Raw genomic sequence first — 573,695 nt, forward strand, 5'->3', positions numbered from 1 at the left:
TATCAGTATTATTAGCATTCTTCCATCATGGCTTGGCAATCCTTTTATAATCAAGATGGAAATTTAGTGTTCTGCACAAAACAACGAAGGCTGAGAGCTCTTGGGATGGTGTAGTGCCAGCTGTAATCTGTCTCTGAAAATCACACTGAATTCAGCCCAAAAGCATTTGGAATGGAAGAAAACTAAGCAGGGATACCAGGACCAAAGTGTTGTAGACTCTTTCTGCTGTACGTGGAGTAAATATAAATGAGAAAATGGCATACTGCACTGACAAAGCTTCCCACAGAGAGCTAAAGGAATAAACTGGTGGAGTCTTGGGAACAAAGAGGTCTCACTCCAAATATTGATCAGGAGGAATTTCTTCACTGAAAGGTGGTGAAGTATTTGAATGGACTGTCCATAGAGGTGGTAAAAGTGTTCAAGAAATGACTGGACGTGATATTTAGTGCTCTGTTCTAATTGCCAACTTGCTGATCAGTCACAGAATGGACTCACTCTCAAGTGTCTTTTCCAACCTAAACGATCCTGTGATTCAGTACAGCAGACTTGGAGACAAGACCCTGCACTAAACACTGAGAAGGTTTCACTGGACCTGGCAGGCAAATCCTACCTTACTACATGTGTGTGTCCTAGTTTAGGGCAAATTTTAGGAGGAACTCTCTGAATGGGGTCCCTCTAGAAAAACAAATCCAAGCAGCCCCTTTCTCAACTGGAAGGGTTCAGGAAAAGATTTCCTTGGAGAAAAGTGGAAAAACAGTTTACTTAACAAGCAAGTAGTCACAAGCATAAAAAATGTAATAATATTAAACAATAAAACCTCTCGCTGTCTGTAGAGATGGCAAATTCAGAAAGCCCTTGCCATAAAGTGTAGCTTGGCTCACTCACTCTTATCTTCTCCTGTGCTGGAATTCAGCGTGCCAGCCCTGGTAGGCCACAGATGTGAGCTCCCGGTGTTTTTCCTGGGCTTTTCGGTGCAGAGCAGGGCAATCAGTTCCAAGGAGAAGAGAAAGACACAGTCCAGGGAACTTCTGTGCCTTGGCTAGCTAAAAGCTAGCCGAAAGCAAAGGGGAGCTCTCTCCTGCTGTCCGTCCGTGCTGCAGACAAAACACAGTGTGAAGGATGGTGGGGAGCAAGTGCAGGTTCTGAACACAAACTCTGCACTTCTTCTCTCCCCGCCATGCTTCACTGGGGGGATGTTCATGTTCACATGTTCACTTCAGAACCCATCTTAAGGATGCAGAGTTTAATATCCAATATAAACAGAACAGACAATTGGGGATACAAGATCATAAAGTCACCCCAGGACACTGAGTCAGGATTCTTATCTGCTGTTGCAAGGATTTGCAACCTCTTCAGTTTTCCAGCCACTAAATAACAATCTGGTGCAGGTGCAAATCCAGATAGGCTATTTCAGCTTACTGCAGAATTCTTTTTCTCAGTCACTTTCTTCAGATTTCTGAAATAGGCTGCAGTTCACATACTGCAGGCTGGACACCACTGTTCTGGTACTTTGGCATTCTCCTTGCCTATCACATTTGTGAGGGAAAACTGCTTGTGTTAAGAATATCACTCTGTTCCTAGTTCAGGAGTCTGCTTTACTTCTGTGTTGCAGTTAAACCATCTCTTCTTGACAAACTCAGGTGGTATTATCTTCCCTCTTGCTAATGCTCTCTCCCACTTTCCACACTACCAACCCTTCACCCTTAGGCTCATTCGACAATTGGTATGACTGAGCTGAAGTTCAGAGCAGATTCTTGCTATTTATTGTGAGGTTTTTATGGTTTTGTGCCGTTTTTTCTTTTTTTACATCACTTGGTGTAATAAAATATTGCTCTTCACTGCGAACTGGTCTCACAGCCCTGACCTGATGACACCACTTTAACAGCACTACCTTTTTCCAAAATATATTGCCCTAGCTTCAGAAACTCAACATAATCCAGGTACACAAGCTCTGCAAGAGAGAGGCTCAGTATAAAGAAACAAATCTTAACTTTCAGCTTTGAGCTGAGTTTGCAGGGAATCTGTGTAGAAGCCCAAAATATAATGGAGCTAGTCTCAAACACTGATAGCTCAGTGGCTGTGGAGCCAACCAAGGATTGTTGGTATCAGCAGCCAAGGACTGTTAGCAATAACACACTGGGAGAATGAACAGAATGTGGCTGGAGAAAGGGTCACATGGAGACAGAGCAGCACGTTTGTGGGACAAACATCCTTGCCCTGGCTCCTGGAGATAAGCACAACACAAATATAGGGATGAGGTCAAGAAGCAAGCATGGGCTGTAGGGGGATATGGAGAACACCAAATACCCTGAAGCCTCCAGCCCATTTCCACAGTAACTAAATTACACAGAAAGGAAGACATTTATCTCCAGTGCAGGGAAATTCATCTATAAAAAGGTACCCCCACAAAACCCAGGTGGGTGTGTACCCCAGGACCCTGCACACCTCATCAGCTGCATCAGCGATGGTGCCAGGACTGATCTCTCCTTCCCTCTTTGTCCCTTCCCTTCTCCTCCTCTTTAATACATCTCTCTCTTTTTCTCTCTTCCATTTGACCTCCCTCCTTTATCCTAAATCCACTGCTATGTGCTTATAGGAGGTCAGAGACTAACATAACAATTTCCATGCAGAGTGTGTAATAGAACTTATAAGATTTTGTAGACCCTCTCACTTTTGCTATTTCTTTTGTCCACGAGCTATTTCTTTTTGAATCTTAGGTGCTCCCTTCTCCTGAAAAGTAGGATGCCACAATATGGAAATCTCCCTAGGTATAGTGGAACAACTGAAAATTTTGGTGGCAAAGTAGAGTTCTCTCAAGAGAACTGTTACAAGGATTTTACAACAGGAGATGTTATTTTTGGGCATGCTTGGGGTTGCTGCTGCATATTCATGTGGGGTGAAACTTGTAGGGATGCTGCAAAGAAATGGGATCTAATGTTTAAGATTGTGTTGCTATGCCTGCACAAGCACAGCTTCTGCAACAATTGTAGTTGCAGGGTTGCCATTTACTCTAAAGAATGATCAAGCAGCCCAAGACATGATGGACTAGCATCATCCTTGGAATTTGTGTTGGGCTGCTTGATCATTCTTTAGAGTCAGTGTGTGGTCCCTGCAGAACTTGGTCCACGTTTTCTTACCTTGTAGTTTGACTGTATGAAAAAGGTGATGCATTTTCATGTGACCAGAATCTGAAATTGTTCTGCACAACTACCTTAACCTTACTGTTATTTTCTGTTCTTTCAACTTTTTCCAGAAAACATTTTATCTGAGTTTGTATTTATTTCTAGATTGAGAAGACAGTTTCACATGTCTGAGCCTGATACTGATCCTGCAGAACTTTGTTTAAACACCTGTTTGGGAAGGATGCTGGTGGGGTTAACCTGTATAGTGCATGCTCTTCTAATGGTGAGTGCTGATTTTTTCTGTCATATTCTCTGATATAATTCCCTGATATGCCTACCCGCTGTTACCAGACAAACCGTTTTTAAGAAGTAAACAGGCTGTGGTTAAACAGACTTGTTTTCCACACAACACTGTTGTTTGGCATTAGCTGTGTATCTAGCCTTGAATTATCTATTTAGTCCTTTATCAGTTTTCCATTATTTTGTTGGTGACGTCAGAGAAAGTAGTCTGCAGATGTCTGGTCACTTTGTCCCCTGCTCTAACAATGTCATGCTTCCCACCTCTTAAAATTCCCTGAGAATTAATTATCTCTAAGAAGCCAGAAGTTTCCTTGGCCAGCTCTTAAAGAACTTGGTGGGGCAGAGTTGCAGCAGACGAACACTGAAGGTCTTTTAAACATTGTTGCACGGTGTTGCACACTGCCTCTTGCAGCACTTACAGACCATCTGCCTTTATCAGTTGGATTTTAACAAGCCTAGTGGAATCCCAACCCTCCCTTACTCCAGATAATATAGAGACTCCTGTAATGAACAATAACAAATTAATAGTGTAGTAAAGTGGAAGCTGGATTTGCACCATTTGCTGTTTTCCCCAAACTTTATCTTACGATAAATTAGAAGCATTTTTATTCTGTGATATATGTTATGATAAATTAGAAGCATTTTTATTCTGTGATATATTTTAGGAGAATGTTTTGAATAGCACGTCCAAGGATATTTGCCAACTCTGGTTAAATGTCAGCCATCTGTTTTCAGTTTTAAAAGGGCTGTTTGTAGAATCAGCAACTGGCAATGGCAAGAACAAAGCAGTGAGATTGGGAGACCCCAGGGAACTGCAGGCTTTAGAGCATCCACCCAGCCCTGCAAAGATCATAGTACTGAAAACTTCAGACATTGAGGTTAAGAAGGTGATTTGCAGTAGCAGTCAGCATGGATTTACACTGGGAAGTCATGTCAGGCTGACGTGGTAACCCTCTGTGATGAAATGACCTCTTTGATATATGAGGGGAGATGTTGCTCAGTTTGAGCAAAGCTTTCAGTGATGTTTGCTAAAAGAATTTCATAGACAAACTGATGGACAGTGAGTTGGACTGAGAACTGCAGAGATGTTGGGTTCAGCAGGCTGTGATCACTGGCACAAAGTCCAGCTTGAGTCTAGGTGCTCGTGTTGTGACCTAGGTCCTGGAACCAATATTCAAGCTCCAGATGTTTACCTTCTCTTTAAGCAAAAAGTTGAGCAGCCCACAGTACAGGACTAAAAGCTTTTCACAAAACCAAATAAACTCCAAGTGCAACAGCAACAGCCTACAAGGTAACAGAGACAGTGGTTTTTTTAGTCAGAGCCTATTTATAGGCTCTGTTAAAAGCTGAAGTTGGCTTTCTGTGATTAACAGGAACAATGCTCCTATGAATACACATGGCAAGTCATTATGACTCCTAGAATTTATTTCCAGGAAGGAAAAAAGTCTACATGAAGTGGTTTTATCAGGTGGCAAGATCATAAATTGTTATAGCTTAATAGTGCTCTGCTGGCATCCTCGCTGGTTGGCTGCAGTGTGGTGCCCAGGAGCCCTCAGCAGCAGCACACATCTGCCACCATAGCACATGAGGAACTGAATCTTGTTGTCTTAATACTGACCAACCCTTCCTCATACTTTTGGCTCCAAAAGGCACCTTTCATCGGGCTCATACACATGGAGAAATTAGCCAAAATTGCTCCGTAGGTGAACACTTGCCTAGAACACTGCAGTTATTTGGGGTGGAGTTTTACAGCAACAGTGTCAGTCTGTCTCCCGAAAGACAATCTTTAGTCATGTTTTTCCAGTTGTCTAGAATCTGTAAAATTTCTGTTGTAGCCGAGTTTGTGTGCTTCACATTCAACATGCATCAGGCACTGCAGTGGGTTTGTAGAGAGAGGAAATCCCCAGGGACAGGAAAGCTTTTCACAGCACAGGGGAAAAAAACCCACAGGCACTGATTAACAGGGGTTACAAAATCTTTCTGCTGACACTTCAGCATCGCTGGAACATGACCCTCACTCTGTCTTTGGCACAAAAAGTTCAAGCAACGTCTAGCTGACCTTTTGATTGCACTTGAATCCTGTAGCTTTTCTCTCACCTCTGCCAGCTTATGCTACACCTCAGTGAAGAGGAAAGAATAAGACCCTCTGTGCAGGGCAGTTTTGGAGCAGCTGACCTGTAACTCCCCAAAGCCATGTTGGCCACATGGTCCCTTGAATCTTATAGGGGGCTGAAGGCCTCCTAACAGTTGTTCATCAGAGTAGGCTTGAGAGGGACTGAGGAAGTTGGGAGACAAAGCACAGAGTCTTGTTTTCTAATACACTATGAACTTTCTCACTTTCAATCTCTCAAAAATGGGCCACTTCTTGCCCATAAAACATTTCAAGCACTATGTCCTGGCATCTCTTTATTTGTTAATTAATTTACTGGATTTTGAAAGCAGCTTGTATTTGAAAGACTATCCTGATCTTCCATTCAGAAACAGACAGAATGAGTACAGCTATGGCTAGGAAGAACTAACAGAATAGTGAAAATATTCCAAGTTTCCAAGTCCTGTCCTAGTTTGGTTTCCTTCTTGAGCGATAGTGGTGCCCCCAGCTGGCAAGAGCTGAGGCCCCAAGTCAGAGAGATCAGAAACAAAATATGCCTAAGAAGGGAAGTGATGACAGCCAAGGAAACCTGCAGCAGCTGGGCTGGAGCTGGAGGCAGGCAGCAGATCAGTGTTGAAAGAGGTAATGTCGACTGCCACATGTTTGTAGCGTATAGTGAAGGCATAGTTGATAACACCATAGACCAGCTGCAGGCTCCAGACCAAGGAGTGCAGTGGATCTCATACTGGTTCCACAGACAGGAATGACAATGGCCATACATGTACACGGCAAGCATGGCAGTGAAAAAGCACTTAGAGAACCTAGACTGTTTGTCACTATTGAGTTAGGGGCAGCTGAATGAGCGACACAGACTCCCATCTTCTCAGCAGGCATATAGCACAGTTTATTAGAAATCACATCTTTTTATAGACTGTTCTGATACTTCTGGACATAATTGGTCCTTTAATTAACACCCCTCACCATCACTGGCTAATTAGAAATGACATCCCTTTGTAAACATCTTGCAAATCAAAAAGTGCAGAACACCAGGTGCAAGGATTGTTTTGAATTCTCTCACTGAGCTTCTCACAGCTCCCCAGACCAGTGTATGGGAAAGTTATTTGACTTTCTCTCTCACAGGCCTTGCCACTGTCTGAGGCTTGAAAATTTCTCTCTGACCAGGCTGTCAGCATCCACAACTGTTAGGCAGAAAAAGTGAAGACTCTGGCCATGAAACAGTTAAAAATCTCTTTCCCCCCCCCCCAAAATGGTGAGCTGCCTTACAAAAGAGAACAAACTGATTCATCTGCACTGTGAATGGGAAAGCAATGAGACATGCAGGACAGGTGATGCAACAAAATAGATGAATGCTATAATTAGTTGCTTGGGTATAATTTAGACTTTTTGTTGCTGAGATTTAAGCTGGACATGCATGTAAGAGGAACTCAATGAATACCAGCGGCTTTGGAATTTGTGAGCTCATTTTTGGTCCTGTAAGTCAGCTGAGAGACCCCACACCATCTGAATTCTGTACTCAATGGAGCATCTGAGGCAGGTGGGGAGCCAGTAACCTGGTTGCCAGCACCCTCTCTAACCCATCATTTTCTGTATGTCTCCAAGGCCAGGGCTTTGGTTTTCCTTTGCATCTCTCAAACAGTTTGGTTAGAAGGCTCAGTGCAATGACAGTTAGTGTTCCTATGTCTTTTTAAAACTGTCCTTCCAGCATTCACAAGCATCAGTAATGCCTACCACAGGGAGCAGAGGTGGTGCAGCTGAAGACATGGTCTCTCACCTAGCTTAAAAACTTTTACTTACAAAGCTTTAGTTTGTCCATGATCATGGAATCTAGTCTCTCAGGATGAAGGGTGAAGACAGGGAGGCAGAAGCTAATTTTATGCACAGGATTTTAACCTCCAGCATAAAACTTAGACCTCTTAGATATTCCTCTTCTGAAAAAACAACTTTTCCACTTAGGAAATAGGACAGCTCTGTGAAGGCCTAACCCTCCTGTGCAGAAGTGCTACAGATACAGTTTTGGGATGCAAGATCTCCCTAAAATCTGTAGTCCTATACCTGACTGTCCAGCTACATTTATCTGTGTTGTTCAACACTTCTAAGAGGTAGGTCCTTCTTAGAAAAATAAAGTGGTTGAAAGGAAACTCTTGCAGAGTTTCTGATACCTCAGAGCAAATGAGGTATCAGATGACAAGAACAGGAAGGAAATGCTTTAAAGTGTAACAGTCCCAATTCTGCCAATATATAAATTTCCTATGGAAGTAACGAATATTACTACAGCTGTACAGAAAACTAGGACTGATGTTTAGGGCATGAAAAACAAAAAATAAGCTGAGATTCTGCTCTTGGGTTATCAATCCACTCACTGGTGAAGAAAAAAGAACAGTTCACTCTGTTTTCACTGAATCAGTCAAGCCCACACATAGACTAGACTGTTGCATTAAGAAACCCAAGCCCACTTGCTTTTAAATTGCCCTGGATTTACTTGCAATGGGATATTAGCAAATAAGGGAAAATATTAGCCAAGCCAACACACTATACAAATACATTTTATTCAGAGATACCCATAGTAAGATGCACAAATACTTTTTGTTCACCAATATTCAGATCACACAACTTCAAGTAGTGGAAAAAAACAAACTGCAGTTAATTACAATTATCTATGTAACAGGGCAGTAGTAAAAGATTCATTTGTCAGACTACAGCATGGTTAACGATACTCAGATGACAATGTACAGGTCTAGGTATTTAAAAAGTGCATGGGGCATTGCCACATACACTAACATGCTTCTTCAAAGAGCAACATCTTTCTGGCATGTGAACACAGTAACCTGGTTAATGCAAGAGGGAAAATAGGCTCGTAATTTGATCTGGAAATGAATCTACGAAAAGTTTTCCTCCAAACAGCAAATTATTTGTGACTGACACATGGAAACCAACCTATAAAAATCACTGTTACATTGTCCATGTAGTCAAGCAACACACACATGACCTAAAATTTAAAATTATCAGTTCCAGTCTATGCCTTCACAGCTTTTAGAGTCTTCTTCAAGAGTCCAGAATACTTAATTGCATTTAACAAGCCGGCAGATGAGCTGTAATCTGAGCTCTTGCACCCACAATGAATTCTTCCACAAGAGAAATCTCAATCTTCAAATTTAAAAAACCACATGTTCCACCTGCAAGGACATCAACTGGCTCATGTATTGCTGGGTTTATTTCTAAATTCCCATGTAAATGGAGGGAAAGGTAGGAAGCTGCGCTGGTCTGAGAGAATAGCTGCATTGGTTCAAAGTTATATTTGAAACACATGGAACTTGGACTCTTATCTCCAGGGTCTCTCTCAAACCAAGAAAATTCATTAGGTTCCACTACTCAATGTTTTGTTTTTTAAATAGGGATAGTGCTGAATAGTGCATGGGAAAGATCAGCAAGGACTGTTGTGTGGGCAATTACGTGATGTAAGAGCAGGAAACACATTAAATCAGTCTTCAGATAAATCTTCTTCCATTGCAAACAAGAGAGCAATGGAGACTGACTTTGCATTATAGTTGAGAGGCACATTTTGCATTGATGGAAAATCTCTGTTCACATTGCAACATTCTGTGGTTTGAAGCACCACCTAACTTCCTGTTAAAGCAGTTTTTAAAAAAGAAATTAAGAAAATCCCTCAATTACTGATTTTATACTTAAAATTTATAAGCTGCTCCCTCACCTATTCTACTCAAGAGATACCTTTCTACTTGTGTATATGCAGAGCTGCTTTCCTCTTTGTTGGTCTAAGAGATCCTTGTTTCTGTGCACCTTGGGAGTAGACAAATAATTCTGATGCCTCAAGATGCAGTCCTTTACTACGTCCAGTAGTTGAGAAAGTCCGTATGGTTTTGTATATTTGCAGTGATCCCCAGAATAAAAACAAGGGGAAAAAGCCACTGAATTGCAATAACCAGCTATACAGGAATCAACTCCATGGAGAAGTAGTGACTTTGGAGCAAACCTTTTTGGAGTGAAAGGGATATGACAGTCCAAGAAGATACTTAGAGCTGAGTCAAAAGAATAAGGACACTGTAAGCAAGGTACCAGTTCAGCAAATCACTGCCTAAGCCAGTAGAAGTTTCAAAGTGTAGTAGGGCTCTAACAGGTGCCCCCAGGCTTTGGAAGAACTTGGTACCTGAACTAGTGCACCATGAGAGAATAGGGAACTTGCTCAAGTCCCAAGCAGCAGTGTGACAGGATGTGAGTGTGGCTGGGACAAGAGACTGCGACTGAAGACAGCATTTTGAACATGAGGGACAAAGCCCACCAGAAGATACTTACTCAGTTCTTTCCCAGTATCACACTTGTAATGTGAGAGAAGCCCAGAGCAGCCAGATGAAGCTGTAAATCACAGCTAGCCTGTTAATCCCTGCACTGTCAACAGCCAGCTAAGTAGAGGACAATTCAGACAAGGTCCTTTCACTCCATCATCCCTGCACAAAGCATGGGGAGGGGGCTGGTGGCAGCTGTCAAGCACATTAGTCATAGTCACTCATGAAAACTAAGATAAGTGCACTGGTAACCTTGAATGTTGAGGGGTAGACTGAGTGACCACTGGAGAAACTGGTTTTTCTGCATGCCATCTTCACATCTCATCTGAAGAGGGATGACCATCAGCTTTGAAAGCTCTGGGAACAACTAACTTGTAGTAATCTAAGGCAGGATGGCACAAATCCTCAAGGCCTACCCTTCCACTGCCAGCTTACCTCTGAGCATAGCTGGCCCTTGTAATTCTTGCTGGTCAAAGTATATTAGAATAACTTTTCTCTTTTGAGCACAGGGTTATTGTTTTGCTCATATCCCTCCTCTTTTATAATTCCATCCCCCCCAAAAAAAATTCTGGAGGAATTCTTTATATGGGATCACATCAGCAACTCACCCTCCTGGTTCTGCCCTGCATGAAACCTTTAGTCAAGACTTTGAGCAGCAGTTGAAGATGCCAGTTCTCTGGCTAAACCACTACAGATCAGTTTAACAAACACAATGGATAAAGGCACAAGGCACCTCCACTTCCTGATCTGCTGATATCCATTGAAAAACAGGGATGCAAAAGGACTTCAGCTTCAGCAGACTGCACAGAGATGAAGTCTCCACTTGCAAGACAGGCATCCAGCCATGGAAGTTTACGGTAAAAGCACAGAGTGATTTTGTCGCATTGGGCTACAGGTTTTGTTTTTATTATGACTTGATAATTTTCAGAGTAGGCAGACAGCTTTGAACTGATCATTACTGGTGAACTAAGAAGAAATGGGAGAAGAGGAAGATAGAAAACTAAGTTAAATCCATTTTTTCTATTCAGTAAAGTGACTGTCATAAAAACAGCACCTCACTGATTTTAAAGGAACTCTGAAATTAGCATGAAGCAAAAAGAAGTCCACAGTAAGTCTGCACTGCAGACAGAACAGGTACAGAGAGAACAGATACAGTCAGCACAGAAAACACACAGACCTTAGATCTCCATGACCATGTATTGTTGTCAATACACTGATGATTAATCGTGCTGATTTTAAATACAAAGGTAGCCTCATGGATCAACAGAGTGCAGTACTGCAAATCAGTTAATTATGCACAGTCCATGGAAGGCCACATCAAGTGAAGATAGATACATTCCTGTTTCCATGCTCTTATGAGACATAATGTATCAATTGTTCTGTCTGTATAAGAGTTAGAAACTCAGCTCAAATTCCAGATGTCAGTTTTAGGTTTGTAAATAAATATCTCTTTAGAAAAACCAAGCCAAACGTAATGTCATTGTGTTGAAAAAAACAACAATAAAAAAAAAGCCTTTTCAGAGAGGAGAAACAATTTGCAAGGTAACAGAACACAGCACCATGTGCAGGCAGGCTGGTTTCACCTACTATCTGCAATTCCCCACTGTTTCATTTGCCAGCTGCATCAATAACTTTTAACAGGTTTATCTTACAGTTAAAAAATGTGCACTGTAATATTTGAAGAGAGCTCTTACTACTTTTCTTGACAGCTTCTGTGATAGTTCAGGATTCAGTGCTGTTTCTGATACAGCTCATGACAGAAATAAGCTGAGAAAGCCTCTGTTAGATGGGTGGATTTGGAGGAGTTGTTAACAAACATCAGACCCTGGATTCAGAACAGAAGCCATCAAGTATCAGCAAGCCCTGATTATTTTTTTTTCCCAAGGCTTTGGACCTTATTAAAAATATTTGGGAAAATAACATGAAAAACAGTTCACTGTAGGACATCCTACCTTCAGGCAACAGGTTGTGATCACTGTGCATTTTAAAACACCTTGTGTGTTTTTTGCATTTTATGCACCACAGGCAGTGGGGAAGATTCAGCATTTATCTACACATGAACACACAAGCAAGGACCGACAGGTGTCACTAGCAAGACTGATACCAAGACCAACCAGGGCATTGATTTGTCTACACCACATCCTAACACAAATGGGACAAGTCGCAAGTAACAGTACAAACCTGTTGCAATTTCAACACATACATCTTAGAAAAAGACAACGCATGTACCCAGCCCTAAGACGGTGACAAGTTTGAGAAAATTTTATAAAGATCAAAGTACCAGAAGAGGAAGGCACATTAACCTCTGGTTGGTCCATTTTAGTACTATTTGGATGAGTCATAGTGATTTATACCCTGAGACTGTGGGAGGCCCTGAAAATGAAAAGAGACTAGGTGAATGGGCAAACAAAAAGTACAAGTTTAATGAGATTGTAAGATTCAGCACCTGAATTTTCCCTTTAGTAAGGGAATTTAGAAAAGCAGTTTCTAAGAAAACACTGTATTAACTCCTAAATTTTTTGTCCTGAAGGAAAAGAATCCAATCAAAAGAATCTTGGATTAAAGACGTTGCACTGTGTTGCAAGGGGTTTTATACACCCTTTCAGTTTCAGTACAGCAACCACAATTTGTATACAATCAAGTGTTGGTGGGTTTTTGGGTATAGAAACAGTCAGACAGCCCACATTTTCCCAACACTGCCAACTCCACCACTCCATTTTAAATCTGTGTGCACTTTCTTAAACCATACTGCTCCCAGCAGAATACTAGTGGGAAAGGCTGTAAGGAAATGGGAACAGTCCTTTCTGCAAGAGCATTTTTTTAATTAGTCAAGTACCACATGTTTTTAATAAAAACACCCAACATTACAAGCAAAAAGATATTTCCTAATTTATCCTTGAAAAATAACACAGAGAATCAAGAATTTCAGGGACATATACTTGATCGCTCAGAGATGTTTCTGATTAAGCATTGACATATTCCCTCTAGCTTTTAAATTCTTCAGGAGTCCCAAGAGCCATACCAAACACTGTTTGCCTTTTACTGTTTCTCTGGTGTTCCTTGCCCATCCTCACCACACAAAGTGCTCATGTACAGGGGCAAAGGAGAACACCTCGCACAAGATGTGGCTGTGTTCTCTTTTCCACTCTCCCTTGTTGTGGGTGCCTGCTTCAGAATTTCAAGTAAGTTACTGAGGGCACCGTACATTTAGAAATGCATTTTAAGTTGAGGTCACACCATGGGCTCAGACTGTGGGGTGGCCAGCAGGGCACAGGGGATTTTTCATTTGGCTTTAAGCTAAAAAGTTTGTGCCTGGTAGCTCAGGAGTCCCTGGCTCAGCATGGGCTGCTCAGAGGATCAGCTCCACCTGCATGACACATAGCTCTGCAACAGAGTTCATTAGGAACAAGCTATACCCCAGTCCAGTAATACAGTCATAGCAGCAATTGCAAAAGCAGCTAGGTAAGAAGATATCAGACACCCTGGAAAAGTGCATTTATTGAAAATAGGAGTAACAGATGGCTAAAAACAGACCTCTGACCTGGCTGCTTGAAAGACGCTGCTGCTTTCCCACATGCAGTAACTCACAGCCCACCTGTCCTTGGTTTCTTGCAAACAAAGCAAACAAGTGAATTCTTAAAAGGTCTAGGCAAGCCTGCTTTGTTTCACACCTGCACCAGATGAAACACAGCAGTTCAAAAGGCCTCTCAGCTAAGTGGCACAAATTACGATACCAAAGCACCACTCGACATAGCTGGATCATAAATTTAATCTGTTAACTTTGCAGCTGCAAGCTACAGACAAAGCAAGTGCTCAGTGAAGGAATAGGACAAAATTGTGGTAGAGAATGATCCCCAAGTGTCTTAATCATTTAGATACAAAAAGCTGCCAAAGACCTAAAATGGAGGCAGCAAATACAAACCCCTTAATGCAATTCAGGAGTTCCTCTCATGAAGGGAGCCACAAGAGTCACCTACAATATGAGTCTAACTTCTGTGAACAGACTAAGTCTAGCAAGATCACTGGGCACTCTTGCAATGATCTTAAAAATGGATCTGTGAGGAGAATGAACAACTGAGACTAGGAACATAAACCTACTATCAACTATTCTTTGGTAATTGACTCACCTCCAACTAACACCAACAGCACTGATGAGGGAATCAAACAAATGGACTCACTTCTTAACTGCAATCCCAGAAAGCACCTGAGGAGAGCACTAGCAATTCTCCCTACAAGACTTGACTGTACAAGGGAGAACCTGGAGGAATTACAGGAGTAAGGTGCTTAGTGAAGAGGGTGAGCACAACCCTTATAACTGTGCTCAAACCAACACTGCAAAGTAGCTTCTGATTCCTCAGGAATGTCCCATGATATAACATCCAGCTGTTACTGAGGAGTTGCTACCCAGTATTTACAAGCTAGGTATTATCAAACCCATAACTGAGTCACTAGTTTGATTACCTGTCATGAATACTGAAAATATAATACCCAAAAATATCCAAATTAACATGGTAGTCTACTGAAAAGAGCTGAGCAGTAAAATTAACTGCTTCCTTAACTTACTGGTAGCACAGAAGACCCCACACAACTGAGAAGTAAATAGCAGCCAATCTGAAAACATATTATGCTGAAAGTGCTCTCCTTCAAGCCAGACAAACCAGAGTACGCTCCCCACCCTGAACAGACTGCTACTGTGTAATCACATCAGTCAAACATGTACAAGGACAACTTCTGAGTTCAACAGTCTGTGCCAGCCTTCAACTTCCACCCACTTAAAATAAAGCAAAATGAAGGTCTTGAGCACAGGTTGACAAAATGCCAGCAAGCCTGTTCCTGCCCAACAGCGGTCACCTCTGCAAGGACCATATTCCTACAGCACAGACTGGTGTGATTCCAGTTGGAGGAGGCAAACCTCAAACAAGCCATTCTAGCAAGAAAGACCAAGGGAGGAAAATCTGGAAGAAACAGTAGAAAAGATACAATATTCTGACTATATGCATGTCATTGGGTCTCAGCAGTGCACAGCAAGCTGTTCAAGAAGCTACTGAAGTGCAGTCACCAGACTGAGCTCGCTCCATTGTGGGGGTGGATCTGGCTTTTAAATAACAAGGTACTCCACTCGCCTCTTTGCAGAGCCTGGAGGCTCCGTACTCTGCAGCCATTCCTGCACTTGGATGGGAAACCCACTCATTTCTAACCATGATCCTGAATTTCCTGAATTAGTAGCTAGCTAACCCAACAGAGCAACAGAATCAAAGTCAAGAAAAAAATCAGTTTTTCTCCTATTACTTATCTTTGGACAACAGGCATATCATTATCACCTTTCTGTGCCTCAGTTTCTAACAGTGATTGGAACAAAAGTTATTATAACCAACCACAGAAATATTCTGAAATTTAACATCTGTATTCCTATAAGCATTTATAACCACTGAAACTAGCTAAAAATTAAGTTATGTCTGGACCAAATTGTTTGTGTGCTTGCAGCACTGTCTGCAGCACTGTTTTGGTTCCTAGAGGTTTTTTTGTGGGGAATTTCATACAGCAAGAAAGATGGCTGCCCACCTACCATGAGAAGTTATTTTTGCAAGAAATCATCCTGAATGCAGAATACACAAAAGCATGTGAGACTTGAGGAAATTTTACATCATTGTCCAGATTCATCTGAGAATTGTGCAGAGCCTTCTATGAAGAAAAAAAGGAGGAAAAGGGCACTCACATTACCATGCTTCAGGAGCACATATTGAGGTACTTGTGCAGATCACAGCCAGCAGAGAGGGACAATTTCCAGAGGCGTCTCTTCAGTAACCTAGAGACTGTATTTGAAGACCATACACATGCTCTTTTTTCCCCTATCATGACCTAAAATATGCTTCAATTAATAGATAACATCAAGGCTAGAATTTCCAGACCAGGAGTCTCTCTTTGGCACTGCTGACACGAAATGCCCAGCTATTACCTGTTGCTTCAGCAGAACTGAAGGACACTCAGACTCAAGTGTCTAGCTTCTCTAAAAACACCAAAGCAAAAAACTAAGTAAAAAAAATAATTAAAAGCCAATTAAGAAAAACAAACCAAACCAAAACAGAACATGTTCCTTGTGACAGAATGATCTTACACAGTAGTTGCAGAAATACAAATTCTACCATTCTTCTCCAAGACTTGTTTTTCTTCATATATTTCCACTTTTCTAAGCCTCTGAAATAACCAAAGCTACCACATGGTATATAATTTTACCTTTTCAGAGAAAAGCCAGTCTAGCCATACACACAGTACCTTGAACCGATGCAGTTTAAGCAACCAGGCTACAATGGGAAGTATTATGAAATACTGGAAGATGATCTGCTTGTGAAGCACTTGTGCTAATGCTCAGTGCTAATTATACTTCTGGGACAGGCGCACACCTGGGAGAGAGGTCTTCCCTTGCCAGGATTTCCACCTCAATGAGAGGGACCTGCACTCCCTGTAGGATTTCCATCCAGGTCTTCATACCAGCTGGAACTTAAGCCTGATGCTGACTGCCTGGTGTTACTGACGAAGATACTGAGTATGAAGATGAGAGAGACTGCAAAGACACATGCAGATTAGCTCTGGGCTGTGGGCAGGAACTGCAGTGGTAGCTGTGATTTCCCACAGATTGGAGAGCACAGTGTGTCCCAGCCTTGTCTTTCCTCTCAGTTTCAACCAACTGCATGTTCGGCACCTGTGAGGTATAGGCATGCTTTGCTCCACCAGTGTCAGGGGAAAGGCATTAATTCCAGCAGAGGATAGAGGCACCACCAACAAGCTTGGTATTGTATTGAGAGTTTGGTGCCTGCCAAAAGGAGGAATACTCTGGAGTCTTGCATTTTAGCTGAGTATTGGGCAAGACCATCATCCTGGAAGACACACACTTCACAACTGGACATGAAGGGCACTGGACCTGTTCTCCCCTCCCAGTCCCAGGTGAAGTTGGAGGGAGTCTGAATGCAGAAGGCAGCAGGGGATTGTGAAAAAGCCTGAGCGTCTCCTACACCATATGCTAGCACAAAGTGAGGGAACACCAAGCTACCCTCCTTCACAGAAAGCTTCTCACTTGCATTAGTAAAGTCTGAGATGCACTCTTTATTCTTGGAGAAAAAAAAAGTTTATTTATTCCACTGGCTTATATGAGCAGATGGCCAATCAGAACAGCAAAAAGTGCAAAAATTTCAACAACCTGGGATAAAAATGGTCCTAGGTGCTAGGCAGTTTATGAAGAGCTTATAAGCTACCCTACTGGCATACTTAAGAAATATATTTCATCTGGAGAACAGATAAATTTAGTTCATTTTGAATAACTAGCCCCCATTTCCTCTCAGCATCTCTGCAGCCCTCATTGTAATGTAACCCTACAAAAGCCACACTGCAGAACAGCCTATACAAACTCCAGTTGTGCAAGCTGATACCTGGGACAAGCAGTGAAGAAACAGATCAATTTTTGCTCCTAGCACTGTTGAAAACTACCATTCGAACAAAAACGCACTTTTAAAAACTCCTGCAATTTGGATTTGATGGGCAATACCCCTAGGGAATCCATCCCTGGGCTCCAGTGAGTACAGCTGAAAATTACCATATCCCTCTATATATAAACAGTGTCATTAGACTTGTACTTTTAAAAAATAGGATCAACCCAGGCCAGGGCCAGGCTCTGCAGATAAAGTAGTAGCTTATCTCTTATAAATATCTTTAATAATTTTTAATTACAAGTAGTCCTCACTCCAGGTAATGTAACTGACACAAAGTACCTGCACACATGCAGCCCCAAGACTTTCACAGAAAGCTGAGGAGCAACCACTCTGTGAGAAAGAAATCCTACCTCACAGCAAAGTAGCGGAGGGGACACATGGCCAAGACAGCCTAAATGGGGGGAAGAGTCATTTGGAGTAAATACAATAAAAAAGGACTTAAAAATCCCTCCATATAAAGGATCTAGGAGGTTAAAGCAAAAACTAGTTCAAAAAGATGTACAAAACTGTTGGAGACCAACAGAAAACTCTGCCAAAAATAACTTGTGTTTAAATCAGGAATTAATGGCATCACACAATTGTGTTGTTAAAAAAAGGAAAAGAAAAGTGGAAATCACTGTGAAGACCAGCATCAGAATGAAGAGTTATCATTAGCTCCAGAGACCAGCATAATTCCCATGAAGTCCTGATGGAAGAGGGCCTCCTGCCACAAAGAGTTTCGTTCCAGACGAGTCGTAGCAGTGGGTGTAAACAGCATTTGGGAAGTAATTTATGTCAGAAAAATAATTCCTCCAGGTTTCATCATGGTTCTGTTAAAGGAAAGTTTAAATCATTATTGTTGCCAAACAAACACCAAACCCTGCTTCACATAAGCAGAAGGTAGCTTCCAGAGCCTAAAAAAGGGTATTTTCTCCTAACAATCCTGAAGCTTTATACAGGTCAACCAAAAGATACCTGAGTAGTCCTGAAGCTTTCTCTGAGAACATTTAGGTCAAGCATTGGAACGGGGAGGTGAGGGGATGTTGCACTGATACAGAAGGTAATGGAGCTAACTTAAACAAAGCCATTAACTGCTTTATGGTAACACACAGGAAACCAAACTCAAGTGGCTGACATGGCATTACCTCAGGAAGGCACAAAGCCGCACACAATTAAATTAAAACTCTCTTGCTTTGAGTACCACATTAGATTTGCTTTAAAGAAAGACAATTTATTTTCTGTTTGAGATTCTGAAAACTATAAGTTAGATTACATTTAAATGTAATATAAATATATAAAATTTATTTTATTTATGAAATTGTACATAAGAACTGTAATCATACCTTACACTCAAGTAAATACCCTTCAGTACCCTTTCATAAAGCTTTCATAGAAAGCAATTCTGCAGCACTTCTTGCTCTTCATTATTAGTTATTGGTTACATTAATACTGTTTGATATTTCACACAATGGGTCCAAAAAGAATTCGCTCAAGCTCTACGCCACTCCTGAGTTATCGGTCTCCTTCCTCCCACCTCTATCACAGCTACAAACCACTTACCAGCCAGCCTTTCCCAGTTGTCAGCTTCAAAATTTCACTTCCTCCTAATTTCTGCTTCTGTCCATAGCAGGCACGGGGGGGCTTTTCTTCCAGGAACCTCTGGGCTCTGATATCATAAAACAACAAGGACCCTTGTCCTGTCCCCACAGTGATGATGTGCTCATAGAAGCTCACTGAGCGGATACCTGTCAAACAGAGAAGGGATGGACAGTGCAGAAAGGAAGAGAGATGCTTTGGCTCTGCAGTGCTGTTGCTTCATATCTAGTATTACCTACCAGTATTCTCCACAACACACAAGTTTTCCCACCCCTACAGAGCAGTGCAGGCAAATCCCACTGATGTTACTGAAACAGCAGCTTTGACTGCATACATGACTGCCTTACCCCTTGAGACCATCAGCTACATCACTGGTGCACAGTAAGAAGCTTCATCTTCACCAGCCCTCAGGTCTGCCAGGTAAGCCAATAACGGTTCAGAGTAATTTTGCTCTGTCTGCACAAGCTTTTAAATGAACACACCAAGAGCAAGTACGTGGCCGCAGACAAAGGGAAGAACACAATGCTGTTCTTCTCCATGAACTCACACCCTCTCTAACTGCATGCCAACCTGCAGTAAGTGACTATCTGAGAAAAGTACGCCCCAGTTACCACTAAGTGCATTGTGCTGATCAACAGGCTAGCTGTAAACAAGGATAACCATAAGAATCACCAGTCACTTTGCTGCTAAGATAGCTTCAGAACAATTAATGAACCTGATCTGTCTCCATTCATATATTCTCAAACATGCACACCTTATTTTTAGTAGCTGGCATTTTTAGCACTTTAGCAAGGAAAGAACACAGAACAGGACTCCTGCCATTTAACACCACCATGTTCCACCAGTACATGGGAAGGTACAGTTCAAACTAAACATGTCAGCATAACTCAGTTATCCCATTACATTGAAGAAGAGTACCTTTTGTTTTCACGAAATCTAAATTTGAAGTCTCAGCTAACCGAGAATCCCTTGGAACTAGTCTTGGGGAAATTCTGTATGTAAGAATTTGCAATCTACAAAACATCCTGTCATCTCATCTCCATTTATTGTGCAAATACTGTTTTGTGTAACCACTCTACTGCAAACAACGCTTCCATGCAGGTTAAACTCTGCCACATCTCTACTTATCCTTCCTTCATGACACAATGCCAGGTTATAAACCCTAGGGCTTTTTAGGCCCTTTTTAAAGTGCCACAGAATTATAGCCTAAACAACCATTCAAACAGGAGAGGAAATAAAGTGAGTTATGCCAGCTATGTTAACAAGCCAAGTGTCATCACCATGCCAGGCAGGGCTGAGTGTCACAGAACTTGAATCATCCTGGAATATTCCCAGCAGTGCACGTGACAGCAGACAACTGGGAGCTGCATATGCAACCAGGGAGTTTCCCCTTCCCCTCTCTATAAAGTCCTAACAAGAAACATATCCTCTTCCTTCTGCCTCTGCCACTGGATGTGACATCCACAGCCACCAGCATTCATGACACGCACTTAGAACAAAGCAAGGCCACGTTGTCCTGCTCCAGATATGGGGTGAAGTCTTGGCTGCAGGCTTAATGGGTGGGAAACCACTGTGCAAGTCTCTCTACTGAAGTAGATTATGAGATTCATATGAGAGTCTCTCTGCTTTAATTCAGAGTGCTACAAATGCATTTAAGACAGCAGACCTACCCCCCACCTCTATCACACGATCTGGCTCTGGCAAAGACACATAGAAAGCTTTAAGCCCTCTGGAGTCAGCAAGAATAGTCACTTCGATAAGAGGAGAAAGGCACAAAAGTGGACCTCCTCTTATTTTTGCTCCAGAAGTGGTCTTAACAAGCCACCTAGGAGAATGCTTACTTCATACAAACAGGTGATTGAAGTATTAAGACAGATGGCATATATTTTTCAATTAAATGTATTAATAAAAAGCTATAAAATGCAGAACAACTGTGGATCCTTCTCTAACCAAAGAAATTAACCGAAGGAATCCATGATGTACCCACTACTAAGAAGGATATTTGGAACAGGTGTTCAAAAGCAGCAATTCAAATTATCTCCTAAGAGGCTGAAGTATCTCAGATTAATCATTCCCATCAAGCTGAAACTACAGCCTGTGCCTAGAAACAATCACAGTAAGTTCTATACTCCCAGTCCTCTACCACCTGTGGAGCTAGATTATTTAGGTAAGTATGTTGAGCTTCACTCCCATGATGTAGGAAGGGTCTACAGACCCCAGACGGAAACTAAGATGCATTGGCATGTCCTACACAAGAAGTCACACATTCTATGCCATACAACCTCTGTCTGCTGCCTTCAGGACATGAAGAGAAGGGCACACAACATGGCTCTGCAGGCCAGTCATGCAGAAAGCAGTTGCTTCTGTGGATCAAGAACTACTGTCCAAGGCATACATTTCCCTGTACAGCTGTTAAGAAAAGCAACACTTAAAAGATGTACTAAAAAGCATTCACTGCCTTCCTGTGTAAACAGAGATACAGCAGAGGAAAGTCAGCCCCAGCTCCAGCCTTACTGAGCCACCACCTTTCTCTGACCTGCTTCTGTGTACAACACGAGTGAATTCAAGTTAACGTGGACTTAGCAAATTTAGGAGGTGTACTTAGAAACTTAAAACACATTCAAGTACCACTGCAAAGCACTTGAAATCAGGTTTTAGTCCACAGATCAATAAAGATGCTGTTTTCTAGAGATGCTACACCACTCCAAGTCCAAGGGAGAAAGTGGACACACTCAGTATGGGAATTACTTGCCTTGGGAATTACTGTTATTTGCGTGCCTCCACCACCACACCAAATACAAAGATGCACCTACTCTGCAGAAGAGAAAACAGCCCTGAACAAAGGCCTTCTCCAGACATTAACTGAAGAAACCCTTCAAGGTATTCTCTATGCACATTATCCCCCAATATGGAAGATCACATACTTGAGGCAGAAGGTTTCAACCACCAGCCACCACTGGGCATCACACTGCAGTGTCTGAGTCAGGACCTGGACAGAATTCTCACTGACAGCAAGTGAGGACAAGTGGTCTTGCTGTTAAGACATTCAGGTGACTTCTCCTGACTTTATAGATATTTTTCCCATATCTGAGAGCAGCAGACCCTGACACTGATTTAGACACCACTGCCCAGTAACTGCATAAATAAAAGTTTCCGAATCTTTGCCGACATGTCTTCCTCTGACAACCTGCCTGATGAAGAGATGGAAGCACAGAGAAAAGCTGAGTAAGGACTGCAACTTATTGGTCTGGGATTAATATGGCACTGATGTGCCTTTTCATGCCTGATAGTAAAGGATACGAAGAGAACTTTATGGAACCATGCACTCTGCAAGCAGTCAGGTGTAAGCCCTGGTGTAAGGTTCAGCTGGACATACTGCATCCATATGAGAAAAGGAAATAGCAATCAAATCACATAGAAAATCAGGAGTCTCAGTGATGGCTTTAAAATTACAAAGCAAGCTTTGCCTTACAGCACAGACTCCCAATAAGAGCAGCCATGTCTTTTTTCTAATTCATAGAGAAGAATGCAAGAACAGTATGAAGAGTGGTAAAAAGACTACATTTGCTTTGAAATGATAAAAAAAATAAGACCCAGTAAAAAATATACAGCAGTAAAATGCACACTTTTGAAAGTTCAGTAATATTTGGATGGTTTACAATTGAGTTGCTTCTAAAGGCAGTGATGTTGTCCTTCACTGGATTTCAGAGCTGGTCACATTCGGTTTGTTGGTTGCTCCAGGTATACTGTCACAAAACAAAACCTATCTACACACTGTTAATTATTTAGCTGATCACTAGAAAAGCCCTTCATGTTCATTAGAAGCTTGATTTACTACAGTTTTAACAGCTCATTCTGCAAGCAAACCGTTTGAAGCACCTTTGACAGGTTTCTTACCACTGCCTCGTTCTTTGGAACAGACGGATTTAACATTGTGAGAAGGCTGCCTTGGATCCAGAAAGGAAACATGTGCCTGTGATCCTACTGCATACACTGACCACTCCTGACCATAAGCCAAACACACGTTCTCCCTGCAGTATGGCAACTTTGTGGAAAGTAACTGGAAACAGAAAAAATAAAAATCAACTCGTTACAGGAAAAGACTAAAGCGTTAACAGAACAGTTTTGTAAGCTATGTTCTAGGAAGTTGCAGGGGAATAAAACACAAAACGCATGTGAAAAACAAGACCCAGAAGGAAAAAAATCTGAAAGCAATGGGGTGCCTTATCTGAAGCAAACTGAGACAATAAAGGCCAAAGCCAAGAAAAACGGACATAAATTTTTTTATATCTAAGTTGCTCCTTTTTCTTTAGCAGGTGCACAACAATACCAGTTGTCAGCTGAAAAAGCCTATCACATTCACTAGCATAGGTAAGTCTGGGCGTGATTTGCCACTACAATTAAATAAGTGCAATTTCCTTTATGAATTCTACTGATTGGGTACCCACTCACTGTACTCCATGCAATGGTTCACTTCAGCTAACTCAAAACCAGCAGAAAGTTAAGAAAGCTTCCTGCCTGCTAAATTAAGGAGAGTGAGGAGCTTCTCTCCTCTTCAAACTCCAAATTTTAGGACACTTCATTTTACATAGGACTTCTAAGTATTTTACAAACAGTGCTGCTCTTCAAATATTTGAAGGAAATGAAGAATAGTGAACAGCCTTAACTGCTAGCAGTTTTTGAAGTTTAACTCCTATAAACAGAAAAGCACCTTTGATAGTGTGTGCTCTGCTTTCCAAAGATGAAAATACCCATCCAGGGACACAGCTCCCAGCTCCTATTAGAAGGAAAATAAAAAGAACAGAGTTAATTTCTGTATTATAGAAATCCTTGCAAACTCACATTTCTATTCTAGGCAGGCTGCACAGTCTGGATTGAACTCATCCATAATCCTGTAAAGGCTCTATCAAGATAATTTTCATTTTATACTGATCTTCACAGAATGCCATGTAGTACTTCAGGCGTCAAGTAGAATCTAAACTAACAAAAGATTAAATAACAAAACCTTTCAAAACCATAAATCTTGCTAGGCAATCAAATAATGAATTATGAGACTGTACAATGTAGACTTGGCAATTCTCTTCAGCAGGTCCCACACTGATGCTAATCTTGAATTAAGTTTCAGGCACTACTCTACTGAAAAAGTCACATGAAGTTTCCATCACGGAAGAGTAACTAACAGCTATTGTAAAAAATAAAGCCTACAGGAGCACAGTGCTTCTGACAGCACACCCATCTTTGCTTCAGACCTTTTCTGTTCTTTGAGGGCAGAGGGCGAAAAAAAAGTGTGAAGGATAAATTGCTACACCCACTAGTAATAACAGGAGATGAGTATAGGGAAGATTGATATTTGCTCTTTGTGAAATACCAACAAAGTAACCCCAAAGCAAGCACTAGTGCCTTCCCTGTGAATCAGTCACCTTATTTGCTGAGCAATCCAGAAAGGATTCAGCCATGAAAACAGAAACTGTTAAATGTTAGCTGGTCTTCACAGAGGGCACAGGAAAGTGAAAAAAGAAATTCCCTTCAACAATGGGATTCAAGCTGCAATAGATATTTTGGGTTCTTTATTTGCTTCTTGTAAATATTTCTTTACTCCCCTACTTAGGATGCAAATTTAAAATCAAACCCACAAAAACTGTGCCGTCTAAAATGTTGTTTATTTTTTTCTTCTGGACTCCTCCATTCACTTGGGGCAGAAGCAGACACAGCAGATTAAAATCATCGCCTCACCAGACAAGGACACAAAAGAATCAGAGAAAAACATATTCGCTTGCTTCTCTGGTATATTCTATTTAGATTACTTTTTAGTTTTTCTAATACACAAGGATAGGTTTAGGACTTCTCAACTGTCTTGTTTATCTTACTGACCTTGTTCTTATTGTTGAAAGCCAATGCTCGGACTTTGCAATTGTCAGGATTGGTGTTCTCCTTGGGGATATCCTTCAGAGCACTGTGTGTTATGTGGGCATAGACAGGAACTTGAGAGAGATTATGCCTGGCATCACTTTTGGATAGCACATCCTCTGTGACTTCCCAGAGACCCATTGAACCATCCCGGGAACCTGGTCAAATAGTCCATACATGAACAGTCCATTCCACATATACAGAACTCCTCTTTTCAAAAAAACAGGATTAATCAATAGGGTCTGAAAAAAAGGATAGTCTTAGTCTAATCTAACAGAACAGACTGTTAGTTCCCACATATTACTATTAACAAAAGGATGATTTTACTAAGCTGTAGAGTTTAGAATATTATGAACTCACTGTCAACTGTCCATACAGTTTCCAAGCAGCTAGACCATATAATATGTTTTCAAACTCATTAGGATGCATCAAACCCCACAACCCTGTGCAACAATTACCATCATCTCATATGCAGACTGAACTCAGAAGCAACTGAACAGTATAGGTTCAGCCTGAGCCTGCCTGGTAAAACAGTCTGTTAAACCAATACAAAAAATATCCATGAAAACCTCAGCTGGGTTTATGCCAATTTCGATTTACTTGACATCTATATGCTAATGGCTGAGTACAGCAGTCATTCATGAGCTGAACAGAAACATCTATTTCAAATCACAATTCTACCACTTTGGATGAAACCTATCAGTAAAATTATTTTGCTAAATCCTTTGCCACTTCTTTCTTAAAGACTGTAAATTAGGTTACACAAACAAGAACTAATTTTATTTTTCTACTGAATTTGAAGACATTAATCCAAAATATGAATCACTAATATTCAGAACATTGGATGAAGAAAGCTGAATGCCCCTGGTTCACTGATCAACACAGGCTTAATCCAAGACCTTATATAGGTCCCTTTTTGGTGTTCAGGCAACTCACTTCCATCTAAGTCAGCTCTGACAGATTTGACAGGTACCTCAATTTCTTCTCTACATAAAGTAAAAAAATTCTGTCAAATGAAATTCATAATGAAGATGCCAGAGAAAAACTATATATATATATATATATATATATATATATATATATATATATGAGGTTATTAAATTTATCAGCTTTGCTATCTCATAGGGGAGAAGCTGGAAAGACAGTAAAGTAAAATGTCTTGTTGCACTAGGAATGGTCCAGCAGAGCAGAGGTGTTTTTGTCCCCTCACAGATGAATTTAGACATGTCCCACTATCGCCTACTAGAGAAGAATACAAGAAGGAGCACCCTGACGGCACCTGCATCAATCAGTGCAACATCCTGCCACTCCATTACATGGCATTGGTTTTAATTGCACCTAATCTTGTTTGTTACAGAGGCTGAATACTCAGCAGTAAAATTTGTAAACATCTTGACATACTTTTGGAGGAAGCTGTCCCCCTGAAGCCCAGGCAGGGGAAAAATCCATGTATGTTGCCCAACTGGTTATCCCAGAAGCAAAGCACAGTATCATTTGCTACCCTAAGCTCATGCCATCCTGGGAATTATTCATCTCATCTTGGGCTTTTGCCATAAAAATACTTGCTACATTATATTCTCAATGTCTGAAGTTCAAGTATTTCTTTGACACTTTCAGATACAGATGTAATTGAAATCTGTAAAATTAAAACGATGTCAGAAGTTAGTTGTCTTTTTTCCCTCTTAGGGTCATCAGTGACTTCTAAAGAATTCAGTTTAGGAACCAGTCTTGCAAACTGCTTTCCACAAGTTTTCCCTGGTCTGAAGTGTGGAGACTGAACTTACATCCTGCCTGCTATGAGCACCACAGTAGAGAATATGGCAGCAGAAAACATTTCTACTCACATATCCACCCCTGACCTTCAGAAAATACTGAGTCAACGCAGTTCAATCTCATATGCTGTGCATTCTATCATGTCCTTATCTTTCCCCTGGACATCTGTAATCATCAGTTCTGTTCTCTTCAAGCTTACTAGTTTGAATGGGGGACAGTTTCTGTACATATCTGGTTACAGACTTGCAAGGATCAAGTTTTACAATAAATTCAGAAATGAAATTCCAGGATTAGCTTTTTGGGTTCAGAAAAAAAGTCATACTAAACTAAACCAACAATTCAAATATGTGACTTTTATATAAGACTGTCACCTGCAGTTTGACAACTCTGACTACAGAATAGTACACCCTGTCAGCACAGAAAGGCAGTAAACTGCTAAATCAATGCAACAACATATTACTATTTTTGCCTATACCTAAGCAATTCTATTTGAAGTTACACTGATTATCCAACTAGTTACCAAAAAGTCATTAATGGAGCTTCTCTACCACAGCCTTCTGGAATAACTGCCATAGTCTAAGAGCATATGTACATACACACACACAACTGTACTGAGACCTTGATGAAACCATCTGAGTTCTCATTAACTGCGCTTTCACATGACTTCAGGACACCAACAGTGATTTCAAGTATTCCAGAATTATTAACCAATAACCAACACCCCTCTTGAAATTACTCCTCTTACGTGGAATCCTTTCCAATTGTGTTCAAACATCCACTTACTAGAAACACAGTAATATTCTAATACTAGAAAAATCAGATCTGGACTAAGGCCCAACAACAATAGAAAATGAAGCACTGTACTAAGTCCAAGAAGAGTTTAAATAGCCTAAGTAGTTCCAAGTGGTTTCAAATGCCCTGATAGAAGTGCTTTCCTAACACATACCAAATGCTGTACATCGCTATAACATTCCAAGAGAAGGAAAGCTTAAAAAACAAGCAAACAAAAAAACCTCAAGAGGGAAAACATGACTTTACCAGAAACAGCCATAGTATCACTGATCCATGCAATTGAAAATATCCAGTCCTTGTGTCCATCCTAAAAGAAGAAACACAGATTTTTCTGTGCCATTACACTCAAAAGCAGTCTCAAAGCAGACCAAGTATTCTTCACTTCGATTTTTAGTACAAGCTCAGAAGGACAGACCTACATTAAAAACATACAGATAAGACTCCAGCATCAAGCTGGAACAGTTTAAGTGTCTAGTAGTAATTTTAACTTTTCTGGTTTTGAAGTGTATAATTAATAAAGAGCAACCAGGTGTTAGAAAAACGGGCCTCTGGCCAAGGAAAAATTAATCTCAATTCTTTGTTTTTTCCAGAATTCTCATGTTTTCAATTCTGAATGCAGCATTTTTATGTAAAACATCTACTTCTTAGGGTTTTTTTCTTCAAACACACATCCTACTATATGAAGTAACCAAAATTTATGTTTACAATACATGACCTACAGATTAATGCAAGACTTTTTTCTTTAGTGTGTGAAAAACCTATGGGGGGGAAAATATCTTAAGACTCTATTTTTCTTTTAAAAGCTAAAAAAGTCACATAAATGAAGAGTAAGCCATGTAAAGCTTCAGTCAAGTCTTGCTGCAACTGTTTTACTGCTGCTGCAGAAACTCTTGACCTGACCTCTGCTGTTGCAGTTAATGTCTACATGAAGTCCTGAATAAAGAGGAGAAATGAGAGAGAAGCACTCATAGGACACCACTATATTCTCCAACTTGTTTTTTTTAATGAGTGGCTGTTTTAAAAACAGCCTCAGGACATTTCAGAAATAAAACCAGTATCAGAATGTATCAAACTGCCACAAGCCACTGGGTTTGGGCTAATCTTCAAAGCCAAGTTCCACCTCTAGAAAAATAAATCCATAAGCTGCACTGGGAAAAGGGGAAAATTTTAACAACTTGCAACATTGTTTTTAACTCAAAAGAGTTTTTTCACTATAAATAATTTCAGAGGTAATCACCAGAATTAGACTTTAATACTTAGGCTTTTGTTACACTTTCAGTGCTGAAAAGTAAACTAAACTAGACCTGAATGAAGGTAAGAAGAAATCTGACTCAAAGCTCTGAAAATCCACTCACATGTTTGAACACTCAGTTATATTCAGGATACCACAACAGAAACGACAACTCCATCAGAAACGTTTTCAAGCTTTCAGAACTTTACTTTCTTACAAGACTCCTAAATAATAATCTTGCTCTGATCAAATACACTTTAAAGTAGTAACTTTTTATGTGACAGAAGAAACTTTCCCCAGATACTCTCACACTTACATCTCCCACACAGACAGGATCAAGTGTAGGCAGACGATAAATTGCAAGACTGTTGGGGTTGTCTCCACCTGTGGCCAGGAGGGTCCTTGAGGGGTTGATCTCAATGGCATGAATTCCACACCCCTGCTGGTTCACCATGCCGGGTTCACGATCCTTCAGGATAGGAATCTTGGTAATTTGACCAGTCTGGACATCTACTACAAATAACTGGGAAAAACAAACAAACCCAGACATATATATCATCATCAAACAGATAAGAAAAACAAGATGGTCAAATATCCTCCCTGTTTTGAACTGACATTGTTTTTGAGTTGAAATCCACAAATGCTTCAAGGATTGCTGAAAAATGCATAGATTCCTTCCTAAAACAGGATAAGTAACAATTACAGTGGATTTATTTCAATCTTTTCATTTTCACAGTAATGGAAGGGAAAGGAGAGAAGTCTGTCCTGGGAGGTTTCCTACTTGAAAAAAAAGCCCTTGAATATAAAACTCTTCCCTGTTCAGCATGACAAAACAACATTGTTTTTCAATTTCTACCTACCACAGTGAGAAAAAAACCCACCTCAAAAGAGCCATTAAGCCCCATGGGGCCTAGCATGATTCTCCCACCTCCCAGATAACACACTTACCATAAAGTTTTGACTTTTATGCAACTGGAATTTATTTTCTGGTGATAAACAGAGAATAGTAACAAAATACTTTACTGCCAGTGCAAACATCTGAAAGAAAGATATTTTATTTAGCTGCATACCTCATCCCTCAAAAAGACAAGAAACTAGAGCGATATGTCATTGACACCTTGCCAGAAAACTCTGATATAAAAAATAGAGTTATTACAACTCTTACAACTCTTCAAACAGATATTATGCCCAGCGTTATGTATATGTATACACACATATATAACCATGAGGTTACAGTTTAAACCAGAACAAAGGTTTACATTGCCTGCCAAAGTGCCCTTTCATTTTGGAGGCTCATGGGCTGGGTCATTTCACAGATGGTGCTCAGAGGGCAGCTGCACTGACAGTCAAATAGATCTAACAGAATAGTTCCTGTGAGGGAACATGAGTGAAGCAAGGAAACAAGGTGATTTGAAGCTGACTTGGCACTAAGGAAAGTGATCAGAATTTATAGCCCAGGATTATAATTAAATTCTACATCATCTTTAGTCTGTTCCTTCTATAACCAAGAATGTTTAAAAACCTCTGGAAGTGAACTAAACATGATAACAGTAACAACAAAAACCTGTAATACAATTTTAAAAACACACACCTCAAGGACATTGTTCTGAATCCTTTGCAGGCATTTCTAGAAGACCAGAAGAGAAATCTAGGGGTTCTTAGAGAGAAGTTATACATGGAAACTGCTTTTGGTGAACTCTTACACAATGTAGCTCTGTTCTTTAATAAAAGCATAAGAAAAATAACGCTGAGATAATTTTACAGTGTACTTGATGTACTGAACTGGCAGAATATTAATGTCCTATCAAAACCTGACAAAGTATGGTATGTTACACACATTCCACAGAGAAAGCTGAAATCCACTCATTGCTATTTGTGTATTGTGTCTAGAATTATCCATCACCTTCATCCTGCAACTGATTGTAGGCAGCAGTCTTGCACAGATGACTCCTACAGAGACTGCATTTTTATGTTTACTTCTTTGTTTTGCACACACGTGTGGTGTACGGCAACAGCTGAGGTGTAGCTAAGTAGGAGGCAGGCATTCCTCACTTCTTCCCAAGCCTTACAAAGCTTTCGCTGCTGGAGACAGCTGGTAAAAGCACAATGCACACAGCAATTCCTCTGCTTTAACAACCTGAAAATTAACACCTGCACTGAAGGATCAGGATGGGTAATATTCTCTACTCTCATCCTCCCTTGTACTTCCCATGTGAGTGGATATCCCCTTTCACCCCTAGTATTTCTTTCCAGCAGAAATGCCCAATTCCCTCCCATATCCTCCACCCAATAATTGAAAAAACCCAAACCCTAACCAAAATGAATAGTTTAGTACTTAGGATGAAGGCCGGCAGGTATCAGCTGCAGGTGCTAATGTTGACACCAGGAGTACTAATCAGGAAAACACATCTGCACCTAAGAATGTTCATGGACTTAGAAGCATTGTGCTTCAGCTGTAACAGATTCACATTTGGAAGTGATGGTCAACAGAAATTAAAACCGCTTTGCATTCTCTAGTCTATGAAACCCTCGTCATACACTTGCATTGCTTAAGAAAAGCTTAGAAAAATAGAAAAATACCCTTACCTAAGCTCTAAACTAATCAGACTAAAAAATTTAAGAACTTAAACTTTGCACATATAAGGGACTGGCTATGTTGTTTTGGCTGTAAAGATCAGAACAGTTGCTTTGTAAGGAACTTGGCCACTGAGTAGTTTAAAAACAACCTTCACCTCCCTTGAGTAAAAAAGGCAGCCACTGCCTGCACACAGAGATTCTTACATCACCTGGGGCATCACAGGTAGCAAAACCTGACACTTGAAAGCTGTACCTCTGGCAGGAATCATCCCTATAAATCCAAGCACACAGAAGCCAAGAAAAGCCACAGTCGATTGACACTTTTAAAGCCAAAAAGGGAGAAATGTTAAGAAACAAGAGAAGCACCCAGAGGAGTGCACAAGATTCCAATACCACTTCAAAGCAGTGTAGACATTAAGTCTACAAAGTCCTGATAACTGAACCACACAGTAATATTTCTGTTTGAGACAACAGAAAAAAAGAACATTTTCCCAGCTACTCATTATATAAAAACTAAAACCCAGCCCACAATGTTTTCGCTGGACCCCATCAGCCTCCAAACACTGAACTGCATGAATTTGTGTCTTGATTTTAAGCTTCACACAAAATTCAGTTCCTCCTTCTAGTAAAATATATGCATGTCAATCTTAAATATGCCAAAAAACTTAACGTCCAAGATTTACCAAATTGCTTCAGATTTTACCAGATTGCTTCAGCCATCTGCCAGAATGCAAGGCCCAGACTTCACCTGTAAGTAACACAGCAGACTCAACTACCATGCTCTCTACCAGACAACTGTGCTCTAACAAGGAAAGAGGCTGGATGACATGGAAGAGAGAAATCCATCTTCCCTCTTGTTTTAAAGCATTTTAGAAGTACAGCTTGAAACAGTGCTATCACTCAAGGATCAAGGCAAAAAAGCACAGTTAGGTACTACAGTTAACATGGGTGTGAAACTTCATGATCTTTGCACTTTTGCAGAGATTGATAGCTGTACACTTATTTTTATTTTGGCCTGCAGAAGTGGTTAGAAGTTATTTTGGCAAATGGCTTCCCTGCATTACTATATGGCTGTCCTCTTAGCTGTCCAACCGGCTTATGATCAAGTTAATCAAGAAACTAACTCTATTGCTTCACTGACGAGGGAAGTTCATTAATCTGCTTGCCAAAAGTATAAAGACTGTGGCAGGGAACAGAGTATCCGAGGATGAGAGTATGAACTGGAAAACCCATCATACTCTTATATGCGATACTGAGAGCAAAAAGTTTTTTCATTTTTCGACCTGCCTTTCAAGACACAATAAGTCAGAGGGAAGAAATACTCAGAAAGCTAACAGTCCAATAAAGATAAATTCCCCCGTATCTTCAACTGAAAGCATTCACTTTAAACAGCAAGATTAAAAAAGAGGTCTATGAAAGTCAATTTCAAGGAAGGATAGACTCTTTGTGTCTTCAACTGCTGTCCCTGCACAAAAAAAACACCAGAAGAACAGGCACTCCTACCCCATCTTTAAGTTGATTGTACAAATCAATCAAAACAAAAATAAAGGGTGCCATCCTGTTTTTATTACACAAGCAGGATGGATGAAGATCTAAAAGGCACAGAAAACATGCATGAAGGAGACTGCTTATTCTTCATGCAAAAAGTCACAATGTGCTCTGTGCACCAGCTCTTTACACAGTGCTCTCAAGAAATCATAGGCACATTCTTGTCATTCACAGTAGCTTTTGAAAGAAACCAAACATAAGTACACTGCCCTGCTAAAAATAGCCACTAAGAGAGAATCAATCACATTCAAGTTTCACAACTGGATTAAGCCAATCTTTTGAGAATTTACGTGCCTCCTCCTCACCATCCTGCTAGACAATCTCATCACCCTTGTGACAGTAACTAGTGCTTCAGTAGCTGCAGGGTCAACTGGATGTGCCTTGGTGAACTAACCCTACAAGAAAACCTGGCTGCACACAATACAGTGAGTTGATCCAGCTGACTCCCAGCCACGCACACTTCAGGGCTAGCCAAAATGAGCAGGTGGGAACATCCACTTCTGCAACAGCACACCTCCAGACAGGCTAAGGCTGGTTACAAAAAGATCTCACCTGCAGCCAAGTTGGAAAATTATTACTTGTTGTTCTTCAAGTATGTTTTTTGCTAACAAAACAACTAAATAAGACAATGTTCATTGTGTTATTACATCAATACTATTGCTGGTCACACCTCAGTAGCAGTGATTGATTTTTCCAAGTTCTCAGCCTTGACTTTTATTCAGATTGTAAATATCTTTCTTTTCTGTTTGTAAAACACTTGGCAGCAGATTCATTGTTCTGTAGCAGTAGAGATTTACTAGGTATATGCCAAGCCCCAAAGAAACGTGGACACTTTAAACTATCTAACTGGCATTGTATGTCTGCTTTCTGCTGAAGATAAAAATAAAGAAGCATATAACGGTTTGGGTTGCAAGGAACCCTTAAAGGTTGTCTTGTCCAAGTACCCAGCAGTGAGCAGAGACATCAGCTAGACCAGGTTGGTCAGAGCTCTGTCCAACCTTGCCTGTTTCCATGGATTGAGCACTTATCAGCTGTGTGGGCAACCCATAGCAGTCTACCACTACCCTGATGGTAAAGCATAAGAATCTTCCTTTTATCTAGTGTCACTCTGCCCTCTTCTAATTGAAAACCATTACCTCTTTTCCAGTCACTGCAACCCCTGTTCAATTTGTCTGTCTCCATCTTTTTTAATAGTTCTCTTTAGGTACTGGAAGGACATGATAAGGTCTCCTCAGCACCTTTTCTCCTCCAGGCTGAACAACCAAAACACTCTCAGCCTTTCCTTGTAGGTGCTCCAACCTTTCAATCATCTTGGAAGGCTGCTCTTTGGACTCATTCCCACAGGTCCCTGTCCTTCCCGTTCTTGGACCCCAAAGCTGGATGCAGAGCTCCAGGTGGATGTCACCAGAGCAGAGCAGAGGGGCAGAATCCCCTCCCTCCCCTGCTGCCCACGGGGCTCTGGATGCAGCCCAGGACACGTTTGGCTCTCTGGGCTGTGAGTGCCATGGCCAGGGCATGTCCAGCCTCTCACCCACCAGCACCCCCAAGTCCTTGTGGGCAGGGCTGCTCTGGCTCTGTTCATGCCCAGCCTGTGCTGATACTGGGGGTTGTCCCTGCCCAGGTGCAGCACCGTGCACACGGCCTTGAACTTTATGATGTTCCCGTGGACCCACTCCTCAAGCTTGTCCAGGTCTCTCTGGATGGCATCCCATTGTTCAGGTGTGTCAAAGCAACACTCAGCATGTGTTGTCAAACTTGCTCAGAGTGCACTCAATCCCTCTGTGCCATTAGTGAAGATATCCAAGAACACCGGTCCCAGTATGGATCCATGATGCACTCCACTTCTCACTGATGTCCGCTGGGACTCTGAGACATTGACCACAATGCTCTGGATGTGATTATCCAACCAATGCCTCACCACCCAACAGCCCATCCGTCAAATCCATCTCCCTCCAATTTAGACAGAAGGATGTTGTGGGGGACCGTGTCAAAGGCTTTACAAAAGTCCCTGTAATGACATCTGTAACCCTTTCCTTGTCCACTCCTGTAGTCACAGTACCACAGAAAGCCTCTGGTTTGTCAGGTAGGACTTACCCTTGGTGAAGCCACGCTGGTTGCCTCAATTCACCTCCATGTGCTTTAGCAGAGTTTTAGGAGGAAACTAGACCCCATGATCTTCCCAGGCACAGAGGGGAGGCTGACAGGTCAGTAGTACTTGGAGTCCTTCTTTCTACCATTTCTCAAAATAGGTACAGTGGCTTCCCTTTTCCAGTCACCTGGGACTTCATCTGACTGCTATGAGTTTTTCAAGCATCACAGAGAATGGCAACTACATCAGCCACACTAACATGCACTAATCTTAGCACAGCACTTACTCATAGGTTATGCAGCAGAGGCAACAACTGCATAATGGCCTTACAGATCCCTCTTGAAAGGGTCCAAAGCAAAACAATCCACAATATAAAGAAACCACCTGACAAGTGAAGAGAGGTAAAAGCAGCCAGCAAGTTGGTTGACTTTGAATTCACATTTCCAGAGACAAGACCATGAATTCAGGCACTCCACCTTTCCATGAAACTCTGAAGCACCACCAGCTAGTGGTGTTTCTTTGTCTCTTTTAACTTTGATGTTACTCTATTTGTGCAGTGCCAAAATCTCGTTTATTATTTTTTCTTTGCATTTTGCCCTCCCTGTTTAATTTCAGGGGGCTGGGAGACAGTTAACACATGCTGACAGATGGCACAGGATGGGAAGTGACAGACGTTCTCTGCTAAAGGGCATCCCTACTCATATCATACCTGGCATAGAAACTACCAGACAGACACAAGTGTCACATGCAGTTGACAGAAAAGCAAATACTCTTGAGAGAAGAAACCAACACCTGGCTATTTGGTCACGAGCCACTGAAAGACATGTGAGTGGAGATATCACCTACGGCATCAGAGGTTTATTTACATCAAGCTTCAGTCACTGTTTGCTGGATTTTGAGTACAGCTACAAACTGGAGGAGACTCCTCATTCCCTATGTGTGACCAGAAATGAGCTGTCATCTCAATGCTTCCTCACACATGCAGAGCCAGAAAACACATTAACTTGCAAAGCAAGGGAAAAGCATTTTCCCTGTAGACAGCTCACATTCACAGACAGAGAAGGAACTTCCCATTGTACTCTCACCACAATCCCAGGACTATAGGACAGGGCTGCAATTGTACAAGACGCACTCTTGAAACAAGTTTAAAGTCTCTAACAGGAAATGAGAGCTGGTGATTTACAGTAGGGCAGCCAAGGCAATACAGCAATCTGCTGAAGAGAGAAAAGGTTTTAGCCAGCATTCTGAAACCAGCCCATGAATGCCTTGGAAAAGCTGCTGAGAAATCTGGAGAGAGCATTTAGAAAGAGAGCATTCAGAAAGGAAGTTTTTAAACACAAATACATATATCAGGTCTGCCTGGGAAAAGAAAAAAAAAAACTAACTAGATTCCAAGCAAATATATTCTCAAGCAACTGGAAATTAATTAGCTTGCCTTTAGGAAATTACTTACAGCTCTTATAGTTTTTCACCTTTAACTTTTCAGTTAACAAAAAGATCATATCCTGAACATATACACGTAACTGACAGAGCAGAAGAAGCTGAAAAATTATTAAACTTTTTTTTAGATGCTACTTTATTTTAGCATCTTTCTAGATGCTACGTAATTCTTCAGGAAATTCTTCATAATTTCCTGAAATAGTAAAGAGGAAAAAAACCCTGAAACACAAGAGCCTTGCTCTATGTTTTTGTCTGCCATTTTGTCTCCTACCTAGTCTTACGTGTTTCTCTATGAAGCCTGAACAGAAGACTGCAGATTACAATTTCTTCTATATATCTCCACAGCATCAATCTTTGGTAATTTAGATACCTATCATAACACATCCTAAATGTCTGCACCCCTCGAAAGTTCCCTGCTCATTCATTTTAATTGAAAAAACATTAAGGCGTCCATTGGATGCAAGATCTAGGAAATTCTTGCAAACAGGAAACCTGGCTCTGCAAAGCCCAGGTGAAGTGTCTGGGTGATTTCATTTGAAAATTTAGGTGCTTGAATGCATGCAATATTTCCCATAATTCTAAATCGCCCAGAAAAAGCACGTACCTCTACAGAACACAAATATCTGAAATATTTTCAGCTGCTCAATTATGCGCGCCATGATCCACTGAAGAAGAATAAAGTTATTTCACACCCTGGACTAGTTTTAAGGATAAAAAATTACTCCACATAGTTAAACAAATTATAATCTTCACCAAAAAAGAGTAATTGACAGAGAAGTTCATCTTCTCTTCGGTGTTTTCATAGTAACTAGTACTGCCATGTGACTAAACCCAAACCTCCTATTATATTTTTGTTTTGTCATTAAGAACAATGAATCTTCCTGGCACTGCACAGTGAAAGGCAATTTATAAATTAAATGCTAAAAGCACTCAGTGCCACAGCCAAGCCCTAATTAAAGTAACTGCTATAGTTTATATTTTTCTCTTGCATTAACTTTAATTAATGCAACTCCAATGCAGCAAACCTTGCTGAAGTCAACCAAGGTGTTTTCGATTTACTCCCAACTTGAATCCCACATGAGAATCAGCAAAGACATTTTTCTTTAATGGCTCACTCGCTCAGGAGATGAGAGAGAAAAATCTCGTAATTACAGTGTAGAGTTTCACGCTTTACTTGTTCAAATATGAGTGTAAAGCAAACACAGTACAGCTATTACAGCAGTCATAACTCATATACGACCTTTCACAATGCTGCAGGGACTTCTTTTGCAATCACTCTATTTTGCTCAATGACAGAAAAGGTCCGTCTCTAAGTCTGGCTATGGACAAACACCCTTGGTTGTGGCCTGTGCAAAGGGAACAACAATACTCTTCCGAGCTGAATTTCTTTTCAGCTCCATGACTGTTTGGTCCCAAAGAATTTTCTGCAAGTGGGTTAACAACCCACTTGCCCATTTATCTTTGCTGCAGATGTGCTGGAGCTACAAAAGTTACAGAACACAGCAAAATCGTTGCAACTCTATTAAACACGCAGTCATCTTGCTAGAGTAAGCAAGACTTTTGGGAGTTTGTGTTTCAGTAGGAGTTTGTCTCCCATAGGCAGCTCTACAGTCACAACCAGTGCTGGCTGCTGACTGGCTGAGATGAACATACGTGGAGAATGTAGGCAGAGAGATTCTACTTCGAGCTTATTGCTGTTAGAAAATTGCTTTGTTTATACAGTTAGGCCCTGCTTTTTAAGAGCAACTGCATAAAATCCTCCTCTTGGTCAACTGTGAACAATGACAGAACATCTCAGAATGTTCCATCACTAGAAACGGAAAAAACCTAGCCCACTGTCCCTTGCTGGTCAGACCACTGAGTGTGGCTTTGGCACAGAAAGATGATGAGGAAAAGAAGCAATTGCAGCAACTGATATGCTCTGAGAATTAAGAGCTGCTTCATCTATGCATTCATTCCTTATAACCCTCGATTCCCTTCTGTGGCACCAACTAACCTGCAATTTAGGGTTTTGCACTAATTAAATTACAACTCCATGCATGAAACTGCAATGCAGCCAACAGACTTGGGCTACCAAGTGGAGAGACTATTACCTAAGAAATATGATCTCCTCCATTTACTAATTCCACAGGACACCACTTCAATATTCCCCTGAAACATTTCAAAGCATCACTTCAAGAAGCTGAGGAGCTTTTAATTTTTGTAGAAGCATTTATAGATATATAAACCAGAGAAGCTATTTGAACACTGGAGACTGTTTTAAAGTGAAGAATTATGAAATCAATAAGCAAAGGGTAACACTGAAGATCTGAAATTTTTTTTTTTTAAGCTCAGAACATTTCTGGCTGCTCTGAAAAATCTGGAATTTAACCACAGCTTTAGAACAACTTTTAAAAGCCATCAGCACAGAACCATATGGAAAACAAAACTTTGTAAGATTGAGCATAACAGAAACAAGGAACTTTCGCAAGTTCGGCCAAGCACTGACAGCCACCATTAGAGACACTAATATCTGTCCATTAGCTTCCCATCTGCAGGACAAAAGGCAAGATCCAATGCTACTGTTGCTCTTCATCAGAAAGCAGGCGTAAATCACTCTGTAGAGATCACACAGATGCTTCGGGAAGGTGCTGCCTGGGGCTTGCAGTGCCATATTTTCAGATGAAAACAGACTGTGCTTAAGCATTGCTCTCATTCAAAGTTAACTGAGCTCGATTTTGACTCCACTCCTAGTTCCTAATGTTTTCCCTGGTCGTCCACACACTTTGATTACGATAAGCATAATTTGAGGGTGGAGGTGGAATAATTAACAGAGGAAAGGTGAAACAGTGAGAGATGACACTCACCGTGTTGCATTTTGTCCCGCACACGACTTGTCGGTGGTTTAGCCACTGGGAGGCAAACACTTTATTGAGTGTTCCGAGGTGAAATTCCCTTTCCTTCAGGAGGCTGGGGAGCTGCTGGGCTGCGTATCCATGCAACAAGCGGTGGTAGCTAGACTCATTCTGCATCCGGACCTCTCTCCCTTTCACGTAGTACACGATAGACCTTTTCACCGGAGGGAGCCTTTTCCTTTTGTGAACCGAATGATCCCACCCGTACTGTGGATAATAAAGTGGGACACTGGATAAAGCAAACTAAAACAAACCTTAAGACCCTTTCAAATTCTATGATATTCCCGGCAAAACCCTGAAGCCTTTCAAACCACCCATGGAACACCGCGCACGGCAATTAACTTGGGAATGCTCATAGAGCCTTCAGCAGCGTGAAATTAAACATAAATATCTGCTAAAAGAGTGACACGGCGATGATATAACGACAGTCGGCGGCGGTTCGGCACCGTTGGTACGCCAAATGCTCAGGGGAAGAAGCGGAGCGCTTGGACCAACGAGAGAGGGGCAGCGCCGACAGCCCTCGCCCTCAGTTTGGCAGGCGGAGGGGTGACACCCAGGTGGCTTCCCGATACCGACCGCGGCGCTCGGTCTCCTCCGACCGGGCCAGAGCCACCCAGCCATCATCACCACACGGCAGCGACGGGCGAACGGCCGCACCCAACGGGGCGCCGCGAGCCCCGGGCCGCGGGGAAAAAGGGGGGGACCGACCCTGGGACCAGGGGCTCCTCCTCCCCGGTGACCCTGGGACTTGGGTGATGCCCCTCTTTGCTTGACACCAGGACCGGGGCTGTCCCTCTCCAGGTAACACCGAGACCGGGGGCTCCTCATCCCTGGCTACTACCGGGACCGCGACTGCTCCTCCCCAGGATCCACGACCCTCCAGGACACCTTTCCGGAACTCCCGGACACGGTCACCCCCATCCTCTTGGGGACTGGCATGCCCGCCCCGCCTCGGAACTAGCGCTTCCACCCCTTCCCACCACCGGGAATAAGCGCTTCTCTCCCAATACCCGCCCCCCACCTCCCCCCTTACCTGCTCCCCCTGGAGACCCCCGGTCCCCGCGGCGGCAGCCGCCGCCGCTTTCCGCTTCCTGCTAACTGTTTTCCGAGCCATAGTAGAAGGATGAGGAGGATGTGGACGAGGAGCAGCCCCACATGGAGCAGGACGGGGCGGTTCGGGGCATATGGAGCGGGACCGGGCCCGAGCTCTGTCCCTCACCCCCAGCCGGCCGCGCCTCACGGCATTTTACAACACCATGGGGTTTAGGTGTTTTTTTTTCCCCTCCTTTTTACGACAGTCGTCGCAGCTTTACGGCCACGGTTCCGCCTCGCCCTGGTGCTCTGTTGCCTAGCAACTGCACGGCAAACTGGCCGCGCCCCCTCTGTCGTTGCCATGGCAGCGGAACAGGCGCGGGCAGGGTGGGGTGTCCCCTAGCGGCGGAACGTGCTCAGTACAAGGTGGGCGTTTGGGAATCCCTCACGGGAAACTGAGATTTTCCCAAACCCTTCGTGTTTGATCCGACTGCCAGACCCACAGGAAAGCCAAGACACTTGTGTCCCACCAGTCTGCCAGGGTTCCACTACAGGAACAGAATCACACAATCAATTAGGTTGGAAAAGACCTCTAAGCTCACCCAGTTCAACTAAAGAGTGAGCACCACACTGTCAACCAGGCCATGGCACTAAGTGCCATGCCCAATCTTCCCCTAAAGATCTCCAGAACGGTGACTCCTCCACCTCTCTGAGCAGCTCATTCCCAAAGTCTAATCATCCGTACTGTGAAGAAATTCTTCCTAATGTCCAATTCTTCACTGAACAGTCCACTGGGTAAGAAGGTGGCTCAACTGACTTATTCAGGGTCACATGGAAACAAAAAAATACCCTTTGAGGGTTTGCACACCTCTGGCTGGTCTCCTGGCACCTCAAGAAAGATCCAGGAATGCACACCAAAAGTATTAGAGGGACCCTCACCCAGGCCTCCACAGTCGAGTATTTTACCCACTGTTAATGCTCTTGAAGGACTCACACCCTGACAGACAGTTTACAGAATAATAATCTTTTATTAATGCAGTGGAAAACTGTGATATGTTAAGGTGCATATATTGCTAGTGCTAGTATCTGGCTGCAAAAATACATTCAGAGCAATCAAGATAAACAATCACCATACATACAGTACAGTTCTTACAGGTTCAGCCTGATCAATCAGTTGATCCCAGGAGTTACAGTGTAACCTTCCCTAACTTCTCCCCATGTAAAACGTGCTTTTATACTATTTTTGTGCTAGCTTCAGTAACTCTAGGCGTACATTCTGTCAAGTGGGGAGTGGTGGTACCTTGGAGGTGGATAGTGTCAGTGTCACATCTGAGATAGCCTTAGGGATGGAGGTGAGCATTTGTGACCTTGACACAGTAGCTGGTTCAGCAGCAAGGCATCTCCTTTTTCCCTCTGGTTTTTAGCTGCTATACAGTTTATCTGCGCCACTGTGTTCACTCTGTTGTCAGGATTTCAACAGAGCCTGGCCCTGGTGTCCCCACTCTGCTGCACCGTCCCTTCAGTCCCCTTTAGCATTGATTGTGTGTGGGAAGTTGGGCATGCTGACTGCTTCCGATCCAGGGAGTCGCAACTGTGCTTCACTGTCTGTTTTCTGTACTGTTATAACTTCTGTTAGAATGCGAATGTAACTCCCCAGTTTTCTCTGATTTTACTCCCAGTCATTTTCCCACACATTCCACCTGGGAAATCAGTTATTGCTGGGGGATTAAAGAGGTAACAGTATATTTGCATTTCATTGCACCCCTTTGAGACCCATATGGAAGGATGAGTGCTTTTTCTGATGTCCACATGGCTTGTGCAGTCTTTTTCTATGATTTCAGAAGCAAAGCTTCATGTGATCCAGACCCAGCAGTCCAGTGGTATTGCAGAGTAGGGAAAAAAAGAAAATGTGTGAACTGCAGACAGGCTTTAAGAAAAAGCCAGCTTCTGACCGCCTGATATCTGATGATGCCTCAAGTCATATGGAATCAGCACACATTTTTCTGATACAACATTGTTTTTATGACCTTTACTCTGTGTTACAGTACACCAAAGACAAGGGTGCTGTGTAAGCAGGCAAACTGAAAAAGAAACTATAAAGGAACCTCTCAGGCTTTCCAGTTTCCTCTGAGAATACAAGTTGTAATTCCAGTTCGGCCGTTTTTGGTGATGATTTACCATGATTACATGAGAACTCCCTTTTCCATATCCTCTCATACATTCACAATTACCATGCCCATTTTGGACAAAATTCCTCCATTTTGGAACAAGGACCGCTGAAAAGGCTGAAAACGCAGCGGGAATGTCCCCTGCGCCTCTCTGGAGGGTGAGGTGGCCATGGCCGCTGGGAGAAGGGGCTGAAGGGTGTGGGATGAAATGGCCTCTCTGTATCTTACTCACCTTCACGGGCCCCCTTGGGGAGCCCTGGCACGATGCACAACTGGGAGAGGCGCAGGAGGCTCTGGAGGAGCTCCCGGGCAGGGCAAGAGCGGGAGACAGACCGCGGGTAGCACAGGGAGAGAAGCAGGGACGGGAGCAGGTAATGGGATAGCGACAGAGACGGGGCAGGGACAGAGACGGCACCGGGAATGCGACAGGGGCAGGCAAAGGGATAGGGGACAAGGGAAGAGGACAGGACAGGGGCGGGGATGGAACAGGCACGGGCAGGGACAAGGACAGAGAAAGGGACAGGCGCTGGGTCAGCGATGGAACAGGGGCAGGGTCAGGGATGCAACACGGGCAATGGCTAGTAAGGAGATGGAACAGGGGCAGGGATGGGACTGGGACAGGGACAGGGTCAGCGGCGGGCAAAGGCAGACGACGGAGACGGGAACAAGGATAGGGACACAGACGACACACGGACACTCCCCGATCCCTTCCGGGGAAGAGGCGTGGCTCCACATTCGCCCCGCCCCCTTCCTCTTGTGGTGACGTCACCACCCTCCGCTCCTGATTGGTCCGGCGGATGCGGGTGACGTCACGGTGTGACGCCATCCCGCCGGCGGGGCCCAGACAAGATGGCGTCGCCCGGGTCCGGCGGCAGCGAGCGGGGCCCGTAGGGACGACGGGTGGTGACCGCGGGACTGCGGGACAGCGGGGCCAGGGGCCGCAGGTACTGGGTGGGGTAGCGACGCTGGGGCGCCGCAGGTACGGGCGGGGACCGCGGGGGCTGTAGGTACTGGGCGGGGGCTGTAGGTACTGGGCGGGGGCCGTTGGGTACGGACCGCGCCCCTTCCTCTCCTCCGGCGGTAGGGACCCTCCGCTCCTGCTCGATAGAACCTCTGTGAGGTGCCGGCATTCGGCCCTCGGCTAGACTCGCGCAGCAAGGCGGAGTGACGCTCCTGTCCCACAGGCTCCTGCTTTCCAGCAGTTTCTGGGACCGCCGGAGTCAAGGGAATGTCTAACCCCTGATGAGTTTGCCCTTGATGAGTTTGCCTGGTGACTGTTGAAATCCGAGTAAGCTGTTGGTGTCCGTGATGTTCGGAAGTACCTCCTCGCAGTAACTAAATCCGTGAAGAACCAAAACAAACGCCTGATTTTCTTTGGGGGTGTGGTGTGTGTCGGGTCTGCCTTCAGGTAACTCGTTAATTTCTCTCTTCTGCTGTGCAAATCACAGTGCTCATCTTCTCTATGCTACTTGTAACTTTAGACTTCTGCTAAATCGTGAAGTATACACTCTCTGGCCGCATCTCCTTGTAGGCTAAAAATCCAGTCATCTTTATTTCATGGGTGGTAGTTCTACAATTCCCTTTTTATGCTTATCAACTATTTCTGAATCTTTTCCAGTTAGCTATTCTGCTTTTCTCTACATCTTTCTCAGAGTTTGAGATGCAAATATCCCATGGATGTATGTGTTGTGTAAGAATACTTCAGTTTAGTTGTTTCTAACTTCCTGATAATGCTTTATGTTACCTCTAGCTCAGTGCTTACTAGAAGTAAGACACTCCGTGCATTTATTTACTTATTTATATTTAGTATAATTCAAGGGCTGCTTATCCTACTGAAGGAAAGATTAGGTTTGCTTTGGGGTTTTTTTTTGGTTGTTTTTTTCCTTTTGTTTAATTTTTTTAATTAGTAGAAGAAATAGCAATAGATGGAAATGAATTGCCACCTTGTCAACTGTTTTTATTCCCCACCCATTAAAAATTCAAAAGAAGTGAAAAAAACCTAGCCGTAGAGAAATGTTGCGACACTGATGTTGTCTCATTAGAGAGGAGATAAGCAGGTGGACTCTGGCACTTGGCTGCGGAACTAATATAGCTGCCATCCCGGACCCAGTAAAATGTATTCGTGTTGGACTTAAGCACTTCAAGGTCCATATTCCTATGTCACTTACTTTGACCAGTGAGTATTGCCAAGCTAAGGGGCAGCTGGGTTGTGCTTGATGTATCGTCAATGGCTGTGCTGCTGATGGAAGACTTGCTGTATCCCACAGTCTGTTAAGAGACTAAGAGGCTTTTGTGGGAGCTTGGTGCGGGGGACCTTACTCCTACTCCAGATGTGGGCATTGAGGAAAAAGAAGAAGTGCTGCAGTTAGCCAGATCTCTTCCTCATCTTCCCTTATCAGCCTTGGAGCATGGGACTTTCTGCTGCTGTGCAAGCACTCCTGCAGCTGCTGGTTTCCTGGCATTTTTCAGGCAAGAGTGGGAAAAAATCTGTTTTGACCTCCTTCCCTTTTTTCCACAGGGAAAATCTGTGTAGCTGTGCATTAGCCACGGGCAGTAGGGTGGGCTGAGCCAGCAGCATGTGGAATGTTTTGAGGCGTGTGCAGGGTGGTGTTGGGTTACAGCACCGGGCAGAATTGCTGCTCAATGACTTCAGTTTCCTGTACACACAGAGCTGCAATTCAGAAGTGCCAGTGGTTCTTAAGCCACTGGGTGGCTTAAAACTTTTAGGCAAAAACCTTAATTCTAAGGGCAGAAGACAAGAAAGATTGTAGTTTTTAGACAGCTTTTGCCAATTTGTGACTTTAGTCTCAGAAACAAAACTGAAAGTGGTGAGCCTTTCCTTGTCTTGCCACCCGTACTTGGCCTGCACTTTGATGTCTTCTTTTGTTTTTTGGGGTGTGTTTTTCTGTGTGTGCCCTATGGAACAAAGGAGTCAGGGGATAAGTTGCTGCTGCTATAGTGCTATTTAAGTGTAAGCTGAAACAAGGGGACATGAAACTTCAGAGGGAAAACCAAGGAACTCTCAGATCTAAGATATGTGAATCACTAAGTGTTAGTTTCTGTTAGTGAAGAGAACTTAAATTTTCAGAATATTCAAAGAGTACACTGGTCAGCTGGGAGACTTCCTATTTATGTTGATGGATAAAAAAATTGTAATGGTGAAAAATCATCAAAAACACGTGGAAGAGCTCCATCTCCATTATTCACATGATGTTTTGTTATCCTCGAGACAAAAGCCTGTAACTGACAGAATGGAGTCAGGTTTCTGGACCAATCCAGCGTCATCTGTACACTGTGACAGCCGGAGTTGTTTTGACTGGTGCTGGTGGCAGAAGTGCTGTAATGACATAGGTGTCACCTTACTCATCCTCCTTTTTAATTTGTGTAAGCTTATGGTTTCCTGTTGCTTTCACAAACTCTAGAGATTGATAATTTCGTTGTTCAATGTAGTTAAATGATTATTGTTGTCCATATCCAGCTGTCTTCATATTTTACAGTTGATGCTAGGTTAAATATTTTGATAAATTGGTCTGTGAGAAATTTCGTTTTCCTCATTACATGGAACTTTTGTCCAGCCTTCTCTGGTATTTTGTTTCTAGCATAATCATATGCTAGAAACATATTGAAGAGACTGGGAATATGGTCATGCCCAGTCTCTTCAATCATGAGTTCCAGAATTTCAGCTGTCATTTTACAAGGATCTCTACCTAAAGGCATGATTATCTATTTAAAATTGATCAATGCAATTCAGATCAATGTCATCGTAAGGAAGGTTTAGTGGAGCCATAATTGGAAAGCTCTGAAGCTGTTGTGAAAACAATTCTTTGAAGGAAAGGCAAAGAAAGGTTATGTGCAATTTATTAATATTTTTCTTGTTTGAAAAAGTAGATCTTCTAGGGTGCATTAAATGTTGGTTTCTCATCCCTGCATTGTGTGTGCTTAAGCTGATAACTGGGAAGGCGAAGCTATTGATCTTGCATCACATACCACTCTGCAATCGACCCTTGGGATTAGTGCAGTTGATCGATACAAGCCTGAGCTCACAGTTTTTGTGTGTTAACTACTTAGGTAGGTAATCCTCTCCGGTATGCAAGTGCATTGCTTAATGCTTTGACCCTCTGACTTGGTTTGAATAAGCTCATGTTCTGTGTCCCTAATGACCTTTTGCAGTCAATGTAGTCTTGTGCTGAAGTCTCCATCAGAACCTGAGCACTGGAGGCTTTCCCACTCTCACATCATTAGATTTATTCCAAATCCTTTCAAGCAAAGGCGTTTTTCTTAAATGCTAAGAAATGCTGTCTTTCTTGTGGATGGGAAGCTTTTAAAAGATGGACTGTATGTTCAGACTCGGTTTGGTTTGTGTTTTTTAGGTTTTGAAAGCTACAAGGTTTTTCCAGAATCTCTTAACTTAAGCTTGCAATGTGTTTGAAACACCAAATTATATCAAAAGGGGAACACAATATCATTGCTCTAATTCAGGCTTAAATCTTCCCTTCTACAAGGAAAGCGGGTTGTTATTTTGGTTCAAAATACCATGTTGCATTAGTAGTATTAGAGTTTGTAACTGACTGAGCTTGTGTTATCTCAGCTGCATTTTGTCAGAATCTCTTACACGAGTGTAACATTTTAAATCAGAAGAAGGTGAGTCCTGTCCAAGGTGTAGTCAGTTCTTCATCTGGAGGATGATCTGCATATAAATACAGTTTGTGTATTTAGCTGTTGATGGTTGGTCTAGTGGAAAGCAGTAGTAAAGAGTTGCGAGCTCTTGTTTGGTCTGTGTTACTTGAGCCCAGCATTTTTGGTAACTATCTACTAGATTATGTGAAAAATTTTATTTTTAAGCTTCTTCCTTATGTATGTGTTTGTGCTTGCACCATTTGTCATCTCTAGGCCTGCAGCAGAGGAAGCCATGACTGAAATGACTGTTGAGATTTATTCCCTGATTTTGGGAGGGTGTGTTTCAAAGAGTGGCTATTAGCAGGTGTGCTGTGTCTTGTTTTAGCCACAAGGAAGTGCTTGTGTCTTCAATTTGGTACATACACCTCATCAATTCTGAGTGCTAAAATAAAGCTAGATTCCTAGTTTATTCACACTCTCCGAAGTACTTGTTAAAACTTTAAATGTTTCCTTCTGTGATACAGCAAAGCCATGTTGGGTTCCACCCTCATGACTAATACCATCATGTGCGTCCTTACATGGTAGTGTGTAAGAATTTGACGTGGGAATATAGGAGGCACATGTAAGAGGAAAGGGACACTTGAATAAAATCACCATTAATCATCTGGAATAAAATTGTGTTTGATGAAAAAGGGCAGAAAAGCTTTATGCTGCATAGCCTCCGAGAAAAGAATGTGTTCTTAATCTTTTAATTAAGTATTATGTCACCGCAAGCAGTTTGTTGACAGTCTGTTTGACTTCTTGGTAGAAAACAAGTGAAGTATTATGGAGTTTCATTTTACTTGCTGTATTTGTAACAATATACAAAAGAGCTATTTCCAGAAAGTACCTTTATATTCTTTAATAAGAAGAGCGGGGGGGAAGGTATCCATAGTTAGAGGCTTCATTCTTGCTTGTGGGAGGGAGCCTAATACATGTTTTCTGTTCACTTACCTGGAAGAAAGTGCATAGTAATTTAATGTCTCTTTTGCAAAGAAAATCCAAAAAAAGACAGTAAAAGGCTTGTTGCTTTTAACTAACACTCTTGAATATTTCTGTATTTGTATGCCAAGGGAGAACTATAAAATTCAAGTGTGAATATGAAAGTAATACTGTTATGGTCTGTAATCTCATCTATGTGAAGGTCTTAATAAATGCAACTTACAGAGTCCACAGCTGTATTATGAGATGAAAGATAAATGAAGGAAGGCAAAGGTGAAGAAGTTGGTTTTGGCATGAATGACATGGTGGTCTGAGCTGCTTTTGAAGTTGGAGGTGAATTCTGGAAACTCTGTTGGGCAAACTGACTGTGATGGCTGTTTTTGTGACATGGTAATGTCACCCTATTCATGCTGTGCTCCGGTATTGCATATGCAGTTATTGTACAGTTCTGAAAGTCTGCCTGTCTCTGGGAATGTTCTCTGTGTTATAATGTTGGAGATGAACAGGTGAAATGTAACCACGTTTAGTTCAGTGGATCTGGCTGTACTCTGGGTAAATAGGTTCTGCGAAGAAATGGAAGGGATTTCTCACTTTGCCTTAATTCTGGGACAGAAGCTATGCATCCATTTTACATTAGTCTTCATTCAAGGCATATTTCTCCTGTGATTTGATGTTCCTGCAGGAATCTGAATGTGAAACTCATATTCTGTCGTTAGGCAGCACTGGATTAATTTCCTAAAGTTGGATTGAATCAGACATATGGATTATGAGAGGGGCAAGCTGGGACTGATTCTCAGGTAACAGGAGAAAATCTGATAGCTCGGAGGTGGATTCGTCAGCCCACAATATTGCCACTTTGCTTCTTTAAAAAAAAAAAAATCCTCTTGCTGGTGTGTCATGGTTATTATGATGGTCCACTGAGATCTCTGTGCTGTCAGCAGTCCTGTGTTCTTGCCAGCCTTAAACGTTTGGAGAGAAGTTGTGGGATGACCATTGTGTGGTCACAGGGCAACTTCGTCCAGCAACCTACTTTAGCCTAGTTACAAAATAAAGTAAGGCTAGATTACTGAAGCTGAGTCAGATCTCTCAAAATGTCCCGAGACAATTAAGCTAATGCATTTCTGAAGGTTTCTTTTTGCACATAGAATGAGCTATTTCTGTTTAGTTATTCACTGCTCTAAGTGTTCTGGGGCTTGCATTTATCGCTGTATCTGCTGAAGAACTTCCTGATGTGCAGGGAAAAAGTTTATACTACTCAGTGAGACAGGCTATATAGTGTGTAACAAAATTACAGACTTAAATTAATTGTAAGTAGTAACTTAAAAATAAAGTTCGGTCTGCACTAAATTTCATATTAAAATCTGAAGTGCATCCTTGGGGCTTTTATAGTGAGATGAAAAATACTGAATAGGAGTAATTTGGTAGGGAATAGATACTGTTCCAAATTTGAGAGACTGCAGTGAGATTCCTGGAGTAGCGGTGGGTTTAGAATTTGGGAAACACAGGTTGTGTTCTGATTTTGATGCTCACTGAGCTGGCTGACTGTGGGCAAACTGCTTCAGCAGTTTGCAAAAAGCAAACTGCTTTTTGCCTTATTCCTCATACCTGCAAAACAGGGGCAGTTTCACTGCTGGTTAAGTGCCTTGACAGGTATTCTGGAGTCTCGTATAAGAGCTACATGATGCTGAGGGTATAAGGGAATTTCAGCAAAACTATTTTCCCCTCAGGGGAAAGAAGGTGAATGAGAAGTGTGTAATTCCTGGCATTATAAATATCCTGTAGGTATCTACACTTTATCTGAGAGCAGTGTCTTTCCTTGTCTTTGGTTTCTTTTCTATTTCCCATTCCACTGGAGCAGTGAAAGTTCAGTATCCGTATGCCTTTACTGTTGGGAGGCTTGTGATTGTGTGTGTCTGTCTCTCCTACTACCTTGCAAGTCTGGATTTTGCTCTGTGTGTTTGTGATAGAAAATTCGCTCTCTATGTGCAGATTTCGAAGCTACTTCTTAAACTTACCTGCCCAAACATTAACTGCAAGTAGCATTGCAGTGCTGGGAGGGCAGATGTCTTGTCTTACACAGAGGGAAAGCACACCCCTTCAGTTTGTTTCAAGCGAGGAAATTTAAATCTTAAAGCTCATTTTAAATAGAAAGAGTAGGAATTAAGGTTAGGTGAGTGAGGAGATGATTTTGTGATGCTTAGGGATCTACTGAGTACTTTGTGCAAATGTGGCAGGGAGGGAGGAGTGCACCTGTGGTATAGAAAGTCTTTCTGAAGCAGTATGTGAAGGTGAGTGTAGCAGCTGGAGGATCCTTGAAAGGTACATCTCAAAGATTGAGTAGTTTCTCTGCTTTCCTTCTTGCAGGGTGAGGATTTTCTGCATGTTTGGGTATCTTCACTGCTAGTAACCTCAGCTGTAGCCATTGAACACACAGAGTATACCTTGTGTAACAGATTACAGTCTCTCTTTGGTTTTCCCCTCTTGCTTATGGCTTCCATTGCTGATTTTTTCAATCTGTAGTTGGATTACAGGCTGAACCATATTTCCATTTAAGCAGCCCCTAATAGAAGGGCATTTGCTATTTGAGAACTACAAAATTAAGAGATTGCAAGGAAGATGTTTCTGCTCAGGACTGAGTATACTGCCCTCAGGTAGTGTAGGCCCATGAAGTTTTCAAAAATAAAACACAGCAAGCAGCTCATTTACTTACCATGCTCTTGTTTTGTAATAGAACCACTGTAGCTGAGGGCAGTCTCAGTTTCACTTCACTGCTCAGAGGTAAATTGTTATTTTTTTACACTAGACAAGCTTGCTCAAGGCAACTTACCTTTCTGTGTTCTAAATTAATTGTTTCAGAAGTATAGTCAGTGTGGATACTGCCAGTTTGCTGAGCTGTTCAAATGTCTGCTGCTGTTTTCATATACAGAGCTTTTTGTTTGTTTGTTTGTTTTGATAGCTGGTAATGATGCTTCTGTTACTATGTGTTTTTAAAGGGCAAAACATCATCTTTATACCAGTTCTAGCCTCTCCCAAAGTTTAAAAGCCATTGCAAGAAATAATTAAGAAGATACTATTCACTTTAAATCAGTTTCCTGCTCTTAATACTCTGGTATGCACCAGTTCCTTTTTAATTAAAACAAGTGAATTTTTCTTTCATTTAAAAACATGACTTCTGCTACTGAAATTTATTTTGGTGTTGTCTACCCATGGTATTTCCCATCTAGCTCATCTTTTTAATGCAGTCATTCACTCCTCTTTAGACTGTGGGAAGACTTGAAAGCAGGATTGACTGATACTATGCCTGGAGGTGAAACAAGATTGGGTTTTAGGCATTACTGCAATGGGACCATCTTTTCACTTCCTTGATACATTTTTTGAATCTCAGCTTGACTCCTTTTTTCTATTGAGTCAGTCAGGTAAGGAGCATGTCCCTGGTGAGGCCTCAGCTCAGTGAACATATAACAGTAGCTCAAGTGAGTGTTCATGAACAATGAGAAGGGTTTGTTTTCTTCCTGGTCTTTTAGTTTCATCCTTCAGTGTTGCAAAACCCGGCATTTTTTCAGACTTCTGTCTATGCTTATTTTCTTGTCTCAGTCTCAATAAGATGGGCTAGATCAAGACAGATGCCTGTTGGCTAAACAGGAGTGACACATGAATTAAGGACAAAATGAGTTGGCGTTGAAAGCTGAGACTGTACAGTGACATTGATCCCTTGGGAAGGCTGACCTGGAACTGAGACTGGGCAGAGCTAAGAGAATGAAGTAGGTATTTATTAAAAGGCCTTTAAAGATACACCTTGGGCAGTACAAGAGTCTGGCCAGGGCTATACCCAGGGTGGACCCAAAAGGGCCACAAAATGGACGACCAGTCTTGAGGTCTCACAATTTTTTCAGTTTTGGTCCATTTGCATATTGGGGTTAATTGTCCAATTACAGCGTCAGATTATGAAGTCCCATCCTTGTTTTCTCTCTTCAGTCCACCATTGTTTATATTTTTGGGCCTGGAAACTTGTAACCATTGTCCTTGGTATCCATCTGGGAAAAGATTTGTCTACTTTGTGAAGAGAGCTTGCCAGCATTTATTATGAGGCTCAGAACTACACAGCTAGGCAGCACAGAATCTGAAAAACATGAAAGCTAAAACTTAAGGTGTCAACATGTTGATGTGTTGGAGAAATGCATAAACCCCAGAAAAAGTCAAATAAGCTTGTGAAGAATGTCACACCCATGGCACCTAGGATGAATTCAGGTTTTTCACATTAGGACTCAAGGTAAAGGTAAATTAAACCTCATGAGGTATATTTTGAAAATCAGTGAGATTTAAGATGCTATGAGCTTATGTTGTCACTTCACAAAAGAGTGTTTTGGAGAGCACATTTTCCCAGGTCTCCTGTGACCAGCTCTTAGTTGCTTCAGGAGTAGGAAGTGTTCAGAATTCTTTCTCCCATATATCTCAAAGTGTGTATTTGCAGAATGATTAATTTATGGTGAATTAGGGTGTTTCCTGGAAAATGGCAACACTCAAAGATGAAACTGAAAAGAAGGAAGATTGAGATTATACATAAGGATGAAATGAAGGTGGTGAGGAATTTAACAGGTTGCCCTGGGAAGCTATGACTAATTAATCCCTCAAGGTGTTCCAGGACAGGTTGGATGGAGCTTTGAGCAACCTGATTAAAAAAAAAAGGTAGCCTTGCCTGTGACAGAGTGTGTGGACTGGATGATCTTTGAAGGTCCCTTCCAGCCCAAAACGTTCCATGACTGAATCAAGTGAGTTTGCAGGGAATTTGTATTCTTAGAACATGGCACTTTTAGTTGAGAGAAATAAGATGAATTAGTGGGAAACAGGGACAGCAGATGGCAGAAATAGTTTAACAAGTTTTAAAACATCAAGGTTTATCCCCATGATGGAAGAGATGCTTTCAGGGTTGGGAGAAGCTGTTGCCAACAGCTGTTGGCAATACTGTTCTTATTATTCTTGTACAATGGAAGATGTGCATATTTTGGCTGAGATCCAATACGTGGAATTGCAAGTGATATTTGACATGCTGGCAGATTTTATTTTTCCATTGAAAAACTTTGGTCAGCTTGATCTCCTGATAGATTTTTATTTTGTCTACTTCGTTAAAGTAATTCTGTAAATGTTAATATTTCACCAAATTTATAACCAAAACCATTACTGTCAACAAGTGTTATGATTTCTCTTCTGGGTTTGTACAGGGAAAAGATGACAACCTTATGGCTTTCTTTGGAATGGATTTTTTTACATTGTCGTTTAATTGTCATAATGTATTTAAATTAATTAAATTCTGGTTAATAAATAAATATTGAAAATATTATTTAATACAAATTGGTTTATGTACCAAAGTAGATTGAGTTTTTGCGTTGGTATGAGGAGAAGGTTCTGGTATGGTCAACAGAGTTGAACTTATTTCTAAATAGTACCAGATCAGCTACCTGTTACCTGTCTTGGTTAAAGAGTATCAGAACAAAAAGCCTGAAACTGCAGTGATTCTGTTATTTTTGAACTATAAAGAGTATGTTGTGATTATTGGATTAAAAGCTGTTTTACTCTGTTGTGCTGTCAGCATTTTGAGAGTGTCTGTCTAGCTCTCATTCATAACTGGGACAGGTCTGAAGTATTAATAATACTCAAGTACTTCTGAATCAGCTTGTTACATGGTGAAGAACCACTGCATGAAATAGAGCAGCATTTTAATTAGTATGTGATATTTGGGGTTGCAGGCATACATTCTAAATGTGCAGGATATTCCACTGCTTTTTCATGCATTGTTACAGAAGAACAGAGTAAGTGGGCTATTTTGTTGTTGAAACTAGCAAATAGCAGTCTCTGTCACACAAGAAGGGTTGTGTTGAAATACTAGCTTTCTTCTAAAGTGCTGTGATTAATGAGGAAAATTAATGCACATGCCTGGCTCTGGTTAGTGCTAAGATTGCTTAGAAAAAATTGACTCTTTTCTAGTAGTATGAAATTTTATGATAATTAAGCTGAAGTATCTACATTTGTTGATAGTTACCAGATGCTTACCATCTGACAGTTTCAAACTCTCAAAACTGGTAGGTATTTGCTATCCAAACTTTAGATATAGGAAACTAGCAGTTAAAGACAGTTGCTCTGCTCATCAAATGTGGGAGTTGTTTCATTGCAGCATTGAGATTAGTGCAGCCCTCATTGCTGGTATGAGTCCTGGATCATCTTCTTCACTTTTTTCCTAGAATGTAGGAATTGGATGGCACATTTATATTTTTATCTCTCAAATTTCTGTCTTGCTTCTTTTGTGCGGAAGGGAAGTTAGTCCTCTATTTCTAGTTCTTTTTTTTTTGCTGGTATTGTAGTTTGTAGACTAGTGAATCTGACCTTTAAGAAAAAAAAAAATAAAAAAAAAACAAAAAGAAAAAAAACCCACAAAAAAACCCAAAAAAACCCAACCCAAACAAACAAAAAAACCACATCTCTTTTCTCTCAGCTGTTTTGTTTACATGATCTTTAAATAACTTGGATAAAAATTACTAAACTGTGCTCTAAAATCTACATCTGCTCTTGGATGAACAGACCCTGCAGTATGCCCAAGTTTCTGGAGTCTGGAAATCAGTCCAGCCTTAGATGTTTGTTGCAGATGGTTTTCTCTTGTGACAGGATTGAGTTTTCTGGAAAGAGTCCTTTTTAAAAAAAGGTCACCCATTTGCTGCTGTAGTTAAATGTGAATTTAGAATGGGTGCATCTTTCGTGCTATTGTTTGGCATGTCAGTATTTGGCCAAAGGAAAAGCTTGCCCTGATCTTCTTTGATCACAGAGCTGTCTGTAAATACCTTTCTATTTCCTGATGCTGTCGCTTGTGAAACTTGTATTTCTAGAGGTTTGTGTGGTGTATAAACTTCAACTGTGTTGGAAACCTGTATGGCTGATAAGTCAAAAAGTGACTAAAAAAATTGGTGTATTAGTGTGCTTCTTTTCCACAGCCATTGTGGGGTTGTCCCTGATTTCTGTGTGAATGGTATGGCAAATTACCTTACATTTCAAACACATCATGATCTTAAAAGAGGAATGGAGCTGTTTGTTGTCAATTATAAACCTTAAATCCTTAACCAGCCAAACCATGTGTGCTTGTAACAGGTCCAGTGTCTTTAATGAACAAAGTGGGCCATGACGTGAGGATAATTGGAACTGCAGGTTGTCTGATGTCTGTTCCATGAATCCATATGGAATGACAGAGGAATGCTATCCATGCCTCTCTGAGAGCATGTGGAAGCCACCAGAAGAGAGGTCCTGGAGCAAAAGGCTGATTGCCCACTATGTCATGTTAAGCAATGGCACAATTTGAAGAATCAGTGTCTCCTGATGTTTATCACTGCTAGGAGGAGGCAATCTAACATCCACATGCAAAATTCCATGATGGATGTTGTGACCGTTACTGGTGTTTTCTTGCAATCCAGTAATGTGGTCTGCACACAGTCATATTCTTCAGGGCCTTTTCTCCGTTTGCTTCCTACTTATGTATTTGACAAGTCCTTTAGAAAGTGCCATTTTATTTCTTCCTGTCCCTCTGCCCCTCAGTCATTGCACTAGTAATAACAGACTGCATTAGTTTGATGTAGGCTGTTCTTCAGATTTAGGTCTCTGATCACAGCTGCTTGTTGATTCATGGGATGGATATATATGCAGCAGGGATACCTAGCAATTTCTTCCCTCAAGCCCCCTCTTGTCAGTGTAAGCCCTGCTCTGAATAGTTAAATGTAGGATGATGACCACTTGTATTTGTATCCCATAAGATGAAGATATAATTAAATTTAACTACTGCCCCTTGAAAATTGGGTAGCAGCTTCATAAGAGTGTTGGCTTTAAAGAGGGTTTGGTTTGTTTCTGTCAGTCTTAAAATTGACCAAGAAATTTAATTTACTTTCTCCTGTATTGTGGTAGCACTTAAGAGGAGTTACTGTAGATATAGTTAGAACTTAATTTTCTGTTAGGACTGGTGAAAGAGGTAGGTTTTTCCTTTCCTTTATGGGTTTTTGGTTTGGGGGTCTTGGGGTGTTTTGGCTTTGGTTTTTGGTTTGGTTTTTTATGATTGTTTTGCTTGATTTGGGGTTTTGGTTTGGGGGGGAGGGGGAGGTGTTGTAGGCATGTAGTAGCAGTATGTCACATGTAGTTTTACAACTTTATCCAGAGAGCTGTTATCAGCTGAGTGGCTCAACATCATTGTGCTTTATTACGAGGGGAGTACTTCCATGTGCTCTTGTTTGCAGGACTCTCAGAGGCAAAAAAAAAAAAAAAAAACAGAAGCAATTGCTGCGGCTTTTGGGGTAATGTCATCTATTTGGATACTGTAGTAAAAGCATGGAATCTTGTGTTTTGTAGTGAACTTACCAGCTTTTTGATGGGAGAGTTGGTAAGAGATCTGAGCTGTGTCGTAGTGGTTGAACTCTTACATAGGTGAAGCTTCAATATGAGAAACTTAACTTTTGTTTTGTTTTAGCAACAGGGACTGTTGGCTTCTATTTTTGCTATTGGAAGCTGTGTATACGGAATTCTGATGTTGGTTATTGCCCTTCACTTGCACTGAAACAAATAGGTGCAGTGAAAACTGAAAACACTATACATTTTGAACACCTGTGGCTATTAGAAATCAATCACTTGAATTGAAATTATTTTTTTACTTTTTTCTTTACTGTAAAATCAGTAGTGCATTTATGTAATATAAGCAGGAAATTTTTTTTTTTTACTTCTTTAGCCTTTTGTTTTTGTAGTTTTCAGACTGAATGGTACATCCTTAATAGTGTGTAGACTACACAATATGTATTAGCAGGTAAAATGGAAATTGCAAGATCAGGTCTCTTTTTCTGAAAATCGTAGATGTACTGATTAGATTATGGTTGATAACTTGAAGCATTAGGGTTTCTTTTCACCCATAAGTTACTGATTTTTCATTTATCTGAATTTTAGGTGGAAATTACTTTAGAGAATTCACATGGTCTGGAATCTAGACATGTTTGCACCCCAAACTCAGGAACATAGCAGCAAGAGTCCAGTTCTTCTTGCCAAATAGTTAAATTGGTTTGAATTATCATGAATCTTTATTCGTGATACGGGCATCATTAGTGGTGGGATACTTCCAACTTGTCTAGTCAGAACTCCTTCAGAAGAAAAGGAATGAAGAAACGAACTCATGAGAAAGTAGAAGAAACATTGAAATAAGAGCAAAAATCCACCCCAACTTCCCAGAAGCTCTTCATGAGTCACTCTTTGTAATAATTTCTTTTGTTCTGTTCTGTTGATGAGACTATCCCTTTGGCATTGCCTTCTTGCACCAAATCATGCTTTCCTATGTTCTCCTTGTCTGGCAGCGCAACTAAATGTCATTCAGGTTTAAGTGATGATGTGCCCAGTGCATTGCCTTGGTCACCTCTATATCTTCAAGCCATTCCAGTTCATCACCTCTCTGTGCCAGTTGAGGCTGTCATCAGTTTTGCCTCGCCACTTCTGTTTCTGCATCTTTGTGTTGTTGTTTGTTGTTGTGGTTATTTCCCTGTCGCCCCTCCCCCTCTGTCATGATTGCTCGGTGGTCCTCTGCCCTTATCCTGGGCTCTTGCTATGCTGTGTTCCTCTGACTGGCTGGTTTTGAGAATGCTGATGTGCTGTCTCAGTGTTACTAAGTAAAAAATTATGCAGATGAACGGAGAAGAGTTCACTTCAGGTTTTTTCCTTATAACTTAGAGGTACTTGCAGCCCTGATCTTCTCTGTGGACAGTTGGCCCGAACCAAGAACAAAGGAGTGAGGCTGGAGAGGTCTGCATTTATAGAAGAGAGCTTGTATGTGGCTATATGAACACCCCGTAGTACTATGGAACTAAATGGTTTCTCTAGGGCAGGAAAAGTGTTGGAAAAGTTTTTTTGTACTCTGTCAATTTCCAATGTCCAGTGAAGTATCAGGCCAAAATCCATACCATCATGTTCTGTTACCACCAATGCCCTTCAGCATCTTGTTCTGGAGATCAAAGGGAACTGTGGTTGTGCTTCACTTGTCCCTCATCTCATTTGGAATAAAGCTTTGGAAGCAGTCCAGATTTCAAATATATTTCAAAATGAGTGGTAGCAAAAATAAGCAAACCTTTACTGCATGGTGTAATTAATATTCAGATGATGCACAGAATCATAGTAACAACACGAGTAACCACCTAACTGGATGCAAATACTGTTTTCCCAGCCAGGAGGACAGAGCAACAGCAACATGCTTGTAACACTGGTCTCTGGCTAGCCTGTCAAATCTGATATGTCATAAGACGCTATTTTAATTAAACCTTCTTTGTGAAGAGAGTGATGAAATGTGGCTGGCAGCCTGTTCTTGTGTTACTGTGTGTGGTGCTTAAAAGTTTTGTTTGCTGATAAGTGCCCTCTGAACTAATGTTGTCTTAATAAGTGCACACTCACAATGCGTCAGGAAGGCCTGTGTGATATAAACTCAAATGCTGTGTGAATCTAAAGTGACTGGCTCTGGAAATGATCCATTTTATGAACAGCTTGCTGCTGATGTGCCTTAGCTAGATCTGTGGTTAGTTAGGCTGTTGCATATGGCAGAGGAATTATTTTTCCACTGCATCTTGAAGTTAATGCAGACACCAGGTCAGCATTAGGATTTTACTACAGGATCAGCAGCAAAAGCAAGATACTTATATCTTATGTGGGATGACACTGAGACTTTATGCAGCCCCAGAGTGATAGGCTACTGCAGAACTCCTTGGAAGCTGGATGTGCAGTTTTGGCTTGTTGGGATTTGTGCACATTGCCATTCATGTCCCTGGAGCAGTAACTGGTGCTGCCTTGAGCAAACCCCCTTATAAACTTCATTTGACAAAGTGAGGAGGATACTTCCTCTAATAAGAAGTTTTTGAAATCCTCTAAAAAAGGAATTGCTTTTCAGTCTGAGGGACTAACTAGAAAAAAGAACTTTGAGAAATTAAAAAAAGTGTGTAGAGGCTTTGTCCCAAGTTCAGTGGAGAGTGGGCAGTGCTTGCACCCAATGCCATGTGGTCTCCAGTGACAAACAATGAGGATATGAAGGTGAGGATATGAAGGCTGTATGATTTTATGTGTCACCTGGCTTTTTCACTAATCAACTGTATTTGTTTTGACTTCATTGCTACTCTCACATAGAGGAACTACCAACACAGCAGCTTGTCTGGCAGTGCAACCTGGGTCTGAAAGTGCAGCTATTTCATGCGCTGTTGTCTACAGTCTGGGCACGGGGACCAGTAAGGCTTGTTGAGCTCCAGTGGTTGACACGCAGCCCTACTGGGTAGTCTGGTGACTTTGCCCTTGATATCCTTCCTTGGATGGCAGCCTTGGCACTGTTTTACCTCCTTTTTTTCAATCTCCTTTTCTTTCTATCTTTGAAGCCTTAATGTTTTGTTTGTTTCTGAGAACCAAGTGCCAGAACTAGTTTCTGGGTTAGTGGAATGATTTCAGACATAATAGCACTGCTGAGAGAGGTTGGTGAGTTCTGAATAGAGCCTGACAAACACTGAGCAGGATGACACATAGTTTTTATGTGCAGCGTGCACCTGGACTTGCCCAGCATGACTCACTTCCCCATGGCCCAGCATCTGCCCGCTGTGTTTCACAAAGTCTGGTTGCACATGAATGATCTTTGTAGAGCTTTGGCTTTACCTTTGTGGAGGATTCCCGTTAGCCAGGACTGGTTCACCTATGGGTGTTGACATAATGTTGAAAGGGATCTTTGCACTGTGAAAGGGACTTTTCCTGGAGTACTTGAAACTGGCTCTTCTTGTACTCAGTTCTGTCACCAGCAGCAAGGAGGAAATAAGTAAGCTGTGTAATCCTCACCTTTCTTTAATATGTAATGTTTGCAGTTGGAATCTGCAGTGAGTAGAGTGAGCCTCAGGAGTCCTTGACTGTGGAATGATGGGCATGTTGTGCTCTGCTGTCTGTGGGGATGCACCAGAGGTCTCCATGGTTTTTGAAAAACAGCTGTTGGGCATTTCAGTCTGTGAGCTGGAGAACTTCAGAGACAAAGGGCAACTCTGAGTCTTTGGCAATGCATAATGTTACAAGGAGCACTTAGAAATAAATTCAGTTACTCTAGGAATTATGCTGTGGTATCTTGAGATAGACCTTGTGATGTACTTCTAATCTATCAAAAACCCCATGTTATTGAGTATACCATAAGCATCCTGGAGCAGAATTCTAGATGACAGCTAAGTCTCTCTTGAACAACTCTTTTCATGAAGCAGGCCTACTCTCTCTTAAAAACTGCCTAGGCATTTCCATGTTTACCATCTTGACCATGAAGGATTTGCATCCAAATTTTAGAAGTGGTTGCTAAATGTCGTGGGCAGTGGATAGGACCTGTTCTCATTGGTTTCTTGTGTGTAACCAACATATCTTCCTAACAGTACCATTTATTTTATACCTGTTTTATGCATTGCCCAGTGTGTCTAAATGAGTGCCATGCTGGCTAACTGGCTGCGTACCTAGTACGGTAGTATCTCTTCTTTGAGCAGCAGGGATTAAACTGAAGAGGATCAGTGTGGTATTTCCAGTATGAAGAGCTATTCTTAATGCCAAGGGAGGCAGGGTGTACTTCATGAGGCTGAGACAGAGTGGCCTCTGAGTGCTGTGATCTGTAACTGTCTGTCTTCCTGATCACCCTGGTTGTGTCTCTGCTGTTTTGCTGTTTTGGTTTGGGCTTTTTTTTTTCTTTCTTTCTTTATTTTGCTATTTCAATTGGCAGACCCTGGGTTAAGCTGTCTGCTCAATTTTTAAGACTAGAAGATGTTTGCTTATCTGTCTCGAGAACAGGCACATCAGATGTCTGCAGTGTGTTCCATAACCTAGAGATACGAGACTGTAGTTGCATAGGCTCACTCTGTGCTACGTACACAAAGTTGTTCAAGCTGTTTTAAAATGTTTTTCAGGTCCTAAATGGCTTCTAAGAAGTTGGGATCCGACTCTCATGGTAAGTGAAATTTGACATCCTTGTCTTTTCAACAAGGATGAATCCTACTGTTGCTGCTGGCTAATGTCCTAGCCTAGACATTAGTCTATAGAGACTAATTTGTTTAGCCTCTAAGCAGTTTCTTGTTAGGAATGAAACGCCTTGGCTTCCTTCTTGCATAGTTGCTTGCTGATGCTGTGTTCACCTGTTCTCTGATTAAACTGAAAATCAGTCTCTGGCTGTTCCCTGTTCCTTAATGGCAGAATAACACATTCCCCTACCCCAATAAATTCCCAACAAATTTGTCTTCAAAATCAAAGCTGCACTGCTCTGGTGTTTGTTGAAGTGGACAGTAGCATCTGTAGCATCTTCCTATGGAAGTCACATGAGAAGTTGAATTGAAAGTGAAGCTTTTAATACAACATTGAATTGTGCTTCATTTTGCTCAGCCATGAATTTCTCTCCTAAATTGGACTAACCTAGTTCAGAAGGCAGGTGAAGAAGAGACTCTGCTTTTCTGTCTTCTACATATGACATGCATAAAGTCATGCAGGTGATTCGTATCGTAAAAGTTATTTGCCTGTAATGTCCTTATTTTTTAGAAAATGGAGTGTAATTCGAGTGTAATTAATATTGCTGTGGAACATTAAAGTTCAGTTCGTTGTATGTAATGTGGCTTCCTCAAATCAGTAATCATGATTTTTTTAGGCTATCAAAACTAATGCTTATAGAAATTCAGCCTTGATCTTACTGGGTAAGTTTTCCAATAAAGGAGTCCTGGGGAATTCCATTTTTCCTAGAGGTTTTTATTCAGTCTTGCAGGTGTAGAGTTGAAGTACAAAATAAGAAATGTTGCACTTAAATACTGGGTTATGGATTAATAAAAGTAGCCTGTCAAAACTTCGTTTTTAGATGGACTCCTCCTTTGCTGTGGCCCAATGACCCTGCTGCAAGATAGCTAATTTTTTCATTTGGTAGTTGCCACCTATTGAGCAGTTGCTTCTGTGTCTGTAAATGGTCTCTGTGAACATTCTGATCTGTCTTTTATGTCTGTTTTTATTTTTCTCCTCACCTAAACAGAATAGCAAATGCTGCTCAGGGCTAGAATTCAACAGGTCTTAAATATTTCCCAGAACAGTATGGTGTGGTGGAACATGTTCCTGGCTTCAGAATAACAAAGTACAAACAAATGGTGCTGTGAGTTGCCTGGTTAACTTGTCTGCTCCTTTGTCTACTGTCACAGTACTGTTTCTGAGGAGTAGTAGAACAACTTCTTTGTCAATTAATTATGACTTAAGAGGTCATCAGGGCAGTTGTTTCAGTCCTCTATTATCTTGCTGAGTGAGTTTTGGCTTACTGTGGAGCATCCATCCCCATGGCTGCCTTCAGCTCCATGTCTCTGGCAGGCTGATGAAATCAGTGAATATAGTTGATGTATCTCTTGTGATTATTGTTGAACTGCTTGTTAGAGGTCAGAGGGCTGTCACTGAACCACAGAATGGTTGAGGCTGGCAGATTGTCGTGTCAAAATCCCTGGAAGGGTCACTTAGAGCAGGTTGCTCAGTACCATGTTCAAATGGAGATGAAGGTGGAAACACAAGGTCTAAGTGGAGGGAAAGGAATCCCTTTTCCTGTGTGGGTTTTGCCAACTGTGACGCTTCAATATTTCAGTATTGTATTTAGTATTTTTGCTGTTGCTATACAATTTCAAAGCTTTTGAACTCTGATTTCTGACAATTACATAAGTGGTTCCTGTGACCGCAGCAACTAAGTTCCACATGGTTGCAAAACTGTTCCCCATTCATAACTGGTAACTAGGGTGTAACAGTGTGTCCTTTTGGAGTGCATCTACAGCCTTTCTAAATCCCAGTCAGCCTCTCGGTAGAGAAACTGCTTAAGAAATATTCAGGCAGCAAATCAAGCTCACACAACCACACACGTTACCAGGCTAGCTCAGCAAAGAGGCAAAAGGCTCCTAGCCCCAGATCAGTTTCCAGCACGCCATTATTCCAGTGTGCTGAAGGTGAATCTGGAGGCCGAGAGAGTGAACAAGTGGTCTTTCTTAGTTATATAGGGTCTCAGGTTCATGGGTGGTATAAGGGGCAGGGCAGGGGGCAAGTAACCACAGGGAAGAGAGGAACAGGACACCAGCCCTATAGTCAATGGGGAGACAGGGAAAGGGGATACCATGGGGTGAGTGAAGGACTTGTGAAACCAAGGGAGAAGATTGCACAATGTCTGCAAGGATCCATGAGGGGAGAAGCCTTTTTACATCTAAAGTATCTTTAATTTTCACTTTTCCAGGGAAGGGCAGTTGGGAATTCCTTTAATGGCACGAGGGTCTCCACACTAGGGTTTTTTGGGGTTTGTTTGTTTCCATTTTGGTGCCAAACTGAAGGACACTTCTGTGGGTTATATTGAAGTGGAGAGAAATCCTATTCGTACAGTAGTTTGTTGTGCCAGGAATGTAGTACACAGCACAGTGCCAGAGACCAGGCCAAGTATACTTTTGGCAGGTCTATACTCAAAAATTACTCAGTTTGCTTTTAACTGATACCGGGATGAAGTGGCTAACAGACTTACTAGTAGCAGTTTCATTAAAACTTAAGTCATTTCAGTTGAGCATGTGACTGTTGTAGCAATGTCTTTCATAGTACCTTTTTAATGTAGGTTTTTCTTACTGCTCTGGAATATGGCATTTAAAACAACTTGCAGCCTTTACTTTTCAGCATGTTCACTGTGATCTGCTCACAAAAAGAGAAGAATTCTTGGCTCTCTGGATACTTAGCTTCACCAAGCTAGTACTCTTCTGATTGGGTGGAACAAACTGAATTCTATGTCTATAGGTGTTTCGCTCAGACGTTTTGCCATCAAATGTCCTAAACAATTTGAAGTGTTTTTAATATGCTTATGGGATTTTCTCATAGTTATATTCAGGATGACGTTATAAGGTTATAGGAAGGATTGTTATTAAAAAAATCAGTATACTGGAGAGAAAGTAGGATGTTTTTATTCCTTAGTCAGGCTTCTGAGCTGACAGCTGTCAGTATAGCTAGTCTAGGTGTGCTTAGTATTTTTTATTTGCTGTGCAAAACAAGATGGCTGGTATGTAAACAACAAAGTCTGTGCTTGTGCTCCCTGTGGCTGGTATCTGCTTCAGGGGTAGCTGTGCAAGTGGAAGTGGCCACTTCATATTGTCAAGATGTGTAATAAGACAAGGATTTGCAAGCTGAGCAGTTTGGGCTGGGAGATCCATGTAGAGAGGTAATCTTGCTGTGCTTGGATCATCTAGCTTAGAGCAGGACTTGTGCCAGTGGGACTAAGGAGGCTGTGGTAGCAGCAGTTGGCCGATCTGGTTGTCTCTGATCTGGCCATGATTTACCACTCTGGCTGCAGAGTCTGCCACAGTTGTTATTTCTCTGTAAGCAAATGCTTTCACCTATCTTGAATTATCAGCTCAGGTACAACTTAGATGCTGTGTTGCGAAGAGTGGTAGAGAGTGGTAATTGAGGCACTGTAAGTGCAGTGCTTGGGTATGTGATTCCCAGTAAGGATCACTGAAAATACTGTTGTCTTCTACCTGGAGCATTTTTTTTTCATCCTGGAGGTGCAGATGGGATGTAGGTTGCTCATTCTGATCGTTTCAAAGTGTCGTAATAGGACTCTGTGACCCCCCAGTGTGTGCAATAGTGTGAGAGCTCAAGTAATTTCAGCATAGAAACCTTTAACTGCAAAATGACAGGATGTTCTTGTTTATGAAAGTTGCTCAGTCTCTGAGAGTCTGTGGCTGCCTTGTAGATGAATCAACAGTGAGATAACACAAACAGTACTTAAACTGCCATCTGAGTATGAAAATGGGTCAGATAAAAACAGCAAGTCACAGTTCATTAAGCAAGGGCGTGGTTACTGAACACCGTCTTAGATGTTGCCACTAAGGTCTTCCTGTATTTGTATCACTCAGGAAGAAACTACAAATGATTGTAGGTCCTCTGATTGTTACACATGCCAGAACCTTTGCCTGTGATTCCAAAAGCTTAGACCAGTGATCCAAGAGACCACGTTCAGTTAATGGAAAAGCTGTTTAGTTTGTATTTTGAGTTTTCTCATACTTCTTCACAGTTGCTCAAGGAAAACACATGAATAGTCTGGTTGCTTGGAGGTGGTTGAGCTCTAAGTGGTTTTGCCTTGTGAATTTGCAGAAGTGTCATCCTAGAAGAAAAATGACAGATGTAGGGCCTGATAAAGTTAGATTGCTTTATTTCAAAAATTAGAGTTGCTGTGCTAAATTGCCTAGGTATTCCACTGTGTTTTGTTTAAAGTGGAATGGGTTTGGTTCATTGCTTTGCCTTTGTGACCACTTCTGTCCAAATGCTATTTACTAGTTGTATGTCATAACCTGGATTGCAGTTTATCTTAGTTGTTCTAAAGCTGAGTAGTTTTAAAATCTGTTTTGAATATGGCAAAAAATAATGGATCTTTTTATAGAGAGAGAATACAGTGTTCAGGAGAGCTTCAGCATTCAGTTGTGTAAGAAGTGTTGTCACAAAGGAAACTAAGATTCTGGTTGCATTGATGTCAAAATCTGTGGATTGTGGTTGTGAGGGAGTTTGCCTTTTCTTTTTCTTAACAATTATGGGTTAGAATTTAGGAATTAAACTCTGAGGAAACTCCCTAAACTAAATTGAGACACTGAGGTCCAAAAAGCTTCTAACATAATTTGTGTTATCTGGTGTAGATGCTGCAGTGGAGATAAAATAGCTCCCAAATACAGCAATGTGAGCCCAAATTGAAAGTGTGAAATCTGTGAGTTGTGGGGGTTTTTTATGATACAATTTCTCCTTCTGATTTCAGGGCCTTTCAGTTACCTTGATGATGTCCCATTTAAGATAGGAGACAAGTTCAGAACCCCAGCAAAAGTTGGATTACCCATTGGTTTCTGTCTGTCTGATTCTTCTCAGCTTGTCAGAGAAGCCCAGGTAAGTGATATTTTGCCTTCATGCTCCCTCTTCCATCACCCCTGTGGTGCTGTACATTCCAAGTTGTCACAGTTTGCACACAGACAGTCTTGTATTTCTAGAATATCTGTTGAGAGATATATAGAAGTAAAATGATACGTCATGCAAAAAGCTTCTAATTTTTATTGCCTGAAAAAACCATTAGGCTTTTATTTTTAAAGATTTGGTTTAGTCTATTTGCTTCAAAAAAGCACAATGGTTTTGTCATAGTTAGCTCTAAATGTTACCTTGACAAAATTTGAATATAATTTTTAAGAGGAAAAATCCTAAGAACTGATGCACATGGGCAGTGGCATAATTTTCAGTTCTTATTTTCTGTGTAGTTCTTGTGTGTTCTTCTGTGTAGTTCTGAGAGAGAATTCTTTCCAAGCTGTGGGGTGAACAGATTACAGCTTGCTACATGGATGGGTTCCCTGTCTTGAGGAGCATATTTCTGGTAAAATAAACAGTTAGTAGCATAAAATCAATTGCTTTAGCGTAACTGTTGGAAATCTAATCTCCAAATGCAGGTTGTGATACAGGAAGTCTAATTGAATTATGTTTTCTCATATGGATCCATGATTTTCCTTGACCAGTCCCAACTGATGATTGTTTTTACTTTGTCTGTGACAGACTGCTGTTGGTGGTTCTGCTTTTTTCTTGTTGTATTTGTTTTTTTCCCCTGCCCTATGTACTACCCTGTTATCCTACTTCATAGCTTTTCCCTCATAACCATTAAACCTGATTTTCCTAGTACCCATATTTCCACTCAGTTAAGTTGGTATGGGAGAGCCAAAGGAGACACTAATGTCCTTTTGCTGGCAGGACTGTGCAGTGGCTCCATTTTACTGCCAAGCTGGGGCTCAGCCAGCATAGTGTGCCTATTCAGACTTCAGCACTCTGCATAGTGTGAACTGTGCATCTCACAGTGGAATTTGACTCTTTTTACAGCTGTAGTGAGCACTGTTAAAAAAAAAAAAAAAAAAGTGTAGTGCAGGAAACATAGCTTCCCACTCATTTTTTTTAGTATTAAAAAATATGTAGCTATTTAAAGATAGAATTAGGCTCCTCAGAATTTTGCCCTTTACAACTAAGCCACTCCGTGGTCAGTAAATTGGTAGTGAGTCAATGCTTCCTTGTGCTGGTCTGGCCTTATAGGACCTGACGTTAAATGGGAAAAGCTTTTGAGATCCTTTCACATCAGTAACTACAGCAAAATCTGCTGCTTCCTATAGGTGTTGTCATTGGTGTAGCCACTGTATTCCCTTTGGCTGGTGAGGCACTGCACTGGAGTGGGAACGAAAATGCTGCCTAAACCAATGGGTGTAACACTCTAATATCAAGTCCCTTAAGAATCTTTTTGGGGAAACTGAGTAATATTGTGCTGGCTTCTGGATGCAAAAATACTCTGCTGAATAACTTGGAGAATGTGGACTGGGGATAATTCAGTGGTGCCAGATAAGGGTGTGATTGTTCATCTAATAATTCATTAGAATTCCCCTTGCTACCTCCCTTGTCCTGGAGGAAGAAAGTGGGAGGGCTGTGAAACCGATCTTGGGATGATGAGTAGTTTCTAAGAAAAGCTAGGAGGAAGGAAGAATAATACAGTATTCTAATCCAGGTTGCTGCCAGGTTTTGCTGTTAGTGGCAAAATTAAGTACTTCTGGTGTCTGCTAGCTTTGTCAATCTGCAGGTTGTAAAAAAATGTTGCTGCTCCTAGTAAGCCATGTTGTCTTATTCTCTTTGTGGTAATTTTTGTTGCTGTTAGAAGTAGCAGCTTCGATCCTTAACTTTTTTACTTTCCCTTCTCTCCTTTCCCCTCCACCCCCATCCAGTATGACTTCTCACTGGAAAAGAAAACAATTGAGTGGGCTGAAGGCATCAAAAAAATTCAAGCTGCTCAGAGAGAAGCTGAACGCAAGGCAGAAGAAGCTCTAGCAAACTCAAAAGCAGCTCCAGAGGACAATGCCAAGATGGGGTTCTCAGAGGGACCTTGCCCTGAAGCCATGCCTCCTCCTATTAACCCCATCCTTGCTAGCCTGCAGCACAATAATATTCTGACTCCTACCCCAGCCAACACCAGCTCCGTGAAGCAAAAGGTCCTCAGTCCACCTCGTCCAAAGGCAGATTTCAACCCAGCTGATTTTGAATGTGAAGAAGACCCATTTGACAAACTGGAATTAAAAACTATCGATGATAAGGAGGAATTGAAAAACATCCTTGAAATTCATGTTGGTACTACTGGGCCAATTGTTGCCCAGCTGTTAGATAATACTTTGCCTAAAGGAGGGTCTGAATCTGTGTTGCAGGATGAGGAAGTTCTGGCATCCATAGAAAGAGCCACACTGGACTTCAAACCCCTTCACAAACCCAATGGCTTTATCACTTTACCACAGTTGGGAAACTGTGAAAAGATGTCCTTGTCTTCCAAAGTGTCCCTTTCTCCCATCACTTCAGTAAGCAATATCAAATCCCTGTCATTCCCTAAGCTTGACTCCGATGAGGGTGATCAGAAATCATCAAAGCTCACAAGCACTTTCCACAGCACTACCTGTCTCCGCAATGGCACTTTGCTTAGCTCTTTGCAGACCTGTGCTCAGAGCAAAGCCAGTGAACTGAATGGACACCATATGCTTGGTCTTTCCGCTCTAAATGAGGACAGTGGCAGGGAGACATTATCCCCTTCATCCAGGCTGTCTTCCCTGGCTGTTTCGACTGTTTGTACAGAAGAAGAATCATCTCAAAGCACATCAACTACGGTAAACATGGAGTGGAGTGGAACTGGGGTTGTTGGTGAGAGGTGGAGGTGCAGAGGCAACTCTTGCCTCTAAATTGCTTGGTTAGTTTGGTTGTAATTTCATTTGCTAGAAGTGAATTGTAGATCCTCTTAACTTACGTGGCAAATTGATCAGTCCAACAGGTCTGTGGTGGTAGTTCTGATCCTCAGATTATTACCCTGCATTTTCCCCCACATTTGACATTTTTAGACCTGTTCCAATGATTGTTGTTTCAGCTTTTCAACTCTCGATTGTTGTTGATAGTTGCACACCTTTGAGCTAAGCACATAAGGCATCTTTGGTGTACAGTCCTACATTTGATCCTACCCAGATGAGATGTATCAGATTCTGAAGTGCTGTTAGGCTTTAAATCAAATATCTTCTGGTTTTCTTCCTTGGCTTCCTTGTTATTTGCTGGAAATAATGGGAAATGCAGGCTTCTCAAGGAATAGAAGTAATAATAGGTTAAAATACACAGATGTGCTGTGTCATTCAGGGAAGAAAAAAGTGCTTGTGGTTGACTTGCAGTGAAGTAAGCCTATTTTTTTTAATTTCAGTTTTCTTCCTGAGATCTTTAAAAACTTGATCTTAACAGGAAAAAAATTTATAGTGATGTGAAATCTCATATTCAGCCTTTCTTGTGAAGGAGGGTGGAGTCATTACTTCGTGGAGACTAAAACCAGCCTTAAAGATCATCTTGTATTTTTAACGTTACAGTTGGTCACATACAGCTCTGAGATGGGAGACTGACTCTTCATTTCCTCAATCCTGTTGCAAGTTCTAAAATTACTTTGAGGACAGTAACTTCACATCAGGTGTTGTTTTTGTCTCTTTGTGAATAAAAACAGAGATTGCAGGTTTTGGTTTTTTTTTTTTTTTTACAAAGAACTACAGATCTGGACACCAGTACTCATGAAGCCTAGTGAAAGCTGTGTAGTCAAATCCTCTAGCTTGTTGTAAAATAATCTGGGGTTTTTCCTCTGTCCAATATAAGTAGTTTTTCAGTGATTCTGTGGTTTTAGTGGCATACTGTAGTTTTTGTGTGACACCATGTGCTCTGAAACAAGTGATGCTGCTTCTCCCCTTTTATTCTCGCAGCTCTTTTCAGGGTTACGTAAATGCACTCAAAATTGGGAAGTATAATATTCTAGGAAATAATGTATCTGGCAAAGCACAACAGAACAGCTGTTCGATGACTGGAGCAAATTCAATGCTGTTGACTTTGGCGGGAGCAGCAGTGTGCTGAGCACCTGCTCACTGCTGCAGGTCACAGATGTGAGAGGGGCCTGTATGACCTCAGTTATGGAACACATAGCATCTCTGGGGGCGAAAGATCACTTACAAATAGATAGATTGGCATTAAGATGCCTAAGTTTAGACTCAAAACTATTCAAATCTTTCTGCTATATTACATTTTTTTTAAAGACCAAGAGGGAAAGTGTACTCTTGACAATGCTGTAAGGGAAAATACAAAGTGGGGAAAAAAATCCCAATAGACTTACTAGGAAAAGTAATAAAAATAATTCATTAATTTGAAACTATTTATGCTTTGGAAGTAGTGAACCAAGAAATAATTATGCTGATGGAACATAGTTATTTGTGTTTAAATTCTGTGACTTCAGATTATACTTGTTTTATGTTTCTGCAATATAGCTCCACTGGAAAATGATGGCTGACATGCAAGAAATTTAAGTAAATGCAACAAAAGAATTTAAGTAAATGTAACAAAAATCCTCAGAGTATGAAAATAGTAGAAGGAGGTCACAATCATTTCTGTGGCTAGGAGCCAAAGGCTCATATCCCAGTGTATTCCATGGTGATTTTATTTTTTTTTCCCTCACAAGATTAGAAATTTTGAGTTTTCAGTTACCATGGGAGTTTTTGCTTTACCACTGAATTGGATTTTTCAATCTAGGAATCTTTGGATGGAAATAAATCTGTGGTTTCTCTGAGGCTGTATAGGTTCTGGGGTGGTCCCCTCTCCTCACTTTTATTTTTTCTTGAATCTCAGTATGTTGGTTTTCGCAGCTTTAGCAGAGGTAGGAGTGATTAATGAAGATACTGGGTCAAAATCAAACTCAAGTAGATTGAATAGGAGGAATTGGTTTTCCCAATTCCAACTCTTGAATCTCTGGTGTCAGAAACAGTTTTGGTTTTCCTGGCTGCAGCATCAATAACAAAGCATCATCTTCCAATTTGATAACCCACTAGCTGATTTCAGGGCTATTTTCCCTATTTCAATGTATCCTACATTTCAGTGTTTTTTACCCTTGAAAAAGCATCTGGACAGAGGATGTGTGTGGAGAACATACCATGAGAAGAGGTTCTTGAATACCCTAGTGCATCAGAATGAATGTCTCAGGGCTGGTTTTCTGGAAGAGAAATTCTTACCCTGGAAGATGTTTAGGAATGCAGAACAAAACTTTCTTGATGGTGGTTTGGCATCTTTTTGCAAATAAATGGAGTTTGTCAAAATCCTAATAGATCTTTTCAGAATCGGTTTTCTATAGAAGATTTTTTGTTGTTCAGTTTGGGCACTAAGAAAGCCTTTCTGAAGGATGTGGACAAGCTTTCAAGCAATCTTTGCTGGCAGAAGTATTAAGAAATGCTAATAACTGTGGTTCTTGGTCGACAGTGATTTCTTGCAGTCTGTTCCAACTCTTTAAAATGCAGGAGTTCTAAATGTATTGAACTGAAGTGGGCAGCTTTGGTGAGGCCAAGGCCTGACATTGCACTCAATGCTGTTATCTTGGGTAAGGTTGTACGAAGTGGTGAGGTGGTTCTCCAGAGGCAGAGCAGGTGCACAGCAGGGGATATGACCCAGCCTTGATGGTGTGCTGGGAGTAGGACAAGTGCTGAATAGAAAACTTTCATGCTCTTTTGAGGCAGTGTGGCATGTTGTTCTTGTGTGGTGTATGGAGTTCAGTGCTTTGGGAGTAGAAAAGAGGTTTATTTTTCTCTTACCTATTCATACAGTCAAAAAGTTCAGAGCAGTCTTTAGGCAACGACTTCAAAATTATCGCTATTATTCAGGCAGTGTAGACTTGGTCAGGAGCTGAACTGGGGCTGTGTGAACATATACCGCTTACAGTGACAGAATAAACAATCTTACTATTCTTGTGGGGATACACACATCATTTTTTGAGTATCATCCATTTGTAGAGTGCTGAGAGGAGGAATGATCCTTAGGATGATGATTTTATAGCTTCAGACAATGGGTGATGTCAGAATCTCATATGTGGACGCCTGACCAGACCCTAAAGTCTCCCATCCTTTGGTAGAATCTTCCATAAAACCCTCCTCCCCCAGCTGTGGGAAATTCTGCTGACTGATGCATGATGTTTATACTTATTTTATTTGTGTTGTCCAGCAGGTACACCCAGACTACCAGGAAACAGAAATCCCTGTGGTAAGTTTCCAAATACACCTGTGTTCTTGCTTGCATTGGATCATGCTTATGGTAATCTTGATAAATGGTGTTCCTCTGAGTACAGAAAACCATAGGTGATGAGTAAACCTGAGGTGAAGGAAGCAATCTGTGCTTCCTTCAAGGTGTAGGGTTTGGGTGTTTTCTAGCCTTCACTGTTGCAGGGCGTGCGTGTTCAAAGCTTTGGTCACACCTGTAGGAGAGGGTTCATTGTGGAGAATTTGGGTTGTTGATTGTTGCTTTGAGGGTTAAAAGAGCATGGTGGGAATCAGGCTACTTGATTAGTTTCATCCTCACAGTCTGTAACTTCCCCAGAGTGCTCTAGAAGCCTTTTGGATTAATTACATGGGGTATCCTGGTTCTGGCACTAGGCAGAAACAGGATGTGGGGATGCAGGGGATGACTATCACCTTAGCCTCTGGGTTTTCCCCTTAGGTAACACACCAAAACTTTGCAGTGTCTAAAGTGCCCAATAACAGCAGCACGAAGTTGCTGGGCAGTCTTGCAGCTGAGCTGCAGCAGGGCCTCTCCCCCAGTGAGAGGCACTGTGTGGAGACCGTGGTCAACATGGGATACTCGCCTGAGAACGTCTTGAAAGCCATGAAGAGGAAGGGACAGAACATAGACCAGGTAAGAGCTCATGCAGTGCAAAGAAATGCTTGATTGGATGCTGGTTCTGCTGGGAAGCCATCTTGGGTTTGCTAATTGGGTGGGGTAAATACTATTACTCTATAGGGGGTTGCAACCTAAACCTTGTGCTTATTTCTAGTGAGAGACTGCTAGAGTCAGCCACACCTGCAGGTGCTGGGCTGCAGCCATGCCAAATTTGGGATGGGCCCTTTGCTCTGTGTGAAATGGCAGGGAGAGATTCTGTGTCTCCCTAGGAACCGCAAACACATCCAAAGAAAGATTAACAGTGCTCTGTGCCATATTTAGAGCCATGTGACAGAAATCCAGCCAACTTACCTTGTTCTGAGCACCAGGGTTTACAATGCTGGTATCTCTACTTGTAGAGAGATTGGCCCTTGCAGGCCTAAAACAGCTCTGAAAGGCTCGTGCAAGGCCCCACTGACTGACGTGTGTGCACCCTGGTACTGCTCCTTCCGCCTCGAGCACTGCCTCCCAACACCTGTGCAAACCAGGTCCCTGGGCACAAAGCACTGCTAAGCAAAGCGTGGTTCTGGCATCTGCTTCAAACCAACATTTCCACAAACCTCCTGTGATAGCCCTCAGCAGGCTGTGTGCTGCACACACCATTTTCCAGGGACTCCTGCTTGTGGGACTGATCTGCTACACCCTCCGTACACACAGAGAGTGGTGTAAGCTGTGCACTGGAGTGAACTGTGGTATCAAATGGAAGAAAAAGTCCCTTAGGAGGATGGTTTTAAATCCTGCTCCACTTGCAAGCTCTGTTATTTCGCATACCTAGTATTGCCTACCTGACCCTTCCCCTTGAAGCTGAGGATGGATAAGAAGTTTGGCAACAGTTTCTGTGTGCGTAAGCTGGGATTTTCAGCTCACTTACTAATATGCTGAGTTGATCTTCAAAGGCTGACTGCTCTCAAATTGCATCAGCTCTTGTGGCTGTCTGAGAGGAAGCTAAAAGCAGACACGTCCTGACTGCTGGACCAACAGTTTCATTTTTAAAACTTGTAGTATAAAAAGCACAATGAACCTTCTGCTCTGCTGTCAGAGGGCTAAAGACACGCTTCTGAGGCTGCTTTGACTGGAACGAAGGCGATGGTCAGAGAGCACAGCAGGACAGAAGGGTTTGTCTGCTTTCTCTGCACAAGTTCTTATAGAATGAGTGTCTCAACTCTGCTAGGACTGTACCTCTGTCCCCAGTGAAGCCATGGGTAGAATCATGCTCAGGCCCTCTGCATGCACCAAGGTGACATTTAGCTTCCTGCTGCAAGTGCCTCTCTGCAAACAAAGTTTTTCTTCATTCCCCACAGGTTTTGGATTACCTGTTTACACATGGGCAGCTTTGTGAGAAGGGCTTTGATCCACTTCTTGTTGAAGCAGCTTTGGAAATGCACCAGTGTTCAGAGGAGAAGGTGAGGGTGCAGTGTGTGCAGGAATAGAAAAACGTGCCATGACAGGGAATTCCAGCAGCAGTTCCTCTGGCTGATGTAATTTTGGCCTTGTTTCCAAAACTGATTGCCAAGATCATCTTTGTGTTGCTAAAGCTAAAAATTGTTAAAGAATTAGAATTTGTGCCGTTCTGTTTCTCATTTTCAACCATTTTTATGGGGACAGGATTTTTTTAAGACCCTGCTTATTGTGGTCATATTGTTTCAAATGCCCAGAGTTCTGTTATGGGTGTGGTGCTTGGTACCAGATACAGTGAACTTCAGCAGCAGCAGATTGTCTTTCAAACCTGGCCAGCCTGCCCTGGTTGTGACTTTTCTCCCTTGTACAAGTGCATCTGCCTGGCTGCTCAGCAAATTGGGTTAGGGCTTGCTCTGAAAGAAGCTAGAATATGCATATTTTGGGGTCTGGTTCATTTGTCTGGCTGCTTTACCAGCACCAAAGGTACAGCAGGAGTGGGTAGTGAGGACAGGAGGAGTCTGCCAGCCTATTGTGTGGCAGGTTATTACGTGAAGTCTTTAAAGGTGCAACCCAACCCCCTCATAGATAGGCCTTCCTGCCTTTCTTGGACAAGTGATAATCTTGTAAACAGAGCAATAGCAGTACAAGGATGGAAAGTAACTGAGTTTGAGAAACCCATTTGCTGTTGGCTCAGCCCCAGAATTGGAAATGGCTAATTTCCTGATGGCCCATTTGAACCTGCTTGCTTGTTTGGGATTTTTCCTTCCCCTGGAGTGGAGCAGATGCACTGTAAATGTCAGAGGGTTCATAAAAGTGATCAGTTTACTCATTTATTGCCATTTTATTTTTCAAAGCTCAGGGAGGATTCACAGTTTATGTTGAAAATGTTGTATGTACACAATGCAGTTTGTGTTACTCCTCCAAGTTTGCCCTAGATCTGAGAAGCCAGTTGATGGCAAGGGTTACTGCACTGTTCCCAAAGTCCAAGTAACTTTATAAGAAATCAGGTGCAGCAGGAGCTGCTGGATGGCGTAGCTGAGTGCCATCAATCAGCATTTTTGGGATCCCACATTGGGCCAGGCTGATAAATATTCTTCTGTGAGAGAGACACCCCCACAGACTGAGCTTTGGTGCCCTGGTTGAAGAGGGTTTTGGAAGTGGAGGATGGCAAACAGAGGAGACTGAAGGTCTCTGGACTGTACCCAGAGCTCTGGTGAGTCTGATGTGAGCAGACTTTCTCCCAATAGAGCTGGAATGGGCTGTGCTTGGGAAGGAGGAATCCACAATCATGGCATGCCCAGCTGCTGAAGACAGGCTCTTTGCTAAACCTTCACCAAACAATGATCCATCCACTTTTCTCTTGCAAATAATAGGCTGTCTGTCTTTCAGATTACAGAACTTCTCCAATTAATGAGTCAATTTAAAGAAATGGGCTTTGAATTAAAAGACATTAAGGAGGTCTTATTATTACACAACAACGACCAACACAATGCTTTGGAAGATCTAATGGCCCGTGCAGGAGCCAGCTGAAGACACATTCCTGGATTCTTGGCGTGCAACAGAGCAGGACCAGCCCCGCCACCTTCACATCCAGTGTGACTTGCTCTCAACGGGAAGGAGTCCAGCTTTTTGCATACAAGGGAGAGCGACTGAGCAAGCCTGCCTGTGTGCATCACTCCAGCATTTCTTATTCCACTGAGGGCCAGCTTTCATTCTTAAATTAAATTCTAAAGTGTCCTTTCCTAAGTTTCCTTTCTCCAGCTTGGCCACAGAAAGTTGGGACTGCTTAGTCTCAACTGGCATTGTACATAGGTAGAGATGGAGTGGTTCCCCCCTCATTGTTGCACTGGAGTCGGACAGAAGAATATGAAGTTGGTTCTGAAACTAGGATGCTTTGGTTCTTTGAAGCTGCTTTTATGGTGTCTTGTCTGCTTGTACTGAAATACTTGACTGTGTCACAGTCCAAATTACCTGGTTTAATTTGACCTTAGTGCAATGGAGTTTTGTTTTTTGGTTGAAAGTTAGTCTGTAACTTAGTAAAACACTGGTTCAGAAACTTCACAATGCATAAAGAGAGAACCTTGTTTTGTCCTCTTGGTTTTTGTTTTTTACCCATGCATCCAGCATTTCTGCCAGACATCCAATGCTGAGTGGTAAGTTCCCTTGAAGCAGGTAAGCTGTGAACTCAATCTGGACCTGCAACTTGTGTTGGCTCTTGAACCTTGAAGGCAGAGAGTCAGTAATACTGGGGCTCAGTATTTTTAATCCTCTGGGCTTGTAGGATATTTAAGACAATGCCCTGCTAGAAAGTTGGTTATCTTTTCATTTTAAATAATATACAGTGTGATGCAGGAGGTTTCTTTCAAGCACTTTCTTTAAAACAGATATACTCACTGCATTAGTTCCATTTTTCACACTGCTATAGGATTATGTAATAGTAACATCTAGTAATACAAATCAGATTTGGGGTTGTTTTTGATAGTTCAAAGTATTACACTGTACATCAATCAAGTTCTAAATACATGAAACATCAGCAGTCTTGAGGAATCTCTAATTTGCTAAATATTTTGATTCTGCAGAAGAATGACTAATAAAACCCTGTAATATAACTACCAGTGTCATGGTTCCCATCTCTCATGCTCCTTGGCATCAGCAGACAAACTTGCTGGATCCTGCCTGCCCAGGTGCTGCCGGCTCCTGTGAGCACATGTGAGCACTGTTGGGCAGAACAACCAGGGAGGGGTCTGTGAGCTGCAGTGGTGGAAGGTGCTGTGCATATTTTTGTTTTGTGGCAAAACCCCAGTCTAGGGATCCAAGCTCACATTAGAGCCTGGAGCTGGAGCACTGAACTGCTGGAGGGCAAAATGTCTCAGCTCATTGCATCAGTGTAGGTTTTTCGGTAGGAAGTTTCAGCTCATCAGGACTCCAAAGGAAATGGCATTTGTCTCTATTATGTTGTTAACTTTCTATGACCAAAACATCTAATTTGGGCCCAGTGCACGCTCTTGGAATTCTCTCTGGAGTTCCCAACTGTGTGAATTAAATACTTTAAAGATGATGCAAGAGAGGGATCTGCTGGCAAGTATCTAGGCGATGTGGAGAGGGAGGCGGAGGACAAGGAGGGCAGGTTGCCTTGCACATGTCCCAGTGTTGACCTTCACTATTTTCTAGTGGTGGAGCTGAAATCAAGCTTGTCTAAGAAGGGCATTCAGCAGCTGGTGGGACTGCAGCTGTTGCCTCTGTGGGTGCAGATAATGTGCAGCTTTTCTTGCTTCCCAGGTGAGAAGTACAACAGTGAAGTGAGGAAATGGGATTCCTGATTAATTGGATAACCTTGAAAACAGAATTCAAACTGTTTTACCATCACTGCTGAGACTATTCAGTTGTGTTGCTTGTTCTGGTGTTTTCAGAAATCCTGCCTCAGTGAGTCCCTGTCTAGTACCATACCGTCCTGAAGGGGCAAGAAGTCTTTGCCAGCAAAGAAACATTTAGACCAAATTTCTGAATAAAATAATGTGATTGTATTAGTGTGCACTGTTTTTTCACAGTTCCCCTCCAAGGTCTGGCTCTTAAGCCCATGGAATTGCCACTCTGCTTTTGGAGCTCTTGTGGAGGTGAGAGCAGGGAGGTGAAGATGGGAAGTGACATCTGTGAAGATGCAAGGTCTTATTTCAGAGAGCTGTGCCCACCCAGGTCTACCCTGGTGATGCTACTCCTGCTTTGACCGTGATGTTTCTAGATTTAAATCCTTGGGTGGCTGAAGGCATGAAGTGTATTCCTGCATTAGCATCTCAGAAAAGAATATACCTCAGAGTGAGGGGATTAAGAGCATGGTTTAGAGAAGAGGAATTACTGAATGAATGTGTAACAAGAGACCCAATGTGACCAGAGTTCAAGGTGCTATGCAGCACTTGTTAATCTGGTACTGTTCTGTCCAGGCACGGTTCATTGTGGGTGTGGGGTGGTCCTGCTGGCTTGATTAAAGCCCTGCTGCTGGCTGGTGAGAAGACTGGCCTGTGACCTTGGAGCTTTTCCTTAGGGTGTCAAGTCACATTGATTTATGTCCCTGCTGTACCTTTTTCAGAGGTTCTGTCCGAGGTCTGTGTGCCCGAGTGGGAAGGCTGGTGAGACAGAGCCTAAACTGCTGGTTGTGCTTTCAACAAGAGCATCTTGGAGCTGCCTCCTGCTGGTTCTGGACAGCAGCAATCTGGAAATGGCTCTGCTGAACCATCGTTCACCCCCATGGCAGCCGAGGGCTCCTGATCCTGCAGTCGGGCAATGGGAGGGGCAGCTGCCTGAGTGCCCCAGGGCTTTTTTTGCCCAGCCTCATGGCTCCTGCTCCAGATCTGCTGGAGCACAGAGCCCGTGTCAACAGCTTTCTGTGGCTTCCAGCTGTGGATCAGGGCTTCTGAAACTCTCCACACCAACAAGCCCTGTGAGAAGGGAAGCTTCCACAGATTTCCAGCTCCACTTAATCTTTTGCAGTCAATCAAATGGGCATTTCGATCGTGTTTACCTAAAAAGATTTTTACCGAAGTTCTGTAGCAAATTGAATTTTAAGTTCTGTTGACTATTGAAATAAAGTACCAAGCCTCTGCTAATAAGCATTAATAGTCATTGTTGCATCTGAATATAAAAGTGAATCCATTTTAGTTTTGGGTTTGTTTGTACATGGCCAAGCTCTCTAACTCTCTTAGATTGCTTTTAGGACACTTTAACATATCCTCGTCAACTTGAAGTGAAAACCTTTTGTAGCAGTTGTCAGTGAAATATCGAACAGTAGGAAGGGGATGACACTTAAAATGTTCATTTAGCACATTTTTACACAAGAATTAAAGCAGCAACTAGGTAATAACCCTCAAAGGGAAGAGAAAAATGTTACCATTTCTGACAACAGCTTGATAGTTTCTGTTGCATGGGAGGCACCTGTTGTTGGTATATTTGGGGTGTGCAGCACTTCAAGCATGTCCATGGTATTGCAAAGGATAGGCTGATTTTCACAGCCAGGTGCTTTTTTTTTTTTTTGGTCAAGTCTGACCTTCACTTGAGAGAATAAAATCTGGAGAACAGACATAATAAAATATATTTTAAGAAGGTATAGTCCTGTGTACTGGCTGGATAAGTCGTTTAAAAATGGTTGTATTGGACCTTGGAAAATTGTGTGTGGTTGTTGTTTTGATTATTTGTTGTTTTTCAGTGTCCCTGGCTATTCCTCAAGGGTGCAAATAGTTCCTGTTCTGTGAATTGATGTTGGGAATCAGATCTGCCAGAGAGACTTGCTTTTTTCACAATAGATAGATGGAATTCACAGGTGGCTCCAATCTGGCAGGTGACTTAACTCATATCTCCTCTGCTTACAGAAATTTTGGTCACTCATCTGATCAATCTTGCAGCTGTGCCTGCAGGTACCAAGGTTAGGTCATGGCACTGCGGGTTGTGCAAATGATTCATGTGTGTTGCTTAGCAATGTCCAGCTTCTGTAAGACACTTGAAGTGCCTGTGAACATACTTTGCTCAGCTGTTTTTTAAAAACCTTAGAGAGCGATCAACCAATACTCATCTCCCAAAGGCCACAGTACATGGACAGAAAATTCTCCTTCCTCGCATATTTTCTGACTGGGCATCACATTTTCCTGCGATCTGTGCACACATCCTACCGTCTGACCTCTTCCTTGGTTCCCTTTTCCTTGGTTGCCAAACTCCTCAGCTGCTCCCTGACAGCAGTGTTTGCTGCATTCTCACTGCGACTGTGCTGGGGAAAACTAAGTGCCTACATCTAAACTATTATATCAGGAGGCCTACCCAGCTGCCCCACACCTTACTCACAGGAGAGCTCTCCCTGGCCCCAGAAAGTGGAGGGAATTGCTGGTTTTAAACACTTGCTCCTCCCTGCATAGTTTTAGCAGAGTTCTGATGTCCCACAGCTTTACAGCTCTCTGGTGGCTGTTAGGCAACACAGCTCTGTTGCCATGCAGAAATAACAAGTCTTGTTCCTGGATGCCTCGTCTCTCTGGTTGAGTGAGTGAGGCTTCTGACCCAGGTCTGCTCATGTGTGACTAGGACACAGGAACCATTTTGAGAGCTGTAAACTCAGACCCCAGAGAGACTCTGCTCTCTTCTCCACAGAGAAAACCAGTCTCAGCTGCAAGATGGAGACTAACCAGTGCTAAAAACAGCCCAAGAGTCATGTGATGAGGCAGTGATGTGGGATTTGCTTCTGTTCCCCAGGCCTACACTGGGTGACGTTCCTGGGAGTGTTTGCACCAAATATGCATCCCAGAGTGTCACTGCAATTACTGTCTTGCTGCTCAGCCCAACCTGGGCTCCTCAGGGAGGCTGTGCAGGCAGGCAGGAAAACCCACAGCTGGTCAGACAGCAGTGTTTTATTCCCATTGGCATTTCAGTCTACTGAGGAGGCTTTGAATGAGCTACCACAGGCATTACTGAGGAGACACAGAGATGGATGAATGTGCTGCAACAGCCCTAATTTTGGAGTGGGAGCACTCACACAGCGCATTGTCAGCAAGCATGTCTCAAGGTCACTTGTGCCTTCAAAACAAGTGGACTGGCTTTGTGGTTCAGATGTGATGCGTGCAGCACAAGGAGTTCTGCAGGGCTCCAGCTGATGGCTCCATAGCTCTTGATATAAATACCAGTTTCACATAACAGTGCTGTCAGCAGCTTCTGGAAGCCAAGTGCCTCCAAGCAGACCCCCTTTTCATGTGAGAAATCTGTTCAGCTCTGCTCAGTGCGTTAGATGTGGTGTGCAGCAGGTACAGCTGCTGGAGTCTTCCTCTGGGCAGCAGCATGAAACCCCTGTGCTTATAAACATGCCAGATGGAATCTTGGGTATGAAGTCCCTGCTAAACCACTCCCTATCCATAACTTAAAGCCACCTCTTTAAGGGCTCTGGAGAGTTCACTCTAAGAACTAATTCAACAATAGGCTTCCTTCTTCTCTGACAGCACTTCACACCCTGCCTTGACTTCTAGACTTAAAAGTCCAGTCACCTTTAGTGTAACAACCCCTGGCTCCTCTGTCTTTCTTGGCTTCTGTTTGCAAAGACTTTCCTGGGTAGCTTTTGAGCATTTCTGTTCTGAGCTGTATCTGGCTTCAAAGTTGTTTCCCTTACTTGGCAACATAGAATTGCCTTTAACATGTGAGAAGCTGCTATGTTACATGAACACCACTTGTCTGCTGCTTGGTGAGATATTTAAAGGCTGCTAAATTGTTACTGTTCAGAATGTGGCTTCCTGGTATTAATGAAATTCAAAGCTTATGTTGCCAATTAGTCATCTCTCATTTACTCAGAATTCTCTCCATCCTTATACAAAGCACACACTAATTACAAACTTCAAACCAAAACTATCCTCTACCAGCCACACTCTGCAGCACCAAGTGTAGCAAAGTGCTGGCTGGGGTTTCCTCTAGCTGCTCCAGTGCATGTGGAAGCAAAGAAGGTCTAAAGTGGTGGAGGTGTTTGCAGTGATGTGTCAGTGCCAGGGGAAGCTAAACAGAGCTGAAGCTGGGCTCGCATCGTTTGGACACACTTTGACTTCAGCACCAAAATTTCATCCAACATGGTCATGAAGTTCTGAAAATCCTGGTGAGGAAGGTAAAAGGAAACAGTAGGGAACAGTATCAGCAGGTTGGAGAAAATCAGCATATTTTTTATACTGTAGCAGAACATAAAAGCATTCTGCAGACTAGTCGATTAAATCTGCACTTCCTTAGTAAAGTCACAGCCCTCACACACAAAGGTCAGCACCTCTAAATACCAAGGTTCACTGATTCTTGTAGTTTTATCTATTGGTGAAATTACAGCTTATATAGTGGTTTTAAAAAAATGTATAAAGCAGCTATTGTCACTTTTCTACTCTGGTTAGCTTTTCGAAGGTTTGGTACTGGGGCTGGTCACTCAGTTTTACCATGTACTGAACTCTGTTCCTGACAACTCTCATGTTGGATTTATCAGTTATGAAAATAAATGGTGACTTAGGCACTATGGATCAAACATAATAGCCCAATCTTGAGAGATGTAAGGGATTTATTTTCCACTAGGTCATGGGGCCATGGCTGCAGGTCTGCCATAAGCAATACCAGCACTGTATCCAGCTTCAGCCCAGGAAACTCTACCTTCCATAACCACATGGATAAAAACCAGTATGGAACTGTGATTAAAAGTGAAATGGATTTTTAATCCTTTTTTAAGTAGGGCTTGTATTAATAAGGGAACACTTGGAAGTGTTCTGCTCTCCAGCTGAGAGTAGTTTGGTGCATTTGTTCACAGGTCTGTGCCTGAGAAGCTGGGAGGTGTCAGCATCCCCAGGGCTGGGAAATTCAGCTGCTGTGCATGAAAATCAATCATGCAAAAGCCTATTTGGCAGTACTCCAGGTGTATCTCGTGCACTGTATCTCTGTCCTGCAGGGAAATGAGGACAGTGATGAAGACTAGCCCAGCTGCTGTGGCATATTTTTCTTAAGCACTTTAAATATTGCTTTGTTCATTGTGTGGCTGGTCTTGGCAGGAGTTTCTCCTGCAGCCAAAGTTTCATGGTTGGAGAAGTTGAAACCATCTGAAAATGGAAGGAGAGAAGCTGATGCATGAAACCCAAGCACGTTTCATTCCCAAAAATGCTGTGAAATAAAACTACAGGGCACGTTATTCACAGGCTGGGAGGCCTGGCAAGCTTGTCAGAATTCTGCTAGCCAGAAAAATAATTGCTTGCTGCAAGAGGCAAATAAATTTGGGAGGAGAGCTGGTTTGTAGTGAACAACAGACTTAGGAACAACAATCTCAGAGGATTTAAAAAAAATAAGATGAAAGATAGCTTCGTTTCACTGCACTGTCTGCCACAAAACTAATAGAGTTTATGTCTCCTGTGCTGCTTTGTGAACTGTGTATTATCTGTAAAACAGCATATGCAGCTTGAAATCACAGTGAATAAGCCACATGGTGGCCCCACTCCTAAGTCCCTGAGGAAAGAGTTCCTGTACTTCAGATCTGAACTGTGATAGGAATTGAAATGGTTTGATAATCCAGTGCAGCAATGGAGCTTGGCTTTACTGAGAAGGTGAGGGAACTGGGAAGGCAGGAGTTCTTGCTGGAAAATGTTCATAGTCTGGATTTTCACATAGCTGTGACATGCATCTGTTGGGATGCAGGAGAAACAGAGAACTGGGATTGCCTAGCTAGCAGTGGGGCCATGCAGAGGTGCCAGTTTTTAGGTCTAGGGTAGACCACTGTCATCTGAGGCAAAGACAAGCCAAGAAATACTTGAGTAACGAAAGCCAAGAGCATGTGAGCCACAAGCCACAGTGGACAGAACACTGGAGTAAGCGAGGCCTGGGTTGTTGGCACACCTGCAGTGTGATAGGCAAAGAGGCTCCCAGAGGGAAGAGCCAAATGCCACCAGTCTCCTGCCCTATAAAGGTATGCTCTGTTCTGTGGTATTGACTTACTTGTCCCAGCCTGGAGGAACTAAAACATCACAGGGACAGATGGCCTGTCTGGTACAGTCTGCCTTGTGATGTGAGATAAGGGAAGGCTCTCTTATCAGAGACAAGGGCTTCAGGGCTGGCCCATCCATCTCCTGCTCCCCAAGGGCCTGTCAGAGTAGAAACTGGTAGACACAACAGGCACTGAAAATGAGAGGCCTCTCCCAGGGCTAAGACAGGCCTTGGAGAGGGGGTTGAACTGACAAGGAACATCACATTACCAATTTAAGCTAATAGTATCTAAGATTGATTTATAGTGGTTCAATGGGCACCAAAACCATCATCTGAAACACTTACCATTGCTGACATCTGATTTATCAAGCACTCCTCTTTGAAGCACAGGCATGCCATTTCATCCAGCTGCTGCCGATGAGCACGAATTACAATCTGTCTGATGAACAAAAAACACACACTGATTACACAGCCTGTAGTGTAATCACTGCTTGTAACCACAGCTGGCCTCAATAAACCTTCAAGAAAGAGGAATAGCCCAGAGGAAGCCTTACTGTCTTGTGTCCCTGGCACTCAGGAAGGGCACACCTGTGCAGTACAGTGGCCTGCACTGGTTAGGGCTTCAGGATAAACTGGGTGACTGGGGGCTGCTCACAGAGGAGTGACCACAGCTCACCTTTAGCACAAGCAGTACACAACTGCTTTTCACTGCAGGAGAATCAAGGAGCACAACAATCATCTAATTAATTGGTGAAATCGCTTATAAGTCTGAAAGTAATTTCAGTGAGAAACAGGCCAAGCAGGAACACAGTGCTGCTGTTGATTCCTCTGAGCAAGTTTCACTGACCAACAATGTATTCAGTCAAGAATGCAGTCCAGTCCCTGGGAGCTGAAAATGGCAGCTCAGAGTACTCAGAAGCTTTATATTTACATCTTCAGTGACTGCCCAGCTGCTCTAGCAGCTTTTCTTTCCATTGATGGAAAAGCTATAACCTGATTCTTGATGCAAGCTTTTGATATATTTTAGGTACTTTACAGTGTATAGTAAGCCAATTAATTACTGAGAACTACAGTTTGTATTATAATATTTATTTCTCTAGCATTATCCTAGAAATTCTAATAGAATAATTGCCTTCCTGTGAGATTTTAAAATATCACTAGATAACAAGCAATCATAATTAAGAATTACTAAATTATGATTAATCTTATAATTATTTAATAGAACAATTAACCATTGGGTTTTGAAGTACATATGAGTATGACATACAAATAAAGGCAAATGTATTACATGTGCAGAATTTCTAAGATTCACTACAAACTTCATGATGAACAAGACTTACTGTGCCTTTTCTAGGGCTTCCCTCTGCCATTTCCTCATCTTTGATGCAGCACTTGAAGAGCTGCTGCTGGACATGTGTGAGGGGTACTTGGCATTTGCTACTGGCTTATTATCTTTGGTTGCAAAAGTCTCTTGTGTAAAAGTACTCTGCTTTAACTTGGTTTTTAGCAATCCTGTTTCCTCATTGCCAAATGATGGCTTGGCAGGGTCTTCAGAATGGGAGAGGTCCTCATTCCTCAGTCCTGGCTTGGGCTGCAGCAGCAGGCTGGTCTCTTGACAGGGGGATTGGGCTGCATAGCTCTTTTCAGGTACTTCAGCATTTATTTCCTCAGCACGAGACTCTTGACTTGAGTGAGACTTCTCTGAATTACCAGCATTGTTTTGCTGGTTAGCATCAGCGGCACACCATCTGCCTCCCGTGTGTTCTTTGCCAGGGGCGTCACTGCAAAGCCCCCCACCCTCTCTCTCTGGCTTAGGGACCACAGATCCAGCTGTGGATCCAGCTGCAGATGTTTCCGTTGGGTCATGTCCACCAAACAAACTGCGCCGGACTCCTTGCTTGGATGAGTCCAATCCCAGGTGGCAGCAGCACGGCTTCACACGGCCGCAGGCAGGTGGGAGCCGTTTGTGTGCAGCTTGAGGGGAGCCCAGCAGGGTACAGAGCCTTCCCCCGAGGCGAGTCTGGTCCCCCAGTTCCAGCATGCTGTCAGTCAGAGATCTGCTCCTGGTGCACTGCCAGCCCTTGTCGTGAAACCTGCTTTGGGTGTCACTGTCCAGCATCTGCTTCTCACGGCGAGGCTTCTCCTGGTTGGAAGATGTTTTCTCTCTTTCAGTTGTGTCCTCCCCATCAAGAGGAGACACCAGGAGAGGGGCCATGAGATCAGAGGTAAATTCTGAGGAACAACTGGAAGAAACACAGTGGCTAACTCCATTTTTTTGAGCTTTCCATTTTACATCTCCTGCAAGGGCAGCTTTTTTATCCAAAGTAGATTCTTCCTTCTCCTCATGCTGGAGATCAATCTCTTTGCACTCTGGAGTTACTGATTTCAATACAGGAGATACATATAGGTTTGAAGCATCCTTTTCTGGAGTTAGGGTGGCTTCACTGGAATAAACAGGACATCTGTGTTTGGACTTGTACTCTTTGTGATCAGCTAGGAAATCCTTGCCATTTCTCCAGCTGCAAGCAGGATCTTCCTGCAGGCAGTAAGGTTTTTCTGCAGTATTGCTTGGAGAGGATTCAACACTTGAGTCATAGCTCTGGTCTGCAGGAGTACTGTTGCAGCCTGCATTTTTAATTGATTCCTCTGCCTTTGGGCTACCCTCACTAGAATCCCAGCTGTCATCTAATCCATGATCTTGCATGGGTATTGCATATTTAAAAAATAAATCCTGTCGCTTTTGACCTTTTTGCTCTTCTTTGGTTCCTTGTTCTTTTTCATGAAGGAAAAATGAATGTTGACTGCATTTGTTGGTATTTCCTCTTTTCACGCTCTTTTGACTACAAAGAGGTGAGAAAGAATCTTCACTGAAATCACTGTCATCCAGATCTTCCAGCTGCATCTCTTTGCTCTGCACTTCAGTCAGAGTAAGGCTCAGCTCTTGCTTCACTTGAATCTCCTCAGGCTTGTACTGCATTAAAACCCTCTCAAGCGGTTGATAGTTCAATTTTTGCTTTAGAATAGGGGGGTGCTGAAACTGCTGATGATAAAGACGTAGATGCTCTTCCCTTTCCTTCTGAAATGGAGGCAGATATGTCCAGGGTTCAACAGACTGTTTAGCAAAAGTATTTCCCCATCCCTGTTCGCTGTCGGAGGATAGATTTCCATCTCCAAAGGAACTATCATCTCTAGGAACAAGCTGCTTCTGAACGGGTTGCACTGTCTGGACTTTCAGGCACTGGACAGGTGTTCTGTTTTGTGTATACTTGCCTTGCTGGCCACTCTCTTTTGTTTCTGCTGTGGCAATGAAATCCTTCCCCTTTTCAGAGTGGGGGGATAGATCATAATTTTTCTTCTTCAGGGGATGTGTTACCCGTAGGACTCCCTTAACTGGGGTGGTATGGTGGAAACAGGGAGTACTGCTATTTCCTTTGTAGGCGTGTTCTTTGCCAATTCCCTTGGGGGTAGAGGTAAGAGGTGGCTGGAGTGCTGCAGGATATGCCTTTGGTTTTGTAGCACGTAAGTGATGCTGTAGGCCTAGCTTTGCTTTCTTTGGAGAGCTCTTTTCCCCCGGTGGCAAAGAGGGAGTGCTTTGGATGCGTTTTGGAGATACGTTTCTAGCTCTGCGACGCCTTTTTGTGACAGGAATAGAATATCTAATCCTTTTCTTCAGCTCTTTGACCCTGTGAAAAAGAAGTTGGATTTAGAAGATGTCATGCTTTCAGACAAGTAACAGCATCTTCAGAACAAATCAGTGCTTTCACATACTAAGACTAAATATTGAATTCAATATCTTTTTTTTTTCTGCCTATGATCCTCACAGGTATCAAAACCCCTCCACCAAAATGCCTGGACTTTTGGTAAAATCTATAGCAGGCTTTTTAAGTGCTTCCTTGAGCAGTGCATAACAGGTCCAGTGAGTGGAAGCAGCTTCAGTTTCAGTGCAAGGGGGTGTTACACATTATTCCACACATTATAATGCAGCAGAACAAGCTGGTATTCTCCACAGCACATCACAGAGTCCCAAAAGGCTCAAAGTAGGACTTCTGGAGTAGTTGCAGTAGGGCTCCTTAGCTCAGGTGATGTGCACAGGGCTGCACTGCACCTGGATCAGACCCAGCAGTGCAACTGTGAAGAGCTGATTAACTGGTATCAACCTTTTCCCTACCACCCTGATCCTCAGCTGTCCCCTTTGCTCCTCTTGCCCCTCAAGTTATGTCTTTTAAGACCAGCATTGCACAGCCTGTAATTTACTTCTTGCTCTGGAGGAGAGAGGGTGAAGGACTTGCACCCATTTCCAGTAGAATCACAACACAAAAATAAACCAAAATTTTTGATTGCCAAAGTCAGTAATCCTGCAGTTGGAGTGCACACCGTGGTATTTTCATCACTGAAAGCGGTCATCAGAAAGTACTTAAAAGACCCAAAAAATTTTAAAACAAAATACAAGAGTTGGAATAGGTAACAATTTTATAGCTTTGAAAAGATTCTGTTTATTGCCTAAATTGACATTTTCAATACAACTAAAATAAAATGTAATGACAAACATCATGCGTTACTTTTTACTTTGTGATTTTTATCCTGGAAAGAATGAGTTTCACATCCTACCTGTCAGCATATCGCAGAGTGTTCAGGGTGTGCTCTGTAGCTACGTGGCTTGGTGAAACATTGGCTATCATACATGTCTTGGAATTCCCAATGAAAGAGTCCTTTAGCACCTGGGGTTCAAAGGAAAAAAAAAACTGGGCTCTTAGCAGTTCATGTCCCTTGCACATCCTGTAAATGAGCAACATCTACAGAAGAAATTCAACATGAGGTACTGTCTTTTTTTTTTTTTTCCTGTAAATGTAGTCCTCTTGTCTAAGTTTTTCTTGCCTTTATTTGTTTAGTTTAAAATGAATACAGGTATTAATTAGGGCTCTAAACAAGCCCTTGTTCCAGATGCCTCAAGGGTTCCAATATGGTTTGAAAAAGAAAGCAGATGTTACAGCTGAAATCATGAAATATTGATGAAAGGTCCCAGGACAGTAACTGAATAGAAGATGCAAGATTGGTTTCAGACTGGGGGGAGATGGATGGCAACTCTGTATGAGTCTGGAAGGTGGTGTTTGGGGTTTTGCTTGGTTTCAGCTTTTGGTTTGTTTCTTTTTTTGCCATGCTAGTCCCACTTTTGGCCAGAGGAAACTGGCAGTTGGCTTTAATTCTGTGATTACCTTGAAAATTAAAATTTACAAAGGCTATGCATTTCCTCTTTTCCTCAAGAGAAGAAGCAGTTACTGAACTATGGCACCTATTTATTTGTTTATTTGCTTTTCTGCTTATTTTTGTTCTCAGCAGGGAAACCTCTCTTCTTGCCTTTCTGCTCATTCTACCTGAGTTAATTTGCTTTGCCGGAAAGGAGTATGCGTGTGTTCCTGATCCAGCGCCCGAATGCATTCCTTTAGCTACCAAAAGAAAGGAAAAAACAGAAGGGAAAAATTGATCAGTCATGCATTGGCAAGGAAGTAAACTGCATCAAACCAAACCTACCCAGGTCCTGTGTCACCTTTGACTCCTACTATGTGTTGTCCCTTGCAAGGTCAGTTGGTGCCCTGCCTGAGGGCTCTGTGGGCTACACCAAATGTTAGGAGCTGTGTAAACACACACATTTGGCACACACAGAGCTGCTGCCTGCACCACACCTAGCTAGTCTGAAGCCAGACTGGTCTAGCTAGTCTGAAGCCAGGACTGAAGCTAGCCCTAGCCAGCCAGCCTAGACTGTGCTGCAGCTTGCAAGGCAGGTGTATCCAAAGAACAGAGCTATTTGAGCTACATCTCTTATTTTCTTTCTTCTGGGGACAGCAGGTTATAGTATTGTCATGGTGACACTGCCATCAATCATCTACAGCCTTTCTACATTCTACACTCCCACTCAAAATGACACTTATTTCTCACTTTTACAGCGTTTTATTAAAACTGCATCTGTAACAAGTTAGGTGAAACTGTTACAATTCTTTAGTCTGGCTCTGGTAGTTGCAGTGTCTGAAAGCCTTCCACTTGAAAACAACATGAATATTCAAACCAGCAGCAGACTTCAAATCTCATAGGTTTAAACGTATGAAGAGAGTGTTATGATCATTGAGGCCAGAGCTAGGTTTTACAGGCTGCAGGCTACAACAATTTATCCAAAGATGCTTTTTATATTTAATTCAGTCACTACATGTGTACTGCCCAGGTATCTTCTTAATTTCACACAATATCAAAACCATACAGAGTCTGATTTTACAGTTTCTTTTAAAAGCGTTTCATGGGCTTACACTCAGAATTCTCAGGAATCACAGAATTGTTTAGGCTGGAGAAGATCTTCAAGATCAGACTTCTTTCTATTCAGGTCCCAACTCCCCATGACACTCAAGTTATTCACCAGCAAGTATGCAACAAAGCATGAAGTTCAGAAACACATTCACTTCACAGGCTACCTCCTAGCACAAATACTAGTATTCCAAGGGAGGAAAAGTCTCTTGGAAGGAAAAGTGCAAAAGAGCAACCACATTCCCAAAGCAGAGCAAGCCATCTCCTATTTACAGCACACTAAGAGGTACAGCTGTGTGCAGTGACTTCTGCACTGTTGGCCCATACCCAGGAACCTGTATCACCTTCAGCCTCACTTAGAGAAGCCCCCAGTTACCACTGAGTTTTCCTAGTTTCCATTAAAGGAGGTGCAAAGCTTTCTACACATTTACACTTACAGGCACTTCTGCTTTATCTTAGATTGCATCTTTCTGCTCCTTTGTCCTTCTTTGCCTGACTGTGGATACGTACAAAGACAGTTTGTCTTAAGAGTGCATTTCTTCCTGTTTCTCCTCCCCACACATAAATTGCTAGTTTTTATGCTCTCAAGTCCTTTACTCCTGATTTGAAAGAGAACCCTGAGTTTAAGTAGTAAAAAAACCTGGCATATGTGCTTTTATGAAGCAAACATGGCAATTCCAAGCCAGTACTCTTTAGAAGGGACAAAACCTTATATATAAAATATTATTGTACTTATTATACTACTCCTAACATTCTCCATGCTTGGTTTATCTGTTTGGCAGTAAGAATGGATTAAAAATACTTAATTTTCATAAGGATATCTCTTCCTTCTTAAATTATTTTTCAGTCACGAGACAAATTAAACTGAACACACATAGTACCTTGGTTATTTTTTCCTCTCCATGGAATACATACATACAGTATTCTGTGGTTCATTTTTATCCTAAAACACATGCTAGTAATTAAATACAAAACCTTCCCCAGACATAGAAGTAGCTTACTGCCAAAAGACTTTGGTTTATTTCTGCTCCTTCCATTTTCGTTTGTCGATCTGACTCTCTGGCATCAGCTGCCCTTTCACTGCCAGCCAAGTCAATGAATGATATCCTAGGAAAAAAACCAAAGTTGCAATTATCTTAGGGGCTTTTTCCCCTCTTCTTTTTTTCTTTATTAAACCAGCAGGCTGCAACACAACATGGCATCAGAAATGACTACTTTTGAGCAATAAGAAACATCCACTGGAAATATCTGAGATACCAAAGTAAGTGTGTCAACAGGAACAGTGCCAGAGCATCTTAACATTAAATAATAGGAAGTGTAGTTACATGCAATGACAGTGCTCCACAGTTTAATGGATAAGCTGTGTAAAGTGCAACACATTCATCTCTCCAGATAATCACTGTGTTTGTAGTTTCCTAAGAATACAGTTAAAAGAAAATTTAAGTTTCTTGATTTCTCCTTCCAAGTAAAACAGACAACTGCCATGTCAAATGGAAATTTGGGACAATAGGAACAGAAATTTCCAGGGTAGCAAGTAATACACTGAGCTTTCAGTGATCACTGTCATTTCTTTCCACAAAACTCAATTAATCCCTTTCACACTCTCTAGCTCTGGGTGCCAGCTGCTATACTGACTGTTGCACTGTATCTTTGTCTTTGTCCTTCCTCTTTTTCTGCAACAGCCCCGACTTTTTTTATAGGCACATCTTGGCACTCTTTCCTCAGTTCAGCTCCTCCTCCTTTTCAGACACACAAACCCTCTCAGTTCAGATGCCCCACCTACATAACCTCTATACTTTTATTTCTAAGCCTGCCTGTCTTGTCTTTTCCTCTCTTCAGTGTTTGTGGCTCTCTTGTTTTGCCTTGTATTCAGAATTACATCCTGGGAAAGAAGACTGTGAGTTAGCTAATGGAAGGTTGTGTCAGCAGGATTTTGTGACACTTGGCAGTAATGCAGATGCACAGATTCTTCCTCAGACTTACTTCTTGAAGTTGTTCAGTCTGGAGAAAAGATGACTGAGAAGAGGCACAATTAGTTTTTGAATACATAAAGTGGAAGCCACAGGAGTAAGTAAACTGCTCTTCCTGTCTGCTGCAGATAGCATCAGAGTCACACAAATTATCAGGGAGGTTTATGTGAGGTACTCTGATTCTTCTGGCCAAAGGCAAGCATCTGTCATGGAATGATCTCCACCTGGGCTAGTCAACCCACACTCCCTTTGTAGTCAATTACAGGACAGAAATGCTTTGAGGGGCAAATGCATCTGATCTAATTTAGGTCACTCTCCAGTGATCCCAGAAGTGACAATTTCATTCTGCTGACTTCAAAGGTGATGAATTCACGTGTGGAAATGTCCACTGCAGGCATCTACCTTTAGCCAAATTAAACACTGAAGATGAGGGGATGGATCTGATTGTCAAACTCCTTCACTGGAAATTTGTATGAACAATTTTAAGAAAGCTCTCACAGATGTGTCTAAAACATTCTCCTTGGAAACCAAGAAAGGACCGTGGAAGTTCTCAAACTCCATTTTAACCCCATCTTCTAGTTTAACTCACACTTGTGCACTAACACCTCCTCTTTGTCTCTTGGATGTTCTTGGGCTTGACATCAGCACTGAGCACTTTTGCTTCTGGACTTACCTTCCAAATGCCCTGTTGGCTGTGTCTTTAATTTGAATTTGGATGATGGCATGAGACCGAGAGGAATCAGAGTTGACTCCAGTAGCTCCTGTGCTACGTTCTTTTCCCCCCTTGAAAATCACCTGCAAAATAAGGGGGACAAAATCTGAGCGAATTATAAATAAAACAACAATCTCTCAGAAAGATCTTGTGCCTCTAAGATGAGGAAACATTGTGAGCAAAGGTTCATTACAGCCTTAAAATTTGGTGCCAGGCAGTAGAGGTAGACTGGATCTCTTCCAATTTCTTTCAGAGCTTGGTGCATGGACTTGCTTGTAGTGATACTACAAAGCTTATAGAGCAAACTGCAAGTAAGAGTCTGTTGCATCACACATGCACTTGTATTTGCAAAATATCCAAATCATAGAATTAAATTCTTTCTTATATTGCTGGCATACCTTTGTAGTACTACAGACACAACCTAAGAGACTCATGAGATTGACCATTTGTTGAGTTCTTTTAAAATTCCACTTTCTCTTGTAGCAGATGAGTACAGTTTTCCAGAAAGTCAAACAAAAAGTTAAGAACTGCCAAAACCTTTCTAAATTTCCAAAACTAAAAAAAAAAAAAAAAATTATGCCAGAGTAGGGAACGAAGTTAAAAGATTATTTATACTCAAAACAACAATAAAATAAGAAAACAAGCAAGAAAAGCAAGCCAGAAGGACTAAGGCTCCTTTAAAATACAAATCTGGATAATTAATTTTTGAAAACTGTAAAGGACTGTTGCAGAAACTCTGGCATTGACTGCAGCAGGGTGTTCATTGAACAGTCACTAACTTCTGGTTGCAAGAACGAATTAAAATATTGTCTAGCAAAATCAATACATTCTCAGCTGATAGATGTGAATTATTCATGTTTTTTAGTGGCCAGTTCTCAATGAGCAACATAACCAACCACTGTGGCTTCTGAGCTCTATATGAGTTCTAAGTGGAGATAATTTCTGAATCAAATGGAGATAATTTCTGATTCTGAGTCAATGCCAGCATCAATGAGGCTGGGAACCAGGGATGCGTTCAAAGCTCTTTCTATTTATCTGTTGCCAAAAACTCAGAAATTCTGAGTCAAGCCAGTGACATTTCTCCATTCAAAAGTGCCTGTGAACAATCTAATTTTTTTCCCCCCAAGATATCTGTAAGAATTAAGTAATTTAATAAATCTTCTGTGTATGGAATGTGATAATACGAAGGAATTGTAAATCAACTATATAGTAAATTTGCACTCTAACTTGCAGAAGCATCACCAGCTTGTCCTGAAGCTTGGAGTTAATGCGAAGATGAACTAAATTAAGTGCAATATAAGTGGACAACACTATAACAATTTTAATGAGTCAGTTACAATATCAGGCACTTGTAATTGACACTTCCTTACCAAAAAAAATTAATTCAACTATGCAGAGTTAGGCTAAATAGAAAGTAGATTTAAACAGCTTGCTTGTTGCAGAATATAGAAAATTTGCCAGAGTCCTTTCAGCGCTCAGCCAGGTAGGGAAGGAAAACTGGAGCCTTGTTCATGGTGAATCTCAGCTACTGTTTAAAGACCTTCATTTTACTTGGCTGTTATCGTGCACACATGTAAGCAGTATTTTAATCCTAATTCAGACAAATATCTCAATCTTAAGTGTTTTCTAATTTCTGTTTATTATCATTTTCAACTTTATATATTCTGTGCCAAAGCCACATATCTTTTATATACAAAAATCTAAGTTCAAAGAGCCCCAAGATACCACACTGGGAGAAAATACATATCCAGCTTTTAAGGTCCCTTACTGGGACACTATTTAAATTCTGTGATCTTTCTCTAAGGAATGGCAGCAGGAGCGACAGCTGTGACTCAACTGCTTGCATGTGGCTAACACAAGAAACAGCTTAATGAATAAAAGCACTTTTAACAGAGCCCCTTAGTGCTCTGCTGAGGGCCTTAAACAGGAACATACACTTGTGCTACACAGTAAATAATCTCTGTGACACACCTCACAAATCAGCAAATCAGGCTGCAAAAGACAAAGAATGAGTCCCAAACATTACCTCCAACAGTTGATCTACAGAATCCACCTGAACCTCCCGCAGTCCAACTATCTGAACAACGTGCTTACCATCCTCTCTTGCATAAAGTCTGAAAAAAGAACAGTATAGAAAGGAGACATCTGAAATCTCAGAAAGCAGTGATGAAAATACATGTCCTTGCTGCAATGTTTTTTCTCAACGTCCATGAGAAAAAGCAATCAAGGCTACTGACAGGGGAGAGGCCCTGCTGTCATTAATTTATTTTCAGAGCTGAAGAAGTACTTTATTTATAACAGGTACTATTGACATTTCACTGCTAGAGACATTACCACTGCATTTCTCCTAGTTCAAGAATATAATAAAGCAGAGAAGTAAATTACCACGTTTACATTTTAGAGTTCCTATCTTTCTTTAAACTACATCTCAGGCTCCTCTAAGTCTTCATCAGACTTTAAATTTTTCTCTGTTCACAGTCTAAGGATTTTTGCACAGGATTTTAAGGATTCCTCTAAGTCATCATTGGACTGTAAATTTTGCTCTGTTCATATTCTGAAGATTTTTGCACAGGATTTTAAAGCAGCTCCTACAGCCTTAGAGTCATATTTTGGCATCAGCTCCAGAGGTTTGCTGGGCTAAGCAGGGTAAATGTGCCCAGGGAGAAGGCAAGCAGGCTCTACAGAGTCAAGCATGTAGGAGATAAACAGGATCTTCAGAGATGGGATTGACAAAAGCCAAATTCCCACTGATACAGAGGAGGGACAGCCAGAGTTTATGCTTAACCTGGGAAAGACAGGGACTCCAAAATGGTTGACACATGACAGGCTGTCTAAAGAAGTTGCAGACATCCCATGCCTGAAAACATTCAAGGCCAGGTTGGATGGGGTTCAGAGCAACCTGCTCTAGTGGAAGTTGTCCCTGCCCAGGGCAGCAAGGGTGGAACAAGATGATCTTCAAGGCTCCCTCTCAAAATGTTCTGTGATTCTAAGACAGGAACTTCTGGCCACAAGAAGCTTGTTTCTCAGCCTATGGATGTTCAGTGATTATCTTATTACAGTGTAAGCAAGAGCCTGAGCTTATATCTCAAACATAAGTCCCTATTTTCCCCCCAAACAATAAATCAGGAGTCCCTACCAATGTCACATTATCTACTGTCAGATCTTGCATTCCTCCTTAAGTAGCTCCAACAAACAACCCCAATTAAGTACATAACATGTGCTATAAATACCAGTATGTTAAGTGTAATCACACGAAAACAGTAACTGATTTCCAAACAGTAACCAGCCAATTCACAGCCACAGGTTTATAGTAATTCATGTTTTTATGTAAATACCTTTTCCTTCCATTTAGCAGGTCATAAAGCTGTCCACAGTAGATCTCATAAAAACTGATCAGAACAATAAGATCTTTCCTGGATGGTGATGCTTCCAGATGTCTAAAGATGTCCTCGGCAGCCAGGGCGTAGAGTCCTGGGTTCCGGGGATTCCCTATCATGGTGTAAGTCTTGCCAGCACCAGTCTGTCCGTATGCAAAGCAAGTTGCATTGCCTCTGTGAAGATAACGTATGTGTTTAGTGCCACATCTGATTCATTCATGTCTATTAAATAATATTCTGCAATGGTGGTATCTATCAATAGTGGCCCTTTAACAAAGAGGTTTAGTCTGCTACCCTCTCTGGGAAACTGCAAAATGCTTAATGACGATTTCCAAGTATACCCTATGGAGATCTGATGTGGCACAAAGTGCTAGCTCTCTTCCTTTCTTTTCCTTTCCCTGCCCCCCCTTAAAAAACAAGACTTTGTACCTGGCTCAGTACTCCTGGCAGAGCAATGGGTAAAAATGTGAGGCTGCAGTAATCACAGTGAACAATTTCTTGCCAGTTTAGATTGCAGATTGGCCTTACCATTGTGTCAGATTAAATGAATGCCAGCAGGAGGAATGATAAAAAAGGGGGAAGCTGGGAAAAAAATAGCATAATATCTTCTGGTGGCATTACTGGATTAGCTGTAATGTGAATTTTGGGTTTAGTGATTATTACACAGCAAGGCCCAAGCCTCATTCTCTTTTTTCACTTTCCTTTTCTCAAGAGCATTATACTCTGTCTCTGTTGATGACACTTGGAGATTTTCAGTAACAGAATACTCCATTTTGTTAATTTTCAGCATAGACACATAAAATTTTTCTTCGAAGACTGAAAAAAGTAGTTATACGCAAGTATATATTCAATATAGATATAATCGTGCCTAGAAATGTCTCATGTAAAGCCACCATCAATTTCCCAATTATCAGGAAGTATGTAATCATGATTAAATCTCTAAGCAAATATAAATCAATAAAAATAATTCACAAAGTTATTAATAATTTCTATTACTTTGAGAACTGTACAAATACATGCAAAAATATCTTTCAGTAGTCTCAGGAAAGAGATAACATTATTTCTCTACAGATAAACGTGCTCTGCCACACAGGATTCTTTGTTAGAGTGAAGATGAGAGTTCAAAAATCCTGGGACACATTTTTTTTATTCTAGGCTGACCATGCTGCCTCTGTGTTGCACCTGAGGTTCAATTTAACCTTCTTCTGTAATTGAGATTCGTCACTAAGTGTGAAGAAAGTTTTCCCTGAATTATTTTTATCAAAATTGCAATTAAAGATATTCTGAAAGGGGGAAGGTAAATGTGGCAAATGTGGAATGAAGGTATGTTCCAAAAGATGAAAAGCGTAAAGGAAAATTCAGACAACGCATAAAATTGGAGAACAACCAGACAAAAAATAACAAAGGTAAGCACTGGCGTCCTACCCGTTAAAAATATGCTGAATAAGAGGATAAGCTGTCTTCATATACACATCCTGATTGGTACATGTCTCCTCAAAGACTTCATCAAAATAAAAAACATGCTGAAAAACAAAGATAATCTTTACATGAGAATGAATATGTTTCATTTCCCCTCCAATTCCATTCAAAGGTAAAATGAAATAACGGAAGTCTTTCCAGTGGATTCATATGGATTTGGCTTAGATAAAGAGTGATCTAGCACACTTAATATGCAGCACAGCTCACATAGGAACACACCAGTCAAGAGATTCAGGGTAGGGGGGGAAAAAAACCAGGAAACAAAAATGCCTCAACTTCCCATCATTCTGAAGCAGAACATACAAAAGCCTTTTAACAAAATAAATAAATAAATAAATAAATAAATAAAAGCTAATTAATGAAATGAATCTGCCTACAGATGTGTCAGACTGTAACAGTAAAAAAAACTGAGAGTCAACTCTTGACTCTCGCAAAATTAGTTCCCACTGGTGACTAAGTTGTGATTAATTGCCTCTATTCTTAAAACGTTTTGTGCCAGAGAACAAAGAAGCTGTTCCCAAGCAAAGCTAGATTGTCTGAACTCAGAATGGGTCAAGAAAATCAAAACTTCCCACACTCCAGATCAGATTCAAAGAAGCAAGGTCTGTGGAAATGATGCAGTACGTGTCTCACTGTAAAAGGTGGCACATGAACTGGGGCTGAAAGAAATCCAAACTGAAATTTTTGGACACTTGTAACAGTTGTTCATAGGGCCCAGATTGTAAAAATAACACTCAGGAGAGCAAGAATGGCTTGCTGCCTCGACAAATCAGTTCTGTTCTTGGTGCTGTCAGTCACACGTGAGAATTTCAACTATGACAGCACAAAGTATTTGGGATTAAGAGGCAAAGACCAAAAGGGAACTTAATTTTCAAAAGCATTTGAGAAAAAGGGAAGGAAGGGGATGAGGGTGTATGTGATTCATTGAAACAGACCTACAGCGGAAAGAATTCAATGAAGTACCCTGGAAAGCCATCAGCAGGCATTTCTCCCGCAGCAATGGCATGTAGCAGAGGGTTTATTTTGCCACATACAAAGAAAACTGCAAGAGGCATACTTGTAGAGCTTAAAATTCTAGGCTCAGGTTTGCTGGCACAGTCTGGCATAAATCAGAAGCAACTCAAATATAGACAACTCTGAGCTAAAAGAAAAGCCCATCACCTATTTCAGTGTAAGAAATACTAACAGTCATTTTCTGTTTTCCCTCATGGAAATTCCAAGCACAATAAGCTTCACCCTTCCATATAAGTGACTGGCCCGTAAGCACAAGCTTCAATGGAAGATGTTACCTGTAAAATGTATTGTGTAAGATCAACTGCCTCCTTCTTCTCGTGGAGAAGCAGGGTTTCTTTATCATTCACTGTGATGATATTAACCTCCCCACGTCTCACTTCCCTCAGGCAGAGAGGACGTTTTCGGACACACACTCTGATTTTTTCACTCTCTGTCCATGGAGTCTCTTTGTCGAAAGTATTGGATCTACAACAATAGTGGAGGTCCACATTTTAAAATCAGGTTACAACAGAATCTAGAATATGCCTGAATTTGTTAGTTTTATCAGAGAAGGTTTCTGTCATTAACGCCTATCAAAAAACTCCATAGCACACCTCATTTTTACATGGTGCATTTTCTGATGCTTTTTTCTAAACAGACTGATGCTTCCTGTGCTTTTCTGTTAAAAGAATAGTTGTGTTTGTACAGCTACACTCCCAAACTTGTTGCTGACATATTTTCAATTGTACACAAATATGAGATGGAACTGGCATAATATCCAAGCTAACAAAATGAAATTTAATCTTGCTGAAATTATTTGCACTCATGATTAGTCACTTAATCATGTACAATGAAAGTATTAATGGATCTTGAAAAGGAAAAGCTACAAAACTTAGTTGCCTTTTCTCTCATGCTGTATGTTATTCTTCCCATTATAGACTGTCCAACTGGTTACAAGTAAATGACTCAAATTGGCAAATGAGATAGTATCACCATGTTCCTGTTCAGCTAAAAAAAAAAAAAAAAATTGTCTTATACTTGTTTCCCTTTTGGTCTTTTTTCATAAAAAGGTTATGTGCTTTCAGACCATAAACAAAGTTGTGCTCTTATGTTTTGGCAATTTTACTTTAGCCCCATTCCAGACACCTCAGAAACAGGTCATTTCATGTTTGATTGATTAACCTGCTGCATACAGCATTTTGTAACTAGAATAGGCTTGAATTAACTAAAATGTCTTCATTACATCTCTCCCTTCTTCAAGCTGTCTTCAGCCAAATCAGTAACAATTCTCAGCCTGGATTTGCATTTCAAATAATCAAGCCCGAACTTACCCAAAAGCAGTGTTTCTGCCACACTTTCCAGATGCCAAAGTCTCTTAGCATAGTAACTCAAAACTCATATATACCAGTTGTCTAACAAACTGCAACCCACAAGTTACTCAACATCTCATTAATATCCACAGGCTTGTGGTATCATTGCTGTTGTGCTCCATGATTCCCCAGAAGCACAAGATTTAAATATCAAGATGTGTCTTTGAAGACAACACACGAGCAATCTTTACTTGTCAGTACAGCCACTTTGATTTTAGTACAGCTTTCCTGTGCAGTCCAGGATCAGGCCCTGTATTTAGATGGAAAATTCTTTTGTTGGAAAAGAAAGGCAATGATACTTGAAATAAGATGCTTCATAAGCTGGTATGAGCTTATGCGTATCACTAGGCACCAAATGTTCAACAAATGATCAGAGGCTCTGAAGTTTAATTCTTGTGCCACAGGGTATAGTTGGTGACTTGCAGCAAGTGCCTGTTGTGCTCTAAGTGACTGAAGCAGAAAGGACTGTAGTATTTGGAGAAAAGAAATGGAAAACTTAGAGACTCTGTTAATGAGAAAAAAGGAACAAATCCTCTCTAGTACAGAGGCACATTTTGTTGAGTATATTTTGTAAGGGAATAGAATGCATGTTAATCTTACAGGCTGAATCTGAAGTTTATATTTCTTACTAACTCTTTTAAAATATAAATTGTATTTTATTATAAAATATTTTTTCATTGCTAGGGAAAAATGTCAAACCAAAGTCATGACACAGATCATCAGAAATCTGGCTAAATAATAGGTGAGAAGAACCATTCTGTCTTAGCAAAATCAAGTTACTTGCTGTGGGCAAATTCAAAATAAATTTGAACATATTAAAAGAGTTCTTTGTCTTTCTACTATCTGAAATCATGTCTGTGTTTTCCAATATTTCTCATAGATGAGACTAGATAAGCCTTCACAAGTGGTCACATTACAAGGTGATATGGGAATGGATGCAATGCTAACAGGAATCACAAACCTGAGTGCAAGCATGCTGCTCCAAGCCTGCCTGAAATGCACAACTCTCCAAACACAAGAAAATTAAGTCGAGGCATATCAGGAGGAGGATGCAGAAAGCCCATGAGATGAACTATAATGCTAGGTACAGAAGAATGTGCTTACAAAAGAAAAGAACAAAGAAAGAGAGTGAGAACAATGAAGAACATGACTCGATTGCAGGATTAAAAATCTTTAACTTCTTCAGTTGAGCCATTAGGTTAAATAATGCATAATTTTTGAAGTTTGCCAACATTATAAATCCTGCACATTGGCTCAGCTTCCAGAAGAGATAGAGAATGCACCCAGGTATCAACATATGTTGGAGGTTAGTGCACTTCTCCAGAGAGTGGGAATGATTTTTTTCCCAGCCAAGGGGAATTATAAACCTTTGTCTTGCATTTCAGTTTAAGTGCTCTACTTACTGTAGTCCTTTTCCACTGTGGCAGCAGCATCCCTCCAGGCTACATGCACTCTCAGTGGGAGCTGTAATTGACACCTCAACTCCACGGATCTTTCCCTGTACCAAAATCTTTCCTCACAACCTTCCCAGAGCAGACCTAACTTCATAAAACTACCTCTCTTCATTGCATTAAAACTATCATGACTGCATTGCAACAAGCTAGATAGTGGCATTACGTGTGCAGAGGCATATGTGCTCTGTTGCTGAATCAGGAAAAAAATATTTTGGTACTTTGAAAATGTTGCCAGGGTAGATGTACCAGTGTTTCATGATAACCACAGTCCCTCCAGTGCCAAACACTGGGAAAAGTATGGAAGTTACAGATCACATGCCTAAGGAGCAGCTGCAAGGCATCCCTCTCAGCACCAGGTCTGTAACCCCTCCTAGCTGTATTCATTCTGCTTCCTTTTAAACTTCAGTTCAGAAATTTCTTTATAAGCAAATATAGGCATCACAGCCTGTATCCTTTTTACCAGGAAAAGCTTGACAAATTTAACAACAGTCAATGCCCTATTTTGGAAAAATAATATTTTAAAAGATAGTCCCATGGAAAGACAAAGAGTGGTTCAAATACCAAGAAAGCCTGAAAGACAATAAAGGTTATTCTTAGATAACCTTGGTGTGTAGCAGCTAGTCAAATTCAGATGATTCCTTCTATAAGACTTGGAGAGTTGCAAATGCTTATTAATAGCTCTCTTTCCTGTAAGATTTTGCATTGCTCCGTAATGCATTGTAGTGCTTCAATTGCTTATTTGGAGGTGAGGAAGAGTTTCTATTCCACAACTAAGAAAGAATTAATTATGACTAACCTGAAGTATTAGCAAAATAAAGGTAAGTGGTTATTACCTGATACAGGAATGAGGTAGTCCATAATTATACCCTGAAATATGAGTTACTCTTTGTACAATAGGAGCTTCAGAATCCCCCAGGAGAGGAGCAATATCATCAGAAACTGTTGGACAGCTCAGATCATTTTTTGTACCTATTCCAGGAATATTTAGGTCTCTTTTAGTTAATCTGATTGGCTCTGAATCGTGTGGTGGAATGTGTCCCAGCATTTCCCCTACACTGTTCTTCTCCTCATTGGCACTGAAATCAGGTGAATGATACAATTCAGGTTCAGAGTCTTCAGCTGTTCCATCCTTTTCTTCACAGAAGGACTCGAAATGTAGCTGTCTACGAGGTCCTGACCTGGTCCCCTGAGGCTGAATGAAAAGGCCAAGTGGTTTAAAATCTTGCTTGTTTAAGTCTTCAATGCCCTCCTGTCGCATAATTTTGATTATTTTAATGAGCTGGAAAAGACGCTTGCGGTCATTTATGTCATGGACCCCCAGTTTGGTATAATCTTCCATGGAAACTTTGGCAAGCTCATCAATTTTCTGAAGACCAAAGGCAGCAAAGTGGGGATAGTATTTTTCAAGTTCTGCTTCACAAAGGCACTGATACAGGCATGATGCCATCTTTAACCTAGAGCCTACAAGAAATCAAACAAAATAAACATTAGAATCATATGAAACATCACATCTGACCAATGAAGTTACTAATGAAGAAATTGCACCTTTCCTGATGCCATTACTTGCAGTTAGGCTAGAAGCTTGTGTAACCCCAAGTTTACCATACAGTAGACTGACAAACACTACAGAAAACAGCAGTAAAGACAATAAACTAAAACATGAAACAAGTATTTTATCTATTAAACTATATTTTAAAATTGTATACAATACACAAGATGTAAGAAATACACAAGGCAATATTACCCACTGCCACAGAGTTCCTACACGCCTGATGTCTAGTTGATGAATGCCACAGCTACTGAAACCCTGTCCTCAAGATATAGAATGTAAAATGCCTAATTTTAGACACTCAGTTTAATATCAAGGCACATGGTCTAACATGGTTTAGCTACCCCTGGTTAACTAACTAGAGGAGAAAAATTGCACTTGTCCTCACCTCAAGCTGCCTAATTAAGATCATTCATCTTACAGATGAACTATAGCAAAGTTGTAGTTTTATTGTGCAACTTTCTGTTTCATGTCATGAATCCTGTGAGCATTTCTGAGTCTCCTTGACAAAAAAAACCAAACAAACAAAACAAAACAAACAAACAAACAAAAGACCACAAAAAAAAAAAAAAAAAAAACAAAAAAAAACAATTCTGCAAAATCTGAAAGACAGCATTTCTCTAAATCTATATATGCTGCTGGAATGCCATACTTGCATTCTTGGGAAACCCAAAAAAGGAACGTGAATCACTGAAAAGTATGTCCTAAATCCCCCAACTTCTTCACTTATGTCTTACTGGCAATGCATGGTGCAGCTGTCTGTATCCCGATGGATTAATAACTGTAGATATTTTTACTTGTTCCATAAAACACAAAAATGATAGCACTTCAATATCTGTTGCCCACGATCTATCTTCTTCTATCTTTGTTCAGTCTACAATCTTAACAAACACTGCTCTTATTCATGTTTGGAGTTCACAGTAAGATTCAACAAAAACAAGTTATTTAAGTTTTCCTCCTTGTAGTTCAGGGTAGATTCTTTGTGAGGATTTTCAAGGTTCTCTACAATGACATTATAGAAGAAAATAATGTCATCCCCAAATCTGAGTCCATGTCATTAATTAATACATTATGTTGAAGTAATAACAACAATAAAATCATAAAAATTAGTATATTAAAGTGCTGTGTAAGATATTACAGAGGCCAAAATGTGCAGTAGAGAAATCTAAAATGACTTAGAGTCCATGCTTGAGGTAAAATTATGAGATTCAACAACAACGAACTCCAAGACCAAAAAAATCATATGTAAGTGAATTTATTTAATGTATAGATAATGTAATTCTGAATCCCGAGGCAAAGTTAGCGTCGCTGCTGAGGCTGCTAGATCCTGGGAAAGGGAAATCAAAACTGACAGAGAGGACAGCAAACCCAGAAATCAGGAGGACTAAATACCATATGTGTGCTCAAGCATTCGCTACTTGCCAACTTCTCTAACATATAAAAACACACAGGAACCTCAGACTTCATTTAAAGAATTACATTTTGGAAAAATTCCCTTTCTTACATAAGGTAGCTTAAAGTGTAAAACCAGTACGGGTGCTCTGCAACTCTCTGCATGCACTGCCTTGGGAAACGCCTTCTGTTTGACGAAAGGAGCAGCTAGAACTCATGGCCAAGACACCAATCTAAGAAGTGTTAAGAATCTGTTAAAGACAAAAATAACCAAATAATTTTATTTTGTCTACTCTCTATCTGTATCCTAGATTGCGCCTACATCTTTATATATCCTTATATTAAGGACAGAGTATCCAAAGACCCTAATTCTGTGTTAACCTCTGTTCCATTTATAATGGTGAACACAGGAGAGAGAAAAAATAATTAAAAAATGAAACAATAGAAACACTTTCTAAAAAAAGAACAGCAGACAAGTGGAGAGAATAATGGATTTGAAGGTCAAGGTTCAAATTAAAAATGAAACAAAAGAAATTAAATAGCTAGAAATAAAAGGTTGTCATTATACAGAGTTAAAAGTCAGAAGAATTCTCGGCATTAGGAAAATCTAAATAATGTAGGTACTGCAGAAACTACAAGAGCCATGTAAGCAGCTCTCTGTGGCTAATTGGCTAAGGCTTTGTGCCATGTGAAAGCAACTAAATGGTTTCTTAATGAGATCTGCCCTCCCAGATATAATAAATTTTACTGGATCTAAGTGGTTTCAGAGATACCCCAGCAACTCCTTATTGACAGGACAGGAATTTCACAAGCAAAACAAAATGTTCACTAACAAAGGAGTAACAAATTAATTAACCACAGAAAAAAAAAATTAGAGATTGGCATAATGAGAGGTTCCAGCACTTCTGATCACTTTAAAACTCTAGAGTAGACAATTGTTAAAAGGTTTTGCGTGGTTTGAACATGTGAAAGAACTCAGGGAAAACTGCAATTGGCAGTGAAACTCTTCTCACCTTTCAATCACTGATGCTCTAAAACAAAGGGATATCTTTTCTCCTTATTGAAAGAATACTTTAATTCATCCAACCCTGCAGAGCTCTTTGTGTCTGAAGATGCTTTTCCTAACAGATATAAAATTCCTCAAAATAAATTGCTTTGTGAAAACTAAGAGGAGATTTTCAAGAATCCTAAATTGTTAATGCCATCTTCTGGCAAAAAAAGGCAGAAGACTTTTAGTCTTGTGACAGCCAGCATTTCCTCAGTTATTTGTTTGTTCACCCATCACAACAATGTGTCATGGGACAGAAAAACATACTATTCTTCAATGTGGTATTTTCATATCAAAACCTAGGTCTTGTTCCCCACAAAGATATGGTTAGCTTCACTGAAAACAGAGTTGAGATAAATTATTAGGACTTCTTGAAATAGTTGGGCATAACATATTTCGAGAAAGAGCTGAGTGCGGAGGTATAATTCTTAATGTTCACCCAGCCTGACACCTCTATGTGGCAAACATGAGTTCTCTGCAACTTGTTTCTTATGCCAAGATGTTTTACGAAGATATTGAAAGTCTTTCAGATGCTGGTAATGCATAAGTGTGTTTGTTGTAAAAAAAAAAAAAAAAAAAAAAAAAAAAAAAAAAAAAATAAGGGCATTAGAATTATATAAAAAGGGACTAGCTTAGCCACAGAATTAGACTACAGCTTGTCATCAGAGAACTCTTCCTCAGCTTTAGTATTAGAGGTTTTTTAAAGGTCATAAAGCTAATAAAACAAAGAAAAGTCAGGTGTAAATAACAGAAAGGAGTGGTTACGTTTTTCTGTCCTGAAAGAAATTAACTTAGAACGAAATTATGCTCTAGGAGCAGACTCTCTATTTTAAAATGCTTTCAATTATGAATTACCTCTTTCACAAGATCTTTTCCTTCTCAATGCACTTTTCAAGGTGGAGGACAGGTCTTCAAAGATATTCAGTGAGTGTCAATCACTGCGTATAAAATAAATTATGTAAAAGGCCCATAGAGATTATTTTAAGAATAAAGCAGCCTTGAACCACTGTACCTTGATCCTTATTAACTTCTGATATATTAAAGATCTCAACAACCCATTCACTTAAATAACTCTCACATGTCCTGTTATGCCACTGTAGCTCACTCATACTGGCCTGACAATTTTAGATGATTCAGAGCGACAATTTTAGATTTAGATTATTTCATGAGTGCCACTACTGAAAGAGAACACAAGCATCACTATATCTATTCTTTAAATTAGTGAAATAAAGTGAAGAAATTTTACATGGCACACCTACAAATGCATACAATGTATTTTGTCCTGCATATAGTCAAAGATAATCACTCTGAATCATAAACCCTGACCTGATGATTAAATAATTTTATTAGTCATGATTTTCAGGTGTATTTGATAAACACAGAAATTGTTAATCAGCACACAAAACATAACCATCTTGTTTTCCATGTAAACCATGGTGCTCTACAAGTACCTTATAAAAACAAACCTTAAGACCTTTAAAAGTTTGTAAATGTGTAGCAGGTGCGTGTTTCCTCTCTTGATAGCAACTACAGCAGCACACTGTACTCTTGCAACCATTTTATCCCAGAAAAGACTTCAGCACAGGTTCCACTCATGCCAAAGATTTTGCAGGTTTTTTAAATACAGAAGCATAGCATGAATAGGGAAAAGGGAAACGTATTAATGCGTGTCACTACCCATCCATCTTCATTCCTTATTCATTTGAACATTAAGCTCTTTTTTTTAAGGTGATCCGAAGCCAAATCTGATTTAACCCTCCAGAACTGAATGGCTAATTTGCTTTCCCAGAGCACCACACAAAGTGCTTTACCTTTAATCATTCTGACCCCATTCCTTGGGAATTAGGGCATTCCTGTGAAGAACAGGGTCAGGCTGCAGCTGCACTTTTTTAAGACAAGCTCCACAACAAGAGATTATCTGTAGTGTAAAACAAGCCCATAATTTTAGTTTAATGCAACAGGTAGGGATCTGTGAAGCTGTGGTTGACGTTGAACAGATCCCTTTGGAAGATCATAGGATTACTCTACCCTGCATGTAAACAACAGGGCATTAAACATTCCACTGCTCCTTGGAGCAAGTGTTCAGCTGTTTTGAAGCTGAACACTGACAATAGATAACCACTTACAGCTTCAGTACAGCAAAAGTAACTGGAGAGGAGAGAATGGTTTTAATGCTAAATGGCAGCTATTTTACGGCCGGAGCTAGACACAGGTCTGCTGCTTGCAGTAACAAGAAACGGGGGTTTCCTTTGCCACTGACATACCGTGAGGAAATTACCAAAATAATTAATGTCATTAAGACTGGCTTACAAACAACTAAATATTGGGGATTTTTTTGTTTCCCCAGAAAGTATTTCAGAGTATTTTATTCCTCTCTCCATACTAAGTATAGCCTGGTGACCTCAGCAGAAGAGCCCCATTCTGCAGCTGATCCTGACAGCTGCAAGGAACAGCTGCATGGAGAAGGGGAAGTGTCCAATACTGGGATATTGAATATTGGAAGTGTCCAATATTCAACTACGTGCCGAGAAAATAACCCACGAGTTATAGCAGGCTGTCAATTATTTGAAAATTGTGCCTGAGGTCATCCTCCCAGCAGGATCTACCAAATGCCTCTCAAGGTTTCTTTCATAAATTTAAAGTTTTATTGAATTTTTAAAATATAAAACCATAAAATATAATATATATACTTGTAATATTAAATATACTTTAACTGTATTTTAAATAATAGTTTAGTATTTTACGTATTTTATACAATATATAAAATATTTTTAATTGCACTTACATATTTTATAAGTCATCTAAATTACGTGCTATGTATAAAACATATAAAATACATAATTGAAAAATATTTTATAATTATAAAAATGTAGCAAAACAAACCGCCACGCGTCCGGACTTGCACCGCGTGTCTGAAAGGGAGACATGCCTTATCCTTGCCCGTGCTGTCCCACCACGGCTTTTCCCCGTCTATAGCCCGCTGGGGCCGGTCAGAGCGGTGTCCCCAGAACCCTCCCTGACTCAGCTGTCCCCATTCCCTCAGGGTATGGACCTTCCTCACTCACCGGCCGCCGCGCTGCTCGGCGGCGGCCATTAAGCCGCGTCTCCATGGCAACAACGCTTTTCCCGCTTCAAACGCCCGCGCGCAGCCTCGTGCGCACAGCCAGCCAATAAATAGCGGGGAGAGGGGCGGGTGGGGCGGGTCCTTGAGGCGAGAGGCCAATCCGAGACCTCCTCGGTAATGGGGCGGGGCCTAAGGGAAGGCGGGGAGAGAAGGGAGTGGGTACAGCCCGCGGCGTGCCGCTGCCATTGGTTAAGGCTCACGTCAGTGATATGCTGGTTCCCGTCCACGGCCGGACCCGGAAGCAGAGGTGAGGGCGGGGGTCCGTGGTGGCGGCTGTCGGGGTGATGTGTGTCCCCGTTCCCAGTGTCCCCATCCCTGGGCACAGGGGCGACACTCTGCGGGCGGGGAGGAAGGGGCAGGGGAGAGGGGCCGCGTGGCGTCAGGCCCTGTGGCGGAGGGGCCCTGTTGGGATTTGTCCTTGTCCTTCCGGGCGCGCACGGGAGGTGGTGCTGGCTCCCCGGGGTTGGCCCCGGGGCTGTGGGGGCCGGAGCGGGGCTATTGTCCTTGCGGCTGATCAGGAACTAATGAAAGCTGTTGAAGTGGTTGACCAAAAGACCTGAGCGTCTTCCAGAGGCGTAGGTGGTGGTGAAGGGCTCCATGCTGTAGTTTCCCGTGTTGGAAGCTGGAGGTGTCACGCTCTTTGCGTCCCAGGAAAATACAGTGTTCTGTAAAATTATCTAAAGTACGCGTCTCCATCAAAATGCAAAGCTTCGCCTGGAACTGGGAATCGACCAGATTTGTAACATGGATTACTCATCTTCATTGCTTTCCCTCTTTTTCTTTATAGGACTGCTCATGCTGGCTTGCATAGCTTGTTGCTGACAATATTTATCGCTTAAGAGGTGTGTTCCTTATTGTTTATATCAGTGCTTAGCACAGGTGCCAAGAAGCTTTTAGTTTTGTATGTCAGCCTGAAGTCTAGGCAAGACAGCAGAGAGCCTGGTCCTTCATCATTCATTTTCTCAGCTTTGCCCCTGATATCCTGAGGAGTCCTGTGTTCCAGGAAAGCTGTTCACACCAATTATTTCCATATGCCAATTCCAGTAATGTTGAGGTATTACCTCTGTGCAGGGCCTTTGGAGTTTTGCAGTGGAAAAGTTTGAGTGTTAACCTGTGGCTTTCCTTTTGCTTTGTAATTTTTTTCCCTTCCCCACAATATGGTTTGTAATCTATCAGCAGCAAAGAAATGACATGCAGGTCATTTTTCATGGTTCTCAATTACATTATTTTTTTCTTTAAAGCTTTTATCTAGGTTCCTGTTTCGGTGTTTTAAAAGGAAAGTTTTTTTATAATTCAAAGATAGCTAATTAGATACAGTTTGATTCTGTAGTAACTTCAAAGGGATGGATCACTTTTTTACCGTGCTGAGATCTGTTTGCTTGCTAAATACAGCTAGTCTGTTTGAGTCCCATGTTTTGTGCTGTTCCACAGCTCCTGGTGTGGTTGGCAGAGGGGAATGGCTGTGAGAGCTTGTGGCTTGATCATCTACAGGAGGCTGAAACCAGCACCATCCTCTAAGGTCACTGACAGCATCGAATACCTCCTGCTTCAGACATCCTACGGGACTCATCACTGGACCCCACCCAAAGGTGATTTTTGTTCCGATAACGCTCGTGGAGGTCACTGGTCGGGTTGCAGAGTGGATTTTGGCTGTGATCGGTTTAGATGTGGCAGTTAACACCTGAGAGTAGCTGCTGGCTGTGCTGTTTGTCTCATGGTGCTTCTGATGCAGCTGAGGGGGGAGTTTGGAGGCTTAAATCCCCTGTAAGTTGTGGCTATACAAAGAATCGGGCACGACTGATTTGTGTTGGGGCAGGCTGTGTTACCTAGCCAAGCTCCTCTGGTATCTGATGTTTCTGGCAAGATGTGCACACAACTGAAGCAAGGTAATGAGGGGATGTTCTACCTTCTTGCCTCAGGTCTGATCCTTTGCCAGGCACCACTGTTGCTGGTGTGGGATTGTTTGGCCCATGTGTGATCAGAGGGGTCACAGTTTTGCAGGAAGGTAGACTGCAATCTGTAATAGTACACTTTAATACACCTTTCTTAGGAGATGCAGAAGATCATTGATGAAGATCACTCACCTAATGCAGTAGAGGTGAGAGGGACAGATAGGAGAATTAACCTTACCAGCTGTTCTTGGTCATCAGTGAGGCCTCAGAGCCCTGTGTCCCAGGACAGAGCAGCATCTTCTCCGTAAAGGCACATGGCAGAGCCAGTGTTTGGTAGTACATAGTAACAGCCCTGGTACCAGAAAAAGTGCAGCACAGAAATGCTTCAGGTTCCCTCTAGATCTTCTTGAATGCTGTTTTAATAACCTGAAATTTCTTCCCAATAGTTTTTACTTCTCATTTTGTGAAATGCGGTGCTTTCAAAGCATGGTGCAGCAGTTTATAAACAAGAATTTGCAAACCAGGGGGAAAAAAAATCTTTTAACAGTGTCAGCTAGGCTCTCCTATTAAGGGAAAAAATAAAACTTTCCAAACCTCCCCTTTTGTCTACTCCACCAGGAGCCTAAGGGAGCTGAGTTTGCAACCTAGTGGAAAGCTAAACATCTGCTGGGACATGATTGATTGTTGTGAGAAGAAACCCTTGTGGAAAGGCTCCCTGGGAGCAGAGTAATTCTGGACAAATTATTTAAATTACTTGTAGACATTTTAGTAGAGAGCCAGTTGTCTCGTAAGCATACATCTCACACAACCAGAACCACAGAATAGTTAGGCTGGGAGGGACTCTTAAAGGTTGTCTAGTCCAAGCCCCCACCAGTGGGCAGGAACATCCTCAGCTAGAGCAGGTTGCTTGTAGTCCCATCCAACCTGGATGTTTCCAGGGATGGGACACCCACCACCCCTCTGGGAAACTTGTGGTGGTGTTTCACCACCCTCATAGTAAAAACAAGTCTTCTTTATCTGTAGTCGGCTCTCTCCTAGATGAAAAGCAGGAGGAGCCTTTCTCCTGTCATTCCAGACCCTTTTCAAAAGTCTGTCCCCAGTTTTCTTGTAAACCATCACCCTTTAGGCACCAGAAGGGGCTCTAATGCTCCCCAGAGCCTTCTCTTGTCCAGGCTGAACAGCCCCAGCTCTCTCACCCTGTCTGCAAAGCAGAGGTGCTCCACTCCCTGGTCATATTCATGGCTTCCTCTGAACTCAGTCCAGCAGGTCAATGTCCTTCTTTTGCTGAAGACTCCAGAGATGGATGCAGCATTGCAGGTGGGGTCATGCCAGAGCAGAGGGGGAGAAGCGTCTCCCTCAACACACCGCTTAAGATTTTAGAGGTCAAAATCTGATGGGAGCCTGTAATAGAAACTTGGTATTGATTTGGGGAATTTAATGAAGAGAAGCTGTTCCATTTTATAATATCTGGATAGGAGTGATAGGAGTGGTCTTCCAAGGTGGCCTTGGGATGTGCAATATGGTAACTGAGCAATGTGATGCTGACATAGATTCCATGGGGCAGGAGCCAGATGGAGCAGTTGTAATTGTCTCTCAAAGCACACACAGAAAGGCAGTTCACAGCTATAGCTGTACCTTGTTATTTTAAAAGTTCTCTAAGCAGCTGCAACTCTTAGGGAATTAAACTGGACTTGCTTGGATCCCTTCACCTCACATGAACCTCATCAGCCTTATCTCTGCCCCTAGGATTGTAACTTGGCGCTAGCTGAGACTGATGGGAAGGGGATGTAGGGTTCATTTTCCTTCTTAATCTATTGGAACTGCATTAGTGGAAGCAGATGGAAGGATCTGAGCTGTGGTGTGTGAGGTGCTCCCTGCAGTTGTTTCTCTGTCCTGCGGATAGACTGTCTAGTACTGCACAGATTTGGCAACTTACCAAGTTTTGACCTGAGGTTATCAAAAGGTATCAACATCAGATGCTGATTTCTGCACAGCTGCTGCTTGAAAGAAAAGTTTATTTTACATTTGAGGTGATGTCATATTGTAAGAGGTGTTCACCCTTTTTGATACACAGGCAGAGGCAAGTGAGTGGGACTTGTTGCAAAAGCGAAACGAATTTCCTGCATACCCCAGTTGTGGTAGTGAAAGTGGGCTTTGGGTGCCTGGGACCTGAGGAACAGTTCATCTCTGTAATGAAATAAGGGCTATTTGCAGCCAGCTACATAAAAAATAGTCACACCAGGGACCAAACAGAGCTTAAACTTTTTTTCCTTCTAAAATGTCCCAGCTCCTGCTATGTTGTTTTTTTGAGGTATTGCTTGGCTTGTTCTATTTATGTTCTGGTCTGGAGCTTTCATGAGAAAATCAAATCTGACATTTCTCAACAAAAGTACAAACGGCTGGGGCTGTGTTATATTTATCCGTTGTTTGTAGTGGCACCTCTCATTCTGAGCAATGTAAAATAAATGTGTCCTAGGAGAACTACCCAGCTGCTGAAAGGACTGGCTTTTAGACTTTTTGCTTGTTTCAGAGAGGAATATGGAAGAGAAAAGATCCCTAGATGCCTAAATGAAACCCACCTTTTAAATGGTACATGTTGGTGCCTTGTCCTGTTGTTTCTGGACTGTTGGCACAAGTGTTTTCCAGAACTGAGCCATAAGCTTATGTGAGATGACATGGCTGAGAGAGGATAAAGACTCTCAGATGACCTGTCTCCACTCTAACTGGATAAAGGAAAAATGAGGAACTCAGTCCTCAGTGTGTTTTGGGGTGGAACATTATGGGTATAGAGTACTCCAGAAGTGGAAGGAAGGAGTGAGAAGGAAAGATGTCTGGTGCTGAGAGGCCAATGGAGGTTTCAGGAGGTGAGGGATAAACAGTGATCCTAAAAGCCACAAGACAAAGATAAATCAAGACATAAGATCTGGAAAAGTAATCTCTGTTCTTCAATTTCCATTTCATCCTCTGTCAGTTACCATGTACTCTCATCTCTGTCTCCCAGTGTTTCCCGTTTAAAGCAAAATGTGAGTTTCCTTCCCAGAGATTGACTTTTCCACCCTCTCGGCAGGCCACGTGGACCCAGGAGAGGATGACCTGCAGACAGCCTTCCGGGAAACAGAGGAGGAGGCTGGTCTGCAGGCCAGCCAGCTCACCCTCATTGCGGGCTACAAGAAAGAGCTGCACTACCCTGTCCGTGGCAAGCCTAAGACTGTTGTGTACTGGCTGGCAGAAATGAAGGACTGCAACACAGAAATCAAGCTGTCAGACGAGCACCAGGCTTTCCAGTGGCTGAAGCTGGAGGATGCCTGCAAATTTGCGGAATATGAGGACATGCAAGCAATGCTGAAAGAAGTGCATCAGTTTCTCTGCTCCAGAGAATAAGTGTTTCTCTGAAGTATAAGGGGATTTCTTGAGGAGACAGGTCTGCTTTTTAAACTGGAGAAAGCATTATATGCTTGCAGAAATGTAGATTTCTTTTCTTTTTTTTAATCTGTAGAAATTCAGTGAGAATACATGGACCTTTTAAAGAGATTGTGCTTTTGTCTACTCTAGCTTGCACAAAAAAGCTTAGTCTGAATGAACCATAAGCCAGAGGTGTCTGAATTGAAGCTTGAAGCTAACAAAAGACTTCCTCTGTCTCTGTCTCCTTTTTTTTTTTTCTTTCCTTTTTTTTTGCTTCCTTGAAGTGCTGAACAATCACAGGTCTTTTTGAAAAATGAAACACTAGATACATCTTGACTTGCTGATGTAAAGCTAGAGAGTTGAGAAAATGAGCATATGGGGATTTTTAATAACAAAACACTTGCTGCAGAAGTCATACCTTGAATTTCAAATGGGAAAGCAGTAGTTCTATTCTCAACTCTTTCAATGATATGCAGTGATAACTTGTCCGATCATTTCAGGTCTTTTTTGTTTGAATCATGAATTTATGTACATCCCTAATGTACTGTTGTGAGAACATTGTCCATCCAGAGAATCTTAGTAAATGAGAGTATTTAAGTGGTAATTGAATTTCTTTTTAAAAGAAAACTCTGTTTTAGTTTTTTTTTGATCTTTGACAGACACCTTAGCCTTACGTTTTCCAGGGGGTTGGCAAAGGGTACTTAATTCACTTTCTGCACCGGATACCCAAACTTATTTGCAATCTTGTGTCTGTTTCATACTATCAGTGCTTCTATGGCTGCAGCCACTCATCTTTTGGGGCAGCAGACATTAGTAATATTGGTAATAGTCTGAGAGGAGTCTCTTGCTTGCCACTCTATTATCTTCCAGTGGAGTGATTTAAAATTGCATATATTTATATTTTCAAAAAAAAGGATGCACTATAAGGAGGATTTTATATATAAATATGTATGTGTATATATATATACACACATGTGTATATATATACATACATATTTATATATAAAATGTATAAAAAGCTTCAGTGCTCCTCCACGTTGCAATCAGGCTTTATTTTGATTATGAACTGCTCAGAAGTGTTTCATTCTGGTGGTGGCAGAGTGTAACAACCAGTGAGAGTGGGAGAGAAGAGTTTAAAGCCTGGGCAGCCTCACTCTTGGTTTTTCATTATTGTTTAAATTACCATTTGATCAGTGCTGTGTAAACAATGGTGTTGCTGCCTTCGTGTTTATGAGCAAGATTAGCATATTAAGCTGGAGTTAGAGAGTCATTAGCAAGTCATCGATTCTGCCCATTCAGCAGTAATGAACACAGGCACTTGGTGCTTTGGAAAACGCATTAGCTCAGCTCCAAGCCAGTACTTCCCTTTTAATGGCACTGCTTACATAATGTTACCAAAGCCTGTAAAGGTTTTGGAGGGTGACCAGTGCTGTCCACTCTAAGGTAGTGTGCTCCTTGGACAAAATTCCAAGGGGTGTAACTGTGATTATGGGTCAGGCACTATGTGTGCATTTTTGTGAGTAAAATTATTCTTAGACTTTTTTGATCCCAGTGTCCTCGGGTTTCATTTAAAGTAGAAATGTTGGAAAGTCAGAACTCTGATTTAACTCTGAGTCTTGCTGCTCACTGGTGAAAAGAGAGTTCTTCCTCTGCCCATGTCTAATAGTAAAATATTTTCCCAAGGAGCATCTGGGAAACCCTCCAGTAAATAATTATGGAATAATCTGCCTGGCAACAATAATAATTCCCAGCTTCTATGATATTTATGCCCCAAACCAATAGGGCTTGTATTTTTCTTTTTAAGAGGAGTTAAGTTTTTGATTATAATAATATCTCATGGCTGTAAACTTTTTACCATTTAAAAAAAAAATTAAAAACCAGCCAACCAAACAAAACCAAGAGATTTTAAATTCCCTGGAGACACCTTACTTCTGCTGTAGGTTAAATAAAACCAAACTCAAGAGAAGACCAAGCTACACTGAAATAGCAGAACAGCTTAATTTAGGTCAAGTGAAAGGCTTTGCTCAAGTAAGAGATGTGAGGAGATGGTTTCCCTTGCTCTACTGAACAAATACACTGACACAGCTCATACTTGTCATTTCTTGGTGTTATTGTTTCTTTCTCCACATAATTCTTGACTTATAGCCATGATTACATCATCTCAAAATCAGAGAGAAAGAAAGCATACATTCATAAATATTTGAAAAGTGCTAAGACATTGCAAATTTCACTGAGAAAAGATCAGGATTGAGTATGACAGTCACAGGTAATTATGCTCAAACAAGAAGTGTAAAGGCTGAAAACAATGTCATACTCCTGTCTAAAAGTAAAACAACTGTATTACTACTCTGGTAATTACTGCTCTGGAGCAATGCATCTATTCATTGACTATTCCATATGATTATAGGAAATCAGAGACTGAAGCTGGTATGAAGTGGCTCTATATACAATATCCCCAACAAGCATGACTGACATTACTTGCCAGTCTATATAATAAAAGAGGATGTGTGCTATAATAAGGTTTAGTACATCCTAAATATGGAAACATTTTGAGAGACATATGCTCTCTCAGCAGGGCTCTTGCAGTGATGCAGAGAGGACAGTGGAGTGATACCTTTTAAGTTAGAAAAATGGCTTGCTGTAACTTAATTGACAACTTAGTGGGGATGAATATTTTGGCAGATACCCAGAAGAGATTTTATAGAAGGCAGTGCTTATTAATTACATTCTCACACTGACAATATAACTGATGGCCTTCTGTGTCTATTGGTAGCTAGTTTTATCTTGAAAGGAATTTGAGAGTCATCAAGGACTTCTGATTTTTGCCTTTTGCCTTGTCTTCAAAGATTTACTTTTTTCATATGTTCAGTAACTCTAATTTTGGTTCCGTGGGCAGTTGCAGCTGGCAAAAGTCCCAGCTTCATCTAGAGAAACCTGGGTTTTGTAATGGATTAAAGCAGCTGTGGAATTGCTATGCAGCAGGTGCCTATACAAACCAAACAATCTACTCTGCTTGCTTCAACCTTGTGCTGTGCAAGGAGATTGTACTCAAGTGTTTAGAAAGAAACCCCAAACAGTGCTTTCTGTGAAAACAGCAAGAGTAGGAAGGAAATCAGGTGGCACTCTTCCTGGTGGGAACAGTGACACAGCATGGAACGAAAGCTCTGTCATTTTGGAGCTAGTCCACTTGGTAATTGATGTTATCAAAAAGAGGAGTGACAGTCCCGTCTTTCCACTCGATGAGGATCTCTCCATGCCTGAGGGAAGGGGAGCGGGATGGTGGAAGGTATGGCTGGGGGCGTCTTTGTAAGGGGGTCGGCTCCCGTAAATCAACTCTGCTGCTGTTTGCTGGAGAGCTCTTCAGAGCAGAGAGGATTTTCTTTTTCCTATGAGAAGAGAGAATAGAGTAACTCCACCTGGCTGTCACTTGGTTGCTTCTCCACATCAGCAACTGTAATGCCACTTCCTTCAGTGATGGCACAAGTGTGTAGGAGAGGAGGAGCCAACATTAGTGGCTGCATTTGGATGGGTCAGAAAGAGGAATGGATAAACTGGGTGGCAGAGAGGAGAAACCACCAAGGGTGACACATGGTGACCAGACCTATCTGCTGAGAGCCATGACATCAGGTGTGGAATGGGGACGGGTGCTAAGACCGAGCCTTTTGTTTTGAGATGTTGGCATTTTGCTTTAAAATGCTGTTCATGGCAAAGCCAATGAAGCTGACTCTCACTTACTTGTTGTAGTGAACATTGAGTGTCAGTATTATTAATCCTAGTATGAATGCCAAGGGGCTGAGGACCAGCATCGCTGTCTTCCAGTTTGTGCCTGAAAGGGTATCAGAGAAAGCATCATATGTTTGCTTTACATATCCCTGTTCTTATGCAATAGCCACGATTGCCACAAAAAATCACCTCTAATGTCCCTGAAAAGTGCCAGATAACAGGAAAAGTGCTTTGTCTATAAGATCAACGTCTTACCACTGCTTTTACGCTGCACAACATTCTATTGGAAGTCGCCACAAAAGCTTTTGTTTCTTGCTACAAAGACAATGATATCTCCTACTTTCTCACTCTGCATCTTTCTGATACAAAGTGAGAAGGGCTGGGGGAAATCAATAGTGTTGGCAGCTGTCTGATTCTCTTGGGGATCAGAGACAAAGTATTTTCATGTTTTTACATTTTTTTATCACAGGCCTGTGGAGATTTGTTTAATCTTTAAAAAGCGTCTTTCTGACAGGTGATTTTGTGCCCTCATCCCCTATTGAGCATCCTCAGCAGTACCCCAGGGAAATGTCTCTCTCACAATGGGAAGGACAGGAGCATTGATGAACCTTTATCTGTCTGGCTGGCTTTCTCTTCTGGCTGATCTCTGGACCTACCTGCAAGCCTGGCCCCAGTGTTTTTCCCCCGATTTCCATGCTTCTTGGAGTGGCTGTGGGATGGATCTAGTGGAAGAAGCAGAAAGACTTGAATTAGCAGCTTCCAGTTGTATGAGGGGTCCAGATTCCTTGTGAGGCTTCACTGTAGCCACAGTTCCATCCTTTTGTATGGAACCCAGAACAGAAAAGAAAACATTGTTGGCACCTGGTGTTTCCCCAGCCACAGATAATTTTTGCTTCTAAAACAGTTGGTGGTTATGTCTCCAGGTTAAGCATGTATCACTGAACTGCTTGCCAAGGGAACTCCTCAGCATGTTGGGTGAAAGCACTCAGTGGTACACATGGAAGTTCTTCAGAAATTCTCAGGTACTTCTCCACCACTGAAAACAGCTGAGTAACCTTGAAATGCTGCCCACAGTTTCCTTCCTGCTCTTCTTACTTACACATTCAGAAAAGTGCTCACCCTCATTTGCCGGGAGCCGTGCTGGTTTGGTCTTTGCCGGAGACACTGTGCTGTTGAATTTGTTAGCCAGAGGGGTGTCAGTCAAGCTCACAGAAGACGCTTTGTCCACAGCATCAATCTTTGATGAATCAATAGTTTTAGCTTGGAAAGAAATAAAGCAAAAATATGTGTGATTATCATTTACTTTATGTTCAGGAACCTGGATATGCTCATTGCCCAGCAAGGAAAGGGAACCCAGCCCTGCTGGTTTGGTTTTCTGCCTTGCAGGGTGAGTAGGATGTGGTACAGTAGCAATCACCTCCTGTCCATCAGGGACTTTCATCTGTCACAGATTTTAAAGGTGAAATGAACCTCTCAATATGGACTCAACATCACAAGCAGAGCTTGTTTTCTGGTGGTAGATGTTGTCATTGGATTTAAAAGTATGAATGCAACACCGGCTGTTAAAGAATGATGTGTGAGGAAGAGGCAAGTGGAAGAATCACAGCTATTAACAACACTGCAGATATAAAAATGGGATTCAAAGGCTGGTAAGTAGTCCCTACCTTTTGCAAGGCCCAATACCTCCCTTTGCCTTCCAGTTCTACTGCGGACTAGGATGTGTGGCCATGGAAGCAACTGCTGGTAGAGGGGAGGTTTTGGGAAATTTAGTGTCTGCAATTCACCCTCTTCTGCTATGATGCACATGTCAAGACCAAAAAGCCATGCTTCAGGGCTCCCTGCTGCCTATCCAAACCCCATCTCATTCTGTGGTGTGAGCACCCACACCACAGCAACGCAAGTGTAATTTATTGAGCAGATAACCCGCTGAAGCTGAAGTTGTCTGTTGATGATCAGCTGGAAGTTAGATAAATGCCTAAACAAATACATAGGACTTTGATGTTGTTACTGAGTAGTCACAAGTTCCCCCCAGTAGACCGAACCATGGAATTTATAGGAAAATTATGAGTTTGCATGAGACACACTGAGTGGCACAGCCTGATTCAAAAGCTGGTCTGTGTTTACCCTCACAGCCTTATTTGGGGATCCTGGCTCCAAGGCAGCCCTGGGCTGCCAGGAGCACTGCCTTGGGGAATGAAAATACTCTTTTCACATGCCTTTTTCCCATATCTTAAATGTTCCTTATATTTCCTAACCTATATTTAACTAGCCTATTATGGTATCTAATTTGTATGGTCCATATTTAACTTAATGTTAAACAAACACTAACACTTGTAACTATTGTGATAATTACATGTTGACCTTCTAGTTGGCTAATTAAAGAGCTTGAGGTGGAAAAGGCCTTTCTCTCCGCACATGACAGCCAAAGCACATGATGTATCTCTTTCTTATTTCAAATTAGATACAGCCTCTCTGTGTCAAAAGGTTATACTTATAATCCATCTGCTTATGCCAACCAGATACATCATATTTCCTCTTTGCTCATTTCTGCAGAGCTCAAAATTTCATTGGGTCCAGCCACCTTAAGGTAAGGAATAGCCTCCTGTCAGGGAAATAATTTTCCCTGAGGAATGTTGAGAATTTCTTGACCTACAAAGTAGACAGCCACATAAAAACCATTACAGACACCAGCTCTTTTTGGGTCTGTGGAAGAAAGGAGAGGAGGAGAGGAGGAATTGAGTGTGATTTTTCAGGTCTCAGTTCTGCACACAACTTTACCAAAGTTAAGTACCAAAAACCATCTTTATTTGCAGAAAGGACTTAAATGAAAACGGGAAACAGACTGGACCATGAATTATCAGTGGTCAGCAGTGGGCTTCAGACTGTACCATGAATTATCAGTGGTCAGCAGTGGGCTTCACTGGGCATGTGACAAACTATTGGAGTCACATCTCAGTAAAATGATTATGCTTGGTGTCTGGTAGCCTTGTGTCAAACTCCTAAAATTGTGGCAAGACCAAGGGTTTTGCCTTTTCTGTGTCCAGTCTTGACAAAGGCCAGTGAACACTCATGAAAGCAGAGTTTGGATTCTCTTGAGCAAAGGCCAAGGCCATAAAAGGCCAAAAAAATTTTTAATATTTTGGATGTCATCTTCTGCAATTTCTTAATGCAAAGGGAGGGCAACACTTAAACTTCTTGTTTAAGCTGTGTTTACCAGTCTGTTTTTTGCTACATTAGGCACCAGGAGCAATGTTCAGTTCTGAGGATAATGAGAACATGGAATGAAGGTTAGAAGTATGTTTCATTAGTGAAAGGTGCACTGTTGAGGTCTCACAGAAGAGAACTTTAATTTCAGAATCTGAAGCAATGATTTCTGATACAGCTGCTTCTCAATAATTCATATAAGTTTGAAAGAAGTTTTCAGCTGTCTCCAGTTGTCTAACCAAAAAAGACATCCGGAAGTATCAAAAGCTCTTTCATAGTCTAAAGTGCCTGACTTTGTGAGACTTCCTTGGGTGTTTTGTGCTTGGGTGGTTCAAGCAATTTCCACTATTCTTAGCTGTGGACACCAATTCAGAAATATTTCACCAAAATATTTGCCTGTCCTTGAAAATGCAGCTGAGTTTTGGAGACCTGATCATGTAAGATCTTGCATGCTTCTGAAAAACATTGAACAGCCACTACTGGAAAGCAGTGGTACCAGATGGGGCTGAGCTGGAGCCATTTTGTGTTTCTCCAGATGGGGCTGTAGTGAAAATGAGTTACAATGACAGTGCAAGCCTGGTGTTAGGTGGCTTGGATGACATGAAATTTAGATGTTATCTGACACTTAATCTACCTCATCTTACTTTCATAGATCCACACACGTGTGTCTAGAGCTTGTTGTGTTGGTTTGCTGGGCCTCCGAGCTGCTGTCCGGGCTGCAGCACAGATGATTTCATCTGCCAGCGTCTTCCACCTGCTGAACTTGTCCTTCTCCCTCAAGACAATGACCTTGTGGCCTCTCTCCTTGGTGCTGAGGTGGAAGCCCAAGCTCTGCAGAGTCAAGTGCCCCTTCTTGCTGCAGGACCATGCCTGCCGTTCCCAGTCTCCACAGGGCTCCAGCTTGACCAGAGCGTACTCGCGCATCCTGTGCGCCGACAGGCAGCGCTTCGTGTGCAGGCTGACAATGGTGCCCACCTCGGGGTCCCAGCCCCACTGCTGCTGCTGCGAGCGCTCCTTGCAGCTGGCCAGGCCGATGCTGTTGGTCTCCTGGGAGGCACGGATGCACTTTTCCAGCCGGGTGTTCCTTATGAGGAAGCCTTGTCCCTCTGCTACTGCGGTACAATCAGAGCATGGTTTAGTACTGTGCACGTCTGAGGCAAACACATCTCTTTGTAAATACCCTGGGGGAGGTAGAGATTAACCCACCAGTCCTTTCCTGGATGGGCATGCCTGGATAAACACTTCCCACAGCTTCCTAATTTCCTGGAATGACATTTCTTTGAAAAAAAGGAGTATGCAAATAGCCATGAGCAGTGCTAAAGGAAAATAGCAGTTACATAACTAATGAAGAAAAACATTGTTCTAACTGGAATGATTATATCAAATATCTGCCTATATATATATATTTAATTCAGGACTTCAACTGTTTTAGCTAGGTAGCTGTCCTCCCCTCCCTCCAAAATAATTAGATGGTTTGAGGTATATTCACCCCTATCCAGGTCAAATCTTTCTTATAAAAGAGCAGTTGAAACCCCCCCCCGTGCTGTTCATCTGGGGCCAACAAGGCCACCTTGGGCTACACTTTCTATTAAGTGGCTTCTGGAGATATTAAAGCAGTGCAGGGGCAAAACCAGAAGTGTGTAAGTACTTGGCTGAGGCAGCTCACGTAAGTATTTAAATTATCTTGGATTTAGGACACCTGACACTGGTATGTGCACCTTTAGGAACAAAGGTACTACTTAAAAATCCTTTTGTAAGAGGGAGAGGTTGCAGCTGTGCCACAACAAACACACAGTATGAAGCAATTTCTGTAATTGCTTGATGCTTTTAAAAACAACTGATCCCAACATCTCAGATGATTTAGGATGGCTATCATCACATTAACTGAAGGAGTGCCACTATTTTCATCAGGTGTGGCCTGTGAATATCCTGAGTAAAATGTTAAGTGCTAAACCATCCATCATTGTTGCAGGTGTACTTTCTGCCCTGTATTTTATACCTAAGATAGATGGATAGAAATAGAAGTTTCATATTTCTGAACATTCTGGGAAATCTTTTAAAAACAACACATGGCAACTCCCAGCTTTTGCAGTGACATTTTTTCTCTCATTTTCCCGGGGGACAGAGTTATGAAAGCCCCATCAGGATATAGTACTGAGCATAAACAATAAGAGGACACTGAAAAGTGATGTTAGGCAAGAACATAGATTTTTATCTAAACTATTTCTGTGGAATTTCCCCTCACAAATAAATAATAATAAACCAAAAACACCCAAAACAATACTGAGCCAATACAAATATTTGGTTCAGTACCTGAAAAGATTAGTGACAGTATAAACAGAATCTGGTACACAATAACAACAGTATAAACAATAGCTTAAAGGAGCTCTCTCTTTTTCTCTCAGGAAATTCTGTGGTTCTGCTAGATTAATAATGCCTTGGGCCTGTTAAATCAGAAACAGCTCGGGGCCTTCTGCTCAGCCTGAATGCCTGAGGAGGGGCGCCACAGTGCTTCTGCACCTGCTCTGAGGTTGCCTGATCAATGTGTCTGCACTGGGATATTGACTTGCATGGACCTGTGATAGCCACCAATCCAGACAATTCCTGACGAGCCAATGTGCCTAAATGGAAATTAAATTTCTGGGCTATCTGTGGACAACTTCTGAGTCCTGTTCTCTTTAACCCTTACTGAGGGCTGGGTGGAGGTAAGATATTTAATGCACTTTGGACTTGAGTTTCTGTCAGCCTCTAAAGGTGAGAGAAATGTCTCATATGTAACTTTCCATAAACTTTAGAAAATTGAAATAGATTAATGCAATACCCCCAGCCCACCCTCACCATTTTTCGCCAGGATGTGGAATTCAGGAATCTCACCTCTTTGCTTCAGGTTAACTGTGAGAAACCCATTTCCAAATGGTTTCCAGTGGTAACAGTTTGAGACATGCATTACAATGTAACAGGAATGTGACAACTGCACTGGATCAGATAAAACATCTGCTGAGCCCAGGATCCTGTCTGCAGCACTGGACCATTGACATTTGCTAATAGAGGAAGAGGGTAAGAATCAGACAAGTAAAGAGCTCACACAAGACAACAAGATGCAGTGCCTCCTTCCGAAAATCACAGAATCACAGATTTGTTGGGGTTCGAAGCAACCAATGGAGATCATACAGTCCAATCCCTCAGCCAACACAGGAGCAGGTGACACAGGAACACATCCATGTGCGGTTTGAATGTCTCTGGAGAGGGACATTCCACAACCTCTCTGGGAAGCCATTCCAGTGCTCTGTATCAACTAACTCAGAGAGTATTGCTGGGTGTTTATGCGTAAAATGGTTTTGCCCACTATGTTACATTTTTAACTCTGAAGTTCAAAGAAAAATATAATTTTGTTGCTCTACTAGTATCAGGAGCTCCTTCTGCAGCTTCACACAGTCAACTTAAGTTTTGATTATTCTTAATTACTTTGTGGCATCAGCAAGCTTAATTACTTCATTAGTCATCCCTTCTGATCTTTCTGAGCCTTTCTGATACTATCACTGGTGTGATCATTGTCAACTTATTCCATCTCTTTGTTCCAGCCTTTGGGCTAGATCTCTCTCCTACTCCATGAGAATGGAGTTTAAGGGCCTTGGTGGAAGATTCTTATCAAAAGCCTTTTGGAAACACTGGCACAAGACCTGCCTCAGCTCAGCACATTTATGTTCTTATTGATACCATCATGGATGTCAAACATTCCCCATTACAAAAGCTCCATTAACTTTTCTCATGTCTGTCTATAAATACTGTTCTTTGCTTCCATTGACTTGCCTGATGCTGAAATGGAGCATACGGACCTGTGTCTCCCTATGCTGTGTAAGGATTCCTCTTAAAGAGGGCCATTATTGTTGTAATGCAGCCCTTTGGTGTTGAGGGCTGGATTTAAATTCTAAAACAAGAATTTAATATACTCCTCAGAACTTTTAAAATGTCATATTTAGTTTTCTGTAACTCCTGTAACTCAAAAGACTTTTGGGCTGGTCCTTTGCCGGATTATTTATACTTCTTTTTTTTCCTCCCTCCTTAAACTTCCTCAGTTGCAAATTTTGTTTGATAACACTCTTCAAACTGCAGAGAGTGACTGCCACAATCTCCCTGTCCATGTCTGAAGTGACCACTTAAGCCATTGGACTAGTAATCTAGTCTGGACTAGTAATACATTCAGCCTTTCTACAGTGCCCTACTTTTGGTTGCTGTTCTTGTATTTGTGCCAGTTTTTTATTGACCTCTTGATCCCCACCAAGTTCCTGCTTCAGATAATGTTTGAAAATTTCTGGTAGCAGTTTTTGTATTTTCTCTCTAGGCTGCTCATCCAAGTCTTTTTCTCATATGTTTAATTACAGGTTTTATTATTAAGCATGCCACAATATTTGCTGGTTTTTCTTTTCCTTTCTTGACAATGACTCTCCATTTGAAAGTTCTGGGTATTTCATTACACTTTGAAGAGTGCTGCTGTTTGACCCAGCAGGAGATATGTGTTTTGCTGTCCTGATGTTTTATGTTCCCCTCTAAACAATCATCCTGTTTGTACCTGCACAGCAGTTGTTACATGTGACTGCCAGCAGCCACTGCAGGTGCCCCACACAGCCATAATGGGTAGACCCACAACTAACCTGGAGGATGTTTACTTTGAGATACACATCAGGCACCAAGAATCTTTACTCAGGACAAAAAATGACATCTCAAGTCCTGCTGCCCGGTGGTCTGACAAATAAGGCCATGAGCTGTAACATTTTAAAAATGTTAACCTGGAGCAACCAGTGCATCCAGTGTACTCCCTGAGGATGGAAGTCAGCATCTCTGGAAAATGCCAGCCTTACCCACTGAGCCCAAGTAGATGCCTGCTTTGGGCTGCTCATACTTGAACACTTTGGCATCTTTGTATTTTTAGAAACAAAATAAACAATTTGTAGCAAGACTTTTGATGCCAGCTCATTTGTCCTATGATGCTGACATTCTGTCTGGTTACAAGATAGAAAATCAAGCAAATACAGGCCCCTGCTTCTCTGCAGTATGGCCACCCTTGGGACATGCTGTTCCTTGTAGGATTAGGGGCAAAATCCATGCACCATTCCTAATTAAGGTAATGCCACTAAGAAAGCCTTAGTTACTTGGAAAGTTTCTGCTGTTTCTAAGCATTGCCTGTGATGTCTTGATCAAAGACATTTGCAAATTTTTTGGGGTTGCTTGGCTTGTATTTTTTTCCAAACTACTGCTGCTTTCTTAAGAATATCTTGCTTTTGATTGACTAACAGGGCTTCCTATCTTTCCACATAACTGCAAGGTCCACTTTTGATGAAGTAGCTCAGTGAAGGCCTCTGAGGGAGCAGAGCAGCCATAGGAAAAGAAGGAAGGTTTTGACATGGGAAAAAAATCTATAGATTATGGGAAGCAGGGGAGGTTGGTGAAGTCACCACAAAGCTCATGGAAGTGGAGAAAACCAGTCCCTAGGGGGGTGGATATGATGGGTGTCTACAAAATCCAGAGAGGTCTGGAGAGGATGGGGAGGGGCTGACTTGGTCAAGGACTGATCCTGGATGGGACAAGGTGTCACAAGGGAAGGCTTGCAGTGTGCAGGAACTGGTTCTGCCCCCAGGCATTGTGCGTTGCTGCTGGCAAGAACCTGCACAAGCCAAGAGAGAAGGTCTCATAGCTACTGAAGAGTTAAATGCATCACAGTCAGGAAATCCCCCAAGTCAAAAATAGTTGGAGACTGGAAAAGTAAATGGGGGAGTAGAAGTATTGTACAAGCTTGGCCTTTCTGCCTCTGCAGTGCAAAAGGCTTAGGGCTGCCTTTTGAGGTCAGGGCATCAAGGTTTAGGGAGCAGCCAGCACTACAGTGGCCTTGAGGGGGAGGACAGTGTCTCCCAAAATACGGGATTAGGCCAAGATGCCAAGCACAGCCACCACAGCCTCACACACTGTGCTTGGGGATCCAGAGTCAGTGTTAAACACTGTTTTATTTCAGCAGTTTTCTTTCTGTGTGTGTAGGCACAGATCCTGCTGGTGCCTGACTTCCCACTGCCCACTGCACCTCACGGGGTCACTATTAGGTTTGGCTTTTTAACAAAACTTTTCACAGAATCACAGAATCAGCTAGGTTGGAAAAGGCCTTTGAGATCAAGTCCAACCTGTGACCTAATACCACCTTATCAACTAAACCATGGCACTGATTGCCACATCCAGTCTTTTATAAACATGTCCAGAGATGGTGATTCCACCATTTTCCTGGGCAGCCCATTCTTCTTTCAGTGAAGAATTTTTTCTGATGTCTAAGTAATTTTCATCTCCTCTCTGCTTGCAGGTACTTTCCAAAGAAACAACTGTCAGAACTAGCTTAGGAAATTCCAGGATTTCCAGTTTTCAGCAGGAAACCAAACCCTCAGTGGTCTATTGAGAGCAAGCATCTCTATCCTGCCAGCAGCCTTAAAACTCAGCAGCCCCAGGCAGGAGAGGATGGGGAAAAGCTGCTGCAGGGGGAGATCAGCCTGAAGCATGAACATGTTTGTCCTCTGTTCTTTGAGCTCCTTTGGGCATTACCAGGCATTAGGAAGATGAATTCCTTTCTGCAAAACAGTGGTGGCTTTACAGGTCTGGCTGAAGTGCAGTGGTTGATCATGTTTGCACCAAAAGCATTACACTATAAAGGAAAAGAAATGCCCTGTGATCCTCCATACTTTACTAATAAAACATAACCATGAGGGTTCCTTTGTATGGCAGCAGTAAAAAATAACTTTATTCTTACACCAGACAAGATCCTACCTTAGATGCAGAGGAAGGGCAACACCCTGAAGGCTGTTCTGCTTTCTTTGCATGCCATCATATTGTCATCTCCAGGTCCTAACCAAATCTTCTCTAACTTTCAAAAGATGCATCATCACCCCTTACCACTATAGGGACACACCCTCAGCCTGGGGCTTTACAAAATGAGAGATTCAGTTCACTTCAGTTGGCAACTTTTGATGTGCAGAAAACAGCAATAGATGGAGCAGAAGGCAAACCTGTAGGAGCACAAACCTCTCCTGTTACCCAGCTGCAGAGCAAATTAAGGAGTAACTTCTCAAAGCATCCTGGGGAACACTCACTTGTGCAGCAAGAAATGGAAAGTAGCTGGTCAGAAGTGCCAGTCTGAGGTTTGTCTTTAAGGAATAAACATCCCAGCTGGGCAGCCCAAATAGTTGTAGTCCTCTGGTCGAGGGATTTCGAACAGCTCTGAGCATGTAACCCGTAAAACTGAAGGGCTGTTCTCATTGCAGCTTCAGAGACTGAATGAGCACTGAAGAATTTCAGAGATTTATTTCAATGAGTCGCTTTCAACCTGACATTTCAGTCATAGTAGCAAAATAGAAAGGCTTATTAGCTCAGAGACTTTTCCCATTTTTAAAGAAAATAGATTCCTCCCGATGCCCACGATGGGATTGGTGAGACTGTGGGTAGCACCACTCCTGGGAAACGGTTCCTGGGTAGCACTACTCCTGATCTCTGGGATGATGCTCAGCAGGGACTTCTGCTTTTTGCATCTGTCCATGCATGTCAAAACCAGGGCTGCTTGGATTCAAAATATTCCTGTGCATGGGCAGGATACAGGATTGGAGCAACCCCAGAAGGCGGCCGAATGTCAAAATGAGCCACTCCAAGTTTGCTCCATGGAGGTGAGCAGAGCAGATTGTGCAGCTTCCCAGCAAATCCTGCTCCCAGCCGACCACCACAGAAGCACTGCTCACTACCCTCTCCCGTGCTGCTAGTATGCTCTGAGCTCACTCACTTCTGTTGGGAAGGACCAGCTGGGACCGGGAAGAATATTAGTGCTTAGGAGGTCACTAAGCGCCTGCCTCCTTCCCTGGGCAGGTTTAATTATCCACTACTCTTAGCAGTTTAAAAGCACTTTATAAAAGCCCGCCGGCATGATGCCACGGTGTCCCTGGCCCAACCATCCCAGCACCTTGCCAGCCTGTCCCTCACTCTTCTGTACGCCTGTGTTTAATCCCGTTTTAAATGCTGCCCTGAAATCTGCCTGTCGGCACTTGTTTTACAGCTGGTAGGTCCTTGAGCTTTGCAGCCCAGGCAACACTTCAGCAGGAAAGCAGGTTAAAACCCGGGCGGCAGTTCTCTTCCGACTTTACAGCTACCCCAAAAGAGGAGAAACTTACCCTCAAGCCAAGGAAGGAGACAAATGCAGCCCAGGCTCAGCCTGAAAAGCTCCATGATCTGCCAGAACGGCAGGGAAGAAGGAGCCCCCGAAGCCTCTCGCCCACGAGAAGTGCCAGGCAGCTCACTTTTACCCCTTTCTTTGTCATTCACAGCAGAAAAGCCCTGCTGCGTAAAGAAAAACTCTTTTGTCTCAGCAGTGGAGGCTTGGTAGCTGGCTTATCAGCAAAAGATCAGCTTGGAGACACAGTCCCGCTCAGCAGTTGTCCCTTAGGAGAAATCATATGACGAGCCAGGATGGGGGGGACGCTGGACCGGGATGCTCGCGGCCGCCGGGCTTGGCTGCTTAGCAGCAGTGATTGCTGCCAGCAATGACAGACGCATGCTAAGCAGGCTGGCCCGCTGCCTTTGCCAGGGCTGGGAGCGGAGGGGGATGCAGGGCTGGCCCGGCAAGAAAAAGCAAAGTTCAGCAGGAGTGCTGGGGGGGGCGTGGGATGTGTCTGCTGAAACCCTGCCCTTGGCCATGCTGTCACAGGGTCATTTTCTCTTTAGAGAGAATTATTCCCTCCAGGAGGATTTTAGGCAGCATTACAGCTCATGGCAGAGATAAAACCTCACAAACCAGCTCTGGTTATCCTAGAGCCAGAGAATGATGGGAAGGGGAGTTGAGCTCCTGGATGGGGGAGCAGGCTTCTGCTGTGGGTTTACCCTGATCATCATCTTGAGGGTTGCTCGGGTTGAATTTGGCTTTTCATGCATCACTTTGGGGTCTGCACAGGGAGGAATCTTCATGTCCCTCCCTAAGAAAAAGCAGCAAAGACTGACAGGTGAATGCCAGTGGAGCAAGTGAGAGTTACATTTTTGCTAGCAAGATGTTCCCATCCACCCACATCTCACATCTCAGCTCTTGCCTGTCTCATGTGCTTGCTGAGGTGATTCTCATTTTTATAAACTTGAAGCCTTTTGCACACAAACACTTTAAAAATGGTGGCTTTGCTTTCACTTTTGTGGTCCTGAACCTGAATGGCACCAGTGTCACATCTCCCAGCTCCACCCCTGAGACGAGGAGTCAGCTGGAGAGCTGGGAGTTGTTTCCTTTAGTGGCCAAGCTGTCAGATGAAAACAGTACATTACTGGGATACATGCAAGGACATCATCTATGGTCAGGGCCTCACAATGGTGCAGCTCTCTCTTTGCCCAGCCCTGGAATGATGGCTCCCAGCTTTCCCACTATCTATATCCCCAGAGGGATATTCTGGCTTCAAACAAGGTGTGGATATAGTAAAGGATATTCTGCAACCAAACAATGAGTGAGTTCTTGCCCTTAAGAAAAAACCAGCTGGTTTCTTTGTGATTACTGTGGGGTTTTCCCCCATGGGAACAGGTCAAAATGTGATAAATTACAGGCATATTTAATTTAAAAAATGCAGATGTTAAATTCTCTGCTATTTGACTGGGACTGAAAATGCAAACACTCTTCACCTCATCTCCTTGGCACAAGGCTGAGGACAGCCCACACCAGAAACCAATACCGTATTTAAGCCGCAGTGAAATGTGGTCAGTCTAAAAGCAACGTGTCAGCACAGACCAAAAAGAATCAGTTGAACATTAGCCACTGAGATTTTTAGGGTTTCAGGGCACCACTTTGGCCTTATTTCTTATATGTGCAAGAAAGTACTTGCATATAAAATTGCTCTGTAGCCTTAGAACCCAATCTTCCTCACTACATTGGCTTTCCTAGGGAATAGTGCAGCCTCTTGCATAGGGAGGCTTGCTTCAAATGGTTTTCACAGCTTTTCCTGGGATGTCCCTAGGAAAGAGCAAGCTATTTTCCAGCTGTGGCCTCTCCCATGTGGAGCAGGAAAATCCTGTAATTGCTGACTCTGGGTTACGTAATTTCCACATCAGTTCTTACCAGCCCAGTTCCCATGGAGCAGCCTTGTTCTTGTCTCCATCATCAGTTTGATGGGTGTATTGCTTTTCCTCATTGTGTTGCAGCTCATGGTGAATTTAATCAGAGTGAAGTAATGATCAAGTGAAACTTCATTTCATGGTTGTGATGTGGTGATGTGGCTACCACACCTTCACACACAGGGGTCACTCACCACACACCAGCTGCAGCCCTGTCTGGTATGGGACAGGCATTGCTTTCCAGCACACAATGGCTGGGGAAGCAAGTGGAAACAAATATTTTGCTAGCCCAAAACCTGTGGGATGCTCAGGGACAGCACAACTATCTATTACACTTTCACCCCTGCCCTGTAGCCAGCACAGTGCTTTGTGACACTGGAAACATGAGGAAGAGGCTTAAAATCTGAGCTCAATCCTTTACCTTTAGTGTTATCCCAGAAAAGAGATGTCAAAATTCATGCTGTATCTGCAGAGTGAGAAAGACTGGGGTTCTGGGGAGTTGTTCAGTGTTTTTGATGTGAAATCCTTCTCTCTCCAAGGTAACACCCTTTGAGCAAGGTGGAAATGCTCATTGGCTTTCTTTTCAGCTCTCTGGCCTTTGGCAGATTTTCTCTGCATTGGAACCTTTGATCACAGAGATCAAATGGCATCAGATGTTTAGGAAAGTAACTACAGTAAAGTTCCTGTATCTCCAAGAAGGGATGCAGAAGGAAAAAGAAATTTTTACATGCCAAATACTCCTGTGGCTGGGAAGTGGAGCTGCTCTGGGATAAAGCAACAGCTCCAGAGATGCCTGGGTTTAGATGAGTCCTTGCAGACCTGCTCCCATATGAGCAGCAGACAGACCATGGGGAGCCCAGAGCAAATGCACTCAGCCTGTCTGAGAGCCTCATCTCCCACTGTGGGTGCCTAAGTGCCACAAGAAGTCCCACAGGTGCAGACATGAGGTGCATTCCCCAGGACCCCTCACCCTGGCAGGCAGTTGGCTTAACCCGTGCAGAAGCATCCCCCAAGGACTCACCTGGTCCTGCCTTCATGGTAGGTCTCAGAGTCACTGTAACAAGAAAATAGCAAGCAAGAGCAGTTCCCCTTCAAGAAAGCCTTCAAGAATTGAGCCTCTTCATCTCTTTGTCCCTCACCTGGCATGAGCTCAGCTACTGACTTTATTCAAAGCAGACTGAGATGACAGCATCCTTTTTTCCTCCCATTTTTCTGTATTTCCAGAGTCCCCCAGCCCGCTCACATGATTGCAGCTGTGGCACACAAGGACCTTTTCTCCTCTCCCCTTGTTTACTTGTCCCTCCTTGTTTGGTTGGTTTGAGGGGAAGACACCTCAAATCTCCCCTGGAGCTCCTCAAGAACACTTGATCCTGGTAAATAGGGTCTGATGAGCTCGTTGCTACCTAGGAGATGCCTGATGACCAGTAACCTCACAGCCCTGGGACAAGTCTGGCAATGGTCCCTGGTTTTCAGCCTGGGCCACTAGCTCAGCAGATGGAGCTGCTTCCCAAGGACATGGGCAGAACAGCTCCCAGATTGCTGTGGGATGCTGTGGCCACTACTGGTAGCTTGGAGCAGTGCATGGACAGTGCGTGCATCTTGAAGAGTCAGAGAGAGCTCTGAAACGGGGAAGAAAGTAGACTTTGCAAGGCTTTTTTTCTGCTGGCTTTGGAGGAGGAGTTTGCTCAAAAAAGAGGATAGGAGTGGATCTTCCCGTTCCTGCTCCTATAGCAATTAGGAATGAAACACCTGTGCAGTAAACTCTACCTTTTTTCCCAGTACTGGGACTGGAATTCTCTGGATTAGGAAAAGGTATATATTCTCAGGTAATATTTCTGCTCTAGACCTGAGCTGGATTTGCAAGGCTCCAGGAGGCTTATGACACTGTCAGGCTTGCACAGGTTAATCAGCTTTGCAGCAGCACTCTGTACAAGCAGAAACCAGTAATGTCTGTGCAGCCACCTTCATGCTGAGGTGAGCTAAAAACTGTCCAGGTGTTAGGAGCCCTGGGGAGTGGGGCAGGGTCCCCCAAATCAGGATGGTTTCCAGAAACAAGCCTGCTCAGAGTTGTCTGGTGGTGTGAGCTGGTGAAGGTTTCTTTATGTGCAGGATACAGCCACAGACCTCCCAGCTGGTTCAGCTCTGTGGCTGGCATGGGGTTAATATAAACCAAACCTAGCTTCCGCCCAAGGAGCGAGCTTGGGTGAGATCCCCAGGGGCCAAGGGTTAGAAAAGTGAAGCCAGTCATCCCTGTCCATCACTGGAGGTATCAGGAATCTCTAAAAGCCCAGATCTGGAGTGACAGCGGCACTCAGCATTGAGCTGGTATCCTTCCTGCTTTGGAACACAAGTGAGTGTATTTCCAGATGGAGCAGGATCCTGCACCACTCTGAGGGACAGACTCTGACTGTGTCCTTCTCTCTACCTCCTTGTGCTGCTCCAGACGTCCTGTAAGTCCTGTGTGCTGCTGGCAGAGATGTTGTTGTCCCTACCTGCACCACATGGACAGCAGGGCAATGTCACTTCATCCTCTGCAGCCACTCCCCAGCCACTTCCACCTTGTGTTAAGCCTTGCTGGGCTTGCAGCTAATCTGTGGCAGCTCATGCGATAACCTTGGCTCTCCCTCCTCAGCTGCAGAGGCAGCAGATACCTCTTTTCTCATATCATCTATATGTACAGAAAAAATGAGGAGGAAACCTCCCTCGCGTCCCTTGTGGCAATAAACCTCCCCATACATCACGCATATTTCTCAAGCTGCTGCGGGAAATGAGAGCTAATGGGAACTGCTTTCTACTTTTCATGACTTTACTGCTAAAAAGGGCCATTTTAAACAGTCTAAAAGGGTTTGGTAAATGATTAACCAGGTCTTGCAGAATTTGACAGGGCAGTAGTTTGTTTATGGCTTATTATGTTTAGCTACCTATGGCTCTTTCTGCTAGGACATGTTGTATACTCTCTTTAAAAGCACTTATAATGACTAAGTGTTTCATAACCTGTAAAAGGAACATCAATATAGAAAACTGTCCTTCTGTTTAAAGAAAGAATTGTTTCCTAGTGAGTTCTTTAAAAAGTGATGCTCTCCCTGAAGCACCAGGAAGGTAAACATATGCAGAATCACAGAATATTCTGAGTTGGAGGGGACCCACAGGGATCATCCTTTAGTCCAATTCTTAAGTGAATGGCCCATACAGGGATCAAAACCATGACCTCAGTGCTATTGGCACCAACTAAGGCAGCCTCAGAGTCTTAGAATGCTGAAAAACCGAGGAATCACATAGCTGGAACTTGAATGGAGGCCTGACAAACTTGTGACACAGGTGCCAAGAGACTGGGGGAGGTTCTGAGGATAAATTTGGTCTGGGGGAAGGAGACTCTGAGGGTAGGGGCACTAAGGGGTTTAGGTGTGTAGCTGCCCTTTGAGCTAGCTGATAAGTGTTTCATCACTTGAAACACTTGAAGCCCCTGTTTAGCTATAAGAGGGTCTAAAGTCCTGCCTCATTTTCTGCTTATCACAATGCTGGATGTGTCAATGTTTAATCTGTGCATGCTAAGCCCTGCTAAGATCCGTGGGGTGAGGAATCCTGGTTTATTTCAGCCTGGGGGACAGACAGGCCCAGATCCATACCTGATTAGCACCTGATAAAGCAGCCCAAAGATAACACAACAGTGTATCCTTGGGACATCTGGCTTCCAGGGCACTGTGGGACAATTCAGCGCACCGTGGCTTGGGAGCCCTTGCACTCTGGGTGGGTTAATAAAGCACTCACCAGAGCAGAGAGGCTTTGCAAGGGCCAGTTAAACATTCACAGGTAAGGGTCTCTGTGATGCCATAACCCCATGGATGGAGCAGGGATAGGGCTGGATCTGGGCTTTGGGTCATCTCTGTGCGTCCCTTAGCAAAAGTCTTTCCCATCACCCCTGGGCATCACTCAGGCTGCCAGCTAGGCCAGCAGATGTTTAATGCTTTCTGGAGACACAAGTGGTAAAGGATGGGAGTGCAGCTTTAGAAACTCTTTTAGCCTGGTAGAATCTATGCTAGGAATCCCAATTTCACCCTGTGCTGCCTCCAGAAGGGCCAGTGCCTGCTCTCCCCACTGACCACTCACATTTCACCTCTTCTCTGTGAGTGGCAGGGATGGAGTATCAACATGATATCCCACAACATATGAGTGAGGAAAAAACAAAAAACCCTGGAGTCAAGACAGCTTGGCCCAGGAGTTCCAGCTTGCTATTATATGATTTTTCTGCCCCTGTTTTTCTGCTCCTGGGGAAATCAAGGGATTCAGAGCAACTCTCTGAGAGTGAAATCACTGCATAGAAAGCTTGGAAACTTCCCTTTATTCTTGGACAGGTTTTTGAGTCATAATGTCCATGTGTTTTGGGGTTTTTAATGTGTTGCTTAATATTACCAAAAAAAAAACCCCAAAAATCCGCCTCTTTCTATTCCTTAGTTTTTAGTTTTTCACCCTGGAAAATGGTGCAACTTGTCTTAAAGGAGAGTCTTGTCTCGAGGCTGGCTTGGAGGGTGAAAGGAGGAAGGAAGAAGAAGAAGAAAGCTCCAAAGCCAGCAACTGAGGACTGACCCAGCACATAATAACACCTTCAAAGTGAAAATGTTGTTTTGCAAAAACACAAGGGTTTCACTGGAAACCATCCGGGCTAGAGCTGCAAAGCCGTGTCAGGAGCCAGGCCAGCACTGGGAGGCTGCCAGGTCTGAGCACTTTGGGGCTGGCAGAGTGCCCCGAGCATGTGTAATCCAACCTGCATGTGCTGGATCACCATCTCTTTGGGACAGTAGTAACCTTCCTTTTCTTACCCTCCTCCCATGACCAGGGCTTGCCTGAGAACGCTTTTATCCACTCCTGCTCTTTTTCTCAGCTAAATCTTGCTCATCCCAAAAATGCACTTCAAAAACTAACCAGACAATTCATTTGGGATCTGCTGTGATCTATCCAAAATGTGGTGACGTCTGGCATCTTTAATGGCTCCCTGGGTGGCTTATCATCTCTGTATATTTAGATATTGATGTCATGGTGACACGGGTAAATACAGCCAGCCATTTATTGCTGGGCACAGCTCAGATTAACAAGTTGGCTCCTTTTTCCCCCTCTCTGTATAGGCTGCTCCTGCAAGTTTTCATCCTGCCAGATCACACCGACCCCAGGAAGGGGCCAGGGGAGCCGTAAGTCCGGTTGGACAGAATGCGCTGCCTTGAGCCACCAGCCTCAGTTTCTCCTGCCTGTGTTTTTGCTGGCAGTTGATGCTCAGCTGTGCTGCATTATCTGGCTTGGTGATGCTTGATGCAGCTGGAACATGTCACTTCCTGGGCATTTCTCAGCAAAACAAGTTTTCGATGTAGTCCTGATCTTGCAATAATTTCAATTTAATATATATCATACATTTCATACAATATTCAATTTAATATCCTTGTACTCTGTACCAAAACATCTTCCAGCCCCACTGCAGTACAGCATCTTGCCTGGCATAAGCCCAGGAGCTACAGAGTTGTAGTAAATTAGGAGAACTGAATGATAATAAGAAAATAGAGACAGAGATGGAGTGAAAGATTCCCTTTTTCCCCTTCAAGGGCCAGAGGGGTTTTCCTGGGGCAACATATTTGGAATAGGTAGCAGGGCAGGCAGTTGAAGAGAAAGAGAAACATCCCCACACCCCCACCTCCCTATGTTCAGGGAAGGAGCAAAGTGCAGGGAGATAAAACGTCTTTTGCCAGATGCATCCCTGGGGGTGTAGTGGAGAGCAGCAGGTGGAGGCTGGACACTTCAGCACGACATTTCTCTGCGTGTGTCTAATGCAGAGAAGTTGTGGGCAGGAGAGGAAATCCAGCACGGCTCATAATTAATGTAAACACAGATCAGCCTGTGATGTCCAGCTTGTATGCTCAGGTACCAGCCCCTTCCCCAGCCCTATTCTCTGCAGGCTCTAGCCTGACTTTCATCCCTTCATCCTTGCTCTGTGGCAACAGAGCAAGGCTGCAGCCAAGAGAAGGTCATAGGAATCCTGGCACAGACATGCTCCAAAAAAGCTCAACACAGCTGCCAGTGAGCAGGCTGCAACTGCAGAGCAAAGTGATCCAGAGGCAAAGGGCAGGGAGGCTGGGCTGCAAACAGAGCAGAGGAGCTGAAGCCCTCAGCAAGATTTAATTGGGTTTTTTGGTGTTTATAACTTTCTGTTTTATGAAAAATCATTGCAGGTGTGAGCAGCCAAGCTTTGGAAAGGACATTGTGAATTGCTTCACGCAGCATCTTGGATTTTCTCATCACCAGCTGGAGTAAAAGAATTCAGCAGCAAAGTTGCTAACTAGGTGTTCAGTCTGCAAAGGAATAATGGACACTTGGATTACCCACCGCTTGGGAAAACATGGAAACTTTCCAAAGGGGGATGCCAAAGAAAGGCACTTGACTGAAAATGTCCCACCGGTGAAGCAGAAGCCCTCCAAGGAGCTGAGGCCCATGTTAGGTGCCATCTTGCTGGGCCTCATGCTGTTCATTGCTGCGGTGGTGGCCTGGTGCTACTACACGGTGTCCCTGAGGAAGGCGGAGCGGCTCAAGACAGAGCTGATGGACCTGCGGGCGGACGGCTTCGTCATCCGCAACCAGCACGGGGAGGTGGTGTTCCGGCTGGCCTTCCGCTCGGGCAGCCTGGACCTGGAGTCGTGCTCCAAGGAGGGCGAGATCCTGAGCTGCTCGCGCTCCAGCCGGGGCCCACTCAACTTCTTCATCCAGACGGTGAAGCCCAAGGACACGGTGATGTGCTACCGCGTGCGCTGGGAGGAGCTGGCGGCTGGCCCGGCCGTGGAGCACACCATGTTCTGGGAGGACGCCCACTGGTACGGGGGCTCGGAGATGAGCACCCAGCACTGGCCCATCCGCCTGGCCGGCTACCAGGAGCCCGTGCCCTACGTGACCAGCGACGTCTACTCCTTCCGCGACAGCTTTGGTGGCATCCTCGAGCGCTACTGGCTCTCCTCCAAGGCGGCGGCCATCAAGATCAATGACTCCGTGCCCTTTCACCTGGGCTTCAACGCCACTGAGCGCTCCCTCTTCTTCCAGGCCCGCTACAAGGACTCACCCTATAAGCCCCCACCGGGCCAGCAGCCCTTTCCCGAGCTCAGCTACCGCGTCTGCGTGGGCTCCGATGTCACCTCCATTCACAAGTACATGGTGCGCAGGTACTTCAACAAGCCCTCCAAGATCCCTGCTGAGAACGCCTTCCGATACCCCATATGGTCCACATGGGCCCTCTACAAAAAAGATATAAACCAGGATAAAGTTTTGAATTTCGCAAGAGACATTAAGAAGTACCATTTTAACTGCAGCCACATTGAGATTGATGACATGTACACACAAGCCTATGGGGACTTTGACTTTGACCCTGTTAAGTTCCCCAACGTAACAGAGATGTTTGCAAAGCTGAGGGAAGATGGGTTTAAGGTCACTCTGTGGACTCATCCTTTCATAAACTACAATTCCTCCAATTTTGGTGTGGGGATTGAGCGTCAGCTGTTCATCAAGGAGCCATCAGGGCGGCTGCCAGCCATGGTGGAGTGGTGGAACGGCATTGGGGCCATCCTGGACTTCACCAACCCAGCAGCCCGTGACTGGTTCCAGAGCCACCTGCGCCAGCTCCGGCACAAGTACGGCATCTCATCCTTCAAGTTTGATGCAGGCGAGACCAGCTACCTGCCCAAGCAGTTCAGCACCTTCCGCCCACTGTCGGACCCCAGCATCTGGTCCCGGCGCTACACGGAGATGGCCATTCCCTTCTACGAGCTGGCCGAGGTGCGTGTGGGCTACCAGTCACAGAACATCTCCTGCTTCTTCCGCATCATTGACCGCGACTCTGTCTGGGGCTACGAGCTTGGCCTCAAGTCCCTCATCCCCACCGTCCTCACCATCAGCATGCTGGGGTACCCATTTGTACTGCCAGATATGATTGGAGGAAACTTCCTCACTAACAAGACGGAGGGTGCAGTGGAGATCCCCGACCGGGAGCTGTATGTGCGCTGGCTGGAGCTGTCGGCCTTCATGCCCTCCATGCAGTTCTCCATCCCACCCTGGCTCTATGACAAGGAGGTGGTGGAGATCGCGCAGAAGTTCACGGAGCTCCATGAGTCGCTGGTGGCTCCACTGCTGCTGGAGCTGGCGGGGGAGGTCACCGACACAGGTGACCCCATCATCCGTCCCATCTGGTGGATCTCACCCCGTGACGAGGCCACTCACCGCATCGACTCCCAGTTCCTCATTGGGGACACCCTCATGGTGGCTCCTGTGCTGGAGATGGGCAAGCAGGAGCGAGATGTCTACCTGCCAGCGGGCAAGTGGCGCAGCTACAAGGGGGAGCTGTTTGAGAAGACTCCAGTGCTGCTCACCGACTACCCCGTTGACCTGGACGAAGTTGCCTATTTCCTCTGGGTTTCCTAACAGGGTCTTCTTCAGCTATGCAATGGACTCAGTGATTACTAATGGTTGTAATGACCTGGGAATTAAAATAATTTTTAATGTAGCAATATTTCAGAATGAAATTTGAAGGAGATACTAAGACCTCTGTTTCACATGGCAAGTGTTCTACAATAACTTATTAAAAGGTATTGAATGGGTGTCTTTGTTACTGCATTGTGACATGTGTAATATACAGAAACATGGTCTCTGCACACAATCTTCTACCACCAGGAAGAACCATGCACATTTCTTGTGTCTAAGAAAATTTCCTTAGTGAAGGAAGCAGCTGCAGCAAGGTACTTCCCCCCCGACCCCCGAGGAAGCCATCTGTGGTTATCGTGCAGAGGAAGGCACCCAAGCACCCAATTTGCAGCCTCCATATGGGACCTGATGCAGGAGTTAGGAGTTTGCATTTCCCATGGCCTGAGCAGCAAGAAAGCTCCAGCGCTTTGTAGTGCTGTGGCAGTTGTTTCCCCCTTTCTATAAATTATTGAGAACCACATCCATGTTGTGCATTCAGGTAAGCCTGTAAAATGTAGTGACATCTCAAGGCAGTCAAGCTTAAATCTTAGTACCAAGTCATGTAGAGGTTTATACTTAGTACATATATACACACATTATACATGTGTGTTTTAGGACTATGTTTAGGACAAAGGGTGCAGTCTGTCATATGCCAGGAGAGAACCTGGCCTCCTCAGAGACTTCAGACAATTAACAAACCAGCCTGAGTACCCAGCTGCCTCAATTTCCCCACTGAGAATATTTTCTCATCTTGTGTTAATGAAGATCCCTGTTCATGACAGGTGGATCCTTCTTATCCTTCTGCCCATAGAGGTGACTTCTCCAGAATGAAGGTGTCTCAGCAGCTCTTAAAGGCTTGAGGTAATGAGGCTGGCTATGAAACCCTCTCCACTCTTGGTCCTATGTTCCCTGCCATTTTTAAGCAAAACGAAATTTTAGGTTGACACAACTGAGCAGTTTAAGAGAGTCCAGGGGTCTTTGCCTTCCCAAAGTGAGAGATGGATCACTCTGCTAGCTCCAGCATGCCTGCAGTAGGCACCTGCAAGGTAAAGCTATGTGTGGCCCCAGGGCAAGAGAAAGCTCCTTTTTTTAGGGTTTTGCTCCAGGGTTGCTCCATAAAAAAGTAAACAAAATGGGTCTGGGGAACATTGTACTCAGATGAGAGCTTATTTGGTGTCCAGAGGAAGCAGATCCAAAAATGGCTCAAACCTGTTATCCATCAGTAGGTGCATTGTGTCACAAGGACCCTGCATGGACACAACAGCAGTGCCAGGTGAGATAAGCCAGAGTATCTTTTAGATGCTCCTGAAGGCAGCTGGAATTGCAGTAATGCTTTGCTGGTGTGGCAGTAGAGAGGAAAACCAGCTTTAATCCAGGGGTGTAAAAGGGAAAGCAATGCTCAGTCTGGCAGTTGTGCTCAGGGCTAACAGGACATCACTGAAATCTTACCATGGGCTTTCTCCGAAGCCAGGATAGTAGTTTCCAACAAGGCATCTTCCCCAAGGCTGAGCAAGTGTTTCTACAGTCGCTGTTTTGAAGCCCCAAATGGTCCCCCACATCTGGTCTCATGGGAACCAGAGAGTCCCAGGGCAGCTTGGCAAAATTCTTCTGGCTGTTGTTGCTGCACTAAAAAAAAAAAAAAATTTTCTGCAAAGCTTATGCCCACAGTGTTGAGAGATGAGAGAGCCAGACTCCATCACCCTCTTACAGTACCTCTGCCTCTGTGATCAATGCGCTCTGCATGCACGCACATCTCTGCCACACACTTGCACCACAGGCTGATGGGGAAAAAAAAACAGGCAACACTGAGACTTTCTGCAGACTCTGAGATGACATGGGATGCCTGGTCCCATGGCTGCAAAAATGTCTCCCCCATCCTTTTCCAATCTGTCACTCATTGCCTTTCCCTGCTGTCCAGCTGAGCCACAGCAAGCTACAGGGAACAGGTGCCAGAGGCATCCTATGAACAGCTGGCACTGCAGCCACCTCTGCACACCCTTCTGCCACTCAGGGCCATGTGCTGTTGGAGGAACATCTTATTTACCTTGCCAAGCTTCAGTCCTGGCTGATTTTTAACACTCCTAGTGCTGTGCACGAGCTTGTTGCTGGAAGTGCTGGTGACCTGAGACTCTCCTCCAGAACTCTTCTCACCATAGGCTGCCTGGTTTTTTGCAGGATGAGCTTACTGCCCTCTTTGATGACTGCTGAGCTAAAAAACACTCAGCCCTACAGGCAAAATAAAAAACCCAAACAAATAAAAATCTGTTTTTCTCTACTTGGCCTCTGGGATTTTGTGTCAGCACAAACCATCTTTATGGTTCTCCTGGCACAAGAGATCTGCAAGTTGGCAGCTCCTGCCCAGATTGAGAAGGTTGTATTTTTTCCCGAGGTTGTCAGCTTGGCCATGTGCCCAAAGGACCTCCACTGCTGTCAGTTTGTCCTTTCACCACCAGTCACCCCCAGCCTTGGGCTCTGCCTGCCTGTTGGATTTTTCCTTACTTTTAATCAAAGCTGTGATTTCAGGCAAATGTGGACACAGTCACGGCTTGGGTCTCCTGGGCCACCAGCCACTGGTCTGCTGTCACCCACAAGCACCTCCTTGAAATCCAGTTTGCAACAAATTGGGCTTCTGCTGTAGCTCCTCTGGGGTTTGGATTTTGTCACTAACCCTCCTCCCTGTGCAATGCACAGCTGTGGATGTCTTTTCCAGCACTGTCACAGAGCTGAGACCCAGCACGGAGCTGACTCCACTCACTGTTGCCATGTCCATGGTGAGCCTCAGACATGCTCTCTACACACTCCACCAGGTTTTGGGAGGTTGGAAACCAAACTCAAACCCTAAGCACCAGTTCCTAGGAAGACCTCTGTATCACTGAGGAGCTCCTGCAAGGCTATGAGCACTCTAACTCGCCAACCTGCCTGCAGGTCTTCAGCACTGCCAGCTTCATCCCCCATGTGATCATCAGCCAAGTGTATAGATGGCAGTCGCACCCAAGGAAGAAGTCAAAGGAAAAGCATTGCGAAAATGTCTTTTATTGCAAAAGGAGTGAAATGAAGTCCCTCTCAACCCTCAGGCCACACTGTATGGGTTGGCCACTGCTAGTGATGCCCAATGGCATAAGGCAGCTATGGTTTGCGCAGTAACAATGGAAAGGGAAGGAAAACATTATTTGGGGCAAAGGAGATGATGTGGGGCAAGGAAAGCCTCTAAATGAGGCCCTCACATAGCCATCTACTCCACTCATGTCTTTGTTGTCAGTGCCATCTGGAAAGGGAAACCCTGGGGATGGTGGGGACAGTCAGAAGGACCTTCTGGAGAGCCCAAGGGAAGCTGAGAACAGGCTCCTCTTGCTCATCCCTTACAAACAGTCTTGAAGTGTGTGCCCTCTGAGAGCAGCATGGATTAGCAAACCCCCAAACTCAGTGTTGATAAACCTTTTTTGAGGTGAATGTCAGTAGAAATAGGGCCATGACCCTAGAGATGTACAGTCCCCACCCCACTCCTGGGGGCTGACACAACATTGGGGTTCACCTGCACATGACCTTTTCTAGGCCAGCCTGAAGGCACAGCTAGTATCTTTGCTGTCGGGATGAAAGGGAGGACAATCCTCAATCCAGTAGGATTGTCTGCCATCACTGCAAACACAAGAGTGAGGTTACTGCCAGCTTCTCCTTTTAAAACATATATCAAAGCTGTAGGCTGCAAGCTTTAAATAAAACAATCTCAACCCCAATTTCAGTGGAAATTAGGTTAAGAAAAGCCCCAAATCTCCCTGAACCACCAGCCCCTCCAACTTAGTAGAGATGGACATAGTTAAACTTCTTTTTGTTTTCCAAAATTTTATCTCAATTGAGGTGATTCATGTTACAGTTCACACCAATTAGGAATTAGAAAAGTGGTTAAAAACAGACCCACCAGCATTACAGTTTGACAGAGGACAGCATGTACAAACACGAGCATCCAGAAAACCTGATACACAATAGTGCAAGCTTCAAAATTCAATCACATAAGCATCATGTGTGAAAATGCTGAATCCAACTCCCAAACCTTGTTTGGGGCTTTTTCTTGGCTGAGACAAGCTAAATCTTGCTTTGGCCAGTGACCCAGGGTGTAAACCAGAGAAATATCCCAAGCAGCATTTCCCAAGGTATCTGTGCAGTTTCTGGTCTGCAAGATCCAAGAGATCCTCAAGTCCTGCAGTGCTACAGCATAGTGTTAGAAATAGTGGTTTTGGTAAAAAAGTTGGATATAAAGGGCATCTGGAAGCCTGTGAGAGAGCTTAAGATAGCACAGATGAGCCTGTCCCCAGCATCAGGCCATAGTCCTCTCAGCAGCTTTACCTTTCTCCTTGCTGAACCACTGAACAGCCATGTCCACTTGTCCCCTAATTACAGCATTTAGAAAAACAAGGGTATTCTATAATCTTATTGATTCACTGATATAGTTAAATAAAAGAAAATTTTATCTTTGTTAATAAAATCCTTTTTTTTTTTTTTTTTTTGAGGGGAGAGGAAAGAAGACTGTGTGTCTAATGGAGAATTTCCTCCATGACCTTCCTGATAGTGTCTGAAACCACTGCAAGGAGATTAAAGGCACTCATCTGGCTGCTCCCATCTACCATTTTAATAGTAGAAGGATACTAACAGCGATGCTGTGTTTCTCTTCACACAGCCTCACTTCTCATGAGTGATCCATATGGTGAGTGGCACAGAACCAGAGGAAGAGAAGACAATGTTTCATTGATGCCTTGAGTTTTAGCTTTCATGTTTTTCAGATTCTGTGCTGCCAAAGGTGTGCAGTTCTGAGCCTCATATTAAGTGTTAGTAAGCTCTCTTCACAAGTAGGTAGACAAACAATCCCTCTCCAGATGGAGACCAAGGACAATGACTACAAGTTTTCAGGCCCAAAATATAAACAATTGTGGACTGAAGAGAGCAAACGAGAAGGATGGGACTTTCATAATCTGATGCTGTAATTGGACAATTAAACCCCAATATGCAAATGGACCAAAACTTTTAAAAGTGTGAGATCTTGTGACCAGTTGTCCATTTTGTGACTATTTTGGGTCCACCCTGGGTGTAGCCCTGGCCAGACTCTTGTACTGACCAAGGTGTATCCTTAAAGGCCTTTAAATAAATATCTGCTCGATTCTCTTAACTCTGTCTAGTCTCTGTTCCAGGTCTTCCCAAGGGTTTTCCCAAGGCGTCATTATGATCATGCCAGGATCCTTCCCATGAAGTCCTGTGCCAAGGATCCCAGTTCTGCACTGGCAGCTGAGCTGTGCAACAACTTCTCCTCCACCTAATGACTCCCATGCCAAGGGATGACAAATATTTCATGAGCAAAGGTTGAAAGAGAAGAGCTGGAGCCTCTCAAAGCATGGTCTTCACACACTTCTGGGGCTGCAGAAGCCTCCTCCACACCTGGCCCATCTTAAAGCCTTTGGCCAGACTTATCTCCTCATCTTCAATGCCACCCTGCAAGCAACGGCCAAATCCTGCCAGTGCCCTGATGAGTGACACTGAGGCTCCATGCTAACTCCTTGCCAGAAGGTGTCTGTAACTTGCAGCATCACTGTTATTTGCACCGGTGGCTGAGAAGAAACCAGAGTCCTTCAGAATTAAAAGCCTGAGAAACAAACAGGCTTCTGGAAATTATTGAGCTCCACCTGGGCAGGACCCCCCCGCCCCACATCTCATTTTGAGATTAAATTATACAGGGCAGATTCAGGTCTCAAGGGAGTCCATCAAACCAAACTTCCGTACTTCCTAACTACAAAAGCACTTCAGATTTTGCTTGTAATACTGAAATTTCTCCTCCTGCACCCCATCATAACCCTCAAGCTTAGTGTATCTCCTTTTCTGGCTCCTGAAAGGCTCTGTGGCAGGAGATGGGCTTTGAGAAAGAGCCTCACTGGTATCCAACCCTACCCAAAACATGCACCATCCCCCTGGGTAGCTGACTTGTGCCAGACCTATGCCCAGCCCAGACACAACCCCAGGAAAAGCCCCACAGATTCTGAGCTGTCCTTGGTTGGCTGCAGCCTAGACAGGGTGCCCAACCCTTCCCAGCCATCACAATTCAGTTCTGCAGAAGAAATTCAGGGGCTGACACCTGTTCCCAACTGGGGCAAAGCTGGGAATTCTTGCCTTAGGGAAGAAGGCTGCCAGACTTCAATCCTGCTTGCTCTGCCTTAGGTCTCTGTAAATGCATTTTCCCATATAAAACCAAATGGGAAATCTGCCAAAGAGGCAGCCGCTGGGAACTTGGGGTGCAGGATTGCCCCATGTGCCCTTCAGAAGCCTCTGACAGCAATCCCACCTCCAGCAACACCAATGCTGCCTGAGAAAGCTCCATGGAACTCTCCCAGGGAGAGAGGAGACCTGACTCAGGAAAACCCTCACCAAAATCATCACCTCTAACAGTGACCTGAGATGGGTATTAGCTTAATTTCATGTTAGATGAGAACATCTCCGTGGGTGCAGTGAGAACACCCACTGGAACAGACCCATTAGTTTGCAGAGCTGCTGTTTTCCACCCACAGGCAAGCCGGCTATCAGCAAATGGCACTGCCAATCCACGGAACGTGCCGCTCACGGGAACAGGCTGTTCCCAGGGAAGCTCTGCACAGAGTGTCTGAGGACAGCTCTGCTCCAGGCAGCCGTTCTGACAGGAACCAACCTCATCTGTCCTTAAAAACCAAAAAGGATGGTGGCAGCAGGACAATCATGTAACCAAGTGGACTCATAAATGCTTAAAAGATGGGATATAGCGGTACAAGTGGTGCTGCTCTAGGAAAGGCAATGTTGATACCCCAGGAAAAACACACAGGCAAGAGCCTTGTAGAGGAAGTCAAATGGGTGAGCAGGTGGGATGCAGTTGTCCCAGCAGGAAATACGCAACCCATTCAGTTAAAACACATGGACATCACTTGAGTGACCTGGCACCCAAGAAAACAGGAGCATGGGGCAACTGTTAGCCCAGTGCCATGCCAGGCAAAAGGGGGAAAAAATAAGTGTGTGTGTATATATATATATATATATATATATGTAAATCTATTTTGCTTTATGCTCTTAAAAATATCCATTTGAATATATTTGCCATATTATAAAACTTATGGCAGGCTGTGCTGTAGCAATCCTCCCACCGCACATACCCCCAGTAACCAGTGCCAAGTGCTCCCACAATATTAGGAATTCTCCCCACTGGCACTAAGCAACTTCCAAGTCTTGAAATCTTTGAGAACTGAAAAGGTATTGGATTTACGACTGTCTGCAGACAGACTTACAAATAATTTCTGATTTGTACAGATAAATTGCTGCCTACTGTAATCCAATCAGAGCCTACGGCCAGACCCAAATTAAAAAAATCAAGATCCCCGAATTAAAAAAAAAAAAATTATCCCCAAGCACAGTGAGGTCTATTTAGTTCCCTTCCTCCACCCCAGTCTCAAATGAAATGTGCAATTAGAGTTATTATTTGTTAGAAAGTCCTAAGTAAGGCATGATTATTCCAAAGCTGATGAAGAAGCCTGTTAGGAAACCCAGAGGAAATAGGCAACTTCGTCCAGGTCAACGGGGTAGTCGGTGAGCAGCACTGGAGTCTTCTCAAACAGCTCCCCCTTGTAGCTGCGCCACTTGCCCGCTGGCAGGTAGACATCTCGCTCCTGCTTGCCCATCTCCAGCACAGGAGCCACCATGAGGGTGTCCCCAATGAGGAACTGGGAGTCGATGCGGTGAGTGGCCTCGTCACGGGGTGAGATCCACCAGATGGGACGGATGATGGGGTCACCTGTGTCGGTGACCTCCCCCGCCAGCTCCAGCAGCAGTGGAGCCACCAGCGACTCATGGAGCTCCGTGAACTTCTGCGCGATCTCCACCACCTCCTTGTCATAGAGCCAGGGCGGGATGGAGAACTGCATGGAGGGCATGAAGGCCGACAGCTCCAGCCAGCGCACATACAGCTCCCGGTCGGGGATCTCCACTGCCCCATTGGTTTTATTGGGGAAAAAATTGCCCCCTATCATGTCAGCAGATATGAAGGGGTACCCCAGCATGCTGATGGTGAGGACGGTGGGGATGAGGGACTTGAGGCCAAGCTCGTAGCCCCAGACAGAGTCGCGGTCAATGATGCGGAAGAAGCAGGAGATGTTCTGTGACTGGTAGCCCACACGCACCTCGGCCAGCTCGTAGAAGGGAATGGCCATCTCCGTGTAGCGCCGGGACCAGATGCTGGGGTCCGACAGTGGGCGGAAGGTGCTGAACTGCTTGGGCAGGTAGCTGGTCTCGCCTGCATCAAACTTGAAGGATGAGATGCCGTACTTGTGCCGGAGCTGGCGCAGGTGGCTCTGGAACCAGTCACGGGCTGCTGGGTTGGTGAAGTCCAGGATGGCCCCAATGCCGTTCCACCACTCCACCATGGCTGGCAGCCGCCCTGATGGCTCCTTGATGAACAGCTGACGCTCAATCCCCACACCAAAATTGGAGGAATTGTAGTTTATGAAAGGATGAGTCCACAGAGTGACCTTAAACCCATCTTCCCTCAGCTTTGCAAACATCTCTGTTACGTTGGGGAACTTAACAGGGTCAAAGTCAAAGTCCCCATAGGCTTGTGTGTACATGTCATCAATCTCAATGTGGCTGCAGTTAAAATGGTACTTCTTGATCTTTTCAGCAAACCGCAAGAGCTTATCCTGGTCGATATCATTCTTGTAGAGGGCCCATGTGGACCATATGGGGTATCGGAAGGCGTTCTCAGCAGGGATCTTGGAGGGCTTGTTGAAGTACCTGCGCACCATGTACTTGTGAATGGAGGTGACATCGGAGCCCACGCAGACGCGGTAGCTGAGCTCGGGAAAGGGCTGCTGGCCCGGTGGGGGCTTATAGGGTGAGTCCTTGTAGCGGGCCTGGAAGAAGAGGGAGCGCTCAGTGGCGTTGAAGCCCAGGTGAAAGGGCACGGAGTCATTGATCTTGATGGCCGCCGCCTTGGAGGAGAGCCAGTAGCGCTCGAGGATGCCGCCAAAGCTGTCGCGGAAGGAGTAGACGTCGCTGGTCACGTAGGGCACGGGCTCCTGGTAGCCGGCCAGGCGGATGGGCCAGTGCTGGGTGCTCATCTCCGAGCCCCCGTACCAGTGGGCGTCCTCCCAGAACATGGTGTGCTCCACGGCCGGGCCAGCCGCCAGCTCCTCCCAGCGCACGCGGTAGCACATCACCGTGTCCTTGGGCTTCACCGTCTGGATGAAGAAGTTGAGTGGGCCCCGGCTGGAGCGCGAGCAGCTCAGGATCTCACCCTCCTTGGAGCACGACTCCAGGTCCAGGCTGCCCGAGCGGAAGGCCAGCCGGAACACCACCTCCCCGTGCTGGTTGCGGATGACGAAGCCGTCCGCCCGCAGGTCCATCAGCTCTGTCTTGAGCCGCTCCGCCTTCCTCAGGGACACCGTGTAGTAGCACCAGGCCACCACCGCAGCAATGAACAGCATGAGGCCCAGCAAGATGGCACCTAACATGGGCCTCAGCTCCTTGGAGGGCTTCTGCTTCACCGGTGTGAAGCTCTCTGGCAGGAAGGTGTACATGGTGCTGTGCTTTCTCCAGAGCTTTCTGCAGAGGAAAGGGAAAGAAGCACGCCCGGCGTTCTCAGGAGAAGACACCAGATTTTTAGCGGAGCTCCCACCTCCACTGCGCCCCGGAACACCCGTCTCTGAAAAAGGAGAGGATATAAATAGTCTGAGAGAATCTCTGAATCATGGGACAGCGTGTTATCCACTTGCTCCCCATGGCCCCCTCTGCCTGTCTCTGACGTGCCAGGTGCTGTTTTCCAAGTACCAGACATCATCTCCAATTACTCCAGGCAAGACAACACATGCAGAGAACAGCCTGAGCCGTACACAGGGAACAACCCTGGGGCATCAAGGACCAAATGATTGCCATATTTAATGTTTTGTTGTTGTTGGGACAACTTTCAGTGAGTGGAGGAGTGGAGACTGGGAGGCAGTAGAAGGATGATGAATAGGAAGGAGCCAGATGAGCCCAGTAACAGTGTCTTTAAGAGACAGGGACAACTAAGAGCTATAAAAGATACCACATAATAAATTCTATGCAGCTACTCCTAATTTTAATCATACTGCCTCCCTTGCAGATTTAATTCGTCTGCAGCAACATCCCCTTCTTGTCCCAGTCATGTCCTAGATGCTCCACTTGGGTGATGTTTTGCAGTGAAGGTGGGTAAATCCCTGCTTCTCCACAGCTCACAGAGAGCCAAATGGGGCTGAGGTAGCAGTGGTTCATGTCTAGTTTTGAGGGGCATGTAGGGGGTACAGTGAATGGCACAGAATGGTTGGCTCCTGCCATGTGCTCAGAGCTTTACAGCAGTTCTGGGTGGAAAAGAACTTCCAGCTTTTCTGGAAGAAAAGCTAACCTTGTAGGAAGTGAGCAGTGGGCCCAAATGGCCCTTCCTCCATCCAGCAAGTCTCCAGGCTGTGTTCAGGTCCAGCCCATTCCTCCCTGCGTGGCCCCAGGGAAGTGGGCTGTGCCAAGAGCATAATGGCTTTTCCTTGGCCACAACCTGGCTGAGCTCCGCCAAGCATAACGCCCAGGATCCAGGGGGGAAAAGTAAAGTAAGGACATGTGAGAGCAAGAAACAAACACAGCTGCAGGAGGACTAGGGGAGGAAGAGGAGCTGCAAAGCCACAGACCAGCTGCCTGATATCTGCATGGTGCAAGCAAACACAGCCACCTCCTCCCCAAGCTCTGGGGCTGTAAACCTGCTGGCTGTGGGCAAACCAGAAGGGAAAAAAAAACCCCTTTTTGGGCTCAAATGAAACCAGTTGCAGAGACTCCCTCTAATGAGGTTGTTTTTTTTTTTTTTAACAAAAAGGAAGAAAAAGATCCAAAATTAATTACAGAACCCTCTCCCTGCCACAGGCATGGCAATCCAGAACAACTATCTCTGTGCCTCAACGGATCTTTCTCTCCAAGAAAGGAAAAGTAAAGCAGAAAGAGGTCTTGAATACTACCTAAGACTTGCTGCTCCTCTGCAGGGATGGCCATGTGCAAACCCACAGCAGCATCTGTGCACAGGCTCAAAAAACCCTTCTGTGTCTATATTCATCTTGAAGCATGTATTGGACAAGACCTTGCAGTTGGGGGAACTTTTTGTGTAGCCAGATGGGTCATTCTAAACTACCTCTGGGAGCCAGGAACTTTCTAGACAGCCAGTTGCTTTAAATGGGATTACAGAGGCATTAGGAAGTGATTAGTCTGAACAGGCGATAGGTTCAGTTAAATGACTTGTCCCACTGCCAACTCTTACAGAACCCTCACTTGCTGAGCGGGGGCACAGGATAGTGACAGCTCCAACCACTCCGACTGTATCACCCAGCACTGGATCCTGCCCCCCAGGAGGGCAACTGGGCTCTCACACACACAGTATTTGTGACACAAAGCCAGCTGAGCCTAGCCAAAATTGGGCAATAAAGACATGGAGGAGGTGGTGGTGGGATGAGGCTGTGTTTGGGATAAATCTTCATGCCTCCCTCAACTCTTCCTTGGTTTTAAGGTGAACCAGAAGCAGCACACGGGTATCCCAGGGATGACAGGGGAGGAGGGTTTGGAGAAGGACTTTGGCCAAAACCAGCACAGCTGAGCAAAGCCACAAAGGGGCAAGATACTTCTGGAAATACAGGCAGGTACACTGAAACCAAACAAGCTCTCACCCTCTCAACACTGGGAGGTTTTGGGATGCCAGAGAGAGAGGGACAAGAAAATAATCTGAAGGCAAGCCCGTGTCTCATTCATGCCTTATCTGCTGATTGCAAAGCTCAAGGGAGGAAAAAATAAAATGCATCCTCCACCAAGCAGGACTTGCAAATTATTTGAGAAAAATTTTTTTCAAGTTTTCACATTTTCTTTACAAAAGAAGAAAGGAATATAGTGTTTTCTTTGCCAATTCTCATTCAGGGATTTAAGCCCAAGAAATATCTGATACTGCTGCTGTGTCTCCATCTAAAATTGACAGCAGCTCCCAGGGCTTCAGGGAGTTCCTGGATTTTTATCTCCCTTTCAGGAAGCTGGTTTATTATTTATGAACTACTTTGAAGCTGCTCTATTTTTAGCTGTTTCTTTCTTTCCCCCCATGGATTGGAGTTCATGGCAAACAAGAGGGAGCCATCACAGCCACTGTAAATAGAGAAATAATGTGATTTTTAAGAATGGTTTTGCAGCCTCTTGAGTCCCTTTGACACTCATCTGCTTCAGACAGATGTGAAGCTGGTGGATTTAATCCTGCTCTGACTGCTGTGGCTGGGCCAGGATCAAACCCTGTGGCTGCTGATGGACATTGGCCACTTGGACACCATTTCAACAAAGATGCTGAGAATGGTGTTTGCAGGCATCACTTAGTGCAGTGACGGGCCAAGGAGGTCTCCAGAAACAATCTGGGTCTGTGCCCTTTATTTTTTTGCCTTGTTAACAGAGTATACATTCTCCAGTGGGAGATTTGGCTCTGTCCCAGGTGACAGCTAAGGCTCCCAAGCTCCCCAGAGACACCTTCCACCTCTCACTCACAAGCTGCAGCCTGCAGAGGTGCCTGCTCATGCACTGCCTGTTTCAACTTTTTTTTTTTTTTTTGAGTAATGCTAAGTTGTTATTTTGCTCCAAGATGACATTGTGGTGACCTTTAACTCCTCAAAAAACAAATAAGAAAAAGAAAACGAGAAGGGAAAGTGTCAAAGTCAAACAGCATGTTTGCAGCTTGCTGTGCTGGAGCTTTCCAGCTGACCCAAAACAAAGCTTTTTCTCTGTGTTCTGTAGAAGCAGCGAGTCGCCTTGCCTCAGCTTGAGATGACAGCAAAACATCTGAGCAGGACACACTTTATGGAGTAAAAATAAAAATCCATTTTTTGACCGCTTCTATTTTTACCAACACCACCGCTAACCACGGGCTGCGAGACCCACAGCACCACTAACCCCAGCCACTTTGCAATTAGGACATTCATTTAAAGAGGGTCAATAACATACCACTGGTCTCTATTGCCCTGGCAGGGTCAGGTCTGAACTGTGCTGGGGGCCAAGCTCCTGCTGGGGACACACACCCATTTCCCATGCCGGGATGCCAGGAAACCCTCCCTCTTCCACTGCAAGGTGCTGCCGCCTCCTCCCCAAACATCTTGGCAGGAGTTGAGCTCAGGAAATAGTATAGAAACACTGCAGATTTTACAAGGAGGCATCTTCAACCCCACACAAGAGCATGGAATTAGGACAGCAAGTTAAGGGAGAAATTTCTTCTCTGCAAAAAAGCTGAGGGAGCAAAAAGCCTCCACGTGCCCAGTCTGGAACTCCCTGCAGGGAACCTGCTCAGACAAAGGGACTTGGCACACCTGGGACGGGGGACAAACAAACCCATCCTGGGGGTTTAATTTCCTTCGGAGGGGTCTGTAGCAGAGAACTGGACCTCTCTGGAGGGCTTTTTGGAGTCAAATAGGGTGAAGTCACCGCTCCTCCCACTTGGTGCTGATGGGAGCAGGTGGGACGGGTGGGAGCAACTTGGTGACAACACTGGCACAGGGCGCAGGGCTGGTCCCCACACACCCTCATTCCACATGGATCAGAGGCGCTGATTCCCCCCTAGTTCTGTGGATTCCCCCAGATACCAAGCTGGATCACTCTGAGGCTCTGGGTTTATCCCTGCAATACTCAAGACACCTCGAGGGGCATGTGTGTGGCACAGACACCCAGCCCCTGAGCAGGGCAGCAACTCTGCCTCTGCAGGGACAGCGAGGGGAACACGGTGCCCCAGGGGACCCCCCACCTTCACCGTCCTTGCTGTGGTCAGAGCAGGGATGGACACGCTGCCTGGCCTGAGAGGTTCCTGGACATCAGGAACTGCTGCAAATTCCCCATCGCACCCGGCTATTGGACACAGCCAGGCCCATGCAGGCGGCACCTCATCCCTCTGGTGCCCCAGTGCTTACCTGGCCATGGCTTCCTGAGGATCCCTGCCTGCCGCCTGGCTCCACCGCAGATACCTTTTTAAGCACATAAAAAAGGAGCACTGATACATCTCCACGTCCCCGGCAGCTCCATCCTCTCCATCACGTAGGGCGTTCCGGGGCTCCGAGCTGGCCGCTCCGTGAGCAGCGGGTGTCCGCGGGCAGGAGGAGGGGACCAGCACGTCACCGCCGTGTTTTCTCAGGCACCGTGACGGATGTGTGAGCAGCCAACCCTCCGGCCGGGGTGTGCCAAGGCGAGCGCAGCCCGGCCGCGAGGGGCGGCCGCACACGGGCGCAACTTCCAATAGCTTCGGCTCCCGGAGACCCGGGATCCGGGCTGGCATCTCACTTCCCTGCCAGGTGAGCGGGAAGGGCCGGCGAAGGAGCATCCCCTCCCTGCACTCACAGGAGCGCCATAATCAAGAAGCAAAACGACAAAAAACCACCCCAAAATCTAATACAGAGTTTCGGGTGGTTTTTGTTTTCTTCCCCAAATCTTGTGATTTTAAGCAGAGTCGCGATCCAGAAGACTGATGAGGCTGCCTTGTGTGAAAAGAAACAAGCTGCCCCCACTGCTGCTGGCCGGTTTGTAAGATAGGATTAAACAGCACTGAGCACTCAGAGGATAAACCCAAACCCAAGGTGGCCGTGTGAACACAGTGCTCATGTGCAAATTGCAGACAGGCTGCCAGCGCCTTGCTCCATCTGCAAGAGGAGATTTGAAGCTGTGGCATTAGCTCTGCCCAGTCTTAAATACTTTCACCTTTGTTACAGGAATCGTGACTTTGCAGCCCAGTTTTGTCCTTTAAAGTTTTCAGTGTCAAGTGATTCTCCAAACCCGTTTGGAGACCTCATCCAGTGTTTGACCATGAATACAAAGCAGCCACTGGGAACCAATTCCAGCAGCAGACAACTTAATATTTAACACCCCTGACAATTCCCCCTTTACAATATCATCTTTCTTTGTTCTTCACTCCCTGCTAATCACCAAGATGAAAGTCTAATAAGCCGGGTTTTCACTTTAACCCTGTTAACCACAGCTTGTGGTGCTTTTGTCTCATGACTAAATCATGACCAAAGGCTTTTGCTTTTCCCTGCCTGGAGGCACATCAGGGAGCCTGAATTTAGCTGAGCCACAAAGATTTGTGGAGACTTTAAAACAAAATGAGTCCTCCTGGTCCACTTGTACCAAAGTACACTGGGCACGAGGGAGAGAAATCTCCAGGTCTCTCCCTTTAAAGACATGTCTCTGTGCACCTTGGAGAAGTCCTACAGGCTCTGGGGGAGGTGGAGGGAAGGAGCCTGGCTCAGAAATTGTGCTCAGGGGTAATCCTGAGCCCAGCCATCAGTTCCTCAGTGCCTGCAAGACCATCAGATCTTATGCCCAACAGTGGCAAAAGCAGAACACCAAATACTGGTGCTTTAGCTTATTTCATTTGCCACTTTTGCCATGTAAGATACACAGCCACAAAGATTTTGTTGTCTTTGCCACTGTCTGGTACCCAACTCCAGCTGGTACCAGACATGTGCCATCTACCACCCCACCACTCCAACAGCCTCTCCCCTAAGTGGGTGTTAATCTCACTTCTCAGCTCTGTCCTCCAAGGCAAACCACAACCACCCCACAAGTGGGACCTACTGCCTCGTTTGTCACAGACTTTATCCAAAGAGCTGACTCAGCGCTTTGGGAGCGTTCAGCATTTCTGATGCAGGCTGAAACCTGAGCCCAACCTTAACATCCAATCGCTACAACACGATATAGGGGAGAAATGGAAACCTAAGTACATCCCTCTGGCACAGCCCTGCCGATTTTCCATGAAAATCTAGTCACCATGAAACTCCAGGCACTGGCAGCTCCAGAAAGCTGTGAACGGCTCATGATGCTGGGCTGTTGACACAAGTCCTGGAATTTACATCCAACAGTGTATCCAACAGTATCCAACAGTGAGTGACACTGGACAACCTTGGCCCAAACACCTTTAAGAGCTCCCTTGCAGCTCTTCCATGTGCAGATCCAGCCATGTAGACACAACCTCACAAATGTCATTCTCCACTGTGCTGCAGGTGTCTGCTTTGCCAGGTACTTGCCCTTTGGACATCAAGAGTACCCCAAGGTGGTAAGGTGAGAAAAGGGGAAGAAGCATTTGTCTCTCTAACACGGATTTGGCCGCTCCTTGCCATGGCCAGTGATGGCGGAGATGTCCCAAAACCTACGCCAAACCCAACCCATCACAGAGCACAACGAGCTGCGTATACCCATTGCAAAGTTTTCACTGCCAAGCATCTTACCAAGCGGCAAAAGCTGAAGCTACACTTTGCAAGTGGTGCCAGGGACACGTCTCTCGGCTCTGTCCATTTTCTCCGGGCGGCGAAACTCCCATCCGTCAGAGAACTCACACGGTCCCTGCACGGGGGGGTGCGGAGCGCTCGCACCCCAAGGTCCTGGCAAAGCTCAGCACCTTCACCCCGGGGCCTTCCCGAGCCATCGCCGATGCAGCAGCCTGGGGTCTGCGGGAGGGGGACCCCCTCGCCAGCCTCCGCCCGCAGCCCCCGAGCCGGGCTTGCGCCGCCCGCCCCTCCCCGAGCGCAGCCCCGGGAGCCGCTCACTCACCGGCACCGCCGGGCCATGGCCGGGTCTGCCGGGCCCGGGGGCTTCGGGCGCGGGGCTGAGCGCGGTTCCGGGGTTGGGCGCTGCCCGCTCCGCCCCGGCTCCCGCCCCGGACCGGCGCTCCCCGATGGGAGATGTAGTTCGGCCCGGGGAGGGCGGCTCCGGGGGGCTCCGGGGGTTGGACCTGCTGGGGATGTCCGGGGGTGCGTGAGGCTGGGATCGGATCGGGGTTTGGCGCTGGCGGGGCTGTGCCAGGATGCTTTTTGGTCGGGATGGGGTTTTCATGAGATGCTTTGGGGCTGGGTCGGGACTTTAATGGATGCCTTTGGGCTGTGTCGGGCTCTTCATGTGATGCTTTGGGACTGGGATGTGCTTTTCATGGAATGGTTTTGAGCCGGCCCAGGTTTTTCAGTGGGGTCCTTTTAGGCCGGGACATGCTTTTCATGGGATGGTTTAAGTCTGGGATGGGGTTTCATGGGGTTTTCCATGCTCCCAAGAGGATTGAGGTACTCTTGGTGTGGGCACAGCGTGGCAGGTTGCTGCCAGGCTGGAATGTGGGTCCCCAGACAGCTCTGTGCTGGAGCATCCCCCTCACTGTTTGAGAACCAGATTGCCGTGGATTTATGATCAGCAGCACACATGGAGGGGCCTGGGTGGTGTTGTCCTCTGGCAATGTCCTCTCAGATCATAGTCAGACAAGAGCATGCCATGCCTTCATTAATTATGTGCTTCATTCAAAGTACCCCTCCTTATTTAGCCTGTGTCAGTGCTCAGTATCCCAGATGGATGGCAGCTTTTCCTGGACAACTTGCCAAAAGCAAGCATGTCCTCAGCAGCCCAGCATGAAGCTGACAAACACGGGTGTCAATGACTGCTTCTATTTTTGGCTGTGTTACTATGCTCTGAGAGCTTTCCCTCGCATGCTTTCTTGGTCTCCAGCTTGTGCCTGGTGGGAGGGCACCAGCCTGCAAGGGCTGTTAAAGTGCCCACCAAACCAGCAGTCAATTCAGTTTCTCTACTCTTCCCAGGAACTTCCCTAGACTGCGGGAAAGGGTCTGAGGAAATAATTGCCCAAGCCAGTTTTAATGAAAGACTAGCCTTGCACTTCACCAGTGCTGTGGGGCAAACTAAGCCTTAGAGATAAACTAATGTACCCTGGCATTGCCATCTCAGTGACTCATTTCCAGTGGGTCTCCCTGCCTGCAAACACCACACTCTCTTGTATGGTCATTTTCCTAAAATTCCTGTTACCAGACCCATGCCAATTGAGGAAAATATTCTTGTTTCTTAATGCATCAGTGGAGAAGACCTTGAGAAACTTCTCTCTGAGGTTCAGGCGTAGGGATATATATGGGGAATCCAGTGCTCCCTGTTCATTCTTCTTGTTGCTTGGTTTTAGTTTCTAAATTCAGGAATTTAAAGCAAATCACATGTTTTCTGCTAAGTCTCACACTAACTTTGGCCCACGGGGATTTGATGCTGTAGGAGAATGATGACTGTGCTGGTTGAACAGTATCTTTTCTGCCCTCTGCCCAGGGAAGAAAGGATACTGTTCAAAAACTTGAATACTGTTCAAGTATTTTTGAAAAAAGCTGCTTCAGCAACAGGGACATCCTAAAGGTAAACATGTGGGGATTAAAAGGTGCTGCCAGACCTGCGGCAGATGAAGGACAGGGCTGATCACTGCATAACAAACAGCGTGGCCAGGGAACATGTTCTTGGTAAGCAGAGTGCACAATGACAACAGAAGATACAAGAGCAGCACAAGAAGCACTGATGTGGCCCCAAAATCTGGGACATGTTAAGCTACATCCAAGTCAGGCTCAGGGATCCCACCAGGATTTCAGGTGTTGTGCAGTCCCAAGCATGGCTGGATGAGACCATGCACACAAACAACTCTCCTGGAACTAAATCTGGCTTTTAAGGATCTGTCATAGAGCTCCGTGGGGGCTATGGGGGCACCCAGGAGTAGTATTTCCCAGGCAGCACTTACTACCAGGGGATATTTATGGGCCACTGGAAGTCAAAACCCTCAAATTGTGCAGACATCCTGGGACAGGGACAGTGTCGGGACAGGGACAGTCTCAATCCAGGGAATGAGATGGATGGCCATGGCTAAACCACAAGTACATATACTGAGAGAGCATACCTTTGGCACTGGGAGGAGGACACAAAATACAAAAGGGGATGAACAGACCCACTGCTAGCACCATCAGACCCCCAACCCCATGGAGATGTGCTCTCTGTGACACAGAAGGACAGCTGACACCTTGGCAGAACTTTTGGAGTAGGACAACCAGTTCATCTCAGGCTGATAGGCAGCGGGGTAGATGGTTGATGGTGTTCCTGTAGTGCTCCTGCATTGCACCTCAATCAGCTGCTTGGGCTGTCCTTGGCTCAATGGATTTTGCAAGAGGGGGCATTGTTAATCCCTGCAGACAGTAGGGAGTGGGAAGAGATACCCATTCCATGTGGGAGCATCTGCCTTCATGGCTGCTGGGACACATGGTGAAACTGATTACTTGGCAGGATCTAATGCAGGAAATGCAGCTGGAGATCTGAGCATCAAGCCTTCCCTGGGAGTTGTAGCAGTGCTGTGATCCTCTCCCCAACCTCCCCACTCACCCAAAACCATGGGACAGAAGATGGCATCACTGGCTCCTCTGCTTCTGCATCCAGGGTGTCTACAGACATTTGAGCACTTTGCACAGTGGGCGATGGGGTGAGTGCACTGGGACTGCCAGGAATGGGGCAAGCAGAGGTTGGGAAGGGAGTTACAGGACTGTAACAATGTCCTACAGCTGGCAAGGCTTGAGAGGGCTGGGTTTCAGAGTGGTGCCCTGGTTGGTAGCATGCATTATTTCTGTCCTGCACAGTGGTGATGTCCCTCTCCAGGCCCTCTGCTTGCTCCCTCATTACAATGCACACGATAATGAAGCTGCAGGAGATGAGCTGGTTTGCAGTGAGCTTTGCCTCAGTGTCGGTGACCAACTTGCCTGTGAGGGGGAAGCTGTGTCCCCTAGACACCCTTTGAGTAGGGCCTCAGCTCAGGGATCACTCCTCCTGCAGGACCAGGGCTAGGAGGAATTTTTCAGGGCTCAGAATTCTCCCCAGCCCTTCAAATGGTCCCTTGCCATGTAAGACCCACCAGCTAGAACTCTGAGTTTGGGAACTGTGTCACAGCAGCACTCAGAGCACCCCCATTATCACCATGTCACACAGCAGCCTGGCATGAGCCCTGTCACTGCCTCAGTTTCCCTCCTTCAGCAGATCCTGTGCCTGGTACACTCTGAAACCTATCCATGGACAGGGCTGACATGTCAGAGTTTCTGCAGGTGATTGCCACCTCTCAGAGACCAAAGCCACAGCAGGATGCAGCTCCAGGGGACAAGTCAGCAGGCATATGCCACAGGGTGTCACTTTCCCAGTCAGGGAGCATGACACCGTCTCACTACAGATATACAGTGACTCACTCTTGAGTCCTTGTGCCACCCTCCTACATCTGCAACTGTGTAGGTGTCAAAACCCCAAAGTTTTCCTCCTCCCGTAGGATTTACCTGCTGCAAACTTGTTCTATTTCCAGAGATCCTATGCAGCCCACTCTTGGATAGTCTCTTTGACAGAGCACAGAGAGCAGTAGGAGTTGGTGCAAGTGCTGCTGAGGGTCCTATGTTTTTTAGAGAAGAGGAACATGCAGCCTGCTGGGACAGGTGTGGGTTGGCACTTGCAGCCCAGGGTGATGCTTGTGTGATCAGTGATGCCCTAGAATGGGAGCAGTGGGATTTGGTGGCTTTCTGTCAGTCCTTGTCTGCAGTTCCTCCCTACATCCCTCTTGGGCCGTATCCTCCTCATTTTGTCTTGGTTACCAACTCTCTCCCTCCTGCCAGCAGCTACCTTATCAATGGTAGGAAATAGTTTCAGCTGATCCTAGTCAAGATAATTTTATTTTGGGAGGCGCAGGAGCAGTGATTCTGGCTTTTCAAGCCCCCTTCTCCTGTATTTCCTTGGAAATTCTACAGCAATCCAGCTGTAGGCAGAGACCCCCACAGCCAATGCCTGTGGCACAGCACCACTACAGCTGCCTCAACCTGATGAGGTAGCCAGAGAAATTATTGCCTGTCCTGTCTCCCCTTTTTAATTAAAAGCTGGATTTGGGTGATCCTGTATGCCTTGTTCGCTGTCCAACCTGAGTAATGATCTCTGGTAATCAGAATGAGCAATCCTCATCCATCTTAGTGCAGAGGCAGCTAGGTCATGCCAGAGTGGGAGCAGCATGAACTGGGTTTGCTTTCTCCAGAGCTTGGAGTTGAGCAGATGCCCTTGCAGGGATGGGAACAAGCCAAGCCCTGCTCTGGTCTAGCCTGTAACACACTGTCCACTCAGAGCCCTGCCGTGTTTTCTGTTCCAGGCCCTTTGCTGCTTCATTTTGGCAGACCCATGGGTGTGGACCCACACCTATCTTAGCAGGGGGGATGCTAACCTGTGCCCCTGAAGGGCTGCAGAGCCCTGCCTGGTTTACTGCTGGACAATCTGAACACCTGAGTGGGTCTCAGCAAAAGTGAGTTATGTGCCCTTAGAAAAGAAGAAAACAACCTGCCCTTGATTTTCACACCCTACTGGTCTCTGTTGAGCCAGGTTTAGGCTCTCCATCAGTCCCCTTCCTGTCCAGGGAGTCTGGGAGGGGAAGGTGGACACTACAGTGCCTACCCCTGCCCCAGCTCCCTAGCCTTGGAGCAACCCAGGGCATAGGTCTGGGGAGCACCACTGTGCAGAGGTGGAATCCAAGCCTCTCAGTTGTAAGGGTACTGATCCTGCACCAGCTTTGTTACCAGCATGATCCACTGGCCTCCATGGCTGTCCTCTATCCCTGGTGGTCCACAGGTTTTCCAGCTGTTAGTATACTGGACTTTAAAATCAGGGCTTGGCTCCTGTGCCAACAGCTTTGAGGGGCAAGGCTGGAGAAAAGGTTATTTCACCCTCTGGTGTTGTACAGATGCAACATTTCTTTCTGCTTCTTGCAGACCAGATGCAGGGGCTGAGTCCAGCCTTGTGTGCCTTCCTGCTGCCCTGGGGACTTGTGTTTCCCAAAGACTGGTGGCCAGTCCTGGAATATTTACTTCTGCCATTCACACAGGTCTCAGCAGCTGCTGTTTCTGGCACCAAGCAGGCTATGGCGTGAAGGCTGCACCCCTGGTTTCAGTATCTGTGACTGCTGGGAGCTCAGAGCTGCTGGTGCAGCCCACACCCCCTCACCCTGGTTTGCTCCAATGAAAAAAAAGGCTGTCAGGCTGGTTTTCATATGTATGCTTTTTAATATCATTAATTCCGTTACACTACACACAACCAGTAACAATGATAAATACTGCAATGGAAATGTTAAAAAAAAATATTATACATGTTTTTCATGTTTTCAAAAAATCCCCCCACTTTTTAAAATAAATTAATGCATAAAACTGATGGTAGAAAAGAGAAAATCCAAAACAAACCATAACACAACTATCTGTTTAAGGCAATACTCTACACAAACAGAACAAAAGTACAACAGTGTGCTACGTGATCTTAATGGAAGAAAAAGAAACAAAAGAAAACCCATACAAGATGCAGATTGATGCTTCGGGAGTGAAAAAACTCCCAAAACCAGATAAAAAAAAACAATGGCCAAGTTAAGTGCAGCATTAATACACTCTGCATGTCAAATGATTAGCAGGTTCCTAACAAGGACTAAGGTCAAGCTACAACAAATTTATCTTCCTAATTAAAAGGTTATTCAGGTCAAACCCTACATTTAACTCTATTTGCGTTTGGCTGTTTCAGCTATATTTCACTATATGCAAGGACAGCCAGAAATTCATCTCCTGTTCTTGAGATTAACACAAAGGTTGGGAAGTCTCCCATCCTGAAATGTATTTCCATTAAATAAATCCAAAAAGGATCTTGCTTTTGGTGACCTTGAAATGCTTCCCACCACCCCTTCCCCTGGGACACCAGGCACCACATGGAGAATGGAGACCTGGAAGGCATTTGCTTAGTTTTTTTTCCCATGCTGAGGACACAAAATGGAAGTGCACATTTGATGTGGACTTGGAGGAGTGCTGTTTCTCTGTCTGCCAGAAGTGTCCACCTGGAGCCTGCTGAAAATATCTTGCCAGCATGGAAGTAACCCATCCTGTACGTAGGCTCTGGCTACAGCCATGACATTTGCTATTAAAGTTGGTGCAGAGCTTCACACCTGCCTGGACAGCCAATGAACCCCAATTATTAATGCAGCCCAGAACTTGGCCACTGGAAGATGGACAATAATTGCAATGCCAAAAAAATCCCTATCTCCCTCAAAAAAAGAAAAGAAAAGGGACAGTAGCCACTTTCTGCCAACTTCCTTGGGTGGATCCCCATCAGCTGCCACCCATTCAAGATCGGCAGTGCCAGATCTCACCAGCATCGACCCAGTACATTCCCAGTAAGGTGCATGTCTGCAAGGTGCTGCTGGGGGCAAAGAAACTTCCTGGGACATGGTCAGAGCTTCCTGTACTGCCCTGCTAGAGTGCATGGGAAGGAAGCCACGAAACACACAGAAAGAAACCCAACTGGAATTACTAGATTCGTGAAGGCCAACTACTGTCTGGGTTGCCTTGGGTTCGGGTGGGAAAGTGGACTGCAGAACTGGGCTGAGAATCACTTTGGTGCAACTGCCTCTGATGCTCATCACTAGTGCATGGAGCAGAGTGAAGAAAGGCGACGGCTGCTTTGAGAAAAGGGGAGTGGAAGGAGGACGTGTGTGCAATATAACAAGGCTTGCAATTCTAGGACTAACCACTGGACACGGATACTGAAGATTACTTGTGACAACTAGCTATCTTTCTACTGTGGTTGTTCTTTCCCCCATTTCCTGGTCTGATTCTTCTTCAGTTTGGGAAGCCATGGCTGTCTGGCATAATGGCCAGTGCTGACCCTCCCACCCCAGTCCTCGCCCAGCTCATGGGGTGACTCTGCTACAGGTTGGACAGTAAGGTCTAGAAATCATGTCAGGAACAGACCAGCTCTGCATGCCAGCCAGCACCTGCTTTCAGACCCTTCAGAAACCTATTTAATGGCAGCTCACCTCCCTTATTAAACTGAAGGTTCGATAACCTCTGTGGAAGGAGTAAAAAAGGGTTTTAAAAGTGCAAAAAGGGGAGGGGAAAAACCCAACTTTCTGAATTGTCTCCCCTGCAAAGACTTTATGCTCCACCACAGTCTGTTTTTCCAGCAGAACTACAGCCCCACCAGTGTCTCACAGCACCCTGCCCCAGTGCAGCAAGAGTAGAGCCAACAGGCCTGTAAGGCCTCTGCTGCAGGACTCCAGCCCGCCCCAGAAGCATGTGGTCTGGTAGGTCTGGGACCTGGTCTGCAGACCTGGACCCGTAGCACTGAGGCCAGGAGGGTAAAGGCATCTGGCTTGGTGGGCTGCATCTCACCAGATGCACGAACCTGGTGAATCCTCAGCCCCATAGCCTTCATGGGTGAAGAGAAATCCTAGCCTCCTGTCTGATTCTCACCCATCATGTTCACTGACCTACAGCTGGCCTGACTTTTGCTTAGGGTTTGTCTTAGGACAGAGGCAGCCACAAGTTGAACACAGCTGCTACCGCAGCTTCTTCATGCAAAGAGACTGAAAAAAATAAATCTGTAAACTTGGGATGGATATGAAGGTCTGTCATGAAGAGTGCTGGCCAAAATTTTCAGCTCTTTGAACGTGTCTGTGTTACATCTCTCAACTGTGTCTCCCAAATCACGGAGGCTTGAGGAAGGTGGGAACCAAATAGAGTTGTAGCTTATTTAGGTTGCAAAAGCAAAAAGGCAACCAGTGGCAAATGGGTCTTCCCGCACCAGGGAAAGCAGCAACCTGTCCTGCCAGTGTTTGTGCTGCTCTGTGACACAGTTTGCTGCATGCTTCGTGGGCCATGGAGCTTGTGCTCTGTGTGATCTCAGTCACTCCCAGCCTCTGCCTCCCCAGCAAGCTGTTAAAGATGCACTCAGACAGGCAGTGTTCAGCTGCTGTCATCTTGGGACTGCCAGCACTGTCAAGTGGGGCAAAGGAAGGGATGTAGCTGTAATTTTTGAGAAGAAATGTGGCAGCTCAGCCACATAATACAGGAAGTTAAAACATGGACCACAACCCCTGAGAAACCTCCACTGACCTCCTGTAGATAATCCCAGGCCACAAAATCTCCCTTTATGCTAAATTCCTGGTTCTTCTGCTTCAGCTCTTGTCTAGTTCTGTAACAAAGGTGGGTTTGTCTGATGAAGTATAGTTTGGAGCAATCCCTCTCACAGCTGAGCCTTGAATGGAAGAGACAAGTATGCCTAGAGGTGAAAAGCAGCTTAAGAGGAAGACCTTTCCATGCCTTCTGAGCTAGCCCTGTGGCACTGCTCTTCTATGCTGATGCTGCTTTTGAACATGCAGCCCAAGCTTGCTTAGCCAAGCAGCAGCCAGGTGCCAAAGCCTACAGCATTCTAGGTAAGAGTGGCAATACTCCAAGTGGATTTTAAGTGAGAATGGAAAAGAAAAGGAGGAGTCCAGGCAGAACCACCAGTCTAAGGGGTTAGAAGATCATATGGTTGCTAAAAGCAAGAGCACGAAACTGTCATGGGAATACCCCAAAAATTATCCTTTCAATCTTCTGTTCCCCTTCATCACTACTCACCATCCCAAATTCCTAAATCACTACTACACTCCTAAATTCTCTAATTCTGCTATCAGTGGATGGTGCTGTTGGGCCACCAAATCTTTGTACATGTTCCCTCTGGGAGCAGGCAAACTCAAAAGCCAGTTGTGGAAGAGTCAGCTGCCAAATATTGGGTAACATATTCTTGACAAACATCTTTCTCCAAAGATGTTTAACTTCTGTACTAACCTCCACCCTGTTGCCTTCTGGCATGTGTGAGGAACATCAGAAGATGGTAAAGAGAGGGAAAACAGAGTAGTTCTTTGAAAATTAAATTTCTATAGCATGGTATTTACATCTTGCTTGCAGAACTGTCTATCAATGGTGCCTCTCACATTTGGCAGTATCTATGCAGGATGGCGGTAGCACTTTGGGAAGGCAGATTTCTCCCATTTGCTCCAGAAGGGAATGGACATCAAGAAGGGATGTGACTTCCCTAAGGTTAGAGCAAATACCAACAGCAGCAAGGACCCCAGATCTCATTTCTTTGCTCTAACAGTCCAGCAGACCTGCCAGGGCTGTATGTGGCTGCAGTGCCAGCTCAGGGACAGAGTGTTCGTGGTGTGTACATCTGAAAGCAAGCTTTGCTCCCTGCTGGCATCAGCACTGCACTGAGACAGATCAACTGGGACAACTGAGATCTGCCCTATGCCAATACAGCACTTGGCAATCTTTCTAGTTATTGCTTGTTTTCCTTTTCCTGTTTTCCATCTGTTGCCCAGCTGGGTCCTTCCTTTCTTCAAAAGCATCTTCATGTTTCTGTTGAGTCACACACAGGTCAAGCCTCCCGCATTCTCCTGTACAGCCTACAGGCCAGCCCAGGATCAGACTGTGCATGGAAAGAAAAGGATTCTACTCAGGATTGCAGACCTGCGAGTCAGCCAACAAACTGCTGAACACAGAGGGTGCCTCATTTTTGGGACAAGAGCTGGTGAAACAAAGCAGAAGGAGCTGAGTCCATCTTGTCTGTGAGGAAGCTGTCCTGAAGTCCCTTGCAAAGTCCTTGCAGCAGGAATGGTTACCTGCTTTTGCAGGTGTGAGGCATATGCAGGCAGGACAACCAGAAGAGCACAGCAGATCCAATAGTCAAGCACACACATGAAGGACAGACACGCAGCAATGTCAGATATCACCCAGTGGCTCTTCCAAGGATTGACTTCAAGATGTGTCTGGTAAGATATCAAATGAGCCTTCAGGATGGGCATCAGCCTCCTTTCAGCCAAAGTTTATTTAGAAACACCAGAAAAGCAGACATGACCATGCTATCTACAGACTTTCCTCATGACTAGGAGGATATTCCTCCTCCCAAAGACATCTGGAAATGTGGAGCTTGCAAACAAGAGAGACAGAACAGAATGTTGAGACTGTAGAGTTCAAATCAAGCTCACATTAAAGGATGCTAGCTGATATTTTATCAGATTAACATCTGGTAAAAGAAAAGGATTTGCTGAAACTCACATAATTTGGTGACTGACATTACTTAAAATCCTAAAAAAAAAAAAATCCTGGCTTTAGGAGGCATCAAATGCAAATTCCTTTGTGGAGGCATCAGCATCAATATCCTTACATCCTGTTTGCAGGCAATTTAGGTAGACAGTGATGTAATGTTTCATACTCCATGGTATTCCTCCCCTTGGTTTTCTGTACAACTTTGGATTGAAAATGTGGCCTGAGAGGGCCATCTTTTTTGGTGCAAAGACTGGAGGAAGGAATGACTTTCTTTCTTGCATGCCATCTGCATTTAGGAGAGCACCCAGCAGCTCTGTAGATTTTGTAGAAATGCTGTGACAGAGAGTCAGAGTCTGTGCTCTTGCCTTCTGTCTTCTTCTGTCCATGGTGGCAGAGACTAGTCCAAATAGAGCAGAGCCAGGATAGCCATCTATCTCCACACCTTCCCAGGAAATCACCACAGCATAACCTCCAACCTAAAGCCCCTCTAGGGCTGCTTGAGCAGAGAGCTCCTTCCAGCCTTACCCATTCTGTGACTCTGAGGGCATACAGAAAACCTGCTGGCTTAAGCAAAGGTCTGAACATGAGACCAGACAGGGGAACCAGCCTCATCTATGGTTGATACATACCAATGGGCAGTCCTCAATATTCCATAAAGAGCCAACAAACATGCTGCTTGGTCATAATCTACTGAAGGGGCTGCAGTTCAGAAGGGTTAGTGTTCAGTTTTCTATGATAGCCACATGTGCATTGCCTTAAGCCACTCACCCTTTCTGATAACGACCCTACACAAGTAACTACTTTTCCCCACCCTTTCTACATTATTCCCCTACTAAAATATATGAACACAAAGCATAGAGAGGAGAAGCCAAAAAATTGCCATTTTATGGTCCTGTACTGTCATGCCAAACCAACTATTTCTGCAACCAACTCCTTCTGCACACAGGCAAAAATACTTGTGCTTCGGTTTGTATTTGGAGGAAGCACTGGGTGGAACATCTGAATTAATCTCTCTCCCTCCCTTAACGGTTATGCTAGAAGCAGATGCACACCACAAAATGCAAAGGGCTGAAGGCAGTTGCAGGGCTGGGGAATGTCTCAGGGCATACAGCAAGCAAAAACCAGCAACAGGGGCAATAAAAGGACTTGGTCATGGTGCCATGGGACAGTGGGTGTCATAGAATCATTCAGATTGGAAAAGACCTTTAAAATCATAGAATTCAACTGTTAATCCAGCACAGCCAAGTCCACTAAGTGGAAGTCTGTCCCTCAGAGGAAAGGTGTTAACCCTTAGAGATAACAGCAAGCCTCATTCTATCCTAGACTGAACAGGATGGTGCTTGGTTATAGCTGGACTCAGTGGTCTTAAGAGTGTTTCTGAACCTAGATGATGGCATGATTCTATGATGGCAGCATGATGAAGACCTGTGGTTTGTGCAGCCCCCAGTGGCTGGCTCAGGAGAAGAGATGGCTTGTTGATCTAGCAGGCACTCCAAAATGCTCCCAGATCCTGAGCAAGGGCTGTGGAAAAGGCTGAGCATGTGCAGCCTGGCTGGAAGGCACAGAGACTAACCCAGGAGGATAAATGTGATGAAAACATTCCATAATACCAGTGCTGAACTGCAAAGTCTCTCTCCAGAAAAGTGAAGATTTAAAGAGTCTTGGTTGGTCATGTCCTATAGAATTTGTCCATTTGACCACAGTATTTCTATTAGGTGTTGACTACATTCCGCATTAAAAAGACTCCTTAAGGAATGTTTATCCCTTTTATCTTTCTCTCTACACTTCCCCTACCTCCAGACAACTTGATAACCTCAACCTGAGTTATATTTTGGAAATATTCTCCCTCAACACCACCAGGTGGTGAGAAAAGCTATCCCTACAGGAATTAGCAAGTTAACCATCACTTCTGCATGAAGAGGTAGGGATGCTCAGTAAACAGCACCATACAAGTCCTCCTTCTATGGCCTGGAACCAGGGTGGCAGCATGTTGTTTTAGGTAGAGGGGACAGGCACAGCTTTAAAAGTTGTCAATTCCATCAAGTAAATAAGCCTGGGAATCTCACGTGCCTGCTCTTACACTCACTCTGTGGCTGGTATCTGGTATCTGTGGCTGGTATCAAGCTTTGCACTGCACAGGATGTTAAAAAATCTCCTGCTAATTATGAATAGATCTTCTTAAAGACTCATCTCCCTTCAGATGGGGGGGATCTGTCTTTCGTGGTGCAGCTCACACTCTGCTTCGTGACTCAGGAATTGTGATGGGAAGTTCAGAACTGCCCTCCATTTTTTCCTTTCCCAGGCTACAAAGCAGGTGATGACCCAAAGCAGGTGGTCCTTCCTCCTGAAAGGCCAGGAATACACAAGAATTGTGCCTGTGCCAAAAGATTTCAACACCAAGAAAAATGCCAGCTCATCCCTTGCATATGTTGAAGCCAGTGAGAAGACACGTTTCCTAATTTCAGAAGTGATTCTGCATTCAAAACATTCCCAGCTGGTGAACTGGGAGCTCAGGTGAGCAACCTTATGTAACAGGTTTCCTAACTTTTCCAGCACCAAATAAAACACAACTGTTCCTGACCTGGGACCATGTCTAGCTCTCAAAGGGGCAGACAGGGAGTGAACAGTAGTTTCCTCTCATGGGAATCTTTCAGCTGAGGCTGTTCATAACTTTGCTGTTGAAAATTCCTCTCAAGTCTGACTCCACCACACTGATGACATCAGCATTAGCGAGTCTGTCCCACAGGCACCCAGAGACACAGTGTCAGGAGAATATCAAGAGTGAAGCACTGCTAAAATGTACTTTCTTCAACTAGCTTTTCCAGCACTGTTGTTCAGGCTGCACATCTCTAGTCCTGACTCATGAAGGATTCCTTTTTTCTCAGTTGAACAATGTTTAAGATTTTTGGAAAGAGATGAGTTGAACAGGGATTAAATACAGGCTGAAGTCAGAATATGTGACTGAACTGAAGTCACAAGTATGGTTGGTATTCCTGAGCAATGAGCAAATCCTTGAAGTGCATGAGTGGATTGCAGATCGAATCTGATGTGTTTGGTGGTAATTTAACATGGTGCTAAGGGTAGATTGCACTGGCTACGTGACACAACAGCTCTAGCTAGTACTGACTCACAGTGAAATGTTACCTACTTGTCCCTCTTGCAAGTGAATGAAATGTGTCATGCTTAGTCATGGCTAGCCTTGCCATAAGAAAGGATGTCCATGTCTGTCCCTATTCCTGTGCCCCAGTCATAATATAATTTTGGTTATGCAAATGAAACAGGTTTAGTGAATGCTTTAAGAACTGACTTCCTCTCATTGGTAAAACAGTTTGATACCTCCAACTTGCCCTAATCTTGCAGATGGATTGGTTTCAGTGGGCAGGATTACCTGAAGTCCCATCTGACCTTTCCCATTCTGGAAAAAAGACACTTTACAAAATATCCCCAGTGCCTAAACAAACCAAGGAGGTATCTCTGGACCCCTCTGCATTCGCTCTCCAGACCAGTCAGTTCTGCCAGGCACTGCCTGGCACTTTGAGCAACTTCTCTTTTGTTTTACCATAGTTTAAAATAAGTTATCAACCAATCATAAAATGAATTTTTTGGTTTCTCCTGGCTCCATGAACACAAAGAGGTGCACGTCCTACCATAGGAGGAAGCAATGGCTGTTAAGTTTTACAGTTATAGTGGAAAGCACTGATAACAGCCTGCCGGCCTCACTACTGGATGTGACAGGCGGTGGAGGAGGTGGCTTGGCAACACATGCAGGTAGGGTTGACCGATTTAGGAGGGATTAGGTCGAGGTCCTCGTCGTCTGGGATCTCATCTAACCGGTACCCATCCTTTAGCAGCTGGATGTTCAAGTCTTGGTTGATCTGCTACAGACAAAGAGACAGACAGTCAAACACTTGGGACTTCTTACTTCTGTGGTCAGAAGATGAAGGAGATACCCTATTCTGGAATGTATTTCCCCATCATTAACAGCTGCCCCACAGTCCTAGTTTTTGACCTCAGGTGAGGGGAGGGTACTAGCTGCTCCTGAATAGGAATATCTAGAATGAGATAGACCATTTTGTGCTGGAATAATTTTCCCCTGAGGACAAGCCTCAGTTAAAGTAATGTAATAATAATATTTACTGGCAGATAGGCAGCCCCCCCTCTCAGTCTGGTGCACACTATAGCAGTTAAAAGATGGTAAAGTTTGGCTCTGTGATCTCAGATTTAAGTGCTGTCTAACCAGACCTGTACAGACACCACTTCATCAGGGCACAGAAACAGCTCAGATCATCTGATATGTCACTGCCCTTGGCTGTTTCCCAGGATTCAGAGGTATATTATCCAAGGAAGAGATACAAGGGGGAAGAGATCTGAGCAGTTTGTGGGCAGAATGGCTGCTTAGCACCCCGGATGCAAAATCCTACAGAAGCAGTAGCCAGAGGCTGAACAACAAATTCATGAGAGAGTTTGGAATAAACTCAGAAACAATGCAGAGGAACTAACAAACCTGAGCTTCCTGCCTTTTCTCTTTGAAAGGGCAAGAGTTCAGATCTGCAAGTCCTCCTTGGAACTTCTGCTTGCTCCAAGTAAACACATATTGTGTGACCCTGACCACTCCAATAACTGGAAAGCAGAGCACACCCTCAGATCCTTTATTTATGTCCTTGGCATGCATACAGTTGCTGAGCTGCCATGGCAGACAACATGATGCTTTTGAACCTCATAGGTCACTGCAGGACTAAGCAGAATTAGACAAAGTTTGAGTAAAACCAAAAGTAGCTGTGAAAACTGGTGATGGGCAGATCTCTGTGCCACAACAGTGAGGATACGGAGCCAACTGGATCACCAGGGAAGAAGGCAACATGACACAGTTTCTGCCATGGCCTCTTCCAGACTCACAGAATCTATACCATTAGTAAATTTGTTCTGTAGCCATTTCTGCCTGTGCCAGGCCATTCTAAGCCACTTTCTGGCTGCTCTGTTTTTTACATTTATGGCAAGGATGGCAGGAGAGTGTGTAACTCACCTCAGCTGATGAGTATCCCGAGGAGGAATATCTGGACATATCAAAGTCATCATCACTGCAGGGAAGTACAAGATACAGCAAAGAAGGAACTGGTTAGATGAGACCTGTATTCTCCACTTAGTCCTATCTTTCTTGTGCCATGAGACTGTTCTTGAGGCACAAAGAAGTTACATCAAGGGAGCCTGTAGAGCAGCTTTTATCTGTGACCCTCAGATATTTCCATCACAGTGCTTTTTTCTCACACCTCTTCTCACTTTTCTCACACAGAGACCCACCACAGCATAGGTCAGAGGGAACAGTAGAGGGAACAGTGTCAGTGCTGCCCTCTGGCATGAAAACTAACTTAAACTGTCATTCATATCACCTTTTTAACCTTTTGCATACCTGTCTGTATCCAGGGCTACCAGAGGCTTTTCATCTGGACTCTGGTCTAGCGAGGAGTAGCCCTTATTGGGAACGACGAGCCTGAAATAATTAAATGTTGTCCATTAACCACACAGTAAAACTCAGCACCACACACTGCCTAGGGCAAAGCTATATGATAGCTGGCTTTCCCCATTTCACTTCTTTTCAAGCCCCCACTTACTGAAGATGTTTAAATGGGTGCAATTGAGAGGGAGCAAGCTGCCTCTCTGGGTAGCTACAGTAGTTTCACAGCGATTAACACTGGGCATGTCTTGGGAACACACCCTTTCCAGAAAGAAAAAAAAAATAAATGGGACACTGTGCTTCATTCTGGTGAACCTGTTTGGCTAGCACTGCTTGTCATATCAGATTGCTCATTTTTGTGTTGCCTTTTTTTCCTGGCAAGCATTCCTGACATAAGCAGTAAGTATATAGGAGAAGGAAGTCAGGGGAAGCCAGAGGCCCAGTGATCCCAGTGATCTGCTATTGAACATTAAGGATATTATGTGGTGTCTCTTTCTGAATCCTCTTGCAGGAACTTGGCAACACAACACTTCTGAGGTCTCTGAGGTCTCAGTCCTAAATTTAGTAATATTAGAAATCTGAGCTGGTGTGCCCAGCATAAGAAACCAGTCAGATCAGCACTTTTAAAATTCCATTTTTTTTGTGATGGCTTTCATTTAGTCAGAAATAAATTAAGTAAAGGTTGAGGATGACTCTGCACCTTTAACTGCCCAGAAGTGTTTGTGAAATGGAGTACAAGCTTCAGAACTTCTAGGATAAGAAAAATGTGTTAATACAATGGTATCTTGTTTACAACAGAGTTCTTTCACCCAAAAAAATCTGCAAAAATAGTTTGGTACACATTTAAAATAAGATTAACTAAACCCAGCAAATGGAGTAAGATTCTTCATTCAGTAGGTAAGAAACATAAGAGTGACAAAAATCTTCTCTTTCTATGAGTTAACTCAGGTTTTCTCCCACTTGGTCTGTAACAACACACCATGATGCACAATGGTGCTTCACCAAGAGTTTAAGAAATATAAATCTAAAGATGATAATCCATCTCATCCATGTTCCAAATACTTTCTAACTACCTGAAATGCTTTTCTGCGGCTGTGCAGAAAATTGCAGCAAGCCATAAACAATTTTAGAAATAAGAAGTCCTAGCAAGCACTGTCAGTGGGCAGGCTCAGGGAGAGTAAGATATATCAAATCCTATAACAAAGTAGATATATAGGTTCCCAATTAGTTATATTTTCTTACTGTGTTTATTGAAATATGAATTAAATAAATTATTTTAAAACCTGATGTAGAATTTCCAAACTGCTGCAGCAGGGGGCTGGAGAAAATGGGATCCACTTGCAAAATTCAGCAGCCCTTCTCACCCAAGTGGGACAGTCCTTCTGCTCCTGATCTATGGGGGCAGGAAGTCAAGAAGTAAAGATGTCTGGAACTGAAGCTGAGATTTGGCAGCACAAGTTTGCCCATATAGATATTAGAAGTACTGAATCCCATTTTCACTGTCCAGTTTTCTAGTCCCTACTCCATATATACTCACTGACAGTTGTTATTAAATCATCAGTGAACAAAGCACTCTCAGGGGATCTAAGAGGAGAACACTGTGGTGATATTTACTTGATGAAAAAAACCCACTACATCTTCTTTTTGAGAAATGTCTTTTTTCTTACTAATAAAAATCTTCAATTTAACTGCAACAGACAAAAATTGTTACAGTGTCTCTGCCCCTGATTGAAATTTTTCTCTCACATCCTGATTGTCCTTACTTTCACTTCCCACTGTCCTTGGAATACATTCGGGTAGCAGTGGTAGCTGCTTTTGTCCACAGCTGTCCTGGTATGAGCTTCTTTGTCTTTCTGTTTTTGCACACTTGAAGGAACAGAAGTTGGACCACATGGCCCAAGTTTAGGCTACCCTGAATGGACTGTAGCATCCAGCTGTGTTCAGGTGGTGTGGATGGTGTTGTGGGCTCTGTCTGTACTCATAGGAAGAATGCAGGATCACCCCTTCCTCATTCACATTTGATTTGTTTTTAGGGAGACTGAGTGTGTTATGGATCCAATTACTCTCACCTGTAAGGCTGGCTGCACCCTTGTCCCAGAAGAGGACTGAAGAGTGAAAGCAACCTTGTACTAGAGGCTAGATGTCAGAAATCCACAGGGAAAATGCATAATAACAGAGGCATTGGGGAAGAAGGAGGAGGTGGAGTAGAGACTAGGACAGGAAAGCACTAAGGAAAACATATTTGATGAGAATAGCAGAACTGTCAAAAAGGGGAAAATGGCTTTAGCTTATTCTGCTGCGGAGACCTGAGGAAGGCAACAGTTTTGATTTAAATCATAATCTGGAAGCTTTGCAGTGTATCCTCTTGGAATATACAATTCCATACACTGCAACTGTTACCCTGTGTAAAGGTGCTTCAACAAGCTTGTGGCATTCCCGCCTTGCTGGTGTTGCCCTGTTTGTGGCAAGACACACTGAACCATTCAGAGGTGCTCGATGTCCTTAACTGAAATAAAACTGGGCTGGCTGTTTGAAATCTTTTGTCATTAGGTGTCACTGCTCTGCTCTTTCCATCAGCAGCTTGGAAACAATCTTCCCATGGAAAATTCACTGATGTTACATGTAGATACCTCTATTTGTCCCATTTCCTCTTCCTTATTTTCTTTCTTCAACAATTTCAGTGTTTCTAAAACTCTCAAGCAGCAAATCTGCTACCATTCCTCTCAGGATGCTAGCTTGCAGCCTATTCCCTAAAGAAAATGAGTTTTTCCAGAATGTACTTGGAAGACAAGGAGGAACAGCGTGCATGGAAAACCCAGCTGAGCAGAGTTCCTGAATTTCTTGCTGCCATGAAGAAGGATCTGGCTCTTTCATGGAGCCTCAATATCTGAACACAGAGAGGAAGCAATGCAGCATATTCCACCTTTAATTCAGAGGCTTACAACTAAAAGTCAACAAGGTCTTGTTAGGATTTATAGCTACTATTATGGGTCTGGGGAATTAGTGTGAACAAGAAATCTCATCTCTCAGGTGCATTGCATATAGACAGCCTCTGACCTGCAGCTTCTATTCAACTTAATATACGGTCCAGGCAACTTTCCCATTCATCAGTAAACATCCAGCATTCTGCAGATTCCTCGGTCATTTTTAGTGAGGTTCTCCACTAAAACCTGCCACCTTTCTAGCAGCATACAACATCCAATCCTGTGGACTCACAGGGTTTCTGCCCTTCTGAACTCAGGTAAGTAATACATTGTAGTACTGAAGTCTGCACAAAAAAAAAATAAAAACACTCTGAAAGAAAATATTCAGCTCAGAACGTCTTTGTTTACAGGCGGTTGTAGCACTGCCTAATACTCTCTTACAGAGCTCTTCCAAAGCATCTCCAGCAAAGTGTGACCGTGCTATTCCAAGGGTGGAGGAGTTGTGTAGAAAGGCAGACAGAAATGGATTATTTACAAGCCTTCATTAAATCTGTCAGTAGCAGAATGGGTCACCATCAAGAAAGAGCAGGGGAACTTACAAAAGCAACTAAGGCAGAACTAAGCTCTAAACCAGTTTGTGTTTCATAAAGCAGCACAGCTCCTCTCCCACTGGCAGAATTAGACTACTCAGACTACTGAGACTACTCAGAACCTGCAGGATGGCTCTATTTTTATGTGGCTGGGCTGCCCCTGCCTTCTCCAGGTTGCACTACCACTGGTCCTGGGCTCAGCTGTTCCTACATCTCCCCAGTGGCCAGGATGCAAGACAGCACAGAGCATTTGGGCCCACCAACTCCAGGAAGGGCCATTGTTGCTCTTGCAGTGTGGCTGGTAGTAGGCAAATGCAATGAACACTGTCCTTGACCACCCCAGGACAACCAGGGATTGCAGCTCAGAGCACAGCTGCCAGTACTTTTTCAGTCTTTACCTTGTTCGTGCCATCACGTTGTTCTTCTTGGGCTGCTGATTAACTGGGCTTCCCATGTTGCCATTCTTCAGGGAACCCTTCCGAGCCAGCTCCCTCTGCTTCTCTGCATAGGAGATAGGAATGGTAAAACCAAAATTAGAGCAACAGCCTAGCTGGCCACCACAAGAAGAAACCCAGATCTGATAGTGGCAAAAGGCATAGCAGAATTAATAGCAAAGGACATGAGCTCACCACCTGTTATGGAGGGACTCCAAAGATAAGCTGTGTCCCACTTTCTCCAAGGTTACCAAGTGACTAAAACTAATTTACTTTCACTCACAGCAGTCTGTTGACAGCAACACACTAAAACCTTGGTCTCCAAAACCTCTAAGGTCTTGGAGCTTCTGGATGGAACCCAGTTGAGGCAGACAACATGCAGAGACCTCCCTGTCTGTAACTCATTGCTGTACAGACCCCAATACTGTGCTGTACTAATATGGCTCTGCATCCAGCAGGGGTGGGAACCCAGGAATGTATATAAATTGATATTAAATTTTCTGATTCAAAGTCCTTCCTTCTTTCTTGTGGAAGATCAGTTGTGTTAAGTTACCAGCTAGTCACAAAAGTTGAGCTAACTAACCCAAATCTCACCATGCAATGGCAGGCAAGGATTGTATGGAAAAGCTGAGCATGGGGTCAGTAAGTCAGGAATGAGACCAGTTAAAAAAATTCACCAGAGTGTGAGAAAATGCTGGAAACTACTTTTGTGGCATGCCTGAGTAACAGGTGAACCAAACTGCTTGCTGAGGAACATGAATAGTGAATTTGTTTTGCTTCTGCCCCTCCTACAACGTGTGAATTCTATCATTGGGGGTTTTTTTTGTTGCTTTTGTTTGTTTGGTTTTTTTCAGATTTTATTTCCTCTTGGGAAGAAAAGCAGCGTGTTTCTATGGTGTACAAATTTAAGGTGGGCCACCATTTCCCTTCCTCACAAGTCAGGGGGACACATGTCTAAGGCTCCCTTTCTTGAGGGAGAAAAAAGCAGCAGAGATGCCTAGAGATTGTGATGACAAGGAACATGAAGACAAGAGTACATACACCTACAAACCCCACCTACCTGCTCCTCCTGACAGCAGAGGTGAATGAATGCACATGGAACTTGGCAGAAAAAGGACTGGATTAATAACTCAATCTGGCTTCAGCAACTAAGAGACTGATTCAGGATTGAAATCAAAACCTTAAATCAGAGTAATTTCTCAGTATGGAACTTGCAATTGCATTGGTTACCTCTGTCTCCAGAATAAAAGGCTGGTATTTTGCAGGCCATGTGAATTTTGCTGTTCAGAGAGAGATAAAGCAAGACTATGGTTGTATTTACAACACTAAATACAGCCCAGTTCCCACTCATCTCCATCACAAGCTCCAGCTATAACCACAAATACACAGCACTAAGATAAGATGCCAGTGCTTTAGCATGCTGATGAAATGGTTACAGGTGGCTGAATACACTGTGGCTGCAGATGTGGTGGCTTGAGCAAAATCATCAGCAACACCAGCAGGGCTGAAACAGACAGGGCCTTAACCACATCCAGGTTCCTTCTGGCTTTTCACTAATTTTACAGACAGAAGTTTCCTTCAAGAAGTAGGATAGAGCAGAGAAGGCTGGGAGGGCATGAAGCAGTTTGTGTGTGCCTTTGACATAACAAAACACGTTCAATTTAGGAGTCTGAAGATCCTGTCTGATCATTAGCAGGATCACTGTGTTGGGTGATGTATCTGGTTTGTGTGCAAGTTTTTGGTAGTGGAGGGTTGCAGAGGTGGGTTCTGTGAGAAGCTTCTAGATGTTTCCCTGTGTCTAACAGAGCCCATGCCAGATGTCTCTAAGACAGACCTGCTGGTCATGGCTGGGCCCATTAATAACAGTGGTAGAGCCTCTGGTATAACACAGTTGGGAAAGGGGGGAAAATCCTGCACAACTGCAGCCAGAGAGAGGAGTGAGGGTGTGTCAGAAACAACCTTGCAGACACCCAGGTCAGTACAGAAGCAGGAAGAGGAGGTGCTCCAGGTACCAGAACAGATTCCCCTGCAGCCCACAGTGAGATACCCCTGCACCCCATGGAGGTCCATAATGGACCAAAGATCCATCTGCAGTCCATGGAAGACCCCACAATAAAGCATGTGGGTGCCTGAAAGAGGCTGTGAAACCCTTTGGAAAGCCCATGCTATTGCTGTGTTTTCACTTCTCTGTCTACCTGAGCGGTAGAGAAGCTTTGATTGGCTTCTGCTGTCCAGCCAGGGTCACCCCACCACAGACAATCTACCTGTCTCCATGCTTAAGTGTAGCAAAATGGCAATTTTATGTTTCTGTGGAGAACTTGCAGAATACAGACAGCTGTGCTGTTAGTCTGACTCACAGGGGAATTTGGCTGCACTGGTTTCATTTCAGCTAATCCTGGATGTTTTGTCAGAAGAACACATGAACTAGCACATGAGTGTGTGTGTATGTGAGGAGGGGGTCCAGGATCCTTTTGACACCACTATACTGCTCTGAGCAGCAAGGGTAACAGCCTTTCATTGGGATCTGCTAATCACATCACATCTTGCCCCTCCTTTATTGTTCACCTTGTCACTTCATCTTTGAGACACTCTGTCCTTTATGATATAAAAATCATTTAAGGGAAGATGCATCTGCTCAAAGAATAAACCACTGCACAAAGATAACATCCAAGCAGACCATGAAGCATTTAGTAAGGTAGGAATAACACCTATGTATAAAAAGTAGCAAAGGAAATGCATGCTGCAGGCACAATCAGCACCAGTAGCCCAGCACAGTAGCCCAGCCCTGTGTCCTGCCTGGCAATGGTCTCCTATTATAGTTGTCTGCAAAATTAATAAGAAGGTGCCCCAGCATGCCAAACACTCAGCAAACTGTCCCTGTCCCAGTATTCACTGTGTCAGAGGGCGGATGGACAGATAACTGCATGCTGACAAGTGACACACACCCCCACAGGGAGCCTCTTTAGAGAAAGTCAAGAGGGGCTGAATTCTCCCCTTATCATGGGAACACCTATGGCCTTAATGAATGATTTCAAGTACTGCTTGAAATGATTTAGTGCAATCTAAAATGGTTACCTGTTCAGCTGCTGGGGTCTGTCTAGCTGCTTTATGATGAGAGAAAATAGTCATGGAGTATGGGAAGCAGAATGGACTTAAATGTGTCTAAGCTAAAAATCAGACTTGAATGAATCCTTAAAATTATTTCTCTGGTTTCACCATTTAAACAAAACCATAACCAGTTTTAATAACATTTCCTAGGTTTTTTTTATAAATGAAATGCTAAACAGTTTGTTTGGTGCATGTTGCTATATAGTGGCCTTGGTTTTGCCTACTATCTTCCCCAAACCAGAAATGCCAAAAGTAGTCATACGCTTGAGTCTCCTGCAGAACTGCTTCTTTTGTGACATGAAGCAAAGCAGACAATGCAGGAATCTGGTGAATGTCATGCTGTACCATGCTGAAGAGCTATTTGGAGAATCAGACACCCCAAATCTGCTGTTTCCATTTGTCTCAAGATAGTGGGTGAGTCTGGCTATGATCAGACAGTGGTGGGTGGAGAGTGGTTTAGGATGCTATTGCCACACTGTCACTGTGCTTGACTAGCTGCAGCTCCCTCAGCTGAGGCAGCCTGACTGGCACAAGCACTATTTTATGTCAGATGAGGCTGATTTGCCTCCTTTGCACTGCGGGGTGGAACAAGCAGATGCTCAGTGCTTCTGTCTCTCTGCTGAGAGCTGCTGGCTGGACTGCAACTCAACTGCTTGTGAACCTGCCTGACCAGGAGAAGATGGCGCTTTCTGCTATGGGGACAATGCAGTGTGGACCCATGGGACTTGCTGCAGTGGCAAGACAAAGAGAAATTAATCCAGTGTGACAGAGCTGTATTTTTTCATTTTCAAGGTTGATGAGATGAGATTTTGGGATGTATTTCTCTCTCTGTCCCCCACAGTCAGCTAAATTGTTTATGAGGCTTAGGACTGTGATTCCCTGATGAATTCTAATTTCTGAAGTAAGATGAGAATTTAAATTACACACTAAGTGAAATTAATACATCTGCTCAAATTCTGCTGAATGATTAACAGATACATGAGCAAATTAAAGGAGAAAGAATGAAATGCTGTCTACAGCTTCCTCAAGCCAAATTCTTGATTTCAGTTCACTTGCATCACTTAGCTGGGGGACATCAACATGAATCTAGGTAACACTGAAATCTTCTCTATCTTTCACCTCTAACAGAGAGTATTTGTCAGTGAGGACTGTGTCACTGCTTGGAGAGGATTTCAGGGTACGTACATAAATTTGGGCTTTGCCTGCAGGCTTCACGGAAAGGGAAGTGTAAGAAAGTTGTGTGATAGGACCATGCTGATCTCAGTGCTCCCTGGAGTGTGTGACCATATGGGTGGCATTAGTGCAGCTGATGACTGCACCTACTTGCATTGAAAAAAAAGGCAAAAGAAAAGTGATTTTTACTAAACAAACAAGTGTCACAGAAACAAAAAGGACCTATCTGTGGCCAGTCCCCTGCTGTGAATACAGGGAATGCAGTTTCAAGTTGATACAGGCCAGGCATCAGCACTGATTATTCAGGACAGGCCATGTGAATAAGGATTGTTTCACTGGTTTCAGAAGACTGTTCAGATAGCAAGGGTCAGACAACTATGTCACCCAACCACCAACTGGGGTGGGTGAAATGCGGTATTCTTAGCTGAAGCATGTTACTTTTCTGAGCCAGACAAACTTGGGGAAAATAGCAAATAATTTTCTAGTTTCTAACTCCAGCTGTGTGAACTGGCTAGGAAGAACAGATGTATGAATCTGTCCTGCAAGGTCCCTCTTGGACCAGGTTTTGAGGCTCAAATAGCAGCATTCCCATTCATTCTGTTGATCTAGCTGCTGGTCTGTGCCTTTAGCATGGCTGAGAACCGGCACAAATACCAATGGGCCAGGAGTGGTTTTAAGCTTCTTTCAGTTCCCAAGAAGGCCTGACCGGGAACTGGTAGATGACCTAAGGACTACAAAGTTAATGTCTGTGTCTTTTGTTGAAGGATACAGCCCTCAACTTCTTGCATGAGAGCTACTATCAGCAGCAGCCAGTGCATTACATGCATAGCAGTGCAGGGCTCATTCTGAGGTAATGCTCAGTCAGAATGCTGCCTGTGCTGAGAGGCTTCTGAGGGCCTGAATGATGTTATTTTGTACTTTCCTTAAGAAAATACACACCAAAACATCGCTATTCTTTAGACAGAGAAGAATGTGTAAAGGAGTGCTCCAGTTCCAACCAAAGCTATCATCTATTTAAACCATGCATCTCCAAGAGTGGCTTTATGTTCCTAGCAGCATATGCTCATTCCCTAGCCATTCCATCTCAGCCCTGCAACTCATTTTTCTGACTCTCATGTGATTATGGGAAGGAATTGCTTCTCTGCTCTTACCCACTATTTAGCTTAGCCCCAGAAGAGAGCAGGTAATTTCCTGCAATGAAAATCTCATGGCTGTACACTTCAGAAAAAAAAAAAAACCCAAACCAAACAGTATTTTGAACACACAGAGCATTTTATGTCTTCACGGCCTAATACAATAGTGAGTCATCTTTGTAAAACATTAAGTTGTGTTCTACTGCTGGTAGAAACCATAAAACTGGTTTACCTTAAGGCCATATAGAGGATCAGTGGCAGCAGGGGAGCACAGAACCAGGATTCCTACTCCCTGTCCTCCCCTCGAGCTATCTCTGCAGTCATTTTATGCAGACAGGTTGCGAGTGCGTAGCAGCAGGCAGCAATTAATCTCTCTTCCTCTTTCAACACCTTCCTGTACTGATTTCAAAGGCATCTATTGTTGCAGCTCCTACCTCACAAGGGCATTTATTTTGTTCTCATTCAGCATGTGCTTTTCCACTTAATTTTAAAGGATTGAGATTTTTATTCCTAATGGCTGCAAAATATTGCATATAAGGATTTCATTTATCATTGTCAAACCTGGAATATATGAACAGCACCAGCAATATTTAAATGTACTTTTTTTCCATCTTCCACATTCACCTTCAAAAAGGATTTATCTGGTATTTTCATTTACTTTTCAAAGAATATTTTTCCTGCCAGTCAGAAGAACAAAGTTAGATATCTGGGGAAGCATTTGCATCCTGACAAGAGCAGCTAAAAAGTTTCTGTTTACAAACTGATCTCTAGAAGACCTAATCCATAAAACTGAGCTACGCTCTCTTTTAATATATTTTAAAGGGACAAAGAGAATTAATTTACTTCACCTGGGGAGAACTTCTACAAATGTCCCCTTATTATTTTTACTCAACTGAACACAGGTTTAAGTCAAAGCCATTTCCTTGACCTTGCTAAATGATGTGACAGATAAAACAAGCAAGCAAACAAACAAACAAACCCACAAAAACCAAACCAACCAACCAACCAACCAAACAAACAAAAGGGAGTCTTTTAAGAACAATTTAGCTCTCCTCATTTATATAGCTCAATTAATTTAAAACATTGCTTATGCTATAGGCACAATCTCCAGATACACAGAGGTAATATTAGAGCCTATATCACATTTATTATGAGTTCTGATGTTCTGTGAAGAAGCTTAAGGTTAGTGGTGCATGTACTATATGTGATGTGTATTTAGAAGAGTAGTACTACAATCTTGCTTAGCTGAATATTCACAGCATTTGGTTACACAGGATGTCATCATACAGTGTGTATTCGTATAAAAAAAACACTGGAATAGAGTCTGACATTAGTAGGCTTGAACTGCATGGACACTTAGCCAAATGTCCACACCTCCATGCTAAAGACTGGTCTATGGGAGAGGCCATGTGTTATATCGCTACATAAACTACAAATTTAAAATAATAATAAAATAATAAATAATGATTAAAGTATTTTTAATATGTTGTCATTGGGAAAGCCTTCACTGATTGGCAGATAGCCCTGCTTAGAATGACTTGTTGAGTTTCATCAGCAGGCAAAACAAATAAAGCCCTAAGTGATAATGCCACAGGCAGCACATGAACTTAGAAGGGACTCACAGCCTGCTGACTCTGGCATTATGCTTGGAAAAGACTCTTGGCCTCTTTTTTTACGAGGACTGAACTTAAGCTGACAGTACAAGCCATATTTCTGGCTTTATTTAGCAGCAAAATGTTGTATACTTGATCCATTCTGCTTTATCATCTGCTGCATTTGGTTTCTATAAACCTAAGCATTTCAAACAAAATTCTGTATTTTCTGTCTATTAAGATGAAAGCAGATGGAAACAGGCAACAGGCTGGTTAACACTACTGTTTTCTTCCCTGAAAAAGACAAAGAAGGACAGTTAATTTCGAGCAAAGTATTTGGAGGGCATGCTACCCTCCCAATTACTCTGCTCCCCAGAAGGGGACTTTCAGGCATTGTTTCATTAGATGAATTGCCTGTTTACTGTGAAACTCTTCAGGAGAACACAATATGTACAGTTCAGGATGCCTCTTCCTGTTTTCAATTCATGAGCCCCAGTCCTGGGTACTTGGCTCAGCTGGAGAGCTGTCCCACACAGCAAGCCTGCTTCCCTAATAGGATTACTGACCTGATCCCTCTCTCCACAGGGCTGCCAGTCTGGAAATTTGACACACAGCCTCAGAACTCAATTTGTTATTTAATAAGTTTATGATTAGCCAATCTGCTGATTAAGCTTTCATTAATCAGGTTGGCAGGAATTCTGTTTCAGAGGGATAGTGGCCTCTATTTCCTTGGAGTAGGGTTGGAGAGCCCTTGTATTCTGCACGCCCTGACACTTCTCTTTACTGCAAAAGCTGCCAGCTGCCTGGGTGACAGGCAGAGTTTGTCTAGGGCAGCTGGAGACTTCATAAGTTCAGTTTCAAAGGGCCTGGCCTGTCATTTTGGTATTTTGATTGGTGTGGGTGGGTCACCTCAGAGAGGAGTGGGAACCCCTTTCCTCTTTTTCTTTAATGAGAATTTAGAGAAAGCTCTGTGAAATGGCTTAATCTCTGACTTTGTTCTGTGGTTTATGCTCTGATGCATGGAGCTCAGTGGATGCTGCAACCTGCTCCCTGTAGGGTGCCTTGGCTGAGACAGCAGAGTTGTCACCTTCCTCCTCCTGACTGGCCCCTGCTTTGGTAGAGGAATCAGAATTGGGCTCAGGGATTATTCCCAAACTATCATAAATTATTACATCTTTTCCCATCCACAAGGGATCCTATGTCTCCATTCTTAGACAGCACTTGTATCTGCTGGCGTTAGACAGCAAAGAATGGCAAAGCAGATGGCAATCGAGTTATTTCATGCTCCTTAATGTTACAGGTGCAGGGCTGAGGATTTGGCAGCTGCCTTCTCCTTACACCTCTCAAACGGTTTGGTGACAAAACACAGCCATGCTTCTAAATGGCAGAGGGAAACAGAACTGGCCATAGAATACTCATGTCCCTGCTGAAATCCCTGAGAAAGAGGCTTGAAAGACAAGATGAAAGACAAAGTTCTGGGTGTAGCTGCTTTAAGAACTGCAGGAGAGGAAGTAGGGCTGGGGGATGACAGAGGCCACCTTTACTGCAGAGCCCTGCAGCTGGAAATCAGACATGTGCACTGCTGAGCTGAAGTCTCAGTCAAAGGAGTGGCAGTTCCAGTGGCAAAGAGAGCTCAAAGTGGCTCAGGGAAAGCCTGACTCATGCTGAAGAAAGCAGTGATGTGCTGGGAAAGATGATGCCAATTTTTAACACAGATCTCCAACATCATGAGTTTATGTCATTGTTAAGTATTTTAATGCTGATGTATTTCATGCTTTTGTTACCCTTTTTCAGTAGGGTAGTGGTGCTCAGAAGAGGTTTGTTGCCACAAGCTTCCAGTGCTGGTGTGTCCCTTCAGGGCTGAGGTTATGGCACTGCCAGCCCAGCCCTGCTTGCTACCAGACCACAGGCAGTCCCAAAGGAGAAAGGATGGGTGCTAAAGCACTGCTGACCTGAGCAAGGTTTAATGCCACATTTGGGGGGCTGTAAAGGCAAAGGGGAGGCAGGTGTTACCAAGACTGAATGGGAGTCTCTTTCTCTTATGCCACATACTACTGATCTTGCAAAGACTCATGCCTTTTGATTGGCAAATGCGCCCACCTCCTTCAAACAGCTGGCAGGGGAGGTTCCTGATTCTGCCTCCCAGCTGCCTGCTCTCAACAGCGTAGCACTAAATGAGAGTGCTGGCAATGCTGCAGCTGCCATGTCCCTGCTATCTGACCCTCTCTCCTAAATGAACCACTGAGGCAGAAATTCTGGCAGACCAACATTTTTACCTCCCTCCCAAATCACCAGCTGTATGCACTGAAGGAAGGAAAAAAATCCCAGCACAGATTTGCTTATCAAAAGACCATAAGCTAAGGATTTTCTAAAGTATTTCTAAAAGAAAATGCAAAAGCAACGCAAGAATTATCATAATTTTTGTGCCCCTTGCATGCCTGGGTCAGGTATGTGTTGGGCCACAGTGAGCACATGTTCAACTTCACTTGGCACATTTGAGAGCTAAAATTGCCAACAGTATACAAACATAAGGTTTATTGTTGTACAGCTATCTGTTTGGCTGCCTGACTGGAGCTGTGGCAAGATGAAAGGAACAGGACAGTTATAAGAGTAGAAGAAAAGAGGAGAGAAACAGCCTGAGGGTGTCAGCAAGCAAGGCTTTATTGCAGTAGAGCTAAGGGGCTAAGAATGTGTATAGAAGACACAGTTGCTTGCCTGAGGAAATTAAGACAAAAGGAAGACTGTGCACAAGGACTATAGGCAGCTAGAATTGTGGGTGTTTCAGTTACAGAAAGTTCCTTTTAATTACAACTTCAGTTTGAATTATCTTTCAATAATTAAGATATACAACACTAACTTCTGTACACAAAGAGACCTAAGCACAGTGAAAGTTGGTTTAATTTAATGATGAAAAAGGGTCAAGATATATAAAGGACTTTTTAAGGGTCAGGGACCTTATTAGGGACTTTATAAGGAATTACCTGCCTCCTCTTCAGTCAGGTTGTGCTACTGGGTGGACAGACAAAAGTGAAGGGGAGATGACAGTGGGAAGATCCTGGCTGGTTGCCGATGGAGCAGGCAGAATGTGCAAGGAACAAAATTCTGCAGACTCCAATGTAAAGCAAAAGGCATGACAGCAGGGAGGTATAATATCAAGGCATGCAGAGATTTCAGACAGTCTTTGCAAAGATACAAGCTTGCTCTGTGTTTCTTTTTGCTACGCATTCTTGTAAAAAAATCTAGTTTTCCTTTAATAATATGATCTGAATCAAGAACACAGATTTCCATTGTCAATCAACTGCATGCAGATTAACATCACCAACTGTTGACTTTTTTTGCCTGATTATTTTTCTCCACACAAGCATCAGGAACTTTTAGGTCATACTGTATCTCAAATTACCTGGGGACAGAAAACAAAGGTGTCAGGTTTATCTGTGAAGAGACATCAGAAACTTACTCTCAATTGGGATGTCTGCAGAAGGGATTGGGAATGAGGCACTGGGTCTCCTGAGGCAAGAAGTTCAAGCAAGTGCAGGGAGGATGCAAGAGCTGCGGTGTGCAGACACACACACATGTAGTGACTCAAGTCTGGAATTTCTTTCTCTCACACTGTGCTGGAGCCTGGTTTTTGCCAAGACCCAGACAGAAACAGCATTAACAATCAGCTTTCTGGACAGTCTGTCCACCTCACTGATGCTGGCACCGTCACTGCTGAAAAAGGAAAAGCTGTGAGCAGAGGGAAAGCAGGGCAAAAAATATTCTCTGCTTTCAACAGAGGAAGCCCCTGCTTTGAGGTTTCCAATAGCTGCATTTGTGAGGTGAATAGAAGAGCAATGCCAGGCTTCAGGAAATAAAACCCCTTTAACTTCTCTTCAGCAAAGATATGGAGGAAGTTCAGGTATTGACGGCCTTGTCCTTTCTAGGCATGGCACTCAAGTCAGTATCTGGGGGCACTGGCATCTGAAGAACTGTTTTTAACAGAGCTTCTCCTTGGGTAGTGTGTGCATTGGGAGAACGAGAGTAAGTATCATTTTCTGATCACTCAATAAACAATCCAGCAAAGCCACTGACCAAGGAGACATGTCCTAACTTGGAGCTCATAGGGATAAAAATGAGGACAAACAGAACAAGAACTCAAACTAGCAATTTTCTATCTCCTGCATCTGTTCCCTGGGCACCTGAAGTCATATTGACTCAGCCTGATGACAGAAACAAGGCTTCTTCCTGACAGATCTCCAGGGTCCACTAAGATAAAAAGGAAAGCAAGCTGCATCTCCTGCTCTGACCACACTATGACAAAGCTGTCAGAACAGCTCTGACAGTATCACACCTGCAGCAATGTCTAGTGAAAAAGCCACAGAGAGCCACTGCTCTTCCACATCTCTCTGGAGAGAACTGTACTGGAAACCAAAGCCAGAAATAATTTTCTTCTGTGAATTTCATCGATTTTGTGCTTAAAAGCAGTGAACTGGTATAAACAAGACTTCCAACAAAGTGTCCCTGCTTTGTCTGTTCTGGAGAGGGTGCTTTGCAATGGCAAATTCCAGTAACATGGAGAGATAAACTTCGGGGTAAAATCTAACTCTTTGCTCACTGGAAAGGCCTCGGTGCTGGGGAAAGTGACTGCTTTTTGTACTTTACTTGCAGTGTTAAATGCACTCTGTTTACTTTGGCTGACATTGTCTAAACTCGTACTTAGGATTTACTGCTGACTTCATAACATGATCATATGAAACAGACCTCATAAAGGTCAACCAAGATCTAACAAGGAGATGGGGATGTGAAGGAAAAGTGAAAGAGAAGAGCACAAGTCAATGCTTGGGTAGATGGTGCCCAGGGAGCCCTTTCTGGAAGCCTCTGGGGACCACCTGAAAACAATTCAGTGACTTCAACACTGCTGGACCAGCAGAGGAATCTGCATGTAGCAGACCCCAGAAGTTTTGAATAACTGTCCTGAATAATCGTTTTTTTCAGAAATATCTATTTACAAATCACGTACTCCTGAGTTTTCATTTTTAGGACCTGAAATGTCCTCTCCTTAATTTTTCACAATTCTGTGATCCTGCCTCTAGATTATAGAGCTGATCTGTGAGGTCTGACAAGTTACTCTTTTGCTGCATTCTGCCTTTGAAAAGTTTTAGTATTGTTCTGTAACCTTGTTAGATGTTTGTTCGAACTATCAGATTTGTTCTAAACTCTCGGATTGTGAGGGAGTATTTATTTTTTCTGGACATCAGTTTGCTGCAGACCAGCATTCACTTTCTCCCAAGGCAACCTCTACACATTTAACAGTCTTGAACATCTGCCCACTGCCTCCACTCCTGCCCTAAAATCTTCATAAGAGATCAAAACAGTGTTTTTCACATTAAAATAGTCAAGCTCACTCTCAGGATGGATTTAAGTCTTCTTTGACTTAATTCAAATCCATTCCCTCATTCTACAGGAAAAAAAGCAAAAATTCATAAAGGAAAAAATGCGGGATGGGATGACTCATTTGCTTTTGTTTTCTTCTGTGTTTTCTTACATTTTTTGTGGCTTGCAGCAGATAGGTATCTGTGTGATAACCAGCCTCTGGGTCATGATCTCTTTCTGCAAATCCCCTTAAAAATCCAAATCACAGATGAAAACAATCCCTTTGCCAATTTAAGAGAGAAGTGCCTTTACCAAAGGCTAGTTGAGACATGACCAACACCAAGAAGAGCTCAAATTGGTCTGAGAAATGGAGGTGTTGCACAACCACCTTGGTAGCTTCTTGATTGTCACCTCACACAAACACATGCACAAACACTTTAATTTGATTCTGCTGTAGTTACACTGTTAGTGCCCTGTGCTAACGCCCCAGTGTTTTGCTAGGATACAGTAGGTAGAAGAAATCAGCTGCTTGCTCATATTACAAAATCATTCAGCATTGAGGAAGGCAAATTAGAAAACACATCTGTAAAAGAACAAATCTCCCTGTCTCTGCACTGCAGTCAGTAAGAGACACAAGCAAAAGAGAAAATGAGTTTTAATATGTTTTTAAATTCAATCAAGAAGGTTTGGTGGATTAAAGAAAAAAAAAGAAAAAACAGTAATTAAAACTTAAAAAGAAGAACATTTATGATGGAATGAAAATCAAGCAGCAATTTGGTTTTTCTTGTTTACCAGGGGACATATCAGAGGACTGCTTTATACCAGTTCATGCAAGTCACCTAAGTCTACCTCTACAAATCCAGCTGTGGCTCTTCTGGGAATCCAGAAGTATAACTAGATTTTTTTTTCTTTTTTTGTATTTTGTAATGAGCAGAAGCTATAGGACATCTTAAAAAAGCAACCTAGAGTCCTAAACAGAAACAGGATCACAGGATTACTTCAGCTAGAAGGGACCTCAGGAGCTTTCTAGTCCAGCTCAAAGCAGCATCAGCTATGGGATCAGACTGGGCTGCTCAGAGCTTTATTCAGTCAGATTTTCAAAGCCATCAGGGGTGGAGATGACATGATCTCCCCAGGAAACATTTTGCATGCTTGATTGTCCTCATGGCGAAAAAGGATTTCACCATGTGCGGTGAGAAGAGCAGCAGGCTGGGAATGAAGTACCCACTGATGCTACAGGTCATTTATTGCCAGCTCAGGCATGTTGCTATCATTACTCAGTAGCACTGAGGAAGTTTCACATGAAGCTTTTCCTTAGAACTCCAAGGATTATCCTGGTCACGTCCCATCTGATGGTTATAACCAGGTAAATGCAGACAACTGGCACTGAGTTTGCTCCCTTTAGCCCTGCCCTTTTCCTGTTCTCTATCTGCCCTGCTTTGAAGCAGAGGAGATTATAGCCTAGTTCTAGGTCAGATGAATGTGCTACAGAGGGTTCAATTCACTTTGTCAACAAGACCCAGAGCAGCCACAGCCTTCTCTAATCATGACTGATTTCCAGGGACATGGGAATTCCCCAGTACTAAGGAATGTTTAATTGCAGATAGAAAGAAGAATATTGCCAACAAAGGAGCTAAGATCTCCTTTCATTGATCACCCCCTTCCAATGAAGGATAGGAAACCCCCCAAAAAAGGAATCCAAAGTCAAATTCAAAGACTATTGTGTATCTTAGCTTTTCTGCACACAGGCATATGTGAGTCATCTACATGAGCTTGGAGGAACTAAAAACTTGACATCTGTCTGCATAGAAATAATTATGCCAAAGTTTTGCTTTCACATTTGCTTCAACCCCTGCCCCATGGATCAGAGGCTGCAAAAAACACTTCAACCAGAGAGCTGAAGCATTCAGGCAGAAAAAGAAACTGAACTTGAGTCTTTCATGTTCTGACTGAAAGTCAGTAGCTAAAAAAGGCATAGCTCCTTTGGGATTTGAGTCTCCCGAATGTTTTATGGTCAAAACTACTTTGTGAATTAGACATGAATTTGTGAAGAATTTTGGAACCATCAGTTATATTTTCTTTTAGTAAACTTTAAAAAAAAATACTGCTATGATTTACTAGGGAGTCTAAACCCAGGATACTTTTCTTTTAAAAAATGTAAGCAAACCTGAAAATCCAAATTTTAAAGGCAGCCTCCGTCATGCAATCAAACTGCCCATGCTTGACAGCATCACTTTAAATATTTTGTATGCTTGCCCTGTTCAAGACACACTTTTAGCAGTGTCATTTATTACATCAAACACAGTCTCTCAGATGAACTTATACAAAGTACAATTGCCTCACTTGTACTCTTCATCAGTTCTCCCTATTTTCTAGTCCTAGAACCAGTATTTAAAATTAACTAGTAATTAATTAATAGGAAATTTTTCCCTTTATTTGAAAAACAGCTCTTACTTTCACTGCTGGGTAGTGGTGGTGGACAGAGAGGGGCTGTTTTCTGGCACTGGTGTGACTTGGGAGCTGAGTTGCAGCAAATGGGTTGCCAGCAGCCCACAGCTCTGAAACACCTGGTGTGATTAAACCTTCTTCTCACAGCCAGTTCACAGTTTACTCATGGCAGAAAGCAGTTTAAAACTCATGAGCTTCTGTCTAGTGAGCTGGACAGAACTCCATCATTCCTTCAGAACACATTAACACCTGCTGACTTGATTGTACCCATTTCACAGCTGTGATCAAAAAAAGAGGGTGTGTGGGTAGTTTGGAAAAAGTGGAGATTGCCTTCCATTTAGAGCAGAAGGCAGAAAAGAAATCAAAATTATAGCAAAAAATGAGATGGTTTTGGGTTTACAGTAGAGTCATCTAAAAGCCTCATAGAGGATTTATTTTATTGTGCTATAAACTGTGTTACTTTATGAAACAAAAGGTTGGAAATTCAAAAAGGCTTAGGCTGAATCCATTCAAGCTCCTTTCATCGCAAGCAGCAAGTGGGATAAAAAAGACAGAGATTTAAGGAAAAAAACCATTTGGTCAGAGTTCACAGGTGAAAGGGACATGAACAAGAAGGCAGCAGTCACTGAGGAAAACGGCTCAGCTGTGCAGTCTCTAAATGCAAGGATGGATGATTTCACTGATACAGAAAGTAGAAGGAAGCCTGGAAGAGGAGCAGTTTGCAAAGCACTGTGGAGGGAACAGGAGTCTACTACTAGTAGGAGGCAGACACAAAGAGATCACAATGGTTACACAGGCTGGATGTGAATCTTTGACAAAGACTTGGATCTATCTGCCAAGAATGTACATGTTACCCCTCCTTTCCACTTGTAACTGGACCTGGAGAAAGCATATTGTCTATGGGGCATGTTTTCCTATAGATCAGTTTAGAAAAATGGTTTGGACAATGCTCAAACATTTTATAATTTGATCAACAATTTCTGCTTTTCCTTCTGGAAGACGTTTCAAAAAGGAGACCACAGCTATTTTACACAGTACCAGGCTTCAAAGTCCCATTTCCATGAGTGATGCAGAGAGGCATACCCTCAGCAGAAGCTTTTCTGCCATGATGCAGGCAGCACTTAGAGCTTTTTGAATGACAGTTTTGTTTAATAACTGGAGAAATAGGATCAGACTGTCCAATTACTACTGTGGCTTTTTTCTTAAATAAAATTTTATCTTGATAAATATATGTCATTTGTAAAAATAGGTTTATTTTCCTTCAGGGTGTCCTGTTTTATAGAGCATGACTGCCAAGCAGAACAAAGGAAGATCTGTGCCAAAAGACTGAGGTCTGAAAGAAACAGAGAGGTGCCAAATGACTTTCTACACACGGAACAAGAAGGCAGTGGTCTTTCCTGGAGAGGTCACTGCCTTGTTCCTGCCAGGAGTGAAGTGACTGACAGAGAACAGGCAAAACTCACTTAGTTCCAGTACTCTGAAGGTTCAGAGGCCTTTTCGCACAACTAGTCCCGCTATCCTCACTACAGCTTAAATCCCACTCCTAAAGCTTCTCCATAAAGCAGTGGTGTTGCCTGGTGTAAGAGGCTGAGACACTGACAACAGCTGAAGATGTTGAGCTGCTTCTACCAGTCTGCTAACCTAGGAAACACGTGCCCAGCACAGGCCCCTACTGCTCCATGTCCTGCTTCAACCAGCTCTCCTTCCATGAAGAAATACGGAGTGGTTTCTTCCACGCTGTCTCCTACTTTTGGGAATTGCTCCTCCCTAGACCTATGGACTAAAACTGATGGACATGATGAAATATGTCTGTTGCTGACTGAGTAAAAACTGTACTTGCTGCTGCAAAAAACATTTCTTGTGGCCTATCTCTCTGCCTGCCACATTAGATCTGGGCCTTACAAGTGGTGCTTTGGCTAGACCACTGGCTGGGTCTGGAAAAATGGGACTCTGCTGTGCACAGCTGGATGTAACACAGTCTGCTCTGCCTGGAACAAAGACTGGGGTCACAGAAAAAGGGTTCCTTGGGTGTACCTCTGCTCATGCTCAGGTGAGGTTTGCACCCAGGACCACCATGGTACCCTCACCTAAAAAGGACTCTTCTATTGACAGGACATCCTTGTCTATTCTGCTGTCCTGCTGTGGCTCACCAAAGTTTCTGTGTTTTTCTGAATTCTGAGTCTCCAAAGGATCCTTAAATATCTCAGAGAAGCAACTTGAACTTTTCAGGTTGCTATGAACACATCCTCTGTGCATAAGGGTAGCAGCTAAAAAGGAAGAATTGCAGCGAACTTACTATACCAGGGCATACTTCTTCCCCCTTTGAGAAGTGCATATTATCTCGATTTCATAGAGTTTGATTTGCTGATGGAGCATTTTAGTCCCCACATTCAATAAGCAGACAGCAAACTTTCCCTTTAAGAGCTGAGTGTGGAACACAGAGGAGACAAAGTGGGAGCCCACATCACTTGAAAATCAGAAAAAATTCAATTAATCGTCAAGCACAATTCAAGGCTCATCATTAATAAATCAAATGCATTAAATAAATGCATCACCCAACTGTGGTGGTTTAGCATGAATGTGAAAAGTTTTTTTCTTAAGAAAGTTCTAGCATGGACTGTGATTGACAGCTTGGCTGACGAATAAGAGTGTTTTCTACGCTTGAAAAAAAACCAGTCTTAAATTAAAAGTCTCAAGTGACTCAGCTTTTTCCTTTTCCGGCTGGCAAGGAGCTAACATCACCTCATAAGTCAGAAGTTGGGGCTGGGCCCCCTGGGTAGCCAGAGCTGGCCGTGTCCCCTCTGTCCCCTCTCCCCGGCTCCTCCGATGGGGAGAGGAGGAGGAGGACTGCAGATCGGCAGTGCCGGCCCTGCGCCAGGAGTGACGGCAGTCTCTGCCCGAGCCTCCGGTCTGAAGGAGGAAAGACTTTTTAAAAACTTTTCTCCGGAGCTCCAGGGAGCTGATCCAAGTTAGAGTTGCTTTAAATCTGACCAGCGGTGGAGGAGGTTTCGTCCATCAGCGTTCCTGAGCAGCTCCCTGTCTCCTCTTCCTCCCATCACCTACGGTCTTAAAGTTCCGGGAGTCAGCAGGAGAGGAGGAAAAAAACCTCAGGGAAAGGCATTAACTCTTTTCTCTCCTCCATGGAAGACAAGAGTGATTTAGAATGTAAAGAGACAGCCTTGAGACAAAGTCAGTGAAAGAACTGAGAAAGACTATTGGAAGATGAGATGGAAGAAGTGGACATTTTTGACCAGACTTCTCTAGATGTGAATTATGGGGAAATAGACTATATTGTAATATCTTAATGCTGCTTAGGAGAATGCAAATTCTAGCCAAAGGGTTGTGTGTATTGATATATGTGTACAGGTTTTAATTAAGAATTTTGAGTAGAATATATCCCCGGCTCCTGGGAAAAAACAAGGAAGTGTCTATTTCTTTTGAGATAGAAGTGATTTTAAAGATAGAAGAGAATCCCTGTTTTATACTAGAAAAGCATTCTTAAAACAATACCCCAAACATGCAGAAGCCCATAAACAGCTTGGGAAACTGTTACATGGGTAAGTGCACAGAATCTGCAAAAATTCCGGGCAGTTGCAGATCTGTCTCCTTGAAAGCCACCAAACCTTTTCTTGTGGCGTGTTCTCCATAACTCGAGAGGCTTCTCTCCCAAGGTGATGTAGGATCGTGTTTAAATAGTGGCAATTGAGTGAAAATCGTAATTTTCTCTCTGTGTTGGGTGGGAAAGTGAACAGTTTGAAGGAGAGAGGGGAAGGTGTTTGAATATCTCATTTTTTGTCTCTCTTTTTTTTCTTTAGTGTATGTTAACAAAATCTATCTGTTTTTAATTTTAAGTTGTGCCTGTTTCACCTTTTTCTCCCAAGATCATATCTCCCAGTTAGTAAACAAATTTGGCAAATGTGAAACCACAACATAAATGGTGCATTGGCTGAAAAACTCAAACTAAAACCACAGCACCAACACTGTCTGTAGATGCTGTGGTCTGTTCTGGAACAAATTTACATTAATCACATTAATTATGTTTACATTAACTATACTGGGCTATACTTGCTTCCCTCAACTGCTAGGCAGGAACTCATTTACCTTTGGAGACATCAGAAGGAACCATAGAAATAGTAACACCTTGGCAATTCAGAACTGGGGAAATGTTACACTGTGGTGGAACAGGTGGAACCTACATTTAAGGACACAGAACTTTGAGGAGTTCAGAATATAGTACTACTCCCCTTTTCTGAGTTAATTTTTTTAAAGATACCAACATCTTAGCAGACAGCCTTATCATCTCAGTTGCTGTTAATCTTTTTAATGTCAGGAACAAGCTGTAAATCACGTTTGGGGACCTCTTTCAAATCAGTTCTCTACATGCTTCACAGAAAACAGTGATAGGAATAACATGTACTTGTGTAATGAGACCTCTGAACACACCACAGTGTGGTGCTGCCTGCTGGAGCTAATTAGGCTTTGCTAGACCAGGTACTTTTTACTGTCATCACTACTTCTTTTAATGAGTATTTTTCTCCTTTCTACCAGAGAATCTCAATAATTTGCTTTATTTGGTTTTCCTCACAACCTTCTGAGCTGCTTCTCATGTTTGAGATAACTGACTATGGGGGTCAGACAGAAGAGAACCTGTAATCTGCAGTTCTGGGCTTCTTCAGGCATAAAACTCCCATTCAGACTCTGGATGCTTTGGCCCATTCTCAGTACAAAGTAAAATAATTTTTGCAGAAGAGGACCTTCAGGATTAGCTCTCCTTCCTACACTATCAGACTGTAGGTACCATAAAAATATGGAGCGGCTAAAGGACAGCGAGGTAACCCCCCAAAATTACCCAGTTACATGACAGCTTCCTTCTTCACGACTTTTTACCTGAAGGAGTATTAGCCAAGTGTGATGTGAGCAACACAAGATGTGAGTGAGTGTGAGTCTGGTGGCTTGTGTGGTACCCAGGAATGTATCATGGGAGAGGTGCACATACCACTGTGGAGGGAAAGGCCTGTGAAAGCCTGGGAAAGGCCTGGGAAGCCCTAGTGCAGTGGCATGACAAATCAAGCAAAATTACAGTGATACAAAAAGCCAGATCATTTGGTGAACCTCATGCCACATCATTCCCATATTCATGTGCTCATGTTCCATCCTGTCTGGATCTCTCTGCTGAAATCCAGTGATTGCTTTGTTCCAGTTTGTCTGAATGGCTTTACTCTTTACCCAAGCCTGTCTTAGGCACCTCTTTCTTTCTGCCTCTCTACTTCTCTTCTAACTAATCTGCAATAATATGCCTGTCAGAACTGGTTTTCTGCCTTCATCTTTGCAGCTCTGTCTGCAGACAGCCCTACTAGCCTTAATGTGATGCAGCTGTTCACTCTCTCATCCTTTCCAAAAAGAGCCTGGAAATATCCTTCAGGAAGGATGCTACCATTAATCTACGTATGCCATTTCTCTTATGAATAGAAAGAGTAAAAAAGAGATGAAAAAATGTTTAAATAAATTCCTCCCAAGCTCCATGAGACTTCTGAGTGGTGGGTGTACTTCTGTCTTCATAAAGAAAATCAACAGCAGTGGTGTATTGCTCCTGCTCTCAGACTTCCACCCCACCCTACCTCCTGCACATTGCACAGACTGTGTTCAAGGAAATGAGCGCTCCCAGCGGAGTAAAATGGCTTTTTGCACTTAAGGTAATGATGTCACTTGAGGTCGCCGTGCAAACAGTTATGGATATGAAAATCTGCAGTTCTGTCAACAGAGATGGCACCTGGGGACCTAGCTTAAGAGTTAGAGCCTTTTAATAAAATGTTTCCCTAATTTACCTACAGAGCATCTTCCCAGAAACAACAGCTGCTGTACCTAATTAGCATTAATCACTTTGTTACAGAAGAGCAATTGGGAATAGTACAGTACTTGAAACACTGACAAAACTATATACTAATGGTATTGATCTGTCCGGCTTCTTCAACTTCCCCCTTATTATTCTGTTTTCTGTATGAAAAGCTTCAGAAGTTACAAGTTTTGCAGCAGACTGGGGAGTGATGATGCAGAAAAGGAGCCACAGATGGGAGCAGATACTTTCAGCCTTTCAGCCTACACAAAATGCTTGCTGCCGGCTCTATTTGTGACTGTACTTCCCAGTCCTGCATCTTGACCTAAGGCAAGAGTAATTCTGGAAGGGGATGTCTGAGCACAGCATCCTTTTGGGCAGCACTGGGATAGGTTGCTCTGCTGTGTGCTTTGTGGCTCTTTGATGGAGAGATTTAAGACAAGCTCTGAACACACATCCCACCCCAGGAGAAGGGGTTAAATATCTACACCAATTGAAAGATCAATCTCAGAAGTCACATGCACCTTTTGCAAAGTTTCAGCCAGAAATGCACCAATTTTGTTAAGCTGAACCCTGAGGATTTTGTAGTTCTGACTGATGCTCCTGGTACTCTGCCTCCCTGATCACACAGCAATTCAGTATCTGCCACAAATACACTGCAGCAGACTGGAAGGCAGGAGCCAACAACACAGACATGTCATCAGCCTCTGCCTCCTGAGGAATTATCTCCTCTGTTCACTTCAATCTCCACCAAAATGGGGCAAATTGGTTTTGTCCAACTTAGACACACCAGGGAACACCATTCTCTATGTCCTTGTGATGGTGATTTTGTTGCTGTTTAATCCTACCAGTTCTGCTTGGTCTAAGTGAACAGCATTCCAGTAACTTCCTTGAGGTGTGACTCAGTTTCTCTAGCTCAGACATTCAGTTTTCACATACTTTTATGGTCCCTTTGAGGAACCTTTCAAAAACAATGCATTATTCCCCAACTAGTCCAATGAGAGGAGGTGCTTACATCTAAGGCCACAGCCACCTTGGAAGGCTGAAGGCTGCTGTGAATGTCTCTGCCTCTCTACCATGTGTTCATCTGCAGAGAGGCATGCGGGACATTTACTGCCAGCCTCCTGGTGCGGTGGATGTGCTGATGAAGATGCCTCTGCCAAAATCTCTCATCTCACCTGTTGCTTATTTTAAAGCACTCCAACCAATTTCCACATTACCCATTCTGTTTTAACACAAACTAATGTCATGACTGCTAAGATAGAGAGACACAGACTGTCTGTGTAGGGATTTCATACCAGGGAAGGGAAATTAAAAATGCAAGACAGAAAAGCAGATGGCATAAGCTTCATTAAAATAATATCTTGTCTCTTGGGAATGCTAGGGGGATCTGTTGCCTTCCAATGGATGTGTTGCCCTGAGATTTACACTTGGGGATTATTCTGTTCCTCGCTCTCTCCTTATCATAACTCTGTATGTTTTCAAAAGGCTTGTGGTATGTGCTCCATCTGGATATGGCTCCTAATAAGGATGTGCTGGAGACATCTCCTAAGCACTAATGTACACCCAGCCCCCAACCTGTGCTGTCAGGAGTCGAGAAGAGAAGAGAAGAGAAGAGAAGAGAAGAGAAGAGAAGAGAAGAGAAGAGAAGAGAAGAGAAGAGAAGAGAAGAGAAGAGAAGAGAAGAGAAGAGAAGAGAGAAGAGAAGAGAAGAGAAGAGAAGAGAAGAGAAGAGAAGAGAAGAGAAGAGAAGAGAAGAGAAGAGTAGGAGTGCTAGAAATATGACAAATACATAATTAATATGGATACAGTATCAACATGGGTTTAAAATTATGAACTGCGTGAACTGAGAGATCTTCTTTCCCTTTGGTGTGATGTGCTTTTTTGATGTGGCCTTAGCATCAAGCACTGTTCTATTTATGAACCAGGTGCAACCTTTGGGAAGTGACTAGAAATACAAGACACCAGCAAAGTTTTTCCTGTATCTAACTGACACCCTTCAAGCAAACATGTAGCCAAACGTATTTATTTAGAGGGCAAGAAACAGCCAAGGTAAAGACCACTCAAGCAGCAGAATAAATCTGCGAGCAGTATTTGCAGTTTTCATGCTCTTGCTGTCACACTTCAATCACTGCAGTGTCTGGAAGCAAAAGTTGTATTCTTGCTGGGTTGGTATTTAATTGAGCTCACTTGAACCAAGCTTCCAGCAAGCACACACGAGAGATTTATACATGAATCTTCGCAAACTGAAAAATGACATTTATCAACCTTCCATCCGAGCATTTGACATTTGAACAATTGATTATGATTTAACAGTGAAAAATACCACCACCCATATGAAAAACCTGCAATAGGATTAAGCCTCTAGTTGCTACCATCTCCAACAATGGCTCTGCCAGTTAAGCTATTAAATATTTAAGTACCACCTTAACTTTTTCTAGTCTTAAAGAGATTAAAAACAACCCTGACAAGTTTAATGCAGAAGGGACAAAAAGAAATCTAGTCAGAAGAATGAGGGCCAGAGCTGGGAGATGCAGTGATTAAGCTTCCAGAAAATTGCAGAGGCTGGGCAGATTTTCAAAATAAGAGCAGCAGGAGCTGGTGTGGATTAAAGGCATGTTACACTGGCTACAGACAATACTCTTAGTCTCATCTTGCCTCAGATTACCTACGGCTTATCTGGGTATGGCTAAGAGTAGAGAGCTGATCCAAGTGCCACTTGACTAAAGCGAACACTGTTTCCAGAGAGATGTGTTGGAGCAGATTTCTCTCTAGAGACAAGGCAGGAAGATGCTTGTCAGTCTTGCAGGGCAATTCCTCTTCAGCAGGTAGGCTTCACTCACTATTATCTTCATAAGCATACTGTGGTCAGCACTGAGTTCACTTGGCAGAAACACCAGCAGGAAAGGAGGCCTTGACAACAGTGTGCCTCTACCACAAAAATTGTTCAAACACTTCCAGTACCTCCCTTTGACTCTTGATGCCATTCAGCACTGGCTAAATGAAAGAGAATGTTTCCTGTGTGGAAAAGCACAAGTACTGGCAGAAAGGCTAATTGTTCTCCTCTATCTGATTCCTGGAAAAAAGCTGGTAAGTTCTGCAGAAGTGTGACTGTGGCCTATTTTCATGTATTGGTCCATTTCAATAATCAGTAACCTTTCAATCAACTGATGCAGTGTCCTGGGGTGACTTTATGATGCTTGTATCCCCAGCTGTCTGTTCTGTTTGTGTTGGATATCGTCTTCTGTACCTTTAAGACTGGTTCCCAGAGCAAAGGGGGAGAAAGAGAAGCGCCAAACTTGTTTTCAGAAACTGCACTCACCCCTCCACATTCTGCTCCTGGACTGTGCTGTCTGCAGCATGGACAGAGTGGGACAGAGATGTCCTGTGCTTTTAGTTAGTTTTAGCTACCTGAGGCAGAGAAGTTCCCTAGATTGTTTTTTCCCCTTTTTCTTGGAACTGTTTAAGCCTGTCCTAGACTGAAAAACCCAGAAAACACCTGGACCTCACACCTGCAGCCCTCCGGGGCCTTGGAATTTTCCAGTGCTGGAGGAACTGATAGGAGACTGAGTGAGCTGAGCTACACCTGTGGCAAGGACTTTGTCAATTTTGCCATCTCTCTTCAGAGCAGAGAGGTTTTATTGTTTCATATAATTAATTTTTATGTTTGTGTGCACTTTGTTGGTTAAATAAATAGTTTTTTCCACTTCTCTCCAAGGAAATTCTTTCCTGGACCAGTTGGGGGAGGGGCCATTTGGGTTTGCTCTCCAGAGGGACCCTATTTGGAGGTTTTCTCCCAAATTTGCCCTAAACCACGACAAATACATTTACTGGCACCCAACATGTGGCTTGAGGAAGTGGAAAAAACTTGTACTGATTGCATTTTGATTGTGCTTAACTCTGTGTTGGGATAAAGCAGTCAGTAGCCATGTTACTACTTGAATTCATAATGTTTCTTGGGGTGGAGACCTTCCTGTGCTTCTGTTCCAAAGGGGTTTGTTTTAGGTTTTAATACCTTTCTAGTCCTTAGGTTTATTTTTTTTTATCCGGAAATAGCTCCAGTATTGTCCCTAATGTGTAGTTTTTACACTAGAGGGGCACAGATTGCAATAGCTATTGTGCTGGGCTCAGTGATAATGATTTACAGGAAGTTTATAAAGCTACTGGAGTTTGTGCCAGGTATGTTTGGTTTATGGTTTCTTTGTTCTATCCTGTGTCCTAGTTCCAGTGGCATGTTTTGGGGATTTAATAGTAACTGCCCCCAGTTTCTTAGAGGAGGAGTAGGGATGAAGCTTTTCAGCCTTTGCTTTCCCTCTTCTCTTTTGAATCTGTTACATCATTTTTTGAGAATGTTCAGTTTCCCCTGAATGTTAAAGAGACCACATTCCTGCTATTTAATCTGGTAGGCTTCCTCTATATGGTTTGCAGTTGTGTCTAGAATGAGAGCTGAGATGTCCAGAGGGGCTGATGAGACCCCTGACCAAGAAGTAGACTCAGGTGTGGAAAATCCCAAGTGCTGTGGAGAATGGGAGAGAATGAGCCGAACCTTGAAGGAATTTTCTGATCCCCCAGCTTGGGAATTTTCATGTCAACAAATTCAGAACCCAGACGAGGTGGAGAAATATCTGGAAGAGAATGGCTATGATGACTCTAAGGAGAATCACAAGAAACTAAGGGAAGAGACGAAAGAGGGCTTTCTCCAAGCCTCCACAGTACAGATCAGAGGTTCTGGCACCAAACCCAGACAATCTCCCAGACAGAAAGAGAAGGTACACCCCACAAGCTAAGCTGTGGTCCTTCCTGCGTGATTGTGGAGAAAACATGAGGAGATGGGATGGAAAATCTACTGCTGCTCTGGCACGACAGGTGCTTGAATTGGAGATACAGCATTAAACTGAAGTCTGTGAAGAGAGAGTAAAAGTCGTAAGATGGACAAAGATTGAGGAGTTGCCTAGTTTGGGCTGGACTTCCCTTACGAGGCCATGGAGAATGGACTTAAATATCCCTGTAACTTCTAGAATTCTTTTTAGGGGAATGCAAGGTTCTAGTCATAACCATGGACTGATACAGCTGTAATCCAATGGAGAATTTTGAACAGAGGAAGATAAAGAGACAGTCTTTGCCCCCAGAGAAAAGAAGACCTCTGTTTCCTGAGATGAAGATGATTTTGGAGATAGATGAAGAGAACCTTTGTTTTATACTAGAAGACTCATCCTTAAGCTGTACCCTAAATAAGCTGATATGGCCCATGAGTGCAGCTAATGGGAAAGCTGCTAAATGGGAAGGACTTCATGGTTTGCAGAATTCCTGGGGCAGCTGCAGATTCATGACATGGGAGCCACCAGAGAACTGTTTCTTGTGGCGATGTCTTCACAGGATTTCTAAGAGACACTTCTCTTCCTAAGAACTGATGAAAGACTATTCTAAAGTGGTGAAACTGACTGAAAATCACAGGTTTTGTGTCTTTGTGTTGTCAAGTGGGAAAGTGAACAGTTATATGGGGGAGAAGTGTTCTGAAAGTTTCATTTGGATTCTCATTCTTTTCTTTTGGTGTTTGTTAATGAATCTATCTTTTTACCTTTTAAGTTTGAGTCTGCTTTGCTTTTCTTCTAATCCTATCTCACAGCACAAAAAAGGAGTAGATGATTTCAACAAACACTCAAAGCACTACATGTAGTCACCCCTAGTTGATAAATTCCAGGTTACAGAATATTGAGGTTTTCCTGTCTTATTTTTCTCATTTCTATTATTCCAGTTTTCATGGTTTTTTTTTCCCTCTATGTAATTTCTGAGTCTTTATTGTACTTATTCCTCCCTAATATGCTCTACTAATTTTTCTTTGCTGACTCCTGCTTTTCATGTAGAAGTAATTAATGAACATATACATAAAATGACTGTTGGAGAACTCCATTAGTAATGTCCTTTCTTCTGATACTTTCTCCTTCAACATTACTTGATATGTTTTGACTTCCCAAGTTTCTCACTCTACCAAATTTATTCATAATACTGAGATTGGTTAAGGATCTACCTCAAATTACTTTTCCATTCAATTTGTATGACTTGAACTTGTTTACCCTGAATCCAAATCTATTTTCAATGATGTGATCTCCTAGAATGGTCTCATAACTTACCAAAGCCAAGTCTAAAGAAGCAACATTTCATGTCACGTTAGTGAAAATCAGAAAGATATTTTTATTACCTAGAAAGTCAAGAATATTGCAGACTTACCAATAATAGCATCAATTGCTCTCTAACATGTTTCCTGGTGTTAAATTCTCCAAAACAAGTACTGCAGTAGTAATTATCTGTCAAGTAACATTAAAGAACTCTCTTGGCAGTGAAAAAGGATCCTGGTGGCATATGGCATGCTGGCAGTAATAATCTTTTACCAAACTATGAATTGTGCTGTAATTAACACACACTGCTGCTCCCTGCATTTTCCTGAAAAGCAGCCACTGGTTTTAGAGTATTCATGACTTGCATAACCACCTTCAATCAGCTTCAGCAGCATCCTCTCAACGTCACTTGTTCTGATGTGAAGGACAGCCAGGGGACTCCTTCTTGCTCCTACTGGGGAATTTTCCACACTTAGACTCCCATTTTTTGGCAAAAAGCACACTGTTCTTTGGCGTGTCTGTCATCAGGTTCTTGAAGCTGTGTGGCTGAACAGCTGTTAAAGTTTTGGAGGCAGTACAGGCATGTGTGGATTGCCGTTGTAGGCATTAGCCTCGAAAGAAAGCAGTGTCTTGTGGTAACAGGATGATTCTGCTTCCAGAATTAAAAAAAACATTCTCAGAAATAGTGTGAGTATTTGTGTGGGAACCTTCACAGACCTAAAAGTCCTCTATCTCACAGTAATGCAGCTGTCTTTTTCTAGGAGTGTGTCAACTCTCTGATCCTTTCCCTTTTGCTGCAACTATTCTGTCTTCTCTTCTTTCTACAGTCCCTCCATATTATCTTCATTCTTTATCTGGCCAAGCCTTAATTTCAGCTTAATAAAAGGTTTAAAAAAACTGTGCCTTGCTTTTAAGGCATCACTTCCTTTCTTAACCACATCCATGGATACAGGGGCTTTACATGTTTGTAGGTCAGTTCCCTGAATCACAGCAGCAGAATCACTATGATAAAACTGCTCTGTGAGCTGCTTTAGCCTTGCTGGCATGCTCAGCCACATGCATGGACATCTGCATACGGCAAAAGGCTTTGGATTCAGCCTTTTCACTCTCCATCAGCAAAGACTCACCTAATTTCACTTGAAGTGGGGATGGCTTATAATTCATGGCTACAGTCTCTCCCTCTCTTGTATCACAATCTCTGTCCGAAATAGCTGCAGCTGCTGGATCCTGTTAAGAAAGAACAAAAACAAAACAGAATGGTTTAGCTGGTAGTTCTGCAGCTTCTTCTCTGAGTGGCTATTAAACAATTCCACCCTCTTCATACTCAGAGGGAGCAGAGAACATGCTGGTGTTCAGAAGGCTGGAACCCAGGGGCAAAACACAGAACTTTGGAAGCATATTTACTTAAAAGTGTTAAAAGTACCTCTGGAAATGCCAAATTTCAACATCAGGCTTCTGTGATGGATGATACTGGGAATATAATGTGGACAGTGGGTCACTAGTTCAAATTCAGCCTGGGCTGGCAGTAGTCCCAAATAATTTTCACGTGATGATTCCTTGGGGTGTTGTATGAAACATATTTACAGTTTCAAATAATTCCAACTGAACTACTCAACCTTAAAACTAAAAAGTTTGAGACCAAGTCTGTGTGAAAGTCCAGCTTGGAAGGAATGAGAACTATCTGGGTAGGAGCATTCAATTTCTGGTCTCTCTTGGGACCTATTTCATGACTGACAGGAAAGTTCTGTCAGCACAGTACTTTTCATTGTCACTAAAATGTCCCGCCCCGGAAAACCAATCTCCCCAAACACATTCTGCTCCTGCCTACTAGAAGACAACATGTACTGAACTCTATAGTACAGCACATCAAAGAATTTGAGAGTGAAACAAACTACCAACTCAGACAGTTCTACTACTGATAAAAATAACTGAAGTCCTTTCACAGCAAACTGCAAACCTGTTGGAACTCCCTCCACTTATCACCACACTGAAAATTAAAATTGGTTTTCAAACATGTTTTCACTCCCACCTAGAAAACAGAAATTAAATTGAGCATGCACATACCTACAGGTGTATGTAAATTTGAGTACATAATAGGTAGAGCTGCACAGGCAAAGCAAACATTCAGCATTAGGTCCAATAGATAAATAGACAATCACTTGTAAGAAATGGAACAAGGCATCATAAATTAAATACTGGAATACTATTCCAAATTGGCTAATTGATATTGTCTCTGTCTCAGTTTCTATTTTTATTTTGTACACAATTTCATGTAACTGACACCTGTATGCAAAACAGAGTCACTGAGTTTCATTGCAAGGGAACATCACTCTTCACTCTCAGGAAAAAAAAAAAATCAGTTATTGAGCCACTCCTATGCCTGCCTTCTTCCTGCAGTGCACATTAACTCTTTTTAATACACTGCACTTAGGAGATATAATGTGATTTTTGAATTAGGCTCTAGCTTGGTGGAAACTGGTTAAATAACATATGTAGGGTTACAACATTTTATGAAAATCCTGCTCCTTTGCATTACTCAGTAGACTTTGACAGTACTTAAAATGAACAGTGCTAACACAACTTCACATTCAAGGACAACGCTAAACAAAAGGCAATTTCTTCTGCTTTCCTTTAATGCAGTCACTGCTGTACTTTTCCTCTAATATAGCACTAAGTGACTAGTTAAAAAGGTAAGAGCAAGTTGCAAAAACCAGTCTCCAGGAGAACATTTAGGCATAAATCATAGCTCAGTTCATGTGGTATCCTTGGAACATGAATCTGGTCTCAAACATGCCCAGATGAAGGGAATAGATCAGAATCCAAGCTGCAGGAAAGAATCATCATGGTGTGGCCTCTCACCCTTCAGGGGAAGGGAGGACCCAAGATTTATGTATGCTTGTGAACAAAAGGAATGTCTAAAGTCAGAGGATCCACAAAACCTTAAGAAGTTCTGTTAGTAAATGACACACTTGTCATGGAAATTGGTACATTAATCCTTGGCCTCCTATTAAGTACCCAGCAGTGGGTTTAGGATAAAGGAGGGAGGTGAAAGGGAAGGGAGAAGGAGAAAGAGGTGAATTAAAGAGCTGAAGAAGGAAGCAAGGAAGGAAGGAAGGAAGGAAGGAAGGATCAGCAGTGCTGGCTCCATCGCTGATGCAGCTGATGAGGTGTGCAGGGTCCTGGGGTACACACCCACTTGGGTTTTGTGGGGGTACCTTTTTATAGATGAGTTTCCCTGCAGCAGAGGTAAATCTCTCCCTTTCTGTGTCATTTAGTTACTGTGGAAATGGGCTGGAGGCTTCAGGGTATTTGGTATTCTCCATATCCTCCTACAGCCCATGCTTGCTTCTTGATCTCATCCCTATATTTGTGCTGTGTTTATCTCCAGGAGCCAGGGCAAGGATTTTTGTCCCACAAACGTGCTGCTCTGTCTCCATGTGGCCCTTTCTCCAGCCACATTCTGTTCATTCTCCCAGTGTGTTATTGCTAACAGTCCTTGGCTGCTGATACCAACAACCCTTGGCTGGCTCCAAAGCCACTGAGCTATCAGTGTTTGAGATATCCACATGAATTCCTTTATCTTCAGGCTTCTACACATGGGAATAACTAGATAACACAAAGGACATGTCTGTCTGTCAGATATGCTAGAATCTCTCCAAGAGGGGTATCCAAATAGTGCTAAGTGGCACCATTTGAGTCCAAGCTTCCTTGATGAGTATATTTTCTCTGCCAATCTGGGAAAAGGCAGGATACAGTAATTTCTAAGGAATATGACTCCAAGACCTGCATGTTTCTAGTTGCTCCTGAACACAGTAAGCAAGGCTGCAGGAAGGCATAGAAGTAGACATATTATGCAAACTGACATGGTGTGATGGCCACATACTGTCTCTGGTACTGATGCAGTTCAGCAGAGAGTCCACTGAGCTCAAAGCCAGAAGGCCACAGGGCACAGAAGGGGTCTGGTCATGCCTGGACTAGCCCAGGTTCCCATTGTTAAAATCATGCTAAATCATGCTAAATCCAAAGCAGCCCTCGTGTTTTATGGCAAACTGATGTACTGACAGTAGCTTTTCCTTTGTAGGTAACCTGACCGTAACATGAGACATCCATTTGCATCAACAGAAGGAGGGAAAAATGTTCTGAGGTGGCTTTGAAGATTTGAACTCTGAGCCTGGACCAGTGGACTCAGCTGGAGAAATCTCAAAAAATGAGCTTTAGACCAAACATACAGAAAAGGCTTCACAGGCCTCCAGAGAAAATGAAGATGATTTTCAAAGAGTTATTATTTCCATTCTAAGACACTCATCTTAAAAGGACACAAATCTGTCCTTGGAGATGCGTTTCCCTTTCCCTACTGCCTAGAGAGGAGGCCTAGCAGCTGGCAGAGCTTCTGACACTGGAGGTGGGAATGATGAAGCCCTAGGAATTCTTCCCAAAGGTTTGGCATGATGCTTTTCAGCCCCAGCAGCACATTACAGCTGCACAAGAGATGCACAGCTTGCACAGAGGGATCACAAACACCATCACACTACGTGCATGCATGGGCCAGGCCCACGCCTCCCAAAGAGTAAAACAGATTTGAGAGGAAAGCAAGCTGGGCCAGGGACAGTGTTCCCAGTGCCAGTAGGTATCTATCTCTGGGCCAGAACACCCTCATCCTGGGCTAGGAGTGGTAAGATTGTATTTCCCATCCATCACTTCATAGACATTCTGCAGCAACTCACAGGACTCCATAGTAACAATGCCCACTGTGAAAACAGCAGCATTCCCACGCCAGCTCGGCTGGAGCTGTCTCTGCACAAACACACTCTGCTTCTGTGCATACTGAATGGATACAGTTCCCTCTCTACAGCCCAAACGCCCAGAGAAATGTTTACTTGACTGATTAGCCTTTTGCTTGTGAATGCCTAAGAGCACACTGAGATTCAACACAGGCTTTTGCTATTGAAATTTACTTGGCAATTTTTTTCTTTTTTCACAAGACTCCCTAGACCAATACATTCAGCTCAGCCTCCAACATCAAAATCTCAGCTACATGGTGTGAGTGGTCCCGGGACTGATGATGTTATTTCTTTTTGCTCACTGGGGACAATGCAGTGCTCCCAAACAAAAGGCAAGTGCTGAAAAGTGCCTGCAGGGACTGTAGATGGCTAAAGGTAATTAAGGAATTTTTGTTTTGTTCCTGAGGCTTCTGTATGTCTTCATTCCTAAGGAAAATATATATTCAATCAGGACACTGCATGAACATTTGGCTGGGCCAGAGTTTAATCAAAGTTTTCTCCCCACATGCTCACAGCTTAATTGGGCATGCACAGTCACAGCATTTGAACGATAGGGAGTTTTCTTACTAGATTGTTTGTTTCTATAGGCTTGACACAAAGGATCTTGAAAACTGCCCTCCTGCTAGGAGCAGCCATGTCCCACAGTGTGTGCACCATGTGCCATTTCTGAACATCAGAAATTAGTTCCAGTAAACCTTTGTGGAGCAGGAGTGCTGTGAATCATCAGTATGCAGGAGCAGAGAAAGAAGGTGAAAACACTTTAAAATGACATCTGGGGTTTAAGCAAGATGCTAAGGGCAGGCTTAGCAGGCTTTTTGTTTTTTCTTTTTTAAATCACTTTCCATTTTGCAGTACTTAAGAAAGCATCAGCACAATCGCCTTTTACTCTTATTATCTACCCCTCCCAAAACCCCACACTGACTATAGTGGGGGGGGGGGGGGGAAATAGCCCCAAATAATGGAGCCAGGTGGTTGGTACAAACTCAACCTGGTAGCACCTGGGAAAACATAGCTTTCTTTGCCCTCCTTCACAGTCAACATTTCTGACCCCTTGGGAGCTTAACAAGGCCCCACTTTCCACTCTGCAAATCCTCAGGTACCCCAGTGCATGTGGAAGGGAACACACAGTTTCTTTGTCTTCAGCTGCAACTCAAAAACATATGTGTAACTTGAGAAGTCTCTATCTGCCTCTCCTTCACCCTCAAAATCAGTCATATTTACAGCTCTTATAAAAATGTTCTCCACTTTGCTATCTGTGGGAAATTCTATGATCACCAACGCAGCTCTGAGGCTTTTTTGGATAAAAGCAGAGGGGTGAAGTTGCCCTCATCCTCCCCTCTCAAGGAAAGACCAGTACACAAGGCTTGACCATCACTCCTCTCCATAGTTCACAGGCTTCTATCTGACCATCATCAGTTGTATCATTAGCAGCCAACTGATCAAGAATATCATCCAGCTAACTTGTCTCTCTACAGTAGCTACCAATGATGTACTTGCTGTCTTCTGTCCTACTTAAAAGATACTGGAAGCCTCACTACCAACACATGTGTGACAGCTTACAGCGAATGCCTGCAGCTCAGCAGACATTCACTTTTTGGAGCTGCCCACGTGGATTTCATAATTCACACAAATGCTAACAAGAAAGAATAAGTCCAAATGTTTTGTTTCTCTCCTACATCAAACATTGAGTCTGGAAGGATGGACTGATGTTCTGTGCATGGGGGACTGACTTATTAAGCAGAAAAACACACACACTGAATATAGGGGGTACATTTGGGTCAACAATAAATTTCTAGGATTCCCATGTTGTCATTCAGACTCTCGAGCTAGAATATTGTGCTGTGAATAAATATTTATACCTTCAGTCTCTGCTCTGGGGAACAGAAAGTCCTGTGCTGTTGGCAGACTCTCTCTGCCTCAAGCTGTACCATGCCAGGTATTCCTGAGAAATCTGGCTATAGAAAGCTTCTGGGGAGGAGACTGAAGAGCACAGGTAGGTATGTAAAATCTCACAGTTTTGGACGGCAGACCTCTCTAGCCTCTACATATCACTACAATATAGATGTAAAGTATTTATGAATATAAAGTGCCAAAAAAACCCATCAGGAACCAAACCACTGGGAACCAAGATGTGCATAGTTTGATGTCTATGTGAGAAACAGCATAAAGGGAAGGCTCAAATTTACAGGGGATAAGATTTATACAGGATGAATCCAAACCCAACATACAGATGAACAGTGGACTGTAATAATGGCATGTTTCCAAGCAAAATGGAAGTGTCACAGGACAATGTACAGCAGGAATGGAACCAGAAAGCCTCACAAAAGACTCTCTTATGATTTCTTCCACATGCTTCAGCTTAAGGAGTTTTGGACCCCATTTTTTCAAGGGAGATGTAATGCCCTCATCAGTCCTATGGATAAAAGCTAGAAGCTACAACCACCCCAGAACACTAGAAAAATGGAGTTGTTCAGAGAAAAAGGGGTAAGAGTAAGGAAGTATATTACAGCTGTCTTCAGTTACAAAAAGGGCTCCCAGAGAGAAAAAGATGAGTATTTTTTCTCATGTTTCTGATCACAAGAACAAGAAATTATTATCTTAAATTGCAGTAGGATTACAAGGAAGTATCACAAAAAAATGCAGAGGTAAGGCTAAGGAGATCTACATTTGCCTGATGAAGTTGCAGCATTGTTGTTGCAAACCCAGGTTAGAAACTAATGTCACACATTAAAAGAAAGTCAACAGAGTTGATGTGGTTTTCAGGCAGACTGATCCCAAATTGGTGCAAACTGTGAAGATCCCTAGTCTTTCTAGGTCCCTTTCTCCCATCTGTCTTAAGAGGAGAAGAACTTGCTTCTAGGCCAAACTTACTTAGTCAGAACACAAATCTATCCTGGAAGAGACATTATCCAAATTCCCCTACCTAAGGACCATGGCTGACCTCCACTTTCTCTCTGGGAGAGCTGAAGAAAACGAATTTTTTCATAAGTCTCATATGTTGAAGGAACTCCAGATTCACATATGATCCAGAGCAGAAGGCTCCTGGGAAGACACGATTGTCACTCTTCATCAATTGTGTCCTCTGTCAGATCCAGAGCAGTAACTGTTCATCTCAGCATCCCCACCCTCCTTGTACCAAAAGTCAAAGTAAATGACATCTTGGTGACACAGTGACTTATGTACTGAAAAACATTCTGATAGCTACTGACTCAGTTTCAACAAAGCAATAAACAACTGTTTATTGACTTTCTACTACCTCTGCCAATGCACCACTTACATCACTGCTGTTCATTTCTGAGCAACTACTGAACAGATTCTGTTTAACAAGTTAGGCCTGCAATATCCACTACAAGATCCAGATTTTGAACCTGATTAGTTTATAATTTTAAGACAAATGTGTGTTTGAAACCATTTTATTTCAGCCATTGAGAAGCCAGCAGTGTTAATATTGCTGCAAGATTAAAACCTTTAGTCTAATTAAACTGAACCAGAATGTCACTAAAATGACTTTTTGCTGTGTACACCTGCAGTTGGGGTAGCTCAACTCACTAACAGGTAACCAGGAGTTCAGACCATCGCTTTGCTTCAAATGGAGGCAGAAGAGAAGTGCCAGTGTCCCTGTGGGTGCTGCAGTGCCTATGCTGAAATGCTCCCTTGGAACCCTGGCCACAAAGGGCCTGTCCAATTGCCACATTCAGGCTGAACAAAATGCAGCAAACAGAAAGGCATAAGCTGTGGAAAGGGAACAAGATGTTTCAGTGGTCTGTTTTCCTAATCAAAAATGACATTTGCAACACAGGGAAGAAACTTTTTTTTTTAGAAGACGACGTATGACTAATCCAGGGAGCCTACAGTAGCAGAGGAAGCACCAATGCAGTAACTAGACCAAATATTTTGGGAAAGCATTTAAGGGACAAAGAAAAAAAAAGATAGTAATTACATGATTTCTGTTACATTTCCCTCTGAAATGCTAGCAGCACAAGCAGCCCCTGGTCCTTTCCTTTCAATCATGATAGAGTATATTTAACACCATATTTCCCTCCAGGCTCTTTCACACACATAAGCCAACTCTATTATCACATGCATTTTTAAGTTTAGTATCTTGTGCTAGCTTTACATGATTTAAATTGGATAATTAACATTGCAAATTAGAGAAATGCCACGTTGCACTCCCGACTGCCTGCAGAACTGGCTAAGCGGCTGGCATGCAGTAGCTATTTAAAACCAGCTATTAACTGAGATATGTTTTCAGGATGATTCAATATCAAAATAATTCCTTCCTTGTAAAGGATACATATATGAAGATATTACACCTTTCCTTTTGTGTCTCTGATTATACAGCCACAGCTCTGAGGTGCAAGATGAGTATTCAAGGTGCTAAAGCATCACAGATTCCTTGGTAGCTATTATAAGAGTCAGTTTAGCAACTGACATCTGGCCAAACCAGAAATATAAAAAGCCCCATGCAACTTTACAGCTGCTCTTTAAACCTCAACTCTTGTGGGGAGGACACCTGTAAAATAATTAAAAAATTGAGCAATGGGTCAGAGCCAAAGTCACAGTGTGTTTGGAGAACAGAGGCAGGAACAGGAGCCCAGCCCCTTGGCTGTACATTGCAGCTGAATCCTATGGAAAACTGCACGGCCTCAGTACAGTCTGCAGGGGACCATGGCAGGTTCTTTTAGTGACTGAATTTGCCCATCGACTTATTTCAGGTCTGCGTCCCATCTTTATTTCTTCAAGTCTTTAACAGAGCCTCATCAAAGAACAGCCTGTTTTCAAAGGGAGAGCAGTTTCCCACCTCAAATGAACATTTTCACAGACTCTCCTCCACGGTGGAGGGGAACTTCACTTCCTTTCCATGGACAACTCTAACACCTAGAGAAACTGGCTGGGGAAGTGCAAGACAAGTGGAGCCATCACTATTGAAATGCCATGATTGTCAGCATGTAAAAAGTGGTTTATGGACCCCCTCCATGTGCAGGTAGGCTCCACATCCACATCTTTTGACAGACCAAGGGCTCTAATGAGTGGTTCAATGTCACAGTTATAACAAGCATAAATCTGGGGTCACTTGCTCTTTTCCAGTTGGCTTGTGTTTTGTTTTTGTAAGACAGCTGATTTTTACATGTTCAGCTTCTGTTCAGGTGTGATGAATGAGGTCTTGGCTTTTCGTTTCTGGAATACCCCAGCACCTTTAACCCAACCCCTCATATCCTTTTCTGAGCAGTTTGATTGCATCTTCTGTTCACTCCTTCTCCAACAATAACTTTTCACCCTGCCTCTCTCCCACACCTAGTAAATCTCCCTTCTTCCAGAGAGCAAAGGTGTCTGGCTCTGCAGGCTCTCTGACTGTGGTCTCAACACAGGAGAGGAAATGGGCTGTAAGCAGGATACAAACAAAGCACCAAAGAAGCACCGTGGGGCCTCACCACTCTGGAATGGACACTGTCCAAGGAAGCAATTATGGCACCAAGCCTGTGAGAGTTCAAGAAGCATGTGGACAGTGCTCTCAGGCACATGGTGTAACTTCTGGCGTTGTCTTGAGCAAATCCAGGAGCTGGACTCTATGATCCTTGTGGGTCCCTCAGAATGTTCTATAATTTGAGAGATTTATCAGATTTATCACACACTCTTCCAAAACAACCCCAAAGATGCGCAGCTGCCCAGATCTCATGCACCAAGCACATTTGCCACACTGAAGACAGCATCTCAGTGGTGGGTGCCAGCTTCACCTGGATGGAGCAGAGACTCTGACACTGGGCACACAGCTTTCCCAGGAGGAAGGACTGAGAGTTCACTTTTCCATACTGCAAAGGTGGATCCCAGCAATAAAAAATTGCCAGTTTCTCTGCACTAGTAGAAAAAACAAAGCCACCAAGCCCAGCATTCAGCAGCCCTTTTCTCCTTAGCACCATGCTTTCAACTCATCCCGAGAGACAGAGCTCAACCATCAGATTTCCATATTTATAAGGAGGGAGTTTCTGTTTTGCCAAGCTTGTAACAGAAATAACCCTGCAAACAGCAGCAGGAGCAGCAGCACGGCAAACACATCTGAGGGGCAAGGATGTGAAAGCCAGGGAAGATCTCAAGGTGCTCCTCACTTTGGCGTGGCTTTCTAGCCCTGCCTGAGAAATTCTGAGGGCACGAATCACTTCAACTTCTAAAATAAGAGCTTGACTCGCCCCCACCTCACACTCCTGTATCTCCGTGACTAATTAGCATCTGGAGAGATACAGATTCTTTTCTGATAAAAGCAATGTTTGCCTCCCTTCTCCCCTGACACGTTTGTATTAGAAATATCCTCATTATGTGACTAATCAGGGAAGCTGAGACAAAAGCACAGAAGCTGATTTAAAGGGAAATCACTGATTTTTATGAAAGCAGCTTATAAATTGTTCTGTCTCCAAAGGGCAGGGATATTTCCTCCCCTCCTAGTGCAGAAAAAAAAAAGGCAAAATTGAGGTTCCTGAGAAAAAATCCATTTTTATTACCAGAAATGGTGGCTTTTATAACTCCCACTATTTACTGAACTTGCTCCCAATTCCCTTGGTTATTGCAGGGTTGCAGTTAGTGCACTGCAAAGGTCCTGGAGAGCATGCCAGCCCTGTGCTGTGCACAGGGGCTGGGCTCAGCAAGGTATCCAACAGCTGCAACGCTGCCTGACACAGTGTGGTAAACTGCTAACCAGCCTTGTCACTTGCCAGCCAGAGTTTAAAAGTCAGCAGCACACAAAATGTCAGCCACATCCACAGCCATCCCTTAAGATGGTCTGAAGATATTTTAGCTACATCTTTCATGCAGCAGAGCGGGCTTAGTGAAAACCAGAGCGTATTGAGGTAATCTGCACTTGGCAGAAGGTTTCTGAAATAAAGGCAAGCAGACACATTTGGCAGCAGCAGAAGAGCTTTTTAAAGGAATTTGTTTCCCTTCCATACTCCCTGGAATGGAGCTGGTGTCCACCCAGCTCCAGCTTGTCTCCTTCACCTCCTGTTGACAGCACCAGAAAGAGATATCAGGCCAGACAGCTTTCTCCTAGCTTCTTTCAAGGCAGCCCCTTTATCAGCTGAAATCAAGCCATCTGTCCCCAGCACCCTTTGAAGGGTCGCAGCAGATTATGGAGCATGGGAGGATGCACTGCATGATGTGGAAACAGGGGGTTGAAGCAGCTCATTGCATGCACAAAAATCCAAACTAAACCCCTCTTTGAGCTGGGAATGCAGGTGAAAATTTGAATGCACCATCAATGATCCCTGGGACAGACTCAGCCACATGCACAGACTCTTAGTCTTTATTCTGCTCTGAACTGCTGCTCCTTCTGCTGCTGATACATGGACTAGCCCCAAAGGCTAGTGCTGGCACTCCCAAAGGCTTTTCTGGAAGGCAGACTGCTGTGAGCTGTGGCAGGGGTTTGCCGATTTTCCTTTCTAAGTGTGACTGCCCAAATATTTGGGTTTCAAGGTTATTTCAATTGCCAGATGTCTACCCTTTGGGGTGACATTTTGCACTTTGAACATTTCTCATAGCCTAATTTGAAATATGCTTCATATTTCTATATAACTCTAAAATAAACTGATCTTTTTTTTTCTTTTCTTGAGGTGGGGTGCTGGGAACACATTTGGTCACCTGAGCCCTCCCCTCCTAGTGATACCTCTCTCTACAGGTGCAGCCCAAGACTGACACTAATGAGGGTAGGAGGACTGGCAGGAGGTGAGCAGGGAGGAAAAGCAGGACTAGGGCTGGCTGGAGAAGGTTATGGAAGAAACTGGATGGATAGCCAGATACCCAGAAGGGAAAGAAAAACAGTTGAATTATGTTCCTGGAAGAACTGGTCCAAGAAGAGAAGGAAGAGACAGAACAAGGACAGTGAAAGGCACCCTGGATGTACCCTCCAGGGCAGCGCTGTGCCAAGGCTCACAGACCTGAAGGACAATATCTGACCATTGCTGTTATTTCTCTAGGTGATACCAGACTACCTTTGAGTGAAGTTCCAGAAGCCTTCTGGCAAATGAATGGATTTAGGAACCTGACTGTCTCTGTGACCTGAATACAGCTAAGGCTGGTGGCATATAACAGTCTGCTCAGACAGAGCCCAGAGACATACTGGTGATGCTGTGACAGGCCATGTTGAGGTTTTCTTATAGTACATTTTTCTGTTTTAAAACTGTAGGGAACTGACATCAGAAGAAAATAGCAGGATTAATTTTCCAAACTCTCAAATACAGCCACTGCAGCCTGATTTGAGCACCAGAAATCTATGGGCTACAACATAGCCTGTAATGGCACACCCATGTAAACCCTTCCCCTTGATAATTCAGCATGGATCTGTGGAAAGCCTCTGAGCCTCCCAGGGAAATGTCTAGGGCAATGGTTTGAAAGAATCTATCACAGGCTTTGAGAAAGCCTCATAGCTTAGGGTGAGCAAAAAAGGCTCCCCCCTGGAGTGCTCTGCAGCACAATGTTAATCTACCTGAGTTTTGCTTTTCCCATTGGCCCGTGGGCATTGCCCACCTCTATTGTTCATATATGTCTCCAGTTCAAGGTTTCTCCTTTCGCTGTTTCCCCACTGCTGTGGTATCACTGATGGTCTGCTCTTACGTCCCCTATAGGTCACTGCCCTTTGCCCTGCCCTCTGTGTTCAGACCATTGGCTCCTGACCCCCATATGTAACCTTGGACCTTCCTTTGGTCTGGCTCTTTCTGTCCCTGGACCCTTAAGTGTGAGTCTGAAAAATAAATCTAGCTGGAATTCTATAGAGGAGACCCTTCTTGCCTTCTTTGCTGAGCTAACCTTGGTGTGTGTGAGTGTGGACTTGAGTGTGCCTGTGTGCATCCCCCTCAAGCAGCTTCTTGAGAAGAGATGCTTTTCTGGGAGAGGTAGCAGCAACCCCATCCATCTCCAAGCTGCTACAAGGACCTATGCTGGATACTAATCAGAATTATACAATGGAAGAACAGAAGCTCAAGTCTGTGGTTTCTTGCAGAAGTTGCTAGTGATGTAGGGAAAAGTGGAGCACAGTGTAGAGACAGAAAGATGATTTTGTGATTATACAATGCGGAGCTGTCCTAGAGAACTGGGACCTGTACGCTCTTACAAGAAATGTGCCAAGTTTCTAAAACCAGATTTCCCACAAAGGGTCACTAATAAAGTCTCCCAGCTTTGCTGGAACACTGGATCAGAGCCCTGCAGTGTGATGAGTGCTTACATATGCTACCAAAATTGAGTGGGAGATGCACTTTGTGTAGAGGAAAACACATGAATCAGAAAGGGAGGAAAAGGCAATAGGCATCCTACCATGAAAACCCCAAATTAATTTCTGGCCTTAGTTGGTCTGTCTCAAGCCATTATCTGTGCAGTCACAAGATCATGAGAGAGGGAAGGTATTTGGAAAAGATTAGGAGCATCTGGTAATTTCTGGCACTTCTAATGCATCCTTTCACCTAGCACCAGGGCTGCAAAGATGAACAAGGACATTGTGAAGCGCTCAGATGCAATCTGTCATGCTAAAGGCCACAGAACAGTCCATAAAATGTCTTTCTAGGCCATCAGGGGAGTTGTGTTCTGCTTTTTTTTATCTTGTATGTGTGTGGCTCTGACTTATCTTTCTGTACCTGAACTGTTTTTCCAGAACTAGCTTGTGAATGTCTTCATGCTTTTTGCTCAGTTAATTTTCTCATGAATTTACTCCTTTCCCATTATCATCCAAACTACTGCAATTCAGGGAGAAAGCCAGCGTTTCAATTATGTCACACAGCCCTGGTCAATGTGAAGAGTCATCTCTCTCCCAATCTGCCCTTCCCTCTGTCTTGAAAGCCTATTTGCAAGCTTCCCTGCCAGCATTACCTTGCTGTCTGTGCAGGATTCTCCACCAAAAACTGGAGGAGTGGAAGACCTCAGTGAAGTAAGAGCTATTGAAGTAAGGAACTATTGTAAGAAATGAGAGCAGCAGCCCTAACCCTTACCTTGATCTTCCCAAAGACTTGTCCTCTCCCCAAACATGGGTGTCTGCCCTGGGATGACCTGGTGCTTGGAGAAGTTCCCTTTACAGACCTAGTATTTAGAGGTCTGCCAGAGGAGGTGAAAAAATATTATCTATTCCTTCTCACACTGTTTATTTCTACTTCGGTAGAGATCCCTGCATCCAGTAACTTGAGTCTTGTACCAGTGGATCCATGAGCTGTAGGGATGGATTTCCAACTCAGCCTCTTCCCTCTCACCCCACTGTCTCAGCTTTGGGATCAGTGTCATTCAGACTCACTCAGTCCTTAAAACCTTGTGTTTTGGAGCAAGAGTTCAAGTATCTACTAACCCTTTACCTATTTTTTTCCCCACCTCTTTGATTTCTTTCTTCCTCACAGGATACCTCAAATGTGCTGCTTCAAGAAGAAACAATCTCAGTATTTTTACCATTTCTTTCTTGCTAGAGATGCTCAAACTCTTCCTGATTCAAAAATACTGCTATTAGGATGGCTGAGCAGAAACACACACCATGTTCCAAGCAACATACTACTGATCTAGGATGACTCCACAGTTTTTTGCCTGCATTTTAATCTCCCTAACTTTTTTTTGCCTTTATGTCGCTATCAACACACTGCAAAGCTGGCTTCATTCCTGTTCTCTGCAGTGATGTTAAGTTTTTTTTTTTTCCCCATGTCTCAGCTTTTCTACCTTCCTTTTAATCATCCATAGTGTTTTTGCAGGAGAAGTCTGAATCATTTTCCCTTGTTTTGTATTTGGGAAAACTGAGATCTAGAGAAGTGAAGCTGCTAAACACAAGAGCAGGAGAACTGGGTCCTTCTCCAGGGTTCTATCCCCTGCAACAAGAGCATCTTCATATAGGCAGTTCTACTAAACACATTAGAGAGCATGCAACAGAAAAGTGCACCAGTATTACACCTCAAAATACACTGCAGGGAAAAAAAACGGGCTGCAGTTTGGGAAGGAGCTGTAGTTTGAACCTATATTATAGTCCTGAAATATGGTTCCTTCTTGCAAGCACTTTAAATGAAGAAGAAAGTTACGTAGATCACCAGTCTCACATGCCAGACCATTCATGAGATGTTTTAAATGTTTGTGTCAGTATACAGGCTTGCATCTTCATCCTATTTTCCTCTTTTCCCAGCAAATTGTTTTTCCAGAATTAGCTTGTAAGAGAGCTTCATGTTCTTCTCTCAGTAATTTTCTCAGGAACTTACCCTCTCCTATTATCATCCAAACCACTGTAAATCACAGTGAAAACCAATGTTTCAATTATGTCACATGTCCCTGATCAATGTGAAGAGTCACCTCTCTACCAATCTGTCATTTCTGACAATTTCTTCTCCTGATAAGTCTCACTCATATAAGGAGCTTGGAACTAAAATGGGGAAGAGCAACAAGTGATCTTAAAAAGCAAATTAAAAATGTGCATTGCTTCTCTTAAGGTACCCTCTTAAGGCTGGAGCTGTGCACAGCATGTATAGAAAAACACGGACTAGAGAAAGAAACAACAAAACATAAGAATGGGAACTTCTGGCTTTCAATTTGATTTCTAAGCTGCCAAGAGAATTAATACAAGTGAAAGCATTAGGAAGACTTTTCACTATCACTGAAGCCTTTTCGCTTAACAAGGACAGCTTAGACAACACATTCAGATACAGGAGAGATGGTTCACATAAAATTTATATAAGAAAGGTCCCCTGAGCCTGGTTCTATCTGTGTGTCTTCACAGCTTTCAATTAACGTTGCAGGTAGGCATAGAAACACTTTCAGCTCATTATTCTCTTTTCAAATAGTGGTGGACATAAGATATTTAGCTGAAACAGGCCTTTGTAGATCTTTTAAATTCCATTATCATTAGGAAGACAGGCATCCAAAAGTGATATTGTTTTCCTTACCTAATAGTTCTATCCTCTGCAGGGTAGAAGCAGCTTTCTGCATTAATTTAAGGTTTGCAATATCTGTGCTACTGGAAAAATCTATCTGAAATGTAAATCTTCAGAGCAATGATGGATTGAAGCTGAAAGCAGGCACTTGACTTACGGAGGCATAAATAGGAACATTACTGGATCAAATATTCATCAGCCTCCCAATGAAATGAAAAATGGTAAATAAATCGAAGTATCTCTGGGTGATCATTCTCATTATCTGGCTATACAACATAACCAGAGAATCACTACAGAAAGTTTGCCATTAGCTGTTAATTGAAGGCACTTTCAGAAAGTGCTGCTTAAGCCTTGAAATACTGACTGTCTTTCCAACCACTATCTAATGTGTATGTTAAAGCTGTATAAAGTGGTCTCATTAGGACCCTGCCTCCAGCGCCACAGCTCAGAGAGAGCTTCTGATGCTTCAGATGAAATTCACGTTTGAAATAGCTCATCTACATACAGCCTAACCCCTGGGCACATCTTCAGCATACTTAACTGCATACAGATCTAAGCTGATGCTCATGTTGTAGAAACATGAGATACCTAAGTGCATTGTAATGACATTCAAAAGAGGCAGCAGAGTCCTGGCCCATGGTGATGTACAATCACACGATGTCCCAACGACACACATCATAACGATCAGCCTGTAAAAGCTGAGAGCAACCACTTCAGGACATGATTTTAGGTTTGCTTGCTCTCTACTGCTCTTTCACATACCTTCTTTTGTTCTTACCATCTTCTTCTCATTATTTCCAGAACTTTGATTTTCACTCACTCATGGAAGCCTGTTAGTGTTGAAGAGGATCTCCTGTCGAGATAATAATTCCTAGATGAGACACCACACTCCCCATGAAGCAGCCAGCCTCTACCTATTTGTAACATGCTCTAACCTGACAAAATATGAAGGCATTCAATTTATTTTTAAGTGGATATACTTCCACTTAAACTTTTCTCTGCCTCTATAATTGTTGAAGTAAAAGTCCATCTTGTACCTACTTTACCTCCAAAGCACTGTTTTCAATCTAAGTTATAAGGCCATCTATGGTAACTCAAAATCGGGCATCATCACAAGAGCTGGCACAAACTGCCTACAGAACCACTGCTTTTAATTGAGGGGTGTGATGTGGGATGATCCTGAGACAGCACAGAGGGAGCCTGAGCCCAACATAACAGGGTCAGAGAAAATGAAACAGGGCCATGGCCAGAGAACAACTCAAGTGACTTACCTATTCCAGAGAGATCAGCAGTTTAATTGCAATCTGTGCTCCATACAGAAAAGGCATTTAGCTATCATTTAGCTATCAGAGACCCAAAGGAGGGCCACGAGGACGGTGAAAGTCTGGAATGGAAAGTTTTATGAGGAGTGGCTGCAGTCACTTGGTCTGTTCAGTGTGGAGGAGACTGAGGGGGGAGAGCTCATCACAGTCTACAACTTCCTCATGAGGGGAAGCAGAGGGTAGGCACTGATCTCCTCTTAGTTGTGCTCAGTGACAGGACCTGAGTGAATGGCCTGAAGCTGTGTTCATGGGAGGTTTAGGTTGGCTATCAGGAAAAAAATTTCACCAGAGGGGTGGCTGAGCACTTGGAAAAGGCTCCCCAGGGAAGCGGTCATGGCCCTAGGTCTGAGTTCAAGAAGTGTTTAGACAGGGCTCTAAGGCAGATGGTGTGACTTGGGATGTCCTGTGAATGACCAGGAGTTGGATTTGATGTTACTTCTTGTTCTCTTCTAACTCAGCTACGATTCAGTTTGCACAGCCACCAGAACAAATATCAGATGAGAAGAATGTCACTGAGATTGTGTTATTTTTAATAACAAAGTAGCGGTGTGCATCTATCCTGTCTCTTGTTTTTTATGCTTCCACTCCTGCAGTAGTTGCAAACATTTGAAGCAGAGCAATAGGCAGCACTGTGCATACACCTGTGCTTACACAGAGACATGTATTTTACTCAAATTTCTCACTTCAGTGATTTTAGAGTTGTTCTTCTCTTACAGTAAGTAAAATCCTGGCAGAATTGATTTGATAAGAAATTAATATTAAATAGCACAAACAGTACAGTTTAGGGCCATTTACCTCAACTCCTCCAAGGGTTTTTTAGATACTACTCCCCAACATTATTTAACAGGGTAGGGTTCAGGGAATTTGTGACTGACTGCTTTTGAAGCTTCCAAAACCACCTGCATGGCTGAACTCTAGTTTGAGCAGCTAGTTCTCAGGTCTAGCTTTTAAATAAGCCAAATTACAAAGGTAGTTGCCTCCTCTCATAATAACCCTGAGCTGTTGACAATGACCCCTGCACAAAGAAACAATGTGTGGCAACGCAATTACACATTAATTAATGCCAAACATCTTCATTTACAACCATGCCCAGCACCATGTACCCTAACACCCACATGAACATTTTGGTTATCATTCTGTATTTCCATCCCACAGGTAGGTATCCAATTGCATTAGCGTGTTTTAACTCCAGACATGAAAAGTACACCGAGTAGAACAGGAGCTTGTATTGTGGTTTGTGCAGAGCCAAGATGTATCTCACAAAAGAGTAGCTGTGTGGAGAGCATAGATGCTGAAGTTGCATCCTCCCCTCACTTCAGTTTAACTCCTCACTGTCTCTACTCCCTCACGTATCCAGCAACTGCAGCACATCTTTTCCTGAGGCTGTACATTTCTTCTGAAATGAGTATCATTTCCCAAAGGTTTCCAGAGCCTTACACCAGCAATACAGTTTCCAGGAGGCAATTATCACAGTGAAGGTGTCTTAAGGGAAAAGAATGCAGCCCACTAACAACCAGCAACCAGGGCTTCTTACAGAGCCCCCCGTCAGGAGGAACTCCTGCTCCTTCTGTCAGTGTGACCCCTTGAGATTCCTATCTGCAGATGACGCTCAAAAAGAAGAGTTTGGAAAATCACTTTTTAGTCACATCCCCACAGAGAGTATGAACTAATAATATAGGTGAACACAGTCCACAACAGTGACTTGAGTGAAGACCTCAGCTACTCAGGTGAGACTACTACTGCTAACACAAAGTATTCCCCCTTCCATCACAACCAACTGCTCGGCTGACAAGTCTGACATTCACTCACAAAATGTGACATTTGCTTGCATAATGTTTTTGCATTTCCTCCATCAACGGCATAGTTCAGCTGGCATGCTGCCTTTTCCTTGAAAGAGGAGTGATGTGGCTTTTCTGGCAGCATAGGCTGCTTTACCATCTGATTACCTCCTCAAAGCTGTGCTGCTCACTGCCCAGAGAGCCTGAACAGAAAGAATAGAGTTGGGATCACACCACTCCTTGTGCACACAAGCATCCCAGTGCTTTCTGCTGGGACCACAACTGCATTGACTGGCCCATAAATCCGGGACCTAGCTAAGTGAAGCCACCACAGCTGGCCTGTGCTGATTCACAGATGTTGCTGGCACAGCAATGGGAGGAAGCCGGAGCATCTCATGTCATATTCAAGATGACTGTCACAAAAATGCCACTGGTGAAAAAAATAGACTTTGTAAGTAAGAGAATCCTACATCTGTTTAAGTCTGTGAGCTGAGTAAGAGGCCACATGGATTTGCCATGTGCAGACTCATCCCTGCTTCAGAAGCAGGAATTTTAAATTTTACCTGAGCAAGCTTTGTGTTTTATATGCAAACAACAACATGGTCCAAACATCTGCTCTTCTTTCTGATAAACCTTCCTCAGTTGGAGAAATGGAGGGAAGAAAATTTCAAACTCTACATGAAGTGTCTTTGACACAAATGCACTCAATAGCTCCCTTGTTCAATTGTTTCTAGCTGGAGGAACTTTGTATTTTCATTTAGATCTTTCTAGCTAAGTGTGTTGCACCAGGACTGAAAATGAAGAAACACAATTACTATTGTTACCCTTGTTTTCAGAAGAAAAAAATCTTAAGCAGGGAGGTGCAACACTTCGCTGCAGAATTGCTGGAGTGATACTATACTCACATTGGAATGAAAACAGCAGTCTAACTTAAGCCCTGTCAAGACACCAGGATCTAAGAACACCAAAAAAGCCCCACCAGGACGGAGGAAGCTGCTTTCATCCCAGCCAATGCAAGAACCATCTGTTAAGAGATTCACTTACATTGTTGGAGTAACAATGCCACGGCTGCTCTCCATGAATAAAAAAAAAAAAAAAGCCAAATCTAAAAGAATTCTCTGTGTGTTTCAGAAGACAGTTAAAGAGACTCTCTTCCTTTTTATGGCACTTCAAATTGATACAAGGAGGGAGATGCCACTGGTAAACCTCCTGGTTTTTCTCTGGAGAAAACAGGAAAGCACATTGCTTTAACCCAAACCTCATAACTGTTCTTCTAAATTTCATAACCCAAGGAACTTCAGTTAATACATACTCTATCCAAATAATTTGAGAACTGTATTTGGGTATTGATCCCTGTGTGCTAAGTATACCTCCCAAACAAACTACAAATCCGTTCAGTACTGAACACCCTGAAAACTGTGTGGAAGAGGTGGAAGTAAGCAAAACAAAGCATGAAGTTGTTCAATTCTTCCTAATAAAAGAAGCACTGACCTAGAGGTCTTCTTCTAGCCAAGTGAAAGTTTCTCTATTGTTTCTGTTTATTTTAATGTCTAAGGCAAGCCTCATGCAAATTTGCATCACTCAAATCTTGTACGAGGACAAGATGACAGTTTTAAAAGTGTTCTGTGCCCAAGTCAACTAACATAAATCCTGAAGACCCTGCTCAAACCATCTCCAGTGGCATCTGAAATGCCCCTGGCTCCCAGTGCAGCGTGCAGGTGAAGAGCTTGTATTCAGATCACTGGCTCCAGACGTCAATCTCAGCCAGTGTGATGACTTCTTTATGGCAGCCCTGGCAGATTTAGACAGTGAGTACTGTAAATCATTCTGTGCTCTCATTGCCTTGATGCATGTGGTCCTGACCTCTACCTGGTCCTTTTCTCTTGTGTCAGCTGTGACTTTGCCACTTTTGTCTCTGCATGAACCCTGTGATGAACCAGTGATGGCTGAAGGTATGCCCCACATTTTTTAATTAGAACAGTACAGCAAAGCATTTTCATAAAGCACTAAACCTGGACCATCAGGATGCTACTCCACATAAGGAAAGGGACTAAAATCCAAGCACAATTGTGGAACACTCAAATTCTAAATTATAATTACTATTTCTCTTTGCTGTACAGAAATCTAATGCATTTTTTTTTTTGCCTTGCAGATACCACAAGCATGGCCAAGACTAATTAAATGTAGCCCTTTCAGGAACACTGGCTAATAGGTATTGGTAAAGGCATGGATGAATTATTTTCCTTCAAAAACAGACTAATGTGGAAAAGTCTGGAAATGTGTAAAAAATAATAAACATGAAAGCATGCAATAATTTAACTAAAAAAAAAAACCTCCCCAGCCATTCTGCTTTTAAGAAACTGTTCTCTTAAGTTGATGGACTCACAGAATGTTACTGGATGTACAGGCTGTGCCGCACCATAAACTGTAAAGATCAGGCCTACTGCTCCAGGCTAATGGTGCAATTTTCCACGGGGTGGTTTTCATTTACAATTCACTTATTGTATCTGGAAGTCTAATTGTAGCCAACTACATTTTCAGGTTGTTCAAGGTATAATAAAGAACCAAATAGCTTAGAAAGGCAGCTTTAACTTTATAATTAGAAACATTTGCTATTTCAGGTGGCTGCTCTGTAGCACGTTTATAAGTTTCCCATTATACCTTTCAGCGTGTTGTAAAAATAAATTATGACAACCACAGAGTGACTCATAGATACATTAAGAAAAGGGGGAGAGGAGTCTGGATAAATCTGAGATGCAGAGCACCTGGATGTTCATAAGCAAAGTGTCTTCTAGTAGAAATAGACAAGGAATATCTGCACTTGATTCCCAGAAGGCCCATTAAATACAAGGCAACAACAGCAATTGGTTCCCATTTGCCCACATATGAGATGAGAATAGTTTATCTGTCCATGTCAGAAAAATGCTGTGCATTGGCAACCATCATCCCATTGTAACCTGGTAGCTGCTACCCACTGGAACAGCTAGAGATGCTTCTGCAAACACTTGATGACCCCAGTTAGTATTAACACTCCAGACCCTCCAGTGCTGCTGGCAGCAACCCAACCTCTTCTAGGAAGTCACTGGGACCAGTCTGCATTGATGAGGACAAGGCAGGCCATCCTGCAGACCCTCCAAATTACACTAATACATGAAACAAGAAGTTCACTATGATGGGGGACAGCCAACACTGCTACTTTGCAGCTAGTTTGGTGAGATCAAGAACCAAATTAGTAGAACGCATGTTTCATAACCAAATTTTTTAATATGGGCTCTGGTGTGGCAGAACTAGGTCTTTATGAAAATCTGTGGTTTTCTGTCCAGACAGTAATCTAATGACCCTTGGTTATTATATTTGCTGAACTGAAAACAAATGTTGTCTACTGTCTCACCAGTTGTCCAACTTACTAATTTGTCTGTCTTGTAGGAGGACTATGAAAATGATGTTAGAGAAGACATAGAAAACAGCACCTTAAATTTAAAAGGCCCAGAGTCAGTTATTCCAAGGTTAGTGGAAAGGTCATATTTTGTCGTGGTCGGCGGGAGAAATGCCACAATCGATACAACTGATCAGCAAGACTCAGTTTATTTAGAAGAGTTTACACAATTTATAGCATACTTAATTAAGCTCATGCATAGTACTAAAGGAAGCTCACTACTGGTTACAGGATGAAAAATTAACTACCTCCCACCTCTGCATTCCTATGGCTCCTGTTACACATTTTGATATTGTCCAGAAGCTACACTCAAGGACACGGTGCCTCTGCCTATATAGATAACGGCTGATTAGCATCTTGCTGCTATCCAGCTGCAGCGTGTTTATGTGACCTCTCTCAGCTAGCCATTCCTCTACAGTCACAAATAAACAGTTAAATGAAAAGATGAATTTTCTCTTACTTACAGGAATTTAAGTGTTAACACGTTCCTACTGCTGTCCCTAAAGTGGATATTAAGGAGCAGCGCTGAGCAGAAAATATTTCTGATTGCTTTGTTTTCTGCCCTGTATCATTGCAAGCTATTTTTTCTGTAAAACATACAAGGCTATAATTCCAATTGCAGAATATACAAGTAAACACCAAACATAAAGATTCTCCCTCTTTCCCTGGTAGCATGTCTGGATCTTGATCAATCACCCTAATGACACAGATGATACAGATAAACTCTCTTTAAAGATATTTGTCACAAATACCCTGTGAATAGTCACAAGAAAGAGGTCAGGAATCTACTTAAAAAAAGAAAGCAGAGCTAGATGTAAGCACAAGATCAGACACCATTTCTTCTGAGCAGTTCAGTGCGTGGCTGCTGACTCCTCCTGCTGCGCCGCTGCAACGCCTGACCTCCTGTCCACCACAAATGCTGCTCTGCATGCCAGCACTGCATGGGACAGGCTGCACGCAGGCTCAGTCAGCATGAGGATATGGCTTGGGGGAGAGGGTGCATTCCCTCGCTTTTCATGCTATTTTTTGGCATTCTGTCTAAGCAGGTAAATTGCTGATGGCTGTTTTTTCTGTTTTGTGATTTTATCAGCACACAGATTTCCACACTTAAGACACAACATAAGACCGCAGACCATTCTCTGCTTTCAGTGCACTAAAGAAACCTGAAGAAAACCCATTTCTTTCAGTGGTATTGCTTGAACTTTACATTTAATGCACTTCTGCAGCCCATACAGCTTTGTGAAGGCTCTCACCCCTGTCAAAGCAAAGAGTAAGAAAATAATGTAATACATAAGTTTAAGCTCTCCTCTTTCCATAAATAACAATATAAACATCTCTATACAATCAACATTTAAAAGATATGTTTGCATTTAACATATTTTGTATTATTCCAGTTAGGATGCCTGTTTAAACCAAAAGAATATCGCAGTGATCATGGAAACCAGCTATCTTGACCCTTACACCAAAAAAAGTGATAAATTCTAACACTGTATGAAAAACATTTAGGAAAATGAAGAAAGAAAAATTCTGACTTTGCAACCTGGTATAATATTGGCTGTAGCCTAATAAAGCAAGCTGGGAGTTGGACAATTTGATAAATTAGTTAGGAATTAATTACAGTTAATTAGAAATGCTTAACAAGAGATTAAAATTAAAATTCTTACAAGTTTCAACACAAGCAAGGGAATTAGGAGAAGCTATCAAACATATTAGTGATTGCCCCACTAAACAGGCCACGGCAGATGGAGAAGCTGGAGAAAAAGCAAAATGGCCGGAGATTCTGCACAGAGCAGTGCTGTCAGCTCTCCCTCCTGTGGTGCACATGTCCGCAGTGCTCCCTGAATGCAGGGCATTCCAGAACACACTTGCCAGGGCTGTAAGAAATTAGTCTTTTATCTGTGACAAAATACTCTCTTGGCACAACATGAACTAGCTGTGTGATGAACCGATGCCTTGCTGTGCTCATACCTGCTCTAGCTCAGCTCTGCTGACAGCAGGTACCAGTAGTGAGTGCAGAGATCCACTGAGATCCACCTGCAGAACAGAGGCATGTAAAACTCACTTTAGGCTATCACTACACAGTAGTCATGCACAGAACAGCAACTGAGTGACTATTCATCCATCATCTGGCATGTAAATGACTAATTAGCATCTCCTCAATAATATTCTGCAGAGAAGACTTAGTTTATTACAACCAGATAGTACACTTGGCTCTCAGTGCTTAAACTCACTTGAACCTAACAATTTTCTTCTGTGTAATTTGCTAGCTATGACATTTCTAAAGATCACCATCTCTGCTACACAAATCACTTCTGCAGGCAAAGGATCAGCCACATGTCCTAGGATAGGTACTTCTGCTCTGAAGTAATTTATTTTATAGAGCTGTTAGGTTAAAACCTCTCTGAAAGATTCCCTAAAGCCAGAACAGATTGTCTTTGGAGTTCATTTCTTCAGTAGTTAGTGTTGTCTTGCATGTCACGAAACACTGGGCCATTTTATGCCGGCAGTGCTGTTGTCCTTTTCATCCAAGGCTCCAGCAATTTTCCTATCTCCAGAATGGCTATGGTACCGCATCATAACACTGCTGGCTTCCAGCTAATCAGCAAAAAGAAAGTGAGGGCTTTATGAAGCCATTATTCAGGTTATTCCTGAATTATCTCTGATCCTGACTTTTTAAAAGTCACTGTAAAATAGCTGCAGATAACATGGTTGCTATCAGACTTCAGCAGATAACTTTGAACAGCTAAAACCATGTAACTGAGCCTCTGTAAAGTTTTAGGGACATAATAATGACCTAGCCACAATGATAGGCAACAAACACCTAGTTATCTCAACTGCAGCAGTTAACAGAAGTTTACAGAGAACAAATAAAAAAAATTCTTTCATGCTTACAGTATCTTTAATTGGATTCCCAGGTTTAAGGTAGAGAACAAGAAATCCAGGGAAAAGAAATGGAAATGCTAGAGATTAACTAATTTTAGAATCAACCACATGCTGTTTGCTTGCAGCTGGTGAAAGACCTTTGTATTACTCTCAGCTAGCAGGTAATACCAATCTGCATTATTAATCAGAATATTGTTCACTCTTCCAGAAGTGTTTGCTTTAAAGGCTTTCTTGCACATTTAGACTTCAATGTCTTTCTATGCACTTCTTCACACTGTCTGCTCATCTCAGCGCATCTGAAACAGTGAAGTGGTTTGTAACAATGGTAACCACCATGTTACTGCTCTGTAAAATGAAACACTTTACTTAGAAAGTTTTAAATGGAAATGGAGAAGAAGGGATCCTTCACCCTTCACAACTATTCTGCAACAGGCATTTCCAGGTGGTCACTGCTACAAAACAGTTACTTTTAATCAGGGATTCACCGCAAATTTTCTGATATTATTTTAGCAATGAAGGATTTCCTGTATGATTAGATGAAGACAAATGGGGTGCCATTTGTTACAGACATACAGTTCTCATTAAACTCAATAAGGGCTGTATACAGACGTGACTGGAATTCCAGATTTTGACTTCTACTTGCTAAAACATGCTTTCAGCTACAACCAAGCATTTAAAAAGGAAGCCACAGCAAAGTGACTTCCTTTTTAAAATATAACTGGAAAGAGGTCCTAAATTAATTTTATAGAAATATTCTTCTGGTTATATTCTGTACTGCAGAAAGCCTGTCTGTGTGAGGTACCAAAGTGTTCTCCACTTGAGTAGAGAAATCCAATCCCATGTAACTGGAAGTGATGGCAATAATCCTGCCCACACAGTGTCTTCTCCTGGCTTTGCCCCCACACCCACGGCATGCTGCTGTCTCCAAGAGTGGCTGCATTTCTGCAGCAGGGAAGGCGCATGCCACTGTAAGAGGTGCTGAGTGAGTTCTCTGGGTACTTAACTACAAAGAAACAAGTGGAGTTTAGCACAGCATCCAGCAATTTGATGGCTTTCTGGCAGATAGCAAGAGAACATAATTTGGATGATGCAAAGCCAGTCCAAGTCACATGAAGGCATTTCCATCTGACAATGGACCCAGGTCTGTATTTTGGTTCCAAGCACAAACTCTTCATCTCATTTGAGAACATGAAGTGTCATGTTTCATGCCTTGGCTACCCCTCCTCCAAGAACAAGCTGGTGGTTGCAAATGCCTGTTCCTCTCTGTCCTGCTTCACCTCTGCCAGCTGCTGAGTCACAGTGAGGGAACATCCCTTCACTCCCTTTGCTGGCTAAGAAGGATCACTGGCTGACTCAGGTTTGCAGAGACCTACTGAGGTCACCTATTCCAATTTCCCCTGCTCAACAAAGGACACCTAGAGCTGCATGCCCAACACCATGATGAGATGGCTTTTGAATATCCTCAGGCATGGAGACTCCACCTGCGTGGGAAATCTGTGACCATGCTCCCCCAGAGAAGAGCATGTTTCTGTTGCCTGTATTAACCTTCCAGGCAAGCAAGTGGTTGCTCGGCTGCCCTAAAATGTGGAGATCCTCCTTAAAGAGGTCAGCAGTGAAAATTCCTGCAACAGTGCTGAGTACAGGAACCCTAGCTTACACTAGGTCTGAGGTATTCAAATCCCGTAAGTATAGGTTCTTCCTTCTTTCTAGTAAGAAGAAATTGAACCAGCTAGGGAAAACAGCTAATTAAACATTTCCCTGCAGGTCATAACCATAGCAAGAAATTCTTAATTAACAAGTTAAAACTCATTTACAAAAAGCTTATTAACATTTTTAGGCCTGGTATACTCAGCTTGCCAACCAGAAAATAGCCAAAACCTCACATGGGAGTCACCAGATTTTCCTTCTGTATTTGTCTCAGTTCATATAGAGGAAGTTTCAGAACAAAGCATCTAACCTGCTGAAGATATATTTACCTAAGGGTTTTTTTCTTTTTAAATAATTAAAAGAGCTTTTAAAGCTCTTTTAAAAGCTTTAAAAGCTGTCGTTTATAATTAGTTTTGGAAACTATGAACAAGTTATTAACTGTCTAAGACAACAATTTGAAGGTTTTTACTCATTTAAGGATCAGTGGCTTTATCACCAAAATGAAGGACCAACTGGATTAAAAAAATGGACTTGTCAATTTTTCAATTCATTTGAGATTAACTCAGGTGCCTTAATGTTATAAAGCACTGATGAAGTACAATGCAGCTTTTTACCTTGGTGTCTTCTGGTTTAAATTACAGATTTTATGAGCTGTTTCTTATGTAAGCCAACGCAAAAAGAAATAGCAGGCCAGAACTTAGTCCCAAACAGAGAGATGACCGCATCTACTGGAAAAGCAAACTTTTCACGTGAAAGCAATGAAGTCCCTAGCTCCTTTGCTTCCACATGTGAGGTAATGCAGTGCTGCCCTCCATCTGCAGAGGCATCTGGAGCTCTGCCCACCAGCAAGCACTGTGAGAACAGATGTTCTGGATACTTGTGTGAGAGTGGAGAAAAGAATTGTGGACAGTAAAAATTAACAACACCAACTCTGCTTTACTCCGCTGAATTTGGAACGGTCTGAATAGCAGCTATCAGCTACTGAAAAAGACAGATCCAAAAATGGTCAGGGAAAAATGGAAATTCTCTCTTGTTCACAGCCCAAACAACATGGCTTCAAGGATGCACTGCTCCTTCTGTCCAGGAATAAAACCAACTAGAAGATCCAACTCAGATGTCTTATTTTCAGTAGATACTGACTAAACGGAGCTCCAGCATACGTAAGAGCAAGATCAGTTCTGCAGGAACCATGATATATTTTAATTCCTGCACGATCCATGGCAGACAATGAAATGTCTCTCCCCTACTCTTTAGCTCTAGCTCTGAGATATTGGATGCACAAGTATATTTTATGAGCTTTATATGAACTCCAAAACTCCTTTGCTATTCCACCACTCCCTCATTCTCCCACACAGAAAACCTGTGCCTGAGTCATCTTGTGCCTTTTTTTTTCAAGGTCAGACAGGTGTGCATTATTGGAGAAAGGGAAGAAGTAGACTTCAGAGAATGAACATGCTCTGCTGGCCTCAAGCACTGCACTTCCTCTCCTCTCCACTTCCCACCATTCTCAGTCTGCTCAAAAAATGTCGCTTCATTGTGGCTATGCACAGTCAGTAAGAAGGACCCCAGGAGGATGAAGGCTTACAGATTACGATGAATTACATTTCTTAGTTCCATCTGACCAGAATGAGATGAGCTTCCCCTGCACTGCAGTGTTACGGAAGGAAGCTCTGAAATTAAAGACAATGGGATAAAAGCCACATCCACCAAGACCCTTCCTTCCCAGTTTGAATGAAACAAGTAATTAATGGTTACACAATCATCACCAGAACTGCAGGCCAGTGACAGAAATAGGAGAGGTGCCCTGGGCTGTGCAGAGAGAACAGCTTGTCTCCACAGGGATAAACAAAGCACAGTGAACGGCCTTCCCTGAGGTGGCCGAGCCAACAAAAGCTCAGTGTTGGGCTCAATCTGTAAGAGTTGTGTGGTGGAATGACCCCTTTTAGTCCACAGTATCACCCTCTCTGCTGACTGTTGGCATCTGCCCCGCCCCTGACTTGGCTGCTGCTTTCAGAGTCTCTTCACAGTCGAAATGTTTAGGACTTCCTTGTCATCTACCATAAGAGAACATGTTTGCACCAAGTCCCCAGGGTGTGAAATACGCTGAGATCACTACCCAGCCCTGCTGGGAGAAGCAGATGGCTTGCACTGAATCTGGCTGGTAGGCTGCTAGTCACACCCATCCCTGTCCATGTCAGCCGAGGGGCCTGAGGAGGGACTGCTCAAAAAGCCAGGCTGCCACAGCACCACTCTCCCGTGGAAATACACACACAAGCAAGGACAGGTGACACATCTGTGTGCATGGGCACAGTCATTGTAACAGAACATCAGAGCTGTAGAGGTGAATGAATTTTTATTTTGATTTAGATTTTGAAATTAATTCATACAAGGAAAAGAAGGAACCATGTTAATAAGAATGGAGCACAGCAGGATCTGAGTGGCTGTATTCTGATATGATGTGGTGGTAGCTGACTTATTTAAAGGGCCTGAAGCACTAGTGCAGATTTCTCCAATACTGTTTTTCTCCTAAACACATCTTCCATTCCATCCAAGTCTGTGTGAGAGAGGGAAGAGCCAGGGTTATTGTAACTGAGCAATTTAATCTGTTGCTTAGATTTTTTTTTAGTTCACCTTCCACCTGAAAGAAATCACAACCTATAATTAAAAAAAGAAACAAACAACCCCCAAGAAGACATACTAAAAGAACCTCGACAACCATTATACAGAGGAACATTGGGCTACTGGGGACAATAGGAGATGCATCAGAGAGCCGGGGACAAAGAAACTGAAGCACAGGGTGGAAGGGATAAGCTTGCAGCCTCAAAAACAAGATGAAAGTTAACAATACATGATGCTTTCACAGCCTTTCTGAACCATTTAATACCATTCTGACTCCAAGTGCTGCACTACCCCACTGCTGTGGTCAAAGCTCACTCTTTGTTAACACGCTCTGCGCCTTGCCAGTTGTTATCTGGTAGTTGTTTGATGACACCAATACACAGCCCAGTTTTTTCTCTAAAGATCAACCTCTTCTGATTTCCTCCTAAAATGTAGCAGGCTGTTGCCTGACTAGGAAAACTAAAGGAACTTGGTTACATAAAGATTTGTTTACCTGCCCTTCAACAGCCCACGTAGAACACCACTGTTGGGAAGGAGAAGGCACTGCTCAGACCTCGAGTGCATGCTCCAGTTTGCAAGCAGCTGCCATGCAAACTCCAGCCTGCCTGAGTTCTGCTCATCCTTCCCACAGTGGGACACTCGTTTGGGTCTTTTCTACTCTAACACTGTGTTTTTTAGTAAACCCTGAAATATGGCATCCTAATTATCTTTCGAAAAAAGCTCTAAAACTGGCTTGTATCAGACAACAAAAACATATGTCAAGGGACAGATACACTGTCACGTAAGCCTCCTGTCCCTCTGCAACCAAACTGCTGGAGGGAGGATCTGCACTTCAGTCATTATCTCATGACACACTTCCATGATTCCACATGCTTCTGAAAATATGCTGTCATTTTCCCGCATGCCACAGAAGTGCTTCAAAGTAGTACTTAGCCCACAGCTAAGCGGAGCAAGTCAATGGCATTCTGGGCATTCACCTACATTTCCATCAAGATAAGGGAAGAGTGTAAGAGCATTTACCTCTAGAAATTTGGATAATACTGAACAACGGAAATATCACGGGCTTTTGTGCACATGCTTCAAAAATTGGAAGATATTAGTGAGAGGTTTCCTGGGGCCAGCTTTTCTCTTTCCTTCCCTACCATGCATACATAAAGACACAGCCTCAGCACTGAAGTCCTCTTCTACTCCCCCAAAGCTATTAAAATGCAGGTTTTTAATTTCTAATTAGACTCATTAGATACAGATGTGCTGCTTTCAAGCCCTATCATGCATTTACAAGGGTGAGCTGACCAGTCCTCCACAGAAATTAAAGCAATACTCTTCATTTGGAAATCGGTTCTACATCTGGAAATCAGAAATATTATTACAGAATGCACAAATCTTAATGGCCTAGATCAAACAAACTCCACTTAAGTCCTCTAGGAACATTTTCCTGGTGAGCAGTGTGCAATGTGACCCTGTGGCAGAATCCCACATCCAGAACTGAACTGTTGAACACTTTTAAAGACTCACAGCCATATTGCGGCAAACAGGAAATTGGCAGTGTCAAAGACTGTGTGATTTGACCCGCACAACTTCAACTACAAATGATGCTACATAAAACAGGATTATGACTATCCAGGCTTATAAAAAGAGCATCTTCCCACCACAGCAGGTGAGAGCTAAACCAGTCAGAAAACTGGAAGAACACCAAGAGCATGAGTCAGGACCATTCTCTGCTTGAAGTTTTGGGAAGCTAAACTCACTCTTTGTAGATTGGAATTCCAGCTCTTTATGCCAAATTCTCTCCCTTATTTGCTCTGTACTACCCAAAGTTTTTAATTCTTACAGAGAAAACCCAGGAAGACTTCACTTCCTCAGATCAACCAGCCTTTGAATTATGAATGTGTTACTGGTAAAAATTTGCTCACTCCAGAAGGAGCAGAGAGGCTCCTTGGAAAAACATGCCTGCCCTATGCACAATTGTGTCCCTTTCCCCTCGGCTTCAACACAGGGCACTGTACTGTGTCTATGATGATTCATAGAAGGATTTTTAGGCCTCAGATTCCCTCATAATCCAGCCTATCCTACCAGCACTGCAGTAAACCAGGACTGAATAACCATATGGCTCAAGATCAGAATCAAAGCTACTGAATGAAGACACTACAATACAACGTAGACACTACTACAAGACAATGATTGTTGGTCCATGGACAGATAATTCTAGAAAGAAAGTTTAATCTCCTTTTTGTAATGATTCCCAAGAACCGACATTATTTTATGGTGAGAGAAAAAATAGCCATGTTGGAACAGCTGAGTCTTTGGCCGAGAGGTTTAGCAAGTAGGGCAAACACATATTTAATAATGAGAACAACAGAAACTCAATCAAGGGAACATGCTAAAATAGAATGCTACATAAAGTTTTACAGAACAATAGACTCAAGACTAAGCTGTACTGTATTAATCAGAAAACCATGAAGGCACAAGGCTTCACCAGGGTAGAATTCCGTGTTATACAGAAATGGCAAGGGAAAATGCATCTCTGCTCCCTCTAGTATATTCTTTGCAGCACTGGTTTTCATTGCTTTGAATTGCAAGGTAAAGATAGAAGGATGAGTTTAAGTTATTTATACCCCTATTAACATCAGTGACTTAAAAATAAAATCAGCAAGCATGGAACATAAATTTAAGTAATTAACTTTCCATTTATGCATTAGTTTTTACTCTGATGACTGGTCTTTCTTCATTTTTCAGACAAGGTTAACTTTCACTTTGCCACTAAATCTAGGCTTATAGCTACTATTTTTGCTACTGGCATCAGTCTGCAAAGAAAAGTAATCATCCAATGTTATGTTTATCCAGACTCTGGTGTCACAATAACATGAATTTGATATCCTGCCTCCCCCAATTCCTATGCTCCTACTGAAACTATGGAATAGAAATTGGAGGTATAGTGCACAAATACAGCTTTTAAAAAGCAATGAGAAGCCTTAAAAAACCACAAGCCTTAAAAATCCTGCACATTTAAGATTATAAACTCATTTTGAAGCAATATGTTACAAAATTGATCAAATTTCTGACCATAAATCAACAAGATCTCAGAACAAACAGGTCTCTGCCTCTCTGTCTCTTTTACAGGTTGATCTAAAAGAAAAAAATGTTTTCTTCCCTTTTTTTGTCAATTTCCCAATTGTGAAATTATTAATAAACTGAAAATCTTTCTCATGTCCCTGAAGTGAATTACCAAAAAAGCTGGGGTTTTGAATGTCAAACCCAGGCACTAGATATTCAGCTAGTGACTTGTCCAGTTTGCTAGTTGGACCATGAAGTGTGGATGTCCACAGTTCTCTGAATGTTTTCTTTACACAGTAGAAATTTTCTTTCACACAGGTTGAAATACTTGTCTCAAATCTTTAAAATAGCTGATCACATGTTTAAAATTGAATTCAATTATGTTAGCTAGTGAACTGCCTGGCAAGTCCCATGTGATTATCTGACAGACATCACTGGGTACAGACTGCAGCAATGAGCAACAGTATCATAATCCAAATTCAAGCACCTCTCTCTATCTCTTTCTTCTTAAAAAGTGTGTGTAGTAACCACCACATTCCCTAACCTCGTAGTAGTATTCCCAGAAACCTTCTCTGCACTTTGATATCAAAGTGTTTCTCTGTTCAACTGTCACGCAAGAACTCTAGAAGTGGCTGCTTTAAAGAAAAAGAAAATTTGGAAATGGTCAAGAGAACAGGTTAACAACTGATCAGACACCTTTGAAGCCTCTCTCTGTTTCCAGGGAGCAGAAGTGTGTGTTGCTCAAACTGGTACAGGACACTGATATATACACTTAACCAGATCCTGCTCTTCTCCACAAGCAAAAGCAACGTTGTTTATTCAAAGAAGAGGTAAAAATAATTTGCAGTCTTGAGTGTTTGCATGGAAAACAACACTTTCTGCTTTTGAATTCTGTTCTGCTGACAACCAGGTGTTTAGAAATGCACTGCAGAACAAGCATCAGAAAACCAGAGTCTTTAATACTTTAACTGATTAAACGACTGATTTACCTCCCCACGAATTTGTTGACAAGAATTTCTCGAAGTGTCATCTAAAATACAGTGGCCAAGAAAGCTGGAAGTTGCTCAAATTTGAAGGCATTTTTTAATGGTGCAATTGCTTTTGATTTTTAATATGTTGATTTCTATCCCTGTGCCGTGAAGGGGCCAGCCTGGGCTGCACAACCCAGCTTCCAGCGACAGGAAAATCAGAGGGGTCTAGCAGAACGTAGAGTCCTCTCTCTCTGAAAATTATGAAAAGGGTGATAAATTTGTGTTGAATTGTTTAGAAAATGAAGTTTGTGCTGAGAGGACCACCCAAAGGGTTGGATTTAATATTCCCTAAAATGCTTACTCCATTTCACCAGATTTTAGAGGAAGATTTGTGTCTACCAAGGTTTCAGAAGTTTTGACTGTGGAAAAGATTTGACTTTTATGGGCTGTGGCTTTTTATCAGAAGCCTTGTTAGACATCAATGGCCTCTGGCACTTCTTTATCAGTGCTACTGCTGCCTAATTACAGCCTCATTGCTGTTTCCCATCCCACTGAACACCCAACACGCTTGTGGCTCCCTCTTCTGTGTCTGCTGGATGGGTTGCTGATTTGCAGTTCTCCAGGGTCTGTTTCCCTCTACTGTGCTCCACAAGTAGCCTGTGTCCCATCTCAGGCAGTCCCATGACCTGTGTACTGGTACTTGCTGCCACCCTGTCACACAGAAACACCCTCACAAGCCCCTGCTGGGACACTGCAATCTTTCCTTAGCTGCTTCACCTCCAGTCTCTATCAGACACACACAAAGCCTGGTGGCTCTCAGAGCAAGGACAGAAGCCTTTAATTGCACACAAGCACACCTGGATTTATCCTAGTATTTAAAGTAAGATCTGACCCCATGGCAACCTAAAGTAATGTGGGGAACAGCAGTAGAAGGGCTGGCAGCAAGAAGGCAACTTAAGACAGGCCTCTTTGGTGATACCTTTGAAAGCAAACTAGCTGATGTGCAGAACCATCATGTAAAGTACTGGCAGCTTAATACTAATCTCAACCAAACTTAGTCCCAGGGCAGGAAAACCTCAGCTCTCTCTTGAGCACAGTTGCATGGATGTCCAGGAATAAAAAGACTGCATCATGGAGTTGAGCCTTACAGATTGGCCAGGAAATGACACTACATGTCATTTTGGCTGTCCTTTGGGCTACTTATCCTGAGAAACAAAAACCTGCACTGCAGCTCTAATAGTAGTAAGTAAGTAAGTAGTAAGTAGTAACTGTAGTAAGGCATATCCATACTACCGTGAATTGGCACCAACCTTTTAGACACCTTTTTTTCATACAACATGCTGACACAGCAACGGTCCAGCAAAGACTTGTATTTTAGCTCACATATTTACTGTATTTGATATTACTGTCCTGAAACAAGTACTGATTAGAAAAAAAGTCCTGTGAATCCAGTCATCCACAATCATCCATCAAAATCTTAAATCACTAGTTGCCCTCCGATTGACTAACTTATTTTATAGACACAGATAATACATATAGGTAATTTAAAACTCTAATCTGATGGCTTTCATGGGGGCATTGCTGAGCTCTTCCATTGCTTTCAGTTTTCTTCAGAGCCCAACACACCATGGCTGCATAGGAGTCATAGAGGACACCAAAACCATCTGAAAAAAGTTTACTGAGTCAAATTATTTCAATAAAAAGCAGGATAAATACCAGAAGCCAATCCACATAGCTTGCTCGTTTTCCCTACAGCTGCAGGATGCAAAAAATCCTCCTCCCAAAACACTTTCCAGATAGTTTTTAGAGAGGAAACACTGCAGCATAGCTGGCAATCCTAATCTGCAAAAACTCTACAGATTGCCCCCTGTAATCACTACCTTGAACAAATAAGAAATATGCACAACTCTATACAATATTCAGTAGCACTTAGGATTTGCTTGGAAATCTAATTACAGTTTAGTTCAGCAAGTAACTGTAAACGGACATCACATTTTCTCCCCTATTTCTTAAGTAAAGCCACTTGCACCGAAGTTTCCATGCTGCAACCCCTATAGTTACTTACAAAATGCATCCTTTTGGACAAATAAAACTGCAATCAAATAAGTGAATATCAAATAGTCTCTCTCCTGGTTCTTTTCCCACAAGTAACCCGTCCAGAAGCAGCTGAAATTTGTTTGTAAATGAAGACACAAGTCCAAGAGGCAATACAACCTCTTCACAACTAGCACGCAACTCTTGCACAGTTTCGAGGCAAATCTCTTTCTTTCAAGTGGTTAAAACATTTTCAGTGCTCTGAAGGGCATGGTACTATCTGAGTTAGTGCAGTGAAACTGAAAGACAAGTCCACTCAGCTTTAAACAAGTTACCTGAGGGTTATTTTCATCAAAAAAGCACAAAGCTCACCAAAAGTTAAATGATCCAACTTTTGGGGTGTTGATTGCAGTCCTGGAGTACTTCATGCTGGCATGTCTGGACAAAGATGCTCAGTTTAACACTAATTCAGACATCTCTGCATTATGCCGGTGTCTTGTTGTGGTTACAGGATGGATGCACTCTCAGATATTTCTGGAAGTGGAGAATGGCACCATATCCTCATTCACTTTCTCATATGGTTGTAACAGGCCCCACCAAAAACCAGCAGATCACATCATACTCTCTACTGGACAGGAGGTTCCTTCCAGGAAAGAGACTTAAGAAATCCACTAAAATAAAATTATTCATAGCTCATTATGAAAGAAATAGTTCCATCCCACTTAGCTAAAGAACATCAACAAATCATTCAGTTTTAAGAGAGAAATTGCTATAGAAATAATTTTTGTTTCTGGTAAAGAAATATTTATATACTTCTTGCTTATATAAAAGTTAAAGAATTTCAGAACTGTATGTCCTGTGTCAAGGCAGTTTGTAACAACATCCTGTCTGCAGGAACAAGAGGACTTCAGTGTTCAGGAAGAACAGGAGTATGTGGACCTCACACATACAAAAGGCTCTTTCAAAAGGTGGGCCCATGTTGGCTGCTGCCCACCACGCCTCGAGCAAGAACCACCACAGGCTAGAAAGACAAAAATCAATGCTGTATGATTACATTAGAGATCATCTCTGTATACAAGCATCTAGCTCTCAAGAGCTGTAAGTCTGCCTACACTGTTTCATTGTTGGGATAGAATTAATTTTTCTTTGAGTTGCTGTCATTGGTGAATTTCCACTCCTAGGAGAGTCATGAGCTGCTGAGCTCCAGTGGCAAGTTCACATGAACAGTTTATTCATTAAGTCTTATTTTGCCCTCATCTGCGTTGGTTTCTTAGGATATGGCCAATACCTCCACAGGGAGACCTGCCAGAACCTCAGAGACACTGTTGAAATGTAAACCTCAAATCCGTGTTTCACCCTTAAAAACAGAAGATGGTAATTTTGTTTCCAGTGTGTTTGTCCCTGACACACCAGAAAGCAAAGGAAAGACAGACTTACACAGAAAACTTCTTCCACAACGGAAAGACATTTAAAAAATAATCAGTTGAGAACAGACATCTAAATCCCTGATCTTGTTAGCACTGCTTCAGTGTCCTCAAAGGGCTGTCAGAACGATCTTCATCTATGAGAAGAAACCTTGTTAGTACCAGAATGACAATGGAAATATGAAATATAAATCTAATATTTAGTGAGTTTACAACATGTTGGTTGCCCATAGCAACAAAAGGGCAGTATTGCCAGGCACTGCTTAAATGAGACTGCAGTTTTAATCAATACCAACCAAGTGCACATCCAACCAGATGTTTATTCTTGACACAGAGCTGACATTTATGTACAATTGTCGGGTTCAAAAGCTATTTTTCTAACATCCACACCTGGGAATATTTGAAGATACAGTGGTACAGCACCACAAAATTACCCTGTTCTTAATCAATGCTGCATATAGAAAGTTTAGACCTTACAAAGAACAATCTAGAGGAGCATGACACTCTTTCCTGGAAGTCTGGGCAAAAAGTCTCTTGTCTTGACCAGAAAAATTTTACTCATTTTGGCTTATCAGTATGTTTCTGTGACTCTTAGACATGTTCCACACATTTTGGGACAGAACTGAACCCTTTCAGCACCAGTTGTCCAGGTTCACCCCTTTTTCAATAGCTCTTTAGTAGAGACAGGTTCACAGAACGAACTGACTCAAAAAATTTGGAGAAGAAGGATTTTTGCATTGATTTTATAACTCATCCCTTCAGCAGATCATAGCAGATGGAGCTTCGGCATAATTTTTAGTTTGAACAGGGAACCACAGAATATTCTGAGTTGGGAAGAACCTACAGGGATCAGCAAGTCCAACTCTTAACGGTTACCTGTGTGTCTCTGCTATGCCAAAACAGCAGAACAACAGCTTGCAGGAAGGCTTTGCCTTGCATGCCCTGAAGTACTCCAGCATACCCAAACTCGTCAGAGGCCTGCAGGTAGCAAAGGAACCACGACACAGGCCTCCCTCCATCCACTGGATAATTAGCCAGATGGCAAGCCTGCAACAAAGCCACTATGAGGCAGTCCACAGTTCCTGTCCACTGAACCTTGTAATGCAACTTAATTTTTCCAATCTAAATACCAAGCCCTGAAAGCTGCTGTATCTCTTGCCATGTTTTCTAGATAACATTAGGTATCCAGAAGGGAGCTGTCTGCATTAAAAACAGGATGTGTCACATGAAGCCATTGGCACATTCTGTAGAAGTCAGAAAAAATATTTTTAAGAAAGCACTCTAAACAACACTGGCTGTTGTTCTTGCTACTTCTGTAATTCAAGGGGCATTCAGAACAGTAAAGGCTGCCCTGTGGCCGAGTTCTAGTGAGAAAAGTCCAAGCTCAGCACCATAAACACTGCTAAATCCTTGTCCAGGCAATCAGATGGAGATAAGGACTTCAAAGAGCAACTCCTCTGGCAAACAGAATGAATCCTTCCCAGTTGCTTCACCAGCAGCTTTGAACTACAGGTTTGTTTTCAAAAGCTTTAGCTCAAGAGTCCCACAACATGCAGAATAATTCAGCTGACACTGGGGCTGTTTGGTGCCCTGTTCTGTGATGTTTCTTGGCATGTATCATCACAAAGTCACCTCTGACTGTAACCATACAATTTGCTGTGGAACAAGTGACAGAAGCACACAGCATCAAGGGCAAGGTAGCTACGTTTACATATTTGTGTAAACTGAGCTTAAACACATACTGAGGATGTTACAAACCAGCCACTGCAGTGTACATGTACAAACTGGTTTTCGTTAAACTGAAATGTCTGTGCACTGTTAATGTCAGCCAATGCACTGTGAAACCCTTTCTGTTTCACCAGAGCAATGTTATGCAATATTATTTTTAGATGCTGTCACTGACACTTAGAGCTCTAATATTTCATCCACTGCAAGTACTGCTGGAAGGGAAACATTTAGTAGCCAACAAAAGCTTATTGCAGTACCAAAGCTAGCACCTGAGGAAAAACCAGAGCAATGACCAGCATCTCAAGTAGGACTTGGTACATCCTTCTTACCAGAAGTTGTTATTGCAATAACTCAAAGCAACATAAAAGAGTAATTGTCTGTGTACTGGCAGTTGTAAGAATCTCAATCCATCCTATCAACCTGATAATAATACTAAGGCAGATTTCAAGGAAAGATGTTGCTCTTCTCACAAACCAGCAGCTGAGGTTTGGAACAAAATAAAAAGGTAAAGGTTTCTCATTTATTTTTTATTTCTTGACTTCAGAGGCATGAGGGACAGAAAACCAGTAAGAAAAGTTGAAAGATAAACATCTATTCAACATCAAAACATCCATACCACAGAGGAAAGGCAGGAGTTACTCAGAGAAACATAAAACAATATCAAGGTTAGAAGAGTTGGTTACCCATGTTTTTTAGCCCTTCGCAGAGCACAGCTTAGTGATGCAAGACAGGACAGAGACCAAACTCAATAACAAGTAAAATGCCTTCTATCTCCTTACTCAAAGGTATGTGGCCCTTTGAAATTACTTGGGGTTTTGGTTGTTTGGTTTGGGTTTTTCAAGGTATACAAAGAGACTGATACAGATCTTCCCGTGTACTGGCAGACGAGCAGGTTTATCAGCAGCTCACTAGCTTTGTGAAACTGAAAATCATGCAACATTTCAGTCAGGTCTGAAGACAGACCTGCACCTGTGGCAGAGTAAAGCAATACCAAGATATCCACTGACCTAGAGATAACAGCTCCTTAAGAGTTGTTAAGATGTTTTTCTCTGTCTTCCCCTCCATTACTGATGCTGAGACTTCAGGCACCAATTCTTTCGTCATCCCAGAAGATACCTCTGTTCTCCATTTAGAACTTTTTGATGTGCATTCATTGCTTAGTATAACCTTCTGCCCTAAACAAGGTTTTTGCTCTTTTTTGATACACATCCAGTTGAGTTTCAGAGCAGGAACTCTACTCAGGAAACATTAATTAGGCTGAAATAGCTAGACATAGCTGGTGGTTTTCCAGGTGATCTGCCAAACAGAAGGAGGGCTACATTTACAGAGCCAGTTACTTCACTCCAGCAAGCAGTAAAAGAATTTCTAAATAAACTTCAGTGGTTTGTAAGTCCTCTCCCCATTCTAAGTTAGAGGAATCACCAAGATATATGTAAATATTAACAGGTAGAAATTGGGCATACTCAGGAACTGCTAAACCATAGAGTCATCATAGAATGATGTCATCCGCTGGGTTGGAAGGGACCTCAAAGATCATCTTGTTCCAACCTTCTTCCCTGGGCAGGGAAACCTTCCACTAGACCAGGCTGCTCAGAGACCCATCCAACCTGGCCTTGAACACTTCAAGGGTTGGGACATTCACAATTTCTCTGGACAATCTGTTTTAGTACCTCACCACCTGACAGCAAAGGATTTCTTCCTAATATCTAATCTAAACCTACTCTCTTTGAGTTTGAAGCCATTCATCCTTGTCCTGTCACCACATGCCCCTGTAAGAAGCTCCTCTCCATCATCTTTGAAGGCTCCCTTTAGGTACTGGAAAGCTGAATTAGGTCACCTCAAAGCCTTCTCTTTTCCAGGCTGAACAATCCCAATTCTCTTTGCCTGTCCTTGTAGAGGAAGTGCAACAACTCCTCTTTTTAAGCTTTTATAACTCCAGGGTGGTTTCTTTTTTAAAAAAACAAAGTTTCTGCAAGACAAAAGCAAGTAGTTTTAAAATAACTTCAGAAGACATCCATCTAGTTCTTCCACCCTTTAAGAAGTGTCTAACTTGAACTGTTGACACCATTTAGGAGGGGTCCTATCCATACATAATTTCTACCCCATCAAGGCCATGTCTGTTAAATGCCTCTTGCGCTCTGAAGGAGATTGTACATTCCATCACCACTCAAGTGACCACAGCACAGTCCCATCCTTCCTGAAAACTAACTAAGCAGCTCTGGTTTAGTGCTGTGTGTGCTCACCATCCAAGCACTGCCTGCACCATCTGATGCACAGTGAGACTTGAGTTCAGGAATGTTTCCTTACAACAGTCTTTGGCTTTAAAGCATTAACTGGAGGTCATGCTGAAAAATACAGCAAAATTTACTTGGAAACTCAGGGAAGAACAACAATTGCTTTTGAAAAATTTGACCCAGCAACACTAGGTCAACTGACAGACTGGTCAAAAATGGCAACTGACAGAACTAATGGAGGATGGATTGAGTAAAGGATGGTATTTCCATATGCATAACAGTATTTTGAAGTTGATTCTGGTGCAGTGACATCCCAAGGATATTCACTATGCACTGCAATACAGGATGGGCGGCACTACAATGTACCAGGGAAGCAGCCCTGTCTTTGAAGAACAGGCAGAGATGCATCTAAAAACTGCATTTAGATTTAGATTTAGACACATTGTATTTGTTAATCCAAAACAAAGGAAAAAAAAAAAGAAAAAAGAAAAAAAAAGAAAAAAAAAAAAAAAAAAAAAAAGGGAGGGAAAAAAAAAAAAAAAAAGGAAGCTGAATGAGGACTATGGAAATTACCAAGATACTCATTTGGAAGTGACCACCATTAAATTTCATATGATTTACCAGTTAAGCTGAATGTGTTGTTTTTATTATCACTGGCAATCAGCAGAATTAAATTCCATGCCCTAATAATGCCCCAGGAAGAGTGCTTCTATTTTTGCATAATAGAAAGGATGAACTGACTTCAGCCTTGAAAAATTAAAGGATTTGTCATGTTTATCAATTAACACAGCCTGAAGTACAACTTCAGAGTACTAAGAGAAAGTTCTTCAGCCCCGCTAAACCAAAAGAATAAGTTTGCAATATCGAGTGGATAAAAACTCAGCAAGGGTCTAATACACTTCAGAATATCAAGCCTGGAGCGGTATTTAGCGGAACTGTTTCATCCACACCTCCTGGCTCTCTGTGTGTCAGCATGAACAGGTTATCACCGTTGCAACTGACTGCTGGCAATTCCCTGTGATGTTAATGATGATCTGAATTTATGCAAAGTATCTCAGTTGGTGCTTCCACAACATCTACCAACTGAGGATACCAAGGCAGGATACCTAAGGTAAAAGCACCTAACTTTCTCCCAGTTAATTAATATAGCAAGCCAGACTTCACTGGCCATTTCAAAATCTTTCAAAACACAAAATGACTAGCCTAGAAAAAAAAGAGTTAACAAAAATGCATCATGACCCTGTTCTGAGGTCCTACATAACTATTGAAAAAACTTTATGACATATTCCTATAATTTGATGAATCTTTCACAAAAGACAAATCAGAAACCAGAAATAAAATGCTTGATCCTCAAAGCAATTAGGATTTGCAAAAAGCTGTCAGGACCTTGTGCAATCAAGTAAATCTGCAAAGACAGAATAACGTCACAGCTTTTTTTACAGAATTATCCATGGTCATTTAGAATCACAGGGGCTGTCAAATATCCATGGCTTAATAAGATGGAGGAAATTAAGTGAGCCAGCACCAAACACACTCCCTTCACGCCAGTAAAAGCACCTTGTGCCTCTGCAGCCAGGTCCTAGGACATTAGCCACTAAGCTTCGCGAAAACCAGCGCTACTATGCACATCGTACTAAGTATTGGTTCAAGGGTTAATCATTTGGATAAGCAAGGGGAAACTTTGGGACTATTGGAATCAGTACCATGAAATACTGGTTTTCAGATCATAGTTGAAGAGAGAGATGGCACATACGCTCTCCATCTCACATGCAGGCTCAACAATCAGGGTCTCAGTCACTGAAGAGTTTAAGTGTGCGCCAAATTCACCCATTTGTTAAATTGACCACAACTTACAGTCATGAACCAAGCAGAAAGCACCACTCCTCTAGACATCACTACAGAAGCACCTCTAATCTTTTAACTGCTACCAGTTAACCTTGTGGGACAAGCTCTTCTTACTGGGTTGGGCTCCATGTGAAGATATTTTCTCCCAAAATTCAGGGATTAATCTTTGAGAACTCAGTGTTGTAAATATAGAATCTCAGAGCTATTAAAAACTCATATCTGACATTTCCCACTGCAGCACAGGGGAACTTCTTTTCTGCAGAAAGCATGAATTATAAATTCCATGTAGCTACATAATCCAAATAAAATATTCTCCCATAACCAGATAATCTCTTCATAATAATTCTTACATGCACAGCATGGATCATCCCAGTTATTTTCACAATCACTTTGCCCTAATTTTTGCAAGAAGTACAAGAAATTATTTTCACAGAACTGCTTTTATTATATGCTTTCTAAGGTACATCCACCAAAGGGTTTGGCTCTGCTGGAAATTAAGAAAACAAGGGGCAGTGTGACATTTTATTTTATCAGAGCAACAGAGGAATGGCTAATGTTTTGCAGCATTCTAGACTGTATCTTCAGGTTTTGCATTAGCCTCCTGAAGTGGCAAATCCTGCCACTTAAGTATCAGTACAGATCTGTCACAATATATTTCCAAGAAGAGCTGGACTTGGAATATCCATTTCGCCCTAATCGAAGGAATCGTAACTGGAAGCCAATCTGACTTTTGACACACACATTAGCAAAAATGGAATCAGAGAAAAGCAGTTTCTCCTTGGCTTATCAACTGCCAAGAACTCAACGCGAAGGGCAGCTTTTACACGCTCTAGTGGGCTAGGTGACCTCCATCCTCAGAGCCCGTGAACATGCTGTTCCTGTTACTATTCTCAGAACTGCAATTCCCTTTTTTCCCCCTTATATAAAGGGAAATTAAGATTAGAGATCTAGACAGAACCACAGGCTCAAAAGAGATTGGCAGGGGCAGAGAAGAATAGTTAAGTCTTTCCCTGGACAACAACACAATTTTCCTGCAAGATGCTTTGAAGTTTTTGAATTCTAAGCTTAGAAAAGAAAGGTTTTTCTGCTGTTTCCATATCACATGGATCCTTTGAAAGTCCTATAACACACTTCCATTTGTACCCTATCCACATACCCCCCAGCCTTTTTCAAGGGAGATCATGTTGGCTTTCTCTTGTTCCACATTTATTCCAGAGACAGATGCTGTGAGAAACAAGGTTCAGGTATGGTGTATTGCCTTGTACTTTCAAAATAAGTCTGCATTTGCTACCGCTAGGGCTCAATGCCACAACTAACAAGACACCAGCTAGGGCTCAATGCCACAACTAACAAGACACCAGACAATTTTAATGATGCAGGCTGTACTTATGCTAATCCATTTCGCCTCTGGAACAAAGATGTCCCACAGAACCACTAGTAGAAGTGTTGCTGCAGAGGGGAGGCTGTGCAGCCATAGCTGTACTTATGTGGGAGCACTGCACATTTCGCTGCATACCTCAGGCCCTTGTTCCAAACTAGTGAAATCTGGAAGGTTGAACCTTCACTAGTTCTGTTCCATCAGCATGATCGTCCCTTTCCATGCATTGACTGACAAAGCAGTGACTGCAAAATTTGTATGTGGTGTTCAGCTGGAGAGTCTGCTCTGGCCATCACAGACAGTGTAGTTTTCATTTGCATCACATGCGTGTTGTTGGAAAAAAGTCATGCTTTCATACAAACAAGTATATTGTTTTTAGACACATCAGTCACAAGATCCTGCCAGACAAATGTTTTGCAATGCTATCTCAAGTTAGGAACATTCCTATTCATTTTTTAATTTCAATTAACAACATGTAACCCATGTGATGCACACTTCCTTCCCTCCTCTCCTATTTCTCAGGTGAGTCTGCTCAAACAGCTCCTTGGAAGTTCAGGTTCCGGAAACTTCAGAAATTTTATAATTTGTCTTTTATTACACATCAAGCTACTTGCAATAATTGACAATGAAACAAGTTTGATATTACAAATTAGGCCCTACAATTGAGTCACGACCAATGAGGATAAAACCCATGAGTATTAAATTATAAGTACTTTCCTCTACTATGTTAAACATTACAGGTAAAAGCCTTTTTAATCAGAGATTTCTAACCAAGGATCCCCAGGTGCTTTCCTGTAGTTCAGCCCTTAACCTGTACTGGTATATATTCCTCACTAGGTGCAGGGCTCTACGCTTACCTTTGTTGAACTTCATCACTTCATTTGAATGCCCTTACCTTCTCTTCTCTAACAAATATTAGACCTTCATGCTTCAATAACCTCCAAGAATTTGCTTTCCTAGAACTAGCTAGCTCAAAACATGGGAAGTCCCATCTGCTTCCCTTGTCCTATCATTACTTCTGCTGTAAGGCTTGTACATCAGCCAAAGAGCAAAATGGGAACAGTTCATTGTCTGGGAACATGACTTAAGCGATACTAATGAAAGAGCTTAGACAAGTGTAAATTAATCTCTTCTGAATTTACAAATGTGCGTCTAACCAACAGGTCCTATTTCAACACTGCCGTACACTGCCAATGTGCCCTTCTGCAGGAACTGCAGTACTTCCTCACTTTAAGGTAAACAGCAACAGTTTCTTAAGCCGGAGAACACTACCACAGAGGTGAGCACAGAAACACAAAAAATGTCAAATTACCTTAGTTAACTATTGTCCTGGTTTGGAGTAAATTAGGGAAGAACCTCCAAAAGGAGTCCCCTAAACCAAACCTCCACCACCCCTTCCGCCCCCCAGCCCTGGGTTCGGGAAGGAAAATACCTCGGAGGAAAGTGGAAAAACCGGTTTATTGACAAAAATACACTCCCCAACACCGAATAGTGGGAAAGGACGGGTTACTGTGTCGATGGGGAGGGTGCTGACGCGTCTCTGTCTGGCCCGGGTCTTCTCCAACTTGTCAGGTCAGGTCAGGTCCGGAGCCGGTTCAAACCTTGGGGGGGGGGGGGGGGGAGAGAAAGAAAGGAGGAGAAAAAAAACAAACAGAAGCAGCGGGGGGAAGAAAAACGGCGGCAGGGGCAGCCGGAGAGCAGAGCGAGGCAAAGCGAAGCGAAGAAGGCAAAAGCAGCTGAGCCAGCTGAAGCAAGAGCCGAAAAGCAGCCAAGCAGCCAAAAGGAGGCAGGAACTGCAGGCTCCTGCCCAAGAGGGCGGGATTCAGCTGCGAGACATAACAACATATCCAAGATATGGGATGGATATATGGGATAGGAGGCAGCTCAACCCAGAACAACTATGCAAAAAAAGTGAAATGACGAACTGATGAAGACACAAATATAACTGCATTTAAGGCTAAAGATGCTTGGTCCACCAGGTAAAAAAGATCTACTGGCCAACTGTGAGACCTCTGTTTGAAATAAAGGAGCATGAGAGACCACCACCAAAGCATGCTATCTCATCCCAGCTAAAATGCTCTCCCAATGCCTGTGGCAAAGTTGATGAAAAACCAGAAACTGCCCTGCCCCAAATTCAGCAGGGAATAGGGAAGGAAAAAAGACTTAGATCAGCATAAGCAACTCTGACACCAAATCAAGAACCAAGATTGATTTTCACCTGGGAACACATACAGACAAAAGCATGAAACAAGAAATAACCTAGGCAAACATTTTGCTTGGATATGGGCGTATTGAATCACTAACCTAAATTCTCATGCAATCAGTAAAACATGCAAGAGAGAAATGATCATTAGATTATTGCTCTCTGCTTGGTTTAGGAAAAAAGGCTGTCTACAGGACTTATAGGATTGAACCCTGCAGAGCCCAAAAGATATGTCCCATATAAATGGGAGCTGGCTCACAAAGGAAACTGAAAAGAAACTAAGAAAAAAGTGTCAGACAAGAATGAGACGAGACACCATACCATGTCCAAGGAGGAACAATTCATGTCTGAAGATGCTGGATGCTGAATGAAACAGCAGCTACTCAGAAAAGCTCTATCAGACTATTCTGGAAGCATGCTAAGGAAAGAGCTGAGGTAGGTTTGTTCTACCTGCTTCAGCACTGCACACAGAGTCTAAACAGTGTGCTCTGGTAGGCAGATGGTGCTGGGTTACAGGAGTCAATTGGTGGCCAGTTATTTGATAGCCAACAACTTTGTTCTACACGGTAGAAATTAGCAGGCTGAGGAGGAATTTAAATATGTTTTAGCAACGTAACTTGTTCACAGCAGAGGCTGCCTCTCCACTAGACAGCTTGCCAGTAGAGCTGGAATAACTTTTTTAGATTAAACAAACAGTACTCTCCCTTTTCATTTCTGTATAGGAAATAAGGTCTTACCCACCTTTAAAAAGCCAGGGTTCTTCCCAACAAAAGCAATGTGCACTACCTTCAGTTTTACCAAAAAACTTTACCACTTTTCTCAGTCCACAACTAAGTCCACAACTAAGATGACTGTGACTGAACTGTGTCATCTAGTAAAAGCAGTTGGGATGCAGCCCTAATACTCTGCATGTTTTTAGGAGAACATTTCTTTGTAAAGAAGTCTCCTGATGCGGTAGATCTTGCTATCCTGTGAACTGGTGATGGATTGGTGTCCAAAAGCTGAGCAGATTTGCTAGCAATTACTCTTCAAAATTAAGCAAATTTCCACTTACAGTTTCATTCACTCTGACTAAGTAATCCTCAGAAACAAACCAATGAAGCAAACACTTGCTTCTGATTGCTTACCACAAAATGGACACCAATCCATTGCACAAGGCGACACTCTAAAATTCAAAGAGTAATGGTCAGACTAAGTCTTGTAAAGACTACAGTGACTACTTTACTAAGTCTTGTAAAGACTACAAAGGCTTTGAGCAGAACTGGTGAATTTACAAGTGGCAAGTGGCTGCATCACTACAACTTCAATTTTATAGTGACAGATACAGAATAACCTTGGGGGAGCCTTATACTCAAAATGGCACAAGACTTCACTGAAGATGTATGGCATGTGCAAGTGTGAGGGGAAAGTATAGACACATTTCTACAGACCGCCTGTGGAAGGTGACATATAATTGATCTACGTAGAAGCTGAAGGGCAACTACTCTGACCAAGGTCTTAAAATGTCTAGAAAAACAGGAACACCATCGTCACTGATTGACTAGAAGACCTGCCATTAGCCAGCTTTTAATCCTCTACCCCACAGATCAAACTGGTGATGGAGTCTCCTCCTCTATCCTTATCAAGTTCAGGGTTCAATTTCACCTAAAGTAAAATGTACCTTCAGACATGTCACAGTCCCGTTGGTAAGCTGAAGCTTTTCTGGAATGAAGGCTTTCAGAATTTAAGGCAAGCCTTGTTCTCCTCTCTCACCCTGAAATTTTGCTCATCTTGCCTCTTTACAGACCTACCATTACCTACTGAGTAATGCAGAGAGAGGATACAGCTACATCAGTAGCAGAAATTGCTGTCTGAGTAGGTATTAGCATCATGCTACAGATAATAAGCTCTTGGGAATGATGGTAGATTCCCCGGAGTAGACTATGCAGATTTAATTGTTCATAGAGTTCACTACCCCCCTTTAAATACCTTTCCTCACTCAGGAGGAGATTTCCAAATATGACTGACAGAACAATTGTAGTCAGAGCTTGTACAAAGAAGCGAAGAAGAAGGAACAGTGTTCCTGGAGAGACAATGCCAGCCAGAACACGCTCCTAAATCCTAACAGGTCATCCCCCATACACAACAGCACATCCCTCACCACCTTCATTTGGGAGCCGGCACTGGATCTCACTGCTGGAGTTTCAGCCTGGCCTGGGGTGGCAATGAAAATATTCCTATACCTTTGCACCACAGGCCTGAGATAGGACAGGGAAGTGACAGGACAGAATCCCGATAAACTGAAGTATTCAGGGAGGCAATATTCAGGCCATTGCTATAGATGACATGACTGACAGTGCATCAAAAAAAGCTGTAAAACGAAAAGTAGCACTATCTGAAATCTTTTTCAGGACCCATAGTACCGCAACATTACAAATCTCATGTACTGTAGGCATTTACAAAATGAAGCTGTGTAACCCCTGGGCTACATTACAACGAATATATATATAAGGACAACATTTTCATTTTAGAAGCTTTTTCCCTCTAGAAAGATGAGGATATAGTGTATCTCCACTATAGACCTAATGTTATATTAGCATACTATTTATAAGCCCTACAGGTATAGCTTTTCTTTTTGCTTTAGTTACTTTTGGTTTTCTGTTCTTCATTTTTCCTCATTTTACAGAGAGATCTTACCATACAGCACAACTTTCTTACGCTGAGATAGGCAGTAATTTGCAGAAATAAGAATGCAGATTTTGTAAGCATGATGACCACTCATACTCTTTAGTAAAATTAGTTTGTTTTTTAAAAACTAAATATCAAGTAAATAATATAATTTATTTTTATTCTCTTCTGATGTTATAAAACAAAACTGTAAAGAAATGCATCTTCTGTACCTTCAGATTTTCTGAAAATTTTACACTTTCAGGACTGGTACAGATTTGGCATCTCAGCTGAAGAGTCAGCAGTATCACTATAGGATTTGGCTGAACAAAATCCTTAGTTTGGCTGTCATCATCATAACTAGAGCTCATAGCCTGAGGCCCCTGCTGGCAAGGAATCAGGCCAGGCACAATGCTTCAGATTGAGATATAGGAACCACAAGCCCAATTTCTCTGGAAAGAGCTCCCGTTTTTCATGTGGGCTGAAAACTGGGAAACGAAAATACTGCATTCCTGCTGTTTTCAGATTGTGAGCCAAAGTCTTAGAAGTTTGTGTCAAAGCTCCACTGAAGCTGCTGCACTTTGACAGATGCGTTCTGAGGAAAAGCAGTATTGATGCCATGTAAGCAAAAGCTCTTTTACTCTACCTTCATTTTTGTGCTAAGAACAGAAACTGCCTGTGTCAGTCTATGGGATCCAACACTGTCACCTGTCAGTTTGCCATTACATGCCAGCCAGGGCTTGGTGCGTGTTAGAGACATGGGCTTGGGAGGCATCCATGTTCCAGCAGACTCAAGATACAACTCTACTGCACTGTGCTCAATATATTTCATTTTAACAAAAATACTAAGGGTTTGGCAAGAGCTTAGGTAACAACCCAAAACATGGATCTAAAAATCACAGAAAGAGTGTGTGGTGAGACTCCAGCTGAAGAAAAGATGGCTCTACACACAACTACAGGGTCAGCCGTTCTTATTTCAAAGGGAATTTTATTTCTTTTTCATCTGCAGCATCCTCACTGTGCAAGTTTTTCTTCATCTCTTGCCCCCTTTAATATCTACCACTGCAATAAGAATTTTCTGCTAGGAAACCTTCCCACGAAAAAAACTTGGGAGAAAACAAATCATCACAACAGATGTACCACCACCAACAGACTGGGAAAAATTGACTAGTTGGAAGTTAAGACATCAAATACCAACTCCATCAGCAAAGAGAGCTATCTACCAAGTGTAGGTGTCCCAGAAATAATGCATTTCAGGCCGCACCACAGCCCTGCAAATTTTCAATTGATTTTATCTGGAAATAACCCACAACCTAGCAGCTAAAGAAGATCCTTTCTGTGAGTGCAGAAGGATCACAAGAGGTCGAATTGGAAATGAACAGAATCTAAGCAGAACAGAGTTCCTGCAGTTGAGCTTGCATCATAGTGATAAGGATGATGTGACCCCAAGCATTAGGAGTAAACAAAACACCCTGTAAATTAGCTTATATTAATTTGAAAAGGCAGACATTTTTAGGATAGAAGCCAAATGTGACCATTATATAAGAACAGAAATGTAGATCAGAACAAATAATATCATTTTCATGGACAGGCACGACATGAATGTAACCAAGTGCCACCCAGTTACCACCCTGTCTTCTCTTCCAGGGTGAAAATGTATAGAATTGTACCACAATATCAAAATATGCAGCGTAATGTGTCTCTCCAAGATTTCAAACACTGGGCCTCATCCCATCTGGCAACTGGATGATGTTTAACCAGGTTAAACAAGTTTAGCAGGTACTGTATGCCATCATGTCCATCTGCATGTAACAACTCTGTCTCATTAAGTCTTGTGCTGAATCTCTCCTGCTGGGTCTGCATCAGTTATCCAGCAGTTCTCAAAACACATTTCTAGATGTCATACAGTGTCAAGCCAGCTTGTCTGACTTCACAGTGCTTATCCAAACAAGCTGGAAAGAGGAGGAAAATGGCCACTCAACTTACTAATTTTATATCTCTGCATCCAATGTGAAGCTTTGGAGGGCACATATGAAAGACCTGGCCAACATGCAAACTGCATGCCAAATGCTGCTCAGCTCTGCAACATAATCCCTATCTGACTTGTTATCAACAGAGAGTAACTTGCAGGAACCAGGGATCCTGGTAGGCTTTGTCCAGCCTGTATAAGTTGAGTGCTGCCCTTAGCCTTGCAATAGGAAGCCAACGCAGACTTTGGTGGGACAAAGAGACAGCGTTCCCCAACCAGACACATTCGAGCTTTAAAGAACTTAGTTTTGCAAAAAGCATGTCAGGCTCTCTATCCCTGCTCTGCAAAGAAAGCCTCGGTTATTGTCAGGATGTACAGTCAGTAGACACCAGATATTAATGCACTATCACCCCTGACAGACAGCTGATCAATAAAAAGTGAAAGTGTCAGTGGCAGGTCTAGAGGGTGGAAGGGTTCAGAAGAGCTTCAGACTGCTTTCTAAGAAAGGTATAGCTGCTACATGCTGAAGAGAAGCCAATTTCAATTTTGAAGACGGGAAGACAGCAGACCTGTCAGATGATTTCCAGGCAGATCAGCAGCAGTCGTCCTGGAGTTCAGTATAAAGACATGAAAAGCTAAGATAACACTTTATCTATCAGATGAACAGATATTCAAAAAGTATGCATGCTGGTCCACAACACAAAGGTCAAGATTTTGAGCAAAGCCTAGCTTCACAAACCTCATTTCAGTACCTGTCACACACTGGCCAGCACTGAGAGGGAACAGTGCTTTCCTGGGACACCCTGTTCCCGTTGGAACAGGATGAAAAAATATTTCATCTGGTGTATACTATATAAATCAAGCAAGGGACCTTTTTTTGTTTTGTTTGCTTTTAGCAGGGAATAATGTTTAGAAACATCTTTTAAATATATAGCTTCAGTGGCAAGTCACAATGACTTTTAGGTAGCATGTGAAAAACAAACTTTTACTTCAGCCTTTTGGATGTGGAAAAGAGTGACAGTTGCATCCCTCCTTAAGATTATTGGAACTGAAAGCCTTCAAACTGGGAAGAAGACAGTAAATCCTGAGTTGACAAGATTATTCTGTACTTTTGTGCTGATTTTGACAGGGATAATGTTCATTTTCTTCACAGTAGCTACTATGAGGCCATGTTTTGGATTTGTGCTGAAAACAGTGTTGATAAAACAGGGATGTTTTGGTTATTTCTGGGTAGTGCTTGCAGAATCAAGGTATCTTCTGCTTCTCACCCCACCCCACCAGCCAGAAGCCTGGGGGTGCACAAGAAGTTAGGCAGGCACACAGGTGAGACAGCTGACCACAACTGGCCACAGGGATATTACATACCATATCCTCAGCATATAAAGCTGTGGAAGAAGTAGGACAATGGGAGATGTTGGGAGTGATGGTATTTGTCTACCTGAGTATTCATTAGGCATAATGGAGCCTAATGGAGCCCTCCCTTCTTCTCTGGGCATGGCTGAACACCTGCCTGCCCAAAGGAAATAGTGAATTAATTCCTTGTTTTGCTTTGCTTGTGTGCATGGTTTTAGCTTTACTTATTATTTACTTTAGCTTTACTTATGTCTTCATCTCAACCCACAAGTTTTCTCTCTTTCACTTGTCTGATTCTCTCCCCCATCCTGATGTGGGAGGGAAGTAAGCAAGAGGCTGTGAGTGATTTATTTGTTAACTGGGTTTAAACTGCAACTTTAAAAGTACAGAATGGGAGGGAGAGTGACAGACAAATGGTAATTATAATGGCATAATGCAGTAGTATTGGTAAGAACTGTGTTACCAAAGCAAATTAGCATGATAAACTCCAGACTTGCAAGGATTCTTGCAAGTATCCAGTCCCTATCTGCAAAGTACAGACCAGGAGCTACAAAGCAGAGGGAACCACCAGAAATGCTTTACCAAACTTGCTATATCCCACTTCTGAGACTGTTCTCAACATTTCCATGCCTGTGGAAAGATCCTATACACCAAGTCACAGCAATTGTGTATAGACCCCCAAACACTCAAGACACCTAAACTCACAAGGTTTCATTGTGAGCTCCAGAAGTTAGAAAATAATTGAAACCCTGAAGCACAGATTCAGAATATTCTTTTAAGGCAAGTGTTAAAGCCCTTTGTGAAAAATTTCTAATTCTTCCATGTCGAAGGAAACTGTTTCCTAAGTTTAATATCACTGCTGCCCAATCCACCATCCTATCCTGAGACAACTAGACTGGACCAGAGAAGCTCTTTGGATTCTGCCTGATTCATGTTTGTGCAAACATGCATGTATCTGCAAATTCCACTCTTCCATTACTATCATGGAGTTTCTAGAAAACACTTAGGAGTATGGTTTTATCTGGCAGCAGCTTTTTCAAACTTGCTACGTTTACTATTACACCTGCAATAACACAAATAAAGACGGCGGTTCTTGTCTCATTTGTTGTGTCTTCTATATAAAAACTACCAACAATAACTAGGGAATGCAATAAGGCCACATGAGCTTGTATGGACAGTTTTTTGCCCTATCACAAAGGTTTGGAGCCAAAGAAACTAAAACGAAAAAACCCAAACCCAAAATAAAAACAACCCAAAACAAAACAAAAAACACCACAAATCAACAACCAAAAAAAACCCCAAAACAAAAACAGCCAAACCCAGAATGCAACCCAAACTAAGCGTATTTTCAGAATTCATCAACACTTCCACAATAAGAGAAATGTTTTTCTTGCCACTGAGGGATAATTTGAGTCTGTAGACCTTGCAGAGCTTTCCTGCTCACAAGACATTTATTGTGCTCTCAACTTCTTACAAACACTAGCTGCAACAAGGAGCCGAGGTTGTCTTTGTATCAACCCTAAATAATCTATGGTTTGATATATCAGAAATCTCAGAAGTACTTCAGTGCTAGTATAAACCTGGCAATAATCTAACCGCAACTGCTGCCAAAAGGAACGTGTAAGTATTTCATTAAAGTTCTTTCCACATTCCCAAACAATTCATAGCCTGTCTCACACAATCAGATGCTGAGATGGGAGCTGCTTTCTCCAGGTGCCAAAATGAATCAACACTTTGAGCAAGCAAGCCCGCTATCCAGCTTTCACTTTAATGTCAAGATGAACAGTATTTCAACAGGTCCCCAGGTTACTAATAACACACCTCCAGGCAAAGGCTGAGGAAGACAGGAATAAGGAGACGGGAACACACAAGAGAACTTCTTCCACGTAGAAAACAGAAATGGGCAAACACATTCAGGAGTCCTGTGGAAGGCAGATAGGGCACAAACAAGCCTGTAGCATTGGAGCAATGCAGCTACATGCTCAGAAGTCTTGCACTACTTGATGATGGTCTAGCATCTCCCCTGGCTGCCAGCCAGCTGGCTTTCCTTCGTAACTCATTTCAGAAGCTATCAAAAGCCCAGGACCACTCTACCTGCCCACTTACACATCTGCAAAGTCCTGTGAGCATGCAGACTTCCTTCTCTGCAAAGATTCCCCAGGGCCCCATGTAGTAGTTGTAACCATTATGTCAGGCTCTTCGGAGCTCATTAATTGTGTATAATTGCGTCTACAACGTGAAAAAACATCTTGATATGAAAAACACATGCCATGGTGTGGCATCAAACCCTCACAGATTGCTTTCCTTACACACATAATTTTATGTGAGTAAAGCTAATTCGACAGAGACGTTTCTTTGCAGAACACCTAGACTTTACACAAGATAAGCATCTCCTCACTGTGGCGTAGCGTCGAGATCAGGCTATAAAACCATCATCGGAGAAGGTCCTGGGGCTTCACTGCGCGTGTAACTTCACACCCACGCCGTGCAGCTCTCCTGTCCCCGGGGAGCATCTCCCTGCAGCTCCCAGCCCGGGCTGGGCACAAACACCGCCCGATTCCTCCTTAGACCTCACCTACCATGTAGAAGTCAGTCAAAAGCCCATCCGTCCTCAGCGCCTCCGTCCGGGTTCCGCAGACCCTCCGCCGCTTCCCCCTCGCCCCCGGGACATTCCCGTCCCCGACGGCGGAAGAACACCCCGGGATGCTCCGGGAGAAGCGGCCTTTCCATCGCGGCAGGAGCGGAGCCGCCCGCCCGCCCCCGCCCGCTTCTGTTACCGACGGCGCTCGGGTACGCACCGGGGGAGGAAGACGAGAACAAGAAGAGAACAGGGGGCGAGATAAGAGGATGGCCAGGGATGACACAGCAGCGGCCCCGGCCCTGCCGCCGGGGATGGCAGCGCCGGGGATGGCAGCGCCCAGGACACCCCGTTATATAACGGCGGCACCGCCGCGCCTGCAGCGCCGACACCCGGGGGCGTGTGCGCGACCCCCTCGGCACCGGGGTCCTTTCAACCCGGGCACAGCGCGGCCCCGCCCGCCCGCCCCTCACCAGCGGCTGCATCTCGGCGCGCACGGCGGGCACCTGGAACCGGTCTATCTCCTCCATCATCTTGGCGGCGGCGCCGAACGCGGCGGGCGGAGCACGGGGAGCAGGGCGGGCGGGCGCGGGCAGCTCTTCAGGCGCCGAGAGGGGACAGCGACAGTGACAATGACAACGACAACGACACCGCCCGCGGCTGCGGCTGCCTCATCGCCGCCGCCGCCGTGACTCAGCCGCGCCGCTTCCGGGTCCGGCCTCCGCTCCGCCCGATCTGAATATTCATGAAGGCGGGGCCACTGTCCTTCTCTCGGGGCCCGGATGCAGAGTTTCCTTGCCCCCACCCCTTGTGAATATTCATGACGGTCGACAGCGTCATGAATAGGTGACCGAACGGTGGTCTCCCTGTGGCCCCGCCTGCTTTTGAATATTCAATCAAGGGCGTGACCTCTGCAACTAGTTTTGTGCCCAGTCATTCTGTTTCCCGAGGCCTGGCCCGTCACTGAATATTCGTGTGGCGGGAGGGGGCTCGATCACCGGGTCGAGGACCAGCTGCTGCGTTCCCCGTGACCTCGCCCCTCATTTGACTATTCATCAAGGGGCGGGGCCACCTGTCACTCCGCGCGCCGCGGGGCTCTGCTTGCCGCGGCAGCTGGAATGTACCATTCCCTCCCTCGCGGGGAGGGCGAGGGGGTTGGGCGAATGGCCGGGTCCACCAGCCGCTTCCGGCGCGTTGCCATGGCTGCCGCCATCAACTTCCGGCGTGCCGGGTGGGCGAGGGATTGAGGCGAGGAGTGGCCGCTGCAGTGAGGGACGGCCATGCCCGCCAAGGCGGCCGACAAGAGCCGGCAGGTAAGGGCTTGCCGCACTCCCGTGGTGGCATCGCCGCGGTGACGTCACCGCATGCGTCGTAACGTCACATCCGAATGGCGTCACTGCGGCGCCTCGCGGGCAGCGGTGGTCCACCAGAAGGAGCGTCGCTGTGCAGCCCCGCTCTGACTCTATTGCCCTGGGCTCCTGCTCTGAGCTCTATCCTTGATGTGACACCAGTGGTGACGTCGCTGTTCCCCAAACAGCCACCCGTGACGTCATCGTGTGCAGCGTAGATCTTTGCCTCCGGATTCACAGAGTCACAAGATTGTTAGGGCTGGAAGGGACCCCTGGAGATCATCCTGTCTAACCACTCTGCCATAGCAGGGCCACCTGGAGCAGGTGACACAGGAACACATCCAGATGGTGTTTGGATGTCCTCAGAGAGGAGAGTCCAGGACCTCCCTGTGCCGCTGTTCCAGTGCTGTGCCACCCTCAGCAGAAGAAAGAAGTTCTTCCTCAAGTTGAGGTGGAGCTTCTTGTGTTTAATTTATGGACACTGCTCCTTGTGCTGTCACTGGGTACCACTGAAAAGATTCTGGCACAATCCCCTTGGAACTGGCTTTGATATATTTATATGTATTAATGAGACTCCCTCTCAAGTCTTCTCTAGATTGAACAAGAACAGCAGTGCATGAGGACATGCAGTGTCTTCTCATAAAATAGATGTTTCCGACCCCAAATCATCTTTGGCCTCTGCTTTACCCTGTCCAGGAGCTCCCTGTTTTCCTTGTGATGAAGAGCCCAGAACAGGACATAGCACCCCAGATGTGACCTCAGCTAGGACGCAGTGGAGGTGTGGGATCATGTTCCTTGACCTGCTGGCCACAGTCTTCCCGATGCCATTGGCAGCATGAGCACACTGTGGGCTCATAATAACCTTGTCACCTGCCAATTTACACCCAGATCCTACTAAGCAGAGCTGAGGGGTTGAAGTGAGAACTCAGGTTGCCCCACAGATCCCACGAAGCTGGGTGTGGGAATGGAGTCAGCACAGCCCCTTTTGGCCTTGTGGGGTCCTGGGTGCATCATATTGTGTCACACTGTTCCCTTCAGCTGCCCGCGGCACCCTGAGAGTTCTGTGGCATTTCACAGAATTCCTTAGCGTTACACACCTGTTCAAATCAGCCTGTCCCAAGGCTGCAGCACCCACCCTCACTCTGTCACCACGCTGTTCAGTCCTCTGAGACTACTAAGTCCTCAGAAATCATTGTCATGCCATTTCATCATGCTTCCAGTATGCAACACTCCTTCCAAGGCAGGTTCTAATGCACTCAAGGTGTCTCTAGCCTGCACGAGGATCTCCTGGGCATACAGGATAAAATCCTTTTTGTTACAAAATTTTTAAAAAATTCTTTTAGTTATAACCAGCTGTAAGTTTTGTCTCTTTTCCTTTGCTATTTGGTCTTTGCTCAGTTCAAGCAATGAAGAAGAATCATTTGCTACCCTTCCTGGTCCGAACCCTAAAGTGCTGTGGGATCTGTGTCTGTGAGACCTCACTGTAATCCTTTGGGCTCTGTGTGGGCATGTCTGCGTGCATCTTCTTTTGCGATGAAAAACTCAGATTAATTTGATTAATTCCTGGGTGTTGTCTACTACTGGAGTATCAAAGTATTTGATTTAAGAGCAGATGATGGCCTGGCCTGGCTAACCCTTTTGTTTACATGTTTAGATCAATCCCAACATAATTGATGTTAGGGTTGGTAGGAGGAGGGTTAACAGACATGCAAGCGAGTGTGAGAGGATCACTCTGATGTTCCTAATTCACTAGTAAGTACTAATAAGTACCAAAATAAAATGGGCTTTATAAAGTTTTCAAAGGGCGTGAACTCAGAATCAAAATCCAGTCCTAGATAATGAAGATGTTTATAAACATTGTAAAAAAACCCTAAAATTGTAAAAATACCCATTAATAATAAAACAAAACTAAACCGGGAATGAAATGCTTGCTCTGAATTTCAATTTGGTTTTATTTTCAGAATTTACACATAAATATTTTCAATAATTTTCAGTACCCATTATCTCAAATATTCTTGAAATAATGGGGCTTTGACTGACATGTTGTTTGAAAAACTTATTGATCTGTAAAGGCATTCCTTTTATTTTAAAGGCCTTGAAACATCATAAACTGTTTAAACTCTGAGGATGTTTGGCTTTTCATGTAACTTTCATCACAATAACTTAAAAGACAATAATTTTCACTTGTCCTGTATTACATATCCTATATTTGCCTTGAGCTTGTTGAATCTAATTGCTGTTTCACATCCTTTTGTGTGCTAGAATATTCTTGCAGTGGAGGAATTGTGTGGTTGACTACCTGGTTCCGAGTCCGAACCAGGACTTGGCTCATTTTCACTGACTCAGAGTACAGATGACATCTCAGTGGCTTTGGGAGTTTGGGGGGTGAAGGGTGAATGCCCTTGCACTACTCACTGCTCAGCCAAGACCTGATGTTTGATATCTACTGGGCCATAGTGGCCACTGTGAAACTAATTGGTGGGTCAAGGTTTAGATTCCAGTTACTGACAAGAATTCCTGTGTAGTATTGTGCTCTTTCCCTCTGTTCCTGTGCTTTTTATTCGTCTGTTTTTTATATATTGCTTTATTCTGCTCTGCCTCTTAGGTTTTTCACTGCTGACTGCTTTCACTTTGAAAATTTTCTTCCTGACATTATTCTCAAAGCTGGAATACTCTCCTGTACACATGTTCCCTTTTATCATGTACCACTTCCAGCTCCTCCTCTGCTTTCATGACTCCATGTTCTTCACATGCTTTGTGATCAATTTTTATTTTTTCTTTCTCCCCTGTGTGGGAATTGTCTGCTCTTCTTCTGTGCCTGTGTTTTATCTGCCTCCTCCTCTAACATCAGTTTCTTGATTTATTTCACTCTTTTTTACTTTATCCAGGTGATTTCTGCCTCCAGCTCAGTCTCTAGCCGCCTGATGGGTGAACATATGTCAGAGTTGGGTTGATGCTAAGACTTAAAGTTTGTGGTGTTCCAGATGAATTGCTTGACTTGACCAAGCCTTATTTATAAATTCCTGTAGGCTTTCATATGTTTGTCTACAATAATAAGAAATTTCAGTGTTTCAATGTTCAAACTCTTAAAATAGTGTTGTATGTCTGGATCTTTTTGCTTCAAATGAAGCTTTGGAAATAACATCTATGTATGTTCTGTACTTCAATAAAGCCGTTTCTTTCAGATCAGAAATATGTTAAGCACAGTTGAGCTAAACAGCTTTTTGTAGGGATGTGGAATTATGGAAAGGCATAAGCCAGCTTTCCCACATCAGCCTGAAGGGAATGAGTGCATCAGATTCTCAGCTTCCCTGAGTAATGAGGTCTTGAGCATGGCAAACACTCAGAGGTGTGGTGTTAAAAACACTGATGTGTGTGGCATGTGCATGGACATGCTGAAAGTGTTAGGGCGAGGAACAGCAACCTGCTGTTCATGTGTCATTCCCATGTGTGGTCCTGGGTGATGAGAGAAAGTGTTCAGTGATTTCAAGATTGTTATTTTGAATATGTTTGATAGGTTGGAAGTGTTTGTTTCAGATTTCTGTGCCTTTGTTATATAGCTCAAGGAAAAACCTTGAATGAGTTGTGTAGGGCACTCTGTGCCAATGTGTATCTCTGTGGTTGCACCTAGCTCAAGTAGAAATAAGATCTCCTTATAGTTCCTTGGTAGACCTTGCATATATTTGGCCTTTAAAATACGAAACCAGACTGTTCAATCTTATCAGTTAGGGTTAACCCCACTGCAGGAACAGATCACTTAAGCAGTGTTAAGAAAGGGTCTGAATTAGGACAGAGAGGCATTTCTTGTTACCCTTTTGTCTTGCACGCCCACTGACATGGAAACAGCATTTTGCTGTTCAGCAAGTCATAAAAGAAACAAATAAACCCCTTCCTCAAATACAAAACAATGAGATACAGTTTACTTCTTTGTATTTTCTTCTTTTCTTCTTTTTTCCTTCTCCTGAGAAGGTTTTTAAGTGCTTCCTTGTTCTTAAACATGCATTAAAATATCCATGGAATATAAAACAAACATTCCATTTAGAGTCACTCAGAAAACATTATAGAATATATTGGCAAATAGCTCTTAAATTGGCCTCCCTAGTGTGTACAAATAAATATCTGCTGCAGGGCAGGCTGGAAGTGACTTTGTTTCCATGCTGTGATTTCTTGCTCTTTGTGCCAACTGGTGGTTTACTATGGAGTTTGCTAATATTCCAAACAGGAATAAAAAGCTAGCAGGAAACTTATGAAATAGTTTTACAGAAATGCCAAGCTTAGCTCTCATAATGTCTCTACCTCTTTCTTTTAGAATCCAGCCAGCACATTACTACAGTACAAGTACATTACGTTTTCCCCACAATTCTAGTTAATCTCAGTGCTGTCCTGTAGAGGATGTAGAGATGACACTCTGCTCAGGAAGATGAGCTAAACTTAACAAGAGCATTCTGTGATTGCTCAGCCTTGTAGCCTGATTGTGTTATGGTGACAGCCAGCATGGGAAGCAGAAAGGCTGCATGAATGTCTCTTTAGTGATATTTAAAAATATATAGTCTGAGTTTGTCCTTTGTCCTGATCACATTACTATGTGATCAATTTTCAGCTCTTGGAAAATTTGCTTAATATGAACTGACCCTTCAGCTTGTCAGAGTGACCAATCTGCATCATCCTTGCTACTGATTTCTCTGGTATTTTGGGCTGTATCTGTGAATCCAGGTCAACTTATCCACCCTTATGCTTTAAGCATAAGGAGTTATTTTATATTTCTCAAGGAGCTACTGAATAGTGATGTCTGGCTCCTCAGCATATAGTGACCCATTACAAGACTTAGTTTGAAAGGGACAGTTTATTCTGGCAGTATGGGAGAAGGATGTCCAAGTCAGCAATGGCTGTAGTCACAACCCTTATCCTGGATGGCAGCACAGCACATGTGGGTAACCATCTTGCATCTCCTGTTTGAATAGTCAGGGCAGCCTTGGGACTAAACCTGAGGAATAGACACATTTTTCCTGGGGGATTTCTGTGCTCACTTATTCAGGATTCAACCTGGTTTGAAATGAACACTGGCTCTTGAGAGTAAATCTCTGCTTCCTAGGTCACCAGGATGATTTGTTTACTACCAGAATTTCCCCTGACAAGTCAGAGGATTTGTGCAGCAAATGATAAAATAATTGAAAAGCAGGGCTCTAGAAAGAAGCAATTCAGATGGAAACAGACTTGGAAAAAACTTCAGAGTTTTTGCTATTAAATCAAAAATACCAAATAGCAGTAGGTACTGATAGTCCTGTCTGTATAAATTCAGTTAATGAGTCTCAGATCAGCAATTAGTGACTGTCATGTCACCAACAAAAGGGAGAGTGATGTGAAAAAAAAAAATGTGGATAGAGTAAACAAGAAGAACAAAACCGGAATGTATGATTGAATGTGATTTTTTTATTTTCTTCCGTGCAGGGTAATCTGGTAACATTACTAGAGAGTTGAGGGCAAAACTTCTACTAAACATTGGAAGTCTTTGATGATTGCTCTCACCATCTTTTTCTTTTTGGATGCAGAAATATGATACCTCTTATGAAATGCCAGCCTGGTAGGCTTTCTTATAGAACTTTTTTTTTTCTTTAACAAAAATAGTCTTTAGAAAGTAGCCAGTAGTTTCTTCTTATTTTTGTTTTCCTATTTTATGACTACAGAAAAATTAAATATATATTACCCAGACATCCTACCCAAAATTGGAAATACTTGTTGGATAGCTGAGCAGCAGGAAGACTCCCTGCTGAAGGACTTGATTTTGCAGCTATTTATACCTCTTGGTGGTTTGTCTGTGATAGAGGGAGCTTTGAGAAGGGAAAGGAATATTAAATTGCATTTAAAATATCACTTTTCATTTGTTTCCTCTTTTCGTTTTTATCATCCTGTTGGATTATAGTATCTTTGCTGTAGTGAGTAGTCAGTTTGTCTTGTAGCATAGTAGATGTCTGGCCCGGGGAAGAATTCCTAGGTGCTGCTATAACACACATCCTGGAAGAAAGATCCAGAAAGAGAATAGTCACTTGGGTCTTCTGTAGCTTTCATTTAAATACTGTGACTGTTATGGGCTTCTAATACCTTTTTGCTGTTGAAAGTGTGGCTCTCTCTTAATTTATTTAATGTAAGATAGTCATGAGAGTAAAACGTGATTAGCCTCCATTAGTTCTGAATCTGGCATTTTTCTCTGGAGCACTTGAGCATCTCCCACAGTGGTCAGAGTTACAATTGTGACCTGGAGGTGAGAAAGCCCTTAATGCCTCCTGCCTGTTCCTTGGTTCCCTAGCAACCATGTCTCTTCTTTTATTTCTAATATATATTTCTCATGATTATTCACACTCCTCTTTTTGTTAATGAATATTATTATTAAAGCCAGGGATATAAGCACATTTATTAGGAAGATTAGGAAGACAGTTGATTTTTTTTCTGTAGCAAAAACATCTTTAGTTTGACTCGAATTTGCTAAAATTTAACTATTTGGATTGAACAGTTCTTTGTCGGATGTCTGACTTAGGCTAGGGATTACAGAAGGCCACCACCACTCTAGATGCTGAACAATATAAACCAGTAATCCATAGCAACGTAACCTGGGAGGATTGAAGTGAGCGAGGAAACCTACAAAAAACAAACTGTGTGACTATGGAATTAAACTGTGTATCATAATGGCTGTGCCCAATGGGATGAAATGAATGTTTCCCCGGCAACCTTAATTCTCACATTTTCTAAGTTCTGAATGCTTCTCTTTGAGATGTTAATAATAGTCTGTTAACTTTTTTCCTGTAGCTAACGTGATAGAGAAAAATGTGCTTGAATTTTAAAAGTGTGTATGAAGGCAAGTTATTTTAAATGTCTCACTAGTGAATATATAATCATTATGTTGACTCACAGTTAAAATTTATTTTTTATTTGTATTGCAAATATGTTCATGACCTCTTCCCTATTTTACAAACACTGTGTGATGTATTTTAGGTAGCTGTCAGAGAAAAAGGATTACATTCTTAATCAGAGTTTATGGGTAATGCATTGTTACAGTAAAAAGAAGAATGAGCAAGTCATGGTGGCAGGACACAAACCACCTAGGTGCTATTGAGGACTCTTTACAGCTAATGTGGCAGAGAGAACTTTTAAGAAAAGTATGAAAAAGGAAAGTGTGCAGGCTTTGGAAAGATTTACAGAGAGCAGGAGCTTGCAAAAATACCCAGCAAAAGGACAAAGCACAGATACACCAATAAAAAGGGATGCCAGGACTGCCCTTTTCATCAAGCAGCACAGCAGTATTGTCTGTGCTATTATCTGAATTAGGAGATAGAGTAAAAGATTTTGTATTCTTGTCTGACTTGTGTTTGCTCCCCAGATTGCTTCTTGTAATAGTTTTAAACAGATCTACTAGTTTTGATGACTGTCACCTATTGCTAATATTGCCCAAATACTAAGATCTTGTCTTTCCTCATCTTATTTTTTCATCTTTGTGCCACCTTCCAGCTGGGTTCCAAAAGTTTGAGATACTTTGGGATGAACCTTCTGCAGCATTGATGGTGGCAGCAGGAATGATGCTTGCAGAGCAAAGCATGTCTTTGCTTTTTATGCTGACTTCAGTAGAGTACTGAGTCAAGTGGAGTTACAGTCTGTACCTTCACTAGAAAGAGTCCAGAGTCAATAAGTCCAGAATTAAATAAGTAATTCAATTTTTGTTGTTGTTGAAGTAGGTCTCTGCATTGTGAGGGAGGTTTTATCTTGGCAGGAGAGAAGAATTTTGCTGAACGATCCCAGAATAAGCCAAGGACCTGCTCCTTCTTAGACTGTTCCAAGTATGGCTGTCCCATCATTGTGGAGCACACATGTGAAAGCCCCAGACTCACGCTGATCTCTGTAAGCTGGCTCCCATCCTCCCACTCCAGGTTTATCATGTCTTTGGTGCGGGCTGTGTCCATACAGCAGCATTTGACTAAGAATCTGTGTCATAACAAAGTAGTTCTAAAGCATAACTGTTCAGGTTGGATGGAATAGTTGGAGCTTCTTTAGTTCAAAATATCAGACATAATAAGTATAATTATGTGTCCTGTCAGTCATGTGCTTGCTCCCTACTGTAGGGAACTACTTTGTTTCGTTCTAGGGAGCCCCAAAAGCAAGCTGTCACAGTCAGTAAGTAGAGGCTGGTAGGAAAGCAGGCATGAGGCATGGAGAAGGCTGGTAAATCTCACTGACAGATGCAACGAAACCTCTTCCTTGAGCACCCTTTCCCAGTCATACACAACAGCCATCCTTTGATAAAGGTTAAAAACGTATAGGGTCAAAGTTAAGACTTTCAGAGCTTGGTTCTGTATTTTGCAATAGTCTGTAAACTTTGTTGCACTCAAAATCTTGTTTATGGAAGAGAAGACACAACTTATAAAACTAAAAATTTCTTGTCAATGTGACTGAAATTTTAGTCTAAACTTCATCATCAATCCAGGTGTATTAATTAAAGAAAATAAGAAATACTTCTGTGCAAAAAAAAAGCATTAATATTCTGCGGTTAAAGTTGTTGCATGAAAGCTTCCGAGTTTCTACCTTTTTTCTGGTATTATGATCATCCTTCTTCCAGTGTTCAGAATCCTAAGGCTGAGAGTTTGATTTTGCTGTTGGTGGTAGTGTTGGTGGGAATATTATGATTAAGTTGTCATCAAACAGAGACCTTCATTGGGGAGGATAAGATGTTAATTTTGATGGTTTCTGCTTCACCTGGATTTTCTTTTATATGTTAGCTAATATATTTTCACATTTCCTTTTTTCCATTGGTTTGGTGCTGCTCCACATTTTACCTGATATTACTGCATATGGTGATTTTTTGGTGTGCTAGATACTTTTTTCCTACTCCTAAACCAGATTTTCTTCAGTTCTCCTGTCTTCAGGTCTGCAATTCTGTAACTGGCCAGTGGTTAGATGCTTATAACTGTGGCATCTATAGTGTAAAGTATGTGCCTCATATCTTATCATCTCCTGTCTGTACAAAGACAAGGGAAATAGGGCCAACTAGCCACAGATCCCTCATTATTAGAAAAATTGTTCATGTTCTACTCCTTATGGTATGGGAAGCAGGTCAGGGTTAGTGCTACTTCCTTATGGTGCACTCATAGCGCTAGCTTTTCTTTGGTCTCACTTTCAGATTTTAATACTGTTGCAGATATTTATTCACAGGTGGCTCTTCGGATTATGTTAAGTGAAATCTGTCAAACTGCTAAACCAGTTATCCTCAGATCACCTTGGCAATGCCTTTGCTAATGGATAAATGCTTTTGTAGACCTATTTACAAAGGATACTAGTAAGTAGACATTGTTTCATGTTTAAAATTAAGAATTTGATTTTGATTTGGATCTGAATAAAATTCTGCTCTGAAAATGTGCTTAAGTCACATCTAATTCACACATAACAGGGTCCTTGTCAGAGAGAGCCCTCTGTTGCCCATTGCCAAGCAATCACATAGGGGAGAGAGGCCAGCTGCGTGATCCAGTCGTCTCAGTAGTGGTTGTGACACAGAACTTCTTAGTCTCTCTGCTCTGCAATCTGCCGATTGGGGACCATAAAGAGAGTGGGACGATAAAGAAAATATTGTAACTTTTATTTTCTCCACCTGCATCGCAAAAATTTGTATTTCAAAGTGAGACACATTTTCTAAGCATAGAAATTTATTGTTCTGCTAATTTTTCACAGCTTTTAATATGTATCTTCTGGAATAAAGATAATCCCTAATGCCTTGTTAGTAACAGCAGTTTTATGTGTCTTAACTTGTACAAAGAGAAATAACACAATCTCACAGTTTTGCTGAATTTTGTTATCTGAAAATATTTCTTTTCTGAATTCTTACTGTCAAGTCTTAACCAGTAATGGGGTTTGATGAGCAATGCTTGGGTGTCCTGGTTTGGAATAAATTAGGGAAGAACCGAACCTCCAAAAGTGAGTCCCCTAAACCAAAATAAATCTCCACCACCCCTTCCCCCCCCCCCCCCCCCCCCGCCCTGGGTTCGGGAAGGAAAATACCTTGGAGGAAAAGTGGAAAAACCGGTTTATTGACAATGAAAAAGAACACTCCCCATCACCGAAAGTGGAAAAGGGGTTACTGTGATGAGGCAGACCCGGGACTTCTCCAACTTCTCAGGTCAGGTCCGGTCCGGAGTCGGTTCCAACCTTGTTGGGGGGGGGGGGGGGGGCAGGGAAAGGAAGGAAAAAAAACAAACAGAAGGAGCGAAAAGCCAGCGGAAGGGGCGGCAGGAGAGAAGAGAGAGAGAGAGAGAGAGAGGAAAAGAGAGAAGGAGAAAGAAAGCAGCAGAAAAACAACAGCAGCGAAGCAAGGCAGCCAAGATAGAAAAGCCGAAGCAGAAAAAGCCGACAGCAGCAGCAAAAGCAAAAGCAAAACCCAGCCGCCCCCGCCAGAGAGGGAGGGGCAGCTGCCAGACACAACAATGTATCCAAGATATGGGATATATGGGATAGGAGACAGGTCAACCCAGAACACTGGGGATTCTGGGTCAAAGTCTTTATGGCTGCTTAATTGTTTAATACACAGAAAGTAGGTGGTGGAAGTGAATATTTAATTTTCATGATGAAGGGGAATCATGAGGGTAGTGTAGGAATCTCTGTGGAGACTTGTGCTCCTGAAAGTGTTCTTAAGACATATGGAAGACAAGAGGAAGAATAAATATTGTGATAAAGCTGGGCTTTCCAGAAGAAGAACAGGGAAAACCAGGTGAGAGAAACAAATGGCAGACTTAAAAAGCAAGCAGTGGTTCTTTGCATTACCATGTAGTTGTACTGTGGGAGTCCTTGCTGTGGAAGTTGTGTGTACTAAAAATGTGCATGGATTTCAAAATCACAGAATAAATGTGTGGAGAAAAAGGTTCACTGATATGGTACAGAAAAGATAGCAGTTCTTTTTCAAGTCCTTGTGGCAAGCTAAGAGGTCATCGTGGAGGGAATAGAATAGGTACCTTCTTTTGAACAGTGTTGGTGAGAGATACTTCGCTAGGTGGACCTTTGATCTGAACTGAAAGGCACACTCTAATGTTCTTCTGAAGAAAATCAATCAGCCCATGGGAGCTTGCTCTCCCTTCCTCTTCATTTTCCTTCTCTCTTTTCTAGTATCCCTTTCTTTTGTGTCACAAAGTCAGATACTTTTTTACAAGTAACTGCTCTGTTTTTTTCGTTCATACCATCAAACATTATTTGTGATCCATCCTGAAACTCTTCTTGCCAAAGTTTCTAATGTTGTTTCCTTTGTTTGATTTATCAGCTCACTCTCTTCCTTCAGGGTTCATGATCCTGTCTGTCCCTCTGCATTTCCTCAAAAGGATCCTCTTTATTTCCTCTCTCACTTTCTGTTAAATTTTCACAAAGGTTTGTCATTTGTGCCCTTCTGTTATTCCTTCTCTCTGGGTAAGGTAGTCTCCCTCTATAAGGCACCCTATAAACAACTGTTTATTTGTTTTTCTTAAAGCCTGTAACAATAAATTTTCTGTGCTTTCGTGGGTGCAGGGGCATTGACAGTGGTCAATTTCCCAGCTGTTCATCAGTGTTTTCCATGTTTTTTCAGTGCTTATGGCTTTGTGGGTGTCAATCTACTGTCTTTGGGCTCCCTGTGCCATGCAAGCCCTTGGGCCAGGTGCAGCCTTTTAGTGTGTTTGACCAAGGCCCTAAAATGTGTCTGATGTTTGGATGTATCACAGACTAGGACAGACCAGTAGCATTGCACTAGAATGGAGCCTGGCACTTGTTCATGCTGAAAAATTGCTGTCTTGTGTTGTGAAAATGACTGTCTTTCCTTCAGATAATTCAGACACAGAATGCTGGCATACTCAGCTCTTAAAACATGCTATTGCAGCAGGCATTAAACTTTTATTCTGCTTTGGTTAAATTCGGAAAAAAGATGCTTTGAGAGTTTACATTGGATGTGTTCCCACTTTAGGGCCAAGGTGGACCTTCAGGAGGAAAGGCAGGAAAAGCTGGTAAAGCTGGTAAAGCTGGATATAAAAAACGGGTAAGATTCTCAAGTCATATAACATGTTTTTTCCTTCTTTTAGATATGAGATGCAAAAAAGATTTAGTCTGAACTATGAGGAGTTTTTTATAAAGTTAGTGAAATATCAATTGATTTAGCAGTAAGAGGTTGCTGTAGGTCTCCATTGAGAATGGAAATGCACCAGCAAGTTAGGACAAAAAAACCCAACTTGGAACAAAGGCACAATTTGGGTAAAATGAAATATGAAAACATTAAAATAAAATGTTTGGGATGTAAATCCCAAAGTACTGTCTGACTCAGACTGTGAGAAAATTGCCTGCTCAGTTTAGAAAATTTAAAGTATAGCCCAGATTCACTTAATAAAGAAGTACAAGCCTTAGAGAAAATAACCTTAACTTCTTTGACTCACGATAATGTTTTTACTGTTGGGCAAATAAATTATTAGAATACTCTGATTTAATCTACCTTCTTATTTAGCTCCATTGATAGGGATAGAAGAACAGTCTACATGCCTTTCAACAGGCATATTGATAAACAGCTTTTCACTTTCTTGGGACAAATCACAGTCTCATTAAATGTTCCTCTTTTCACCATTTAAAAATGGAAAGTTATTTACTTTTAAATGAAAATCATACATAAAAATGTTAAAACCACAATACTTCTTATCTGATTCACTTGGGAGAACAGTCACTGAACTAACTGGCATCAAATTGTGTATGATAAGTGTCCTACAAGCAGATGTTTGTGTGAGGAGCATTAAATCACAAACAACAGTTCTGCAGTCATTGTTTCTTGTACATCAGAGACACAGAGAAGGTCTGACCTTCCATACAGCTTGCCTCATTTCAGCTCCCTTGAGGAAAGAAATAAGACTGCAGCCTGTGACTTTCCCTGGGCTCTTGGAATATGCAAAATTCTCTGTTACTTTCAGTCATTTTGACGCAGCGTTATGCTTTTTACCTTTGTGGTGCTCTGCAGTTAGCAAAGCATTGCTGCATCCAGCCTCTATAGCTTCAGCCATAAGCTGTACTTACACCTTGGACTCATCCTCAGCTTTGTATGGCTGTTAAGTTAGCAGGCCTGAGAGATTTTATTTACAAGAATGATTGATTTATTTTAAATCAACTCATTAAACATTTTGAACTGAGGGAGAAATGTTGCCTGGAGCAGTTGAGTACTTTAATCTGCAGCTTTGTGTTTTGACAGTTTTTTCTGTAAAGATAATTAATTGAAATTCATTCCTGCAGTGATTAATTTTCTTTTTAATGACCTTATATCATGACATCAACCCAATACTAGCCCAGGGAAAGCAGCAGTCTATTGTTGGGGGAATGGAGGCATGCTGGTCTTTGCAAGAAATTGATTAACATCCCTCCAGAAGCCACATCCCTGCAGCTTTGTATTTCAAACTAAATTTTAAGAGTAGCTTATAAAATTAGATGCTAGGAGTAATTGCAGGTTCTTTGCTTGTGCCCTTGAGTAGTCCTTAAGTCCTATAATACCCTTGGGTATTATGTGGCAGGGAAACAGAATTGCCAACTTTTATACCGCGACTGAAGTGGAATCACTTGGGTTTTGTCATTGGAGTTAGTTCAGTTTTGTGCCAGGGCAGGAGTTATCTTCAGACTGCAGCTCCTCCAACCCACTGAACTCTTGCTGGCAAGTGTAGCCATATGAAAATCTTCAGATTTTGGCTTGCCATTTGTGTTCTTCTGCTATGCTCAAAGCAAAGATGGATTGGGGGGATGTTGTTTTTATCTCTTTGTGCCTCAAGAAGTGCTGCTTTGGCAAGGAGCAAAACTGGCAGAGTCTTGTTGCATTATTGAGCTTTTCATTCCTGTTCTAGGATGAAGGTGATGCTCCTGAAACAGGAGATGACGGGTCAGCAAGGGCTGTAGTCAGATCCCCAGATCAGCTGGAGCTGACTGAAGATGTGAGTAAAGCAATGCCTGTCTTGTTATGAGATGTGTATGAAACTCCATAAGCAGAAGCCTGCCCGTTGATTTTGGAAGAAATTCTGCAAGAGTAAAGCTCCAGGACTTGCTGAAGTACAGTGTCTGCAGTGCCAGACGAAATGGTTTCAACAGGAAACTGGGGTGAATGTGCTTTGAAACCCAATTCTAGGCTTAAAACATTGTAACTGCCTGGAGCTAATCCAAAAGGGAAAACAGTGCTGGGGCTTCACTCAGTTAAAGAGGACCCAGAGCCAACCCTGAGCTTTTTATGTGCCTCTGTGCAATACACAGGACAGGGAAGTATACAATTTTATTGTTATTTCTCCCCATATTGGTTCAGTAGTATTGTAGTTGGCGACCCTCCCAACTGCGGTTGTTTCTCTCTTCTCACTGTCTTATAAAACTCTAGCATTGTTCCCTATCCTTAAAATAACTGTGAAAGTTAAGTTTTATGTATGTCCCCTAACTCAGGCAGTAGAAATAGTTAACAGCAGTACTTTTTTTGTTCACAGTGGTCAATCCTGAAAGTAATCCAATTGAGCTTATTGTTTATTTTTGGACAGTGTAAATTTTAAAGACATGGGTTTTCAGTCTCACCCTTCAGAATCCAGCTAGCATTTTTCAAGTGCTACCATATCTTAGATAATAATTAAAATCATGAAAGCCCTTTGAAATACTGTGGTAGGAAGCAGGATGACTGTTCTGAGTTCCACTCTGAGCCAGGCGGGCCCCAAGCACTGTACTTGTGGTGGCATCACCTGCACACGAGATATCTGCAATGAACTGAACAGAATTCAGTGTAAACCTGGTGACTTTTTGCTGCTGTACATGGTATTAGTAGTGAAGTTATATCTACAATACTATTTTGTTTCCATTCCAAAGGAATTAAAAAAGGAAGTTACACGTACCTTGACAGCTGATAATCCCCATATTCCCCGGGATATCGTCAGATTCAGCTTTAAAGTAAGTGTGACCCATAAAGTAAGACATGACCATTAAAACTTTTTTGCAATTAATTTTTTTGCAATTAATTTGTTTTGTATTTTTTTAATTTAAAATAATTTTAAATAATAATTTTAAAAAATTTAAATTGTAAAATAACCAGGTAATTTTTCCTGGTTTATAACCAGGTAAATTTTCTTTTAATGTGGCTACATCTTATTACATATTTGCTGGCAATGGTTCTTAAAAGGGTTTTTATAGAAGGTAAAAGTCTAAAAGCACTGATGCATTTATTTAGAAGTAGGATTGTCTTGGTTTGGAAAGACAGGTGTCTGCTAGAGAAAGCTGGAGTTCCACTTGGAATGGAGAATGTAAACCCTCTCCCTCCAAATTATTTTATTTTTTCAATTATAGGCTTTCAGGAAAAGATATGGGAATAGGAGTAACATTTTTTTACTAGGAATATTAAAAATACCCATGTAGTAGTACCAAAAACCCAAAAAACCAGACAACAAACAAACCCCACTCCAAAAAAGCAAGCAAACAAACAAAAATCCTAGAAACCCTGACAGAGTCAGAAATATGACTTGACACCCTGTTGGTCAGGTGTTAGAAGCAGTTCAAATAAATCCTTATGGAGTAACTGATGGTGGAGTAGAGATAATCATGTAGAAGGAGTCCAGTGGTAGTGAGATGGGTCCGGTTTTCTTTTAGGATCCAGTGGAAAACAGGCTGCTCTCATGTTTCTGAGTTTCAGTTTTTATTTAGGTAGAAACAGTTGGCTCCCCCCACTGGGTGGAGCATCTCACAATGGGATGATGTAATGTTATCAGGTGTGTGGTGAGCCTTAATGGCCCATTAACAGAAGATATCCCTCGGAGGGAGGATGGGTCGTGGAAGAAATAAGCAACATTCCTCCACCTGGTATTAACATCTGGCCCATTAACAGAAGGCACCTGTCCCCTCCTTCCCCAAGGTATGAGGAGTGGGTTATACAAGAGATAAAGAAAACACCTCTCCAACCGATTTCAACAGATGGAAAACAGAATAAACATTTTTGGTTACATATTGCAACCCAAAACAAGGATATCACAATTTCAGAACAAGATCTGTTGGTGAAGGTAATAAATGTAGCTAATCTCAGGTAGTTACTTTTTCTATTCTGTAGTGGCTCAAGGACAAAAGGCAAGGCTTTTTTCAGTCTGTAAGAATTATACCGCAGTATCCAGACATGAAGATTGAATTATAGGAGAGCTCAGAAATGTGTTTTGTGAAATCATTGACAAGCTTTATTCATGATGAGTAGGAGTGAGCAGCAGACAGCCAGAAAATATCCAAGAATCCCACCTTCACATTTATGTGTGCAGGGCTCACACTGCGTTACCCTGGAGCATCCTTCTCCCACTACCATATACAGCCAGCAACACAGGCAGTCACATGGGAAGGGTGGAGTGATGGTTTTGCCTCTCACTTCTCCCTGGGAAGGGTTACACACCCTGAAAGAAAGGGCATGGGGACAGCTCCTCTAACTCTGGCATTGAATTATTCCCAGCTTTAGGCAGGTATTGTGGTTTAATCCCACCTGGCCACTAAGTCCCACACAGCCATTCACTCACTCTCCCATGATAGGACAGGAGAGAGAATCAGAGCAGTAGAAGTGAGAAAACTCATGGGTTGAAGTGAAGACAGTTTAATAAAAACTTTGCACAGAAACTGTGCACAGCAAAACAAGGAATTAATACTTGTGGTAGATATTCAGCAATCCTGAGGAAAGCAGGCTCCATGTCAATGGTTACTTGGTAAGGATACACTGTCATTCTGAACATCCCATTCTTCTTCTTCCACCCAGCATTCTTCTTTCCCCAGATTTATATGCTAAGCATGGCACCATATGGTATGGAATATCCTTCTGGTCAGATGGGTGAGTTAGTGATAAGGTGGGGTGGAGAACAGAACTCTGTGCAAGTGCTGCTCAGCAATAACCAAAACATTCCTGTGTTATCAACACTGTTTTCACCACAAATTCAAAATACAGCTTCTCAGTAGCTGCTGTGAAGAAAATTATCCCTGCTAAAACCAACATCTAAGAGAGGAGAAAACCAAGCAAAATATTCCCAAGTCTGTCTCACCTCTGTGCTACTGTACTTGTTTGACCAACCATTACATGATTCCAACGACAAGAAATAAGTCTTGTAGAATCAAATAAAGCCCTTGTCTTCTATTTGGAGCTGAAGTTTTCCATATTTATGGTATATAGACAGGTGATCAGTAATCCATATCTTCAAATTCTCCACAGTGACTGAAGTGATCTCATTGCTATGCTGTGATTGACATAGTAAGCAATCATATATATAAGAAGAAAGTATTGAAGCATCTGTGTTCTTTAGTGGCTTCTGATTGCTTTTAGGTGGAACTCAAAACGAAATCATACAGACTGAGCTGTAATTTGATGTGAAGATGGTGAGGCACTGGAACAGGTTGCCAAGAAAAATTATGGATTCTGCAGACCTGGGAATGTTCAAAGCCAAATTGGATGGGGCTTTAAGCTACCTGGGCTAGGGGAAGGTCTTTTCACAGGGCAGGGAATTTGCAACAAGATTTTCGTTAAGATCCTTTCCAGCCTAAGCCATTCCAGGATTCTATGATTCTGTAATTTTGTGATTTTGTTGGGTTTTTCTTTTGTAGGAACGAGCATACAAGCTAGTGGACAATATTGATCAAACAGCCATTCACTTCACTTTGAATGGATATTTGGTACCCAAAGATTCAGATGAAGGCAGACGCCAGAGTATCAGATCAAGCATTGAATCAGGTAGCTTTATTGTCTGAAATCACAGTAATTTTCAGATAGGCACTGGTTCGTCTTATTCAACATGTTGGAATGGTCATGCTGCATTACCACAGAATTAAACAGCTTCTATTTCAGCTTGGCAATCAAAATTAGAAAAATAATCAGCCAGATGCTTGCTGCAGTCTAGAAGATGATGTGTGTATTTTGAGTCATTTGAATGCTAACATTGAAATTTTCAAAGATATTACTGTCTTTTAAACATTTTAAACTACTATTATGTGGATATTCATGTCTAAACTACTTAGCCTGTTTTGAAAGTTTCAGACATGATTTGAACTATTAAAGCAAAAATGTTATGAATCTGAGTGATTATTCAGGAAAATATCACATGCGTTGACCAATTCCTAAATTCGTATCAAGACATCTACTTTCCGACAATATGAGGTGCAAAACCCTGAACCACTTGGACATTTGATCTGAGCTACTATCAACACTCTTAGGTGTTCAGACAAAAAGATACATTAACCAGAGACTGAAAGCTCAGTTTTCAGTAAAGAATTCTGGGTTTGAATTTTCAGTGGGGAGGAAATACTGCCTATGATTTTGTTGTATTTCTGCTGTTTGTGAAGGGAGAATTTCTGTCACAATGAGTGTTCTGTCATGGTGGTAACTGCCAGGCACAATGATAACACTCAGTAAGCTTCTGAATTGCTCTTACTTAGAACTTCAGAGGGTCAGTGCCTCCTTTATTTTACACTTAATAAACTATGCATGATGATTTGAAGTAGGGCAAAGTGCTTAATGGGATCTCCAATGCCATGAAATAATGGATTTTTGGCAGTGCTTTTTGTAGATTCCAAACCAGCCAGTTTCAAGTGGCTTGATGCTAGCATGGCTACACAGTCATGTAGACATCCATCATTCTCTAGCAAGACTATATTAATTTTTTTCCATATAAATAAGGACAACCATGTTATAACTTCTGTGTGCCTTAAAAGCTTTCTTAGTAGTTGTACATAACTGCAGAGAATTCTGGAGGATGGAAAGGTCCAGAGCTGAAGGGTTGCCCAGAAACAGAGTTAATCAGATCAGAAATGGATTAGAGAAGTTTGCTCTGAGACAAAAATATTTATTTTTAATTACAGTTCATCCAGAAGTACTGCAGATGAATTCTAGAAATGCCATTGTCACTTTTTGTGGCTTTGAGCAAACAATTGTTCTCCTAAGTGGGGATTTGTTACTGTGTTGTCCAATGATACAGCATTAGGGAAGGATATCTATGTATGTCAATGCTCCAGAAGACAGAGGATCTTTAGAATATTGGATAAGATGTCCTGTTGTTCTGGGTTCATTCACATATCCTTTTTATAATCAGAAAAGGCTCCTGTTGAGGAGGAAAAGGCTTCTGTGGAGCCGTCTGCTGAGGCAGCTGAAGAGACAGAGACTAAAGATGAAGAACCCATAGGAGATACTGAGGTAATTCTCTATAGCCAGCTAAGAGCTGTCCATTTTATTTTTAGTATTAGCATTTAAATTACATTACTATAAAATAAGTTTGCTTCCGTGATTGATTCTTTTATGTCTCAGATGTCAGTGCTATAGATGAGAGCCTTCAGGTTCTGCTGGGCAGCTGTGATCTTGATGCCATTTTTCAGATGTAGAAACTGAGTAGGGGATCATACCAGATGTGTCTTTATCCAGATATTATATCAAAATAAAGTGCAATTTGCTGGGATCTGGAATCTTCCCGGACAGTATGTCCATTGGTGAAAAACAGAATTTGGAGGGGTGAAAGCAGGAGGCATAAGTGAATGAAAGGAGTAGTGACCTGATTTAAAGACAGTTGGCTGATAGGAAAGGAGTAGCCTGTGAGAAGTTTGTTCTTATCCATACAGAACCCACACAGTGTCAGAGTTTCAGGTGAAACTCATTGTCTAGCAAGCAAATGAAAACACAAGGTAATAGGACTCTAGCAAAATCTTCTGGTTTCTGAGTCCATTTTACGAAAGGCAATTGTGCCATATAATCTCTCTTATGTCAAGTTTTGTTTTAAAGCAATTTTGGTTCCTCAATGTCTGTATTCCCATTCAGACATAATTTCAGAATCTTCTTGATCTGAGTGCTGGAAGTCTCCTAATTTTGAATCTTCAGTTACAGTCTCCTTCACTACGCAATAAAAATCCAGTGGTCTGAGAAGAAAGAAAGAGATGACTGGTTCTCTCAGGGTGGAGTCACTGCTCTATTGTCTTGCAGGCTGCAGGAGAGGAAGAGGAGGAACAAACAGCTGAAGCAGCTGAAGAAGCTGAGGCAGCAGAGGCAGAAGAGGCAGAAGAGCCTTCTCCCCCAAAAGCACCAGAGAAGAAGCTTGCAAACCAGTTCAACTTCATTGAGAGAGGTTCAACTACATACCACAATCCTCTGCGGGTACGTTGCTTGCTGTTTCCTTCAGTGACTTGAAGGATCTTTCCTTTGAGAGATCATGTAGATCACCTGTGTTTGTGTCATATCCTGGGATCTGTTGACACTGTTAGGAAAAAAGTTATAGTGATTGTACTATTGTAAAACATTTGGCATGTTGAAAATGGTGAGAGAAGATTTCTTGCCTCATGAACTCTTGTACAGCCTACAAAAAGTTTTGATGTAAATCAAAGCTGTAAATCCTTAAGCCTCTACTCGGACATGCTATTTTTCATGTCTGTTTTCTCATCTGGAAAAGTACAGAGCAATGTTAGGGTAGCAGCTGAGTACTTGGAATGTGTGAAAGCAATTTCTGTTTGTGACTGTGTACTTTTGTGGTGTTGTACTTCAATTCTTATTAATGGAGCAGAGATATAATGCCCATAATATTGAAAGGACAAATGTGTTTGGGCTTGTATTAAGCATGGGTACTAGAGTAACAAACTAGAGTGACAAACTTATATGAGTGTGACAAATCTGTACTTCTTGCAGGTGGTACATCTCCTTCCCATTCTGTAAACATTTTCCAATAAGTAAAGACCCAAACCCTTATGTTCTTTCTCTAAGCTTTTTGCCGAACCCACAGCCATTCCCTGTGACCATGTTTTCATGGGGCCTTCTGACTGAGCAATCCTGGTGATGTAGGCTCCTGACAGAGTGTTCAAAAAGGAATTTGCTACATCAAGGATAGAAGTTTCAGAGAGAAAATTCTTTGGTTTTTCTTGCTGCAGTTGGAGCATATATTTCCCCAAAAAGCCTGTCTGTTGTCTTACAGCTATTGTACCTAGGGTTAGATGTCTTTACATATGATGGACTTGGAGAGGTATATGAGTTACTGTGCTGCTAGAGACAGAAGATCTCAGGAGAGTTTTTTCAGCAGTGGGGTGCTTGCTATTGAGATATTAATTTTAAAGAATTAAGGATTTTAGTTAAACTAGATATTGCTGACGTAGACTTCCCTTTACAATTTGAAGAATAAAGGACTTTAGTTAAACTAGACATTGCTGACGTAGACTTCCCTTTTACTAACTAGACATTGTTGAGGTAAACTTCCTTTTTTTTTAACATAAGCCGAATTTAAGGAACTGATAAATCAGGAGACCTGTCAACTTAATCAATAGACTCCAAGAACACAATGTGATCATAAATCAGATAGTCTTGAGAAAACAGGATCCAGGTGTCACCAACACAAAAAGGTTAAAAAGGCAAAGCGAGGAAGACGCATCTTACTTCATCATTTTGAGACCCCACCCCATAAAAAGGACCACCGACCCATTTCAAAGAACAAACAATGCATGCTTAATTTCTTTTTGGCCAATTACCATACGAAGCGGGGAATGGGATGGACCAGAGTCATGAATATGCATTTGTGTTTTGGGTATTCAACACTTTTGTACATAAAAAGACCCTGTGAGCATCTGTAAATTGCGCGTGTGTATTTGGGAGCTATCCCTCACGCTGCCCGGCGTCGTAATAAACATACACTTTCTAACTTCAAACTGTTAGAGAGTCTTTGTCCGTCATAGTTGGATATTGGTATTAGATCAATATCCATATTTTTTTAACAAATCACTATGAAGTTTGAGCTAAGATTTGGCATCGTTCAAAAATCCCAGTAGAGGCCATGGAATTCCTTATTTCTTAGTTCCCAGATTTGCATATTCTCTTCCCAATGATTTTATTGGGAGAAGCCTGTGTGTCTCTGTATGATTTTTCCTTTAAAAGCAGAATATAGGCCTTAAAGGGCTGCATAGTACTGCTGTGTGCTGTACAGTATGTGGTGTTTCCACCTCTGAGATGTCTTCATTTGAGAGGTCAGTGAAATGCTACATCCAGCTTCTTAAAAATGTTCTGACACAGGAGTTTTTTGAAAGATGCTGTTCTTTTAAAGTAATGTTTCACAGAAATATAATAATTAATTTGCAAATGTTGATGTAAGGATGGTAAAAATATTATTTCAGTGGCATCAGATGAATTGTTTGTAAGTTTCATTCTGTTCAATTCTTTCGTTCTGACTGTTGTATCCAACTGGCTTTTTAATGTATAGGACAAAACTTTTCAAATTTGGTAGGACGTCATAACTCGTACCATAACTGGTACCAAAACATTTCAAATGGTAGAGGTGAAAAAAAAAAAAACCAACCAAACTGTAACTCTTTCAAAATTAACCACTGAAATATTGGAAGTATGTGGGGGAAAATCAGGTCTTGTGAGCATTCTTTTGTTTCCGTAGCAAAATCTTTTTGTAGTTGCATGGTCACCAATAGTGTTGTGCAGTGCCCTAGGAGTAATTTGGATATCTGTCTTAGTTTAGGAAGACAGGTATTACCAGGGAAAGCCGGAGCTTCCATTGGAATGGAGAATGTAAACTACCACCACTCCCCTTCTTCCCAGTTATAATTTTTTCAGTTAAAAGATTTTAGGCAAAAGATTTTGGAAATAGAAATAGCAGTTCTTTATTAATATGTAACAAACAAGCAAACAAACACAACTACAGCATTGATAACAAAAAACAATACCAAGAACTTCGAGGACTTTGCTTCACAAAAACCCAGGGCAGTTTGGTCCCGGTGCCTTTGTAGGATCCTCAGAGAACCAGGCTGGGAATAGTGGACAAAAGAGTCTTGGGCTGACAATTTCAGAGTGGCAGAAATGTCCCGGCAGAGCAGAGGTAGGGTCCTGGCAGGGCAGGGAAATGCAGGGTCACGCTGTAGCAAGAGGAGCAGCGCCGATGGAACCACCACGGCAGGGCAGGCCTGGCTCAGCTCTTGCAGGGCGGCAGAGGAGCCCAGAACTCCAGGTTGAGCAGACGATGACAGACTTCTTGAGACCGGGCCGCAGCGAAATCCTCCAGCAAGAGCACCCCGAACGCCAAAAAAACCAGACCCCCCTGGCTGCCTGAAACTCTGTCCTTTTTTCTGCCCCAAAACCCCACCCCCCTCTGAGCTTTGACTATACCTTTGTTTTGTTAAATAGTCTTAAGTACGACATTTAGTCTCCTTGGTAACTTATGGGAAAAAAAAAATCTTTAGAGTAAAAAGGAACAAAACCCAACCCCCAACATTATCAAATTATTCATACAGACTATTTCCACAACAGGACTATGTCACTGCAGAGGGCTTTGGTGCTGAGATATGCTTCTTCATGCTTTTTCCTTTTCCAGGAAAAAGGATATCAAACTGACCCCGCACCTTTTGAAACTTTCTCAGAAAATGTTAACCAGGTATGTCTATATCTATCTCATTTCTATCTTTAGAGTTGTTTTAGAATATATTTTAGAAATTGAAGTGTGAGAAAGTTAAAACCCAATTATTGTGTTTGCATTGCTTGCAGTGGAATGAATTTCTTTAATGTGGCTTTGATCTCTTGTTTGAATCTGACAACAGACTAGTATGACCCTCTCTTCTGCTTTAATGGGTGAACTTGCTCATGGTTTGTATTTCTAAGGTTAAATGCCTCTGTTTAGATGGTTTTCACTGTGGGGTTTTTTGGGTTGGTTTGTTGTTGTGTTTTTTTTTTTTTTTTTTTTTTGACAGTGTCCTGAGACTTAGAACAGAGGTCTTTAAGATAACTAGCCTCTGACTAAGATTTCACATTAAATGTTTGAAAGTTAAGAGAAAATGTTTTCCATTGATTTCTTTTTATGTGTTGAAATTTTCTGTGGGTCTAAAATAGTGTTTTTATATAAACTTTTTTTTTATCAACTCTTTTTTCCTTTATGTTCTTTCTTATGCTCACAACTTCCTATTCCAAACTTTTCTGTTCTACTTCTTCTCATGCTTGCCTCATCTTCTTTGTCCTTTCCCTGATGTTGGGAATGTCTTTCCATCTCACTCCTGCCTGCAAACTTACAGCACAATATACGTGGGCTTTTTTTTGAAGAGTTCTACTACCTTTATTCCAATGTTCTAGTCTATATACTATGTTAATAATAATGAATAATTCTTAAGAGAAATTACTTTTGGATCTACTCAAGTAGGACATGTGTGGCGTGTGGCATAGCAGAAGATGTAAAACTGCTCTCAGTTTCCATTTGATCATATGCTGCAGAGTTGGAGTCCAAATTTAAATTGTGTTAAGCAACTGTGATTTAATTTTCCAACACCACATAAGAAATATCATAAAGCAAATGTTTAACACATGTTTCCTCTTAAACACTGATAAATTAGCCAAACACAAAGTCCTGCAAAAATAAAGGTATGGACATAGTCAAAGCAGCAAGTAGAGTGTTGTAGGAAAGTAATTATTAAACATGCAGTAATGTGTTCTTAAAATAATATATGCCCCATCATGCTTTAAAAATCCTGGACCTCAACTCCTCACTTTTTGTGCAAGAAAACAGATGTTCAGCTAATTTCAGCAGCAGTGGTACTGTTGTGATGATTGTCATATTTTTATGATGATGTAGATGGCTGTTCTCAGGAATATGATCAGGTCCTGATAAATCCTGCCTCTGTCTGTCTGTCTGTCAGTGGTTTATCTATGATGCCTATATGGAGGAACTTGAGAGACTAGAAAAGGCAAAAGAGAAAGAAAAAGCAAAACCTGTGGCAGTAAAGAAAGAAGATACAAAATCTGGAAGAAAGTTATCCTATGTGGAGCCACCGGTATGTTTAATTATGGGGAGAAAAAGGCTGTTCAGAGTGGTGGTGGGTGCTTCTGTAGAGCAAGTCAGGTGAAAGCAAGTCATGCTAGCTGTGTAGCTTGTTGTCTTAGTAGGCAAATATTACCTTTAGGAAATGCAAAAGTTAGTTTTTTGCTAGAAATTGTATTCGCAAAACAGGATTTCTGTTTCTCTGTATAAAAGAGGATTTTAATTTTGCATAATCGTATTTTTGAACCTGATTTCCAAATGAGATATATAGCTTTTGGTGTTTGGGCACCATGTTTGTGTCACATTTTTGATTATTATGTTTGGGATAAAAGAACTAAATAGGTAGAAGCACCCTGTGATTTTTCAAAGAATTGTAAGTGATGATAGTTTTATATATAATATTTCAATCTGAGAGGCATTGAAATTTAGGATTATTTCAAAATATAGCACTGTAGTAAAACACTTTTCACTATTCTTGAATTTTCATTTAAGTTATTTTATAGAATTACAATTTTTACATTTTCTAATCATAGATATGTAAGTGGCATGCTTCTGAGAATATCAGGTCTTAACACCTGCCGTGCCCTGAGCTGATTCTATGACCTTGCTGTAAGGGTGAAACAGACTCCTAATCCAGGGTCAGAAGTAGCCTAGGAGAGCTTTGTGGGAATGACACAGTTGTTCATTCCATCAAAGTTACAGTATCTCCATCTTAAAAATATCATCCCACTTAAGACACTGAGTGTACGATATATAGGATGATATGGCAACCCTGAAAGATTCTCTTCATGTTCCAAAATGTTTTCAAGGGTTTCAGGAAGTTTGTATTATAGTTTAACTGGCTGGTTCTTTCTTCCCCAGCCTAAGGTAAATGATTTCGAAGGCAAACTGAAATAATTTCTGTAATGACTGGAGCAAGATACCCTGAGAATATATAATAGTGCATCATGGAAATCAGTTCATAACTGGCTCCTAGAATAGATGTAGACATATCAACATAAGTAAGATATAGATATAGATAGATTAGATAGATAGATAGATTGATATGTGTATATCTTTATCTATATCTGTATCTGTATTTTTATCTCTGTTTGTATGTGTGTATAATAAGAACTGACTCCTGAAACTGGCTTTAGCTCTCTAATACCATATGGTAGATATGACTTCAGAGGATTTGGCTGATTTAGCCATGAAGCAACACTGTGCCAATATAAACCTTACAGTATAAACAGACCAGGATGTTCTGACAGGCTTCTTAATGTGAATTGTGCCATAGAAATTCATAGTCCTTTTGAAAACCAGTAAACCTTTCACCTGAGTATGTTTTGGAGAGTTAAGCCTCAAATCAACATTACAATTACAGGCTTAAAGGGTGGACTGCTAAAAACTAAATGAAAATAAAGTGAAACCATATTGTAAAACATCTGCTGCCCAGTCCGCTTTCACTTTCCCACCACAACAGCGAGAAATTAAAATCCAGTCACTCTCAGTCACTATCTATCCCTTTGGTGGTTTTTCTTTTCATGCTTAGCACTTTCCAGGGGACTTGAAGGGAAACCAGAAAGTCCGTGCACTGAGTAAGTGAAAGGAAGAGCTTCTTTATACAGTGCTAGTGTCTCAAACTGAGGTCTGGAGATGCTAACTTACATGTTACATATGTTACACCATGCTAATTGAGACAGAACTTTTCCAGCTGAGCACTTTTTAAGGCCAAACTGGGCTTAGTTGTTGCTGAAGGGAACTGTGGAATGTCGAGCAGGAGACATGGCTGATCCAGATCAAGCTGCAATGGCTAGAAGCCACAATTAATTTCCACTATTGTTTTGGTCAGGCTAGGTATTAGCAAGAAAAACTATGATAGCTACTTAGATAGCACCGGGGAGGGGAGGGGAGGGGAGGGGAGGGGAGGGGAGGGGAGGGGGGGAGGGGAGGGGAGAGGAGAGGAGAGGAGAGGAGAGGAGAGGAGAGGAGAGGAGAGGAGAGGAGAGGAGAGGAGAGGAGAGGAGAGGAGAGGAGAGGAGAGGAGAGGAGAGGAGAGGAGAGGAGAGGAGAGGAGAGGAGAGGAGAGGAGAGGAGAGGAGAGGAGAGGAGAGGAGAGGAGAGGAGAGGAGAGGAGAGGAGAGGAGAGGAGAGGAGAGGAGAGGAGAGGAGAGGAGAGGAGAGGAGAGGAGAGGAGAGGAGAGGAGAGGAGAGGAGAGGAGAGGAGAGGAGAGGGGAGGAGAGGGGAGCCTTGACAGAAGCTTCTTGCTAGGAGAAAAGAAGGATTTGGAAAAGCAAGAAAGATGTGGTTTAGCAAAGCAGAAGATAGAGGCAGCCAACAGGAAACAAAGTGAGATCATGAAGGATTTCAACAGAAGCAAGGGCAAGAATTTTATAAAGAAGATAAATGAGGGAATAGAAGTCAGAATAATAGGAAGTATTTGACCAGAGAAAGTGATGAGGAACTCCTAGAAATCTCTCCATGTGCCTCTCACTCAAATGGAACTAAAGGGGAAAGGGTGTGCTACGTCTAATATCAGTGATACAACTTCTGGAACATTTCCTCAGTGTTTAGTCAAGGCAGTATGCAAACCATGGACAACACAGAATACCAATGTGGAATGATACAAAATTTTCTGAGCTGAAAATATCTGGAAGCAGAGATAACTAAGCAGAAGTATTGTATCTGCCTGTCCTGCTCTTTCTGTTCCTGTGCCTTCTGTTTATCGCTCTGGTTACAGGGAGGATACTTAATGGCCTTAAAGGTTTTTTTTCAACCCAAATGATTCTATGATTCCACAGTCCTTACCCAGAGATATGTTTGGTCTGATCCATAACCCTCCTTATGTTCTTGAATGAATTTAGAAATGACAGTATCTAAGGCAGAGCTTAATGTAATTGATGCAGGCTTGCTCCTCTCACTCTGAGATGGCAAGGCATGAAACTGCAAGTCTGACATTAAGGATTTTGAATGAATCTATGCAAAGAGGGGTGGAGCAATGTAATTGGACCATAACAAGGCATGTTGTATGCAAGAGAGGTAAAAAGGGTACCATCAGTCTGACCTTTACCAGCGCATGAGACAACTGAATTAATAAGGGGGGAAAATTCAAAACAGAGATTAAATATGAAATGGAATAAAATAGCACATATTTACCAAAGGTAGGCTGTGTCCAAATAATCTCATCTCTTTCTTTAATGAAAAGCAATTTAAACAAGAAAAGTAGAGGAAAGGTAATCTGGCTGTAAACTAGTAATCTAGCTGTAAACTAAATTTACTTAATTCTGTAAACTATTGTTATAATGCCATTAGGCAATTATTAGATAGACCAGAAAAGTTGTTGTTATTACAGCTTGGGAAAGACTGGTGGAGTGAAAGACTTAATTTTGGAGTATGAAAACAAGCTTTCGTAAGGAGCAGGCTTACAGTGTGTAATGACAGGGAGAAACATGAGTGTGTTTCTCCAGCAACTCCATGTTGGTTGGTGAGCTGTGATACAGCTGTGAGAGACAAGTACTTTGCTGGAATTTACTTTGTGATGAATAGCAGAAAGATATTAATGTTATGTAAGGTAGGCTGATACCTTTTAAGGAGTAGAACAGGGATATGTTATTTTGATCACTGCTTTTCAAAGATGCTTGCAAGCCTGTGTAGATACGTAAAATGTAAGAAATGGAAAGCTTGAATACACAACACTTGAAAATATTAGCATGTTTGTCTGTTAATGCAAAGATAGGCAGGGACTCTGATTTGAATGAAAGAGAGAGAGAGAATTACTAAGGAAGAGGATAGTGCCAACAGAAATGCTGATGATGCCAACCAATTAATATAAAAATTAATAAATAAATAATTAATATAAAAACTAAAATATAAATAAAATTAATTAAAATAGGAAATTAAAGCAGGAACTTTCTGCAGTGGAACAGTCTCTAATCTCATCTGAAATTAGAGGTGGTTGATCATTGTCCTAAGAAGTCCAAACAAAATTTATATTTGACAGAGAAATGTGCATTCCTGAATCATGTGAGGCTCTATCTCACTCGTCTATCTCATGGTAGCATTATTACTGTCTGAGATGTGCCTGGTGAGACAGTGTCACAAATATCACTTGGAAGCTCTTGGATGATGGCTACTATTATTTTTCAAATAACAAGTGAATTTAGAATGCAGTTAACTTTCACATTGTTGGTCACCTGTTCCTGGTCATCCTGAGGAGTGCATGAGTTGATACCAACTTGCCTGTCTGCAATTTTCTCTTTTCAGTTTATCAGAATTAAAAGCAAAGAGTGAAAATGAACAGATGAGTATAGTTATGGAATACATATGGAATACAGGATACAAAGAGAAAATAGCTTACTCTCATCCACTTATAATGTCAAAAATGTATTCGTGTATGTGTTATTGACAGAATAGCTACCTGGTAGAAAAGCTGACTAGCTGACTTAAAACTTTTTTAATTTACCTGGAGAGTTTCCTGTTTTGGAGAAAAAAATCAATAATATATTGTTTCTGCATTTACAAGGACATTGTGGTTTTTGTTTTGTTTCTTTTTAATTTATAGCCTGCTTTCCACTGATCCCCAAAAATAAAATTTGTGGAATCACAGTGTCATAAATTCATGGAATGATTTGGGTTGGAAGGGACCTTAAACATCATGTCATACCAACCACTGTACCATGGGTAGGGTATCTTCCAGTAGACCAGGTTGCTCAAAACTCCATCCAACCTGGCCTTGAACACATCCAGGGGTGGTGGGATGTCCACGGCTTCTCTGGACAATCTGTGCCAGTGCCCCAACATCCTCGTGGTAAAGAATTTTTTTATAATATTTAATCCAAATATACCCTCTTTCATTTTAAAACAAGTGTCCCTCACCCTGTCACTATATTTCCTGATAAATAGTCCCTTCCTATATTTCCTGTGGCTTCTCTTTAGGCACTGGAAGGTGCTTTAAGGTCTTACCAGAACCTTCTCTTCTCCAGGCTGAACAACCCAAATTCTCTTAGCCTATCTCAATAGGAGAGGGGCTCCAGCTCCTGATCATATTTATGGCCTCCTCTGGACTGACTCTAGCAGTTTCATGTCCTTCCTATGCTGGGACGCCAGAGCCGGATGCAGTGTCCAGTGGGTCAGAGCAGAGCAGAGCAGAGCAGAGGGGCAGATTCCTCTGCCTTTATCTGCTGCCTTTCTCTGATCTTGGTTTCAAGTTCTGCTTAATTTTTTCTGGGATGGGAGAAGTGGGCTGCACACATTACTGGATGTGTAAGCAAACCATGGATTTATAAAAAAATGTAACAGTTTATAGAATTTTTTTCTCTTTTGTCCTCTGATCTCTGTGTATCCCTATTAATTTCATGCTCTTTGAATGAGACTCAATCTCCCTTGAGTCTCTGCAGAGCCCAGGAAAGAAGCAGAGGACTGGACACACATAATCTGAAGTCATGTTCCTAATTCTGACTATGTGTGGTGTAGTTTGGTCAACCCATTTCACTTTTTCTTTTTATATTCAGGGCACTCTGAGCTGTGTCAAGGATGGCATGTTTCTTTCCAGAGTTGTCACTATGAAGGAAATCTTACTATGCTGGCAGCCATCAGTTCATAGCAGGGGTTTGAAGATTAAAGGCTTTGAAACACTGGTGGGGCTTTAGGGCAGCAGTAGTGGATGGGGATTCAGGTACTTGGAGCAGCAAGCTCTCAGACCGCTTTGTATATGCCTTGGCATCCTGACATCATTGCACAGAGCTGTGATGACATCATACATATATGGTCCAGCATTGTGGACTTTCAAGCTTTGTCCTTCCCACTGCTGGCACCCAGCTTTCTTGTCCTCCTTTCTTGTTAGTCGAGTTTGTATTTCACTAGTGGTTGCATCCACACACACAGAATATAGAGAGCACACTCAAAAAATAGTTGAGAATGGAGTTTATTTAGGTATGGTGATCAGCCACAGGGGTCTGTCAGCTAAGCATACAAGCATACAGCCACCTGCTGATGGACACACAGCCCCCGCTAGGCTCTGTTTTCTCCACTTGTCCTTGGATGTATGAATGGATGAGGTTGGAATTACCCAGTGATTGACTGAAGGACTCCTAAATCCTGTGGTGTTTACTTCATGCATGAGACCTTAGAGCTCTCCAGGTGGAGATGACAGAATGCTCGTGCATGATCAAACCCCTCTCATATCATCACCAAATCTGATGGACACAGTGAGATGGAGTAGGAATCGTGTGTGTCCTTTTAGGTCATCCTGTCAGGAGTTACCTTGAAAGACGAGACTCTTATCTATCTTTAGAGTTAAGTACCTGCACTGAGCTGAATCAGGAACAAACACTGAAGTTACTGCAGCTCAGTTGTGGATAGCATCTTGCTAAATTTATAATAAAGCAATTACATTTTTTCAAATTACTGTATCATTAGATGTTGGTATGATACATTTCAAATTAATCTGTATTCAAGATCAAAGGACTCAAGTTTTTCAGTCACATGAGGTCTGAGGCACCTGTAAACAGACAAGAAATACATTTTCTCTTCCTTTCTTTTCTCTTCAGCACGTTGATTCTCTAAACAAGGTTGCAAAGGCTGCTAAAATAGCGGAACGGATGGTGAACCTGAACACATTTGATGACATTGCACAAGGTATGGCCCACTGAGAGGTGCTTCTAGCTCAAGTCTGAAGTGTCAGTCCTGCAAATAAGTACATACAGCCACAGCAAGGCCAAGACAGAACAGAACAGAATAGAGAAACAAATAAAATGAGCAGGTCTAGGAACCTGCTGACTCACACAAGGCAAATAGTACATCAGACCATGGGCATGCAAAAAGCATGCCACATTAGCCCTACTCTGAGCTGGCTGGGGACAGCAGGTCTGGTGGGCACTGCGCTCCCTGCAGCACTTCCTTCCCTCAGCAGGTACTTCACTCCTGGATGCAGGTGCTGGTGACAGCAGCCAGAGCAGGGCTGATCCCTGCTCACATACCAAACCACAGCAACACATCAGTCTTGATGTCATTTTGCACTCTCTGCTCAGCTTCCTCCTGAAGGGCCATATCTAGCTGTGGGAGTAGCCTGAGGTGACACCTTGCTCTGGGCTTCAGTTTTCTTGTTAATCCTCTGTCTGCTGATTATCAGTTTGATTTTTATTCTTCCTATGTGAGAACTTGGTAAAATGCATTTAAAGAGATGAGTTGCTGGTTTGGAGTTAGGACTTAAGAACTGAGAGAGATTTTACACTAACAGTTGGGTTGTGCAGAGGCTGTGAGCATAATGGATTGTCTTTTAAAGCTTCCCTGACACTGAACTGTGCTGATTTATTTCTGATTTATATACTGGGACTTTTTCCTTGAATATTTTTTTGTTTTGTTTGTTTGTTTTTGTTCTTTTGTTTTTGTTTTGTTTTGGGTTTTTGTTGTTGTTGTTTCTGTTGTTTGGGGTTATTTTGGAGTTTTTTGTTTGGTTTGGGTTTTTTTTTTTTTTAGATTTTAAATATTTTGAGGATGCATCGGATGAATTCAGAGGCCAGGAAGGAACCCTCCTCCCACTCTGGAAATTCCAGTATGAAAAAACAAAGAAACTTGCAGTTACTGCCATCTCCTGGTAAGTCTCTCCATTCCAAACTTTATCTTGACTGTTGCATAGGGGAATGGAATTGAATGTAATGGGATCTTATGAGGCAGGGCTGATTTCTCTGGGAACATGGGTTTGATTTATTACAGTCTGCTGCTTGGGCAGCACTGAAGTGTGTCTGGTGCTTCTGGTTGCAGAGAAGATTGTGCAAGGCTGAATGTGACAGGCTTGTGCCCTTCAGCAGAAAGTGCAGCACTGGGGAAAAGTGAGTGCACTTAGCAGAGCAAAGAGGAGCCGTTTCTTGGGAAAGCTGGGATAGATGTGCCATATCTTTGGACAGCACACTATAGGAATCAGCCCTGCACAGGACAGCCCCAAAAATCCTGCTAAGAGCTTGAGAGTGTTGACCAAACACTTCCTGAACTCCATCAGCGCTGTGCACGCTTCCCTGGGAAGCCTGTTCTCATGCCCAGCCACCCTCTGAGTGAAGAACCTTTTCTTAAGATCCGACGTAGCTCTCTCCTGATGCAGTTTGGTGCCATTCCCTTGGCTTTTGTCATTGCTCACCGTGGAAAAGAGATCAGTGTCTGCCCCTTCTCTTCTTCTCACAATGACATTTTAACTACAATGAGGACTCTCCTCAGTCTCCCCTCCTCCCAGCTGAACAGACCTACTGACCTCAACCAATCCTCACATGGCTTCCCATCCAAACAAGAGAGGATTTTCTGTATTGAACTCACACGGAACTCACACAGTTCAGTGCAGAAGACATTTGCCATGCAGACCACTTTTACATATTTGATCAGTCCAAAAATGATCAGGATACTTGCAAATACTTGATAACTGATACCTGATACTTGCAAATACTGATACCTGATCAACCCTCTTTTGTTCTGAGGTGTTATTGCTATGGTTATTACTGTGAAAAAACTCCACTTATTGGTAACACAGATGAGTACTCTCACTTTTTAATGTGCTTGATCCTCCTCAGAACTGGCTTGGCTCATGCACTGCACATGAGACATACCTAGTCAGACCCTACTCTGTGCTCCCCTGCAGTTAGGCCTCCTCTTACTTGTTTGTTTGAGCATGTTTGTGCCTTGACAAGGACAGTCTATGGAGAGACAGGATTGTTGTCTTCTGCCTTTCAAGCTATGGTGGTATTGTGTAAAACAGTATCAAGCATGCGGTTGTGTGAGAAATAGAGATAACAGTAAAAATGGGAAGCAAAATTGGAAGAAAAGGCATCTTCAATAGGTAATTTGTACTGCTGTTCGACTTGTCTCCAGGAAATGATAACAGAAAAATTACTGAAAACTCCAAATTGCTTTATGGAACAAGCTTTTCTAATTCAATTTTTATTCTCTCATTTTTAGCAGTGATGGTGCATTTAGTGAAAAGAACAAGAGCATTTGGATTCCTAGGTATTAGCCCAAATGAAAAAGGAGAAATGAAAAGAGAAGTGGATTTATTTTTTCAATTCACAGTAGCAAGTCAGAGAAAATACTCATTAGATAATTTCCTTGTGTTCATTTCAGGGAATTGTTACCCACTGGTTGTGCTGTGTGAGCTCAGGGATAACAACAGTACTGATCTTCATCCCATGGAAACCCTACCTACAGTAACCTACCACCCATGGAAGGGGTTTTAGAGAGGGTAGATGTTTTTCAAGTAAAGGGACTTCGGAAGACACAGTAGATGGCTGATTAGTCATTATCAGTATTTGCCACAGGAAATATTCTGTTTACCAGCTGAGTGAGAAGGGAATTTCCCTTCCTGGTTTGTGGTTGTGATCACGAATTTAATGAACTGATAGTTGTCTCTGGAAGCATTTCTCATCATTTAATAGCAGGTAGGGAAAGTGAATTTATTGACTTAGAAACTCTTTAATTTTTGCCACTGAAAGATGAGATCCAATATATTCCTGCTTTTTCACTTTCCTGAAACATTTCATTTTTAAAAGTAAACTTTCCACAACTATGAAATGGATAGGCCAAGAAATCCTGGAGCTTGACATGTCTATTTTTTATCTTTTCCATCTACTGTTTTGATCATCTGATGTTCTGCTGTTTTGTGCATCATTGGTTTGGACAAGTTACTCACAAACTTTACTAGTGTGTATTGGTCAAAGGGCGAGCCCTCAGACTGAGTGCAGTCCTGTGAGAATGGACTCTAAAACTAGTGTGTGAAACACTGCATTGCTGTGGAACTACATGGTTGATAGTAAATGCAATCTTACATATATTTTCTTGTTACAGGAATCCAAAATACAAGGACCTATTTGCAGTGGGGTATGGCTCTTGTAAGTATTAAATGCAAAAGAAACATTGAAAGATATAAAATATTTAACAAGTGCTCTGAGATCAATTCAGACAATCCTCTGAAGCATAGATTGCATCTCATACCAAGGACTCACCTAATTTCATAGCAATAAATTGAGATTTAACTTAATACAGGGATCAGGCCTTTCCATTCCATGACATGAACATTCAAAAATATATAGGCATAGACAGCAATTATTGTAGGACTAAACCAAATTTAGAACAGGGTAATGTGATACATAATGGAATTGCTAAACTATTCTTCCTTTCTTTGTGGTCTGGAGAACACAAACACACATGGTTTCAAAACAGTTTAGATAGATTAATGGAAGACCAGTTTGGTGCTGGAGGGATAAACCACCTGATTCAGTAAGTTGATATCTGTGATGCTGGAAGCTTGAGTACATACAAGGGAATTTGCTGTATTTGCTGACATTTTCAATTTAAGCAATTGCTACATGTTGATGTAAGATACTTGGCTAGAGTGGCTACAAGAATCTTTGGTATCATCCCAAATATGTATTCATTTTTGTGTCTTTTTCTGTGCTCTGACAATGGAAGTAGATGGGTTGTCTTCATTTATACCAGTAAGGACTGTGCTCTGCTTGCAATATTGCAAAATTTCATTTTCCTTTTAAATTTACATTTTTCTTTTGACTTCCACTCCATCTGAGCTCTGGAAATATTCTTGTTAGTTTGCCAAGGAGCCCAAAGTGGCTTGACACTCTTTTTAATTCAGCAGGCAGCAGCTATTCTGAAGAGCTGATTAGAATCAGCTTTTGCAAAAGAAAGCATGATGTGAAGTGCTCAGAATGTCCTTGCCTTGTACAGCACGACAAAATCTTATTGTTCTTACATCCCTGTGCTGAGAGAGTGTGGGAATTTAGCAGTGCCTTCCTGCTGTCCTGCCAGCCAGTTGGCAGAGGAAAGATAGAAGCTCAAGGAAGGTAATCTCCCTGCATAACCTATTCAAACAATTGTTCTAATTTCATACACTTTGTTCACTAGGCAAGACCAGTGTGCTTTCTGGGTTGTGCAAAAGTTAGTTTGTTAGTTTTGCCAGGGTCCATTGTGCCAAAGGCAATATAGAGATGCAAAGGGAGAGAGACTCTTACTCAGTGGCTTGCCACGTAAGTGGACAGGAGAGCCAGAAATCTTCTTATCCCATTTTTATAGAGGACAGTGAGCATAGCTTGTCTCAGCCAGGCACCTAGCCTGAATGCTTATTTATCTCTTAGATGACCAAAGTGAGGTGAGATAAATCCAGCCCAGAGGAAATGGTCCTACAGTTACAACTGGAATATCTTGGAGTCTGGTGTGGCCATAATTACATCACTAGTCTTCTGTGCAGCAGGCATTTGGGAACACTGCCAAAATACAAGTAACACATTTGTCCTACTGCCTGAAGTGTACTTTTTGAAACAAAAGATCCTTTGTTTATTGTGGGTTGACACTACTCCAGAGTAGTGGGTGCTTCCTTTACAGAGAGGGCCCTAGCCTCTCCCTTGCTTTTGTACCGTATTTCTGTAGTCTTCTCCAGTGATTTATTTGGATGGGGTTTCTGAGGCTAACCGTGTTTCTTTGGCATGAGATAGGCTCTTCTGAACAAGGAAATATTGTCATCATAATTTACAATTTAGGGTTTATGCTGCTTGCCTGGAACTAATTTTTATTCCCATGAGAAGGAGCTGTTTTTCTGGTGGTTTTTTTTTTGTTTGTTTGTTTTGTTTTTGTTTTTTTTTTTTTTTTTTTTTTTTTTCTTTGTATAAATGAGATTGCTAAGTTTCTGGCTACACTGACAGCTTGCAGTGCAGGGTTCAAAGAGCCTCTAGTGGGTGTTGGGCTTGTGTTCTGCCTTGCTGGGAACACTACGAATACAAGCTCAGGTCTTTGCCAGTTCCCCTCAATCGATGTTCCAAAAGCAATTGTGCCTCTGACGGGCTTCAGAGATGGCTCTTTATGTGCATCTCCAACTGTCAGCACACAAACTGAGTAGGGAAAAACATTGTCTCTATGGCTAATGTATTTTATGTCAGAGTTTCTTTGGATTTAATGGATGTAACTTGCCACTCACAAGGATGCGTGAGGAGTATGGACTCACACACAAAGCACTGGCAATCTGAGGTATTTGGCAAAGATACCTGCTCAGTTCTTCACAGTCTGAAATGGGGCTTCATATAGGCAGAAGCAAAGCACGTAAGGATACACGTACTGTTCTAGCTTTCTAGGATAAAATCAGTATAAGTAATGCTGGCACAGAGTCCTTACACTGGAGTGATTGCATCCAAAGTAAGGGTAGCTGCAACTTTGTGATCAAACTGTATCAGTGTCAAATCCAGACCAGAGCTTTCATGAAGCTGAGCTGACTCTTAGATTTCCTGAGGCTCTGTGAAGCTCCCTGAAGAGTAGTGGTGGAACACAGAACATGGAACAGCTCTGGTTGCATTCTCCAGTAACATAGAGACAGGTAAATACAGGGAGATTGGGCATACTTACTGGACAGTCTTGTATTTTCCCATTTCTCAAATGAACTGCCCAATGACCATGGATAATCTTTTATTTACTGCCCTGCACTGAGTGAAGCTGAAGGATAGTTGGTCACTTCAATAAGGATATTCCCAAATAGGACATGCTTAGGGTGCTTCAGAAGGAATAGAGAGAGGAGAAAATGAACCAAGTGGCTTTTATAGCAAGGTACTGCCTCATCCTGTTTGCCTCTCTACTTCATAGGCATTTTCAGAATCAGGCACTTGAATTAGACTAGAATCAAGAAAATTAAGAGTAGAACTAGCTCACTAGGGAAAAAGTAATTCTGCAGGGACTGAGAGGAGATATGCATGGAGATAATGCTATTTGCTTCCTCTTTTTCTAGAAGACGCCTCATTTCCCTCTATCTAGAAAACAAATAGTGGAAAAAATAATTGGTAGTGAATTCCCAATCCACTACTCACTCAAAATATTTAATAAAAACTCAGATGAGCTTCATGTTACACCACGTAGATTTGTACACAATCTGTTTCAAGAGACTTATTATAGTCCAAATACTTTGTTTTCTAGCAAAATATTTTTTAGCCAAATACGAATTTGAGAGACACAGGTAAGGCATCATAGATTCATAGTGTGGTTTGAGTTGGAAGGAACATTAAAGGTTGTTCAATTCAAATCTCCCTGCCGCCAGCAAGAATGCCACCCACTAGGTCATGTTGCTCAGGGTATCAAACCAGTCCTTGAACACTTCCAGGGATGGGATATCCACAGATTCTCTGGGCAGCCTGTTCTATTGTCTCATCATCTATACAGTAAGGAATGTATTACTAATATCGAATATAAACTGTCAGTTTAACTAGGTTATCCCTTGTTCTGTCACTGTCTGCCTACATGAAAAGTCACTCTCCATCACTTTTATAAGCCCCCTTTAAGTACTGGAAGGCCACAGTGAGGTCTTCCCAGAGCCTTCTCCTTTTTAGGTTGAACAACCCCAACTCTCTCAGCCTGTATTTGTAGTGAGGATGCTCCAGCCCCCTGATCATGCCTGTGATCTCCTCTGGACTCGCTCCAACAGGTCCATGTTTTCCTTGGCCTCCAAGAAATGATCATCAGTCAACATAAAATGTGATGGAAGGTGCTAAACATTGAGGAGACAGGGGCCGAAGAGATTATTCTGATGATGATGGCTAAGCCTTGGCTCCCCATCCCAACTTCTTGAGTATCAGGATTGAGAGCTCTTGCGCCCTAAGAAAAATGTCTCTAAATGTCTTCCAGCTCTCATTCAGTCCTTTGTCTCTGAGAGCATTTTCCCAAAGGAGCACACATGCTAATGCTGTAAACAGCAAAAATTTAGGCTCTGATAGTGAAGTATTTTTTAATCCAGTTAATGTGAGCTCTGCTGATTCAATGCCATGTAAGTTAAAATCAAATCTTATTATATACTTAACTGGAGGCTGAATGAATGCATTCATACTTTTGCTAGCACAGTTTTTCTATCAGTCATCCTGACAAGAAGGATGGCAGTTTTGACAGGACATTTACCCTCTCCTTAGGTCTAGGGATCCAGATAATAGGTGAGATAATTCAGTCGGATTGGAGTCCTTACACTGAAGGAAGCCCACACTGCATAAAGATAAGGTCTGTGATCATTAATTCATATTAACTCCTTGTTAGCTGCTCTTGAAATGTAAATAAATCCTTCAAGTTTTCTGTGCAATCTCAGTCAAATTATGGAAATAACAGTTGAGAACCACAGAATCATAAAATGTCCTGAAATGGAAGGAACCAACAAGGATTATTGAACCAAACTCCTGGCTCTACACAGGATCATCTCCAAGAACCCCACTGTGTGCTTGTGAGTGTTTTCCAAATGCTTCTTGAGCTCTGTCAGGCTTGGTGCTTGACCTGTTCCTTGGAAAGCCAGTTCCAGTGTCCAGCTACCCTCTAGGGGGAGAATGTTTTGCTGATATCCAACTTCAGGCCATTCCCTCAGGTCCTGCCACTGGTCACAGAGAAGAGATCAGTGCCTGCCACTCCTTACCCCCTCATGAGGAAGTTGTAACTGCAATGAGGTCTCCCCTCAGTCACCATTTCTCCAGGCTGAACAGACCAAGTGACCTCAGCCACTCCTCACGTGCCTTCCCTTCAAGGCCCTTCATCATCCTTGTTGCCCTCCTTTGGACACTCTCTAATAGCTTTATGTCCTTCTGTTGTGGCACCCAAAAGTGCCCCCAGCACTCGAGGTGAGGCTGCTCCAGTACAGAGCAAAGCAGGGCAATCCCCTCTCTTGCCCAGCTGGCAAGGCTGGGCCTGATGCCCCCCAGGACAGGGATGTCCCTCCTGTCCAGGGATGTCCATCACAGCCAGGGCACTGCTGACTCATGTCCAACTTCTCATAAACCAGGACCCCCAGGTCCCTTTCCCTGGCACTGCTTTCCTCATCTCATTCTCCCATCTCTGTACAGCCAGGGTTGTCCCATCCCAGGTGCAGAATCCATCACTTGTCTTTGTTAAACTTCATATGGTTGCTGATTGCACATCTCTCTAATGTGTCCAAGTCTCTCAGCAGGGCCTCTCTGCCTTTGAGGGAGACATCAGCTCTTTCCAATTTAGTATCATGGACAGACTTGCTTAATATTCTTTTGACACCTATGTCCAAGTTGTTTATGGAAGACATTGAAGAGCACTGGGCACAAGATGGAGCCCTGCAGAATCCCACCAGTGACCAGCTATCAGCCTAATGTAATCCCGTTTACTACTACCTTTTGTGTCCTATACATCATCCAGTGCTCACCCATTGCATGATGTAATTATGTAACTGCAAACTGGACATTTTGTCCAGTAGGATATTTAGGGAGCCAAGCTCTTTGATACTTTAGAAAATCATAAAAATAGAACAGAAAATAATTTCAGAAAGTTATTAGTCCATCTCCATGCAAGATAATACTTTATTTAAAAGATGGTTTGACGTCTAAACTTAGTCCACCTAATGATGATTTCATGCACTATAATTCCTATCATCATTGACAGCATAGCCCTGTAGATGACAGGCAAGCCTTGTGACCAGGACAGAAATGTACGTTTGAGAAGTAGAACACTGGAAAGCCTAAAAACTTTGATTTAACAGTATAGGCTGTGGACTTAAGGAGGCTCAGTGTTACAAAATGTGCCAGATGTTTACTTGTTTTCTTCTCTGCAGTGATAGATTTAAAGGTTGTGATGCAGGATGTGGAACATAGTCCGGAATGGATTTACATAACAAGCTGCAGTTAAATTTGGTATTTTCTGATGAATGACCAAAGAGCTTTAACTAAAAGCACCAAGAGGATTGAATACTGCCTAAAAAATTCAGATCTTTGAAACAGCTCTCAGAAAGTCTCTTCCAATAAGTTTATGTATTTAAATTATGTTCCTGGAACAGGCAGAGAAGACTCATGGGAGCAGAAATCCCTACTAATCTTTCTCTAAGCTACATGAGTTTGTTTTTATATTGGGAAAAGAGATTTAAGACCTTGGCAGACAGAAAAAAACATTTTATATTGCTCGGATGAAATTCATTGTCTAGGATGAGGCTGTGTGTACATGCAATTCATGTGAAGGGACTGCTCTGGAGAGGAGGGGCTGGCATGTTCCCAGTCACATAATGGCCTGTGTGCTAGATCAGGTACAGACTGTCAGACTGTCAGACTTTTTAGACCCCACAGCGAAGCTATTGAAGTTTTCTGAGTCAAATACTATAAAAGGCTGATAGAGGTTCACGTAGCCCGCACACCTCACTTAAAGAGAAGTTCATGTTGCAGTCTGGATTCAGTTTGCTGTTTATACGCTGTAACAGATTCCAGCTTTGGGAAAATGCCTTCATGTTCATTCAGTCATGTCATATTGATTCATGTCGTATTGATTCATACGATACGCCACTTCAGGTCAAGATTCTATCAGTCATGTCACCAGTGTGCAAGTTGATAAGTACATCTTCAATGGTAAAAGACCCATGAGTCTCTCTGTTTTTGGTAACAGGACTGAGAAATGTACTGTACCACCATAAAGTCTGAGTGTTTCCTTTTTGTTGTGAATGTATTTTTATTGATATTTTGGATATTTGTACTGTAAATTGAAAAGACTTTTGCAAATGCTTGTGATGCCAGTTATTAATGGTTGGTACATGAGTTAATGATATCTAAATATCAGTATTGAAACTATGTTGAGAAAAAAAGAAGACAAGCAGAAATAAAACATAATAATTGCACAGTCGCCAGTGATTTTAACTGATTATATTTAAATTGCTACTGTAAGGGGTTATTACAATACAGAAAACAAGCATAGGTAGAATAAGCAGAGAGAAGAATTAAAAGGGGATTGGTAAGTCTTATTTATGAATTGCTGAACAACATTTGTATGGGCACTGAGTATCCCCACAATCAAAAAGAAACACTCAGGAGGACTGGGGCTTGCTGTGAACTAATTTAAGAGTGCTGTTTGTGCTATGTGACTTTTAAAAGCTGAAAGGAATTTTCCATTAATACATTGTATTAATTAAAAGAGGCTGCTGGAATAAAATAAGAAATAAAATGTAGCAATCAGATGCCTTTAAGGCAAGCATGTCAAAAGCCATTAGTAACAAGGTCTAATGCTAACCTATTATTTTATCCATGAAATTACTGCTGACAAAAAAGTTTTGGTGAGACAAATATCTGGGAGGTGTCAAGAAATGGAACAACCATTCAAAGAGCAATTTATATCACATTTGTAGCAGAATACAAGGCATCATTCTATGTTATGGTGTTCAAAAAAATTCAAGCTGTGTACACATATAGAGAGAAACTGTATTTTCAAGAGCAATGATTTCTTAAAAGTTTTGTTCAATGAATGAACTTCATCAGAATTCCATGGATCTATAGAGAAGAAGAGTTGCAAAGGAACTGAGGGGCTGAAAGAACTTTTAAGTGCAGTTTTTGATTAAATGCTGAAATGACTACCCTGGAAAGGCATGCTCATCACTGGTGACATGCCAACGAGAAAGGTGACAAACTGGGAAGGGTTCAAAAAAGAAAGAATGATCTAAGAGCAGGGTAACTGACCTGGGAAACAAATTTAAGGAATTCCGTTTGTTAAGCTTGTCAGAAAAAAACCTTATTGAGTCATTGGATTGTGGTCTGTTAACTCCCTGTATTGGGAAGGCAGATCATGTAACAAAGGGATCTTTAATCTGGCCGACAAATGATGTAACAAGATCAAAGAAAAGCTGGAGCTACATGAATCAGGCCAGACAATGTGTGGCTCTTAACAGCAGATGAGCAATTTAGAACAATTAATTTTGGCATGTGGTAAATTACCATCTTCTGCAAAGTGTAAAATGTGGAAATTTTAGATATGATATTTTTCTCTGAAGTTTTAGTCTGTTGCAGATACAATTTCTTCATGTAAAGATTTAAAGTAGAGAAACCATGTGTCCTTGATATCTTATATTCTTCAGGAGTCTAATTTATTCACTCTTCTAACCTTTTTAGGGGCTTCTTTCTGCACTGTCTCCTGTTGGATGCTTTGAAGTTCATTTGCAAAACATTTATATACTCCCCCATGGTCTGACAGTCTTCGGAAAACCTCCCTAGTGGAATCAGTGTTAGAAAATTAAGCTATCATGCATCCCGTTTATTGAGATAATCAATGGTGGTCAATTAAACATAATTACTGAAAATAACACTTTAAAATCTGTTTTCCAAACACTGAATATCTCTTACCACATAGGCAGGGAGGGAAATTACCTGTCTTTCTATCAAAGAAAGACTATCAACTCTTAGTAAATATAACCTAATAACCATAATACATTAGGTGAATCGTATGAAAGATGAATTTAATTTGGAGACTTAATTACTGATTTGTAATATAAATTCTGTGAGTTTAGCCTGTTTTTTCTGAGCCTTAACCTTTTAATACATGTAATTTTCAATCAACTCACAATATTAACTTTTGCTGTAGCATTTTGTTATGCATGAAATAGTAAAGAGCTCTGTTGGCATGTTTGGGAAAAAAGATGTATTAACAGATTTTCTAGAGCATGGGGATCAAAAGAGTTGCTGAACCATCCTATTGTGTCTCAAGTGCATTGCAAGCCATTAAATTCCACCACAGTACCTCTCTGTGTAGCCCAGTTAGTTTGATTTGTGCATCCTTATCCACAGGAGATGAAATATTTGTGTACCATAAAGTCTTAGCTGTTCAATAAAATTAGTCTGACACCTTTCCTTTCTTAGCTTTCTGTCTGGAAATGGCTCCATTTAAGTTACTGTGGGAATTCTTTTCTTAGCATTTGCACAGCAGAATCCAAGGATAGACAGGTTAACTCTCTTTGTCATTGATGTCAAGGGGATGGTCTTGTGGTGAAAATCTGTGGAAGGCTTTCTAACCATCTTTACTGAGACACCCCTTGACTCAGTAGGAGAAGACAGTCAGCAAATATTGAGAACAGAAAAAACAGTTCTAAACACTCTCTCTTAAAAGGATCAGTTTTTGCTTTATTTTAAAGACTTGTTTCCCCCCACACAGGTGTTCTTATGCCTGTGTTCTATCATGTAAACACTATTTGCTTTTTTATTTTGCATTTCTTCCAAATACTAAGGTTACATTTTCACCACAGCTTGACTTTTCCATAGCAAAAGTTCTAGAATCAACTCTACTTCTCACACTCTAGTCTAAGTAGCAAAAAATTTGTCAGGCCCTGAGGCTATAGTCGTCATGACCATCTTCACTATCATATCTTCTCAAGAGCAGTGGGATGAGCCTTGGTACATCAGAGCTGCTGTACTGCTTGCTATGTTATTGTGCTTGGGTATCAGCTCCCTATCTCTTAGGGAATAGCAAGTGATTTCTGCAACCAACCCTGACACATGACTTGTTTCTCTGATAATCCAAATTTTAGGTCAATAAATAGCAAAGCAAAATCTGGGTAAAACACAACCCAGCGTTACTTAACTATAATGTATTTACTCATGCCAGATACTTAACTATATTTCCATTTCACTTTTAAAGGGCTTGGTTTCCTTTTGTTTTGTTTCCTTTTGTTTCCCTTCCTGTTATGCTTTATATTTCATAATTGAAACCTTGGTACAGCGTACAAAGCAGATTTCTTAATCTGAGTGCTTTGACTTGTATTTGAGAGATAACAGTAGTAAGACCAAAGATACAGCCTTCATTTTTCTCTTTGCAGTAGAACTTTGAGGATGAGGTTTGGTAACTTCTATAGATTCACAAAAAATAATTGTTTTAATTTTTTTTTTTACCTTACAATAATTCAGATTTGTATGTCACTTTCTTCAGAGGAATCCCAGAGACTCCCTGTAATGGAAAACTCAATTAATTGATTGGTTTAGCCTCTACAGTGCTCCGGAAGTGAACCAGGAGGCGTAAGATCTGTTTAGGGCTTGTGCAGGCATATGTATTCATTTAAGGGAGAGTTTAGTATGCAACGGATTTGTTCTGGTTGCCCCCCAAGAAAAAGCTCTGGATCCAGTGACCTTGAGATGTTTTTTTCATTTGCTCCATTTGTCAGATGCAGCTGTGGTCATGAAACCAGCCACACAGATAAGAAATGCTGTTGGCTTTGTAAGGTTTATTTATCAGTGAATGCATACTTTCCTATGGTTAATCAGCTATTAATGCTCAAAAGTTTTTAAATCCTTGTTAAGAAGATAGAACTATTGTTAATCTGTCATGACTACGGGAGTCCTGCCACTGTAGTGAAGCATTGCTGTTGAAAAACTCAGTCATATAAATAATTTGTGCAGTATAGTGTTATGTTTGTTTAAAAGGTTGCTGTTGCAGGCTTAGATACGACTGGGTGATCTGCATTGTTCAGTTGCATTCAGAGTCTTTCAAGCTAAGGAGGTACTTCAGTGGTGAATCCCTGTGTGGTGGCTGCAGTTTGACAAGTGGTTCCCTGGAAGTAGGAGGGAGATCTCAAGAGTCTTCTTGGAAGAATTATGTGGAAACAGGTTCTGCAGGGAAGAGTCTAAGTTGGTTGATATTCAAGGATCATTTCTTCCCAGGCTTAAGAACAGTGCATCCCAATGTGCAAGAAAGCAGGCAAAGTAGATGAGAGGGCCTATGTGGATCATTAAAGAGCTCCTGTCATTACTCAGGCATAAGCAGAAAACACACAGGAGATGGAAGGAGGGAGAGGCCACTCAGACTGAATATAGAAATGTTAACAGAATAAGTAAAAATGAGATAAGGAGGGCCAAGGCAAATCTGGAAATAATTCTAGCCAAAGATGTCAAGAAAAACCAGAAGGTCTTCTTGAAGTACAACAATAACAAAAGGAAAACAAAGGATAATGTGGGCCTGTAACTTAATGGTGGAGAGAAGCTGGCATGGGAGTCCAGGCAAGGCAGAGTTACTGAACACTTTCTTGCATTGGTCTTCATTGACTAGAATAGTCCTCAGGGATCTCTGACCCAAAAGATCAGTATAAAGTAAAGTTGCAATCAAGGCTTTCCTTTGATCATGTTAGAGAACACTTAGGTGATGTTGACATGCACAAGTCCCTGGGCCCTAATGGAATGCATCAACAAGCACAGAGGGAGCTGATGGGCACCATAGCAAGGCTGCTCACAATCATCTCTGAGAGGTTGTGGCAGTCATGAAAGGTGCCTGAGAACTGGAAGAAAGTTAATATCATCCCAGTTTTCAGAAAGGGCAAGAAGGAGGACCCAGGGAACTACCAGCCAGTCAGCCTCACCTCAGTCCCTGGAAAGATGGTGGAGCTCCCCATTCTGGAGGCTGTCTCTTACACGTGGAAGACAAGAAGGTGGTCATGAGTGGTCAACATGGATTCACAAAGAGTAGATAATGATTGATCAACCTGATTGCCTTCTATGATGAAACAGCTACCTCGATAGATAAGGGAAGAGCAGTGGATATTGTCTACCTCAACTTCAGCAAGACTTTTGTTAGTAACACCCCAGAGTCATGTTATAGTGCAGAAAATAATCAATAAGAATGCATATAATAAAGCATGCAAAATATCTTCTGTGCATCTTCTTGATCTGCCCCTTGCTATACTGCACACAATAGCCACCCTTAAAAGCAAGACTGTGTATGTAAATAGTTTTTGTTGCAAAACACTACAGGCAAAATATATCTGTATTTCTATGTAGTAACTTAACAAGTACATTAACTATTAGTTATTGCTTTTCATAAATGCCTTAAATCAGGACAGAAATTAACAACATAGGGAGTGATGGAATACTTATCTTCTTGTCTATGATAAAAATAATATATTTTAAATTGTTTTGCAAACAGTATAAAGATTTATGATGTCTTCAGCAGAGTTATTTGACATATGAAAGTGAGAAAACAGGAGGAACTACAAGGGGAAAAAGTGATACTTACAAGCATAGAAAGTTTGTCTCTCACGGAGTAGGTAAATTCTGTTTGGTAGCTAGGAAATTTTTCCTTGCGTATGGCATGGTATTGCCATATCGGATGATTCAGAGATGACAAGGCATTATGAGATTAGTGATTAATTGAAAGACTATTTTTTTTTATTTGCCCTCTATAATTTCAAGATGGAATCTGTTTGTTTTAAAGCCTTCCTTTATTGCCATGAGAGATAGCAGTGTTTTGGTCTGAAACAAAGCAGAAACAGAACTTTGTTTAAAGCTGAGACTTGAAAAGAAAACTTCCTGCTATTGCAACACTCCAGATATCAGCATACTGGCAGCCCTGTAGCAGCTTTTCTCTCTCTCCTTGCATGACCCTCTAAGCAGTGTCACTTCAGAAAGTAGAGGCAGTGATTTCCCCCCCAAAAATGGAGTTCTGTGACCTTAGTTAAATCCCAGTGGGCTTGGGCCTTTACAAATCTCATGGCTTGCAACTTTTGCATTTCATGTATCCTGAGACAGCAGCTCACAGCTCCACTTTGATCCCTAGAATACAATAGGAAATTCTCAGTAAGTCATGGGTCTAGTCCACCTTTAAAGCACCTCAGTTTGTCTGTAATGATATTAAATTGCTCTTGTGGCTGAATTATCTATGTCTTTTTAATGTAATTTTCCAAAATTGTATTCCCACTGAGAAAAAAAAAAAAAAGTTTTGTAAAGGCAAGCTTGAAATACATTTTCAGATTTGCAAAGGAGTTTTCAGAATTTCCATCCAAATCCCAAGCCCCAGTGGGATCTTCTAAAGATATTTTAAAGGCATCAGAACTTAGTTTCTTCCTAAATGTCTCTTGTACTGCAGGATCTCTGACAGCCTCTAATCCTTCCAGGCTTCACAGCATGCTCTGAAATTGCAATTTCCTTTTCTTCTTTGAAACAAATTCTTATCATTTCTTGCATATGTTATAACAGCTGACAGCATGAAGTCCCAGCCTGAATATTAAGACTGTAATTCTATTTCTTGAGTTGTGGTGCAGTGTATAAATTCATTCAACTGGACTTTCAAGGTGGGTGCCACCAAAACAAAATCTCAATTAATTTACAAATGAAGCAGCTGATTCACATTTTAACAAGCTATTGTTTTCCCAGTTTGAATTCTATGATTTCTTGAATCATCAGCTTTTCTCCAAGATGCCCTGGGTTGTATTTGCACTATTAATCATGCATTTTGTCTTTTACTTAGTACACGTATTTACATAACTGCAGGATTAGTTAAGAGAAAGGGCAGAATGTGGCTTCCAGATGAAGTGAAAAAAAGTTCAGCAGTCGAAAGAAGTTTCAGCAAATAGCTGCAGGTCGGGAATTCTGAAAACCACTGAGATATGTCTGAGATAACTGGGCAGTGGAAGCTTTTTGCCAGTTGGGGTGATGAGGGTAATACCACTTCTTACTGGTATTTTCTGTGTTGAGTAGGAGATATCATTCAGGCAATTTCTATAAAGTACTGCCAGACTCTATTTGAATTTCATGCCTAGGTTTACTAGAGTATTTGGCTATGACATTGTATCTAATTTCTGTTAATTGTGAAGGTATTTGATAGTGTCTGCCTTTTGCATTACAAGATAAACTTTTTTCTTGTTTGTTGAAAAGATCTTTTTAATAGCATGTTGGTTCAACTTTAGCCTTTGGCTATTGCAGTGTTGGTTTCATACAACAAGTGTGAATTTAAAGAATTATTAAAAAATCAGGCTGTGGTGGGCCTTTGCTTATATCAGGAGAGGCTTAATTCTCCCTGATGTCTTCTGACAAATGAGTGACATTTTTAAATCAGTGTTTTAAAGCTCAAGAGGATAGGCCCTCATCTCCTCTTAAGCTGCTTGTCTCAACATTCTCAGATTCACTTGCTGGAGCAAAAATCTGCACAAGTGCACCTGGCACATTTTGCCAGAGGACTTGTTATAGCTCCAAAGCTGAAATTCAGAAGTGCAGGGACAGACCTTGGACTGGGAATTAGATGAGGGATTTCCCACTTCAGCCAGGTAGGCAAGTAAGAGGATGCATCATTCCCAGAGAAGAGCCTCCTTCCCCATGGCTGTGCTGCAGGGTTATTTTAATTCCTTGTGTGAATGTGCATGCACAGCAGCTTGAAGCTCATCACAGCCCTACTGATGTCCCTCTATAAAGACAGAGAGTCCTGGAAGGGAACACCTCTTCAAAGTAGGAGTCTGTTGTATTAAAACATCCACAGAGGAGCATGCGTGGGCTAATGAACCATCAAGCATTTTGCTACCCCTTGGGGGAATTTTCAAAGGACACTGAGTCCCAGGGAAGGACGGTTCTTTCTAACCCTGAGAACTATCCCTGTTTTGACTGGAAAAATTAAGGTTGAGGGTTTACATAAAGACTCTGAAGATGCTTCAGCACTCTCCCTTTTGTGTGCTCTGCAGAGATGGAGTAGGAGAAAGTACCCAGTGTATCCTCTGAAAACTGTGGTAGCTGCTGTCAATCAGATGTCTGAAGATTGGATCTGCCTGAATCTTGATATTGTATGGGCAGAGTCACTCATGATGTGTTTGGGGTTGTACCACATGTGTTAATGGTGGGTGGCATCACCTCAGTACTATAAATATCCCATTGGGTAGTGGCACAGTGTTAATTCTTGCATTAGTTCGTACCATTTTTACTGGCTTTTTCTAATCAAATATTTATAAACAATTCCATTGTACTCTCTGGCATCTTGAGGCAGTTCCGTAAAGGAAACCATTAATTTTCTGCTTTACAGCATTGGTTGATTAGAAGCTTTGTGGAGGAGGATCTGATATGAAAGCATAGAAATGAAAACAGTAAGCAACACTCCTGCCAAGCACTGTAGCCTGTTGCTTTCATTCATCAGCTGGTTTTGTTCATTTGCCCGAAGGAATGCTAGTGAATGAGTCTTATTGGAGAGCTGCACAGACTGTGAGGCAGCGCTCAGGAGCACAGCAGCCTCGCTTCCTTGCTGTTTTCTATCAGTATCCCTGTTCCCAACACCAGAGGTCAGCTTTCTACTGTTAATTTGAAGCCCTTTCTGCTGTAGCTATGGCATCTAGCCTTTACAAGATACAAGGAAACCAATGAGAAGTTCCAGCCCGCCTCCAGATAAAACATACTTTGCAGGAAGTGTTAAGATAGAAATAGTTACATGGTGGGTAACCTGTATTGCACTTCTCCCAGAAGTGAATAATTTTCAGTTGCCTTTCTCTTTCATCCAGGAGCAGCAGTTATCTATTTGTTGCTTAGACTGACTTCAGAGCCAGTGGATGTGACAGCTCCTTCACGGTGACTTGGGACTGCAGAGTGGGCAGGAGCTCTGCCTGCCTGTTTTAGTTACTTACATGGTCTTCATTGCTGTCATGTCTGAGGTTCCTTTCTGCCTTGAGAGTCTGTGTCTTTCCAGATGAGGTCACAACGTGCTGCTTTACTTCTTAATGATGAAAAATCTAAGCCAACGGGCTCACAGAAAACAGCAAATACCCAGATCAGCATTCATCTCACATCCTGTAGAGCAGTCCTAGAAACAGCAGGCTCTATCCCAGCAATTCCCATAGGATGGATGTGATTCTAGAGACATTTTTTTCAAATAGGTTATTCAACCCTCATTGCTGTTTCTGCAGACTTGTGCCATCACACCGTAATTCTGTTCTGGAGGGCCCCTAACTTTTCCCAACCATCCCATGCAAAGAGCAGGAAGCTTTCCAACTCAGTTGTCTTTGCTGATTAGCACTCAATTAGACAGTTGGGTCACCAGGCAGCTTTAAAGACCTAGCCCTCCTTAGATTTATTTTAGAAATTGCTAGTTATTTAAATTGAGAGTTACATAAATGTAATGTCACTATCAATGCCCAAAGGTGGCAGTGTAATTTAAAATTATTGTTTATTTCAGCCAGGTCAACTCAGGGCCTCTGGGGTGAGAACACAGAGGAGGGAATCAAAACTGTCAGAAGAAAAGAGAGATCAGCATTTTTAGCAGCTGCCCATGGTTAGATTGGTTTGTGTCGGTCATGAAACTGGACTTGAAAATATTATCCTATCTTGGTGTACACTCTGAGAAAGAAAATTTCCAACTGATCCTGTAAAAGCTGTTGCAGAAATGTATGTAAGAGGGTCTGACATGAAATGCCATAGCATTCCCTTACTTGAGAGTAGCAGGGGGAAGAAGTGCTACTTCTGTGTATGATGCTGGTGAGATTTTCCCTGGAATGTTATATCCAGCTGTTAACAGCTCAGTCTTCAAAATGGATGTTAAAATTCAAAAAGGTTCAGAGATGAACCATGTTTTGACTTATGTTTGAAAACTCTGCCTTACAGTTAAATTTTTAAACAATTCAACCTGTCTTGTTAAGAGAAGATTAAGTAGTGATTTGATTACTGTCCATTAATTACTTGAAGGGAAAGGAAGGAGATATCTTATAGAAAAGATCTCTTTCATCTTACTTTTTCATCTAGGACAATCTAGCAAATGGAATTAGAATTCAGAGATCTCAGAAAGCTGGAAATGAATTTTTAATGGTTAAAGTGATTAAGCATAGGAACAAACAAAGGATTTATTCATCACAACTATCTTCTTTAGTCTTAGAATTTACAAATCTGCATTGAACACATTCCATCATTAATTCTAGCAAAATGCAAGTTACTTTGTAAGCTCCTGAAATTAGATGGCTTGTCATTATTCCTAGGGCAGAATGGTACAAAGAAAATTTAAAGGGCCCCATTAAAGACTTTTTCTCCAAAGACTTTTCTGTCTTTTGTCCTGGAGATGAGCGTGGATCATTTCTCAGCAGAATGCATTAGTAAAAACCTGAAGGAAATCTATCTAACTTAATGTCTTCATTAGTTGAAACTTGTAAGATATTCAGACTCTTCTTAGCTTACCTTTGTTTTTTTGCTGCTGTGAAGCAAAACCACATTTTCTACAATGTAAAATCTTCCTCTGTTTGTCTCTGTTTAGAAAACTCAATCATACTTTCTCAATTCTTCTCTTCATGCTTGGTAATACTTACTAGGCTGCCAAACTGTAGAATATAACCAGAAATATCTGGATGCTAACCTCTATTGATTCATACGATAGGCCACTTCAGGTCAAGATTCTATCAGGAATACTTTGAAAATTCTGGCCAGAAGTAAGTGCAGATCAAATTTGCATATTTTGGAAACTTCTAGTATCAGAACAGTGTGAAAAGCTACTAATTTTGTGTGTTGTTGTTTTTTAAAAAATTATTTTCATGGAATGTTCTCTTGGGTGTCCCTTTGCTGTAGTATATGTGAGAGATGATAAAATTGAGTATTTTTTAGGGTATTGTAAAATGAAATCAACTGGAGAAGGCAGGAAGAAGAAGTATTCAGGGATGCTTAACTGTATCAGTGAGAGATCAAAGTGGTGAATCATGTAAGTAGATTTGAGTTGTTTGATCACTACACTTTTGTTTTTCTGGCTATGAGATTGTCCTGGCTTGGAGTAAATTAGGGAAGAACCTCCAAAAGGAGTCCCCTAAACCAAACCTCCACCACCCCTTCCCCCCGTCCCCAGCCCTGGGTTCGGGAAGGAAAATACCTCGGAGGAAAGTGGAAAAACCGGTTTATTGACAAAAATACACTCCCCAACACCGAATAGTGGGAAAAGACGGGTTACTGTGACGATGGGGAGGGTGCTGACGCGTCTCTGTCTGGTCCGGGTCTTCTCCAACTTCTCAGGTCAGGTCAGGTCCGGAGCCGGTTCAAACCTTGGGGGGGAGAGGGGAGAGAAAGGAAGGAGGGAAAAAAAACAAACAGAAGCAGCGGGGGGGGGGGGAAGAAAAACGGCGGCAGGGGCAGCCGGAGAGCAGAGCGAAGCAAAGCGAAGCGAAGCAGGCAAAATCAGCCGAGCCAGCTGAAGCAAGAGCCGAAAGCAGCCAAGAAGCAAAAAGGAGGCAGGAACTGCAGGCTCCTGCCCAAGAGGGCGGGATTCAGCTGCGAGACATAACAACATATCCAAGATATGGGATGGATATATGGGATAGGAGGCAGCTCAACCCAGAACAGAGATGCAGAATACAACTTTGCTGTGTGAAGAACTTGAGGCGCTCTGTGTTTGTATGACTGTACAATCTATGCGTCCTTAATTTTTCCACATTATGCTGGATTTAAATCATTGATGCAATTTAGTAAGTGGCTGCTCTTGGGAAAAGGCTCACCTGCAATAAAAGAAAGCAGCAGGTATTGCTCCAAGAGCTATTGCCAGGTCTTTCAGTCCTGAGTTATTCTTATCCATATCTAGAGATTCCTCTAGATATGAGAGAGCTGCCTGGGATTTGCTGGCATTCTCCAGCTTCTCTCATCAAATGGTGTGTGATGAAGTGGTTTCCAGCATTATATAAGAGATCTTCATAGAGGGACAGTTGTATCAGCTCTTGTATTGTTTGGTGAGTCCTCAAAAAAGAAGCCAGCACAGTAGATTCTCAAGATGCTGATAATTATCCCCACCTTGGCTCCCACTCAACAGGAAAGGAATTTTATGGAGCAGAATATGCTTTCTAGATGCTATGCCGTCTCAGGCTTCTTTGTATGCTGAAGAGATGCTGGACAGAAGACTGACTGTCCACCAGCAGCCTGGCTGGTGGAGATGGGAGATAATGGGGACATAAATTCCCCTTTAACTCCCACAGCAGATCCATGTGTTGGCCAGAGCTAGATCTGGTTTAGGTAGAGGCTGGCTTCTCAGAGCTGCAGGTCTACAAATCTGGCTGCCACCAGAGAAAGGTGGACGTTTCTTATGTGGATAAATACCTGGTGGAGGGGAATGACAAAACCTGAGATGGGCTCTTCTCAGTCGTATCAGACGAAAGATAAAAATCAGTTGATGTGTACTGAGATAGATAAAAGTCCCATAAAATGTAAGATAGGACTTCTTTACTGTGGTGGTGGTTGAGCAGAAGAGCAGGATTTCCACACTCTAGAGAGGCTGATTTTAAAAATCTGACAACATAGTCCTGGACATTGTTCTCTGACTGATACCACTTTAAGAAGGAAGAACTGGACTCTCCAGAGGTACCTTCAAACCTTAGCTATCCTGTGATTCAGTGATTTTTTCCTTTCTTTTTCATCCTTTTTCTGTCATATCTAAGTGTAAGCCAAAATTCTGCCTCATGTTTTGCACAGATACTTGATGCTTTATGTGAAACTTACGGAGCAGTTCCATTCCCTAGTAGCAGCTTGTTGTTCTTTGGAATTTTCACTCTGAAGGACCCTCTGTCCTTTTGCCACAACTATCTTATTCCCCCTGGCCTTGTTACTTGGTCAAAGAATTGAAATCTATTGCTTTGTGGCAGTATACAGTGCACACTGATGTTATTCAGGCAATTTGGGGGTGAGGAAGGCCAAGGTTAAGCTGGAACTGAACCTAGCTAGGGACACAAAAGAGCTTCTATAGATATATTAACCAGAAAAGGAAGGTCAAATGAGGTGCAAATGAGGCCTTTTCTGCCTCAGTCTTCAACGGTAACCTCTCTTCCCACACCTCTCACTAGAGGAACAGCAGGATGGGGGCTGGGGGAGCAAAGACCCTCCCACTGTAAGAGAAGGTCAGGCTCCTGACCACCTGAGGAACCTGAATGTGCATAAGTCTTTGGGACCCAATGAGATGACGTGGTTGCCGAGCCAGGCTCCACGATATTTGTAAACTCATAGCAGTCAGATGAAGTCCCAGGTGACTGGAAATGGGAAGCCACTGTACCTATTTTGAGAAATGGTAGAAAGAAGGACTCCAAGAACTACTGACCTGTCAGCCTCCCCTCTGTGCCTGGGAAGATCATGGGGTCTAGTTTCCTCCTAAAACTCTGCTAAAGCACATGGAGGTGAATTGAGGCAACCAGCGTGGCTTCACCAAGGGTAAGTCCTACCTGACAAACCAGAGGCTTTCTGTGGTACTGTGACTACAGGAGTGGACAAGGAAAGGGTTACAGATGTCATTACAGGGACTTTTGTAAAGCCTTTGACACGGTCCCCCACAACATCCTTCTGTCTAAATTGGAGGGAGATGGATTTAACGGATGGGCTGTTGGGTGGTGAGGCATTGGTTGGATAATCACATCCAGAGCATTGTGGTCAATGTCTCAGAGTCCCAGCGGACATCAGTGAGAAGTGGAGTGCATCATGGATCCATACTGGGACCGGTGTTCTTGGATATCTTCACTAATGGCACAGAGGGATTGAGTGCACTCTGAGCAAGTTTGACAACACATGCTGAGTGTTGCTTTGACACACCTGAACAATGGGATGCCATCCAGAGAGACCTGGACAAGCTTGAGGAGTGGGTCCACGGGAACATCATAAAGTTCAAGGCCGTGTGCACGGTGCTGCACCTGGGCAGGGACAACCCCCAGTATCAGCACAGGCTGGGCATGACCAGAGCCAGAGCAGCCCTGCCCAGAAGGACTTGGGGGTGCTGGTGGGTGAGAGGCTGGACATGCCCTGGCCATGGCACTGACAGCCCAGAGAGCCAAACATGTCCTGGGCTGCATCCAGAGCCCCGTGGGCAGCAGGGGAGGGAGGGGATTCTGCCCCTCTGCTCTGCTCTGGTGACACCCACCTGGAGCTCTGCATCCAGAGCTGGGGTCTCAGAATGGGAAGCACAGGAAGCTGCTGGAGTGAGCCAGAGGAGGCCACCAATGTGATCAGAGGGATGGAGGATAACTCATAATGAGAAAAGGCTGAGATAATTTGGGTTGTTCAGCCAGAAGGGAGAGGGCTTCAGAGGTTTTTGTGGCATTTCAGTATCTGAAGGGAGCCTTCAAAGACTATTTACATGAACATGTAATGACAGGACACGTGTGGATGGTTTCAAACTGAAAGAGAGCAGGTGTAGATTAAACATTGGGAAGAAATTCTGTGAGGGTGGTGAGGCGCTGGCACAGGTTGCCCAGAGAAGTTTTGGATGCCATGTCTTGGAAGTATTCTAGGCCAAGCTAGATGGGCTTGGAGCAACCTGGTCTAGTGGAAGGTGCCCCTGCCTGTGACAGGGAAATTGGAACAGGATGATCTCTAAAGTCCCTTCCCACTCAGGCCATTCTGTGATTCTGTGATTATGTTTGAGACTAACAAATATTCAGGTATTTCTGCTTTCTTTATTTTTTCTTATTTTTTTAAACTATTTTTTTCTCTGAAATCTGCTTTTAGTAGCTCTCAAAATCCATTTATGCTAACCCCAAATTATACACTTCACCTATCTGCTTAAGATACATAATATTTCATGTACTAAAAATAAAAGCAAGAAAACCCCCCACAATTTCTGTCAAATAAGTGTTTGGTTTATATCCCATATATATATATTTATACATAGAGGAATGCTGAAAAATATTGTCCAAATTTAATGTTCAATAGCTGGCTGCACAGAAAGATGGGAAGAGGTTCATTAGGGACCTGGGAGATGCTTAATTACAAATTACTAGGGGCCTAGGCAGTCCTCTGGAAGAAATATCACTGGTTTTATGTCCTTTCTTTGTACACTTCCTTAAACATTTGATGTTAACCAGTGCTGCAAACAGGTTAGGGGCAGGTGTTGGATCTGTAATGGCTTTTCTTAATTTTCATGATGCATGCTATTGCAAAATTGACTACATGCCCATATGTATGACTCTGCTTCTTCCTTGCTTCTCTATCAAATCTGAGTTTCTGCCAACTGTTTTCAAAAGTGTTCTCAGAGCTGCTGTATCATTCCTCATTGTCTCCTCAATGGCCTGAGCTGTACATGTCCATCTCATCAGGCATCATCTGTCTGCTTCCAAGAGACCATAGCACTGCCATAAAACATTAACTTTCCTGACTCTTAATTATGGAATACATAAGCATCTCCTGCAGTTTGTGCATCCCCCTTAGTGCTGTTCCAGTCAGGGTTACTAAAATGCTGGCAGTCTGGCTTGTTTGCAGGCTGGTGTGATTATCCAGAGGCAGCACATTTGTAAATGTGCATTTGTGGCGTGATCCTGAGTATTTCTAATCGTTGGGTGTCACCTGGAAGCCCCTCACTTGGCCACTTGATGGCACTCTTAAATATTTAGTTGGTTGCAAGTGTTCTCAAATGTACCAGTTTCCTAGAACAGGGATATAAGAGAAAGCTTCAGGTGTTAAACAGTGAAATACTATCAAAATTGGAGCTTATAAAAACAAAACAAAGAAAGGCAGGAGCAAAAGTTCAGGTGATTATGCCAAATGCTGCCTGGTGTGTGATTAGGATTAGTACCTGTCCAGCTTCCCAGCTCCAGAGTGTTCTGCAAAGGCAAGAGCTGCCTCAGCTTTTCCTTGTAGGAGAGGTGCTCCATCCTTCTAATCATCTTGGTGGCCTCCTCTGGACTTGCTCCAACAGATTGCAGTCTGATGTGCTGAAGACACCAGAGCTAGATGCAGCGGTCCAGGTGGGGTCTCATGACAGCAGAGCAGAGGTGCAGGATCCCTTCCTCAACCTGATGATTGCTTTCATAACATACAGGTGGTTGCACAATTATTATTTACGTTGTAAAATCAGACCCTTATGAGCATCTTATTTAAAGAAAGAAATTTAAGGGAGAATTATGGCGTGTGGTAGACCCATGATGAAAAAGCCTGTTGATCAGAATAAGAAACCCCAAGTTTTCTATAGAGTATTGCAGACTTAGCCAAGTGGCTCGCATATTCCTTCTCTGCTCACCTGCTTACCTCACTCTCAAGGAAGAACTGAGATGAAAGCCAGATCTTCCTTCTCTTTTCAGGACAGTGCTACATCTTTTCATCCCCTTTCCCCCTCTTTTTGCTTGCTTTTGAGCCTCTGCTCTCACAGGCCCTGACAAACAGTGAATGGTTCCAGTGGTTCCTAAACACTCATTTTTGTTGGCTGGGTTGGCTCTGGTTTTTCTTGTATTACTCTGCCAGACTGCATTTCAGAGTAAGGAAGGTTATCTCTATCTATCCATCTCTGTTTCTGAGGTGTGTCTTGCCTCTGACATGTGCGGGGCCCACAGTACATATTATGACTGATACAAGGCCTCAGGACATGTATAAATTACAACTTGCTTCATCATCTGTCAATTTTGTCTTCTCTAAAATATCGAGAAGACTTTGAAATTCTGGTGTTGTACTTCTCTTATCCAAACTGCAAGTTCCTAAGCGCCCCAACTAAAGATGTTAACTGGATCAGGAGTAACAGGGATTAGTCAAGCAGCTAGTGGAAGGTGTCAAGCAGAATGTTAAATTTGACATTCAAGCATCTAAATCAGCAAAAGCCAGAATGACCTCATTTTGCCTCCTCTGCACTGGTGGACTTGCTCAGCATTTGCAGATCTTGCAGTACCAACATGACTAATTGGAAGGTACGTATTTCCTTGTGATAGGAAATGCCTGTGCTCTCAGAGTTCAGGCCCAGTACAGGTGGTCTCAACAGGGGCATTCAGCTTCCACTGACGAATGTGGAAAATAAATGCCAGTGAAATTATCATCTGAGACAGAGAGGATGCAGTAGTAGCCCTAGATCTAGGCATTATTTTCATTGGTCCTGTGGATGGGAATATAAATTCACAGCAGATGAAATGTGTGACTGATGAAAAGGCAGGTGAAGTTGTAAATCATGCTGGGAACAGAGCTATCGTACAGAGTGATTAATGTTGTGGTAAACCAGAATTATTCAAAGCAAATGCATTTTAGTGCAATCAAATATAGTATTATACCTCTCTAGACAAAAAGGACTGTTGTATTTTGGAAGCCAGCAACTCTTAAAAAAGAAAAAAAGGAAGAAAACCCCACTTTTGTGTACAAGTAAGAAATTTGAGTCCCTGGTGTGGTATCTTCGGAAGAAGGCTGAACATGATTCTGGTGTGCAAACAGGGAATCCTGAATATTAGTAGAGATATTATTCAAATATTAGTGAGACTAATACTGGTATATTATGTTTGGTTCCAGAGTCAACATTTTTCAAAGCATGCAGAAAAACTGTAGGTAGTTCAGAAAGAGCCCCAAGTTGATTCAAGAGTTGGAGAGCATGCCCCAAATGTGGAGAGAGAACAATGTCCAGTTGAAATTTGGACTTGAAATGAATTATGTCTGGCCCTTGCACCAATCCTAGCTGTGTGATATCCTCCACTTATCTCTGGAAAGTTTCTTAATATTCTACTCTTCTCCATGTCTGCTGAGAAGTGGCTTCCTCTTTGCAGCTGTGGAGGCAGTGCCTTTCACTGGATATGGCAAAGTTAATGTTGGTTCCTGGCTTTTTGCTAAGCAGCCCTCTGTGTGCAGTGCTGGTGAAAATAAATGGGATTTTTTTGAGTTCAGGCTGTGATGGTTATCAAAAGTATGCTGAAATGTTATTAGTGTTCGGTTTTTGAAGTATCTCAATGAAAAGAAACACCAGATTATAAAAGAAGTCCTTTATCCAGTCAAGGTAGGAATAATAAGAATTAGCAGTGACAAGCCAGATAAGTCAAGTAAGGAATTAGGTACAGCTTTTTAATCACTCAAAGCAATTAAACATTGAAACAAACTGCAGAATGAAACAGTGGCTTCTCTGTTTTTTGAGATCTTCATAAGTATGCATATACTTGCCAAAACCAAGTTATCAGGCTCAAAACAGGATATGCCAGTAATATTTTTGGATCTGTGAAAAAGAGAGGCCAGGCTTTCTGGCCTTGAGTTATAAAGTAACGAGTTCTCAAAACATTTCTGGGAAAGGACTCTTTTGAAAGTCCAATATTCATATTTTCATTGCCCACAGTATGGTTCAAAGCCTGATCCATAGTGATATGGGATATATCAACACAGCACTTTCTTGTACACAGGTATGGTGTACTTGAGTACTCTGGGCATTTAAGGGAATAGGAACAGAATGAGCACCAATGATCCTAGTTTAAATTTCTCGAGGATCCTGGAATGCCTAAGCAGAGCCCTCTGAAGCCCCAGCTTTGTCTCCTGTTCTAGCTTGCTGTAGTGTCTTTGGCAGTCTCCTCTGCTGCCCTTTCTTATTCTGTAAAAAGGAACATTGCATATACAAGCTTAAAGCACTCTCAAGAGGTGTAAAACTTTCAGATGTTGTTGTTATTCCTGAAGAGCTTTGAAAACACATTCAGTACATGCCCAAACTCTCTGAGCTCTTGGAAAGATTTGTTCTTTCCTGATTTTTATGAACTACTGGCATACAGTTAAGCTCAAAGTGCCAGCTGTTTCCTTTCTTACAGCACCAATTCTGCGACTGCAGCAGAGTGTGGAATTGGCACAGCTTTTTAAAATAGGCCAGGAGAGAGTCTTGCTAGAGCAGTGCAAGGTCATTCAACTTGTTTCACAGTGGGTTAGATTAGCTTGTGCTCTGTGCGCTTGCTGCACAGGGTTTGCTCACTGATAAAAAAAAACCCGTAGTGAAAATTTGCTAATTTGTGACTTGCCCAGTCATCATGTCTATGCCATGCAGATGGAAGCACAGCATTATTGTTAGATTGTGCTCAAGGCTTTGAAGGTTTCCAATTTGCTCGGGAAGATTTGCTTTTTGTGGTTTGGGGGTTTTTGGGGGATTTTGGGGGGGTTGTTTGTTTTTGTTTTTGTATTGTACTCTATATTTTAAATATTGGAAATACAAATAAATAGCTGAGATACACCTTTGGCTACCAACAATTTTGTCTGTGAAACTGATGTCTCCTCCCCAGAAGAGACTGCCTCACCAAGTATAGAGCACAGCCAGCCCTTTCCCTTGGCTTCTTAAAAAACCAGTCGTAAAGGATAGAGCCCCAGCCTGCCAGCTCATCGAAGCATTAATGTATCTGGGAGAGTAGAAGTGATTGTGTAGCTGTGATGCTCAGAAAAAATCAGCTGTTCACAAATGTACTTTCTTTTTTTCTTTTTTTTCCCAGATGGGCTCTTAGAGGACACAGGACAGATTTTAGTCACCAGTAAATCTTTTTAGCATTATGATGTCTTGGTCCAAGCCATATTTGTGAGACTGTGTGCGGACTTGAATTTTAGAAAGCAATCACAGGATCACAGGATCTAATATACAACGCTGCAGTGTTTTGGGTTTTAAATCCTCTTTTAAAAAGAGAAAGTAATATGCCAGTTTATCACACAAGAAACTGTAGCACTGGCTCCTTGTGTAGTAAAAATACTGACTTTCACTCATGTCCACGGAAGGTCCCCGTCCTGAGATTTATTATGTGGTTGCAGGATTTACCCTAAACATTGTGCTTTCTACCTTGAAGATGCTATTGCTTTGAGCATAATGGTTCAGCTGCTAAGCATTTTGGAGGAAATGGAAGAAAACTATGTATGTCTCATAGCTTTTTTCATGAGTAAAGAGGGGAAGGTACAAATAATTTTTTTAAAATAAGTTGTCCAGCAAACAAGACTTTGATCTGATATTGGACATTTGTTCATTCTTTTAAATTCAGCTAAGAAGTAACATAAATTAAAAATCTGTTAAAGCAGGCACTTAGTAAGCATCAAACAAAAGATTCAGATGCTTTTCAGATTATTACTTTGCATAAACTATTTGGTGATATTACAGTGATATTCTGGGGTTCTTCTCTACCAGTACAGTATTTTTCTGAAAAGGATTTGGGGTGAATCTAAAGGCACATGCAGACAAGTATTTTAGACAGTGGTCATAGTTGGTATGAAACCTATTTCTGTTTGCATGTGATGCTTACAGGCTCAGTTCACCATGTTGAGACCAGTAATCATGCTATCTGCATCTTTTCTTAGCAAAACTTGTCTTCCTAGATACAGTTGTTACATGTTAGGGTCTAAAATTTAGCCTCTGCTCAGGTAAACACTGAGGGATCCTCATGGCAGCAAAAGTCTGTTCAGTCTCTTCTTCTTGCTGTGCTGCCTTGTGTCTTCCTGTAAAGAACAAGTCCTGCTGGCAGTGATTATGAGAAAGACTGTCCAATATCTCTAATATCTCCAGTGCTTTTACCTCAGAAAAAAAACCCCACCAGTTTGCACTTCATAGGTCGACATGGGGAAGATATTCTCTATTCTTCCAGTCCATACTGGTGTATCCATGAAGTGCAGAGCATCTGTCTCAGGTCTGAAGCCTCTGCTTTCACTTCTAACAGTGGTTCAGCATTGTCAGATCTTGGGTCTGCACCTTTTACTTGGCTGTGCTCTGTGATCTTCTACCATTGATTCACCCTGCATCCTGAAACATCTAACATCTCCTTGTTTAGATGAGAACCTGTCTGCCCAGTGTTTTGGGGCAAAGTGCAGTACTCCACTTGTTTTTACTGAAAACCAAAAATCTTTTTCTTGCAAAAGCTGCTTTTCAAAGCTATAGCACAGATGTGCTGCTGTGGGTATGTGCTGTGCTTGCCATTCTGGAACACTGAATATCACTAATGAAATAAACTCTTTTAAAAAATTATTCATTAACAAATATGTTGGTATGTCACAGGTTATTACTCTGGATGAGAATTCACTCTACATTAAAATGGATTTATATGCCTATGCTCAGCAGGTTAGTGTTTTACTGGGGTTTATGTGTCGTCCTTCAGTGTTAATTGTGGGTAATTCTCATCACATTACCTTTCATCGAGAATAGGCTGTACTTTATCAATCTTATTATTCAGACTTACATGTGGTATTCACATATCTGTGATTTAACTCACATTCCTGACATTTGATAACATAAAGGAGACAATATGAGTAGGATTCAGTTCTGAGATTAGGGTAGGTTTAATATTCCATAGTGGCTGCTGCCAGTGGACCTAGAGAGTAAATCAGCACTAACAGTAAACTCCCCTTTAAGCTGCTGCTGGTACTGATAGTAGCAGGAACTTGGACTCTGACTGCATGGCCAGCCATACACAGACCTTCATCTGGGTGTCATAATCTGAAAACCAAACCCTGCATTTCACTCTGCCAGACTTTCTTCCCAAGGCTTTGCTTTTCTCCTGCTGGACTAACCCCCAGGTTGGCTTGCTGAAGCTGCTGAGTGATTTCACCTGATGAAGGCCCATTCTATCATCTTTCACTGAGGAATGGGGGTGGACTTTGTTCCTGTCAGATCACTGGGAAGAGAACCACCTCCAAAACCCCACTTAGATCTCTGGCTGAATCACCCCCTCTAGAGGTGTCTCTGCTGTCTGTGCAAGGAACATGGGGGCAGATCTCTGGAGCTCCCCAGCACAGTGCTAACAGATAGAAAATTAATGTACGCTACAGACCTTTTGGGAATATGCCTGGTTGGTCGGCCCACTCCAAGAGAAAAAGAGCATGAAACAGGTTGAATTGAAAAACAATCCAACCAATTTGACTTAATTTTGCTCTGAGTCACTCCTGGTGGTCATTTCCACAGCCTTCCCAAGTATTTTTGCTTCTGACAAGAGCACAAATTCATCCTTATCATGCATGGACCTCAACTAAATATCAGTTCAATGACATTACTTGGATAAGAACAAAGATAATTGAGTGAATGAGAAGAACTGGGAAATCTCTGATGGAGAAAATTAGTTCACTTTCTTTTCAGCAAGAATTCTAAGAATAATGCTCCCCTTCATTTAAAAAAAAAAAAAAAAAAAAAAAAAAAAAAAAAAAAAAAAAAAAAAAAGTTAGAAATACCATTTGGGGTCAGAAAGGTTTAAAGTAACATCAGTTTTGGAATCTCACCTGCAAAATAAATAAGATATTTTCCTCATCTATCCCCAGTACAGAGAGACCTGTGAAAATGTTCTATGTTCTATTTTAATAATCTAGTACATAGCAGCAATAATAGTTTTGTTAATGTGTGTTTCTTTACTGGTTTTTGAATGCTTTTATGTGGCCCTGTTAAACATGGAGTACACAATGTCTGTACCTGCATGCTGACTTGGAATCAGTTTACTGCTAAGGAGAGTTCTCTAAAGTTACTGTTATCACTGGAGTACACATTTACCAAGACCTGATCCTGCAGGTTGGACACAAAATGTTAAGCAAGGTAGGAAACACTTTCAAAAGGAGAGTGCTGTTCTGGAAACAGAATGTGTAGTGACTACTTGAAGCACAGAAAGCAGTAAATTTATTTCCCATATACTGTGTGCCTGAGGGCATTAGCAGTAATAAAAAATACTGGAAGGCTAGGATGCTCTCAGAGGCAGCATTGTTTTCACAGATTAGCAAAGTTCCTTCTTTGTTTCTGGAGAGCTTATCTACATCAACACCTTTTCGTTCCCTTTCATAGAATTTGGAAATTGTTTTTTTCACATGATCGAAACACCCTAAGAATTGCAGAGACAGTCAGGGCATGATAAGAAAAAACACAAAAGAATGATGGTCCTACTGAGAAAAGGGAGAGCTAATTTCAGGCAGCATAGAGAAAAGGTGAATGTAAATAGAAAAAGGATTGGAAAGTCTTGGCAAAAAAGGCTTCTGTGCCAAGCAGGGAGATGTTGGACATAAATAGAAAATAAAGCTATAGTGACTTTTACATTGTCCAGTTATGAATAATGGCAATTGTTATAATTCTTTGCAGATATGTTAATGAAATGTGTTTCTTTGAAAAAGTAGTGGAGACTGAAATAAAAAATATTGCCAATACAGAAATTGATATGGTGCTATCCATGGTTCAGCCTGTATGTCTGCATGTATGTCTGCAGTGTAGTGAAGTCCTAGCCCACAGAAAGAAATGTAATCCTAGCCCAAGGAAAGAAGTGTCGACAAAATTCTTTCTTTCCTCCATACTTCTCTTCCAAGGCTTCCCAGCTCTTTCTCTTTGGAAAAAAAGCACAACAAAACAGTAGTTTTGCTGCATAAGTACATTGTGCCTATGTTCTGGGGGTGGCATATCAATGGTGGAAAGGATGTAGGCACACCAATATGACCATTTGATCCTGTGACTGATAACTTTGCATTCAGGTAGGTTCCAGGCATAGGTGGGAGCTGTCTGTTTCGTTGTTTCAGTAGCTGAGGATCCTGGAAACTGATCTGACATCTCCTTGTTTAGATGACTTCATGAAACAGGGCCATGGCATGCTCGTGCTCTACACCCTGAAGAACCCCTCCTTCCCAGAGTACTCCTTCAGCAGTCAGAGTGGTGTTATGTGCCTGGACTTCCACAGTGACCACCCCAACCTCCTGGCAGTGGGCTTCTATGATGGCAATGTGGCCATCTACAACCTGAAGAAGGCAAGCTCTCAGCCCAGCTACAAGAGTACTGCCAAGTCAGGAAAGCACACAGAGCCAGTGTGGCAGGTAAGGGTGCTTTTCCTTTCCTGTGACTGAGCTTTGAATTGCATAGAGCTTGGGCACAGCAGTAAAATGTAACATGTATGGGGAAAGGTGCTGTTTTATTTTCTGTGCTGTTTTAGTACATGCAATTGATTAAGTTGTTTTTCAAGCTAATTTTGAAATATGCATAAAGGTAAAGCAATTGCATGAATCCTTGGTCCTTAGCAGATGCTAAACATGTGAGCAAAAGTTTGCTGTAAACAATTGTTTCTCCTTAGTTTTCATTATTATAATTGACTTATTTTTGGAGAAGAACTGGTACCCTCTCTATGTACCAGCATGCAACATTATTTGTGGTTCAAACAGAAAATCACAGGACAGCAATTGATGAGCAGTATATAAAAACAAGTAAAGCAAGTATATTAGCCTAGAAGAGAGCTCTGTTTAGCACAGTAAGTCCAGAGGCAGCTGCCTGTGGAACTGGCTGCTGGCAGGATTCAAGACGTATTACCTTGTAGTTGACTTGTAGTTGAACTTTAAGTACTCTAGTGATTTCAGAACTGTGATGTGCAGGAAATGTTCTTAAACTGCTGCCACTCTGACACAGGTCACAAAGAGCCACCAGATGGGTGGTACTTTGGAGAGTCAGGATAAATATTTTACTACATCCACCTTACTAGCTATGTCTGCAGTGTAATCTGAGCTCAGATTGAAGCTCTGGAAGGTATATGTGCTTTTGATCTTATTCTTAGCAGTAGAAGTGTGGCAGCACATATTTCAACATGGTCTGTATGAGCCTGTTGAGGTGCAGGGCTGTGTGTTTGGTTTGCTAGCCTGGGCTAAAGGTGTTGCTGCCATGACTGTGGCTGTCACCTCACTTAGGCTGGCTGATACAGTCACACACCAGTGTTCCTTGAACTTTAGTGTGTGCTTTGCATGGATTGTCCCCCAGCCATGGCTCTTTGTTATTGCATCTTCCAGTAAAAGTCCAGGAAATCAAGGGAAGCTGATGGGACTACAGATGAATGTGGAATATGCCAAGAGCAAGACCTCTGCTTGCTATAAACAGAGAGTTTGTGCAAATGTAACATTTCAGAGAAGACATGAATTTTATATTTCCTGCCTGTCTGTCCAAAGCTTTTCCTCTAGCAGATATTTATAGCTCTTCTAACAGGTTAACAGAGTAGCCTAGACACACACACTCACACACACACATACATACACACACACACACACACACACACACACAAAGAAAACTTCTGAGCTTTTCCCACGGCCATTTAGGCTTCCAGTAAAAAAGTCAAGCCAAATAGTAAGTCCTATATGAAGGCTTTCATGGTCTTGCTGCAGCATGCTATGGGAAGTCGCAGCTGTTAATGCACATTAGAGGCACAAAAATCCCAGATCCCTTGTACCTTAGATGATATTGGAAAGGACTGTATGCTGAAGGGCTGTTATTAGCAGCCTGATCCTTGCACATCAGGGGCAGATACATAAAGCGGTGGATGCATTCTGTGGGGGGGTTTTTAGGGGTACGTTTATGTGTACCTCTTGGCAGAGGTGAAGTGAAAAAAATCATTAGGTCCTCTAGGAAGACAGCTCTGAAAAGGAAAAAAAAGTACTCCATGGATATGGATAAATGTGTAAAGAAGTTTCTTCTTCTTTATTTCCAAAGCTTGAGTACTGAGAATCATAATTGTTAGTTTGCTTTGGCAATAAGAAAATTTATCTAAACAACCTGGTCTAGTGGAAGGTGTCCTTGTCCATGACAAGGAGGTTGGAACAAGATAATCTTGTTCCAGCTTTCCAATCCAAACCATTCTGTGATTCTATGATTAAAGTACCAATATTTTTACTAAACTTTAGAATTTTTAACTTGCTACAAAACTAGCAAGCAAAATTAATAGTTAGGTGATTCTACAGTAATGTGAAGATCTTTTACCTCTGTTGGAAAGATCTGAAGTGTAAGCATTTGTCAATATCAACCAAAAGGTTTAGAAAACATTCTCACTCCATTCGATGTGATGAAAAGCAGCATGGACTATATGCTAGGTTGAGACATTGGATTGTTATTCCTCATTCAGCATTAAATGATTCTAGAAAATGATGCCTTTTTCTTTCATATTTAGCTCAAAGATCCCCTATTCTCCCACACCATCACCCTACTAGTCTGAGGCCTGGTCTTTGTCTAGATACTAGACCTCAAAAAATCCCTCTTTTTTGGTAGGAAAAGTGAACAAAGTCGAAAAATAACCATGTTATCCTGAGCAATTAGGAGCCCTTGTTCTCTGGACTGCCTGGTTTTTTTCTTTTGAAACAATGCAGCCCTTTCACAATGGAAACAAAATGGGAAGTGGGTAAAGCAGACTGACAGCTCTTTTCTTGTGCTGTTTCATTTTCAGTGACTTAGTAATATCTCAGTACATTTGCATAAAACAAAGCTGACGTAATGTTCCCATTGTTAAGAACAAAATAAAATAATGCAAATTTTCTACTTCTGTTACCTTAGAAAGAGTTCTACCTGATACCATTCACTATTTTTTAAAAGAAGATAGCAATGGTTTCTTATTGATTTAGCAATTATCTCCCATGTATTAAGTGCTACTGCATTGTAAATAATGGAAAATTCAAGCCTGTTTTAAATGACACATTTCTAATTGCTTATTACTAATTGGTGAGGATCTAAATCCTCAGAGAGGAGTAAACAGAGAGAAATAAACACATACATAGATCTATGAATGGATAGGCATGCAGTGCAATGTAGCTAATACCACCAAAACTCAGGCATTACAGGATCATAGAACTAGAAATGGTCTCCCAGGTCAGTGAATTCAGGCCTCTATCTTTGAATGTAAACACTGGCTTACAAGGAGTCACTTCCTTTAAAACTATGTCAAATCTGTCATGTTCTGCTGGAAAAACCCTATGTGGAATTAACCTAAACCCGATTTTAATCAAAGTAATGCTCTATTAGTCAGCAAAATCCTCACACACCCATCATCTCTGAGTAGGCCTACAAAGCAAGTCCCTGAACTGTGTGTGTTTTTGAGCCAATGGCTCAGTCCCAGGGCTTGGCTCTGGAGGTTGATGAGGTTGGCTGATGTTGAACTATGGGAGCTGTGTTCTCTGGGAAGAAGTGACACCTTGCTGGGAAGCAGCTCTCCGCATAGAGCCTCTCCTTTTTCTAGCTTTAATTTTTTTCTTTCTCCTTTTATTTAAAAAGATTATGATTAGGGTTTATTTGCAGCTGAGAAGAGTACTTTTTCCCTTACCTTTCTACAGTGGGATATACCAAATATTTTAGGTTTGAACTTTTTGGAAGCTGGAATAGTTCAAAATTAGGGATTGATAACTGAAAATATGTGTCAGGATTTTTTTCTGTTGTTCAATGTCCTTCCTAAAACCCATTTTATTTGACAGATTTGCTTTCACTGTGCACTTCTATTTTACTTTCACATGATGCCAAATGGATGTTATTTCTGCTGAGACTAGTGCAGAGACAACACTGCTGCAGAGGGTTGGAAATAATTTTTTATTTTACTTGGTCACCATCAGAATTACTGATGAAATTCCCGCTGCAGAGTGTTGACCGAAGGATCTGCAACTGGAACATTTCTTTTGGTTGTGCTTCAAGCAAATCTCAGCTGTCACAGGCATGCCCGTGTGGGCAGTGTCGTTTGGAATTGCTATGGAGACCTCAATAGTTAGAAACACAACTTTGTTCAGTGTTAATTTACTGAAGCTGATCTGGCCTCCCTGAGGAGCTGATGCCATGGAGCTTTCGTGGCATCCTGAGAGAATTATTTTCTACCCTATATTCGTTCCTGGGAAGAGAAAGGGCTGGCCACTGCAGGCTAATTCTTCACCAAATGCAAGTCAGGTTAGATGTGGTTTGGATAAAGAAGTCAAGGCAGGATGGTAATAGCCTGCAAACTGCCAAAGGAAACTAAAAGGAGTGTCAGCTTGCAGAATAGTTTTCTAGCAGAATTTGAGGAAGTCACATCTCAAGTTTCAACCTGACAAAGCACCCCTGAAACCGCTCACTGGAGTTTGCTCCTTAATTGTGTGATCCCTTATATTTGTCTATTTTCTCTGTTCCAATCTAATTTCTTAAATAAATCTACACTGGACTTTTGCAGTTTGTGGAGCCACTCCAGACACTCACAGGAGTCTTGTTTTGCTGATAGAAGTAAATGAAAATCCCTTTAAAGTAAGCACAACCTGCTGTTCTTTACCCCGTTCTGTGCTTCTGCCCACAGCTCCACAAAGAAAGGTCTTTATTAGAAGCTGATCCTATTCGTTGCACTAAGGAGAGAAAAAAAGAATTTTGTTCATAATCCACTGTCACACCAGCACATTGTTTCATTTCGGATGATAAGCATTCGCCAAAATCTGTCATCTGCAGTCAGGCAAACAGATTTTGCTGCTTGCATTGCCTCTGAGATGTTAGTGCTTCACATAATACTTTGTTCCTTTGGCTTCAGGCACACGAATTGTTTGATGCAAAAGAAATACAAGAAAAATGTAAGACAGAATGTTGCTATCAAGGTCAGAATAAAAACCAGCTGTCTCAGAGCACCCTCAACACTGCTTCTGTTTCATTCACTAAGAAGCACAAAATAGGTGTTTGCTGAGGGAAGTTCAGTGAAAAAATCTCATTCAACTCTGTGATGATACTGATAGGAGATAACATTAGAGGAGAAACAGAAATCTGGAGAAGAAAGGAAAGCAACAGAGACTTGAAGCCAAAGAATCTGAACCCAAGAAAGGGGGAAGAATGTAGCCTGAAAGCAAAATAGAGCAGAGACCTAATTGTGAGGATCATTTAGCACCAAACCTCTTTAATAATGCAAGAGTAATGCAATGTGTTTCTCATATTGGGTCAGTTCAGTGTTTGCACAGAGGATCTTCCTCTTCAGCTTCAGCTTTCTATTTTTTTGTGCCCCCAGCCATCTCTTGCATACTTGGCCCAGTGCAAACATGGCAAAAAGTCAAATTAACTTCTGACATCCCAGAAGTAAAAGAGACCAGAGAGGTCACTTCACTCATTTTGTGCTGCACAGGAAGCAGTGAGAGGAACATCCATGGACCAGTGAGTATGCATTTGGGGTCCAGAAATTTCAGTCTGTCAAGAGGCTTCCTTGTGAGAGCAGTCCTTAATTGCAGTCCTGCTTCCTACACCGAATTCTGTGTCCAGTAACAGGCTGTTGCAGCAGTTGTCCTGTCTGCTGAGTACCTGACACTGGGCTCCTCACTGCAGCCCATAAGGCATTTAGTGACAGACAAGCATCAGTTTTGTCCCTGTCCTCTCCTGGAGGGAGCTGGGGAGGAAGGGGTGTGTTTGGCAAGAGTTGCCATATGCTTGCTGTAGAAATCAGGGTCGAGATCAGCAGCTTTCTGGTTGTCCTCAGTTGATGTAAGAGCTCGCTACAGGCGCAACCCAAATGGAGGAAATCCTGTCTCCCATGGAGTTAACTACTAGTACTTTTTGGAAAGGCTGTGCTGAGCCGCAAAAATTCATCCAGAGGCTTTGGGGTCATTTATGCATGGTAGAAGTGGCGGGAATTGCAAGATAGTCCTGTGGCAGAAATTCTGGGTAAAATCTTTTGCAGCATGCTTGTACTTTGTCCTGTGGGACACTTTTAAAGCCACTATAGGTTAGGAAAGGTGAACATCCAAATGCTTTTTCCTAAATGTCTTTGAAAATAATGAACAAAATCCATAATAGTTTAACTTTGGCGTTGTACATTTTGAGATGGTATCTAGCTGTGTCTTCTGGAGATTCAGAAATTATTCATGGTTATTTTTAAATTGTGCCTTGGGTGTGGATTCTTTTGGGTTAGAAATTGTCTAGTGAAGTGTCCATTGCAGGTCATGTAATGTTTGTCTAAAAATGGACTCTTTTTGCTTTGATGCTGCATTTCCCTCTGTACTTCATTCAGATGCTGAGCCTATTTTCTACCTTCTGCTCTCACTGATCATTGCTAAATAGATTCTTCTTTCTTTTCACTCTTACCCTCTTCCTTTTACTTAAGATCCAAACCATCCTTCTGTGGGTTTTCAGGTTGACTATTTCTTTCCTGGTATCTCCAAGCAACCTACAAGAAAGTTTATTTGCCAGTTAGTTGCACTGGGGCTGATTTTATCCATAAAATTTTATTTATGGATAAAATTTTGCTCACAAAATTTAAAAGTCCCTTCAAGCCTTGGGAAGCTGGAAGATGTTAGCCTGAGATTTAAAATATCAGAGAAGTTGTAATGCATTTGTTTGGTTGCTTGGATCTTTGAAATCTGTTCTGCTGCTTTATCGTGTGTATATAAATATGTTGATGGGTGTTAATGGCTCTTATACAGCCTGTGAAACAACAGAATGCTGCTCTGAAGAGGATGAAATAAAAGCAAGAGAATGATAATGGCAGAGTTAGAGACAAGTTGGGCAAGGAACGGTGCAGGCAAGGTCACATTGATACATACTGAAATACAGGGAGGTGGAGCTGGCCATGATTCCCACCCTTCTCCCACCCCAAGAGCCATGGTGAGCTGCCACAGCTTAATGTTGTGTCCAGGGCTTTCAGCATCCGGCAGGCCCCAGGAGAGGTCTCTCCTCTCTCCCCATCCCTGCTGCAAGTCTACTTGATCCTGTGATGATGGGAACCTTCTGTCAGGTGTATTGCACACACTCTCTCTGATGTAACAACATCAAGGCAGTTTGGGTGTTTGGATGTGAAGCTGCCTGCCCTTTGTGTCTGCTTTTCCTACACACAGAGTGGGAAACTTCATGTTTTGTCTATTGCAAATTTGGAATCCTGCACCATGAGCACAGTCAGAATTGAAACCAAGAGCTGTGAATTGCAGCTGGTGAAATATCCATGAGCTTTGTTGGCCTTTGGCATGCATTGCTCGGCTGTGTGCTGTGTCTGACATGGGAACACAGCCACTGATGGGACAAACAGGTGACAGTCAAATGTCTGGTTCCACCCTTCTCATCTGCTAACATGCCAGCCTAACGAATTCACTGGGCACTACTGTGAGGGGAACAAGCACACAGATTCCTGGTGAAACACTGTGCAAAGCAGAGCATCCAAACCCCAGCAGGAAGAAAACAAACTGAAAGTAGGGCCAGCCTTATCCTGTGCTATTTATAAATGAGCTCTGCTTCCTTCAGATAAATCTGAGTCTCTGAAGCGTGAGTGATGCACAAGCCTCAGGCTGTGCCTTTGCCCTGCTTCAGTGGCACTTCCATGTCTATGCTCTCTGTTTAATGCTGAGTCCCTCCCACTACTGCCACATGTGTTCTTTAGTAGGAAAGGTTTTGCTACCATTTTTATGTATCCCAAATTTGTGGATGGTCTGATGCAGTAGGCCTAATTCCTTGCTCCTCTTGGCTGTGGTGAGACCTTGCACCCTTGAGTTCACTTGTGCTGATGAGATGGAGCCCGGTCCCCTGAATCCCAGGAAGATCCCATCAAGGTGTAGGGCACTTGATCTAGGTGTAAGAGAGCAGTGTTTTTCTTAAGAGGAGTTTTTTATGAGACTAGATATGATGTGGGAGTTAATCTTAGAGTGTTTCCTCCTTGCTGTTGAGCTCATCTAGTTGTTTTCCCTCAGCTATCAGGAAGTTTTAAGGACTTTGGAGGAGAAAACCCTGAGAATGCTTGTAGTAAAACTTGTAAGTAGCCATATGCTGCTAGGAGAGAAATTCCTGATATTGCCTGTAGCCAGAACAGCTGTATTCTACCAGATAGGCCCAGTATTTGGTGGTACGCATAAATAAAATCATCATCCAGCCTCATGTCCATGACACAGGTGCCTGACAGCCTGGAGCTGAGAGCTGCTCCTGGAGCATCCAGGCGGTGCTGGGCTGTGTCTTCTGTTCCAGGAGATTTTGAGATGCTTCTCATTATCATAAGTATTCTTCTTCCCGCATCTTTGCTTGGTGGCATATGATCCTGTCAAGCTGGCTGCCTGAGTTAAAGCCTGATTTCTTTTTAGATGAAGCATGTGACTTTGTTTCAGTACCTGTTTGCTGTTACCAAGCCTGTCAGCCACCCTGACTCTCCTAACTGCCTTGTTCATAATCACAAACATACAGTGGGTAAAGTAAGGAGACATTTGAGTAAATCCCTGCCTCTGCTACCAATAGAATGGCAGGGAGTCCTTTAGGCTGGAGTTGCTCATTGAAGATGTAAGAGAAATGCAGGAAGCCCAAACTGACTGAGAGACATTGTAATCTTTGAACGCCTTGATATTAATCAGATGTCTAAACCATTTTCTCTCTAAGGCAAACACTACAGTCAAATATTTAAATATTACTAACTCACCTTAGAAGAACTTACTCCTTATAGACCTTAACTCTTCAATAGCTTCTGTCATGGAAGCAAGTTTATTTCCTAAGCAAATTGAACGGATCCTTTCTACATTGTTGCATGATTTAATGGTAAAATGCCAAGAAATTTTTCTACAAAAGACTGAACAGCACTGAGAACCCTCCTTTTGCTTAGCAGCTCCCTTATCTGCAGATTCCTGTCATAGCTGAAACATTTGCATTTAAAAGAAAACCCAGATTTTAAGATAGGAACATTTTCCAATGGATTTATTTTTAAGTAACCAGTAATTTTCATTTATCTCTCCCCATCAGATTTACTCAGACTCAAAAGGCTTGCTTGCTAGACAAAGCAGTCTAATCTATTGCAGTGAACAAAGCAGTCACAATGCGATGGAACACAGTAAACATGTGAGAAGTGATACTGAATTTATAATAAAACTAAACCTTCCTTTATGGATCTGGGAAACTGTGAAGCACAGAAATGAGAAGTGGCAGAGGCCTTGAGAGTGTCCTCTTCTTCCCATCAAGCTTGCACAAATGTTGTGTTATCATTCTTGAAGTGTTTTCTTCAAAATGAGACTGGGCAGTCTAGCTGTCTTCACCAGTACTAACAAACAGGACTCATTGCCTTCTGTGTCTTACAGAAGTGGTGCGCATAACAGTGAAAATATTTCTGTGCCACTCCAGCAGGGTCACTTTGCTGATTCCCTCACCAGCCATTGATGCTTTTCTGCACTACTGTCACCTAGCCAGAAATTCCCTAATTTCTACACATTTATTGCTTTCTTCTTTGTGTCTGTGTCCCTCTGCCCTTGTCTTTATCACATTTCACCTATTATTTTCAGATTACATCTCTGATTTTTCAAGATAACTTTGAGTCCTTATCCTAATGAAATTCAGTGTCTTTTAACTGTATCATCTGCAAATGTTCTGTGTATTTTGCAATTTGCAAAATTGTAGTAAGTGTGCAACTTACTAATGAAAATATTGTATAGAACTGAATCTGATGCCTTGGAGAGGCTACCTAGAACAGAGGCTGTACAAAGTTAAAAGAATAAAGCTAAATAAAATTAAAAGAACAAGGATAGTCCCTCATGTGAACCATCTAGATATGTTCTCCCCTCTGGTCAAGAAATTGCTGTCTAAACTTTTGGGACTTCATTTTCAAGCATTCATCCACTTCACAGTAATTCCTTATCTTTTTTCTGAAGACATCACAAGGAACATACCAAAAGCCTTACAAAATTAAAGATAACAAATCTACTCTTTCTCTTAGACTTGTTACCCTGTAAAGGAAGGAAATAAATTCTCTTCAACAAGGCCTTTCTTTGAAGAGAGCATATTCACTGATTCTCATTTTCTTATCCTGTACATATGTACAGATGACTTAATACTTTGTTCCAGCTCTCAGAGTTCAGCATTAGGCTGACTCATCCACTGTCCTTTAACCTATCCTTCAAGACAAGTTTGGTTTGTGTTTCCTGGGGGTATTTTTGCTCTGTTCCTCTCCCCCAGTACCTCTCCTCTCTTCTAGTTTCCATAGCTAATTGCTATGAAATTCAGAGATTGCTTCAGCTGCTCCCTTAAGCATCCTAGATGGAATTTCATCAGGCCTTACAGAATCATATATATATGCCTGTGCTCCATAAAGTTAGTTTTGTTAAATTTCTAGTTACAGTTTATTTTTTATATGTCACTGAAAGAAGGACAGCCTTAATGTTTCTGTTTTACTTGTAGTTCGATGTGGGACTTAATGTTGCCTTCCATTAAACAATAAATGAGTTCTAGGAGGAGGAAGCTCAGATGAGCCTTTCAGGGATATCTGATTTTGCCCTCATGCAGGCATCAACCTTCTGGCCTGAAAAGTCATTTTTGCCACAAAAGAGTCTCCAACATCCTCCCCATGGAGGTATCTCAGGCAGTGGTAGAGAGGTGTCCCTCAACTCCTGAACTTTTTTTACCTTGAAGTTCCTGGATGTGCAGAGACTCTAGACTGTGGCAGTCAGACTGTGAGGCCAGCTCTCCCCATGCGGCAGGCCTGATTCTTCATCTCTGGGATGGCTTGTCCTCTTTTGTTGTAGCTTGAAACACAACTTGTAGCTGTGTTTATTACCAGCACTTTTCTAGGGCCCAGGGGTGCAGGTGTGGACAGGGGCTATGCTTTCACAGCAAGGTTTCTGAGGGAAAAAAGTCAAGGAGTAATACCTTATACGACAATGTTGACCAAAAGACAGATTTTTGAAAAAATTTTGAGATCTTTCATTCTTACTAAATATTCCACAGCAAGATTCTGTCTGTTTCCCAGGTAATAGACAGGAATGGCAAAAAGTGCAGATAGAGACCAGCAGTCTGTTTTGCTCAGTATGTGTCACAGGACAGGACTCTTTTATGCTGTTCTCTGCCATGCTGGATCCAGCATGGGCATGTTGGTGACTCCATGGATTTGGTGCCCCTCACTGAAAGACCAGCTGGACGTACTAAGGTTCCTGCCTGCCTACATTTACCTTTGGTGGGAAGTCTGCATCTACAGATAACCAGAGCAGAGATAAATCTTCTCTGCAGTTGTATCATATGCTCTGAGTGCAAGAAGGACCCAGGAGCTCTTTCTTCACCAAGTACAGGCTTAGCTAAAGAATCTGACTGGGCTGCTTTGACCTTTGATCAGGCTGCACTCAGCTATCACAGCCCTTTAAAATCTTCATTACTGCTTTGACTCAAAATGAGTCATCAATGAGGACTAAGCTCACTTTTTGCTTTTATCTCAAAAAATCATAAGTGAGGAATGAAGTTTTCTGTCTTCATTCCTCCTGCCTCTACCTAGGATAACTTATACTGCTGTCCAAGGTGCCACTGGGGAGGGGCACCAGACATTGCACTGTTCCTCACCTCTAAACCTTGCCCTTCTGTCTCTTCATGTATAAAAACGATGCTGGAATTACTTTGCTTTGTGAGTTAAGTACTTTGTACTTTCTAAATGGCTGAGTGTTTAATTTTGGGGTCTCTCTTGTGACTGCAGGAAAGCAGCCTTGCATTTTGCTAACACTCCTCAGGGTGCCTGGCCTTGGCTTTACTTGTGGTAGCTGGCAGAGGATCCTCTGCAAGGTGTCAAGGTCAACTTGTTGTGTCAGGCATGATAAGCAACAAATGCAGAATAGCTGGCAATGTCCTTGATGGAGGACATTTGGGAACTTTGTTGTAGATGCACTGCTTTAGCTCAACAGCAAGGAGGGACAAACTATTTGCTCCAGCAAAACAGAAAGTCAGTGGACTCTGGATAAGCTGAGTGTAGAAGGAGACTTTCACACCAGCAGATCCCTTGGAAAGCAACATAGATAAGTGACCCAGAGAGGAGAATAAACAAAAAAACTAGTGATTTGTCATTGACAGAAAAAAAAAGTGAAAGATTTCTTCTCTGCTGATAATGACTTGATGTTTCTGGATGATATTTTGCTGAAAGTTGCTGTCAAGAAGCAAAAAGAAACACATTTGAGGATAACAGAGTGAAGAAATAGAACTGCTTCTTAGTTCAAATCTGAGACTGCTGTAAGGTAGTCCAGGAGAGTATTTGCACCACGGCACAGGGGAAATCAAGCTGGCTTCAGAAGATGTGACCTGTGGAGCAATGTATTGTAGATCAGCACTTCAGCATGAACCCTCATCGTGATGTTGAGGCAAACCAAAAGGCAGGCTAACTGTGAAATGGAGAAAGTATGCGCTACACAGATCAAAGATGTCCACAGTTGGACTAACGTGCACAGGTTTAGATGGGTATTCCTGGCTGGAGTTTGGTCTGTTTTATTCTATTTCTGCAAGAATCCATATGGTGTTCATCTGCCAGCGGGTGAGCTGGACCATTGTGCAACAGATGCAGCGAAACTGCACCCATGAGAGTTTCTGCTCTTGCTAAATCACAGCACATGCTCAGCTTGTCCACCTTGAGAGAGCCCCAGAGCTCTTTTGGCATTTTGCTTTGGCCCAGGCTTGTGCATACTGACACAGGAAATGTGGTTTGGACAGCGGGTTTGTGTCTGTGCTTGGCTGCCAGGTCAGGCACAGCAAGAGAAAATGAGGCTGATTCCCTTGCTCAAGTTGCCAGTGAGAAACTTGGAGTAAAAGTCTTTAACACTTGTGAATGTAAGGAGAAGGGTCCAAATCCCACTGCTTACCTTGTGTGACCAAGGTATGGGCAAAAGAGGGTGGCTGGGAGAGAACAGCAGGGCTAGGAAGCACTTGTGTTTCTGTGGTGCACACATGGACTTCTACAAGTATGTGGCTCTCTTCAGCTAAGGAGGCAGATGAGTGAAGTCCCTGAGCTGCTGGGCTGGACAGAATGGCAGAGGCTCTGAGAGGGGCCTGTACAGCTACATCTGTAGCTCAACAGTGACTTACAAAGAAATGCTTGAGGCACAGAAACAAAGACATGTCTAAAACTGAGTATTAGGGAAAAGCATAAATATAAATTAATACAAAGAAGTGAATGTGTTAAGTGTTAAGTGAGCTGTGGTTTTCCTGGGTCAAAAAGGGAAAGGGAAAATATTTGGGAAGTAGTTACAGTAACTACATATAAGTAGTTACAGGAATGAAGATATACTAAAACAAACTTTCAGCTACTACTAAGTGGTTATGAATAAGAATGAAATATTTGATGCTGTATTGTTTAATCTTATAGTGAGTGTCTGCCTAATGTAGCAAGAAGATAAAAGCACAGGTCAGAATAAGAAAAGAGTATGTTAAAGAATATTTAGATAAATTCTTGCTCATCAACAAGATCAGATTAAACATACCGTGGAGTACCTAAAGAAATAACCAGACCAATTTCAGGCCATTATATGCATTTCAGAGGGTTTTTGGGCTATGTCTGTCCTGCATTTTAGGTAGAGGCTAGGGTTTATGTGCAAGCCCATTTACAGCATCTGAGCTGAGTGAGTACATTGACTCAGAGGCAGGGTTGGAATGTGCTCTGTGGCATGGATGAGGGGTAGCACGACTCCACTGTCACCTATGGACTCACACTCATTCATGCACCTCTGACATGGGCAGACTGAAATATGGTAGTCTACTGTCATCAATCCCAACAGGCTTTTTGGTTGTGCTGTAGAGCCAATGTCTGGCAAAAAGGTATCATCTGCACGTTCTTTCTTCAAAGGGCCTGTCTTTCAGTGCAGGAAGGGAAGTAGTGCAGAGAGAGTACCAGAGCCCAGAAAATAGTGTCTGGACAATTCACCCAGGTAGAGGCAGCCAAAGCCAGCCACAGGAGGTTGAAAAGTGTGGATAATAGCACAGCAGTGCATCAGACTGCGAGCTGGCCTGTAGCACAAGCATGGACAGGGAAAGGAGGAAAGTTCTCAAAGGGCCAGAAGGAGCGGGAAAGTGTCTGGAGGAAAATGATAGGATTGGACGCAGCGAATTACTGACCATTCAGATCAATTTCAAAGACTGGAAAAGCACTTGAATAAATGGCAACACAACTGTTAAATGTCTAGCTAATAGGGTGATTCAGAGAAGCTGACATGGATTTGTCCAGAATAGATTATCAAGCCAGTATAATTTCTTTTCTTTTTTTTTTTTTTTTTCCAGAGAAATGGGCCTCATGAATAAGAGAGAGGCAATTGAGGTTATAATCTCAATCCATCTTGACTTGACTAAAGCTTTTGATCCAGGCTTACACAGTGACATATGTATAACCTAAGCAGAGAAATACGAATTAGATAAAATCACCATAAAGAGGCTGCTCAGGTGGCTCAGGCAGTATGCTCAAGGAGCAGTTATACAGACTTCACTGTCAGACTCTGAAGGTGCTTCAAGTGAGACTCTCTAGCTGTCACTTCTGGTCTTTTTTTGATCAATACTTTCATTAACAACTCAAATTACAGAATAGGGAAGCCCCCCTGGGAGGACAAGGCACTTTGCAGGACATGATTATGTTCAAAATTATCTTGATAAATTGGAAGAAAGGCCCAAAATCAATGTGATGAAATTCAATAAAAACAAGAGCAAATACTGCATTTAGAGAAGGGAAATTAAATGCGCAGATACGAAATAAGAGATGGCTGGTTAGGCAGTAGGGTGCCCAAGGGGAAGCATGGTAGATCACCAGTGATCAGCAATGCAATACTGTTACACAAAGATATGTGTCATTCTAATTAATTAGCAAGAATGTAAGAGAGAAGAGGTTGTAACTAGTGCCTCAGGATAGTCTAGTGCCATGTGTTTGCAGCTGCAGAGACAGGCTGAAGAGGAAGAACAGGAGTGGTGAAAGCTTGGGTCCTGAAGACAGGACCTGGAAGCAACAGGTGAGTTGAGGCAATTGATTTGAGTTGGAGAGAGGGAAAAAGAGAAAGGAAAAGTGGCACCAAGTTTTCTTGCCCCTTTGAAGACTGTTACAAAAAGGGGAATAAACTGTTGTTCTTTGCATCCACTGGGGAGATGGTAAGGAGTAATTGGCTCGACTCTTGGTAAAGGAAATATTCTGTATAAGGGCAATTAAACACAGGTGTATCTACAGGGAGCTGAGTACCTGTTGTTGGAGACTCGTGAGAGCAAGCTATGTGAACTGCCACCAGTGGCAGGGGAGTGTCTGATTTCACCTCAGAAGAGAATAGATATGCTTTTTGGGTCTCTCCAAACCCTGCATTGCCATGATGGATTTGCCTAGGAGTCTATTGATGCCAGGTTGGCACTGGAAAGAGTTTGTCTCCAGGTCAAATAGCATGAACTTTCCTCAGCAGCCCAAGGAGATGTTTGCATGCCAAAGTCATCTGAGTATCTTATTTGGCCAGTTCATATAAGGGTGAACCAGCAGGGGGTGGGGGGAAATGGTATTTGATAATGCCCTTGTCTTTCCTCTTCTCTAGCTGAGACAGATTTTTTTTTTTCCCAGGCCCGGAATGATAAAAAAATCGGCATTATTTGACTTAAGGCAGGTATCACCAGGGCTGTGGTACTGCAATGCTGACAAAGGACTCCTTTGAAGGATAATTATTGGGAAAGAAAGAGAAAAAAGTGCTCATCAGTCAGCGTGAGTGTGTTGCATGTGGCACCCTGTACCTGAGTTTTGGCAAGGCTGGCAAGGGCTAGCCAGATCTGTGTTTGCAGTAGCTGGTGCCCACACCACACTCCAGCCTCCTGGCCAGGGTAATTTTGTCCAGTTGTGTTGTGTCAGTGGAAGCGACTAACAGCCTGTGTCTTGTGAAAATGGATCAAGCATTATTTGCTTCATAGGACTGACATCAGAAACATGGGCATTTTCAAATCAGATTGGATAAATGGTCGAATCTCTTGCTGGACAGGAGCCATTACCAGCTGCCACAGATAAAAATGATAGTACTCTCTTGCTAGAAATGAATGGATTATCACCCTCCTAACCTGCTGTACAGAGTAATGAACATGAGGTCTTAATATTTATATTTCTGTATATTAAATAAGGTTTTGAATAGTCTCAGCTTCTTTATAAATAAATGAGCTCTAAGAAATCAAAAGAAAAAGTGGTAGGCTGTTCTTACAGCAATGAGTTTCACACATTTTGCTCTTCAAAATTAGTCAGGGTAAAAATCACTATAAAAATGGCTTGCTTTTGTTACAGTTCTCATCATGATCAGGTACAGAAAAAGCTTGCTGCTTTTTGTTTTCTTGTCTCCCCTCTGCTGTTTACACACACTTTTCTTTTTCAGCTTTACTCTGATTGTATCATAGTTAAACTTTTGCTCTAAATAGTTTCACACAGCCAAAATACTTGGCTGATTATCACATGCTTCAGGGGAAAAATCAACTTCTTGCCGCTGTGCAGACAGTTACTTGGTTCTCTCCTCAAATGCTCCACCCCTCCCAGCAGGATACTGCTAATGACAGGAGTTTGTGCCGTGTTGACAAGCCTCTGGGAGCAGGGAAAAGGCCAGTTCTGAGCAGATGCCCAATTTGATTGCAGTATCATAAGGGCTAATTACTCTAATAAGCATTTATGGGATTCAGGGATCAGGAGGAAAAAGATCACAAACATGATTAAGGTGTCAGAGGTGTTGAAGGAAAATTGAACGTATTAAGTGCCAATTTCTGTTTTCTGAAATTCAAGTTACCATCACTGAAAGCTGCTAATAGTCATCTGAGAGCAGAGCTTGGTGTCCCTGAGAGGCTGTTTTTCAAGCAGTTTACGAAATGTACCTAACTCAAGTACTGTTGACTACTTTATATAGCGGAGGAGCAAGAGTATCCCAAGCAAATCAGCCTATTTGATTTTTGGGGCTGGTGACCCCACCTGTCCATGTAATGGACGAAGAGCTGTGATACGTAACTAATAGTAGAAAACTTGAATAAATCTCCATCAGAGAGAGGGTATTTGCAGTGAGAAAACCCTAGGGTAAAGCTCTTTGCTTTGGGAATGCTGAAAGGAATTAGCTTGGGAAAATCCTCTGTGAGCTCATGAGAGCTCTTATGCTGTTTGGTCATCTCTAGATGAGGATATTGCAGCACTCTGTGTTAATGTAGACATCAGGACTCAGAAATCGTGTCTGCACAGAATGATGGGGACAGACTACAGCTGCACCCTCTTCCATGTATTTTCTACTTGTCTGATGGTCTGCAGAATTTTCCCCAAATATTTGAGAAAGCAAGCTGGAGAGAAAGAACGTGAGTTAGAGGAGAACTGTGGTGGACATACACATAAAAATAACTTACTGTCAGACCATTTAGAGTGACATTTTTAAAATATTTTGATTCAAAATATGACCCTTTTTCTGTGCCCAGCATGAGTAATATTGGACATGTTTTTGTAACCAGTATCCCTGAGCTCTGCATTTCTCACCTTGAATTAAAACTCCTCACTACACCAGCTCCTTCATCTGAAGCAGCTGCTGGTGACTATCACTGTCAGCAGTAGCTCATGATCACGGGGAGATGTTCTTGGAATAGATATACCCAGCACATTTAGTCCACAATGGGTCGGCCTTGGCAATCACTGTCCTGTTTAACCTGCTTTGTAATCATGAATCATTTTACTCTGGGTGATATTGAATTATGCCACTCCTTTAATGCCAGATAGCAGAAGTAGTTCTGCATAGAGACTTACAATTTCACCTGTGCAGGGATATTCAAAGGTATATGCCACTCAAGGCTCTTCAGTTGTGTCTTATAGGCATAAAACTGTTTTGAAGTATTCTCAGATGGATTTCCTTTACATTCTGTTTTACCTTCTTCAGAAAAGGAAGAAAACATGTTCATTGGAGGGTTAACTACTCTTTGCCAAGTCTCTTGCCTAATTTTCATGCTCCACAGAACTTCACAGTATAAACAATTTTACAAAAGAGAATTAGCAGTTTTTCCCAAGGATCTGTCACAAGAATACTTAATCTGTGTAATTAAAGTATTGAGAGTGCTGTTTGTTTGCTGGACTAGGTATGAGTTACATAAGTGGTCATGGATAGAGTATTTGGTAAGCTCTGGGATGATCAAACCCATTTATCATATTTATGGGATGATGTTTAGGGAACTTTGTCTGCTCCACTGCTTGGAGAGGAACAGATATACCTTTGAAAAGCTTCTCTCAACCTTCTAAAGTGCTTGTCCCCATCCTGATCTGACAGATGCCAACAGGAGTGTGTGCTGACAGACCCAGTGACAAGTCATTCTTTTCTCTTCAGTCTGATTGAATTCCCATATCTGAAAATCGAGTGTTCTTAATGCTTTTGGTCTGACTGAAATGTCTCTTCTAAACTGTAAGCCATTTATCTGAGTTCTAATCTCTCCTGCTGAGCTGTCACAGTCAAAAGGCAAATCTCCTTACCAGATGCTCTGAAGGTATAGGGAGGATTTCAGTTTTAATGAAGAAGTTTTCATCTCCCTGAAACAGAAGTGCCCCAAGGACCCTTATCACGTGTTGGTTGCAAGGTCTTGCCTGCACCCCACATAGAGGCAGAAAGCTAATTTGAGGTTGTCTGACTGAAGGGTAGTCATATGGCACTGCATTTGGAGTAATATATATAGTCAAATGTGAAAGGCAAGGCTAATGCTTAGGGACCTTTGTGTGGCACCACTGGTGTTGTTTGGACATTTCTTAGGGATCTCTGGGATGGTGTTGTGCCACAGTGTAGATGTCTGGTGCATAGCTCAGACACCTCACAAGGCCTGTTCTTGATAGCAGTGCTCCAGTGGCCATGGGTAGCTGCAGAGTTTCCAGCTGAGGGGCTTTAGTACCTTGCTGGAGCATCTTGCAGGAAAGTGACTGACCACAGTTCTCAGGACAGCTCTAAAACTGCTGGTGGAGATATGTTCACACCAGCAAGCCTCTGGGGTGCAAACCAGCTGCTCTTTAGGAAGGATCTCAGAAGACCTTGCTGAGGCCTTGAGACTCTGTCCTGCTAATGCCAAATGCTCTGTGCTGACTGGGTCTGTCTTCTTGTTTCTTCTTGTTTTAAGGTCAAGTGGCAGAAGGATGACATGGACAACAATTCCAACTTCTTCTCTGTCTCCTCAGATGGGCGGATTGTTTCATGGACTTTAGTTAAGGTAAACAATAGGTGGTAATTTCTTTTTCCAGTCAAATTATAACCAATTGCCTCAAAAGTTCAGTGATTCATTAGTATTATTTTTGTTTCTAGTGAGCCAGGTTTGAAAAGAAATGTTAGCAATAGCAGCGGGTGCAGTCAAGCTGGATCTGGGGCTCCATGTTAAACTTTGAAATGAGGCAGGGTTGGCCTACCCGTTGTCAGGACCTACCCTTCATCCTGCCTGCACCTGTAGCACCCCATGGGCCTGAAAATGAGAGATTATTTTCCTGCTTGGCAACAGCAGAAATTCAAGCCTGGTCCTTGTTCTCACACTTTCTTTGTCCCAGAAGGGTCAACTAGACACAGAACAGAATAATCCGCTTTATTTCACAGCTTCCAGATTCTCATTCCCAAAATGCTCCCCTACAGATTGCAATTTGGACTGAGAGAGGGTCAATTGAAATTTCTCCCCATGTGGAACAGAGTGAGTAGTTCAGAGTAAGCTTGCATTTGCAGTGGGATGGCAGCATGCTATCAGACAGGCAGAGGGTTTCTCCCTGCCATGACATTGCCAACTCACATCCAATGCAACTTTTTAAAGCTTGTTTGCCTACCCTGCCTTTGTTCACTTTTCGTTTTGGAGTATGTTGAAATGTGTTGATAGAAATATAGAATTAATGTCCCAAAATGACCCTTAGATTCATGTCTCTGAAACCCGATGTGTGGGGTTTTCTGCTGGCTATTTCATTTTATATTTCAGGATTTCAAATCTCTTTCTAAAAAATTATTGCATTGCCCTAAATATGAGTTTGAAGCAGCTGTCCCATTATTCCCCAACAAAAGAAATTTCTTTACATCCTAGGATGCTCATTTTTCAATCTGTTACAACAAGGCTGGCCTGTTCTAAAGTTTTTAGGACTTGCTGCCATGGCAGGGAATAATTTCTCGTATCATATGTAAATGTTAGCCTCATGTCCAGTTCAGGAACAGGAGCATCTTCTAATGAACAGTGTTAGCACAGGCAGATAGTGCAGATTTTGAAGGTTTTTTTATAGACTTTTCCAGGTTCATATATGCAGCTTCAGAATAAAAAATCCCTTCTACAAGTACATCCGAAGTCCTTCTCCCAAAAGAGTTCCCTAGAGAAGGACAAACTAGAGTGTTCCAGCACTCAGCTCCTGTGTTATCCCCTGAATAGGAATGCCCAAAAGGTTTGAGTTGAAGCGGGGAGTCATGTCTGCAGTCAGACACCCAGCTGAGGTGATTTTTGGCAGGGTATACTTACCAACTGAGCCCCAGGATCTGAGTGTGCTCAGCATGGTTCCCTTAGGAGATAGGAAACCCTGGCTGAAGACTCTTACTTTAGAGAAATACAACAACTGGGACAACCTAAGAGTCTGCAAATGGACCCTGATAGCAGCTCAACAAGCAGAGGCTCCTTTGCGCCAGTGCTTAACTGTTTCCACACATAATCTGTGTTTTTGCTGTCCCTTGAACACATAGATATTTCTAAGTAAGCTTGGTGTGACTTCTAAAATATGCATCCACTCAGCAAGTTGTCATTTCTAGTTATTCCTTGCATTACTGTAATGAACTTGGCCTTACCCATGGTTTTTTAGATTAAATTACCTCTGAAATTGCCAGAACTAGTATTTACTTAGTAGGCAGGGGTGGACAACAGTAACATTTTAGGTGCTGTCTGTTTGGACATTTTGTGGGGAAACAGGTATTCAACAGGGAAAACAAGAAACAGGATGGAAAGAATGTTTTGTTATAAACTGTGGGATTTTTTTATCCAGCAAGGAGAAATGGAACAATCTGCTTGAATTCCAGTTTCACAAGAGCTTTTTCTGGGTTTCATTTGGAGTAAAACTGAAGACGCTCCAGAGGTCTTAAGTTCTACAGAACCATGGTGCAAACAGGGAATAAATGAAATACTGCTTCGTTAATCTTTTTGACAGGACTATCCAGAAATAAAATTTCTTCAAACACTGGTAGTTGCTTGACACTTCCAAAGCTGAGAGCACAAAGTGAATAATTTCACTCTTTCTTCCAGCTGAATGTTTGGCAAACCCCACTCAAGATTTGGATAGAAGAGTTGTCAAATGTTAGCCAGGGACAGTTGATCTGCCTTGACCATAGTTGTTGTCTCTGTTAGAAATGGGCACCATAACTTTGGACAAATTTCATGAAAAATAATGTGAGTTCTGTGTACTTAGAATGTCTTAACTTGATCTTGGGTCCTCATAAAGGTGTAAATCATCAAGGAAGTATGCAGGACTTCTGCTTGATGATTCTATGCCCCCATCTTGGATGCACACCTTGCCTATCAAAAAGAAGAAATGTCACAGCCATTTCAAAGAATTGTTTGGGTTGCAGCTTGCACTGCTTCTTAGGCTGATGCTCAGCAATCCCAGGTTTGATTAGTAGTCATAGTTCACCCCCTCCTGTGTGACCTACAGCTAAATTACTGAACAGCTCTGGGCCTACTTCATCACTTAAGGCTAATAAGAACTAAGGGAAAAGCAGCAGCTGTAAGGCCTGATTCACTAATGCTTACAAAGTGCTCTGCAATTATTAGGCAGAAGCAACATATTATTGCTCAGTATTCCTGGAAGGCCAAATTGTCAGCAGGCTGTTTACCCAGAGGAATATGTGAATGGCTCTGCTGACAAAGAGCCCCAGGAACAAAAGCATTTTTTATGCTGTGAAGCTGGGTACAAGATAAAACCAACACAGCAGGGGAGTCTGCACAAGCAGAGTGAAGGAAAGGGGCTGCAGAAACTGTCCAGAGGGGCCTCTGCCACGTGAAGGTGCTGGGAGAAATCTTCAGAGGAAGGCTGCAGAAAGGTGTGTGCTTAGAAAAAAGGTCTCTTAAGACTTGCCTTTCTACCAGAACACAGAGATGGTGTGCTAACACATCTCTAGGCCTGCACAGGTCAGACATCTGTCACACTGGGTGTATCAACATGACCAGCTGCAGGCAGCTCCAAAGCTGGTCTTCAGACCAGACTCGTGTCTTGGATAGGGCACGTGCTCTTGCAGAGCAGACAGACCTGGGAGCCTGAGTAGGGGCAAATTGCCTGCTCAGCTTATCCTGTCTACACTCCCAACAACCCACTCGAACTACTATTTAGATTTGCAGTGGAGTATGCTCTGCTCCTGATTACTCTGGGCACTATTCTTTCCAATTCATGCACACATACATCAGCACATGTGGCCTCTTTCTTAGCATCACTCCTGCCTTTATCCACTGAATCAGACTTGTAACCAACATGCAGTAAGAGCCGCTAAGGTGGAACTCTGCAGGAGTCTGTCCTGCTTCTTGCTGCTCTCTCAGAGAACAATTTACTGCCATCATAGGCCAGCACGTGTGGGTGTGCAGCAGTGAGAATTAGTGAGAAAGAAAAACATTACGTTATGGGCTTTGACCTTTGTTGAATCTTCTGCAACTCTGTACCCCCAGAGTATGATAAAAAATGCCTTGTAGAACGCTGTCCCCTCTGCACTGCAGTACTGAACAGATGTCCACAAGATCTTCTCCCACATTCCCCAGCATGGAAATTTCTGGGGTTGACTTTGCTAGGCGGAATTTCTTTTTCCACCTAAGTCCTGCCCTGGGCTAAGAGAAGCTTCAACTACATCTTAATTCACTGAACTAAGAAGTTATATTTTGTTCCCACAGTCCTTCAGTGTGCTATTTGCAGATTATGCCATCCAGTCCACAGTCCACACTGCTAACTAATCATTAATTGTTTGTTCTTTTTATAATCAGAGAATCACAGATAATCAGGGAGTTGCAGGGGTTGGAAGAGACTTCTGGAGCCTCGGGGTGTTCTTATAGTCACAATAAACTCCATTCTGCAATTGTATTTCTACTCCCAAAGCTAGTCTGAGAATGTGTCTTACCCTCTGGTAGTTTCTTTATGTTTGCCTACATTGTGTCTATTTGCATCTTCTTTTGTCTTCCACCTTGACGGTAAATTCTTTGGGACACAACCTTTTGGCCCTGTGTTAATACACCACCTTGCACAGCAGTGTCATGAGAGTTCTTTAGAACTCTGCTGAGAGCAGAAACATGGGGCAGTTTTCCCTTGGAGCAAACTGCTTGCTAGATGTTACTGGAATCTCAGAGCCCATGAAATTGAGAGTACTTTGAATTGAGGCTGCTCTGGGGATAACAGAAGATGTTAAGAAACAAGAACTAGCAAAATGATAAGTTACTATTCATTAATGTGGTGCTTTAGTTAGCTCCATGAGAATATGAAATATCCATCTTAAACCACACAGGGTGGTTTAACTAACACTATGATTTAAGCTGACTGTGCTAACTTTCACTAAAAAACACTGACCCTGAAACTCAAAATTTTCCAGGTCAAGTGCACATGTTGAGATAATGTACCAGTGGCTCTCAGTTCCAGTGCACCAAAGCATCAGTTTCCTGAAGGTTTTATGGAAAGCATCATAATTAGCAAGCTGCCAAATGTGAAACATTAAGCAACTTCTGGGCAGCTTTTTAAAATTCTTCCATAAAATTTGCCATTTCAAAGTACTGAATGTCTCTGTATTGTTGCTGCAAAGCATGCTATTCATGTGGAATCTCCTCTGCCTGCAGAATGAGCTGGTTCACATGGATGTCATCAAGCTGTCAGCAGATGGAACGATGCAGGGGCCAGAGGGGTTGCAGCTGCAAACATTTGGTAAGAGCCCAACTCCTTGCCATGCTGATTAATTACTGACACAAAGCCTCTAATCAGTCATTCTGGGAAATTAAATTGGGAGCAGGGTGTTGAGATGGAAAGGAGTAAAGGAGAGTTACGCCTCCTTGCTTTCATCATGCACTAGGGGTGAAGTCTGCCTGGAGCAATGGCCGCTGAGTCAAGTTTTGCTTCTTACACATTGCCTTTACTTACTTTACTTATTTATAAAAAGATGAATTGAACATTAATTCAAGAAATGTATGTTTTACTGGACTATCTCTGTATGGATAAAGCACACACTTGTTTATGTCAAAACTCAGTTTTGTTCTTTCTGTCAGACATTGATCTGGACTGGCAAAATCAAGGTAAAAAGCAACCTTTGCCCTTTTCTGGGTGCACAGTTCACCCAAATAGCTTTGGGATGTGCCTCATTGAGTTTGGACTCTGTAAAAACACAGCATCTATTCTGAGCTACTATGTTGAGCTCCCTCCATACAAAGTGGAGTTAGTGCAGTCCTTCTAGGCTGAATCCTCTCATCCTGATCATCCTGCCCTTGAGATGGGATGAGTCAGCTGGAGGTCCTGAATAACACAAAGAAGTCCTTGAGGAATCCTCTTATCATCCTTCTACACCTGCTTTTGGCTGAGAAGATGGGACCTCTGTTTGGCAGAGAGCCTTGCTCTGCTTTTAAGAATTGCTGTGTTTCTAGGCTAGTAACTGCTGAACAGTCTGTGGGAAGCTTTGCAGTACCACATAGGTTGCAAGAAACCAGCTAAAGCAGCACACTGCAGAACTCACGGGGGTTTGGGGATTATTTGTTAGTGTTACTGGGAAATGGATTTTCAAAGACTTGTCTTGAATATTTAATGATCTATTTGAATGTTTAAAATGCAGATGGTATTAGAGAGTTGAAATTTCTGTAACAATTCCTTTGAGAACTACATTTTGTTAATGTTAAAGACATAATGCTTAAGATGACTGCCTGTGCAGAAAGTTTCTGTAACTGTGCTTCTGAGCCTTGTCTGCTTGTTCCTGTTTCTCATCTGATGGTTGTTGATGGTTGCTGATGTTCTGCTGGTAGGGACAGCCTCAAGTAGCTCTGGCACTCAACAGACATCCCATCTTCTGCTCAAGAACATTGCTGAAATTTTCTTTCATCAACATATGAACTGGCTTTCTTGGATGATGATGCTTCTGCCTCAGGAGCAGAAGCCACAAAATCTCAATGAGTCACATCCTGTTTGTGGTTGACACCTGTTTTTAGCATAGTTCACAACGATGCAGAATTCAGGGCTCTTGACATTAACAGGATCCTTCTGTCCCTAACAGTGGATTTCTTCCCAAATCACATTCTTTGCTATTGGCTTTACTGAAGCGAGCCTGTTAAATGGGTTCTGAATTAAGGGAAAAACAGAGCACAAGAAGGTATGATGGGGTGTTTTCTCACTGACCTCTTTTATGCACAGGAAACCACTCACATTTTTGTGGATACTAAACAAACAGAGAAGATCTGTTCTTCCTCAGTAGGAGGTGGCCAGATCCTTACAACATTTATGTTTGCACCAGGCATTTTTAACTCTTAACAAAATGAATCCTAGGCTAAAATGGTTTCCAGTTCCCTTCTGGTTCTTTCAGTGCCCTTCTACTTGTCTCTGGGGTTACTGTTCAAATTGCAGGTCTTGGGGGCACACACAGCTTGAAAAGTTCAGCAGAAGGGGTGGCTTTGGTTTCCTTTGGGAGCTTCTGGCTAATAAATCACTTCTGAAAACACAAGCAGTGTGTGCTTACCATAGGCAGGAAGCATGTTTTGGCCAGCTGAACCAATTCTCTGTGTGACATACCTTTCTTTTGTTAACAGGCAGCGGGATATCGTTTGATTTTCACAAAAAGATAGACTATTTGTTTCTCATTGGTACTGAGGAGGGCAAGATCTATAAGGTAAAAATTATTTCTTTATCCTTTGTTTTACATCCCCTGACCCATGTGTGTCTTTTAGGCTTATGATCTGAACTGTTTGCTCAGGTGGTAACAAAGTAGAGCTTCAGAGCCTGGTCCTGCCCTGGGATCCCTGTGGTGAATCTGAGATGAGACCGGCACTGCAGAGGGTCACAGGGAGATCTCTGCAGAGACCCAATTTAGACCCTATTTTGCAGAAACATTTTTCATGCAAACTGCATGCCAGAAAATGCTTTGCAGATTGCAGCTGTGCAAGTGAAGTGCTAAGTAGGATCAGAGCAGAAGTTAAAAGGCATTGATCCTCTGTCCCCATGACTATGAAATGGCAGGAAAAATATCAGCTCTTATCCTTTCTAGACTTGTTATCCTGTGAGCAGTGAAGCTAATGAAGCTATATTTCCTATGGATTAGTGTCCTGCAGCCCTTCCCTTCCACAATCACATAGAATCATTTAGGTCAGAAAAGACATCTAAGGTCTTTCTAGATCCTTTTCCCAGACCCATTTTCTCCTTGCTCTCCTATCTCCAGTCCATTGCTACATACTCAAACCTTCCTTCTCCTGATCACCTCACGCTGTTCCCAGCTCAGTGATCCCACCTCCACACTGTAATCCTTGTTTCCTGCAGACAATGCTGGCTACCTCCGCTCCAATGTTCTCCTGCAGGTCTGGTGCCTTGGTTCCCAGAGCCAGGCAGGGGCTGTCAGCCAGCCAGCTCTAGCCATGTGGTGAGTGCAGCAGCCACACTGTGCTTGCCCTTCCCACACTGAGGGCACTGCCCAGATGTTTTGTACTCTCTGGCCATTGCTTTTAACAGAATGTGTAAGAAATGTTACCACATCCCACATCCAGTCAGCTTTGGCTGAAAATGCCATTGAGGCCAAAAGTTGTTTGTGAAGAGAGACAAGTGCACAGAGGGACACAGGCATCATGTTTTCTTGAGAAATTGAGTTAAAAATAGAAAGTTTTGAGTTCTGCTGTATTTTGCCTTGAAAATAAAGCCCACAGAGCCTTCCTAATACAACTGTTACTTGCACAGCATTCCTCTGAGCTGGCTCGGGAGCTCTGTTAAATCTGTAGCCACAGCCCTTCATCATGGGGCATGGACAACCAGCAGGAGGCTGACATGCAGAGCAGATGCATCCAGCCGTCCCTAGAGGATGATATAAACTCCTTTCCCCCTATTCCACCTGCAAAATGAACCTGAAACAGAATAAGGACCCAAAGGAAATCATGTCCTGAAATCCGTATCAATCATTTAGGCTAGATCTGCTTAACAAATATGTATTCCTTGCAGAGGGACAATGCTGATTGAAATTTCTCCCTCTGCCAGGTAGTATCTAGGGAGGATTTCTGAGTAGTGCTCCGTTGATTTGGACAAGATAGGTGCAGAAGGAAGGTGGGAGGAGTGGGCAGCTGAGCTGTTGGCAGTGGGCAGTGGGTAGGTGCACTTTTTTTTTCTGATGTTTTCAGGACACTAAACATCCGTACAGGTATGGGCATATGTTCTGAGCTATCTGGTCACCCACAGGAGTTGGTACCCTGGGTATCATACTCTAAATTGATGGATATTGTTGTGTTTATTCCTGATCAAAAGGCAGTAAAGAACCGCAGGTTTTAACTTCCTCTGGGGCTGGGTGAGTGATGGATGTAGGTGACTGTGGCAGTGGATATCAGTGTGAAGTGGGGCCATCAGGAGAATATTCAGGATGGTGTCGTGGCTGAATTACACAGGAAAGGAAGCTCTTTATGGAGGAGCACTGGACAGGAGAGAATTTGACATTGAAAAAGCTGTAGGTGTTTCTGCCTTAGATAATCTTCAGTGAAACTAGAACTAGGATGGGGTTTTAACACAAGAAGTGATCCCAGCCATGAAGCCATGCAGATATTTTAGCAGTCCTTGTGTGGACAGATACTGTTACATAGGATCTCTTTCATTGTCAGGGTTACTGGTAAGCAACATTCCTGCATTGGTGAGCCTCAGTTAAGAGCAACCACTCTCACGTTGTGCAACACAGCCCTGTAAAGCCCTGTTCCCACAGGCAAGAAGAGCCTATCTTCAATCAAACTGTAGGGGTTAACAAAGGGAAGAGAAATCTTGTGTGTAGGATGAGCATGCTTCCACAGTATCTACAAAAAACATGAGGAAGAGTGGTTCCACCCTTAGCAACCCGCAAAAGCTTGCTATAAGCAGTTTCAAAAGTTTTGGGGTCAGCTGCTGCTCCAGGCATTTCTCAGGGAATACCTATACACCTTCATCATATGCTTTACTGAAACACTGCGCATCTGAATCCCTTACTGGAGCTGCCCATGAACTGCCTCCTGCAGCCTTGCTCCACTTGTATACTGGGGCAGTCCCACTGTAGCCTGAGGAGCTCTCTGGTCCTGTGGCTGCACTGAGCAGGAGTGAGCTGCTCAGATCTCTGTGCTGCACTTGCATCTTGAGTGAGATGGACAGACTCCTCACATGATGTCTGAGTCAGGGATCAAACACAGGCTGCTCTCCCCATGGGCCGAATTTTAGAATATTTATTAAATAAATTGGAAAGTGAATTCCAGGGAAACTTTTTTTTATTTCCCAAGAGAGCGGGCCTGCCCACAAATAGCATGATAATATGTTAATTCTTTAGCTGCAGAACAATTATGGTGAAGTTCTGAAAATGGCTTAGTTAATAGTGTTTCTGAAGCCAAGAAATCATTATCTAAATTACACACAGACCTATTTATTGCCCTTTTTTGTAGAGGAGAAACTGTTTCTGCATTAATATGATTCTGTAACACAATTCTGAATGCTTTTTTGCATATCTTACTTGCTGTTTAGGAATTGTTCAGCTTGGTATCAAAAAGTATGGTCTCAGATTCGTGTTGAAACATTGTGACATTAAGTCTTTGGTCAGAATAACTTCTAATAAACAGGCCTTCAATAGAAAAATTGTGAAGAAATTTTAATACACTCATGTAAGAAAAGCTTTGGGTTTTTTCCATTTAGGCAGTCTTCTTGAGAGTAATGAATAACAAAACTTGATGCAAAACTGACTAGAGGAAAACATTATTCTAATTTTAAACAAAACTAATTTCACTCATACTCATTCTCTTACACTATGCACCACAACATTTATATCTTTCTGTTTGGAACAGGATTATTATTATTATTATTATTATTATTATTATTATTATTATTATTATTATTACAGATGACAGAGGATGGTGGCTGTGGAATCCTTATCACATCTCTTGAGTTTTCCCTAAAAGAGGATGACAAATGGTTTTCACTAAAAGAGGATGACAAATGGACAGGCTCTGACTTCCAATGACCCTTTAGTAACAGAGAAATCATTTGCCTCATTGTTTAGCCTTGCTTTGTCTTAGGCAAAGTTGTTTTCCTTGTCTGGATATTTTATGGTTTATGTTCTTCATCTTCTCACCATCTTATCTTTGGGGCTTCTGTGTTCTGTCTGGTTGTCTAGTTCCTGGACTGGCTGTATTTTTCATCAATTACCACAAGTTCTTTCTTTTACCATCTCCTGTTGTTCCTCCTGATGTGTTCATGTGCCTTGGTTTCTACTTGTGAGCCCTTCTGCAAGTCTCAGCATTTCTCTACAGATCTCTACAAGCAGTCACTGAGCTAAAACCAGCAGAGCCTCTGGTGTAGCTGGTGACAGCCTGTCCTCCACAACATGGGACACGTTTGTGTCTGGTTTCTGAAGAGCATTGGGATGTCCTGTGCTGCCTGGATGTGTCAGTATTGGGCAGTACTGTCTTTCTGTTGCCAGATACAAACCTTCTCTGAAAAAAATTGTTCTTGGATTTCTGTATTACGTAGATTCTCAAAGCTCCTGTCAGTGAGCTGAAGAAACCCTCTACCTTTTAAGGACAGTAATAACCACCCATTCACTGGGTATGTGGGAGAGTTTTGTGTCAGACTAACGTCTAGCGTAAACTGAAGTGTTGTTAATGAAGATTATTCATAAGTTTTGTATCTTCAGAGTTCTCCTTTTCTCCCAGTATTCCTCCCCCATGTTTTGTAGCCTTGTCAAGAGTCATCTTGGCTGGTTTCCTGTATTGCCATAGATGTATTTTTGCATTTCTGTCTCAACATAAAAATGCTGTTTACCATTCAAACACATCTACTATCATTTAAGTAGGAGAAAAACACTCTCAGCAAATTCGAGCAGTGCTCTAGAAGATCAGAGAGGCTGCACAAATTCCTTCTCTCTGAATCTAGTCATCCTCTTCAAAGCTCTCCTGTCAGGACTTAGATGTCACATATTCCAGCAGTTTTGTTTTCCTACTGACATATCTAATAATTTTAGGGTTCTTGAACTGAATAGTAGGGAAAGACTTCACCAGCAATTCTAGTTAGCTCAGAAACTCTTTTTATTCATTAAAGTCATACTTCTTTTCTGAGCTTTTTCTTAAGTTTGTGGTGTTTCTTCAAAATGCATCTTGGGAAGAAAGCAGCCCTGTTTTGCACTCAGAGATAATGACAAGGGTTGTGGTCAATGTGGTGTGGGGCTGGCAAGCACTGCCAGAGCACTGCCAGTGGATGCCTTTAGGCTAAAGTACACATGCAAGGTTCATTTCTCACAAGAGACACAGGTGGGAGTCTGCCCTACAGAAATCTTTTTGCTGCTGATTTCACAGAAAAAAATGCAGATCCCTTTCCTGTCATGGGGATTGCAAAGGCATTTCTGTGGATCAGCACATCCCAGAGCATGATGGATCTTCTGTACCAGTGCCCAGAGAGCTGCACTGATCAAGACTCAGCCCGCACAAGCCTTTGAAAACGGCACTGAGCATTACAGTTCTGTTGGAGGCAGACAAATCTGGTTAACATCTTGCTCTTCAGAGTTCTCAGGTATTAGGGACCTTCAATCCATACACTTGAAAGGACAGATCGACAAAGCAGTTTCTCTCTTGTGTTAATTACTTGTGACCTGTTCTGTTTCCAGCAAAGTGACTTTAAAAACAAGCCAACTACTGATTTTGCTGATGGCTGAACATTAAGAATTGTGAAGTTACGTTATGAAACATGACATTAAAGGAGATTTCTGTCTTACAATTAAATGCAGGGTCAGCAACACAGAGTATGCAATGAGCTATTAGCAAGCTATAGACACTGTCAGTAAATCTCAATGGGACATGAGCCACTTTCTTGTTTCCATTTCCTACCCCAACAAGGCTCTCAGGGATGTAGGAACTGCTACTGTGAGAATAGTTTAGTACCTGCACCAGTGAACAATATCTAGACAGTAAATGTCACTTGTAATAAAGAGTTAAGTCTTATCATTAATTAGATCTTTGGTTTGCAAGGATTAAAGTCGTGTAACACTTCAGCAATCCTGCTACTTGGGCAGATGATGTGGTGCTGCATTCAGTAGAGAGTAATGAAGTTATTGCTGTGACAGTAATGTGTCACATTACTGTGAGGCAAACCAACAGAAAATCATGAAGCTAACTCCAAGCTGCTGTATGGATACAGCTTGTATGAGAACACAAGCAAAAGGACATTTTATGTGAGATGGAGTCTTTGTTGCTAAAAAAGGAAGCCTCTAATGTGCTTGGAGGGAAGGAGGTTTTGGGAGGATAACTTAAAATTTCTGTGTACACACAACTGACAAGATCTGGATCAAGTCCCCTTGCAGCCAAATAGGTTGTAATTCCTTCCTACTTCATAAGCTCATATGCAAGGTGACTTTTCCAAAGGTCCCAAATGTTTTCCTTTTCCAGCTCCTGAAGACATCCTTCATTTTGCAGTTTGGCAACATCCACAGCTGTGATGCTGCTGGTCTGACCCTTGCATGTCTGTGTAGGGATTGTCAAGTTTACAGGCTGCTATTGGCTGCTGTTCAGTGGGGTCCCCCAGCCTGTCAGGGACATGCCTGAGTTCTGGACAACCTCTGTGGTTCTCATACCACACTGGGGAGTCTCAAGTGGCACAACAGAAGAAGCTGCAGAGTTGTATGATGGGACAGGGTCTCTGAGCAGGCTGTCCAGGGTGGTGACAGGAGAGGACTTGCAGCATCTTTCCAAAGTCCTTAGAGTCAAAGGGACTCGTGAGACATTCTTGTGCTGAGAGCACTGTTACTGGACATTTTAACTGCAACACTTCAAATGCACACGGTGCTGTGCGCATTTGTACTTCTGAGCAGTACAGGGTGCTGTCAGCACACAATGCTCCAGAGCAGCACAGAGGTGTTCTCCCCTACCTTTCTTGTGAACCTTTTATACAGGAGAAGCACAGCAGGAGCCCAGGCTGACAGGAAGGCAATTTAGCTCTCACACTCAAGAATGGTCTCTGGGGCTTGTCTGTTTAAATCAAATCAGACAACTTCAGTTCCTATCTCTGTGTGTTGCAGAGGGGAGCAGGATGTTGCCTGCAAGTGGGGAGAAACAGCATTTACTAAATTACTGATTTTCTGTAGCACCTCTGGGTACCAGCCACCTATTCCCAGCCAGCCCAAAAGTTCCTGAGAAGCCCTACAAAGTAATCAGAGGCATTTTTCTACATGAATTTAAGCTTTAGGGGGTCTAGCTTTGATTACTGAGTAGTTCTTTCCATTGCAGTGTTCGAAAAGTTATTCAAACCAGTTTCTGGATGTATTTGAAGCCCATCACATGGCTGTGGACTCAATCAGCTGGAATCCCTTCCACTTGAAAGTCTTCATTTCCTGCAGCTCTGACTGGACAGTCAAGATCTGGGATCATACCATCAAGTAGGTTCTGCTGGATCCTGGTGTGGGTGAGGAGGTCCAGCCTGAAATACCAGCAGCACATGTCGACTCTGCTCATACCTCAGTCCCAGTTTCCTTCCCAGATGTTGATAATGCTAATTGCTTTTCTATTTTTTTTTTACTCAGATTTGTATTCCCTAGATATGAGATATAAGATATAGCATCAGCTGATCCAGGAACTTGCCAAGCAGCATAGCTAAGCACAAAACCTGACTGCTTTGCTTCGGATCTGGCTTCCTTCAGGCAGGACCTACTGTGGCACAGAAATGCTACAGAGAAATGTCAGGGACTTGCTTCTAGCTTCAGGGGCCAGAAACCTGCTAAGACCCAGAGAAGAAAAAAAATTGGAACATTTTAAAATATGGAATGAAGTTCAGGGTTAGTGGTTAAGGAATGTCTGGTTTCAATCAGGAAATTGATTTTATTGTAAATCAGTCAGAGTCACATATTTCCTGTTGCCAATGCTGCTCTAATATTCAAAGTTGTTGTCAGAAGTCCAGAGAAGGGAGAATTTTTTTTCCCATATGATTATTAATATTAACCATTGAGACTCCATCTTGATCTGTGTGTTGTGAAGAAGTTTTCAAAATGCTTTCAGAAAGAAAGAAACCTGCTACCTCTCTTCTCATTGCAGCAGGTCAAATCCTGACCGATTTGTATTGGTGCTCAGCTTTGCCTTGCCTTTGGCTCAGACCCTGGCTGTTATCTGACACAGAGAAATGCTCCATCTTCCACTTTTGCAACATCCAAGTGTTCATGGCTCAGTGTTACTTCCAGAACGGCATGTGTTTACATGAATCCTTCTCTCTGTGTCTTTTTTTTATAGGACTCCAATGTTTGTTTATGACCTGGGTACTGCTGTAGGAGATGTTGCATGGTCTCCTTACTCCTCCACAGTGTTTGCTGCAGTCACCATTGATGGCCAGGTGAGAGTCTGGGAGCAACGCTGCTCTGATTTGAGCTGAGAGAAAGTCAAAGAAGATTAGGGCTGAGCGTGGGAATGGGCCAGCCCAATCCTGGCCAAGCCTATCACGAAACACCAGCTGGAAGCCACCCTCTCCTATGCTTTCCTGCCTTTGGCATACCCTTACATCCCTGGGCATTAATCTCTAAATCCATCTCAAAGTAGGTGTTGCAAATGCATACAAGTCCCTCCCCGCTCTTCTGTTAACGATATGAGAGAGCAGATGTGCAGCTTGCATATGGTATGACTAAAACACTGAACTTCCTTGGTATGAAACCTCCAATACATCCCTGGGGATGGAGAGATAATGTTCCAGATCAGAACTCCCCGGTACAAGCTGTCATCAGGGCATTGGTTCTGAACTTTCAAGGTGTAGAGAAACAACAGAAAAAGTGGTTATATACTTAAACTGATATTTAAATTCAATTATAGTTATATGCCCAGGGTCAGGCAATAGAATTTTGTTCAGTTAAATAAAATCAAAATTTTCCCACCATGTGGGACTGTCTCTAAGACTAATAGTTTGGTAATGATCTCTGTAGACCAGTCCTAATACTGGCATGATGACAGTTCTATTTTTACCTCTAGCCGTGTATTGCAGTAGCTCAGATGGTTAATTTGGGCTTGGGAAATAGACAGGACATGTAGCTGTCCATCAATACTGGTTGAATAGTGTAAGAGTATATTGCTCCATTACTATGAGCTTTATGTTTAGCTGGTATAAACTGGACAGTCTGTGCTGTTTTGCCAGAATTACTCTAGCAAAAGGATAGCCTTTATGTATCCCCATAACTGAACTGATGCTTTGGCTACTTTATTGTAGTTTAACCTTTATGCTATAGCAAGAAAATAATATCACTGATACACTGGCTCAGGCTGTGAATTTGTCTCTCCTAAGCAATATAAATCTCTTCATTGGGTCACCTGGTCTCCCTGGAAAACTCAGGATTCCACAGCCTATGGTATGTCAATGCTCTTCCTTCAAAGTCAGGGTTAGGACTAGGTCCTTCTTTTCTGGACCTATCTGTTCCCAGTCTCCCATACAACAAATGAAGGGCCTGCATGAAGGCAGTGAGTGCATTCAGTGCATCAGTCACATCCTCTGACTTGTTCCCCACAATTGACATTGTGTGTGCAAGGGATCTGCTGGCAGCCACAGCTTTGATTGAGTGCTGGGGTAAGAACGGCAGAGAGCTGTGGGTCCCCAGCTGTGTCTTGGTGCCTAACAGTGGGGAAAAGGATGGAATTGTCTGCAGGCAGGGATACATCCTGGGCAGCATGAACAGGTGGAGAGTAAACGCTGTGTGTGCTTGGATTTCCTACTTACGTGTCAAGTTTTGGCAATGACAGTTCATCTCTAGATGTGCCTCACTCCACTTGAGTTCTTTCCCAGAGCTTTACCTACTGCAGAGGAAATAAGTAAAGACCTATTGTTGTGGTTGTGGCAAGAGTTTGCCCTGTGGGGTCTTCCCATCCCACCAATAGCTTGTCCTAGCCACATTAGTCACAGCATCTGTTGACCTGGAAGTCCACATGAGGCTACTGATAAGGCAAGAGCCTGTTTGAGTTGGCAGCACTGCACCTAGGGTATCTCACTTGGCTATCCTTGGATCTAAATCAGTAATCCTAAATAGAACCTAATTTATTAGGATTTAATTCTACTTTATACCTTCTATCCCAAACTCTGAGAAGAGTGGCCATCAACCACAAGCAGCCCAGAACTGGGCTGGCTAGCAGGACAGGTCCAGGGAAGAGCTGCTTTCCTATTGCAGTAGGCTGGCCAGGGCTGTTGCTGATAGAAATACTGGACCTCTGTGTTAGCTACTAACCATGCTGGCTGCAGCAGGGTGTGTCTGAGACATAGCTTAGTTGCTATTGTTGAACAGAACCTTCTATGTCTGCAGTGGAAGTGGAATAAATAGTTGTTTACAGCTTTTTTTTATTCTGGACATATCCCACTTTGTAGCAGAGTGCACTTCTTGTGAATAACTCAGTGCCTGGCAAAGGGCAGGCTCCATTAATGCTGGGAAAAAAAATTTGCTTTAATAAGATGTTCTATGATTCTCCTGAACAGAAAAAGTACAGGACATGAAGCCAGAAAATAAAACATTAAAGGTCTCCTGTTTGCAAACAGCCTCTGTCTTGGCATCTGCACATAATCATGCCTGCAAAATTTGAAGGTTGCCTGGAGGTGGTTTTAAAATCAGGCTTTAATTGCAGTCTTCAAGAGATATCTGGCATAGTCCATAAAATATTTTTCCTTGTTCAAGCTGATGCTATATGTCCAAAACATGTATGAGTCCCCTAAGACTGACTTGGAAATAGGGGCATTTTAGAATCTCCATGAATCCAGGAGGTAGGAATTTAATAAAAGCTGTAAATATCAGGGTCATTATGATAAAATGCGTTTGTTGGCAGCTGGACATCTGCTTTGGACAGCACTGCCTCATCATAAATAACCCGAGTCTGCACTTTCCACCACTGGTGCAGTGGATAATAACTGCTACTATGTCTCTCCATCAGGTTCTGGTTAATTTCCTTAGTTTCCTGCTCTGCTTAGTGATCATTTTGTTTCAGAAAGATCATAAACAGAGATTCATAAAAGAGAGCACCTTGTGTTGCAGATTGTAAAAGCCTGACAGAAAGAAAAAGGCTAGCTGGGATGAGACACCACTTTGGAAATAAAAAGAATTGGAGGTGGATTTGAATACCTGGACACTTCCATTTAGGGTAAAGGAAATGTGGAGATGTTGGTAAGCTTATTGTAAAGACAGAGGTCAGAGAAATGGAGGGGATGAAATTCAATCCTGCAACATTGAAGCAGTATTTGCTTTTGGGAATTTTCTTTAAGTCCATCCTAAACTTACATTTAAAGCATAAAAAAAATAATTGAAACATGTAAAACTGGCAGTCACGCCTGAAATTTCCTCTTGGTCTTCTTTTACTTACTTTCATTAAAGAAGGAAAGGGTGTTGGCATTTCCTCCACTTCTGTGTGTGCCGAATTCATGCACAAATTTTTACACCTGTAAAAAAAAGCTGAAGATTCATATCACAAGTGTTTCCCTGGCTTGATCCCAGGCTGTGGGCCATAGCTGCCCTAAGCAATGGATGTGATGGTGTGGTCAAGCTGGGCTTTTTCAGCCTGTCAGGAGCCCAGCAGCCTGTCCGTACCTTCAAGGAGGTCACTGAGAAGTCTGAGCACTTGAAGTGATGATGAGGCACAACAGCTGAAAGAATTTGAAATGAGGGGTTTGGGCTGGATATATGGAAAAACTTTATTTCTGAAGGCAGTCAGGTAGTGAAATAGCTTGCTGGGAGAGGCTGTGCTGTCTGTCCATGGAGGGCTTTAAGACCAGATTGGACTGAACAACCATGGCTATCCTCAGAGTTCACACTTTTTAAAGCAGAAGGTTAGAGGCTTCTGTGAGTCTTTTGCAACCTGAACTGCCTTCACTGAGCCTGTGACCCTCAGAAATGTCCTGTGTGAAAAGGAGGATCCCAGGGGTTTTACTACAGGCTTGTACACAGTACAAAGCTATTAATTCTCATGTTTTTGTAAGCTGTGTTCTTCATTACTAGTCCAGCAAGAGGAAGGTCCTGTTATAATCATCTGCAGTAAATATTGATAGCCTCAAGATAAATGCCATTCAATTGTTCACTCTGCAGAGAAAACTAGTCAGACAAATGCTCCAGGGTTTTTCCCCTTTAGTGAAACTGTTGACCTTTCCAAATGTGAAAAACTTGAATTACTCCAAACCTTCAGGAAGTTAGTTAATGGTTTGTGCTGCTACTCAGGAAGCAGTGTGCTCTTTCTGCTTATATAAACCTGTTTTACTGTTTGTACAACTGTTTTGGATGTGAAGTGTTGAAGACCAGCTTTCTGTTGAATTTAACTCATAGGATAACATGCCAAGGTTGTTCTGCCAGCTGGTCTCGATGCCCATCTTTCTCAGTGGAGAGAGAAGCACTTGCTTAGTGCTGGCACACCTGTGAGTGCACACAGAATGATTTGCAGAAACTTGCTGCCCATTTAGCATGGACTTGAAGCAAAAGCCAACCTCTATCTTTAAAACATGAATGATTTTACAGACAAAAGGCTTATTAAACCTTTCAGGTTTGCAAATATTTCCCTGGGTATTTTTTACTTAGTCCTGCCTCTCCTTGTAAGGCATGAAATCAGGGGTGCCAGCATGCCTCTCATCTGTTGATGCTTTTGCTTGGAGGTGTCAGGACAGTGAACATGACTACAGATGCCCTTGCTGCATGTGAATCTTTCCTCCTTCCCTTCTCCAGTAGCCCAGGGGGGCACCACTACTGGGGCCACCACTAGCTCGGCAGGCTGGGACAAGGTCTTTCCTGGTTCTCTGCACTGTGACAAGGGTAATTGCAGGGATGTAAAGGCACTGAATGAACATGAGTCTCTTTGCCATCACCCCAAAGGACCTTTGAGTAGGCTGAAGCAGGTAGGAGCTTTCTTAAAGTGGCTTTGAAATTGTATTTGCAGCGTAAGTGGCTGTTTCTTGTAAAACTGTTCATTTTCTTCTGCTGCAAAACCTAAAAGGCTCCTTCTTATTCCCTACTGAATCTTTGAGATTGATGTGAACTGCTGAAGAGTCAGCTTTAGAACAAGGGCTGGTGGCATGTCAGTGCTCAATGAGATAGATGGTCTGAGTCCCAAAATTAATGCTGCCTTCACTTTGTGCCAATTAGACTGTTCCCCATTCTCCTCCCTTTGCCACCAGACTCTTTGTATATTGGCATTTCTCTCCACTAGCAGCTGTTTTCAGGCAATAAAGCTGGCTTGGAAGACTGGTTTGCTATTACAGGTTCTGAGCTCTCACTTCTATACTGATGCAGCCCCCATCCCATCATAGCATGCTCTAGTGGCCTCCAAGTGGGCATCAGGCATCTCAGGACACTATTGCTCACTCATATCCATTAGCTACTGATTGAAGTGAGGTGACTTTATCAGCAGGGTAGTTGGTTTCAGTACAAAGGCAAATTTAAACCCCTTTTGTCGATGGCTTTACAGGAATTGTTTTTTTATGGAGAGGCTCACAGGCTGGTTTTTCATTACTAAAGCTATTGCTCTTTCAGATTATGAAATACAGCGTTTTGACAAAACTGATCTGCTGAGATTAACTAGTTCATTCAGGCACACAGGAACCAAGTTTGCCTTTTTCTGCTTCATGGCAGTGTGAATCAAAAAAATTACTTTGACAGCACCTCAAAAGATTTTTTGTGTTGATCAATCTGTTAGACTTTGCATTAAGACCTACTGGGGGCACAGAGTCCATCAGGAGAACCTGCAAGAGTTTATAAAGCTGTCCGTCTCTGCTCTTAATTACTTAATTAATTAACTTCTATGAATGGCTTCTCACTTAGGTTTGAATTTGCAAATTTGGACTTTTGTTGTTTTTGCCATTGAGATCCTCCAGCTCTCTGTCAAATCCTTCTGTACAGAGATAGCAGCTTCTGAACCTTGATCTTTATTCCTTGGCATTTTATAGTGACCTGCAATCCATGTGAGTTTTTTTTAAATGCCAGTCTCCAAACTATGACAGTTCAGTGTCTGCCCTGCGAGCAGTTTTGCTGGCCTGCCATGGGGTGCAGACCAGTGACTGCCTCTCCCATCAGATGTAGTGCTGCCCTTTCTTGTGCAACTGCCTGCCCTTGCCCCAGCCTGCAGTGCTGACTCTCCCTGGAAGGCCATAGCCAGGGCCCTGCCAGGATGAGAAGAGATCAACAGTTTAAGCCTGACATCAGTGACTGAATGACCCACTGACTTTGGGTCAGAATAGAGAGAGCACAGGGGGACTGACACAATTGAAGAGTGTATTCAGGTAGCTCAGCCTTGGGAGATTTGTCTAGGGTAGCTTAAAGAACTGTTTGAAACCATCTCCCTGTTCTTTATCAGGTATTTGTGGTGGATGGCAGAGTAGGGAAGTGTCAGAAGACTGGAAATAAAGACTCTTGGCCCAGTATTCAGTACTGTGACAGTGCAGAAAAGATTGGCCAGCCTAAATAAGCTACCCAGAAAGATCCTGGCACAAATGGTTTGTTGTTCTACTTGTGAGCACTGGTAGATCAAGGACTAGGCAGTGTAGCAAGGTTTTACTAAGGGCTGTATTGCATAAAACCAATGTAATGCTGTTCTTGAAGGTAACAGGCCTGGTAGATCAGAGGAAGGGGATGTAACACATTCTTACATGTTGACTTCAGGAACACTGCTTTATCCTATTCACTTAGGCATTCAGAGGAGAGACAGCCTGGTAGAACTGGTGACAAAGAATTTAGCTTGGATAAACAAGCACTTTCTTGTAAAACAATGTCTTGGGGTTTCCAGAAGAGGCCAAATGGTCCTCAGCTTGTCTGGATGAATAGCAGCTGTTCTACATGCCAAAGCTTTGATTTTTTACTAACTTGTGGGAGCTGAGTCAAATCACCTAAGGCTGATGCTGTTTTCCTACCGTGACAAACTGGGAATGACCCAGTTCTTACTGAATGAGGAAAAGATGAGAGATGCAGCCCTACAGTAAAGTCAGGTGACAGGCATTCTTTTCCCTGCTGTGTCATGTGCCCTGAAGCAGCGGGCTGGGATGCTGCAGAACAGAGAGTTGTGTTTAGCCCTCTCATACCTCAGAACATGCAGCTGGCTGGCTCCTGGCTGGCTCAGCCCACAAAGTAGCTTTCACACATCTGCTCATCTTCCAAGAAGAAAGCTGTCTCTGAACATACCTGTAACTGAGCTGGAGCCTGTTCTTTCACCAGTAGCATGAAAGTGCTGTGAAAGGCTGTGAATTTTATGGTTAGGACCACTGAGGATCAGGATTCCTGTGCTGTCATTGCAGAAAAAGTGAGGCAATGAGTGTTTTCTGAGTCAGATGTCCTTGACTCCTGTCAGGATCCTGACTGCCCTGTGTGTCAGAGGGACCAAAAACTGTCTTAAAACATTCATTTGTAACTGAAAAATGTCCTGCTACAGAAAATTACCTGTATTGCAACCTGTTCTTGCTAGAGTGGCAGTACAGAAATCAAGCAAACTAAGGTCTCCAATGCAGTGCAAGGTGGGCTTCCCCGCCTGCCCAGTGACCATGCCTTTGGTATGCTTCAGTAGCTGTCATTGTGGTAGACAGAGTCTGGGAGTGGTCTGCCCACTTGTTACATGTATTGCCTGAGAGTTTGAAACAAATCATCTGTGGAGTTTGCAAATGGATGAGGGATCATGATTCAGTCAAGAAAATGAGGTAAATCGATCAAAAGAACAGTGAAAGCCAAGTACTGAAAGAGATGTCAACTGGTAAAGGGCAGCATGGTATTAAATTATCCCTCACCTTTTGCTCTTACACTGATTTTATTTTTTGTTGCCAAGTTACCAGGCATATCTGCCTTGTTCTTACACACATATATACTTCCCTGCAGTCCTGGTTCTGAATGCCATCAGATTGTTTTGGAGCATGCTAGCATTGTCCAACACACTGCTGGGGAAGGAAGGCTTGTAAGACTAGAATAAATGTACAGGAAAGGCTCCAGCCATGGCAGATTCAGTAGGTATTTGAGAACAAAATAAAGGCAGTGTTGGTCAAAGTAGCTCTTCAGCACTCTTCTCCATGAGCCACAAAAATCAAGTCGTTTGTTCTGCTGGCAGAGAAGTTCTGCCAAGGGTTTTGCTCCCCCCCACATCCCCTTGCATTTCCCTTCCTGTTGCCTCTGGGTGGGGAGCAAAAGGGTATAAAAGGGGTCCAAGTCACCCCAGAGGTACTGAGCAGATGAGAGCCTGGGCTGGCTTTCAAGCTGTAAGTGCGGTTGGTAGAGCAGGTGGGGGAAAATAAGTTCAAAACTCTGAATGTTGTTTGATGCTAAAGCTGTGGTACTTGCCTTGGACATGCACTGTGCCATGCTTGCAGAGCAGCTACGTGGAGTTGCAGTGGGGAGCAGTTAGATTTTAGGAGGTGGAATGCATTAGCGTGATTTATAGACAAAGAAGCTGTTGGTCTGGATGAGATTGAGCTGGATTTTTTCTCTGGCTGTTTGGAAGTCAAGCATCAAAGAAACTAATTTATGTCAAATATTTTCTGCAAGAGTGACACAATAGACTTATATCTGTTATTGCCTGTACATCAAGCATGAAGAGAAGCTCTGTTGTTACTGTGATGGCAGTTTAAAATTTTTCTAATTGTTTAAAAAGCATCAGAAACTGCAGAATTCACTTGGTCCCACCTCAGAGAAAAATGGGCATCTGCTTAAATTCAGTGCTTGTTTTCAGGGACTTAGCAGAATTTCTACTCTTCCATCAAGAAATTTGCTTTGAACATCTGCCTGGCTTATCTACTACCAGCCTGTCCATCACTTTGGTACTGTGAGTCTAGATTTCTTTTGATTGTGGTTGATACCTGCTCATAAATCCCCATGCTGCAAGGAACTGCTTAACTCAGCAGCTTGGGCTTCATTTGGAAGGTGCTACATATTTTCCTGCACCTTCTTGGAGCAGGCACGAAGGTTTACAAAGATCATAAATAAAATTACTGCCTATAGTAATTGGTTACTGCCCAGAGGTTGTTTTTTTCTTTTTTTTTTCCTGTAGTTATGGGTGAATCAGAAGGGAATTCTTGGACTTTCCTGTTTCAGACATTTTCATATTTGTTTTACATCTCTCTATGTTTTTTTTCCATGTTTCTTGTTCTTGGAGTTCGATTTATGTTTCTTTAAGCAAGTGACCACATGTTATTGCTAAGTACTCTGTAAAAAAGAACTGAAATGCCCTTACCTATTGTATTTTTAACTCATTAGCAGAAAAAAAAAAAAAAAAGGTGTCAGCTGTGGTCTGCAGTTTCTGAAAATCCCTCCAGATTCTTTACTTGTTTCTGTGGAATCTGCAGAACGTATTGAAATGAGTTTGTCAGGAAGCTTCTGCTTCCTTCTCTGCTGATGTACACTGAAATGGAAGCATTTTTGAGGTCTGAAAACCTGAGGTTTGAAACGTTCATTCTATAGTATCTAAATTGCTCCTGGATGAGTGTGGATGAGCAAATGTGATGGCCACAGGTCTCAGCACCTGCAGTGAGGGACCAGCCTCAAGCAGCATGAGAAGATGCATGCAGAGCTGGCAGAAAAGAGGAGGACTCTCACTGGTTTGTTAACTCTGAAAGGCTAATGACACAAATAACAGCTTTTATTAAAATGCCGTTTTGTACCAGCTGCCTGACAGTGTCTGAGTATCAGTTCTTGTCTGGGTGCTGCTGGATGGGTGCCTGCCCTGCAACCTGTGCTCCATGAAGGAGCTCTTGAATGTAGTTCTGATTCTAGTCATCCTGGCTCCCCATGAATTTGATACTTGAGTCATACATGGGGTTGGGTAGCACTTGTGTGGGTAATGGTTGCTCTTCTCTGGGTCATATACTCTGAGAGGGCTCATCTTGCAAAACCTGAGAGGTCATCTCTGTGTGCAAGCAGTGATCTTGGGGCAGGGGCCACCATGGCAGTGGGATAGAGAGAAAACTGTGTTGTTGGTGACTCTCTGTGATGGGAGATCCAGCTGGATCCCACTCCATAATCCTTTATTTCAGGATCTGAGCCAACAGAGCAGGGATCTAGGGACTCTGAGACTAGGAGACTAAGAGCCTCACGGAGAACTGAAGGTTTTCAGTCTCCCATTCTTTGGGCAGAAAGCCCTAGGCAGCTCTACAGATGGTGCTGGCCACATGTAGCTCTGCTGCTTTGCAGCACTATTAACCTGCCTCAAGTGTTGTGGGAAGCCCTGTGCCCCTTTTAGGCTACTCCCAAAGCATCAAAACCAGTATTGTTCTGACGAGGTTTCCTTTCTCCTGAGTAACTGTGAGTCTCTAAATCAAAGCCTCTGAAGTCCTTTTCAGTGCCTGTGGCCCACCCCTCCATCTGGTGTGTCTGCCAGCTGATAGGAGGCTGATGTTTCCAGCTGAAGAACTGAAATAGTTTGTTCTTTTCCACAATTCCCTTGGCAAAGGAAACAAGCCCATTTGTTTAGAAGCTCATAAAAGAGGAGCTTTATAGTAGGAACATTCATAAACTTGTTTGCTTTTGACCTTCTCCACATTGCTGATGGTTTCAAGTTCTTGTCCCAGGCATTGTGCTTGTCTGGGCTGTTCGTGACATTTTTGAGAAACAGCCTCACCCAGAGTAATTTAAATTGCTCAGCACTCCAGCACTGAATTTTGGCCATGCCATCTTTCTCCAGTGCAGGGCAGGATGTGTGGGGGGATACACTGACAGCCCTACAGAGAGCAGCACAGACTTGCCTGCCAAGAAGAAACCTGGCCACTAATTCTCTGTCACTTTTTTTTTTTCCCTAGACTAAATGGTTCCACTCAATCAGTGAGCATTTCCCATGGTCTTAGATTACTAAATTAATAAAAATGTATTCTATGAAGGCAGGAAATCAGATCTTTAAAGACTGTGGCTTATGGGAGACTGGTATGCTTGAAAGAGTGTTTGTTCTTTTTCTGAGGTAATAGGTAAGACAGCAGGTGTAAAGTACAAGCCAGAAGAGCCACCTTGATTTATGCTGGGAGGCAGGAAATTGAAGTTACCTTTGCTAGACTTTGAGACCTCAAGTGTCAGGTCAAAATTCACCATGTAATGCTGGCATCTAGTAATTTGAACAGATAAAAATGCTGCCATGCTTTCACCTATGCTTCTGCTGACTGGGGAAGGGCTCTCCAAACTGCAAATCCTTGTCTGTGGCTGATGCTTCGGATTCCCTTCTTGAATTGTATTGTCATGAATTTCTTCAAAATATGTCTTGACAACATGTCCACTTTTCAAGCACTCTCCCATTTTATTTTACTTCAGTCTAGAGGCAGTGTTCCTTTTCTTGTTTTTTGCATCTGCAAGACCTTTGTTCTCCCACTCAGACCAAGGACATCCCAAATTTCTAGACTTTTAGTCTAGAAGACACAGCAGCTCATGAGACTGCCTGGGACATGTGCTTCCACATGGCCCAACTCTGTGCTATAAATGGATTCAGAAAAAATTCACTGACTCATTGGTATGTAATGGGAAAGTACATGTAGTGATTTGATACCTTCCACACTCTTTGAAATAAGCTTTTATATAGTAGCATTGTCTGTTTTCAGATAATTCCTAGATTCAAATTGTCAGCATGGCATACTGTTGAAATTACATGTTTCCTTTGTCCCTTAAGTGCTGGTAAACAAGACACAGCTGGAAGGAGGTTTACAAGTAGTTCAGTTCTCATTTCCTCTATATTTCCACTGTACTTGTTAGCATAAAGCATTCCCTTCCTAGTTTTTCTGAAGACAGAAAAGGGAAGAGAAATAAAAGGCTGAGAGTCTTCATGGTGGATACCAGGTGGAAATCCAGGGTGCTGGAAATGGCTCACCTCAGCCCTGGGTAAGAGACGTATCATGTTTTATTAGCCTTTGCAGTCTGTATCAGTAACTGGAGCTAATTGCAGTTATTGGGAGATAATGTCAAGTTAGTTCATTCTCTGGAGTAACTGCCACTCTTTCCTCTGCACAATGAAATGTACATTATTGTGCAGTTGGGAATGTGGCAGGTCTGTGCCACTGGGTTAGAGATCTGAAGTCCATGCCAGTGGGATTTTTGCCTGAGTGGATCCTCGGGCCTCTCTCCATCCTCACCTTTCCTGTTTGGCTAATCTTTACCTGGCACTTTTCCTGATGCTGTGGGAGAACATGTGTGCAGGTGTAGTGTCTGGGCTGAAGTGAGCTGCCAAGCTGTCTTGTGCTTCTCTAGCATCACCCCAGGGTACACTCTAATCATACTGTGGCTGTTCCCATCACTTCCCCATTACTTACTGGTTTGTGTCTTTATTGATATTATTAAGCTGAAAATGTTAGAGAGCTCTATAATGAGCACTAATCAGAATTTCTGACAACATTCCCTATTTTGGGCATCAATCTGTGTTAGACTCTGATTTAATGCCTGTTTGTTTCATTACTTGCACTGAGAAGAGAGATTAAGGTCTGTAGGGCTAGCAGTACTTGCTCTGAGTCTTCTCCAGCCCAGATCAGCTGGAGCCTTGCCAAGGCTTGCACCCACAGCAGGGAAGTGGTTCTCTGTCCATGAGCCCCTGCAGGAGGGGGGCAGTTGCTCACAAGCAGCAGCTGACTTCTGCACACTGGTTACTTAAAAGAAGAGCACAGACCTGAGTACAGATGGTAATTGTGTACTGTGGCTGGGACATTTTTTCAACAGGACCTTTTCTTTCTGGTTTCTCCAGCCATCATTCTGTCACTGAGAGATGTTCTTGCCTAATTAATCCCTTTTGTGTTCTTTGCTTTTTTTCCCCCCAGGCCCATGTGTTTGATCTAAACGTTAATAAGCTTGAGCCTCTCTGCACCCAACTAGTGGTGACCAGGAAGAAAAATAAAACAACACACATCCAGTTTAATCCTGTTGACCCTATTATCATTATTGGAGATGAACTAGGCCTCATTGTCTGCTTGAAGCTCTCTCCCAATCTGCGCAAGATGCCCAAGGTAAAGATAAACTGCATTCTTTTAGCCACAGAAGGTCTCTTCAGTCCTTGTCACTGTCGCCTCTCTTTGCATGCAATGATGTTGGCTCCTTTCTCTAGTAACGTACTTAAAATCACCTCAAGCCTTTTGGGTAGGATGTCTGGGCTGTTAAATCCTTTGTCTGTTTCTGTTTCAGCAGAAGGACTCAGTTTGCTCCTGGTAAGGAGTGAGGACTGGTGAGAAGGGGGTTTGCCATCCCCATATCCAGACAAGCTCTGGTTCAGAAGCTCTGTAGATGTCAATTTGTTTCCCAATTTGTTTCACGTATTTTCTGAGTTTTGGGTTTTATTTGCAAAACTCATTGAAATGAAGTAAAGGAGAGCCCAACTCTTACCCAAGTCCTCCCACAGAAACTATGCTCCCTGTCTTCTTGTGCTGCTGCACCAGAGCCTGTCCCCTGACCACCATGTCAGCTTTCCTGTAAATGAGCAAGCAGTATATTTAATATGTAAGGAGACTTGGGATCCTTGTCTTGAGTGACAGCAAGGAAATATGTGTGCCTCTGTGGATTGCTGAAGTTTTTTTTTTTTTCACCCATCCATGAGGGCCACAATTGTGAAGGATGATAATGTCTCTTATGTGGATCTGTTACTGGATTTTTTTTCTGGTCTTCATCCAGCTATGAGTTGAATGGTTGTAAATGCAATGTCCTTTTATGCCCTTGTAATTCTCATATCCAGTTGTCTTGTGTTAAGTGGAGTCTTTCAGTTTCAGGCTTTTTAGAACTGATCCAAGAAAGCGATCTCTTAAGATGATCATATTTTATTTACGTACTCCCAAATGTTTTATATACTCTAGTAATCTGCTGTATTAGGAAGAGTCTTTGGCCAGGAACTAATCACACTAGTGTCCCTCCAGAGTCTTCAGAATGATTTTTAAAAGGTTCCTTCAGCTGGAAATGTGAATTTTCCCTGTGCAGAGAGGCCATAGAAGACAGTAGCATGGCAGTTTGTTTGGGGCAGTGTTCTGGAAGCTGTGGAGAAGAATCTCTCATATGCTTCACACTTTTCTATTTCCAGCAAAACTTTAGCCTGGGACTGTCAAAGTTCTCCAATCATTAGGTTCACTCATGATACGTTTCCTTGGTGCTTTGTGAGTCCTTTCTGGGCATGAGTCAGCACAGTGCCTGCCAGGGACCCTGCCTGCACAAGGACTTAAGCAGCGCCGAGGCGTCACACACACGTAAATATGGCTGCTCTCCTCTTCACCCCAGCTGCAGACTGACCAGCACTCAGCAATACTGCACTGTGCACCAGAATCATAGAATGGTTTGGGTTGGAAGAGACCTTGAACACCATCTAGTTCAAAACCCCTGCCCTGGGCAGGGACGCCTTCCACTAGAACAGGTTGTTCAGAACTCCTTCCAGCCTGGCCCTGGACACTTCAAGTGACATGGCATCCACAACTTTTCTGGGCAACCCGTTCCGGTGTCTCACCACCTTTAAAGTAAAGATTTTTCTCTTTATATCTAATATAAACCTACTCAGTGTCAGTTTGGAGCTATTCCTCCTTATTCTGTTGCTACACATCTTGTAAAAAGTCCCTCTCCATCTTTCTTGTAGGCTCCCTTCAGGTACTGGAAGGCCACAATTAGGCCATCCCTTAGGATTTCCAGGCTGGAAAAAACTCATCTCTATCAGCCTTTCCTCATAGGAGAGATCCTCTATCCCTCTGATCATATTGACGGACTCCTCTGGGCTCACTGCAGCAGGTCCCTATCCCTCCTGTGCTGGGCCCCCAGCTCTGGATGCAGAGCTCCAGGTGGGTGTCACCAGAGCAGAGCAGAGGGGCAGAATCCCCTCCCTCCCCTGCTGCCCACGGGGCTCTGGATGCAGCCCAGGACACGTTTGGCTCTCTGGGCTGTGGGTGCCATGGCCAGGGCATGTCCAGCCTCTCACCTACCAGCACTCAGGGCTGCTTTGCCCAGCCTGTGCTGATACTGGGTGTCACCCTGATTTTTCAGCCTTCTGATGTTTTTACATCTCTGTACTGGAGTTCTCATGCTTGTAACATAAACAAAAGCTAATATTTTGTAAATATACATTCCTTTCCAGAAAAAAACCCAACAAATTAATAAACTTCTGACTTGAACAATAGAGTCGGAAAGGTGTCAACCTTGTCCCCCGGTTGCTGTTCAAAGTCCAAACTCTATTTAAACCTTAAACCCAAATAAACTGCTCTCTTTCTCATCTCACAACTTCAAGATGTGAGTGTGAACTTTTCGTGCCTGTCTCACAACAACTGGGGATTGCTGTGACCCAGGTGCAGAACATTGCACATGGTCTTGAACTTCATGATGTTCCCATTGGCCAGTTCTCCAGCTTGTCTGGGTCCCTCTGGATGGCATCCCATTGTTCATATGTGAATTCAAATGTCTCCTTGTGCTCCTGGTGGCTAGCAGCAGCCCTCCATGCAGTTATGAATGTTGTCATTTCTCTTTGCTGACCTTCTTTAAAGGCAAATTTCATGTTGTTGATAAAGCAATTTAAACTGTGAGTTTAGGAGTAACTCAAACGCTTACTGCTGACCATAACCAACATGTAACTACATCCTACGTGACATAAAAAATGGGATGGAAATGCACTCTGCTGCTCTGATGTTATTAAACTATGTCTTCTGATGGCCTGGTTAGGTTTGAAGGGACAGTGAACACTGAACTACAACTTTACCACACGTGTGGAGAGGAAGGAAAGATGTTCAGGCATGACTGGTTATGTGTGCAGGTTCCTTGACTGCAACTAGCCTGAAAGGTACAAGGATTTAAAACAGATGACATGCAGTGTGGTGGCAAAGTGATGGATCTGGCCTAGTCTGCTTAGTGCCATAAGTGAACAAGTGATGAGGAGATAGAGCTGATGGAAGAGAATGTTCTAGCAGAGGGAGGTCAAGCCCTGTCAGAACAGAACATCCAGTGTGTGCTCCTGTCTATCTCTTTCCTTTGCCAGCACCAGCTTTTGTGTCTTTAGCCACAAGCTTCCAGCCGTGTTTGCAGGAATATCATCTCACGGTAGGAAGTCAGATGTACTTCCAGAATATTGATCCAGGCTTCTCTGAAGATCAACTCAGTGTTCTCTTTACACCCTTACCCTATGCAACCAGCTTTCCTCTGTAAAATGACTCAACTTTTCCATCTTTTCTGGGATTCCTCAGGCTGGAGTTGACAGTCGCAGAACTTCTAGAGATTTTTGTAAGTGAAGAGGGCCCAAAACCGTGCAGAGGTGTTCTGACATCCCAGCTGCCTCCTTACCGATAGAAAAATCTGTCTATGCCTGGCTCAGTGCCTGGGTATCTTAGGCTGTTCTGTTTGCCGCTTGATCCCTGCAGAGGTCAGTGGGTAAAACTACCTGACAACCAAGGGGACAAGCCACAGCCAGTGCTTCTGAAGGCTGAGGCCTTCATACCAACCCCAGCATCTGTGAGCTCAGTTGCCTGATTTTCCCTTGCCAGCTCCTTTGGAGATAGAAAGATGCCTTTTGCTGAGTTCTAGCAGAACCCAGGATTCCACAGGGATGGGGCCTGGCCTGGCTCTTCCAAGTCCCACTACCTCTCTGTTTCACACTGATGCCACAGGGGGTTGCTCCTCAAACAGCTGGGACAATCACTTTTGGCTGGTTAAAACTTGCAAACAAATCAACCTGTTTTGAGAGGACTCTTAATAACCACATCATTCCAAACCACATGCTTCCCCTAGAAACAGACACAGTGCTGCCTGCTCCATGTTCTGCAAATTCCTTGGCTATTGCTGGGTTTGCAAGATTGAGCTTACAAAAGTGACTGGATTAACATCATCCTGGTGAGATTTCAGCCATTCTGAGTTTATTTGGTTTTGGCTGTTAGTTAAAGCTGGTGTGGTGAAGAAGTGGAAATGGGGATGATAAGGATGCTTTGGGTCTCCTCAGACCTTGGTCCCTTCCTCTTTTCATGTCCTTGGACAAGGAGAGAAGGTGCAAGATCTCTTTAAATAATTTGCAGGGTTGGCCTGCAGCTTAATTAATTCATGTTCGTAAAACACTTGGGGATCTTTAAGAAATGTTATTTAATACTCTGAGTTTTGCTGTTAGCTATGTTAGTGCAGTCTCATTTATGAACACTTGACAGAACAAATATGCCAAGGGGGGGTCTTCTTGAAAGCACTCAGGTGGAGATTTCAGAAGTGACTTTCACCAAGACACACAGTAAAATCTAAAAAACCCATCTAAAATTCCTTGTGAGTTTTGGCATCCTAAACTCATAGTGGCTCATGGGAAAAGGTGAATTTCTTGTTGAGACAAAGCTGAGGAGAGAGTTTCTGATATCCATCAGGCACTTGTGTCAAGGGCACACAAAGGGCACAGGGGTCCTGTGTACAAAAGATGTCAAGAACAGAGGATGCCTGTGTGTCTGCACTGTGGGGATTTGAGTCCTGGATCTCTCTCTCTACCCCCACAGACTGAAGTCTCTGAGGCAGGACAGAGAGACCCCGTTGCCCCAGGCTGTATTTATTTCCATAAAATGAAACTAGTTGGGGTTCTTCTGCTTAGAAGTGGGGGGACAGAAATGCAGTATTTTAAGATGCAGTGGTAAGAACAAGTGACTCTCTGCTGTCATCTAAGCCATTTTTAGACTCCAAGGGCTCTTTAAATATTGCAGCGAATGTCAGGCAGGAATTGTTTAACTAATAAAGTATCATTTCTAATTTGTAACGACCTTGGTGGTTGAGTTTACTCAAGGGAAGCCTTGCTCTAAGAAGAATCAGTTTGGGGCAGAGCTGTTTAATTAGTGAGCCTTCCGGGTTTCATTCGAGGATTGGAAGAAATTAAAGCATTTTGTCATCACAGTCAGAACAATGTAGCTGCTTATAGGCTTTGGTTTGTTTTTTAAAAACTGCTAAAGTAGCCTGGCTTAACCTCTCCCAAAGCCAAAAGTAAGCAGAAGACAGTAAAAAAACAGTGTGCAATGTGTTTTTAGAAATTTTTGGAGAGCACAGCAGAGTAAGAATAGAAGAGAAAATGGATCAAAGAGAGGTTGCAATACAGAATTTGCTGAGGCTATGGCAAATTTCTTGGCCAATACTCAGGATGAATGCCAGGGAGGCAGACAACTTCTTGGCCTGATGCTTGTCTTGGATATTTATCTTGGATTATTTAGGATATCTCTGTTCCTGCTACTGGTTTCTTCATATACAAGACATCTCTTTTTCTGTTTCTTGGTAACAACTGAATTTCTTTGCAGTCAGTAAATGCATATTGACTGGGTCTAGCTGGGCATGAGTAGAGTGGGAAGTGGAACACAGCTGCTTGCCCACACCAGAAGACAATGCCAGGACTATGCATGTTCAAGAGCTACAGGCACACACCTATGGGTCTGAAGCTGTGTACCTGTGAGCAGTTTATAATGTGGGGACAAGTGAGGTGTGTCAGTGGCCTCTGAGCTTTCATGTCCATGTGCACATGCTGGGCAGCTGCTCTGCTCTCTCTGTGCCTTATCACATCAGCCATTGTCACCTCTGGACTCTGTGACTCATTGCATTTTTGCAGTCCTGATGATTTTGCCCGTGGCCAGATCCAGCCCAAGGCTGTTCAGCCAAGGAAGGAGCATTGAGTTTTGCTTCCTGAAGCACTGTGGCTTTTTGGCCATAGTTGATGGTAGGGTCTGGGTGGGATTTGGAAATTGTGATGGACCATGGGAGGATGTTGGGGTCTTAAGGAGATGAAAGAGGGAAGGGGATTTGGAGAAGGTGGGTGAAAGTGTCCAATGTTTTAAAGGAGACAATAGGAGAGTGGTTGAAATCTCCTCTTCAAACTATCCCCCTCCCCAGCACTGTATCCCAGCACAAACATCTCCTGGGGCCTGAGGTTCCTTCCTCCTTCACACTATCCAGCAGCACCCACTGCACAAAGTGCTCTCAGGAAGGGACAGTGGTTTCATCCCAGTTTCAGTGGCATACAGCTGATGTCCAGAGCAGGTACTAGGCTGGAATGCTGTGAACAGAGTGGGATGCTTGATCCTGACCTGCTTTGTAGCCCTATGTTGCTATCACGTATGGTGACAGGGAGTAACTTGAAGGAGTAAAGGATCAGGAGATTGTTTCTGTTCTTAATGTTTTCCTGTACCTGTGGGAGGTGTAAGGGATCAACCAACCAGCATGTGAATACAGAAATACAAACTTGAACTCCCTCCTTCTGTCCAAACATGTACAGTCCATCTGCACCTCTGGCTGTATTTAAGGAAGGAAGCTATGGATTAGTTCCATTCTCCAAGGTCACATCAGTCCTGGACTGGTGAGCTGTTTAATACTGCAGGAAGTATATTTTGTCCCTGTATTTTCTATCCCAGCAGCTCTCATTCTGTCTGAGAGTAAAGCACTTGTCTCTTCTCTCCAAATAGGTCAAGTTTTGCTCTTTTAGCGGTGTAATTCTTAGTCCCTCCATTTTCATGCAAATGCTTCTCTCTCAATGCCTTCTGTGTGGCTCAAGCCGTGGCTGATTTCTCAGTGTCTCTTCAGAACTGGCTAATTGCTCAGTGTCCCAGAAGCACAAAGCATAAGTAGTGCTGGAGGAATTTAGTATGCTCCTCTGCCCTGCCTCCATGAGGATTGCCTCCTCCAGAGCCAGCTTGGCCTCTGGATGAGGAGGTACATACAAATGAGCTTGGGTCTTATAAAAACTGGCCTACAGCTTGATGGCTTACTCTGAAATTTGAAAATGCTTTTTGGTTTCTTTTCAGTCCCTCCCCTGTTATTTAGTTCAGTTGCAAGTAGCTGTTCTCTGTACTGTTAGTGGCAGAGCTGAGGAACACGGGGTGCCTCTAGGGACTTGTGAAACCCTTGTGTCTGATTGTTCACAGCTTTCTGTGCCACTTTTGTAGGCCACGTAAGAATATATGCACTGGTGTTTATTCTTTGGTATGGGAAGGAAGCCCAGTGCTGGAGGCCGTCAAGAAGAGTAGGTTGGAGACATGTGTACAGACAGGTGGCTCTGAGCCTGCCTTGGAGCAGGAAGGTCTGGAGGTGGTTGCTTTGACAGTCTCTGGTTCAGGGTGTGCAACTCCCAGCAAGAGGCTGTGCCACTGGTGTGAACCTTGCCAGGGTGCGAGCAGCATTGCTTGTGGCCTGTGGCTGTTTTGCTATGTGGACTGTGATTCATAACTGTAAATCAACAACTACCAAATAAAATACCAACAAAAGCAGGCTCCCATGTTCCTTCTGCCTTCTTCTTCCCCTCCATGTTTTCCTGCCCTGACACTGCTAGGAAAGCCATTATCAGGAAGATATCTGCATCCCCATAGGATCTCTTCTCCCTCCACTGTTCCACATCAGGTTCCTCCCAGTCTAACATAGCCTGAGATAAAATGAAGGGGCTGTCTATGCCTGGAAGACTGTTACTTGGGAAATAAGACAGTCCATGTGCCAGCAGGCTACAGTTCCCAGGCAAAACAGAAGCCCTTGGATATTTACCTGTTCACCCTGGGCATAGCCACTGTGCACAAATCCAGGTGTCCAAGAGTTGCACCACAGTTACAAAGGGTTCTGGATCCTGAACAGAGGTGTGGCAACCTTAGATATTCACCCTGTTTGGAGAGCTAACCCAAACAAGCAGAGGTAGATTGACAGGACTTGAATACTCTCAATAAATCTATTTTCTTTGCTTCTGGTGGAATAACTTTTGAGTTGCATCAATGTATGTGAAGGGAGAATACAGGTCCATGTAGCAGAGGCATTGTTGAACTCCAAGGTCAAGAGGTGGAATTTTTCTTCCTTTTACTGTTCCTGGCCACATCTTCAACTTTTTTTGTTATGTAATATCCCTTTCTGTGGCTGGGTTTGGCAGTTGTTGGAGAGACAACATCAGCGTATTTACAAGTTATTTTAAGCTGGAGTCAATTCCCAGTGGTCAGGGTGAAATGTGTTTAGTGCGTTAAATAGAAACACTGGCAACTGAAGCAAGAAAAGGTCCCATTTTACAAAAAATCCATACTACTTATGAATAATTTCTAAAGTTCAAGTCTCATTCTGTGAGGTGCTGTGTGCTGTCAAGGGGCTACTGACAAAGCCAAGAGGACTGGCTTTGACTTTTTAGTTTCATCTTTGAAGGTCTGTACAATAGAAAGATTTGCCTGTGTTTGAAAGTGATGTGAGAGTGTTCCATTTTGCAATACTAGCGGTTTGGAGAAAAATGCTAGGAGGATTTGGTTTTGTGATCAGCAAGAGCCAAGACTTCCTAGGCATAAATATGGCATGTGTCCTTGTATTTGCTGTCCTTAGTAACTGAGATCTCAATTAGGCCAAGCAAAACTGGTTTCTAGTTATGCCTTGTTTACACCTTCCCTTTTATTTCTCTACATTGGTACTGTTACATTGCTACAAGCACTATTTTTTCTGCAGGCTTTGCATGCTCTTCCTTTGCACACAGATTGTGTCTTTTTTTTTTTTTTTTTTGGTGTCTGCTGTCCTAGAGCTCCCCAAGTCTGAGCAGTCTGGACTTTACTCCTCTGCAGCCTGAAGAGCTCATTGCTGCCTGTCTTGGGAAATGCCTAATGCATGAGAAGAGGCCTTGCCTTATGTTTTCAAAGGACTTTCATTTTGGTTAGATCTGCAATTGCCTGAATATGCCTGTTCAGCTTGCACAGTTCCTCTTTGAGCCAGAGCCTCAGTTTTCTTCAGTGCCTTGGCAGAAAGCACAGGGCAATATGGCAAATGAAGCACTGCTCAACCTCTCAGGATCTGCTTGGCTCACCTGTTCATCCTGTTTCTTTATTTGTCCTCTGTGCATTTGTTTCTCTGCAGATGACTTAAATCCCATCCAGGAAAGGGGGAAATCCTGAGAAATCACCAGTTCTTTGCCTGAGTAACAGCCCCAGTACAAAGGCAGAGAGACCCCTAGGAGAACGAACCGTTTTCAAAGCATGGGTTTGGGAGAGCCAGCAATGGAGGCTTTTTGGGAGGCTCTCATCCTTCCTGCAATGGCTGTGTGTGAGTGCAGGACTGCCAGCCAGCAAACTGCCCTGCAGAGAGAATGTACTGTTCAGCCTCCCTGCCAGAACTGATTAGAGTGACCTGATGAAGGAGGTAATGTGGGTGCTTATCCTCCAGGTCATCTGAGGGTGAGCTGATTTTATGCCAACAAGCCCCAAGTAGCTCTCGGGAGTGCAGGTATTCCTGAGCACTAGTTCTGCACAGGGGAATGAAGGAGGAAAGCTTGTTAGCTCAGCCCCTGAGCCACGGGGTGCGTTTGAAGGACAAGGTGATGGCTTGTCATGAGGACAAGGTGTAAATCAGTGCCTGGGGCCTGGGAGACCTAGCCATGGTCCTGGCCTCTGCATCTCCTTGAATGAGATGCAGCCCCTGTCCATCTCCCCCGGACTCACAGCAGCCAAGTGACATTTGTCCATAGGCATCATGGATCTACTCTCCTACAGCCTCTTCTCTGTGCTTCCCTCCTGCTCAGTGCTTTTGGGACACATCCAATACAGTCATACCTCGGGAGCATAGATAGAGTTGGGGTACAACAACAGACAGCCCTGTCCCACTGGGGCCCAGATCCTGGAGGCTCTCCTGCGTCCTGTCTGACATTTGGATGTCACAGACTATCGAGCCCAAGATTTCAAGCTGAGCCGGTCAGGTCACTGAAAAATTGAAGAAAATTAGGAAGTAGAGCCAGGGCCAGAGGGAAGAGGTGGCAGTGGTATGAGCGGAGGGATGAGAGCCTGGATCATGGTACAAGTAGGAAGGAGCAAGCATCCTATGGGTGACCTGGCCAGAAAAGCACACAAAATCCTGGAATGTAGGTCAGCAGGTCCTTGTTGGCGCTCTACCTCCACAGTATAGGTTTGGCCTCTGTTTGCTATGACATCCACTGGTCATGGAGTTAAGGTGGAGAAATGTAACTGATTCTCCCCAGCCTATGGTTGTGTAGTGTTTTGAGCACCTGAGAACTCACTCAGCAGGGATGGAGGACAGGACACTGGTCTTCATTTCCAAAACCCATTCCTATCACGTTTTTGCTTTGCCTCACAGAATCCAGTAAAAGGAAGAATTCTTTTACTGTAACACCACAGAACAGGTTGCCCAGGGAGGCTATGGATGCCACAACCTAGACAGTGTTCAAGGTCAGGCTAGATAATGCCTTCAGCAGCCTGGTCTAGTGGGGTGTGTCCTTGCCCATGGTGGGGTGGGGATTAGGACTGGATGGTGGTTGAGGTCCTTCTCAGCCCCTTAAGGTTCTGTGATTCTGTGATACCTTGTCCCTGGGCATTGACTGGGAACTCTGGGACAGCTGTGAGGGCCAAAGGAACAGCTTGATATCTGGCACATTCCTGTAATTCCTCCTGAGCCTCTGGCAGAGCCTGACACAGGCTTCCCCAAACAGCCGGCCTGGGCTGGAAAGGGCTGAGGCTGCCTGTGGAGACACAGAGGGAAGCTTCCTGCCTGGGAGATTGTGTCTGTGCCATTGTAAAACACATCCCAAATGCATTGCTGTGAAAAGCCCTTCACTTGCAGACTTCACGTGTTGGTTTTGTGACTCTGGGTGCATCCATCTGAAGACCTTCATGCCCCTGCACGCCCTGATCAAAACCATCATGCTGCTTTGAGCCCTTCCCAAGCCTCTCCCCAGCTAACACTTGTGCCACCTACCAGCCTCCTCCAAAAGAAAAGAAAAGGAGACACCTGCACCTGCAGGCAGGGCAAATAAATGTCCCTTGCCCAAATTAGTTTGATGGACTCAATGCAGAATTGTTTAAATGATAGAAGAGAAGGGATCACCGGTGAGTAAAATGTCTCACTGCTCACAGAGATGGAACTGACGCAAGAGGATTATTTTTATCCTGTGAAGAAAAGGAAGAGCCCTGTGAAGCAGAGAAGAGGGTCTGACTTACAGTCCCACTGGCTGTGTGAGATGCAGTGATGGCAACAATCAAAGCAGCTCCGAGGTTCTCCTGGAGGGAAACTCTTATGCTCCAATTCACTGACTGATTTTGTGAGAAGGGATGCCAGGCACTGACTGTGTGAGGCTGTCTTAGGGGAAACATCCCCTGGTCTCCCCTACTCCCATATGTCACCAGGGAACTGCCAGCGATCCCACTGCTCTCAGTCTAGGGTGTGCCTGAGCTCCTGGCCCCTCATGGGGACTGGTCAGTGCAGAGACCTGTTCTGCCAGGACAATGTCATGTTTTCCCATCTCCCACCCGTTGGGCTGAGATCTTCTTGTTATCCCCCAGGCTACCTTCCATGAACTGTGCCTTTGCTGCACCATGTCCTCTGGGTGCTGCCCTCCCCCAGCACAGAGATCTGTCACATGCCTGCCATGATGCTCCCATTCCTCTGCAGTGGCAGAGCTGGCTGTTTTACTGCTTCACAGGAGCGTCAGGTCCCATCCAGACCTGATCTCTAACTCCGACCTAACCCTAGTTAGTATCCCTCTAACTCCGACCCTGATGGCAGAACGCTCCCTCCCCACGATCCTGTATTTGTGCTGGGGATTGTCCCTGCTCACTCGCAGTATCTTGCATTTGTCCTTGCTAATTCACATGCTGGTTTTCCAGATAATATCTCTGGTCTAGCAAAGTAATTTTAAATTCCAGTCCTGCCTTCCTGGACTCCTGCAGCCTTCCCATCTGTCCCACTATCCAAGCACTAACAGAAACTGACCAGATCCCCACTAGATCATGGAGCTGTGAGAGTTATACACATCTCAGTGCTGACAGCTCTGGGTACAAATATTCAGCTGGGTCTTAGCAGTTTCTACTCACTTTATCTGTTGTCTCACTTCAGGATCAGAATACCAAGGGAGACAATGGCAAAGTCTTCCCGAAGTCATGGTTAATGACTTCTGTGCCTTTCCCACCCACAAAGTGTATTGTACTGTTGCAAAAAGAAATCAGATTGGTGCAGCATGACTTCTTCGGTGCAAACTCACGTTAGTAATGATGCATTTCAGGCACTTACAGGTTGTTGACTTGTTCCATTCATCTTCTAAAAAGTGAGATTAAACTGAATAGTGGTTTTTTTTCTGGATAGTTGCTGCATTTATCTTTTTCAGCTTCCTGATCCCTATCATTCCCTGAAATTCCCCCAGGTAATGCATCAGATTAAGGCTATTAGGTTGATCAGGTGTGGTAACTGCTGCCCTTCTCACGGGGCTGGGGCTGTTGTGGTCAGGATGGTCTCAAACACAGTAATCAAATCAAAGTATGCGGGTACAGATAGCACCTTTTATTACACAAATAAGTACTCCCTGGGAAGAAAAGAGAAGTGCCTTTGCCCTAAAGGCTGATATTTTATTCTCCACATATGTATTATTTGAGTTAATAAAAGTCATTGCCTTTTCCTGCAAGCCATTGCTGTCTGGGTACACACTAACTCTGCTCAACTAGACCAGATATCTCCCCACTTGGTTGCTGGTGTTGGCTCTGATATCCTGAGGAGAGGGGAAAGGATCGTTCCCAGAAGCACAGAAGAGAGCATGAATATCAGCATTGCTAAGTTACTGCTTTCTTATTTTTTTGCCTTATCTGACTTTTTGATGATTACATAGATTTGCTGTCAGAAGTAAGACACCAAAACAGTCAGACACCTGAATGACCAGAAGCTTCTTTGCAAATGCAGCTGTGAGACTGGAGGATGCTCATCCCTCTCCATGATTAGGTTTCCTGCTTTGATCTGCACTGAAGTAACATACTAAGCCAGGGAAATGAGCTCAAAGTCTCTCATTTTATCTGGCCTGGCCAACCGATGGACTTCCAGTGGGAGTGCAGGAAATTAATAATTATTTTGTTTATTTCATGTCAATGGAAAGAGGGAAAAAAAAAAAAAAAAAAAAAAAGGCATGCCAGGCTTTGCTTCTTGGTTTGAGTTTGTAACAGACCTGAACAAAAAGCATATGGATTTGGTTTCAATTAGAACTGCCTGTTCAAGAAGAAAAGCTGTGCTTTAAATGCTCTGCTATAAAAACACTGCAACCCAAATGACTGCTGCAATCTGAGGGCTGAAAAAGTTAGGCTACACAACTGAAAGGGAAGCCCACCCTGAGAAACATCTTCTTGTCTGCTGCTATGAGGCCAAAGGCAGGGCTGTGGAGCTGCTGTCTCACTCAGCTCAACCACATGGGGTTTTCCAGCCTAAAACAGAGGAATGTGCGTCCTGCTTCTGCAACCAGGAGAGCCTAGGGTAGCTTGAGCCTGAAGTGCACTGCCCAGGGATGGAAATCCTGATTGGCTGTGGGGTATAAAGACTTCCAGAAGCATCTGCCGTCCCTTCTGCAGTGACAGGGAAAACTCCAAGTTGCTTGCACCTTGCTGTGTGGGGAAATTTCATTCTTCAGAGTGCTTCTACCCTGCTTATAGCCAGGGATTTGCTGCCAGCCATGATTTTTCAGATGCCTGTGTAGTAGGCAAAGTCTTCTGCAATCAGTCAGGCCTGCTTTCCAAGTCAAGGTTAGTCTGAGCTCTGACTTAGAGAAGCAGCAAGAAAATGGGGCACCACCACTGTCTACCTGCAGAGGAAGAAGGAGATATGGCTCGGCAGAGAGAGCTCCAGTGCTCAGTTCCCTTATCTCTGAAATACTCAGTTGGGGGGGCAGGCTGAGCAGGAGTTAACAAGACAAGGCAATTGGTATCTCCCCTTCTCTCCAACCCTCTCTTTCCCGGCTTGAAGTCACTGGCAGGGGTTCACTGGAGAGGTACAGTCTTCATGCCTGTCCTTCGAAGCCTGTGCTTTTGGTTTCTGCAGGCTTTAATGAAACCCCTGAGTACACCTTGTCCCTGCCTCTCCTTGAGTGATTATCCCAGGTTTTTGAAAGGCTCATGTGGATTAGGCTGAGAAGTGCTACAGAAATACCACATGTTACATGATGTGGTTGAAGGACTTAAGAGGAAACTTAAACCTTGCAACCGACCAGTTTCCCCTGCTTCAGAAAGAATTGCTGTGTCTATCTACGTGAGATCTCTTAATCACCATGCTCCCTTATACACATAGTACTCCATGGGCTTTCAGCCTTACTTTACAATTGCTGTTTGACTCAGACCTGTGGTAAACCTTTGGGAAGATACTACTTATGCCTCAAAGAATGGTTGAACATGGACTTTTCTCTGGAAAATAAACACCCTGCTTAAAAGAAGAAGCACTACAAAACACCTGCATGGGTTCTGTTAAAGAGAGCTGGGACCAGCAGAATTTTAAGTGTAACTCAGAAGGGATGTCTGCATATATCCAGGGTTGATTCTGCAGTGGAGGTGATTGATTGATTGATTGACGGATTAATTGATAAGAAATGTAAAGTAAGTCTTGAAAGACCAAGATGGTTGACCTAAGCCTAGGAAACATAACTTCAAGGTTTTGAGGACTCTGCAAGTAAATTAAGCTTTATAATTTAAAATGTGTAAACATATATAAGATTATATATGTAATACAATTATATTCTGTATTGTATGCATATATGAAAGATCATATATAGTATATCATATAATTCTAAATAATATCTAAATATATTTTGACAAAATATAATTTGATCTCATCCTAAGGACATGTACATGGGGAGAGATATGCAGTGGAGGAAAGCTCTTTAAAATTAGCAGATAGAGATATAATGGAATTTGGCAGTTGACCAAATTAAACAAGGACTTGAGCACATGTGTGTAGCATGGCACTAGCTTGTCTGCATCCTTCAAACTCCTTCAGGTCAAAACACCTTTTCTTATGGTGAAAGCTCTGCTTTAGCTCCAGGAAGAGTAATTGTTATGTTCAGGTTACTGACTGAAGGTGTGTGAATCATTATGGTTATTTCTGGGTTTAAAAGGATATAAACTCTACCTCCACTTTTTGATCTTACTGAAATGATAGGGGAATTGTCAGGCAGCATTACAGAAAGAGATTCACAGCTCTTACAAAGGGTAATGAAGCTCCGAACAGGCCACATAGCTGCATTTACAGACTCCTGAACTCCTCAATTTTGTTGATTATGGCTTGATTTTTAGCCTGTTTGTTAAACGATCAAACTGCAAGCACTCAGCAACAACAGTAACAGCGAGAGTTTATCGACACTAAACCTATATTATCCCTTTTCTGCCACTGATATAAGCAAAGTAGGAAAACATATATTTGTCCTACATGTCTGGGATTATATAAACTCCCCTCTTATGTCAGCTTTTCCACTTGTGGGTAGGCATAGGGAAACAACCCCCACTTTCTCATCCCTGTGGTGCCAGCTCTCACAGACTCGTAGTCCAGCTTCCTCCTTGGTCCTGTCACCATCTGCTTCAGGCTTCTGCTCTCCAAGGGTTTTCTCCAGTGCTTCCTGGTTGTCATTTTTCACTGAAGGACCTTCTTCTTCTCTTTATCCCTTTGACACCAACATTCAAACTGGTCTGTGGAGTGCCCACAGCACCTAGATACCCTGGGAAGAGGGTGCTGGGGAACTGGTCCCCTCTGTCCCAGTGTTCCCCAGGAGATGGGAATTGATGGCTGTACTGGTCTGCACTGGTCCCGACATCATAAGCAATATAAGATTTAAGAGGACATTTGCTTAGAAATGCTGTCTGCAATAAAAGTGTAAGAGCAGAATAGGGTAGAGCTGCAAGACTCATCCTCCAGTTTACCCTTGGTTATGAAGAACATCCTGGGAATGCAGAGCCATAGGCACGTTCAGGCTGGAGGTGATGTTGGGATATCTCTAGTCCAGCCTCCAGCTCAGAACAAGTACAGTCCTGAGATCAGACAAGGTTGTTCAGGGCTTAGACTTGTCTTGAAAAACTCCGGGATTGGAGATCTCACAGCCACTCTGGAGTCTTGTTCCAATGACTAAGTGTCACAGTGGAGAAAAACTTTCTTATGTCACGCTGAATCCTTCCCTGTTTCAGTTTATGGCTGTTGTGACTCATTCTCCTGCTGTGCACTCCTACAGAGAGTCCATTTCTGTCTTCTTAATATCCTTCACTTGGGTGCAGGCAGGTGCCTGTTAGGGCACCCAGAACTACATCTTCTATAGCACAAGCCCAGCACTCTTAGTATCTGTTCAGCACAAATCCTCCAGCCATCAACAGTCTTGGTAGTTTCTGCTGGACTCAGTCTGGTATATCAACACTTCTCTTCACCCCTTAAACTACCTTCTGCCTTTCTTTCTGAAGGTGAAACCATTAGCTGAAAATGAAGACCTTTCATAGCCGGTTTTTCAGCACCAGGGCAGAGAACAGAGACTCTGATCCAGTAGAGGTGTCATCTCCCTGTCTTATTTATTTCCTTCCTAGAAAGTTCCTTTTATTTTTTTCCAGTGGCTAGGAACATGGCACACAGGACCAGGGACAAGAGGTGAGAAAGGTTCATCCTGTTTGCTTTCTCTCACCTCTCAAAAATTCTTTCATTAACACTTGCCTAGTGTTTCTTAATTACCACTTTCTGGCTTGGAACTGCTTGCATGTGTTGCAAAAAATTCACTCAAGCTCTTGTCTGTTGTATGACAGGAAATATCTAACATTTGTGCCTTTTACTAGATTGACAGCTGCTCTTACACCACAGATTACACAGGAGCTGAGTGTTGCTTTCACCCTCAGCCTCTGCAGCCATCCTTGGCTTTACCTGTCCCTCCTGAGGGAACCTTCTGTGGTTCTGTACTTGTCTTCTGGTGCCAACCCAAATGGCAACTACGTGTCTATGCTAAACCAGTAGAGTACAGAGAGTACAGAAGTTATGCCAGAAACAGGAGGAGTAACTGAAAAATCACCCCAAAAGAGCAGTTATCAGTGAAAAGTCTGGGATGAAATCTCAGAGCAATCTGCAGATTTATTTGGGAGGGTGGATTGCTGTCCTCACTGGTGTTTCAAATTTCTTTTTCATTCCTCAGCTGATCTAGCAGTGCACACTTATAAAGTTTTGAGAGGACCTGGCAGCATGGAGATCATAAAGACTTTGAAAGGCTTTGTACCAGATCTCCACATGGGGATATGGAGTGAAACTGAGGAATTTATTTCAGTAAAGACCTTTCCAAAGTACCAACATCTGCTAGGGCTGGTCTCCACTGTGCTTGAGTCTGCTTAGATGCAGAATGTGAATTAAATTTCTGTGGCCCAAGGACTCAGAATTACGCTAATGAGCCCAGTTTAGTCAGTAATCCCTTGCCTCCAACAGGATGTGATTTCATCATGGACTGAGGTGAGAATTTGTCTGATATAGTGTACACCACAATAGAATCCAAAGCCCAGATTGTCATATAGAAAACAATGCCTTTCTTTATAGTTAAATCATGGATTGCTGGAATAAATCAGCTCTGTTACAGGTTCTCTGCTTCGTCTGCTGGATTGCTGACTCATTTACACGTGGTTGCTGGGGAAGTTAAATTGCAAACAACCATTCATGATAATCCAGACTTCTTAAGGATTTTACAAGCTAGGGAGAAGCTGGCACTCTTTCCCCAGTTACCTTCTTCTCACTTCAGTTGCAGCTCTCACCTAAGGATGTTACGCATCCTTATGGCAAAGAGGGTGTTAATGCAAGTATAATTACTGTAATTTGGATTTAATTTTCTGAGAACAAGTGCCTCCTTTCTGTCTTTCTTTTGTTTCCTGCTTGGCTGCCAGCTGTGAAACAATCTTTCCAGGATTGTTCTTGATGCCAGGCATGCAGCAGTGTAATGGGCTCATCCCGTGCTGGGCTGTGTCTCACCCAGCTCTCAAATGACTGTTCCCTCACCGAGAGGGGAAGAGCTGGATCAGCAGACCTGGAGAAACCACTGTATCTCGGCATTTCTGTCTGCATCTCCTAGCACTTTACATGCAGTATCTACAGAGTTAACTATTTTGTGGGAGAAGCAGTGGGATACAGGGGATCGAGGCAACATTATTTCTACAAAGCAATTGCTTCCATCACTCCTCTAAGCAAGTTTAGGTATCTCCTAAATCCTTGTGGAGAGGAACAGCTCTGGTTGTCACCTTGAGCACTCTGAAAACATCACCCGTTTCTTGTTCAGTCCTTACTAGTTTTCTCCAGGCCTGCAGTCTGACAACACATCTGTGTTTTAGAGATTTTCTCACACCAGGGTGATACCAGGAGTCTGTGCCTGGGCTCAGATCAGAATGGAAACAGAGAACCTGGGAAGAAGTGACCCCTCCTGAGATTATGATCTGACTATGACATTGGAATCTGCAGGCAGAAGTGGTATCCAGATGTGACAAGATCTCTGCCATCTGTACCAAGGAGATACCTCCTTTAAGGGCCCCAAGGAGGAATAGTGGCTGTTTGCCTGGCAGCATTGCCCCAACCATGTCTGTCTGTCCCAGTTCCAGCAACACAAAAAGCGAGACAAGGATCAGGCCATGTTTGCTGGTGTTTGAGGCTTTCAGTGACACGACAGTGTATGTCATAGTTCCAACTGTTAACCCAGCACTACCATGTTCCTGAGTGCCAACATATCTTTTAAATACCTCCAGCACTGGTGACACTGCAGCTACCCTGGGCAGCCTCTTCCAGTGCTTGACAAGCCTTTTTTGGTGAAGAATTTTTCTGTAGTGGACCTATCCACTTAGTATTAAGGGTGTGCATCAATGTCAGTTAACCTCTGTCAACAGTCCCCTCTAGTCCTTACATCTGCAGTTATTTGTCAGATAAATTATTTTGCCATCTTGGCCACTGTTTTGCTGAAATTGCCAGCTGCTGGTTAACCTTGTTCCATCTTTGGTACTCATGAGACTTGCTTGGCAATGGAGAGATTACTTTGGGAAGTGCTTGCCTTAAGGACCTTGATGACTTCTACGTAATTTTCTTTCCAATATGCCTCTATTTTGCCCTACTTTGCAAAGAATATCCATTAGTTTCAGCACCCAGCTGAGCAGATGGGTTTAACTGGTCTATGGTTCTGAAATAATTACATTTTTGTACAACAGAGACACAGCAGCAAAAATGTAAAATTAATTCAGGTGTAACATCCTAGTCAGTGTCTCAAAAGCAAAGCACACTTTAGGGAGGCCACTCCTTCCTGGCCACACTGAGACTGTGCTGTTGGCAGTGTGGACAATCACTAGGAATATCTCCCTCTGGTTTCCACAGAGGATGTTGGCTTGGCTTTTCTCATGGCCAGTTCCTTCTTCAAAATGTATTAGTATCAGAGAGATTGATTACTGCTCCCATCTCTCTCTCCTGCTTCTGTTATAATTAAAACAGCAATATATGCATGAAGCAATTAGATTTTAATAATGCTTTTCTAAACAGGATGTCAAGGAGCTTAGTACAAAGACTTGGGCTGGAGCCAGATCAGCATCTTAAGACTGGATTTTCATTAAAAATTGGCCTCCTCCTGCTTAAATAGCTTACATGAACCTAGATTTGCTTTTTATTCAGAATGTATTTCGTCTTTGTCTCCAGACAGGACCCAGAGGACCCTCTGTTCCTGGGTGGCAGGATCAGAGTGAGGGATGGGCAGGGACTCATCACAAGTGCATATGGTAATCTGGGTCTCTTGATGGGACAGGAGCATCTCCAACTCCAGGCCTGTTGCCATCCCCATTACTGCATGCCAGGGAGCTCATACTCAGGTCCATCCTGGGTTTCTTCCTGCAGAGCAGATTTTGATCAGGTCAGGGCATATCAGCACACCGCTGCCACTGTCTCCCAGAAGGAAATTAGTGGTTCTGTGGGTGCCTGTGCTCAGAGGAGCACTCTCTGAGTTGCCCCCCAGCATGTTGCGGGAGTTCTCCTGCACTGTTTTATCCTGTCTGCTTCTGGCTGATATGCAGTGCTTGGGCCCTCCATTTGCATTCAGATCAGTATGAATCCTGTTCTCTGCACAGCTCTTGCTCAGACCCTTATGAACAATCCAATGCAGCTGGGTCAGTGAACATGGATGGGAAGTGTGTAACACAACCTCAGCATCACTGAACAATACATAGGCTCAGAGGTCAGATGTCTCAATAGGCAGCAACAAACATTCTGCATGGATCAGCACTGTGCCAAGCCCCTTCCAGGAGAGGACTGACACCAGCTCTCTTCAGGAACTCCCAGGGCAAGGCAGCACTGTGGTGGGATTGACAGCTGGGCCCTGTCTGTCTGTGGGGCAGGAAGAGATTTCTCAGCTGCCATAACTGTGTGAAATCCCAGGGAAGAACAGCAGCTCTAGCTGCAGGATTTCCCATGCTTGTCCTGTGTCCAGCTCCTCGCTGACCTCTTTTAAGCCCTGATTTGCATGCTGCAGCGTAACTCAGTCGTGGCTGATGCGATTTAGGGTGACGTCCCACTCTGTCCAGGCTAACAGCGTATCTGGTTCCCAGACCATGGAGTGTTTGTGCGGCATTTATCATTTGCCTGGCTGTTCCCTGCACAGCAGGTGGAGAGAAGCTGTGCAAGTCATTTAATCTGAGGCAAATGGGGAGACTCAGTCTGAAGTAAACAGGATGCATTTTACTGACAATGGAGGCAAACAGGAGAGGGAAAGGAGGTTGGAATAACTGACTGAGGAGGTGAACAGAAAAAGGTCTCACTTGCCTGAGCAGAGATGTGAGCGCAGGCAGGAGAGGTGTGAGCAGGAAACATGATCTGATCCTGTTGCAATGCTTTACAGTGCAAAGGCCTCTGCTGCAGTTGAGGACTGGGGTTGAGGGACATGAGGAATAGGAGATCAGCAAGGACAGTACAGCCGGCTGAGAGGCTGGAAGCAGGGGGATGAGAAAGATGGGCACTTCCAGAGAGATCCTGGGCTGGCAGGATAAGGAAGGCAGTACTCTGGGGTAACAGGCCAGCAGAAAAAGGCTTAGGGAGAGGGTTTCACTTGGGTGTAAGAGGGACATGCTGACAGACATCTCCAAGAGATGGGTTAGCAACACTGTTCCTGGAGGATTTCTAAAGAAATGCCTGTGCAGGTGTAGGGAGCAGAGTGGGACAATCCACTGCTTGGGACCTCTTGTGCTGGGCAACCCAAGGACTGGACAAACATCTGTCAGAAACAATTTAAGAGTAGCTGCTCCCACCATGGACAAGAGTGCACTAGTGGACTAACCCCTTCTAGCTCTGCCCCAGGTGACTGTGTTTTAAATGAAAAATACAAAAGGAGAATGCATGGTTGAGATAACACAATTATTCACATGGTTGAAATATCTAGTGCAATTTCTGCAGCATCTCTGACTTCAGTCATCGACAGCAGGAAAGAGAAAGAGAGGAATGTGACTTGACATTAAATTGCAGACTGAGTTCTTTCATAAGCAGAAGAGTATCTGTTGTAATACATCTTTCATGCCATTGGCATTTTATGTAATTACATATGAGGCTTCTTTGAGCAAGGACATTTATTTTTACTTTTAATAATAGCAAAATCTGGTTTCCTCTGTACTTGTATTTATCCAAAAGAAAGTATATTCACATGCTCCCATGTAAGTAGCAACCAAGAATATATTTCCTATGCAAATACTTTTATGAACTGTATTAAAAAAATTAAAGAAGGTGCTGCGTTAAAAGAGAAACAGCAATTGGACTTTCTTAAGGCAGTTAAAAGGTGATCAAGGTAGACATGTATATGTTAACAATGGTGACCAGAGAAAAAGGCATTGAAAAATCTGCAACTTTTAAAAATATACTGTTCATACAACTGCAAATGTTCTCTCATAAGATGCTGTGCTCTATAACAGCAGTACCCCAGAGTTGCAGGAGCTGCATATTCACATCCGTGTTTGATTCTTTTATTAAACTCTGATCTGTAACAGCTTACTGAGCTGGCATGCCAAAATGCTAAAGTAAAGCTGAAGTAATAAAAAAAAAAAAAAAAAAAAAAAAAAAAAAAAAAAAAGAAAGAGAGATGCTGAGTGATAAGGAAATGTTGCTGGGTGGCTGACTGTGCTGCCTGCCAGGAATCAAGGGCTGCAGCTGGGGTCAGTGCACTCTACAGGGCATATCCTTGATTTTATCCCTCTGGATGGGTTTGATGTACAAGCCTGTGGGTGCTATGTGTGCCCAAGCCTTTCATGTCAGGTTTGCCAACCCAAGGGATGAGGTGCTGCAGATGGTGGGTGCAAGAGTTAGGGAAGCCTGGTCAGCTTTTGGATTGTCTAGGTTACACTGAGGTTTGATGTCCAGGTGTCACTGAAATCACAGCAATATTTGAGGTTAAGCTAGAATACAAGGTATTGCCTGTCTAGTGGGTTTTATGGACAATCTCAATTAAAATCTCCTTCTCATTTCCTTCCTCCCTGCTGCTTGGGTCTGAGAGATCCCACAGCTAAAACACTGGGCATTAATGCCCCCACCAGCCTTTGCATCCCATTATAACACGTGGCATGTAGACAGGCTTTGAGTATTAGGGCTTCCCAAAAAGTTAAAAGCTGCATAAAATAATTGATCCCATCCTTATGAGCCAAATGGCTGGCACTGCAGAAAATCTGAATCCAGTAGGGCTAGTTCCAGGGTTTGAGTGGGTGATGCACTTCCTGTCCCCACAGTGATGTGAAGGAAAGAGCATCCCATCCCCTCTGTCCTTATCCCAATGATGGTTTGCACCACCAGGACTCCAGGCTTGAGGAAAAAGCTTTCAGGGGCTTTATTCCACTCTGACTCCTTCAGGAGGTCACAGTGTGGAAGGACAGGGTAATTGCCTTGCACAGTGAGCACACAATGGTTTTTCTTAGTGCTTAGTACAAGTCACTTAAGTGATACAACTGAAAATCTTTTCCATGTACCTTGTGAAGAGCTTGTTTTCTCACCAGCCTCTTCTAGTCAAATAGAGCCTATAGATGTTGGCTCATCTCAGGGACTTAAGGCTGATGACACCTAAAAGAAAGCTGTCTTCATCTCATACACCCAGAGCTCACAGTTAGAGTGTATCCAAATTGTCTTCAAGGCTGACAAAATAGAGTGTGACCTCTTGGGACTCTTTTGCTGATGTTTTCTAATCACAGCATCTGTTGGGGCAGAATTAAGGGTACTGGCTCATTTCAGACCCATAATGTCTTAAGATAAATATAAAATTCATCCTTCTCTTTGAAACTATTTATTTGGTGATTCATGAACTGAGGGTCATGACAACATCCCTCTTTTGAACTTGTGTCAGATAATGGAAAAGACAGAAGGCTAACAGTTTTAAATGGTTTCAGTGGGTTTCTGCAGCTAGTACAGGGATAAATTCAGAAGGAGGTAACAAATCATTGTAATGCCCAGTTCAAAGGAGCTGTGAGGACTGCCATGAGACAAATCTGCACTCAGCTTGGCATTGTTCACTGAAGTTGTCATGCTAAATGTGGTCTTTTTATGGCTAAATTTAGGTGCCTAAATTAGTGGTCTGTAAGAGACATTGCTAGAAGCTCTGGAGTTAGCAAGAGCAGGGAACATTCTTCAGGGAACAGCTCCTGCTGTGTGCACAACTTCTCCTTGGCCAGAGGACACTGCAGTGGAGGTGAGCAAGGAGGTGGAGTCCCAGCCAGCCCCTGGCAGAGCAGACACAGGGCTGTGACGATGCACAGGCTGTGCGCCCTGATGGCCATGGATTTCACCAGGCTGTTAGCTCACTGCTGCTGTAGAGCCTGTCATTCCATCAGGCATTCCCTCCCCTCTCCCATGCATGTTTGTGAACTGGCCAGCTCTGTGGTGTGCTGTGGGCAGCTACCCACTATTTAGGGACAAGCGACTCCTGCCCACATGCCCTGCCTAATTCCTTCTGGTTTATTTCCAGTGACAATCCCATCCGCTTCCGGGTCTGATCCAATTTTGTTTGTGCTTCCTGCCTATTGGATGTCTTGACCTTTGCTCCTGTGCCTTTCCAGGCCGATCTGTGCTGCTGAGCCACAGGCTGGTCCCAGCACAGTGAGTCGGCCAATTTAAATGGTGACTTCCAGCAAGCAAAGGCAGGTAAGCTGAGGCCCAGACACCCATGCGCCCTGCTGCTTTGGCATGGGCCAGTGCAGATTCCAGGCAAGGTCTCCGAGTCAGGATGTGAGCTTGAGCAAGGCGGGGTGATGCTTGCCCTGAAGTGCACAGGTTGTACCTGAAGCTGGCGGTAAGACCATCCTTGAGGCCAGTGTTCCTCTGTGGCTGCTGTCACCTGAATGACCCAACCATGCTCTGGGCATTCTGCTGGTTTTATTGCCTGCAAAAAATTTTACTGTGTCATTTATTTCCAAATAGTAGAAGAATAAGCCTAAATCCTTCTCTTCAGTCTGTCAGCTAATCCTTCCACGGGCCAGGAGTGATGCTGTCAAATCAGGCTGTGAGTGTACCTCAAGGCTCTCTGTGGTTGAAAAGCATGTTGCTGATGCATGCGAATGGACTCCTTGCAAGCCCAAAATTGGTCCTAGCACAGACATCATCCTCAGCACAGCATAATTCAATCTCCATATGACAGGACTGGGTTGCAATAGGGCCATGATGAGATAGATCTAGGGAGCTTCAGGGCTGCAGCTCATATCATATTCCTGTTGATCCTGTTAATGTTTGGTTAATGGCCCAGGGAGATGATGAGGGAAATTCTTCTGTGTTTCTGAAGGGGTTTGGCTTTCCTTGGTCTTCCTGACAGAAGTGCTTCAGGGAAGCTTCATCTTTGCTTTCATTTATTGAGTTGACCAGACCAATCATTAGTGTATTTTGATAATGGAGGAGCCCTTATCCTGGAGCTGTCACCTTAAGCTGAGCAGAAGGAACAAGAAAAGATCTCCCAAAGAAATACACCTCTGAACAGCTGGCAGGCTGTGTACCCCTTCCCACTGAGGATAATAAGCAGTTTTAGGTGTCTTCTTGAAGCTTCTCACACCCTTCAAAACAACTCTGTAAAAGCTTAAATCCTTCTTGATGGGAATCCAGTTCTTAGGTCACTAGGCTACTTTATAAAAAGTCTGGATCCTGTTCCAGCATGACGGTATCCAGAAGTCCATCGTGTAAGGAATGACATCACTGTCATGACAACAGCAGGGCAGAGACAGGCCTGTGCCCCTTGGCCACAGTAAAGGGTCACCTCTGCTCTTAAGGAAGTTGTGGGGAATTTCCTGACTATGTTCATGTCAGTGTGATTGACTTCCTTGCTGCTTTAAAACATAAACATGTTTAGCCTTGTTTAATCAAAACTTTAGAGCGGATGTTTTATGATTATTTTACCAATGGGAAAAAGACATGGAAGCTGAAAAGTGCCAGCATCATGGCTTTTACGGGAGAGTTTTATTAACTCAGTGGTATACTGTTCAACTAGGGAATGAAGGCATTAGCCAAGACTCCAGCATAAATGAGTCCCATAACGTGAATGCAGAGTTCTGCATGTGGCAGCATGGAGATGGGTGGGGCTGAGGCTCCCAAGCATCAAGGGATCTTCAAGCAGCTTCTTAGTCCTCATTCCACCCTTCCCCCTGGGGCTTCACCGCAGTCATCTCCCACCTCCTGCTTCACTTCCAGTACCAGTACTCACCCTGGGGCTGAAAGGACCACCAGGGATCCTGCACACTGCCAGTAAGCCTGAGCCCCTTGCCTCAGTTTCCCTGCTTGATGAGCCAGGGAAGACCCCAGACATGAGGTAAAGGGAGTGTAAGGGCCATGAGAAACCTGGCAACAAATACATCAGCATGGAACACAAACAGGGGGTCTCTTTCCCATCTCTCCTCCCTGAGGTCATGTTTTGTAGGCAAAGCAGAGTTCATCCCCACTCAGCACCTTTTCTGGCCCTGCCATAAGCTTTCCTGCCCTGTTCCTCATCACCATTTCAACAGGAACATTTTTCTCTCCAGTTGGAGGCAGTTAACAGTAAAGCAGAGGCAAACACTGCTCTGATCAGCTCCAACACCCATTCCATGAGCTCCTCAGGGACAGACTTCCCCTGTAATCTCAGCTCTGCATCTAACAACTTGATGGGGAGGATATTCTGCCCTGACTCACTCTCAGCTCCTGATGAGCCTTATGGATGTGGTATAAGCAGGGATGTAGGTGGGGGACATGCTCAGCTACACACATGGTGGCAGAGCCCCACAAGAGCCCTCTCCACACCTGGCTGTGGCATCTGCTGGAGGCGGAGCCTTTTGGCAGCCGTGTGTGGAAGTGAGGGACATCGCTTCGTGTGTGCCCTGGGACATCCTGATAGCTCTGCTTCAAGAAGGACTGCTCCTCAGAGGTCTCATGCAGCCAAAGCCCCTGGATTTGTAGGAAGCTGCCATGCGCATCCAAGCAGATCCCACAGTGCTGTGCTGGTGCCATCAGTGGCCTAGCCAGCTCACAAGCACAAGCACCCTGAGAGAAGCAGATGACAGAATAAAGAGAAACTTTCCATTCCAGTGCCCCCAAAAGGACATTCTAATTTTCATTCCCTGTGTCATCTTGCTTGCTTGGTTATGTGGCGTTAAATTAGGACTCTGGTTCAGTTACGGCTCATTACAGGCTTGCGTGTGGCTTTGTTGCAGCGTGCTCAGAAGCACCAAAGAAGCTGAGCCAGTGTAAAAGTCAAAGTTTTAGGGACAGTTTGGTGACTAGGAGCTGAGCCTTGCCTGAGGCTGGTGAATTCAGTAAGGCTTAGACACAGTTCCCATGGGCCTGCAGGACACCAGTCAGGGACTCTCCCTGATCCTACCAGTGGAGAGATCAAAGGGCTTGAGATGGAGATGGATTGGTGGGAGGTGGGTTCAGCATCTTCTCTTCCCATGTGAGCAAAGCAGATGTCTCTTTTGCCTGTCCCAAGGACCTTTGTGTCGTGCTGTATGTGACACAGAGTGCCAAAGGGATGGGTTTGAACGGTGTCAGACAGCAAAGCAGCTTTTCTGCAGAAATAGCTAAGTCCTCAAATACCTCGAGTAGCTGTATTTACCCCAAGGCTCTCACTCAAGAGACATGCTCTACTGTGGTGTGGGCCATTATTACAAATATCACTTGCAGTGCCCGCACCAGACCCACGAAGGGCGCTGCCCACCTGTTGGCATTAATACAAACCAGCACTGTCCCAGCATGCAGCTGATGGACTCAGTAAATGAAACAACCAGGGCTCTTCCCAGTGATCAGAACAGCAGTGGGGCTCTTCTTGGGAGCAGAGGGATTTCCAAATATCCCTGTCCCCATCCAACCCCCAGGACTGCTTTCATCTCAGCAGTGTCCTCTGGCAGCTTAGGAAACCTCTGTTCCATCGAGGTTGTGCTGGGCTGGGATGAGGGAGGACACAGGGATTCTCCAGGGACTTCTTTGAGCATTGTCATCACTCAGCAATGCCCATGTTTGCTAGAAAAATGCAGAGGGATCCATGGGGGCTAGCAACGTTATCCATGTTGTGCACTGGCATTTCTTCAGTGCTGAAGGGAAGGTGTGTGTTTGTAATTGCTGCACCTGCAGCCATTAGCGGGTCTGATTCAGCAGGACGAGAATCGATCCGTTCTAAGTGGGGAGAGAGGAAAGCTGGTAGCCTCCTTCATCTGGTGCTGAGTGTTGCTCCTCTAGCCTTCTGAGAGCATGGAGCGCAGAGGCTGTGCTTTAGGGATGCCAAGAAGAGCAGTACAGCAGCTTCCTGCAGGCTGCTTCCAAGCATGGTCAAGGATGTTACTTTCCCTTTGCTCTGCTGCAGTGTTGGAGGCCCGCTGCCACCTCTCCTGACCCCACCTGTCAGACTTTGCCAGCCCTTCTGCTCACCTCTACTTGGCAGCTGCTTTCAGAGGTGCCCAGAGCCATGCTGCACAAAGATGAGCTCCCCAGCCGGCAAGCAGGGGTATCCCACCAAATCCAGAGGCAAGGCGAGATCCAGCAGGCTGGCAAAGGGGAAGGCTGTGAAAGGCAACACTTCATGATAGAAGTAGTGACTGTAGGGATGCTGTTTTGGAGAAATCCCATGGTGTAGGTGCTCAGCTGCAGGAGGGCTTGGTGGGCTCAGTGTAGATTGGAAAATTCTTCTGCTGCAGCTGTGTATTACATGATGTGAACGTGGAGAGCCTAAGCCCAGTTAATCGCTTTCCCAAAGTGCCAGAACTCTATTGGGAGCAATGCAGCAGCCCACAGCACAGAAGAAACATGTTCTGCCCAAAGCACTGAGTAGAATTTGTGCCTTCAGCAGGGACATCATCCCCTGCCAGACCTGGAAAGCTCCTGCTGCTCCCAAAGAAGAGAGGGCTGAACTGGGCAGGTTCTTTCCCTTGTGCTGATTTTTCTCAAGATTCTGGTAGTTTGCTTTAGCACTCAGTCAGGGAGTCCCTGGGATGCTTGGGTCAGGTGCTAGGGGACTATGGGAAGTGTTTGTCCTCCTTGCCTGTGCTAGGATGTGCATCAGGGTTGGCACAGAAGTGTGTCCAGGCACAGGAGAGCCTCAGTGAGGAGTTAACAGCATGCACCTGAGAGCCCTGACTCACTTCAGTCCATCAGGTTAGGGGCTCTCAACACCCAACTGCCCTCTTGGGAAAAGTCATTTGGGTGCAAAAGGGATGATCCCTGCTCGTGTGGCTGCCTCTTCTCAGGAGCACCTGCACGGCATAGGTGGGGCTATCACAGCATGGTTGGGCTGTTTTGTGGCGGTCTGGACATCTGCACCATTGTCACTGCCCTAGAAGTCTTGCGCAACTGGCGCCTACCTACAGCTTGGGGGCATAGCTTAGAGGGTGGTCCAGCCCCATGGGGCTAAGAAGGTCTAGGAAGAGAGGGACAGAAGAGGCTTTGAGCCACTGCGGATCAACAGACCCACACTGATTCCCATCCAAACATCTCATTAGTGTCCTTTCCCAGCTCACAGAAGCTTTCACACACCTCATGGCACCTTGGGCTTGAAATATGAAGATGGGCGGGTGCATCCCCCTGTGGATCAGCCTCCAGTGAGGGGTGAGAGCTCAGACACAGCACTCCAGCAGCCCTCCATGTGTTGGACCTCTCCTCATCCCTGCTTTCCTCCCTGCTCACAGTTCTATCCTGCTTGGTCTCTTCACAGGAGAAGAAGGGCCAGGAGGTGAAGAAAGGTCCCGAGGTGGAAATAGCTAAGCTGGAGAAGCTGCTGAGCCTGGTGAGAGAGCCAGGGAGCAAGGACAAGAAGTGAGAGGGAAGGGAATGATGATTCTGTGGGCAGCCTCTGGCCAAACAATCTCAGCTTTGATCAGTGGCTGCTTGGCATGCAAGCCACGGGCCCCAGCTGCCCACTTTTTGCACAGCAGGAACACTTTGCCTCTGTGCCTGGACAAATAAACTGAAAGCTGGGAGAGCTGTGGTGTCCAGTCATGTCTGGGCTTGTCAAATCTCACCACACTTGGCCCTCCATAGCCACATGGCTCTTGGCTTTCCCAAGCCTTGACTGGGCTTGGACCAGATGAGAGCCCTATGGAGGGCAGGAGGGGGCCTAGGAAAACCTTGGGGCTGCAGCTGAATGACAGCCAGTCCCACAGTGTGAGTGGTGGCCAGAGAGACTGAGCTCTGAGCTGTAGCCCCCCCAGGCATTTGTGCAAGTCGAATGCAATGCCACACCTGGATTTTGGGGTGGCAGCCTAAGCCAGAGGGTACCTGGAAACCTGGCCTGGTGCCCCAGGACTGTGGGAGACGTTCCATGCCTCCAGACAGCACATGGCAGCAGCTGCCAGTCACCAGCTACAGGAGGTTCACCTCCCCCAGGGACCTCAGCGTGGGGCTGGCTCTGCCCAGCTGGTGCCTGTGGGAACTGCTGGGCAGCGGGGTTTGCAGAGCCTTCTACCACTCTGTGCAGCAGAGGATTAGCTGCTACGAGGCTGAGGTGGCAGCAGGAGCAGCAATGTCCTCACAGCATGCTGATGAGTGGCAGCAGTCACCACCAGATCATTCTGCACAGCTCCCAGTCCTGGGGACCAAAGCCACCAGACAGGTGTGGTGGCAGGTGTCCTCCATATGCTCAGCTGGCCTGTCTCTCACAAGCATCCTTGTAAAGTAAGGCCACAGCTTGGAAACTCTCCAGTGCCTCTGGCACAGAGATTAGAGAATGCTCCCTGTTGACTCCCACATGCCCCCAGGTCAGGCAGGCAGGCAACACCCAGTCAGGTTTCACCCAGAATTTAAAAGCTCAAGAGGGATGTGGAAATGAGCCTTTCCTTATCACCATCTCTGAGCAAACCACGCACAGTCCTTCAGAGATATCGACCCCCAGCCCCCTGGGGCAGCTACTCCTCAGCCCTTCGGGATGGGGATGGCAGGATGTGCCACCTCCTCCCAAATCTTCTAGGCACGGGGTAGAGCTCAGAGACACAATGTGGGTCCTACAATCTGTTTATTAGTCTAGTAAAAACAAGGCTGCAAAGGGATGTGTTTGCTACACCTGACATGAGGAGGAGCCGCAGGCTCTGCCAGGCCTGGCCAAGCCTGGGCAGGAACCCCGACTGGCATCCCTCCCACTCCACCCTTCTGTCCCCTTATTGCAGTGGCTGTGCCAGCAGTGACAGTGGCTATTGCTCGGCTCTAGGAAAGGCAAGGCAGAGCCCTCCAAAACCCACAGCACCCACTGGCAGGGCAGGGGATGCAGCTGCCAGGCTTGCAGACAAGCCAGATATCAGCATCCCTCCCCACAGAGCCACTGTGATCCCCAGGGAACAGGCAGGGTCAGAGAACCTTCAAAACGATTTGTCCAGGCATCATCTTCCTATGTCTCCCATCTCCCCAGGAAAAAGCCACACCAGGCTGCTTTGAGTGAGATCGGAGATGCCTACAAGGGCACATCTGCTGCTCACAGGCAGGGCAAATACCAACGGCTGGCCTCGGCTGGGAGCAGGCCAGGAGGGCAGGGATACACACCCAGTGAGGAGGAAAAGGAGGAGGAGAAGGAGGGTCGTTTGCCTAGCAGTGTTGGTGCTAATGCTGGAGGGGGCTGACAGACACGCTGGGGAGGATCAGGCAGACTGTGCAGGCCCCCCTTGTGCCTCATTAAACCTGCTGCTTGGGCAGACATCTGCCAAATGCCCACGTGAGGCTGACGGCACTTGCCACTCAGGGCCACCTCCAAACATCTGGACTGGCAGCTGTGCTCTGCCAGCAGGGCTGGGGCTGCTCAGGTTCCCCTGGGCACACCCTGCTATAGAGCAGCCAGCCTGCTCGGGAAGAAGCACTTGTGCCAGCCCGGCTGCCTCCCCTCTCCAGGCCCCAACCAGCTTTGCTCAGGTCTGCTACGCTGTTGCCACTTCCCAAGCCAGGAGCACCAGAGAAGAGTCCACAGGCTCTTCCCAAACAAGGGGTGCACTTGAAAGCAGAGCTCCTGCTATGCTCACTGGCCGCTGGGACAGGCATGACTGTCCCTGTAGCACATCCCCATCAGTTGTTCTATCCCCATCATCACTGCGGGCACTCCAGGAACTTCATACACCAAGATCACAAAGACAAAGGACTGTGCCCCCTGTCACAGCTGCTGCAAGCAGTTGGGTGTCCCCTCAGCTTTCATCGTGCCCGGTCCAGCACTCAAGTCGAGCACAGGCATCCAGTCTGGCACAACTCCTCCAGTAGGAGTGGATACCCCAGTCCCCAGGCAGATCAGGGCTGCAGCAGGTACTTCTCTTCATTCTTTGACTCATCCACATCAGAAGCCGGATTCTTCTTGGGACATGATGGGGTCCTGCAAGCTTTGCAGAGGATGAGGAAGAGGATGAGGATGAGCAACGTGATGACACAGTTAAAAGAAATTGCCACGATCGCTCCGGTGGAGAGAGCAGCCGCCATGGCCACTGTCCCGCAGGAACTGGTGGGGCCCACAGCCCAGTCTCACACTTGGGATGCCAGGGCAGTGATTGAGTGTGCAGCCTCCACCTGCTGGCACAGGCAGGGGACAAAGGGGACAGCTGTGGTGCTGGCAGTGGGATAGGGATGGGGCCAGTGGTCACCCCGTCAGTTAGGCCACTCACAACTGTGTCTTGGGCTGCACCACACCACAAGGGAAGCTTTCTCTGCGTTTCCCCTCCTCCGGCAGGGGAGTGAGGACACGGGGATCGCTATTCTCCTTCCAGCACCTGGAAGAGAGAAAGTCACCGTGAGCATGAAGGGACAGGCTGTGCGAGGCCCTCAGGCTGTGCTGTGGGGTGCCAGAGGACTGCAACCCCAGGGTCCACTGGAGTTCGAAGGCTGCACCAGCTACCAGGTCGGATGCTGTTTTAGGGACATTTCCAGCAGCCCTTTCCAGCCCTGGCTCTACCCCTCATCCCCTGCGTGAGCCACCAAGCTGAAGGTATCCCCAGTGGGAGACCCATCCCCTCATCCCGGCCCAAACGCTCCTCCCCGTGCACTCCCGAGTGACACCAGACAGCCCTGGCCCCGCTCCGGTCCCCTCTCCATTCTCCAACTTCTTTTCCTGCCGGCAGGATGCCGCTGCGAGGTCCCGTATCCAAAACGGGGCCGGGGCTGGGGGCAGCAGGTGTGGGGATAGGGCAGCCCCCGCTGTGCTTTTTACCGGGGTCGGGCAGAGCCCCGGCTGCGCGTTCCCCGGCGCCTCTGACCCCCCGCCCCAGAGCGGGACAACCACGGAGGCCCCGGAACCGGACAGCAACAGGTCCCACCAACTCCGCCCTCCCGCCGCGGGGCCCCGGCGTTACCTACCTGCCTCCGCTTCTCCCCGGGTACCGCCGGGACCCCGCTGCCGGCGGGACAGCGGGCGGCGCTGCCGGGGCCGGGGCCCCGCTCGGAGCGGGCTGGCGGCGCGGGGTCCCGGCGCGGCCCCGCGCGGCGCTCGGAGCCGGCGCGGTCCCGCCGCGGCCGCCCGTGGGTGCCGCAGCCCCGCGCGCGGCCCGCGCCTCCCGCCGGCATCGGGGGTGGGGGGGGCTGCTGGCGCCCCACCCCCGCCCCACCATTGGTTATCCCCTCTCCCCGCCGCCTACCATTGGCCGAACGCCCCGCTCGGGACACTCCCCTTCGCCCTGCTCCCACGTGAGCAGCGGGGGGGACAACGCCGGGCAGCGCGCGCTCTGCCGGCCCGGCCCGGGACCCGGCCCGGTGCTGCCAGCAGTCTGCCCGGTGCTGTCACGGGTACTGCCCTTGGTGCTGCCCGCACTGCCTCGGTGCTGCCTTCCCGCCGCTGCTGCTGCTGCTGGGGCAGCCCTGCCTGCGTCTTGCTGCCCCTGCCCCCGTGTGCTGCCTGCCCGGCCGTGCCCGGGGGTCACCGCCTGGCTCTCCCTGCTGCTGCCTGCCCTGCCCTGCCCCTGCACACGCACACACAAACACACTCGCACCTGGTCCCACACACATCGGGGCTTGAGGATGCTGAGGATGGATTTGCCAGGGCTGGCTGGGGTCCTTCCCGGGTCACAAGAGCTACAGGCAGGCAAGGGTGGGCTTAGACCCCATGAGAGAACAGGACATCTAGGCAAAATCAGTACCTTGGAATATGAATAAGATCAGCCTCACCGGCACAGCTGGCTTCCCCCTGTCTTGTCGAAGGGGAAACTGAGGTACAGGGTAGCCTGACCGCATGCTCAGCTGCCAGCTTCCATATGGGTATTGGAGCCACAGAAGCCCTTGTGTGGGGCATCACCCCAAAGGGTGAGTACTCCTACTGAAGGACACAGACGCGGCATCCAAAGGAGAGGGCTGGGAGACAGGAGGCTCCTGGGGCTGGACGGGCCCTCGGGGTGCTTCCTGGAGACCCACAGGAGTCAGCACCTGCAATTGCTCTGAAAAGCCACATCCAGGACTCACATATGCCTGGTGGGACAGATGCACAGCAGTGACATCAGAGTCTGTGGCAGCCAGGCATCCCCACATGGTGTGTCTCCAAGGGAGAAGAGAGATGAAGGATGGATGAAGGGCAGAGCTGTAAGGGAGCTGGGACATCTCTCAGCTGACCCAAACCCACGGGTGTGATGGTCAGGTAAAGCTTATTCCTGAAGGGAGAGCCACCAAGTCAGCCGAGGATAACTTCCAGTGGAACAAAACTAACAGTCACTTTGCAGCTTTGATGAGGCAGCTTTAAACGTGCCACGGCCATGAGGGAGGGTTACACAGGCTGCCTGAGGATCTGGCTCTCGGCTCTGTACTGAGGGTGTTTTGAGTAAACACAGACCCATTGCCAGTTGAAATGTCAGAAGCCATCTGATCACACACTCGAGCATCTTCCTTGGCATTTATGGCTAATCTGCTAATTAAGAAAAGCAGTCTCCTCCTTAGATGTAAGCGAGCAGCAGCTGGGAACAGCACAAAGATAAAACAGGTTAACGCTGCCCCATCCCCAGGACTTACATCTTCTGGCAAAGTAGACGTGTCCAGGCATTTCCCTGACTACCTCCAGGCAGTGGAGCAGGAAGCAGTGAGACCTTTAGAAGGGGAGGAGGAGGTGTGTAAGCCTGGCAGTCCTGGCTCCCCCAGGCACTCGTTTGGATGCAAGGCAGGTATCTGTGCACCACTCACGCTGGTGGAGTCTGGTCTGGTTGCAGGGGTAACAAACACGCTGCACCTGTCCTGCTTCCCCTCACCTAGGTAAAATCTCTTCTTTCCACATTTGTATTGTTACCCTTTAACTGACAGTGCAGAGTGCTGGGTCCAGCTAGAGCTCACTACACAAGCAGTGGCACAGAAAGAGCAGGGAGAGTCTGCACAACAGGAGTGCTCAGGACATTGTGAGCAGGGGTTGTTCAGCCAAGAGCTCAGCCTGTCACAGGAACAGCCCTTCTCTCCAGCCCAGAATTACTTACCAGACCTGCTTCAGGAAGGCAACTACTGCACGAGAAAAGATGATCTATCCTTTGCCTCACTCAGCAGAGTTCAGAACAAGTCTTTTTGAGACTGCAGTTTCAGCCAGTTTAAAAGAGTGGGAAAAAATTACCAGAAAGCTTCACAGAAAAAAAAAAAAAAAACAGGACCTTGATCTATTTCAGATGTGAAAGGAGGTTAATATTTGGATATTAACCTCCCCTTGGATCAAGGTCCATTTTACAGTCACGAGAGGAACAAACACAGAGCAGCAGGAGGGCTGGAAAAACAGAGCTTCAGCCAGCAGCCGAAGCCATACCACCAGTGCTTACAGAGTGACCTCCAGTGGGATGAGAAAGACATGACAAATTTACAATTTACATTAAGTTACACCTTTATTTTAAAGCCATCTTTGTGTCTTATCAGGGAGCAGAAAAGGGAAAGAACAGGATCCTTTGGAGCTTCCCATTACCACCACCCCAGGACAGCCGCAGAGCCACAGGATTTCAGGTTGGTTACAACATGAGTCAACTGCTGCCTGTTTGGAGAGGGAACCATGACCGCCAGCTCTACTGAGCCAAAGGGAGCTATGTGCACATGATGCCAGATGGAGCTGTATCCTGGCAGTTCTACATTCAACCCCCCTGACAGGCTGAGCAGAAGGACTCTTCAGGCACAGAAATGGCTGACCCACCCCTGTGCCCTGGTGTCTGTATGCTCGTGAGCCCAAGTGACGCTGGCAGCTGCCTGGGGATTCCACATCATGTCCTGTTTTCCCTTTGTACTGGCCAGAGCAACTCGCACCTGGCACACAGGCAGGTAGGTGTCTGTCCCACTGGCAACTGAAACCTCAGTGGGCTAGCAGCCCTTTGCTGGGGCTCACTAACAACACACCAACAGTTCTTGCTCAAGCAGAGGCAATTCCTGTCTTCCACAAACCCCTAAGGAGTACAGCCTGGCAGCCTCTGGTAAGGGAACTTGTCAAAACACATTTTCAGACAGCTACGATCACACCCAGTGATAACAGTCCGCTCCTCCTGCCCTCTGCTCACACCTCTGCAAGCCCGTGTGTTCAGCAGCAGCTGTGCAGCCACAGCCCCGGGCTGGTCTCTGCAGCTCCCCTGAACCACAAGTGGAGCTGCTGCCTCAGGGCCCCCCCGGCACTCCCCCAGTGGAGCGAGGGTGCTTCCCTGTGCTGCCAGCTCCCCGGCCTCCACCCTGCTTTCTCTTCATCTGGCCCTGCGACTCTGCTTTCAGTGTCTCAGCCCAGAAGGCATCAAAAGATCCTGGGGCCTGGTACCCCGGCTCCTGAGGATCCAGGGCATCTTTGCTCAGTAGGACACATATGGCAGGAATGTTTCTCTTCACTGTCAAGGCATCAAGGCCTGCCTCAGGCACAATGGGTTCCCAGATTTCTTCGATCTGTCTGAAGAGCACTTTGGTGATCTGGTGCAGCTCCTTGAGCCTTCGTTTCATGATTTCCACACAGGTGATGGTCTTGCTGACAGCCTTGCCTGAGCCAGTGAAAAGAATCTGCCTCACGGAGTCCTGCTCCATCTTGCTCATGGCATAGCCCATCAGATTCCTGATTTTGCTCCCGTCCTTCACCTTCATTTCAATAGTATCAGCGGGCAGGTCAGTGAAAGGAAGAGGACAAGGTTTCTCCACAATTTTGGTCTTCTTATAGTTCTCCATTCTGCAGTGCTGAAAAGGAAAACGGACCATGAACACCCAACCCACTGTACTTGCTGCACAAAAAAATTCTCACCACAGTTGGCTACAACCTTTCCTCTGAAGGGCACTTGAACTATCAGGATTGGGAATCCTGGAGAGGCATAACCAAAAGATTAGCCCAGACCTCATAAGTACATACCTACAGTACAAATGTTATTACCACAGGGCAGCCTGAGCCGTGAAAAATACAGTGATAATGTTGTGGGCCTAAGTAGGGTGACATGAATAACACTGCTGTATGGTGATGTAAAAAAATACTGCTGTATCTCAAGAGAAGACAGAACAAACAAGTGAGCTGGGGTGACTGAGAACAGAACTCAGGGATGCTGGCCACAGCTGCACTGGGACATGCACAGGATACATTCAAGCACAGTTTACAGGCTGCACCTCCTGTTACAGAAACAGGCTCATGGGGACCTGGCCAGCCCAGCTGAGGGTAAAACACTGCATGTCACAAGGGAGATGGCAAGCACGGGTTCCAGGAATAAAAAAAGGTTTCCTCGAGGGAAAGACAGGAAATCCATGTCTCACAGCTGCCGTCTCTGACAAGGCAGGTGTCATGCTGACCTACGTCTGCTTACACCTGTGCAGGGCACTCCACGCCCCCACTACATAGCCTAAAGTGATGAAGGTCGCGGTACTTTGTTACCCGCAAGCTCCTGAGTCCTACTGCACCCAGACGCTGCACCCCGCACCTCATCCTCTCCTCAGGGACACGGCTGCGCGGAGCCCCTACCCCGCACCCTGGGAGCACACGAGTACCTCACCCCCACACTGCCCCCGCCGCCATCGGTGCCTGGGGGCCCGAGAGGCACCGCCAGGGCCGGGGGGGAGCCGGGCCGCCACGGCAGGATGCGGGAATGCAGGGGTGGGAATTAAGGATGCCCCAGAGGGGAACGCGGAAGCCTCGCTCACCTGCAGCCGCCTCAGCGCGCCCCTCGACACAAGATGGCGGCCGAAGCCGGGCGCGCGCATGCGCGAGGCGGTGGGTGGGCTCAGTACGGGGGCCACGCCCATCAATAACCTCACTGGGTGGGCGGGCAGTGGGCGGGGCGAGATGCGGGCCCCGCCCACCTGCCGGTCCCGGGTGACGAACCCAGCCCGGGTTATTGCCCGCTCCCACCGGCACATCCAGCTCTCCCCGGCTCCGGGCACACACAGTGTCCCTGTGCGCGCACACGAAAGGGCGTGCGTGAGCTCCCACCCTTACCTGAGCTCCCCAAGCAGCTGGAGGGAGTGGGGGTTTTCTGCAGGTTGTGGTTTGACAACGAGCAAAGCTGCTGATCAGGGAAGAGGACACAGACTGGCAACTCCTGGAGCACAGATGGAACTTCTCGAGTTCCTGTGGGGATTCTGCCCCGTTCCTGCAGGACTCCCAGGTCACATTAGGCTGGGCAGTGTCTCATCAACCTGAAGGGTTTGCGACCCTTGCAAAAGCATGGCCTTGGAAACTCCATGCTATGGCCAGACCACACAAAGCCTGGCTTGTCGCCCTCTCTGGAAAGGAAAAAAGCCAGCACAGGCTTTGGCTTGCAGCAGCCTCAGGAAAGCAGAGGCAGGATAAAGGCAAAAGCTGCTGCCTTCTCTCAGCACAGATATGGGAGAATAGCAAGGCAGAAAAGTTCCATGAGACCTGACTTCCCTCGGCACAGGTAACTCACAGGAACAGGAAGAGTGTGGGGCACAGTCAATGGAAGACTGTGGGACTGCAAGGAATGTATGTGCCTTTGCCCCAAGGCTTAAAGTAACCACCGCCCAACTCCTGGAGGCTGCCAAGAGATCACTGTCTGGGGAGAAATCCCCAGTCTGTACCAGGAGCAGTCCTCACATCCATGGAGAGACAGACAACCCAGTTAGCATTCCAGGACTTTACTGTGGCCCACAGTAAGCACAGAAAGGGGTTTTACAATATGTTAAGATCGAGATGAATTTCAGAGAAGTGCAAGATCTGCAAACAGTGGCAGATTAAGCAGTGTGGCTTTGACTGGGGGCTGGGACAACAGATCCTGGTTGCCCCAGGATCCTGCTGTGTTCACTGCAGCGTGCTTGCTCCAAGTGGGAAGGAGCTGGGACCAGCAGGATGCAAGCTGTGCCACAGGGGCATGCCACGCTCCAGCTCTGCCATCACTCTGCCACGGGCTTTGCTTGCTTAGCTGCTTCCAGACCTGTCAGGATTTCATTCCATTGCACAAATTGCTTGGAGAGAAGCAGGGTCTGGACATGGCACTTAAGGAAAGTGATGTGGAAACTGTGAGGAAGAAACCCATGTCAGAGCATCTTGACAGCACCATTACAATCCTTATTCCTTGGAAGAAGCCCAGGATATCAGGCTGTTGAAAGCCTCCATGGATTCAATCCACCCAGTGGCTGAGGCACTGCACAGCACCATACACCCACGGGAGTCCAAGAGGCACTTATGAACACCACATACCACTGACGAGCAAGGGCTTTCTACACAGCTTCCCTACCCACTGGTTTTGCAATGTGCCTCAGCACAGCCAGGACAGGGATGCAAGTGTCACCACATCAGAAAGGCTGTTAAACCAAGGGCTGGAAATGCAACAGAATCAGCCAGGGGAAGGGGTCAGTTCAGCTGTTCCAGGCCTAAAGTTCAAAGGATATCATTTTGTTGTAATCCTCAAGGAGTGTCTTGACACTGTCAGTGACATCATGACGCTTCTCCTGTAAACGGGGAGCCACAGTGCATGAGGAAAAAATAAAGTGAAGGACATCTCTCCCTTCCCAGTCCCTGACAATAGAGCAGGAAACTCATCCAAGGCGCTGAGATCAGTACTAAGGCCCTGGCTGTGGGTGCTCACTGCAGCTGGACAAGTTTCTATAATCAAGAGAAAGGTCACAAACACTGTGACCTATGAAGCACCAATGCCCCCAGGCTTACACCACTACCCGCCTCTCCTCAGTATCCAGGCTTTGCTTTCTCCAGAACAGAGACTCACAGCAAAATGCTGAAAGAGACAGGAACTGCCTGAAAGACTAGGAACTGCCCAAGCTATTCACTGCCAGCTCCAGGAGTGCTCATATAGGGAGGGTGAAGGTGAAGGGACATGGTGACAGTGTCAACAATGTTCCAGAGAGTAGGATACAGGAGGAGTGTGCTGCTTCATCTCAGTGTCTGAGCTAACGGGGGAATTCGTGATGGTTAAACCAGCTGCCATTTACTATGTGTCACAGAAAGCTGTTTGGAGCAGGGTTATGGCAGGCAAATTTCCAACTTGGACTTGATTGACAGAAATCCTGGATACTTTTCCCCCCTGGAGTACTTAAACTTCTTTAAGACTGTAGTCTGCATATTCTGATTGCAAAGAACTGCCATATATGCGCAATTCAGGCAATTACAAATACAGGGGTGTCAGTACAGCCACTGGCAAAAGGTTCCTATGCCCTTCTAGTCAATACTGATAGGAATATTCACGGTACCTGCTGCTGTATGTGTATCTGTGACAGCCGCTGCAGTTTGGCTGCATGGTCAGGAACCGCTGGAAGCACAAAGGAGAAATCAGTTCGAGCTGTTTTACAGCACATGGGAACAGTTCCCAAAGTAAAGCCCACTCCTCCTCCATAGCATGGCAGAACTCCACTCACTGAGTGCAAGTGTCCCACACTACAGATAAAATTCAAGCAGGATTCAAAGAAACTACTTAACTACCCCGCACATGGCACGAGCTCAGGGATGCCCACAGCTACTCAAGGCTACTCAAGTTCTTGAGGGCTATTCAAGAACTACAGCAGAGTAAACCACCTGGATAGCAGAAAAGGGATCTCTGTTTATGCCAGGAACAGGATGCAAAAGAGCTCACAGGAAAGAGTGACCTGCCAGGCTCCACCATCTCTGCCAAAGTGCTGTCTCCAGCCTGCTTCACAACCTACTCTATCACCTCCTTGACCTTGCGAGGGAGGCTGGTGCAGCATGAGGCAGGAGCAGACCAAATTTGTACTCAGTTTACTCTCACACCACTAAGCTGTCCTCTTCTCTAGTCTCAAGCTCAAAAGAAAAGAAAGAAAGCAGGACAGGCCACAGTGGACATTTGCAGCTCCAACTTGCAGAAGTATGTGCATACCTTGGATACTAGTGCTGTCCAAGATGGGCTGGAGTGTCTTCACTTGCTCCAGAAGGGCTGCACGGGCAGGAATAGCCTGTTCCTCTGGTTGCGGGAGAACAAGAAGCAAGACCAATGAACACAAAAGGCTGCTTTGACTTTTAACAAATAGTGGTAAATTTTTCAGCTGATCTGTCTTTACAGAAAGGGGCTTGTTGATGACTTTATTTACAGTTTTGCTGCTAGTCCCTGGGTCTTGATTCACACCAATTTCATGCAGAAGAATCTCCACCAAGTTCTAATAGGAATAATGGGTACAAATTGAAAGAGGGGAAATTTAGGCTGGATATTAGGAAGAAATTCTTTACTGTGAGGGTGGTGAGACACTGGCTAGCATAGGCTGCCCAAGAGGTTGTGGATGCTCCATCCCTGGCAGTGTTCAAGGCTAGGCTGGATGGGAGTCTGAGCAACCTGGGATAGTTGGGGAGGTGTCCCTGCCCACAGCAGGGTGGGCTGGGATTGGATGGTCCTTAAGGTTCCTTCCACCCCTTTAACATTCCATGATTCTGTGCAATTCCAGTCATGGATTATACTGTTGATCAAATTGGTTGATCAAATTCCTTGGGTCAAATGAGGACAAGGCTAGGGGGTGTTGAATACACCCAAATGTCTTCTGCTTTTGTCACAGACTGGAGAATACTGGAAGTGGGGAGAGGAAACCATTCTAGCTCCAGCTTCTCTTACCAGCCTTTGATTAATTCAGGGCAAAAGATCAATATGGGAGAGATCAGAGCTGATAAAACTGCAGTGTGGCTGTGCACGAGGAAGCACTGAAGCTGACAGACATCCTTGTACAAACCATCTCTCTGATACCTCCACAGGGCATGCTGTGCCACGTCTTTACAACTGAAGAAAAGAAATCCATCACGATCCATCTTACGTAAAGGACACTTTTTTGCAGTGCTACAAAAGCCTCCTGTTTCCCCTCGTTTCATGCCATACCTGCCAAGATGAACTGCAGCTTCATAGCATCTGGAACAGCCATCCTGTCAATGTACTGGGGGTCAAGGTATTTTATTACATCTTCAACTGGAGGGATAAATAGGATTGGAGACAAAAAGTAGAAGAGATGTTATGACATTCACAAGAGCAGTTTCCCTTCCCACTGTGTAGGAGATTACCTTGCAAACACTGTGCACTTAGCTACCTTTTCTCCCCCCCACCAGATTAATTAATTTCTGTGTGACTTTGAAGCTCTGTGACCAACTACTGAAAATGGCTCAAGCCAGAAAACCGCTGCATTAGGGACAACTGGAAATCTTGCCTTTTGTCTGGATTACAATTATCAAAGGTGAGTGAAATCTGCTTTTTCCCACCCTCATGACAAAACCAGCCAACAGCTCCCCATCCTGGTCGTTAAAATCATCCACAAATACATGGTTTCTACTTTTATATTGAGCACCCACTGCAGACTTGGACTACTACGACCCTCCCTGCCTGTCCTGTGACAACACACAGCAAAACCTGGCCAACAGGCAGCTTTGCAGGACAAAGACCTCCCCCTCCACTACCCCCATCCCGTTTGGAGGCAGCTCCCCAGATCTGCCCACTGAGTGTGAACCTTATTGCTACCACCACACACAGAGAGCAGAGCTACCTCAGCAGGCCCAAGAAGCTCAAGTGTGCAAGAATTCATTTCAGGAGCTCATGCTCCAAGAGCCTTCAGGGGCTGCATTTCAAGCAGAGCAAATCCTGGCACTGACACGGGCAGATGGAAATTGAGTAAATAACTCAGGCTTGCAGCCTCCTGTTTCCCACCCCTGACCGCTGAGTTGGAGGATCGTGAGCAAAATACCCTCTCTCAGTTACTTATTTCTGTGACAAATACAGAAATAAGAGCCCAAAATAAACAGGCGTGGGGAAGGTAATTTTGTTTAGAGCAGCGAAACGGTGTAGAGCCTCCCCCCTCCCGCCCTCCGCGATCCGCCCCCTTCCGCAAGACCCGCTCACTTTTCTTAAACAAGATTTTGATCCTCTCTCTCTTGCTGGCGATATTGCTCAGCGCCACTTGCACCTTCACCAGCTCGTCCGCCACCTGCAGAGGCACAGAGGGAGGGGACGGGGCTGTCAGGCCCCGCCGGGTCGCGGCACCCCAGGCCCCGCCGGGCCGCACCAAACGGCCCCCGGCCGCTCCCCGTAGCTTCCCCCCGGCACCTTTCGCGGCCCGCAGCCCCCGCCGCCGAGACCGACGCGCTGCTCCAGCTCCTCCAGCCGCCACTGCAGCCGCCGCAGCTCCGCAGCGCCCGCCGCCATCTTCGTGCGGGGAGGAAGTGGCCGCGCCTCACTTCCGGCACGCCCCGACGGTTGCCATGGCGGCGCGTTGCTAAGGACCGCCGTTGCCATGGAGACGGGAGGGGAGGCCGCGTTTGGCGGAGCGGAGCCCATCTCAGAGGATGAGGTGCGGTCGATGGCGATTTGCACTCCAGAGGGAAGTGTGCAGCCCTCCCGCAGCCTGGGATGGCAGTCGATGGCCGCTTCATTCCGCCGTGGTCCTCCAGGAAAGAGGCACTCGGATGTATTAAAAGGAATTGATATAGCGATCCGTGTGGATGCAGGCCCTTTGAAATCCGGGAGGCTGCCTCCGGCTTTCCCCCAGGCCGCTGTCTGCCCGCGTTCACCTTTCTCTTATTGACTGCCACAGGTGACACTTGCAAAGAAGAGAAGCACTAATGAATGTTGCAGCCAACCCCAGCCGTGCCGCTGCCTTCAGCTGGCACTCACAATTACACAGATTCCTGACAGGGATTAAATTAATCCATAGTAGCAGCATCTGCCACCAAAAAAAAGGTCCAGAGGGTTTCCCAACTGTAGAGCAAGAAGTATCCTAGGGTGCATCGGGAAGACTGTGGCCAGCAGGTCAAGGGAGGTGATGCTGCCCCTCTACTTAGCCCTGATAAGGGCACATCTGGGGTGCTGTGTCCCCTTCTGGGCTCAGCACAAGAAAAACAAGGAGCTACTGGAGAGGATGTGGCAGAGGCCACAAAGATGATCTAGGGTATGGAGCATCTCTCTTCGAGGAGAGACTATGGGAGCTGGGCCTGTTCAGTTTAGAGAAAAGACTGAGAGGGGATCTCATTAATGCATATAAATATATCGAAGGCTGCTGTCAGAGGGGATGGTGCCAGACTCTTTCTAGTGGTGCCCTGTTACAGGATGAGAAGCAATAGCCATAACCTGAAACAGAAGGAAGGGTTTTATTTTGAGGGTGGGAGAGCACTGGAATAGCTGCCTAGGGAGATTGTACGGTCTCCTTCTCTGGAGACATTCCAACCCCACCTCGACATGTTCCTGTCACCTGCTCCAGCTGACCCTGCTTTGGCAGGAGGGTTGGACTGGGTGATCTCCAGGGGTCCCTTCCAGCCCTGATGATTCTGTGATTCTGTGAATTTTCAAAGCACCTTCTGATGTCATTCTCTGTATCTCAAGGCTCAGCCTTCCAGTGCCCCAGCAGTGCAAATGTACAAATGACTTCAGCAATGCCAGGATGAACATGGGGCTGGGTATTGCACTGCCATAGCCCAGGCACCAGGGAACACGAAGCCAAGGTCCCAGGCCACTCTTTTAGATAAAAAAAAAATTGCTAATGCAGGTACTTTGTTAACATTGCTGGTAATGTGAGCTGGATGGCTTTGGGGAACCCTCCCATTGCCTTTTGCTGAAAGCTAAACCCACCGTGCCCTGAAAAATCGTTGTCCTTACAGGTACATTCCTACTGAATGTACACTCAGTACAGGCCTACCAGGATGCAGAAGGGAGCTGTGGGGTGGCCTCGTGCCCCAGCAGCCCTCATGCACCCCCAAATCACCTGCAGGAGCTGTGCAGAGCACTCAGGCAGCAGGAGAAGGCTGAGGCTCCATGTGCGCTGACTTTTCCTCCCAGGGATCAATAACTTGGATCTTCAGAGGGGAAGAGCTGAGCTTTGTTCCACAAAGGCAACAAATAGAAATGGCTTCATTAGCAGAAGCACCCAGGGGCTGCAGAAGCGGCCGGGGGCTGCAGAGGGGGCCAGGGGCTCTGCGCACAGCGATGGTCTGTGCTTAGAGGTACTGTGGCCTGGGCTCAGCATGATGGGCAATGCCCCAAACACACAAAAACCTGTAGCAGAGGATCCCAGATCACCCAGTTCCCTGAGGTGAAAAACTCAGGGAGTCCTGGGCCTCAAGCACTGGGGGCTTTGGGACTGACCTTATCCACCCTTTAGAGTCACACCCAGTTTTCAAGCCTTGGAACAGAGCTGCAGCTACAGCACTGATTGTTCACAACCCAGCACACAGTCTGTTCCCAGCTCCTCTCAGCAGGGCTTCAACCACATCCCTATCCCTGGAGCCTGAAGAGGCACACTGATTCAACCACTTGCCACCGGCTCAGTGCTGAAGCTGGACTCAGCACTCTATCAGCTGGGCTGGATTGTCCCCTCATCCTCCACCTTCTGTCTCCTGCTCAATTACAGTCCCTGCAGGACATGGGGAAGCAGGCATCAATCACAGCTGGTTACTCAGGTGACAGCAGCTGTGTCCCCAAGCTCTCCAGGGAGCATGGAAACACACATCACCCTCCGAGCCTGGTAATGAGTGGGGATGCAGGCCTGCATGTGCCCTGCTGGCTCCCTGGGGCTGCAGTACTCGATGAGCTGCGGCCAGCACTTCACAGCAGTGCAAAGGGACACAAGACCCCAATTAAGGCTGCATCAATCCCACTCTGGCTCTGCTTGGTACACTCATAAACAACTCTTCCGCACACGCACACACACACCCCTTGTTCATGAACCTTCTCCCGCCCTCAGTGGCCAGATCACAGGCGTGGACCCGCCAGATCATCGGTCCTCTGCATGGGCTCTGTGTCACCCCCATGCCCTCAACACGTTTCCAGCGTGACACCTCCACCCTCCGTGTCACTCCCGTGTGCCGAGGCTGGGTCCAGGGCGGCCAACATTGCTGCAGCACCCTGGACAGGGATACCACTCCCCGGGTGGGTTCGGGGGTGCGGGTGTCCCCTTGCCCTGGGAATCCGCGAGGAATGTTGCCAGGAGTCTGGGTTGTGGCTGCCCCCGAAGAACTGAGGCTGTGGCCGGAGGACTGGGGGCTGTCCTCGAGGGGTTGGGTTGGAGCTGTACCTGAGGAACTGTGGCTGTCCATGTGAAGTTCGGGGTGTCCCCAGGGGTCTGAGTCTGCCCTCAGGGCGGAACTCTCAAACAGGAGTTTCTGTCCCCTTGGGTGCCAGGGAGCTGTCTTCGTGTTTGCCTCTGGTCGGAGTGTCGGTCCCCAAGGGAATCCCCTGTGCCTCTACAAATGTACAGGTGGCTGCACACATGTGGAAGTCCCTGTGTCAGCATGAGTGTCACGGTCTGAGTGTGCATGCCACTGAGTTTGTACAAGGGAGTACAAGTGACCACCCACATATGTGTGTGCCTCTCAGCCCCACTATGGTGACCTGTGTCCTCTGTGGGCACTGCTTGGGTACCAGGCTGCTGCAGCACTGCTGGTGTGTCACCAGGTGCAGCCTCACAGCCCCACGGACACGACCTCAGCAGCTCCAGTGTCATGTTTCCTTTCATGGCACAAGGCAGTCTAATGGGATCCCCACCCATGGGTGAACTGCCACTGGGGGCTCACAAGCTCCACAGCCTGGCTGGCACAGCTGGAGCTGTGCCCTGTCTGATCCAGGCCATGTCTGAGATGTCTGGTGGGCATAGGGCACCTGTTTGCAACTCAGGGCTCCAGAAACTGATCTGGAGACAAGCGTGAGGTGGGCTGTGAAACATCAGGCACTACAGGTGTTACCCCAGGGGATCAAAGGCTGTCGGGGTGTCTTGCACCTCCAAACTGGGCCCTGGAGCTCGGTGGGTGGCACCATGCCCTGCATACCACCCTCAGCACTGGTTTGGTTCAGGAGTTCGTTTGCTTTAATAGATACACAGAGTCACATGGCTGCGGTGGGAGTGCGGGGAACGGGCCGGCGCTGCCGAGCCCCCCGCGCTGAGGTAGAGGTGAGCATTGCTCCACGCCCACCTGCTTTGGCACCCTGGGGCACACGGGGGTGGAAGGTTCCCGCCCAGCCCCAACGAGGTAGTTTGGAGTGCCCTCTGTCTCCTGTCACCCATTTGGGAACCCTGGCACCCAGGCAGTCTTTGGTGGTGGGGGGCCTATGCTGGGCAACCCTGCCCTCCCCCCACCAACAAGCCCCACAAGGACATTAACCCCCAACCCCAGCCCCACCCCAATAAGCTCCACCCCCACCATTCCCACCAATATCCCCATTATTTGCCCCCCCCCAGGGTGATCCCCCTGAGCTGAGGACCTGGGGGGCTGAGATACCACCACCCTGGGGGTGTCTCAGGGCAGGGGCAGCAAGCCCAGGCAGCACAGGAGGTCTGAGTAGGAGCATCTGCAGTGGGTAGGGGGTGCAGTATATATAGAGGGGCTGCAGTGTATAGGGGCTACGATTTATAGGGGCTGCAGAGTATTGTGCCTGCAGTGTTTGCACAGAGGGTGTGTATGGAGGGGCAATGTGGGCATCAAGGGTATGTGCAGGGGATGCAGTGTTTACACTGAGGTGTGTACAGGGGCAGCAGTGCGTGCATTGAGGTGGATTAGGGGCTGCAGGATGTAGGGGATGCAGCATGCAGGTCCCAGGGGTTCCCCAGGCAACAGGGCAGCAGGAAATGTAGGGGGGGTTACCTGGGGGTGGTGTCTTGGGAAGGAATGTGTGTGTATGTGTGTCAGAGGGCACAGGTGGAGATAAGGGACAAAAGGGCCTGCATGGGTGTTCACAGCCTCGTATGGACACAGCTCAGTTTTGCAGCAAGAGGCACCTTTGGGTCCCCCATCACACCCTGCTGGCCCAGCAGCTCAGCCCCCCAGATTCTGGGCACCCCTAGCTGCTTTCAGGGTGGGGGCACATCTGCCTTACGGCGAGGTGCTAGTGGGAGTGTGGCTTTGAGAGGAAGCTGGGAGAAGGGGATTTGGGGCAGGCATGGGGTTTGTACAGGTCTGGGTGCTCCCTCCACCAGGTGCCAGGGTGGCTGAGGGCCGGCGGGCGAACAGGACACCTGGGGGACAAGAACAAGCAGGTTAGGGCAAGCCCAAGGTTGGAGCATCTGCTCACCTGGCCCCCAGAACCCAGGCTGGGGAGTGTGGGACCAAGATTCATGGGGGCATCACCTGTGGTGTCCCCCTCAACCCAGTCATCCTTGCCTTTGTGGGGCAGCCTGTGGGGTGTCCCAGGGTCCACTTGGCTGGCAGCCCGACATGATGCTTAACCCTGACCTTTCCAGCTTGTTAACTATTTAAGTTCTGAAGGCAAAGCCTTTAATTTTGGGGTGTCTTTGCAGGACAAGCATGGATCTGGGGGGCATGGGATGGGCTGCTTAGCCTGGCTCGTGCACACAGGCACCCTGAATAATCTTCTGCTCCAGCAAAGCACCCCAACATCTTTCCCTGCACCGTGCTCTGCAATCAGCCAAGCCCTGCGCCCAGCCAGAGACCCTCTGGGCACACAAGCATTGGGGTGACCCCAAATCCAAGCCCTGTCTTTGGGACCTTGGAGTGTGGAATGACCCTAGGTGCAGGGTCACTTCTCAGCCAGAGTCTGTCCATCTATTCAACCCCCACTTTAGCCCTTCATTGCTAGCACTTGCTTTGGGCCAATTTCCATCCTTGTCAACCCCCTCCTTCTCCTGCCCCCTCTCCCCAAGCCCAGCCACTTCATTACGATGGATTTTATAGTAAAGACATCAGATTGAAGGAAGGACTTGCTGGCCAGGCAGTGGCTATAAGTTATTGGATTTCCCGGCCGCAATTACACGGGCCAAGCGGCCCTTCTATTTACCTGTGTAGACAACTCCATTTATTTCTATTGACATGTTGATACTGCTAATGCTGTTGGTGGACAGGTTCAATGCGGTCTCCTGTCTGTCATCTGGGGCAAGGAAATACCAATATGAGTGTTAAGCGAAACAGAAACAAGAACCTGTCCGAGACAGATAAGCTGGGACCCAATCCCTCTGGGCATCCATACTCTATTCCAGTCGCTGCTGTTGCTCCCACCTTGGATGCCAGGGAAAGGGATGACCAAGGCTGAGGTGTTGCATCTTGTTACCTCGGTTGGAGATCTTCACGTTCATGGGGAACTGGGAGGCCATGGCCAGGAGGTTGTGCTGAAGTGCATGTTGCACCAGCCGCTGCTGCTCCTCCACTGTCAGGGCCACCTTCTTCTCTGGGGGCTCCCCTGTCTCCAGCTTCTCCCGCAGCTGCTCCAGCACCACTGCCTGTGAGGCAGCTGCTGCTTGGGCTGCTGTGAGATGGTGGCTGGCCAGTCCCACTGGGATAGCGATGCGCCCTGGCACTGATGCTGCCAGCATTCCGTCCTCTGCAATGACCAAGAGAGCTCAGGGGGTCCCTCATCATCATCCCACCCCACCGTACCCAGTGGTGCCAACTCCACCCCACCAGCAATGCGGCAGGGTAGGCCGCTCAGTCCTTCTCCAAAGGACAGGACAGTGAAACAATACACCTGTTTCACTCCCTGAAAGGGGCTAAAAGAACAACATTGTTCCTATTTTCCCCATGCAAAAAGGGCAAGAGCAGATGCAACATTCCTGCTGCTGGAGCAGTATTCATCCCTGGGAAGAGATAGTTGTTGCTGGGCAGATGGAATCCTCACTCACCTTTTTTAACGCTGTGCACTTGGCTGAGCTGGCCACAGCTGTGTGTGGAGATGCTAAGAGCTGGCAGAGGCATTTTGGGGGTGCCCAGCAGGGTTGGGGTGCTGGCTGGCGAGTAGTTAAAGAGCGCTGTGCCAAAAGTCTGCCTCCGCCCCTCCCGACGGTTGCTGTCGATGGCAGCTTGGAGCTCTCCGGGAGAGCTGAGTGCCCGCTTCTCACATTCATAGGGATACAGGTACTTCATGTATCTGCATGGGGAGAGAGACAGGGGGAGATCCACAATCGTGCACCTCTCAACAAGCCTCCTGATGAGCAAAGAGCCCTTGGGAGGGAGCAGAGCCCTCCAACTAATTTTGTGTTACTACATGTCAGACCCCATCCAGGGCTCTGGGACATCTGAGCCAGCAGGTGCCCCAGGGCAGGTGTGGCCCAGCACTCACTGTGTGCGGAGAGTGAAGGCAGCACTGGTGATGGAGGTAGGTAGGTTGAGTCCCTTGGTGATCTCCCGCCAGATCTTCTTGTTGATGACTTCGACCAGGCCACCCTTGTCTGTCACCAGCTGGTACAGTGTGTACAGGTCCAGCACTTGCTTGGCCATGATAGGGATGCGGTTCACTGGTGTCCCTTCCGGAGGCACACAGGAGACAGAAGAGGGTGTGGGGGGGTGCCCACAAGGGCCCTTTTTACCTGGGATAACAGGCCCCACACTTCTCCCACTGCCGGTACCCAGAACAGGAGGTGCATCTCTCCATGCCCAGGTGAGCACCCATGGGCACCTGGGGTGCAAGCAGGATCCCAAGATGCCTGGGAGAGTCGCACTGTGTCAAAAAGCAGGGGAGACCTCAGCATGCTGGCAGAGGGTCACCTTTGATGGAGCTGTCAGTGGGGCTGGGTATGCTCTCATCTGGGATATGGAGCCACAGTGAGATGGGCAAAGTACCTCCTCCAGACACCCTTAGATAAGGTTGTTTCTCTACAATTCTCTGAGCTATCTGTACAGCACCAATCTATGAAATCTCTCAGAAAATCCTAGAATGACTCACTCTGTAATGCTCTTTCAGAGCCCCATAAAGAGAGACTCCATGTACACTTTAAAAAGTGACCCATCGTATAACCTTTCTGAAGAGGGATGACCCCCACAACCCTTCTGGGAGGATTCACCCTACCATCTCTCAACGGAGAAGTTTTCTTTTCCAGCTCCAGACTCTTCCAAAGAGTTCCTGAAAAACCTCTTAACCCTACAGATGGCCCCAGAAATTTCCTCTGCTTAAAGGACTTTAGTGCCCCGCTTCAAGAAACTTGACCCCAAATCCTCTTCAACTGCTCTCAGTAGAGACCCTGACCCCTGGTGCCCCAGCACCACCCTCCTCTATGAGGCTATGAGGCAAGGGGACATGGGTTCACCAGGGTTCTGTGAGGCCAATACAGATCAGCATGGTCTCCACAGCCACTAAGTCTGGCTAAAAACCAAAACCCACTTTCTCAGCACTCTTAAATAACCCCACAGCCTTGCTGTGCTCCACGCCTCCTTGGGATGATGATCCGGGCATTCACTGGAAGCTGGGCAGAGGGACAAGCATCATATCCCATCCCATTCCACCCTGTCCTGTCCTGTGCCATTCCACCCCGTATTTATTCCTCCTGCGAGGTGGCGGGGCACAGGCGGTATTGGAAAGCCATCCATTTGGCTGAGGGAGGCTGTCACGACTGCGCTTCGCCCCTCAAACAGAGCCGTCATTCACCACCATCCTCCAGCATACCTAATTTATTGCCCTGATATTGGCTTGGCTTCTTCACATAAGCCTGAAAAATGAGCTCTTTTCATTATTTTACCGAGTTAATTTAACTTTTTTTGTGTGTGTGTGTCTGTGTTGTTCACCAGGTCGGGAAGGGGGAGAGGAGTTTATCCTCCTGGGAGAAATGCAGAGATATTGACTTGACATCTGCTGTCGGTAGCTCACCAGCCCCGCTCGGGGCTGCTGGCACAAGACCCATCACCTCAGGGGGGCCCAATCTGAGGGCACTCCCTCACTCCCAATGCCAATGAGTTCTGAGGGTCTCAGCCCCCAGTCAATGGCCCATGGATTTCTCTTCTCTTCTCCCCTCTCCAGCCTCGGTGGCTTATGAAAGTGCCTTGCCATTAATCTTGGAGCTGTGCAGGGTGTGTGGCTGATGCCTGTCCCACTGACAAAGGCACCTGTCTGCATCCCCACAGAGTGATGGCCCCAGCCCCAGCCAGGGTGAAGGGCACAAAAGCCCAGAGAGGTGATGCAGGCATTGTGGTGCTGCAATTAGTGCCTTGATTGATTAATAGCCTCATGTTATCAGCAGGGCACTCAGATTGGTGGTGAAATGGTGGAGGTGGGGCGGGGGGCGGGGGGGGCGCTGCATGTAAGCAAATGCAGAAATAGTCCCCTGTCTCTGATTACTACCTTTGAGGTGCCACAGAAGTTGGGGCATGGCTGTGAGCTGCCCCACTGCCTGTACCCAATGGTACCAATGGTACAGGTAGATGGTGGTGGTGGTATTGCCTTCATGAGCCACCAAAGCCAGCTGTGCCCTTGTGCCATGGGGTGGCATCAGAGGGTCTGCCTCTCAACCCATTTTTCAGCCCTACACATTTTCCACTCTGCTGACAAATGTCAGTGCTGACTCAGTGCTGACAGACAGTACAGGGGACACAGTCCCTTTCAGCAGGGCTCACCCTGTGGACATCAGTCCCTCCTGGAGACCTTGGGGACACAGCCTGGGTGTCACAGTCCCCTGCTTATGCACCTCTGGGTGCCCCAGCTGCATCTGCAGTGGTTCTTGCATGCTGTTACTTATCCAGCTCTTGATGACCCCTGGGATGCCATCCTTGCTCCTCACTCCTTCTGTCCCCTTTCTCTTTGGTACCCCAGTCCAAAATTCCTGTGTCCTCCAACACGTTCATGCACACCCACTCCTGCACACCTGCATTTGTGCACCCACACCTTGCCTGCCCTCCCCAGAGGGATGGCACCCACTTGGAGGAAAGGCAGGACAGAAGGGATGGAGGGAACAGGAGTGGGACATCCAGACGCGGAGGGATGTGGAGCAGCACCATTAAGGAAACATTAGGCTCCCTCCCTCCTCCCCACACCAGCAGACACTTAATTAGCCCCAGCCCCAATAGTGAGGGAGTTAATTAGCTCTGGAGAGAGAGATAATGAAGCTGCAGAACAGCCCATGAATCTTGTGGCTGATGGATGCTGGGGGGTCGAGGCAGTGCTGACGCTCCCACTCACTCCCCATAGCTCTGCACCAGGGCCAGCGGGCACCCATGGGGCAGTACCCAGCCCATCCCTGGCCTACAGCTGGCCCCACTGTGGGCCCTCTGGCCGTGCCAGCCACTCACCATACACCCATGACCACAACAAGTCTGTGGTGTCCCAGCCCAACCCAAAAGTCAATCTCTGCAGTTCCACAGCCAAGTGGAGACCCTCACTACACTTCCAACAGGTAGGGCGTGTGGACAACTGCCCCTCTCTGCCCTCCCTCACCCCACACACAGGCAGCCCCAAAGCTCCTGCACCCCCCTCAGCCTTTCCCCGTTAATTAGCTCGGCATTAACCTCTGCCTGGGGTTTACTGGCTATCGAGCGGCTTGTTCATTAATCCACACACCAGCAAAAGGCTCTAATTAATACGGCCAGCCACATGCTCGCACTCGGCAACTTTTAATTGTCGCAGGCCTGGGCGGGGAGGGCGAAGGTTAAAGCATTTATCGAGTCCCCGGGAGCCAGCTCGGCCCCCCATGCCGATAGCAAAGATTTCCGATGAGGATGGGTCGGCTGGCAAGCCCTTAACCCCTGGGTGCCCTGCGCTGCCCAGACTGCTGGCCCTACTCCCGCTAATCATAAGCATTGCTGAGAGATGCTGATGGTGGTTATCCTCACCAGGCGCTGCTAACAGGAAGCCCTAATGGGCACTGAAGGGCATTCTTACCAGGCATCCCAAAAATGTCCTTGAAAACTGCTAATGGGCGTCATTAACGGGTGTTGCTAATGTGTGTCACCAAGGGGTATGTTAATGCACATCCCCACCAGGTGTTTCCAGTGAGCATCCCTACTAGGCATCAATAATGGGCACAGGATATCAGCATCACATCTGCCCCAGCTTGGGGTTAGTGGGGAGGCCCAGGGGAAGCACCGCAAGACCTGCCTGAGGATTTTGCAGAGACCTGGAGCAGCTCAGAGTCTGAGAACAACACATCATGAGCCCCCACAAGCAACCAAGACAGGGGTGGCAGTGGCACCCACCCCAACCACCCACCTTTACCTCTCTTCTGCATGAAGCCGAAGAGGTCATCCAGGAACTCCTTGCGTTTTGGGTCCTCGTCCAGTTCATAGAGCTGGAGGCAGGAGAAAGAGAGGGATCAGTGCTTCCAGAACATGCAGGTGAGAATGGGGAGGGGAGCAGTGCCTGTGCCAGAACCTGGTGCCACCTCAGCCCCTCCTGGCTGCTCTGCCAGCAACAAGAGGTTAACCCCTGACAACACCCTCTGCCTTGGTGTGGGCTCTCCCCGTGCCTGGGGTCTGGCATGGGCTCCCCACAGACCACGGACTATTTTGAATCTTTGCTGCAGAGACGCTGAGTCTGTGCCTCAGTTTGTCCTGCCACTTGTCCTCTTAAATGCAAGAATCACAGCCCAGAGGTATCAGCAACCCCAAGCCCCTGAGAGGATCCCGAGATCGCGATGCTCAGCTCTGCCTGGCACTGCCGAGTGCTGGGGTTTCCCAAGTCCCAGCATGGGATCAGCATCCTCATCAGCCCTCATCACAGGGACACAGGCCCACCCGAAGAGTAGAGGCTGATCCCATCCTGGGGAAGGAAAGGTGGCTCGACCATGGCACTGGGTACCATTGAGTGCTGCAAGCACTGGGCTGCCATGTGCACAGGATGCAAACATGACACAAACATGTTGCTGTAGGGATATTTATGTGCGCTGGATGATCTGGACACATGCACACAGCCTGAGCTGAGAGACAGCACTAGGGAGGCAAGTGCAGCCCCTACACCAGGCACAATAAGTGCCGGCTCTGTGCGAAACTCCAGGCTTGTCTGATTCCAGCACAGTGCCTGAGTGACCATGACAAATTGGAGCCTGCTAGATCGATGGCCCAGCAGTAAAAGTCAGAGCACATGAAGGAAAAATTAGCACCAATCGAAGACGCTATAGACACCAATTCCTCCCAGCAAGCCCGGCAAGAATTTAAAGCCATTGAAAAGAAACAAAACTCAGCAGTCCAGAATGGATTTCCAAAACATATACAAAGAAATGCAAGCTGGAAAACAAAGTCAGACACAAAATAGAGTCGTTTAAAAAACAATTGTGCTGGGAAAGGCCGTTAAAAACCAATAGAAAGGGAGCACCCCCCCTCCCCATTTCGCTCTACACAGAACATAATTCACCAGACAGATAAAGGGAGCTGTGCTTAAGGGTCGTCAGGCTGCAGGGACACTGGGATGTGGGGATGGGAGTGGATGCAATGGGAACACATGAATACAGGGACATGGGAATGAAGGCATGTGGAGTGAAGGGACTTTGGGGACATGGAGATATGAAGATCCAGGGATGGGAGAATGTGGAGGCCTACAGGGATGTGAGGATGCTTCTACAGACCCCGTGGTTCCCACCACTGAACAAACACACCTAACAAAGTCCCTTGTCTAACTCAGGTGCCAGCTGCCTGTCCCTTGTCAGGGACAGATCGGTGCTAACTGCTTGTCCCTAACTTCATCTAGGGGTACAACTGCCAGACTCACACCATACCCACAGGTACTGGCTGCCTGACTCCATGGAGCTCCTTTGCTGATTCCTGGCTCTCTGGGTGCCACTTACCTATCCTCTCCTTGCAGCAAGGTGCTCTTGGAGCGTCTTGACTCCTAGGTGCCAGTATTGTGTCCCTCTCCACCGCAGCGTTCCCTCCTCATCACCTGCTCTTTTCCAGGAGGGCCCTGAGCCATTGATTACAGTAACTAGGTCAGGCTCTGAGCAGAAGTCCAGGAAGCTGCTTTGATTTCTGCCCCTGGAAGGCTGTGTCAGCCAGGCTTTGCCTGCATTTCCCTGCCAGTCTCTGCCTCTGGAAGGCCTCCACACCAAGGGCTTTGACATCCCCTGACATCTGGCTTGTCAAGGCAGGGGCAAACGCCCAAAACTGGCAACTACTACTCATCCCACTGCAAGGTGAAGCCATGGCCTTCCCAAGGGTCACCCAGTGGATGGGCTTCAGCACCCACACATCTCTGCCCTGAGTGCCCTCATGCTTCTCTTCTCTTCAACGCAGGCAGGACCCCACCCAGAGCAGGCTGCTACAGACTTCAGTCCTCAAAACAGGTGTGACCTCCAAGGGGCAGGTGATATTTTTCCACTGTTTATTAACCTCTAACCTTTTATCTGTGGGACACTGAGATGCAAAAACACATTACATCAAACGGGGAGCAAAGGTCAGCTTTTAAGTGGAGATGAAGCAGAGCTGAGTAACTGGGGATAAACCGGGACAGCCCTTGGGTACGCCTGGGATGCATGGGGTGTTGCATGAGATTTGGGGGTGCTCAGCTGGAGAAGAGGTCTCCTGGGTCACACACAGTAGCTGTGCAGGGACGCATGCCTCACCTGGGTGTACATAACCCCATATGGGCTGCCACAGTCTCACATGGGCATATACAACCCTACCTACACAGGCATGCACAACTATGCCTGGGCTTGCACTACCCCACAAACGCGCACAGGCTTGTGTGGGTCCACTCAACTCCACACGAGCGTGCACGGCCGCTTGTGGGCATTGTACAGCTCCACTCAAGCCTAGGCACAACCCTGTACAGGGACACAGATCCCCTCTAGTGCCACACAGGAGGTGGAATAGGCATGTGCAATCCTGCACAACCTTGCATTGGTCTGCACAGCCCCACAGGGGGCATGTACAACATAACAGGAGTGTGCACAAGCCTGTGATGCACATACACATACAACTTACATGGGCACAAATCACTACATAGGCATACACAGCCCCAACTGGAAGTGCACAGCCTCCCACAGGCATGTGCAGCAGCCTGGTGTGTGCTGACTTCCATGGGCACACATCAGACTGCAGGAGCATCCACAACCAGATACATACATCATGGATGCACACTCCAAATGTGCACACCCAACCCCAGAATGGAACACACAACTGTAGACCGGTATGCACAGTCCTAGAGAGGCACACATAAATCCCAGTTGGGCATGCACAGCCCCAGCTGGGCAAACAGAGCCCCACACACTTGTGCACAGCCCCAAACAGACATGTACAACCCCATATATGCACACATAAACAGCGCCAGATTGGCACACAGAGCCTCAAATAGCCTCGAACACAGAACTCCAGGGGATGAACAGTCCCACACATGCATGCACAACCCCAGACAGGCACTCCACATGGATGGGCACCCCAGACCCCACAGGGCACACGTTGCTCCAGAGCATCCCCCCGCCATGTGCCTTAAAGCAGTGGTCTGAGCCTTGCCCAGGGGCAGTTGTGCAACACAACCAGCAGCTCCTGCTTGCGGTGACCTATGAGCAAGGACCCTTTTAATCGTGTTTGTATTGATATAATTAGTAACTCATTTAACGCCATCGATGTAACTATATTCCTCTATAAACGGAAGTATTAAACTGTCAAGCCCCGGGATCGATATCCTGCTGATGCGCAGCGCAGCCCTGCTCTGCCAACCTCGGGGACCCCTCCATGCTTGGCCACTCCACCGGCCTTAGAACCTCAGCAGCACCCCACCTCCACCAGCCACTGCTGGCCTGGATGCTTGTGTAGGACTAATTCAGTGTGTCCTCATCCCACACCCCATGCTGGGTGCAGCCCTGGGACTTGCTCGCTCCTGTCATCCCATTGCCATGGCGACATCTATATTCCTTAAGGGATGGGGATAACGGGGCTTGTCAGGCAGGTTAAAGGTCAGCGGGTCGAACATGGTTTATTAACGTGATGTGAATAGACCTTATGCTTCTTCCTCCTCCTATCCACGATTAAGTAACATTGTTAGCACCACTCATTCATCCAGGAGGTGACTTTCCTGGAGCTAGGAAGGCTTCTAGAGATGAACCTTGAGTCCCTGAGACCCCTCAGCCTAGCTGACATCCTAGACAGAGGAAAGATGTGATGAGGTGCTAAGCTACCCCCCAGGCACCTCAGCTTGCCCCATCCTAATGAGTCCCCACACAGTCCCTCCTGGACCCTACTGACAAGGGAAGTGATCTCAGTGGAACCCCCACAGTCCCTGCTCAGGTGCCACCTCCTGCTGGCAGTGAGGACTCAGATCAGCAGCCAGGATTCAATCCACTTAATATGAGCTGTATTGATCCTGGACCCTGCTCAGCTCCCCCCCACCATGCAAACCCCCCCAACCCTGAGCTGCTTAATATCCACCACATTGATTAGCCACACTGCTAATTTTTCCATCTGGCCACTGTTCACGCAGCATGCCCAGGTAATGCTCACATCCCTGCACCCCCCAGCCACGCACCACGGGTGGCTGACTGCGGATGCACTGTTTTGGAGTTGCTGCACCTCTCTGGAGCCCGACTGTTGCCTCTGAGATCCTTCCTGAGGAAGACAGTTGGTGCACAATCAAGCACTCAGACACTGGTGTGTCTTCCCCTATGCCCTGCTGGCATGCCTCAGTTTACCTTGTACGTAACCACAGAATCTAGCCATTGCCAGTTGAGGCAGAGCCCTGAGCATGCTGGGGTTCAGGGATCCCAATAATATCCACAGTTAGAGTCTTCCCTTTCATGGAGCACACACTAAGGGTTTGCAGGTCCCTCCCCCATCCCCATTCCCAGAGCTGGGGGGCAGTTCACTCCCCGCCAGGCACAAACCACCCCCTGACCTTGCAATCCACCACTCGCCTCTTCCACCAGTTGTTAATAAGTTAATGGTTATGGGACAGCTTTGCCGGGACGGCCGGCTGCATTCAAAGGCAGTGCTGGCTCTTTGGGGGACACTGCTCCCCTGACCCCACAGCCCTGAGGGGTGCAGGGTGCTCATTCATCCCAACACCACCAGCCTCAGCAGTCACCCCACTAGCATGGCTGGACGTCTCTGTTTGGGGACCTCTCCCAGCGCTGTGGTTCCCCCTCAAAGCCTTTCATCATGCTTAATATTTAACGGCGCTTTATAGAGCAGGCAGGTTTAATCAGCGCTGATAATGCGGCAGATCCGGCAGGTCATTAAAACCCCCCTTCCCGCCGCAGCCGCTCCCGGGAGGGCTGCCTGCTGCAAACATTAACCTGGCCCCAAATAAGGTTTGCTGGCAAGCGCTGGCCTTGGGATGGCAGCCCCCCACCCATGGCCTGGCCCCGGGGTGATGTGGGGGGCTCACAGCGTCCCCAGCCTTCTGCTCAACATGCTCTTCAGGAGGGGAAACTGAGGCAGGGGGTGCTGGCATGGCTGCCCCACAAGCTGGAGCCAGAGGAAACAGTGCCCACAGCTGTGCGGTGCCATCATGGGCACCATTCATGGCCCCTTGTCCCGTCTGAGGGCTGCAGCACAGGAGAGGCGGTCCCAGCTCCCAGCAAATACACGTCCCCTACGATCAGCCCCTTGTTACTCGTTCATGGCTGAGCAGGCAGGGAGTCAATGAGCAGATTTGTTCGGGTTAACCTCCCTGACCCACCAGCGCTTGCTACACCACTGCCTCCCCCTCCATCCTTGCTTTCCTCTCCATGTTGCCTCCCCCTCCATTCTCATCCCCCCCGCCCCTGACCCCTCCATGGGTGACTGAAGGCATGGGACATCCTTCTCCTTCAATCCCTTCAATCCCTTACTAGGTGACTGGAGCCAAGGGACCCTGTCCATGGCCAGCACCACCCCAGGTGTTCCCAAGCGACATACACATGCACCCCCACGGTACTTGCATGGGTGAGCACACAGGGCATGCTCTAGCACACACCTGCTCGTGCACGCACCTGCTGTGGGGCTGTGTGAGTACAGAGTACACACCTGGAGGGTTGTGTGCATGCCTGGGATGTGCATGGGCTGTTCAATTCCCCTCCCCATCATACACCTCTGGCCCCATCCCCTTCCTGCAACTTCTCTGAAGGGACAATGTAGAAAGAAAGGTTGGTGGCCTCTCCAACAACACCCTGTGAAAGCAACACCAGCTCCTGCCTTGGCCTCTGAAACAGCCGTGTGCCTGCGCAGAAAGAGCATATGCACCTGGTTTTCACTCATGCCGTCCCACAGATATGGGACATAAGCTTTAGATCCATGATGGAGAGCACAGCCTCACCAACAGAGGCATCTCCGGTGGATGCCCTGTGCCCCAGGGGCAGACTTCCACAGCCCCCACATAGAGTCTGCTAACCCTCTGCACACTCATGCACACTGCAGCTTGCTCTCCCGATGCACCCATGTGTCCACACTCTCCTTGTGCACCCTCACCCTGGACAGACAGCCCCCCAAGCACACTCACACAGCCTCTGTACGTGCTTCCCCCTCTGCACAGAAGACCCTGTCCACACTTACATATCCTGACACACTCTTCACACACACACAATGTGCAATGTGCACACATACAATCCTTGCATCCATTCATCCATCCATCCATCCTTCCATCCATCCCCTTGAGACCAGAGTCCACCAACCCAGATCTGACCCCTCCACAGCCCTGCCTAGCTGGCTGATTTACCTTCATTATTAACCAATTAGTGGATTATTGGAGACCCAAGTTGATGAGGGAGTGCATCCCCCCCAAAGACTCAATGGCACCTGATTTTAGGGAGGTAGCTGGGGAGGGAGCTGGAAGCAGTCTCACTATAAGCTCCTGACTGCGCTCCTCTCCCCTCCACAGTGAAGGTATTCTCACACCCTCAACTAGTTTTTACACCTCTTTGGAGCCCCAACCCCAAATTTTTTGGACCTCTGGCTGGAAGAGAGTGTTGTGGCAGTTTCTGAGCTCTGAGCATCCCACAGGCTCCAGTGTGCCAAGAAGTGCCCTGGAGGCAGCAATGGGAGCAGGGGACAGGCACCACCAGGACCACCCAGCACTGTGGGCTGGGCAAGAGGCAGCCTTGGAGGGGACTGAGCCCTCAAACTCTGCCTCAAGCACCCATGGGTCCACGCAATTCCAACACAGAGACACTGGAACAAGCATGGACATGCCTAAACACACTGGGACAGCAGATGTGTGCCTGTACATGCACACGGGTGCGTTCAGACTCGTGTGGGCACACACACAGAGTGCCATACACACACCCACAGCCATTTGGATCCATGCTCTCTCCTGTGTGCTCATATGGATCCATAAACACATTCCAGCACTTCCATGGGTTCACACACACTCTGCACACTCCTGTGGATCCATACAGACACACAGGGTCTTCCAAGGATCGCTACACACGGGGCACTCACATGGGTCCACATACACACACATACCCTCATGCTTACATGTGCATTTATATAGATGCACACACTCAGGTTGGTCTGTGGGCACACACACTCCCAGAACAGCTGTTTGCCCTTCCAGCCACACCCCAGCAGACCCTGGTCCTGTCCTGTGCCCCGCACTGCTTCTGAGTTGCCAGAGCTGTTGGAGCTCCAGGCATTAGCAGGCTGACCCTTGCTGCTGACACCACCTCCCCACTGCAGGTGGTCCCAGATTAGGGGCACAGCTCTGCTCACAGGTTCACTGAAGAAAAACCTCAAGGCAGACATAGACAGGGGCAAACACAGTGTCCATTCCCGCCTCCCTGCCTCTGCAGTGTAACCAAACACCCTCTAATTTAGCCCTGGGAGCCCTTGGTCCTGCACTTAGGTTGAAGATGCGCTGACCACGAGGAAGGGGCTGTGGCATGGAGACCACTACCCTCTCCTCAGAGTCCCTCTCTTCAGCTGTCTCCATTCTCTGAACATTCCTGCCTCTATTTCCTCCACCCCCAGGGACAACACCACAGGAGAAAGCAATAGAGACAGAGGTAGGAGGGTCGACACCATAGATCCTTTCACCCCATTTTGGGTTGACCCTCTGTGGCACAAGGAAGTCTTTGTCTAAAGGGGCACACACCTTCAGGCTCTGAGATGCAAGTGCACACATTCACAGCTGGCAAGTCCTCCCTAAATGCATGTTAAGGACAGGTGGGTGGATGCAAGAGGCAACTGCTAGCATCAGGGACAGGCAGGACAGGAGGAACAGCCACTCCAGGGTTAGGCTGAGGATAATGGCAAACTGCTGCTGGCAAAACCAGCCACCCCCAAATTAATCATTGAAGCTACCAGACACCCTGGGGTTCCTAAAGGGCTGGCTGGGGCTCACCCCCTGCAGCTGCTCCTGGGCAGGAAGGAAGGAGCTTCAGAGGATCCTGATCCCCCCCGTCACAGATGGATGTGAACATGTTGGAGGGGCCCTGGCAGGGAGGGCATCCTCCTGCCAGCAAACACTCCGCTAACATAGAGCTGGATGCAAAGCCCAGATGTTTGAGTCCCTTCTGCCTTGGGGGATGGAGAAGTCCTGGGTTCTGGTGTTGTTCCTCTATCATTTAGAGGAAAACAATGCACCCACCCCTGTCTATATGCATAGTTTCCCCAGGGGGAAACCCGAATTCATGGAGCTTCGCTTGGCACCAGAAATGCCAGGCTCTTACCCATGCCCTCTAAGTCGAACATAATGCAGCACCACAGAATTAAAACCTGGAGGCATTCCAGCCCTTAGGGAAGCTAAGGTTCATGGCTAATGCATAATCAGACCCCACTTGGTGCCCTCCACATCAGGGCTGGGTCTGCCTGACACCCTGGGTGTGGAGACCTCCCAGACCTTTGCCCAGGTCTCTAACCATGTGTCCTTATCAATGTACATAAACCGCCGCCGGGGGCTGATGCAAGAGGCAGGGGTGAGGGGGTCCCTCAGCCTCATAACATTACAGCAGCCCTCCGAGTCAGAGCAAAGGTCTCACCAACCCCCCCTCCCCAAACCAACAACTCAGGAAGCATCTAAAACTATAACATACATGTGGCGCATTTCCCAAAAAAAAAAAACCTCCTCTGTGCAAAGCAACCTTTGCCTATTAACCTTGTGGGTTTTGCTACCACCACCTTGTCCTCTGCTCCCATTTTTAGCACCACTGCGCTGTGTGGAAACCCTTCCCTGGCTGGTCATGCACCAACCTCCCACCCAATCCCCATCAAGGCATCCTCCCCACTGCAGAGAGATGGGGAAGTCTCTATCTGCCCACTTTCTGCCAAACAGCCTGAATTTAGTGGTCTCTGTTCTCTTAGCTGCGTCCCCAGTCCAGGAAGATGAGAGCAGGGCCAAACTCTGAACCCCACCCCAGATGATACTGTGATTGCTTGGGCAGTTTCAAACAGGGAGTCCTGGAGGGAAACACAGCTCTGGCCACTCCAGGGTCCCTCTCCAGCTCCAGAACCCTCATAACCACACTGTCGCCCCAGCAGCTTTCCAGCAGACACATGCTGCCCCCCCACCTCCCCCACAGCATCACAGCCCAGTCCCTGGGAAACCTCCAAAAGCTGAAGCACAGCCACCCTCCCCACTTAGTCCTTGCAGAGAGTGGAGAACCTGTTCCCCAGGCTGGGTGAGCCACAGCCCTGCAGCCTGGAGAGGACCCAGTAGGGACACGTCCCTCCCAGGCAGGAGTATGTCCCCTCCTGCATGATCTATGGGGAGGGACAGGAGTGACAGCCACTTGGCAAACCCCAAAGTAATCTGGCACTGCAGCCTGTTCCAAACTGCAGAAGGACATCCCATTGTTCCCCAGGCTGGCTGGAACACGCCACAAGATGGGAAACACAGGTGTGGGTCTCCAGATGAGGGGTCCATCACTTTTCCAATCAGAGGTGGAAAAACTCTAAGAGACCAAACAAGGAATGAGCCAGTTCTCTCCCTGAGAAGCTGGAACAGGATTTATCCTGCACTCCAACCTCTCCTGTCATCCCTCTCCCACTACTCACAACATTCCTGCCCTGCACAAGGGGGGGGGCAGCCTCAGACAAGGGCAGGGCGGGAGGCTGAAGGACGAGAAATGCCGGGGATGCTTTCCTAGCCTCCCCGGGAGGGAGGAGCTGCTTCCCACCTCCTGGCTGACCCCAGGAACCGGACAGTCAGCCTTTTTCGGTGCAGCAGGGTGTAATGTAACACTTCCCGGACGAGCTGTTTGGCCTGTGCAGCTCACCCACACTGACCTTTCCCGGGCTGCTTCAAGGCAGTGTCAAGGGCTGGCAGCATCCCCGGGCACAGCCAGGGGGCATGTGCTGCCGATGTCCTGTCTCCACCTGTACCTGCTGCCTTGTAGGCAGGAGTGAGCCCCAGCCCCCCCAAATAACAACGTGTTGAGCAATGTGAAACAGGAAAGACAGCAGCATGCTCCCATAGCAGCCAAAATTGGGGCCCTGCTGCTGTTCCCTTCCTCTCCTGCCAGAACTGGATGAGACTGAAGTGCCCTCATACCCCTGTCCTTCAGCAGTGCCGTCCTAAAAAGCCACACACCAGCTGTGTGTGGACATCTCTGTCTGTTCTATCCCCTCACCACATCTTCACTGCCACCCATTGTGCCTCTCTCTCCCTCACAACTAAGCTGAGCACACACCTGCCTGGGAGCACAAACCTGCCCTGGTGCTGTGCACTCCATGCCCACACCCTTGCATGGAGAGGCACCCACTGTGTGCAAACCAGAGCTTGCACATCACAGCTCAGATGAGATCCACACACATTAAACACAGGAAGACTTTTCTCCCATCCTTTATATGAGTTCCTGAAGCCCTCTCCCCATGCCAGGTCTCAGTTGAAAACGCATCTCCCCTACACCCACCAGAAATGAGGGGATAGGGTGTATGTGCTACTCCCTCCAGTACAAAGAAATAAATCAGGGAGATGCATTGACCAACTGTAATATGCCCTGGCCCTTGCAGAAACACAGGGGAACTCAGCTCCATGGCTTGCCAGCGCCGTGAGGTGACCACACACCAGAGCCCTTGCCCTTTTTCATCTCTGCAAAACCTCCATGGACAGGCGTCATTCTGTTCTACCCATTATGGAAAACACAAGGGATGGAGCAGGAACAGATCAGGGTGGGCACAGGGAGATGCCTGGACCCCCTATCATGATGCAGGGCCTGTGGACAGGCACAGGGGACATCGATGAGGTGGAGTAATGAAGCAGGGTTCAAATGGGGTTTGGTAGCAAGGAGATGGGGAGCATGATGATGGAATGATGAAGATGCCTATAGGGTGGGGCCAGGGCATAGGGACAGGGGCAGTGGGGAGCATTCAGGAGGTACTCATTGAGGGGAGAGGATGAGAGGGCTTAATTTAGGGTGGCATTGCAACAGTGTCTGGGGTTAAGGGGCTTATGGTCGGGATGTCTGCTTGGGGTGTATCTGTGCTCGGATGTGGTGTTGCCCATTTAGGGTGGGACGCAGACAGGATTTGGGAGCAGTGGGGTGCATAAGAGGCGTCCATTCGGGGAAAGCTGAACCCGAGTTTGGGGACCACGAGGGAATACCGGGGATGGCAGCCCAGCGCAGCCGCTGCCGGGGCAGCAATGCCTCCCTACCTGCTTGAACTGCTCCTCGTAGGTCCACTCGTGGTGCGGAGGCGGCGGTGGGTCGCGGGGCTCCCCTTCTTCCTCCTCTCCCTCTTCCTCCTCCTCGTCCTCCTCCTCCTCCCCCGCAGCGGCGGGCGGCGGGCGCGGGCCGGAGGGCGGGCGGCGGCGGGGAGCGGCGGGCGGCGGCCCGGGGCCGGGGCCAGGCTCCATCGGGGGCCGTCGGGGAGCGCCGTCGGGGCCGCGGGCCAGGCGGGCCGCCTGCTGCCGCTGCAGGCTCTCCATCACCGCCGCCAAGCGCAGCCCCCCCGCCGCCCCCGGTCCCCGCGGCGGGGCGGCCGGCTGCGGGCACAGGGCACGGCCTCAGCGCTGTCGCCGGAGCCGGAGGAGGGACGGGAGGAAGCATCCCCCGACCCACCCGCTCTCCCTGCCGCTCCCGGGGGCCTTCCGCAAAAGTTGCTCGCGGAACCGTCGCCGCGCCGGGCGCGGCTCCCGCCGCCGGAGGGGCTGCCTCTCCCGCCGGGACCACCCGGCACCCTGCCCCGCGGGGACCCGGCCCTCCGGTACCGCATCCTCGCTCCTCCGGGGGACGCTGTCCCCGCTCCTCCGGGGGACGGGTCCGACCCGGGGAGCCTCCTTCCTCCATCCCGCCGGGAACCCCCATGTCTTGCTGTGACTTCCACTGGGAACCGCGTTCTGCCGAGGACCACTTCTCTTCCCCGTCCCAACGGAGACATCCGCCCCGACGGGGATCCCTCTCCTACCGAATCCCCCACCGCCCCGTCCCCGCCGGGGATCCCGTCCCGATCCCGCCGGAAGGTTTCACAGGGGCCCTGTCCTCTCGGTACCCCGCCCCCCCCCCCTTCCCTCTCACCGGGGATCCCGATCCCGTTCCCTGTCCAACGCGGGTGTCCCTACCCCGTTCCCGCCATGCACCCCCGCGTCGCCGGAGCGCCTCTGGCCGCTCTGTCCCTCACCAGGGCGGGTTTGGCCGCCAGGCTGGGGTTTTCCACCATGCCGCTGGCTCCGACCGCCGCCCGGGGCTCGCCCCGCCGTCCCGGGGGGCACGGCCGGCTGCTCCGCCCGGTCCCGGCCCCGGCCCGTCGCTCACATGGCGCCGCGGCCGCCGATATTTCTTTTATTCCGCAGCAGATGAGGGTGGGTGGGATTTTCCCCTCTTTTCTTTCTTTCTCTCTTTCTTCCTTTTTTTTTTTTTTTTTTTTTTTTTTTTTTTTTTTTTTTTTTTTTTTTGCAACAAGTGGCCGTCAGACAGCAACACCCCTCCCCGCTCCCATTTGCTAGCTCACGTCTAGGGAGTCACCCGGGGAGGGCTGGGCTTACGGCGGCCCCGGGGGATCGCCCCGGCCCGGCCCGCCGAGAGCCGGTCCGGGGTCGTCCTGCGCGGGCCCGCGGGAGCGGCCGGGGTCGGCGGCGCTGCCGGCTGGGCGACCCCCAGTCTGTGTCCGTGTGTGGGTGCTGGACGAGGGGAGTGCATGGGGGTGTGTGCAGCCTGTGCACACATAGACGTGTGAGGGGAAGGGAGTGTGAAGGAGGGAGGGGTGTGAGAGGGGTCTGTGCACACGCGTGTAAGGGGGTGCTGCAGCCATCGCACACCTTCTAGAGGGTCTGTCTGTGTGTGTGTAGGTACCTGTGTGTGCTAGGAGAAGGTGAGTGTGTGTGTTCATTGCCTGCCTGCGCCCAAGTGTGCACAGTGGGATGGATGAGCCTCCCCCACACGCGTGTGTCCAGGGCATCTGAGCAACCCTGTGCTTGTGCAGTGGGTGAAGTGAGTAGATTACATGTGTCTGTATGGGAGCCCCCACAGACCAACAGGAGTGTGCCTGCTGTCTAAGGTGTGTGCCTGCTGTCTAAGGTGTGTGTATGTCCTGGAGGTGCGTGTGGAGGACATGTGTCCATCATGTAGAGCAGTAATCATGAACACACATGTGCGAAGCCATGTCCACTGTCAGAGGGGCTGAGTGCCTGCAGTGTGTGCACACATGTGTGTTTGCTCTTGGGGATAATAATAAACGCCCTACATATGTCCATGGGGAGCTTGGGTGTGTGTGTTTTGTGTGTTCATCTGTTGGTGTGTGCAATCTCTGTTGAGAGGGGTAGGAGGGGCAGGCACGTGCACACGTGCTTTTTTGGGGGAAGTGGGTATGTGTACTCATGCTACCAATCCATGTACAGACGCAAAGGGGTGTTTGAGGCAAGTTCCAGGTGCTAAACCCTGAACTACATCCTTGAGGGCTGGGCTATCACAGCAGTGTAACACATGACTCTCAGCCTGGGACTTTGAAGGTATCTTTGTGGCATGTGCTGTGGGTGCCTGGCCCCTGGCTGAAGGGGTCAGATTGTAATGTGGCCTGGATACCCAAAGAGGCTTCCTGGCATGGGTAGAACAAGGCCATGTATCTCTGTCACTCGAGTGGGTCAATGCTCCTGGTTTGCCCTGTGACCCTGCTTGCAGTGGGGTTAACTGTGGCACCAGGGTATCATCAAGTGTATCTCCAGATGTCAGACAAGGGCGTAAGATGAGGTGAGAGCACAGCACCTCTCTAGCTTGGATGCTGCCCGCTGGCAGTGTCCCCAGACTGTTTCCTTACCTTCCCTCCACCTGCCTGCCTGCCAGATTTTCTTGACTCCTTTCTCTATGGAGGAAACTTGGCAAAGGAGGCACCTGCTTTTCCTTGGGCTTTTTTTGGGCAGGGTAGCTGCAGGGTTAGCATAGATACCTGGGGAGTAGCGTTACGCCACCGCAATGGGACAGTGGCTCTGATCCCATCCCACAGCTAGAGCAGTTTGTCACTGAGACTTCTTACTACTGCACTGCGTTTTGGTGGCATGGGATGACAGGAGGTTGGGTGGCAAGGGCTGGTGGCTCTGTCCCCTCCACAGCCACCTGTGTGCTGCAGGGGCCAGGGGCAACCAGAATGAGCCAAGTCCTCCCTTGTCCTCCAAGCATCTTAAGGAAAAACAGCTGCTGGCCATGCTGGTGGCAGGAACTTTGCTCTCAGGCTCCATGGCCCAGCTCTGCCGCTTCCACCAGCTCTCTCTGTGGAGAAAAGCTGCTGCTTCTGTGCTCTCTAGTTTCCCTATGAATATCTTGTAAGAAACTATCCCGTGTCCTGCCATGGCTCTGGTGATTCTTGGGGATCATTAAACTCCTAGCATCTCACCAAGATTTGACACAGTGCACCATGCTCATCAAGGAGGTTCTCCTGGCAAAATCAGACAGTTCCCTGGGAGTGCAGGGCAGCTCCCGACCCCGCAGGGCCCCCAGGCGCTGTTTATCTTTGCACAGGAGATAAATTAGCTGTCGACCATCCTGTTTCAGGGCTGGACAGCTGTAGTTTGCACTGGCCCATCCCATCCCACTGCGGCAGCAGCAGAGACCTCCTGGTGCTTGCCAGCCCCTCTGAGTGCTAGTCAGTATGGCACTCTTGTTGAATTGCACTGAGAAGATGAGACATGGCCCTATTTCAGAGGGATCCACAGGGCCAGATGACCCTCAGAACTTATTGCACAGGATCCCATCCCACATGGCTCCACCTTCCCCTCCCAGAGCTCCTGCCTTGCACCCCGGTGTGCTGCACCCTCTGCTCTGGGCTGTACCTTATCCCCTGCACAGTGAAAACTGGGCTGGGTGGGGTGAAACAGATGTGGTGTCTTCTCCATGGCTCAACAGGAACCCAAGTGTCTGGGCCAGCTCCCCTTCTGCAAGGCAGAGGGGTTGGGGTGCCTGGGTCAGTTTAGCACCCAGGCCGACTAGTGGCAACACCAAGGTCTCCAGGGGTGCAACATGTCTCTGCCTTGGGCATGGCCAAGGGACTTGCTCTACTCTGTTCCTCTTTGGAACTTCCACACTGATAACAGCAGCTCTGGAGTTCTGCACGTGGGTCATGAAGTATATCCATTCTTAGGCTGTCCTTGGGGCAAGTAAGCAGGGCTGTGTCCCCTTTACCCCGCCACTCAGCATTTTGCACCGATGGGGTCTGGTGATGCTCCCAGCTGGACAGAAATTCTCCAAATGGCAATTGACAGCTGTGGCTGAGGTGGCACAGATAGATAGTGGAGGTATAGATGGGCACAGCAGACAGTGGAGCAGAGTGAGAGATACTTGGAGCAGAGAGATACCACAGGAGAAATCAAGACATAGATCCTGTGGGCTAATCAATACCCATTGCATGTGGAGGGACAGCAAGATAAAGCAAGTTGCAGGGGAAAGGTATTAGGAGGGCAGCGATCTGCATTTGTCCTGGTGACAGCTCTGGGGAGATGTCACTCATGGCTATTTCAGCTGGGACTGGGGTCTACCAGACCCAGGGTGCACGTGCTCGTGGCTGGCTCCGTCCAGCTGGCTGGCTTGTCCATCTCCAGCCACTCCTTAAGGGTTTGGTGCCCTTTGAGGTGCCCTGGGGTCTCATCTGGCCTCTGACACCAAAGGGTGCATGTTTCCTGTGTGTCCTGGTCATATCTTCTGTCTCTCCAAGGAGTACCTGCTGCCTGTGGGCATTTTGAAGGATGCTGTGTGTCTGAGTGACCAAGGGGGAAAGGGGCTAGACCTGGCCCTAGCACTAGGGCTGTGCTGTTGCTGGGTGATTGCAGATGAGCTTCCTACCCGTGCCTCAGTTTCTCTATGAGAATCAAATGATGGCAAAACTGCAGGCAGCTGGCTCAGACGAGCATGGACTTGGGCATGGTTGAGGAGGCACGGGAAGAGGAGGCAGAGGCACCAACAGCTGGCAGAGCTTGCTGTGTCCAGAACTCGTCTCTTCTCTGCTGGTCATTGGAGACACTTAGCTGATTAAGAGATTGCAGCCGCCAAAGGGATGCTTTTTCTTACCCTTTAATGAATGCCTGGCACTCAGATCTCCATGCTGAGATGGGGACAACCCCTCCTGCTGCAGCAAAGCAGCTAGGGTTCCTGGGTTGAAGCCCAGCTCCACCCTGCTGGCATTTGCCTGAGCAGCCACCCCATACCGTGTAGTTTCTCTGCTTATCATGGTTTCTTTCTTCAAGCCAGCTGAGCTGGGGATACTGAGGAAGGAACCCCCAGAGCAGCCTTTTGCATGGACAGGGCTGCTGGCCCTGCAGCTGAGCTGAGGGGGGGGATCACCCACCCAGGATGGAGTTATTGACATGGGCGCTACAGAAAACACTACTGAGATTGTTCACACTAATGTTATTTAGCAGCAATATTTCCATAATAAAAGAAATCAATGGGCAAGAGAAAAGACCTGTCCAGAGCTTTGATTTTCTTATTTTAATGGCATACTTATTTACTCCCACCAGCGTGCCCATCGGATTTTCATTACGCGGCCTTCGCTGTAAGTGGAGCGGTATTGATATGAGCTGCTGAGTTAGCGCCTTGCTGCGTGGGCCAGCTTGTGGGATTGCTTGTGTTCCCCACCTGGGCCCTGCCAAATCCCAGGGAACAGCCCTGGTGTGGGGCCAGGGAGGCCGGGTAGCCCACAGGAACACACACACAGAGCCTGCCCATGTGTGTGCACACACAAACACAGCCTGCCTGTCCATGAACACACAGGGGTGAGCACCTGCTGGCATGTGCACTGCAGGCTGTGCACACACACAGGTGTGACACACTTCTGTCACCTGCATGGGCACACACACACAGAGGAACAAAACTCTTCTGGCTACACCCATGCACACGTCCTACTCACATAAGCCCCAGCACTCACACACCTGCAGTTGCTCTGTATGGACAGATCCCTGATTGTTCAAACTATTTATAAATGTGTGCCAGCCCCACCTGTTGTGCTCACACCCACCTGAAAACTATTCTACCTATATGCACACATGAGCTGTGAAGCACACACACAGGCGTGACATCTAACAGCATGTGTGTGTGTGCACGCACAAACCTGTCAAAAACGCCCCCTTTGTGTGGGTCCAACCATCTTTAGGGGGGGGGCACAGATGCAGAACTGCCACTATCCCTCAAAAGGATGGAGGCCACTGAGCTCCAGGATTGCCTATGGAAGCAGGGACCAGACACCAGCCCAGGCTTTTGGTCACCAGTGACTGCAGTGGTGAGAGGAGTAACAGCACCATCTTCTGCCAATCCCCGGGAGCTGAGACAGGGATGATCCTGCCCAGCCTGTAGCCCCAGCTCCCAGGACCTTGAGTAGGATGATTCCAGCTTCCCCGGGGACACCCAGCTGTCTGCAGGACTGCTGCTGAGGCTGGAGCTCAGGCTTCACTGTGGCAGGGCTCTGCACACTTCAGAGACTCTTCCAGAGACTCAAGTATGTGGGATGAACAACTTTATTACTGGTATGTCTTTCCAGGTAGCAAATTAAGAACCAGCCCATGTGCAGGGCTGCTGGTCAGCAGAACAGGGACAGTCTGGGGAGCAGTAGGATCAACATGCTACAGGCCTGGGTGGCCAGGGACACACTCGTGTGTTTGGCAGCAGAGTGGAGGTGAAAACCCTCCAACAAGCAGTGAGCTCACACGGGTCTGACCACAGGGGTGCAAGCAAGGTGCACAGCTGGGTTTGGTTGGAGGATTACAGCACTCTCTTGGCAGCCGGGATCCCATGCCGGGAGCCGAACAGAGTGGCTGTCCCCAGGGGGCTTCACAACCGGGGGAAGCATTTTCAGGGGCGAGATCCCATCCTGAGCTAGTACAGACATTTGGGCACTCAAGGACACTAGGTATGTGCATAGCCAAGAGGCCACGCAGAACGGGGTCTCCATTAAGGCGACAGACGGTGGGTTTCCCCCTTGGGGGGCACTGCTGGGAGACGACTGCGGGAAAGCGACCCTCTTCCAGCCCCAGCCATCCCCGAGGGCAGATGACACACAGGGGAGCACACGGCCCTCCAGCACAGAAACCAGGGATCCCCCCACTTCCAGAGGGTCTCAGCGCTGATCCTGCCCAGTGTCACAGGGTGACACTGTGTGCTGCCAACCCACATCAGCAGGGATGGAGCCACGGGAGACGCTGCCAGCTGGACACAGCACTTTGCAGCCTGCAGTCCCGGCAGGCTGCCAGAGACATGGGGGACTTAGTGGCCGACCTCTGCAATGGGCGCTTTGGTGTGGTCTACCCTGTGCACCCTGCCCCGAGGGCAGTATCATTCCCCTGATGTCTCAGGAGCTGAGGAAATCTTTCGGGGCCTGGGGACAGCCAGCTCCAGCTTCTCTCCCGCTGCATGCTGAGGGCACACAGGGGTGCTGGTACGCTGCGAGGTCACTCCAGCCCTGAGGGATGGAAAAGCAGGACATGACTCTGATAGAAAGGAGGGACAGGCAGGTAGTAAAGAGAAGTGATGTTCTGTGTTGCTGTGACTACCTAGGTCCCTCTGTCCTGGCACCCTGTTGGCCTGTGGGGAAAGGACAGAACAATTTGGGGAAGGCACAGGGGATCTCCTGCGTCCTCTGCTAGAACCTGGGCTCGGGGGGGAAGACAAAAAGGCTGGGAAGGAAAGGAGCCAATTGGGCTCAGCAGGGTGTCCTGGTGAGACAGGCTCAGCACCCAAAGGTGCTGAAAAAGGCATTTGCTTCCAGGAGCAGGCCCTTTGCGTAGACACGGAGGGTGTAGAAGAGGGTGACGAAATCCTGAGTGCTGAAGAGGGTGTCAGCCAGGGTGAAGGCCAGTGTGGAGGGAATGAAGCCCCGGCCGTACTCCACCATCCAGGTGCCTGCACTCCACTGCACTGACGTGGCCTCTCCTGCCTGATGCACAATGGTGTCCCCTGCCAAAACACACAAATAAGCACCGCTTCAATTGGCTGTCCCATATCACACCCAAATGGAAGACATGGGATTAGGGCCTGCAGCATTCAGCTTTCCAACTCCACCCCAGCCTTGCTCCCTTTTCTCTTACTGCCATCCACTAAGATGCTGGGATATGCCACTGGGGACCCAAACTGCTCTGATTTCATGGCTTCTGTCAGCTCAAAGGGTGGGCCTCAACAACAGCAAGTGGCTGTGCCCCAAGAACATGAATGCAGCCCACAGGTCAACATACTGCTGCACTTACCTGGATAGTAGATCTCACTTCTGGTGGTCCCCTCCTTCCACTGCCGGAATGTCCCCGAGATGACTGTGTCAGAAATATCTGCCCAGTAGCGACCTGTGGGAGGACAGACAACACTGGCTCAGTGTCTCCCTGACAGGGGCAGCACAGGAGCCCAGGTCTAAATTGTAGAGTGGTGGTGTCAGGATGGCAGCCCCAGTGCCTCAATACACCAATAAGTGCTAATGGCTCTAGCACCCTCATTGTGTGAAGAGCCGTATACCACCAGGCAGGGCCGCTTGGTGTCCTTAAGCCCATCATTTCCAGCTTCTTTGGCATTTGCTCTCTCCTGAAGCATTGAGAGATGAGATACCTGCCATTGCCTGCCGGCTGGATGCAGAGTCCTGGCCACAGAGCAGTATCACATACAGGGACCTGCAGATGCTGCAGGACACCATGGGGGCTGGTCCCCTTGCAGGGAGTGTTTAGCCAGCACCATATAAGTAGTGAAGTAGCAGGCTCCCTGTGCTGGGCATATCATGGCCAGCTGCATCTGAAAGAGTGGAGTAGAAATAGCTCGGAGAACTCCCCTGCCCAGCAGCCCAGTGCCCCGGCTTACCGGAGTGTCCCCCAGTGTCGACAGCTGTCCCGAAGAGCAGGACGTACTCAGTGAGTGACGCATGGAGCAGGCACATGGAGCCCATCCACCCGCCTGCATTCACAAACACCCACTGCAGGTCCTCATCTGGCAGGATGTGGCCTGGGTGCTTCTTTCGCAGCTCCACAATGATCTTGGAGAAAGCCAGCTCATGGTCCAGCCCTGCAGCACCCAGTCACTTTAAGTCCCTGCTACAGAAAAAGCTCAGCCGAGCACCCACCCCCCCCCCCACACACACACATCCCCTGCACAGCCACAGAGTCTCAGCATTTCTCTTGGCAGGTCTGCCTAGGGAAGATATCTCCTCTCTCCAGCCCTCAGCTCCTGTTGACCCAGCTCCACTGCCTCCCTGGATGGTGATGAAGGATAAGCAGCACCGAGTGCTCCAGTCTGACAGCCCATCCCAGGTGCTGGGCGATATGGGAGACCCAAGCAAGGTGACAGTGCCCCTGTCCTGGTGACATGCGGCCCCGACCAAACTCCCTGTACCCCATGAGGTCCTTTTCAGAAGGCCCAGGCCTGACCCACATGGGGCTTCAGCCCCAACCAGGCTGGATGATGCCGTTGCCCTGGTTCTCATCCCTCCCTTGCTACAGTCCCATTTTCCACCCCCCTTCCCCCTGTTGCGTTCCCCGTTGCTGTGCCCCGGTACCGATCCCCTCCTTGCCTCAGTTTTGCTGCCCAGGCCCAGTTCCCTGGCGCTCCCTGCCCCGGGCCCATTTCCCCCATGATCCTGGCCCCCTGTACCGTACTCTCCCCGCTCCTCCGTTCCCGCTACAGCTCCCCCTTACAGCCCAGGCCGCCGCTCCCCGCCACGTCTCCCGCTCCTTTTTCCATCCTCAACCCCTCGCCTATCCCCATCGCCACCCCCACCCTCCGAGGCCCCTCTCCCCGCCGCCCCTCCGCATCCCCACGGGCGGCGCGTACCCGCGTGGTGCCGGGCGAGTTGTGCGATCTCGGCGGGGGTGAACTCGTAGCGCTTGGCCGCCAGCCACCCGCGCAGCCCCTGCAGCACCAGCGCCAGCGCTCCCAGCGCCAGCCCGGCCCGCAGCGCCCGCCGCCCCCACGCCGCGCCCATGCCGCGCTCCGCCGCCCCCGGCACCGGGAGCGGGACCCGGGCCGGGACCGCCCCCGCCGCGGCCACGCCACGCACGGCCCGGGCGGCTGCGCCGGCGCGGCGGGGAGGGGCGGGAGCCGGGAAGGGGCCGGTTCCGCCGGGTTTCCGGGAGAGGGGAGGCATGGAGCCGTCGCCGGCGGGGGTGGCGGAGGGAGGCGGCCGCTTCCGCGCCAGCGGTACGGATGGGGTTGCCTTCCTTCATCCTTCCTTTCAGACCCGCGGCGGAGCCCCAGCACGACCCCGGGAAGCGGGAGCTCCGGGGACTTCCCTGCGCAGAGCAGCGGGGCTTCCGGGCTGGGACAAGGGAGGAAGGGGTGAAGCTGATGGAGGGCGTAAAGCGGCGTGCAGACGGTCTTGCTTGCACCTTGAGCAAGACGGGGTGCATGTACCCCCTTTGCAGGGGGTCTGTTCCTGACGCTCCGCCGCTCTCCCTCCCCGCAGAGCATCAGCACGTTCGGTACAACCCGCTGCGGGACGACTGGGTGCTGGTATCGGCCCACCGGGTGAAGCGCCCTTGGCAGGGTCAGCTCGAGAAGCCGCCCCCCGAGGATGTGCCCCGCTGGGACCCCAAGAACCCCCTCTGCCCCGGGGCCACCCGGGCCAACGGCGAGGTACCTCCAGGGACAGAGGGACCCGGGCTTCCCTGCCTCCCCCTCCCTGCCTTCATACCATCTCTCACCCGGCAGGTGAATCCCAATTACGAGGGTACTTTTGTCTTCCCAAATGACTTCCCTGCACTGCAGCCTGATGCTCCAGAGCCCGGTAACTTTAGGGAGCAGAGCAGGCTGATGGGGGCCCCTCGACTTGAGTCCTGGGGCTGCTGCAGGGTGGCTTGGAGAGGCTTGGGTTCTGCCCCAGCACCTTCTCCCTGCCCACTCTGTGTCCTTCCCTAGATGACAGTGATCACCCCTTGTTTCGAGCTGCCCCAGCCCAGGGTGTGTGGTAAGTACCTACATGGCTTCAGGGGATTTGGGACACAATTTGTCAAGAACCTGTGGAATGGTGCTGGACTGGGCCTGCTCCCCTTATGCAGTGCCTATTCTGTACACACCTTACCAGTTTTGGGGTCATTCTGGGGGTTTGGCCCTGCCCCGTGTCCCACTGCAGTGAGCAAAGCTGTAAGGGTCTCTAGAGACACCCGCAGTCACAGATATGCATGTTTCCTCTACAGCAAGGTGATGTGCTTCCACCCCTGGTCGGACCTGACGCTGCCCCTCATGTCCCTGCCAGAGATCCGGGCTGTCATCGATGCGTGGGCAGAGCTGGCGACTGAGCTGGGTGCTTCCTACCCCTGGGTGCAGGTGTGGGGCTGATGAGGGCTGCTCCTTTGTGGGTGAAGGTGGGAGGCCAGTGCTGGGTACTCTGGCAGTACTTGGGGTTGGGAACATCCTAGTCATGTGTAGGTCTCCTGCTTTGTGCCCTTTGAGCCTTTGTGTCCTTTGAGCCTTTGTGCCCTGCTGAGCTTTTTGTGTGGGTGTGAGGCTCTGGTCTCCTGCAGGTTGCTTCCCTGCTGTGCTGGGGACGCCATGATGGCCTGCAGTGGGGCCCTGTGCCTGGGACCTGCTGGCTGCACCTTTTCCTCTTCTTACAGATCTTTGAGAACAAGGGAGCCATGATGGGCTGTTCCAACCCACACCCCCACTGCCAGGTGAGGCTGCCCCACCTCTGACCTGGCTAAACTACAACCCCCTGTGGTGATCCTACAGCAAGCCCTGAGGGGAGATGTGAATGGCAATACCTCTGTCCTGGTCCCAAAGCTTTTTACAGTGAGGAGACCGCTGTGTCTGTCCTGTCACATTCTCTCTGAGGACTGTCCCTTGTGTCTGTCACTTGCCAGACTCTCCACCTGGTGGCAGCAGGGACCTCCAGATGGGTTTAGAGGTACCCCTGCAAGTCAGGGGTACGAGCACCTCAGTCCTGTGCCCCAATGTCCCTCCCAGGTGTGGGCCAGCAGCTTTCTCCCGAACGAGGCGTGCCTGGAGGACCGGACCCAGCGCCAGCACCTGAGCCAGCACGGTGTGCCCATGCTGCTGGAGTATGCTGAGCAGGAGGCTTGCCGGAAGGTAAAGGCATGGATGTTGTCCATATCCCCTCCCTGGGAGCTCGTTGTGTGCTGGGGTGGGCTCCCCAACCCCCAGGAGCTGGGCCCTAGGAGTGCCACAGTTGGGACTGTGTATGTCCCCATAAAGCACGGCATGTAACACCCCCCTGCAGTGCTACCAGCTGGGGATAGAGTGGCTGGACAGCCGCCAGGCAGAAAAGGGATGTGCGGGTACTGGTTGACAGCTGACTGAACATGACCCGGCTGTGTGCCCAGGTGGCCAAGAAGGCCAATGGCATCTGGCCTGTGTCAGGAATAGTGTGGCTAGTAAGATCAAGGAAGTCATTCTTCATCCGTACTTGGCACTGGTGAGGCTCTGCCTTAAATACTGTGTCCATTTCTGGGCCCCGCAGTTTAGGAAGGATATTGAGATGCTCGAATTCATCTGGATAAGGGCAGCAAAGCTGGTGAAAGATCTGGAACACAGGCCCTATGAAGAACAGCTGAGGGAGCTTGGGGAGTTTAACCTGGAAAAAAGGAGGCTTAGAGGGGACCTTGTCACTTTCTGCAACTCCGTGAAAGGAGGTTTTAGTCAGTGGGAGGTCGATCTCTTCTGCCAGACAACCAGTGACAGGACAAGACAGCACAGTCTTAAGCTATGGGAGGGGAAGTTTAGGCTATACATTAAGAAAAAATTCATCACTGTGAGAGTGATTGAACATTGGAATGGGCTGCCCAGGCAGGCGGTGGAGTCAAAATGTGGCACTCAGGGCCATAGTTTAATTGATAAGGTGATTTTAGATCATAGGTTGGACTTCATGATCTTAGAAGTCTTTTGCAACCTAACTGATTGTGTTATTCTGTGCCCTGCAGGAACGGCTGGTTGTGGAGAATGCAGACTGGCTGGTCGTGGTGCCATACTGGGCTATGTGGCCCTACCAGACCCTGCTGCTGCCCCGCCGCCATGTCTGTCGCCTCCAGGACCTTAGTGACAGTGAGAAGGACAGTGAGTGGCTCTGAGCTTTGTTGTACCACATCCCTGTATGTGGATGTTCTCTGGGCTTGACCTTTGTTAGGAGGCAGCCTAACAAAGGCTCTGGAAGGTTCTGGAGGGCTTGTGTCCTTGGCGTGGGGGCTGCTGAGCTTAACTGAGGAGGGGAATGGCAACTCTGTTTTGTTTGGATAAGAATTAGTTGTTCAGGCACAGTCAGCACTGCTGGTGGGACTCATGTCCTTTTGGGGTGATGAAGTGTATGCATCCCTGCATTGTTGGGGGGCTTCTCCTGCTGCATTGCTCAGGCTGCCTGTGTGAGTGGGGAGGGATGGGATTTACCAAGTGCATCCCTCCTGCTTGTCACTGATGTCCACCCAGGGAGAGGTACTGCAGGTGACCCCACCGCACACCTGGCGAGCTGCTGGCAGCTCAAGGTATGAATTGCTGTCACTTTTCTGCAGGTCTGGCCTCCATCATGCAGAGGCTGCTCATCAAGTACGACAACCTCTTTGAAGTGTCTTTCCCCTACTCCATGGGCTGGCATGGTGAGTGGTGTGGCTCCACAATCCTCTCATCCACTTCCCCGTCCCCTCCGTGCATCTCACGTAGTGCCTCTACCCACTGCAGGAGCCCCCACAGGTGCCTTCCTGGAGCAGGACTGCAGGCACTGGCAGCTCCATGCCCACTACTACCCCCCGCTGCTGCGCTCTGCCACTGTCCGCAAGTTTATGGTGGGATATGAGATGCTGGCACAGGCACAGAGGGACCTCACCCCAGAGCAGGTGAGTGCAGCTGAAGGGGATTGGGGGAGCCAGGGGGTTGTGTGCCAGGGCTGTCCCTGGGACCAGCCCCTGGCTGTCCCTTGTGCTGTGCCCTGCAGGCAGCTGAGCGCCTGAGGAGCCTCCCTGAGGTGCACTACAAGAAGAGGGCTGAGGAGGTGTGATGGGGAGCAGCACAGCATCCAGTCCTAGGATGTGAGTGTGAGGGGGGATCTTACTACTTTCCACCACTACCTGAAAAGAGCTCAGTTCATAGACGGGTGAGGGTTCTTCTTTTCTCCCTGATAACTAATGATAGGACAGGAGAGAGCAGCCTGAAGTTGTGCTCGGGGAGATTTAGATTGGATGTTGTGGAAAATTTCTTCATCGAAAGGGTGGTCACACATTGGAACAGGCTGCCCACAGAAGTGGTGGAATCACTGTATTCCTGGAAGTATTAAAAAAAGTGTGTAAATGTGGCACTTAGTGACATGGTTTGGTGGTGGGCCTGACAGTGCTACGCTAACAGTAGAGGTTTAAGATTGTATCATCTGGTGTGCTCAGTAAGGCCACGAGTCAACTGAGAGTGGTGAGAACCAGAGTCTGGGAATTCATTTCAGTTGTGAGCCCTCTGAGCTCCCAGATTCTCCTGAACCTTGTTATGGCTTGGCTGGTTTCTGGGACTGGTTTTGCCTGTTTGGGGACTTGGGGCCTAATCCCGTGGCATCCTTGTGCAGGTGGTGTTCCTTGTCTCTTCCACTCTCTGAAGCTCTGTCTTCTGCCCCCATGGCACGCTCCTACCACCACTGAAGGCATTACCCTTCTTACCAGTCCAGTCTCCCTGGTGGGACTCGGAGTTCTTCTGCCCCATGGAGGGGCACAATCCCCCTGGACAATAAAACCTGGAAGCAAAGTGCCTCTACCTGTGCTCTTGCGGCTCTCAGCACTAGGTGGGAGGTTTGGAGTCTCTGGTGAAGACCCCCAGCTGCTGGTGGGGGAGTAACACGGGGCTCAGGGGATGTGCTGGCAGCCCAATACCTGTTGCTCTTGTCACTGCCTCTGCGCTGCCTCCTCTTCCTCCCTGGGGGGAGCTCTGAGTCTGTCTGTGAGTGCTGCAGGCTTGTGGAAGAGTGGGAAAAAGGGAGAAGGAATGGATGCAGCCCAAGGCTTAGTCAGCTCCTGGGAAAGGGCTGAGCCCTGGCAGACTGGCTGCCTGGAGGCTGCTGGTTGAGATGCTTAGCCCTGGAGCTGTTTCTCTTCATCCTCTCTGTCTGGGACTGCTGGGCAGCGGCCCTCATGCTGCCTGCTGCAGGTACAGGGGCTGCTGGGATGCAGCCAGGGGCTGGTTCATCACTCCCCTGGGGTCTGCCAGGGAATCCAGCTCTCTTCCTGGTGCTGCTCCCCCCTTCACTGTGCCCACCATGGGGTAGGACAGTTGCAACCTGGACCCTGGGCTGAGCTGGGGGGGTATTCTATTCACCTCTGTCTGTGCTCTCCTCCCTTTCCCTCCAGGAAAGCCCTGGGACTCTGCAGGGTGATAGACAGTAATGTGGGGAAATTCGAAGCACTATGTACTCTCACATCTTCACAAATAGTTTTATTTGTCACCAGTGAGCCATTCTCACAACTCTCTTAGTGAGACCCCTCTCCTTTGTCGAGTCTGTGAGTGCATTCCTGGAGGCAAGAAATACCTTGCAAGGAGAGAAATGCTCTTATTCTACTTCCAAGACAACAGTTCTTGGGTAGGGCTGTGTTCCCTATGCCCTCTCTGTGCATCGCTCCCCTATCTGTATCCATGGTGCTGGGACACATGGAAGGGTCTCCTGGCCTGTGTGATGCTGGATGCCCTCCTACATGCTGGTCCTGTCTTTCTGCCTGATTGCCTCATCCCAAGAGCCACAAACCGCTCTTACCTGACCTCAGTGCTCCCCAGGTGCTATGGAGAGGAGCTGGTGGCTGACCCTTGAGTTTGGAGGGGTCATTGTACACAGCATCCCTCACCAGGGCATCAGGGCTGCCCACCTGGGAATCTGGCCTCTTGCAAAACTGATCTCTCTCCTCCTGGGACAAACAGAGCCCGTTTGTTCTCCACCACCATCCGGATTGTGAGCCCTTTCCATTGTAACAAGTGTCTCCGCTCCAACTTCCCAACTTCCGTGCTTTTTCTCCAGGGTCCTGGGAAAGAGGCAGCAAATTGACTAAAGTGTGGCAATCCAGCTCGGGGTAATTAGCCGCTGAACCGCTTGTAACAAAGCTAGTCATCTCCCTGCACGCGCAGTTAGCTCTGATTTAATGGCCTGGTGGCTCCCAGCCCGGGCTGCCGCGCCTCGGCCCGCGGCCGTAAATGAAACTCTGCAGTTAAGTCAAGCGGTATTAAACTTTACAGTCGCCGTCTTTAAAAACGGGACTCTCTCCAATAAATCAGGGCAAGTGGGATTGTAAATATCGAGGCAGGATCCATATTGCTTAATTAAACAGCATCTAATGAACAGCCTGTTTGTTGTGTTGTGATTTAGGATGGAGGCTGGGGGGCAGTGTGTGCTGAGGAGGGCTGGTGCCTGTGCCAGGCTGCCCTCTGCTGCAGGAACCAGCTGCTCAAGTTTATCTGCTGCTAAAAAATCTTAGAGATATCCTGAGAATTTTTTTTGTTTGTTTTTTTTAAATGAAGCCAACATTCCCCTCCCCAAAATCTGAAACAGCCGTTTCAGATGAAAGCAGCTGTTAGCGGAGGAAGAGGAGAGGGTACACCCACCTGTGAGAGCTTGACCCTGGTTCTGCTGAGCTCCCCACTTCCTCACAACAGCTCCAACCTCCTCTTGCCCTCATGCTTTTAGCTTGTGGACGAGGGTATGAAAGGCTGGCAGGGAGCAATGGGCCTTTCCCATGGCACAGGGAGGCATCAGGGTGATGCAGATGGAGCTGCTGGGGATGGAAAGACATTGCAATTCATAGGAATCATTGCTGGTGTGCTGTAAAGCCCAAAGTCTTTTATATTTTGGTAGTTGCAGTCCAGTTGTAATTAAAAAGTGATTTATTGCAGGGAGATTGAAAAAGTGTCGCTGGTGAGGGATGGGGGAGCGGAGGGCCTGCAGGGTATCCAGTTCTTGTTCTTGACCTGGGAGCATCAAAGGGGAACTGGGGCCCATTGGGGTTCCCCATAAGGATGTTCCTAGGTGCTGTTTCATTTCTCCAGGGGAGCTGTTGGAAATCCTGGGAGAAGTTATCTCTCTGACTGGGTCATCCTTGTCCGGAGTCTCCATCTCCGAGCAAGAGGGCAGAAATGTCCTCTGCAATCACTGCCCTGAGCTACTCTGGAAGAATAAACAGGGCAGGTGGTGGGGAGAGTGAAAGGAACTCAAGCATGGAATGGATGAATTAAAATCCACTGGGGTCCCATAGAGGTGTTTGGGTCTTGAGGGATTAGGAAAGGGTCAGAATGCTGCTGCACTAGGCTGGCACAAGCAGTGCTCTGCAAGGAGCAAGCTCTGCAAGGATTCACCCCATGGGGGATTCAGAGATGCAGAGATGCATGAGGGGGTGTGGCCAGGAATTTATTTTCATTTCTGTCCCATTTTCTGATGCCACTGAAAGAAATTGGTCAATCTGCCAAGAGATGTGGCTTCCCCAAAGCTCCTGGAGCTTTGTCTGTACTGAAATGAGCTGGTCCTTGCCTGGGTTGTAGCAGTGCCTGTGTCCATCATTGTGCCTGCCCTGCATCTTTGGGAGACCCAGAGCACCCCCAGCTCTGACAGTGACTCCTCTGGCCAGGGTGAGCCCTGGGATGCTAGTCTGGGAGGCAGTCCTGGTGGACAGAGACCGTTTGGCATGAGCACTTCACGGTAGAAGGCGACTGCTGGATGCAGGTTCATCACCTTTCTTTGGGTGTCTGTGTCCTTGGCACGTGCCAAAGGCTGCAGAGCTGCAGAAAAGCTGCAGATCTTGAGTCTCTAATCCTGCCCACCCCTCTTCCTCTTCCCCCTGCCTTCCAGTGCAGGTGAGACAATAAAATACTGAGCAATGGAAGGTAATCTGTGACCACTGTGTTTTAATCAGAAAGAAAAGTTACAAGTCAAGGCCTGCTGGCTCCTGCCATGCTGCAGTTTTACTGTCCTTTCTGATACCAGGTTAATGGCTGTCATTTCATTCCAGTTTTACTGTTGGATTTGCCCTTATTGTTGCATTTCTCCTTGTCTGCTGCTGCTTGTGACTGAGTAAAGGTTTTGGCAATGAAATAAGGAAGAAAACAGTAAATTTTTAGGGAGGAAGAGAAGAAGGATGAAAGGAAGAAATGGAGGAAAGGAAAGGAAGGAGAGGAGGGTGGGAAGCAGGGAGGGAGAGAAGGCTAAATCCCTCCCATTTTTAATAAAAGACATCATCAGGCACTTACCATGAAGACAATTAATAATTTTAAGCAAATGCTAAACAAATTGGTGTACTGAAGCAGGCAGGCTCCATGTCTTAGCTGGCCATGCAAGAGCAGCTGGGGCAGGGAAGAGTACCCAGTTTGTCCTTCCTGCAAGGCATTTTCAGAGCCCTCGGGGACAATGAGTTGTGGGATGGCTGCTAGTCCCGGGTGGACACAATGGGATGTCTGGATGCTGCCTAGGAAGTTCTGCATGGGTTTCAGGATGGCAGCCCCGAGGCTGGAATTTAGTTGGTTAATCATCTGATAATACTGGTAATTAAATACTATCACACTACAACATCTATGTGGTCAGTAAGCACTTCCAAATTTCCTGCATGCTTGGTGTTGGGTAGGTACCTTGGGGCTTCAGCTCTTGGCAGTGGGGGACCTGTTATTGCATGTGGTTTTAGGCTTTCCCATCCAGGGGCCCCATTCTAGAGTCAATGGCCTCTGTTTAGAGCAAGAGAAACAACAAGTGCATCAGATTCCAGCTGGATTCGACCCAAACAAAACTGTCTGGGGACAGAGGGGAGCAGGTATGGGTGGGAGAGCAGAGGACTGGTCTGGGATAGGGGCAGCCAAAGGGAAGGTCATCTTTGACTGCAAAAGGGAGTTATCCACCAGCAGTGCAGATGGTGGGAGAAGGCTGGAGCCCTTGCAGCACCCAGAATCTGGTATGGCTGAGATTGGGCACCCTGACTATGCCTGGCATACCCCTGCTGCTGGAGCCAGCTATGAAAGCTCACACATCTGTACCTGCCCCGTGGGCAGGGATTGCCCGTCATCCTGATGTTCCAGAGAAGAAATCTCTACACATTTGCTAATTATCATGAGTGATGCTGAGAAGTCTGCTACAGAGCCCCAGGAGCAGCAAGACATTGCAATGCCAGGATGGATCTGAAGTGGAAAATCATCCCCTGGGGTGTGCCTGGGCATGAGGTGACTCCTGCCAAAAGCAGAGCCCTTGGGAGAGAGGAGAAAGTGGAGAGATACTAATTAGATGCTAATAAGTGAGTAATTAGTAGATCTCTAGCCTCTTTGGTGCCCCTGGGGCTCCTTGCCCAGCTCCAAGCCAAACCACCTGCTTCAATGTACCTAAGGTGATTTGAGCCCCACAGGATATGGCTGGAGCAGGGATGAACCAGCTGCTGCTCCCCATGCACAGTGACAGGCTTGACCACAACAAAATATCCTCATAAATTGCCCTCAAGGAACAAAACTTGAGAAATAAAAGCCCAAAGTCCATTTGCAGCCTGTTTGCTTTTAGTGTTTAATTCCTCACTTATTTTGCCTGCATTTGTCTCTGTATTATGGCAGCTCTTCCACTCCCTCATGGCTTTGTGCTTGGGCAAGGAGCCAGGACTCCTGGGCTGCCTGCACTGTCCCTATGGAAAAGGTGCTGCCCCTCATCTTGTGCCTCAGTTTCCCCATGGCTCAAGCAGGATCAGTTGCACAGAGGCCAGACCTCATCGGCTGATCAGGCAGTGGGAGCCCCTGTGATAGCCCTGCAGATGCCTCTAGGCTTTTGGAGGATCCTTGGGACATCCTCAGTGTGACACCCTTGCAGTTCCTCTGGCTCAAGTGTTGAAGATACGAAGAAAAAGGTTTCCCAGCCCTAGGACTGGCTGCTGCCCCAAAACAATGCTGTGCAACAAACCTCTGGGTTAGCACACCCAAACTGCTGGCTTTATATTTAATTCAGACAATTTAAAAAAATCTAGTTTAAATTGAATTTTTAAAATCAAATTTTTAATTCTCACAGAGGAAAGAAACAGAATGAGAGCGAAGCCAGGATGGATCCCCAGGATGCCAGGTTGCTTTTTAACCCTTCCCATCCTGCTTTCAAATTCCTCTTGGGATCAGAGATGCCCAAAAAGCCTCTGTCTGATTCCAGCTGCTTCCAATGTGCTTCAGTAACAGCAGGACCCTGCTCCATCACAGCCCGTCAGGTCACCTCAGAAGTAGCAGATCCATTGGCACAGGAGAATAGGAATGACCTGCAGCCTCTGCTGGGGTCTAAAATTCCCTCTGCCCTGGAAATGACTAGCCGACACATCAGGAACTTGGAATGATTATGATAAAACCTGTGGGACACCAAGGGCATCACTATGATTTGTGCTGTCTAAATGTTAATCAGAATAATAATGCCTATTGAGACAGCTGTTTTAAAAGGCTGTGATGTTGGAGTAAAAATTCCAATAAAACTCTATTAGCCCTTCCTCGTTACACTAATGGTGCCTGCTGCTAAAAGCCCCCTGCTATAGACACCCGTATTAATGGGCTTATTACAGGAAATAAAATCTGAGGCTGAGCATTACAGTGAAGCCTGATTAATTCAGCAAGGTAATCTTTTTTTTCTTCCCCCTCCTCTCTGCCTATTCTTTTTCTCCCCCTCTTTATTTAATGAATGTACTTCTTGAACTGCCAACTTTTGAGCTTTTCATGGAGTTTGCGGATGGTTTTAAACTGATCTCGTTCACAAAGAGATGAATCTTTGAGCCACCTCCTGGGACAAATGGGGGGGAAGGCTTCTCAGATATCTCCATCAAACCAGGGAAGAGGAAAATCAGCCAGGCTAGGAGTGAAGAGGTTAGAGAGGGGAACAATCGATATCCCAGGGATATCCACCTGGAGTAGTGGCTTGTGGGCTGGAGCAGCCCGTTGCTTGTCATCAGGCAGGTGCATGTGACATTGGCCAAGGTGAAGCTGCTGGGGGAAGCAGTATCTGCCCTCAGCTGCTCTTTCCCGTCCTTTCTTGGCCTGATTTATCTTCTTTTGCTGTCACCTCTGTCACTGCAGGAAGGTTTACCTGGGTCTCCTGTTTGCAGGAGGCATCCCAAAACCATTGTGGTATCACTTGGCGAGGCTGGCACCCTGGGCTCATGCTGAGAGGCAGAAACACTCTGACAGACACACCACTATTCATTCAGGCTATAAATAACTCCCATAAAAATCCTCTTTTGTGTTCAGCCAAACCCTGCCAATGGGAAAGGAGACGGCATCTATTTTATGGGCGGCTGGAAGCCGGCTTTGCATTTTTCTGGCTCACGTAATCCCACAGGTACCCTCGTTTCTTTTCTTTTTTAACAGACTTTTGATTCACATTCCTTGCAGCAAAGTTTAATTATGGCTTTGGCTCCTGCTGCCCAGGGAGAGGAAGAGGGCAGCTCTGCTGGCCTGTGGAAGAATGGGGAACATGAGACAAGAAGGAGGGAGAGAAAGGGGAGAACAGGAGAGAAAGAGGAAAGTGAGAAGGAGGGAAAGCAGGAAGGAGCAGACAGGCTGTAGAGAAGGAAGGAATAGGAAGAGGCAAAGGTAGAAAAGGAAGGAAAGCGTAGCCCAGGTCTGTGCCCATCCTGGGAAGCCCAGAAGGATATCCAGGTGCCAGAATGAGTAAAGACTCCATTTACTATTTTCTAATAACACACAGCAAGAGGCTGTGAAAACTGTGAGCTTTTGGAGTAGTCTGGACATACTGGGTGACAGGCTATCAAAGCCTGTAATTCTTTGATCCTAATTCCACATGGGTATGTTGCAGTCGTACATGGGGCCAACATGCTACAGGCAGTTAATGAATTAATTATAATGTAGGGAAGTTGAATTGAGCTGGGAAGAAGATGGGATTGCACAGACCCTGCCAAGAAATCCTCAGGGGTCTGGAGGTGGGGCTGGAGCTGAGGTTTTCCTCTGGAGATCTCTGGCCTCCTTACCTTGAAAAACATAGTGGTCTTGGATTGGGGATGGCTGGAGATTTTTTCCCTACCCTGCCTGTGCCCACCATGCTGTCAAAGCAAACACACCATTAACAGCAGGGGTCTCTTCTGCCCTATACAATGACACAGCCAATGCTCCCTTACTTACATATTCACCCTAAAAAAAGAATGCCTTCCGTGTCATAAGTCCCTCAAATCTTGATGGATAGGTTCTTGTTGTGGTCTCTTCAGCACCACACCCTTATCAGTGCCGTCTGGGAGTGAAGATGAGGATCAGCATGGGAAACCCTGTGATGAGGGAGAACACTCTGGGGAGTGGGAAAAGGGGAAAAAAAAGATGAAGAAATCAATTTAGTTACAATAAAGCCTCTTACTGTATTAACTGCTAATCCACAAATACACAAACACACAGAGGGAGTCCTTGGAATAAAGGCATTTAATTAAGCTGTTTGCTTGAAGCTGGCTCTGAAAGGTTGGGCACGATGGAGGAACAGGCACAGCAGGAACCTTATGGGAGATGCTTGCCAGGACCACTGGTGACCTTCCCCCTTGTTTCAAGGCCGTGGAGCAGTGCTGTCCATTCCATGGGAACACAGCCCACCCTCCAGCCACATCTGGATCTCTCTGGACTTCCCTTTGCTGGCTGAGGAGAATATCTCCTGGCCCCCCCATGGATGCTGAGGAGCTGACTTTTCATGATGTTTCCCATCCAGATGGGGTGTGAACTGTTGGCATCATGGGGCCATTTGCTTTTTCCTCCTCTCCTTTTTCTTGAAGGGAGGGGGCTGCAGTCAGGGGGGTTATAACTCTTCTCTCCTTTCATTTGATCTGCCAGAGGGCTCAGCAGGGGGAAGACCCTGTCTCGGCAGGCTGCCCATGAGATAAAAGCAGAGAGGACCAAGCCAAGACATTTTTTCCACTGCTCCCCCCACCCCTTCGCCCCTTCCTCCATCCCCCTGGTTTTCTTGGCAAAGGACGAAACAGGGAAATGAGCGTACTCCTTTCAAAGCCCTTCTTTCAATATTGAACCGGGCCTGATTCTCTTCTGGATGCCTGATTGCTGGCATTCCCGCTCCCCATGCAGCCTAAACTGTAACAGCTGAGGGCTGGGGATGCTGTCGGGGGACTGCAAGCACGTGTGGGGAGGCTGTAAGGGAAACACCAACCGCCTGCTTCCCATTCCAGTATTGTGATGTGCTGCATCCCATAGACACCTGGCCCCTTGGGGTCCCTCAGCGCCGTTGCCACTTTTTGCCTCTGAAGCTCTGCTGCTCTGACTTGTCACGAGGTGTGGGGGTCTCTGCTCATGGCAAGCTCATGGGTTGTAACATGTTTGGCTGTGTCACCATGTTCTGCAAAGCCTGTGCTAGCGTGGGTCATGGGAACCAGCTCCACTGTCCTGGGATTCTTGTTAAGACTTGGGAATCCTGTCCTGCCTGGAGCTAGGATGAAAGCCACACCAGGGAACCTGGCACAATGCAGCCCAACTCCCACTTGCTGCATTGGACTCAGTGGAGTGTTTTATTTTAACTTTTTCCAGAGGTTTTCTTTTGATTTCACTCTTTTCTATTTGATTTTTTTCAAGGAAGATAATGATGTTGCATTTCCAAATGAAATCATTTGGCACCTGGGTGGGGTGAGGGAGAAAAGATTTATTTTTCATTTAAAGCTGTTGGAACAGGATAGCTAAAATGTTGCACGTCTTTTTTTTTTTTTTTTTTTTTTTTTTTTTTCCCTGAAGGTTTTTGGAAAGAGAAATTTGTTTGAAGTGACCTTTTCTTAGGAAGTGTTTTGATGAACTGGCATTTTCTGGATGAAAAAGCATTTCTGCCCAAAGTGCCTGGCCCTTCCCCGTAGAAAGGGTAGGAGCAGAGGGGCCATGTGAGCTGCAGAGGGACAGGGCTTGGTTCTGTGATTTCTCCAGTGGTCTGGCAAGGATGCTTGGAGTGGTGTGGCAAATTTGGTGCCAGAGCCTGGGAGATAATGACCAAGGTGGTGGGGTCAGCTCTGGTGCAGAGGCTCTCTGGGGCTGCTGGTGAGGGGAGTCCGGTGCTGCAAGGCAGCAATGAAGGGGAGGTTAGATGGGACAGCCCAGATCTGCAGCACAGCACTCCCCAATTCCTCATTATCAATCCTTTAGCATCTCTCATGCCTTTATCATGCCCTGTGTAACATCCCGAGGAAGGAAGGCAGCCCACTGGTGAGTCCTTAGTGTAAACCTTTAATTAGCAACCGCTTCTAGTTATGCTTGAGGGCCTTTGAGGCAGGAAGGTTTGTATTTGTGAAGGCATAGCAGGGATGGAGATCTGCTGGGTGTGATCCACAGTGAGAGTCTCCCATCGGCACATTCTCCAGATCCAGGTCCTGGCAATGCATGTTCGCTGGGGCTGGAGAAACAGCACAGTGTGCCTCTCCACTGGCATGATCCCACCTTACATCCAGCATAAAGCTTTTCAGCTCCAACAGCCCAAGGACTGAGCTGGACATACCATGGGACAGCGCTCAGATACTCTGCAGAGCTGCTGCCCCCAGCCAGGGGCCCACATGGTCAGTGCAGCCCACACCGTCTCCCCTTCCAGGAAGGTTACATCTTCTCTCCTGCATCCCATGTGCATATGAGATGGGTGGGAGCTGGGGATGCCCCAGGAGACACTCTCTTGGAGGTTGTTCCCCTTCTTTAATCCCATTTGGCTGTTCTCATTTGTTGCTTTCCTGCACGTCTCGTGTGGCATGTCGATTCGCTATCGCTCTGGTTTATTAATCAGTGTCAGGCAGGGGCAGATCAAATGGCTTACAAAAGCCTAAGTACGTTACAGCAACGCTATTATCTCTCTCCACTAAAATTCATAATCTCCATGAAAAATTAGAGCAAGCTGCTCTGACAAGCCCCATTCTCCATATGCCCCACGAGCAGGACCCTAATTATTTTACCTTTCTTTAACTCTTTATTAATCCCATCCTCCACCAGCTGCCTGTTATTTTGCCTGGGATTTGTGCATTAACAAAAGAGATTGGATTCACACATGCTTTTAAACCCCTGGTGCTTGCAGACTGCCAGTGTGAGACTGCTCTACTTGCATTGAGATATCTGCCAGAGAGGTAGGCAGCTGCTTTTGTGGGGTCCCTCATGCTTTTTGAGGTGACCTTGCTTGGCAGGGTGGCAGTATGTGAGGATCCTTCCCGAGGTACCCAGCAGGTGGTGGTGATGTATAAGTAGTTCCTCACAGCCTTTTCTTATCGGCAGATTTTAATGTTTTTTTCAGCTTCAGGTTGACGTTATCCATCTCTCGGGCTTCCAGTTAGTGCGCACCACATCAAGAGACTTTCTTTTAATATTTGCCAGGCTGGACACAGGCAGGGTTTGGTTCTTGTTCCCCTTTTTGTGCTCTCCAGACTGTGCCATGTGCAGACTTTCATATGGATGGAAAACAAGCAAAACCTCTTATCACTCCTGCAAGTCTAGCTGATACAGTCTTTCTACTCTTTGACTGCATTTAATACCTTTTATTTCACAACTTTCAGCACTTTACAATAGGACCAAACCAATATGGTATCCATAACAATAATGGTTTTGAAGGGATGGTGTCTGGAAGGAGAGAAATTATCAGCCTGGGACAGGGTGGATGCTGTGGGCATACCTGGGTAGAGAGAAATATGGGTGGACTGGAAAGCTGGGGTGCTCTTGTCCACTCTCTGGAGATGAGAAGCAGTGCAATGGTTGTCACCCAGTCCCTTCCAGGTGGCTGTTGGGACAGCTGTTGTCCTCTGGGGAAAGCACTGAGACAGATCCTGGGAAAACTCACTACTTCTCCCAAGAGCTGCAGCCAAGCTGAACCAAAGAAACATTCTGGAAATGGAGAAATCAGGAATGTGCCTGTCAAAATCTTTGGCCAGGGTGTCCAGAGGAGGAGCAGAGGGCATGCAGATTTGTTGTGCTGGGCTGAAGTCTGTCTGGGTGTTGGAGAAGGGCTGGGACTGCAAGGGCTGGGACCAACTTGGTACTGCTGGGTTTGCAGCCTCATTTCATCCCAGGGATGCTCAGTCTCCCAGCTGCGCCCCATAGGCATCAGTACAGAACAGCTGAGGGGCACAGTGCTCCATCTCACTTCCCTTCAGCATGGAAATACCCACAGGCACTAAAGAAATTTTTAATTCTAGGAGCCACCTACTTCCCTAGAGAGGCCAAAGGTGTTCTCACATTCTCCGTCCTGAATGACTGACCCCAATGTCACTGCTTTGCGTGGGAAGTAACTGATTTCTCTTTGCTTTTTACTATCTACCACATTTATGTCCAGGTGTTTAACTCTGATCTTGGATCAATTTAAACTTATCCATTTTTTCTATGACAAGGGCCTCTGAGATGATGAAAAATTGACATGGTGTAATAGCAGAGAAATGTCTTTGGATCTGCAGCCAATCTCTCCTGCAGCGTAGAAATGAAGCCCTCCAAACACTACAGAACATCTGAGCAAATTCAATAGTTTTTCATTTTTATATAGGTGTGTATATATATGTGTGTGTGTGTGTGTGTGTATGTATGGTACATGTGCTTAGCTCCATAATACTCATATTAATATTCTCTACCCATTTCATTGCAGCATCTGGCCATCAGAAATTCAGCTCCTAATGCCGTGGGCTAATGGGATATGTTTTTATTTGTCCTTGTTATAAAAAAGGTACCTCCATATTAACTTTGCAGGGCATTATATTGATGTAGGGCAGTAAACTTTACAGCAGATTTCACAACCCTGTTAAGTGCATCATCTTAGGCTGTAATATCTATCTGAGAAGATAAGTGAAACCCTTGGCAGCAATACATACCTGGGAAGGTGGTGTGAAGCTGAGGGTGGAGAGGAGAACTGGTGCTGATACCTGCAGGATCCTGGTGTGTGCAGGAGGCTCTCCAGATCCCAGTGCAAGGGGTTTGCTCTCTGTTCTTTGGCTGCTCACAAAGCCTCTGTGAGCAGTGTCCGTGCCAGCAGTGATTGCATCCCTCGGGGTTCTAGCTGGCTGCTCCAGAGGCTGTTTGCTCTCTTGTCTCTCCACCTTTCACATTCCCAGTAAATCTGACACTATGCACGCTGTGGCCGCTGGTCACAGATAACTGCTTACCTTAAATCCTGCTTGAATTCCCTTGGCTTATCTGCTAAATGGAATCTCGGTTATAAATAGAGTCCTGCAGACATGAAGGTCTATTTGGGCAGGGACTTGTTTGGCAAGAAGTTTTACACAAGTTTGAGCAAATTGCTGGGGAAAAGCTGAGAGATAATAACAAGGAAAATGATATTAAACTGGCTTCTTTTCTTCCTCCTTATCCCTTAGCTGTTAGCAACTCACCAGGAGAGTACAGCTCTCAAGCAGACAAGGCGTTGTGGGTCTCTGCAACTCCAGTCCAGCAATTGCAGCTGTGAAATTCTGTCTCAAAGCCAGGAAAAGGAGAGAAAGTCATCGTCATGTGTGCCCCCATGGCTGCCCTCAGGGAGGGATGGGTCTGTGCAGGGTGAAGATGAGCTCCATGGCCATTGAGGCACACTAGCTGCAGGGATGCCTGCCCTCCTCCCCCAGCTCTTTGTGGCTGTGTGCCATCACTGTCAGCTAATTGGGATGCTGATAATTATTAGTGTTTCATGATTTAATTTTCTCCTCATTACAGTCTCTGCCTCAGCCTTACTGGCGCTGAGCAGATCTCTGCAAAAGACTGTAGGAGGTGGTGGGGGTGATCCACACCCTTGCAGGACACTGGTGAAAAACCAGATCAGATGCAAACTGCCTGGACAGGGCCAGGTCAAAACCCCATAGCATTGGGACACAGTGAAGGCCAAGCTGGGCAGTGGGTTAGCAAGGCTGGGCTTGTAACAAGTCAGAAGAATCTTAATTCTTCTGAAAGACTCTGGGGAATGAGTTCAACACCTGCAAAAGACAACCATCTGGGGGGGGGGGGTCTGTGTGCAGGAGAAAAGCTTTGTTGGTGTGTGTATCAAAAATTGCACAGCACCACAGAGCATTACAGGTGAAAAACAGCCAACAAATTTATTTATGTGGGTTAGCACAGGGTAAACGTTGGGTGGGGAAATCAATCAGCTGGACAGGTTTGTTGGTCAATGTCTGGTGGTGATGGGGGCTTCCATCACAAAGGTTCTTGCTGTTGTGTCCTCAGCTGGGCCAAGAAAATCTGCCAAACTTTATCTCACTCAGTCCTTATAGCCTGTCCAGGAATGATCCTACCTGAGCCCCCAGGGCATGCATAATTCAGTATCATTGACACCTCAAGTACATGAGAAACATCTTTTAAATCCCTTAACTGCATACAGAGGACAATCCTACATGCCCATTCCTACTGATGACCTGCAAACCTCTTGTCTCCACACAGGGAGGTCACTGCTGAGGCAGGGATGCTTTAAGACTTTCTTCCCAGAGTGGAGATCATCCCTTTCTGGTACATGGATAGGGCAAGACCATCTGAAATTCCCGCTGGGAAGGCTCCTGTAAGAATTAGTCATATACTTGTGAAGTTACCCTGAGGGTGTTTGCAGCCAACATGAATTTTTGGGGTTTCTTTCATCCTTTCGCTTGCAAAGCTTTTTAATTTCTTTCCCTTGTCTGGTGACCAGACCCCATCAGGGAAGATTCAGGTTTTCCTGAGTCTTGGGGTGCTGCAGGGAGAGGACATTTGAGCAGCCACTGCTGGCTGAAATTCAGCACCAAGACCTTTCCCTGTGTACAGTCCAAGACTTGGCTGCCAAATAAGCTTTGGCTTGGGCCAAATTTTCCCCAAGGGCAGAGAGGTGGGTAGGAGAGGGACCTGGTGGTACGGAACCTAGAAGTAACCTCTGTCTGGGTCAGTGCAAGCCCAGATTGATGCCAGCACTGCCTGGCACTGGGTTTGAACCAGAAGCATGGTATGGTGCAAGTGGGAAACAAGAGAAGCAGCTTGACAGAGGGCAATTTGGGTAAAACAGCATCAGGAGTGTCAAAATAGATTTGTTTCCAATATAGAAAACATCTCCCCAGGGAGCATGAGGGAGACTTAGGAGTTGTTAGTTTTGGACGAGAGAGGCAGTGAATTTGATCTGCGAACAAAAGGGAACTGGCAAAGCTGACAGCTTTTGCTCTGATTGCTTTGCTTCCTCTGTGCTGGGCTATGTCTTTTTTTTTTTTTTTTCTTTATCCTTTAATTTTTTTTCCTTTTAATTTATTGAAATGCTCTGGATCTCAATTCACTTTCTTTGCTCTTTACTCCTTATTGCTTTGGCTGAAACTTTAAATCCCCAGTATGACTGGGATCAGGGCAAGAATAAAAATATCCCATGGAAAAACAAACCAGACCAAGGACATGAAAAAAAGCTGCAGCGTTTCTGGTAGCAGAGGCTGGGTGTCTCTTGGGAGCAGGACAGGGGCATGGGGATGGAGGGCTGTTGCCAATCCCTGCACAACAGGATGGTCAAAATGAATTGGTGGCCTGCACTCTGACTCCCAAGGATCAGAGTCTCTGCTAAAATCATCTATCTGACCTGAAGGGCAGGATAGAGGAGAAATATCCATGCCAAGGGGTGAAGCTAGAGGCTTTTCTTGAAGCTAAGAAAGTGCCAAGAGGGAAGCTTTGCTTTGTAAAATGTCCTCTAAGAGCTGAAGGGACATTAAAAAGTAGCTGCCAAACCACCCTGCTTGCCTGATCCTGTGTTTTCAGAAATGAAAATCCTTTTTCACAGGGGGAAACTGAGGCTCAGGGCAATGGTGTGGTATCAGTGAGTGGGAAAGGCTTGGTGCAGCACCCCACATTTCTGGGCATCAGCTATTTTCCCTCTGTGCAGACGGCTTATGTAGTCAATGTGCCACGTTACTCTCCTTTCATCAGCCTGAAATTACCATTTGTGAAAAGGGGAAAGGAAGCCACTCAGGCTGTTATCTGAAGCTTTTTTTTTTTTAATTTTTTTTTTTGTTGTTTTGTTGTTTTGGGTTTTGGTTGGCTTTTTTTTTTTTTTTTTTTTTTTTTTTTTTTTTTTTTTTTTTTTAATCAAAGGAACAGATGTTTCTTTTTGCTATTAAATGGGCTGCAGGGCTGGATCCTGCTCTTGCTTTCAGCACTGTGTATCTGGAGTGAAACAGCAGTCCCTCCAGTGGGAAGAGGTACTTCTTTGCAGTGCCTGACCCCTGGAAATTTTGGGAAATGGGCTTTCCCCTCTTTATGGCACCTTGCTATTGATGACATTAGTAACACACATTTACAGCCTGCCTGCTTTGGAGTGGCTTTAGGAACATTTCTCCTTCCTGGTTGCTGTTTTGTCTACCTCAAAACAGGGCAGGTTTGGTTTTTCTGTTGCCTCCCCCTGTGCCTTTGGCTCAGCTTCTCTTCCAGTGGTGCTTTTCTAGCACCATCCCTGGCTGCCACTCAAAGAGACCCAGAGCGGACCACTGCAGTTTATTTCAAGAATTTCCTGGGGAAAACCATCACCCAGTGGGATCCCACAGCCCTGCTCAACCTTTACCTTTCTATCAGTGTTGTCAGGTGCAGACCAGCCTCCTGCAGGACCTTGTGTGCACGGACTGGTTTGTAAGATGTTTTTCTGCAGCAGTTGGGCTGTTGTCACCTGTCTTGACCCTTCTTACTTATTTCTATTCCAAAAGATGTGGTGAGTAGCTATTTGCCTTGCCAAAGACCTTGAAATACAGGGCCAGGGGCTTATGTTCAGATGAAAACTCCTGCACACCCTGTATGGACATGGCCTGCTGTCAGGGTCTGATTCTGCCAGCTGCATCTGAGGTCAGTGTCACAGTTGGATTTAGCTCCTGGTGAAAAAGATGAGAAAGCTGGAGCTCAAGTGATGTGCAAGGTTGGATCCTCATGGCTGAATTTTGTCATTGCTTTCCCCAAAACAGGTGATTGTCTACAGATCATAGTGTCATCTGCTCACAGGAATTTTGAGCTGATACTCAGGAAGGGGCTCAGCAGTGCACAGTGCTGAACCTCACCATCATCATCCTCATCATCAGACTGGCAGTGGGGCACAGCAAGGCCAAGAGCTCCAGCACATGGACACATGCCTGGTGGAGGGAACAATTTCTGAGTCCTGTCTCCTCAGGGCTCCCTGTCCTGAAAAGAGGGTGGGGTCCACCCCAGAAATGCCTCATCCTGAGCCCAAGAGAGTAAACTTCATGATCACCCTGCTTCTTTGAGAAACAGCATCTCAGGGGTGTCTGCTGTGTTTTTACCAATTTTAACACTTAATCTGAAAGAGAGAAACCCTTGAGAGAAAAATTTGAGGGAGATGTGCTAGCCTGGAAAGTGCATGAGCGCTATTCCTGGCCACACTGCAAAGAATGTGCATGCCTCCAGCACCACAGATGTCCTGACAAAGCCCCAGCTGCTCTCTGAGGATGGTGGCCACATTTCAGAAAATGGACTCCCTGATCAATAGCTGGAAACCCTCACTCCTCCACATTAGGGCTGAGGTATGGGGACTGTGGCTGGTTAGGTACAGAAAAGAGCTCTGGACTGCATCAGGAGCATCTAAGATGTCAGATTGTCTTTAATCATGAAAATACAAAAGCAAGAATCTAGTCTGACTGCTTGGCTGTGCTTAAATAATAGTTCATTTAGAAGGTGGAATTTAAGCCTAAAAGCTAACATTTTTGGTGTGTATTTATAACTGCCAGGCACAGAGAACCTATCTACACAGCATTTAATTTCTTTCACAAGCTCCTTTGATCCAGGCATTACTGTCCAGGCAAAACTGGCACAAGTTCCTTCACAAGCATGACCAACCATGCTGCTGTGAACTGCCCAGCACTGGAACTGAGAGTGGATTCATTTTAATTGAGTGTTTGGGCTAGCTACACCAGCCAGAAATCTTGCTTCAGCTTGTCACCATGAGCTCATTACCTCCAAAATCCAAAGCCTTGCCTACTTCACAGGGATGGAAAAACGGGGCACTTGGCCAGGTGCCTGCAGCAGGTCTCAGCTACAGCGTGTTGGGTGATGTAGAGGACGATGCTGGGATGGGATGGTGGAGGACACCCAGTTTGACTGGGATGGAGCCAGGGAGGTGTTTGTGCAGTCTCTTAAACGTCCATGGGATGTGTAGAATAAAGTTCCTGAAGAGGAGGGCATGGATTCTGGGTTTACAGCACATTATCACTCTGTCTGCCCCAGGGCAAGCAGGAGGACCATGAGCTCTGGGAAAATCAGGCATCCCTTCCATCTGAAGGCAGGGAGATGACTGATAGAGTCACTGGTCCTACTCCAAACTCCTCCTGCACTGGCCTCCAGGGTACAGGGTTTTTTTGCAAAGAGGGAGAGGCACTGTTAAAGGGTGGCCCATTTTGAACACATCAGAGCCAAGCTGGACCACAGATCCATCTGGGAGGGAGGACAAAAACACTGCCTGGGCTCCTCCAGAGGCACATGTCTAGCACAATCCCAGTAAATCCTGCTTCCTCTCCCAAATAATATTTCAGCCTACCACAAGCTCTAGGATTGCTGGAGTGTGGCAAGTTCAGTTGCTCACCACTCCTTGAGTCTCTTACTGAGAGACAGTGAAGAATATATGTATTCCCTCTGCACCTTTTCCATGCCTTTAAGGACTATTCTTTTCCTTGACTCTACACAATATCTTTTCCAGGCAACAGTGTCCCACTTGACTAATTCCTCCTGGTACAGAAGCTTTCCCAGACCTTGGATTGTCTCCATCTGGGGATCTGAGAGAGCAGGAGCATATGCACTGTTGTGTATACAGATTTACATCGTTACATGGTGATGTTGGTACTTTGCTATTATTTCCTAACAACTAGTTCCACTCTCTGAAGCAGTAGCACCTAGCTCATGAGCTTGGCAGCGCCCCAAATAGTTTATTTCCTTTGTGTAAATCAACCTTGTATCTCATTTGTCATCTCACTGATAAGCAGTTTTGGCAGGTCTTTTGGCAGCTTTTAGAAATCAGGTTACCCTAAACTCTTGGTGTTGGCAAAAGATGTCACCTCAGTGTCTACACCCTTCCCTAATTCATTCATGCTCAGACTGAGCAGTGCAGGTGCCTGTGCACCCTGCCTGAAGGGCTCTGCCTCTCTGCTGAGATACTGGCCATGCTTCCTGGCCTGTTTGTCCATTTGTAGCTGAGAGAAAACCTCCCTGCTCTTCTGCCACCCCTTAGCTCCTTTAAGGGTTGTTTTGCTGCTTATCTTCAGGCTTGTTTTGAGATCAGCCACAGAAAAGCTTGTGGGATGGGAACCCTTCCAAACCTGCTTGCAGTGTGTTTTAATAGTATTGGTCCTCTGCTTTGTTCTGCTGTGGGTTTGTCCTCAGCTGATCATCTCCTGCATCTGGAGAGGACTAACACCTTGCACTAAAACGGAATGGGGGCTGACCAGCTGGAAAGCAGAAGAAGGACCTGGGCCTCCTGCTGGACAACAAGCTGGCCATGAGTCAGCAGTGCGCTTGTGGCCAGGAGGGCCAATGGTGTCCTGGGGTGCATTAGGAAGACAATTGCAGCAGGTTAGGGAGGTGATCCTGCCCCTCTACTCAGCCTTAGTGGGGTGCATCTGGAGTGCTGCATCCAGATCTGGGCTTCTTAGTACAGGAGAGACATTCTGCTCCTGGATCCAGCAGAGGGCCATGAAGATGATTAAGGGACTGGAGCATCTCTCTTATGAGGAAAGGCTGAGGGAGCTGGGTCTGTTCAGCCTGAAGAGGAGATGACTGAGAGGAGTCCTCATCAATGTAAACAAGTATCTGAAGGGTATGAGAGGATGGACCAGGCTCTGCTGTATGGTTTCATGCAATAGGGGCACAAGACAATGGGCAGAAAATGATGTACAGGAAGTTCCATCTGAATATGAGGAAGGATTTCTTTACTGTGCAGGTGACCACACACTGGAACAGATTTCCCAGAGAGGCTGTGGAGTTTCCCTCACTGGTGGTACTCCTGAACTGTCTGGATGCAATCTGTGCCACAAGCTCCAGGATGGTTAGGGTGGTGGGACCAGGTGGACCTCTGAAGTATCATCCAACATTCTGGAATTCTGTGATTCTGTGAGCTCATGGTCCTGCAGATTCTGCTGCTCCTGAAACAGGGACACTGAGGGACCCTTGAAGGAGGGACAGTTCATTTTTTTTTGGTAGTGACAAATTGATCTTCATACTCGTTTCCAGCTGTCTTATCGTGTATTTACATTTAACCTCTCAGAGACTGTGCTCTTTTTAAATTCCTTGGATGCACAAGCCTTCAATAGTTGAAATCTGCCCCCTTTCCTTCGTTGCTCTGCAATTTTACCCAGTTGGCCTTTCAAAGGTTTTTTTCTGTGAGGAGGAATGTGCCCATGCTGAGCCTCTGAAAGGCTATTTTTATACAGTCCCTATGTTTCCTGCACAGGATTCATCTCTTTGGCTTTTTATCTAGTTTTTATTCTTTTTAATGAGTGTCCTCCTGGCAATGTCATTCCCTTTTCTTAAGGAAACAGTGATGAGGGGGATTTTGCCATCCATACATGTATGATGGGCACCTTATGTGTGGTTTGTGGGCACTTCTGGCTCCAAGGACAGAGCAAAGTTTGGTGAGCTTCTTTGGTGAGCTCAGGAACCAAGCGCTTTGTGCAAAATCCTCTCTAGCAACAAAAATACCATGTCAGCATCACACAGGGAAATGGTAGAGAAACACTAGTTTGGTTTCAGAGACCTCCTGAAGTCACAGTAAGAAGGGAGCCTGGAGTTGTTCTTCTGGAAATTGTCAGCAGTATTGTTTTTATTAATTTATTCATGGAAAGGGTTATCAAGCAATGGAACAGACTTCCCAGGGAAGTGGTGGAGTCACCATCCTTGGAGGTGTCTGAGAAACCAGTGGACATGGCCCTTCATGCTGTGCCCTAGCTGACAAGATGATGGTTGGTCAAAGGTTGCACTTGTTCATCTTGGAGGTTGTTCATGACATAAAAGATTCTGTGATTCCTCACTGCCTCCCATCCCTCCTCCCTCAGGAGAGGTCTGTTTTTCTCTCTGGACCTACAGCAGTGAGGACTGGCTGGTCCTGCACTGCAGCAGCATGCAGCAGACACCCCCATCAGAGTGGCTGCTCTGTCAGAAGAGGAATATCGTATCCAGTTGGATCCCTGAGGTCTCTGTGGTCTTTTGGAGGGAAGTGCCACTCCAGATGGCAACAATTGCTGGGTATCTGTGGAGGAAATGTGCATTGGATCTTCTTTTAATTTTCTTATTATCAGTCTTTGCTGGTGTAGCAGCCAAGTTATCTTCTCTAGTAGCTTTGTAGCTTGCAATATTTGAGGCTGTTTTCCTGCCCTGGGAAGTCCCCCATGACCAGCCACGCTGTGCCAGGAATTTTCCCCAAACACTGCTTGTGCTCTTGTGAGTTTGCAGCAAACACAGAGCAGAGAGGTAAGATGTTTTCATGGCAATCTGCGCCATGACTGACAGGATTTGCCAAATCTCTCTGCAAGACAGCATTGTTTTGCCCTACAGCAATGTTTCCTCCATGCTGTTAGTCCTCATGGCTCCTTTGGAAGCCACGGTGAGTGTAGTGAGCAGGTGAGGGTGGAGTCTTCCAAGGACTGGGTTTGGCTCTGCTGTGGCTCCCTTGGGGTCTGCATGGTGAGGTTTGTAGCCCACTGTTCCCCTGATAGATACCCAGATCAGGCAAGAAGAGAGAAAGGCCAGCAGGAAGGGCTCTGAGCCCAGCAGCTCAGTGGCTGCCTCCATCCTTTCACAAAGGCAAACTGAAGCTGAGCTGGGGAGCCTTCTGCAGCAGTATCAGCCAGATGAGCAGTGGTCTTACTGTATTAATTAGACATCTGGGGAATCTGGCAGGAAGCCCACTTAATTATCCTTGGTGCTTAAGGATGCTTTCAGGAGTCCTTCCCTTTCTGTCTTCTCTCAGAGCTTTTTCCTTCCAATGTGTCATCACTTGCACACCCTGGAGAGACCTTCACTCTTGGCCCAGGTGGGGAAACTACTCTTCCAAACTTTGAGGGCCCAGGAATGTCCATAAGTCATCAGACACAACATGGGCACCACAGGGCAGTGGGGAGGGCAAGATGGGGCAGAAAAATCAGACTGTGGGACATTGCCCTTCTTGTGGACCTGTGCTGCCACTCCCTGAAGCTGTGTTTTGGAGTGTCCTGAAGGCAAGTTTCACATCTCTGGCTAACGGTAGTGTTTGCAGTGCTTTGTCTCTGCTTTTGGCACAGCGTGTGAAATATCTCTAAGGTTTGCCTTACAGCACCTCCCAGACTCAGAATAGAGCTGAGATGCATTTCCAGCCCTGTGCCCCAGGTTGCTGTGAGGGTGTTGAGGCACTGGCACAGGTTGTCCATAGAAGCTGGACAACCTGTGCCAGTGGATGCTCCTTCCCTGGCAGTGTCCAAGGCCAGGCTGGATGGGGCTCTGAGCAACCTGGTCTAGTGGAAGGTGTCCCTGCCCATGGCAGGGTGGTTGGAATGAAATGGTCTTTAAGGTTCTTCAAATTCAGGCCATTATATGATTTTGTGATTAGCAGCTGTGCACAGAGCAGGGTGTTCAGATGCCTTGTCCTTCCCTGTAAACACAAGTCACCTGCAATCCACTGGGCAAAGAGGTCCTTGCTGCCTGCACTGACTGCTTGGTGGCTGCTTATGGCCTGGAGCCCCTTAGCTCTGCCAGTAGCACACAGAGCCTGGCTTTGCATCAGACTCCCCTGTTGTCCAAAGGGATGCTGACACTATCCCATAATCCCCTGATGGAGTTAAATAACTGCAAACTCCTCTCTGAGCACCTAGTGCACTTAGCTAAAATGGGGAAGGCCAGCTCCTCAATACAACTCAATGCAGCTGAAACTCCAAGGGTAGGTACAGAAGCATGAAAAGCACTGGAGAAACACATCTGCTGCCTCAGTCCTTCCTAAAGCTTAAATTGTACTGGTGTGCTATAGAAAACAGTTAGTTTGCAATTAGTATATGGGAGGCACAATGAGATAATTAGCCATCAGTTACTAGGATAAATGTGACGACCATTCCCTGCTTACTGAAGTTTGGCTAATTTGACATCAGTGGCTTTGTTAAGTGATTATGAATTGCACAGGAGGTGCAACGAGCTGGATCTTGCTAACAAGGGTGCAAAGACATGTGACTTGCACTGGGGACAGTAATTGCTCCCGAGGCGACTGCCCCTGTCCCACATGGTTATAATGTCTGCTGTATTCTCCTGCTCCCCAGCTGCTGTGAGGGCCCTGCCTGAGCTGTCTGCTCTAGCCTTGACCCTGTGGGGAGGGAAGGCACAGCATCCAGCTTGGCAATGGCCCCTGCACCTTGATGTCCCCTTGGACTATCATGTCCAACTTGACAAGACCACTCTGCCATCCTCTGGTCTGTTTGACCAGCAGCAGGGTTGGATGTTAGGGGACATGAATCTCAGCATGGAAGGGATGAGGAGGCCTGGCAGGATATATACCAGGTACAAGGAGGTGGCTTTTGCAGACAAAAAGTCAGCATAATGAACAGTAAGAAAATACTCCAGTGGATAATATTAAGGAGAAGGGCAAATAGCATCTAGATGGGCACAGAGGAGGAAACAGGGGAAGGAAAACTTTTGTGATGGTCCAAGGGAAACCTGTGGGATGGTACTTACCAGACAGGGAAGTTTGAGTTCTCTTGTGGTCTTGAGGGGACTCTGAAATGCCACTTCTGTCCTAGGCAGAGCGAATGGCATGGAGACATCAAGAGCACCCTTGAAAACCTGGGATGTTGTGAGGCTATGCCTGGAGGTTGTGGCCTCTACACCAGGAGACATAAATTCTTAGTCTGGACAGGTGTCTATCTCCACAGTGGTTGTCTTGCTACCCCCACTTATGGGCGCAGCGAGGAACTGAGGATGGGAGGGAAGCAGGAATGCCCAGCTGGTACCTGCCCAGGCTTTGAGACAGGCAGGCACAGATGTGCCTGTGGAGGCAGTCCAGTGGTTGGGTCAACACTGTGTGCTGGACTGAGCCAATTGTCCTGCTGGGAGATGGGGATAATTAGCATGAGCCCAGCGTGATGCTGATGGTACTTTTGAAAAACGCTGCCTTAGATATTTCAAGGGCATGCAGCTAAGCAACCTGTTAAATGCTCTTACAAATCTAACAAGATAACCAGCCCCCTGAGAAGCTGAACAAACACTTGCATTTCCACTCAGAGGGGGTGAGCCACCTTTGCAAACGTCAAGCTGCTCTCCAGGAGGCTTGGGGGCAGTGCAAGAAGAATCCCCAGGGGCTGCAAAATGGGAATAGAAACCCTTGTAAAGTGGTTTGTCTTCAGCGATTTGTCTCTTTGCTCCCTGACTTGAATGAGAAGCTGCAGACACAGCATGAAAATGAAATATAACCAGGAGGAACACTCCATTTCAGCTCTCCTGCATCTCTTACTGCTCCCTCTGGTCCCTGCCGCTCATCTGCTGAAGTCCAAGGCAAAGTGCTATTGAGCTGCTGGATCTGATTGAATTTTTTTCACATCCTTGAAGGGCTGCAGTGACTGTAGCACTGCTTTGAACAGGAGAGGACATGGTTAGCCAGTTGGCAGGACCAGTCCTCAGGAGACCCAAGCAACGTCTGGCTGAGACTGCTGAATGAATGAGTAGCAGGGCCAGCTCTCTGTTGCCATGTGGAGACTGCAGCAGACATCTGAAGCAAGGATAGAGGCTGAAAGTAAACCTGCCTTGGTAACACACTTAGATAACAGTCATATCCTGACATATATCTGTGGAGAGGAGGTATCTGCTGCACCATTGCTATGATTCCTCCCAATGGGCTTTGATGGACTCCAGGTAACACCCTTGGGATTGAACTCTGTTGGGAGATGGACCTTTCTGTCTCTGTATTGAATATCTATCTTGGGATGCCCTGGGATTTGACTTGGCTCTGAGCTGCTCACCTGCTGGTAAGCCCTGGAGGGGCTGCCAATATTTTGGAGAGGAAGAGAGCAGCAACTCATGGCTTCAAAGAGGGCTTTGAGCCTCCCAACTCCCAAAGCAAATCAGAGAGTGAGCATAGACCCAGAGACATCTGTATCATCCTTTCTCTGCAGGCTACAATGTGGGGATGTGGTAGGCACATCCTACCAAACAGTGGTGAAATGAGGAAGGCAAAATTCCAGAGCCTTTGGGGACAATCCTCTTCTGAAGCCCTAGGCTGTAGGTGGCCACCATGGTGACTGGGGGAGCTCGTATGAAAATGCAAGGCTGTGCTGGGGTCGACAAGGTGAGGATAAAGACACTGTTGCTCTGCGCTATCCATTGTTATGGAGGGATTGAGAGAGGAATCACCCTACTTTTCAGGGTGTGCTCTTCCACCTCTTCAGCCAGACCCCGGGGCCTCTGTGTGGTGTAGCTCAGGAAGTGAGAATGCAAATTGTTCCCTGACTGAGCTGCATGCAGGAAGCACAAGGGCTCCTGGACCTTTTGGAGGGGAGGAGAAGTATTGTGAGCTGTTGCAGCTATTTGCACAGAACAAGTCCATCCATATTTTTTGGGATCTCTGTGATGTTCAAAAGAGAGCTGAGCTGTGGTCTTCAGTCTCGTCCCTCTCTGGAGTCCCCCAGCTGTGTCTCTTTAGCTATGGGGTGGAGGATGCTGCCTGTCTGGTGCAGTTGGGACTCCCAAATGGGGTGTGCATGTGTTCCCAGGTGAACACTGTTCAAGTCTGGAGAGGAGATGGCTCTTGCTGGCTTCAGTGACATCAGGCTGAGCTGTGAGCAGGGCTGGCTTGAGACAACATGTATTTGTTGTCCAGCTGGCCCCACCAATGGCAGGAGCAGAGACCTGGCTGTGTTACCTGTTTCCACCTCCCTCGAGCAGGCCAGGGAAAGCAAACCCAGCCCTGCAAGGACAATGAGTGAATTCAGATGAGATGGTGACATGGGCAAGGAGGCTGGTGGTGGGGCTGGGCTGAGCACACAGGAGCTGGACCATGATGAAACTCCTCAAAGGGCAGTGGAGTCTCATAGATCGTCCTCCTCATTCCTTGGGAGTGGAGAGAGATCTTGGCTTCACATTTCTGTGGTTTCTTTGCTCATTATAGGAAAAAACGAAGGGTGAAGACAGGTCCATGAATCATTACTGTTTGGTTTGGCTGCATCACCTCTCTGTGTTTAGGAATGGCTGATTCTTTTTCTTCTTGTGAGTTGTTTTCTCTTCCCCCACTCCTTCGGGTTTTGGGGTTGTTTTCTGGTTTTTGTCCCTTCAGTTGTCCTGAATTATTGCAAGATGGTGAAACAGAAGATCTCTTCCTTTCCTTGCATTGGCTTCTCTTGCAGCAGATGTCAAATAAAAGAGTCCAGGTTTTGAATAACTCATCCCAAAAGGGGATCTTTCACCAGTCCCATGACGAGACATTGCAGGAAGCCACTGGCGTGGCCTTCAGGCTCATGAGAACACTTTCCAGGGAAAAAAAAACCCCACAAAAAAACCCCCCCCAAAAAACAAAAAAAAACCAACCCCAAAGTAAAAAGGAACAGGATTCCTCTATCCATTTCATAATTATGTACTTTTTTCAGGTCCTTGCTGGAACATCTGTTCTGAATTTGTACACAACAAATTTGCTAGTATCTCTAGGTTTGAGAGTATCTCTAAGTTTGTTCATTCCTTCACTGCTGGGATGCTTGGGTTGCACAGTGAGAGAGTGCCCGCACCACCGTACGCTTGTGCCTCAGCAGGGTGGGCATGACAGAGGACACAGCAGAATGGCTGCTTCCATCCCATGCTCCACAGGACTGCTGGGGCTGCCCCCTTCCTCTCCCACTGCTGCACATCAGGGGTGGCCATGCCGTGTGCTTTTGGCATGCACAAACTCAGTGTCCTGTTTTTCTCTTGTGGCAGGTATACGTGCCTCAGCACCTGGCAAAGGTGTTTTCAGACCCACCTCCCTTCTGCTGTTCCAGGCTGAGGCTGGGAGGGGACACAGCACTCCTGTGTTTGCAGTGATGAGGGTCCTAAAAAGACAGGGTGCAATTTTCTCATTTGAATCTATGCTGGGTTATAATTTTTCCTAATTTGTCACCTGTCATGACACAGGAGCGAGGGATGAGAGCTCCCTCTTACATATCACTGCTTGATTACATGGTGTCAGAAGAGGCTTTCACAAATTATTCCACATAGGTGGAACAGTCTGGAAGAGGAGTTTGGTAGAGAGCTACACATAAGGGCTGCAGTCTTTGCAGCTCACCTGGCAGCCAGTTATGTTGAGGAGGCCGAGGGGTGGACATCCTGATCTTTCAGGTACATAGACACCCTCAGCAGTCAAAAATCAATTTTAGGTTGAACGGGAAGGAAGAAAGCAGATCTCCCCTGGAAATCTGAGTGTGGCTGTCATCCTGATGGCATTGTCCCTTGACAGGTCTGCTTCTGCCCTGTCCTCCCAGGCTGGGTGGGGGTGGTTATGGAGCACATTGGCATCCTAATGGAGATCAGGCTGGGGTGCTGTTAACCACCCACAGCTCTGCAGCAGGATTGTCCTGGGGATTGCAGCAGAAGGGCTAATCAGGGAGCAAACTGCCTGTGATATAATCAAATCAGGCAGAGGCTGCTGTGAGAATTGGAGGTGACATTGTAAAGTGTGTGTGGGGTGGTGACTGTTTGCAAAACAAGGCATGTGATCACTGAAGGAAGGCAAGCAGATGGCCAAAGTGTAACAGTGATCCTAGCTAATAGAGCCCAGCTCAAACATTGTGTTGTGGACAGGGATTGAGACATTTCTTCCAATTTTTTTTCTACCTTAGTTTTCAGGATTTTTAGGGAAAGCAAGTTTGTCTTCCTTTGTGTGTCCTACAGAGACAACGAGGGGGCACAGATATGTTGAATGACGCTGTGGGTACTGGCTGTAGGAAGCAGTGGGACAATGTCATAAGCTGAGAAAGGATTGTGAGGTACTGTACTCCTGCCAAGCACAATTCTACCCCATTGCATACTTCATCACCAGTGCCCTTGTGACTGCATGGCGAGCCAAGAAGTGGCACTGGTCTGGCTAAAAAACGTGTTTTGGGTGATGTGGGGCATGCCAGGTTTATTTCAGATGGATCAGCTGCTTGGCCTCACTGTGCTGTGGTATGACTAGTGGAGTTCAACAGAGGGGAATGAAGGGCGCAGGAAAGGACTCGATGGGAGTAGCTTCAAAACTTTGGTGGGCAGCAAAGCCAAAGCTGAAACCTTCTGCTGCCCTTAATCAGGCCAGGAGCTCCCTCAAAGTCTCAGCTCTCTAAGAGTGAGCTGTTACCAGCAGCAGCACAAGTATTAGAGAGCCTGAATGCTCAACCTTTGCTTTTACAGTGTCCTCAGTGGCTCAAGCATCCGTGCTTATGTGGGCTTGAATTCCTCCCTCAACATCTTGTGCTTGGGCTTTCCTGACTGAGCTTGAAACAGAGGCTGGCAGTGGGGCTATGGTGTGGACTGCTTCTGAGGGCCTGCAGTGAGCTGAGGCAGTCTCAGAAAAGGTCTCTGACCCATGTGCTGGCATGTCCACCCTAGGCTATGTCCAGGGCAGCTGCAGGATAGATCCTGACATGGGGAGTCCCTGGAGAGAGGTGGTCCAGATCGTGGTGAGTGACAGCCTCTAGTGTCTATCCAGTGGCTTGTACTGAGGTGGTGACTTCAGCCTGGTTTTGAGGAACAGGTGCCCAGCTCTAGCCCCAACTGGTGTGTGGCCCTTTTCTTTTTGCCCCTGTGAAGTTTGTGTGTTGCTGTAGCCATTTGCCTGCACTGACTCTGGCCTAGAGAGCTGGGGCTGCCTAAAATGCAACTGACCTGTCTCATAAAATCATGGAATCATAGGATGGTTTTGGTGGGAAAGGGGCCTTGAAGATCATTTCATGCCAACCCTCTGTGCCATGGAACACTTTCCACTAGACCAGGTTGCTCAAAGCCCCACCCAACCTGGCCTTGAACATTTCCAGGGATGGGTATCCACAACTTCCCTGGGCAAGTTTCCAGCGCCTCACCAACCTCATGGTGAGATTTTTTTCCTAATATCTGTTCTAAATATACTAACAACATCTCCTTGCACCATAACTGCACTGGCTGAAGTGCTGCTGGCCATTTCAGGGGGCTCAGCAGCACATGCCATGCCTTGACAGGGGAATTGTATGCTTGCACTTGAGCTCCTTGAAGATGCCAAGGAGATGCTTGAGCTGGTCTTCAAGCTGGCAGAAATGGATATTTAACAATCCCTGATCCATGCTGGCCACGGAGGCCACGTTCTCAAGGACCAGGGAGAATCCAACGATGGATGTTGTAGGAGAGCATGCACAGATAGCACAACAGATCAGGAATAAATCAGCAGTGAGCAGTGCCTTACTCAGCTCCCTCTAGTCCAGCTTTCCTGCAGGACAAATGTTTTCCGTGATGGCATCCCTGAATCCACTGTTCAATCTAGTTTCAAATGCCTCAGGCTTTTCTTAGGAAAAGCTTCTCCACAGCCTCATGAATCTTCCTGTCAGGAAGTTTTTTTTTCTTGCTACAGATCTGAGAGTTTTCCGTTCTTAATTTCATGCTGCTTATTCTCCCTTTCCCATGCCGAGCCTTCTCCTAGAGAGGTGCTGAAGCAGGACAGGAACAACAGTCTTAGCAGCATATCTTTCTCCAAGTCTGCACTCTTAAATGTTATTTCTCACTTAGAACTTGTTCTTTTCCTCCTGTCTCATCCTACCTACTCCTGGGTTATGCTGTGAGAGCCTTGGGCTGTGCTGGTAGTGCTGGGAGAAGCACAGGATAAACCTCATGGGGAGGCAGATAAGTTGGAGAGGCTCTCTGAAGCCTCTGGTCCCACGATCAGTTCTCCTTAGCTTACCTGGCCTCTTCCTAAAATACCTGTCACTTCTCACCTCTGACAGCCAGGATTGGCCAGTTGTTCTCTTTTTGCTGCTGTCTAGCTTAAACATTCTTTGCTGCCGCTTCAGTCCCTCCCTGTACTGCTTTGCCCAGCACAGCCATAGAATAGAGCCCATTGCTGTGACTTTTGTCACAGCTTTTCCTCCATTGGAAGCCTGCTCATTTTCTACTTACACCACTACTTGAGGTGACAAGAAACACTGGTTCTGAAAGTCCTTTGGACTCTCCTGGGAAAGAGTTTCAGACTGCTGCCTTTGCTGCCCACGTACTGAAAACAGATGAGCCAAGAGAAGCACCTTGCAGGTTAATCTTGAGTCTCTAAATGTGGTCAGGTTGGGTTGCAGATGTTGATGCCAGAGTGTATTTATTCATTTCACAGTTTTGCTTATTTATCAGATCCTGTGATCATTAAATTGTGCATTACCATTTGGCATGTGGCAGGTTTTAATTCCTATGGCTGGTTTATGCCCTCTGTAGGTATTAGCCTAAATGCATTTCCTGACAAGTGATGGATGCTCCAAAAAGCTGTGGCAACATATTTATTGATCAGAGCTCTCCATAACCCCAGCTCACTAATGCAAGCTCTCGCAGTGCTAGGAACTATTGTCTCCTCAGACTGTTTCATTAACTCAGATGTGAGGGTTTGGTCTTTCCTTTCATGCAAGATGGAGTAAATCTTGTGTGGTGTCAACTCTGACAACAGCTCCAGCTGCAGTAGGGTAGACCTGGCCTGTGCTCGGCAAGTGGACCTCTGAGGGATATTTAGGGATGGAGAAGCCTTTCAATGACTTTCCAGAGAATGTAGCAGCAAACGTGAACCTCACAGGGGTATTTGGGGTTGGAAGGTACATATGCAATTGTCTTTCTTGCAGATATGTCTGACCTACTTGTGTACGGGGTTGTGCAGCAGAGGTGGGGGCACAGCAGCTGGGTGCTGCTGCAGGCTCTCCCTAGAACAGGTGGAGTTGTTTAGGGAAATGCCACCTCGAGGCTCCCTGCAGGGTCTGCAGTGCAGAGGTGTCTAGGTGCTTCAGGGAATGGGATGTGTCTGCTGCCAGCAGGGGTCTACTTGGAAAGAACTAGTAGGAAAAGTTCTGCTTAGAAAGGTCTGTCTTGTCAAGGGAAAAGCTTCTGCTAACCCTTGAAAAGGTGGAGGACCAGAGAGGCATCTTGAGTTACCCCCTGTTTCATGGAGGTGTGTTTGGACTCTGATACACTCAGGAACCTAAGGGACAGATGAGGAGTAGATAATAGTGTGGCCAAGCTGGTCAAAAATTGGTCAGGAAACAAATGCAGCCCAAAGGTGAGTTATGGAGGCTTGAAGGATTGATAGGCTACTGTGTAGTAGGAACAGGGTTGCCATGTGATCCTTGCCTGCCCCTGCACATGACATGAAATACTTTCCCTCTCTGCAGCTGCAAAGCATTGCTCCTGCCTGCTTTTCCCAAACCCTTCCTGAATGAGTCTAATTTCTTCAGAAACAACACCCAGAAGCCTTGAGTATTTCCCCATCCTTCTGTGAGAAAGCATGGTGGACGAATGCAGGACATCCTGCCTTATTCAGCATCCCAGCAGAACTGGAATGAAGCTGGGGCTTCATGAGGTAGAATGACCTCATAGGATCATGGCCAGAACTCTGGCTGGTCATCCGCCCTGCTTTGAGAGCAGCAAGGTGGGATGGGATCAATTGGGAGCTTAATGGGGCCCCGTGCCTTGCAAAGTGAAGTGGGGAGTTCATGCTCTGACAGTGGCTTTGCAGAGCCACACCTGAACACAAGCACTGGGAGATGGAGCAAACAGAATGAAGCTTCCAAACCCATGGCTGATGGGGGAAAAGGTGAGAGGTCATAAAGAGCTGGTGGGAGGCTGATGTGGGATCCTGCTGGCTCCTCAGTTATGGGAAACTCCAGCTGATGTTAACTGCTGGTGTGTGGTATGCTGTAGAAGCTGCTCTCCACTCATGCTGGAGGGGAATGACATCCCACATGTTGCAAATATTTATAGAAAACTGCTACTCACCCCTTCTCCTGCAGTTTGCATGGCCTGACCACCTGTGGTAAGAATAGATGAGGCTGTGGGGAGAGAGGACTCTGGTCTCAGTGTGATATCAGAGCACTTCACATGGATGTGATCCCTATGGCCAGCACTGGCCACAGCTCTGCCAGTCCTCACCACCTGTCCATGGGTTATTTGTGTGCCCCATGGACACTGGCTCATCTCCTCTGACCTCTCTTGCACAGAGCCCCTGCTCTGGGGCTGGAAACTGGAAATGGAGCCCCTGGAGGTCCTGAGGCCGAAAAAAGACAGCCTGTGTGCTCGCACCTCACTCATGCCAACGCTCACAGCTGCCTGGCATGAGCAGCTTTGGGTCTGAATTGACCACCAAGGAAGCAAATCTACCAATCAGCAAAATCAGTGCTGAAACCACAAGAATTCCTCCACAGTCCTATGCAGTCCTCCCAAAATGCCAGCGGCGTCAGGGGGTGCTAATCCAGGTTCCCACCACTTGGAGGGAAATATTGTTGGTTTGCCTGCATAAGCACCCCCATCTCTCATCAGCTGAAGGTCCTTGGGTCTGTTAGCAGATGACCGCTAGGTTTGAAAGCTCTCAGTTGTCCTCACAGCTTGATCACAAATGGTAATGAATGGTGTCTTCAGGGGACTGCAGCAGAGTATGGACTGGAGCCAGGGAACCCTTGTCCAGGGCACCTAGTACAGGTGGGTGCAAAATGGGAAGAGCAGGGTTGACCCTCCTGTCATTGCATGGGCAGCCAAAAGCCTGAGGAAAAAGAGTAGGACAAGGATATTTTCACCTGGGGCAACACAGACAGAAGGACTTTTTCCACCTTCAACTTTCCATGCTGGAGACTGATGAAGAGAAATAGTTGTTTTATAGGAAGAAACTGGGTCTTACATTAATAGAGAGAGATTACAGCTTTATGTGAGAAAAAGAAAGAAGCTAAATGAGGTGCTGATGCAGTGAGGATCTTCATTGTAAAGCACTCTTAATAATGCATAGAGTTGTACTCATCTTTCAGTAACTTTATTCCACTATTGTAAATCTTGTTTTAGTGATCCCATAATTTCAGCCTTAAATCTAGCTGGCATGGTAGAGCCATGTGCCAGCCAGGAGAAATTCTTACCATCCCCTTCTTGTACCAAACATTGGGATATGTCCTGCTCCCACAAATACAGCTCTGACATACCTGGGGGACAGCACAGGAACCATCTGGAACAGACATACTGTGAGGAGAAGTCTGGCATCCAGTGGGAAACCAGAAACTGGGCAGGGAGAAGTCCTGAAGGGAATACAAATGCAACTTAAGAGTAAAACATAACAGTGCAAAGTCAGAGTGTGCAGTTAGAAATACCATCCCTTTCACACAGGCTCTCCAAACAGCTGCGAAAGCTCTCTTATCAGAGGAAAAAGCCCAAGCAAATAAATTACATATATTTTGGTTTGTAAATCACTAGAATGGGATAGAAGCCAGCAGGTTTCCTCCTGCATCCTGCTAACATCTGTGTCCCTTTGCTGGTCCTGCATGGCTGAAGACAAACTTTGGGAACTGCCTCTGGGGGGATTGGGCGGCAACGCCCAAGCTGAGCTTTAATTAACAGAAAGTGGCCGCCGTTCTGCTCAGCACAGCAATCTCAGACTTCAATTGCTGATTGAGGCAACAGCCATTTCTCACCAGGTAGGGGAAATAAGGCTTGCATTGGAACATAAAAGATTGTTTTAATTAAACCTGGTATTTCTAAGCCTGTTGCTGGCTGCAGCCGAATGGGGGAGGCGGCTGGAGCAGGTCAGAAAATTCCCAGAAAAAAGGCACTTTTTTCACTTTGTAGGCTGGAAATGGAGCATGACAGAAAAATAAATTTGTTTTGTTCAGAATTGCCTCTTGGTCATACAGGCTGGAGGCAGCACAGAATTGCCTGTGTGGTGTCACAAAGGAGGAAAGGACCTCTTCTGCATCCCATGCTGGGGCCTGCATTTGGCATAGGGCTGGCTGCAGCCTAGGACAGCCTGATGAGATCAAACCCCAGCCCCAGCCATCACTGTCTCTTTCTCTGCACCGTGGTCCTCCCCTCCTTTCCCTAGCTCACTTTTATCTCCACAATGGCCTTTTTAGGAAAGTGAGTAGCCAGATAAATTTCTGCCTCAGCACTGTAAAAATCTTAGGGTGCTGTACACTTAAGTCTGAGGGGTTTTTTTCCCAAGCAGTTGTGTGTCAAGCCTGTGTCTCTCCCCACCAGCAGCCAATGTGAGTTTTGGGTGGTTTTGTCCTGCTGAGCAAAACAGTAGAGCAAAATCAAGTAGACAAGTCCCAAGCTCACCAAACACTCTCGGCAGGCTGAAGAAAGGACCCCAGCCTTGCCTCAGTTCTCTGCTGCATTTTCTAAATCTGTGAGGATTTTGAAATCCTCAGATGAGGCAGCAAATCCCTCCAGCTGTTCTCACTGTACTCAAACGGCCCAGGAACAGCTTATTCTGGTCACTGAGCATCTTCCTCTGAGCTGTAGCAACCTGCTCCCTGGGCAGAGGGAGCCATCCAGGCAAAAGCACATTTTTAAGTGCTTGTCACCTTTGGGTTTTTCCTGCTGAAGAAGGTAAAATTCAGAGCTCCCAAAAAACATGACTTATCTGGAAATTGAATTGGATTTGGGCTTGGGCTTCACAGGCAAGGGACAACCAGAGTCAGTGTGACAGCACAAACAACCCAGATGGGACACGAGGTGGACCATGCTTTTCTGTAGCCACAAACCACCTCCCATCCGTACATCCCTACAAGGTGAAGAACATCACTAGGTGGGTTTAGAATCATAGAATATATTGAGTTGGAAGGGACTCAAAAGGAATCACTGAAGTACAACTCTTGGCCCTGCACAGGACAACTCCAAGGTCCCCACCTTGTGCCTGAGTGTTGGCCAGACACATCTTGAGCTCTATTAGGCTTGGTGTGGAGACCCCCTCTCTGGGGAACCTGTTCCAGAGGCCAGCCATCCTCTGGGGCTGGTCAGATGTTGCTTTGCATCATGTATGGCCCTTTTCCTGCATTTTTTTTTTTTGCCTTTTTTTGGACCAACCAAGTAGCTTGTATTTCAGGTCCCAAGGTGGTTGTGACAACACATGGTCTGGGTGAAGTGACCAGGGCATTGGCCTGCATCTGGAAGAAGGAGCTCTTTCTGAGCCCTTTGGAGGTGCTCAGGGCCTCCAACATCTCCCAGACCACTGCAAGCCAGGGGAAAGGGTAAGCCACAGTGGTGGGAAAGGGTAAGCCACAGTGGTGGGAGCAAGGAATGTTAGCAGCACCATCAGACCATAGCATCCAAAATGGAAACTTCCCAGCTTGCTCTGTGCAACTAGTTGATATTAAACCCTCAATTTCTTGCCTAAAATAAACACAATTGAGCAAACACATAAAAATATGTCTGTATTCACAGACAGAAATACACTTACACGCCACATATCTGGAGTTTCAAATGTTTCATTTGCCCAGAATGCTGCTTCAGCAAAACCAAAACTATTTGCAGAACAAAGTCTGTCACAAAAACCCAACTTTCCCAGCTCAGAAAATTCTGGGGGCAAAAGCAACAATGGCTATTAAAATGAAACTGCCTGCCAATGTATTTCCAAACCAGAGAGCTGCAGATGAATCCAAATTGTCCCATTTCAACACTGGTATAAATTTAGACAAACAAACAAGTAAATTGAGACTAGCATGAAAATACTGGAAGTTATCAAACCAATCTACTGTTCTTCCCTTCCTTGTTCTTTGGAATTACCAGCTTCTCACTACCAGTAAGAAAGTAAAAGAGTTCAGATTTTTGTCTCAGCGCAAGACAGGAAATAGTCCTGAAATCTCAAATATTTTCATGGATTAGATTTTTCCAAGTTTTATTACTTATTTACAGTGTTTCATGGTGCTTCTGAAATGCCTCCTGCCGATGGTTGAACTAAAATAACTTCACTTGCTTGAGCAGAGAAACCAAGATGTTTTCGTGGTGCATCAGGGATGTTTTTCAGCTGTCTGGGTCCTGTTGGGGGTGGGGGGGAGGAGGGGTGATGCTGCAGCCAGCTGAATTAAGCTGCGTATGCAAATCTTAATTAATTAGCAATTAGGTATGGCAGCTTGTCAAACTGCAAAGCCTGGAGCTGAGAGATGCACACTGTGGCCATGTCCTTTTGGAATGTCAGCCCTTAAGCAGGGCAGAATTAAAGCTTTTGTGACAGGGATGTGTTGCTAAACTATGGGCTTTGGGGACCTCCAGCTCAGTTTCAAGGATCAGAAAATGGATGGAAATGTATTGGAGATGGATGGAAATATAGTGGAGATGGTCTGCCCCAAATTTCTCTATATAAGCATAGAAGAGGAGGTGTGGAGTTGTGGGCTCTTTTCTCTCCTCACAGGTCAGGTGTGTTTGTGACTCTCAGCCAAATGTCCCCTGGCTGGGAACACCGGGTGGATATCTCACCTTGCAGAGGTGGTGGTCTTGCGTCCCTGGAGGTCTTATTAGCCTGTCCACCTCTCCTCTGTGCCGCTGCTGGGACTAGTTCAATCCATGCCAACAGAGGAATTTCCTTAATGCCAAATTTAATTTTGAATCATCCTGGCTGGAGTCCCTGGGTGTTCATGTGGATACGTGCACCCAAACTGGCTGCTGGGCAGCTGAGCCAGGGCTCTGGTGGTGCAGCACACTGGGACCACAGAGCACATATCTCATCACAGCCTCTGCCCTGGGGGAGGAGATGCTCCCCTGCATGGCTGCAGGCACTGCCCACATCCAGCTGTTCTGCAGTGTCCGTGGATCCACCATTTCCAGCAGCCCAGTATGTGTAGGAGGTGCTGGGCAGAGGAGATGGGACAGCAGGACAGCCAGGGCCTTAGTACCTGTGGGAATACTGCGTCTGCTGGAATGCCCTCCAAGGGGTTTTTCTCTCTAAGCTTGTGGCTCACATCCTGCTGCTGCTGTTAGCCAGCCTGGCCAGAATCAAATAATTTATTTCCCACACAGCCTGAAAAACCCCCACATTTCAAATCAATTTATTTGGGGCACCTTTACACATTTTCTAGCAGGTTTTCCAGCAGATTTCTGGTGCATTAAAGCCCACTGAACATTGCCATGGTTCCTCCTGTGGGCCCCTCAAGCTGCCCTTATGTTTCCCAACAGGACAACATGAAAAATACTGACCTACATTTCCCCATGAAAAGTTTGAAGTGCCATGCAGGAGTGGTACCACAGCTTTAAGTCAAATGAAGTGAGTGGCTGCCCACATTACCTGCACTTTAGGAGTCAAGGAGCAATGGAGGGAGCCAGACATCGTACATTAGAGACCCCCATAGGGATGTTATTGTGCTGCTGTGATTTTAATATCATTAGACAGGAGATAACCTATCTCCACAGATAAAAACAGGAACCCAACATGAAAAATGCAGCCATTATCCAATAAGACACAGTTTCTTTGGGAAGCTCTAAGTGGAGGTAAATGCATCTAGGTTTGGTATTTCAGTTTGTTTCAGCTTCCTTCTGGGGCCAGATCTATGCAGAGAGAAAGGAAAAGATTTGTTTCTTTCAGATGTGTAAATCTCTTTACATATCACTAGGTGCTTCAAGCAGCATGCTGACCAGATCTATTCATTCTGCCTCATTTTGTTAGAGCTTTAATCATGTTAATGACAGTCCTAACTTTTCAAAATGGCTCTGGATCAACAGCTGAACTCTGAGTATTTCACTACAAAAAGGGATTCCGGAAGTTGGACTCCACTCTCAGGTGTCCTGGCATCCTCTCTGCTCTGCACCAGCATCTTGGGGACATATTCTGAAGAGATGAAGAGCTGGTCCTGGCTGACAATCATCTTCTCAGCCCCTTCCTGCACATTTCCTCTTAGAGCTCTTTGCATCAAGCAGGACCTTGCAGAAGTCTTATTTGGGGACTCGTGACTTAAGCAATACTTGCAAAAACAAAGCTTGATCCTGAGCCTCCAGGAGGAGGCAGAGGGGAGAGGAGTAATGTGTCCAGATACACAGAAAAAAGCTGCAAAGGGGGCTGAAATAAGCAGAGATTAGCTCCACTGAGCACAGACAAAACCAACTGCAGGCTCTCAGCAGGGAAGGTTTAGGTAAGACGTTAGGGGACATTTCCCAATGATGCGGGCATCACAGCACAGCAATCAGGTGCCATCAGGGGCCAGGAGAGGGCAGGAGGTCTCATCAGCCCCGTGGCTGGTTGGGCAGTGCTGGGCTCAGCTCGGGCAGGAGCATGGGGTTGCTGGCTGCCCGTGATCACTCACAGCATGATGACCTCCACAAAACACAGAGGAGACAGCACTGTCAGCCCTGCCTTGGTACCCACGCCTCAGAGCAGGCAGGGAACAGCTGATGTTGTGTCTGCAGTGGCATCCTACAGGTCCTGTTAATCACACCAAAATAATCAAGCCCGGAGGAGGAAAGTCAAATGCATTAACTGCTAATTACAGGCGCTGCTAACCCCGCAGGCACTCTGTTGCCCCCATCACCAGGCTCAGCACAAAGACAGGGAGCCTGGCACTGTAAGGGGGATGTGACAGCCCTGAGCACGACCTGCTGGTCCCACTACCCCCTCTAGCACCTCTCTTCTTCCTCACTCGAGGGAACTCGAAGAGTCCTGGGGACATGCACAATGCACTGAATAAAGGATGTGTCAGTGTTTCTGAAATAACCTCCCGGCTGGCTCCTTCCATGACCTTGGGCAACAATTTCTCCCCTTCGCAGGGAGGACAGTGCCTGGCATGGGGCAGAGGAGAGGCTGAGAGCCAGAGCTGCAGTGCTCTGATCCAACTCGGCATCATGGGTCCATGTGGTGAAAATGCATGAAAAGCTTGAATCCTGCTGGCATTTCTCTTCTGCCTGCCCATTTTAGCTCTGCTTGTCTCCTCTCAGCACTCAGCAATGCAGCAGATGTGAAGAATCTTGAAATAACAGGACAGTCTTTAGCACAACTGGAAGCTCTAACAAGATGAGATGAAACGCTGGAAATCAGACCTCTGAGCTGCACCAAACACCTCCTGAAATGCAGGGGCCCCTCCCTAAGAAGCAGCAAACCTTTGTCATTTTTTCTCCATGGTCTCAGTCCTGCACCAGCGCCAGAGCAGGTTTCCATTTCAAACCTAACCTTTCTCTCAGCAGAGGCGAGGCTAACCTGGCACTCAAAACTGAGGGCGCAAAACCAGGAATAGCAAATTGTGCTTCAAAGCAGCGGCTGTGCCTGGGTGTCTCATTGTTGCAGCCAGACACCCACCTCCTGGGCAGCCTCTAATCCACAATCACCACACAGACCTCTTTTCAACCAGCATGCCTCAAACTACCTATTTAATTGCCTGATATTCATCTCTTTATGAATTCCTAATTACTATGACCTTATTTGTGTTTGCACTGAATAGATGCCCAGGCAGCATCAGGCTCCTTCTGCCACATTACTTGCCAGGTCTTTTACTGAGCTGTGGATGCCGATCTCCTTTTCCAATTGAATTTTATTCCTTGCATTAACTTGGCTTTACAGACAAGGCTTTAAACATGGAACAAATTAACTCATCAGCCTCAAATAATCCAGTGACCAAAACAGGCCAGGTTTCATGGACTGTTTTCCAGCCCATACTGTCCTGGCAGCAACTGTATTGAGAGGGTGGAATATTTTCTCAGTGGTTCCCCTAGGGATCTCCCCAAGCGTGCACCACCTTTTAGCACTCACAAAAAGCACCAGCAAGTTTAGAGTGAAAGCTAGACCAACATTTCTCCACCCAAATTTTTCTGATTGGAAAGCTAAACATTTTCACCAGAAAGCGAACAACGGGAAGAAAAACACTGCAGTTCAGGTCAGCCAAAATGGGGCTGCCTGCAGTGTGGTGATGGTTTATGAGAAAGAATTTCTGAGCCTCACCTGCCACGGTTTGTGTGTGTAATGTGGGGTCCGTCGTGTCGCCTGGGGGATGCATTTTATCTCCTCCTGCAGGTCACATATCCCAGTATTCTAGGGAAGCCTGGTGCCTGAGGCCATTTCCCAAGACCCTTCTGAATCTCTTTTCAATGAAACACCACGGATAGCCACATAATTTCTCCTCTTTTACATTCAAAGCAAGCTGGCTGGTAAGTGCAGGAATTCAGCCCATGGGCAGCCAGCTCCCAGCCTGACCCCCAGCCAGGGCTCCATACCAATTTCTCTGCACAGGCTTTTATGGTTCTTTCAGCTGCACTCAGCTTTGATTGTGCCTGATCAAAATGCATATGGTCAGCGTTGATAATCACTGATGATCAGGAGCTTTTAAGAAGCAAATGACGGGGCCAGTGCTCGCCTGATGGACTGGGTCATTAGGAGTAGCTGTTTCCCTCCTTGACTTGCTTTTTAAAGGGGATTTCTGTTGTCGTTTTTCCTCTTGCCCCTCTCGGAAACTGGGTGAAGGTTTTTTGTGGGTCTCTGGCTGTTGCACCTTCTTAATAACTTAAAGATTTTGGTGGGTGTAAGGGGGGAGGTCAGCATAGTCCTGCTGTGTCCTGGTTGGCATGCACAGCTTTGGGTTTGAACTGTAACTTATGCATAAATCAGCTGCTGATCCTGCCGGTGCTCAAATAGTTCTCCTGGCTGCAAGAGGAGCATCTTTATCATCACAGCCCCCCTGTTGAGGACAGAGGCATAGGCGTGCTGCAGATGGATTTAGAAGCATTTTCCAATGCAGTGTTCTTGTCCCTGAGCTCTGCCTGTTAGCCGAGTGGGCTGAAGGCTTGAAAGGCTCCCCTGTGTAGCCCAGCTGTGAGCATCACCTAGGGATTTGGGGGTGAGAGGCTGCTTGGGAGGCAGTGAGGAGCCCCCACCCTGCATGGTGAAACTTTGGCAGGACACTGTGCCAGATCATGTTCTTCCTCAGTGAAGAGCTGTGATTTTCCAGATGAGACTTCAGCCCCCAAGGACAGAAAAGTGACTGTAATTACCACCAACCAATGCAAAAGAGTGTAAATATGGTGGCCACAAATACCCTCATGCCCTGGAGGAACTAAGCTGCTGCCAGAAATTAGGGAGTTGGTTACAAACTCTAGGATGTGTTACCAGCCCACCTGATGCTTCCTTTCCCTGTCCTTCTTGGGACCTCAAACCAACCTTCAGTGGTGTCTCCAGAGCACACTCCCACAGTGCAGATGGAGACAGAGACCTGCTGCAGTAGCTGAGCTTCAGAAAGGGTAGTGCTGACTGGCCCCCAGATCCTACTGGGCTGCAAGCCCCAGGGAGAAGCCAGGCAAGGAAGAGTGAAGCAGTGTTTAAGAGGAACCCATCAGAGTTGGTATGACAGCTTTCTCTGCCTGTGGAGATTTGGCAGCTCTGGATTGAAGCCAGGCTGAACTGCTTTATTCATCCACAGAAGGTAATTCTTCCGTAGTAGGGCTGAATGCATCCTTGAAGAGGCTCATCCTTAGATGTCGCATTGGTCTCTGGGGATAGGTGTGCACACAAGGTTAATTGTAGATGCTGAGTATCTGCTTCCCTAAGGATACCTAGTTTAGCCCTTCCTGCTCTGGTGAGACATTGTCTGTTTGGGAATTAATTATATGAGTTTCAAAAAATTATAATTTTATTTAATAATAACTAAAAAAAAAAAAAGGCGGGGGGGGGGGGGAGGAAGAGAAAATTTGCCAGAGCCATATATTAAAAACAAATTATGTTCAGCAGACAGGTGAGTCAAGGCCTGCCAGGCAATTGGGAAGGCAGCGTGCAGGCGGTAATTGAAAAAAGTGAGACGCAAGCGAACAGCCGAAGCTCTGGCATAATAACTCCCAGCACACACGCAATCACAAAGTTAGCAACAGGCACTGGCTGGGGTGGGAGCTGCCCTATGCTGTGTTCTGGGGATTGCTGGCAGTCCCCAGCACTGGGATGGGGGTCTCTGTGCCTGGGAGCAGGTCAGGGATCTCAGCAGCGATTCCTCATGGTGTTTCCTCACTCTGCTCCTCTCTTGGGCCTGATGAACCTCAGGTCATCCCCAGCCATTTATTGAATCTGTGTTAGAGCCAGGGCTTCCTTTACAGCTCAAATTATGGGTTATTGCAGAGCATGAGCACCTGCTGCAGAAGTGATGCTGTTACTCTTTGCCAGTTGTCTGCTTCTCCTTCTAGCTCTCTCCCTGGGGAAAGCCTTGGCATTCCATCCTTCTCCACTTCTCCTAACAACCCTACTGGGTCTTTGTCCCCAGGAAGCTATCAATCCCCCCCTGGACACCTGGAAGCAGCTCTGGCTGAGGCTCTCCTGAGGCTGCCAGCTCTGTCTAGCAGCTGAACAGGATGTGTGCAAGCAGGCAGCCCTTTTCCTGGACTGTGTGTCTGGGAGGCACTCCACCTCTGGGACTGGGTATTTCCTTACTTTATGAACTCATGTAATATGATGAGGGTCCCTCTCTTCAAGGGGAGCAGACCATCTTGCCTGCTGCAGAGAGAGCCCCTCTCACTCCCTGTGCCGACTCCCATGCCCAGCTGCTCCTGGGGGAGAACAGGGGATACAGGGCAGCCTTTTGGTCTCCTCCTCTTCACCACCTAATTGCCAGGAGTCTTGAGAAACAAGGAAGTGGTGGCAATAGAATGGAGACTTGGAGTGATTTCCATCCTGCTGCTTTGCTTGTGCTCTCTCTACACATTGACAACTGGCACACAGTCAGGCCCTGAGTTTACACCAGTGAGAATCTGCAGAGCATCTGCATCTCAAAGAGTGCAGGAGCTCCTCCTCTTAATGGCTACCCTGGCCCAATTGCCATCCTAGCCCTTCTCACCTCTCACCAACATCTCTTGCCCTCAGGAGATGTTATATATAACATATTGTATATAATATTATCTGCTGCTGTTATATTATCTGTTATCCCTGTTACATATCCTATTATCCCTGCTATATTATCTGCTGCTGGTAATCCCTTTTCTCCTCGTTCCCTCCTCCTCCCATCACTCCCTCACTCACAGTTCCTTTGTTATCATGTCATGGTTTGGGCTCTGTTGCTTTGATTGCTTCATATCCAATGGGTCAACCAAGATCAGGACTCATTTATGAGAGATGCTGTATATGCAGAGACCATCCCTGCTCCAGGAGCATATGGATAGCTCAACAAGCCACAGTTTATCCAGGGATGGCAGAGAATAGAGACACAGAGAGAGGAGGTAACTTGCCCCATGCTGCACAGAAGACTCTACATGAGGAGCACTCCCAGCCCAGGTGCAGCCATGGCCCCACATAAGGCATGTGGAGTGCTAAAAACAAGACAAACTAAGCGCAGCTGGCATAAAATCCATGCAGTACATTGAACTGTAATGATTCTGACAATAAAGCAACCCAATAAATATTATGAAATGAAAACAGCCCTCTGGGAGCGTTTGCAATCGATTGCTGAGAGCTGGCATTTGTGCAGCAGATTACGTGCAAGACAGGTTTGCTCTGCCTTTTCTTCTTTCCCTTCTAAATGCAGAATGAAAAGAGCTCTCTGGAGTGGATGCTGGGGGGAGACACCCTCCTTCCTGTGCTTGGGCACTGTCAGATGGGGAGAAAAAGGTGAGTGAGATAGGAGAGGCTGTGAAGCCAGTTTATGGGTGCAATTCCTGTCCTTGCAAGCAGTGACAATTCTGTCAGTGTCCCCCTCATCCCAGCCTGTGGAATTGGGGTTCCCTTTGCTGCCCTGAGAGATTCATATCCCAGTGGCTGATGCATGATATGGGTCTCCTGCCCCAGCATGGGGTGAGGGGAATTGGGTGGTGTGTGGGGCTGAGCAATGGGATCTGGAGTGGGTTTGTCTGTGCTGGGATGGACTTGTGGTGGGAGGGGGTTGTTTGCCGTTAGTGCCTTTCAAAGACACCACTGCCCTCCCTGCCTCCCTATCCCTCACTTGAGCATGGGTGACTACAAATGCTCCTCGGCTGGTCTGGAACACAGACCAGTGTTCGGCTGAGTCTCATGGAGCTGGTGCTCTGAAGATGGGAGTACTGGTGTATTCAGGATCACTGCTTGAAACCTCACCCAGTTTCTCTGGTCTTCACCTGCCATGAGCTACTCATAGTGTGAATTTACTGCCACAGTCTGGATTTTTCTTATGCACATCCCCTGTCCCCTTGGTGCCCCATGAGATGCTCAGCTGAGCCAGCCCTCATTTGGCTTCAATCCATCTCCCTGGGTGGATTATGTGATGCTGTGTGCCCACCATGGGTCACAGGGACGTCCCTGCTCCTGCTTCCCGGCTGGTCTTGACTGTGCACCTGGGCATCCGGGGCAGCTAAGCCAGGCACTGACCTCCCTCACACACAGCCTGGGCATGCACTCCCCTTGATTTTCCTGGCTCCTGCCTGCTCCCTCTTGAATCCTCTCCACTGGGTTAATTAATCCTGTTCCCAGTGATGGCCTTTTTATTGCTGCTAATTACAGGAACATCAGCCTGTGAGATCAGTGTGATTGGCTGGAAACCTGTGGTTTGCAACAAGGTTGATCAAACTCACAGAATGTGAGAGGGGTAAGGGAATTCCTCATAAATTCAAGACATGAAGGATGTGGGCAAGGTGTCTCTTCTGGTGTGAGGAGTAGGATCCATTGGATGAAGCAAGGTGGAGCCAGGTTCCAAAGTAAATAAGAAATACTTACAGCAATAAGTAGTGGATGCTCAGCAACCTGGTCACAGATGTTAAATGTTTACCTGGATGTCAGAAAGGCTGGACAATTTTATAGAAAAGAGAAGTTCATAGTTACATGGGAATTCTGTCTTGCTCAGGAAGTCCCTGAGCTGTGCGGCATCTTCAGCAAACACTTAGACACTGGCAAAAGAGGGCCCATATCAGCAAACCTCGGTGCTGAGGTGGGCTCATCCAGCACACAAACCCTTCTCAGCCAGTGCCTCCTACTCTCTGCTTTCCACTACCACCATTTCATCAAAATCCTCTCTTCCACAGACTCGAGGCAGGGCACCGAACACTGAGAAACATTGCTCAGGCACTGCTGGTGTGTTTGCCACGAATAGCTCTGTATCAAAAGAAATACCTTTTAAAGCTGCTGCAACCTAGCAAGAGCTGTCTTAGAGAGTGTGTTATCTCATAAAGTACTCCCAGAGTGAGCTCAGCTCTTTCACCAGGCTCATTTTTCTGGGCAGCAGCTGATTGTGATTTACAAAGTGACTCCTCTAGAGCTATGGGTTCTTTTTTTTTTTTTTTTTTAGTTATTAAGTTGTTTGATTTGTTGGTGGGGGCTTTTTAGGCTGTTATTGTTGTTTTTTATGTTAGAGAGCTCTTCTGCGAACAGCTTAGACAGGAACATAGAAAAAGAAAGGAACAAGAAAAAGAAAAAAAGAGAAAGAACAATTATCCCTCACTGGGGAGGGAGGATAAATAACTTCACCTATTGCGGGTATTTCACAGACTGATGGTATGACCAGCTGCTGGGTACATGACAAGAATGGGCCCAACTCTGCTCTCAAATACTTACCAGAATAAATTTGAAGTATCTGTGCTAAAGTCAATAGTTAGTACCCTGGATTTTTATCAGTGTGAGTGATAGCAATTGAGAGTTTTTTCAAGGCATTTATAAATAAAAATGTTCCTGCTGGCTAAATAGATACACTTCTTTGCTAACTGGGAGTAATCATATGCATTTTGATATCAGCATCTGCTAAATAAGTCCAAGGCTGTGTATTAATGAGGGTGCTGCAAGAACTTTGGAGTACAGGCTCAGAATTCAAAACAACTGGGATGGATGGGAGAGAGTGTCTGGAATCAGCCAGATGAAATTTAGTACAGAGAGCACAGGGTACCACATTTGGGAGGGATAAATGAATGCATGAATGCATAGACAGGAGAGCCTGGAGAGGCAGCAGGATGGCAGGCAAGGATCAGGGGGTTCAGATGGATGACTAACTTAGCATGAGTCAATAGTGTGATGGTTTAGCAAAAAGGGCAGCTCACCTCCTGGGATGCATTAATGCTGGATGTTGGATGTAAGCCATTGAAATCTGCAATTCCGCTTTGTCTGAGCTGTGTCCAGGTCTGGACAGCACAGCTGAGGGCACCTCCAGATGAACTGGAGAAAAACAGCAGCATGTTTGAATGGAGAGATGCTGAAGTGGGTCAGAAATCAATGTCTCCTTCCTGTGAAAACATCCGTTTTTCAGGGACAGAGAATGAAGGGCATTGGCTCAGTCTATTTCTGAAAATGAACCTCAGACTCCTCTGAGTTTGACCCTATGGGACAGCAGTGCTCTTTTTTTTGCTTTTTCTGTCCCTTGGACCTTTCTCCCAGGTAATTTGGCCCTGCCCCAATGGGATCACATCTTTAGACACAGCAGCTTTCTTTTGGCATGCGTTATGGTGCAGAGCAAACCATTCTCACTTCCTGTTCTGCAGATTATCTCCATTCCAACTCACATTCCTTGTATTTGATGAGAAAAGAGCACCTTGACTGACTTCTGGGCAGGGAATTTGGCTTCAACATTCATGCTCCAAGCTTTCTTTTTGTGTTATTCCCTTAAAAGCTAAAAAAGAGCTTCTGGGCCAAAAACATGTCTCATCATTGTGACATGAACTCTAAGTCCGAACAATGTTTGAGGAAAAGGTAACCCAGAGAGCCAACACCCCCTCTCACCTACTGCTCATGATACCTGCACTCAGGATCCCAAGGACAAACAGCAGTAAACCAGAAAACAGCTACTTATACATGGAAGTGGAGCTGCTTTGGGGCTGGCACTTTCTGACTGGAAAACAACTGGCTCCTTGGCTCCAAGACAGCCTGTGAAGTTGCTGGGAGGCTGCAAAAACAGTTCATTATCTGGTGCTCGATGAAAGCAGGAGGCAGAGTTTTTCACACCAGCTCCTTCCTTGTGCAATGCGCTGTGCATAGCCGCTTCTGGGTGACATTAGCGTTCAGGCGGGCGTGTTACACCAGAGGAATACAGGAACACCGAGCGTATTCCAGAGCAGCAACGCAGCCTCTGGACTAAGCTCCTCTTTCAGCGGTATTAGGGCAAACCTGCAGGAGGTCTCCTGAAATCAGAGGGATAGATTATCGTGATAATAAAAGCAATCAGAATCTGCCCTGCCCAGCATATTTAAATGACACCACCGACTGCAGCAGTGCCAGGGATGTGCCTGGCACTGGTGTGGGCAGTGTTTTTCATGGCGTTTGTGGCAGTGCCTGTGGATCTGGTAGGGCAGAGGGAGGATGAAAAGGATGCCCTGTGCCTTCTACCACCCTGATCCCACACTACCACTGTGTGGGATGGGCAGAGGGATGTGGCAGCAGGGCAGTGTGAGACTGAATGCCTACATTGAGAAAACAACAGCCTAGAGTGTGATTCAGCAATGTCTGAAAGGTGTCAGATGAACCGTCACCCCAAAGGACTTAATTTCTTCTTCCCTTAATCTTATGCATCTCCCCATTCCTGCTTGGAGGGCAGCCGTGCATTCTGCTCTTCTCCAGGGTCAACACAGGCCTCCTGGGTATACCTGTGGCTGGCAGACAAACCTGCTGTCCTCCACATGCATGTGTCATCTGTGGCATCTGCAGGGTCTCTTTCAGACAATTTGAGGGGCTGTCAGGGTGCACAATCAGGTGAGTCTATGCCCTGGGAGCTCTCTCCTAATGCCTGACATCCAGGGTACTGTCCTGTTACGTGGGGTCTACCTGTGTGACCCCAGTCAGCTTGGTGTTGGATGCTGAATGATTCACTGTGCTCTCCACCAACTCAGTGACATCCCATTGGTCTCCAGCTGTGCAGGATGCCAGGCTGTGGTTGTGTTATTTATCTGCCTCTCCCAAAGTGTTTTGGGCTTCGCTGGATTCTACTAGGATAAGTCATCTGGTTGGGCTGGGGAGAGGAGCCTGAGGTGAGGTGCAAAGCTCTGACTTGTCAACAGTTCCCTGTCTCATCCCACCAGACCAGATGAGTGGGTTCTCAGGGACAGGGGCTCGCTCTCAGGAATGTGGTGGGATACAAATCAGGTCTCATATACACCAGAGCACTCAGATGTCCACTGCTTAACAGGGCTCATGAGCTATGTCTGAAGTACTGTGCTCAGATGAGACGTGTCCTCTTCAGAGAGCTTCCCTGTCAGCTTTACCTTTTGATTCCTCCTGGCCTTTTTTCTGGTGGCTTTTTTTTTTTTTTTTTTTTTTTTTTTTTTTTTCTTTCTTCTTTTTTTTCTTTTTTTCAATAGGTTTTTAGAAATGAGGCCAGTGCTTGAATATAAAACACCACTTGTTTCAAAGTAATAACAGACAGGTCACCTCATTCAGTATTTGAACAGTGATGCCTCTGCTTTAATGCATCCTGTCTACCAAGAGAGGGTTGTGGGGGGCAAAGTCTGCCCCGTGTTGCAATAGGGGTGCAAAGGCACAACTGCTACACACACACACATCCCCCAAAGCATGAACAGATGCTTGACAATAGCCTTTCACAGCATGTGCCACATCAACTGTGCATACAAAGCTGTCACGCACATCCCCTGTCATACAGCCTTACTGCCTGAATGCATTGTCAGAGCATCTATTTGCACCCAAACACACATCTCCAGCCTATGGAGCCTGTTGCTTGAATGCTTTGCTCCACTTATCATGCACAGACACACATCGCGTCTCTCGTGCATTTCTTCAGAGAAACGGAAGTGTTCAGAGGAGCACACACAGCCACAGTCTCCCAAACGCTGTCCCTTCAGCACAGTGATCTTCCCCAACGATGCTCTGCACCCATCACAGCCTCCTAGCTGAGCACAGCTTGTGCAGCCAGTGTCATCTCACCCCACATCTCTCACCTACACACCCCTGACCCATGGACTCATTTGCTCTCTAGCATCCCTGCTGACCAAACAGTGAGAGATCACTGTTTGGTGCCTTATTAGCAAGAAAAAAAAAAAATCTAATCAGGAGCAGCAACAGCCACAGGTTTCTCCTGGGCAAACAGAAGGGCTGAGTGAGCCCTGGGTGCTGCGTGCAGACAGGTCTCTTGGCCATGGAGGTGTGACTTCAACAGCTGAAATAAGAATTGCCACAGATCCATATGACATTTTGAGTCATAAAGCTGCATGCACAGGGGTGTCAAAGGCCTGGCTGAGAACAAAGTGCAAGGCAGAGATAAGCCCCTGTTTATTTCCAGTGGAGGGATGTCAGAGACCTTGCTTTTCTTCTCTGAAAAACAGACCTGGTGATTGCACACAGCTCAGGCTGCTCAGAGAGGGCAGGCTCCAAGGGGCAGGCTCTGATCCTGAGGATCCATGGCTAGCTTGGCATCTCGGATAGAATTTCCTCCAAAAGACACCCGAAGCATATTTCCCCATCCTCTCTGTTCCAACAGGCTTTCTGGACGTACAACAGGTTACAGCTGCCAGCTGCCAGCCCCAGCAGCCCCCTAGGGCTGCTCATGTCTCTTGTCTCCTGCACCTTTTGGCACCTCTGTCTCCCTCTCAGCTCCCCATCCTTTGTGCTCCCAGCTATGGGCACTGAAGCAGGGACAGCCAAGCATGAGACACTACATGCTTCAGGGAAAGAAGCCCTGCAGCCAGGTGAAGCGTAAACGAGGTTTTTGAGTGATCTGATTATTACTGTTTCGTCTTGTCCCATTTTTCCGACAGCAAAGGGACCCCTGACCTCGGCACTGTGCTATGTTTCAGCCGCCGCCTTTGATTTCCTGTACCAGGGATGCAGCCGGCTCCACACCCAGGTTTGCTGGCAGATAGATTTCTGGGAGCGTGTGTGCCTGAGGTTTGATCTCCTTTGCTTTGTGCCTCTGCAGAAAGAAAAACTGAGCCATGCTGTGAGAAATTCCTCAAAGGAAAGGAGGGGAAGTATTACCCAGCAGGGCAAGTCATACAGCTCAGGAACCGGCTGCCTCCTGTCAATGCACTATGCCCAGGGGCCTCAGCCAAAGACAGGGACCTCTTGTCTTTCCCATAGATGGGTCTAAAGGAATGGAAATTAGCAGGAGAGTGGACACTGAGGTCTGGACAGGGCACTGAAACTGGAGCTCCTGCCCAAACCTGGGGATGCTTCTCTTGCCCCTGGGGTGACTGAGCAGGAGGTGGGTGGCGTAACTTGCCTGCAAATGGCAGAGACACAGGTGTGATGTGAGGCCAAAATCGTCTCCTTGGGGGTAGAGACAATGCAGGATCTGCTGTAGGTGCTATGTACAAGCCAGGACATGTTGTCAGTATGTTCCGGGGCATGGTGTCAGCAGCCCACAGCTGGGATTGGGACGAGAAAATGTATCAAGTTGAGGCAGGAGGAGGGAACAGTGCAGCACTGAATCCCTCAGCCTGGCAGTGAGAGGTAATGCCCCTCCGTATGTTCTGTCCTAGGGGAACTTGGCTCTGTACTTCAGCTACTCAGTCCCCAACTCTTTTTCAGCTCAGATGTCTGGTGCAGCTGCAGACAGTTCCCTGGACACATCCTGGCATCATGGTGTGCTGCATGCTTCTTGCTTGCAGGCACAAAATGCCATTTTCCACGGTTTCATGTGCCTACGAGACAGGTGTTCTCCAGCCACTGGGAGAGATTTACAACAGCTTATCTCTGCTTCTAGACAGGCAAGACAGCTGTGATTCAATTTGGGCATTGTTTCTCCCACCACCATCAGAGAAATTGGAGTCAGGATGCCTGTGCTCCTATCTGGGATACAGCAGCACTGATGAGAGAGGGGACTGGGCCTGGAGAACTGACAGAGTTCATCAGCACCAGGAGGGAAGCTGCTGAGACCTGACATGAGTGGCCTTCAGCCTGAATACATGTAGTTGCAGTTTAACTGGTCTGACCCTTGATCCCAGGGTCCATCTCCTGCCAGGAAGGACAAAGCTGCTTGGCACAACAATTCACATGGCTGCAGCCACTGCTGGAATGACACAGAGCAAGTTGAGGGCAGCAGATGCAATAGCCTTGCAGGGTTTAGGGCGGTGGAGACAGGCAGGAGGGAGGGAGAGGGTAGGGGAGGAGAGCAGGCACACCGGAGAGGGGACAGAATGTCAGGGAAGCACCAGTATATGGAAAAGACAATTCAGACACAAAAAGAGAGGGAAGTGAGACCTAAAAGGTAACTGACTAGAAAATTAAAATTGTTCAACTACAGAAAATAGGTCTAATGGGCTTCAGTGTGATGTAGACTCCAGCAGATTGCACAAACATGTGAGGGGGAGTTTTCTTTAAGGGGCTGGAGACCAAGAGGAGTCTCAAGTCCTCTGGGGTCTCTAGAAACCACTTCCTTTATGCTCACAGGAGCAAGCTCCTTCCAGGCTCCTTTCAGGTTCCTGTCTATGCCTTGGTTTCCTGTTGCAGATGCAGGTCGCTGGCTGCCAAACTAATCTCCCCAGGGTGGATCAGGTACATTTGTCCCCGCTTTGCAGCTGATGGCTTCAGCACAGGATGACAAGGCTGTGCAAGTGCAGAAGGCCACATGTGTTCTTTGCCTGCAGGGCAAAATGCCCCCCCTGTACCTTGGGGCATTAGTTACTTCACCCTTCAACCTGAAATTTTTTTATATGATTCCTCCACCTTGCTGAAATTGTTTTAAATTCTAAAATCCTGCCTTCCGCAGTCCTTGAAATCCCTCACAGCTTGCTGATGCCTGTGGAGGGAAGACATACCCACTGCTTTCCAGCACCTGGGCCGTCACTTACAGCATCAGCTGAAGTGGGGCAGTCCATGTGCCACCCTGTTCACCAGGCTCATCAGGAACTGATGGAAAAGACCACTGGGTGTCCCTGCCAAAAGTGAGAGGTGGTGGGGACTGAGGCTGTGGATACCAGGAGGGCAGGAATAGTGAGCTGCTGAGATCTGAGTCCCAGTTTTGCTGGGGCTGAGGAAGGCTGTGCAGGTTGCTGGAAAGATAAAAGCTTGTACAGAAGGGGAATGCAAAGGTGCTTGATCTGGAGTAGCTGGGTCAGCCTCTTGATGAGGAGACCCACTCTGGAGAGGATCCAGGAGGATCCTCCATGGAGAGCCCAGACCAGCTGCAGGGCAAAGTGACTTGTAAAGGGTTGAGAAACAGTCCCAGGGGGAGAGCAAATGGAACATCCCAGCTCCGTTCCTACTGACATCTCTGTTGAAAGAGGGAGGTGGGAAGATGGTTTGTGTTCACCAGCAGGAACCACCAGCACCAAATGCCCCAGTGCCTTTGACAGCAGCCACTGTAAGGGTGGACATGGGAACAGCTTCTCCTGCTGTTAGGGTGAACATCACAGGGTGCTATGTGGTGGCTACAAAGGGACACCTTACTCCCCCCACCTCCCCAGCACTTCTTGCCTAATATCTTTTTCTTCCTCTCTTTTCATCCAGTCTGGGCTCCCAGCTGCTTGTCTCCTGAAGACGTGCTGAGAAAACATTGCATATTATACAATGAGAAACGGTAAACAGTGTTCTTGCTAGTTTTCCACTTGTTTTTATTCTGTGAGCATCAGCTAAAGCCACAGGGATAGGGTATTTAATTAGAGTATTGTCTTTCACCTGCCTTTAGTCTCTGCAGGGTCTTTTCAGGGAGATCCCATTCCAGCGTGGTTTAGAAATTACTTTACTGGGGAAGTGACAGGGGCACATCCCTACAGTGTCTTAACTTTGCCTAGCACAGCTTGTGCCTTGGAGTTCTCATTCATCTGGGTGTGGGGAGCCAGGCAGAGGACAGGGAAGCCCCAAACAGATTCCAGGCCTGTTTCTGGGCAGGAATTAGATTCTGGGATGAATCCTGATGGGGTCCATCAGATCCCAGTGGATTCTCTCCTGGGGACAATACTGCCACAGAACTCTATTCCTCTTTAATATCATGTCCCTGCAAAAAAAGTGTGTATAATTTGCACTCAGTGTATTGCAGCATATTCCCCTGGAGGGTTCTCAGGCTCTTTATGCACTCTGATTAACAATGATCTCCCGTACTATCGCAGTAATTTATTTATTGAGCACCAAGGGGCAGGCACACTGCCTCGCAAACAAAAATACCCCACATCCTTTTGGTGGTACTGGTGGAAGTACAATGGAAGATGGAAGTCTAGCTTTGAAACAAAACTCATGGCCCAAAGTTTGCGCAAAGACACCTGCTGGTGCTGAGGCTGCAGCCAAAGGTCCCATCCTGCAACTGGTCTGTGAAGGGCAGAGCAGAGTAACTCCTAAACATTTCTGCAATCAGCTTCTCTGCCCCTGCTTTGCATCAGCTTGGATCATTACCAGTTTTTCAGCATCCTGGATGAAGGGATAGAATGTACCTTCAGCAAGTTTGCTGATGATAAGAAATTGGGGCGTGTGGCTGAGAGACCTGATGGCTGTGCTGCCATTCAGACATACCTTGATAGTCTGTGGAGCTGAGCAGAGGGAAACCTAATGAGGTTCAGTGAGGGCAAATGCAGAGTCCTGCACCTGGGGAGGAATAACCCCAAGCACCAGCACAGGCTGGGGTCTGAGCTATTGAAGAGCAGCTCTATGGAGAAGGACCTGGAAGTCTTGCTGGGTAACAAGTTGACTATAAGTTTACAGCGTGTCTTGTGGCCAGGAAGACCAATGATGTTCTGACATGCATCAGGAAGACTGTGACCAGCAGGCTGAGGAAGGAAATTCCCTTCTCTACTTAGCCCTGATGAGGGCATATCTGGAGTGCTGTATCCCCTTCTGAGCTCCTCAGCACAAGGAAAGCAAGGAGCTACTGGAGAGGGTTCAGCAGAAGCCACAAAGATGATTTGGGGTCTGGAGCATCTCTCTTCTGAGGAGAGACTTGTGGGGCTGGGCTTGTCAAGTCTGGAGAAAAGATTGAGAGGGAATCTCATTAATACATATAAATATATCAAAGCCAGTTCCAAGGGGATTGTGCCAGACTCTTTTCAGTGGTACCCAGTGACAGCACAAGGAGCAGTGTCCATAAATTAAACACAAGAAGCTCCACCTCGACTTGAGGAAGAACTTCTTTCTTCTGCTGAGGGTGGCACAGCACTGGAACAGCGGCACAGGGAGGTCCTGGACTCTCCTCTCTGAGGACATCCAAACACCATCTGGATGTGTTCCTGTGTCACCTGCTCCAGGTGGCCCTGCCTTGGCAGAGTGGTTAGACAGGATGATCTCCAGGGGGTCCCTTCCAAACCTAACAATCCTGTGATTCTGTGAGTTATGGCAAGGATAATCCCACCAGAGATAACCTTAGACTCTTCTGCAGGCTGATGGGACCAGGGCTGTGTGACCTAGCTTCTCTCCCAGGTCTGCAGCCAGTCATGCTCAGGCTCATCTGACTTTTGGATGGATGAGTTGTGGCCTAAAAATTATTTTAGGTTAATTCTACCACAGGCTTGTGCAAGGCATCATTTATGAACTCACATCCTGCAGCATTCCTTCCCTTGCCATGCAAAGAAACAAGCAGCTGTGCCTGGGAGGAGTGGTGGGCAGAGGCACACCCTGAGTATAGCAAGTGTTCTGATGTGGGGGCAAGTCCTGCCAAAAAGCAAAATTAGTGGCAAACCAGTTGTGAAACTTATACCCCCATGTGACTGTCCTTTGTGAGAGGAAGAACCATCCTGCAAGAGCAACCACCAGGCTGCACCAGGTGCTGCTCTGAGTCTTTTAACCCCACTGTGCCCACAGCAAGGGTGATACTGGCTAGCCCCAGGTTGAACATGGCTGCAAAGCAGTGGCTCCAGTCGTCCAGGCTTTTTGGAAGCAGAGAGATGGGAGGAGGGTGCCCGATAAGCTGAGAGAGGTACAGGATGCCTGGTGAGATATATTGTGTTGTGTTTTCAATTTGCACATTGACACAAGACAAACAGATGAGATTTCAGTGAAGCAACCTCAATTAATCAGGGCTTTGACAGCTGTGAGGCTGGACATTATTAATCCCTTTTGCAGACAGGCCAAAGGGGCAATAATTACACTTTTCCCAAAAATAATAAGGAAGGATGTTCCTCATGCTGCTCTCCCCTGCCCTTTTCCTGAAAGAACATTTCCTGATCACAGTACCTAATACTACACTAATTGCAAAAATACTTCAGCTCACCCATTGCTTGCTAAATGGGAAACAAAATGTGTAAGTGTAAAATCCTGCAAATATCTTCCTTGGAGCTCTAAGGTTCATAAGAAGGGGGCACTCAAAGCCAGGGCTCTGTGAGGTGAGAACTCGCACATTTCTCTGTGCACTTGAAGCCACAAATGTGTGCTGCAGTATGGGACACCCCGGATCCATTCCCAAGTGGGAGGCTACATGTTTGTGAAGCATGGCAAGGAGCTGTGGGATGGATCCAGCACCCTGTGTGAGCACAGAAGGTTGGGAGTGTTGGCTGTCCACAACATCAACTAGGATGTGGGGATGCTGGAGGCTGAACTCTAAGCCCACTGCTAATGGGATGCTCCAGCCTGTGCTGGGGCAGGATGGCTCCAACCATCAGAGCACGATCTACCTTTCCCCATCATTATTCCTGCTCCAGGGAAGGCAGATGCAGTAAAGGCAACTGCACCCACCAGGAGTGGGGAGGAGGAACTCCTCCAAAGGCAGAGGAGGGAGCATGCACTAACTTCCAGCCCAAACACAGTTTTTCATGGCTGTGCTGCAAAACCTCATTGTGCCTGACCCTGCCTTCACCACGAGAGAAGTCAGACAGGCAGAGCAGCCCATTGCTCTCATGCACTGCACCTTGCAGACACAGCCCCAATCCATCCGCCTCCAGACAATGTCATCTTCGAAGCGGGAGACATTTAAACAGTGAAATGCCAAAGGAGCAGCATGGTATTTAAAGGCAAAGAAGCAATTATGAAAGTTCTCGGGAGAGCAAGCACACAAATGAAGGAGGGTTGGAGACAGGTTGTTTATCCCACTCCTGAATGTGCAGCAGTGCCAAGTGCTTACTGGGAAGGGGTTGTGCAAGCACAAGGCTGAGTGGAGCATCTCCAGAGGGGATGGGTTTGTTTGACAGTTCTCCGTTACAGCATCTGAAAATCCTGATGTTGCCTGCGGCCATGGGGAAGGTGAGGAGCTGCAGTTCCCACAATCTTGTGCCTGACTGAAGATTTGTTACATGCATTAGTGGCAGAAGGAGGGAGCATCAAGGGCTTAGTTTGTTTCTGTACTCAGCAGCCATGAAACACAGCTAAGGGAATTAGACAGATGTAGTTACTAGTAGTAGGACAGATTATGGGATGGGTCTCAGACCCAGTCCTAAGTCGTCTGCATTCTGCTCCCTTCTTTCCCCAATTCCTCAACATATTTTGCATCCTCCCACTTCTCTTCACAACCCACAGAAGTCAGTAGCCTTGGGACTACTGAGGGGTGGGAGTTTGTTCTGGCATAGAGAGTGGCATCTACATGCTGATGCTGATGTTTGAGCTGCTGGGTGGTGTAGCAATGGAGGAGGAAATAGACGTGTGAATAAAGTTGTCAGCACAAGCCATGGTTCATCCACAGCTCCTGATGCTCCAAGAACTTCTCATTTGCTTTTCTGATGAGGCTGGTCAATCCCTGCCAGGGGAATTGCCAAAGTGGATACGGGACTGCAGGTGTGGACAGCCTGCCTTTGGCTGTGCAGCTCCCCAGGGAAGGAGAGCTCAGACTCTTCCCCTCTTTCTGTGTTGGGCCCACTAGAAAGCTTTCTCCCAAGATCCAGGCCAAATCTTTGTTCTTCTGCATCTGTCAAGTGCCTTTGGTGCTAGGTAATGCTAAATAATGCTAATTTTATTCCAGCTGCCTTGCTTGTGCTTAAAAACACTGTTGGAGAGATAGAAAAATCAACATCAGCTGGAAGTGCCATCTTTAAGAGAGAAATGCTAGAGAAGCAGTGGGAGGCAGGATTGAAAATCTGTGGGGGGTTAGAGGCTGAGAAGGAGACAATGAGGGTGTCTGGGGGCTCAAACCCTCCGCAGCACCCAGGCCTCAGCATCCCCTGCTGAAGCAGAAAATCTTCTTCCCAGTCCTGGTAAATTTCCCTGCAGCTGATGGTTGTGGTTTATCAGTAACAAAACACAGCCTTAGGGCACCTCAAGAAGCCAAATGGTATGGGCAGGTGCCCTGGTATAAGCTGCACCTCTGTTCTGGCAAGTGAAGTACTCCCATGCAAGGGACACCAGGAGGTGTCCCTTGCACCTGCTCCTTACAAAGGACAGAACATCAACGCTGGCCACTCGTCTTAACAGCTGGTTAAATACACCACTACCTCCATCAAAATTAATATCCAAGGATATCTGTTGCCTGTGGAGGGATGATTTTTCCATGTTGCTGTGGTGGTGAGAGAAGTGTTGTGGCTAAAACACACAGACTTTGCAGGGAGGAAAGCAGGGAGAGTCCCTAGGAAGCTGAGGAGACATGGTGGCAGCTTCTCCTGCTGCAGTGAGGTGTAAGAGAGCAGATGTCCACGGGGTTGTTTGGGACAAAATGTGAAGAAAGGCCGAGCCTGGGCTCTCCTCCGAGGCTTTGCCTTTGGTCCCAAGCAGCAAGAGAGGGTTTTCCTCCCTCTCCCAGAGACCTCTGGATGCTCACAGGGAATTTCCACATTGGCTTTAGGTCAGCCCAAGGCGTTATTTTGTTTGACCTTAATTTTTTTTAAGAGCTACACTAAATGGAGGGAAAGGTAAAAGCATTTCCCCTCTGCCCTGCCCTCCCTGCTGGAAGGTTAACACATTGGCCATTTCCTGCCTGCACAGATGGGATATGCCTGGAGTTTGTCAACTCAAATTCAAATTAACTCTCAATTCAGTGGCTTCGTGTGAGGCCCCGGGGGCAGGCGGGGTGAGCAGCAGCTACAGATGTGGGTAGGTAGAGGACAAGAAAGGGGCAGAGGGGAGCTGCCAGCTGGCCCTGGGGAACTTGTCCTGTAAACCTTGGGGTTTCCAGGAAAAGAAAGGGTAAAGAAGGGAAAGAAAGAAAGAAAAAAAAAAAAAGGGAGAGGAGAGGAGAGGAGAGGAGAGGAGAGGAGAGGAGAGGAGAGGAGAGGAGAGGAGAGGAGAGGAGAGGAGAGGAGAGGAGAGGAGAGGAGAGGAGAGGAGAGGAGAGGAGAGGAGAGGAGAGGAGAGGAGAGGAGAGGAGAGGAGAGGAGAGGAGAGGAGAGGAGAGGAGAGGAGAGGAGAGGAGAGGAGAGGAGAGGAGAGGAGAGGAGAGGAGAGGAGAGGAAAAAGAAGATAATCTGGGCTTCTTAGGCTAGAAGGGACTCTTCTAAGGAGCTAATTTGACCTCCCATGTGCTCTAAATTGTTGAAATAGAAATGAGCAAATACAGGTGAAAAAAAGTCTCCTTAATATTTGCTTGCCTAGGGGAATAAATTTGCTGGGTTTGGGCTATGCCCTCTCACATGTTTGCTTTCTGCAAATATCCAGTCATTGAGTTTTACCTGAACAGACATTTGGGGGAAGCCAGTCACAATCTTGTGCACACAAATTAGTGCAGAGATGAATTGGCTATTTCCAAATGCCAGGCATGGAGCAGGCCCCATCAAACTGCCCTGAGCAGCCACCCTGTCAGCCCAGACTGCCAGGAACCACCCTCTTAGTGACTGCTGTTAGAAAAATCACAAATTTTAACAGCACGTGGCTTGTTATCCACATCTGAGGAATCTGCAACTCACTTCCAGACATGTCCTAGGCAGAAAAACAGGATGGGATTTCTGTTTGGAGTTTTGACTTTGTTTCTCTACAGAGGAGTGTGAAAAGTGGCTGATGTAGAGATCTGTGCTTGTGTAAAGTTGTGTTTGGAGTGGGACTTGTAGAACTCTGAGTGTTTGCACAGCTCATTCATGTGACTGTGGTTTTATAAGATCAGCAAGATCCTTTGTAGCCCTCCAGGCTTCTCTAAAGGGAAACCTCTTCTGAGTTGTAGTCAGATATAGAGGTCAGGTGATGTCTTCTGCTCTGCCCTCCTACTCTGCTCCTGAAGTGTCCTTGCTGATTCTGTTTGCACACCCCACACATCCCAACTCTCCAAAACTCCTGCCCGGTTTGTCTGGTCATTCTCCCATTTCCTCCAAGAGGGTATCTTGCTGTGGGTGTTTCACTGAGGTGTTGGGCAAAACCAGAAGTTGTTGCTCAGCCTCATAAGGCTGTTGCTGTCCTGCTGGGACATAGCACATCATCCTGGTGATCCCGAATGTCTGTGGGAACAGAGGAGGGTATCTCCCTCCCAGCCGTACTTCTCCCAGTTCCCCATAGATGGGAGCAGAGGTCTCCTTTTCCTGCAGTCCCAGTCTGGTGGGACAGAGCATACCCTCTCCAGGCAGGGGATTTCTGCCTGGAGGAGGGGACATACCAACTTTTAGTGCCCTTTTTACTCACTGGTTTTGAGATCTATGAAGAAAACAAAAATATATTTTCTGGATGACTAGCCCTGTTGTGGAGGGGGATGCTGTGCATGGGTAGGGCCACTTTGGGTGGTGCTGCCTTGGAGCAGCCCCACGCTGTGATAGAGAGAGAATACTGAGAAATTTGTGATCTGTCCCCAGAGCAAAGGGAGCCCACAGGAACCATTCTGTCTAGGCATGGCATTATGAGCATGGTATGTCCAGTGGGCCCAAGGTGCCTCTGTAGGGTGGATTGAGTGCTCACTTCCTGTGGTGGTCCAAAAATCTTGGGCTCTCCCTTACCCCTGTCAGTGCCAGCAGCAGTGGTGTGGGGTCGGGATGACCTATTCCCATGCTCCCTATCCCCATCAAAGCCACAGGGTGATTTATTTCTTCCACTCACCACCCCCTCATATTTTCTGCAATTTTTCTATGTAAATCATGACACTGATTAATAACACTTTGCGCTTTCCATTTCCAAAGCACATTGCAAGTATTTCCTAATTAATCCGCACAACACTCTCATCAGGGAAGGCAGTGTGCCACCGTCCTGACTTCCCAGGCTCACAGCCTTCTGGCGGACAGAGATGGAAGTGTTCATCTGCACATCGTTAGCCCCACGCTGCTGACGCTTAATGAGTTTCCTTGCAGCAGAAGGGAGCGTTGCACGGTGCAGCTCGGAGCAGATGGGGCTTGCTTGCATGTCATGCTGAGAGGATGGAGAGCCTCGAGTGAGTTTCTCAGCTTGCTGTCTCTTTGTGGGGCTTGTGACCAGGGGCAGGTGGATGGTGACTGTGGGGTGCTCTCCCACTCTCTGAGCAGAGGTTCTGCCAGCAGCGAATTCAGGAGACTTAAAGAATCAACTCTGACTTGAACTCTACTTCTGCTGGCAAGAAGTAGAAACCACTCAGGCAGAAAGAGCCAGTCAGGAGAGGGTTAACAACCCTTGTCATGGAGACACCTGAATTGTCACCTTCTGCTAGATACCGCAATGGCCCATGCCATGGATGCTGGTGTATCTCATGGAAGACGGAGCATGGGAAGGCGTTAAAAGGAAGAGTTTCCTAGCTGCAAGCCAGGAGCAAGAAACAGATCATTTTTACCCAAAGCAATTTCCCTGGCAGATCATTTTCCCACCTCCCCTCTGCTATTACGGCAGGTAATTGTGTCTGAATGACAAGCTCATCGCTTCTGTCTTGGTCCTGCTCTTCCTCCTGCTCTGTCTTGTAGCCAAGTCATGAAACTGGTTGCTGTAGGTGTCAGGCCCCAAAATGCAGCCCTCAGCCTCCTTGCAGGTAGCAGCGGCCCAAGGCAGGCAGGATGGCCCTTTGGGACACTGGCTGGGGTGCCCTCGCTGGCTTGTCATACCTCCTGCAGCAAGCCCTTGAGCTTCACACCTGCTTCCCACAGCCTCAGCCCTGGCCAAGTTCTTCACAGAATCACGAGATGGAAAGGACCTTAAACATCACCTAGTTTCCACAGCGTTGGGCTAGGCAGGGACACCCTCCCCTTGACATTTTTCAGGAGGGGCAGGGCTGTGTGGTGGCTGTTCTCGGGAGGGATGGGGATCCCCTCTGCCCTGCTGCCAGCTCTCCTGCTTGTGCTGCATGGCTCCATGTGTTGAGCCCCTTGCTGTGCACCTTCATCTCGGCAGCTCTCGCTCTGCGTTCGCTCCAGCGCTTCCCGGAGAGGAGGGACAGCCCCCTCCCGCCCCTGCTCCCGGGGCTCATTAAAGAGGCTCATGCGGTGCCCTCTTGACACTTGTAACACAGGAGCACATGTCTTCAAAAAGCCAGGCCCTGGCGATATCCCCCGGGCCTGCCGCTGGCTTTCCTTCCCCTTTCCTTCCCTTGCTCTCACAACCCTCCCCAGGAGGGCTGTAAATTAGGTAGGAGCTGCATTATTTCCAGACGAGCCCTGTCTCACGTTTCCCCTGCCACTAGCTTAAGTGTCACCTCTTCCTGCCGGCCCCAGAGCCTCCCCTCGCCCCACCTGCCCCTGTTGCTGACTGCTGTCCACTCTGCTGGTTATCTGGACAGACCCAGGACCTTCAGCTGGCACAGGAAATGGATTTGTGGTTAGCCCTGCATGCCCACTGCACACATGCACAATCACAAATGAATAGTGAGATGAGCGTGCGTGGGTATGTCCCTGCATGCAGTCTGGGTTGTCTGGAGCCTCTCACAGCACAGGGATTGTGGCTTCACATCCTTGTGCGTGGGGCTGGGATCCTCTGAGGCCTCCATTCTGGCGTGTCTTGTCACTTCCACTGCCATCATGGAGACTTGAGGGCTGCTCTGTGTCTGAGGTCCTGTTGTATCCATTGCTTCCTCTCAAAAATGGCCAGAAAAATCACTGCAGGTCACTGCTTGGGGTGTGATTTGAAATCACAGTGACTCTTTCCAGAGAGGGAGGCAGCATCCTTCCCCGTGTCACCCAGATTCCCTTCATCTGAGGCTGAATAGAGATCCAAAAGCTGAAAATCTTCTCTTACTCATCATTTCATGGGCATCAGCTCCAGGGAGCCTTTTGTTCTGGGGGACCTGGTGCAAGCAGGGTCCTTTTCATCTTGCCCTCTTTTTGGAAGCTTTCTGGCAGAAAGCAGGAGAGTGGCATCCTCCTCGCACCCACCAGATCCTTGGTGTCTCAGAAATGCTGGCTTTGTTTGGAGGATCTCAAAGGCTTGTTATTCGTTAACCCCACCAGAGGGTTTCCTGGCAATTAATTTTTAATGGGTTGAAAAATTCTCTGCCTAACCCTGCTTTCTTCAGAACAAGCCTCCAAAGCCGTTGCTCACCCTCTTGATGTTTCTAATCATTATCTCCTACATTCCTTTAGCTGTTTTAGAAACCAAAGCTGGGGAAGAAATTGGAAAGTGTTATTATTTCATTTGGGTTAAACTGTATCGCTTCAAGTTTCGCTCCCTCTGGGCACGATCATCAGCATATCTGATCAGCAAACATCTGCCTAAGCCACCCGCTCACGCCTCCCGGGAAATTTGGGGAATAAAAAAAACTGAGACGAAGCCAATGACGTCACCTCCCGGCTTTTGCTCTTTCCCCCTGAGTTTCATTTCTAAGGGACATTTGCATAGAAAGAGGATCTTCGTTTCTGAAGGTTTTGCCAGCTCCCGCTGCTGACTCCCCCCATCTGGAAGCTTAATCCTTTCCCTGTGGTGGCTGCGGAAATCGGAGCTGCTTGCCGGAGTGGTCCCTGCATGCTTCGACCCTCTCCCGCCACCCAGAGGTCCATCAGCCTCACCGGTGCGTCATATCACCTCCAAAATATGTCAACAAAAAGGCTGGGGACACCGGTTTGGGATGTCTGCGGTGGCGGTGGTCTCGGCACGCCACCTTACCCATCCCATGCCTCAGTTTCCCTGCACAGACCTATCCCCTGGTACTGTGAGCTCCAGAGAGCATTAATGCGGAATAATTGCCACCCATGAAGTTCTTGCAACACATGAAAAGTGACACAGTCACATAAACAACGGGAGTAATTTGTGCAGTGGTCAGAGGGAATGAAGTGCTAAATTAGTCATACAACAGGCATGGCCATCACAACACATCAGGCGTCGCTGGCACCGGGACCAGGCTGAAGCCTGGAAAGCCCCCTGGACACCCATCCACCTTTCCCACTGCCTTTGCTGCCTGCCCCCACAACAGACTCACTGACTTTATTGGCTAAAGCAAGATTTTTACAACTCTGCTGCTTAAAACGTCTGGGTTTTCTTGTGGGCATTACCCCCTTTTCCCGAAATAATGTATGAATTTACTCTACCATTTTTTTTACCTTGAGATCAGAAAGAAAGAAATGGGGGGGGCACAGACTTTAAAAAAACAAAACAAAACAAAACAAAACCCCAAAAAACACACAAAAAAACCCCAACCAAACAAACAAAAAAATCCAAAAAAAACCCCAAAAAACCCCCAAACCCCAAACAAACAAACAAACAAAAAACCCAAACAACCCTCCCCCCCCTCCAAACTTCTATAAAAATATCTATTTGTTTCACTAAAAAATTTGGGCTTTTTTAGATTTAGCTCCCTTCTGATGGAAATTTTTCAACAAAACAAAAATTTCCCAGGGAAATAATATTTTTTTTCCATCACTTGTCAAAAAGGCATATTTTATTCCTTTTGCTCTTAAAAATAATATTGAGATGAAAAACATCTTGAGGAGCTTCAAGAGCTCTCAACCTCTGCGGTCAGTATCATGTAGAGGGACGAAAGCGAAAAGAGTGTCTTCTCCTAAGGAAGAGAATGCTGCTGCAAGGCAGATAAATGCTAGGATAAATCCTAAAGGGCTTTTCTCTCTCTCTCTCTTTTTTCTTCTTCTTTTTTTTTTTTTTTTTTTTTTTTTGGTTTAGTGCCTGCAATGTCACCTACATTAAATCAGCACAAGTAGCAGATACTTAGCTGGGGTTTATGTTTTGTGGTGTATTTTGTATTTTGTCAGCCGGTTGAGGGCTCAAAACAAAACTTGCTCTGCCATTCAAAATGTAAACTTAGGGCAGCTCCTTGGGCTCCACCATCCAAATCCACCCCACCACCTCTGAAACTCATGCTCTGGAAATCAGGGAGAATGCTTTGGCTCCTGGCATTTGCAGCATTACCTGGAAAGGAAAATCACCTCTGGTCTTGACCTGTGGGCAAGCCTCCAGAACAGGAGGCTTGGAAGAGCAGTGCAATTCCTTTACAGAGCTTTATAATTGATCTGAAGTCACTGGCAAGCAATTAATAGCGAGCCCCATGGAACTGCTTCAAAGCATGGCTGGATTCTCGACCCCACAGTATCTAAAACCTTGGAAAGGGATCCAATGGAAACTGTGTTTTCAATGAAAGAAGCTCCTCCTGCAACATTTGCAAGTGCAGCTGGTTTTCAGACAGATTTTTTTGTTCTTTTTGTTCAAAATGCCAAACTGTTGAAAGCAAAACAGCTTGTGAAAATGCGTGGATTGTGAGGAAACTTCATTCTCACAGAGACAAAAAAGGAGGAAGTGGTCAAAACATCAAAATGCTTGTGCATAATGCACTGTAATGTATATAAAATAATTTAATGGCAATGGGTAATTAAAATCAGGACAAAACATTTTGATTTTATCCAACTGTGCTGAGTTGAGTGACTCAAAATCATTAAATTCCAGTTCACAGGGAAAGCTATGCCTTTGTTTTGTTCTTTTTTGGAATGAGAATTGTTTTGAAACCCTGGTCTCTCCTGAGGAGCAATCTCTGAATTTCCTCCCAGCCATAGCTGCTGAGGGAGATGGGTGGGTCTGCTGGAGGAGGAGAACAGGGAGCTGGGCAGGAGCTGGAGTGAATTCCTATGGGTAAGCCAGGCTTGGGACTGACCTGCAGCACAGCAGGAATCTGTCCTGGGGAAAGAGTGAGGAGCCAAGGCAGACTGGACTCTGGGGGATGACTTTAGTGGTGTGCACTGAATGTCCAACTTCCTTGGACCTGTGTGTGCCAGCTAGGCCAGTGGCATCTCCATGAGCTCTGGTTTCCAGTGGGAAACCAGTTGGTTGAAAGCACATGTGCAGTTTTGGGAGGGTAGCCCATGGCAAGGTGTTCTAGCAGGGCAAAACCAGTCTGAGCATTGCCTCCCTGAGTGGGTGCTCTCCTCCCCACTGCTCACAGCCTGCCCCTGGCCCACAGGCTCATCTCGAACCCCACATGGAATTATGGTTTTTCAGGGGCTGTTTTGTGAAAGCAAAGACAACCTGTGGTGCTGATGACACAAGCAATGATGAGGAATTAAAACCACTTCCAGCCTCCTTTCTCATGTGCTGCTGGCAAGTCAGGAGTAAATCAGAGATATCAAGCAACTATCTTTGTTTGAGCACAGTCAAAGGAAGATAGGCCCCTTTCTATGATTAATTGCAGATTAATTAATTTGTATTAAAATAAGTACTACTTTCTGTTTCCTCATTGTGGGCTTTTTTTCTGTTTGTTGTTTGAGAAAGGCAGTAAATACCATTAGGGAAATGGGCTTCACAGTGTCATGTGAAATGGAAACCTAGGTCTTCAAATGTGACTTTCCTTTGGGTTGTGTGAGGGCTTTTTTATATTTGGTTGGGTTTTGCTCTTGTTTAGTTTTTGCTTTTGCCTCAGCCCCATTAAGCATGTAAATCAAAAAGAGGGATGCAGACAGAGAAACCTGGATGCTCAAGCAGTGCTACAAGATGGAGTGTAGAATGCTGCAGCTGTGGCTTCACACCACAGTCACCGGGGCAATTTTGTTATCACACACACTGGATGACAAGGTAGGGGGAGGTGAGGAGGGGCTGTTATTTTGCCCACATGTTTTAAGAGCAATTCTGAGATTCTTGCATTCTAAAAGGATTCCTTCTGCTATGGAAAAGAGGGTAGTCTCCTTTCAACCAGGCATCTGGAAAAGCCTGCAAACATTCAAAATCACCATCATATTTGCAGTAGCTAAACAATCATTTAAAGGGTGAAGAGTGCCACTTTGAGAGGAAAGAGGTGTTTTGGCTGTGCCGTGATTTAATTGCAATCTCCAACTAAAGTATTTGACTGCAGCTCACTCACTCCCTGCTCTTCTCCCAGTGGGATGCGGCGTAGATTTAGAAAAAGGTAAAACCCACAGGCTCAGGTATGAAAAGGTTAATAGTGGAAATAAAGTAATAGATAATAATAACAACAATAAAAACCATGAAAGAGAAAGGGGTAGAGAGGAATAAACCTAATACAGACAATTGATGCACAACACAATTGCTCACACCCACTTGCCAATGTCCAGCGTGTTCCCCATCAGCAATTGTTGTCTTCCAGGCAACTGTCCTCAGTTTGTGCACTGGTCATGATGTTCTGTGGCATGGAATTTCCCTTTGGCCAGTTTGGGTCAGTTCTGCTGGCCATGCTCCCTCTTGTGCACCTGGTCTTGTGCATCTGCTCACTGGCTCTTAAAAGTCTCTAATTTAGGGTAAGCCATACTGAGGAATAGCTAAACCATCAGTGTGTTATCAACATCTCATGCTAAATCCAAATCACAGCACTGTACCAGGTATTTAGAAGGAAATTAGTTCTATCCCAGCAAACACAGGATAGGCTGGTGTTCCCTCTGCCAAGCCTCTTATGACTGAATGGCATCTCAAAGCCTTCCTCCATCAACATTTTCACTTACAAGGCCAGTTTGGATCAGTTTTCCTCTTGTGGTTAGAGTATGGGATTGGCATGTCCAAATGCCATAGTCTCCAGCCCAGCTGGTGATTATGGACTTTCCTTTATTGCTGGTGAGATAACACTGTTTTTTCCCAGGACAGTGTCTCTCCTGCTCCATCTCCAAAAATGCATGGTCCAGAAGGAGTAATAGTCTCCCCACGTCTTGCATGGCAGGACTGACATGGTGAAGGTGGGGACCTGAAATGAACTGGTTACACCCCAGATGAAGACAGGGTTGCTCCCACCTCTGTCCTCTCCCTTGCTCCCACCCTCCCAAGCCCCAGTCGTACCTTGTGCTTCCCTCCTGTGGTCGCCAGTGCCCACCCTTGGTGCCCCTTTGTTTTGTTCTCCTGTTATTTTTTATTGCATTTCACATCCACTGTAGTTTATTTGGGTCTGAATGTGATAAACTGCACATTTGGGCTTTTTTTAAAAGCCAAATATTTGTGGAAAGTAATACTTAGCCAGAGTCATATTCCATCCTTAGCACAAATCTAATCCAGATACAATCCAAACAGCAGGATGACAACTGCTCTTAATACTCACTGTGTTTTCAACATAATAGTTTTCATTAAAGGGAGAAGATACCAATTTTTTAATTGCTTCAGGATTATTCCCCATAGCTGTGTCAGGCCCACCCTGGGCTCCCTAGCTGCCTTCCACTTGCAGGGGTAACTCTGACCCTTAAACCCTCAAATTTCTTCCTTGCTGCTCCAGACTGGTCTTTCTTAACCTACTTTGCTGAAGAAGCTGAGCCATCTGTCTTCATGGGATTGTGAAAAGATGATCAGTTATTGAGGTGACCACATTTGCAAAGAGGATTTGATTTAGTCTATTAATTTGATTTAGTCCATTAATTAATTTTGATTTGGTCTATTAATTTTCAGGCTTGGTTCTGATAATTTCTTTGTTATCCCCCTTGTTCTCTCTAAAGGTTTCCTTTTATATCTGTCTACCAAGCCCCAGAGATCCTCCTAGGCTAAGTGGTGAAAATGCAATTTATGATTCCAAATGCTTCCTTGTGGAGCTCATAAACCCATGCTAATCCACAGATATGATTAACAAAGCAGCTCTGCTTTACCAAGGGAGCTAGCAGGGCATTGATGGGGAGGTCTTGTCTTCATGTCTGAACCATTCCCAAATCTCCGCAGTCCAACTCAAACCTCTGAGGGAGAGCACGGTTGGAGCAGGTGGTTAATCCAGTATCCCTGACAGATAGGGGTGACACAAGGTCTTCTGTTCCACAGCAAAGGAGAAGGAAGGGGTTACAGAGGTGTTGCAATGCCAAGGAGCTTCCCTGGCTTCCAACTACCCTTCTCAACAACCCTTTCTATCTCCAGGGAGACTTACCATATGAATAAGCCTTGTTTTCAGCTGAAAGACTACCTGTAAGCTTTCTTAGCTCCTTTCCCTTCTGACCATGTTGTGGTCTTACCCAGATCTGTAGCCAAGCCCTTCTCCAAAGTCAGGACCATTCGCTATGAAAACCTGTTTGTTCACCTTTTTGGTACCACATGCAGGGCTGATCCCTCACCTCAGAGGAATGCTGCAGCACAGCAAAACACTCATGAAGGATGATGGCTAGTGTGGAACAGTCCCCCTTCTGACAAGTGCATGAATGACTTTGCTCATGCAGGTCCAGGACAGAGTAGCCAGTGATATGTAGTAGAAGGCATGGTAGGGGTAAGAGGTAGTGTCAGAAGCAGAGGATTGAACAGATTCATAGTAGGTGTTGTAGCAGGTGATTGTGGCAGGAAAACGAGACAAAGGAACATGTGATGGACCTGTGGAATTGGTTGCTGCATAATGGTGTGGAACCTAAAGGTTTGCAGGGGTTTAAGGAGAGACTAAAGAAAGAGTTTTTCTGGGACACTGGGGAAATGGGTGCCTGGTCCTACCCAGTATGGTCCCCTCCCCTTTCAAGACTGTGTCCCCTCTACTGAGGCAGCCAAATGCAACCACAATGGTGCTGAAACCTTGTTGCACTGGGGCTGAGCCAACATCCACCAAGCACAGATTCTCTTTCCGCTGATGAGTGTGGGAGGCATACTTAGGGAGCCCCAGTGGGAGCATCTACTCACCCTGGGCTCCAGCACTGTGATCCCTGCCATGCCTGATCCCTGCAGGCTGTGTGAAACAGGATCCAGGATACACAGGTCCCTGCAGGAACCCGTGGAGGGTCTGAAGGGTCCCAGAGTGTGTTGTGCATGGACAGACCCTGCTGTGTGCTCCTGCACAGGTGTGGGCTCAGTGCTGTGAGAGGATCTGTTCCCACCAGAGTCTGTCATGTTTGGATCTGCTCTGGAGAGCCTGTCACTGGGTTGCAGACTGGCACTCAGCTGTGTTTGTCATCTGCCTATTGTGTAGGTAAGAGGGAAGGAAAAGCAATCTCAACTGCTTATTTTCTGCATGGCTTTCCTAGCCTGAGGCTTCACCAGCTTCAGTCTATTCAGTGGATCACAGCCTCCCCTGAGCTCACACGCTCCCACAGGTTCTCCCTGAAAACTCTTCTCTCACTCCTGTATCTTCCAGGCAGCACCTTGAAACCCCTCCTGCCTCCCTATCCTACATTTTTCTTTGTTACCAGCTTCTTGAGTGATCCAATTCAGCCACTGCCAAACCCTAAAACATTGGTGTGCTCTGTGATTTACAAAGCACATTGCCTCCAGTGAATTCCTTGCCTGATGTTTTCAGAGCCCTTTTGGGTAGCAAAGCAGCTATACATCACAGAGCAGTTGTATTTTTCTCCTTTTTATGTTTCAGGGGATTGAGGGATTTCTGAGTGTTCCTTGAAGCTCTTGTAAGAGCTCAGAGCTGAAAAGATGAGCTGGACTCAGACACTTGAACATGAGGTCTCTGAGTATTCACAGAAGTTAAATCCTGGCTCCAAGGGCCTTTCTCGTCTTTCTTGGGACTGTCATCAGTGAGCTAGCACAGAAAGACAATAGGGTTTAATGTCCTTAGCAGGACCAAAACAGTCTGTCCTCTGTGTATGCCTGGAAACCCAAGAGGGAGCCTGCAGACATCACTTTGGGAGACCCTAAGAACAGACGAGCTCTTTCTCAGCTCATGTGGATCCAGCTGAAGTTGTGTAGCTCCTTCTCTCCCTCCTTGTGACATGAGTAACCTGGGGCTGGGTGTGCACGTGCCCACCCTGCAGCAGCTCCTTGGCTGAGACCTGGCACACTCATTTCCTGAGAGGAGAACTGGGAGCCAGAGAGGCTGCAGCCTGGAAGGCAGCTCAGCATCAGTGTTTGGCTACCCTTATCCCTTATCTCCTTGATCTCAGAGGAGGACATGGCCAGCATTTTTCTGCTTTCTTGGGGTTTGCATGGGAAAAGTTAAGAGCACAGCTCCCCATTGTACAGGAAATCTGTGTGGTGGGCTATGGAGGAGGAGGGGGCTTTTATCTAGATAGATCCCTCTCTTTTCCCTGCGGTGCAAAGGAAGGACAGAGGTTTTGCTCTGCACCACATCTCTGCTCTCCCTCTAAGCCTCACCTTGGAGCTGGCCGTGGGGGAAACATGCGCAGGGATCGTAGCCAGGGTGGCTGCTGGAAGGGGATGATGGGACCAGGCAGACCTTTCCAGTGGCTGAAATCTCAGTTGTTGTCACAACTTTGAGAAGGAGAACTCTACAGGCTCCTCACAATTTAGCCATCCAGGCCTCGCACAGCAGGAAACTTAATGCGCCTCTCTGGGGGGGTGAGCTGAAATTTTGGCAGTGCAGTTCCCAGGGTGATATTGTGTTCCCATCCTCCCACAGTCAGGGTGGGAGGCCTCAGTGCTTAGCTCCATCCCTCCTCTATGGATGCCCTTGGAGGAGCCACCCTGTCCCTGGGGCACCCCTGCTGCTTGGCCCAACCATGTCTGACACACTGTGCTGCCCTGAGCTGTCAGTATCTGCAGGAGATGCCCTGTGGAGAAGCAGAGGTGCTGGAAGGACATACTGGCCATACTAATTTCCACAGCCTTGCTCAGCTAGGTGCAAGTCTAGGAGCCACAAAACATCGTCTAAACAAACTGAGTGGCTGGAAAAGTCCAGAAGCCAGAAGCTGGAAGCATCCTGTGATTAGTGCTGCAGGAGTGAGGGGGAGTATGCCACACTGAAAGGGGCTGGTGACAATTAGTTCCAAACACAGCAAACTGTAATCACCGAATTATTCAAGATTAATTATGCCTTGATAACAACATTACACTTTCTATTTCCCTTATTGCTGTTCTTGTTAAATATAATTACCATGCAAATTGCACAGCATAAGCAAGCCCAGGTGATTAAAAGGGCCATGGAGGCCTTGGAGCAGAAACTGAGGTGACTATAAGTACATATGTCTCTGCTTGCTTAGTTGTTTGTCCAGATTTTCACTTGGGAGATCACAGAATCATGGAATTGTTTAGGCTGGAAAACACCTCTAGGATTACCAAGTCCATATTCCCAAGTGCCACATCTACAAGTCCTTTAAATTCCTTCAGGCATTGACAGCACCACTGCCCTGGACAGCCTGTTCCAGTGCTCAATAACCCTTTCTGTGAAGGAATTTTTTTCTGATATCAAATCTAAAGCTCCCCTGGTGGAACTTGAGGCTGTTTCCTCCTGTCTTAGCTCTTTTTATATGGCAGAGGGGACTGAGGCCCCCCAGCCTACACCCTCCTGTCAGAGAGTTGTTGAGAGTGATAATGTCATTCCTGAACCCGCTTTTTCTCCAGGCTGAGGTCTCCCACTTCCTTCAGATGCTCCCCATCGGACATACTCCAGACCTTTCCCCAGTTCTGTTTCCTTCTCTGGACATGCTCCAGCATCTCAGTGTCCTTCTTGTTGTCAGGAGCCCATAATTGAACACAAGATTTTAGGTGTGACCTCAGCAGTGCCCCCAGCACACGGGGATGAGCACTGTCCTGATCCTGCTGGCCACACTATTGCTGGCACAAGCCTGGTGCCTTCTTGGCCACCTGGGCACACTCCAGCCCATGTTCAGCCACTGGAAACCAGCACCTCCACATCTTCTCCCACTCTGCAGCTTTCCAGCCACTCTGTCCCAGCCTGGAGCTGCAGGGGTTGTTGTGGTACAGGGACAGGACCCAGCACTTGGCCTCGTTGAACCTCACACAGCTGGCCTCAGCCCATGGATCCAGCCTGTCCTGATCCCTCTGCAGAGCCTCCATGCCCTCCAGCAGATCAACGCTCCCACCCAACTTGGCACTGTTCTCAAACTGACTGAAGGAGCTCTCAGTTCCCTCATCCAGATCATCAGTAAGGACATTAAAAAGGGCTGGCGCCAGAACCGAAGCCTGGGGAGCACCACTGTGACTGGCCAAGATGGATTAAGTCCATTTACCACCACTCTCCAGGCAGGCTAGTTGTTCATCACCAAAGAATGCACCTGTCTAAGACATGAGCTGCCAGTTTCTCCAGGAGAATCCTGTTGGAGACAGTGTCCTCACATAATTATAAAGTGAGTTCAGCTCAGAGAAGTGAGGAAGGACTGAGAGATGTGGCTCCAAGCTGACCAGACATCTGCCAGCAGGCCGAGGATGGGCTCTGCTGTAAAGACCTCCAGCTGCAGTGTGTGCAAATTGGGCTCTGACTTCTCATTGCTGACCTTCAGGAACTGCCCTGGACAAAAGCGCCTCAGAGGGAGAGGTTTTCCCACCTCCCAGTATTCCTGGCTAGTTCAGCACCCATCCCACACCTTTCTTCATGGAATCATGTGGAAGTTATGCTGAAGGAAACCAGTCTTCCTAAAAAGGAAGGTTGTTGGTTTTTTCCCGCAGAGAATTGTTCCAGAAAAAATTGGAATTTTTCTCTCGGGGTGGTGGTACTTGAAAGTGACTTAAAATCCAGACCAAGGTTCTGGAGGCGCTTGCCAGAGAGCTAATGAAAAGCTCTGAGGTTCACTGACCATCTGGATGTGCCATTTGTAACAGTGTGCCTTTTTGGAGTGCAGCTGCGGCCTTTCTAGATGCCAGTAGGCCTCTCCAGTAGAGAAACTTCTTAAAAAGAATTCAGGCATCAGTTCCAGCTCACACAACCACACACCTGACAAGCTAGCTCAGCAGAGAGGCAGAAGGCTCCCAGCCCCAAATCAATTTCCATCAAGTGTTTATTCCATGTGCCGAAGGTGAAATCTGGAGCCAGAGAGGGAGACCATGTGGTTTCTGACAGTTATATGGTGTCTTAGATTTGTGGGTGGTACAAGGGGCAGGGCAGGCGGCAGAGAGGAACAGGACACCAGCCCCATAGTCAATGGGGAGATAGGGAAAGGGGATACCATGGAGGGGGTGATAAACTTGCAAAACCCAAGGAGAAGATTGCACAGTATTTGCAAGGAGTCATGGGGGCAAGCCTTCTGTCACAACTTGGGAGGAGTAATCTTCACTTTTCCAGGGCAAAGCAGTTGGAAATTCCTTTAGTGGCACAAGGGACTCCACAACTGGGCACCTGCTAATCTTTCTATGCTCCTGTGGCTTTGTGGTACACCAGCATTGCTCTTCGAGCTCTCACTGTGCAGCTGCATGCATGGGTAGAAACTAGAAGGTGCTTTTTTTGTTTCTTCCTTCCCCTCTCATCAGAGTGTAAGCATCTGAAGGACATGAACAGGAAGGCAGAGGAGGACCTGTTCAGCATAATGAAGTGGAGGAGTGTGACAGAAACTCTCTGTTGAATGGAGTTCTGAATGGAGTTCCCTGGGGAGGGCTGGGAGCATTATCACCTGAGTCAGTGAAAAGGCTGCTGAACAAACCCACAGCATGGAAGGACAATCTCATGGATGCCCCGTAGGACAAGGACAGCTCCTTGCAGCAAAGGCTGGGAGCTGGGATGCTCAGCCCTGTGACCTGTGTGGGGTTAGCTCTCCACGCAGTCTCCTGCCACTGCCTCTTCTGCTCTGTTTTGAGGTCACTGGACATGTTTCCCATACACCTCTTATTTCTGACTGACCCCAAGGCCTCTACCCCTTGTACCTCACCTGTTCATGAGGTGGAAAACAGCCTCATGGCTGCAAAACAGCCTCTCCAGTCTGGCCATTATGTCTCTGCTGGGCTGGGATCTGGCAGATGCTGCTACAAGTCCTCTTGCTTCCACTACAAACAGGGTCTGTAAAACAGACCCCTTGCCCAGCAGCCATCCCAGGGACATCCCAGCTGGGACAAGGACAGAGTGGGAGGCAAACCTTTCTTTTCCCCTTTTTCTCCAGACCACCCCTTTTCTCTGCCTTCACCAAGCTGAGAACTGCAGATCGAGGGCATTTAGCTGCTATGCTTCCTGGTGCAGCTATGAGATCATGCTAATAATAGGGCTCTCAGCTCCTCAGATGAAATTCTCCTGTACTTACATACATACATACATACATACATACATACATACATACATACATACATACATACATACATACATGTGTGCACAAAGTTTATTATTATTACCATGCCAGACAATCTTTCTTCATTAGGGCTTGGAATTTGCTTTCAATGCTCTGTCAGATCCTTAACATTATTTTAACACAATAGGTTTGAGGGAGCTTTTGTTATTTTTAATGCAGACCAGATTTTGCTGGGATCAGAGAATTAAATTGTTCTTCATCTAGACCTACGAGATGGCTCCCAGTCTGCAGGAACCGGGAGGGTCCTCAGCGATTAATTCAGCCTGCAGTGCTTTTGAAATCGCAGCCAGGTGTTCCAAGGAGGGAGAAAGGAGGATGAATGCCTCTTCCCACCTGTGCCAGCCCTCCACGGTCAGCACTGGCCGTGGTGGCACAGCGAAGGTTCTCCTGAGCGTGGGGTGAGCACTGGACAGGCGCCCGCAGCTCCCTCGCCTTCCCCGTGCGTCACAAGCCTCAAGGACATCAGGAGCACATCTGGTGTGCCCGGCGTGTGACAGGGAGGGAGTCCCCGTGCTCGGCACAGCTGGGGCTGTGTGTCTGCTCGCAGGCAGAGCGCCTGGCCCTGCTGCGTGGCACTTCCCCGGCTGGAGCGCCGCGCTGGGACCGCTGCCTCCTCAGGACCCCACACGTCAGAAGCAATGCATGTCATCTCTCATCACCCATCTGGGCCTGGTGTGTGGGTCCTGGAGCAGGGAGTGGTCTTTTGCTGGAAATGTGAGAGATCCAAGCAAAGGAGGGAGTTGTCTGAGATTCACATGTTGCAGGGGTGGGGCTGTGTCCAAGCGGTCCTGGCTGGGCAATTGTGGAAAAAACAGACACAGCCCGTTTCTGTGAGCGACCCCAGTGCACCTAAAATGTGTTTAGTGGCAAAAAAATAATTCAGAGGAGATGGTGCTGTGGATGATGTTCCTTTTAAATGTTGATTTCATGAGGATTGAAGAGAAAGAGCCATATTGAACCTTATGCCAATGAGATCCAAACACTGCATCCAGAGCCCCGTGGGCAGCAGGGGAGGGAGGGGATTCTGCCCCTCTGCTCTGCTCTGGTGACACCCACCTGGAGCTCTGCATCCAGAGCTGGGGGCCCAGCATGGGAATGATAAGGACCTGCTGGAGAAGGTCCAGAAAAGGCCACAAAACTGTTCAGAGAGATGGAGCAACTCTACCATGAAAACTGGCTGAGAGAGTGGGGGTTGTTCAGGTTGGAGAAGGGAGGATCTCTGCGGAAATCTTAGAGCACCTTCCAGTGCCTAAAGGGGCTACAAGAAATCTTAAGAAGGACTCTTCAATAGGAACTGCTGAATAGCTCAACAGGACAAGGGAAAATCTCTTCAAACAGAATGAGAGTAGGTTTAGATTAGATATTAGGAAGAAATTCTTTACTATGAGGGTGGTGAGGCATGGGAACAGGTTTCCCAGAGAGGCTGTGGATGCCCCATCCCTGGAAATGTTCAAGGCCTGGCTGCATGTGGCTCTGAGGAACCTGGTCTAGTGAAAGGAGTTCCTTCCCAGGGCAGGGGGATTGGAATGAAATGATCTTTAGGGACCCTTTCAACCTAACCCAGTCTATGATTCTGTGATTCTATGAGAAAAGAGAGATAAAGAAAAAGCAACAGATAGATCATCTTCAAATTTTATTCAGCAACTGAGAAACAGACACAATACCTATTCTGGGTATCAGAATAGCATTTCTTCTGAAAAGGGGAAAAAAATCCCTTGTGAGATCACCTTGGTGTAGAAGCATTTGGTGGAAGAGATGGGAGACAAACACTATTTTGGAGAGGTGCCCATGTGGGAAAGGGAGTGACTGAAGCTGAAATAAAATATTGACACTAGAATAGACATGCGTGAATGGGCCATGAATAAATAGAATCTGGAGATGAGGAGAAACTACCCAACTAACAAGAATCCTGGAACTGCCTCCTGTAAAGCTGCAGTGGGGGTAGAGAGATTAAAGGAAGCACAGAGTGGGCCCTGAGACTACACAACCACTTTGCCTCATTTTTTGATAAGGCCAGGGCTGCTGCCCATGGGAGCAAAATCATGAAGTGTAATTAGAAACAAGGGTGTAGATGTTAACACAGAGAGTCTGGAAGCAAAGCTTGGTGAGCCCAGTCCTCTGAGCTTGGTGGGACTGGGTAGCCTCCATCCCAGCGACTGTCAGGTTGGCCAGAAGGAATTCAAGCATCTCCTAGGGCATGGTGTGGTGTGAGGGGGCTGCACTGGCTATAACTGAGCTGGGACTGGAAACTCAAAGCTAATTCTTATCCATGAATGCAGAAGGCTTCAAGGAGCTACTGCAGTTGTAGGCCAGGCAGGAGATGCTGGTAGGGCTGGAGGTGCAGTCCTGGGAAGCTGGAGGAACTCCCAGCGAAGGAGAACTTTTTTTTGCGGAATAAACATATCCAATGTTATACCCTGGAATCTGCAGAGTGAGGTGATCTCAGCAGTCCCCTGCAGCATGGTGGAGGGGGAGCTGCTTCTCCACCTTCACTTTCCAAATCACTGCCTCCCTTGGCATCATCAGTCGAGAGAGCTGCCATCCACTTGAGGCTCTCTCCTTCTTCTTGTCCTGATTATTATGATCATTACTGTCTCATTTCAAGCTGTAAATCAGAAATATTGTGCCTCGTATTTTTCCTCCCTGGGGAACGCATAACTAGGGGTGAGATTGGCTCTGAAGTTCAGTGCTGTTCTGTTGAAAAACTGCCTCGACAAATCGAAACTGTCTCACTTTTTAGAAGAAGTTTTGATTGGAATCAATCTTTCTTTTTTTTATGAGCATAAAAAGGGAGTAGTTAAAAGTAAGATTTATTCCAAATTCATCTTATCAGCTCTGAGACATTCAATTTTGTAATCAATTCCCACAGGGCTTCCACCAAGAAGCCCATATTCAGAATCAATCTTGTATTTCATTAGGTTATTTCTGGTGTTAAAAAATAAGATTGATTCTTACTTTATGTTATAGCGCTACAGCAATTTATTTTTTAATGATATGAGGTAAGAATCAATCTCTGGCTTCTTTTTCCTTTTTGCCTTTTTTTTTTCCCTCTTCTTCTTTTTTTTTTTTTTTTTTTTTTCTTTTTTTTTTTTTTTTCTTTTTTTCTTTTTTTTAATCCTGCTTTTCCTGCATTGGTTTTGTTAGAGCCAAGAGAAGTTAGCAAGCTCTGAAGGATTTTCAAATTACTCTTGTGCAAATTTAGATCCTTTTGGTGCCAGTCTACTGCTCACAGGGTCTGCAGAGCAGCATGAGGCCTGATGAAAGGCATGGTCTGCCCTGTCCTGGGATTTTGGGAACACATTACACAAAACTGCTCTGATCTCCAGTCCTTGGCAGCAGCATCTTGACCTCTATGGACTCCCACACCACCCCCAGCATGTTCAGGAGCAGGTATCCCAATGACACTGGTTGATATCTACTCTCACAATCATAGTGACAATAAACATACATGACTAAATTAATCCCTAATAATTCCTGAGTTGTGTGTCATTCATCATGACTGGTTCAGAAGTTACTCAAGCAAGCACAAGTGCTTTTCACAGGTAGCTGGGAATTTACCTTGCTTGCAGCACTGGGATTTGGTTACTGTGTTGGTATTTGCCTGGCTATTCTTAAGGTATTTTGGTTTCGGTAGTGGCACCTTGTCTTTTCTTCCTTCTTTTCCCCTTTGAGCCTAGAAGCACAGCATAGGTTTTCAGCAATGAGAGGAGTAAACTGCCCAAGAGGGAGCCATGAATTGAAGCTCCCTAAAACTCAGGATAATGAACCTCACGGCATCTGTCTGTCCCTGGTGGACTTTGGCACCCAGAGCAGTCAGCCTTTACCTTCCAGTGCAGCAGAGGCTGTTCCTTTGTTGTGCTGATGTGATGCACAGTGAGCAAGGGCCAGTCTCTCTCTCTGCCCTGATTTGAGGGTTACTGGGACATGGTCTCCAGACTTTGCTCATGGTGGTGGGATCCTGGCTGCTCTTTATTGTACCACTGGCCTGCTGGGCTCAGAAGTAACATTTACAGGTCTCAGTCCTCTGCTTGCAACTTGGTCACCCCAGACACTACAGGGTTTGGAGGTAAAGCTGAAAAGTGACAGCCAGAATAGCAGATCTTTTCCTGCCCAAACACCACTGAAGCCTTCTGAAATCCCTACCAGAGCTCTTGTTTACAAGATGTGACCCAAGTCTCAATATCCAGCAGAAGTGAAAGGTTGTCTCCAGGTTTATCTTACACCCAGCAGTAGAACAGGTCTCATTGTCCAGCCTTAGGTCCACCTCCTCAACTGAGCAGGTAGGGCTGGTTGTCTTCCATGTCCCAGGCTCACTCTTGACCTCAGCGGAGGGCTGAACCTGTTTTCCTTCAAACAGGTGACTAGGAAGCACCTGAGTTTAATGGAAATTTTCACCTTCCTCTCTCCCAGAATGACTCTTCCCCAGGTCAGATCATGCAGTGAGCACATTCTCCCAACGTGATGAGCTCCACAGCTTGGCTGCACTGGGAAGGATATAGTTGAGGATTTGAATATTACAAAGGGTCCTTTCCCATGGGGAAGATGGTGCTAGTTTTCACCCCACACTCTCAGAACTTCTAAAGCAGCATGATAAGACTGGGACACACAGGGAAAACTGGCAGCAGGAGGCTACTGTTGAGTTGTACGCTCCAAAACCATGGCTTCAAAGGTCTTTGTGGAGCAGAGATCCTTCTAGGATCACTCACATGTTGTGTCCTTGTGCACACCATGGGTGCAAATCTCCAATTTTGTCTCTCTCTATCAGCCTTCTACTCTTGCTGTCTCCTCATGCATGCCTCTTGCTTGTCTCTGTCTTTGTCAGTGTGTACATATCTGTCTGTCTGTGGCTCTGTTAGTCTTCAAAGGCCCTGAGTTCATTTGATTTCATTATCATTTCCCATCTCTTGAGCTCTATCTCTTTGTTTTTTCCCCTTTTCTCATTATAATTTACATGCGGCTTGGGTGCATGCTGGAAATGAAATGCGAATTTGATAAAGCAGCCACAGCTCTTGCTTCCAACCGTGGCCTGAAAGCCCTGAACCCCTTGGAGAAAAGCAGGCTGTCTTTTTTTTTTTTTTTCCCATAAAAGGGGAAAAAACATAATTTTTTTTTTCCATTGCAGTGGCATAGAATGAAATTCCTCCAGCAATTACCAGGAGATAATGGCCTGAAATTAAACAGTCCTATCTCGTTCTCTAACTATAGGACTTTCTATTTTTTCAAACTATTGAATACCAGGCGAACAATAATCAGGCAGGCATTAGGCATTCGCACACAGGCTACCTGGGATATGAAAGTCTGTACTCACGGCAAAGCTCCTTTTATTTTTTGTCATTAGTGAGGCACGCAGAGTCCTATGCAGATGGAGAAAGGCATTAGCCTGGTGCAGGTACCACTGCTGCCTTGCTCATGGAAACACCTAATTGATGATGGAGAGCCAAGGGGGTGGGGGAACTTCCCTGTGAGCACGGCTCTTCCTGTGCCCATCTGTGCCACCTATGTGTCCCACCGTGCCATTCCTGGCAGCCCTGTCCTCGTTCTGTGACACAGTGGATGTAGAGAAGGGGTTTGAAGGAGGATGGGGGTCATGTCAAGTCCTGGTACACTGGGACTTTGCAGCCCCACACATACCCGCAGGTGATCACATCCTGCTTTTCCTGCTCTCCTGGTCTCTCTAGGGGCAGCTGCAGGGCTCTACCATGTCCTCAGAGTTGGCGGACAGTGTTGAAACTGACTGGCACAGACAGGGCCAGCACACTGCTTCCTGCTGAGCCAATCTCACTCAAATTACCCAAGAGATTTCAGCAAAAGAGTAATTGAGCTGCTCTGACTTAGATGCAGCTTAATGTAAAAGTGGAAGGGAAAAACTCCAGCAGGACAGAGCTTGACTCCTAAGGCTGGTGAGAAGTAAAAAGAGGTGAGGAGACAGCTGAGACTGAACATCTTGCTTTGCGTGGAATTAAAAAAGCCATGAATGACCTCCACAAAATATTTGAAAAGACGGAGTGATGTGGGGTGGGGAGAGATAGCTGCTTGCAGTGACAGGGCCACATATCTGAGTGAAGCCTGGGACTTGCAGGAGGTGCATGCACTTCTTGTTAAACTGCAAAATGCATAGCAAATCCAGGTACTGAATTCCACAAAGAGGAGAGGGCAGGGAGACATGTTGGAGAGAGGGGGTATTCCCCACAGTGTCTCATCCTGGAGAAGGTGGTGAGGCTGGGGATGTTCTCCTCCCAGTTACGTGTGACAGTGACCTGCCACTGTCCTATCACACACAAAAGGGGGTGCATCTCACTTGAATGCACTCCAGGCTGTTCTCATCCAGTAGTGGAGCTGCCTTCTTTGTCTTTGACTTATGCTAAGCTAAAATTGGGATGGCCCATGGAGCTAGGGGAAGATTACAATGTTCCAGGTTCCTGAAATGGCTTTTCCATCCGAAACTTGGATTCAACTCATGTGGATTCCTTCTGCTTCAAAATTTTTTTATAAACTGACCTTTTAAAATTTGTTGAAAAAAACCACCTTCAATATCTGCATGGCACAGTATCTTTTCTTTGCTTGGAAATACTTTCACTGTATAATACTTATCCATGTATAGTCATGAGTTACGGTCAAAATTAAAACAGAAATCATATGAAGTACTCCCAAATCCACCAAACAGTGCAACGTATTTTTAAGTGGGGGGGATTGATGGGTGGCTTTTCGATTCCCCAGAGTAGCTCTTTCTCCCAAAGTGAGACTGGAAAATGTTTCAGCATCATAAATGCCACATCCTCTTGAATCAGGCAGGAGACATAAGAGAGCCCTGGAGACTTTCTGCAGAGCTGGCCACGATCCTGTGTAGGCAGGCACAGGCTCTGCTCTCTCACCCCAGCTGGGAATACTCCAGAAGGGTTAACAAGATAACAGGGACTGGCAGAGTCATGCTTATAATTTATTAGGGCTTTCAAAAGGCTTTTGATAAAGTCCCTCATAGGAGACTATTAAGGAAACCTGGTAACCACAGGATGAGAGGAAAAGCCAAGGCATGGATTAAAACCAAGATAAGACAGGGAGGGAAAGGAAGGAACAAATGGGCAATTCTCAGCAGGCAGAAAGGTTAATAGTGTAGAGCCTGAGGTCACCCCAGGCCCTGAGTAGCTGAATATATTTATTAACACAAGCACAGAGGCGAAGGGAGCAGCGTGGCTATGGACACCTCTGGGGGCTGCTGCCACAAGGCAGATGGGGGTGAGATACATCAGGAGCCCTGTGGTGGGGTGGGGTGGGATGGACACGCAGTGGGTGATCCTGCATCTAGACCTGTGCTTGGGGCTAGTTTGAGAACTGGGGCACCCCACGGGGTTGTTGCTGCTGGTGGGGTGCACAGGGGGGTTGTGAAAGACACTGCCCTGGCATCTATCAGAGGAGCCAGGGCAGAATGAGCCTGCTCACATCTAACTCAGAGGGAGAACAGGCAGATTCAGTTGGGAACAAACCCAAAACAGAACTAAAAAGATTCCCTTTACATCAACGGGACAGATTTAAATCTGCTGAAGAGCTGCCTCAAAGGCCATGTTTCTGAGACCCAATGATATTCCTCAGAACAGACATAATTTGTCAGTTTTCATATCAGAAACAAGGACAACATCTCCTTCTCCCCAGCAGGACAGGACTGCAGCACTCTGGACTCAAGTGACATGCAAAAGCCAAATTGGTGAATTTAAATATTAATTTAAGTGATGAGCAGGGTCCAAAGGAGCAGTCTGGAAAAACTACCTGATGAGCATGAAAAGCAATACTGGGTATTGTCTTGGTGAATATTATCCATCCTGTGCAAACACCCCAGTGGAGCAAACAGCCTGGTGGAACAAACAGGCTGTAGACACCTGATTAAACAGTGTCTGTGATAACTAGTGGAGAATGTCTTTTTAATTACTTTTGTGTGGGGGAATGCAGATATGTGCGAAAATTCTCTTCTGTTTTGTTTTTATGGACACAACCAGCTTGAAAAACTAACTTGAGAAATGGCTCCAATGAAAAGTTTGGAAGATGGGAGAAAGCTTTTGATCTTTTCTAAGAGAGGAAGAAATGTACAGGTTTCCTCATTTTAAAAAATTACCTGATTAGAGGTTAAAAAGAAACCATAAAGGAAAAGTTTAAACTGCCATAAACCATTTTGAAACTGTTAAAATAAAACACATTCAAAAGTATTAACATGAGATATTTCTCAAGAACTCCATTAATTCAAACAATTTTAATTAATTTTTAATTTCCAATTTTGATTTTTTCCTTAGTAGAGTAAAATTTAGAAAATTGAGGAAACTTTTGGTGAAACTAAACCTTGCAGAGAAAATTGCTTGTCTGAAATGCATGTAGGGATGAGCTGTGTAAGGAGGAATTAGATCTCAGCAGTAATCTCAGTCATGGGGTTTTGTAATTGTGTGCTCCATGTTTTGAACATCCGCAACCTTTTAATGGATTTTCCTAGGTTAATTATACCATTATTTCACCCTCAACGTATAAAACTGGCTGTTCAAAGTCAACTGTAAATGAAAATTGCAGCTGTTAAATCGCTGGGGTGGCTAACTTGCTGGCTGCAAAACAAACACGGCACCCACTAATTGGCCTGTAAACAAGGGTGACGAGGAAGGGCTGAGGCGAGTCTCTGGCATCCATCGGGCACCATCCAACAGAAAACTGAGCACCAGGAACGCCAGAGTCACTGGAAAGACCCTCTGGATGCCAAGGTCAGCAGATGGCCTAGGGCAACAATCCAAGCGGCTGAGCTGTGTGCACACTTTCTCTTCCAGGTCACTTGCTGCCTGAAATGTTAATTATCCATTAGGAAAAAGGAGCAAGCAAACCCATCTCCCTGCCTAAGGTGACTCCAGAGGTTATGAAATGCTGGAAGAGCACTTCTCCCCTGCTCTGTTGGCAGAGGGAAGACATGCCTGACCCACGTCCACACCACTGCTGAGAGCAATTAGACAATAGACTCAAAAAAACCCAAGGAAAAATCATCCAGGAGATGAACCTTTTGGAGTTTCTGTAGATGGGTTAAGATTATACCACCTGAGGCTTTCCAGTCTTTCTGAATCCTTCTATTTCTCCTTTTGCCCTCTTCTTCCTACTCATCCTCATTGGAAACTGATAGGAAAATAGGATGCTGAGGAAACATCCTTCAGCTGAATTTGCCACCTTGTGGATGCTGCAGAGTTTTGCAGAGAGCCCTCCATAGTGGCAGTGAGCAGCAGGAGGCAGGCTGTGTCTGCTGGGACCTCCACGGTTTTGCTGCTTGTGCCCCTTGGGTGCCCCTCACCTCTCACTGGACAGGCATCACCAAGGATGTGCAGCCTGGGGCAGAGAACATCAACTCAGGCTCTTGGAGTTGTTTGGGACTTGGCAGACCACCAAATGACTTCACCTAGTATGCATCTCCTCCCTTGGAGCATCATCAAATAACATTTTTTCCCCCCTTCTGAAAGATCGAAGTATTAAAGTCTACCACTGAGCCTTACCATCCTCCACCAAGCAAGCATTATGTTAAGTGGAAACCAGTGTTTCAGCTAATTTTAGTTCTATCTCTGGAACTTATGATGGCAATCCCCAAGAAACCTGAGGGCTCTTTTAGACGAGAAGGGATTTTTCCTCAGGGTCTCAGAGAGGAGTCCCTCCAGTCTCCCTCCAGCAGGAAAGGCAAAGACAAAGCTGTGCAGCTGTGATAAAAGCAGAAAACACTGACTGCAGCATTCTTGGCTGATCCTGGAAAGACTGTTCTAAGGGCATTAAGTAACCAGGGAACTGAAAGGCCCCATAAGTCTCCTTTTATGCTGTTCCCTGTCTTGAGGCAGAAGCAGCTCTAGTGAAACCAAACACATGCTCCTCTCACCATCCTTATAGACCTTGGGCAATAGACACTTAACTCTGCACAAAACTTTTTTGTATGTCTTTCCATAATCTGCCTTGGTTGGTATAGGCAACTCTTTGGAAAAAAAAAATTAAAGTAAGCTAAAAAATTAAGTTTAGCAAAAGACTTTTCTGCTCTGAGCTTTTGTTTGCTGTAGCACCTGTTTGGTGCTGAACATCACAAGGAGCAAGGAAACACAGATCGGAATTAGTGACAATAAAGTTTGGGACATGAGTTGCTCAAGAACAGTACTAGGGCCTCGTGGTGTTCCAAGGTCCTGTGGGGTGTCACAGTTTATGAAAGGGAAATGGGTTCTGTAGTGAGACACAGGTCCTGTGTCACGTTAAGGTGACTCAGCCAACCACTCCTCCTTCAGGTGGTGTCTCATCACCAGGCTCAGGAGACCTGGGGTGAAAAGGTGCACATGCAACAGGTTAAGGGTAAATGAATTCCAGTTCAGATGCACGTTTGGTAGGAGCTTGCTCTGGAAGAGTCTCACTGTCACCAGTGTCAGTTGAAAACTATAAAGCAAACTATATGCCTCATCAAATTTTGGATTGCTCAGCAAGGTAGTGGTCTTGTTTAACATATTTATTAATGATCTGGAAGTAGAAGTAAACAGCTTGTTAATTACATTCTCCTGCCTCAGTTGGGAGGCATTGAGAATGCCAGTGCAGATTGGGTAATAATAGAGACATCAAAGACATTAGGAAGACATGCAGGAAAGAAAATGAACTCCCTCTTGGCTCAGGAAAGTCACAAAATAATCCAGGACTGGGTTTTAGAGCAGGAACAGTGATTTAGGTTGGGAAAAGAGCATTGACTGGCAAGGAAGAGAGAGATTTTGGAGCAGGCAAACGTGTTTAAGGTACTCTTAGGAGGGGTGGCACAGGAGAGAGCAGTGAGTGTGGGAAAAAATCCTCCCCCTCCTCCCCTCTCAGACTGCCACACTCCTTGTTGTATTTTCAGAGCAGCAATGACTAACGGATGCTGTCTCGGGGAAGAGTTACAAATATGATCAGAGGCCCTGGGAAGGGCAAAATTGCTTCATGAGGAAAGATTAAAAGTGCTTGCATACGTCAAGCTCAGTTAAATGATGTTCAGGGAAGGTGGGATAACAGCTGACAAATATTTGAGCGGCATAAATCTGAGCAGTGACAGTGGGCTATAAATACAGGATAGGAGCTGTTGTGGGGTGCAGGTGTCATTTTGAATATATCTAACATCTGTCATGGTGCAGGTTGGGAAAGCAGCAATGCCTGTGTGGCTGCTCCTCAGCACTGAGACTTGAGATACAGAAGGGAAAGGTGGAAGGTGAAATATCTGCATTTATCACTGTGACTTACCACTCTTGGGCAACACCACAGCCAGCTGCTGCAAGAATTGCGAGCAGGGATGCTCCAGCCTGCCCCTTATCAAGCCTGAACTGTCTGCTTGCACAGTAATGAGGAGGGGAAAAAGTTCCTAAGCCTGTTTTAGAGCTTGGAGATAGGAAGGGAGCTGGGAAAAAGGTGCCTTGGATGGTTTTGGCACACTGGGACCTCCTGGTACAAGTAGGACTTAATGTGCCTCTGATGTCCCAGGGAAATGAGATTATGGAAGTCAATGCATGACTGCAAACAATGGCTGGATCAACAACATATCTACACAGACCCATCTGGAAACTCCCTCCCTGTCAAACACTGGTTTTTAAACTGGGGTTAAAAAATGTAGTCTGGACATGAAAAAAATATCTACATAGGGACTGATATGTGAAGGAAAATCTGTGCAAAACTGCGAAGACTCTGTTTTGTCAAAGAGATTTTGAAGCAATGAGGATACAAGAGTATGCCTGTCATTGGAAAAGGGGAATATGCGTTTTCAATACCTGTCCACAGCCTCAGCTGGCCTTAGGCCTCTCTGCTTCGACAAAGGCATCTCAGAAAGCTCCTCAGGGCTGTCAGTGGGAATGCTACAGATCTATTTATGGATTCACCAGAAAAAAAAAAAAAGCTCTTTTCTGTAGTTTGTCAGCCAGAATCACTAGAGGAGGGATCTGGATCTGGGAGTACAGCAGTGTAAAGAGAAGCTTCATCTTGGCTCTCTTTGGGAGTCACTGTCTTAGTGAAACAATGGTATAGAGAATGAAGTGTCTAGAACCAAAATCCTGTCTCTGAGCCATGGAATTATCTCACTGATAGCCTGAGTCCACATAAACTTGTCTAGTGCTGGTCAAGAGGGATAGATCTACTAGAAGTTCTCCAATATTGCTTTCCTTCCCCTCCCTGGGTCAGGATTTTCCTTCCGTTACAGCAGTTTCCAAAACAACACAAAGGAGTTCACTTGTCCAGGAGGCTTTTAAAGAAAGTTTAGCTAAAGTAGGTGCCTTGCAGAGAACAGTCGGCTTCAGAGAAATGAGCCAGAAAATCTGATGGCTTTTTCTCATCCTACAAGTGTTAAGTGGCTTCTTTTTTGGATGCATGACACAGGAGCCTTCCTTGCACCCTGCAGGGTTCTTATGCCCTCCTCATACTGGTTTTTGAACAACTCGTCTGCCACTTCAGACTGCATCCGACTGTGGGATCCTCTCAAAAACATAAGCTCTCTGTGCACTGATAACTGAGAAGTGTCTTTTCAGACTTAAGTTCCTCTTCTGCAGCTCCTACTAAATACAGCACTTAGAGCTTTTATGGCGTTTTTCATTTCCAAAGTGCTTTACAAACATTAATAATACAAAACACATGAACTCCACCACCACAGTAATACTCTAATCCTTTCTCTTATCTCCTCTTAGGGCTCAGAACTTCCAGCCCAGCAAAAGCCCACAAGCTCTGGAATTCTCTGACAAATAAACACCATTAAAAATAATCTCTGGATGTTTTCTACTTCCTCTTTTAACAGTGCCTTTCTACATGCCTTCATGCCAATAATCCATTAATCCAGTCAGTTGCAGGGTTGCAAACCGTGTATGGTAATTGGCTTGAAGAGTACTACATTTCTGGGCTACAGATCTCTGCACTACATTTGCAGCAGCTTTATAGAAGGGCTGCATACAGGGACCACATACTTGTGAGCCTGAGACTCAGTGTAGGCACTGGATTTTTCCACCCTTGGAGCTAAACCCAGCTCTAGCCTGGCGCTGCAGCCTGAGACTCAGCAAGCTTTTCTTTGCCAGCTCTGAGTGGTGAGACTTGACCTTTTGCACCTGATACAAACTGTGAGGGTGTGTTCCCTAATCCTTCTGCCTGCTCCATGTGTGCCCTGCAGAGGAGGCAGGGGCTCATTGAGCAGGGGTCATCCAACACAAATTGATCACATTGTGGAAAAATAAAATTGGAGGTGACTTGCCCAAATATGTCAGGCTGAAAACTGCAGCAGTTCGGTAGCTGTTTCATGAGCACCCTAGAGACTCCAGCAGCATGGCTGGAAATGCCCAGGGACCGAGCAGGACAAAGGACAACTAGTTCATTCATTCCCAAGGTACACTGTCCCTGAGCCAGAGCCAAATGTGGAGTTGTGTGTCATGGTGGGATTTCAGTCTTGTTCCTTTAAGACAGGGTTGGCCTTGTCTTCCATTCCCTACAACATCCCTACCTGATGCTCTGGATGGATACTCATGGAATGATATCAGCTTAAATCCACAAACCAGACAGTAGAAGAAATGTCAGCCACAGCTTTCAGGTAGAGCTGGCAAGGTAAATGAGTCAGCCTTGGTGTGTCTCTTCTCAAATTGCATAGGGATCCTGGCCCTTGTAACTCTTCCAGTGACAAAACAGGTCACTGCTAAGTGCTTTGAAGCAGTTGTGGGTCAAGTAGAAGGTCTGTGGCAGGAATGTGGCTTGCTGCCCACTCAGCACTGATCTGGTGCCCTCACCAAAAAGCTCTGCTTTCCTGGGTCATGTCTTGCTTTCAGCTTGCTGCAGTTAGCAACCATCTTTGCAGACACCTCAACAACATCTGTCTCTAATGCTTGTCTGCACATTTTTTTTCTCCTTGCCCCTGCTCCTATTTTACCAGCCTTAAAACATAATTTCCATTTCTACCCTTGATTTTGTATTCAGGTTTAGCAACCTGCATCTCAAATTTATGCTTAATAATTCTCCTTATCAAGCCATCAAGTAATTTTCCTCCCTCAAATTACTGCCTCCCCCACTCTCTCTGCTACTCCTCCTCCTCTTTCTTCATCTCTCTTTTGTATCTGGCAATATTTCAGACTCCTTCCATAATTTGCTTGACTGTGTAATTGATCAGAATAACTCAGTTTTATTACAATTTGCTTGAAATCCCTTTGTTAGCAATTAGAACACTTTGTTTAAAGACAAATAAGATTTAATGTGACTCTCTCTTCCTTGGCAGCCTCCCAGTCCGGTCTTTCCATGCCTCCTTGCGGCTGTCTGCTCTCTGCTAGCCTACTCAACAGCTGGCAACAAATTCTCTGTTTCTTCCTCCTGGGATTCTGCCCTCTGCCTCTCCCTCTGCTGCCTCTGGTGTTGCCTGGTCCACCTTCCTCACTGATTTCCCAAGATTTATTGTGCTGGCATGGAGAATGTGGCATGCCATCCCTCCCTTCACTGTACTCTCTCTCTCTCCCTGAAGAAGCTCAGGCTCCCAATGCAGCAGCAAATGGGTCTGAACCAGTCATCAGGATATTGAAGAGTTTTTGAACCACATGAGGAACAGCCTCATGCCCAGAGAGCAAAGAAGCTGCCTGTTACAAGACAGCACAAAGGATTGTGAAAGGGACATGGGAGTGGGTAGGTAATGTGTGTATTTTTAGATTTAAAGTCTCATCCATAGTTACACACAATAACAGTGCCTTGTATATGTCTTGGGTATCCTTCTCAAAATGCCTTCAGCATACTGGAAATGATGCCCATCTGATAAATCCCAGAGATTAGCTGTCATCTCCACTGGGAAATGGCTCTCCAGCTGTCTGGACTACTGCAGCCCTGATGCTGTCAAAATCCAAAACCTCTCCAGTGCTCCTCTGGCTCACACAGCCATGTCCCTTGTCTCTGGCTGACTCTGAAGGTGGCAGTCAGCTGCAACCTGCCTGGAGGTATTGGTTCACCCTACCAAGCTTGGGGAATAGGATAACAACTGCTGCTGATGGACCTGAGACCCTTGCTGTGGTCTTAGCTTCACTTGGCACTGGTCTTACTATTGAGTAGAAATAGGTGGGCACGAGCTGCACATGCAGGGGGTACCAGCCGCTGGCCAGCACAATGTGTGCAGAGTAGATGGGAGGATGACAAGGAGAGAGGACCTGGGCCCAGACCATCATCTGAATCTCTACTGATCTGTACTCAGTGCTCATCCTTCCCTGCAAGCCCCCCTGCAGCAGCCTCCTTCCCTTGACCAGAGCCCTGTCCTCCTGATTCACATGCTGAGTCCCATGTCTTGGCAGGTGACAAAGCATGACAGGCCCCAGCATAGGAGCTGCATCTAGGATGCAGGCTTCCCTCCAGGGAGGTCTCTCCCATCACATAGATGCCTTCTCCAGACATGCCTGTGCAGCTGAGAGGAAGTCAGGCTAACTGCCGCATCTTACTCAACAGTGAAGAGTCCCGACCAGGCAAAAAGTGTCACCTGTCACCTGAGGCCTCCTGGGCTGGCCATGCATTCTTAATCTTCAGTAACACCAGCACCTAAAGCCAGGTAGTGGCAAGTGAGGTGATGTCAAAAACAGTACAAAACTGTCTTCCCCACTCTGGAAAAGCCTCATCAGGAGCATTTTATTCAGTGTCTGCCTTGCCTTGGGAAACTGCAAATGCATCTGTCTGGGAGGATGCAGCCATGCAGGCTCCAGAACAGTGGTTATTTCTCTCAAGGGATTTTGGATCTAGCAACATGATTTCAATAGCCTGATGCTTTGTGTGCTGGCAGGGATGAGGGGAGCCAGAGGGAAGGGCTCATCCAGACACTCTCCTTTATGCCGGAGTGAGTAGTGTTGTCCATCAAAGCAGTGGAGGAAATCCATGTGGTTAACACAGTGTGTCATGGAATATCAAAATATGCCACAGGATTTCCGGCCAAAATGTCAGGTGGGGTCTCATGAAAATATCTGAAACCGGAATTACCTTCTGCCAAAGCTCAGTGGAATTGCACTGTGGCTGGACGGTAAGAGTGTGTTATTTGCAATTGACTCAGAGCTGCTCTGTTAGCACTGGGATTTACGCTGCTGAGCTTCTTCCAAGTACATTTATAAACCTGGGTTTAGCTTCTTGCTCTGCAAGCATTTTCTGCAGGCCAGTCTGGATTCTGCAGCCAGCTCCCTGCCCTTTGGCACTTTGCTTTTTTGAACAAAGAAATGCTTTAAATATTTCAAAATCCTTAGAAGGTGCTGTACATAACAAATGCAGGTGACCAGGACTCAACACCTTCAGTTCATGGGAGTTCTGACTAGCTGATTTGAAAACCCTTAACTAATTAAAAAAGCCTTAACTGATTTAAAAACCCTTAGCTGATTTTAAAACCCTGCTCTAAATCAATGCAAGTTTTGGAGTTAAATCCTTTAGAAGAGGAAAGTGATATTGAATGATAGCAGGGCACACAGAACTGCTTGCCGCAAGTGGACCACTTGTATTGGAAATAGCTTCTTTTATACCAGCATTTGCAGTCTGACATTTTTGGTCTGATCCATCAACTGGGCTTACCCAGGACTTGTAAACAGAAAAGAAAGGAAGGGGAGCACAGGGCACAGTGACAGCCTGCCAGAGCAGGCAGCAAACACACCACCCAGTGCCACAACTGCTGCTGCACTTGGCCAGAGGCGCTGCTGGTACCCAGAAGGGGCAGGAGCTGGAGGGGGTCTGGTGCTGGATGGCTCTGGGGCTGTTGCTGCTGCTGGAGGCAGCTGTGTTTCACAAAAGGAACAGCAAATAAACCACCATGATATTTGCATCATGTCTGACATTAATTCCTCTTTCCTGCTAGCTGAGCTGGGTGTTGAAAGGAACCTGTTGCTTTTGTTGATGTCTTCTGGTTCTTCTGGGGAAAATATATATATATATATATATATATATAAAATCAATGCATTAAAGAGGAACAATTCGTGATGCAGTGGTGAGGAAAAACATAGGTTACTTGTTTCAGGGAATTTCTCAGAATTTTTTCTCTCATACTGTTGTTGCTGTCTATCATGACCACCAGCCACAAGCAATATTTTCCATAGCAAGGTTTCTGGGTTTTTTAAAGAAAAACTCTAACTGTTGGGTATGAAATCTGGTCACTGAAGGATTGCTTTACTCATAGAACTGTAAGAGAGCTGAGACAGCCAGAAGACAGTTAGCAGCTTTGCCTGTCAGTTCTCTGCAATAGCAGGAGCCCAGGTGTCTCATAGCAGATTGGAAGGACTCAGTGCCATTTACTTCTGCTTGGGGCCTGTGGAGGTATCTTGGTGCTGCTGACTGAGATCCTGGCACAATCAGCTGGCACTGCTCATCCTCTCAGAGGCCAGAAAAATTGCCTGCTGGTGGAATTACTTTCTATGGGCAACACCAGTTCTCAGTTGCAAAATGCATCCTCAGAAAGCAGGGAAATTGTAGATGCTGGTGGGAACTAACTGAGGGCAGATGTAAGGCAAGTATTTCCTACGTTGCTTCAACCCCTGTGAAATTTCTGGGGTGGTTTTTTTTCTGGGAATCCAGGAGCAGAGGGGAGGAGACTTCGCTCCTTCCCATACTGAAGCTGGTTAGTTTGACATTCTTATTTCTTTGTACCAATCAATATCTAAACCATGTGGCACTCCCTCTTCCCAGTCTGATGAAGCAAAACCTTTGGATGAAGCAAGAATGACATAGTCCATTGCTGAGATGACAGTTCCAAGCCCAGTTGGTACTGAGCTAAGCAAGCTATATCTCAATGTCTTGATACAAATTTCTCTGGTCTTCTGTCTCAGTGCAGGATGTCTTGTCTGGCGTAAATAGAAATGTCTAAGCTTATATTAGACTTCTACACTCAGACCCTGGCATCTCTTCAGGCTCCTCTCACAGTGTGGAAGGCTCCCTTCTCTCTATCTTCTTTTCCCTCCAGCTTGGCAGGCTGCAAGGTGACAGGGAGAGGTAAAAAATGCTTCCATTCATAGCATGCCTCCTCACAGATTCTTAGAACCCGCAGCATGAATCTTGCCCCATGTGTTATAACTCCTTTACAGGGCTCCTGACTTATCAGGACAGCCGTGATGTAAACTTGGCCAGAGAAGCCAATACAGCAAGAGTCAATGTAGCAGAGAAAGCAGTTTATGCTGTAAATCCCAATCCTTGCAAAACATGCAGACGAGATTCAAATTTGCCCCCCTTCACAATATGAGTAGTCACCACTCACATGCCTCTTCCTTCCTTCTTCTCCTCAGTGGGGTCCAGAGGGCAGTTATAAAATGTTCCTGTCCCTGATCCCATCCCTATGGCTCGTGATGCAAAACACCACATTCCTTCTGTCCACGGCCCAAGCTCCTCTGGCTCGGGGGACGGGAATGCAGAAGGCTGATGCGTGCCTGTGTTTATTTTTTACACACTCTTACTGTTTTATGGTGTTTTTTGTGGTCGAGGGGTCAGCTGGGAGCAGAAATAATTTGCCTGCCTTGGGAAAAGAAATGTATCCATTAGCTTTCTTGGCCACAGTTGGAAATGTTCTGTTCCTCCCTCCTTCCTGCTGGAGAGGCAGAGCATCTCCAAATAGCCTCAGGGACAGTGGAGTGCTCACTGCATCCAAGCTGTGGGTTCTGGCAGAATCAGGCACCACCTTTGGGTTATGTTGCCTGAGAAGTTCTTGGTGGGTCAGCAGCAGCCGCAAGCCTGGGAAAATTTCTGACTTGGAAAGTGGTAGGAAAGATGCTGCTACCTTAATAGGGAAGTGTTGTGGCCTGTATTTTAGGGATTGAGTTGAGGGGGTGTCTAATGTTCTCTGGAGATCAAACCAGCCATGTCATGTTCTGTATCTGAAGGCTTCACTCATTTAATCTCTCTGCTGTGCCCTATTTGGCTGGTTATGCCTCATGGTGTGCACTGATCACCACAGGACAGCCTGGAACTCTTCTCTGTTTTTTGGTGAATGGGAACCTTGCCAGGTGAACCTTGCCTTGCCTTTCCTTTCTAGGCAGTCCTTCGAAATAATTTCAGCCACTCCATCCCTCTTGCCAGCATGACTGGTACTAGTTCCTATCGCTGTGCATGGGGATCACACAGGCACCACAGACCAGAGGTGCTTTCAGCACCCAAAAAGAAAGAGAAAATGTCCACACAGCTCCTGAATCACCTTTTACAAACTGCAGAGCACCCCATGACTTTTTACTTTTGAAAGGTTCCTTCTCACCCTCCAAGAAGCCTGAGTCCTGCAACAGGGCTTGGCTTTGGTGCTTCACAGACCCTGAGGGTCAGTGTTTGTGTTTACCTAGTAGCCAGAGGGAATAGCAAAGGTGTCTCTGAAACCTCAACATGGGGCAGAGGAGATCCACTTCCACAATGAGTCCTGAAGGGAAATGATTTCAAGCCAGCTGCTCCCAGCCTAGGATGCCTTTCTGGTCTCTACTTGACTGTTGTATCACCTCCTTTGCCCTTGTCTCCTGTCTTAAAGGCTTCTTGGGTGATCACCTGGCAGAGGAGCTGCTGAGCTGGAAAATGGCAGATGAAGGTGAGACAAGCTATGTGAAGAAGTCACAGCAGAGATAAAAGGTAAATTGTCTCCATGACATGACACAGCTCTTTCTTTGTGGCTTCAAGCAGAAGGCTGACAACTGCTTTACCATCATCATGCTCCTTTCCCCTATCAAAATGAATTTTATGTCACTGGATGGTCTCATTTTGACAGTCATGGAGAGTAAAATCCTTTATAATGGCCTGTACAGGATGGGGACGGACAACAGCTTCCCATATGGAGATTCTTCAGCCATGCCAAAGAAAGGGTCAATGGACAGGTAAGGGCTGTGGATCCAAGTTCAGGCTGTGTTTAATGGTTGGAACATAAGGAAAGATGGTGAGGCACTGGAACAAGTTACCCCAGAGTTGTTCTGGGTGCCCCATCCCTGGAAGTGTTCAAGGCAAGGCTTGATGGAGCTCTGAGCAACCTGGTCTAGTGGAGTGTGTCCCTGACCATGACAAGGGAATTGGAATAAGATGATCATTAAGAATCCTCCAACCCAAACTGTTCTGTGATTCTGTGATTCCGTGATTCTGTGATTCTCTGTGTAGGGCCCATTGAAAACTGAGGTGTTTTTGCAAAGCAATCTTTTCTTCTTTGGGAGCAATCCTAGCCCTAACTGAGCTTTTCTGTAGGTATGAGGACAGTTTCCAGTCTGCAAACAGCTGTGCATGACAGCTGAGGTGTCAGGGGTGTAAATGCTATAAAGAGGCAGGGATGGAAGTGGGAAGCAGAGAGTCACCATGGGACATCTTCCCAAAACTGAGATGTTTTACTACTGCTGGATTGCTCACACACCCTGCCCAGCCAGGCAGAGGTTTGACCGTGGGTCTCTCAGCACTATTAAGGAGGTTTTCTGAGCAGCCACATCTGCCTCTGTCAACAGTGATCCTCATGGAGATGATGAATGTGACACTGAACACCTTGAGCTTACTTCTGATTCAAGAAGTTTGGGGGTTTACATGGATCATAGGGAGGAAATGGTCCTTCAGTAATCAATCAAGTTAATGATTAATACATTCCTGCCTTAGCAGAGATTTTACAACATTATTTCTCAGACACAGCTGGAGGGAAGGAAAACAATGAGTCCTGAGTGGCAGGGGGAGTGAGCACTGGGAGAAGTTGTTCATTGTCCTTTCCAACACAAGTACAGGGTGCAATAAGCGAAATTAGCAGATGACAGATTCAAAACAAGCACCTAATACAGTTGGGAAGTTCCTTTCTGTAGGTGATAAAGGCTTTAATGAGTTCATAAAGGCTGCTGGAAGCAACAATGGAAGCCATATTTACAGCAGAAAGTCTCAAGATGCAAAACACAGGGCAGGGATAAATATCGATTAGATATGCTGGCTCCTGCTCCCACTCTGGTCTTGTGATCTGCTGTTGGCTACTCTTGGATGCTGAGCTAAGGCGACCTTTGGGATAATCAGACAAAGCTGCTTTCATGCAGCAGCTGATTGCAAGCTTGGTTAAATTCCAAGTGTTCTGTTGCCTCATCCCCAACCTGAGCTGTTTGGGCAGCTCACACAATTCCAGCCCGGCTGCTGCTGCCGAGCAGCTCCCAGCTTTTTGCATCTCCTGGGATGATCTCTGTGTGATCATCTGCTGTAGCACAGGCTGCAGCAAAGACAGTCTTGTTTATAGAATGAAACAAGTCCAAGAAGATTTGTCATTTGCATCACTGAGACTAAACAATACCCTTTATTTAAGAAAATTATAAAATGAAATGGAATCATTATTTAACACTGTTTCTTCAAACTTGTAATGATAAACATGCAGGCAAAGCTTTGCTCAATAATCTTGCAGCCTCCCTTCTGCAGCAGGCGATAAAGCAGGAATAACAAACTACCTGGAACTGGCTACACACCAGCCACCACTCCGTCAGCACAGATAGGAGTTAATTATTTCCTATCGGCTGGGTAGGTCTGGGAAATAAGGGGCAATGATTTCAAGGCTCTTCTTGTTAAGCAATGGCGACAAAAAAAAGGGAGGATATTAGGATTATTGTCTGCTGAATTCATGAAGAGTAACAAGGATGGTTGGAGCAGAGCAATTAAGGAATAAGGGATTTCAACTCCAGCAACTGCATTAATGAAATAAGAGATAGGTCTAAGAGAGCGATCCTTGAAAATATGAAGGATAATGTAGTTCATCCTGGGGAGGATATTTGAATAACAAAGGTTTCAGTTTCTTATTGCAGTGCAATGTGGGAGATGCATGGCGGTGAGAGAACCACTGGCTCAGACTTTGAGCTGAGCATACCCTGCAGGGAATTGTCCCACTGTAAGGCTGTCACCGCCTTTTCCCTTCATGTCTTTCCCGTCACACATTGTCTTGTCCCTTCAGTGTCAGTGGCCTTTTTGAGGAGTCCTGGAAGATTCCTCTTCTGAGTGAGTATTTTGCCACAAGAGATGGTTTTCAGACTTTGCAGGATTTTCTGTGCAGAGGTGGGGCAGGGAAGGCATTGGGGTACATCTTTGGGAAGATGTGCCTGAGACAAACATGGGGCACCTAGTCCTGAGCCCACATTGGTACCTCAGCACTCAGAGTGAACGAATCCATTTTGCTTTGCTGCCACATGTCCCAACCCTGAGGCAAAATATCTTTTTTCACTGTGACGACCAAAGCAGACCCATGTACTCCAGTATAATATTGATGCAGGACAGTAAAAAGGATCCTAAAAATATTTTTCTACACAGCTACCATCCACAATAGAAATTTCTCTCTCCATGCTGAGATTTCTTTTCTTATTTCAACCCTGTCTCTATTAGCAGTGTGATTTTTACCAGTTAAAGTTATGCCACTAAAAGCCATGATTTACAGTTTTGGAATTATTCCTCTTTACACATGGAAATGGTTATACCAGCATAAGGCACCTTTATCCTGAGATAACCAAGTCCATGCGAAGGCAGGTTCTAATGCTTTTAACAATACCAGCACTGTTAGAGAGCCAGCTATCACTTGCTAAAGGCAGACAAGCCCCGTGTTAAAAACTCCTTTTAAGACTGCTGTTTTTTATAAAAGTGGTGCTTCATTCCTCCCTAAGACTAATGAAATATGATACAGGAAATCAACATGGCACTGGATATTTATTAGAAATGTAACCCAAACCTGAGAAACATCTCAATGCAATAAAAATACAGATTTGCAAAGACAACAGAACATGACCAAATGCATCATGAGAAATAAATCAGAGACTACCTTCAGTTTATATTTGGAAATATGACTGTTCTTTATCCACTTTAATCATAAATTCCTCCAAATAAGACCTTAGTTATACCAGGAGCAAGCTGCCAAGGGTTATATTGCATTAACCTTCTAGGGATTTCTTCAGATACGATGGGCTAGGTTTCTTAGCTGAGCACTAGCTGCCAGACTCATTACAGGATGTCTGGACAGGTTGCAGTGAGGGGTCATGCTGCTTGAACCATCACCTGCCCCTTCAGGACACGCAATCCGTGGCACCACAGAAGCAGGAGACCTCAACTTTTGTCCTAACGATGGTGGTACTGCAAAAAGAAATACAGACATGTCCAGCTAATTATTTATAATGCAGTTCAAAAAGGTCATCGTGTCAGGCGTGGATTTATGGAAAGTCACACACATATACATACTTTGCAAGTGTGTTACATCTGCCCTGGGACTGTGCCAATCCCACATTACCTATTACACAGCCACATCTTCTAGGATGGCAAAGCTTTATCATCCCCCAGTGCTATCACTTCTCTGCAGCTTCATTTGTGTCATACTGTGCAACCTGCATTGTGTATTGAGGCCTGTTTCACTCTGTCAGCTCTACGCAAAGACAACATTGCTGGGGCTTAACAGGTGCTGAAACATCTCTTCAGTCACAGAATCAGTAAAGCTGGGAAAGATCTCTGAGATCATCCAGCCATAAACCCAGCACTGCCAAGTCCAGTCTGTCCTCACTGACAGCCTCACAGCCATACACAGACCTCTGCCACTGATCCAGCATGGTCCCCAGAGAGGATTAATACCACCGCAGGGATGAAGCAGCCCGTGTAGCTGCATGTCACTGCTCAGGCCTTGTAGCAGACATGCTGTTACAGCTCATTAAGGCATTGTCTGGAGTCAAGGATGTAGAAGCAAGGATGGGGTGAGCAGGCAGCCCCTTGAGCATGGCAATGCGATCAGAGCTGTGCAAATTGTCGTTTAGAGGCTCTGGGATGCTAACAGAATGTATGCCACCAGTCTGGCTCCACAGCTGCTGTCATGGGAGGGGTGACAGGTATAAACTCCCAAGAAGGCCCAGCACAGTTTGGAAACCCTTGCTGACCTGATAGTCTATGCTCTCTATGATCACAAAGGTGTAAGGCAGTTCCTGCTTTGGGGAAGGTGGGTGCAGAGCTTAGATGGAGCAATCCTTTGATAAGCTTCACTGTGAAAATAGCAACCTGGCAGAATTTGACAGTGACAGGAAGGAGCAGAACAAGCATCTAAGCCATGTCTTGAGATGGACACAGTAGAGAAATGCAGCACTTTCCTCTCTCCCACACACAGCTTTCAACGCTCCATAGAGAAATTTGAGGCCACACCTGGGCTGGACAACCAGGCAAGAGGGTTTAGAAAAGTAGGTCACATCAGCTTCAAACCTTAAAGGGAGTTGTTCTCCCACCTCATCTTCAGGATTTGTGACATCCCCAGAAATTGTTAATTTAGCTTCCCATCAGACACTGGCTGCTATCAATGTCTCTCCTGGGCTTTTTGCTGTTGCAGTGCAAATGCCTTCAGTACAGCAGGCTCTGGTGATATCCCTGATACTGTGCTTTCTCTCTTCTGAGCGCATCAGTTTCCCATCCTGGGTACCAATATCTGTAAAAAAACAAGGTGAAGTCTCTTATTATCTAGCTGGTTAAGAGTCTCCTGAACACTTTGTCCACTACATAATCTCTGCTCCACAGCATCTGCTCTTTATCTGTCTCAGTTACTTGTGCTTGGCATGTGGATTGATCGGTGCAGCTGGGAGTGCTTAGATATGTACCTGTGAGCTTTACTGGCTATTATGGGGCGGGGGTGGGGGGGGGGGTGGGGGGGGTGTCTTTTTGGGGGTTTTTTTGTTCCTTGGGCTTTGTTGTTGTGGGGGTTTTGTTTGTTCATTTGTTTGGGGTTTTGTTTGTTGGAGCTTTTTGTTTGTTTGTTAGGTGAATAATATCTATCTGTCTATCTATCTATCTACTTACTTATTTAAAAAAAAGCCTGGTAGGCTCAAAATAAACCAGTTACAATACAAACCTGTGTTGTGGCTTCTGTTTGTACACACGATGCTTGATACTTCTTACTTCACCTGACTCTCAGCCTACATAGATGAGACAGACAAACAGCAGTGGAAAAAAACAGTAGAAAGAGTCACCCAGAAGGGACCTGCCAAGAGAGTGAAGCCTACATTCCTCTTAGCTGTGAGATAATACTGAGACCACTCTTCTTTCTAACCCATGTCCCTGAAGTGGTCTGCCCTGGGATACTTCTGCTTGCAGAGCAATAGAGTAGTGCTTGGGCAAGAACCTGCAGCTCATAGAGAAAAACCACTCAGCTTTCTCTTGCAGACTCCTCCAGGATCATTCCCAAGCAACCTAAGCTCCAGCAGTGGCTTTAAGTGTGCTCTAGCTGAGGAAAATGGGACAGAAGTTCTTGACACCCTCATCAGAGCTGCACCCGCTCATCCTCAACAGCAAAATCTGGCCAGGGGTATTTGGCCCTTGGATCTAACTCCCTGTGTTTCTGCCTCGTGTTGCATGGACACACTTAGCTTTAATCATTCTCAACACATTTAAATGGCCTCTTCTCTTCTTAGCTCTCTCTGTTTAATAGAAGTAGACAAGTGAATCGCACCTCTGTCGTTATTCACAGCCAGGCAGATCCATCTCCTGATGGCTTCTTCCTTCCCAGGGAACCCAGCACATCTTCCTGCAAAGTTTCTCAGAAAGTTGGAAGCAGCTTCCTTATCCAAATAAGCTTGATTTTTCTCTCCATAAGATTTATTTGGGCTTGTTCCTTCATGTTGCCAGCCCGCTATTTGTATGTCAGAGTGCGATGTGTCTGTATTGAACCATGACGTCCGCTTTGTACCTGTACGGAAAGATTGGCACTGTAGCAGCATTTTGTTTGAACCTGCCTGCAGGCAGCCTGTTATGCTGGAAGAGCATCAGTCCAGGCCTGTTGGCTTTGATTTGGCTCTGAACTGCTGGCTCATCTCCAATAGCTTAATGGTCGTCCAGCAAAGGTATCAAAGCATGGAGAAGGGGGAGAAAACGGGCCCTGTTTACTAGTGGGGCTCTGATCCTTGCAGGGACTGAATGTCTGCAAAATAAGAGCTCACAGGCAGGCCAGCTTTAGGCAGTGCTGACCCCATCAGCTCAGACTAGAATAAAAACAATGTTGTTGCAAAGCAAGCTCCACATACAGAGTGCAGCCTTTCTCCTCAGATTACACACATGTAGTGGGAATTTCCCACAGGCTCGTGCTGGTTGGAGGTCACCCCCACCACAACCACATCAACACATCCATGGTGCCAAAAGTTTGCAGCCAATACTTTGCACTTGCTTTTAAGGACTCAGCTGGAAGCTCAGGCCCTTCAAGGTCTCTGATGCCTCTCTGAAAGAGGGATGCACTGTGTCACCTGCACCATGAGAAATAAGTCTTGGCACAGAGCTGCTGCAGAAGAGCTACTGTATGGAGGGGGACAGTAGGATGTCCCAAGGTTATTGGTAAACTGTAGTGCTGAACACTAGGGAAAATTTCTTCATTGGAAAATTGGTTTAAGTTTGAAACGGGCTGCCCAGGGAAGCTGTGGAGTCACCATCCCTGGAAGTGTTCAGAAAATGAGTAGATGTGGCAGATCATGATATGATTTAGTGGGAATGGTGGTATTTGCTCAAAGGTTGGGCTTGGTCTTGAAGACATTTTTTAACCTTAATGATTCTATGATTCTGTGGACTGTGGCTTAGGGCAGATGCTCTGCATGGCTTAGTCACACAACAAGAAACCTTCTAGCTCAGAGAGCTGAGCTTGACCCCTTGTCATTGATGTCCATCAGCATTCTGAGCCACTGACCACTACCCTTGATTTGCAGTGGTCTCTACCCTTGTTATTGCAGTGCCCTCCACCCCATGTGATTGGCTCAGGAGAGCTCCTGCAGTCTTTCTGGACCCTTAGAGGATTATCATGTGCTGGCAAGTTCATCCAAAGCCAGATAGAGTGGACTTCAGTATTGTTGCTTCAGTATTCTTCCTCTGAAGCAATATTCCACGTCTCTAGTCCCCAGGACAGTAAGAAATGACAGTTGATCATCCTCTGCATCTGTATGTCAGACATAGCTAGCATCTCAGAGTAAGGGATTTTTGTAAAATAGGTACTTTTGCCAAACATACCCCTGTTACAAAATAATTCCTTGGTTATTTTTCATACATCTTCCTGAGCTTCCTGTGTTTTGTGACACCAAGTTACAAGGTGGGAATTAATGTTGTGCCATTCAGGGGTTTTTTCCCTTTCAACAAACACTGATTGTTTTTTGTTGGTTTTCTCCTGTCTTGACAGGTTTATTTCTCATATATGTTTGAGATTGGCTTTAGCACCAAGGAAAGAAGACATACTGACAGCCAACCCCAAGGAACCAAAGTGTCTTGCTCTGCAGAAGTCACAGCAGCAAAGGCAAAACCGCCTGGATTGGGTGTTCCTTATTATAGTACCAGTGCCTGGGGCTTCTGTAGAGCTGTAATGAGCAAAATTAAAAAACAAAAACAAATCAACAGCAATAATGAATACCAGGTTATAGTGTAAAGCAAACTTCTCTGAGAGGAAGGGAGCAGGTTGGCTTACACCAGCTTTGCATCCTGTCCCCAGCCTGGCTGCATTAGTAACTAATCCTTAAAAAGCCCCAGGTAGGGGTCGATAAGCAAATGGTACTCCTCAGGAGTGCAGCAGCAAAATTGAGCCTTTGTGACTCATTTAGCCTTCGGCCTCACTGCTAAAACTGCAGGTTGCAGAAATTTCTGTGATGGAAGTGCTTCAGTAGAACGTTGCAAGCAGGGCTTTCTGAAGTGAGGCACTTAAATGCAGACTTTGGATCCCAGGTAAATGGTCTGATTGGAAACCAAGGGAAACTGCAGTGGCAAATTGCTATTTGGCTTTGCCTCATGCAGGCTGGATGTTGTGCAGCTAATGATGTAGGACTTGCATGAAGAAGGATAAAATCCAACTTCATGCCAATTAACTCCTCCACAGTACACCCCTGGCACAGCCTGACTCCATCCCCTGTACTGTCTCCTGCCATCAGTGCCAGGGGAGGCTGTGACACGGTACCCAGCGGGAGCATGGGGCTGTGCGTGCAGCTCCTCTCCTGACGCAGCTGGATCCATGGGCTATTGAAGACAACTTTGTTCAGCCAAAATAAATGGTGCTCATGTCAATACAGACAACTTTCCAGCTGAGCCAGGGAGCCCCAGGAGGGAATCGAATTGCTCAGCAATGCTGGAGCTTTGGCTATCTCTATCCTGTTCACCTTCTCACATTGGACTCACACACAGGCAGAGTTCAATCTGGCCCATGTAGTATCCACTTGGGAATTTCCTGATTCTTCAGCTGCAACTTTTATCTGAATGACACATTAGGATTTTTTAAAAGCTATTAATGCTGCAGGAAACACAAAACCCTATCAGGTTTCCAGCTCCAGGCTCTTACGCCCAAGTGGGAATTTTGCTGGGATGTCATTTGGAAAACAGGGCATGTTGCTGGGGTTCCCTATGCCTGGTGCTGCAGAGATTTATCTGTTTTGGTGGTATGTGAGGGTCTTTCAGAGACAGCCAGCAAGTGCAGGGCAGTGGAAAAAGGCTTGGAGTACATGGTGACAGAGTCAGCAAATGAGTAATATGCGTGTATATATTGTAATATGTGTGCAGCTAAATTCCGCCTGCAAATACAACCATGACTCGTGTGTGTTCCTGGCTCATAGGCATTGTCTCTGTGTATACAAATGCAATGGCTGTTTTCGTATGCTTGGGGTGAATGTGCATGTGTTTTTGTGTGTATTCCTGTGGTGTACAGGCATCCTGCCATGTGTGCCTGCTGACCCAGTAAATTAGTGTTTGCATATGGAATGCTTTGTGCACTTGGGCAAACCAACTTCCCTGTCGCTGTGCTGTGTATGACTTCCTGTGGGCTGCTCATACCTTCTCCCATCTCCCTCTCATTTCCAGCCGCTGCTGCTCTCTGCCCAAATAGAGAGCACTGAATAAAATGGTGTCAGTGGCCGGCAGTTTGCTGGAATATCAGTCACTGAAAGGGCCCTGAGTGGCTTTTGAATGCCTGTTGTGCAGGATGCAGCCTAGGTTGGTTGGGGCCCATTTGGAGGCTCCAGGACAAGGCCAAACAGCATCACCCAGACTTGAACTGTGCAGGTTTCCGTCTCCATTGTGTTCAACAGACAAAGATAGCTCGGGCAGGCTTGTGTCTGTAATGTCATAGTTTTGGGTTGATCCCCCTAAGAAAACAGAGGCCTGATTCTGCTCACACTAATCATCATCATTGTCTTCTGCAGGACTGGAACCAGGTAACTATAAGCATCCAAGATCCAGAAGCTTCCAGGGGTCACTGTCAGTGAGGTAAGCCATGGTGTGATCTTTGCCCTCAGGCCAGGTCAAATGAGGCAATTCCTGAAGGAAGGAAGGGGTTCTATGCATGAAAGTAATTGCTGTGGCAAGGTTATCTTAGAGAAATGACTGTCAATAATAACACCACTCCCTAGCCAAAAGCATTTATTTTAGGAAGGCACACTTTCTCTGTCTACTGCAAAAGTCAAATGCCAAGAAAGGACAGAGTTAGGAGAGACCAAGTGTTCATTCCTGCCACAAGGCAGGATTCCCCTCATCCTATGCAGGTGTATGTTTAACCTCTTTGTAGATGCCTCGAGAAATGAAGATTTTCCCTCTCTCCCACTCAGCTTATCCTAGTATTTCATTTTTCCTAGTCTTAGAGGTCTACTAACATCTTATAGAACCTCCTTCCTACACCAGAAGTTGTCCCATTCCCAGTGTTGATAGAGAATTCATTTCTTATTTGAGGCAGATTTTTAAACATTTAAAAGCTATGCTCATATCTTGAGCTTCACTTTTCAAGACTAAAAGGTCCTGATGTCTTTGATCTTTTCTTATGTTGTTTTCACTGCTCTCCTCTGGAGAGCTGCCAAAAAGTCCAACTGTCTCCTGAAATACTGCACACATCTTGGACGTGGTGTTTCTCCTGTAAGGAAATCCCAGTTTCTGGACAGTTGCATCTGTTTCAAATTCAGGTCACATTCACAGCAGTTGAGATTTGCAGAAACAACTGATAGAGGTGAGCAGGGCAATATCCTGTAAGAAATCTTGAGTCTATAGCACCTGGGTGCTCTTTTCCTCCCAGTACAAATGGAAACTACTCAAGAGGTGCACTGCTGGCTCAGAGCACATGGAGATGTTATGAGTGCTGTTGAATTTCATTCCCATGTTTCCCCAACATGGTCAGGGCAAGCTTGGCATCCTGTCTGGCATGCCCCCAGCTTCTCCAGCAGACAGAGGAGCACAGCTCTTCCCCATCCCTGGGTGCCTGCATGGTTGCGTCACCCATGGCCTCAGTAGGCTTTAGGACTGTGTGCTGAGCTGACAGTCAGTGAGCAAACTCAGTCCATGAAACCTTATTTTTCTCTGGGTATTCTGAAATATTTGACTTCCTGCTCCAGGGAAGAGATCTCTGAAGTCACAAGGAGAAGTTAGGGACAGGATTTTCAATGAATGCCCACTCACTATTTCTTGCAAGACCCATATTAATAATACATCCTCAGCAGGAGAATCCAGAAGCCACACCATCCTTATGAAATACAAAAAAAGTCCTGTCTGTACTGTTTCCTTTTGAAGTGTTGTCTTGGTTTGGGAAGACAGGTATCTGCCAGTGAAAGCTGGAGTTTCCCTTGTAATGGAGAATGTAAACCACCACCACCACTCTTTTTTTTTTTTCCCAATTATAAATTTGCGGCTAAAAGCCTTTAGGCAAAAGATTTTGGAAATAGAAATAGCAGTTCTTTACTAGTATGTGTAACAAAGCAAACAAAAACAATGACTACAGCATTAATAACAAAAACAGTCCCAAGAACCTCAGGGCTTTGCTTCACAAAAACCCAGGGCAGTTTGGTCTCGGTGCCTTTGTAGGATCCTCAGAGCACCAAGCTGGAGCAGTGGAGAAGTCCCGGGCTGGTAGCTGGAGTGGCAGGATGTCCCGGCAGGCAGGGGCAGGGTGTCCCAGCAGGGCAGGGGGATGCAGGGTCACTCTGTAGCAGATGAGCAGTGCTGATGGAACCATGACAGTGGGGCAGGACTGGCCCAGCTCTCACAGGGCGGCAGAGAAGCTCAGAATTCCAGGGCAAGCAGATGATGGTAGATTTCCAGGACTGGACTCCTCCAGAGACAGTGAACTCTTCTAGCAGGAGCACCAACCCAGCCGTGCTTTCTCCTCGAATGCGGAAAACCAGAGTGTCAAACTGCCCCAAACTCTGCCCTTTACCTGCCCCAAAACTCATGTTATTCCCCCCCCCCCCCCCCCCCCCCCCCCACCTCTGAGCTTTGACCATCCCTTTGTTTTGTTAAATAGTTTAAAGTATGACACTTAGTCTCTCTGGTAACTTATGGGGAAAAAAATCTTTAGAATAAAAAGGAACAAACCTAACCCCCAACAAGTGTGAAACCCGAGGAAAAGTCCTGACCCCCAAACTCCAGCCAGACCAGAAAAGCTACAGTAATGGCACAACCCAGGACCTTCCTAGTGCATCACTTATCCACAGGGTGCCTCTTCTCCATGGGAAATGAGGTGACCTTGCTGCAGCAATTGTGGGAGCTCTTGCCCATGCACCTGCAGGTGCTTCAATGAGATGTTTCTTTCAATGGGAGCAAACAAAATCCACTGAGAGCTGCAAAGCCAGCAAAGCCCCTTATTGATAAGGTGTAAATCTGTTTTTTCCCTCATTCCTTTTCTTTTTATTTCCTTTGTTCCTCTCATCCATGGATATTAAATAAAAAGAGAGAGAGAAAAAGAAAGGGAATGAATAAAAATCCATTAAATCTAACCCGTAGCTTAAATGTTTATACCATGTCTAACTGCCTGATCCTGCTATTACTTTCCCCTGCATCCTGCTGTACCTGCAATTCAAGAAAATTGCCTCCCAAATTGCCATATTTAGTTTATGATCCACATACAACTTGAGTGTAAGCAGTGGATGGAAATGGACTAAAAATTTAATCCAGCCAGGATTTCCTTGCATTTCTCAACAGTCTTTACTGTCAAACCATAAGTCCTGCTGATTAAAGGTCATGTATATTAGCAAATGAGGCAGGGAGAATTACAAAAAATGACATCTTTAGTGATGCATATAAATGAAAAAAAAATCTTGCATCTACATATTTGCTTCTGCATATAGGCAGAGAGACCAATTAAAATTGTGTTTGTTACAGTGACATGTACATGCAGAAACTTTTGGCAGAAATCTTCAACATTCAAGCTGTACTGAGATTTGCCCTTAGAATTGGCTAAAGTCGCTCTGCTTCACACTTTCATGATCAGATTTCTTATCCTAATTTGACCTAACAGTCTACAGAGATTAATGAAAATTTCCATGTAAGCTTTATTTTTTGTTTGTTTTTTTGGTGTTTTTCAAGTGAAGTACTCTTCCATCCCTGCTTTCCCTAAGGAGGCTTTTTAAAAATGCTCTTTTTGGAAATATGGTCCTAGTTTTTCCTTCTTTATTAGGGACTTTCTAGCTAAGCCACCACTGCCCTTGTTTCCAGTAAACTCACAGCTTCACATACAGATACACACTCTAATCATGGTCTCAGCTGTTAAACTGTTCCCAAAAGGCAGCCTCTCGCCTGTAACACTCTTTCTCCTCTTCTTCCCTTCTCCCAGCCTCCTTTCAGTTATCACTTTTTTTTTAGGACCATTAATTTGAAGGTTCCTAAACAAAGGCATAAAACTATATGTTAAAAAAAAAAAAAAAAAAAAAAAAAAAAAAAAAAAAAAAAAAAAAAAAAAAAGTGTTCACTGTGTTCACTGTTTTGCAGAGTGGTGGTGAGCTTGGGGAGAGACGAAGGATGGGAATGAAGCACAAGGAAGGAACAAATATGTGGACAAATGGTTCTGTGGAGGATCATTCACCACCAATATATCATGGCTAGCTCAGGATGCCCTGGTTCTCAAACTGCTGATGACTGGGGAAGTAAGATTGCTTTATTCTTCAAGTCTCATCCAGTTACCTGCTTTGCGAGTAGGACACAGGATTCTTGGTCTGATCCAGATGTGATGAGTGCTGGACCCAGGGCACTGAGCTCTGTACAGTTGCTAGTGCCTGCAATCACGTCACTCACCTGCAGGCTCCTCACTGAGGTGACCACACCAGGGCTGTGACTCATCTCTGCATGCCCCTGGGGAGATTCCTCTGGATCCACAGACCCCTGGGATCCGGATCATGTGTGGGAGATGACTGCCTCTCTGAGGGGAGTGAGTACAGAGGGTTTCCTAGCAGCAAGCAACAAGTATCACCACCTTGGGCATGCCCTGCAGAGCTGATGGAAGTCTGGTGTGCCAGCCCTCAAGCACTGACACCAGCACACACCTATGGACAAGGGCAGGCACTGCTGAGGGATCTTGTCCCACTTCTGCTTCCTATCTCATCAAGCCCTGACTGGAAGGATGGACACAATAAATATTCATAGTGCACTTACAGGTCTATTAAAAGCTGCGTCTTTTTTTTTTTTTCCTCCAAGGGAGGTTCATCTATTCTGATTATGCTGAGGGCCTACCAAATTGCTCTCTCTAAATATGCCATAGCCCTAGTAATAAATGCAGCTGCTGGAGTGGGTCCTTTCTGGTGTTAATCGAATGCTTTAATGAAGTCAGCATGCTGTTCACATGCATTAAAATGCTCAGTCCCAGCCTGAAGAGGTGTGGTACCTCTCTGGCTCCTGTGCCTATGCACCAGAGGTAAATAAAGTACTTAAGACCTGTGTTGAGAAGGGATGAATATCTATTTGTTGCTGCTCCTCCTTCAGGCACTCCTCCCTCTCGCTGCCCTCCCTTTTTTTTTTTTTAAGGTATGAATGGTATTTATACGATACCTCCCCTCCCAGGATTACACAGGAAAGTGTCATGGGTGTGCTCTGACAGCTGTTCTCTCTTTTTCCCATTGTGTGCAACAAAGCTGGAGGGCTGACTCCAGCTTCCCTAGCAGCCATTGTCTTCCCAGACTCCAGAGCAGGGGAGCCATGAGGGAGCTGAGCAAGCAGGGAGGCACAAGGGCCCAGTGAGCAGGCGGTACCTTGCACACCCAGGATCTTGAGTCCCACATCCACAAGGGCAGTAGTGGCCTTGCAGGCTGCAGGCAGGAGGGACTTTCCCTGGAGAATCCTAGTGTGGGTGGTGTCATGCTTGCCTTCAGAAGGCTTTTAAGACCGCTGGTGTGGCCACTAGTGTGGCCAGTGGCTTGCATGTTTGAGTGAAGAAAGCAGCAACAAGAGAAGTGAAGGTTCAGGAGCACAAGTCCTGTGAGGAGTGGCTGAGTGTGCTCAGTCTGGAGAAAAGGAGGCTCTGGGGGAAGATTATTACTCTCTTCAACTATCTGGAAGGAGGCTGTAGCCAGGTGGGGGCCAGTTCCTTCTCCCAGGTAACAACTGGCAGAACAAGAGGGAATGATCTCTTTTCTCAGAACTCTCCTTGAAAGTTCTGCCAGACAAGGTTAAGCCTGGCTATTAGGAAAAATGTCTCCATCTAGAGGAGTGTCAAGCACTGGAACAGGCTGCCCAGGGCAGTGGTAGTGCCACCATTCTTGTTGGTTTTAACAAGATGAGTACATGTGGTACTTGTGGGCATGGTTTAGTGGTGGAGCTGGCAGTGCTGGATTAATGTTTTCAGTTGATGGTCTCAGAGGTCCTTTCCAGTCTAAACAATTCTGTGATTCTGTGAATGATGGATATCCCAGTGAGTGTGCTATTCAGGGAGGCTATAAACCATGGGTAACATAAGAGATAAGTAAAGCTCCAGCTTGAGATACTCAAGTCTCTGATATAGAAGTTCTGACTTCTCTGATAAGTCAGGAGCTGGGCACCCGGGCTCCTGTGGGAGTCCAAAGAGCTGTTTCTCTGACCCTAACTTAGACACTGACCTTTGATCAGCTGAACCACTCTCTACTTGGTTGTTTAGACATTTTTGTCTGCTGTGGGTGTCTGCATGTGAGCTGGGTTCATGGACATCCATGGTGGGGTTGAAATCCCGCTGCCAGTTACATTGAAATATTGGAAGATTTAGACCCTCTTGGGACCTGTGGGATCCCTTTGGATTCCTTCTGACCCAGAAAGAAGTACTGCACTGCATTTGTAAGCCTTTTAGAAGGCTAGGATATTCTGAAATAGCTCAGATGACACTATTTGTCTATGAGTAGGTAACTGAACAGAGTGATAATTCCCAGAGAAATGAAATTGCCATAGTATGGCTACATGCAGTTGCCTGGATTCAGGTTACTGCCACCTACATTTTTCCTCCGTGACTGTGAATCTCCATGAGAAGAGCTGTCAGGGCAGCTCAAGGATGTTAAACTCTGTACATTCAGGTTTGCTATTATCAACAAAAACTGCATTTTGTGGACTCTGAGTGTAGATCTTTGTGGGTGATATGCAGACAAATAACTCCCCAGGACACAAACAGGACCCACCAATAAATTTCACATAGGCTATGAAACAACAGCTGCAAACATCACTACCACGTAGAACTCAAAAAAAAAAAAAAAAAAAAAAGTGCTCAAGGAGAACAGTGAGATCATAAGCACTTCCCATGCCCCTGAGCATCCTGAATTTACTCATTTGGCATCCACTTGGAAAAGGAAAATACAGTCCACATTTGGGGAGGAGAGCCACAGGCTAAATTGTGTCTTGTGCCACACACAAGTGAATATGACCCATCTGAACATGATTTAAAGGACACTGACTGTTCTGCTCTTTGTTGTAGCTGATCTATTTTTTAAAAAGCTTATAATCCTTCCTTTGATCCATTTTTTCTCTCTTCCCACTAGTCCTTCCTCCTCTCTTCCTTGTTTTTTCCTTTTTCTTTGTTTCCCTACATGGAAACCTCATTCACTATTGCTGAAGTACACAGACAGCTGAAAAATTGACACTGAAAAAGGACTGGGGGCTGAGTGGATTCCCCATCATAGGAGTCCAGGAATCTTCTCCTGGACAAACCTAGTAAGAAATGCAAAGTGTTTAATTACATATTCATTCTGAGTTAATGTCAGTAACTTACAATTGGTTAAAATACCTTTTCTGAGGCAATATCCTGATGGAGGGCATCAGAATAGGAAAGATGATATAGTTCTCTTTCATGTTTTCTCAGTCATGTCTAGAAATAGAAACTGGATGTATTTCCAAGCTTGAATTTGACTTAAGGTTCTTGAGACGGTCCCTGCAATGTCTTTCTTAGAGTGTTGAACAGCTCCTGAAAATCTTTACCAAAGGCCATGTTATCCTTGCTAAAGAGTGTACGTGCTGCTGCAGCATGCCTCTTGATCTTGCCATCAGTAATCTAAGGAGGTTGAGGGCAAGACTCAGGCCACCTGCTTCAGTAGGTAATAAGGAAAGTAAACAGAATTAATGTCCTCCTACTGGAGACAGAAATTCAGAAAACTTGCACTCCTGCTTGGAGAGAAAACCTTGTGCCAAAGGAGTCGCTCACTCCATTCTTCCATGCCTGGCCCTGAGCTCACAAGAAAGGGACAGTTCATCTCTTCCATCCTGGGGTGATTTTTGTGTGCAGCATTCCAGGTGTATTTTCACTGATCGTTCTCAAAGTTCAAACTCCTTCCCTACTCCTATTCTTGTTTCTACTCATTATATCTTGTTTGTTTATCCAAATATCACACAAGAAATCTGCCATCAAAAGAGGAACTTGCTTTCCCTTTACAAACTCCTAATATTTTTCCCAATTCTATGCTTTCTAGTGACAGCACCAAGACCACAACTTCCCTTCTATCTGTGGGAGGACACTCCAACTCTGAATGTGTGTCCTGTCATTGTAAGCACTGACCATCTTTGTCTCAGCCAATAGCTTTGTTACCAGTAATTTTGCTTTTCCTCCCGGATTATGGATGACAAGACACAGTCATGCTAGGATTCCTACCAACTCCTACAGACCTTGCCTCCTCAGAAACACCCTCACCTGCCCTTGATGGCTCATAAACAACTACTTTTTAGCAGTTGTTTATCAGATCACTTAGCAGTTCCTAATTAATTTAGGGAGCACTTCATGGACATTGCATCATGCTAATTTTTTAATCAAACTGTCATGAGCTGCAAATTCGAAGCTTTATAAAAGTCTAAATATATTATATTCACATAGTCACCTTTATCATCCCAACTTTTTATCTTGTCAAAGAGTGTTTGACAAGTCCTATTTTCTATTAGTCCATGTTAACTGGCCCTAATTATGTTCCCATGCATTAATTCTGTTTTGATTGACTCCTGCATTAGTTTTTCCATTATTGTGATGAGATTATGTCAGTTCTGCTACTCGAGAGCTGCTGGGGTCAGACCACTTTCTCTTTTCTAATACTGGCACATAATGAGAGCTCCCCAACTCCTCTGGAATTTCCCTAGTGCTACAGGAGTTATCCAAAACTGATGTCAAGGGGTCAGAAATTTCCTCAGCCAGTTCTAGGAAGAGTCTTGGCTGCAAGTTTGCAGATCCTGTTCGTATAAAATGTGTTTATCCCTAGAAGAAGTTGCTTAACTTCCTTCTTGGTTGCTAGTAGAGTGGAAAATATTTCGACATCCTTGTGTGATATAAACACATCCTCTTCTTTCCTTCCAAACTCAGAGCAAACATATTTATTGAACATTTCTACTGTCTCTAAGTCATTATTCGCATTTTTTTTTGTCTCCACATGGTTGGCCCATGACATCGCTGATATTTCTGCTTTTCCTAATTAGCCTAGAAAAGTCTTTCCTGTTCAATAATTTGGATCTTTCCTTGCCACCTTTATCTTCTCCTTTCCTTTTTCTGTACTTCCTATCTTAAAATTTATACTGATTTGCATTTCTGCTTCATGTCCTTGCTTTACTTTGCTATTCTAGGGCTAATTGCTGCCTTCATGTCGATGCTGAACTAAAAATGTCTGTTTGGCCAAAAATTGTTCTGATCTTTTTCTTATGAAACCATAGGGTTTAGGCCTTTTTAAACTCCCCTTATAGCTTTCCATATGCATATACATATACGTATACATATACATATACATATACATATACATATACATATACATATACATATACATATTGTGTGTGTGTCTATGCATGTATATATGTGTGTATACACATTTTTTCTACTCTCAGGGAAATTCATGCTTTCCCTCAGCTTTGGAAAGTTATTTTCTGAAGTCACAGCACACTTCTTTTTGGGGGCGGTTGTTTTTATTAGGTATCATGAACAAGATTCCAGGGAATGGAACCACTTGGATGCATACTGACAGGTCCCTTGATGAAACCTTCCAAGAGCTTTTGCATTTTGCAGAGATGGATGTAGCTGGATGAGGCTAGTCAGGAGCGGGAAAGTTGTCCATCCAAGGCGATCAAACCTACAAATCCTCATGGTTTTTTTTCTTACCTCACCTTCCTCAAAATCACTCCTATGTCTGCAATAAGGCTCAAAGTCTTAAGTGCTCTATCAGGGCCACAGGTATTCTATAACAGTCTCAGGACAGTTCTGCTGATATGTAACATTTGATGTTGACTGAACACAGTAATTTCATAAGATTCATTTGGAACCCAGATTTGTGTGACCAGGAACTCCACTAGATGAAAAGTCATTAGGAGGAAAGGAGACACTAGGTAGCTGGAGGGGAAAGAGCTCTTTTACATTAGTAACATGTGGAAGACAAGATAGATTCTGTTATTCTGGGTAACAAAGGCTGTACCTGCTTGAAGGTTGCCTGACTCAATTTGTTGAATGATTCAGAATGACCTTAGGTGTTGATAATTCTGTCTCCTATGAGATTTCCTAGGAATGGAAGCTTTTTACAGCTAATATGACTTTACCCAAGCTCCGTGTTTCTGAGGACTATTCAATCATGACAGTCTGTTTGGTTTGTTTGCAATCTCACTGTGTCTGTTCAGCACATAAGTATGTCAGAAGATGCTTTATCAGGGTTCAAGCTGAAAGAATATGAGAAACCTTTGGCAAAATGAGATGAAATTGTAGGTGAAATAACTATCATAAAGCAAGTTGTGGCTGACAGACACAGTTTTAGGATCATTACAGACAAAATTCAGCACATTGAAGGAATAAAACCCAGTCAGCTCAGCTCTAGTCATTGAGTCTGAAATGGATGGTTTGAATAATGGCTAATTTATTCAAACTAGTTTTCCATCTTCATGTGATAGACAGGTACAATATGCCTATCCCCATTCGACATTTTAAATAGTTCTCACAATAATGCGTCAAATTGAGTTCCATCACTGGTTATAATGCAGAACATTGACCTGTGACATTTGAAATTAAATGATGGGAGCACAAATGCACTCATTCCCAAGTGATCAAGCTTTTCACACAGGTGGAACATTTTTGTTCCAGCAGCCATTTTGTTCCAGTCATAGCACCTGACTTGTGTCAATCAAATTCAAAGCAAAGGGAGCAGTTCCTCTCACAACATGTAATTATGCTGCTGATCTCTTTACCTCAGGATGCTGTGGACAGAAAGAGATTACTTGTGTTTAAAAAATGACTGGACACATCCATGAAGGAGTGAGCTACTGCGGGCTGTTAAGCAAAATATGCTCACCTGCTTCAGAATGTCTATGTGATAGAAAGTGCTGGAGTCTGGCAGAGTACTCAGGGGAAATATCACTATATCCTTGTCATGTTTTTGTGCTTTCCATGTAGGCATCTACTGCTGGCCATTGTCAGAAATAGGAGAGTGGTATAATGGATTTTTTGTCTCTCTGAGTGCACCCATCCTTATATTTTTAATCAAACCCGGTAGAAATGTCTGACCACGACTAAAATGGGCATGGGAATGGGTTGTGGATACCTAAAAGTTTGTCATGGTAGCTCTTCAACTGAGAGTGTGTCCCAGGAGCTGATGTATAGCTGGGTGCAGTACTACATGAACAACAAAACAAATGTCCTCCTTGGGCTGGGATTTTGTAGCTGAGCTTGCACTCTCCTTGGAGACACAATCTTAATGGTGAATGAACTTCAGGGTAGACTGCATTTGATGCAAGATAGCAGTCATTATTCAAGCTGACATTGACAAAATGACAGAGTGGTAAAGTAATGGCACATTCCTTGATACTGCTCTCAGGGTCAGGGTGCTCACTGCTGTAGGATGGCTTATCGATCTGGCTTGCCATTTTTAGAGACCAGACAAGATGTCAGAAGGAAGTTGCAACTGGTGAATAACAAGAATTAAAGGATTTTGCATTGATTCATGGTCTTCACAAACTATGGACATGCAGGTTTCTTATGGTCTCTGTACTAATGGTCTGAAACTTGTGTACCTTCCACATGATGATTCCATGGATAGGAGGTGCTTTGATAGCAAGCAACTTTCTTATTTCTGCTCTCACAATTTTATTCCCATGAGCTTCCAAGAATGCTGCATACAGGGATGGATTTCATTTTGGGGCCCATAGTGTCACAAAAGGGTAGCTCTGATTTCATAGCTTCATGCATTCCTTTGGAGAATGAAGGTTTATGCAAAGTCTTGGTGCACAGGGAGGATGCCAAGCCAAGTGTATTTTCAGCCATTCAGCCAGCTGGGCTTCTTGTGTCTATGAATTCACTGCTTTTCCCCACAATGATGAACAGAAACACCAGTTTTGTAAAAGTTCCCAGTAAAATATGTGTAAAAATTGGTGAACCTGAAGGTGCTGTGAAGCTCTCAAACTTTCTTTGGAGCCCATCCAGCAATGGCAGAAACACTTTAGTTGTACAATTATTCCCTCAGAGGAGATGAAGGAGATGATGTATCCAAGGAATTGTACTTTAGTGAACTTTTAATGTTTTATGAACAGTCTGTTTTCCCAAGCATCCGCTAGAGAGGACCAGCACTGTCCATGGAGCCAGCCAGGAATGAGCTTGAGGCATCCATGTAGACATTACAGATGCAAGGCCCAATGGGAACAGGCTGAGCAGCTTTTCTAAATACTCAAAATAAAATGCGTGCTGTAGAGTCTAAAACCTTCCAGTCAACACCTTCATAAATACACACCAAGCTGCAAACTCTATTTAAGCCCAACTCCATGAACATCCTGGCACTCTCTGTCCTTTTCAACAGTTCATTGATTAAAGACAGATGACATTTGGTTTTGATCATTATTTATTTTTCATAGTTTGATGCAGTCAACAACAAGGCATAAAGACCCATCCTTTTTAAACAAACATAACAGAGGCATAGAGGGAAATACATGACTGAATGAAATTCTTTGCTGGGTGTTTTTTTTTAAGGTATCCCTGTGGGGCTTGAAATCTAGTCTGGAGAAGTGGTAAATGATTTCAACTGAGGTGCTGGCTTCAAAATTCTGATTGTTTGGATATCAAAACTCTGAGGCTGAATTACAACACCAGAGAGATTTCATCCAGGTATTTTTCAGAGGTCTGGGGGAGAGATTCACCTAGGTTTGATAGACACAGATGTGGTTAGTGTGACCACATTACTTCCAGGACATCAACAGCATCTACATAAAAATTACCACTTTGGACAAAATGTGTCCCTGCTTATGGGATTTTTCCAAAATGCAGTGATGATGTTGCTGCAAGCAACAGCAGAGGGATGTGTCAGGTTGATAGAATCAAACTCTGTATTCACAAGGTGAGCTGGGATCAGGACTCAGGGAGCTCACTTTGACACCAGCAAGGTCAGGAGAGGCCCCAGCTTTGCTGGACCAGGAAATGAAGCTTCAGGGTAGCCATGAGGTTCCCAGATGTGACAAAGTCACTCGAAAGAAACCCTGAAGCAGAGCAAGCAGAGCTGACTTTCTCTGTGCATGGGTAAAACCAAAACAGCAGCAGAGCTATTGACTTTCAGGTCTCAGCAAGGCTGGGTGTTCTGCACACTTCCTTGGCTGGGCAACATTTAAGAAAATGGATTTTTCAACTGTGATACAAACAAATCCCAAAGAAAACTGTCTTGAATAGTCCATTGGTGCCATTCTTGGTGCCTTCCCATCCTAACAGCCAGCACTGGTATAAATCAAAGTTCCGTGTGGGGAAAGTAAATACTATCTGAGCTGGAAGAAAACTATTTGCACTTGATTTTGTAGACTTTGCAGGCCTGTCTGCAGAGTTCAAGCGGAGGTTTGTACAGGTCTGGAATGCTGACCCCAGACAACTGAATCCTTTGCTTTATTCTATCAGCTTGGGCAGAAACAGACCAAGGCATGTCAGCCCAGTCACTCCTGGTCAAACATTCTGTGCTGCAGATCAAAGCAGGACAGATGCTGCCTGTTGCTTGCCAAGAGGGCCAGGTGGCAGAAAGCTTATCACATATCAGCAGGCACTAAGAAAACTTTGGGAAATGTTAATAGACAGCTGACATCCTAGTGGAGATCTCAGGCTGCAGCTTTCTGAAGGTCACTGCACCTTCAAGCACAGCTGCTGAGGAGCTAGGGGTACATGCAGCTGGGTGGGATCCAGGGATACGAGAATCCAGGGATACAGGGCTGAGCAGAGGTGTACCCATTTTCCTGCTGTGGGTCATCACAAAGAAGAAAACCAAGGGCTGGGTAGGAGCAGAGGCAGATGGCAAATACAGAAATATGAATCTTTGTACCCATAATAATCAGCTTTGTCTTTCTTCAAATCACAAACAAGTGTTTAAGAGGATCTCATCCTCTTCCCTAGGTTGCTTTGGTGGTCTGGAATACACTCCAGGAATTGGTTCCAGTCAGCCGTCTGTTTCTACACTCAGCTTGCAGAGTAGTCAATGCCACAGATCTTAGTGGAATTTAAATGGAAAAAGAGCAAAAAGGCTAATCCAGGGAGGAAGTCAGGAAGACATTTAGAAGCAGGAACATGGTAATGCAAAATCACTGTTCCCAACAGCACTTTCAGTCTCCTCCCTAGGACCAAGCATTAAATGGGACAGAGAGCTGCTGTGATTTGGCTTCTGCTCTTCATATGTTGAATTTTATTTTCCTATTTATTTTTTATTGTCTTTTTTTTTCTTTTTCATTTGGGAAGTGACCCAAGAAACTGTGCTTCCCACATAGCCATTTCAAAGGAAATTTGATGCTTCAACAAGGACCCAGGGGAAAACACTTTGGGAAAACAGCACCAGCTCTGTCCTGCATTTCTTTTTTTTTTCCCTTAGGAAGAAAAGGGGAAAAAAAAAAAAAAAAAAGAAGGGGAAAGGAGAAGAGCTCTCAGTGTAGGGAGACGTGAAGCTGAGGGAGATTGGGTTTCAGAAAAGCAGGCAATGTGGCTGCTTCATCCTGCTTCTTGAGCCAAGGACTCTCAGCTTTTGCCCAGCCACAGAAATATCTCACTCTTCAAAACTGACACTTTTGTGTTCCCTTTTTTTCATGTCTTTACCTTCTTGTCCCTACCAGGAGGTTCCATAAAACCTCTCCTGATTTGACTCAGCCTGCCACAAAGGTTTCTGGGCATTTGAAGATGGCAACATGATTCCTTCTTGCCTTCCCTAGGAGACAGGAACTTCCATGGGAACAAACTCCTGCTATTGGCAGTCTCCTGGAGATCCAGAGATAGAGTGGTTTACAGCCTGGAACTTTCAGGTTAAGTATCGTCATGCACTCCACACCTCTAAGTCTGCCCCAGAGCAAAGATCTCAGTGTTTTACAGGACCACATACTGATTGTTCAACACAGTTATAATGGAGACTCTGAGGACACTTCATTCAATATCCTGCAAAAAAGGATCACCATTTCTGAAACAGCCTCAAGGTGCAAAATGATTACTCCTAGTCTTGCTGAAGTTGGCTGGGATTGAAGAAAGGAGGAAAAAGCCTCACTCCAGCAGGTGCATGTCCAGCTGTTTACGCTGCCTTTGATAACTAAACAAGGGCTTTGATCAAAGGTGCTTGGCAGAGCATCTGCCCCAGCCTCTGAAATGCAGCTTTGCCTTGCCAGCTTGGAGAGACACAGTACTGCAAGGTGAGATAAGCCAGTGTAGTTGGTGAGGGATATCCTGCTTCTCGTGCCAGTCAGGTGAGCAGAGAGACAGACACCAAGTGTTTGCATCTGACCAGCTCCAGCCATGCAGCTGCTGGGCAGTCTGGGCTCAGATAACCACTAAGTCACCAGCTCCAAGAGTGCCAAGAGGGTCAGTGAAACTGATCTCTGAAGGCTGCAGGAACAGACTCTTGTTTCATGCTCTGCGTGGGACTCTGACCCAGCGGGTCAAGCAGGACCAGAGAAATGGTGGTATTTCACCAACCTGCTCACTGTCATTCCACTTTGTGGCACGGGAACAGTTGTAGTGCTGCCCCTGGCTGTACAGAAACGCCTTGAAGAATCCAGCTGTGGACAGAATAGTCATATTTGTACTCTTCTTCCCCTATCCTTCACACTCATGGTAACACAAAGAGCACTGCTGACTGATGTGGCCAGACTGGTGGGATTTAGTCCCTTCAGGCAATTAAAGACAAAGCTCATTTTTACATCCTTGTGGCCCTGGATACATTTACTGCTTCCCCTTCAGAGTTCTCCTTTCCCATGGCTGGGAGCTATCTGGCAGAGCAACATCAGGAATAAGCTCCTAGCTCAGTGCAGCAGGAGATGATTCCTGATGTTGTTCCTCACCCTCTTGCATGGAGAGAACTGAGAAGTGCTGCAACAACTTTTGTGTCCCTCTAGCCACTTGAAGCAGCATCCTTGAGTCCCAGGGGTCACTGAGTGGGAAGGTGACCAGGTGCCTGGTCCCCAGCTGTCCCTCACTGTGCCATCATAATGATGACACCAAGTCCAGATGACACAAGGGTGTCCAGATTCACCAGTTGTACACTGCATGCCACAGGATGTCACAGCACCTGGGCAACTGAGCCGTGATCCTGCGGAAAGGATGTGCTAGTGGAGGCCTGAATGAGACATAAAAAAAGTTTTTCCCTTTTAGCATTACTCTTGTTCTCTCAGCCTCTCTTCAAAAAGCTCTAAAGAGCCCCTGTAACCCCTTACAAACTCCTCAAGGTCTATTCAGGCTCTGAAATTGCCCCAGGCTGGCAGTCTGCCTATCCACCACAAAGTACTGAAAGGCCAAACCTACTCTGCTGTAGCTGAGCAGTCTGTCCATTTAATAGAAACATAGAATACTTCAGGTTGGAAGGGACATTTAAAGGTCATTTGTTCGAAGTCCCCCACAGGGGCATCTCCAACTGGATCAGGTTCCTCAGAGCCCAGTCCCTTCAAATTTTTCCAGGCATAAGACATCTACCATTCTTCTGGGCAACCAATGCCACTGTTTCCCCACACTTATGTAAAGAATTTCTTTATTGTATCTAGACTGAACATCCCTTCTTTTTGTTTAAAACAATTCCCTCTGCACTACTTCTACAAGATTTCCCACAACACAGCACACTTCCATCAACAACGCGACTGCAGGAAATGTCTGCTGGGTAAAGAGGCCATCACTAAACCCTGGCCCTCTCTTTCACGACCCGTGCTGGTGCCCAGAAGATTGACTGTGTATTTCCACATTTCCACTGATCCCCTTGAGCTGAGCATCACACAGCATGTGTGTGCAGGTGGCTGGCGGTGGCAGACCAGGAGACTGCATGGACCACACCTATGGCCACAGAGACATGGGAAGTTCCTCTGCCTGTCTGAGATTGTCCTGGGTGTGCATGTGGTTTTCCAGGGTGAAATCCACTGTTTATGCCAGCATTCAGCTCAGCCACTCCAAGCAGAGCAGCCTGACAAACTTAATTTATTTCCTCTTCCACCATCCAGACAGTGGACCCTGTCTCTGCTCCAGAGCAAGGGACATGTTTCAGAGCGGGACAAGATTGTCAGTGTCCAGTATACTCTCTTGCCCTTGGCAAAGGATTCTAGATTAAATCAGTAATTTTTTTTCCCATGTATAGATTCACTTATCAAGGATGGACAGAGATCCATGAGATTAATTTCATGGATGGCTCCAAACAGCTTTGGTTCAGAAGTAACTTTCAAGTGCTCTCAGCCTGGTTGCATCTGAGTGAGTGTCCTGGAGGCCTGATTTGCTCACTAATCCATCTACCTGGACGTTTCAAACATATTGCCCCCTCAGCTTCTCCATCTCAGTTTATCTCCGTATCTTATTCCATATTCCCAAATTATATCGAATAGCATATCTGCGATATTACTTTTTAAGTAACCTTAATTGTCTGATTTTGATTTGTGTTTAAATTGCACTTTCCCCTCCAACCTGAGAGGCATCAGAATTATACACACAGGGTTTCACTGAAAAGTATTTTTGTGTGCTCATTTGGCGAGCCCTCCAGTTGGAGGGCACATGCACGAGGGGGCAGAGTTAAGGCTTCTCGGAAAGATCAACTTCTGAATTTTCTGAGGCTTCTGAGATTAAAACTTCACATTAAATGTCTCATTGAAAGAGAGCTGTCAGATTCTATTTCACATAAGATGTTGTTTTTGTGAAAAGTGCTTTTTACAAAACATATGGCCAGTGTAATTGTTTGGTGCTTGGGGGGTGGGAATGGGGAGAAGGAGTTATTCCAGGGAAAGTATATATTTTCAACATCTCTGACCTGAAGAATCAGAGCCCTCAGTCAACGCATGAAAATGAAGCTGAGTTCACAGTGTAGCAACGTTCTCTTTCCCATTTCCTTTGCCGGGAGGGAGTGCAGCAAAGGGAAGCAGGCTGCTCAGAGGAGAGAGCCATGCAGTGCCTCAGCATAAGTCTCAGACATCTTCCATGGCTCCAGATCCACCTCAAGCAGAGCTGCAACCACCGAAACCCAACTGGCGCAGGCCTGCTTGCACATGGGTGCATTTAATGAGCAACACACTTTGTTCATTACATGCCTTCAGTTTAAATCATAAAAGATTTCATGAAGGCTTTTTCTTTCCAAACATATGCAGATTAGTCGCTCCCCTTTAAGGTGGCTTTTGTGTGTACAGCAGAGAGAAATGTTCAGCTGGGCTGAAGCTCAGAGCTGACATCAGTGGGAGCTTTCGTTAATTGAATTACTGTTTTGTGGCAGAATGTTTTAAAAATAAGCGGAAATGTCCCACATACTTTTTTGGCTGAGAGATCAAATGTATCCAAAGGAATTCAATAATATTCCTACATCTGTGAGTCCTGTCTGTCCCTGGAGAAAAAAAAAAAAAAAGTCAAATTCAGCCTCCACCATTGTTTGTGTTCATTATATTCCCTTATCGTCTTTTTGGCTTGTGGGCAGCAGGGGGGAACTAGAAGAGTTCCTTGGGCCTCAAATGGAAACATATAGAGTCATATGCATATCACAAGTATCAGAAGAAAAGACTCTCCACTATTCAGCTGAATAAGAACCATGATTTGCTTTGAAGGCATTCACTTCCCCCATTGCTTGCTTTTCTTGTGAATACTTATTGTGGCAGAATCCAGGCTGAAAAGGTGCAGGTAAAAAAAGGAAAGCATGAGGTGAGATTCTTTGAACCAGCATTCGCATGCAGAGCCACATGTGGATATGAATTTTCAGGCAAGTGTATCTCTAGATACGTATCGGCAGGCAAATCCCAAAGCAAGTACTTGCACTTATATGAACTGATGAGGATTTATCTAAGAATTTGCTGGCAAAAGAACACTCATGTAGGCACTTATTCAGAGATACACTAGCAGGGAAATACTTGTTCACAGGCTTGTCCACAAATGCCTTAGCTGGAAATTAATCTGTAAATACTGGTGCTATCATCGCTTCACTTATGGCCAGGGAGGGAAGGTGTGTTCATGTACAGGTGAGCACAGCAAGCGACAAGCAAATGAAAATACAAATATGAAGAGTTAGGAAAATGGTGTCTGGAACTCATACAAATGGAGTTGGGTTCTCCTGAATGGTCTCTGTGAGTGCACAAACTGGGATACTGGTGAGATCACACATGCAAACAAATTTAGAAAGGGCTTTCCTGTGACAGAGGATCATGCATGTTGGCAAATACAAACACAAATCCATTTTTCTGGACAATGCTCAGGTAATTGGGTATTAACTGGTGATTTTATGGTGGCATAGGAAAGCAAGAACTTGCTAGTCAGCCCTTGGCTGGCTGCTTGGATTTTCAGGAGTCCTCTGTGAGAGGAGGAGGAGAAATAAAGTCACGTATCTCACACCCAAAGAGAAACATCCTTTGCTCAGACCCACACTAAACTCATAGAGAAAGAGGCCAGGTGGAATTGCCTCACCAGTTCCTGACCTTGGGATGTCAAAGTGAAAAACAGGAATGGCATCAAACCCCTCTGGATATATTTGACCTTCTTCACCAGAAAGATTGTATTGGACATTCCAGCTTATTTTTTAAACATTCTGCCACTAAACAGCTTAATCTCCCTTTGACATCAGCTCTTAGCTTCAGCATCAGGCCAGGATTTATTTAAACTGCCTTAAATGGACATTACCAGGCTGGAAAGAAAAATAATTTTATGAAACAACTGATACTTTGAAAGCAGAGGACTTCTCACCCCATGCCCCTAAAACAGACTCCCCTGCACAGCTGTCTTGTAGCATGCAATTTATGAAGGAAATAGGGAAGTGAATCCCCTCTACCAAAAGGCTCCATTGCAGACAGACCACACCAGGCAGTGCCAGGCTTTCCACTGAACATAAAGGGCTTCAGGCAGCTGCAAGTAGTTGAGCACTGGTCACAGCTTGCTGCTGATTTAAAGCCATTGAGTCCTATGGACCTGCACAAGAAAGTGAGCTGTACATCTGCAGAACCAGCATGGCCCTGTCTGCCAGCACTGCCACCTCCCCATAAGCATCCGGTTCTGCTGGAGTCCTATGCTGCATGAGAAAGCTGCTCATAGTGGGATTGGCTGGAAGAGGAAGCGGGTGGTGGGGGAAGAAATGGGGGTTGCCTGGATCTGGCCTTGGAATAACCCTCCTCCTCATGTGGTGTCTCCGTCTGTCTCCCTCCTTCTATGAAGTTCTGCTTCCCATCTCTTTCCATCCCATACATCCACATCATAAGGTGGCCCTTGTACACGCCTCACCTTTCTCCCCATGCCTGCAGGACTGCAGGCTGCACACACACCTTTCCTACCGTCAGACATACACTCCCTCACACACCCCATGTGGAAACCGCCAGCCAGACTCCCCAAATGCGAGCTTGGGGAGTTATAAAATGGTAGATGTGTTTTTCAGGAACATGAGCAGCCCAGCTGAGCAGAACTTCAACAGGGCCACTTCTCGCTCCTTTTCTTTTCCACTCTGAAGAGTGCCTGAATGGTGTCCGGTGGGAATGAGCTCGCCAAGAAAAATGCAGCTGAGCTGCTGTCGTAAGGGCTGTGTTCTTCACACCATAAAACCAGAGTGGAGGAGCCGTGTGAGAAGCTAAGACCCTCACGCACAGGCCATAATGTTCTTTTCTGCCTTGAAGTGGATTTAGGGCTGGCTCAGCCTCCCTGGGGGCTGGAGGCTGCTGCTTATCCATGCAGCCTAGCAGCAGCAATAAGCAGCTGAACGTCCTAAAGCCTCTTCTTGACAGAGAGCAGAGAGCAATCCACATGCCCCTTCCTCCAAAGCAATGCCTGCAATCAAGGAATCACAGGATGGATTGTTAGAGAAAACTGCTTTCCTCTCCCTGACAAGTTTTGGACCTGAACACTTCCTCCCTCCAAGACCTATTGCCATCTCCTCATTCTGGCTCCACTATGCCTTGCCAGGCACCCTGGATGGGAGCTGGCTATGCTGTGTCCTCCCCACATGTCTCCAGACAGAGGTCTTCTGGACAGCATCCCACAAGTTTTTGAAAAGAGAGAGATGCTGTCTGTATCCCTTGGGATTTGTCAGCTTTACCTGTCATAAATCTTCCTTACGTTTATCCTGTATATAGGGCAGTCCTGGGATCTATCTTTCTTTCTCCCTTCCCTTCCCTTCCCTTCCCTTCCCTTCCCTTCCCTTCCCTTCCCTTCCCTTCCCTTCCCTTCCCTTCCCTTCCCTTCCCTTCCCTTCCCTTCCCTTCCCTTCCCTTCCCTTCCCTTCCCTTCCCTTCCCTTCCCTTCCCTTCCCTTCCCTTCCCTTCCCTTCCCTTCCCTTCCCTTCCCTTCCCTTCCCTTCCCTTCCTTCCCTTCCCTTCCCTTCCCTTCCCTTCCCTTCCCTTCCCTTCCCTTCCCTTCCCTTCCCTTCCCTTCCCTTCCCTTCCCTTCCCTTCCCTTCCCTTCCCTTCCCTTCCCTTCCCTTCCCTTCCCTTCCCTTCCCTTCCCTTCCCTTCCCTTCCCTTCCCTTCCCTTCCCTTCCCTTCCCTTCCCTTCCCTTCCCTTCCCTTCCCTGTTCAGCTGTTGATGGACATGGGTCAATTATTTTCTCCAACATCCCAATCAGCAAGGTTCCTGACCAGTTGCCAGATTATTGAATTTGTCCAGCTGCTCTGGGGATTGATGGCAAAGAGCAGGACTCTGGTCAGGGAACGTGATGCTTTACAGAAGCTGGTCACAGGGCAAGAAATCCCAGCATTGCGACACTGCATCAGAGTTTATCTCTTTCTGACATTTCATTCTGGCCCTTTTATCTCTTCCAGTCTGTGCCTGAGGAAGGTATCCCTGGACTAGGGTAGATGTATAAACCCCTGCTTATCTGAAAACTCACCTATGGGGAAATGGGATTTTGGAGGAAATGTAGCTCTGGATGTTTGGGTTACTTGTTTTGCTGCTTCACAGCTGCTTTGCTCTAAGTGGTCACCACAGCACACACTGATAGCAAAGGACCATCCAGGGCTCAGAAGGCTTTTCATGGCTTTGGCAGTGAAAGCCGGACACATGTTCCAACAACCTGCCTCGGGGGCTGCAAGACTACGTAGCTACAAGTGTGTGACTTTTTTCCAGCAGATGCAGTTACCTGAAAGCTCAGCGTCTAATTTGCACTTGTCATTTGGGATATCTCTTGTTTGTTGAACACCTTTTGATGCAGATTCACCCTGTCTGTCAAACACCCTTGTGTGAAAAAGAAGCAATTTTCCTCATTCCCTGGAGGTATCTGTTCCTCTCCACTGGCTGTGAAAGGAGCAGTCAGCAGTTACAGTGTAAATCAGAACCATAGCATTAACACAGCCAAAAATTGGTGGGATGAGCCCTGTCCTCTGTGTCAGATGGGAGGTCACCCCTATATCATGCTGCCTGCCTTTTCTCACTGTCTATATAAAAGAACATTTTGATGGCTCTAGTACACTCAGCTCTCAAGTGGTACACTAATACCTGGGAGTGACAGAGGAAGATACAAACAAATACAAGATTTTCAGTAACCTTTCTAGGATAGAGGATTGAAAAAAAAATTGTGGCCAATCTCGGAGTTCCCCACATCTGCTGGGATAACCTCTCCTGCCACAGGGATGGCTGGATATGGCTTCTACACACCCCTCAGTCACTATGGTTTGCAAGATACGACTGCACTAATGTCCACTGAGGCTTGTATCATGGTAGTGACATAAAAAATCTGCTTTAACTATTGAAGATAAATGTGCTACCAGTCCAGAGGAGCCGCCCTGCATGTTCTGTGTCTTTTGCAGGGGAAATTCTGGTGCTCAGCTCCACACAGGGAGTGCAGGCTGCCTGCGGAACAGGCATCTGCAGCACAAGTGCCAGTACTCATGTTCATACATCCTCCGCAATCAGGTCTGCTGCACATCTCTTTGCTTTGTTAATGAGAGAAGAGATTCCTTGAGAACAATTAAAAGAGTTGCTGTAGGCACAAACAGTGCATGTGCAGACCTATAGTGGTCCTTCAGGTCCTGTGCAGAGACTAGGCAGGCTGATCAAGTCAGAGCCCAAGGAACACTTTTTCGCTCAATTAAAGTAGTTTAAAATGAAATTGTCAAATACACCTCTTAGTTCCTCAAATATGCCTACCATAGTTCATCTCTCAAATGCATGTATTAGATATATTCAGATGGGCTGTCTAGGTTGATAACAGACTCAGGGAATGACCTCAGGTTGAACTGCAGGGAAAAGAAATTGTTTCCTCATTAATATCTCTGCAAAATAAATGTCAAGTGGAAAAACAGTTTCTGTGTAATCAATCTTGGTTCACAGACATTGTGCTCTGACAATTCCTCTCATGGAAAAGAATATATTTCCCATAGATCTGTAGTGCTTCATACATTACAGCTTTCATAATATCAAAAGCCATTGCTTGGGTTACATTGAGCTTTTCTTTCTAATCCTTTGGTTTCACATGACCATAATTCTCTGTAAAATTTCTCTGTTCAGACTAAAACTTTCACACTTTGTATAGGGCAAGAAATGATGATTTTTCTTTCACTGAAGAAAATCCTTTTAGCTATCTTTGATTTATTAGAATGTGTGTAGAAGAGAATTACACTTTTATGGCTTTTTAAAATGTATTTTTCTTCTTGGCAACTAGCAAAGCCAGGAAAGGCCTTTTCCTAACCTATCTGGCATTTTCCTTCCCAAGAAGCTAAGCTTTTGTACTGAGAGGGCTGGGGAAATCATGTACAAGAAAAACAGCCATTGAAGGATCACCTCTAAGCATGTTTAGTGAAGGTACACTGGGATTTGGGGGGGAAGGGAAAAGAGACCAGTTTAGACCTATTTCTTGCAAGGTGAACATTGGGTACACAAGGTGCTGCTAATCCTGGGGCTCGTTTAGATTGGT

At 45.1% G+C, this 573,695-nt stretch overlaps 15 protein-coding genes and 1 long non-coding RNA gene across 31 annotated transcripts; 5 read left to right on the forward strand and 11 right to left on the reverse strand.

Annotated features, from left to right (window-relative positions):
* Positions 1–8,059: 8,059 nt before the first annotated feature.
* Positions 8,060–43,033, reverse strand: DCAF12 (DDB1 and CUL4 associated factor 12). Of its 2 annotated transcripts, none has more exons than XM_066339713.1 (10): positions 42,407–43,033; positions 39,096–39,350; positions 28,912–29,118; positions 27,611–27,671; positions 24,764–24,957; positions 23,604–23,669; positions 22,790–22,952; positions 18,857–19,041; positions 15,400–18,126; positions 8,060–8,705 (listed from the first exon to the last, which is right to left on the reverse strand). In XM_066339713.1, exons 1-9 carry the CDS (start codon positions 42,512–42,514, stop codon positions 17,968–17,970), a joined length of 1,398 nt encoding a protein of 465 aa, XP_066195810.1. In that variant the 5' UTR covers positions 42,515–43,033; the 3' UTR covers positions 8,060–8,705; positions 15,400–17,967. The 2 variants fall into 2 exon arrangements, with proteins under 2 accessions (XP_066195810.1, XP_066195811.1); XM_066339714.1 differs by lacking the exon at positions 42,407–43,033 and adding an exon at positions 40,177–40,388.
* Positions 43,034–43,143: 110 nt separating this feature from the next.
* UBAP1 (ubiquitin associated protein 1) lies at positions 43,144–77,685 on the forward strand. Of its 9 annotated transcripts, none has more exons than XM_066339712.1 (9): positions 43,144–43,287; positions 43,528–43,751; positions 60,892–60,932; positions 65,763–65,887; positions 67,741–68,664; positions 72,053–72,091; positions 72,545–72,739; positions 74,065–74,166; positions 75,535–77,685. In XM_066339712.1, the coding sequence occupies exons 3-9, from the start codon at positions 60,899–60,901 to the stop codon at positions 75,583–75,585; spliced, it is 1,470 nt and encodes a 489-aa protein (XP_066195809.1). In that variant the 5' UTR covers positions 43,144–43,287; positions 43,528–43,751; positions 60,892–60,898; the 3' UTR covers positions 75,586–77,685. The 9 variants fall into 9 exon arrangements, with proteins under 9 accessions (XP_066195809.1, XP_066195808.1, XP_066195801.1 ...); XM_066339711.1 differs by having other exon boundaries at positions 43,145–43,287; positions 72,056–72,091; positions 75,551–77,685; XM_066339704.1 differs by having other exon boundaries at positions 43,146–43,287; positions 75,551–77,685.
* A 1,135-nt stretch (positions 77,686–78,820) lies between these two features.
* Positions 78,821–103,328, reverse strand: KIF24 (kinesin family member 24). Its single transcript, XM_066339715.1, has 12 exons — positions 102,091–103,328; positions 98,730–98,919; positions 97,387–97,484; positions 95,920–96,135; positions 94,611–94,698; positions 92,546–92,667; positions 90,904–91,009; positions 88,984–89,055; positions 88,220–88,329; positions 84,952–87,294; positions 83,957–84,050; positions 78,821–81,764 (listed from the first exon to the last, which is right to left on the reverse strand). Exons 1-12 carry the CDS (start codon positions 102,702–102,704, stop codon positions 81,624–81,626), a joined length of 4,194 nt encoding a protein of 1,397 aa, XP_066195812.1. The 5' UTR covers positions 102,705–103,328; the 3' UTR covers positions 78,821–81,623.
* Positions 103,329–108,564: 5,236 nt separating this feature from the next.
* Positions 108,565–114,079, forward strand: NUDT2 (nudix hydrolase 2). Of its 2 annotated transcripts, none has more exons than XM_066338625.1 (3): positions 108,565–108,617; positions 109,802–109,959; positions 113,330–114,079. In XM_066338625.1, exons 1-3 carry the CDS (start codon positions 108,580–108,582, stop codon positions 113,641–113,643), a joined length of 510 nt encoding a protein of 169 aa, XP_066194722.1. In that variant the 5' UTR covers positions 108,565–108,579; the 3' UTR covers positions 113,644–114,079. The 2 variants fall into 2 exon arrangements, with proteins under 2 accessions (XP_066194722.1, XP_066194723.1); XM_066338626.1 differs by lacking the exon at positions 108,565–108,617 and adding an exon at positions 109,066–109,212.
* Positions 114,080–115,753: 1,674 nt separating this feature from the next.
* LOC136374644 (uncharacterized) lies at positions 115,754–129,198 on the reverse strand. Of its 2 annotated transcripts, none has more exons than XM_066340060.1 (6): positions 128,781–129,198; positions 121,236–121,700; positions 118,507–118,647; positions 118,044–118,109; positions 117,400–117,490; positions 115,754–117,050 (listed from the first exon to the last, which is right to left on the reverse strand). In XM_066340060.1, the coding sequence occupies exons 1-6, from the start codon at positions 128,833–128,835 to the stop codon at positions 116,843–116,845; spliced, it is 1,026 nt and encodes a 341-aa protein (XP_066196157.1). In that variant the 5' UTR covers positions 128,836–129,198; the 3' UTR covers positions 115,754–116,842. The 2 variants fall into 2 exon arrangements, with proteins under 2 accessions (XP_066196157.1, XP_066196156.1); XM_066340059.1 differs by having other exon boundaries at positions 121,236–121,703.
* Positions 129,199–136,806: 7,608 nt separating this feature from the next.
* On the forward strand, positions 136,807–139,219 carry LOC136373748 (myogenesis-regulating glycosidase-like). Its single transcript, XM_066338719.1, has one exon. It carries the CDS (start codon positions 137,035–137,037, stop codon positions 139,129–139,131), a length of 2,097 nt encoding a protein of 698 aa, XP_066194816.1. The 5' UTR covers positions 136,807–137,034; the 3' UTR covers positions 139,132–139,219.
* A 2,968-nt stretch (positions 139,220–142,187) lies between these two features.
* On the reverse strand, positions 142,188–153,772 carry LOC136374501 (myogenesis-regulating glycosidase-like). Its single transcript, XM_066339887.1, has 2 exons — positions 153,138–153,772; positions 142,188–148,867 (listed from the first exon to the last, which is right to left on the reverse strand). The coding sequence occupies exon 2, from the start codon at positions 148,740–148,742 to the stop codon at positions 146,706–146,708; it is 2,037 nt and encodes a 678-aa protein (XP_066195984.1). The 5' UTR covers positions 148,743–148,867; positions 153,138–153,772; the 3' UTR covers positions 142,188–146,705.
* A 7,283-nt stretch (positions 153,773–161,055) lies between these two features.
* FAM219A (family with sequence similarity 219 member A) lies at positions 161,056–258,538 on the reverse strand. Of its 4 annotated transcripts, none has more exons than XM_066339099.1 (6): positions 258,326–258,538; positions 203,200–203,299; positions 175,282–175,384; positions 171,325–171,405; positions 170,941–170,995; positions 161,056–169,795 (listed from the first exon to the last, which is right to left on the reverse strand). In XM_066339099.1, exons 1-6 carry the CDS (start codon positions 258,350–258,352, stop codon positions 169,637–169,639), a joined length of 525 nt encoding a protein of 174 aa, XP_066195196.1. In that variant the 5' UTR covers positions 258,353–258,538; the 3' UTR covers positions 161,056–169,636. The 4 variants fall into 4 exon arrangements, 3 of the variants coding, with proteins under 3 accessions (XP_066195196.1, XP_066195195.1, XP_066195194.1); XM_066339098.1 differs by having other exon boundaries at positions 161,056–169,792; positions 258,293–258,538; XM_066339097.1 differs by having other exon boundaries at positions 258,293–258,538.
* Positions 232,118–239,168, reverse strand: LOC136373997 (uncharacterized). The gene is made up of 2 exons (XR_010745785.1): positions 238,834–239,168; positions 232,118–232,337 (listed from the first exon to the last, which is right to left on the reverse strand). It is a non-coding gene; the product is annotated as an uncharacterized lncRNA (long non-coding RNA).
* Positions 258,539–258,776: 238 nt separating the features above from the next.
* Positions 258,777–398,569, forward strand: DNAI1 (dynein axonemal intermediate chain 1). Its single transcript, XM_066338637.1, has 20 exons — positions 258,777–259,132; positions 271,125–271,196; positions 273,025–273,111; positions 274,016–274,096; positions 276,761–276,887; positions 278,242–278,342; positions 279,120–279,290; positions 282,487–282,546; positions 283,796–283,930; positions 290,446–290,533; positions 291,374–291,491; positions 293,720–293,763; positions 323,582–323,829; positions 342,539–342,628; positions 347,225–347,309; positions 349,169–349,248; positions 355,832–355,980; positions 356,825–356,924; positions 369,279–369,464; positions 398,303–398,569. The coding sequence occupies exons 1-20, from the start codon at positions 259,100–259,102 to the stop codon at positions 398,405–398,407; spliced, it is 2,160 nt and encodes a 719-aa protein (XP_066194734.1). The 5' UTR covers positions 258,777–259,099; the 3' UTR covers positions 398,408–398,569.
* Positions 398,570–399,583: 1,014 nt separating this feature from the next.
* Positions 399,584–402,093, reverse strand: ENHO (energy homeostasis associated). The gene is made up of 2 exons (XM_066338749.1): positions 401,905–402,093; positions 399,584–401,321 (listed from the first exon to the last, which is right to left on the reverse strand). The coding sequence occupies exon 2, from the start codon at positions 401,032–401,034 to the stop codon at positions 400,849–400,851; it is 186 nt and encodes a 61-aa protein (XP_066194846.1). The 5' UTR covers positions 401,035–401,321; positions 401,905–402,093; the 3' UTR covers positions 399,584–400,848.
* A 2,272-nt stretch (positions 402,094–404,365) lies between these two features.
* RPP25L (ribonuclease P/MRP subunit p25 like) lies at positions 404,366–406,715 on the reverse strand. Its single transcript, XM_066338417.1, has 2 exons — positions 406,639–406,715; positions 404,366–405,693 (listed from the first exon to the last, which is right to left on the reverse strand). Exons 1-2 carry the CDS (start codon positions 406,696–406,698, stop codon positions 405,136–405,138), a joined length of 618 nt encoding a protein of 205 aa, XP_066194514.1. The 5' UTR covers positions 406,699–406,715; the 3' UTR covers positions 404,366–405,135.
* An 861-nt stretch (positions 406,716–407,576) lies between these two features.
* Positions 407,577–412,260, reverse strand: DCTN3 (dynactin subunit 3). Its single transcript, XM_066338593.1, has 7 exons — positions 411,996–412,260; positions 411,792–411,876; positions 410,784–410,870; positions 409,803–409,886; positions 409,162–409,220; positions 408,345–408,405; positions 407,577–407,936 (listed from the first exon to the last, which is right to left on the reverse strand). Exons 1-7 carry the CDS (start codon positions 412,224–412,226, stop codon positions 407,848–407,850), a joined length of 696 nt encoding a protein of 231 aa, XP_066194690.1. The 5' UTR covers positions 412,227–412,260; the 3' UTR covers positions 407,577–407,847.
* A 4,253-nt stretch (positions 412,261–416,513) lies between these two features.
* On the reverse strand, positions 416,514–435,453 carry ARID3C (AT-rich interaction domain 3C). The gene is made up of 8 exons (XM_066338762.1): positions 435,047–435,453; positions 434,082–434,411; positions 422,802–422,874; positions 418,944–419,127; positions 418,507–418,751; positions 417,939–418,208; positions 417,669–417,758; positions 416,514–416,889 (listed from the first exon to the last, which is right to left on the reverse strand). The coding sequence occupies exons 1-8, from the start codon at positions 435,083–435,085 to the stop codon at positions 416,747–416,749; spliced, it is 1,374 nt and encodes a 457-aa protein (XP_066194859.1). The 5' UTR covers positions 435,086–435,453; the 3' UTR covers positions 416,514–416,746.
* A 4,889-nt stretch (positions 435,454–440,342) lies between these two features.
* SIGMAR1 (sigma non-opioid intracellular receptor 1) lies at positions 440,343–443,843 on the reverse strand. Its single transcript, XM_066338499.1, has 4 exons — positions 443,644–443,843; positions 442,678–442,878; positions 442,083–442,175; positions 440,343–441,795 (listed from the first exon to the last, which is right to left on the reverse strand). The coding sequence occupies exons 1-4, from the start codon at positions 443,792–443,794 to the stop codon at positions 441,569–441,571; spliced, it is 672 nt and encodes a 223-aa protein (XP_066194596.1). The 5' UTR covers positions 443,795–443,843; the 3' UTR covers positions 440,343–441,568.
* Positions 443,844–443,926: 83 nt separating this feature from the next.
* Positions 443,927–454,335, forward strand: GALT (galactose-1-phosphate uridylyltransferase). Of its 2 annotated transcripts, none has more exons than XM_066338566.1 (12): positions 443,927–444,009; positions 444,275–444,444; positions 444,520–444,595; positions 444,727–444,775; positions 445,005–445,134; positions 445,425–445,481; positions 445,774–445,896; positions 446,748–446,880; positions 447,330–447,413; positions 447,496–447,650; positions 447,749–447,842; positions 453,796–454,335. In XM_066338566.1, exons 1-11 carry the CDS (start codon positions 443,955–443,957, stop codon positions 447,809–447,811), a joined length of 1,095 nt encoding a protein of 364 aa, XP_066194663.1. In that variant the 5' UTR covers positions 443,927–443,954; the 3' UTR covers positions 447,812–447,842; positions 453,796–454,335. The 2 variants fall into 2 exon arrangements, with proteins under 2 accessions (XP_066194663.1, XP_066194662.1); XM_066338565.1 differs by lacking the exon at positions 453,796–454,335 and adding an exon at positions 448,364–448,544.
* Positions 454,336–573,695: the final 119,360 nt, after the last annotated feature.

Source organism: Sylvia atricapilla, chromosome Z (genome assembly GCF_009819655.1).
Source record: "Sylvia atricapilla isolate bSylAtr1 chromosome Z, bSylAtr1.pri, whole genome shotgun sequence".
In the NCBI taxonomy this organism is placed as follows: Eukaryota; Metazoa; Chordata; class Aves; order Passeriformes; family Sylviidae; genus Sylvia; species Sylvia atricapilla.

Coding starts and splice junctions, on each gene's coding strand:
- DCAF12 (XM_066339713.1), bottom strand. CDS start 42,514: ATGGCCACCTCACCCTCCAGAGAGGCGCAGGGGACATTCCCGCTGCGT. Junction 27,672..28,911: donor ATCCTGTCTGTGTGGGAGAT/GTAAGTGTGAGA, acceptor TTCTTCTTTTAG/GATGGACACAAGGACTGGAT. Junction 23,670..24,763: donor CTTTCAACAATAAGAACAAG/GTCAGTAAGATA, acceptor TCCTTCTAATAG/GAGCTGGGAGCTGTGTCCCT.
- UBAP1 (XM_066339704.1), top strand. CDS start 60,899: ATGGCTTCTAAGAAGTTGGGATCCGACTCTCATG. Junction 72,740..74,064: donor AGGGACAGAACATAGACCAG/GTAAGAGCTCAT, acceptor CATTCCCCACAG/GTTTTGGATTACCTGTTTAC. Junction 74,167..75,550: donor ACCAGTGTTCAGAGGAGAAG/GTGAGGGTGCAG, acceptor TCTGTCTTTCAG/ATTACAGAACTTCTCCAATT.
- KIF24 (XM_066339715.1), bottom strand. CDS start 102,704: ATGGCATCATGCCTGTATCAGTGCCTTTGTGAAGCAGAACTTGAAAAA. Junction 96,136..97,386: donor ATTCAGCATATTTTTAACGG/GTAGGACGCCAG, acceptor TTATCTTCACAG/AGGCAATGCAACTTGCTTTG. Junction 89,056..90,903: donor TAAACCAAAGTCTTTTGGCA/GTAAGCTACTTC, acceptor TTCTTTTGGTAG/CTAAAGGAATGCATTCGGGC.
- NUDT2 (XM_066338625.1), top strand. CDS start 108,580: ATGCTGGTTCCCGTCCACGGCCGGACCCGGAAGCAGAG. Junction 108,618..109,801: donor GGCCGGACCCGGAAGCAGAG/GTGAGGGCGGGG, acceptor GCTGTTCCACAG/CTCCTGGTGTGGTTGGCAGA. Junction 109,960..113,329: donor TCACTGGACCCCACCCAAAG/GTGATTTTTGTT, acceptor CCCTCTCGGCAG/GCCACGTGGACCCAGGAGAG.
- LOC136374644 (XM_066340059.1), bottom strand. CDS start 128,835: ATGGAGCTTTTCAGGCTGAGCCTGGGCTGCATTTGTCTCCTTCCTTGG. Junction 121,704..128,780: donor TCTCCTTCCTTGGCTTGAGG/GTAAGTTTCTCC, acceptor ATTGTACCGCAG/TAGCAGAGGGACAAGGCTTC. Junction 118,110..118,506: donor ACGGCTCCCGGCAAATGAGG/GTGAGCACTTTT, acceptor TTCTTCCACTAG/ATCCATCCCACAGCCACTCC.
- LOC136373748 (XM_066338719.1), top strand. CDS start 137,035: ATGGACACTTGGATTACCCACCGCTTGGGAAAACATGGAAACTTTCCA.
- LOC136374501 (XM_066339887.1), bottom strand. CDS start 148,742: ATGTACACCTTCCTGCCAGAGAGCTTCACACCGGTGAAGCAGAAGCCC.
- FAM219A (XM_066339097.1), bottom strand. CDS start 258,352: ATGATGGAGGAGATAGACCGGTTCCAGGTGCCCGCCGTGCGCGCCGAG. Junction 203,300..258,292: donor GCGCCGAGATGCAGCCGCTG/GTGAGGGGCGGG, acceptor CTTTCTTAACAG/GATCCAGCAGCTGCAGCTAT. Junction 169,796..170,940: donor CGGGATACTCATCAGCTGAG/GTGAGTTACACA, acceptor CTTTGTCTGTAG/CAGATCAACCAAGACTTGAA.
- DNAI1 (XM_066338637.1), top strand. CDS start 259,100: ATGCCCGCCAAGGCGGCCGACAAGAGCCGGCAG. Junction 273,112..274,015: donor AGCTGGAGCTGACTGAAGAT/GTGAGTAAAGCA, acceptor TCCATTCCAAAG/GAATTAAAAAAGGAAGTTAC. Junction 283,931..290,445: donor TATCCTATGTGGAGCCACCG/GTATGTTTAATT, acceptor TTTTCTCTTCAG/CACGTTGATTCTCTAAACAA.
- ENHO (XM_066338749.1), bottom strand. CDS start 401,034: ATGGCGGCTGCTCTCTCCACCGGAGCGATCGTGGCAATTTCTTTTAAC.
- RPP25L (XM_066338417.1), bottom strand. CDS start 406,698: ATGCGCGCGCCCGGCTTCGGCCGCCATCTTGTGTCGAGGGGCGCGCTG. Junction 405,694..406,638: donor GCGCGCTGAGGCGGCTGCAG/GTGAGCGAGGCT, acceptor TTTCCTTTTCAG/CACTGCAGAATGGAGAACTA.
- DCTN3 (XM_066338593.1), bottom strand. CDS start 412,226: ATGGGCTCCGCTCCGCCAAACGCGGCCTCCCCTCCCGTCTCCATGGCA. Junction 411,877..411,995: donor GGGGCTGCGGGCCGCGAAAG/GTGCCGGGGGGA, acceptor GTGCCTCTGCAG/GTGGCGGACGAGCTGGTGAA. Junction 407,937..408,344: donor TGAGGATTACAACAAAATGA/TATCCTTTGAAC, acceptor GCCATGTCCAGA/CCCTGCTTCTCTCCAAGCAA.
- ARID3C (XM_066338762.1), bottom strand. CDS start 435,085: ATGGTGGAAAACCCCAGCCTGGCGGCCAAACCCGCCCTG. Junction 434,412..435,046: donor TGGCGGCCAAACCCGCCCTG/GTGAGGGACAGA, acceptor CTGTGCCCGCAG/CCGGCCGCCCCGCCGCGGGG. Junction 416,890..417,668: donor AAATGGAGTTGTCTACACAG/GTAAATAGAAGG, acceptor CTTGTCCCCCAG/GTGTCCTGTTCGCCCGCCGG.
- SIGMAR1 (XM_066338499.1), bottom strand. CDS start 443,794: ATGGGCGCGGCGTGGGGGCGGCGGGCGCTGCGGGCCGGGCTGGCGCTG. Junction 442,879..443,643: donor ACTCGCCCGGCACCACGCGG/GTACGCGCCGCC, acceptor TGGGTGCTGCAG/GGCTGGACCATGAGCTGGCT. Junction 442,176..442,677: donor CGACACTGGGGGACACTCCG/GTAAGCCGGGGC, acceptor GTCCTCCCACAG/GTCGCTACTGGGCAGATATT.
- GALT (XM_066338566.1), top strand. CDS start 443,955: ATGGAGCCGTCGCCGGCGGGGGTGGCGGAGGGAGGCGGCCGCTTCCGC. Junction 444,596..444,726: donor GCCTGATGCTCCAGAGCCCG/GTAACTTTAGGG, acceptor GTCCTTCCCTAG/ATGACAGTGATCACCCCTTG. Junction 445,135..445,424: donor CTTCCTACCCCTGGGTGCAG/GTGTGGGGCTGA, acceptor CTCTTCTTACAG/ATCTTTGAGAACAAGGGAGC.